The 518,912-nt window shown below is 48.0% G+C and overlaps 5 protein-coding genes, 3 long non-coding RNA genes and 1 pseudogene across 20 annotated transcripts; 4 read left to right on the top strand and 5 right to left on the bottom strand.

The window, feature by feature from the left end:
• Window positions 1-13,240: 13,240 nt before the first annotated feature.
• On the top strand, window positions 13,241-27,994 carry LOC110260019 (uncharacterized). The gene is made up of 4 exons (XR_014842003.1): window positions 13,241-13,467; window positions 22,259-22,318; window positions 23,278-25,793; window positions 26,277-27,994. It is a non-coding gene; the product is annotated as an uncharacterized LOC110260019 (long non-coding RNA).
• Window positions 27,995-49,042: 21,048 nt separating this feature from the next.
• MCFD2 (multiple coagulation factor deficiency 2, ER cargo receptor complex subunit) lies at window positions 49,043-61,165 on the bottom strand. Of its 3 annotated transcripts, XM_085019369.1 has the most exons (5): window positions 59,694-61,007; window positions 54,343-56,202; window positions 53,970-54,121; window positions 52,760-52,919; window positions 49,043-50,793 (listed from the first exon to the last, which is right to left on the bottom strand). In XM_085019369.1, the coding sequence occupies exons 3-5, from the start codon at window positions 54,107-54,109 to the stop codon at window positions 50,665-50,667; spliced, it is 429 nt and encodes a 142-aa protein (XP_084875495.1). In that variant the 5' UTR covers window positions 54,110-54,121; window positions 54,343-56,202; window positions 59,694-61,007; the 3' UTR covers window positions 49,043-50,664. The 3 variants fall into 3 exon arrangements, with proteins under 3 accessions (XP_084875495.1, XP_020943215.2, XP_084875497.1); XM_021087556.2 differs by lacking the exon at window positions 54,343-56,202 and having other exon boundaries at window positions 60,893-61,165; XM_085019371.1 differs by lacking the exon at window positions 54,343-56,202 and having other exon boundaries at window positions 60,559-60,756.
• Window positions 61,166-62,308: 1,143 nt separating this feature from the next.
• LOC146404827 (uncharacterized) lies at window positions 62,309-90,946 on the bottom strand. 2 transcript variants are annotated; one of them, XR_014842002.1, is made up of 4 exons: window positions 90,526-90,946; window positions 78,532-78,587; window positions 66,868-66,933; window positions 62,309-62,540 (listed from the first exon to the last, which is right to left on the bottom strand). It is a non-coding gene; the product is annotated as an uncharacterized LOC146404827 (long non-coding RNA). The 2 variants fall into 2 exon arrangements; XR_014842001.1 differs by lacking the exons at window positions 62,309-62,540; window positions 66,868-66,933 and adding an exon at window positions 74,119-74,239.
• TTC7A (tetratricopeptide repeat domain 7A) lies at window positions 89,855-224,759 on the top strand. 4 transcript variants are annotated; one of them, XM_085019367.1, is made up of 21 exons: window positions 89,855-89,989; window positions 90,483-90,679; window positions 100,266-100,429; window positions 107,247-107,415; window positions 127,179-127,309; window positions 130,874-130,989; window positions 145,700-145,778; window positions 146,397-146,554; window positions 147,143-147,206; window positions 158,074-158,211; window positions 160,744-160,827; window positions 165,161-165,265; window positions 175,121-175,238; window positions 175,930-175,987; window positions 177,194-177,266; window positions 180,301-180,461; window positions 197,767-197,883; window positions 201,689-201,786; window positions 203,744-203,878; window positions 211,731-211,933; window positions 222,529-224,759. In XM_085019367.1, exons 1-21 carry the CDS (start codon window positions 89,931-89,933, stop codon window positions 222,748-222,750), a joined length of 2,649 nt encoding a protein of 882 aa, XP_084875493.1. In that variant the 5' UTR covers window positions 89,855-89,930; the 3' UTR covers window positions 222,751-224,759. The 4 variants fall into 4 exon arrangements, with proteins under 4 accessions (XP_084875493.1, XP_084875494.1, XP_020943211.1 ...); XM_085019368.1 differs by lacking the exon at window positions 89,855-89,989 and adding an exon at window positions 109,008-109,065 and having other exon boundaries at window positions 90,188-90,679; XM_021087552.2 differs by lacking the exon at window positions 89,855-89,989 and having other exon boundaries at window positions 90,188-90,679.
• Window positions 224,760-244,385: 19,626 nt separating this feature from the next.
• Window positions 244,386-292,289, bottom strand: STPG4 (sperm-tail PG-rich repeat containing 4). The gene is given in 8 exon segments (XM_003481221.5): window positions 244,386-244,609; window positions 244,612-244,711; window positions 247,523-247,627; window positions 269,431-269,485; window positions 269,693-269,757; window positions 287,666-287,923; window positions 289,607-289,666; window positions 292,066-292,289. Coding segments are annotated over 8 exon segments (744 nt in total). The 5' UTR covers window positions 292,147-292,289; the 3' UTR covers window positions 244,386-244,589.
• Window positions 292,290-293,501: 1,212 nt separating this feature from the next.
• Window positions 293,502-296,181, top strand: LOC146404826 (uncharacterized). Its single transcript, XR_014842000.1, has 2 exons — window positions 293,502-295,550; window positions 295,589-296,181. It is a non-coding gene; the product is annotated as an uncharacterized LOC146404826 (long non-coding RNA).
• On the bottom strand, window positions 295,823-377,402 carry CALM2 (calmodulin 2). 5 transcript variants are annotated; one of them, XM_085019363.1, is made up of 6 exons: window positions 377,322-377,402; window positions 304,836-304,866; window positions 298,175-298,318; window positions 297,978-298,084; window positions 297,496-297,631; window positions 295,823-296,477 (listed from the first exon to the last, which is right to left on the bottom strand). In XM_085019363.1, exons 1-6 carry the CDS (start codon window positions 377,337-377,339, stop codon window positions 296,449-296,451), a joined length of 465 nt encoding a protein of 154 aa, XP_084875489.1. In that variant the 5' UTR covers window positions 377,340-377,402; the 3' UTR covers window positions 295,823-296,448. The 5 variants fall into 5 exon arrangements, with proteins under 5 accessions (XP_084875489.1, XP_084875488.1, XP_084875490.1 ...); XM_085019362.1 differs by lacking the exon at window positions 377,322-377,402 and adding an exon at window positions 310,494-310,583; XM_085019364.1 differs by lacking the exon at window positions 377,322-377,402 and adding an exon at window positions 309,924-310,161.
• Window positions 377,403-466,972: 89,570 nt separating this feature from the next.
• EPCAM (epithelial cell adhesion molecule) lies at window positions 466,973-512,620 on the top strand. Of its 3 annotated transcripts, XM_085015920.1 has the most exons (10): window positions 466,973-467,045; window positions 496,945-497,192; window positions 500,821-500,928; window positions 501,210-501,450; window positions 502,834-502,899; window positions 504,011-504,074; window positions 505,919-506,020; window positions 507,338-507,538; window positions 509,922-509,966; window positions 512,162-512,620. In XM_085015920.1, exons 2-10 carry the CDS (start codon window positions 497,117-497,119, stop codon window positions 512,201-512,203), a joined length of 945 nt encoding a protein of 314 aa, XP_084872046.1. In that variant the 5' UTR covers window positions 466,973-467,045; window positions 496,945-497,116; the 3' UTR covers window positions 512,204-512,620.
• On the bottom strand, window positions 481,088-481,447 carry LOC146404825 (small ribosomal subunit protein uS10 pseudogene; annotated as a pseudogene).
• Window positions 512,621-518,912: the final 6,292 nt, after the last annotated feature.

Raw genomic sequence — 518,912 nt, 5'->3', positions numbered from 1 at the left:
TAACGAATCCGACTAGGAACCATGAGGTTGCGGGTTTGGTCCCTGCCCTTGCTCAGTGGGTTAACGATCTGGCGTTGCCGTGAGCTGTGGTGTAGGTTGCAGACGAGGCTCGGATCCTGCGTTGCTGTGGCTCTGGTGTAGGCCGGTGGCTCCAGCTCCGATTCGGCCCCTAGCCTGGGAATCTCCATATGCCGCGGGAGCAGCCCAGAGAAATAGCAAGACAAAAAAAAAAAAAAAAGAAGCGGATGGGAGGAGAGGCCTGGAAGCTGGAGACAGGGCCCAGGAGGCCCCCTGCTGAGAAGAGCAGAGGCACCCAGACCCCGCAGGGGACTGGACCAGGCAGGGATGTGGCTCTCACCCTGGCTCTGACACCTCCCACGAGTCTGACACAACGGCTGGAGCCAGAGCCCTTGGCCCGGCCAGCAGTTCACTGGTCAGGAGTCATGCTCCCCGGAGCAGCCACTGCCTCCGTGCTCCAGAGCTCCTGAAGAGCATGGAAATGCCCAGAAGCGGGGGTATGGAGAGCTCATCCCATCAGCAGATTTAACCAAGCACGGTTCCCTGTGCCCTGGTGCCGGGATCGGGTCTGGCTCATGGCCTTGTGGCCCTGAGCAAATATCTGTAGAAAGAATGACTTGCTGTATTACTCCACCGGGAGGGAGGTGGGGTTGCAGCTGGGACAAATTCCCCAGGCATGGAATTTCAGAGCCAGAAAGGCTAACTGGGTGCCCCTCAAGGCAAACACAGAGGGGCTTGGCTAGGTCAAGGTGGCTGGCTTGGGGAATTCGGATGACCTGAGCTCTTGACCCATCTTGGGTGTTTTCAGGAGAGTCATTCAACAATAATAACAAGAATGGGTGCTATAGTGCAGAGGAGGGGGAGGGGATCTTCTGACGGGCTCCAGAGGGCAGTTTCAAGGTCACTTTTGGCACCCCTTGAAAGCTTCAGAATAACCAGAGCATCTAGCCTGCTGTCCTGTAACCCCCGCACCCCATCCCGCAGCCTTAAACTCTCACCTCCAAAGATAATCACGCAGCCCCTGCTTCAAGGGAGATCTTCGCGCCTCACACATCCTGTGGATGGTCTCTGGTTCCCCACCAGCCTGGACAGAGTGAAATACAGCCTCAGGCTGCTGCCCAGCTCAGCGCGCTGCTGTTTCCAGGCAGAAACCTCAACAGGACTCCCAGCTCGGACCAAGGGAAACAGGAGTCTGGTCTGGCTAAGCCGGGTGGCTTCTTTCTCTCCACCTTCTGTCCCCTCCACGACCACCCTGGAGCCAGGAAGCTATTTGGGTAACCCCAAGACCCCTCTCCCAAGCTGCATACAGCCAGTGCTGGCATTCCGGCAGCATGCCAGAACCACAGCCTGGCTATGGGTCGCTGCCTGTGAAAGGGTGAGAAGCGGTAGCCCTGGCTCCGGGCAGTGAGCCCACCTCAACTGGCCTGCCTTCTGCCTGCCCCGCATTCCCTGAGCAGGGACCCTTGCGGGGAGTGGTGATTGTCCTTTGGGGAGTCCACCGCCAGCCCCCTGTGGAGCAGCATGGGATTCCTATTCTACCAGTGAAGGAAGAATTTTTTTTTTTTTTCGCTTTTTAGGGCTGCACCTGGAGCACGTGGCTGTTCCCAGGCTAGGGGTCAAATCGAAGCTGCAGCTGCTGGCCTACACCACGGCCACAGCAACAGCAATGCCAGATCTGAGCTGCATCTGTGACCGACACTATAGCTTGTGGCACATGCCAGATCCTTAACCCACTGAGTGAGACCTGGGATCGAGCTGGCATCCTCATGGATACTAGTCTGGTTCTTAACCTGCTGAGTCACAACAGGAACTTCAAGAAGGAAGAAATTTTCTGATCACTCCTGCCATCCCACCCAAGGCCCTCCACGTGCCTCCTAACCTCATGCTGAAATGCTGACATGTCCTCATCACCTGGGCTTTATGGAAAAAAAAAAAAACCTTTCCTACCTTTGTAGCTTCTGTTCCCAAAGCTTCTCCACTTTCTCTTCTTCTAGTGAAGAGCCCCAGCACTTCACGCAGTGTTTCATTCATTCTGGAAACTACTGTCCACTAGGAAGAAAACATAAGCCATAAATGAGAGCTGTATCTGTAATCTAATATTTTTGAATAGCCACATTCGAAAAAACAAGTAACATCCACTTTTTTTAAAACTTTAAAAATAAAAGTATTGGTTTATTTTTAAGTTTCAAGAGCTCAAAGCAAGAAGAATTGGAGTTCCCGTTGTGGCACAGTGGAAACGAATCTGACTAGCAAGCATGAGGTTTCGGGTTCAATCCCTGGCCTTGCTCAGTGGGTTAAGGATCCAGCGTTGCCGTTGCTCAGTGGGTTAAGGATCCGGCGTTGCCGTGAGCTGTGGTGTAGGTCGCAATGCAGCTCAGGTCCCGTGTTGCTGTGGCTGTGGTCAGCAGCGATAGCTCTGATTAGATCCCTAGCCTGGGAACCTCCGTATGTCGCAGGTGCGGCCCTAAAAAAAAAAGCAAGAAGAATTTACGGACACTGTAGAAAGACATTAATAAAGTGCTGTGCAGCATCTTTCTTTTTCATAGTTTGTAACATTTGGTTTAATGGTACATTTTAACCCAATATATTTACATTAACCCAAATGAATATTACCATTTCTACTTTTAATTTAAACATAAAAACTATCAGTGAGATATTTTACATTCTTTTTTTCCTGCTAAGTGCATCAGTTTTCTAGGGCAGCTATAACAAACTACCACAAACAGGGTGGCTTAAAATAACGGAAATTTATTCTCTCACAGTTCTGGAGGTTAGACGACTAGAGAAGGTGTCAGCAGGGCCGTGCTCCCTCAGAAGGAGCTGGGGACGAATCCTCCCTTGCCTCTCCCTAACTCCTGCTGGTTAGTGCTCGGGGCGGTATCTGGCTCCCTCCCCAGTCTCTGCTGCTCTCACCTCCCTACCTTCTTTCTTGCCCTGTCTTTATTTGCACACTGGCTTCCTTATAAGGATACCAATCACTGGATTTAGGACTCACCTTCAGCAGGTAAAAATCTCATTTTAACCTAACCAATTACACTTGCAAAAGCTCTATTTCCAAATAACATCCCATTCTGAGACTCCAGGTGGACGTGAATTTTAGGGGGACACCACTCAGTCCAATGCAATGTCAGATTCAACTTTTCTAGTCAGTAAAGCCTGATTTTTGGCTCCCAAGATCCTGTGGCTGTTATCGGGTCTGCTGTCATTGTCTCATTATCCTTTCCCCCCCCCCACCCCCATGCCCCACTTGAGATAAATGTTAATGAGATTAGCTTTAATTAACTTTAACCCAGTATCTCCAAAATATTATCATGTCAACATCTAATCAATACAGAAAAAGATCAACAAGATATTTTAGTTTTTTTTTTCATATTACGTCTTCGAAATCCCATCTGTATGTGACCCTTACAGCACATCTCAATCCAGAGGAGCCGCATGTGGCTAGTGGGTACCTTGTTGGACAGCGCAGCTCAAGAACTTAGAAGGAAAGAGTGAGGCCTAGGGTGATGCAGAGGATGCTCTGGGGAAGTCTGGGGGTTCCCTGATAGCTTCGTCACCTCCAGAGTCTCTCCCAATTTTTTTCTTTTTTTAATCTTTTTAGGGCTGCACCCGCGGCATATTGAAGTTCCCAGGCTAGGGAGCTGCAGCTGCTGGCCTACACCACTGCCACAGCAACGCGGGATCAAAGCCACATCTGCGACCTAGACCACAGCTCACGGCAACACCAGATCCTTGAGCAGAGCAGAAACTGAACTCAGGTCCTCATGGATATAAGTCATGTTAGTTACCATTGAGCCACAGCAGGAACTCCTCTCCTGATTATCTTTCATCTGTGTCACCTGGTGGTAGAGGGAGAGGATGAGAAATCTATGAACTTAATTCAGAGTTCCTGCCAGTCTCTTAAATCTGCAAGTGACAGTCCCTCTCCCTCCCTCTCTCTTCTCTCTCACATACACACATCTTGAGAGCCTTCCAGTTTCCTTCTGCTCTGTGCAGACCTCACAAAAAGTGACTCAACCTTACATAAGAATCTGAGGGGGCCCAGGAGAGTGAGTCACTGCCTTGAAATTTCCAGTGGGTTACACATATCTTCATTTTAAAAAAAAAATTATCTTTAATGGTTGTCAAAAAGAAAAAATTTGGTGTGGGAAGCAGATTAGGGTAAGAATCCTACCTCAGGGCAGGAAAGGATGGCTGTGATGGACAGGAGGGGACAGCGCTGAGGACAGGGCCCTCTCAGTGTCCGGCCTCAGAAGGTTCTGGTGAGAAAGGCGAGCTCTCCCTCTCAGGACCTCAGGGATCTTGAGATACTTCAGGTTACAATCTCCCCAGAGAGCAAGAATCGGCCCCTGGGGTCTCCAGGAAGGACTTTGGTTTGGGGAGGTTTGATCAACTTCAGCATCACTGCTGACTAAAAGGCTGCAGAACACTGCAGGGCAGGGGTCTCCAGCTCTGGGCACGCACATGGAATCCTCTGGGGAGCTTCTTAAAATCCTGCTGCCCAGTCACACCCCAGACCAACTCAACCAGAACCTCTGTGGAGAAGAGACTTGTGGTTGCCAAGGAGGAGGGGGAGGGAGTGGGATGGACTGGGAATTTGGGGTTAAGAGATGCAAACTATTGCCTTTGGAATGGATAAGCAATGAGATCCTGCGGTATAGCACTGGGAACTATGTCTAGTCATTTATGATGGAGCACGATAATGAGAGAAAAAAATGTATATATGAATGTGTGACTGGGTCATCTTGCTGTACAGTAGAAAATTGACAGAACACTGTAAACCAGCTATAATGGGAAAAAAAATTCCTTAAAAGAAAAAAAAAAAAAAAAAAAAACACCTCTGGAGATGGGAACCAGTCATCGGTATTTCTGGTAAGTTTTCCAGGTGATTGAAGCAGGCAACCAACAGTGAGACCCTGCTGGTTGGAGGGCCTGGGTCACTTTTACGCCCTGTGGATAATTCTAGTCACTGATGGCTCCCTGACTCTCACAGGGTGATTAGCCAGTCCCCCAAATTCCAGAGACAACCAGATATGGTTCTCCAGGGCACTTAAGAGTAACCCCTTTTCAGCCAAGTTGTAAAAAGCTCAAAAGACAGCTGTTTCCTGCAGGGGAGACTGGTGGCTCCAAAGAGCTGACAAGTAGGCAGCCCAGAGCAGGTGGGCCAGGCTTTGGGAGGGACAGGGCCGTCAGACTCTTTTACAGGCAGCCCCTAGTCAGCTCAGATCCCCCCAGGCCAAGCCATCTCTCCTGACCCATCACAGGCTGGGGGCCCAAGGCCTGCCCAGCGCTTCTCTGCCAGGTCAGCCCAGGCCGAACCTCCAAAGGCTACCAGCTCAGAGAATAAACTCATGGGCCTCGTGCTGGCACTTAAAGGCACACCCAGCATTCCTGTTGTGGCTCAGCAGAAAAGAATCTGACTAATATCCATGAGGACATAGGTTCGATTCCTGGCCTCGCTCAGTGGGTTAAGGATCCAGCGTTGCCGTGAGCTGTGGTGTAGGACAGCATCTATAGCTCCGATTAGACCCCTAGCCTGGGGACCTCCATATGCTCTGAGTGTAGCCCTAAAAAGACAATAATAATAACATTAGGTCCAAAGAAATTATGGTCTGTCCCCGGTCCTCTCCATAAGCCATGTGGCCCCGGCCCTCTGCATGGTCCCAGCTGGCTGTGGGTCTCTTCTCTCCTCCTCTGATTTCTCTGCAACACCTCTCTTTGGGGCCATTGGCCATCCTCTGTCTCTCACTCAGATGCGTAACAGCTGCTCAGCTCTGCAAGCCTGCAGCCAAGTGGGCAGCTTCACAAGGACCCCATTTGCACACAGTCTCATGGTGAGGAGCACCCCCCTGATCACCTGTCCCCAAGCACCTGCTACCAGGCAGCTTTTCCAACCAAGGGCTACATCACCGCTGCAGTGAGAAGCCAAAGCTGAGAAGGACCAAGTCTGTGTTCTCCTCAGCTGGGCCTCCCGGGAAATGCTGCAGACCAGCCACTCTTTTTTTAACTGAAGTGTAGCTGATTTGCAACATCAGATTAGTTGCAGGTGCACAGTGACCTTTTTGACCCTTTCTTTGACCTTTGACACAATGACCTTTGACCCTTCCCCATCTCAGATTTTGCCTGCACCCTTCCTTCCCCCTCTACCTCTCTAGGTCACTTGTTCCTGAGCTCCTGTTCCAGCTCAGGCCAGGTTTGGTTTGTTTGTTTTTCTTTTTAGAACCACACCCATGGCATATGGAGGTTCCAAGGCTAGGGGTTGAACTGGAGCTGCAGAGGGCAGCCCACACCACAGCCACAGCCACGCAGGATCCAGGCTGTGTCTGCAACCTACACCACAGTTCAAGGCCATGCTAGATCCTTAACGCACTGAGAGAGACGTGGGACTGAACCCACATCCTCATGGAGACCATGTCAGGTTCTTAACATGCTGAGCCACAATGGGAACTCCAGGCCAGGGTTTGTGGAGGACTCAGTGGCTTCTGGGCCTGCCTTCCCTGGGTTCCATCCTGACCTTGGGTTGGGGTACAGGGAGGGAGGGAGGGAGGTCACAGCTGATGGTCACTCAGGAGCCTGCAGTGTCCTGTTTGGAACCTAGAGAAGCCATCTCAGGCAACACCAGCACTAAAATGGCACCGAGTAAGGACCCACTTCATATGATTTTGTTCTAAAGGGAATTGGGGAGATGGGCCTGAGCCCAAATGTCTGCACTCCAGCTGTCTCTGCATTGCCTAAAAACGACAGCGCCATGCTGCTGGTTAAGGACAAAATCTAAGACTTGGGCCCCATCTCCCAGCTCAGGATTCAGTCTTTGAAAAGATTAAAGAACAGTCTAGGATAAGAAGAAGGCTAGGATTTTTCTACGATGCTTTTCCTCAAAAGATCCACAGTATTTCCCAAACAGCCCTAACTTCTTCTTTGGGTCTGTAGCTGTGAAAATGCAATCTCTTACACAACACCTTAGCTAAACCTCCTCTGACCCAATTTGTGTTTTTTTCCTGTGCTCCTTCTACACCCCAAGTCTGCCATCATTGAGTCTGACCAAAGGATGCAGATGACCCCGTTATTCCAGGGCTCTGTCTGAAACCCCTTACGTTTGTTTCAGCAATTTCCAAAGGATGATAGAGCAGTGACCATCTGTGATGACTCTACCTTTCCTTTTTATCAAAAGAGCCTGTGGGGCTTTTAAGCAATATTTCCTGAAGCCTATTCTGGGAACCTCAACTTTTAGGAAATATTAATTGGTGTTATATTTTTAAAATGTCCTGACCAGTTTGGGTGGATTTGAAAAATTAATGTTCCTTAGGAGTTCCCATTGTGGCGCAGCAGAAACGAATCCGTCTAGGAACCATGAGGTTGTGGGTTTGATCCCTGGCCTCACTCAGTGGGTTGGGGATCCGGCATGGCCATGAGCTGTGGTGTAGGTTGCAGATGCGGCTCGGATCTGGTAGTGTTGTGGCTGTGGTGTAGGCCAGTGGCTGTAGCTCCGATTAGACCCCTAGCCTGGGAACCTCCATATGCCGCAGGTATGGCCCTAAAAAACAAAAAAAAATAATAATAATAGTAATATTCCTTGATGCCCTGAGTCTGAGACTCTACTAAATGCATGAGAGGTGGGCAGAGCATTTACAAACCTCCTTGACTACCCAACACTCTTTTCCTGAGGACACCCTGTGACTGGTGCCCTGCAGCTTGGACTTTGGGAAATTCTGCATTTGTTAAGCTCAACATGAAGAGCAACTGTTCTCCTTGGCCTGGTTACACAGTGGGAAGATTTTAGATCGAATGGCCTGTAAAGTAAGTGGCAGCTACTAGAATGTTGTGTGGCAAAGCTCTTCCTAACAGATTCTCTAACACAGCTCTCATTCAATAGGTCCAGCAGCTGTTCCCTTGTACATGAGCCCCAAGGTCTATGGAGAGCTTTTCTGGTCTTCATGAGTGGATCCCAATGATGGGCCTGAGGACCTTAGACTTGGGTAGGCCCCGCCTACATCCATCTACTCAAACTGTCTCAGTGGAAGTCAATGCTTTCTGTGTGGAAGGGTGATCAAAAGCCACTTCTGCACCCCTGAGATCCAGGAAATGAAGACAGAAGGAACTGGGTCTAAAAATGTGTTTAAGGAGTTCTTGCTGTGGCTCCATGGTAATGAACCCAACCAGTATCCATGAGGATGCAGGTTTGATCCCTGGCCTCACTCAGTGGGTTAGGGAGCTGGCGATGCCATGAGCTGTGGTGTAGGTTGCAGACGCGGCTCAGATCTGGCGTTGCTGTGGCTGTGGTGTAGGCCGGCAGCTACAGCTCCAATTCAACGCCTGGCCTGAGAACTTTCTTACGTGGCCCCCCAAAAAAAAAAAGGAAGAAAAAAAAAAGACAATAAATAAATACATAGATAAAGTGTTTAATGAAGTACAAATTCTCTAAGTAGCATTCCCCAACACGGGGAATGATCAGGTAATCAAGGCAGCTACCCCCTTTGGAATATCACAAGACTGCACAATTCTTGGAAAGATATCACCATGTAACAGGTGAAAGAGGCCCTAAGGCAGAAAGGGGACTTGTTAGTTGATAACTGGTGGCAGAGGCCCCCAGAGAAGGAACGCCTCTGCTTGGCCAGGACCAAGGAGGCATCTTTGGGTGTGAAACGTGAAGCCGCCAGGGAACGGCCTGCATGGGCTGAAAGGGTGGAGGGAAAGGGGCTCCTGAACTGCATCACACAAAAGGCATAAGCGGGATTTGAGAGTTGGGGCCGGCTGCCGGAGGAGAGAGGCATCACCAAGCAGACATTCAGGCATTCAGCTGGTAACAGTGTGAGGGGACGGCCATGAAGTCTCTGAAGTGCGTGACACTCTGTTTTAAGGCATTTGCTGGGTTGTGGCACGAGGTCACCTCCCTCTCCACCCTCCTGCCTCTGGTCAGTGACAGGGCAGAGTATTCCAAAGCCAAAGAAACAGGAGAGCTGAACCAGGCTGGCTCCCACCCACCACACAGACATCCTCAGAGCTGCCGGAAGCGCTGGTGGGTCTGCCACCATACCTGGTGTATCAGGCAGGGGCCCAGCAGGAAACAGATGGCACGCTCGAAACAGATAATGAGAGTAGAATGAAGGGACTATTTACAAAGGTGTGGGCGTGCATGTATGGACACCCCCAGGGCTGGTAACAGCCCAGCACCATTAACTCCACTAGGCCTGAGGAGAAGGGAGGCTACCTGATAAGAGCTGTGACCTTCTGTTGAGGGGCACAGCCAGCTCTCAGTGACCCCACAGGGAGGAAAGAAGAAGGAATGATAGTATGGGCTCAATTGTGTCTCCTAAAATTTGTGTCAAAGCCCTAACCTCCAGTGTCTCAGCATGTGATTGTATTTGGAGATAAGGCCTTCAGAGAGGTGCTTCAGTTCAGATGGAGCCATTAGGATGGTTCCTAATCCATTCTGCCTGGGAGCCTCATAAGAAGAGGAAGCTGGGGCACATGAAGTGAAATCAGGAGCAGGAGGGCAGAGGAAAGAGCAGGTAACAAGACAGTGGACAGGTAGTACCTGCAAGCTAAGGAGAGAGGAGGAGAAACTCAACCTGCTGACACCTTGATCTTGGACTTCTAGCCTCCAGAACCAGAGAAAGAAATTTCTGTTGTTTAAGCCACCCGACCTCTGGTACTCTGTTATGGCAACCAGCATGCAGCTGCACATAGAGTAATGATGCGGCCAGGATTTGAACCCCCAGCAGATTCAGAGGCTGCTCTCTGAGTCACTGGCTCAGTTGCCCTGTGGCTGAAGGCAGCCAGAAAGACATTTGCTGTTTCCAAGAGAACAGGAAGCCCTCCTGTGGATGACAGGACTGGTCTTGTGAAGTCAGGGGAGTCGCCTGACTCCTGGCTGAGGCCCACCTCTATCCTCGGGCTGTGGAGGGTGTCCCTGAAGAGACCAGATCTTTCTTCTTACCTCCTTGGGCCTCAGCTGGGCTCAGAGCTCCTGCAGCTCTGGGCTCCCCCTACCCCATGTCCCAGAGTACCTACTCACAGATTCAACCCAGGACTCACAGAGCTCCATGGAGGGACGAAGTGTGGGTAACAGGCAGAACAGTTCTCATCTCCCGCCTTGGGGATTGTCTGATGTGAGCACTTGACCCCAGGATATTTAGCAGAGGCCCACTTGTTTAGAATGCATTAGTCAAACATGGGACACAGGCTGGGTGTCCTCTCAGGCGGAAGTGGACTCCTCCCTAACCACTGCCCGGCCCCAAACATCTCAGCAACTGGCCAGGGACAAGCATCTGAATGGCTCCAGCCATCTGGCTTGGAGGTGTTGGGGGAGGGGAAGGGGGAGGCCTTTAATCTTCCTCCCCTTGACACCAGAAAGAATTGACGCTTCCACATTAATCAGCTCCTCCCCCAGGCAAAGCGTCTACAGGTGGAGCAGTTCTGACGTATCCCTTAAGAAAGCCAGAGATCTCCAAGAGGCAACCGTGGCGTTTTCGGTCCTCAATTCATAGATTCAGAAAGCACAAGACATCCCTATATTAACAGTAATTACTCAGCAGTGGATGCTTCGTAATTCACCAAGACTGCCCAACACAAGCTTGCTTGTAAAATATCCTGTAATTCTAATCAATAGCACGTGCCCTGTGAGGGCTGTTTATGGACAGCCATTTCCTAAGGTCATTTTATGTCTGCCTGAAAGAATACACCTGCCATAACGAGCCCGGTCCAGCAAAATGGCTTGAGAGTTGGAGGTGCAAGAGTGGTTGTCACTTGAACCCACCCATCTTGACACCCTAGGGATGTGTCTGCACCCGAGGCAGTGACTTGCTATACAAAAAGCTTTAGAGAATGAATGACACCACAGGGACCAAGCAACCCAGCTCTGGGACCCTCCAACATGGGGAAGAGAACGTACTGCTACCCATTTTTCAGTGAAGCAACAGGTGGCAGGGACAGTTAACTACTGTTAAGGGAAAACCTAACAAGTGGCTCCAACAATCTCACGTAACAAGGAATCACAAGGTCGGCTGGCTCCAGTGACGGTTAATTTAGCAGCTCAATGACATCACAGAGGACCCAGGTTCTACCTTTCTGCTCTGCTATCCTTGGTGCTGTCGGCAGCCTCAGTTACCATCCTCAGGCTAGATGCTTCCAGTGGCTCCAGAGGCGTAAGAGAAATCTCCACCTAGAGAATGGGAAAACTTCTGAAGCAGTGCCTAATAGTCTTCCTCCTTATACCTCATTGGCCAGAACCAGGTAACATTTCATGCCTAAGCCAATTACAGAGAAGAGGAATGGACGCACCATGATTGGCTTGAACCAATCAGGACCCACCTTGTGGAGCTAAGGATGGGCCCAGCCTGGGCTGAGGCACCAGGTGGCTGCGGGAAATAGGACGGAATTCAGTCGGGGTCTGTGAGTGAGGAAGAAGCTACACTCCAGCTGAGGCCAATTCCTGAAGTTAGCACATAGCAGGCACCAAATACTTATAGTCATTTCCCTTTAAGCATTATGCCAAAGGGCACAGAGCTATAAGTGGCCTGGCCGGAAGTCAAATCCACAGAGAGGAGAACAAGCTGGCTAAAGATAAGCTGGGCTTGTTCACAGCTGTCCCCCAGGACAGCCCCCATGGTGAAAGGCCTCCTTCTCTAGGGAACTGGCCATTTTGCCATCCTGAAAGTGAGGGCCCAGCAGCAGCTTTCGGGAGCAGGGGTCCCTCCTCCACTCCATGGTGACCCCACGAGTCCTACCTCTGCCAGCATCCAGCCAGCCCCGCTCTCACACCACAGCTGCATTTTCCCACCTCTTCTGTACAAAATAACTCCCAAGAGCCTGACAGTTTTCCCTCTGTCTGTGTTTGATTTATGGCTACAATTACAGGCTTTCCTTCACACGGTCCACATGCCAGCAGGGAGCTTTTGCAAGTCAGCAGCGCTGCCATCCCAGCTCCTGGCTCCAGTCCCCAGCATGGGGGCTGCAGGGGACCCTTTCCTCCACATTGTGAGACACCAGGCCCTGCCTCCCACCCCCCGGCTGGCTGGGTCTCGGCCACCTGGGATGTATCAGCGTTGGGCAAGAAGTGACATGATCTCTTTCAACGGAGACCCTGAGAGACAGGAGAGGCTGCTCTCCCCACCCGACACCCACCTGTGACGGCTCCGAGAGCAGCATGTGCAGCCAAAGGGGTGGACCACCTCCCTAATGAGATCTTTACCACATGTTTCAGAGGGTTTCCATCTTGAAGCACAGACAAACCTCTGGGCCATGTCTGACTGGTACCCCAGCTGCGCTTCTGCCCCTCTTGGCTGCCCCTTCCTAAGATAAACACTCTGGCGTCCAGGCAGGTCTCTGGGTCTGAAACCTGGCTCTACTTCTTCAAGTCACTCGCCTCTCTGTATCCCAAGTTCCTTCTGTGAAATGGGAATAAGGATAGCACTTTCTCCATGAAGTTCTTCTTGGATTTAACAAGATGAGATTTAAGTCCTCAGCACAGGGTCTGGCATGTTCTGGAAATGTTCATTACCATGACGGCTGTTTATTTTCCAGTCCAGAGCGAGTGTTGGGTACCACTCACTGAGCACCTACATCCTGACATGCACGATGCACGTTGTTGTCTGCACGTCGGATCGCAGTGCTGCTCACAGCCAGCCTGGAAGACAGCGCCCCCATCCTGCAGATGAGCGAACCGGGCCCGAGGAGCTAGGAGCTCGTCCAGGCTCTCACCGTTGGCAAGAGCGAAAACAAACATTGCGACCTAGATCTGGCTGGGCCCGCTTTTTCATTCCACCAACTGCCTTGCAACTCCATTTTATCTAGGCAAGTTTTATGGAAGAGTTTGAGGCAACTGGAGAAACCTGAGATGTGGGAGAGGGCCGTCACCCAACTAGGACACAATGCCACAATCCCAGAGGTCACCAGACATCCTGGGGCTCCTGAGAAAAGAAGGCAGGGTCTGTAAAAACCCTCACAACCTCCCACGTCTGTGGCTTTTGTTGTCTGCCACCTGATGCTTCACAGCGGTCCTGGAAAAATAAATAAATAAATAAAGCTGGCATGTCAGGGCAGGGAGGTGCAGGTGCGGCCCTCTGGCTGGAGAGGAGAAAAGTTCTCTCAGTGCCTTCCCACAGCCCTCCTGGGCCAATTCAAGGAGCGCCAGTGGGTGGAGTCACTGTGCCGGTTTAAAAGACCTGGGGCACTAGGGTGTGGCCCCTTGCAGGCCAAGCCAGAACAGTGCCAGCAAGGGGCTGAGTCCAGAGAGGAAAGGCCCAGGAGTCGCTTTCCCTTAGAACAGATTTGTCCTTCTCCCCACTTGCTGCAAACAGCCCTCGATGGCTCTTCTTCCCCCACCTCAAGCCTGCTCCTTTCAGACTAGTGGAGCCTGAGTCTGTCCCCAGGAAGGCCACCCGGGCCACCCAGGCCCACACGATGGGCCCCTGCTGCTTCTGTGCTGGCCTCTGCTCCCCTGAGATTCAGGTATGGCCCTGGGGTGGGGGTGGGGGGGCAGGGAAGAGGCCCTTTGGTCCAAGGCTCTGGAGTCTGACTCTGAGGAAAAAGGTGGTCCTACGTTGCTTCCTAATTTAGGGTCAAACTCTAGCCGGCCTCAAAGTATCCTATTCGCTTGACCTTTTCCTGTGAGAGGCTGGGAGGACTACTGTGTCCTCTGATCTGATGTCCCTGTCATGGACATCTCAGTCTTGCCACAGCATCGAGGGTGGGTGGTGGCAGCTATACTGAAAAAAAGAAAACAAGAGAGAAAAGGAAGGTAGGCCTTGTCCTTGAACCTCCAAAGATGAAAAGCTGTGTCTCTGGCCTTTGCGAGTTTAGAGCCGAAAGGCCCACGTACTTCCCTGACATGTACCACCCACCCCCAAGCCCAAAAGCATTTAACTCAGCGAGGAGGTCAAGTCCAAGAGAAATGGAGACACGGCGCATTGGACGACAGGTTACGGGAAGAGCGGGAGCGGGGAGATGGAGAGGCGAGCAGGGGCCGTGTGTCTCATGCCCTGTGGAGCCAACGCAGCACCTGGTCCAAGGTCAGACCCTTTCCTGTCCCATAACACAAGCTCGCACGACACCACCGCAGCTCTGACGAACTGCCTGTGTCACCCAGACCAGGGCAGGTTTCAGGCCTTGAGGGTGACGATGTGGCAGCCAAGGCCAAGGTCCAGCTGGCCTGCGGGCGGGCGGGGTGGGACCTCCGGAGGGAGGCTGCAGCTGGGATGCAGGTTGGGAAGCAGAGGCTGAACCTGCAGGAATGGGTGACCGTGCGGGGTGGGGTGCGGTGGGGTGGACGGGGCTCTGAAGGGAGAAGAGGGGAACACAGCGTTCTCAGGAAACAGCAGTTCCTGTTGGAAAGCCTGGCTCATCGCCTCCGACAGACTTCCTGATTCTGAACTGCCTGGCCTCGGTGCTGGCACCTTCCCCGCACACAGCAGGAGGGCGGACTGGCCTCTGTGAGGACCTGCTGTGTGGGGGACGGGGATGCAGTTCGCCTCCCTGACTCCCTCGGGGGCGGGGGCTCTGTTCCCACTGCGGGAGGAGGCTGAGTCCCAACCTGCAGCCAGTCACCCGGGCTGCTCCTCAGAGGGGTCGCTGTCCCCATACGGGACGACAGGGACTGCATTCTCATCCCAGCTGCTGTGCTAGGAGAGGGCACATCACTTCTTTGGGTCTCTGTTTCCTGGCCTGTGGATAAGAATGGGGTTAACAGGTACACACTACTGTGCATAAAACAGATAAGCAATGAGGATTTACTGCACGGCACCAGGAACTATACTGAATATCCTATAACCTATAAGGGAAAAGAATCTGAATGTATGTACCTATACAACTGAATCACTTTGCTGTGTACCTGAAACTAACACAATATGGTAAATCAACTATCCTTTAAACCAAAAAACAAAATGAAACAAAAACAAAAACCCCAAAGTCCAAAAATGTTGGGTCTCAGAATGCCCTTTCAAGTTCAAGGTTCTAAATTCCTCTTTTGGAACCAATGGCACCACATTAATAACATGCCGTGTATTTCTACACTGGTTTGTATTTGGGTTTCCTCAAAGCTCCCATGCTAAGAAAGGCAGTCTTTCTCTCTCGGCATGTCAAAACCTTTTTTTTTTTTTTTTTTTTTTTTGGGCCACACCTGAGGCATATGGAAGTTCCCAGGCCAGGGGTCGAATCAGAGCTACAGCTGCTGACCTACACCACAGCCACAGCAATACAAGACCTTCTTAAGGAGAGGCCTCTGCCATGATAACAGGGCTGAATCTCCTTCTGCCTCTGAATTAAAATCAACTCAGCAAACACTGACTGGGCTATGCCATGTGCCTGGCTCTGGGCTAGGCATCACTGAGTTCAAGGAACTTCTCTCCGGGAGTTCTTAGTCTAGTAGGGGAGACAGACCAAAAAAAAAAAAACAAAAACAAAAAACAAAAATCCCTGAGATAAGGGTAAGAGAGCAGGTCAGGGAAGGAAACAAATTGCTCAATCAGGGAAAATTTCACAAAGAATATGGTCCCTAACCTGGGTTTTGAAGGATGAATAGGAGTCCAATAAACCAAGAGCACAAAGAGCCTCTGGACAGAAGAAGTAGAATGTGCAAAGGCACAGAGGTATGAAACAGCATGGCACAGGGGAGGAGAGCTGCAAGGGTCTGAAATGGGAGGACTATGAGGAGGAGAGGCACAGCGGGGATGAGGCCGAGGCAATGAGTGAGAGCAAAGTGAGAAGCTGAGTGGGCAGCCTGAAGAGCCCCAGCTTTATCCAGAGGGCCGTGGGGAGCCATTGAAGAGTTTTAAGCAGGAGAATACGATATGAAAATCTGTTTCTCAGGGGGGAAAAAAAAAAAAAGCACTTTAGTGTATGAAGGGCAGATCGGGGTGAGGGTGGATGGGGGAGAGACTGGAGGCAGGAAAAGCTACGGGAGCTATTGCAATGGCCTGGTAAGAAGCAAGGAGGACTGGACATGGTGTGATGGGTGGGGAATCCACAGCCACCCAGGAGAGAGAGGCAGTGGGAACAGAAACCATCAGAAGTGGCTGGGAGGGAGTTCCCGTTGTGGCGCAGTGGTTAACGAATCCGACTAGGAACCATGAGGTTGCGGGTTTGATCCCTGCCCTTGCTCAGTGGGTTAACGATCCGGCGTTGCCGTGAGCTGTGGTGCAGACGCGCCTCGGATCCTGTGTTGCTGTGGCTCTGGCGTAGGCCAGTGGCTACAGCTCCGATTGGACCCCTAGCCTGGGAACCTCCATATGCTGCGGGAGCGGCCCAAGAAATAGGAAAAAAAAAAAAAAAAAAAGAAGTGGCTGGGAGGAAGAAGGTCCACCATGGCACCAGAAAACCATTAGGTGTGTTCCTTTTCTAGTTGAGTTGGCTTCGGGGTTTTCGCCACGCTCCCAGCATGTGGACGTTCCAGGGCCAGGGATTGAACCTGCGCCACAGCAACAACCTGAGCTGCTGCAGTAACAATACCTGCTGCACCTCTAGAGAATTCCAACTGGATGTATTTCATGCATCAGGCGGGCATGATTTCTGCAACCCAGTGAAGCTGTTCTCAAAGGAAATAAATCTGGGTTCCCCACCACCTTCTCTGACCACGTGCCTCCCTCCTAGCGCTGAGGGGAGAGTCTGTGACCCCAGCCTGCCCAACCTGACTTAATACAGCATTCCGGGTCCCAAACAACCTCCCTTCTTCCTCTACCTCAAGGCTGAGTTCCCATTCCCATGACAAGAGACAAAAGGTCGAGGACCCAGGGAAAAATGAAGGGAAACCACCCGAAGTCCCACCAGTCCAGCTACTGCTGGTCCCGAGGCTCCTCTGGACCGAAGCCTTCCCCTTAGACCTGTGGTTCTCAATGGGGATGATTTGTCAAAGTCCTGAGACATTTTGGGTTGTAGCGACAGGGTGCTCCTGGCATCTGATGGGTAGAGGCAGGTAGGCTGCTACACACTCTGAAATGCACAGGACAGGCTTCCACAACAAAAGATAATCCAGCCCTCAGAGTCAAGTGCTGAGGCAGAGAAAGCCCACTTTTTTCTTTTCTTTTGGCTGCCCCACAGCATAAGGAGTTCCTGGGTCAGGAGTCAGATTTGAGCCACAGCTGCGACCATTGCCGATTCTTTAACCCACTGTGCTGGGGGCAGCAGCGATCAAACCTGCATCCTGGCACTGCAGAGATGCTGCCAACCCTGTGGAGCCACAGTGGGAACCCTAGAAAGCCCACTTTAGACATGGGTGCCCTTGCCCACAGAAGCCAGCAGGAGGCTAGATGCTTGGAGCAGGGCTCCCAGGAAGGTGTCCTAGTGAGAAGCGCAAATGAGACAAGAGCCAGACCTAGCATCTGAGTGCCCAGGTCTGGATGTGGCTTGGAGGGGCTTCAACCAACCCAAGGTCTCCCAGGGACAAGGGCAGGGCTGGGCCTGGAACCCACCTCTCTGTCCTGCTTGGTCAAGTCTGAGATAGATCCCCTGAGTCTTCTCTGAAGGGCAGCACCTGCCTGAGTTTAAGGGGCTCCTCCCTTCCCCCTCCCAGTACCCCCACTCCAGTGAGCTAGGTGACTGTTTTTCTTCTTCGGAGCTTACAGTGTGTTCAGCCATCTGACACTGTGGGCCTCGGGGACCTGAGCAGGCATCCATCAGGAGCAGCCTAGGGCCCACCCTCCACCAGCCTGGCTCAGGGTGTTTTGGCAACTTACGCAAAAAACACACACACCCACATCCACAAACGAAAGCAGAGCTGTCTCCAGGACATGTGTCTGCCCCACTGTGGCTCAGTTTTATTTGTTTATAGACAGAACTGGCCTGCATTTGCCATCAGTTGAACCCTCCAATCCCCTCCACTCCCAACTCCATACTTGGGCCCATGCCCTGTGCACACCTCGGACCCCCAGGCCCCGCTGCCCAGCTGGCCTCTCTCCTCCTGAGCCCAGGGCACAGATCCCAGAGGCCCTACAGTGCCCAGCCTGAATCCGGTGGCATCTGCTGCGAAGACACTCCAAGGGAAAATGTGCCCTCAGATCAGCTGGGCTTGGGGTTGGAGCACGGGCCCAAGAGAGCAGGACTGTCAGGCTTGGAATCCAGCTGCTCCCCTTCTGCCCTATGACCTTGGGCAAGCTCCTTCACCTCTCTGCACCTGCCTTCGTTCTGTAAAATCGGGGTGCTGACAGTAGGGCTGTGGTGAGGACCTCCAGCTGCAAAGTACTTAGAGCACAGCCAAGTGCTAGATCAAAAGGAATAGCTATTATTATTATCATCTGTCTTCATGCTCCTTTGTGAAGCCTGAGCACTAAAGTCCCAGTGGGACCACACAGGGCTGAAGACCACCCTCCTTCCGGGCCAGATCCAAGGCCAGCCTCTCCCACTCACCGCACCCACCCCCACCCCTGCCGCTCAGGGTGTGTCTGACACTGACGAGTAGGGGACAATTTTCGGGCAGAGGCTGTCATATTCCTTCTCCCACAACAGGCACCGGAATCGAACAGCTCTTTGCTGTGAGTGTGCAGTTCACGGGCAGGATGGGGTGGGGGTGGCAGGGAGAGCAAGGCCTGGCCCTTGTGTCTGGTCAGCAGAGACTCTGGACCTCACTTCCAATGCCTAGATCCCTCTCTGTCCCTCCAGGCAGACTCCTCTCCCCACACCAGCCCCCCCACGATGTCTGAGGACCCATCTCTGGGCAGAGGGGCGGGGGCACCCCTGGTCCTGAGGTTGAGGTGAGCCTTCTGCCCCAAGCCTTCATCTTCACCATTTCTTTTTTTTTTTTTGGCTGTCCCTGTGTATCTGAGAGGCACACATTTCTATGCAAGTTCCATCTCCTGCCACAGTCCTTATGGGTCAACACACAAGATTTCTAGCCGTTGATACTGTAACCTTGTTCCATTGCTTCCCCCCGCTCCCAGGACACATTACTGGGCCCCCTCCCATCATTTCCACCCAGGCGGCACTGTGCTGTTTCCCTGTCCCCATTCCCAAGCTCCTCCCTGTCCCTCTGCTCCCCACCCCCAGCACAGCAGTCTCACTGCCTTTCTTTAACTCCTCACCTCTGCCCTGTGGTCCTGCAGGAGGCTGCCTGCTCCCAGGTGCTGGCCTGGTGACCACCTCCAAGAGGAGGGAGAGGTCCAGTCTTTAGAAGACCCTTAGGGGCCTGACATCCAGCCAACCAATCTGTAGGCCCTGGTTTCTACGTTCTCTATAATTCATGTTTTGTTATTTAGCACTTTCTTATCAAAGAGCTCCTTCAGTCTCTGCAACAATCTGACAGACAAGGCCACACTTCAGGCTTCGCTTGTGAGTGGCTCTGGCGGGAGGAGTGGAAGTCCCAGGCTCCTCTGCCCACCGTGGGTTCCCGCTGCCAACATTAATTAATTGCTTTGAAGGATGGGAAACGGGAAAGGGAGAAATTCCAGCTTCCCTTTCAGACCAAGGATGCCTTAAAGGCATTCCTTTGACTGTCTCAAAGATAAAGGCCACATCTCCTCCAAACTGGGACATCCCCAAGTTACTGACCTACTGACCTGGGCATCTGGTTGCCCAGAACTATGGATGCTTGGTCTAGAAGGCAACTGCATCTCCAAACTGAAGGCTGGCCTCCGAAAGACAGTCTTTCTGTGCACCTCCACTCCAGGGTAAGAGGTTTTTTTTTCTGTTTTTTGTTGTTTCTCTTTTTGCCGTTTCTGGGGCTACTCCCACGGCATATGGAGGTTCCCAGGCTAGGGGTCTAATCGGAGCTGTAGCTGCCAGCCTACACCACAGCCACAGCAACACAGGATCTGAGCCGTGTCTGCAACCTACACCACAGCTCACAGCAATGTCGGATCCTTAACCCACTGAGCAAGGCCAGGGATTGAACCCACAACCTCATGGTTCCTAGTCGGATTCCACTGAGCCACAATGAGAACTCCCAGGGTAAACATTTAAAGTTCCCCTTCCCTAGGTACATCACATGGGACTCCTGGCTCCTGGCTAAAGGACTGGCCTCTTTTGTCCCACCCTCATCCCCCTATCATCCTAGACATCGCAGATCCACAGTGACTGCTTGATAAATCCCGGGGGCAGAGGCAGGAACCTGATCCTCTGGAACAGTGTTCTCAGGAGCAGCTGAAGAGAGTCAAGCTGCCAGCAAGGAGCAGGGCAGCCCCTCCCCTCGGGCTCCAGCCCTGAGTGCAGGGCCAGATTGGGGCGGGGGTGGGGGGGGGATGGTAGCTGGAAGAGGGTAAAGGCGAGGACAGGGAATCAGCAAGTCACAAGGCCCAGGGTGGTGGGAGGAAGTGGCCTCAATGGTCCAAAACCCTCTCTGACTTTTCAACTGGGAATTTCTGCTCCCCACCTCACCCCCATATTCCTCACTCCAGCACACTAACCTCACTTTGCACAATCAATGGATTCCTGAAAAGATACCAAGAAATCGTTTGGTTTTTTTTGGGGGGGGGGAATCATACCCTGTTCTGAATGCCCAGTGGGGAATGCTGTGTTGAAATACATCTTCTGTAAATCCTTGAATAAAGAAACCCCGCCTCCCATCACCCCTGTTGCCCAGATCAGGTGAGTTTCTCTAGAATGCTCCCTTACTTTCTACATCATAAGCTGCCCCCGTCCAGGCTCACCTGGTTTAGAGGTGGAGGTTGGGCTGGGGGGAACCCTCCCCCTCAGGGGACAGAAGGACAAATACTATGATGTTTGCCCTGTGCGGGCAGGACCTTAGTCCCACAGCGCTGTGAGTCACAGGCGATGAGTCACCCCTGCATTGTTTGTGTTGATGATCCTTAGAGGAATCAGTCAGACTGTAGGCGAAGCTGACTTTTCTCAGCTCACTCTGGGCTTGTGAATTTGCACGCATGCATGCCCGTGTGTGCGTGTGTGTGTGTGTGTGCATGCTTACACCCCTCACCCCCGGAGTGCACATGGGGCAGTATCTCCCTGTAAAATCACTATTTCCTAAAAATGACTGTCCTTCAATCACAAGCTTGTGTGTTAAAGATGACAGGGTCAAGACTGTAGAGTATAAGCTTCTGGAACCATCCCTTAGGTGGTTGGCTAATGGGTAGCTGGCTAAACAAAGCAAGGAATGCCTACATTGATGGATAACTATTCTGGTGCAGTGGGGAAAGACTGCTCCCTGCTCCCCCAAGGAGGGCACCCCCTCCTCTCCTGGGTCACCCCCCTCCCCATTTATCAATCACATCAAAGCTGGTTTGGGGAAGTTCCCTTCAAAGCTCAGCAGTTAATGAACCCGACTAGGATCCATGAGGACGTGGGTTCAATCCCTGGCCTTGCTCAGTGGGTTAAGGATCTGGTGTTGCTATGAGCTGTGGTGAAGGTTGCAGACATAGCTCAGATCTGGTGGGGGTATGGCTGTGGTGTAGGTCAGCAGCTATAGCTCCAATTTGACCCCTAGCCTGGGAACCTGCATATGCCCTGGGTACAACCCTAAAAAAAAAGGGATTGGTTTGGGTCTCCCCCACTAGGCTGAGCTCCTTAGGGCAACAGCTGTAGCTCATTCATCTTTGTACACCTGGCACATCGCATTGCACATAATGGATTCCCCTAAATACTTTTGGGCTAATGTCCCAAGGCCAGTGTTGACCTTGACCCCCTCTATTCCTTACACGGTTAATGCACAGAGCCTCTCTGGCTTCGGTGGAAGCCTGCCTTCCCCTGGGCGGACAGGGCCAAGGGAAGCTGGTCTTCACAGGCCTCCCCAACCCCATCCAGGGGCAACTGAGGCAGGAAGGGGTCTGTTTTCTGATCTGGGGAGCATTCTGAAGAACACGAACCCTGCAAGCAGAAGGGCTTGTTTCTGAATTAGTCCAGACAGATTTGGCCACCAGGAACTAATGCTCCCTGGAGCTGGCCTCGGGAAACTCTGTTTAAGGAATAGAGGGTGTCTTAAACCCAAGGATGAGGGCCCTAGAACTCATCCAAAAACATTTTCTATACAAATGTGGGTACAAGCATAATTTTTACAAATATGAAATCCACCTGCACATCCATGCTTGTTATTTCCCTTCAATGATTTATTACAAACATCGTTTTGGGTTAACAAACCTGGACTTCAAGCTTGACTCATTACTCGCAGTGTTTACATGTCAGGGTTACACGCATGTGCTCTGTCGTCTGATAGCTTACATGTCATTTTTTCCGTGGCAAACAACATTAAGATAGAATGCCATTGTCATCTCCATCAGACAGTTATTTACAGGAGCATCACTGGATGACAGGGGAGGCAATGGGGTTTTCAAGTGTCTTGAGGCCTAACATCTACCTTCTCTCCCAGGAAGGACTGCACCAATGAAGCCCCCTCTCCAGCAGCCGAGGATGGTGCGTGTCCTCTCATGTCTCACTGGCCTGGGTCCTGTGAGCCTGTAAATGATCTTCAAAGAGCCACACAGTCATGAATCGATTTTCCCCGCCCTGGCTGAAATACAACTGCACAGGGGACAATCCAAACTCCCTGGGGAGGGACTGCCACTGCCAAACGGCTTCTACCACGTGCCAGGCACGAGACGCGTTCATTCTCATTTCATCCCATGAGGTAGATGCTACCGTTCCCATCTCAGAGATGAGCAAGTAAAGGTTCAGAAAAGTTGAGTGACTTGTTCAAGGTCAAACACAACTAGGAAGAGGCCAGGGTCAGGTTTTGACCACAGGTCTGAGGACAAGGCCCATGACCTTTCTCCACAGGGCTCCTGGTGACACAGAATAATCTGGCCTTAATCCACACCTCCCAGCCTCATGCCCTCCTTGGCCTGGCCAAGCCCCCCTTTAGCCACTCTAGTCCCCTTCGCAGGGTGCACACCCCATGTGAACATGGCCACTGCTAGATGGTGGAATCAAAGATAATTTTTTTCATGGCTTATCTCTGCTTTCTACTGTTTCTTTATTAAATAAGCAATGTTTAACTTATTTAATAAAGAAACGGAAAGTACTATCTTTTTGAGGTGGGAGACATGCCTGCAGCATACAGAAGTTCCCGGGCCAGGGATTGAACTCATACCACAGCAGTAACCAGAGCCACAGCAGTAACAACACCAGATCCTTAACCTGCTGAGCTACCCGGGAACTCCAGATAGGAGTTTTAATTAAATAAAAACCTTAAAAGGTCCCCTCCAGTGCTTCCCAATGTCCACACACACATACACACACACACACACACATGCTATGACAACCTGGGGTTGGTGGGCCACAGGCTCTAGGCAGGAGAGAGCAGAGCATCTCAGAAACATTCTGTGACCTTCCAAGGCCATGAGGGAAGCCTGGGGTCAAGCTCACCCACAGTCAATTCTCCCACAATAGGCCACTGGCCTTTGAGGACGTCCCTGAGCTACTGCTAGCCTCCTCTCCCTCAGGGGCCCGACCTTCCCCGACTCGGGCTGGCTGTCTCCGGCATAGACCCTAGACTAGCCAGGCCCTGGGGACAGAGCTGGAACCAAATACTCCAAGCGGCTGCAGTTAAATGGCCAGACCTTCCAAAATAAGCACAGGGAAGCTGAGGAAGCCAGGGCTGCCAGCATCAAGGAGGGAGTCAGCTGAGGGCAGCGGAAGTGTGGGGTGGGGGCAGAGGCAGAGCCTGGGAACGCATTGCTCAGGGGGAGACAGGGCAGCAGTGGGGGCTGGTCTAGGAAAAGGGTAGAAACTAGGGGACAGGATAGAGAGCAGGGCAGGGTCTTTCCCCAGTACACCCACATCCACATGCATCTACCGGAATGTATGCTCACTTGGGACTTAACGTCAGTATACATCAGATGGATGGATGGATGGATGGATGGATGGATGGATGGATGGATGGATAGGCGGGTGGATGAATGGCTGGGTAGATGTGGGGATGGCTGGATGGATGTGTAGATGGATGGATGGATGGATAGATGAGTGGATAGATAAGCTTGTGGATGGTTGGATGGATGGGTAGCTGGCTAAACAAAGCAAGGAATGCCTACATGGATGGATAACTGACAAACAGGCTTGGTTCCTTTGGAAGTCAATAATACAAGGTGACCCAAGAGTCATAAAAATATTCATACTCAGAGTTCCTGTCGTGGCACAAAGGAAATGAATCCAACTGGTATCTATGAGGATCCAGGTTTGTTCCCTGGCCTCGCTCAGTGGGTTAAGGATCCGGCATTGCCATAAGCTGTGGTGTAGATCACAGATGTGGCTCGGATCTGGCGTTGCTGTGGCTCTGGTGTAGGCCGGCAGCTGTGGCTCCAATTTGACCCCTAGCCTGGGAACTTCCACATTACGAGGATGTGGCGAAAGAAAGAAAGAAAGAAACAAAGAAAGGGAATTTACTTTTTTGTTTGTTTGTTTGTTTGTTTTGTTTTGGCTTTTTTGCCATTTCTTGGGACGTTGCCGCGGCATATGGAGGTTCCCAGGCTAGGGGTCGAATAGGAGCTGTAGCCACCAGCCTACGCCAGAGCCACAGCAACGCGGGATCCGAGCCGCGTCTGCAACCTACACTACAGCTCACGGCAACGCCAGATCGTTAACCCACTGAGCAAGGGCAGGGATCGAACCCACAACCTCATGGTTCCTAGTCGGATTCGTTAACCACTGCGCCACAACGGGAACTCCAGAAAGGGAATTTAAAATGTATAACTCTGTAGAGCTATGTTAAAAATCAAGTGGAAAGTATCTGGGGGCAAGAACATTATAGGCTTGGACACTGGAAGATCCATACTGAAGCCTACTTGCATCTCAGACATGTCACTTCAAGTCTTTAGCTGCACTTTCCATATCTCTGAAGCGGGGATGATGCACAAACCCCACCTCCTGGTTGGGAGGCCTGCGTGAACTCTCACATGAGGCTGCTCTATAAATTCTAAAGCTCAAGCCACACACTAGTCAATCTCTGGGTTGAGATTAGGAGGAAAATGAAATAATGACCCATAGTGATGGGGTCAGAACTGAGAAATGCAAATTGAAACAAAAACATTTCACTTATTTGAGATTCGCCAAATAGCACCAAACAAACAAAAAGCACACACAGAATGTCTTCAAGTCCCAATTAAGTTGAACCTGAACCCTAGCTTGGGCTGCCCACCTTGACCAGGCAGAGCTGGGTCATGGGCGGGGGGGACATCTAGAGACACAGGGCCCTGCTGCCTCCTGCTCCTTGAAAAGGATGAATAAATTCAGATTCACTGGGTGTGAAGTACCTGCCATGTGCCAGCACCTTCATGGATGTTAGGATGACAGCAAACACTTACACTGGGTTTGCTCTGGGCCAGGAATTTGACAAGAGCTCTCTTACATGTTAATCAATCCTCCTAACAGCCCACTGAGATAGCGACTGGAATCCACACTTTAGAGATTGGTTCACAGAGGCACGGAGAGCTTAGCTGGTCCCAAGCCCACCAGCTGCTGACTGGGAAAACCAGGACTAGGAACCCTCACTGCCTTGAACACACTCCCCGTGACATGCCTGCCTCGGTCTCCTGCCATCACCATTCTAACCGTTTCAGACCTGGAGTCTCTCTAGCACCACGGACACGCTCTTTCAGGACAAACTCGCTGGCTAGTCAACAATCGGCCACTTTTTCCTGGTGAGTCAGTGCCTCGGCTGCACTGGAGCAGTGGACCTGGCCTGCACCAACCCTCATGGCCCATCCTTTCTCTGCCCAGACAGCCTACTTCCCCATCTGCAGTCCTTTGACTTCTCAGTTCAACACCCTGGCCCTGGGGAGCGAGCCTCAAGACTCCACTCCCAGGAGAACCCTCCAGGGGGCGCTCTCATCCCCAGAGTCAAAGCTGGGCAGCGAGACTGGGAAAAATGACTGGAATAGAGGAACTAGTTCTGTGACCTGGACAAAAAGGTAAGCTTCTCTGAGTCTGTTCCCTTATCTGTCAAGAGGAAGAATGATAGAGATTTTTGTTCCTGGGTCTATGTACCACTTAGGGTTGCAGGTGAGGTGAGAAGGCCGCCAGAGATGTGCAGGGGACCTTCAGCCTGCCACTAGGGGGCTCCCTCTCAGGGAAGGGGCGAGCCCTGCAGCTGGACTGCGCACTGAAGGGAGGGAGGGCAGGACTTCATGGCAGGGAAGGGGAAGGGGCCTAAAATCCCCCAAGAGTATTACCTCTGGCCCGAACCCCCGGTGTTTGGAATTCAGTGCACCAATCTTTCTCAGCTCCTGCTGCAGGTAAAATTGTGTTTGTGTGTTTGGGGCCCTGTGGGGAAAGGGAGGAACGGTGGAAATGCAAGCAGCAGTCAGGTGGCTTAAATGAGCCATCACCCACTACACACCAGATTTTTCACATTCATGGCCTCCTTTAACCCTCACGTTACCCCCCTTTTACAGACAAGAAAGCAGGAGCCGTTCCAGATGTTTCTGCTCCCTCCCGCCCCCGGCGTGGTCTGAGTGAACCCAGGGACAGGGACAGGAAGAGATGCTCCCCAGGGACTCTGGTCCTGGCTGAGTCACCTGGCCTGGATGTCCAGTTCACGCTACCTCTCTGTTACTCACTGACCAAGAATATGACTTAATTCCCCGTGGGCGATACCACCAGGCATATAAAGAAATGGGTGATGACCGTGACACAGAAGCTAAAAGCCTCAATTACCCTTCGCAACAGGAACCGGGGACATTTTTATGAAGAGAGAAATTTTTGCCTCATAAATCGCACTTGTGAGAAATCCAGCCCACGCTGCTGGTGACCTTGTCACATCTTCCACAGCCAGAGGCAGCCCCACAGATGGCGGGGATCACCTCAGCCTCACCCCTGCCCATTAAGCCCAAGTATGTGTTCTAGAGAGTGTATGGGGGTCAGCCAGGGCTAGGATGAGGCCAGGATAGGCAGCCGGAATGCAAGTATATTCCCAGCTCTCAACCTGGCTCCCTCTGTTGGTCTCAACTGCAGGGCATGGGCATAAGAAGAGGGTCTTTAAAAAGTCTTCTTGACGGGGTCCCACCCCCAGAGATTCTGATGTAACTGGTCCAGGGTGGGGCCTGGGCACTGGGAGCTTTAAAAGCCGCCCAGGTGATTCTGATGTACAGCCAAGTTGAGAGCTTACCCCTACCCTGCCCTGCCAGTCGATGAATCAACAGCAAGCTTTTAGCAAGTGCAAGCTGGTGGGAGGGGGGAGACCAGAAACAGGACACAGTTTCTGCCCAGGCTCATTTACATGAAGCCATAATGCGGACTCCCCACACCCCACGGGCAACAGAGACCCTGTGAAGAGGCCTGGGTGCAAGCACCTGGGGGAGCAGCTGCACCTGATCTGAGCCCAGAAGCTTAGGCTGTCTAAAGGCTCCCACCCATGCACACAACCACTGCGTGCTCCCCCGCCCCCTGCCGCGGCGTCCTCACAGGCGCATGCGTCATCTCCGTCCCGCTTTCTTACTCCTCCGACCTTCACCAAGCAGCCTGACTGAGCACACCCAGCTGCCTGAGGACCCCCTTTTATTCCACGGACAGACGTTTGCAGACGACTTTGGGCACGGACTGAGCACCAGGACTGCAAGGGGCAGCAGGCTGGAAGAAACAAACACGGGCGGGCAACAACAAGGCTCCTTCAAGGACAGTACAGCTCTTATCACTGACAGGTAGAATTCACTTAATGCGCTGCCTCAGGAGGCGCACACAGAGGCTCAAAAGAGTCTCCAGCAACCTGTGTTCTTCTAATGAAATCGAAAGCGGGTTCCATAGCGTTCCAGTTACTCTTGGGTATAAATAAAGAGTCCCATTTTCTATAACAAAAAGTCAGTTCACTCGACTGTCAAAGCCATAAACGCTCCCAGGTTCAAAGCCTCCCCTTCCCTTGGCCAGCAGATCAGCCCTTAGGTGGCTTGGGGGTCTCAGGGTCCCGTGCTGACATTCCGGGGGAGACTCTGCATGCTCTTGAGAAGCTCCCCAGGGCTGGGGGTCCCTGGACCTGACAATGTCTCCTACCAAAGCTGACACTGCAGCAGAAGCCCTGCTCAACATCTGTTTATTCATCCAGTATTCAAGCTTCTGTGGGTTGTTGATATTTGTTTTAATGAAGGCATTTAAGGATATAAATTTTCATTAGAGCACATCTTATTTTTTGTATGTTTTTACTGCTCTCCCTACTCTTTAGTACTGATAAAATTATTAGATGTTCAATGAGCAATTTATACAACCCAGAAAAGCAGTCATTAATTCATTAAACAACTATTTAGCCAATGGCTCCTGCATCCTTGAAATGGTTCTTGCCATTGTGGACATACCAAGAAATACATTAGCACAGACCCTACACTCAGAGAGCTTATAGTTCATTCAGGCCTCAGATAGAAACTAGTAAGTATGATAACATCTGATGCAGAAAGATGAAAAATACAACTCACCTTTCATCTCAAAGCTGAGTTTTCCACAGTTCACATTTCAGTACATGACCTTCTAGTATCAGCATTATCACTGTTACACATGCATTAGGTGGTGAATATTTTTCTCATATCAACAAATATTTTTCAGCAAAATGATTTTAGTATTTCAAGAGGTGGATGAATCGTGAATATCTTAATCATGGGATCTTTAAAGCAGAGAGAGTCCTTACCAGGCTTCTATTCTGTGGGTGTGTGGAGTGGGTGTAAAAATCAGGAAACGGTGAGAATTAGGAAGCGTAGCAGTGTCCCCTCCTAAGAGCACACACATTTTGAGAAGAGAAGGGAAGAAAAGTTAAAACTCTGTGTTGGCCAGACTTATCTGTGCTAGATTCAGCCCCAGCCCCTAAAAAGCCACCCCCCTTCACTGAGCCAAAGATGAGGGGTCAACAGACCCAGAGGACTTGTGTGTGTCCAGATGGCCCTGGGTGACCTGATCAGGATATCTGATGGTAACCATCATGCCACACCGTCTGCAGAAACTAGGGTCCCCCTTGCTCCCTCTGGATTCTTGAATTATTTGAATAATTGCCTCTATCTTCTCGGCAAAGGCCAAGGTTGAGGCAACCAATGTTGGAAGCCAACTTTTCCCTTTCTAAGGGAGGATATTATGCTCCTTAGAGCTGCAAGGCTGGACCCTTGAACACTTTTTGAATGTGAAGGCTGAATCTGGCCCAAATTCCCTTTCCTCAACTACAGCCAAACTGCTGCTGAATTTCAACTTTAAACTTCAGAAAAGTCTGGTGGGTGTCTTTAGCTGGGAGAGACTTTTTCCCTTCCTTTTAATCTGCTCATAAGTCAATAACCAGCTCAGGCAATAAAGTTCATACTTGGAGAAACCAAAGACTAAATCACCATCTGCATTCACACCCAGGGTGGACGGCCTCAGCTTTCAAGAATTTAGTGTTTGTCTTGGAGAAAACCAAGAGCCTAACTGCAGCCAAGGGAAGGAAAAAGAAAGGCCGCCTCAGCCTGAAGCACGGCTTCCCCTGCAAACACCAAGCAAAAGTAACAGAACCACAACACAATCCAGGGAACATGTGCTCAGATTTGTTCATTTGAAGGTTCTGAGACCAACTTGCGTCACCCTCCATGTGTCTGAGTTAAATGGATTCACCAAGCCATCTGCGGGTGGCGCCCTCTGGGACTCTGCTTGGTCATCACTCCTAAGTGATTCCCTTGTGGGTATTTTAGGTTTTCCAACTAAACTTTTAAGCTTTGGGCAGGATACATGTGGAGCATGGCAGTTTGGTTTGTTTTACCACCACCCACCTACTTGCCCAACCAAGGGCTCGTTGTGGTGAGGATGGGGAAGAAAAAAAGTGCATCAGAGGTCATGGTTCCTGCCCTCATTTACAAGCCACCCGACACAGGGTAAGTCACTTCTCTGAGGCTCAGTTTCCTCCTCTGAAGAATGGGGAGAGCAGTGTCTTCCCTGTGAGGTTGTACCGTGTGAAATACAGTTGGTTAAACTGTAAAAGGCCATAACAAGTTCATTACTATTATCACTGCTGTTAAATGCTAGTTATCCACTTGGAGACTTGAACTGTCTCATGAATATTCATTTCATTCCCTCCCTCATGTAGTCTCAAGGAGAAAACATTATAGGAAACTTCTGGAGCAAAAGCATAAACTGCACATTGATGGAGCCTAGCCCTGGGCTAGATGCTTCCTCATGAACTTATTTATTCCACTACAACCCCATGAGGTGAGAAATATGATTACCCACTTTCAGATGGAAAGACAGGCTTACTCAGAGTGGTTTCCCATGATATCCTCCCTCATGGTCCCCCAGCTAAGAAGTCAAAGAAGGTGCTGGTAAACTGACTCTCTGAAAGAAAAACAAACAAACAAAAAGGCTTAGCTAGTAGGGTTTGCCCATTGCTCGGGTGTAAACGCTCCCACCATGGCTGATTTCATACTGATGGGCATGTAGCAGCTTCAGCACATTCCTGAACAAGCAGCATCAGGAAGCAAACTCAGGTTTCCTGGTAAAGGCCTTTCCTAAGCCCACAGTTGAGATACTCCCCTCAAGCACAAGAATCCCCTCGTGCCAGGAAGGAACCAGGGCTGGCTGAGCCACCCAGGGCTCCACCCCCTCCTATCCAACCAGACCCTCCTGGGCATGGCCTAAAGCCCTGCATTCTAAACACAGGGGCTGGAGTTTGAGTACTGCCTCAGCCGTTGAGAAGGTGATGAGTCCAGTCACCCAAAGGCCCTCCCACTCCTGTCCCCCAAAGGCAGCAGGGGAGCTGACACATCCAAGGAGCAAGAAGACAGCATCCTGGGTCACCTGTACTAGAATTCTGGTTCTGCGTGTCCATTGGGGACTGGATAATGGTGGTGAGCTAATGGCCCTGTCTTTATGATGATTATTGTTTTTCACCAAGTCTAAAGATTTCACTGATGTAATTCATACCATTATTTAATTTTCATTTACCATCAAGAAATAAAAAACAGCTGCCAAATTCAAAGATGTGAAAATATGAAAAAGCACATTATAGAATCAATGCAATATATGTAGGTGTATACAGTCCCAGGTTCCCAGTAGCTCATTAAATATTCTGTTCTTTGAGAGCTGAGATTGGGTCTCATTCATCTTTCTTTATGTCCTCAGAGATCCATTAGATTGGATGAACCTATGCCTAGGAGCATGTGGATACATACAATTTATCAATCAGTTATCAATAATTGCCCCAGGAACTTGACATTTAATTTCCATAACAATCCTATAAAATAGGCACTACGTTACCCACACTTTATAGAGGAAGGAACTGAGAATCCTGACTGGAATTTAAACCCCAGGTCTGTAAATACCTAGGAATAACCTGACAGAGGAGGTGAAAGACATACGCTGAGAACTATAAAACATTAATCAAGGAAATTAAAGAGAATTCAAAGAAATGGGAAGATAGTTCATGCTCCTAGGTTGGAAGAATTAATACTGTAAAGATGGCCATAGTACCCAAAGCAATCTACAGATTCGATGCAATCCCTATCAAATTACCCATGGTATTTTTCACAGAACTAGAACAAACAATCCAAAAATTTATATGGAAACATAAAAGATCCAAAATTGCCAAAGCAATCCTAAGGTATAAAAACGAAGCAGGAGGCATAACTCTCCCAGACCTCAGGCTATATTACAAAGCTACGTAATCAAGACAGCATGGTACTGGTACCAAAACAGACATACAGACCAATGGAACAGAATAGAGAACCCAGAAATGAACCCAGACACCTATGGTCAATTAATCTTTGACAAAGGAGGCAAGAATATAAAGTCTTTTCAGCAAGTGGGAAACCTGGACAGTCACATGTAAATCGGTGAAACTGGAACACACCCTCACGCCACGCACAAAAATAAACTCAAAATGGCTTCAAGACTTAAACGTAAGACAAGACGACATCAAACTCCTAGAAGAGAACATAGGCAAAACATTCTCTGACATCAGTAGTACAAATGTTTTCTTAGGTCATTCTCCCAAGGCAATAGAAATAAAAGCAAAAATAAACAACTGGGACCTAATCAAACTAACAAGCTTTTGCACAGAAAAGGAAACCATGAAAAGAAAAAAAAAAAAGACAACATATGGAATGGGAGAAAATAGTTTCAAACAATGCAAGTGACGAGAGCTTAATCTGTAAAATATACAAATAACTTATACAACTCAACAGCAAAAAAACCAACAACCCAACTGAAAAATGTGCAAAAGACCTGAATAGACATTTCTCCAAAGAAGATATACAGATGTCCAACAGGCACATGAAAAAATGCCCAACATCACTAATTATTAGAGAAATGCAAATCAAAACTACTACAAGCTACCACCTCACACCTGTCAACAAATAAATGCTGGAGAGAGTGTGGAGAAAAGGGAACCTTTCCACACTGTTGGTGGAAATGTAAATTGGTACAACCACTGTGGAAAACAGTATGGAGGTACCTAAGGAAACTAAATATAAAACTACCATATGACCCAGCAATCCCACTCTTGGGCATTTATCTGGACAGAACTTTCCTTGAAAAAGACACATGCACCCATGTGTTCACTGCAGCACTGCTAGTAATGGCCAAGACATGGAAATATCCTAAATGTCCATCAACAGATGAATGGATTAAGAAGATGTGGTACACATACACCATGGAATACTACTCAGCCATAAAAAAGAACAAATAATGCCATTTGCAGCAACATGGATGGAACCAGAGACTCTCATACTAAGAGAATTAAGTTAGAAAGAGAAAGACAAATACCATACGATATCACTTATATCTGGAATCTAGTATACAGCACAAATGAACCTTTCCATAGAAAAGAAACTCATGAACTTGGAGAACAGACTTGTGGTTGCCAAGGGCAGGGGGAGGGGAGTAGGATGGAGTGGGAATATGGGGTTAATAGATGCGAACTATTGCATCTGGAGTGGATAAACAATGAGATCCTACTGTAGAGCACAGGGAACTGTATCCAGTCACTTGTGATGAAACATGATGGAGGATAAGTGAGAAAAAGAACGTATATGTATATACATATGTGTGTGACTGGGTCACTTTGTTGTATAGTAGAAAATTAACAGAACACTATAAACCAACTGTAATGGAAAAAATAAAAATCATTAAAAAATAAAATTAAAGTATATAAACCAAATAAATACATAAATAAATAAACCCAAGGTCTGAGACTCCTGACTCCTGAGAAAGGTTCAGAAATGCTCTCTGATCTAACTTATAGAGCCTTGTTCATCAAGGATTGACAATAAATAAACCAATTGACTTCACTTTGGTGCCTATGTTGCTAAAGGATGAATAGCATTTCTTTCTATTTTTCTTTTGGCTGTACCAGCAGCATGTGGAAGTTCCCAGGCCAGGGATCAAACCCGTGCCATGTCAGTGAGCAGAACCACAGCAGTGACAATATTGGATCCTTACCCCATGGAACCGCCAGGGGACTCCTACAAATAATATTTTTTGTTTGTTTTTTACGACCGCACCCATGGCATGTGGAAGTTCCCAGGTCAAATCAGAGCTGTAGCCCCTGGCCTACACCAGAGCCGCAGCAACGCCAGATGTGAGCCACACCTGCAACCTACACCACAGCTCACAGCAATGCCGGATCCTTAGCCCACTGAGCAAGGCCAGGGATCGAACCCCACCCTCATGGATCCTTGCTGGGTTCATTAACCGCTGAGCCATGAAGGGAACTCCCAATAACACTTCTAAAAGCAAAGTTTTCTCACCTCTGTCGGGATTTCAGCTTTCGTAGACGTTCTGAAGAGGAGCGTGGCAGGAGGATTGTCTCAGCTTTGTAATGTCTCAGGGGCTTGCTGGCATCAAACGTGAAGGATTAAGGTCAGGATGCGAGCCCCAGGGTATAGGGGGCCTAGATTCCATACACTGCTTTGGCCCGTTCAGAGTTTACTGGGTCCACAGCATCATGACTGCTTCTTCCCATCCAGGTTATCACTTCTATTGTTTGGGGAAAGGATAATAATGCCTTTCCCCAAGGTAGTTCAATCCGAGTGGTTTTAGTCTCTTCAAGTTCTTACTCATTTCTGAATGGTGGTGGTGTTGTTTTTATGGGTATGGGTATGTGTGCGCGTTTGGGAGGAAGGGTTCTGGTGGCCGTCTGATGCAGGGAGATTTGAAGCCGAGTCAGCTTATCTTTTTGCCTGTGTAAGTGATCGTGTGGAAGGGAGAGCAAGTCACATTCAATTAAAAGGACCGTGTGATTCGGCTCTGCTGCTCAGGAAGCATTTGATGTCAGGCAGCCTGCCTCTCGGATTTGAAGATTAAAAGGATTTTGTTCCACCTTGAGGCAAACACAGCTGCCAACCCCACATGGAAACATTCTGTGCTCCTGTCAAGTTCAGTGACCTGAACACAATCTACTATAAGGTCTCTCACCAAACCCGATTCATCTAAGAATAGCTTGTATAATAGGTTTGAGGCTAGCTTAAGGTCCACTGCTTACTAGCATCATCAATTATGTGCTCTGTAATGCTTTTATTTTTTAAATTATACAATGGCATTGTGACAGAGTCCTTTCTATAAAGAACATTTCATATGGACCATTCATTCTTCAACTGCATCCCAACTACTGACTTCATGTTTCCACGTCATTTTTGAATCTTCATCCACACATTATCTTAAGCTTCACAGCAATCGAGGTCGTTGTAACTTAAATTTTCCAAGTGGGGTGAACAGCCCAGGGAGAGTAGTGCTCATACACTGCAACTCTAAACCATTCTCCATTCCCCCCCCCCCGCCCCCCACAAGACCACAGCTACGCTTTCGCTTCATTCTCAGGACATGGCCACACATCTGTGACAAGGACAGTCATAGCATTAGGTCTGACACACAGTAGGTGCTCAGTAAATGCTGGGAGGAACTAACCCCATGCAGACCATTCAGATCATTTTGTACATGACCTTAGACAGCCCACCCACCTACCCACTCTTCCATTTTTCCCCACTACCTTCCCAGTGGAGGAACAAAGTAATCCAGTAAGGACTTTGGGAAATCCACATGGGTGGGAGGAGGTAAGAAGGGAGAGTGAGCTTGAATTTTCCAGGAGAGAAACAGAACTGACTCAAAAAAATAAATAGCCCTTGGACGGGCTAGGAAGGGCTGGGGAAGGACATTCTGTGGGGCACTGCTGCCATCTAGTGGGTGCAAATGCAAATGACAAATTTTGCGTCAAAAGACCTGAGGGGATGGATCACTGGGGTAGATAACAAAAATCTCAGAATCTTAAATATTGGCAAAGAGTCATCACAGGAAGAGTCAACAAATGCTGACAGAGTGGTCCTCCTGGGCTCAGCCTCTGCCGTGCACTCAAGGGGTAGAGAAGAGGCAGCGGACAAGAGAAGACAGACTCAGGCCAGATGAACAAAGAACCCGCACCGAAACAATGCCCTGTCTGGTGGAGGGCAGGCAGGTGGAGGAGGGATGGGGCCTGGAACCTCACTTCAATATACATCTATTTGGCATTTTTAAAATACACTCTTTCGATGGTTATAATGAATTCATTACATGTTAGTGACCATGTACTCTCTAGGGCAACGGTTCTTAACCTCAGGTCCACCAACCATTCCTAGACAGACTTCAGGGGATCCATAGACATGAACAGGAAAAAAGTATACCTTTATTTTTATGAACCTCGAGCTGAAATTTAGTATTTTCTTGAATTAGGAATTATGCAACAAACTGTGATGGTATTAGCAGAGACTGTGACTTCATCATTCACAGAAAATTATAAAATGTTTTCCTATTACAGTATAGCTGGTGCAGATATCTCAAATCACTTATCATGAATATGAAATTACAATGATTATTAAAAATGCTTCTAGGGAGTTCCCATCGTGGTGCAGCGGAAACGAATCCTACTGGTATCCGTGAGGATGCGGGTTTGATCCCTGGCCTTGCTCAGTGGATGGGGGATCCAGTGTTGACATGAACTATGGTGTAGGTCACAGATGCAGCTCGGATGCTGCATTGCTGTGGCTGTGGCACAGGCTGGCAGCTGTAGCTCCGATTCAACCCCTAGCCTGAGGAACTTCCATATGCCACAGATGCAGCCCTAAAAAGAAAAAAAAAAAGTGCTGCTAAGTCTTACTAATGCTAATTAAGAAGCACATATATTATTAAATAGCTTACCCTTTAAAATATCTTGGTATCTTGGTATTTCAGTATTATTTGAAAACAAAAATGGGGGAGGGGCTCTTTTTGGGGTAGTACTTGCAGCATATGGAGGTACCCAGGCTAGGGGTCGAATTGGAGCTACAGCGGCTGGCCTACACCACAACCACAGCAACACCAGATTGAGCCATGTCTTCAGCCTACACCACAGACCATGGCAAGGCCAGATCCTTAACCCACTAAGCGAGGCCAGGGATTGAACTCAGGTCCTCGTGGATACCAGACAGGTTCGTTACCACTACGCCACCCCGGAACTCCTGAAAACTTTTTTTTTTTTTTTTTTTTTTTGTCTTTTTGTTGTTGTTGTTGCTATTTCTTGGGCCGCTCCCTCGGCATATGGAGGTTCCCAGGCTAGGGGTCCAATCGGAGCTGTAGCCGCCGGCCTACGCCGGAGCCACAGCAACGCGGGATCCGAGCCGCGTCTACAACCTACACCACAGCTCACGGCAACGCCGGATCGTTAACCCACTGAGCAAGGGCAGGGACCAAACCCGCAACCTCATGGTTCCTAGTCGGATTCGTTAACCACTGCGCCACGACGGGAACTCCCTGAAAACTTTTTATTTTATGCATTTGAAAAGATCACTCCATAAAGGAATCTACGGCACACAAAAGACGAAGGTCCGCCTTTCTGAAGGCTGAGAGAAGGGAGGTGACCACAGGCTGGACTAGGCAGAGGAGAGGGATAAAGTTCTTCACATTTCACTAAAAAGGACCCCAACAAAAACTTTCAATACAAGCCTTTCCTGAGGAAACAGAGCCAGGCTTTGCCAAAATGTAAACATGGAAGGCGTCCCTGACTTCTCCTATGTCTCTTTGGAAAGAATCAGAGAAGGAAGGTCCCGTGTGGCACAGCGGGTTAGGATCTGGCATTGCTGCAGTTGTAATGCAGGTCTGATCCCTGGCCACATCCAGAGCATGTGGCCAAAAAAAAAAAAAAAAAAAAAAAAAGAATCTGAGAAGATACTGTACTAAAGGATGAATGGCTAAAATCATTTTCATTTGGGGAAGATTTTCATTTAACGTGACTTCAAACATCTATGAACACAGAAGAGACTGACTGCCCGTGAATGGAATTTGGTTGGCATGGCTAACTGCGTCAGCCTGCCCTGGAGTTACACTGTCCCCACCAAACCTTTCTGTCTGCAATGGTGAGGTTCTCTTGGTCATAAGATAGAAACCACGGTGAAAGTCTTAGAGGCGATTTAGTGGAGGCCACCGGAATCCAAGGGAGAGTGGAACCACCCTTCCCAGAGCAGCAGGTGCAGGGCCGCTCAGGTCTCCTGGTGACAGGGGTCTGGGACCTTCTCTCTAGAGCAGGCTCTGCAATTTAACTAAGCACACAAGTCACTGGGAATCTGCTTAAAGAGCAGGTCCTGATTAGCTGATACAGGGTGGGCATGCATAAAGCCGCCAGGTGATGTTGCTGGTCCGTGGATCACACACTGAGTAGCAAGCCCCCACCCGCAACACACATGCCTCCACCACCATGTCTCCTGCTGCTATGCCCCTCGCTCTGATGCAAAATCCCTGGGAAAGAGAATGAGCCGGCCCAATCTGAGTGGGCATCGAGGCCTATCTCTGAAACTAAGGTCAGTATGGCCTCAGAGCATGGGCCCATCCACCCTCCCGGAGGGGGAAAATGAGAGAACAGCCAAGAGGGAGGCACAACTGCCTGAGCTATTGGCTGGAGGTGCCCCCTTGAGGCAGAGGAAGTCTTGTGGTCTCATGGCTTCACTGTCCGCCTCTGCTCCTTGCCTCCTCCATCTACACCGTCATCTTCTCACCCAGCCACTTACCCCATCAACCCAAGGATGGATCTCCATGAGGTTGTGTTGACAGGGCCCTGGGCTCTCAGAAACCCCAGGCTACAAGAATGGGAACTTTCAGAGTTCCCGTCGTGGCTCAGTGGTTAATGAATCCGACTAGGAACCTTGAGGTTGTGGGTTCAATCCCTGGCCTCGCTCAGTGGGTTAAGGATCCAGCATTGCCTCGAGCTGTGGTGTAGGTTGCAGATGTGGCTCGGATCCTGCGTTGCTGTGGCTCTGGTGTAGGCCAGCGGCTACAGCTCTGATTAGACCCCTAGCCTGGGAATCTCCATATGCCGTAACAGCGGCCCAAAAAATGGCAAAAAGACAAAAAAAAAAAAAAAAAAAAGAATGGGAACTTTCAAAACTCTCACCCCTTCTGATATGGTCACACGATTCCCATCGCACACCCCACAGAGCCCACAGAATTTAGCTGTGGGCGCTGCAGCCTGCTCCGTGGATGAGCCCCTCTATTTCCTGCACTCTGGTTCCCCAACATCCGTGAAGCTCCAGGTCCTTCCCCAAGATCTCAGACAGCTGTCTGGTCCCTGCCCCTCGGGTTCACCCGCTACAGCCTCACCTCCCCCCGTTCCACTCCTTTGTCTGTACCCACAGCCGGGGGCAAGGGACACTCAGCCTCTTCAGTCCCTCGGGACTCCGGCCACTTATACCAGCCCATGGATCCCACCCCACCCCCAGCTCCACCACGGGACCTCCCCCCTCCCCCTTCGACTCCCATCCCTGGGCCTTTCAGCCTTGGCAGGCGTGACCTATACATCCTTCCCCAGCCGCCCAATGAGATGCAACTTAGAAATTCATGGACAGAAAATGTCCAGTGCAATGTTTCTGGCAGAGCAAAAATAATTCTCTGAAAGCCTCGGAAAGAAGGCTCTGATTGGAAGCATTGCCAGCACGGCCCCGCGGCAATAACACCAAGCCACAGGCCTATTCTCACACTGTCCCAGGTTCTCAAGTTTAAAAGTGCCAACTTACATGCAGTTGCAAGAATTCGCAGGAAGGTCTAGTGTACCCTTGACCCAGTCCCCCCAGTGGTAGCGCCTCCCAAAACTGTCACTCCATATCCCAACCGGGGTACTGACGTTGACACAGTCAAGATACCGAATATTCCCATCACCCCAAGGATCCCTCAGGTTGCCCTTTTACAGCCATGCCCCCTTCTCTCCTGCTTCCCCCGCCCCTTAATTCTTGGCAACCACAAATCTGTTCTGCATTTCTATAATTTCTGTCATTTCGGCAACTCTGTATAAATGGAGCCTGGCTATATAATGGAGTCCTGGGGACTGGCTTTTTTTCACTCGGCATAATGCTCTAGAGAGTCATCCAGGTTGCTGCCTCTTTCAAAATTGTTCCTTTTGGTTGCTGAGGAAGGTTCCATGGTATGGATGTGCTATAGCTTGTTTAGTTATTCAAGTGTGGAGGGGCCTCTCCGTTGTTTGCGGCTTTTGACTATTACAAATAAAGCTGCTACAAACATCCTTTAGGCAGCTTTTTGTGCAAACATCAACGCCCAAGAATTCCACTGAAGAGTCTTACGGTCATTATAGGCTTTGCTTTTTTTTAAAAAAAAAAAAAAAAGTCAACTTGTTTTTCAGGGTGGCTGTACCATTTTACTCTCATCATTTTACCAGTTTGAGTGAAATATAGAAAACTCACCTTTGCATTATTTTACCTTCCTGCATCTGCAATACAACTGTCTTAAATATTTCCTCTACATACATTTAGAACCACATCAGACTGTGTTATAATCTCTGCTTCGACTAATTTTTTTTTGGCCCATGCTCCCGGCATGCAGAAATTCCCAGGCCAGGGATTGAGCTCATGCTACAGAAGTGACAACACCAGATACTTAACCCACTAGGCCGCCAGGACACTCCCTCTGCTTCAACTATTAAACGTAATTTAGAAAATTCAACAGAAGGAAAGCCTATCATAATTACCCATGTTGTTTGTTTGTTTGTTTTTGTCTTTTTGTCTTTACTAGGACCACATCCGCGGCACATGGAGGTTCCCAGGCTAGGGGTCAACCGGAGCTGTAGCCGCCAGCCTACACCACAGCAACGATGGATCCTTAACCCACTGAGCGAGGTCAGGGATCGAACCCGCAAGGATCCTAGTCGGGTTCATTAACCACTGAGCCACGATGGGAACTCCTAATTACCTGTATTTTTGTTTACCATGTTTCCTCTTCCTTCTTATCATTCTAAGTTTCCTTCTTTTATTGTTTCCTCTGTGGGTTTTTGTTTGTTTGGTTTTGCTTTTTAGGGACATACCTGCAGGATACAGAAGTTCCCAGACTAGGGGTCCAATCAGAGCTGCAGGTGCTGGTCTACACCACAGCCACAGCAATGCAGGATCCAAGCCATGTCTGCGACCTACACAACAGCTTACAAAAATGCTGGATCCCTGACCCACTGAGTGAGGCCAGGGATCGAAATCAAACCCACATCCTCATGGATACTAGTTGGGTTTGTTAACTGCCGAGCCACAAAGAGAACGCCTCTCTTGCTACTTTTGAGATTTTTCTTTTTTTGCTTTGCTTTTAGTCCTCAGAAGTTTGACTATGTTGAGTCTTGGTGTGAATTTCTTTGAGCTTACTATTCTCTTTGGCCTTCACTCAGTTTGTTAAATCTGTAGATTCATGTCTTTTGTCAATCTATGAAGTTTTCAGGTGTTATTTCTTTTGAGTATTGTTCCAGTCTTCCTTTCCTCTTCTTCTGGGACTCTGGTTATGGAAGAATGTTAGATCTTTTGCCACAGTCCTATAGGTCCCTGAGGTTCTGCACGCTTTTTTTTTTTTTTTAAGTCTGCTTTCTCTGTTAGTCAGACTGGGTAACATCAATGGTTCTATCTTCCAGTTCACCGAGTCTTTCCTCTGTCCCCACCATTCAGCTGCTGAGCCTATCCAATAGGTTTCTACTTCAGCTGTTACATTTTTCAATTCTTAAATTTCCATTTGGTGCTGTAAAATTCCTATTTATTTGCAAAGACTTGGTTCTTCCATCTGTTTCATGCATGTCTGTGATTGTTTGTTGAAGTATTTTTATCAGTACTACTTTAAAATCTTTGTCAGATAATTCTAACCTATCTAATTATTTAACAGTTAAGATAGCCATCTAACAAAGAGCATCTGTTACATCAGTGTCAGCATCTTTTTTCCTTCCGTTTGAGGTCTTCCTGGTTTTTATATGATGGGTGATTTTTTTTTTATTGACATGAACATTTTCTTGTTATGTAATGAGACTGGATCTTCTTTAAACCTCGTTATCTGGTTGTCTATGACACAACTTCAGCAGGGAGCAGGCAGGGTGCTGCCTCATTACTGAGAGGTAGAGGGAGAAGTCCAGACTCCTCACCTGGCCTCCAAGGCCAGGAGCTCCTCATTACTGCTGGGTGGGAGTCTGAGCTTCCTGCTTGATCTCCACTGACACTGGGGTGGAGGTGGCCTTGTCACTGGGCAGTGGTGAAATTCTGACCCTCCACTAGGCCTCCTCTCACACACCCAGCAGGAAGCGGGTGGGTCCAGGTCCCTGTGTGTTCTCTACAAACCCTACAGCCTTGGTACTGCTGGGGGTAGGGGGAGAATTAAAGCCCCAGATCCCTACCTGGCCTCCTCTGGTATCACCTCAAACATAGGAAGGAGGAAGAGCACCTCATTTTAGCCTGGCAAGGGAGGAAGTCTGGGCTCCCTACTCAGCCTCTGCTGGCAGGGCCACAGTTTTCCCTGTGGTGTTTGGCTGGAGTAGAGCAGTTATTGTCCGAAAGTTTTCTGCCTTGTTAGGCTGCCCTTTTCTTCATCCTTGGCTAGAGAGAGCAGGTTTTCACTGGGGCTTTATGTCTGCGCCTTTTGGTATTTCTGGGTTACTGGCTTCCTTAACTCTGACTCCGGGATATATGAGGCAAAGAAAAGAAAACAGAAAGACAGGGAACTCACCACCACATTGTTGTTTAGGACTCAAGGCCCCTGGCCAGCCCAGCTTCTTCTCTCCACCTTTCAGAGTCTTCCTTTGCTTGTTTTGTAAATAATGTCCCAGAGTTTTGTTGTGCTTAGTTGGAGAAACCAGAGAAAAATGTTTCTACTCCATCTTCCCAGCAGAAAGTCCTCTATTTTTTTAACATCCAAAAAGTTCTAGTATAATGTTCATGGTTTCTGCTACTAATTTCCCACTGAAATGCTAGATATTTGGTTGGGTTCTTTTTTTCTTTTTCCTTTTTTTTTTTTTTTTTTTGCTTTTTAGGGCCACACCCGTGGCACATGGAGGCTCCCAGGCTAGGGGTCAAATCGGAGCTATAGTTGCTGGCCTACACCACAGCTGCAGCAATGCCAGATCCAAGCCTCATCCACAACCTACACCACAGCTCACAGTAACACCAGATCCTTAACCCACTGAGCAAGGCCAGGGATCAAACCTACATCCTCATGGATGCTAGTCAGATTCATTAACCGCTAAGCCACAACAGGAACTCTCGGTTGGGTTCTGGATATAATGGATTCCCTCTTGAGGTAGAAATGTGATTTGGCTTTTGTTTTTATTGGAGATTCTGTGCAAGAATATTTCTGAGTCCCCCTCAGCACCTTCAAGAGAAGCCTGGCCTATGACAAAAAGGATTTTTTGTTTTTCTCTTCTCCAGGAGATACTAAAATCCAGAAACTGGGTTATGTGGCAAACACAATAAATAATCAATGAGTGAATCGACCAATGAACAAATGGTAGATAGACAAACAGCACTGGTATAGACTGTGCTATTTTGAACAAAAATGCAAAAGCATGGATGCCTGGTTGCTCTATGTTTAGGGAAACTCGTTGGGATATGCCATGGGTCTAGCTAAAAGAAACAGGCTCTTCATATACAATGGAGATGAGTATTAATTAGCCCAGATCTTCTGGACTGCAATTTAGCAATGCCTATAAAGGCTCAAAATTACTCAATTTCCTCAAGAAATAAAAGCAAAGAAAGAAAAGGCTTTCAGCACGAAGACATCACAATGTAATTTTTAACACCACAAGTGGAACATTCTCACTTGTTATCTAGAGTCTCGAGAGGGAAATCGATCTTCATCATGGTCTATCCAATCAACAGAATAATCCGCAGCCATTAAAAATGAAGTTTAGGAGTTCCCTTGTGGCACAGCAGGTTAAGGATCTGGTGTTGTCACTGCAGCAGCTAGGGTTGCTTCTGTGGCACAGGTTTGATCCCTGGCCCTGGAACTTCCATATGCAGCAGGTGCAGCCAAAAAAAAAAAAAAAAAAAAAAAGTGAAGTTTACATGGACCATGTCATAAGATATGAAAATATCTTTGATAAAAACATACACAAATTGTATAATACCATTATTAAAACTATGTAAAACAAGACTAAAAAGAAATACACCATAACTGGAGTTCCCATCATGGTGCAGAAGAAATGAATCCGACTAGGAACCATGAAGTCTTGGCTTTGATCCCTGGCCTCGTTCATCAGTTTAAGGATCTGGTGTTGCCAAGAGCTGTGGTGTGGGTTACAGACGCGGCTCGGCTCTGGCGTTGTTGTGGCTGTGGCTGTGGCCGGCAGCTGTAGCTCCAATTAGACCCCCTAGCCTGGGAACCTCCATATGCCACAGATACGGCTCTAAAAAGACAGAAAGATAAAAAAAAAAAAAAAAAAGGGAAAAAAAAATACACCATAATAGAGTGGCTGTATTGAATGAGACCATTTTTTTTCCCTCTCTACTATTCTGGGTTTTCACATTGTTTTTAATGAAAATACATTATGTTCTTTCAATAAAATCACCACATTTTATTCACATAGCATCAAGAGGGAGAGAGTAGACTGCAGTTGTGCGCATAGTCGAGCACAAAGTAGGAAAATGAAGCTGACACATTAATACATTTTAAAGCATATTACTGGGAAAATCAATTACATTTGACATCCAAACTCCCCACCCTTGAGCTTCCCCTGCTGAAGATTTATCCTCATGGAGCATCCTGTGGACTCTCCCAGTCCTGCTTTGGTCCTCAATTCAGTTCCCTGGTCCCCCTAGAATCCCAACCATAGACTAGAGTGCTGCCGACCTTTCTATGGGCCCGCTCTCCCATTTCTCTGCTCTGTGTGCCCTTGACATTTCCATGCTCTCCTCCCGACTGTGGGATTCAGTCACTTCCTTTCCACAGGCACATCTTTCCTCTCATTCAGAAAGCAGCCTCTGAGGGGCTCGGTAGGTCTCCAGACTGCAAAGCCTGCACTCACAGTTCCCAGGGAATGCCTAGGATGGGAGGAAGTAACCCCAGTGTAGATCCAGATGTTGAGAGGTGTGAATTGATTTAAAGGGTCCTACTGTGTGCCCTTGCACAGCTAAAGGGTTTTTCTGTTTGTTTGTTTTTCTTTTCCGGCTGCATATGGAAGTTCCTGGGCCAGGGATCAAATCTGAGCCACAGGTGTGACCCACGCCATAGTGGTGGCAACACCAAATCATTAATCCACTGAGCCAGAGAGGGAACTCCCTGAAGATTTTTTTTCCTGTCAGGCTGGGGAGTTCCCATCGTGGCTCAGTGGAAACAAATCTGACTAGCATCCATGAGGATGCAGGTGTGATCCCTGGCCTTGCTCAGCGGGTTAAGGATCAGGTGCTGCTGGTGAGCTGTGGTGTAGGTTGCAAACAGAACTGGGATTCCGCTTTGCTGGGACACAGACCAGCAGCTACAGCTCCAAATGGACCCCTAGCCTGGGAACTTCCTTATGCCGCAGGTACAGCCCTAAAAAGACAAAAATAAATAAATAAAATAAAATAAAATGGTGTCAGGCTGGACCATGTCTGAAAAATGCTCCTTTGCTCCTGGAAGGTAAGTGTGAGTGACTCCAGGCTGTCAGGAGTTGGAAGATGATGTGCTGACAAAAAGAATATGGAGCACAGCTTCCCCTCATGCTCATGATGAAGACCCAAGTAGCAACTGGCAGGGAACCGGGCCTTCAAATAGAATATTTACCTGTCTCAACAGACCATGAAGCCAGGCTGTTGAAAGAAGGGACTGTTCCACTGCCAACTGTCCTAAGGCATGTCACTCAGGGCCACCCACCTGCCTCCTCCAGTAACTGCACCCTTATTTCCTTCACAGAAATGCTTCCTCCTCACTGTCGCTCATTTTATGCTAGTAGGACTCCAGCCCTCCCCAGAAATGCAGCTATAACCAAAGCCTGAGCCCACCGGCCTGGTGGTATGGCCCCCACCTTGGTGGAGTTCAGGGGTGGGCTCAGAACAATAGTTCTACAGCTGAAACAGGTCGAGTGTATGTATGAACTCCATTCTTAGGGTGTTTTGTTTTGTTTTTGTCTTTCTGCCTTTTCTAGGGCCGCTCCTGCAGCACATGGAGGTTCCCAGGCTAGGGATCTAATCGGAGCTGTAGCCGCCGGCCTACACCAGAGGCACAGCAGAGCGGGATATGAGCCGCGTCTGCGACCTACACCACAGCTCACGGCAATGCTGGATCCCTAACCCATTGAGCAAGGGCAGGGATCAAACCCGCAACCTCATGGTTCCTAGTCGGATTCGTTAACCACTGCGCCACGACAGGAACTCCCATTCTTAGGGTTTTGCACATGTTAACAATGTCTTACCTCGATTAGTCCCCGCAATAGGCTCATGAGGTGAAACATTATCATCCCTGCTGTCAGATGGGGAAAGTGAGGCACAGAGGCATTAAAGTAACACGCCCCAAGTAGCAAAACCAAGACTCACAGGTCGTCTGATGCCAGGGTTCACGCTCTTCACACCAGCCGTATAGCCTTTGAGGTCACGGTCAGGGCGGCAGAGATGGGCTTTGAGCTTGAAGCAGAGCAGGAGGATGGGGATGCTCTGAGGCTGCTGCCATCTTGGAGTTGCCACGTGAGACCCGTGGGTGGAGCACGCTCAGCGGGGGCGGGGCACGCTCCTGGGGGCGGAGCTGAAGATGGGAGACGAGCAGGGGCTGGTGGCCCTGGGAGGCCTGGGATTGGCCGCGTTGGAAGGCAGCTTGGTAGGGGGGTCCGCACATCCTCATGTTTCCCACCTCCCTTATCCAGTTTTTCCCCTTATTCTAGTCTGAGTTGGTTTTTGGTTACTTCCTCACTGTCACGTTTTCTGTTTTCTCTTTTTAAGAACTATTAATTGAATGTTAAATCGCCCCAGTAAGTCATCTTGGTTTTTTATCTTTGCTATCACCCATCTCTTTATTTCCTTTTGTTTTACTTCCTGGGAGATTTCCTTGACCTTACCTTTTAACCCTTTTAATGGAAAACATACGCGGCGGGGCGGGGGGGGGGGGGGGTCTGAACTATCATGTTTTTAATTTCTAGATGATCTTCTTCCAATTTTTCCTCTTTTATGGCATCCAAATCATATTACACGCTGTGATCAAGTTACATCGAAGGTCACTGACTATAATTACTTATTTATTTATTCATCTTTTTAGGGCCGCACCTGCCGCATATGAAAATTCCCAGGCTAGGGGTCAAATTGGAGGTGTAGCGGCCAGCCTACATCAAAGCCACAGCAATACCAGATCTGAGCCATATCTGTGACCAACACCTCAGCTCATGGCAACATCAGCTCCTTAACCCACTGAGCAAGGCCAGGGATCGAACCCAGTCCTCATGCATACTAGTCAGATTTGTTACCAGTGAGCAATGATGAGCAATTTTCTAGTCTGCTCATCCCTGCATTATTTCAGTTTCCTCAATGTTCCTTTTCTGTTTGTTCTGGCCACTGTCTCCTTCACACTGAAAGTTTCCCTAAACTGATATATGATCTTGAGTAACCCATTCATATTTAAGTGTGACTTAAACAAGCTGATTGGCAGCTGTAAGTGTGTGGACCCCTCCATTTGGTGTTTCTCTGCTGGAGGAGCAGGTGGCCAGCATGACTGTTCTTTAGGAACCCCCAGGAGTTCCCCTTGGGATGCAGCAGAAATGAGTCTAATTAGTATCCATGAGGATGGAAGTTCAATTCCTGGCCTTGCTCAGTGGATCGGGGATCTGGTGTTGCCATGAGCTGTGGTGCAGGTTGCAGATGCAGCTCGGATCCCAAGTTTCTGTGGCTGTGGTGTAGGCAGGCAGCTGCAGCTCTGATTCACCCCCTACCCTGGGAACTTCCAGGTGCCATGAGTGCAGCCCTAAAAAAGAAAAAGAAAAAAGGAAAAAAAAAAAGGAACCCCTAAATGTCAGTGTTTGAAGGTCTCGCCAGGAGCAGTTTAGTTTCTCCAGAAAATGGACTTTGAACTTCCTTCATAGGGAATGAAGCCTGGCTCCTGGCCATCTGGAGCTCTGAGATCATGTACAGGAAGGAGTAGGTTTCACTTCCGTTTTTGGCATAGTCCTCATCCCCACTCTTCTCTGCTTGGTATCCCAGCCTAGAGCATCTCTGGCTCACCTCCTTCAGGGTCAGCCTGCGGTATTATGAGGAGGGGGTCGGGGGCAGGGGGCTGCCTGGATGCAACAGACTGGGCCTGGCCAGGTCTATCCCTCCCCTCACAGGGTTGGAATAACCCCTGCCTTTGGCTTCCTGTTTCATGACCACCTCCCATGGTACCTGATTCCTTCAACCCTGAGGCTTCATGGAATTCTAGGGGACAAAGAAGTTGCCTCACCTCAGTGCTACCCCCATTCCTTCCTTGTCAGCCCACTGACCACTCAGTCTGCTTTCCACTCTCACATCTGGTGAACCCAGTTCACTGAAGAGGAAATTTGGGGTTTTGCTCTTACTCTTGATTTGGGACAAATTACTTAAGATGGAGATATAGATGCCTTTATTCTGACATCTTGTAGATGCCATTTATTTTATTTCTTATATTGTGTTATTATAGTCGATTTACAATGTTCTGTCAATTTCTGCTGTATAGCAAAGTGACCCAGTTTTATATATATATATACACACACACTTTCTTTTTCACATATTATCCTCCATCATGTTCCATCACAAGTGATTAGATATAGTTCCCTGTGCTATACAGCAGTATCCCATTGCTTATCCACTCCAAATGCAATAGTTTGCATCTATTAACCACAAATTCCTAGTCCATCCCACTCCCTCTCACTCCCCTTTGGCAACCGCCATTTATTTTTATTTTTTGTCTTTTTGCCTTTTCTAGGGCTGCTCCCACGGCACATGGAGGTTCCCAGGCTATGGGTCTAATTGGAGCTGTAGCCACCAGCCTATGCCAGAACCACAGCAACGCGGGATCCGAGCCGCGTCTGCAAACTACACCACAGCTCACGGCAACGCCATATCCTTAACCCACTGAGCAAGGCCAGGGATCGAACTAGCAACCTCATGGTTCCTAGTCGGATTTGTTAACCACTGAGCCACAACGGGAACTCCCCGCCATTTATTTTAAAAGTCCATTTCTGGGAGTTCCCACCACAGTACAGTGGGTTAAGAACCCAACTGCAGCAGCTCCAGTAGCTGGGGAAGTAACAATTCAATCCCCAGCCCACAGGGAAATTTCCTCTGAGGAAGGCAGGCTAAGAAGACCACAAAGTCCTGCATGGAAAAATTTCAAATAGCAGCCAGCTGAGGAGGAGGAAAGAGGTGGCTAGCTGGGCTGTTTAACCAGGTGACTCTGCCTTGTAGGACCCTGCCTCTCCCCAGCTGCCTCACTGACTCCCTCCCCAGCTGCCAACAATACAAGGTTCTTTCAACCCTGAGCCTGCTCACTAGATCCATCCAGATGAGCAGTTCTGGATGAAGTCAGGCCAGTGCAAGATCCAAGGGTCTCCAAGAGGGGATAGGGGGTTGGGAAGGGGCAAGGGTAACTTCCTTCCTGGCTTTCCAACTGGCAGAACAAAGTGTTCTTTCCAAAAAGCCAGGGGGAGACTGCTTTTTGCTTAGGCCTGAGATGCTTTCAATAACACTATCTAATTAAATTTTCTGGCAAAGAAAAAACAGTCACCACACTCAAGGAGAAAACACTCTATTTTTCTAAGCTAGAGAATGCCATTATAATCTGAACTTGGCTAGAGAAAGAAGGTCCAAAAAGTGATTTCATTCAGAGGAAAAAAATGCCTAAAGGGGGAAAGTGATGACTGTAAATCCTGGGAATCTAGCCCTGCAGAAAGGAACAGGGTGGCACCAGGGAGGTCCCAGCACATGGATGAGGGGTCCCAGCTACCTGGAATGGAGAAGGACATGTAAACATCTGTATTAAGGCAAGGCAGGGGTAGGAGAAGCAGCCTATGTGGACAAAATCAACTTTCATCACTTTTATTGGTCATATATCCAGAATTCATTATATAAATCTTTCAAAATAACTAGATATTATAAGAATAGTTTACAATTCAGCTCTGATTGCACAAATACTTGACACAGGAAACCATTTTTACAAATACTTATTTTTCTTATAAGAATACTTTAATACAGAAAATAAGTCTCTATATATCTTACAGCAAACTGTATGCCGTTTTTTTCCCATTCAGCTATTATTTCAGGTTTCCCATCACAGACATGTCCATCACATCCCATAAATACATCTGTAATTCACTGCTGCTTCTCATTTGCAATTATTGAGATTCACACTGCTAATCTGTCCTGATCTGAAAGAATTAATGTATCTAGACTAGAAGAGGTAATTTAAAAACATTCCTTCTTGTCTTTGTTTTTGTTTCTTTTTGGGCCGCACCTGCGGCATTTGGAGGTTCCCAGGCTGGGGGTCTAATCGGAGCTGCAGTCACTGGCCTACACCAGAGCCACAGCAAAGCAGGATCCGAGCCGTGTCTATGACCTATACTACAGCTCACGCAATGCCGGATCCTTACCCCACTGAGCAAGGTCAGGGATGGACCCGGCATCCTCATAGGTACTAGTCAGATTTGTTTCTGCTCAGCCACGATGGGAACTCCCCAACATGCCTTCTAAATGTAACTTGTATCAGGTTAATCACCATGCTTGGTGAAGCATCTTTTCACCTATCACTTAAGCTGGACCAGCTAGTAGGGCACCCCTGCTGTATCAAGCAGAAAGGATAAAGTCCTTACATTCCTAAGACTTTCTAAACTGCAAAAACAAAAACCCTAGAAACAAGAGTTAAAGACAAATCCTTCAAAAGCTAAAACATTTGCTAATGGTTAGAAGTAGAGAATGCTTTTAGATTTGAAGTCTCTCCTAGGCTGAAGAAGACACAAGAAGGTGTCAGGATGTGGCAGTAGTTCTATAAAAGAGTGAAAAACTAAAAAAGTGACTCACGTCGGTCAGTGGTGTACTGTTTCCAAAGTGCCAGGAGATACAGAATCTCAGACTCGGTGGCTGACTGAACCCAGTCTTTGACATTCTTCTGATGCTGTGGCTTGGAAATAGCTTAATAAATACTTCCTTGGCCAGAACAAGGAAGCATCTAGGCCAGAGGCACTTCACAGAACACTCACCACCTTTCCCTGAAGAGACATGACCCACTAGGGGAAACACTTGGCATTCATTCCGTCCCTTCATTGTTACTGAAAAGTATGTCCAGTTAGCAGACCTGGTCCTGTTTTCAGACAGCCTGCATTAAAACCAAGATCCTGGCAGTATTATTCAGTCACATTCCTGAGTGCTCAGCTCCCCTCATCCAATTTTCTTAAAAGAATTCTTCATAATCAAGCCCTTGTCCAGTGAGAGATTTAACAGTACTTGGGGACTACAGTGTGTCCCATTTCTCCGCTCTTTAATTTCTCTTGAATTCTCTTTCTCACACCAGTGTAACAAACTGCTACAGGTTTTTACAAATACTGCTACTGCAGTATTTTCGAAAGGAGTTATCTTGCATTATCGAAAGTGTGTGATCACATTATAACGGGTCACATTTGCATCAGACTAGGAGATCGCCACATTATGCCTATTGCAGTGATTTTGCGAACTCGGCATAGTCGATGTATCCGTCGTTGTTCTTGTCATCATCTCTCAAGACACCATCTATTAGGTTGATCAGTTCATCTTCACTCATTGGTGCCTGCTCATTCCCTTCCTATAAGATACAAATTAGATAATGATGAGCCACATCTTTGATTGGAAGTGCTTGGTTAAGGTCCAAAATAAAATGTCCATAAACCCCTTCGAATGGAGTACTTCTAGGAATCCACAAATCACACATCAGATCCAGAGTCAACTCACAATAATCTGATTTAGAAATTACATTTGCCAGTTAAAAGGATGATGCACTCAAAGTAGGGGCTTGCTTTTGGTTTAATCTTTTTTTTTTTTTTTTTTTTTTTTGGCTTTTTCAGGCTGCACTTGTGGCATATGGAGGTTCCCAGGCTAGGGGTCCAATCGGAGCTACAGCTGCCAGCCTGCACCACAGCCACAGCAACGTGGGATCTGAGCCGCATCTGTGACCTACACCCCAGCTCACTGCAACGCCAGATCCTTAACCCACTGAGTGAGGCCAGGGATCGAACCTGCAACCTCATGGTTCCTAGTCAGATTCGTTTCTGCTGCGCTATGACAGGAACTCCGCTTTTTGTTTTAAAAATTACTTTTCCTCCTTTTCTCTTTACAAAAGTCAGAGCTGTTCGTTGTAGAAGGCTGGGTCTGGCTTACACAGAATTCTGAGCTTCACAGATTCCAGGACCCACAAACCCATCCTCAAGATAAGCTCACAGCCACAACCCTCCCGAGGGTCAGCTCTGCTAAAGTGGAAAGAGTCCACACTAGACAACATCTCGGGGTCAGAACAAGAGGAAGAAAGCACCGCTGACCAGCAGACCCCATGATCGCTGAGGTGAAGGCGCTTCTGCTCCCCAAGCAGGTGCAGCAGAGCTCACGGTGCCCAGCGCTGAGCTAATGCTGTTCATGTCCTTGGCTCATTCTTCCTGAGCCCCCTCTCCCACATCCCCCATTTGCTTTCCTGTCACCACCGCCATCCTGGCCTGCCAGGGCTGCTGACCCCAGCCCCTTTCCCTGATACCAGTCTCTCCTCACCTCTGTCAGTCCGCCTCCCCAGCGACACTGGCCCTGCTCATGCCTGTCGCCTATGCCAAGCCACAGGCGCTCCCCATGCTCCCCACTGCTTCCAAAGCAAACGTAGCCCAGCTCAGAAGGCAGCCAGTGCAGGCCCACGCCCCTCCCCAACTCTGCCTCTCCCCTTCTCTCTAGAGATTACAGGGGTGGGAGTGGGAGAGACATCAGACCTGGAGAACTAAGATTTGAATTTCAGTTTCCTCACCTCTCCAACTGGGGGTAATAACAAGACCTGCCCCTTCCTGCTCCCAGGCCACTGCAATGATTGAATGAGATCTCTAACCCGCCAGAGAGTGCTTCGGAAACTCTGAGCCCTGTACAGTATCACCCAAACCCTCCGTTATCACCAAGTCCCTCCATCTCTTGGTCGCCATTCTTCCCAAATGCTATCATTTCTCCCCTGTGTTTTGAGTGCGGTCTTTTTTTTTTTTTTTTTTTTTTTTGTCTTTTTTACTTTTCTGGGGCCACTCCCATGGCATACGGAGGTTCCCAGGCTAAGGGTCTAATCGGAGCTGTAGCCGCCGGCCTACACCACAGCCACAGCAACACCAGATCCGAGCCACATCTGCAACCTACACCACAGCTCATGGCAATGCCGGATCCTTAACCCACTGAGCAAGGCCAGGGACTGAACCCGCAACCTCATGGTTCCTAGTCAGATTCATTAACCACTGAGCCACAACGGGAACTCCGGAGTGTGGTATCTTTTAGGTGCTGGTTCTGAGACATGGGTGTGCAGCAGAAATGCCCGTGGCACTTGCTGAAAATACAAGGCTCGGGGGCTTCTGCCTCAGCTAGTCACGCTTTGTGAGAAGGACCACTGAACAGGAAAGGAGGCAGAAGAGAGGGTGAGCAGACAAAGGAGAAGCAGCATAGCGTGGTACAAGGACAGGAGAGGCCATCACGATCGGGGGCTGAGTTACCAAAGAGAGGCCCTTCCGAGATGCCGCTCAGTGAGCCACTGCCTGACTTACCTCCTTATGGACATGAGTGATGGCTGTGGAGAGTTCCAGGCCATCGAGCAAATTATTGCCGTCATAATCATGCATTTTGAAGTAATGGAGCTGCAGTTCTTGTGGGGACATCTCCGCCTCTGGTTTGTTGATGACACCTTCTAGATGCTCCATGATATGCCTAAAAACCAATAGTGAGACTCAGATCACTTGGCAGTGACAGCGGGATTGCACCAAAATCTTAAGGGCTCTGAAAAGTGCAAGATCTTAAAATTCTGCCATCCCAGAAAAATAAACAGAAACAGTGGCAGACCACATTCAAGGATGACAGACATAGGCAAAGCCATGAAAGAAGCGGGGCGGGGGATCAACCGGTTCATCTGTTATACCGGCAAGACTGTGGGTATTTTTTCCTTTATATTATTAGAATACTATTATAACATTTGGGGGAGCTTTCCTTTTTTTTTTTCTTTCCTTTTTTTTTTTTTTTTTTTGGTCTTTTTGCCTTTTCTAGGGCCACTCCCGTGGCATATGGAGGTTCCCAGGCTGGGGGTCTAACCAGAGCTGTAGCTGCCAGCCTACACCAGAGCCACAGCAACGTGAGATCCGAGCTGTGTCTGCAAACTACACCACAGCTCACGGCAACGCCGGATCCTTAACCCGCTGAGCAAGGGCAGGGACCGAACCTGCAACCTCATGGTTCCCAGTCGGATTCGTTAACCACTGCACCAGAATGGGAACTCCTCTTTTTTTTTCTTAAAGCAATTTAAGAATAACAGAATATAATGTGTGAGGCTAACTAGCCTGGGGCAAAAGTGGCAAGGTATGAGTCAATGTTTGAAAGTGCCAATAAAAAGTTAAAAAGTCCTGTCAGAAGTAAGAAACCTTAGCTCTATTCTGGACTCTGCCACTACCAATGTGTGTGTATGTTTGGGTGTTTGTAAGTGTGTATATGTATGTGTCTGTCTGCCTGCCCATAGTGAAAGAGACAGAATCAATTCAGGCAAATCATGTATTCCTTTGGGGCCTCAAAACCCTCCATCTGTGATAGGATGATGAAGAAAGAATACCTGACTCACAGGGGGCTATAAAGAATAAATCTCATCCATGGAAAATGTCAAGGGGTCGCACAAATAGTGGAAGGAAAGTGGACTGAGTGAGGGAGCCTTTACAGCTGGCTGCAGCTGCAGACAGGGAGGCCCCTGGACCATAGCCCTGGCTGAATACGTACTCTTGGTCGTGCACTGTGTTCTTATCCAGGCCCACGCTGCCGGGATGCGAGAAGCTGGCACCGGGCTCCTTGGCCCTGGCCCCCGAGGCACAAAAGGTCCAGAGCAGGCCCCACAGGAAGAGCAGCCACAGAGATCTCATGGTCACCAGTACCTGGGAGGCAGGGAACATAGAAGATGAAGGCAGTAACACCAGAGCTGAGGTCCTTTCAAGCCGACCCAGTGCGCTCCTGGGAACCCTGGTGAAGGAGCAAGGTTGGGAAGAGGAGGATGAGGCCCAGGCCAGCTCTGCCACCAGACTGCAGGATGACCTTGGGCAGTCTGGGGCCCCATCACTCAAATGGGTGGGAGGATCCATGGCATCTCTTGAAGCACCTTGAGAATGCTGAGCAAGTCCGTGAGACCTTCCAAGGACTTGAAGGGTATTCCTGCTCACAGGTAGCTTACAGTCTGGTGAGAGAGAAATACATCCTACTGAGAGCACTAATAAAGGCAGAGAGTGAGGTGTACTCAAGATCAAACCCTCTGAGAGTTCAGAGGATGCAATGCCTTTTAGGTGAGGGAGGGAAAACCCGAGAAGGTTAACAGACCCGATGATGCTTCAGCAGGGCCAGGACCCAGGGGCGCAGAGCAGGCGTGCAGGCTCTGCAGGACTGAGGGCAGGTTCAAGCGACAGGGCAGGTACCGACACGTGGGAAAGAAACTCCACGTGGCTTAGTTGGGCTGCTGCTTAACAGGTATGAAGTAGACACGACAGGACAACAGGCTGCCAAGCGGCCAGGCCATGCTGGGGGTGGCTTTGTGCACTAAGCAAGGAGGCTGAAGGTTCCTGAGGGTAAGTGGGAGCCACTGAGGATTTGTGAACTCAGGATGAGATCAGAGCTGGGTTTCAGAATGGTGCATTTCACAGCACAGTGGGGAAGGTATTTAATGGAGTGAGACCAGAGAGCGCGGCTGAAGGAGCGGCGAGGTGGGCCAGATGGAGGCCTGTGGCAGTGAGGGTGGCAGTGGAGGCCGAAAAGAGGGCATTAACCCCTCCCTGCCTCGTCCACACCTGGGGCTGCGATGGAAGCAATTAACCGAACCACCGTGAAAGAGCACTGGAGAGGAAACCTCCAGAGGAATTCGGTTCCATCAAGTACCGCTGGGATCTGGCGAGACTTGGAACTGTGGTCCACACCACAGGACAGTCAGCTGCACAGCAGGCTCCCCGAGGACAGAAGCGCTTCGTTCCCCTCCGCATCTCCACAAAGCCGCGGGCAGACCTTCACTAACTAACCGCTGTTAGACAAGTCCTGGTCCTTCCAGGGGCTCACAGACCAGACTCAAAAAGGAAAAGAAAGAACAGCCAGGAGACCTCCAGGCCACACAAAGAAAACACCCGACTCACACATTCATCTCCCTGGATAACAGGGGCCCGCAAATTCTAAGGGGCCAAGTGCAACCACAAAACTTGGAGCAGCAAAGAGACAACATGAGGTACTGGTCAGACCCTCCCACACACCACGAAGAGCTCAGCTCCGAAGCTGCCACCATCTCCACTCTGTACCTGGGGCTGGGCAGTGGGAGTGTTATAACCCCAGCCGCCCACCCCAAAAGGCTCCATAGGGTAGGACCCTGCAAGAAGGCCATCCCCACAATGTTCAGGAAAATTTCCCAAACCCACTTTGGTGGGTATCAGCAGTATCCTCCCAAAGGAGGCGATGGGCACTGGGATGTCATTCAGCTGAATGGGGACATCACAGTGCGATCTGTCATGCTTCAAAACAGAAAAAGATGTTCAACATATACCAAGCAAAAAAGAGCAGGCCACAGGGAGTTCCCGTTGTGGCTCAGCGAAAATGGCTCAGCGAATACGAATCTGTCTAGTATCCAAGAGGATGCAGGTTCAATCCTTGGCATCACTCAGGGGTCGGGAATCCGGCATTGCCATGAGCCGTGGTGCAGGTTGCGGACGTGGCTCGGATCTGGCATTGCTGTGGCTGTAGTGTAGGCAGGCAGCTGTAGCTCCTATTCAACCCCTAGCCTGGGAACTTCCATATGCTGCAGGTATGGCCCTAAAAAGCTATTAAAAAAAAAAAAAGAGCAGGCCACAAAAGTCTGTAAATAATTCATTTTTGTAAAAATCAAAAAACAATGTATGTATATTTCTCACACACAGAACAATGACTAAAAACTATGAATAAAGATTATTTTCTGGAGTTCCTGTCGTGGCTCAGTGGTTAATGAATCTGACTAGGAACCATGAGGTTGCAGGTTCGATTCCCTGGCCTTGCTCAGTGGGTTAAGGATCGGCGTTGCCGTGAGCTGTGGTATAGGTTGCAGATGTGGCTCAGATCCCGCATTGCTGTGGCTCTGGTGTAGGCCGGCGGCTACAGATCTGATTAGACCCCTAGCCTGGGAACCTCCATATGCCACGGGAGTGGCCCAAGAAATGTCAAAAAGACAAAAAAAAAAAAAAAGGTTATTTTCTAAATTATGAGATTAGGAGTAATTTTGATTTTCCTTCTCCTTTTATTGCTTCTAAAATTTCTACTATACGCATATTTTTTCTTTACAAATATGTTTTTAATGCAATTCACCCCACAATTTTGTTCCAATACTCTACGGATAAAATAAAAAGGGGGGTTCCAGTTAATTCTCATCTATAAAAAGTCAGTCTGGAACAGCCGGAAACTAGGTCCCACCTTGACCAAATAAAAGTGTCCAGACCCTGGGAAGTTCCTGTTGTGGCTCAGCGAGTGAAGAACCTGACACAGCATCCATGAGGATGTGGGTTTGATCCCTGGCCTCACTCAGTGGGTTAAGGATCCGGTGTTGCTGTGCGTCATGGTATAAGTCATAGATGCAGCTTGGATCTGGTGTGGCTGTGGCTGTGGTGTAGACTGGCAGCTATAGGTCTGATTCAACCCCTAGCTGGGGAACTTTGATGTGCCACAGGTGAGACTATAACAAGAAAAAAAAAAAGTGTCCAGACAATGATGAGGCCACTGACACTGTACCTGGTAGAGAAAACAAGGTCTCAAGTTACTCTCTGCAGAGATTGCCCCAACCAGAGCAGAACAACATGTTCTGACCACATACTGTAGAGTTCTGGGACCAGACGGACCAGAGCGGGAAGCCAGTTCCTCCCAGGCCTTTCTGATTCATCGGCCTTGGAGCTCTCTCTTCAGCAAGCCGTCTTCAATTCCAAGTCTAATTTAGGCATTCTTTTTTTTTTTTTTTTTTGTCTTTTTTTTGCCTTTTTCTAGGGCTGCTCCCACAGCATATGGAGGTTCCCAGGCTAGGGGTCTAATCAGAGCTGTAGCCACTGGCCTACACCAGAGCCACAGCAACGTGGGATCCGAGCCGCATCTGCAACCTACACCACAGCTCACGGCAACGCTGGATCCTTAACCCACTGAGCGAGGCCAGGGACCGAACCCGCAACCTCATGGTTCCTAGTCGGATTCGTTAACCACTACGCCACGACAGGAACGCCTAACTTAGGCATTCTTTCCACTTGCTCCTAAGTGGAAAGGCTGACAACAGCTGTGCACGAGACCTTGAACATGCCTGATAACCCCTCAGTGCCCCTGCTGGACCGGGCTCAGTGAGGGCGGGGACCGGATCCACATTCCCCGCACTGGGCACAGTGCCTGCACAGAGGCTGGTGGTTCTCAGCCTGTGTGCTGTGGTCCTTGGGGGCTAGGGGCAGGGGATTACCAGCTTCACAGATATGCGGCCAGGTTTTGATGTTAATGTAACTGAAGATAAAACTTGTTTTTGGATACATCTATCTGACAGTAGAGCTGAGTGATCATGGGACCCATGGCACTATTTCCTAGAACTTACTTGGCTGGATGCTTAGTATATCAGATGGGGTATGGGGAGAGATTTTCTATTCAAACAATACTAAAAGGCAATCAAGTGATTGGGAATACAGTGACTTTGGGTCCAAATGGTCCCCTCTTCAAGGGAGGCAGGATAAAGGGCAGGAACCATCCATTTTGGACTTAGCCCACTTTGGTTAGCTGTTGCAGGTTTCTAAGCATTAGAAAACAACAAGGAGTTCCCTTCATGAACCCGACTAGCATCCATGAGGACGCGGGTTTGATCCCTGGCCTCGCTCAGTGGGTTAAGGATCCGGCGTTGCTGTGAACTGTGATGTTAAGTTGAAGATGCAGCTTGGATTCCGTGTTGCTGTGGCCATGGTGTAGGCTGGCAGCTACAGCTCTGATTCGACCCCTAGCCTGGGAACCTCTGTATGCCTCAGGTGAGGCCCTAAAAAGACAAAAAAAGAAAAAAAAAGAAAACAACAAAAGCCAAATCTATGAGCACAGAAGAGAAACTCCCTTGTACAAGTGCTACAATGAGGACAAGAAATCTGACTGCCACCTAACAAGTTAAACTGTTCACACAGAAAAGGAAATATCAGCAACTCCTTTCCGTCCAAAGAACAAGTTGCATCAGCCACACTCCAACTCAGCTCAAGGCCATAAGCAAAGAGCTTGGCAGATGAGCCCCAGGAGTTCCTGGGCTCAGTGGCCCATGAGAAACTGGAAGGGCTAGGCTGGAGACACATCCAAAGGAGGACAGATTTCTGAAAGGAGACTTTGGAACACAACCCCACTTTGAAACATCCTTCATGAGGAGAAGCGCCAGGCCTGGGAGGAAGCTTGGACCTTGGATGGTGGCAGGCTCCCACAGTGCCTTGACAGTGACAGGGCTTCCCTCACTGCTCCAGCCATCTTTCCCAGTCCTAGAGCCTTTGTTCCTACTGCTTCCATCTGTCTGTCCTCCCTCTTCCTTCCAGGCCCAATTCAAATGTCATCTCGGGGTTCTCCCAGCCAAGACTAACTGTGACCTCCAATGACCTCAGTCTGCAGTCTCTTGCACTCACTTGGCCTTGACATACGGTCACATTGTATTCTCCTTTTGTTTTTCTCTTTTCCTCCCTCTGCGAGGGCTGAGAAGCTATTTTCTCTGCCTCTCCTTTACCCAACTGAATTTATCACAAACTGCTGAGCTGACCTGGCATAGCACGCCTTCATCAGAATTGGGGCAGTGGGTCCTGGCATGGAGCCATGCTGTTTCCTATCACAGAAGAGCTGACCCAAGCTAGAAAAGCAACTTTGCTTTGGAGACCTCCCACCAGGGGCTCGGCTTGGCCCACCCTTCCTTCTCATTGTGTCGTTAGGCCACACGGAAGAGTTTGGAGCCAGCCTTCCTCCCATGAAAACCACAGCAGCTGTTAGCAACTTTTCCCTCATGCTGGGGCCCTCAGGAAAAACTTCGAACCCACAGCAGCCACACTCACCAACATCCAGACATCGTGTGCTCAGAGTCAATGCCAAAGAAAAACTCTGACTGACAGTTGCCCATTTAAAACAGCCATGGTGCTAGACTGAAGGCAAGAAAGGAACCAAGTTCCTAGACAAAGAAACCTCTACATGGGTTGGGGGCTGACTACTGGTTCTGAAAAAGCAGACATTCAATAACTTGATCTACTTGTTCATTTGGAGACCCAGGGAGCTGCCATGCTTCACTTACACATTTAATCTTTTTTTTTGGGGGGGGGCCTTTTTGCCTTTTCTAGGGCCACTCCCGCAGCATATGGAGGTTCCCATGCGACCCTACACCACAGCTCATGGCAGCGCCGGATCCTTAACCCACTGAGCCAGGCCAGGGATCAAACCCACAACCTCATGGTTCCCAGTCGGATTCGTTAACCACTGAGCCATGACAGGAACTCCACTTATACATTTAATTAACATGCTTTACTAGAAGCCTGGTGCTGACAGGTTCTGAGGATAGGACTGTGACCCAGACTGGCTCCTGTCCCACAGATTTCAGCCTGGTGGGAAAAGAGAGAGTAAATAAGTCAGCTGTAGGATACCACAGAAGCCCCAATCCACACCTGGATTAATACATGAAAGAGGATTTCTTCAATTAAAGGACAACACCTCTGGCAGAGGGAACGACATAACAAGTCTTAGCCTTCTAGCCTAAGCCCAAAAGAATGTCCAATCTGAGAACCAAAAAGGGTTCAATGTGGTTGAAAACACAGTATAGTGGAGATAGATGCGACAGACTAAAGCAAAAAGAGGAAAGGTCATGAGGGGTCTCATAAGCCCTGTCCAAGAGCTTGAAAGAGCAATGGGAATTCACAGAAAGGCAGTAAGGGAAGAGTGAGTAGGTCTGGTGACTTTTTTATGTTTTAAAACCATCACTCTGGCTTTCCAGTACATAACAAACTACAGAGGAAAAAGGAGATACAGGGAGCTAGTCAGGAAGCTACCAAGGAAGTCCAGGGGAGAGATGATGGTGGCCTGAACCAGCTAGAGCAGAGGGACTGGGTGTGACGAAGTGGGTGTATCCAGAGATTTGCGATGGATTCGATGTGGATGGGTAAAGGGTGCAGCGGACGAGAAGGACGCCCAGGTTTCCGGCTTGTGCAATCAGGTGGATGGCGGTGCCATACCCAGACAAAAAATACAAGAGGGGAATACAAAGTTCCCCCGCCTCCCCCACTCCCCTGGCACAACGTGGCCAAGCTCGCCAGGCCAACAGGACCTGTTTATTTGTCTCCCCCGGAGGGAGACGGAGTACCAGGGGCAGACGGAGAGCAAAGACTCAGGCCCGCGCGCGCAGGTCCACGGCAGATTGGCCGCGCCCATTAGGCTTATCGCCCCTGCGGCTTCTCCCCGGGAAGAGGCTCTTCTCCTAGTCAGCTATCTTCTCGAGGCGGCTCGGGTCCGAGACCCGCAGCCAGGCCGCTCCTGTCTCCCAACCTGAGCCCGAAGCCCCGGGATCCTTGAAGGGACGCCGGGATCGCGCCTTGCTGAGGACCCCTGAGGGCCGCCCCACGGATCTCCTCCTCCAAGGTCGGGTCACAGGCCTCACAGGCCGCAGCCAGATCGCGACTGTCCCGTGGTTCACTCACCCTCTCTGCCACCAGCTGCCAAACAGCTTTCCGCAAAAGCGAAGCACCCCGGCGTGAGCCTCGCCAGCCCCGGTCCTCAGAACTCTTTTCCCTGGCCCTGGCCCCGCCCCACTCCCCGTCCGCTGTGCGCACGCGCGCCCCTTCTGCCCGCCCATTGGCGCCGTGAAGCCCCACCCCTGCTCCGCTGGTGTAGTGCGGGCCGCTGGGGCGATTCCACGTGTAACGGACTGTGGCCCGGTAAAGGTCAGGCGGAGGCATTTCTTCTGCCCACCCTCCAGAGGGTGAGGATGGTGGGGACCTGCGTTGGGCTGTCTGAACCCCCAGAGTCCTGACAGGTTGCTAGGCAATGCAGGAAGCCCCCCAGAGGCGTAGTCCGAGAGAAATGATGGCTAATGCGACGGGGTGGGCGCCAAAACTGGCTTTCGGTTCCACCTCCACATTTACAGGTTCCTGCATTCCTCCGACTGCAAGTTGGGAAGTATAATAGTATAAAGAAAAAATGTTGCCGTTGCCTGCCAGTCCTGTTCGCCGAGGATCAAGCCCTGAGCCACTGTACTTGCCCACCCACCGTGTGCCCTGAGGGGAATTCAGAATGGAGAAAAACAGGAAACATTCTGTACTATAGATATACTGGCTTCAGTTAAGCTGTATCTCTAAGGAAAATTCTCAACTGACCCCATATTCTTGCATCTTCTCTTTCATAGAATGACACTAAAAGCATTAATTTGAGATGTCTGTTCTTTGCGATTAGCAGCAATCTTTTGATGCTTGACTAGATGTCTTTCCCCTCAAAAGAGTTCATATATATCCTAGCTTGTTCCTTACCTCTTGAGAGCAGATCCTCAGAGCCGAGAAGCTGTCTCCTCCACTATAGTCCCCAGTAAGTTCCCTTAATAAAACTTTTAACTCACAACTTCTATGTTGTACGTTTTTCTTTTAGTCAGCAGTAAGGAATTTTAATTCTTCTCATGACGAAACAGCCAAAAACACTGGAGCTGGCCTTGGATCCCTCGTTTCCAAGACTGGCCTACGTGCAGCCTCTGATTGCTCCATTCTGCAAGCTGCATCGTCTACAATACACATTCACTTGTATATGAGTCCCACCAAGATTTTATGGGCAGCCCAGTTCAAATACCACTTTACCTGTGCGGTTTGTGAAATCAGCCATCATTCAAGACAGGAAAAAGCACTCCCAAAAAACTGATCCACTAACAAAGGAAACAAACAGATAAGCCCCATATGCTTCTGCCCTTATACCTTTTCTCCTATATAAGACTGTTCAGTGAATGGCTATTGATCAGATGGGTAAGTGAATGTAGGACTGTCATTTTTAAAATTCCTTCTCCCATTTGTGCCCATAAAGATACATAATCTTTTTTTTTTTTTTCCTTTTTTTCAGTCTTTTTAGGGCCGCACCTGAGGCATATGGAGTTCCCCAGGCTAGGAGTCCAATGGGAGCTGAAGCCACTGGCCTACACCACAGCAATGCCAGATACGAGACACATCTTCAACCTATACCACACCTCATGCCTGATCCTTAACCCACTGAGCAAGGCAGGGATCGAACCCACGTCCTCATGGGTGCAAGTCAGGTTCGTTAACCGCTGAGCCACGACGGCAACTCCTACATAGTCATTTTCATGTGAGCCTGGATCCAGAAAGGGAGAGACAGAGAAAGAAAGTGATTAAGTAGATGATCCCAGAACACTCCCTGCAGTCTGCTTTAGGAGATCAGGGCCCTGCAAGTTGATCGGGACAACTGCTACTGATCATGACTCATTCCTTTTCCCACCTTCAACTGAGTTTGAAATCTGTCAACCCTACCCTAGAGAAAAATTCCAGGATCCCAAAGTCCCTGAAGAAACTCTTACTAATTCAAATACAAACAAGACATGGTCTCTTCTTTCAACAAGCTCAGTGATATCTCCACATGAGTGTCTAACTAGCATACATTTAACTTGGCCCCCCTGATATATCAATTTTCACCTCCAAACATGTACCACCCTGTTTTGCCCATTTTAGTAAATGTCACTGCCATTCACTTTTTTCAAGCCAAATTCTAGTGGTTCCCCCCCAAAAAAACTTTATTGAGATATCATTGACATCAAGAAACAATCATCTACTACCTAGACTAGGTGAGACCTTCCCAACTGACCTCCCCGTCTCCATTCTTGCCCCATTCTAGTCCATGAGACAATACGTTTGTGTAAGCCCTCTCTAGGTTGCATGTTTTATAACTTGTAGCTGAACAGATTCCTAACAGGAAAATAATTTGGTCCCATAAGTAAGACATAAAACCAGACACTAAAATGTGGAATTGGTTAACTGAAGGGCAAGGTAGCCACAGGTTAAGGCTCTATTCTAAGTGGGAAAGTTGGTGACCAACTTGTTAAGCAAATTGAAAGTGTTGAGCTGCTGTCACTTGCTGGACCTTGGGGAAAACCCACATGCCCAAAGTTGTATGGCCCGAGGAAGCTCAGAAACAATATAGAACATTAGTGAGTGTTGGATGTTTTTTTTTTTTTTTTTTGAAGTACCTTTCAGCAAAGTCCTTCAAGACAGTGGCGAATCCAGATTAGAGATAACTGATTTGAAAGCAGAGATTAAAGAAAATAAGACCTTGGTAAGAGAGCAACATCTTACCTGCAGCTTATGACCTAAATTGGCTGAGTCCCACAATTTGGAGTCTTTCTGGATTGAAATAAACAATTTTCTTTGAATACAAAGCCAAAGCCAACACCAATGGAGACAATGAAGAGGGAGCTTTATCAGGAGATAAGGTGGAGGCCTGAGGTAGTGAGGATGGGCTAGAGGTGCCATGTCTGCCTGCTGTGTTTGAATTGCCTCCGCTGCAATGGTGCACACAAAGATCACCCCCTAGAAGACTTAAATAGGCTAATATTTGGTTTTCCTTGTTATTTATTTATTTTATTATTTTTTTTTTTGTCTTTTTGCCATTTCTAGGGCCACTCCCACGGCATATGGAGGTTCCCAGGTTAGGGTTTAATCAGGGCTGTAGCCACCAGCCTACACCAGAGCCATAGAAACATGGGCTCCTTAACCCACTGAGCAAGACCAGGGATCGAACCCACAACCTCACGGTTCCTAGTCAGATTTGTTTCCACTGTGCCACGATGAGAAGTCCCTTCTTGTTCTTCAAGGAGAAAACTATTAGAGAAAAGAGGTGGAAATAACCTCAATTTATACCTTTTTGTACTGCTTTAATTTTTTTTTTTCCCCTCAGGGTGGCACCCGAAGTATATGGAAGTTTCCAGGCTAGGGGTTGAACCAGAGCTGTAGCTGCCAGCCTATGCCACAGCCACAGCAACGCAGGATCCCAGTCCCATCTGTGACCTGCACCACAGCTCATGGCAATGCCAGATCCTTAACCCATTGAGCCAGGAAGGCAACTCCAGTGCTGCTTTAATTAAAAAAAAAAAAATCTAAGTAAGTAAATTAATTACTTGGGGAAAATTTTTAATCTTTCATCAGAAAATCATTTAAAGACTCCCTAGATAAATTATTTGATTGCAGGAGTTACCATTGTGGCTCAGCAGGTTAAGAACCTGACTCATACACATGAGGATGTGGGTTTGATCCCTGGCCTCGATCAGTAAGTTAAGGATCTGGCATTGCTGTGAGCTGTGGCATAGGTTCAGACTCTATTTGAATCTGGCCTTGCTATAGCTGTGGTATAGGCCAGCAGCTGCAGCTCTGATTCAGCCTCTAGCCTGGGAACTTTCATATGGGGCCCTTTTTAGGTGCAGCCCTACACAGCAAAAAAAAAAAAAAAAAAAAAAAAAAAAGGGAATTGACCGGAAGTCTAACAAATGCTTGAGGAAATCATGTGTCCCTAAAATCTCAAGCCTGGAGCTGTGGTGTAGGTCACAGATGCGGCTCAGATCCTGTGTTGCTGTGGCTGTGGTATAGGCTGGCAGCTGCAGCTCTGATTTGACCCCTAGCCTGGGAACCTCCATATGCTGCGCGTGCAGCCCTAAAAGGAAAAAAAAAAAAAAAAAAAAAAAAGACTGCCCCTCATTTTAGATGCCAAGCACCAGTATTAGACCCCCATGGCTTCCATCTGACTTGGCTTCAAAATGGAGGTTTCCATGATGCCTTCCTGGGATTTGATCATTTGCCAGAACAGCTCACAGCACTCAGGAAAACACTTAAATTTACCAGTTTATTATATAATATAGGATATCATAAAGGGTGCAGATGAGCAAATACATAGGTCTAAGGTTGCCCCAAGCATAAGAGCCTTGGTCCCTTTGGAGCTGGGGTGCCCCGCCCTGCAGACACATGGATGTGTTCACTAACCCAGAAGCTTTCCAAACCCTGCCCTATTGGGATTTTTATGGAGGCACAATCAATCATAACTCCATCTCCAGTCCATCTCCCCTTCTTGGAGGCTAGTGGGTACAGCCCACCAAGGGTCACTGCAGAACAAAGGACATTCCTATCACCTCGGACATGCTAAGAGATTTAAAAACTATCAAGGAGGACCCTGGTTTCCTAGCCAGCGATCTTCACAGGATGAGGCATTGTCACTTCTGCGGCTATGGACACTGCCGTGGCACGGGCTTGATCCCTGGCCCTGGGAACATCCGCATGCTATGGGTGCAGCCAAAAAAATAAAAAGAAAGAAAAAAGAAAAACTGTCAGGAGCCAGGATCCAAGGCCCAATATTAGAGCTAAAGATGCTCCTAGGGCTCTTATCACTTATGAAATTGTAAGCATTTCAGTAGCTCTATATATTTTAGTAAAAATATATATATACCAAATATGTATATTTTGTCTTATTATTTCACAACATATACACAAAAGTGTACATTAGAAGAGCATACAGATCCATGGAGTTCCCATTGTGGTGCAGTGGTTAACAAATCCCACTAGGAATCATGAGGTTGTGGGTTCGATCCCTGGCCTTGCTCAGTGGGTTAAGGATCCCATGTTGCTGTGGCTCTGGTGTAGGCCGGTGGCTACAGCTCCGATTGGACCCCTAGCCTGGGAACCTCCATATGCCACGGGAAGTGGCCCTAGAAAAGGCAAAAAGACAAAAAAAAAAAAGAAAGAAAAGAAAAAAAAGAAAAAGAAAAAAGAAAAGCATACAGATCCATACATTTTCCAAAATGGAATACTCCCATGGAAACAGCCCCCTGATGAAGAAACAGAGTATCAGCTACGGCCTAGGAGGCCCCCTTGAGCTCCCTTCCAAGCACCATCCTCCCCCGTCAAGGTAACTGCTATCCTGACTCCTCATGTCTCAGAGCAGTTTTACCTGTTTTTGTATTTTCTATAAAGGGAATCGCACAGTACATTCTCATTTGTCTGTGACTTCTCTTACTCATCACGGTTTTGAGAGTCATTCCTAATATGCAGATTTAGAGCCTTAATCCTCATTTCCGTGTGCTAGTCCCTCTTTCCTTCCACCATCAGTGGACATCTGGGTGGTTTCCAATTTGGGGCTGTTAGAAACTATGCTGCTTCGAACATTGTAGAACATGTCTTTTCTTGCACATCTGTTCATATCTCTGCCAGGCATTTACTTAGGAGTAAAACTCCTGGCTTGAAGGGAATGCAGATGTTTGGCTTTATTAGAGGGTGCCAAAAGTTTTTCCAAGTGGTTGTGTCCAACTACCTGTTTTTTTTTGGTGGTGTTGTTTCAAAACTCTCATACGTCCTAGCTCCTCCTTTACCTCTTTTTTTTTTTTTTTTTTTTTCTTTGCCATTTCTTGGGCCGCTCCCTCAGCATATGGATGTTCCCAGGCTAGGGGTCTAATTGGAGCTTAGCCACCGGCCTACGCCACAACCACAGCAACGCAGGATCCAAGCCACGTCTGCAACCTACACCACAGCTCATGGCAACGGTGGATCCTTAAACCCCTGAGTGAGGCCAGAGATCGAACCCGAAACCTCATGGTTCCTAGCCAGATTCGTTAACCACTGAGCCACGACGGGAACTACTCCCTTACCTCTTCAGAGTAGTCTCTTAGAGTTATTTGAGAGGCTATCTCCTGGGCTTGAAGTCCTCAGAAAGTCTGCCAAATAAAACATAATTCTTAACTTTCAGGTTGTGCATTTTTTTTCAGTCGATAAGAGTTACTTGCAGTCCAAAGCATTCCTAAGTGATACACAGATGGAGCAAGATGTGGACCCAAATGTGAATTGGACTCATCAGTGTGAGGCCACTGGGGGCTAGGAGAACAGTTTATGTGGCGTGCTGGGCAGCAGCCAAAGTACAATGGGTGGTAGGTAAGTCTGGGTACAGCAAGTACAGGCAAGCCTTTCAAGCATTGGCTGCGAGGGAAAGTATATGGAAGGGAACACAGAATTGAGAAGGGTTGTCTTTAAGATTGAAGACCTTGGGAGTGCCCACCGTGGCTCAGCAAAAACAAACCCAACTAGTATCCAAGAGAGTTCGATCCCTGGCCTCGCTCAGTGGGTGAAGGATCCGGTGGTGCCATGAGCTGTGGGGTAGGTCACAGACACAGCTCAGATTCGGCGTTTCTGTGGCTGTGGTGTAGGCAGCTCCAGTTTGACCCTTAGCCTGAGAACTTCCATATGCCATGGGTGTGGCCCTAAAAAGCCAAAAAAAAAAAAAAAAAAAAAAGATGGCAGACCTTGTGTATGCTTAGATCCTTTGGAGAAGGAGCCAGCATAGATGATGGAAAAGAGCAGAGTGGACCAAATTAAAAGAATACGGTTATTGAGGAGGCAGGAGAGAATGGATACAAAGCCCAGATGAGTATTAACCTGAAATTTGGGAGGCATGGCTATTTTCTGCGAGTGTCATGATTGGGGGAAGGGCAGGTAGGCTGAGTGAGTCAAAGTTTGAAATCATCATTGCATAACTAGGAAAGTAAGCTGCCTAGAGGAAGCAGAAGACTGAGTTGAAGGCTCAACTGAAACTGGAGAATGTCTAATTAGAATAGTACAGGCTGCAAAATTATTTGCTTGTGTATAATGGTTAATGCACATTTCTTGAATTTTAATTAAAAATTGTTTTGTGGGGAGTTCCCGTTGTGGCTCAGTGGTAATGAACCTGACTAGTATCCCCGGCCTCACTCAGTGGGTTAAGGATCCTGTGTTCCTGTGGCTGTGGTGTAGATGGGCAGCTAGAGTTCTGATTCAACCCCCAGCCTGGGAACTTCTATATGCTGAAGGCGCAGCCCTAAAATACAAAAAATACCAAAAAAAAAAAAAAAAGTGCCTAAATTATACATGGATGTGGCTAGGAAAAAAATAAATAAATAAAACCAAAATGCTGTCTAATAAAGAACTAAGTTCCTCTTTCTCAGTCACCAAATCTTCCCCCTCTTGCTATCTGCTGTTTATGACCACACCAGGGTTGAGGGTGGGGATGGACTGGGGAGTGGTAAGGGGGATAAGGAAGTTCTTATAATAAGTCGGCTCTTCGTTCCCCTCCACCTGACAGATGTTCAGTGCTGGGTGCTTTTGTGTGACCCCCCTTCTGGAGCCCTCACTGCAGTTCCCCTGACAGGGGCAGCACCTCTCTTACAGAAGGCTCCTGGTCCTCTCTCAGTATCTGGTTTTCCCTAGCATCCAACAGACACTCTTTGGGGCAGAATCCCTTTAAAAGTGATCCCAAGCTGGGAGTTCCCATTGTGGCTCATGGGGTTAAGTATCCAGGAAGATGTGAGTTCATTCTCTGGCCTCCCTCAGTGGGTTAAGGATCTGGTGTTGCCCCGAGATGTGGTGTAGGTCACAGATGTGGTTTGGATATGACATTGCTGTGGATGTAGTGTAGGCTGGCAGCTGCAGCTTCTATTCAACTCCTAGCCTGGGAACAGGTGCAGCCCTGAAAAAAAAAAATTCAAAACTTGTTCAAGGACTTCTGAGTTGGGCTGGGTTTGAGAGGAAACCAGGGTAGAGTCCCCATCTTCTCCTGGGTGTTTTCCAGGGGATGGCAAGCCCCGTGGGGCTCAGAACAGTGGACACGCAAAACTGAGGGTGATGTCTAGGAAGACATCCTCAAAACCCTCAATCTCTTGGGACCCAGCCCAATCTCTTGGGACCCAGCCTGGTTCTCCAAGAGAGCTGGGCATGAGGGCAAAGCATCAGGTGAGACCTGGTGACTGGGAAGAGGGAAATGCCAAGTAGATCCACCTGACAATGAGAGGTCATGGCAGGACTTTGGACATCAGTAACACATGCAGAATCCACAGGGGTGTCCTGTCCTAGGCATATTTGCCTCCAATGCCATTCCTCACCCTTCCCCTCCTGCAGTCTGCCTCGCAAGGGGACTGACCGCCAGTGAGTTGCTTTTCCCAGCCTCCCTGGTCAGCTGGCTTCCTGCTGGCTCAGCTAATAGTACCAGCAGCAAGGGATCCAAGGACAGAAGGAAGAAGCATAAGAAGTTCAAGATAACTACAAGAGTGCAATTCAAGATACTGATATCAGTAAAATCTGCTTAATCAAGGCACTGGGGGTAGGGCTTTGTGGTTCTCCATCTCTTATTCATACTTCGTTGTTTTTTTTTTTGTTTGTTTTGTTTTTTTCATTTTAGGGCCAGACCTGAGGTATATGGAAGTTCTCAGGGTAGGAGTTGAACCAGAGCTGCCGCTCCAGGCCTGCACCACAGTCGCAGCAATGTCAGATCCGAGCCACGTCTGTGACCTAAGCTGCAGCTTGTGGCAACACCAGATCCTTAACCCACTGAGCAAGCCAGGGATTGAACCCACATCCTCACAGAGACTCTGTCGGGTTCTTAACCCACTAAGCCACAATGGGAACTCCTCATATTTCTGATGAAGGCACAACATGGCGTTAAAAGCTTAGAATTCTGGCTTCTGTTGGGATGTTGTTTTTCAGATATACTATAAACTGGGGTGGATGAAATGATGCCCATTTGCAGTCAGTGACCACACTTCTTCCTAAGTCTTATCAAAGAACATATCACCCAGATGAAAATTCCCACAACTGTTGATTTTTTAAAGTTCTAAACATATATACCTTCCAGAGTTCCCATCGCGGAAATGAATCCAATTAGGAACCATGAGGTTTCGGGTTCGATCCCTGGCCTCCCTCAGTGGGTTAAGGATCTGACATTGCTGTGAGCTGTGGTGTAGGTTGCAGACGAGGTTCGGATCCCGAGTTACTGTGGCTGTGGCTGTGGTGTGGGCTGGCAGCTGTAGCTCCAATTAGACCCCTAGCCTGGGAACATCCATATGTAAAGGGTGCAGCCCTAAAAAGAAAAAAAAAAGAAATAAATAAATAAACATATGTATCTTCCTCTTAACAAGCTAAATGCATTAGCACTTCTTAACATGCTTTTTGTTTCCCTCTTCTCCTCCGTCATATAGTTCTTGTTTGGAATTTTTGACATTAGTCATTCTGAATAAACATTCTCTTCTTCAGTCTTGGCTTAAAATTTTTTTAAAGCAATACATTTATCAAAATATTTGATCGCCTTGACATCCCATATCTCTTGAAGTTTCTCCTGGATTTGTTTCTCTTGCATGAACACTTCTTTTTTTTTCTTTTTTTTTTTTGTTGTTGTTGTTGTTGTTGTTTTTTGTTTGTTTGTTTGTTTGTTTTGTTTTGTTTTGTCTTTTGTCATTTGTTGGGCTGCTCCCGCGGCATATGGAGGTTCCCAGGCTAGGGGTTGAATCGGAGCTGTTGACATCAGCCTACACCAGAGCCACAGCAACGCGGGATCCGAGCCACGTCTGTGACCTACACCACAGCTCACGGCAACGCCGGATCGTTAACCCACTGAGCAAGGGCAGGGACCGAACCCGCCACCTCATGGTTCCTAGTCGGATTCGTTAACCACTGCGCCATGACAGGAACTCCTCTTTTTTTTTCTTAATGGTGATTTCCCCAATACAATTTTTTTTCTACTGTACAGCATGGTGACCCAGTTACACATACATGTATACATTCTATTTTCGCACCTTATCATGCTCCATCATAAGTGACTAGACATAGTTCCCAGTGCTACACAGCAGGATCTCATTGTTAATCCCATGAACATGTCTTTTAAAGGTCTTTTTTTGGAGTTCCCTGGTGGCTTAGCAGGTTAAGGATCCAGCATTTTTACTGTTGTGGCACTCGTTTGATCCCTGGCCCAGGAAATTCTGCATGCCCCGGGAGTGGCAAAAAAAATAATGATAATAAAAATTTTAAAATAATTGGAGTTCCTGTGGTGGCTCAGTGGGTTAAGAACCTAACATAGTGTCCGTGAATATGTGAGTTCAATCCCTGGCCTATTTCAGTGGATTAAGGATCTGGCGTTGCCATGAGCACTGTAGGTCATAACACCAGATTCAAGGCATATCTTCGACTTATGCTGCAGCTTGTGGCATAATTCACTGAGTGAGGCCAGAGGTCAAACCCACATCCTTGTGGACTTTATGTTGGGTTCTTAACCCACTGAGCCACACCAGGAACTCCCACCTTCAACTCTTCTATTCACTATACACTAGAGTATCAAGCCACTGCAAAAAAAAAGGTATAAAAGCCACAGAGACTGGAAAGGAAAATGGTCTTGACTCACAGATAACATAACCATGCAAATGGAAAATGCTTCTGAAGAATCTATAGAAAGCTACTAGAACTATTAAATGAATTTAGCAAGGCTAATACAGTAATCAATGGTATTCCTATATAGTAGCAATGCACTTGTGGAAAACAAAATTTAAAAAATACCATTACGGGGAGTTCCCATCGTGGCTCAGCGATTAACAAACCCAACTAGTATCCATGAGGACACGGATTCGATCCCTGGCTTTGCTGAGTGGGTTAAGGATCTGGTGTTGCCGTGAGCTGTGGTGTAGGTTGCAGACTCGGCTTGGATCCTGTGTTTCTGTGGCTGTGGCGTAGGCCAGCGGCTACAGCTCTGATTAGACCCCTAGCCTGGGAACCTCCATATACTGCAAGAGTATGGAGAAATGGCAAAGAAATGGCCCAAGAAATGGCAAAAAGACAAAAAAAAAAAAAATACCATTACATAGCATCCCAAAACAAAATACTTAGGGATAAGTCTAATTATTATTATTATTTATAGGGCCACACCCATGTTCCCAGACCAGGGGTCAAATAGGAGCTTTAGCTGCTGGTCTACGCCACAGCCGCAGCAACGCCAGTTTGGAGCCGTGTCTGCCACCTACACCACAGCTCAGAGCAATGCTGGACCCTTAACCCACTGAGCAAGGCGAGGGAATCAAACCCAAGTCCTCTTGGATACTAGTCAAATTCATTACCACTGAGCCACAGGAACTCCAAGTCTAATTATTTTAAGTACATTTTTTTAATAGTCTTAAAACTGAGGGCAGTCATCAGATTACTTGAAATATAATTTGCTTAATACACAACGAGTCGTAAATTGCCTTCACTAACCATCTTGCTTAAATTGTTCTTGCAAATTGCATACTCTCCAAGCTTCACGTAGGTTGGACAATATGTCACTAGATTGCTTTAACCACCCCCTATAGATGAAACCTCTGACACAGGGGTTGCTCTAGTGACAGCTGATTACATTATTTTCAGGAAGAGGGAGCTAATCTTGCCCAGTTCAAACTGGCCATTCAACTGAGCCTGTGCAAGAGTCCATCGGATGTCAGAGGACCAAAAACTCCACCTTCCGTTCAGACTAACGCCTCCAATTTCTGAACGCGTGTCCCATGAAGAAGCGTGTAACTCAGATACACCTACACAGAACAATAATTACCTCACTTTTTTTTTTTTTTTTTTTTTTTTTGGTCTTTTTTCTGGGGCCACTCCCATGGCATATGGAGGTTTCCAGGCCAGGGGTCTAATCGGAGCTGTAGCTACCCACCTATGCCAAAGCCACAGCAACGAGGGATCCTAGCCGCGTCTGCAACCTACACCATAGCTCAGAGCAATGCTGGATCCTTAACCCACTGAGCAAGGTCAGGGATAGAACCCGCAACCTCATGGTTTCTAGTCGGATTCGTTAACCACTTCGCCACGACAGGAACTCCTACTTCACCTTTTTCTTATCTCAATCCCTTTTCCCTTTGCCTCAGACCACACTGCTTCTTCTTTCTTTTTCCTTCACTCATGGCATACGGAAGTTCCCAGGCCAGGGAACGAGTCTGAGCTGCAGCTGCTGCAACACCAGGTCCTTAACCCACTGTGCCACAGCAGGAACTCCCCACCCTGCTTCTTTATCTCATAAATATCCCAAGTCCCTCGCCTTTAAGGAGGAGGATCTGAGGCTTGTTCTCCAGTCTCCTAGCTTGGCTGCCTCGTGAATAAATCCTTTCTCAGCTGCAAACCTCCTTGTCTCAGCATTTGGCTTGCTGCGTGTGGGGCGAATGAACCTGGTTCTGTGGTCGTCTGGTGATTCTATTATCTGAAGTTATTGTGGTCAGGTCCTGTTGCTGTGTTTATCCTTTTGACTCTGTCAAAGCATACCTCAGAGACATTTAGTTATCTGCATGCAAATGACAGACTCGCTATTTTAAGAACAGTCACTAGCCTCTTCACAAAAAGGGCTTTAAAAGAGAGGGGAAAAAAACTAAAGACACTCTGGGCACAGTAAACTTCCAGGTTTTTCGGTTTGACCTTTGGGTGGGGGGAGGCTGACTGTTCAGCTGTCACCTAGCAGAGTCTCGTCTGTAAAGCGTGCTCTTGAATAGGCTGGTCAGGGTAAACAAAGGAAGCAATTTCAAACACTGACAGATTCTTCTGACCATTTGGAGTTTTGTTTTTTGTTTTTTGTTTTGTCTTTTCAGGGCCGCATCTGTGGCATATGGAGGTTCCCAGGCTAGGGGTTGAATCAGAATTGCAGTTGCCAGCCTCCACCACAGCCACAGCAACGCCAGATCTGAGCCAAGTCTGCAACCTACACCACAGCTCAGGGGAACACAGGATCCTTAACCCACTGAGTGAGGCCAGGGGTCGAATCCACGTCCTCATGGATACGAGTTGGGTTGTTAACTGCTGAGCCATGACGGGAACTCCTGGAGGTTTGTAACTGTGTAATATTCGTGCCAGTTTGAGGCTGTCCTGTTAAGTAAGGTTTGCACCGCTTCCCTCCTCAGAGTTTCTCAGCAATCTCTCCTGGTGATGATTTCCTCCTACGATTTTACACGATGAGCTCACATTTTTGGAGTTTTGTCTATGGGAATCCTGTGTGGTCCAGGTAGAGGGTATGTTTCTTTCAAGGAGATTTTGTGTTTGCTTCTATCTGCTTGGTACCCTTTTTATTTTTATTTATTTATTTATTTATTTTTGCTGCACCTGTGGCATGTGGACGTTCCCAGGGCAGGGATCCAGTTGGTACCCATTTGTAAGTTGATTTTTCAACTTGTAGGCCCCTGGTTTCCATCATTAGTATAAGATTGAACTCTACACCTGAAACGAATACAAAACTGTAAATCAACTAAACTTCAGTTAAAAAAAAAAAAATAAAAAAAGATTGAACTTTGGACCTGAGTAAGGGCAAACTAGGATTTTGAAATCTCAGGGGAATTTTTTTTACACCAAATCAAGAGATTACACCAGGACATTCTGTTTTCCTGTGCCTTTCTGCAGATTTTGCTTCCAGTATATACTTTCACCAAAGGGATAATGCTTTCAGAGTTCTAACTTTGTGTGTCAAGTCAATCTGTCCATTCTTGTTAACCCAAAGTTTCTTCTGCTGCTATAAGTCCATTAAAACTCAGTCTTTGGATCCTGAGACCAGTAAACCCCCAAGCTCTGCCTAAGCTCATTCGATTCACACCTCCCACCCCCCCACCCCCAGTTAAACTCCCTCTTAATTAATTAATTAATTAATTTTTTTTTTTTTTTTTTTTTTTTAGGGCCATGCCTGTGGCATATGGAAGTTCCCAGGCTAGGGGTCAAATTGGAATTGCAGCTGCCGGCCTACACCATAGTCATAGCAACACTGGACCCGAGCCATATCAGCAACATACACCACGGGTTGTATAACGCTGGATCTGTAACCCACTGGGAAAGGCCAGGAAACAAACCCACATCCTCATGGAGACTAGTCGGGTTCTTAACCCACTGAGCCACAATGGGAACTCTTCCCTCTTAAGTTTTTGACCACTGAGAATTTTCCGTACATTTTTGTGAGTTTAGCTTTCCAATTAACAGAAAGGTTAATTTATCTTACTAGCATTTCAAGGTGTTTTGAAAGCAACAGAAGTGAATATATTTAGGGAATATATTCATATTCATGAAGAAAAATACATTCTAGAATATATTGAATACAAATGTTTTAAATTAGAATGTGACAAATTATCTTTTTTTTTTTTTTAGGGCTGCACTTGAGGCATATGGAGTTTTCCAGGCTAGGGGTCAAATCGGAGCTGAAACTGCTGGCCTACACCACAGCCACAGCAATGCGGGATCGGAGCTGCGTCTGCGACCTACATGGAAATGCCAGATCCTTAACCCACTGAGCATGGCCAGGGATTGAACCCGAAACCTCATGGTTCCTAGTTGGATTTGTTTGCACTGTGCCATGACAGGAACTCCAGAATGTGACAAAATTATCTTGAAGAATATCTTGAATAAAAATACTCCCTGTAATATTCTAAAAATAACTTAATATTCATTGGATATTTTTAAGAGGAAAAGTTTTCGGTAATCACACATTTGGCAAACTGAATGTAGTTTGGGCATTGAACTAACTGATCCTTCCATGAATTGGCCTTTAGGGATCTGGGATGCTTCCATTCAGCTTTCAGTATTTTTTTTAAAGTACAGGTCAGTTCAGTACACTGCACTTGTTTTTCAGCAAAATGTTGACACACGCCTGCTCGGAATAAATTAACTTGACTGTATCAACGGACTGACTTGGTGGAAAAAGGCAATTCATAAACCAGTTCCTATGTTGACTTTTCTCCTTTTTCCCAAATTCCCATCATTATGGTTTATTCTTCTATAAGTAACATTAATAATTGTTTTCTCTAACATCTCACACAGTTTTAATAACAATAAATGTAGAGACTGATGAATCAATGAATCAGTTAATTCTTTTTCTATCTCTTTTTTCTTCCAGATTTATTGACATATAATTGACACACAGTACTGAATAAATTTAAGGTGTACAGTATAATGGTTTGACTTAATACATAATGAAATGATGACCACAATAAGTTTAGTCATGTTGTACATTATATCCCTAGTACTTATTTATCTTGTCATTAGAGTTTATATCTTTCGATAATCAGTTTTTTTTTTTTGGTCTTTTTGCCTTTTTTAGGACCACTCCCGCAGCATATGGAGGTTCCCAGGCTAGGGGTCCAATCCGAGCTGTAGCCGCCGGCCTACGCCAGAGCCACAGCAATGCGGGCTCCAAGCTGCGTCTGTGACCTACACCACAGCTCATGGCAACACAAGATCCTTAACCCACTGAGCGAGGCCAGGGATGGAACCCGCGTCCTCATGGTTCCTAGTCGGATTCATTAACCCCTGAGCTATGAACAGGAAGTCCTTGATAATCAATTTTAAAAGAATGGTAAACTTTTCAAATTTTATTTTTCACAGTGACACATGTCACTAAACCTGAAATTCTGATTATTAAATATACTAAAGAATGCAATGACAGAAATAGAGAAAAGGAGTTTGGGAATAACAGATACACACTACTATGTATAAAATAGATAAACAACAAGGACCTACTGTATAGCTCAGGGAAGTGTATTCAATATCTTGTAATAACCCCATAATAGAAAAGAATCTGAGAAAGAATACACACACACACACACGCATGTGTGTATAACTGAATCACTTTGCTATATACCTCAAACTAACACAAATTTGTAAATCAACTATACTTCAATTAAAAATTTTTTAAATTAAAAAACATTTTAAATAAAGACAAAAATAGAGAAAAAAAGGAAGAGGCACGAGAGGCATTTTTTTTAGCCCTGTCCATGGCATGTGAAAGTTCCCAGACCAGGGATCAAATCCAGCAAATCCTTAACTGCTAGGCCCTGAGGGAACTCCTGAGAATTTTTTTTTTAGGGCTGCCCTCACAGCATATGGAAGTTCCCAGGCTAGGGGTCGAATCAGAGCTTCAGCTGTTGGCCTACACCACAGCCACAGCTGTGAATAGATCTCAGAGGCAAGATCTGAGCCACATCTGTGATCTATCCACAGCTCATGGCAACTCTGATACTCCAATCCACTGGGCGAGGCCAGGGATTGAACCTGCATCCTCATGGACACTAGTCGGATTCATTTCCGATGCACCACAATGGAAACTCCCTGAGAAGCATTTTTAATTGCATTAAATTGAGTATTGCACAATACTTAAAAAAAAAGCATTGTAGGAATTAAATAATGAAAGTGATAAAAGCTGAACTACAGGACACAGACTGTTAAAATTGAGTTCAGAGGAGTTCCCATTGTGGCTCAGCAGTAATCCGACTAGGACCCACGGGGACTAGGGTTTGATCCCTGGCCTCCCTCAGTGGGTTAAGGGATCTGGCGTTGCCCTGAGCTGTGGTGTAGGTCGCAGATATGGCTTGGATCTGGCGTTGCTGTGGCTGTGGTGTAGGCCAACAGTTACAGCTCCGATTCAACCCCTAGCCTGGAAACATCCATATGCTTCGGGTGTAGCCCTAAAAAGACAAAAAAAAAAAAAAAAAAAAAAAAAGAAAAGAAAAGAAAGAAAGAAAGAAAAAAAAGAAAGGAAAAAAAATTGAGGTCAGAGATGAATGAATGAAAGTGAATTCTTTTTTTTTGTCTTTTTGCCATTTCTTGGGCCGCTCCTGCGGTATATGGAGGTTCCCAGGCTAGGGGTTGAATTGGAGCTGTAACCATCGGCCTACGCCAGAGCCACAGCAATGCAGGATCAGAACCGCGTCTGTGACCTACATCACAGCTCATGGCAATGCCGGAGCCTTAACCCACTGAGCAGGGCCAGGGATCGAACCCACAACCTCATGGTTCCTAGTCATATTCATTTACCACTGAGCCATGACAGGAACTCCTGAAAGTGAATTCTAAAACCCAGGTAGGCAGGGGATGGCTTCATTGAGCAGGACTTAAGCTGGAGGACCTGGGTATCGAGTCAGGAAAGTGGGATCTATACAGGCCATTAGCTAAACAAACACACTAACCTATAGATTATAGCCTGACTATTCACATCCTAAAAGTCTCTTCATATAGAGGGCATTTCTATGATGATTCTTTCTTTCTTTGTTCTGTGCCCACAGAATATGTAGGTTCCCAGGCTAGGGGTTGAATTGGAGCTGTAGCTGCTGGCCTACACCACAGCCAGAGCAACCTGGGATCCGAGCCGCATCTGCAACCTATACCACAGCTCACAGCAACGCCAGATACTTTAACCCACTGAGTGAGGCCAGGGATGGAACCCACATCCTCATGGATACCAGTCGGGTTTGTTACTGCTGAGCCATGACGGGAACTCCCTGCCTTTTTCTAATAATATTTAATTTTAAAAACTTCAATTGGTATGTTACTTTCCAGCATCACAGCCACTGTGTGAACAGAAGTATTTATTCATTCTGGAGTTTTTCCAGTCACAGTATTTACTCTAAGAATTAATTAAAACTCTCTGCTTAGTCATTAGTTAGTTAATTAGGATAAGTCTTTTCAGGGTCTATGTACACTCAGACCACCCTTGACATGAATAAAAGGAACATAGTAAAATTAAAGGGACTTACTTTGACAGAACATTCTTTTTCAGAAAACGGTAAAAGTTTGAATCCTTCTGTTCCCTCTGGAAGAATGAGAGATTTCAGAGACTGTGTTATATTCAAAGAACTATGCAGAATATTTATATGAACCTCTCTGTACTGATTGATGACTTACCTTTACTATTCAGAGATAGAGTGGGGGGAGAAGGGATAAAGCATGTCCATTTTAGATACCATCCTTTTTCTTTCTTTCTTTTTTTTTTTAACCAGAATTTCCAAGAGGATTTTGTCTTTTTTTTTTTTTCCCCCAGGGCTGCACCTGCGGCATATGGAGGTTCCCAGGCTAGGAGTCTAATCGGAGCTGCAGCTGCTGGCCTACACCACAGCCACAGCAACTCGGGATCCCAGACAAGTCTGCAACCTACACCATAGCTCATGGCAATGCCAGATCCTTAACCCACTGAGCAAGGCCAGGGATGGAACCCGAGTCCTCATGGATGCTAGTTGGGTTCATTAACCATTGAGCCATGATGGGAACTTTGCCAAGAGGATTTTAATAAACAAGCCTCTTCCATTCAAGTTTAAGGACAGAATTCATTATAAAATGCTATTGTGGAGTTTCTGTCATGGCTCAGTGGCTAACGAATCCGACTAGGAACCATGAGGTTGTGGGTTCGATCCCTGGCCTTGCTCAGTGGATTAAGGATCCGGCGTTGCCATGAGCTGCGGTGTAAGTCGCATACGCAGCTTGGACCCCAGGTTGCTGTGGCTGTGGCGAAGGCCGGTGGCTATAGCTCATATTAGACCCTGAGCCTGGGAACCTCTATATGCTGCAGGAGCAGCCCTAGAAATGTCAAAAAGACAAAAAAACAAACAAACAAACAAACAAACAAAAAACAATAACAACAAAAAACCGCTATTGTGTATTTTGTCTTACTTTTCTTGGAAGGTCCTTATAAACGTGTCTATATCTGCTCAAAATGTTTCAAGAAATGCTTACATATCCTTTTATTCTTTGTAATCAAAACCTTTCCTGTGAGGTTCTGAGTGGCTTGGGGAGGCCAATCCACAGTCTATCATCAGAGCATCTCTACCTGCAAATCTGTGATGGACGCACACCACAACTACATAAATGCTGGGAACACAGATGAAACTGCCGGCTTGGAGCAGAGCTGAATGTATGGCTGTTTTCCAGTGGACTGGACAACAGAAGGCTGGGCAGCCTCTGGCCCCCAGGGTCCAGCAGGATGGCCACAGCTCCAAGGCTGGAGCCCCAGCTGCAGGAGGAGGCCATCAGCGTCTCCCAGGCAAGGGCCTGTGTCAAGGCGAACGGCATCTCTACTCTGCACATCTTCCTCTCCCTGCTGATTCAGCCTGGCTTGGGCTTGCCCAGGGCTCAATTCTTTACCTCCTTATATTTACAACTTATTTTCAACAGTTTACAAGCAAATTCTGTGTTTCTTAGTTGAAATCCCTGGGAAGAGGAATCTAGTGGAGCCCATTTTTGTGCCTAGCCATCCATAAGAGCTAATTTGTCCCTGGGGGAATCTAACCACCCTTGGGGCAGGAGCCCCCCCCCCCTTTTTTTTTTTGCTTTTTAGGGCCGCACCTGCAGCATATGGAAGTTCCCAGGCTAGGGATCCAATTGGAGCTACAGCTGCCAGCTTACACCACAGCCACAGCAAATTGGGATCTGAGCTGTGTCTGCGACCTACACCACAGCTCACAGCAACGCAGGATCCCTGACCCACTGAGTGAGGCCAGGGATCAAACCCATGTCCTCATGGATCCCAGTCAGGGTTGGTAACCACTGAGCCATGAAGGGAACTCCGCCCCACTCGTTTTATGTTTTTGGCTGTGTCTGCAGCATGCAGAAGTGCCCAGGCTTGGGATAGAACCAGAGCCACGGTTCTGACAACAAGCCACAGTGTTGACACCACCGAATCCTTAACCCCTAGGCCACTGAAGAACTTTCCAGAAGCTCCCACTTTGGTCTTGTGGCCACTCATATCTAAATGGACAGGGCCTCTTGACATGGAAGGAGCTGCTCAGGTATAGTTTGGGGCTGTGATTGAATGGGGGCAGAGTCTCCCAGAAGGGAGGAGGGTGACTGATCTGGCCTGAAGCAGCCCTAAGGGTGGCCCCTCAAGGTCCCTTGGAGACGTATCTCAGTCTCGAAGAGGGTGGGTGGGGAGATATCCCAGAGCCCTCATTGTCCTGCCTGGGAAAACATCCTTGGATTCTAAAATTAACCTAACAGAGGGGAGGGGGAATTGGATGAAGGCAGTCAAAAAGTACAAGTTTCCAGTTATGAATAAGTATTAGGGATATAATGCACAGTGTGATAAATACAATTAGCATCACTGTATGTTATACATGAAAGTTGTTAAGAGAGTAAATCCAGGAGTACCCATCATGGCGCAGAGGAAACAAATCCATGAGGTTGCAGGTTCGATCCCTGGCCTTGCTCAGTGGGTTAAGGATCCCACGTTGCTGTGGCTATGGTGTAGACCAGCAGCTGTAGCTCCAATTGGACCCCTAGCATGGGAACCTCCATATGCCATGGGTGCAGCCCTAAAAAGAAAAAAAAAAAAAAAAAAAAAAAAAAGAGAGAGAGAGAGAGAAAGAGTAAATCTAAAGAGTTATCACAAGGGAAAAATATCTTGTATCTTTTATCTATATGTGATGAATGGTCGCTAAACTTATTGCAGTAATTATTTCATAATGGATATAAGTTAAATCATTATGCTATATCTAAAACTTATACAGTGCTGTATGTCAATTATATCAATAAAACTGGAAGGAAAAAATAAAATAAAAAAGATTAAATTCAATTAGCGTAATACCTAATTACTAAATACCTAACATGGATAAGCGCAAAGAATTCACGGCTTTTTTTTTTTTTTTTGCTTTGCTTTGCTTTGCTTTGCTTTTTAGGGCTGCACTTGCAGCCTACGGAGGTTTCCAGGCTAGGGATCCAATCTGAGCTGCAATAGCGGCCTACACCACAGCCACATCAACTCAGGATCCAAGCCACGTCTGCGACCTACACCACAGCTCATGGCAATGCCAGATCCTTAACCTACTGGAGTAAGGCCAGAGATCGAACCCACAACCTCATGGTTCCTAGTCGGATTCGTTTCTGCTGTACCACAATGGGAACTCCCAAGAATTCATGGCTTTGAAACTTGCCTTTGTACAGCCTTTTCCTGTACCTAATGACCACCCCCAACTTTCCTGGCAGCTGTCAAAGGGAAAGACTGACTATGCAAGCCAACCCCTGGCACAATTCATGTCAATATTCTAGGAGGGCTGGTTGGGCTGGCCAGTCCACAGCACTTAATTCATGTAATTACGACATGAATTACATCATGGGCCAGAAACGCTATGAGCCAATAATCATGGTAGTAAGTAAAAGTTGGCTTTCGTATACAAGGATTTGGGCTGTGTGACGACAGAAGATTTGGGAGGTGGTTTGTCATTCTGTTCTATATAACATACTCTGATGATCTAAATGGAAGAAAACACTGTTGACTGTGAAGGAAAGGTTTTAATTCATGTTCAGATTTGGCATTTTTAGGGTGCCTCCTGGGATCCCCAAATGGCAAATACAATAGTGTGAAAGAAGAGGAGTTCCCGTCGTGGCGCAGTGGTTAACGAATCCGACGAGGAACCATGAGGTTGAGGGTTTGATCCCTGGCCTTGCTCAGTGGGTTAAGGATCTGGCGTTGCCGTGAGCTGTGGTGTGGGTTGCAGACACGGCTTGGATATGGCGTTGCTGTGACTCTGGCGTAGGCTGGCAGCTACAGCTCCACTTAGACCCCTAGCCTGGGAACCTCTATATGCCTCGGGAGCAGCCCAAGAAATGGCAAAGAGTCAAAAAAAAAAAAAAAATAGTGTGAAAGAAGAAGCTGGATTAGGAGGTAGGAGGACATCTCCTCATCAGGCCGTCTCCATCTCTGGATCGCCTGATTCATCGCCACTGTGAAAAACAGTAAAAATAAGAGCGCTCTGACAGGGGAAAGAGAGTGTTGGAATAATCTTTTTTTTTTTTCATCTTTTCAAGAGTGGCATCCATGGCCTATGGAGGTTCCCAGGCTTGGAGTCTAATCCGAGCTATAGCCCCGGCCTATGCCAGAGCTACAGCAACGTGGGATCTGAGCCATGTCTGCAACTTACACCACAGCCCACGGCAATTCCAGATCATTAACACACTGAGTAAGGGCGGGGATCGAACCCAAAACTTCATGGTTCTTAGTTGGATTCGTTAACCACTGAGCCACGATGGGAACTCCTGGAATAATCTTATATAACACATCTTTGAGGCAGTACAAGGAAAGAATCAAACACCCAGGCAGCTTACTGTTGACAATGACATGAATTTCCTATTGCAAGAGACTCTTGTTGGAGATGATATAAATTGTAACTACCGTATTTTTTGATAAAAAAAATTTCCAGAAAAGGAGTTCCCACGGTGGCTCAGCGGGTTAAGAACCGAGCTAATACCCATGAGGATGAGGGTTCTATCTCTGGCCTCACTCAGTGGATTAAGGATCCAGCTGTGGCATAGGCCAGTGGCTGCAGCTCCAATTCAACTCATGGCCTGGGAACTTCCATATGCCATGGGTGGGGTCCCCTAAAAGAAAACAACAAAAAACTTATAAGGGGGTTATAGTTCCTATAAACCCACTGTCCTAAGTTGAAAATATTATAAGTCAAAAATGAATCTAGGAGCTCCTGTCCTGGTGCAGAGGAAACGAATCCAACTAGGAACTATGAGGTTGTGGGTTCAATCCCTGGCCTCGCTCAGTGTGTTAAGGATCTGGCATTGCCATGAGCTGTGGTGTGGGTCGAAGATGTGGCTCGGATCTGGCATTGCTATGGCTGTGGCTTAGGCTGGCAGGTGTAGCTCAGATTAGATCCCCTAGCCTGGGGAGCTCCATATACCTCAGGTGCAGCCCTAACAAGCAAAAAAAAAAAAAAAAAGAATTTAATATACCTAATCTACCACCATAGCTTAGCCTTGCCTAACTTAAACATGCTCATCCACTCCTGGGCATCTATCCAGAGAAAACCATGACTTGAAAAGATACATCTACTCCAACGTTCATTGCAGCACTTTATACAATAGCCAAGACATGGAAACAACCTAAATGTCCATTGACAGAGGAGTAGATCAAGAAGATGTGGTACATATACACAATGGAATATTACTCAGCCAATAAAAGGAAACAAATAACGGCATTTGTAGCAACATGGATGGACTTAGAAATTATCATGCTAAGTGAAGTCAGCCAGACAGTGAGACACCAACATCAAATGCTATCACTGACATGTGGAATCTAAAAAAAGGACATGATGGACTTCTTTGGCGAGAAGACACTGATTAGCAGGCTTTGAAAAACTTACAGTTTCTAAATGAAACCAGTTGGGGGGTGGGGGAATGCGCTGGGGGTTTGGGATGGAAATGCTATAAAATTTGGTTGTGTTGATCGTTACTGTAAATGTAATTGAGTAATTAAAAAAAAAAAACAAAAAATCCCTCCAAAAATGTGCTCAGAACTACAGTCTACATTTGGGCGAAATCATCTAATACAAAGCCTATTTTATTCTATTTATTATTTTGCTTTTTAGGGCCTCACCCTCAACATTTGGAAGTTCCCAGAATAAGGGCTGGGAGAGTTCCCGTCATGGCTCAGTGGTTGATGAGTCCGACTGGGAACCGTGAGGTTGTGTGTTCGATCCCTGGCCTTGCTCAGTGGGTTGGGGATCTGGCGTTGCCATGAACTGTGGTGTAGGTTGCAGATGCTTCGGCTCTGGTGTAGCCCGGTGGCTACAGCTCCAATTTGACCCCTAGCCTGGGAACTTTCATATGCTGCAGGAGCAGCCCAAGAAATGGCAAAAAGGCAAAAACAAACAAACAAACAAACAAACAAAACAAAACAGAATAAGGGCTGAATCGGAGCTGTAGCTGCCAACCTACGCCACAGCCACAGCAATGCGGGATCCTTAACTCACTGAGTGAGGCCAGGGAACCGGCATCCTCCTGGATACTAGTCAGATTTGTTTCTGCTGCGCCATGAAGGGAACTCCCACAAAGCGTATTCTATAATAAAGTGTTGACTAGCTCTTGTGATTTATTGAATTCTGTACTGAAAGTGAAAATCAGGATGGGTGTCTTGGTCTAGCACGGTTGTATGTCAGTGGTTTCCCCTTGTGAACACATGGCTAACTAGGCTGAGGCTCGCTGCCCAGGAAAAGATCAAAATTCAAAATTTTGTGGTTTCCACCTCTATCATTTTCCCACCATCTTAAAGGCAAACCGTCATAAATGAGGGACCATCTGTACAACCTTTTCCTTGGTATCAACAAACAACTCAGTCAGGCATCTACCTAATAATCCTCACCACACCTTCTTTGGGTCCCAGCACCTAACGGCCAGCCTTGAACTTTTAACCAAGGAATGTTCTTTTCTCCTTTGTGACACTACACTCATTAACTTAATAGTAAGGGATTTACCTGTGAATGGAACGGCCACATTAAAGGCTCTCCTGGAGGCCTCATCCTTCCAGTCTCTGAAGACCTTCTTGTTATAATGAAGCCCTGGCTAATTTGGATATTGATTTACTGGTCCTTTTGTGTGTAAGTCAAAGCCTGGATTGAAATTCTCCAGTGGGCAAACAATTCTACGGACTTTCTACTGCCAAGAAACCCATCAAGGTTCAGACTGACCCACCTACGCCTCTACTCAAACTTACACAACAGCCTTTAATTATTTATTTTTCTTTTTAGGGCCGCATTTGGGGCATATGGAAGTTTCCAGACTAGGGGTCAAATGGAAGCTGCCGCTGCTGGCCTATGCCACAGCCATGGCAGCATCGGATCCCAGCCACAGACGTACACCGCAGCCAATGCTGAGTCTTTAACCCACTGATCAAGGCCAGGGATGGAACCTGCATCCTCGAGGATACGATGTTGGGTTCTTAACCTGCTGAGCCACAATGGGAACTCTTTGCACAATAGCCTTTAAAATAAGACACTAAGGAAGGAATAAAACTAAAAATCAAACGCCTTAGGGAGTTTCTCTGTGGCACAGTGGGTTTAGGATCCAGTGTTGTCCCTGTAGTGGCTCTGGTTGCTGCTGTGGTATGGATTCGATCCCTAGCCTGGGACTTCCAAATGCCCTGAGCATGGCAGAAAAAAAGAAAAAAAGAAAAAAAGAAAAAATCCTTAAAGAGGAAAGAGCCTTCATACCCTCCCTGTCAAAAAACCCCATGGGCAGGAGTATAGATTCACTTAGGTCCCTGGTGCCATAAATAAGTCATTCTCTGAGTCTCTTTAGAAACAAACTCAAATACTGTTTTATTCTCAAGGCCTAAAAAGACTCACTACATGCTGTACAACTGTAGACTTATGCTGTGTCTTTCTCTCTCTCTTTTTATTTATTAATGGCATGTGGAAGTTCCTGGACAGGGGCTTGAATATGAGCCTCACCTGTGAACTACACTGCAGGTTAGGTTGCGATGGCAACACTGCATCCTTTAATCCACTGTGCTGCACCTCCACAAGTGACCAGAGCCCTCTGGTTCTTAACCCACTGTGCCACAGTGGGAAGTCCTCTTTGGTGTCTCTTTAAGTCAAAAGTTAATACCTGTCTTCTCCAAGGAAAATGAACAGCATATCTGAGCCACCAAGCTTCAGTTTGCGAGGTGTCCTCCCACTTTTCACAAGTACTCAACCAGGTCCTCCAGAGTTTAAATTGCCCTGTGATCCTATTCTCATCCAGTATGTAGATCATTCGTGTTCCAAAGATGAGGTGAGCAGTAAGACTGTATTCATCTATCTGCTTATTCTTTTTTTTTTTCTTTCTCTCTCTCTCTCTTTTTTTTTTTTTTTGGTCTTTTTCTCTTTTTAGGGTCACACCATGGCATATGCATGTTCCTAGGCTAGGGGTCGAATCGGAGCTGTAGCTGCTGGCCTACATCACAGCCACAGCAACACAGGATCCAAGCTGCATCTGCGACTTATACCACAGCTCATGGCAATACCGGATCCTTAACCTACCAGGGACCGAAACTGCATCCTTATAGGTACTTGTTGGGCTTGTTAACCACCAAGCCACGACAGGAACTGCTCTCTGCTTATCTTTTTGCACAGAGAGAGCATGTGGGTTCCAGAGAGAAGTTAACAGTTTGTCAAAGGAAAATGCAGACCTAAGACAAGATTTAGCCCATGGAGGTGAATCTCTTACTCCAGATAACTAGCTGTGCAAAAGGCTCCTGGCCAACTAAGGGACAATTATGAGGATTCCTGAGTCTCACTGGCCACTGCAGGCAGTGTGTTGCCAAGTTTTCTGAAACTCCCACACTATTATTGACTTACCCGAGTCCTTGGTAACCAAATCACTTCTCTGGGAACAAACATGAACTTGGTTTTGTGAGTTCAAGTGAGCTGTTCAATACCCTCCCATTTGGGGCCTAACTAAACATGATAACCTTTCAACCTCTAAGTAAATCAGAGATCTCACCAAGACCTTAACTTCATGAGAATAAAGACCAATAACTTAGCCTCTCTCATGATCCAGTGGCAAGAGCTTCCCACTTTGCTGAGGGCCAGGAGCTAAACAAATAATAGTCTATATTGGCTTGGCTTCCGAGTCTCCTTTTTTTTTTTTAATCTTTTTCTAGGGCCGCACCCGAGGCATATGGAGGTTCCCAGGCTAGGGGCCTAATCGAAGCTGTATCCGCTGGCCTACGCCACGCCACAGCCACAGCAACAGCAACACCAGATCCAAGCCGCGTCTGCCAACCACACCGCAGCTCACGGCAGCACCGGATCCTTAACCCACTGAGCGAGGTCAGGGAATCGAACCCTCAACCTCATGATTCCTAGATGGATCGGTTAACCACTGAGCCACAACAGGAACTCCCTGAGTCTCCTTTAAACCAGATGGTTCCTTGTGCTGTATCACCTTTGTTGCTCCATGAAAATACACATTTCTCAGCAGGTCCATTTACCTCCTTCAAGCTTCCCTACTTTCTCTGAGATGCTATAAAGACTGTCAAGGCAGTGCACCCCCTCACTCTGGCAAGGAGTGAACTCAGCTTCGCTGGATCAGTGAATTATTTTGGCAGCGATTTTTGAGCTGGCAAATGACAACGGTCTTTATCACAATTTTTTTTTTCTCCTTCTTCTTTTTCAGGGCTGCACCTGTGGCACATGGAAGTTCCCAGGCTAGGGGGGCCAATCGGAGCTGTAGCTGCTGACCTACACCATAGCCACAGTCACAGCCACAGCCATGCCAGATCTGAGCCGCATCTGCGACCTATACCACAGCTCATGGCAATGCCAGATCCTTTACCCACTGGATGAGGCCAGGGATCGAACTGGAGTCCTCATGGATACTAGTTTGGTTCTCAGGAAGTCTTCTTTATCAGAATTTGCCCTAAATTCTTGAGAGTCCAGATTATTAAAAAATAAAAACAGGAGTTCCCATTGTGGCTAGGGGGAAACAAACCTGACTAGTATCTATAAGGACTGGGTTCAATCCCTGGCCTTGCTCAGTGGCTTAAGGATCTAGTCTTGCCAAGACCTGTGGTGTAGGTGGGCAGCTGCAGCTCCGAACAGATCCCTAGCCTGGGAACTTCCATGTGCTGCAGGTTTGGCCCTTTAAAAAACAAACTCACAAACAAAAAAAACCCACCACTCTTTCTATTTGTTGTTAATTTTGGTAAATATTATTGATTCAATCATGGTTGTTTTTTGTTCTTGTTCTACAGTCTCTTATTCCCCTGAAAGATACTGGTCCCTAGTGGACTGGGGTCTTGTCTGCCAGAAAAGAGCTGGGCAGGGGTCCAGCATGTGTTCCGCTGTGCTGAGGGGCAGCTGGTCCTAAGCCTTCACCACCATTCTCTGTTCCTCCATCCCACGCCCCATGCTCACACAAATACTGCTGCACCTGTCAAAGAAACAGGCAGCAGTTCCTGCAGTCAGTCCCCTGGAGTCTGGCAACCTGGGGGGTGGGGCTGGCAAAAGATCAGAGAGAAAGAGGAGAGACGTTTTCCTTTACATTGTCAGGATTGCTCTTATCAACTCTGCTTTTCTTTGCCTGCCCTGGGGCTGCCTCTGGGGAATGCCTGACTAGGGCAAATCGCAGGGTGTCCTCAGGCCACCCTCCCCAAAGGACATGCATTGCTCTCTCCAAGTGAAATCCAGTTCTGGTGACCAACAAGGGCAGCCAAAGGGTAACCAAAAGCCAGCTAGAGCAGTTGAGAGGAACAGGCGTGGAGTTTGTGCAAACTAAGTCAACCGCCAGAGCTGTCCTCATTTTCCTTCCTCTCTCTCCTGGTCTCCAGGTGCTCAGAGCAGCAGGCAACTGAGCACTTCTGCCCCCCAAGTAAGGAATGGAGTTTCTTTCAGAGCCCAGAGAAGAGAGTACTCGTGGAGGGAGTCAGGGGTGAGGCAGGGCAGGACGGCTGCCTTCAACAGCAGCCCCTTGTGGCTCCAGAGGCAAAGGGCGTGGGAGTCTGAGCTTCCCTTGACAAGAATCGCCCATGGTTGGAGTCGTCGAGAAGCACAAAGCAGTGAGTCTCTCATAACACTGCGAATGGTCAGGCTCACTCCCAAGGTTGTGTTAGGTAGTGTTGGGGAAAAAGGTGGACACTTTCTAACTCTTAGGGGTTTAAACTTAAAACTTAAGTTTTAAAAGCTTAAAAGCTTGCTCGGATTCTCCCGCCTTCTGGAACCTTCGGTCTGTGCCTTGCACTCTGTTAAAGAGTTTTATTTTGTCGTTTTGGTATTGCCGTGATTTCCTGTGCCACGGCCTCCCTCCCCACACGGGACTGTCAGCAGCGGTCGCTGGGCCACCATAACCGATCTCAGCAGAGGGTGTCCGTCGGCCTCTTCCTTCCAGGCCGCCCAGTAATCCTTTGAACTCCTTAGTACCCACAGCACCCGGCTAAGCCCTGCTAAGAGCTCGATACAGCTTTGATCACAGTCTTTAGACGCCGGAATTAAGAAATAAAGTAAATACAGAGTTGGAGAAACAGTTTAAAAACTTTAAGAAATCCAGGACAACAGGATTCTGCGGAGGACAGGCCAGCCAGTTGGGGTGGGGGGAGACAGGTTGGAAAGAGGAACTCGGCTCTTAAAGGAACGTACAAGTCTCTCCGTGTGGAGTCGCGGGCAGGCAACCGCTCTCCCGAGTGCCCCCGGGGTGGCGCGCGAGGCTCGCGCGGCCCAGCAAGGCGGGACCCGGGCCGCTGCCGGCGGCCCCCCGGGGAGGCTCGCTTTCAGAGTTGGGAGCGACTGGGCGGCCCGCCTCTCTCCGGATTTGTGACGTGCCGAAGACAGACCCGGTGACGGAGTCACCGCACAAAGCTGGGTCGTCGGGGCGGGGGGTCTCCCAGGCCAAGAGCCCCGAAGGGATGGGGAGGGGGAAGGAAGCAAGGCGCCCCCAGGTGCCCCTGCTCCGCGCAGCATTAAAGTGAGTGGCGAGTCGGCGGTGGCGGCGGCAGCAGGGGGTTGGCGCCCGTGCGGCCGCGAGCGCCCAGCGCGCGCCTGGCGGCTGTGGCCGCGTTGGCCGCCCGCGCGCCCGACTCGCCGAGGCCGCGCCACGCCCCCTCGGGGGTGGAGCCGCGGCCGGGGGCGGGTCTGCAGCTGGCGGCGCCCGGGCCTGGGGCGGGGACTGTGGCAGCAGCTGCAGCGGCGGCGGCGGCAGAGGCGGCAGGAGCTGCTGCAGCAAAGGCGGAGGCTGCTCCTGGACGCGTCGGGGCCGCACAGCCGGAGCCCCAGTCCGGAGACGCCGGGCGGTGCGCTGGGTGCTGCGGCTGCTGCCCGCCCGCTGCCGCCCGGGCCCCCGCTGCCACCTGGGCCCCAGCAGCCCCTCGCGCCCCCGTCGACACCGCCCGCGTGTGCGCCCCAGCCCGGACGCCGCCCCCGGCCGGGTCTCCACTTCTCGGCTGCACCTCCCATGACAGCACCCGCTCGAAGATGGCTGCGAAGGGCCCGCACAGCTCCCACCTGAAGATGGAGAGCGAGCTGGAGCGCTGCCGCGCCGAAGGCCATTGGGACCGCATGCCTGAGCTGGTCCGGCAGATGCAGACGCTAGTCGTGCCCGGCGGCGGAGGCGGCCGGCGAGCCAGCCCGAACGCCACGTTCACCTCTCTGGACACCGGTGAGTGAGGGAAGGGGCTGGTTCACAGACGCGGAGCGCGCGAAATGCGCCGCCTCCTCCAGGAAGCGGCCCCGACTGCCTGGGGCCGGCGATGGCTGCTTTCGGTATTACCCTTCCTTCAGTGCCGCTCTTAGCAGCAGCCAGAGTCGTTAGGAAGGTACTTCTGCCCCAGAAGAAAACTCACGTGCAGGGAGTTTGGGAGGAAAGAAGTAAACGGCTTTTGCGTCCTGCCCTCTCGGATCGTTGTGGGCTACTCCGACTACTGTGAAATGGTGGTGTTGGCACGTATCAGATCACGGCATGGGCTAGGCTTTTGCGCCGCTCCTCCAACCCGCATTCTGGTTTCTGAACTATCAGGTGTAGGCTGTCGCTCCTTGCCCTCTCCTCCTTTCCCCGAGTCAAATTGACGGCGAAGCTCTGTATGGCTAGGGGCTTGACCAGCGCCAGGGTGGGGTGGTGGAAAAGCGGGAAAGAGGCCTGGTAAGCCTCAGTTTCCTCTTCTCTCTTCCAACTCGCGAGCCATCTAGGCCTGGCAGTCGGTGGCTTTAGCAGTAGGCTGTTTTGGCAGAGCTGGGCTCTAGCGCTGGGGCGGGAAAGCACCCTGATGTGGCAGAGGGGGAACACCCCGCCCCAGTCTCCAACCTCAAATCTTGTTCCTGGTGCCTTGAGCTCAGCCTGGAGAGCCATCCCTGAACCCTCTCTTTGGCACAGCCACTTCAGAGTCTTGATAGAAGACGGCAGGGAGTTAATACAGATATAAAGAGTTTTAAAGACCACCCAGCCTGTGGAAGGCGCTTAGCTAGCACTGTATGTCAGTGTCCTAAGCACTGTACTCAGCCCTTTAATTTCTCCCCAACAACCCGAAGAAGCAGGTACTCTTTTTTTGCCACCTGCAGATAAGGAAACTGAGGCACAGAGAACTTACATAACTTGATCATTCAGCTATTAAGTGGTGGAACCACAATTTGAACCCAGGTTTCTGAGTACATCCTTTTTTTCTTTTTTTTCCTCAATGAATTTATTACATTTGTAGTTGTACAATGAGTACATCCTTTTAATAACTTGCGCTGTTACCTCTGAAAATCCGAGCTTGAGGGAGTTCCCGTTGTGGCACAGCAAAAACAAATCTGACTGCTATTCATGAGAATTCGCGTTCGATCCCTGGCCTTGATCAGGGGGTTAAGCATCCGGCATCACTGTGAGCTGTGGTGTAGGTCGCAGATGCAGCTTGGATCCTCTGTTGCTGTGGCTGGGGTGTAGGCTGGCAGCTGTAGCTCCGATTCGACCACTAGCCTGGGAACTTCCACGTGCTGTGGGTGCGGCCCTAAAAAGCAAAAAAAAAAAAAAAAAATCCCAGCTTGAAGAGTTGTCAGAATGGATGGGGAGACAGAAGTGTGATCAGAGGGCAGTTGTGTGTTAGATTGTGGAGCTCAGAGGAAGAGGAGGTTACAGAAAGCAGCAGCACTGGCCTCTAATTGGTGTTGGGGAAGGGCAGAGTATGTTTCCCAATGAAGAGGAAGGATAGGTGGACAGTGGGCGGAGGCTGCTGGGTCACAGGGATGGACAGTTGGGTTGAGGCTTTGAGGTATGTCTGAGTGTTGCAGTGAGGGGCAGTGGCCAGAGCTAAAGATGCATGTTTGAGAGAAACTAGTGAGCCCCTCTCTTCCAGGGAAGACTAGGTAAATTGTAGGTTCTCCTCTGTCCCCTGGGTGGGGTGATGTGGTGGGGTGGTAAGGGTAGAATGGAAACTGACCCATTCAGAGGGCATTGGGGCCTGGGTGAGGTTAGCAGCACCACAGAGAAACATGTTGGGCCCAAGATAGGACCTCCTAGAGTTTGTACATGGATGTTCTTCCTAAGCTGTTCTTTAGAGATCTCAAGGAGGTTGAGTAATTAATTCATTGGTATTCTGGGGCAAAGGGTTTTTGGAGCCAAAAAAGTGAAGACATTGGATTAACAGATTGATGTTGTTAAACTGATTTTTTTTTTTCCACTGCAGGACTTCTCAGAGCCTTTAATATGCTCACCTGCATGTGATACTCAAACCAAGGTTAGAGCATAAACACCACACTCTCAAACTTGCTGTGACCAAATTCTCTGAAGCATTATTGGGAAGCACTTGTGTGGCATAGTTTATAAACAGTATGGTATAGTTATAAAGTGCTTCTTCTATTTGAAAAAATCATTTTGTAGATATCCCTGTGGGAAGGGCAGAAATTACTGTACCCATTTTTGTTCTTTCTTTCTCTTTGGTTTATTTATTTATTTATTTTTTTGGCAGTGCCCATGTCATGCCGTAGTTCCTGGGTCAGGGATCAAACCCCTGCCATAGCAGTGACATGAGCCACAGCAGTAACAATGTTGATCCTTAACTGTTAGGCCACCAGGGAACTCCAGTTGTCCTCATTTTAGACACCGAGGCCAGAAAGCTCACATAATGAGGAGTTCTCATGATGGCTCAGGGGAAACTAATCTGACTAGTATCCACAGGGTGCAAGTTCAATCCCTGGCCTCGCTCAGTGAGTCGGGGACCTTGCATTGCCCTGAGCTGTGGTGTAGGTTGCAGAGATGGCTCGGATCCCGTGTTGCTGTGTCTGTGGACGGCAGCTATAACTCCGATTTGACCCCTAGCCTGGGGACGTTCATGTGCCACAGGTGCGGCCCTAAAAAAAAAAAAAAGTCAGAAAAAAAGGTCACATAATGAGCATGTGGCAGAGACTGTACCCACACCTGTCCCTGCCACCAAGTCCACTAGGAACGGAGGGAGTAGTATGGAACCTGGCTTGGCTTTACTGTGGGAATTGACCAGCACAGAAAGCAAGGCTGGGGCAGTAGGGTCTCTCCTGCCAATTTTGGGGTTTGGTTCTATGAGTGATTTTCTCCCACTGTTAAATCCAGACACACTTATCCCAAAATAAACACATGCACATGCGCACACAGGCAGACACACACACACACACACACACACACACACACACACACACACGGAAGGAAAATAAATGATTGTTGATGCCCATGCTTAGGGCATTCTTGGTCTTTTATTTTGTTTCTCTCTCTGCTGGCTTCCTTGATCACTGCAGGGATTGAGAGCCTGTTTTTTGAGGGGGTGTTGACACTACCACACCCTGCCCCTCCCCACTCCCCAGCCAGGGAGGAGGTTTTTTGTTTTTTTTTTTTCTTTTGCTTTTTAGGGACACACCAGCAGCTTATGGAAGTTTCCAGGCTAGGGATTGATTCGGAGCTGCAGCAGCTGGCCTACACCACAGCCATGGCAACGCCGTATCCTTAACCCACTGAGTGAGGCCAGGGATTGAACCCGCACCCTCAGGGATACTAGTTGGGTTCATCACCTTCTGAGCCATGCGATGGGAGATTCTTAAAAGTTGCACCTGGCTTGTTAGACTCTTATAGTCAGTGATCAGGAGCTTCAACATAAATTATATAATTTGAAAGAGGGGTGGAAGGTGCCAAGGGAGGAAGCTGAACCCCAGTTGAACCCTGTTTTACAGATTGAGGCCTTGCTGTATCCATGGAGTTTCCTACAGAAACTAAGAATAGGTCCCAGAGCATGGGTTTCACTCCAGGGAGCAGAAGGGGAAGATCCAGCTGGAGGAAGGGGCTCTTTCTGGTCTGGTGGGAGCAAAGGATCATGCCCCCACAGAAGGAGCCGCTCCCCGCCTCCCCACCACCTGCCCAGGGGGAAGGCGGTTGCTACTGTTTGTGCATTTTCTTTCAAATTCACATCTGGTTTAGATTTGGTCAGGATGGATCAGGGGAACCCCAGAGTGTGGCTTACTGTGATGAGTTTTTTTCATGTAAAAACAAAGCCCATCCAAGTGATGATTGCAAAGAAAGCAAGCAAGCAAGAAAAACTTTATTATGAAAAATTTCCAAGATAGCAAAAAAGTAGAGAGGAAAACGAATCCCATGCATCCATCAGCCAGTGTCAATGATCATGAACTCAGGAATCGTCTTATTTGAGCTACACCCTGACCCATTTCTCCCCCACGGTGCAATAGTTCAGTATGTATTTATTAAACAAGAACAGTTTTGAAAAATAAAATTACCATGTTATTATTACAGCCCCCTCCATTTAATTATTTTTTTACAGTTCGTTGGCTAGAGTCAGGATCCAAATGAGGCCACACATTGCATTATGTTAAGAGGTTGAGTCTGTCTTCTATCCCCAAGGTTTTATTATAAAAATTTCAAACATACAAAATTGAATATTCTGTATATTTGCCATAAACACCTGTATTCCCACCACCTAGATTCTGATTTTTTTTTTTTTTTAGGGCTGCACCTGAGGCATATGGAGGTTCCCAGGCTAGGAGTCTAATCAGAGCTACAGCTGCCAGCCTACACCACAGCTCACGGCAATGCCGGCTCCTTAACCCCCTGATCAAGGCCAGGGATCGAACCTGCATTCTCATGGATACTAGTCAGATTCGTCTCCGTGAGCCACAACAGGAACTCCTAAACTAGCGCTTTTTAAAAAGAGAACTGGAGGTTATTTTGAGCATTTTTTTCAGCTGAAGCTAGTGGGCGTGTGTTTGAGGCAGGTGGCCTCTTGCTAGTTTTGCCCTCTTCCTCCTATCACTGTGGTTGGAAGATCCCAGCCCTTTGCAGTCCTGTGAAGTGAGCAGCTGCAGAGACCACTGTGTCCCCATTTAACCCAGTAGGAAAGGGCCTGAGCGCCTGGCCTGGTGGCTGCACGCAGCTTTCGTGGCTGAATTGGCAGGTGGAAGAGAGGGAAACACTGCCCTGCAAATATGGATTCTGGGGAGGAGGCCACTATCCTTGAAGTGAGTTCCTTGGCCCAGTGAGAGGCCTGGAGAGGAGTGGGAGAGGAAAGGAGGCTAGCCGCCAGAAGCCTCTGAAACAAGGTGGGGAGATGGGGGCGGGGGTGGGGGTGGGGTGAGTGCTAAGCGGGGGCCTTCTTTGGGCCTCTGCTCTGGGCCGAGGGCTGGGCTGGGCTGGGCGCCAGAATCAGGACCCAGGCTCCCAGAGTCTGTGTCACTGACGGAGGAAGGGCTTCTTAATGCCCCGGGAAGGGAGAAGCTGGAACACCTCCCCCAAACTGGGATAGGGAGTAGGTTTTGGACAATTTGGAGGATAATAAGCAAACTGTTTTAGCTTTGGAGAAGGACAGAAAGCCTCCATCCACCTGATTCTCTTTTTTTTTTTTTTTTTTTTTTTTTTGGGTTTTTTGGCTTTTTTGGCTTTTCTAGGGCCGCTCCCGCGGCATATGGAGGTTCCCAGGTTAGGGGTCTAATTGGAGCTGTAGCCGCCGGCCTACACCAGAGCCACAGCAACGCATTTTCCGAGCCTCGTCTGCAACCTACACCACAGCTCACAGCAACACCGGATCCTTACACCCACTGAGTAAGACCAGGGATCGAACCCGCAACCTCATGGTTCCTAGTTGGATTCGTTAACCACTGAGCCACGATGGGAACTCCACACCTGATTCTTATTTAACAGCTGAACATCTAGACCTTTGGATTTCAAAACATCTTGCAGTTGCATAGACTGACTAGTTGAGAATAGCGGGATGGAAAATGTGCAGCAGGAAGAAGGAGAGTTGGGCAAGGAAGAAAAGACAGTAAACTCCCAATATCTGCTTGAGTGTCCGCTAAAGAAAAAAACAGAGAGGCCGAAGGAGAGCGAAGAGTGAGGGCAAAAAGGCTCTGGAGAAGGATCCAGAGTATTACTTTACAAAATAGTCTGAAACTCACAGGTGCGTGACAGTGAGAACTATTTTTATTCCTGCTGTGGGAAATTATGGTTTTCTTTTAACTGACTGTTTACAGCTCTTAGACGGTTCTTGGTTCTTCATTTCCAAGCTATCCGAAGCGCTGCTCTGCCCCCAGGATCCAGGGGAGACAGACTGTTCTTCGGCTGTGTTATGTTACTGTGGGTTGTGACTATAGCAACGGTGCATCTTTATTAGCATCTGTAAGATGGGAGTCATTTCTACCTTTCAGGGCTGTGCAGGTTAAATGATACTATATGATAAAGTTCCTGGTCCTCAGGGGGCCCTCAGGAAACACCAGTCCCCCTCTAGTGGTTTAGAACAGTGCTTCTCAAATCATCAGTGGTGAAGGATCTGCTTTATGTTCTGTTTTGTTTTGTTTTTCCTCCTTGATTCTCAATCCATTGTGTTCTGATGCTTTCTTAAAATAAACAGACTGATTACTGGCCCTCATCCTCATGTTTAAAATATTTGATTCAACAGATTCACAGTTATTCTGTCACATAGGTATCAACATTTCTGAACAGGTACTCTAAATCTCTGCACGCAGCTTGCGGGACTGGGTCACAAACACGCACAGACCCGCCCTGGCCCCGTGGACCACACTTTGAGCAGCACGTGTTCAGAGGACACTCCCATTATTTTGAGGAGAGGTGTAGGCCCTGGGGAGTATTTCAAGATTGAGGCTTGTCTAGAAGAAAGCTGGTTTCTCTTGACAGGAAAGGAGAGGAGCCAAGGAGCCCTAGGGAGTTCTGGGCTGGGCAGTCTGGTGGCGAAGGCGGGGCCTGGTGGCCCAATGGCTGGGCTGCAGACTGGCCCCGTGCTGACCCTGCAAGCGAGAGCTGGAGGGCAGGTGCACCTGGGGGCGGGGAGGCAGCCGGCCGGGAGGTGGAGCCTGGGCAGAGACGTGGTTCTGCCCAGGGAGCAGGTTCCTGATCCTACCTCGGGTGTTACAGATGCAGAACAGATTAGAAAGAGGGTGGTCACTTGCCCTGTCGCCTACAGCTCAGGAATGCTGCTCAGGCACCCACTTGTGAGCAGGCCACCCCTCCTCCTGTCTGGGATTTTGGAACCGTAGGAGAACATTGCTTTTCCTTCTTGGGCTGATTTAGATTTTATTTTTAACCAGGTAATATAGTCACTTGGGCCAACCTTCCCAAGGTACCCAGAATAGAGTCAAAGGCCTCCCTCGTCTCTGCCCCACTCCCCATAAGGCAGCAAAGTTATTAGATGTTTATGTTACCCTTTTACATATTTTTATGTGTAAACATGCAGTGGTCTGCTGTGTATGCTCTGCCTGTCTAATATGTTTATCTTTTTTTTTAGGCCGGAACCGGTGGCGTATGGAAATGCCCAGGCCAGGAATCAAATCTGTGCTACAGCTGCCGGTCTACACCACAGCCACAGCAACTTAGGAATCCAAGCTGCATCTGTGACCTACACCACAGCTCACGGCACTATCGGATCTTTAACCCACTGAGTGAGGGCAGGGGTCGAACCTGCCTCCTCATGGATACAAGTCGGATTTATTTCTGCTGAGCCACGACGGGAACTCCCCTAATAAGTTTATCTTGAAGTTCATTCCGTGACACCCATACAGAGCTTCCTCATTCCTTCATACGGTGGCATGGTGTCCCTTTTAATGGGTGTATCATGCTTTGTTTAATCAGCCTCCCCTTGATGGACAGAGAAGTTGTCTCTAATTTTCTGCTTTTGGAAACAGCACTGCGGGAATGACCTTATATGTTGGTCATTTTACACATGTTTGAGGACATCTGTAGGCATGGGGTTGCTGAGTCAGTGGGATGATATATGTTGCCAAACTGCCTTTTCTAGAAGTTCTACCAACTTCTACTCCCCCGGGGATGGATGATAATTTGTTTTGAACCGTCGCTTTTGACCATTTCCTCCAAATGTGAATTTTAGAAATCATGGGGTAGGTAGCAAAGGATGAGCTGACAGTCTGTGGCATCTTCAGTGGGCACAGCTCCAGTGACTGCTCTCTGGGATCTGGGCTTCCGGGATGCTTTCTGGGGGGAATCGCCCTTATGGAGAGAGAAACCCTTCTTTGCGGACATGCCGTTTAATTTAATTTAATTATTTTTCTTTTTAGGACCGCACTTATGGTATATGGAAGTTCCCAGGCTAAGGCTTGAATCAGAGCTACAGCTGCCAGCCTACACCACAGCCACAGACAGCAATTCGGGATCCGAGCTGCGTCTGCGACCTACACCACAGCTCATGGCAACGCCGAATCCTTAACGCACTGAGCGGGCCCAGGGATCGAACCTATCTTCTCTTGGATACATTTTGTTATTGCTGAGCCACAAGGGGAACTCCGTGGGGAGGATGTACATTTTTTTTTTTTTTCTGTCTTTTTCCCTTTTCTAGGGCCACTCCTGCAGCATATAGAGATTCCTAGGCTAGGGGTCTAATCGGAGTTGTAGCTGCCAGCCTACGCCAGAGCCACAGCAACGCGGGATCCGAGCCATGTCTGCAACCTACAGCACAACTCACGGCAACGCCAGATCCTTAACCCACTGAGCAAAGCCAGGGATTGAACCCACAACTTCATACAGGACCAAGCACACAGTCCTGGAGGCATTTTGCACTGGCACAAACCTCCCTGAGCCCTGTGCCTCCCCCATGCGGGAGTGGAAGGGACCTGATTGACTCAGCAGCTGTTTATTGGGGGCCCGTATTAAAGGGCTAGACCTGGTCCTTGCTCTGTTTGGGTTGGGGTGGGGGGGCAGTGAGCCAGTTACACCGAACACAGCCTCCAGAGGCTGTCCTGAAATCACCCTCAACCTCAGACCCTGCACCTTGAGCCCCTGATCCCGTCCCACTCAGGTCATCCCTGCCATAGGTGGAGAAAGAAGGTGGTCCCAAGACTGGAGTTTTTGGTGCTGTGGGGGAGACAGCAAATTAAGCCAAGCAGTATAAAATCATCAGCCAAGTGGTGATGTCTGCGGACGAACTAATGCATGTGAGAGAACTCCGACAAGTGCCAGGGAGCGAAGAGGTACAAAGCTTTGCCCCTTAACTCTGCTCGGCTGCCAGGTTATCCCTGGGTCATGTTAAAATACCTTAAAAAGCAGAGAAAACCAATTCAGGTTATATGGAAATTAGGAGCACGTGCAAATCCATGATTAAGGCTTTGTGTATGTTTTCTCTTCAGTTGCCTGGGGGGAACTCCTATTTGGTGTAAGAACTTAGCACCCACAGCGGAGCATGGGTCTGCCTTTGCCCCTCATTTGAAATTCTGGGAATTTGTTCCAAGTCCTGGGAAACTCCACCTCCCCCACCACTGAACTATAGAAAATAAACCCAGGAGGGAAGTTTGTGCTATGATTGTGGTAGAATGTCTGTGTTTTTTCTTTGAAGGCTGTTTAAGTTTGTGTTTAAGTTTTTTTTTTTTTTTTTGGTCTTTTTGCCATTTCTTGAGCCGCTCCTGCAGCATATGGAGGTTCCCAGGCTAGGGGTCCAATCGGAACTGTAGCCACCGGCCTACGCCAGAGCCACAGCAACACAGGATCCGAGCCGCGTCTGTGACCTACACCACAGCTCATGGCAACACCGGATCCTTAACCTACTGAGCAAGGCCAAGGACCGAACCCGCAACCTCATGATTCCTAGTCGCATTTGTTAACCACTGAGCCATGATGGGAACTCCTGTGTTTAGGTTTTTGTTTATTTTCTCACACCTGGGCCATTCAGGTGCTGGGGTGGGGTGGTTGGGTGGATACAGGGGCGAATACTAGTCTCCACATTGTGGTGTTTGGAGTCTACGGCCCTCACTGCTGCCACTCTGATCCCTGCTCTGTTTTCCAGATGACTTTGGGAAATTGCTTCTGGCCGAGGCTCTCCTGGAGCAGTGTTTGAAGGAGAATCACGCCAACATAAAAGACTCCATCCCTTTGCTGGAGAAGAATGAACCGAAGATGAATGAAGCCAGAAACTACCTAAGCAGTATCCTTAACCACGGGAAGCTGCCGGTAAGTTATCAGCCCCCCAAGCCCGGGCCTGAGACCTCTCTCCTATTTCTCCTGCCTCCCACCTGCTGTCAGGCCTTCCTGGGGTCCGTGTCTCTTAGGGGTTGGCCCTGCGCTGTTCAACACAGTAGCCAGTAGCCACCTGGCTTGTCCGAATTCAGATGGGCTGTGAGTTTAGTAAAACATACATGGGATTTCAAGGCCTTAGCACAAAACGCAAAATGTGAAAGATTAATTATTTATATTGATTACATGTTCAAATGAAATTTTTGGCTATATTAAATATGTTGTTAAAATTAATTTTACCTACTTTTACCTTTTTTTGGGGGGGGGGAGTGGGCTGCAGTGCAGCATATTGGAGGTTCCTAGGCTAGGGGCTAAATCAGAGCTGCCCCTGCCAGCCTGTGCCACAGCCACAGCAATGCCAGATCCCAGCTGCGTCTTTGAGGTACACCACAGCTCACCACAATGCTGGATCCTTAACCCACTGAGTGAGGCCAGGGATCGAACCCCCATCCTCATGGATACTAGTTGGGTTCGTCGATTCAATGGAGCCACCATGGACACTTCTACTTTTACCTTTTTTAATGTGACTAGAAATTTTTATTAGAAAAAGTCTACATTATTTTTCGCTTATATTTGTGGCCCAAGTTAGATTTCTGTTACACAGTGTTTGGTTTTCCTAGTTTGTGCCTGATCCTTTGGTCTCTTTGAGGGTCTCAGGGAAATAAAACCTCAGGGAACCTGGGATCTAGCTGGAAACAGATACGCATGCTGAGTGGGCCAGCAGCGAAGCACTCCATAACATGGCAGCCAGTTTTGAGTCCATGTGCATTTATTGAGCACCCACTGTATGCAAGACACCAAGGGGCAGTATAGAGAGAAGTATTATCACGATTTTCTCTAGACCTTTATGGCTCAGAGCACTGTCCACCCTCCTGCAGTGTGGGCATCATCTAGGAGCTGGTTAGGAATGCAAAATCTGCATCAGAATCTGCATTTTAATCGGCTCTCTTGATGATTCTCATGCACATTGACGTTTGAGACTATGCTGGTTTACACTGTATCCTGAGCTATAATAGAACTATAGGTATGGAGTTACCATCATGGTGCAGAGGAAACAATCTGACTAGGAATCATGAGGTTTTGGGTTTGATCCCTGGCCTCGATGAGTGGGTTAAGGATCTGGCGTTGCTGTAAGCTGTGGTGTAGGTCACAGACACTGCTTGGATTCCCAGTTGCTGTGGTGTAGGCCAGCAGCTGTAGCTCCAATGAGACTTCTAGCCTGGGAACCTCCATATGCCATGAGTGTGGCCCTAAAAAGCCAAAAAAAAAAAAAGTATAGGTATATCATTAGACATCCAAAGAGGACCTAATTTTTCAAGAGATACTCCAAAGTAATGCACTTCCTGACTTAAATATTTTGTTGCAACCTACTATGTGCAAGGCATTGTGTTATGTACTTTGAGGGCAATAAAAATGAGGCCCGCAGGGACCCTCCCCTCAGGGAGGTTGCGGGGCTACTGAGAAGATAGTCCTATTGCCAGATTGTCCAAGGCGGACCGTGACACATGGCACAGGAGTAGCCTGTATGGGGAGGGGAGTCCAAGGGGACTCCCTAGGGGTGAAGTTGGGAGTCAGCTAGGGGTGATTGGACCCTTTGGGGAGCTGAACCTTGAAGGGGGTCGTGGTATGAATATTCCAAGCCATGGAAGTGGTGTGTAATCCAAGAGTTCCTCCTAGAAGAATTTCCTTAAAGTATGTCAGTTAGTAGGAGGGGAAGGGAATGGTGTGTAACTAGGTATGAAGGGACATTGGGCCAGAGAGTGACTCCGAACACCAGGCCAAGACGCGAGGGGCATTGTCTGTAAGCATTGTGGGGAGAGTGTACTGGAAGTTTAAGGTTACTGCCTTTAGATTTCTTGACGGGGATTATTGTAGCTCTGGGAGGTTTTGTCTTGGATTAAAATAGCTGCTTGACCCTGAGCCTGTTCCTTGATCTCTTCATCTGCCAGTGAAAATGGTTAGACTTGATTGGTGGGTCCCAGGCTTTTCCCACCAAGACCCTTTTAATTGGGTTTTCAGAATGCTCTATTAAATATTTTTTCTTTTTCCTTTTCACACCCGTGGCATATGGAGGTTCCCAGGCTATGGGTCAAATCAGAGCTACAGCTGCTGGCCTACACCACAGCCACAGCCACGCCAGATCCTTAACCCACGGAGCCAGGCCAGGGATCGAACTTGCAACCTCATGGTTCCTAGTCAGGTTTGTTTCTGCTGCACCACAACAGGAACTCCGAGAAAACTCTATGAAATATTTAAAAATTCTTTTTAAAATAAAAATGACTCAGGCTTATTGTAAAAATAATTCACTAATTAGGAGTTCTTGTCATGGCTCCGTGGGTTAAGAACCCAACTAGGGAGTTCCCATCGTGGCGCAGTGGTTAACGAATCCGACTAGGAACCATGAGGTTGCGGGTTCGATCCCTGCCCTTGCTCAGTGGGTTAACGATCCGGCGTTGCCGTGAGCTGTGGTGTAGGTTGCAGACACGGCTCGGATCCTGCGTTGCTGTGGCTCTGGCGTAGGCCGGTGGCTACAGTTCCGATTCGACCCCTAGCCTGGGAACCTCCATATGCCGCGGGAGCGGCCCAAGAAATAGCAACAACAACAACAACAAAAAAGACAAAAGACAAAAAAAAAAAAAATGTTAAAAAAAAAAAAAAGAACCCAACTAGTATCCATGAGGATATGAGTTCCATCCTTTGCTCAGTGGGTTAATGATCCAGCATTGCTATAAGCTGCGATGTAGGCTGCAGATGCAGCTCATTCCAGTGTTGCTGTGGCTGTGGCATAGGCCGGCAGCTGCAGCTCCAATTCGGCCCTTAGCCTGGGAACTTCCATGTGCTGCAGGTGTGGCCATTAAAAACAAAAAAACAAAAAAACAAACTCAGGTGGATTCCCATATATCCCAAGTAGTTCTGATAGGATGAAGAGAGGTGGGTCCTGGGGCACCTCTTCAGAGTAGTGTGGAACCTTCTACACTTGGTCACCTCTGAGATCCTGTACAGCTCAGGGCTTTGGAGGCTAGTGAAAAGGAGCCATTTGTCATAACTTCTGTTAACCAGTAAGTGCCAGGCCTTGCACCATCTTATTGCTGCCTTACAGTAACCTTCAGCAATGGTATTTACTATTATCCCCATTTTCCAGATGAGGAAACTGAGACCCAGGAGATGTTAGTCACTTAGCCAAGGACAAGGACCGCAGTGAAGGTCTTTTTCTTTTTTTTGCTTTTTAGGGCTGCACCCATGGCATATGGTGGTTCCCAGGTTAGGGGTTGAATCAGAGCTGCAGCTGCCAGCCTACCTCAAAGCCACAGCAGTGCAGAATCCAAGCCGTGTCTGTGACCTACACCACAGCTCATAGCAACACCAGATCCTTAATCCCCTGGATCGAACCCACAACCTCACAGTTCCTAGTCAGACTTGTTTTTGCTGCACCATGATGGGAACTCCTGCAGTGCAGGTCTTAAACGCAGGCCTGCATGCTTTCACGTCCAAGTTCTCATGCTCTTTGCCACTTCTCGGGGCTGCCTCCCTTGAACTGGAGTAGAAATAAAATGACTGAGAAACTTGGACCAATGTTGGTGGTGATGCTGACACCCCTGCTTTTACAGGCCTCAGTTTTGCACCTGTCAAGTATTTCCTCATCGCTTCCTCCTCTTACCTGGGTATCCACATGAGGTCATTGTTCCCCATTTATTGACAGAAACAATGAGGCACAAAAAGACTAGGTGACACGCCTGACCCACCCAGCTGAGAGACTCTTCCCCAGGCCAAGTGACTTCCTGCACGCCATCCTTCCACGCAGCCAGGGCTCTGTCGTTCCCTGACTGTTGGATTGAGAGGCCAGGTTCAAGTTCAGATGTATGGGTCCTGCTGAAGGTAGCCAGGTTTTCATTCTGCCCAGTGAGGACATTAACAAAGCCAAAAAAACACAACAGCAAAACCATACTGTCTTCTGTTACCATTGCTCCCTAAAAGAAAAACATCTTAATGCCAAAATGCAAGATAGATATGCTTAAGAATCAAGGGCGGTGGTGTTCCCATCGTGGCTCAGTGAAAACGAATCTGACTAGCATCCATGAGGACCACGGTTCGATCCCTGGCCTCGCTCAGTGGGTTAAAGATCCTGCATTGCCGTGAGCTGTGGTGTAGGTCTCAGACGCAGCTTGGATCCTGCGTGGCTGTGGCTGTGGCCGTGGCCGGCAGCTGTAGCTCTGATTTGACCCCTAGCCTGGGAACCTCCAAATGCTGCAGGAGCAGCTATAAAAAGGCAAAAAAAAAAAAAAAAAAGAATCAAGGGCAGCTTTTTAAATAGTATAAATTTAGCTTTATGAAACATCCACCACTGGTCCTTAATTTTTCACTAAGCTTGGTGGAAGCTCTGTTGTCAAGTGTCATTGGTCCACCAGAAACCACTGCAGGCTACACCCTGTCATCTAGTCCTGAAATGTGTCCTGGGCTTAGCTGCCCTTTCCCCCCTTTACAGTAGAACAGGATAATAATAATAATTACTCACTGGGCCTGTGTTTATCTAGCTCCTTTCTAAAGAGAAGTTCAAAGCTCTTTTCTGGACTTTGACCTATTAATGCTCTTGGCATTGCTGGGAGGTGAGGGGTGGCTGTTATTATCTCACTCTCAGCGATGGGGAAAACCAGGCCAGAGCAGGGACAGCAGAGGTGTTCCCCAGCTTGGAGGGACCGTGGACCATATGCCCCAGGGGTGTGTGTGTGTGTGTGTGTGTGTGTGTGTGTGTGTGTGTGTGGTCTGTGGCCCTGTTCCAGGGCGTAGGATGGCCTCATTGGGGAGACTAGCATGTACCCTGGAAACACTCAACCTTTGAGAGGGAATCACTGGTCAGCAGGTCAGGCGTGCGGAGCCCCAGTGGGCCCCCTTGGTAGAGACCCCAGAAGGGAACTCTGTGATAGTAAGGGAGGCTTCTAGGAGGAGGTGGGCCTGAGCAAGGCTCCAAAGGATGGCAGAAGGGCTGGATAGACCAAGGGGAAGGGTTCCAGAGGGGGGCTTGTCTGAGCAGAGGCAAAGGAAGCATATCTATTTACAAACAGCAAAGACTGGTTCATATTCAGCGAGGAAGGGGAGTTTGCCTTCGCTGCATTTCTCTTCATGGGCTTCTGAGAGGGTGGGAGATGACAGGGAGTTGTAGACCCTTCCCCTGGGGTCACAGGTACCCTGGTCTCTCATCTCTCTTCAGGGAGTCAGGGCAGCACCTTCCTGTTGGTGACAGAGGCCAGGGGTGGGGACCGGCATGGCATCTCCTAGGAGCTTGTTGGACAGAATAGATGCTGTGTGGCGGGGGTGGTGCCCAGAGCCTGGCCAAAGGGGTGTTAGGCCAGCTGAGCCCAGAAACAGAGACGGAGGGCTAGAAAAACTGGCCTCAGAAGGTGGGAGATTTTAGGGCAAGTCTGGGTCCATGTTCAAGGCTAGAACTCTTGGCCAGGGCTGACCAGACCCCCCCTATGGGGCCTGAGGGAGGCCCTGAGTTTCCTTGTACCAGGTAGAGATTTGGGTGTAAGCAGCACTTGAGAAAGTAGAGAAGAGAAACCATGTTTGAATGCAGGTGCTTGATTCTGATAAGATGTGGACAGTGGCCTCCCAGGCCTTCACTCTCCTCTTGTGCCCTGTCCATGGCTGCTGTGGCCATGTCTCCACAGGGTCCTGCTGCTGTGGCGGGCGGTGGGGGCTTCAGCTTTAGGCCCCTCACCTGCAGGACTCTTTCCAAGGCCTTTCACCCAATCGTATATTTGTACACATATGTGCATATGGAGGAGCCCTCAAACTGTATATGCTTTGGGCCCCTTAGAACCTGGCTTGGTCCCTGACTCCCCACTTGTGTTAAGAACAAGTGCCCAGGAGTTCCTGCTGTGGTGCAGCAGAAACAAATCCGACTAGGAGCCATGAGGTTGTGGGTTCGATCCCTGGTCTCGCTCAGTGGGTTAAAGATCTGGCATTGCCGTGAGCTGTGGTGTAGGTTGTAGATGCGGCTTCGATTCTGCATTGCTGTGGCTCTGGCATAGGCCTGTGGCTACAGGGCTGATTCAACCCCTGGCCTGAGAACCTCCATATGCTGCCGGTTTGCCGCCCCCCCCCACTCCCCCCCAAAAAAGTGCCCAAACTCCTGAGCACCAGCCTTGGGCCAAAACTTCTGGGAGCCTCAGGAGAGAGGCGTCAGGACCCAGTGTGCAAACAACCTATAGTCTAGTTGGGGGCCTGAAACGCATACACACAGAGCAATCTGGGACTTGTGTAAGAATGTCACTAAGGAGTTCCCAATGTGGCTCAGTGGGTTAAGAACCCAATTAGTATCCACGAGGATGTGGGTTCGATCCCTGACTCACTCAGTGGGTTAAGGATCTGGTGTTGCCATGAGCTGTGGTGTAGGTTGCAGCTGTGGCTCGGATCCCTCAGTGCTGTGGCTGGCAGCTGTAGCTCCAATTGGACCCCCTAGCCTGGGATGTTCCATATGCTGTGAGTGTGGCCCTAAAAGAGAAAGAAAAAAAAAAAAAAAAGAATCTCACTAAGACGCATGGTGAGGGCCATTGACTGCGGGTGTGGAGACAGGGGAGCCGTCCGTGTGTTTGAGGGTTGGGAAGGCTTCTTGGAGGACGAAGACAGTTCTGAGGAGGGTCTTAGGCAAGATCACCATGGTTCAGTGAGGGGGCCCTTCATCCTCGGGTACCCAGTGGGGGTGGAGCCAAGGACTTTGGGACAGGAGCCTGCTGACATGGTCCTGTCCTTTCAGCCACAGTACATGTGTGAGGCCATGCTGATCCTGGGCAAGCTGCATTACGTGGAAGGCTCGTACCGAGATGCCATCAGCATGTATGCGAGGGCTGGGATTGATGACATGTCCATGGAGAACAAACCTCTGTATCAGATGCGGCTGCTGGCGGAGGCCTTTGTCATCAAAGGTAGGTGTGGGAGCCGGCCAGAGCTCCTCTCCACTGTACCTAGCTGGTTACACTCCGGCCCGCATGTGCCGGGAGTAGGTGGCAGCTGCAGGGCAGCTGTGCTGTGTTGAGGGTGGGCCTTCAAGGCAGGTGTTTAAGATACTTAACCTCTGTGAGTGCCCCGGGCACTGACCAGCCACGTGGATGCCAGGGTGCCCAGCCACACCAGCACATACTGGGTGAGGGCAGGCACTAGGTCTGAATCAAGTCAGAAGATACGGGTTCTTGCCCTGGCTCTGTCGACAGCTAGTTACCCACCTTCACCTGTCTTGGCCTCAGTTATCTCTAAGGCAGAGTTGTAACGCCTGCCCTTACGGGGTTACTGTGACCAAGAGGGATCAGTTATGTAACCAGGTGGAGAGAGGCTTAAAAATGTGCCACCTGTCATCAGGCTGGCGCTAGTGACTGACCTTGGCTATAGATCAGGTGCTCCATGGCATGGAGTGGCCTGTCCCTCCTCAGGTATTTGCTAGGCACCTGCTGTGAGCGGCCCAGGGAGGCAATGCTGGAATCCAGTGATGGGCAGGTCAGAACCAGTTCCCAGGGTGTCTCGTGCTCTAGTGGGAAGCCAGGCAACACAGGGACAGTGATGTAGGAATTTCATGGTGGGGGCTGAGGATGCCCACCTGGGGAAAGAGTGCCCTTGAACTGACCCTGAAGGTGTTACATGGCAGTCAAAGCCCCATCCCATACTCTGTTCTTGAGGCTTTTTTGTCCTTAGATCCTTGAACCCTGGCATCACAGAGTCTGAGGGGCTGGCTTTTGGTGGCAGTGAGGTCCCAGGAGCCCCTTTGTCTAAACTATTGCCAGGACTCTTGGATGTTTGATCCTCCCTCTATTCCAGGACAAACCAACCCCCAGAGAAAAGTCTAGAAACACGTGTGGCCCAGTGGGGATCTGGTGTCTGCCACTGGTGGAGTATTTGTCACCTCCTTTTCTCTTGTAGTTGGGGGCCTTCTCCCATCTTGTATACAGGGAAACAGAGGCCCAGAGAAGAGATGTACCTTGCTCGAAGGTTCCCAGAGATTTGTGCTGGAGCCAGGATGGGAACCTCTACTCTGACACTGGCCTTGGAGGATGAGTCCCCACCCCCACTCCTTTTGCCATTGGGTCCCAGGGGGTTGACTGTGACACCTGTGCAGGGCACAGGCTCCTTTGACCATGGCCGGTGGGGCTTCTTGAGAGCTGCTTGTCTGTCCCGGGGTCTTGGGTCCCTTTCCTCATTGACCGTTCACGCCATCCTGGGAAACTGCCGAGTGTCACCCCGGACAGACCTGGCGTCCAGATGCCTATCTGGGAGGGTCCCTGTTGGGGACGAGGGGTGGGGGGCTTCTCCCTTCGCTCCCTCTTCCCCTTCTCCGTGTCCCTGGCACAGGCTAGTCCTGGGGGTGATCTTCGTCAGATATCCGGGTCTTTCGGGCCTCTTGGAGAACACTTCTGCTGTGGACTCCCCGAACCAGTCACCCTTCCTTAGGGCTTCTTTCCAGCACTTCTTCCTGTAGACCTGGCTCGGTACCTACCGCTCCCTGTCTCCTGCTCTCTACTCTTTCCAGCACGCCTCCAGCTTCTTGGGGGAACCCAGGCCCGGTGGCCAGAGGTGCTACAGGGGAGGTAAGGAGCCGGGTGTCCCCAGCGTGGGCTGCTCGGTCATGGGCTGTGCTCGCTCCCTGCTCCCACTGACTGCATGCAGCCTCCCACTTGCCTGCCTCCTCTCTGCCTGTCCTGCCTGTCCTGTTGCAGTGCCTGCGCCCTGCTGCTTGGCATGCTGAGGTTCGCTGACCCTGCGTGTGCCTGAGACTGTGCACGTGGCCTCCAGGGTGTGCATGGTGTCGATTTTCCTGGGTTTGTGGGGACCCGGTGGGGCTCCCCACGAAGAGAGTAGGGGAGAGGGATGGCTGGTCATTGGTCTTGACTCCAGTTATGAGCATGGGGCTTGTCTTAGTCGGCTGGGTCGCCATAACAAAATATCAGAGACTGGGTGGCTTAAACAATAGGATTTGTTTCTCCCAGTTCTGGAGGCTGGGAAACCCCAGGTCCGTCTACCAGCAGCATGGGTGTCTGGTGAGGGCTCTCTCTTTGGGTTGCAGATGGCCGCCTTCTTGCTCTGTCCTCCCTTAGCCTTTCCTCGTATGTACTCATGGAGCCATCCCTTTCTCTTTGCCTTCTTATAAAGCCACTAATCCCACAGTTCCCACTGTGGCTCAGCAGGTTAAGAATCTGACTGGTATCCTTGAGGAGGCAGCTTCGATCCCTGGCCTCGCTCAGTGGGTTAAGGATCCAGCATTACTGCAGGCTGTGGTGTAAGTTGCAGACATGGCTTGGATCCTGTGTTGCAGGAGCTGTAGGCTGGCAGCTGCAGCTATAGTTTGACCCCTAACCCCGGAACTTCCACATGCTGCAGGTGTGGCCCTAAAAAAAGAAGAAAAAAGAAAAAAATGGTAAAACACCTATGAACTCATATAACCCTAATAACCTCCCAAAGGCACCATCTCCAAATCCCATCACCCAGGAGTTTAGAGCCATAGCATGTGACTTTGGCAAGACACACACATTCAGTGCTTCAGAAGAACGGTGGCAGTGGCTTGCCAGAGTTCACAGAATAATCACGATTGGTCTTGAATAAGCCCTCATTCCACATGGGGCGCGTCTTCAGTCAGTCCACACAGTACCCCTGCTGAGTAGGTGTTTCTCATTCCCGTGTTACAGGGGAGGAGTTGTGAGCAAAGAGGTTAGGGGACTCTTGTTGATTATACTGCAAGTGGCAGAGCCAGGGTGTGAACCCAGGCAGCCAGAGCTCATGAACACCCCGTGATGGTGCGGCTTGGACCTCTAGACTGAAAGGAATCATAGAAATGATGTAGGCTGGTTTGTGTGTTACCAAGGAGCAAACAGAGGCTGGCGAAATAAGGAGTTCCTATCGTGGCTCAGCTATAACAAACCCGACTAGTATCCATGAGGGCAGGGGTTTGATCCCTGGCCTCGCTCAGTGGGTTAAGGATCCAGTGGTGCCGTGAGCTGTGGTGCCTCCTCCTCCACCTCCTCCTCCTCCTCCTCCTCCTCCTCCACCTCCTCCTCCTCCTCCTCCTCCACCTCCTCCTCCTCCTCCTCCTCCTCCTCCTCCTCCACCTCCTCCACCGAGCAGACATGGCTCGGATCCCGCATTGCTGTGGCTGTGGTGTAGGCTGGCGGCTACAGGTCTTGATTCAACCCCTAGCTTGGGATCTTCTATATGCCGCAGGTATGGCCCTAAAAGGGCAATACATAAATAAATAAGCAAATAAATAAATAAAAGTAATGTGACTTACTGGGGATGACCATTAGCAGAATGCCCCATCCCTAAGCTACCTTTTTTCAGGCTCTCAGACACCAGGCGGCCTCTTGCAAGAGTCTGACATGCCTGCCCCCCCAGCACTCGGCTTATATCTCAGCTTATTTACTGTCTTCTGGTTGATTCTGCTCCCTGGTTCCACTTGGTACCTTGCAGTGGGAGGGGGCGGGGCCTGAGCAGCCAGGCCTGGAGGCTCAGTGGGGAGCATGTCTGATGAGCAGGCCCTGGGTCCCTTCACCCCCAAGAGACATAAACCACCCCCAGCTCACCTGCTCTCCGCTTGGGAGCGGAGGGACTTGGCAGTGTGTCCTGTGAGGGGTCACTCACAAGGACTAGGCTTTGCTCTGAAGTCAGAGGACACGGATTAGACCAGAAGATGCGTTCTGATTCTCAGGGAGGGCTTCACACACCTTCCTGGGAGCTGAGGAGGAGGCAGTTGGAGCAGCTGTGGGTTCCTCTTGCGTGAAGTTCCTCTGTGGGTTCCTCTGCTCATAGGTGGCTATTGGAAGGGGATACGTGACCCTCCAACTTCTCTAAGGGGAAAATCGTGTCCATGTCAAGCTTGTTCAGAAACAATATAAAAACCACAGATTTTTTTCTTTTCTTTTCTTTTTTTTTTTTTTTTTTTGTTGTTGTTTTTTGTCTTTTTGCTATTTCTTGGGCCGCTCCCGCGGCACATGGAGGTTCCCAGGCTAGGGGGTTGAATCGGAGCTGTAGCCACTGGCCTACGCCAGAGCCACAGCAACGCGGGATCCGAGCCGCGTCTGCAACCTACACCACAGCTCACGGCAACGCTGGATCATTAACCCACTGAGCAAGGGCAGGGACTGAACCCACAACCTCATGGTTCCTAGTCGGATTCGTTAACCGCTGCTCCACCACGGGAACTCCAGATTTTTTTCACTAAGAGAGAAAAATCAAACAGCTTCATTCCCCTGTCTGAGTGAACTGTCCCCCAGCATCACAGCTGGGCTCAGACTGACCTGGTCCTGACAGGGGTGGAGGACTGGCTTTTAGGCACCTAGCAGGAGCCTGTTGGAGCCTCTGGCTTTAGAGGAAGCTCCACTTCTCCCTAGGTCGTGCCTCCAGCTCCTCTTGGCTGCCAGGTGATAGATCTGCCACTTAGCAGTCACCTGCCAGCCCTGGGCAGAGCCGAGGGCCCTTGCCCTGCCTGTCAGAATCCCCCATTCAGCCTCTCCTTCCCCATTTTCCAAGCTCCCCTGGTGTCCCAGACTTTGATGGTGTACCCAGAAATGTGGAGTGTGGACCCTTCCCCTTGGATGCTGCATGTTTGATGGATTGGGGGGAGGATGTAGGGGTGCAGGATTATCACATGCACCACCCAGGAGCTTCTTAGAAATGTGGACTCTCAGGCCCCTCACCAGACCTAGTGAATCAGAATCTGCATTTTAACAGCACCACTGGGTGATGTCTGTGCACCTTACAGCATGAGAAACACTGTCCCAGAACTCTCATTTAATAAATATTTGTTGGCTGATGGGTTGACCTTCAGTTAGTCTACAAGTGGGATGGAGTTGTTATGCCCACTCTATGGATAGAGAAACTGAGGCTTGCCCACGGTCGTGTAGCCTGTGAGTAGCAGGGCTTGGACTGGTGGCCAGTGGTGTGTCTCCCAAGCTGGTGTCCTGCCTGTGACAGAGGAGCCCTGCAGAGGGTGATTATAGTTGCATAATCATACAGACAAGGGGGCACAGGAGGTACGGGAGCCCTGAGAAAGGACAGGTTCCTGGCATTTACTGCAGAGCCTGGGGGACGATGCCTTTGGGCACTGTCATTCTGCTCTCTGCCCCGATGTTAGCCCAGAGGGGTCCCTAAGTGGGCCTTGGGGAGATGGGGGACTTCAGCCTCTTAAGCCAGGGGCAAGTAGGAGCTGCAGCCCCCGGTGAGGCCCTGCACTTCCTATCTGCTTAGTGAAGAGCAGCCCAGGGCAGTGGTGTTGGTGGGCCCGAGTTGCTCAGAAAGTTTGCTTTCATATATTAATAGCAATCTCCTTGGTCTGGAATGGGAGGTCTGCCCCTCTCCTACCTCATCCCCAGGCCCTGCAGTGGCCCTGCTGGGACTTCTGCCAGCCCACTGCCCCTGACCAAGCATGTCGGCCCTGGGAAAGGCAATGATCTTGGCTTAGTCCAGGTGCAGAAGATAAATATCTGTGTGTTTTTTGCTATTTTAGGGCACACCCACGGCATATGTATATTCCCAGGCTAGGTGGTCCAGTTGGAGCTGTAGCCACTGGCCTAAGCCACAGCCACATCCACACAAGATCCAAGCTGCATCTGCGACCTAGACCGTAGCTCATGGCAATGCCTGATCCTTAACCTGCTGAGCGAGGCCAGGGATCGAACCTACATCCTCATGGATTCTAGTTGGCTTCGTTAACCACTGAGCCTCGAAGGGAACTCTGATAAATTCTTGTTTTTGATGGCATCACCCTACCACCATCCTGGTTGTTTTGGGGGGCAACACCTTCTATTTGCTTTGTATGAAAAACAGTCTAGAATAATTTGGTGTCAAGACCCTTCTCAAAAGGCCAGCCCGCGGTGCTGCCCACCCTCTGGAGCCCTGGGCCCAACTCTGCTCATTTGATTCCATGCCCTGTGGCCATCAGCCCTATCTCCCTACAAAACTCCAGGTCCCCCGAGTTCCACACCCCCAATCTTCTCTCCCTCTTCTCCCTTCCTGGAGCCTATGTTCTAGATAAATGAGGTCACTCCCAGTGTCCAGCATCATCTAAAAAGTACTGTCCCTTCACCTTTTCTTGGGCCACTAACTCTTTTTTTTTTTTTCCTCTGCCCGTAGATAGTGCTAACATTCCTTCAGACACAGTTCAGGTGCCTCCTCCACCAGGAGGCCTCCCTTGGTTGTAGCTGCAGCCTACAGCGTTCTCTCTCTCCATCAAGCTCGTTTGGACCTTGGCCTGGCTTTCCTGGTTGGAGGTCAGTGTCTCCTATGGGGGGCTGGCATCTTGTCATTGTACCCCTCCAGGTCCCTGGCCCAGCTCCCACAGGAGAAAGTAAAATTTGCCAGCAGTCAATTGAGGAAACGCCTGCTGGGGATGCCAGAATGGCATGCTAAGGTCCCTTCTCTTTGGTGGTGGTGGGCAGCAGGCAGGTGAGCAAAGCCTGCCACTGGTGTGATGTGACTCTGGCAGAAGCAGCCGCTCTGGAGGAGGCCTGTGGCACATGGTGATTTGTCACTGAACTGATGAATCATAAGCCACCTGGTGCCACTCTTTCCTGCCTGGTCCCTGGATCCACAGGCTACAGTGTCAGGGAAGTCTGTCTGAAAAAAGCAGGAAATGCCCAGAGGGGGCCCGTCTGCAGCTTACTGCTGTGTTTTTTGCCTTTTTTTCTAGGGCCACACCCACAGCATATGGAGGTTCCCAGGCTACGGGTCTAATCGGAGCTGTAGCTGCTGGCCTACACCACCACCACAGCAACTTGGAATCTGAGCCGCATCTGCAACCCACACCACAGCTCACGGCAACGCCAGATCCTTAACCTACTGAGCGAGGCCAGGGATCGAACCCACAACCTCATGGTTCCTAGTCGGGTTTGTTAACCACTGAACCATGATGGGAACTCTGTAGCTTACTGCTATGATTTGTGGGGCCAGGACGGTGAACTTGCTGCCTGGTGGTGGTGTCCCAGCCATGTGGCTGCCCTCAGTTCTGTCCTGGGGGTGGATCTGCTTTGACACCTGGGGGAGCTGTTTGTGAACCCCCTGGGCTGCAGCTCCTCAGCTGCCTGCTTCCAAGTACGAGTGTCACGCCTGGGAGGACTGTGCACTGAGCGGTGTGAGGCCTTGTTTGGGGTCTGTCTGGCTAGTCCTAAGCCTTTAGGTTTTGGCATCTGATCATCTCCATGATGAGAAACTAGAGCCAAAGACTGTTTAATTGTTTGTGTCAACACAGTACTTGGATCTGGATCCAGGCCGAGAAGTTTCTGTCCTTCGGCACCAGCCCTGGGGCCCCTCTCAGCCCTCAGGTTAATGGATGAGCAAGGGATAGGCTGGGGATACACATGTCCTTTGTCCCCCGGCTGCATCTGGCCATTTAGCCGCACATGAGAGCCACTCTGCAATGCTTTTAGGGGTCCTGGGGTATCAGGCCTTTCCCCAGCCCCAGCCTTAGCTCCTGATGGGGTCTGGTTTTCCTGCCTCCACCAGCACTGCCTTTAGCAAGAATAGAGAATTTCCACCCCCAGCGGTCTGACTTTATTCTCAGCTGTCTTTGGTTGTCGTCTGCAGGCAAAAAGGGCCTCTTGGAATTCCTGTCGTGGCTCAGTGGAAACGAATCTGACTAGCATCCATGAGGATGCAGGTTCAATCCCTGGCCTTGCTCAGTGGGTTAAGGACCTGGCATTGCTGTGAGCTGTGGTGTAGGCTGGTAGCTACGGTCTGATTCGGCCCCTAGCCTGGGAACCTCCATATGCTGCTGGTGCAGCCCTAAAGAAAACAAAACAAAACAAAAATGCTTAAAGCTGTGTCATTCAGAGGGGCTGCTGAAAAGGGACTGCCCCTTTTCATAGGACTTACTGTGGGTCCCAACATAGGCCAATACCCTGAAATGTTCTACCACACACCCCAAAGCTCCAGCCTCTGTGGCCCAAGGTCTCGTCACCTCAAGACAAAATAGGCTGCCTTTCAACTGGCAGCTGCCACCATGGATCTGGAATTTGAATTGCTTGGCTTAGAAGTGGAAAAATGCTCACTCCCATACCTGACCTCCGCTCAGCCCATCCTGCATGTCAAGAATTGTCTGTCTTTCTGACATTATGCTTCTAGGTACTGGTTTGTGTATAACTAGACTTATTGTAATGACAAACATGCTGCCTTAACTAGCTGGAAAAGCAGCACAAAAAAGGGGGAAGGACTGGAAATGTATGGGCCTGTGTAACTAGAAAGTTGTTGGGATAGGTGGCATCAGGCATAGCTGGATCCAGGGGCTCTGTATGTTGAGGTCTTTCTCAGCAGCTCCAGGTTTACCTGGTCCTGCAGCCTAGACTCACAACCTCAGAAGGAGAGAGTGGCTCGGTTTCATACCCATCCTGGACCCACTTTCAGTGACCAGCATCTAGGTTGCTGAGTGGGTGCCTGGGGTGGGATTTCCTCACTTGAATCTTGGGGACTGAGTTGGAGGAATGGTTCCTTGAAGGAAAACTGGGGTCCTGTTTCCAAAGTAGGTGAAAGGTATGAAGGGCAGAAGCACCAGAGCTCAGGCAGAATTGACTCACCTCAGGTTATACCAGTATTGACCGGGTCAGGATTTGAACTTGGCTCCCTCTGATTCTAGTTTTGGGGCTCATCCCTGATGCCCAGGCAGTACTTGTTTGACTGACCTGCTGTGTTCCAGGGAGGGAAGCGAGTGAGACCCAGCCAGCTGTGGGGCTTTCACAGGTGAGCTGAGTGGGGAGGCTGAACTTCAGGAGTAATTGGTTGCAAATGCGTGGTGGAGGTGTCCTCCAGATAAAAGAAAAATCCAGAGGATGCCCTGGGGAAATGATGGGGCCTGTTTGGAGTGGGGTGTAGTCACACCTTTTTGGAGCTAAAAGGGGATGTGCCTGAGAGGGACGGGGAAATAGGGGGCATTGAGAGCCCAGAAGCAAGGCTCAGGGTGTCCCTTTTGCTGGTATTCCAGAACTTGGGCCCTCGGTAGCCACACTGTGAGGTGCGACACAGCTTGTTAAAAATCCAGACTCAGCTGTCAGTCGGCATGCTGTCGGGGTTCATCTGGAGCAGAGGGCTCTGGGCCCCAGACTAGGCCAAGTCTTTGTGGATCCAGGAGATAAACTGTCCTCTTTCTTTCTTTCGTTTTGTCTTTTTAGAGCCATACCCCGGCATATGGAAGTTCCCAGCTAGGGGTCGAATCAGAGCTGCAGCTGCCGCCCTATGCCACAGCCACAGCAACGCCAGATCCAAGCTGTGTCTGCAGCCCATACCACAGTTCACGGCAATGCTGGATCCTGTAACCCACTGAGCGAGGCCAGGGATCAAACCCACATCCTCATGGATACTAGTCAGGTTTGTTACTGCTGAGCCATGACGGAACTCCTGTCTCTTTTTTGTTGGCTGAGTCCTAAGGGGTATCCCCCACTTTGATGGACGGGTGTGCAGAATGCTTCAGGGCTTGTTCTATTGACGTCTCAAGGCTTGCCCCCTTCGGCCCCCAAAGCCCTGGTGCTATTGTCCACCCCTCAGGGGGCTGTTCTCTAGCAAATGGCTTCCTTCTCTCCTCTGGCCTGTGTTGCTTCTATTTCTCTGGTGCTCACTCAATGTGGTAACTATGTGGGGAATGACCCCCCCCCCCCCATTTCTTTAGCCACGAGTCCTGCCCTGAGCCCTGTAGACAGACCTAGCTGCCTCAGTGGGAGCTTGTCATGCTGAGGGCCCCTTGAAAACCCGTGCTGCCCTGTGTTTGAGGCTAGCTCACCCCTTTTCCTCTTGCTCACAGCCCAGCACCAGGGAGGCCACTCTGGGCAGGCTTGCCTGCCAGCTGACAGTGAAAAAGTTGGTCTGGCTGTGGAGTAAAATGACCCCAGTTCGCCCAAAATCCTGCAGCGAGATGCTACACTGTGAAGGTGCTGTGAAAAATAAAAACATAGAAATCATTAAGCAGCTGTGAGAATTATGCTTTGCAAATTATGATCTTCAAATTCTCTTCTTCTCACCCTTCCAGATTTTTCTCTTTTTTTTTTTTTTTTTTTTTTGTTCTTTCTCTCTGTGCAACCCCCAGCTCTTCTCTTCTCACCTGGGATCTTCTGGCTTTAGGAAAACTCTTGAAAATGAAAGAAAGAACCCCAGGCTGCTCTGAGGTAGGGCAGGATATGGTGGGATAGTTGGTTTGGGTTGTTTTTTTTTTTTTTAGTCCTGGTATGGCAGGAATTGGCTGTTTATTTTGGCTTCCTCCACGAAGGGGCGTCATCCGTCTGCCTTGTGGGGGTGCAGGTCAGCACTGGTGCTGCTGCTGCACTGGCGCCAGACTGTGGTCCACAGAGTGAGAGGCTGGCCTCTGGATGGAGAGGAACAAGCCGGCCAGGGTGTCTTGGAAGGAGGCTGGGTGTGTGAATCGACCCAGGGTGGCAGAGTCCCTGGAAGGAGACCACGGGGTGGGAGGGGAGGGAGCCCTCTCCTCCGCCGTTTGGAGGCTGCTGCAGAGAGAAAGAGAGAAATTGGTGGGAACTGGGCTTTGAGGGTGCATTTGAGAAACCAGCACCAACACTAGGGCCCATCCTCTGCCAGTGTAGACAGCTGTAATTCAGCCCTCAGATACATGAAAGGGGAACCATGGCAGGCTGGCCAAGAAGCCTGGGATTTGGGAACTCCTGGTGGGTCACTGGGGGTAAAGAAAGATGCCTGGAATCTGGGTGAGAGAACGGATCATTTTGAAGCCAGAAGACTTGGATCTAGTTGGTGCTTTTATTTATTTATTTACGTATTTATTGGTTTTTAGGGCTGCACTTGTGGCATATGTAAGTTCCCAGGCTAGGGGTCAAATCAAAGATGCAGCTGCCGGCCTACACCACAGCCATAGCAATGCGAGATCCAAGCTGTGCCTGCGACCTACACCACAGCTCAGAGAAACGCCAGGTCCTTAACCCACTGAGCGAGGCCAGGGATCGGACCCGCATCCTCATGGATACTAGTCAGGTTCATAACTGCTGAGCCACAACAGGAACTCCCTAGCTGAGGGGCGTTGGATGGAACCTTTTCCCCTTGAATTAGAGTTCTCAGTTGTCCTTCTAGGTAGGGAAGGGCTAAACCTCTACCTAAGAAGTCATCGTGAGCATCACTTGAAAACTTTTCTGAACATATGTTCTGTTCTTTATAATAACATCTAATTTAATTTTCATAGCCACTCTATGAGGTGGGTGTGTTAGTGATCCCATTTTGCAGTTGGGGAAACTGAGATCTCTCTAAGCATTTTGAGGTATATCTTTCCAGTCTTTTTTCCTACACGTTTATATGTTTTAAGTAAAAATAAGTTTATACAGTCTTATATTTTAAATCATATAACTTTTTTAATTTAAAAAATTTTTTTATTGAAGTATAGTTGTATACAATGTTGTGTTAGTTTCAGGTGTTCAGCAAAGTGATTCAGTTATGTATATGTTCTTATTTTTTTTTTTTTTTTTTGCTTTTTAGGACTGCCCCGTGGCGTATGGAGGTTCCAATGATGGGAACTCCTACATATGTATTCTTTTTTAGATTCTTTTCTCATATTGATTATTACAGAATATATGAGTATAGTTCCCTGTGCTATGCAGTAGGTCTTTGCTTTATCTTTTTTTTTTTTTTTTAATGGCCTCATCCATGGTATATAGAGGTTCCTGGCTAGGGATTGACTCTGAGCTGCAGCTGCAACCTAGGCCACAGCTGTGGCAATGCCAGATCCTTTAACCCACTGCACTGGAGGGGGGATCAAACTCACACCTCCACTGCGACCGGAACCATTGCAGTCAGATTCTTAACCCACTGAGCTACAATGGGAACTCCCATTTATCTTTTTTTTTTTTTTTTTTTTTCGTATAGAGTAGTGTGTATGTGTTACTCCCAAGTTCCTAATTTATCCCTCCCCTGCACCTCTCCTTTTTGGTAACCTTAAGTTTGTTTTCTATGTCTGTGAATCCGTTTCTGTTTTATAAAAAGTTCATTTGTATCATTCTCTCTTAGATTCCACATATAAGTGATATCATATGATATTTGTCTTTCCCTGAATGACTTCACATAGTATGATAATCTCTAGGTCCATCCATCATAACTCTTTGCCTTTTTTTTTTTTTTTTTGTCTTTTTAGGCCCATACCCAAGGCAAATGGAAGTTCCCAGGCTAGGGGTCAAATCGGAGCTGTAGCTGCCAGTCTACACCACAGCCACGGGAGTGCGGGATCTGAGCTGTGTCTGTTACCCACCCCACAGCTCGCAGTAATGCCAGATCTTTGATCCACTGAGCGAGGCCAGAGATCGAACCCGCAACCTCATGGATACTAGTCGAATTTGTTCCTGCTGTGCCACAGTGGGAACTCGTCTTTAATTTTTTTCAATTGGTAAAATATGACATATAATTTAGCATCTTAACCATTAAAACATTTTTTTAACCATGGTAAAATATACATAACAAAATTTATTATCTTGGTGCTCCTGCTGTGGCACAACAGGATTGGTGGCGTCTCTGCAGCACCAGGACACAGATTCTATCCCCTGCCAGTCACAGTGGGTTAAAGGATCCGGCATTGCCACAGCTCTGGTGTACCCCACATGTGTGGCTTGGATCTGATCCCTGGCCCAGGAACTCCATATTGCTATGGGGTAGCTAGAAAAGAAAGAAAAAAAACATGTTAACCTTTTTCTTTTGCTTTTTAGAGACACACCTGCAGCTTATGGAAATTCCCAGGCTAGGGGTTGAATTGGAGCTGCCGGCTTACACCACAGCTCACGGCAATGCCCGATCCTTAACCCACTGCTTGAGGCCAGGGATTGAACCCATGTCCTCATGGATACCAATTGGGGACGTTACCACTGAGCCACAATGGGAATTCTTCCTTAACCATTTGTGAGTGTACAGTTCAGTAGTATTAATTACTATGGAACATTTCACATTGCTGTGCAGCTGGTCTTCAGAACACTTTAGCTTGTAAAACTCAAACTCCATACCCGGTAAACAGCTCCCTGTTCCCCTCCCCCAGCCCCTGGCAGTCCCCATTCTCCTTTCTATCTCTATGCGTTTGTCTATTCTAGGGACCTCATAGAACTAGAATCATGCAGACTTTGTCTTTTGTGGATAGCTTATTTCACTTAGCATCATGACCTTTAGTTCATCGATGTTGTGGCATATGGCAGGATTTCCTTCAAGGCTGTCTAATATTCCATTGTGTGTATATATTTTCTCTATTCATCCATCAGCGGACACTTCGGTTGCTTCTGCCTTTTTGCTCTCCTGAGTAACGCTGCTTTGAACATGGGCACACACATATCTCTTCTAGCGCCTCTTTTCAGTTCTCTTTCATATGTCTCCAGAAGCGGAGTTCCTGGATCATATGGGAATTCTGTTTTTAATCTTTTGAGGAACAGCCAGACCGTTTTCCACAGCAGCTGCACCATTTTATGTTCCCACCGTTGCCCGCTTTTAAGTGCAATTTATGAGGCTTCTTCCCAACCTGCCCTGAGGCTTCCTCCCTGAGGGCTGAGCCATGACTTGCACTTCTTCCTCCCCCCATCCCCCACCTCAGGGTACCCAACTCTGGGCGTAGCCCTCTCGGGTGCCCTGTGCTCTTGGATCAGCTGGGTAGGCAGGAGGGAGGGGTCCACCCGTTTGGAAAGTTCCATTGCCAAGGAAGCATCGTGCTCTCCATCTCCGCGTCCAGGGCCGGGGCTCCAAGGGCGGGACTTCTTGGAAGGGCTGCTGTCTGGGATGTGATGAGTCATTCAGACAGATGGGGCCCGGACCCGCCTGGCTGTTGAGCCGGGGCCGTGCCAGGATCAGCTTGCCTCCAAACCGAAAGTTTAGCGTTAATGAACAAGCAAGCGCTCCTCTTGAAAGGGGACCTTGCTTGGTTTGTCGAGCTGGGTGCTTTCACTGAAAGGCCCCTCTGTCAGTGGGAACCAGGAGGCAGTGCCCGGTGCTCCCTGGCAGCCCCTGGCTTCCTGCCCACTGGACAGGGGCTGCGTTGCACCTACTGGGGATCCTTTGGGCTGAGCTCAGGGGCAGCCTGTCTCCCTCTTGGATCTAGTGCTATGGTCTGGCCACTTGTGCAGAAACACACGGGGCAGATGGTGAAGGAACCCAAGGTTGGAGTGCCCAGTGGGCTTCCCAACCAGATATTTGTGGACAGGAAATTGGATCTTCATATGAATCAAAGAGCAAGTATAAGGCAAAGAAGCCCCCACTTTTATGAGCAGAGCTGGGTGACTGGGCTGTGACCCTCACAAGAAGAGCCATTGCCAGGCCAGGAAGCTTTTTGGCCTGAGGTATACTGGAAATTATTTCCCAGAGGACAGCCTCAATGACTGTCACCCTTTTACTTTGGTCATTATTAGTTCCCTGGAATTACACCTGCTTCCTTTAAAAAAAGGCATCATACCTGTTGTTTTTAGATACGTGTTCACACTGTGAGGCGCATAGAATATCAGTGTATAGTTTGATGAGTGAGGCAAGTATAAATACCCTTGGAACCAAAACCCCAATAAAGACAAAGGACATTTCCATCACCCCAGAAAATTCCCTCAGGTCCTTTCCCACCTGATTTCTCCCCGACCCCAGGCAGTGGTTGGGGGGTTTCTACTAATATAGGTCATAATTTTACTCCTTTAAAAAAATGTCATCTGGAGTTCCCGTCGTGGCGCAGTGGAAACGAATCCAACGAGGAACCACGAGGTTGTGGGTTTGATCCCTGGCCTCACTCAGTGGGTTAAGGATCCGGCGTTGCCGTGAGCTGTGGTGTAGGTCGCAGAATCAGCTCAGATCTGGCGTGGCTGTGGCTGTGGCTGTGGCCAGCAGCTATAGCTCTGATTCGACCCCCTAGCCTGGGAACCTCCATATGCCTTGGATGCGGCCCTAAAAAGACCAAAAAAAAAAAGTCACCTGACTGAAATACACAGCATGTACTTTTTGATGTATGTCTGGCTTCTTCTATACAATGTAATTTTTAAGAGATTCATCCATGTTGTATTATATCAGGAGTTGGTCTTTTTGATTTTTTTTTTTTTCTTCTTTGGCTGCCCAGCACATCTGGAATTCCAGGGCCAGGGATCAGATCCAAAATGCAGTTGTGACGTATGCCACAGCTGTGGCAGTGCTGGATCCTTTAACCCACTGTACTGGGCCGGGGGTCGAACCTGCGTCCTTGGTGCTGCAGAGATGCAGCTGATCCCATTGCTCCACAGTCTGCTGATTATTTCTTTTTTTCTTTTTTCTTTTTTTTTTTTTTTTTTTTTTTTTGTCTTTTTGCCATTTCTTGGGCTGCTTCTGTGGCATATGGGAGGTTCCCAGTCTAGGGGTCTAATTGGAGCTGTAGCTGCCGGCCTACACCAGAGCCACAGCAACGCGGGATCCGAGCCTCATCTGTGACCCACACCACAGCTCACGGCAACGCCGGATCGTAAACCCACTGAGCAAGGGCAGGGATCGAACCCGCAACCTTATGGTTCCTAGTCAGATTCGTTAACCACTGTGCCACGACGGGAACTCCCTGCTGATTATTTCTAAGTAATGTTTCATTGCATAAATATGCCACAATTTGTTTGCAAGAACCATTTTTTTAGTTGGCGAGGGGGAAACCCCATGGAACTCTACTTCGGCATGCGAGAATGAGTGTGCTCGTCTCTGTGTCCGTCCTTTCACTAAACACCAGGCCTTGCTCCCCCTGGGTGCAGAGACCAACCAGAAGTGGGTGGAGAGGATGGTTAAGACATAGGGGAAAGGCACACGCAGAGAAGACACAGCTAAATGTTCTGCTGGTTCTGATGTTTTAAGAAACCTTCAGAGGGGAGGTGGTTTTGCTGTGGGCTTTAAAGGAGGATAGGATTTGGAATTCGGGGAGACGCATGGTGGTGAGGCCCCTCCTAGGAGCAGAAGGAACAGTGAAGCACAGAGAAGATGCCGGCCCCACAGACAGATATTCCTGAATTCACCACCTCCGGGTGGCCAGCCCACCGCCTTGGAACTGGCCGCCTGAACCTGCCAGGCAGCTGGCATCATCCCAGTTCTGCGCTCCAGAGGTGGGGCAGGAGGGTGGTGGAATGAGGATCTGTTAAAACAGACCCTGTCTGTGTCTTCCGGAGTTGGTTGTGGCCTCCTGCCATCTGCGCTTGGCTTCCAGGCCCCTGAAGAATGTCTGTGTCCCACCAGTCTTCAGGGTGCACAGGCCACCGGGCTGGAGAGGAGGGGCTGGACCAGCACCAGTGGTGAGCAGAAGGCCTGCCTTCTCCTGCCTTCTCGCTGCATCTCCTCCAGCGCCCTCCTCTGTGTTCCCCCTCCCCCTTCAGTCCTCTCCTGGTCATGAGTCATTTGGCAGGAGCCACAGTGACACTTGGTGACCCGGGTGACCGAGACTCTGTCTTGAGCCAGGGCCTTCATGGTCCGTGCCTGCCTTTCCCCAGGCCGAGGCACCCCGACCTTTGGACCTGTTCACACCCCAGCTTGGCAGAGGGCAAGGTCACTGAATCCATATGAGTTGGGATCTAGCCAGGAAAAGCAGTCCCTCCTCACCTTGTGTTTGCAGAGCACTCTGTACTTTGTTAGGCACCATGAGGCTTGTCATTTCTTCAGCCCGCCAGTGCTTGCTGAGTGCCCACTGTGCGCCAGGTTGCAGAAAGGGGAACATGATAAGGTCAGTGCCTTTAAGGAGCCTGCAGTCTAGTGGAGCAAACGGGGGTGAACAAATAAGTATAAGAAATGGAAAAAAAGTAAAGAAAAATAGGAATATATGTGTATGTATAACTGGGTTACTCTGCTGTATAGCAGGAATGGACAGAACATTGTAAATAACAATAATAAATTTTTTTTTTAAAATCAGGAGAAGTGGTGGGGCAGGAATATGTAGAGTGTAGACTAGGGCCCACGGGAAGAATGGTTGGTTATACCAGGTTGTATCTGTATCACCATAGAGGAGGTGGCACTCAGTGGGGCAGAAGGTGAGCTGTCATTTGGGGTGGACTTGGGGGTGCGGTAGGGGTGGCATTCCAGGCAGGAGGAGTAGCCTGAGCAAGGTCAGCATTTGGGAGCAGAGGTTGGGTGTGGATGCACCGGGTATGGTGTCGTAGTCAGCCCGGGCTGCTGTGACAAAGGACCCCACGCTGGGTGGCTTATGCGCAGCAGACACTTCTTTCTCACTATCCTGGAGGCTGGAAGTCCGAGATCAGGGCATCAGCATGGTCGGCTTCTGGCTAGAGCCCTCTTCTAGGTTGTTCTTCCTGCTTTGTGCTCCTCTGATGGAAGGGGTGAGGAGCTCTCTGGGGTCTATTTTATTTTATTTGCTTTTTTTAAGGCTGCCCCTTTGGCATATGGAGGTTCCCAGGCTAGGGGTCGAATCGGAGCGACAGCTGCCGACCTACACCACAGCCACAGCAACACCAGATCCGAGCTGCATCTGAGACTTACACCAGAGCTCATGGCAACGCTGGATCCTTAACCCGCTGAGCAAGGCCAGGGGTCGAGCCCACATCCTCATGGATCCTAGTTGGGTTTGTTAACCTCCAAGCTATGAAGGGAACTCCTCTGGGGGGGGTCTCTCTTATAAGGACACTGATCCCTATCAGGAGGGCTCCCCTCCCCAAATGGAATCACTTCTCCACCTCCTGTTACCATCACCGTGGGCATTAGGATTTGAGCATAGCACTTTTCACGGGGACACAAACACTCAAACTCTAACATCTGGTGGGAGACAAGGCTGCAGAAGTGACAGGGATGGATCTTGGAGGGCCTGGAGTGGAGTTTGGGCCACCTTCTCCTGTAGCAATGGGGACCCTTGGAGGGTTTTAAGCACTGAAGTTTCAGAGGGATCATCCGGGAGCTATGTATGAGCAGGATGAATGAGAGTGAGACTGGAGGCAGGGAGGCCAGCTAGGAGGCTGATGTGGTCATCCACTCAAGAGATAAAGCCTGAAATAAAGAGATAAGGGGAAGGGAAGAGAAGGGAGGTTTGAAATGCTTGGTTATCAGTTGGGTATTGGAGCCAAAGAGCAGGAGAGAGGTGAGGTTTCTCATACCTCCCTTCAGTCAGTTTGCCTTGAACACCTACTTCATGTGAAATACTGTGTGGGCACACAGATGAGAAAGGTCTGGATTCTGCCGACCAAGAACCACAGTCTAGAAGGGCAGTCGCTGGTCAGGACCGTGAGTTGCCTGTGACAGGAACACCATTTAAGTGGACTTTGGTCCCTACTCTGAGAAAAACGTTGCAGGAAGGGACTATCTGTGCATATTCTGGAAAGTTTCAGGGGGGCAGAGCTTCAGGCAGGGTGCTCAAACACTGTCTTTGGAAATCTGCCCTTTTCCATCATGTCTCATCTCTGCTTTGTGTAGACTTCACTTTTTTTTTTTTATGACTAAGAGTTTATTCAGTCTTTTTCCTGTCTCCAAACAAAACAAAACAAAAAACCCAAACGAGGCATAAATATAGTTGTTTTCCTTTACAGCTTTTCCCTTCTTGGTTTCTCCTAGTTTGGGAGCTTTTGGTTTTTTTTTTTTTTTTTTTTTTGGCTTTAGAGCTATGCTTTTATATTTAAAATTTTGGTTAAAAAAACACATAACAAAATTTACCATCTTAACCCTTTTCAGGTGCGCAATCACGTTAACAACATTCATATGGTGTAGCTTTTTTTTTTTTTTTTTTGGTCTTTTTAGGGCTGCACCCATGACATATGGAAGTTCCCTGGTTGGGGGCCGAATCAGAGCTACAGCTGCCAGCCTGTGGCGCAGCCACAGCAATGCAGGATTTGCGTCTGCGACCTACACCACAGTTCACAGCAACGCCCGATCCTTAACCCACTGAGCAAGGCCAGGGATCGAACCCAAATCCCCACGGATACTAGTCGGATTTGTTTCCGCTGTGCCTCGACGGGAACTCCCGTGGTGAAGCTTTGTGAGCCTCGTGAGAAGTCCTATAGCTTCATTTTGAGGCAGGCTGTTCCTAACATCTCCAGGCTGGCCTCTTGGTTTAATGAGCCTGGTGGAAAGGGTAAGAATTCTGGGACTGGGTCTTCTCCGCCCAGACCAGGCCACGTGCACACCCTTAGCCAATCACTGTGGCCCTGACGATGGGTCAGCCGGGCTCCCGTGCCTGCCTAGGAGGTGGGGCGTGCTCTTCGCCCTGTGAACCCTGGGGGCTGAGGCTGCAGGAGTAGTGGTGCTCTTGCCCTGGATGCAAACAAACAACAGACGTCAGGCTCCACTGCAGACATAGATGAGGTAGACATGGTTTGGTTCCACGGGAGGGTGCTTATAAATGCTGTGTAATTGGAGCTAGGGTCTGGGGTAATCCACAAAGACTCACCTTTAGCCCCCATTAACTACCAGGGGAGAGAAGCGCTGGCTGTAAATAACCACCCCGTGGTATAGACTTAGTGAGTGCCTGGGGAGGGGATGTTTTCTCCCAGCACCTGGGAGGAGGGGTCAGGACTGGTTCCTGGAAGGACAGGCAGGAGTGGGGGTGCCATAGCCTGGTTCCCTCGTGGGGCATGGGTGCCTGCTGTCGGGCCACCGCTTGATCCCAGCTGCCGCTAATACCATCCTTGCTTGAGCCCCCTCCTTCCTCTCCCAGGACCTCCGCCTCCCACTGGCTGCTTCACGGTCTCCTTGGATGAGCCCACCCTGGGCCCCTGGGAGGGACCCGGAGTCGGGGTCCCGAGTGGGGCAGGTGCGAGGTGCTGTCCTCCTCCCACAGGCCTCTCCCTGGAACGCCTACCCAACTCGATCGCCTCTCGCCACCGCCTGACTGAGAGGGAGGAGGAAGTGATCACCTGTTTCGAGAGGGCCTCCTGGATCGCTCAGGTGTTCCTGCAGGAATTGGAGAAGGTGAGCTGGGAATAACAGCCCCGTGGTCACCGCTACCCTCTATGAAGCACCTGTATCCATGTGCCTCTGCCCCCCGCTGGCCTGTAGGTACTGCTTGTACAGATTAGAAAAGTGGACCCTCCACCAGCCCCTAAAGATGCTCTGCTTCGTCCATTGGAAAATGCATTCCCGTATCCTGAGTTGGTCAGCGTGAGCCAGTTTTACAGAGTTGCCCTTGTGGCTCAGTGGGTTGCAAACCCAACTAGAATCCATGAGGATGCAGGTTTGGTCCCTAGCCTTGCTTAAGGATCTGGCGTTGCCCTGAGCCGTGGTGTAGGTCACAGAGGCAACTCTGATCCCAAGTTGCTGTGGTGCAGGCTAGCGGCTGTAGCTCCGATTCGATCTCTAGCCTGGGAACTTCCACATGCTGCAGGTGCAGCCCTAAAAAAAGCAAAAAAAAAAAAAAAAAAAGAAAAGAAAACAGTTTTAATAAATAGATGCATACACACCATCTGTCAAGGGCTGGGAGCCTCCTTAGTGACTACGACCAAAGGCGAAAGCCCTGCTTGTGTCCATTCACTGGTTTACCCCTTATGTAAGCAGCTCTCCAAAGTAGGTACCACATTCATCCCTGTTTAAGCCATTTTCCTACTATTTATTTTCCCCTTGGAAGGGAGCAGTCAGGCTGGTTCTTGTAGACACCCTTCCCGGCTCTCAGGTTTCCCAGAAGCTCCCTCCTGGATCCCCTCGGGGGAAGGAGATCTTGGGGCCCATTTTTTAAGTCTTGCAGAGGCTGGCAGAGCTGGCCACTGGGGTCAGGAAGTTCTCAGACCTCCTCCTGGATCCTGCGTCAAGGCGCCTGTATGAACTGTCTATAGGACAGCAGTTCCAGGTGTTAGCAGCAACTGCAGTGGTGCCTCAGTTCTTCCCCCCTGGGGGTGTGGGGGTGTTTGTGGGGAGGACAGGCAGCCATAGTCAACAGAGATACTGTTAACAGTTACTGCTTTCCTGGCAGGTGCTACCCTGGGTACTTTGCCGTTGTTTTTTTTTTTTGTTTTTTTGTTTTTTTTGGTCTTCTTGCCTTTGTCTAGGGCCGCACCCGTGGCATATGGAGGTTCCCAGGCTAGGGGTCTGATCGGAGCTGTAGCTGCCGGCCTACACCACAACCATAGCAACGTGGGATCTGAGCTGCGTCTGTGACCTACACCGCAGCTCACGGCAACGCCGGATCCTTAACCCGCTGAGCAAGGCCAGGGATCGAACCCGCAAACTCATGGTTCCTAGTCGGATTCGTTAACCACTGCGCTGCAAAGGAACTCCACACCGTTGTTTTCTAATTGAACCCTCAAGCAGCCAGCTGGAACTTGTTACTGTTGTTATTCTGATGTTGTACCTGAAGAAACTCTGGTCTGGAGAGGAGTTAAATAGCTTCCCAGAATTCATACAGTTCATAAGTGGCACTGGCAGGGTTTGCACCCTGGGGCACTTGTGACTTTGGGGTGGTACTTGAGCATCCTGTTGAGTAGACGTTAGCTGGCAGGCTGTGTGGCACGGTGAATTACGATTGGCATCCAGATGAAGGAAGCTGTCACGAGTGGCGAGACTCAGCGCCCAGATGTTTGAACTTGACCTACTTTGGCAAATGTCACAGTGTCAACCCAGCACCTGTTTTTGCGACAGGCCTATTTGGAGGAGTCCTTCTCAGGCTGGGGCAATTCCCCTTGAGCAGGGATTCTCAGCCTCAGCAGGCTTGATGTTTGGGGCAGGACAGTTCTTGGGGTGGGGCTGCCCTGAGTGCTGTAGGAGCACCCCCGGCCTCTACGCACAGCAGCCACGCTCCCCCCACTGTGACAACCAAAGTGTCTCCAGATGTTGCCAAATGTCCCAAGGGGCAAAAGTGTGCCCTCCTGTTGAGAGCCCCTGCCTTAGAGCCCCTCTGCTGGGCGAAACTTCAGGGGGAAGAAGGGGTGACTGGGAGACTCAGGAGAAACAAGACTAGAGTGTAGTCCCTGGCAGAGGGCCACGTGGAGACAGGAGTTGACCTCTGCCAAGGTCACATGCAGTGTTTGAGGAGCTCTTCACGTTTGAATTGCACATGGAAAGGTGCAAAATTGGGAGGAAGCTTTCATGAAATAGACAGTCTCCCCTTTGGTCAGAAGCCCAGGCTTTGGACTCTTAAAAGGGGATTAGAGTGATGAGGTCTCATGGTGTCCAGGGCCGGAATCAGTGCCTGGGGGCACTGGGCAGGCAAATGGGCTCCACTACCTGGTTATCTGGGGTCAAGGGAGGGCAGGCCATAGGACCCTGTGCGTTCTCAGGGATGCTGGGTGTCCCTTCTGCTGGGTGAGCCAGCCCCAACCTCTGAGGAACTAAGAATCTCTCTTAAATGTACTTCAGTTTCTTTTCTTTCTTTCTTTCTTTCTTTCTTTTTTTTTTTTTTTTTTTGGCTTTTTGTCCTTTTTAGGGCTGCACCTGTGGCATATAGAGGTTCCCTTCCCAGGTTAGGGGTCTAATTGGAGCTGTTGCTGCCGGCCACAGCCACAGCCATTGTCACACCAGATCCAAGCCATGTCTACAACCTATACCACAGCTCACGACAACACTGGATCCTCAACCCACTGAGCAAGGCTAGGGATTGAACCCACAACCTTATGGTTGCTAGTCGGATTCATTTCCGCTGCGCCATGATGGGAACTCCTACTTCAGTTTCTGAAAGATATTGTGGGTGGCTTGTTGATCCCCTCCCCCAGATCAGAGGAGGAGGTGACATAGTAAAAGCAGGCCCATCAGTGGGTCTAGGTGACCCTCTCAGAGCTGAGGCTTCAGCGATAGCTCAGCTAACATAATTGTCCCTCAGCTTTCTCTGGAACCAGGGGTCCCAGCCCTTTGGGCTATTCTGAGGTTCCATGATGATGTGACAAGGACCATGGTGTCTGGTAGGGACTCAAGTGTTTGTTGAATGAATATATAGTAGAATCAGTATATGGTAGAAGGAGCCTGGAATGTGTTGCTGGCCAGATTTGAGTTTGAGGCCCAGGCCAGCTTTGTGACTTCAGGCACTTTCTGAGCCTCAGTTTCCTCGTGTCTAAAACCAGCTTTCTAGAGCTCTTAAGGGCATCCAGCATTTGTGCCAGGAGGATGCTTTAGACCCGTCTTAAATTAAAAGTTTTTTTTTTTTTTTTTTTTTTTTTTGGTCTTTTCTAGGGCTGAACCCGCGGCATATGGAGGTTCCCAGGCTAGGGGTCTAATTGGAGCCAGAGCCCCAGCAACGTGGGATCTGAGCCTCATCTGCGACTTACACCTCACCACAGCAATGCCGGATCCTTAATCCACTGAGCGAGGCCAGGGATGGAACCCTCAACCACATGGTTCCTAGTCGGATTCATTAACCACTGAGCCACAATGGGAACACCTAGACCCTGTCTTAAATTAAAGCACGCTAGGTTGAGTTTGGTCTCAGTATGGCCCTAAGTGCCCCTGGAGGCTTGGGTGGTGATGCAGCCACCGCTCTGCCTGGGCGGACCCCGGCCCCAGCCCCTGTGCCTCACAATGTCCAGACAGTGACTCTGTGTATTTCTTTCTCAGGTCACAAGTAACACCACATCCCGGCATCTGAAAGGCTCTCCCCTGGTGGACTATGAGCTCACCTACTTCCTGGAGGCCGCCCTCCAGAGCGCTTACGTGAAAAACCTGAAGAAGGGGTAGGTCGTGGCAGCCTGGCGGGGCCTGGGCACTTCTCGGGGGCTGGGGGCTGGGGCCTGGATGTTTCTCGGGGGCAGGAGCAGGAGGCGTCTTCTGGGCTGAGAGCTGTCAGGAAAGGTTGCTCTGAGTCAGGCGTCCCTCTCCTTTGACCTCCGTGTGTGCAGGCTCCCCGGGGAGAACAGGGGACACTGGCTTGTTCACGTCTTGTCAGACGGCGCTTGCCCAGGCGCTCAGGTGACCGTTGAGCCTCAGGAGGCTGCTGAAGCACTGCAGCCCACGTATTGGGGGTGGCCTTCTTTAGAAGCGCGGTATAGGAAGAGTCAAATATGGTGTGCTGGACGGTCTGGTGGTTGTCACTGTCACCCGAAGTGTCACCTAAAGTCATTTTGCTTCTCGGAGCCTCCTTCCCCTCCAAATTTAATGGAAAAAGGGTTTCCTGCTTATTCCAACTTTCAAGGAGTTGTGAGATGTGGGCGAAAGTGTGATGAAAATAAAGGTCTGGATCATTTTAGGGGTGTGTCTGCCCTGCTGTTGAGGTGGCAGCAAGCTTGTGCTGTGCGTCGACTGGAGGGCCCTGGGACCCAAGAGCGTGGTGCCCAGAACCCCTTCCCTCGTCTCTTGCTCCTTGGGGTTAAGCAGAGCGCCCTCCCTCCATGAAGAGCGGTGGGTGCTTCCTCATGGGTGGGAAGGGCTGGTGGTACAGGTGCCAGGACCTGTGTGGTGGCTGGATGGTGGGGAGGGAGGGAAGGAGAAGGGGCACAATTGGGGGGGGGGTGCTGCGTGTTGGTGGCAACTGTGGCTCTTTTGGTGGCTCGGCAGGGCTCAGTGCCTCCCTGAGTCTGGAGACCAGCAGGTGGGGGGGCCAGGGTTTCCTGTGCCCCATCAGCTCCTTCCTTGGCATCGTTGTCACCCTCTGCAGACACAGTGGGCTGGGGCCAGAGGACAAGCGGACAAGTGGAGGGACTCAGTGCAGCCATCACCATGGGAGCTGGGCACACACCTCACCAGGCAGAGGTGTGCCAGCCACGCAGGTGTTACCACCTCCCCACAGGTGAGGAACCTGAGGGGTCAGGATCATGAGCTTTCTTTGCTCTGACTGGCTAGAGTCCTTTGAAGCCCATATTTTATTTTTGGTATGATTTATTTGGTTAAATTTTACTTTATTCATTCTTTTAAATTTGACATTTTTGAAATAGATCATTCTTGCACCTGATCCCAAATTAAAAGGCACAGGAAGTTCCCTTTGTGGTGCAGTGGAAACAAATCCAACCGGTATCCATGAGGATTCAGGTTTGATCTCTGGCCTCGCTCAGTGGGTTAAAGGTCCAGCGTTGCTGTGAGCTGTGGTGTAGGTCGGAGATGTGGCTTGGATCCCAAGTTTCTGTGGTTGTGGAGTAGGCCTGCAGCTGTAGCTCTGATTTGACCCCTCGTCTGGGAACCTCCATGTGCCACAGACGAGGCCCTAAAAGGCGGGGGCGTCGGGGGGGGGGCAGAAAAGAATAAACAATAAGAAATTTCCCTTCCCTCTCCACCTGCTGCCTCCTGGTTCCTTTGTAGACAGCGCTTCTCGGCTCCTATATTATTCCAAGATAATTAGCAGTGTATGCAAACAATTATATGTATGTATTATCTTCTTCCTTTTTTTAGTACATGTTTTCTCCTTTGCCTTTTTTCATTTAAAAGGTATCTCTTGAAAAAACTAAGTAGAAATAAATTTTAAAAATCTCTTGGAGATTTTCCATATCAGAGCTGCCATTTCTTTGCAGTGCTGCATCATATGTGTAATATCCTGTGTACAGGAGTTCCCGTCATGGCTCAGTGGTTAGCGAATCCGACTAGGAACCATGAGGTTGCGGGTTCGATCCCTGGCCTTGCTCAGTGGGTTAAGGATCCGGCGTTGCCGTGAGCTGTGGTGTAGGTTGCAGATGCAGCTCGGATCCCGCATTGCTGTGGCTCTGGCATAGGCCAGCGGCTACAGCTCCAATTGGACCCCTAGCCCGGAAACCTCCATATGCCGCAGGTGTGGCCCTTGAAGAGACAAAAAGCAAAAAAAAAAAAAAAAAAAAAAAAAAAATCCTACGTACAGATGTCCTGTAATTTGTTCACTTGGTTCCCAACCGAGGAACAGATAGGTCATTGCTCTCTGACTTGGTCTGTTTTGAGCATATGCCAGAGTCCAGAATAGAACCTGTGCATTATTTCAGTGGGAGACTGTCTGTAGGGTGAATTTTTGGATAGGAAAGTTCTGGGTCAAAAGGTGTGAGCCTCAGTCATGGGGGTTGAGATGCCAACTTGGACCTTATAGGGATTGTTTCAGTTTCTTTGCCACCAAGAGGTGTGAGAGAGGCTGCTTCTTAAACCCACCCCCCAACTTTGCTCAAGTTTTTTGATGTTTATCAGTCTTTATTCATGAAATGTGCTATCTCAGCATCATTATCAATGTGCACTTTTCTTAGGGAGATTAAATTTTTGTGTTTTAAGTGTTGTTTGCATCTTGAAAAGCACATAATGATCCCTCCCTCACCCCTCATAGTGTATTAAGTAATATAATAATGCTTGTGGTAGAAAATTTGGGAAATATGTTAAAATATAAAGTGAGAATATTAAAAATCACATATTCGCAGTTCCTGCTGTGGTGCAATGGGATCAGTGGCATCTTGGGAGCACTGAGACACAGGTTTAATCCCTGGCCTGGCACAGCGGGTTAAGGATCTGGCATTGCTGCAGCTTAGGTCAAAACGGCAGCTTAGATCTGATCCCTGGCCTGGGAACTCTGTATGCCATGGTGTGGCCAAAACAGAAGAAAAAAAGAGAGAAATCACATGTTCAGTCTTTAGATCATGAACTGGCAAATTATGGCCTTCTAGTGAGCCACCTGCTTTTGTGAATTAAGTTTTATTGCAACACAGCTTGCCCATTCGTTTAGGTAGCCTCTGTATCTATGGCTGCTTTAGAGCAGCAACTGCAGAGTTCTGTGCCGCCAAGCCTAAAACTTGTCTGGTCCTTTATAGAAAAAAAAAAATTTGCTGTACTCTAGAATTCCTATTGACATCTTGATGTATGTCTTTTTTTTTTTTGCTTTTTCTAGGGCTGCTTCCAGAGGCGTATGGAGGTTCCCAGGCTAGGGGTCTAGTTGGAGCTGTAGCCGCTGGCCTACGCCAGAGCCACGACAGCGCAGGATCCGAGCCGCATCTGCGACCTACACCACAGCTTACTGGCCACATAAGATCCTTAACCCACTGAGCAAGGCCAGGGGTCGAACCCACAAACCTCATGGTTCCTAGTCCAATTCCTTAACCACTGCACCATGACGGAAACTCCCTTGATGTATGTCTTTTCATGTTTTTCTATGTACACACATGCAGGTGCATTTTTTCTTTTTAAACAACAACAAAGTAGTATCTTAGAGTACTGTTGCTTTTCCTACTCAGGGCTTGGTTGTGTGCCTCTTTCATGTTCCTGCTCATCTGTCTCTCTTCCCCATGAAGCTGCTCTCTGCGGGATCCAGGGGGAGGTAGCTAAGCCCACACCTGCAGGTGGGCTTAGGACTTGGTGGGCTGTGGGCTGGAACAGGCATCTTTGGCCTGGGCCCCGTGGTGGAGGGGATGCTCGGGGGTGGGGATATTCCTGGAGCTAGGAGTCTGGGTGGGGCTGGAGAAATGAGGATGAAGCTGAGGATGCTAGGATTGTCTGGGAAACGATGAGTTAAAGACGTCTCAGACCCTTGAGGATGGGAACTCAGAGAAGCTTGAATGCAGATAGTCCGTTTTCGGGAGAAGGCAAAGTCACGTGAAGTTTTCGACGTAGTTTGACGTGGAGCCCTTGCGGAGGTGGGTCTTGGGGGTGACCCAGCTTCAGGAACCATTGCTCTGAGACTCCGAGGGGAGCAGCTGGACCGAACTGCAGGATCTGGCCCAGCAGCTTTGCATCCGAGGGCATCCCTGTCCTGCCAGAGCTACAGCCTGTCGTTCAGGGAGTGGGACGCCCGGGAGAGAAGGAAGTGGAGTCCTTGTCCAGAAGGCAAAGCAGGCCGTGGTGAGGCCACTTCCAGGAGGCAGGGGTGGCTTGAGATGGCCGGGGGTGAGCGCGGGCCTGGGGGGAGGCAGCCTTGCCTCGGCTGGACCCCAGCCTGAAGGAGGCCTGTGCCGTTTCTCTCTTTCCACTCTGCGCTCACGTTAGAGGAGGTGGGGATGCTGCACGAGTCTTGTCCTCCAAATGGTGCGACCAGGGAGGGGGACCCGGCCAGGAAACATGCTCTCTCCCTGCCCTCCCCTCGTGCATAAACACCCACCAGAGCGCCTGATTCATCACAGCTGCTTAGAAAATCGAAGGCATTATTATCATTTATTTGTAATTTTTTTTTTGAGGTGGTCTACAACTGGGTGGGCTGCTGGCTCAAGCTTAAAAATGTATACCTTTTTTTTTTTTTTTTTTTTTAGTTTCTCAAGTGCTAGGCCGGGGGGGGGGTGGCGGTGGTGTCCCCATTTGGGACGCAAGGGTTGGGAGGCCCATAGTGCCAAGGTGATTTACCTGCCAGTCGGCCTGGCCCAGGAGCCCTGGGTGCCTCAGACCGACCACCAGTAGCAAGGGGCATCACCAGGATCCTGGGCAGCAAGCACGCTGCCTCTGCTCTGGCCCTGCCACCAGCTTTTCTGTTCTTTTTCGGTTCCTGAACTTGAGTTTCCATGAGATGGTAGCCCAGGGGACTGGTTCCTGTGTTTACCACCCAGGCAGCTGCCACCTGCCACCGGCTGCTTTCCTCTCGCTGGAGACTGTCGTCGCCCCGTGTTTGCAAATAAAGTTTTATTGGCACATAGCTACACCCATTCATTTAGGTCATCTCACCCTCAGAGATGAGTAGCTGGGGTTGAGACTGGACGGCTAACCCTAAAATACTGGCTCCCTGGCCCCTTACGGAAAAGAGGTTGCTGACACCTGCTCTCCGTTTAAGAAGTTCTCTCTCCCAAGGCCTCTTGCAGAAGAAGTGTCCTTCCTCTGTACAGGAGCCCCATCGAGAAGAGCTTGTGGGGAGGGGACAGTTCCCATTTTAGTGTTCTGTGTGCCCTTTATTCAGTTCTTTAACGAAATAATTTGTTATACTTATGTGTGTCACCTCTTAGGTGCTGAATTTGGGCCAGGCACTTAGGGCTTTGCTTGCTTAGGTATTCAGTCGTCCCAGCAGCCCTCTGAGATCAGTGCTGTGATTACACCCCCATTTTACAGATGGGAAATTACACCCCCATTTTACAGATGGGAAAGCGAGGCACAGAGAATCTTCCAGGTCTGAGACCATTAACCACCAGGCTGCACTGCCCACAGCAGAAACCCTGCAGCGGAGACCCTGCTGCCGCCCCCGAGATGCTCACAGCCTGGTGTTTGTCCATCCTCCCCTCCCCCCAGCATGCCCCTGCTTGGGATGCACCGTCCCTGCTTCCGGTTTGAAGAGTTGGTGGCCGTCAGGGCCGCGTAGTGACCCCGAGTGAGTTCCTCCTCCACGGCCTCACCCCCACCTCTAACGGGGCGTCCGTTTGCCCTGCATCCCAGGGTGTGAGGGTCCAGAGGGTAGGAAGGAATGAAAAGCACTTGACTCTGGGAGTTCCTGTCGTGGTGCAGTGGAAACAAACCTGACTCATGTCCATGAGGATTCAGGTTCGATCCCTGGCCTTGCTCAGTGGGTTAAGGATCCGGTGTTGCTGTGAGCTGTGGTGTAGGCCGCAGACACAGCTCGGATCCTGAGTTGCTGTGGCTGTGGTGTAGGCTGGCAGCTGTAGCTCCGATGGGATCCCTAACCTGAGAACTTCCATGTGCTGTGGGTGCTGCTCTAAAAAGCAAAAAAAAAGAAAAGAAAAAGAAAAGAAAAGCACTTGAGTCTGAAATGCAGAGCATATTAACTCCCTCTCTGCCAGGGTTCCCCCACTTCCACCCCAGGGCTGCCCGCTGCCTTCCCCACACCGACCTCTCTGCAGGTGTGATGAGGTTAAGGGGAAAGTCAGGAATAGCCGGGAGGGAAGGAGGGAGAGAGCCAGCAGTTCTTAGGCACCTGCTTTGTGCCAGGCTGGGCCATGTGCTCTGTGTATGACACTGTGAGGGAGGTCGAGTGACCCCTGTCCACCAGTGAGGGGACGGGGCTACAGGAGCTTGAGTCATTTGCCCGACCTTTCCCCCCCGCCCCCGGGATTCCAGCTTCATTTCTGAGTGGCCTGGAAACCCATCCATTTCCAATTTTGGGGTGTCAGAGGGCAGTCTGGGCCCCTGTGGGTGTGGGAGAATGGCCCTGGTGGTGGGGCCGATCCTGGTGGGCTGAGTCAGGGCCCTCCTCCCCTCTCGGGGACCCTGAGTCACATTCGCAGAGGGTGGGTCCTCTTCCTGGAACCAGGCAGGCTCCTTCCTAGAGTGGGCCTGCTTCCTCCCCTGTCTCTTTGTATTGTACACTCAGGCTGTGTGTGTGTGTGTATGTGTGCGCGCGCGCGCGCGCGGGGGTGGATGCAGAAGCACTGATCGTGGGTTGAGGCATTAACCGACCAGCACCCCTCCCCCAAAGCCCAAGTAACTTTAGTTACTTTTCTGTCCCTGTCCCTTCGTCCCCCTCCCTTGGTCCTCTTTTCCTCCTGAAGCACAGATTTTGGTCCTTCAAGCCAGGATGCTGACTCCCCTGCCCAGCCCTGCCCCGCCTCCCAAATAAAGCAGGATGGAAATGGGTTCATCATCTCCAAGCACACAGCCCAAACATTTGAAAGTCTGAGTGTGAGTGGCACTGCCCAACGCACATGGCAGCAACTCAGCCCCTCTCTCGGTTTCCTGTGAACACATCCAGCCCGGAGGTGGTCCTGGGACATGACATACATAGAGCAGCCTTGGTTGCCTGGCTGGGCTTGAAATCGTTTCTTTACACCTTTCTTTTTCATAGTAGCTCATGTTCGTTGACTCCTTATTGCATATCATGCAGAATGCTGATGCCATGACATGGAATCCCATGAAGTTGGAACTAATAGTCCCATTCCACGGACGAAGAGGTTAAGCACCTTGCCCAAAAGTCCCAAGGCTACCAGGTGGTGGTGCCAGCAAAGCTAGCGCTAAACTGGGTCTGTCCAATGCCACAGCCCAAGGCCAGGCTCATTACATAGCACAGGACCCAGCATACCCACGGTAGGTCTGCACCAGTGAGCTCTTGCAATTATGTAGCAGGGTCTTCAGGTCATAGTTATGTCTTCCTAGGTGAATCACTGGTTCCAGTATTTTTCTTACACATTTGTTGTTGTTAGGAAGTTTAAAAAAAGAGTCAGGATTTTTTTTTTTTTTTTAGGGCCACACCCGCGGCATATGGAAGTTCCCAGGCTAGGGGGTGAATCAGAGCTGCAACCACCAGCCTACGCCACAGCCACAGCCACGTGGGATCCAAAACTCCTCTGTGACCTACACCACAACTCACGGCAACGCAGGATCCTTAACTCACTGATCGAGGCCAGGGACGAACCCACAACCTCATGGTTACTAGTTGGCTTCGTTTCCACGATCTCCAGCCCAGGATTTTTCAGCCTCAGCACTGTTGATATTTCGAGCTGATACCCTTCATTGTGGGGGCCTGTCCTATAGATTGTAGGTTTTAACGACATCCCTGGCCTCTATCCCCTAGAAGTTAGCAGATTCCCCCGGCCCTGAGTGTGACAACTAAATGTCTCCATTGAGATAGGTCCTAGGGTGGGGTCCAGGGGTAAAATCACCCCAACCTGAGAACCTCTGTCTGAGCCCAAGGTACGAGAGGCAGGAGGTCAGGGTGAGATTGGTCCGCAGACACTTGATATGGGTCACGTTTGCTAGGGCAGCTCTGAAGTCTTTTCAAGGGCTCCAGAGCCACTTCTGCTGGTTAAATTCACCCTCTCTTACCTGGGCTCTTGAGGTGTTTGGGAAGGGGCAGAAACCCTTCTCTGTGTTCAGAGAGCTCATGGCCCAGCACGTGTGTGTGTGTGTGTGTGTGTGTGTGTGTGTGCATGCATTTGGAGGGGGTGTGTGGGGTGGGAAGAGCCCAGCCCTTCACGTCCCAGGCCCCCGCCCCATCCCAGGGCAGGATGATGACCAACCTTCCTTAAGGGGCTCACATCCCAGTGGGGCGCTGACTGCATAGGAGCCAGCGCTCTGTGCCAGAGGAAGAGAGGGCAGAGAGGTGGGGTCCTGCTGCTGCCTGGGACAGGCTGGATCTAAGGAGACAGTTCATCCTGGGGGCTGGTGCAGTGGGCCTCCTCCCACCCCCGGGCTTGGGCGTTGCTGGGCCGTAGAAGAGGTCCCTGACGGCTTAAGGGACAGGAGGAGATGGGGGGACCTGTTTCTGGGCTAGAGTCTGAGGGCTTGAGCTCATTCCCCCCGTGGGCAGGGGGTGGACCCAGTCCCCAGAGGGGCCGGAGGAGCTCCTTCTGAGTGTGGGGCACTCAGCCCCAGGGGCCAGATGGCCACAAGCAGGGCCTGCTCCCAAGGTCCCTGCAGTTGAGGTTTGACATAATTTAAAGGGTGTGGTGTTCTGCCCTGCACTATGTGGTGATGTTTGCTCAGCCTCCAGGCACTGCTGCTCCTTTAATTCTGGGCTTCAGTGAGACCTGGCTGCCACTTACTCATTCACTGTCTGAGGGACATTCATTTTTTCCAAGGACCTTGTCCTCTTGATCCAGTAGTTCATTCCCTCAGACAACTCCTGCCGCTTGCTCTGTGGCTGATGGCAGGGTCCCTAACTGACCTGGGATTGCAAGTACTTCCTGACCGTCAGGAGTTGGGAGGCCCCTCCCCAAAGGCAGGGACCCGGGATACCTGGGGCCCACTTCCCCTCGCCGCCACCAGAGGGCAGCCATGGACTCTGGTTGAGCCTCACCCCAGGCAGTTCTGCGGTTGCCAGCTACCGCACCTGTCTGTTGGAGGAGGCACCTTTCTGTTGGGAGAGGAGACAGGGGTGGGGGGAGTTGGGGGCGGTGGCAGTGGCAGCTGGGCTCAGGGTCCTGGCTGTAGGAGAGGCTTGGTTCTCTTTCACATGATGCAGCTGTGGGGGTGACGCAGCACGAGAGGCTGGCAGCGATGCAATGCCAGCAAAGCTCTTGGTGACCCGACCTCCCTAGGACCAAGGCTCCGGGCATTTCCCAAGAAAAGAACGTGAGCCTGAGCCGGCTTGGCTCTCTCCCCTAGAACGGGCAAGGGGCCATCTGTCTTTGGGGTGGTTTTTTCCCTTTGCTTCTCCCTGGACCTGCAGAACCCATGGTTGGCTCAGGGCCGGGAGTGAGCTTGAGCCAAGTGTGTTGAACTAGGTGGGCTGTGTGTTTTGTGCATGTTCTTTAAAAATAAAAATTCTTTTTTAATTACTAAAGCAGTAGGTGCTCATTGTACCAAAACCAAACAATAGAGAAGGGAGTGTGTGTTTTCTGAGGGAGTTCCCCAGGGCTTGGCAGGGTGTGCAGCTTTATGAAAACACTTTTCCTTTCTGCTGTGTGTGTGTGTGTGTGGAGGGGGCACCTTAGACGGCCCAGCCTGCTGTTGGGTGTGACCCCCTGAGGGGTGTGTTCAGTCAGCAGTAATTTTTATTCTCAGCAACCACCCAGTATCAGCAGTTGGGGGGGGACCGGGGGGAGGGCAGGAGACAGACTGCTTGAAGGGGCATTCAGGGACCAGAATCACCCAGCAGCGAAGCCCAGGAGAGTCTGGTGGTCCCTGTCAGGCTTTGGGCACAGGGAGACTTTGGAGGCCCATCGAAGAAAGCATCCTTCTAGCCTCTCAATGCACAGCCTTCATTGCCCGTACCGCCCCCACCTCACTAGAAAGGTCCCCTTGCCTGTACGTCCTCAGGGCCCTGCAAAAGAAATGTCACCGCCTCTTTCTGCGGCTGCGAGTAAAGAGGAGAGCTTTAGGTTTTGAACTGATGATGCGGGTCTGTAGCAGGAGGGACGAACTTGCTAACCGTTTGAACTTCACCTGAGCTTGTCTCCTGACTCAGCCCTCCAGCCGTTGGGATCTGCCAACTGGCTGTGCGTTTCTGGGCCTTTGGCTGGAAACCTCTCATACACAATGAGCAGTGCCAGCCCTGAGATGGGGGCTTCTGGCCAGGGTTGTACGTGCCAGAGTCTGTTTAGGTTCCATTCAATGAAAAATTCCACACACTTTTTCCTTCTCTGTTTCAAATGCAACCAAATCCCGCATTCCACAAAACATTGGTTGTGCACCTACTGTATGCAAAACATTTTACCAAGCTCTTGGATAAATCAAGAGCATGGCTAATTTTATAGACTGTGCAGGGCTGTGAATGAGCTATTCATTCACTCGTTTGGTCTCTTAATTCATTCCCCCTGAATTAATTGAAAGCCTGCTGAGAACAGGACACTTGGTATACAGTATCCAGGCTCTTGGTATACAGTAGGCACTTTGTAAAGGCTAAGTCAGTGGGATCCTGGAGGTCAAATGGCCAGGAAAGGAAGGGGTAACTGTGCCAGGTTGGAAAACACACACTGTCTTTCTTGAGGGTCTGGTTAGTTAAAAGGGAGTAAACTCTGAGCCCCTTGGTGCCTGTGGGGAGGGCACCTCTCCCCTTGGGTGAGTGATGGCCGGAGAAGGCAGCATCTTGCAGGCTCGGATTTTCCCACTGGAAAATGAGGGTTTGTTTATTCCATGATGATGTCTTTCTTTCTTTCTTTTTTTTTTTTTTTTAGGGCCACACCCACAGCATATGGAGATTCCCAGGCTAGGAGTCTAATCAAAGCTATACCTGCCAGCCTACATCATAGCCACAGCAATGCCAGATCCTTAACCCACTGAGCAAGGTCAGGGATCAAACCTGTGTCCTCATGGATGCTAGGCAGATTCGTTAACCGCTGAGCCACAGCAGGACCTCCCATGATGATTTCTTAAGTGCCTTTTACGTTCCAGGCATTGCGTTGGTACCCAGGAGTGTGACGCTGGTGGTTGCAAAGACTGGATGAGATGAATGAAGTGCTTTGGAAAATCTGCCCCCTTGCCTGCTGCTGACCAAGGAGGGGACCAGGGGAGCCCGCGTGGCCCACCTGTGGGCCCCCCTAAGATGGGCTGTTTCTCTCCACCCATCCCCTCTCGCCCATCTCCTCTCTCCCTCTGCTCCAGGCCAGCTGGGGTTTAGTTGAGTTGGAATCCCTGGCCTCCTGGCTTCTCCACATGCAGACTGATTCTGGGCCAGGGCCCTGTTGGGATAGTGTTAAAAGTGGCAGCTTTGCTCAGAAAGGTCAGCGTGAGCAACCAGAACAAAGGGACCTTTCAAGCCGGGAAAGCCCCATCTCTGCCTGGCACTGGCAGTGTAGACCTGGGGACAGGATGACTCAGGCTGGTGGGAGAAACCCCAGCTAGTTTCCCACTTCCCAGAGGGGCGCGCTGTCATTCCTGACAGCTCAGGATGGGTTGGTGCCAGCGGGGATTCCAGATCTCTCCTGTCTGGCCCTGGCCACCAGAACCTATATTGGTTTTTCTCTTTACCTGCATTCAGTAAAAATTGGAGCATTCCTGCTGTGGCTCAACAGGTTACAAACGTGACTAGGATCCATGAGGATGCGGGTTCGATCCCTGGCCTCGCTCAGTGGGTTAAGCTAAGGCATTGCCATGAGCTATGCTGTAGGTTGCAGATGCGGCTCCGGTCCCGTGTTGCTGTGGCTGTGGTGTAGGCCGGCAGAGGTAGCTCTGATTCAACCCTCAGCCTGGGAACCTCCATATGCTGAGGGTGCAGCCCTAAAAAAGCGTACACCTAAATAAATAAATAAGTAAATAATAAATTGGGGCTTACCGAAAAGATATATAAGGGTGATTATAGATTTTGAAACGAGTGAAAATGTACAACGTTGGGGGCGCAGGATCTTGTTAAGTTGCAGTTCTCATTCCTAAAGAGTGCTTGTTGGGGGAGGCAGGGTCCCTGGGAGTCTGCATGTCTCCCAAGCCCCCAGGTGACACCCATGCCAACCTGGTCTGGGAGCGCTCTTTGAATGTGGATGATGTAGAAACTAAAGGCAGAGAGGGGAGTAGTGGCGCAGTGGTTAATGAATCCTATTAGGAACCATGAGGTTGCAGGTTTGATCGCTGGCCTTGCTCAGTGGGTTAAGGATCCGGCGTTGCCGTGAGCTGTGGTGTGAGTCGCAGATGTGGCCTGGATCCTGCGTTGCTGTGGCTCTGGCATAGGCTGGTGGCTACAGCTCCGATTCGACCCTTCACCTGGGAACCTCCATATGCCGTGGGAGCGGCCCAAGAAAAGGCAAAAAGACAAAAAAAAAAACAAAAAAAAGAATAAATAAAAAAATAAAGGTATAAAGGGAGGACAGTCCTTGCCTTGCAGTGGGAAGAAGGAACTGCAGTCCCTTTTGGCTCAGGCTTCCTGGTAGCAGCCTGGGCCAGGCGGCCAGGATACAGGCTGGCAGGGAGCACACAGGGTGGAAAATCACCCCCAGGTCTGGGTTGCTCCAGCCTCCTCTGGCCCTGAGGGACTGCCCCAGGGCCCCCTGCCCTCAGTGGCAGCACCCAGACAGGAGCTGTCTCTTAGGGCCCATGGTGCCCTGTGCTTCCTGTCCCTCTTGGTCCTTCAGAAGCTCTAGGCAGACCAGGGACGATTGTTGGGACTCTGACTGTATCTCACAGGTCTCTGCCTCCTCCTCAGCCTTACAAACGGGTCTGAGTTTATCATGTTGCACGTTTGCACATTTGGGGCTTGCTGGTCTGAAAGCAGAGACTTCCCAGAAGGCAGAGCATTGACCTCCTATCCCTTTGTAGCTCCAAGCGCCAAAGCTCCCAGGAATTGGTTTCCCGCATGAAAGTTGCAGGAGAGGCGCACGTGACTTTCCTGGCCGCCCCCTTTGGCTTCTCACCCTCCATGATCTTCCACTTCTAAATTTGCCGGCCTGGCAGCCTCTGCTTTCCCCTGCCAGCTGTGATCCTGGGAATACCCCAAACAAGTGAGAAGGGGCCATCCTCAGACATGAGCTGAGCTTTAGGAGCAGGCAGGAGCCCTGCCCTCTGGGGATGCTCAGTGTGAAAGGGTCAGCTTGTAAATGGAAAAATGACGGCTATGCCAGGCTTGCTTCAAAAGGGGATTAACACCGGACAGGAGCTATGCAGTCCGGAGGAGTAGCCATGGGGAGGGCCTGGGAAGGCTGCAAGAAGGAAGTGATATTTTTAAGGATGAAAGGGGCAGGGTTCTTTAAGGCAGTAAGGGAAGCCTGTGCCAAAGCTTGACATAGGGAACTGTGGAGGGTTGTTCAGAAAGGATTGAGTGGGGAGTTTCCATTGTGGCTTAGTGGTAACAAACCTGACTAGTATCCATGAGGTTGGGGGTTCGATCCCTGGCCTTGCTCAGTGGGTTAAGGATCCGGTGTTGTCGTGAGCTGTGGTGTAGGTCGCAGACGCAGCTTGGATATGGTGTTGCTGTGGCAGTGTCGTAAGCTGGTAGCTGCAGCTCTGATTCGACCCTTAGCCTGGAAACTTCCATATGCCACAGGTGCAATCATATATTTAAATAAAAAAGAAGAAAGAAAAGAAAAAGTTGAGTGGTATGAGATGGGAGAGAGGCAAGGAGCAGACCCAATACCCTGAGAGGCCGTGCGGAGGGTCTAGACTGGGCTCTGTGAGCCTGGGGGCACCGAGCTAAGGCCAGCATGGGGAGGAACAAGCTGACTTGTGCAGGTCAAATAAAGCCCTTAAGGGACACAGGGAGCAGTTTTTCAAACTCAGGCCACACCCTTGAGTAGGTTGCAAGATCTGTTCGGTGGACTGCCGTTAGCAGGTTTAGAATGGGGAAGTAGGAAGAGACATAAAATAGAAAAAATCAGGCTGGAATGCATTGCATGTGGTAGAGTGAGTAATGCGTCAAGAAACTGCAGTTTCCTCTAAGCAATGTGTGCATGTGCGCTGAGTGGCCTTGTCACATGTCTGTCACTACGGATCGTACTTTCAAAAGCTGGAAAAGGCCTTTAAGGCCCAGAGGACTGGATTGGAGGGGGTGAGACCAGCTGTCACTGTCATGTAGGCTCATGGTGACGCAGGCCAGTCTAGGGCTCTGGTGGGAGGGACTGAGAGGTGAGGCTGAATTCCAGTGTAGGCAGGTGGAGGTGGAGAATGTGAGGCTGATTCACATCAGAGAGTCCGACACCAGCCCAAGCTCTTGGACGAAGTTAACATCTTGTTTGAAATACTCGATCGTGGTCCCTTCCTGCTGGTGAACTGGAAGCCTGAGTTTCTGGAGGACCAGGGGGAGAAGGATCTTTTCTACTCTCTCTTTTTGTTACTTTTTTTTTTTTTTTTTTTTGCTTTTTAGGGCTGCACCTGAGGCATATGGAAGTTCCCAGGCTACGGGTCGAATTGGAGCTACAGCTGCCAACCTACGCCACAGCCACAGCGACACGGGATCCGAGGCGTGTCTGCGATCCACACCACAGCTCACCTCAATGCCGGATCCTTGATCCACTGAGTGAAGCCAGGGATCGAACCCGCATCCTTATGGATACTGGTCTGATTCGTTTCCCTTGCGCCACGAAGGCAACCCCCTTTCTGTTCTTTGATTGATGGTGTCCTGGGTCTCTAGGCTCCAGGTGTTACAATTCTGACCTTTCATGCCAATTATCGGATGTTTTTAAATAACGCTCCAACAAACAGGCTTCCTGTGTCTGCAGGTTTGATGAGGCTGTCTTTGCAGGAACTAGGCTGGTAATGACTCTGCTTCTGCTGTCTTCTCACTAGGAACATCGTGAAAGGCATGAGAGAGCTCCGGGAGGTCCTGCGCACTGTGGAGACCAAAGCAACTCAGAACTTCAAAGTGGTAACAGGGCCGGGTGCTGGCTGTGGCTGGTTTATCCAGGGCTGATTTCAGTGGGAAGCAGCTGAAGCCCTAGCAGGCAGCCCCTGAATCAGGGAGGATGGTGCCTCGCATGCATGCTTCTCCTCTGACTCTTACAGTCATGGCAGACATTGCTAATCAATCTCCGCATTCCTCTCCCCCGATCCTGGGACACACCCTCAGCATCCTTCTTAGCACAGCACTGTGCACAGTCCCTTGCATTAGATCGGAGCTGAAACCTCCTCTAATTCTTAGGAATTGGTTTACAGTTTTAATAAATAACTTTGGCTCGCTTTCTTGCCCCCATTCGGGCCTGCCTTCTTAGGCTTTTATTCATCCCAAATCAGAGCCATCGCCACTCCTCCCTCTAGGATTTAGAAGTGAGAGGGCCAAAGATGAAGTAGGAGCTGTCAAAAGCCAGTGGAAGGGGTGGGGCAGCTCAGTGCTGGAGACACAGAGCTGCCAGGGGGCTCCTTAGGGGTGGGGTAGTGGGCCTCCAGGAGGGGCAGCACCTTGCAAGGGGGCAGACCTGGCCGGGGGGGGGGGCACGCTGGGCAGGAGCCAGCCTGTGCCTGCACCTGAGTTCCACCCTCTCTGTAGATGGCGGCCAAGCATCTGGCAGGGGTCCTGCTGCACTCCCTGAGTGAGGAGTGCTACTGGAGCCCCCTGTCGCACCCGCTGCCCGAGTTCATGAGCAAAGAGGAGAATTCCTTCATCACACAGGCCCTGCGGAAACCTCACCTCTACGAAGGAGACAAGTAAGCCCTGCCTGCTCTGGGGACCACGGCAGGCTCATGCCACCGTACCCAGGGTTTGGTCCCCACTGGTGGCCTCTGTCTCTGCCCCATGCTGTCCTCCAGCTATTGTCCAGCTCACTGCCAGGCAGGCCCTTCTGAATCAGCAGGAGCTAAAGAGACTAGAGAAGGCAGATCTCAGGGTGAGGTGGGGAAGGATCCTATAAGGCATCCAAAGGCCAAACAGATTATTTGAGGAGGGGTGGTACCTGCCTACCTTCCTCATAGGCTTAATGCACAGTCTCTCTTGTTTGTGCCAGTAACTGAAGGTGGGGCCTGTGACCAGCCCAGCACAAGCCCCGCTGTTTCCTGCAGAGCTGGGAGCTGGAAGGGACCTCCCCTGTCCTCGCCAAGAGCATCACAGTATTTCCAGCCCTTGCCCGCTGCAGCCTTTTGGACCCATAACTCTGGGGCATGATAAAGAGCTGCAGGTGGGATCCGGTGCCTGTGAATTATGCAGGAGAAGGTCGCCTTACCAGCTGACTCCGGGGCAGCAGGGCCTATGCGGCGGGCCTGCTGTGCTAGAGCCAGGCTGCCATTTGTGTCTTCCAGCCTCTACTGCCCCAAGGATAACATTGAGGAGGCCCTCCTGCTGCTGCTCATCAGCGAGTCCATGGTAAGCTCCCGGGGCTCCTCCTAGGCCTCTGCTCCCGCAGGGCACGGGCCTCGGACACAGGCCATCAGGTCCTGGCCCCCGCCCCCCACCTTGGGCATGACCCTGAAACGGTCTTCTTGGACCTGCTCCCCACTTCGGGGGATGGGCCTCACTCATGAGATTTAGGTCTGGGTGTTGTGGGCTTCATTCGGGGGCCTGGGTCCTGTCCCCAAATGAGTAGGCCCTGAGCTCCAAGTGCCCACGTCCTGCCTCTGGAATTACCAAAGGTATTATCAGCAGGTCAGCAGAATGTTGCATGGACAGCTCTGTGCTGGGGCTGTGAGGATGGGAGGGCGTGGAAGGAGCGTGTGCTTTCAAGGCAGGAGGCCTGGATTCAGGTTCTAGCCCTGCCACTCTGGTTGAGGCCCTGGGACCTCAGCCCTTCGCCACTAAGACGATAGTAACCAGCAAAGGTAAGGGGCCCGTGCAGGGAGTGCCCGCATGCATGCCACTCTTAATGTGGAGTATCATCTCCTCTGTGCCAGGCCCTGTTCTAGATGCCAGAGAAGCGACAGCACCCAAAACGGAGGAAACTCCCTGTCCTCGTGGAGCTTCCCATTCTAGCGAGGGAGGTGGGCAATAAATGGATTCACCACTCACTTAACCAGGCGTTCAGTGTCTGAGTGCTGTGGAAAAATAAGGCACAGGGCGTGAGATGTGCTGGACAGAGCACACGGGAAATGCTCTCTCGATTTTTTTCCCCAGACCCACCTCTCCTGCCCCTAGCACACACACAGGCGTGCGTGTGCCTTGGAGGCTCGGCGGGGGCCAGGGCAGCGGGTTGGACGGTCCAGGAGGTGGCGAAATGAAGGATGGGGGGGGTCTAGGGGAGCTGGAGGAAGGGTGGGCACGAGCAGCAAGCCACGTGTCCTCTGACTGAGGGCCCCTCAGAGATGATGTGCTGAGGGCCTCCCAGATTGAGAAGTAGTTTTTTTTTAAATGATGCATCTGAGGGAGTTCCCCGGTGGTCTAGTGGTCAGGATTTGGCATGTTCAGTGATGCAGCCTAGGTTCAATTCCTGGTCTGGAGACTGAGAGCCCACAGCAGGCTGCTGCAGAGGCAGCCCCCCTCCCCCCCAAAAAAAAACAGATGCATCTGAGAGTAGTGTGTGAAAGTGGAGTTTATGAATCTCTCCAGGAGTTCCCATTGTGGCTCAGTAGTAATGAACCTGACTAGTATCTGTGAGAATGCAGGTTCGTATCCTGGTCTTGCTCCATGGGTTAAGGATCCAGTGTTGCCGTGAGCTGTGGCACAGGTCGCAGACGCAGCCCAGATCTGGTGTTGCTGTGGCTGTGGTGTAGGTCAGTGGCTATAGCTCTGATTCAACCCCTAGCCTGGGAACTTCCATAAGCTGTGGGTGTGGCCCTAAAAGGACCAAAAAAAAAAAAAAAAAAAAGTCTTGGAACAGCCAGAAAATGTCCCTTTGGACACCTGGGACTGTGTGATGCCAGGGTTTGTTTAGACAACTTTGGTCAGTAGGTTGCTTCTGGTGCAGCGAATAGGCAGGAAGAGGGGCGCTGGCCTGGTGGGGGGCAGGAGAATGTTTCCTTTCCCAGCCAGGTGGGGTCCATTCGTGAAGGGCGTGGGTATTTGTTTCCCAAGGGCAACCTGGCATTGTGGTCCTGAAAGGTTTGCAGAGTACCTGCTTATGTGGGGGTAGGTGGCTGCTCCTGGCTGGGGACATCTAGCTGGTTAGGCTGATGTGGAGATAAAGCTACCAAATGCCTGATCTGACTTTCATGGAAGAACTGTGGGTTTTACAGTCTGACCCCGGTTTTATTATTATTATTATTATTTGTCTTTTTGCCATTTCTTGGGCCGCTCTTGCAGTATATGGAGGTTCCCAGGCTAGGGGTCTAATCAGAGCTGTAGCCCCTGGCCTACGCCACAGCCACAGCAACACGGAATCCAAGCCGCCTCTGTGACCTACACCACAGCTCTTGGCAACGCCAGATCCTTAACCCACTGAGCAAGGCCAGGGATCGAACCTGCAACCTCATGGTTCCTAGTCAGTTCGTTAACCACTGAGCCATGATGGGAACTCCCTGACCCCAGTTTTAAATTATGGCACCTCAGCGATAGACCCAGACCTACCCAACCTGTCGCCTACACACACCTCAGCCATCAGGTCAGACTGTGCCGAAGCCGCCTATCCTGGGAAACACAGATCGTTATTGTCACCTTCCTGTGCTGAGGGTTACAGTGTAGTGCGCAGGTTTGAAGTAAAACGGGGAAGATGGAAATAGTTCTTAGGTCCTTTCTTTGCCACGCTGATTATCTCATAGAGTTAGGCATCAGGCTGAGCTATATGAAAAAGAATAGTTTCACTTGCTTCGGTCTCATACTAATATATCCCCACCTTACAGATGAGGAAAGTAAGGGGCAGGACAGGCACATGCCTTGGTCAAGGTCACATGCTAATACTCCTCGAAGCCGCGGTTCAGATCACATCTGTGATTCACTGACTGCTTTGATTCTTAGTTTTCTCATCTGTAGAAGGGCCAAGATCAGATCTGGCCAAGATGAAGAGGAAGGCAATGTTCGGATCAGATCTGGGTAACTTCGAGGATCAAGTGAGGAAGGGTTTTAGGGGTTGGGGGGGTTCTCTGTAAACAAGGATATGGCTGTCCATGTGAGGATGGGCTCTGTCCCCGCAAGCATTTTCTTTTTTCTTTTTCTTCTTAGGGCCACATGTGTGGCATATGGAGCTTCCCAGGCTAGGGGTCCAATCAGAGCTGCAGCCGCCGGTCTACACCACAGCCATAGCCACGTGGGATCTGAGCCTTGTCTGTGACTTACACCGTAGCTCACAGCAATCTGAGTGAGGCCAGGGATTGAACCCGCATCCTCACAGATGCTAGCTGGGTTCGTTACTACTGAGCCACAGTGGAAACTCCCGCAAGCATTTTCTGTGGCTGCTGTTTGATCTGGGTGCCCAGAAGCAGAGTTCACGTGCTTTTCTATTAAAGTCATGCCCCCCTCAAACCCTCAAGGTGCCCTGTATCTCAAAGGTGGCCCACACTTGGAGCCGAGGTGAATTTTCCCAAATATGTGGTTCTCCTCCAAGCAGCAGGTGTCTGGCCACCCGGCCTGCACAGGCGATGTTGCGGCGGGTGGGGTGGGGGGTCTAGGCCTGCTGGCCAGGGGGGTGTCATGGGAATTCCATGTGGCTCTCAAGGCAGAGGAAGCGCTCAGATGCTGCATATGCCGTAGCTGGTGGTGGAAGGCTCTCTTCCGGAGCTGGTTGGTTGGTTTCCTGCTTGCACCCAGCCTGTCAGGCATCCAGAAGCTTAAGGTATTTGAGAGAGGATATTGGCAATGGGCATAGCCTTGATGTCTCATCCGCTGAGGGCTTTCCGCCCGGGATCCAAATCTGGCCACTGGGGCTCCGAGCAGTTTATCAGAATGACCAAACTGCCTCTGACTTGTCATTTACCCTGGTTTTACCCCCTCCTTCCTGGCAGGTCACATTCTCCATCAGCTGTGGGCGCCCCTGCCAACGTCCTGGGCCCCGGCTCTGACCCCTCAGCTGACCCCCAAGGCTCCACCTGGCCTCCGGGTACCAGCAGGGTTTTCTTCATCTCCCTTTTATGCTGTTGGATGTGGCTGCAGCTGATAGGGAGAAGCGGCTAGACGCAGGCGGCTGCCTTGGCTGCTCTTTGGGTTCTCGTAATCCTTGCAGAATTCATTATCCCGCAGGAAAAGCTGTTCCAGCCCTACCCGCGCAGGAGGCATAATCATCGCAGCTCTCCACCTCCGGGGTCTCCAGAGCAGCTGCTGCAGGAGAGGGTGTCTGTGGGTTTCCTGAGCGCGTCAGCCCCTGTTTTATGGTGTAGAACTCAAGGGAAGAAGTGCATGGGGTCTGGGTGTGGACCTGGTCCTAACGTAGGTAGAGCGTTTGTTTTGTGCTCAGTGTGATTGGAATGAACAGGGAAGTCCTTGTCTTTCAAGAGGTAAAGAGAAGCCCCTGCAAATGCTTTCACCGAAATGCAAAGGCCGTGCGTTACTGCTGGCCAAAGGATACTTGTCTTTTGGACCCAGTTGTGAGTTTGGGGGACCAAAAGGACATGTAAAAATGCCCACCCGCCTACCCACCTACACATCTCCCCATCTATCCAGTTTAGTCTGAGCAGCGACAGTCTGCCAGCCGCTCGGCGCTGGAGATACGATGACAAACAGCTAAATCATAGCCCTTGTCCCAGATGTCCCCCCACCTAGTGGAGTGTGTGTGTGTCTAGGGACATGGAGGAACTCTTGGTCCCCAACTCAGAAGGAAATATTTCAACCTGATGAAACCCACATGCGTAGTTTCATTTTCAAAAGAACCGTGTATCAAAATCAGCCTGATTTTCTCAGTTGGGTAGCCAGGAGGTACAGGATTCTGCCATTTCTAATTTTTCTTTTCTTTTTTTTTTTTTTTTTGTCTTTTAGGGCCGCACCTGCAGCATATCCAAGTCCCAGGCTAGGAGTCAAATCAGGGTTGCAGCTGCTGGCCTGTGCCACAGCCACAGCAACGCCGGATCTGAGCCACATCTGTGACCTACATCACAGCTCACAGCAACACTGGATCATTAACCCCCTTAGAGAGGCCAGGGATCAAACCTGTGTCCTCATGAATGCTAATCAGATTCGTTTGCACTGAGCCATGACAGGAACTCCTTATTTTTTAAATTTATTTTTATTCTTCATTTTATGACCATAGTGTGCTGGGCTTGATGTGGGGTCTTAGGTCCCAGACCAGGGATTGAACCTGGGCCACAGTGGTGAAAGCACCTGATCATAACCACTAGACCACTGGGGAACTCCTATCTGAAATCTTGATCTAAGGCATAAAAAATAGGTGCTACAACAAACTGAATCCTTGGGGCCTTGTTTCATTAGCCAGAGGAGAAGTTAGTGCTGGTGCTTGGCAACTGAAAGGACACCAAGGCTCAGCTCGAGTGAGGCTGGGTGGGTGGTGAGCCTCTGGGCCTTGGCATCCTGCAGATTAACAGACTGACCTCCAAGGCCAAGGGCAGGCATCCAGTGATTTGAATCTTGACTTGGCCATTCACAACCTGTCTAGCCTGGGCACGTTCCTTACCTCCCTGATCCTCAGCTTTCTCATCGGTAAAATGGAGCAAATAGGGTCTCTCCTGAATCAGGTCTCTCTTGCAGTGATGGGGTGGCTGGCATAAGGAAATGAATGTGAAAATGCCTGGTACATTGTGGATGTTCAGTGCGTATTCATTTCATCCTGTTAAATACTTGGTTCTGACTCAGTCATTTTATTTGTCTTTTGTCTTTTTAGGATTGCATCTGCGGCACATGGAGGTTCCCAGGCCAGGGGTCTAATTGGAGCTACAGCTGCCGGCCTACACCACAACCACAGCAACACCAGATCCAAGCCGCGTCTGCGACCTACACCATAGCTCATGGCAACGCCAGATCCTTAGCCCACTGAATGAGGCCAGGGACCAAACCTCATTCCTAGTCGGATTTGTTTCCGCTGCGCCACGACAGGAACTCCATGACTCAGTCATTTTAGAAAACATTTGGGTTCAGGTCTGGTTGGGAGGAAAATTGGTTTGAGGATGCCATTTGATTTAAAAAAAAAAAAAAAAAAAAAAAAGCTTCCTGGGCTTGATTCCATTTGGGACTTGGCGGATGAGCACAGGTTGTTCTAGCTTCTGGCACCCGGTTTGCTCTAACATGAGGCCCTGCTGTGCTGCAAAGGAAAAGGGTCAGTTAGCGCTGCCAGCTCAGGTCACTGGGGACAGTAGAGGTGGGAGAGCCTTGTGCCCTCACTGGTGGGATGATTTCTGCTTCAGGAGCCCAAGGCACAGGGGAGCAGGGCCTGGCATGGGGCTGGCCAGGGACCCTGGGAGGGTGGGACACATCACAGCATGTTATTTCTTGGCTCTGTAGACTGGCAGCTGGAGATCTGGTGATAATTATGTCTGCTGGTGGGGGACAAGTGACAGCACGGGCAGGCTCTGACAGCATCCTCCAGGGAGGGGCAAGCCCCATGCCAGATGCCGCCAGGAGGCTTCTTCCTGGGGTGATGGTTGTTGGGGGGTGAGTGGCAGACCCTGAGGCTGGTTCTTGACCAGATCAGAGGCAGTCTCCAAGGACAGGGCTGAGCAGAGCCCTGGACACATGTCCAAGGGGCTTGTTCTCCGCAGAGAAGCAGCATCTGGTGCCTGAATGAGAAAGCCCAGCCTTATGTTTTGCTTTGGTGCTTCCCTAGGCAGAGCCATCCCAGGCCTCTGGTGGCATGAACGGAGGCACTTAGAGGCAAGGGAAGAGCCAGAGTGAAGTCAGAATGTCTGTGTTCTAGTCAGGGTCCTGAACCCCCTGTTTGTATGCCTCAGGGAGCCTCCCTGGTCTGTCTGGGCCTCGGTTTTCTCATCTATAAAATCGGACAATAGAACAGGAGCTGGTCGTTGTATTATGAGATACCACTTAGAAAGTGCTCCGCAAGTTGGTTCCCTCCTCCTACCCTGTTTGTTTGCAGGATCAGAGAGGAGAGACGAGGCTGGGCAAAGTGAAGGTCAGTGCCGTCCAGGGCCCTGCAGCCAGCGTTGTCAGAACCGGGGCTGGCAGAGGAGGCCCAGGAGGCTGCAGGTACTCAGGGCAGCGGAAGCTGCCCTGGACTGGCCGCCGGAGGGTTCAGTCTTAATTCCCGGGGACCTTGCACAAGTGTGTTCATCCCCTGGGGCTCAGTTTCCCCATCTGCAAAAGGGGCATCCGTGATTTCATCCCGCCCCTCTGTGGGGTTACTGTGAGGCCAGACGAGATGCCGGCCGTGGTAACTCAGCTCCTAAAACGCATGGCACACGCATAAGGAATGGCTATTTGAGCCAGAACCACCCTGCCTGAGGAGTTTCACATGGGCTGGCCGGCTTTAGGGAATGGAGGTGTTCCTTGTGGGTGTTTTCTCGAGGCCTCATGTTTGCTTCATGGATGGAGAGGCCCGAAGACAATGGGTCATGCTGAATCGTGGGGGGATGAGGCGGAGCGTGTTTGGCTTTTCTTTGGCTTTTCCTTTCCTGGCTGGCCAGAGGCCTGGGGCAAATGTCCCTCAGTATGGGGAGGCTGCCCCTGGGAGGACAGCAGAGAGCCCAAGACTAGGGACAGAGACAGCTGCTGAGCCCTGCTTGGGATTAAGTGCACCCCCAGCAGTAGGAAGTGGGGGGTTTTGCAGGGGAAAGTGTAGGACGACAACCTGCCCTCCTTCCAAGGCGAGTCAGGAGTCTGGTGTTAAGAACATGTAGCGTCTGTGTAATTTATGTCTGTCACTGCACTTGATCTGGAAGATTTCCTTGTGAAGACACTGCAGTGGTGGAATAGAAAGAGTGTGGCTGAGACTGGTTCAAGGCAGGCTGCTGATGGGGCTGGAGGTATTAAGCAGCCTAAGGGGGGTGAGCCCAGCAGAGGAGGGAGGGGCACAGCCAGGGCACCCTGGGCAGGGGCTTGAAGTCCCCAGAGAGTCTGAAGGCTGCTCTGGCTCCTGAGCTGCACATGAATTCCTACCGCGTGGACGGCCCCGTTGCTTTTTTCTGCCCCTTCTCCCCCTCCACCCCGTTGCCATGGCTACACACACACACCCGCTGCCCAGCTGCCCTGCAAATGCTAAAGTGGTTCACCGCAGCCCTGCCCCAAAACCATGGCAACCTCTCAGCAAACTTCTGCTTTTGGTTGTCCTTTGGGGACCCGCGCTTTCCTCTTGGCACAAGTGCCAAGTCCCAAGGACCCTTGAGAAGGTGCCTTCCCCACTGTCTGCCTGTTGCGGGAGGGGCTGTCCCCAGGCAGAGGAGATGTTCCTGGGATCCCCACTTCTGTGACCCAGTGCTTGCCCAGCCCCGTGCTGGAAATCCACGCCTCCCTCCCACCAGGCACGCATATTCAGAGACACTGTTCTGGGTCAAGGTCAAGGTCTAGGGCAACAGGAGGAAGTTGCCACACCAGGCCCAGAAATCTTTCTCTCTCTCGAATGTCACTTGTAAGTGCCCTGTGTGGGCCTGTGCTGGGGCTGGGAGGCGAGAGTTGAGTGAGATGCATCCTTGCCCTGAGGACTGATGCCAGTGGGGTCCAGGGTTCAGGGTGGGGGGAGGATGAGGGGGGCGCCCAGCCTCCCCTGGCAAGATGAGTCAGGGTCAGTGGCAGAAGGAAGGGGTCCCCGAGTTGAGTTGAAGGAGCCAGAAGGCATCCACGTTGACAAAGGGAACAAAGACAGGCCTTGGTGAGGAGCGGGAGCCACAGGAAAGGACTTGGGACCTGCTGGAGAGAAGCTGGCCCGGTGGGCAGGGCCTGGAGCTCAGACTGCCCTGGTGGGGGTGGTGGGGGCTGCTGCACTTGGAGGACAGACCAACCAGAGCTCACTGCCCACCATCCCCTGCATGAGACTAGGCTGCATGGCTGGGTCCCCAGTCCTGGAGGTGCCTGGCAGGGGGCCTACCCCTGTGGGCTGCCTGCCCTGCCCCCTTTCCCCCCAGCCCAGAGGTCTAGGTCAGATTCCGTTCATACGTGTCCTAGGTACTGCTGCTGCTGCCAGTTCCATAGCTCCTCTCTGAGGGCAGGGACAGTCTCCCATCCTCCCCCCGCCACTGCCTGGTGGGACCAGAGCTGGGAAGAAGTTGCCGGAGGTGGAGGAGCAGGGAGGTACATGGCCTGGCACAGAGTGAGTTTTGTGTTCTTCGGTGAGATAGCTCCTGCCAAGGCTCTCCTTAGAATTTCTTCTCTCTTCCTGTTGGTGCCCGTGTGGGTGGATTTCATCAGGAAGGAGGGGGATTTCTCTGGCACTTTCCCTCTCTGTACCTCTCCATTAACCCTTTGGAGCCTGACCAGCTCCTACTTACCAGGCTGGCACCAGTGCCCTTCTGGGCATCACCTGGCATCCCCGGCACCATTTCCTGGGGCAGGTCCCAGGTCCATTGGGGCGATGGGCAGCCCTTGCCTATTGTGTCTGGCAGGGCAGCCACCAGGAACCCCAACCACTGGGCTGAAATGACCCAGAGGGTGAGTCACATCCTTGGGTCTTATAGGCATTTTGGCTTCTAGAAGCCTCTCTGGGAGTGTACTTCAGGCCTGCAGGACAGGACCTACAGTCCAAAGGCCTCTGAAGCCATCACCCTCGGGAGCCTTGGCCCCTGACCTGGAGAAGGGGATAGTGCTCTTGTCCAGAGGGCGGTTGGAAGGACCACCTGTGGACGTGTTTGAATCTGACCAGCGGGCTCTGGGTTTTAAGTTTCAGCAGTTCCTTTTTATTCCTTCAAGAGGGCCGAGTCCTTGGATCTGAGGTCTTTAATGGGGAAGTAAAGGAAGCCGAATCCCAACTCAATGGAAGGGGTTCAGCCCCTTCTGCAGAGGGAAGGGGATGCTGGGAAGAGACCCTTTTGGCAGAGGGGAGAAGAGGCAGGAGAGGGAAGATGCTGGGAGCAGCCAGAGGGTGGGTCTGGCTAGAACCCCGCTTTGCCTCTGCTGAGGCATGGCCCTCAGAGTGGGGGGAGGGGGAGTGTGTGTGTGTGGGGGTGTGTGTGTGGGTGCGCACGTGTGTGCGCACGCGCATGCACAGGTGCAGGAGACATGGACTCAGAGCATCCCTGGCCTGACCCCCGCCTTTGGGGAGCCCCGTGACTCCTGTTTAGCTACCCCTGAGCCTGAGTGCTGTCCCCAGGGTGTGAGTGTACAGGAGGGGGTGGGACCACAGCCCACAGAACAGGACCCCAGTTTCTGATGGCAAGATTTCTGGCTTGGTCATACCAAACTCCCCGCTTCAGATGGTATAGAATCACCCACTCCTAAAGCATGTTTTCCCCTTGCCGCTCCCCTCCCTGAGCAGCCCCCTGGTGACTCGGAGCTACAGGCCTCCTGAGTGCGGATGCCAAGCGTGGAGACCTCAGGTTGCGGGGAGACTCCTGGAGAGGGTCAGAGGAGAGTTCCGTAGTTGGAAGGAGTCAGGGGTGAGGTCTGGGCTGGACACAGGGCTGATGAGAAGGAAGTGTGGGGGATCCTTATCAGAGGGGCTTGGGGGACCTGCAGAGGAAGAGAGGAGGTTACAGAGGGGCCACAGCCCAAGCTCCCGTCCTGTGAGTCAAGTGGCCGAGCCACCCACCCGATCTAGTCAGTTCCAGGAATTCTCTGAAGCTCTTTGTGTGAGCGGACGATTACCAGCACACGCGGAGCTCTCCCACGAAACAGCTGCCGGTATCCTCAAAAATGCCAGTGTCCTGGACACAGAGAAGGGCTGTGGGGCTCTTCCAACAAAAGGAGACTCGCGAGACTTGGCACCTGCACGCAGGTGTGATCTTGAGTTGGATCCGGACGTGAGAACACTACCAGAAAGGCCACCCGTGAGACGGGCGGCCAGATCGGAATGTGAGCTGGTATCAGGATAGAAATAAATGTTCCATTTCCTGAATTCGGCATCTCTGTTGATGAAAAGAGTGGCCTCCTGTATTTAGGGGTGAAAGGCCATGTTGCCCTAATTGCCCGCTATTAATGTTGCTGTTATTGTTGGCGAGACAGAGCAGATGTGGTCAGTGTTAGCAGCTGGGTTTACTGCTGTAGGACTCTTTCTGCCACTTTTCTGGAGGTTTGAGAGTTTGCAGAGTAAGGCTCTGAAAGCCAGGAGCATGGTCCATGGCACTGCTGCCTCATCAGCCTGGGCTATGGATGGAGGATTCGCTCCCTCCCCTGCGGGTGGGGAGAGGCTCCGGCCAGTTCTAGGAGTGTGGCCTGGGCCATGGACAAAAGGGTGAAGATCACGCAGAGGCAGGGGCCCTGGGGGGACAGGCACCTGCTTATTTTCTGTCCTCGCCCTTTCCTATGCCGTGTCTCCCCACAGGCTACACGGGATGTGGTTCTGAGCCGGGCACCAGAGCAGGAGGAGGACCGGGCGGTGAGCCTGAGGAACGCCGCGGCCATCTACGACCTCCTGAGCATCACGCTGGGCAGGAGGGGGCAGTACGTCATGCTCTCCGAGGTACCCATCCCCAGGGGGGTCAGGTGGCACACTGGGGGATTGTCCTCCTCCACGGCCCTTCCCTGCCTCCACCAAGGTGTACAGCTCCGTAGGAGACCAAGCTAGGGACGGTCCCGTTTTCAGTGCTGAGGCGGCTACCCTTCACTGGCAGGGTGGTTTTTCTGGTTTGAGGAATGTTTTTATGTGGGCGTTTTGTTTCGTTTTGCCTTTTTTTTTTTCTTTTCCTAGTGCGGCTCAGGGCATATGGAAATTGCCAGGCTAGGGGTCCATTCGGAGCCACAGCAGCATGAGACTGAGTCACATCTGTGACCTACACCACAGCTCACGGCAGTGCTGGATCCTTAACCCACTGAGTGAGGCCAGGGATCGAACCTGCGTCCTCATGGATACTAGTCGGGTTCATTACCGCTGAGCCACAACAGGAACTCCCTGTTTTTATGTGGTTTTATATGTCTTTTGAAGAACGCATGGTATGGTATAGAGAAGCCCCAGAGGACAGTCAAGCATCCCTCAGTCGCCGGCAGAGGTGACGTGGTGTTTTGTGACTGCCCCGCCTGGCAGGGTTCCAAGCTGGGTGTGGTCGGGGAGCCTGGATCACCCTTCCACCCCAGCTGAACAGAGCACCCGCCTTGTGTGGGGCAAACCCTGCTGCAGCCACGCTCTGTGGGCTGGGCCCAGGGAGTAGTCGCTGTCCAGGGGCAGCTCAGCTCCCCGCTTTCTGGCCCCCTGCCCACAGGGTGAATGGCACGCACCCATTTGTGAGCTTTCAGATCCAGGCTGGCATTGATGATGGCCCTGGGGCCTCGGGCTCCTTGTGCAGGTGGCCCTCTTGGTTGCAGATTCTCTTCCCACGTGTTCTGGAGGGCTCTCAGGGGGAGGGGTGACACGTGCTGAGCCCCTACTGGGCACCCTGTGAGGTCCTTCCAGAAGATACCTTCTCTAATGTGGGGGGATAAGTGGTTTCTCAAGTTCACCAGTTAGGAAGGCGAGGCCCAGGAAGGTGGGTTTCTGCCCAGGGGAACCCAGCGTGGGGGAACCCAGGCCACCCAGCTCTGAAAGTACCCGCCATGGGGTCCTGTACCCCTTACTCCTGTCCCCACCTGCCTGGCAATGCCACACGGTGGATGAATCCCGACCTCACATGCTGGCTTCTGGAGTTCCCATAGTGGCTCAGTGGTTAACGAACCCGACTAGTATCCATGAGGATGTGGGTTTGATCCCTGGCCTCACTCAGTGGGTTAGGGATCCAGCGTTGCTGTGAGCTGTGGTGTAGGTTGATGATGTGGCTTGGATCTGACGTGACTGTGGTGTAGGCCAGCATCTACAGCTCCGATTGGACCCCTAGCCTGGGAACCTCCACATGCCATGGGTGTGGCCCTAAAAAGACCAAAAAAAAAAAAACCAAAAAATTCCAGTTCTACTCATGTGCTGGCTTCTGCCTCAGTCACCTGGAACCACTTCTGTTAGGGACTGTCAGATGTCACAGGCAGCCCTTGACTTGGGGTGGCACAAGATCAGACAGACTGGCAAACATAATTTTTCTCAGTGGTCGTAGAGAAGAGCAGGGGAAAGCCTGTACATTTGGGGGGCATTCTACGCCCGGGCTTTGGAGTCAGCCTGCTCTGCCACTTACTGGCCCTCTGACTCTGACAAGTCATTTGAGTCTCAGCTGCTTCATCTGTGAACTGGGAGTAATGAGAGCACCTGCCTCACTGGATTGTTGGAAAAGTAAATGAGTTAATACACGTTGAAAGCTGAGAAGAGTGTGGGCACAATGGTAAGAAGAAATGTCAGCTGTCATTCTTTTTATTAGGCATTTACATGCCAAAAGCACAAATCTCATTTCATTTGCTTTCCACCTTCGCCCTGTGAGGTGTTCATATGACTTGGAGGTGGGAACTGGGAGCCAGAGAGGGTGAGAGATCTGCCTCAGGTCATACAGCAGGCTAGTGGCAAGGACAGGTTATCCCAGGAGTTTCTCTTATTTTTTATTTTTATTTATTTATTTATTTATTTATTTTTGTCTTTTTGCCTTTTCTAGGACCGCTCTCATGGCATATGGAGGTTCCCAGGCTAGGGGTCGAATCGGAGCTGTAGCTGCCAGCCTACACCACAGCCACAGCAACATGGGATCGAGCTGTGTCTGCGACCTACACCACAGCTCACGGCAACGCCAGATCCTTAACCCACTGAGCAAGGCCAGGGATCGAACCCGCAACCTCTCGGTTCCTAGTCAGATTCGTTAACCACTGAGCCACGACGGGATCTCCAATTTTTAATTTTTTTATTATAGTTGATTTACAGTGTTCTGTCAATTTCTGCTGTACAGCAAAGTGACAGTTTTACATATATACATGTATTCTTTTTCTCACATAGTCCTCCATCACCCCTGGGGTTTTCTGACAGGAACCGAGTATGAGCTGTGGTGACCTCCAGTGGGAAGCGACATGGGCAGTGATTACCCCGGGAGAGTGTGGGGTGGGCTGGGGTTGGGAGGACCTCTGGAGGCACTGACCGTTCCCCTCTCCCCAGTGCCTGGAGCGAGCCATGAAGTTTGCCTTTGGAGAGTTTCACCTTTGGTACCAAGTGGCCCTCTCCATGGTGGCCTGTGGGAAGGTAAGTTGCAGGGCACGCTGGGGGTTGCACACTCACCCACGGGGGCTCCCCTCTCCTCTAGTCCCTCCCAGACGTCAGGGGGTGGCGGGGGAGACAGTGATTCAGGAATCTTGTCCAGCAGCTGATTTTCATCTCCAGGAGAATGAGGGGCACGGGAGGGTCACACACAGAACCCTGCGTGACTCTGGTGTCTGTGAGTTGCGAGCGTGCCAGGTGTGCAGGTGTGAGTCTGTGGATGCCTTTCCCTGAGTGTACGTGCACACCTGGGGCATTGCAGCATTTCCGCCTGTGAGATGGTTGGTGTGACTGCGGGAGACAGACGTGGACGTGGGTCCATTCGGGCCACAGCTCTCTTCCTGCCTGTGAGCGTGGCTTCAGAAAAGAACCTTCCTGCAAATCCCGAACTTGCCAAGGAGGGAGGGGTGAGGGGTAAAGCAGAGCAGAGCCCCCCACCTCCCTGAGGGAGGTTGCGCTGCGGGGTGGATGTGGCTGGGGGCGGTCAGGAGGAGCTGTGCCCAGCCGGAGGCTGACGTGAGTTACCCCGCGGCTCCTGAGCTGCCTTTGCTTTCCGCCCACCACGCCCCGTCCCCGCACCCCCTGGTTTTCCCTCCCATGAGAATCCCGCTTACATAAGCCTCTATTCTCAGCAGTGACATGAAAGGAAAACCTTTCCGGAGCTGGGTGCTGAGGGGTGTTGGGGCTGAGGATGCTACGAATGCAGGAAGTACGGAGGCATGAGCTCGCAGATTGTTCCAAGAGCTATAAACACCCAGAGCCCATTTGTGGGGTTGAGGGAATTCCTCCCCCGCCCCCACCCCCCACCCCATCTGTGCCACCTGCCATTTCTAGCCCCGCAGCCGTCTCTGAGGAGGGTCCTCCTAGGCTTGCCAGCATCTCCTCTGCAAGTGGAGGGCGTGCTGGCCAGGTCCTGGCAGGGAGGGGGAAGAAGAGCAGGTGCTGTAGCCTGAAAGCTGGGAGGGGCTGGGGAGCTACAGCCGGGAATCAAGTGAACAAGCCTTCCTGCACCCTCCTTACCTTCCCAAACCTCTTCCCCTTCCTGCATCACACTGGCTACTTCCCAGAGCATCCTGAAGTCATGACGTGATGTACCCTGGCTCTGTCCTTAGCAAGGCTCAGGGAGAATTCAGAACACACGTAGGATGAGGCTGACGGTAGGGGTGTGAGGTGGAGGGCTGGAGCTTATATGGAGCCTGGGCAGACAGCTCACAGCGGCATGCTTCTTCCCACCTCCAGGAAACAGAGAAGGTGCCTCTCATCTCATAATAGTCCATGGAGCATGGTCCAGGAGGAGAGCCCCAGGGCCAGGACCATGGTTCTTACCCTTCTTTGGGTCATGGACCCCTTTGAGATGCTGAGGAAAGCTGGGGATCCCTCCTCAGAAGAATGCACTGCACTCAGAAGTTAGCTTTAACTTCTAGGGATGCTCCTGGAAGCCCCCCAGTCTTAGGAGAAAGTGTCCTATTTGCTTGAGAAGGATGCGGGGGAGGGGGTCTCCTTACTAAGAAAAGCCAGGCTCAGAGAGGTCTAGATGCAGCCCGGCACCCCTGAGATCTGGGGAGCTGGTATCCTGGCTCAGCTCTTTTCAGACCAGCAAAGTGGACACGAGAATGGGCTTACAGGCAGGAAGTCAAGGTGGTATTTGGGGGGGTTCCTCATGCGTGAGGCCCCACAGGCTAGAGACAATGGGTCACACCCACCCCTGCATTCAGTGCAACAGGAGATCTTTCCGGAAGCACACTCTCCAACCCTGCCCCTTGGGAACCCTGCACATCAGATCAGTCCGCCTGGTTGGCCCAGGCAGCCCTCGGAAGAGTGGCCGGACCACACACCTTTGCCAAGAGCCTAAGGTGGGAGTCCAGGTCCTGTACCTGTGATTGTTCCCAGAAGTTCTTCCAGAAGGTGAGGCTGGGTGGATATGAATCTATCTGGCCCCTCCACCTGCAGGAAGAAAGGATGAGTTCCCTGAGTGAGGTTGCTCCTTCTCTTGGTCTCCTCCGCAGTCACAGCGGCTGTGTTGCTAGGTAACCAGCAGGACAAAAAAGGGGGAAAAAAGAGCCAGTAGCTCCAACTGTGGAGTCCTCAGATGGCTCCTTAAATAGCAGTGTTTCGTGGTCAGGGTAGCGGTGGAATCTGGAAGGTCAGGGTTAGAAGCCAAGGGAGGAGGCCAAGGCTTGCTGGCCTCACACAGGGGGCTGTGGTGAGGGGGCTGGGAGTGGCCTTCACAGAAGAGGGTCTCAGGAGACAAGGGATGGCCTGGCAGCTCCTGCAGGCCCCTCGCTTGACCTCCGTCGCTCCAGCCTAGGCTGAGCACCAGCCTCCCAGCCGGTCATGTGCCAGCATCTCTTGGTCTCGTACCCTCTCATTTCCTGAGAGAGCAGCGGGGTGGGGGCTTCGTGCTCTCTCCCCAGCCTTTCTGTGGGCACTGACAGGTGAGAGCCGTGGCCTCTTCCCCTTCCCCTTCCCACAGTGACCCTGCAACCCCCAGTCCTGTGCTTGGCCTGGCTGAGAAAGGCTCTTCCTGTCTCAGCAGGGAAAGGAGGTGGGGCTAGAGGAAAGCAGGGCATCAGGGTAGACCCAGACCATTGGGCTCTCAGCTCTGCACCTGCCGGTCCCCACGATGTGCTGTGGACAGGCAAGCCCTACAGAGCCCCCCATTTCCTCAGCGGGGCCTCTGGAGTGACTGTGGAGGAGGAAAGTTGATTCATGGTGGGGAGCTTGGTGTACAGTAAGAAGTACAGTTACACACACTTGCCCTGCCTGTGTGTGTGTGTACCAGGGAGGGAGAGGCCTCTTCTCTGGCCAAGGTAGTCACCACAGAGGCTGGGTAGGGCAGTGGTTACGAACTTAGAGCCAGGTGGTTCAAACCCCAGCTTAGCCGCTGATGGGCAGTGTGGCTTCAAACACGCTGCTTCACTTCTCTGCATTTCAGTTTCTTATCTGTCAGTAGGGACACAGCACCCTACCTCATGAGAGGGTTGTGGAAATTAAACAGCTTAATGTTTACAAAGCACTTAGGAGAGGAGTCAGTAGACTTTCTGTAAAGGGTTTTTGTGGTTTGTTTTTTTTTGTTTGGTTTTTGTTTTTTTTTTTTTTTGGTTTTTGCCATTTCTAGGGCCATTCCCGCGGCATATGGAGGTTCCCAGGCTAGGGGTCCAATCAGAGCTGTAGCCGCCGACCAACACGAGAGCCACAGCAACGGGATCCGAGCCACGTCTGCAACCTACACCACAGCTCATGGCAATGCCGGATCCTTAACCCACTGAGCAAGGCCAGGGATCGAACCCTCAACCTCATGGTTCCTAGTTGGATTCATTAACCACTGCGCCATGATGGGAACTCCAGAGAGTAAACATTGTTGACGTTGCAAGTCAGCCTGGCTCCGAGGGAACTGCCCCACTGTGCATCATGAAAACAGCCCTAGGAAATGTGAAAATACCCACAGGATTGGACGTGGCCGAGTTCCAATAAAACTTTACTTACAGAAGCAGCGGAGAGAGGGCCAGATTTGGCCTGTGGGCTGGGTTTGGCTGGTCCTCCACACTCCTGGCTTCTCTCCTGCTGCTTCCCTGCCAGCCTGTATGCTCCCCCCACTTGCCACCACCAGCCCTGCCTCCAGGTCCCCATGTGGGTTTGTGCTCATCTCACCACCTAAAAACTTAGAATGTTGAATTCAGATGTTCGGGAGAGTCCCTGCTATCTCTGAAAATTCTGTGGTTCACGTTTCGTTTTTGGTTTTATTTGTTTGTTTGTTTGTTTGTCTTTTTAGGGCCGCGCCTGCAGCATCTGGAGGTTCCCAGGCTAGGGGTCTAATCGGAGCTGTAGCCGCTGGCCTGTGCCACAGCCACAGCAATTTGGGATCCGAGCTGCATCTGCGACCTACAGCACAGCTCACAGCAATGCCGGATCCTTAACCCACTGAGCAAAGCCAGGGATCGAACCCGCAACCTCATGGTTCGTAGTCGGATTCGTTTCTGCTGCACCACCAGGGGGATCTCCCTGTGGTTCACGTTTAAATCTCTTTTGAAAGGCTTCCATCCATTGTCATCTTAGCTTTTGTCGCATCCCACCTCTGGGCAAGGGTCATGACCTCCATTTTCCAGATGAGGAAACTGAGACCTGGGGCAGTGAAACGGGGGGGGGGGGGGGGCTTGCCTGCCACCCCCACCTGCTGGGCCTCTTCCTGTCTCAGGAGGAAAGGGGTGCAGAGGAGGGGCTGGCTCTTTGGGAGCTGCCCCCACTGCAGGCAGGAGGCACCCAGTCTGTCACCATCCAGGGCCACAAGTGACCGTGCTGCCTGCCCTTTCCCCTGCAGTCATCCTACGCTGTGTCACTGCTGCGGGAGTGCGTGAAGCTGCGGCCCTCGGACCCCACTGTGCCCCTGATGGCCGCCAAGGTCTGCCTAGGGTCCCTGCACTGGGTGAGTGTGCTGCGGGGGCAGGGCCCAGGAAGGGTGGCTTCCTGCGGGGGGACGGTGGCAGGTGGGCACACGAGGTGGCAGCTTGAGCACCATGCTGTGCGCGTAAGGGGTAGGGGAGCGTGGGGAGCTGCAAGGCAGGAGGGGAGGGTGGAGAACGGCTGCTGAGAAAACTCCAGCCTCCGCCCCCAACTCAGGATGGTGTCTAGTTTGTAGTTCAGCCTTGAAATGTCTCCAGGGAGCCGAATGTGGAGTCAGAAGTCGAGGTGCCCCCCCACCCTCCCGCAGCAGCGGGAGCGGGCGGGATCTTGGAGTTCTGGGCCAACCCACTGTGTTAGAGTCAGAACCACCTCTGGGCGGGAGGGGAAGATGCCCTCTTCTGTCAGCCCCTGACCTTCCTCTGGGCTCCAGCCCTCGGGGAGCCCTGCCCTGGGCTCAGCTGTCCCCTGACCACTCTCTGCTGAGGTGGCCAAATTGTGGAAGAGGAGCTGAACGTGTGGCCCCTGCCCAGCAGCGGCTTTACCTCAAGGAGGTGGGCAGCGGGGAGCAGGGAAAGAGCCCGGGGCTGGGAATCAGAGCCCCAGGCCTCCCCCCACCCCCCGCTCTGCCCCCGGCTTCCTTGGCTGCTGCTCCAGGCCTGGGGGTCTTAGGGCCGGGCCACTGCTCTGGGGTCTCCTCTCACTGGGAGCTCCCTGGCTGACCTCCCCGACTTCCTCGGGTCCTGATACCAGGGGCCGTCTTGTTGGCACCCTCTTGAGCCACATGGAGCCATGCAGCATTTCTCCCCACATCCCCTGTTTTCAGGCTAATCAAGCCCACTTCCTTCATGGGCCCAACTTCTCCCAAAGGGGGCCTTCTCCCCTCCATGGTCCTCCCCTTCCTGTTGTCCTGACACCCCAGCCAATGCTCACTGTCATGTGCCCCGCTTGTTCCAAGGCCACAGGGGCCAGGCTCCAGGTGATACCGTCCGGGGTTCTTGCCCTCCTTAATCCATAGAAATGGATACATTCAGGCAAGGCTTTATTCGGGGCTCCTGGTGCCGCAGAGGGGAGCAAAAACGACAAGCAAGAGGTTGCCCTGGTCTCTTGCTCCCTGAGGGGGAGCTGAGTGAGTCCCTTATATGGGGTGAGGGTAGGGGGCAGGTCGAGGGGTTGGGCCAGTGGGGTGGCTTGAGTGGTTTGCCCCCCACTTTGGTGGCATTGTGTGCAGGAGGGTGCATACCCCTTGCTTTTGTCTTTTTGTATCTCGTTGTGCAGGATTTGCCTGAAGGCCACTGCACAGTTATTTTTAGTCCCTTCTAGACTCCTTGTATTTTGTTGCTGGAGGAGACATTGATCCAGGTGCAAGCACTGCAGCAAAGGGTCCCAGGTCCCAGCCTGTCTCACAGGTGCCTACAGCGGGCACTTCAGAATTAGTGGCCTCTCCAACTCCTCCAGCCCTGGGAAGGGAGACCCCAAGTTCTAACCCTTCTCACCCAGTATCCGGAGCACCCTCTCCCGGGTCCCCACCTTGCCACCCAGTGGGCCTCATCCCCTCTCGGCTGCAGGGATTGAGGAACGGGAGAAGCAGCACCTTCTCCTCTGTTCCCTGGCCTCGGGCCCGATGTATGAAGTGCCCCCATGGCCCTGCCTTGGCGTCCCCAACTGTGGAGGATGGGAGACGGTGGGAGGAGGGAAAGCATGATTTTTGGCCCCAGGCTTTACAATACTGTTTCTTTAAGACTGATCTGTAACAGGCTCTGAGCCTTTGGGAGAGGCGGGGTGATGAGGTGGGTAAATTTCACTGTTCCTCGTGTGTGGCATAAATGACATAAAATATGAACACAGCTGGGCAAGTCAGGGAGGCTTCCAGGAGGAAGAGGCCTGGAACTGGGCTCAGGGGCAGGCCAGTGGCGGGCCCTTCCATCACAGCTTGCTTTCCCCAGCCCCATTTCCCTAGCAGGGAAACTCCTTGCTCCCCAGGGGGTCTTTAGGAAGGCCGTTGGCCTCTTACACCCTAGAGGGTAGGGTGTTCTTGGGTGCCAGCAGAGTGGGGATGCCAGGCTGAGCACCTGCAGCAGTGGAAGGCAGTGTGGGCCGGGGGATGCAGAAGGTGGGCTCACTAACCCCTCGCTCACAGCCTTGCATGTTCCCGGGACTCTCATCAAGCCCACCACCAGCATGAAGCCCAAATACCCAGCTCACCGAGGGTGGGGCGGGGAGGGCATCTGTGCTCCCACAGGCAGGGCTGCCGGCTCTGAGGGGGCTGTGGGTCCACCCAGCCAACAGCCGCCCTTGCCAGGAAGCCCTAAATTTAGGTCTTCCCGCCGCGGAGGAGCTGTTTCCCTCAGCAGCATAATTACAGTAATTATGTGCATTCAGATTACATGGTAATAAAATTAGGATCAAATCAGTCCAAATTGAAATCAGATGAGTTAGGAGCAAAGTAATCAATGACAACATAAATAGAAAAGCCCAAAAGGAAACTTAAACATGCAGACTTGTCATGGGAATTGGGGAGGAGGGCGAGTTGTTTAACCTCAGCTGAGAAATATATTTGGGTTTGGGGGGCTGGTTAGAGCCAGAGTTTAAATTGGGTACAGGCTTGCATGTGGTCTTGTTGGGAGGCTGGGGGTGGGCTCCTGGCAGCCTTCCCTGCCTTGAAACTGCACCTTCTGTACCTCCCCACAGCCCCTTTGTACCTGCCTTAGACAGCCCATACCTTAGCATTTCTTTTCTTTTCTTGTTTTCTTTCTTTTTTTTTTTTTTTTGCTTTTCAGGGCTGCACTTGCGGCATCTGGAGGTTCCCAGGCTAGGGGCTGAATCAGAGTTGTGGCTGCCGGCCTACACCACAGCATAACAATGCCAGATCCGAGCTGCGTGTGTGACCTGCACCATAGCTCACAGCAATGCTGGATCCTTAACCCACTGAGCGAGGCCAGAGATTGAACCTGAATCCTCATCGATACTAGTCGGGTTCATTATTGCCGAGCCACAACAGGAACTCCCGTTTGTTTGTTTTTGGCATTGCATTTCTTGTTGCATGCGTGTCTCTTGAAGGCAAGAACCATCTCTCCTCTTTCTTGAAATCCCAGCCAGAATTAATGCCTAGAGCTTGTTGAATAGATTCTCCTTGCCAGTGAGAATAATCTCTGGGTAAGGAAATCCGCCTTATATGGTACTTGCCCTTCCATGTCTTACACCCTCAGCCCCTGTCCCCATGAAGAACCCTGCACGTAGTAGGTGTTCACGCATATCTTGTAGGATAACATCTGCCCCAGCTGGCTAGGAAGTACAGGTGTGGGGAGTCTGCATCTGGTTCATGGTTCTCTTTGGCTCTCTGGGTTGGCGCTGGGCTGAGTACGGGCTGTGGGTGGCCAAGGACAGCCTGCTCTCCTAGGAAGCAGGAGAGGGGGGCCCAGCCCTCTCTGTCCTCCAAGCCAAGAACAGGAAGAATGGGTCTGACTGGCAGGCGGAGGGCTGCTGGTGCTGGTGACAGGGCACAGATCCTGAAAGGCGTCTGACGCCCCCTCCATCTCCTGCCTTCATGGCTATTCTGGCTCATGTCAGCCCCCAGCAGGCATAGCCATCGCCCGGCCAAGCCCTGCGAGTAGGGTACAGAGATCTGGGGGTGGACAGTTAGGCCTAGGTTGCGGGAAGGGAGGCTGAAACTGGAACATTGGCAGAACGGGTTGTGCAGGGTGAAACCAGACTAGGTGGCCATGTGCCCAGAGGTGGAGCACCTGCTGTCCCTGCGTCCTGTCCCCATGCCGAGAGCCAGTGTAGGACGCCCCAGGACGGGTCTGGGTCTGAGAGCAAGGTTGCCCCGGGGTGAGGTGGGGGTGGGCAGAGGGACCTGTGTGGCCACCGCTGGCTGCCCTGGGGGTTAGAGCAGGCTGAGCTGGGTGTGTATGCCCTGGCCTGCCGCTTAGGGGAGGGCACCCCAGGCTGTGACGTGGTAACAGCAGTGGGGCAGCCTCCTGCCTTCAGCATGGCCAGCGTCTTGCCAGGGTCCCCAGCCAGTAATTTGGGGCAGGAGAAAAAAAAAAAAAACTATTTTTTCACATCTCTCCAAAAACAATTCAAAATCATTTAATTGAAAAAGTTAAGGAGTTCCCGTCGTGGCACAGTGGCTAACAAATCCAACTAGGAACCATGAGGTTGCGGGTTCGATCCCTGACCTTGCTCAGTGGGTTAAGGATCCGGCGTTGCCGTGAGCTGTGGTGTAGGTCGCAGACGCAGCTCGGATCCCGCGTTGCTGTGGCTCTGGCGTAGGCCAGCAGCTATGGCTTCGATTGGACCCCTAGCCTGGGAACCTCCATGTGCCGAGGGTGGGGCTCTAGGAAAGGCAAAAAAAAAAAAAAAAAAAAAAAAAAAGAATGGCTGCTCTCCTGCCACTAGCTTCTGGAAATTATGAAGAGTGTTTGTTCCTTCCAGGAAGACACAAAATGCCTTTTCAGGAGCACAGATAACAACAGGTCCAGGGCCCTATAGAAAGTGACGAGGGAGAAAGCAGAGGTGCTGTTGAAGCAGAGCGCTGCAGGCTCAGAAATGACCTTTCTCGGGTTCCCAGGGAGGGAGGAGGGGGTGAGGATTCCAGGGGTACAACCTCTTTGGCAAGCAGGATCAGAGTGTGCACGCCAGGAGCCTGTGTGTTTGAGCACCAAATTAGGAGAACCGGAGAGGTGCTGGCACTTGGAAGGGCAGGGGAACGCTTTCCTCACTCAGGGAAGACAAAAGCCAAGGGTCAAAACGTACATGCTTCAGTGCATCCTCTTCCCAGAGGGTCGGAAAGGAGAAAAAGGAAGACCCGCCGACGGCGGCCCTGAATCAGGCACCTCGGAAGACCTGGGCTGCTGACTCAGTTCTGCCACTTACTAGCCCGGTGACCTTGGATAGGTCCCCTAAACTCCGTGTCCCTCAGAACCCACAGCTGTGGAACAGCTGTTCCGTCAGGTGGCTGCGGTGCTGTGACCCTCCAGGGGAGCACCCAGCTTCCCCGGGGTTGAGAAGGACGAGGGAGAGGATCTCCACCTGGGCTTTGTGACAAAGGTACATGTCTGCCGCAGGAAAGGAGGTGTTAAGAAGCAGTGTAGGGAGGAGTTCCCGTTGTGGCTCAGTGCGTTGCGAACCTGACATAGTATCTGTGAGGATGTGACTTAGATCCCTGGCCTCACTCAGTGGGTTAAGGATCCGGCCTTGCTGCGAGCTGTGGTGTAGGTTGCAGACACGGCTCCGATCTGGCGTGGTTGTGGTTGTGGCTGTGGCTATGGCATAGGCCGGCAGCTGCAGCTCCCGATTTGACCCCTAGCCTGGGAATCTCCATATCCTGCAGGTGCACCTGTAAAACATAAAAAAGAAAAGAAATAGAGACTAGAGTAGAAAATATCCAAGTTTATTACCCACACTAGAGGTGAGTACGGCGACAAGAGTAGGTGAGTGGTTACATGTGTGTGTCCGAGACCACGGGGAGGGATCAGAGAGGTTGGCCGACCCAGCACAGCAGACCGCACAGGGAAACCATATCCTTGTGTAAAGTCACTCTTGTGTTTTTTTTTTTGTTGTTGCTGTTTTTTTTTTTTTTGTCTTTTTGCTATTTCTTGGGCCGCTCCTGTGGCATATGGAGGTTCCCAGGCTAGGGGTCTAATTGGAGCTGTAGCTGCCGGCCTACACCAGAGCCACAGCAACGTGGGGTCCAAGCTGCGTCTGCAACCTACATCAACAGCTCACGGCAACGCCGGATCCTTAACCCACTGAGTGAGGCCAGGGACCGAACCCGCAACCTCATGGTTCCTAGTCGGATTCGTTAACCACTGAGCCACGACGGGAACTCCTAAAGTCACTCTTGTGAGTAAGGATCAGGATTCCAAGAGGGTGTTTGATGCCACGTCCTAATTTATTAATGAGCTCACATAGCTGTCGGGGACAGGAACTCTACTCAGATGGCACAGCTACCAGGCTGAGACTTTAAAACAATTCTGGAAGATTAATTATAGATAGAAAATGACAATGATAATAGTTAGTCTATTCAGGCACCGCTCTGAGCATTCATCACGTCTTTATCTCATTCAGTTCTCCTGGCAGCCCTGTGGGACAGACACCCATTATTCCCATTTTATGGAAGAGCCGACTGAGGCACAGCCAAGTGAAGTGACTTGGCCAAGGTCATGCAGTTAGTAAGCAGCCAGACCCAGATGTGAGCCCAGAAAGCCTGGCCCCAGAGCTTGTGTGCTCAGCTGCGAGGCTGCCCTTCTCTCTGCGTGGAAAGCTTACTCGTGGGTGTGAAGTCAGCTCTGGATTTGGGTGGGACCATCCTTCTTCAGAACCCAGGTGGCAGAGCCACGTCCTCAAGGGCTGTAGGAGTCCCACTCTTATCTTGTCTTTTTTTTTTTTTTTTTTTTTTTTGTCTTTTTGCCTTTTCTAGGGCCGCTTCTTTGGCATATGCAGGTTCCCAGGCTAGGAGTCTAATCGGAGCCGTAGCCACCGGCCTACGCCAGAGTCACAGCAACACGGGGTCTGAGCCACATCTGCAACCTACACCACAGCTCACAGCAATGCCGGATCCTTAACCCCTGAGCAAGGCCAGGGATCGAACCCACAACCTCATGGTTCCTAGCCAGATTCGTTAACCACTGCACCACGACGGGAACTCCCCACTCTTGTCTTAGAGGAAGGAGAATTGTGCATTGTATATCTATTTTTAATATGTCTTTAAAATATGTATCTTATATTTAAAGTAGTATATGTGGGGGGTTTTGTTGATTTTTAATGTGACAGCATTTTTGCCTTTTGCTGGCTGGTTAGAGCACCAGTGTATAAATATGTTAGTACTATATGTAAACTCTTTTGTGGTAGGTCATAGAAATCAGATAATAGTGTTGACCATGTATGAACATGGTGCACTGAAGCCTTGTGGGTTTGATTTGAGACAAATGCTGGCACCAGGCTTAGAGACCATTTTAAACTATCTGGGCAAGTCTGGCAAATACTGGCCAAGGGTGGCTGCTTGCCTGGGGTCAGAGTGGACCACAAGTTGGACGAGCTAAGGATGTATGTTGTCACTTTTTTTTTTTTGTTTTTTGTCCCTTTTTTTTTTTAGGGCCATACCCGCGGCACATGAAGTTCCCAGACTAGGGGTCGCATCGGAGCGACTGCTGCCGCCCTATGCCACAGCCACAGCAACATGGGATCCAAGCCACGTCTGTGACCTACACCACAGCTCATGATAACGCCTTCATCCACTGATGGAGGCCAGGGATCGAACCTGCGTCCTCATGGATGCTAGTTAGATTCATTTCCATGGAGCCGCAATGGGAACTCCCAGCATAGGGTGTATTTGAACGGGGGAATAACTTGCCCCTATTCACCAGTAACTGCTGAGCTTTGCCCCTGGCACGCCATCTACATGGGCTGTGGGAGATAGAAGCTGGCATTTGCTGAGAAGGACATGGCCGTGAGAAGAGTGTATAGACACAGAGTGCAGTAGGTTTCTGAATTCTGTCTATAACTCATACTTGGTGGTTTATAAAAAAAGCTGGCTCCTGTTCGAATGGGGAATAATGATGCCTAAAGACAGAGAGGGAGACAAGCCGCACCAGCAGTGGGGAACTGTGAGGGATGAGCAAGATGCTCTTTGTTCACTTTGCCTTTTCTTGGTGCCCCCTGTCCTCCGTCTGCCCTGAGGGCTCTGGGGACAACCCCAGCCAGGCTGTTGTTGCCCCTCCTTGGAGCTCCCGTAGCCCTGGGCCAGCACCCCACAAGAGCCACCTTGTCCTGTAGGGTCCCGCCCTCTTGTGGGATCCTGTGCGTGGTCATCCGGACGTCCTGCCCCCGAGTCACTGGGCCTCCCCAGCCAGGCCCAGCATAGAGCCTGGTCCTGCAGAAGCCTTGGGGGAGGTTTGTAGGGAGGAGCAGTAGGAGTTGAACTTGAGGGGTGGTCCAGCTCCCCGTGTTGCACATGAGGCCCTGTGGGGCACAGAAACGGCAAGCGACCTTCTCAAGGCCCCATGTCTGTCACGTGCCGAGCCAGCGTTGGGTGGCCTTGTCCTGTGCCTAGCTCTGACTTCAGGGACCCGTAGTCTTGTGAGTCTTGCTGGGCCACGTGCCTTGGTGTCTGCAGCCTGGGGCCCACATCGCCAGCTGAGCCCGGCCAGTAGGCAGCTAGGGGATTCCTGAATGGCTGCCTCACCTGAGCCCCGGGACCTCAGGCCTGATAGTGTTATAGGCCCAGCTCCCAGACTCCCTCGTCCTTTCAGTGACCAGCCTGCTGACCTGGAGGCTGGCCGCTTCAGCTCCACCATGAGGGGCTGGAGAGCTACCCGTGTCAGTGCTTGTCAGGGACAGTAGTCAGGCCCCTGGGCTTCAGCTCCTGTCCCGCCATCTCTCTCTCCGGGCCATCAGCTCACCCACTCTGCCTCTCTCGTACTTTCTTCTTCTTTTTTGGCTTTTGTCCTTTTTAGAGCCACATCCACGGCATATGGAGGTTCCCAGGCTACGGCTGTAATCGGAGCTGTTTCTGCTGGCCTACACCACTGCTCATGGCAATGCCAGATCCTCAACCCACTGAGCGAGGCCAGGGATCAAACCCACAACCTCATGGCTCCTAGTCAGATTCGTTTCCGCTGAGCCATGAATGGGAAATCCCTTTTCTTCTTTTTTAAAATCTCCTCTCGGTTCGGTGGGTTCTCTGCCCTGTCAGCCTTTTCCTTGCACATCGCTCACCACAGCTGTGCCCAAATGGTGACTGCAGCCCAACTCACCTCCCCACAGCTAGTGGCCTTTATCTCAGGGTCCCTCGTGCTCCATGGAGGGCGAGTCCACCTGTGCCCTCAGCTGGGGCCGGGGGTCAGGCCACGAGACACACAGAGCTGCCCCCCCCCACGGGCTGGGGTGGGCCCAGGCAGGGAAAGGAGCAGGGTGGGGGCACGCCAGCTGGGGTGCTGGAACCCTGCTTAACTCTGGGGGTCGGGGAGGGGAGACGCCCCACGCCAAGCGGCCTTGACATCTGTGTGGCAGTGGGGCTTGGGTTATGAATCATTCCGTTCCTTGCTGAGGGCGGTGGCAGTCGTTCTTGGTCACACTGCCACACCAGGCACATGGGCAGATGACATTCCTGGGTTGGGCAGGAGGGAGGAGGCCTCCAAGAGGCCTGTGGGCCATGAGTGGGTACAACTAGGCCCCCAGCTGTCCCCTGCCTCCCAACTGGCCTGACTGCCATGCGTGCCCCAGAGGGCTCCTAAGGGCTGCCTAGTGCGTACCCTTCTCTTCGTGGCACATGTTGTGTGTGATGTGTGCACACGTGACCTGCGCCTGTTGGTCCCTTTCCAACTGGAACAGTCCCTCCTGCTCCCAGGACAAAAACAGCCCCAGGCCTTTTTCCCCTGAAAAGTTAGAGCTCCCTGTGTCAGGGAGCAAGCTCAGAGCAGAGCCAGAGTGGCGGCCTGCCTGCTCTGCAGGGTCAGTTGTGTCCCCGAGGCCCAGTCCCCAAGCCCTGCCAGACCACTGCTCCTGGCTTCCCTTTCTCTTCTGAGTGGGACAGGGACCAACCCAGGCACCTACAGACGCCTGGAGGGAGAAAGGGAGCTGGCACAGACTGGCCTGCTCCTAGGTCCAGGCTTCTGCAGAGCAGCTCTTGGGGAGCTGGGATCCCCGGAGCACAGGGAGCTTTCCCTGTGAGAGGCAGCATCTGTGACCTTGAGCACAAGGCCGTCTTTGGGGGAAGGATCCAGGGAGTCACTGGTGGAAGAAACGGCTGCCCTTCCATTCAGTGGCTGTGTGGCCTCAGACCAGCCGCCTGCCCTCTCTGGTGAGGGATGAGGCATTGCCGTTTTGAGGGTCCCAGGCTGGTGACCCCAGTGACCTTTGCCTCTCCTCTTTGCAGCTGGAGGAGGCAGAGCGCTTTGCCCTGATGGTGATCCACCTCGGGGAAGAAGCTGGGGAGTTCCTCTGCAAGGGCTACCTGGCGCTGGGTCTCACCTACAGCCTGCAGGCCACCGACGGTGAGTGCCACGGCCTGGGAGCCTCTGCTCGGGGTGCCTCAGCTCCCCTCATGGCCTCCCAGGCCTCTTGAACCACTAGTACCCACCCCCATAAAACTGGGATAGATGAGCTTATGCTTATGAAGACACACGCGCGCACGCAAAAGGTGCCTGGTTTGGGTTAAAGCCGAAAGCCTCGTGGGGCAAGTGTTACAGAGGTTTCTGGTGGGCTGGGGGCAGGGTGTCAGTGGTCAGTGGGTACAGTCACTCTGTTGGGGATGCCAAGAAAGTTCTGGAGGTGGATGGTGGTGGCAGCTGCATGACATGGTCAGTGTACTTAATGCCTCTCAATTGTCCTCTTGAAACTCGTTGAGAGGGTCAGAAAAGAAGCCTCCTGGGTAACTTCCTGGGTGACGGTGGCCAGCATAGAGACGTGGGCCTTTGAAAGGGTCCAGGTGGCACAGCAGACAAAGGAGAAGAAGGACCTCTTGTGCCAAGAAACATGCTGGGAGGCTGGGGATGGGGACACCTAGGGACACCTGCACTCCTTCCCCCGGTAACCAGGGTGGAGGGTGGCAGCCACTGGCACTGCTTAAGTGGGAGCATTTGCCAGACAGAGTCACGGTGGGGCCTGTCCCCGCAGAGCTCTCTCCCCAGGTGGGCCCCCTTCCAGCCGCCCCTCACAGCTCCATCTCCCTCCTGTCTCCCGCAGCAACTCTGAAGTCCAAGCAAGACGAATTGCACCGGAAAGCCCTGCAGATGCTGGAGAGGTGAGGAGGCCTGAATGGCAGCATTGGCACGGGGTGGTTCATTCTCATGCTCCCTCAGGCGACCCTTTGGTGTAGACAGAACAAAGGTTTCTGTCCCCATTTTATTTTATTTGTCTTTTGAGGGCCTCACCCATGGCATATGGAGGTTCCCAGGCTGGGGGTCGAATCAGAGCTGCAGCCACCAGCCTGCACTGCAGTCACAGCAATGCTAGATCCAAGCCGCTGAGTGAGGCAAGGGATCGAACCTGCGCCCTCATGGATACTAGTTGGGTTCATTACCGCTGAGCCAAGATGGGAACTCCTGTCCCCATTTTATTGACCAGCAAACCGAGGCTCTGAGAGCTCACATGGGAAGCAGGGAGCAGCCTTTGGGGTTGGGTGGGCAGGTTGAGCCCTCCACGTGGGTGGAGCCCCCCCCCCCAACCAGGCTCAGCTCCCACCCAACCCTGCCCCCCACCCCGAGCTCGGGGCTCTAAAAGGGAATAATAACCCCTTAGTTTCATAATAATTACGTGTCATAAAGCAGGAGAGCACTTTGCCCAGGGACCTACAAGCAGCAGGGTCTCACAAAGGGTGTTGGTGGCCTTCTCCCAGCTCCTCCCCATCCTGAGGGCTGTGAGGACCCCAGCCCCAGTCCTCCCCGAGATTTCCTGGGAGCCCAGATTCCAGGTGGGAGGGAGGGAGAACGGGGGGGCGGGGGGGCAGAGAAGCTCCTCCCCTCAAGCCCATGTGAATAGGAGAGTCCCATCCTGGCCACCCCCTTCTGAACTCCCAGGATCAGGGGACACTGCCTCCCTTCCTCGCCATCTCTTCATTCCCAGGGCTTCTTGCCCAGAGAGGCCAGCCCGAGCCTCTCCATCCTCAGGAAGGGGTCCCTTCTGTCTGTGATGGAGAGGACAGGCTCCAGGCTCTGAGCAGACCACGGCCAGGCCAACCACTGCCCAGAGAAGAGGGGCTTCCGCCACCCCCAGTCCTACCCTCCACAACGGCCCCCGCCTCCACCAGAGCCAGCCCTCTAGGCATCCACTGCCCCCACCTTGGGCTTTCTGCCCCAGCCACTGGGCACCCCCAAGAGCAGGGCCGGGCAGAATCCCTGACATTTTTCCCCGCAGTGCCCAGCACAGGGCCGGCGTGCTGGAGGCCCCCATCACACCCCCTGGTAGCTGCCCTTTGGTGACTGACTTGCTGCTCCCCTTCCCCATACAGAGCCCAGCAGCTGGCGCCCGGCGACCCCCAGGTCATCCTCTATGTCTCCCTGCAGCTGGCCCTCGTCCGCCAGGTGGGTCCTCATAGTTCCTAACACCCTGGTCTCTGGGGCTGTTCATCTTCTCCTGCCCCACTGCTTTTACCAGCTGTGTGACCCTTGGCAAGTGACTTGACCTCTCTGAGCCTCTGTTTCCTTCCCTGTTATGTGAGCACCTTGGCATTCCACCTCAGCGGGGCCTGGTGAGGATTAAATCAGCTCATGTGGCCCTGGCCCATGGTGGGCACGCAGGAAGGGTTTTTTCTCTGCCTTACCCTCCCTACAACGTCCTGCTCTCCTGAGAAGTTGGCAGGTGACCACAGGAAGCGTTTGTGGGTGTCCTCACCTTCTGCCGAGCTTTCTCCAAGGTCTGGGGGAGCAGAGGGATTGGCATGTGGACCTATTTCTATGGGACCCAAAGCTTTCTTGTCCCAGTGGACACCTCTGGGGCCTGATGGGAGCCTCCCATCCGCTGACCACCTTGCCCACCCTGGGGACCACCCATGGCTCTCCAGGCCCACCTGCCTGCCTTCTCCCAGCTGAGCAGCTGAGCTCTCGGTGCCGAGAGGACCCTGGTTGGTTCGGGGAGTGAGGCTGGGCAGTAACCCATGCAGCGGGTTACCTTTCAGAAAAGAGGGAGGGCTCCCACCCCCCGGGCCCCTCAGAGCCTCGGCTTTCACATGTGTCTCGGCCCCTCAGGCCGATGCTCTGTACAAAGCAGGACCTCCCAGGGGCCCTGATCCTGAGAGTGTGGACCCTGGACCACTCGGGGACTGCAGACAGGTCAGTGGGGAGCAGGGCTAGAACTGTTGGAGAGGAGCCTGCTCAGACTCAGGAGACGGGCAGCCTGGCTAGCGAGGGTTCTGTTGTGCCCCACAATGGCCTGGGCGACCCCTGCATCTGGAGCGGAGGGTACGGCTGGCCCCATTTGACACCTGAGGTGCTGAGGCTCTGCTGAGCTCAGGGACTGGGGACTGAGCAGGTCAGCATGATGTCTGCGCCAGAGCCCACGGTGACCCAGTTAAGAAGCCCCAAGTGGCTCTCAGGATCCTGTTCCCCTGTCCCATTAGGAGGCAGGGACCTTGGAGCCTTGTTCACCGGCCTGGAGGTCAGTTTTACTGGTTGGTATTGACTTCGGGCCCCTTGTCTCGTCATCACTTAGTTCAGGGGGCTGTGTTTCCAGCCCCTCTTCCACGGTGGCCCTGGCCCCTGACATCCAGAGCCAGGAGGAGGCACTCGGTTCCCCTCTGCCCCTCTCTCCAGGGACATCTGTCTGCTCTGGTGCCCCCAGGGTCTCAGACATAAGGATATCTGAGACCACTTTATTTTTATTTATTTACTGTCTTTTTGCCATTCCTTGGGCTGGTCCCACGGCATATGCAGGTTCCCAGGCTAGGGGTCGAATTGGAGCTGTAGCCGCCGGCCTACACCACAGCCACAGCAACGTGGGATCTGAGCCGCGTCTGCAACCTACACCACAGCTCATGGCAAGCTGGATCCTTAACCCACTGAGCAAGGCCAGGGATCAAACCCTCACCCTCATGGTTCCTAGTCGGATTCGTTAACCACTGAGCCACGATGGGAACTCCGAGACCTCTTTATTTTTAGCCTTCTGTAAAAGAACTGGTGCTTTTCTTGCCAGCTGAGTTCCTGATCAACCTTGGGTGATGCATTTTTTAATATCCTGAATTATTCAGTCACCTCCTATGAAGGGTGTCTGTCCTCCCAGAGAGATGGCTGGGCCAGGCCAGCAGAGCCGGGCACCCAGTTTCCTTGGGGACCCCAGATCTTGGTAGCCTCAGAGTAGGGGGAGAGTCGAGGGCCCCCGAATGGACTCTAGGCTGGTCCTGCCTGCCTGGGACTTGAGCCCCTCCAGCCCATCCTGCCCAGAGCACACATGGCTGTCCGAGCAGTGACGGCTGCAAATTTGGATACCTGGCCCAGGGTGGTGGAGTCCACGCTGGAGACTCCCCAGGGTAGGAGCAGCCTTGAGGAGGCTCAGACAAGCTGAGCCTGCGACCACACTGACCATAGCTTCCTCCTTTACTTTCTATGACCTTTTCATAAAGGGAGGTCCCCGTGGGAGGACTGGGCCTGGTAGTAGTGCCCACAGCTTGGGCAGAGGCCAGATGGAGACCAGGCAGGGGCAGGCACACCGGGGCAGCTAACCTGTGCTGTAGGCCCCTCAAGGGGTATTGGAGCCTGGGGTCTGAGGTTTGAGGAATAACTAGACTTTTCTGAAGAGGATTTAGGAGGTTCCCGGGAGGAGAGGGCCCTGGTGTGGATGGAGTCGTAGGAGGCGACACAACTGTCAGGCCTGAGCACCTGTGAAAACACATCCCTCAGGACGTGACAGGAAGGACGGATCTTCTTACCTGCTCATTTGCTGCCTGGGCTTTGGGGGCTTGAAGAGGAAACTCACATTTTCCAGTGTGCTCAGAACTCGGCAGGATATTTCCCTCCCTTGTCTGGCTCTCTCAGCCACTGTCATAGGTTGCAACTGTTATCCTCGTTATGCAGCATAAGGACTGCAGCTCAGAGGCCAAGTGCTCTGCCCTAGGCGCCAGCTAGGAGGTTGCAGATCTGGGATCCACACCCCCATCTAACCCCAGAGCGTAAGCTCTTGCCACTGTGAGTCCTGAGGAGGAGGTGGCGTTTGTTTATCTGTCAGCCCCCGTGACCAGGCTCAGAGAAGAGATCCGAATGAAGCTAGTGGTCTGGGTGGCGTCTCCTCACGGCCCCCACGCCTCTCTGGTCTAAGAAGCGCTTTGCAGCCAGTCCTTCATGGTGCACTGTGAACCTGCCGCTCTGGGTCGACTCTCTTGCCTGGGGACAGCACTGGCTTCCCTGGCCCGCCTTAGGACAGCAGATCCTTCTTGCCCTGTTGTTTGGGGGTGTGTTTTCTCATCAGACCTCACCCTCACCCCACCCCCGGTGCCCGGGGTCTCACTTGAATCTGACGCACCCTCATTGGCTGGCACCTGACCCCAGGAGGTGGGGGTGGGGTGGGGGAGGGGGCGGAGGTGTGAGCCTTGGGGAAGGTCGCTAAGCTGGCGGTTTTCTCTGGCAGATCTCCAGCGCCATGGAACAGCTGCAGGAGGCCCTGAAAGTGTGCAAGGATGATGCCAACGCGCTCCACCTGCTGGCGCTCCTCTTCTCCGCCCAGAAACACTACCAGCATGCCCTGGACGTCATCAACATGGCCATCGCAGAGTATCCCGAGAACTTCAAGTGAGTTCCCCGCAGACACTGCTGAGCTGGGGGGCTGTGTGCAACCCTGCCTCGCCATGTCATCAGCCAGCACACACGGATGAAGTGCCCGCTGCAGGCACACCCCCCGGCTGGAGGGTCAAGGTGGGGCAGTGACCTGTGGGGTCAGAGCCTGGTTCTGGCGTTCTGTTTTGGGCTGGGTGGCACCCTGTGGGAAGTGGGGAGCTCTCTGTGGTAACTGCAGGCTCCCCGGGGGGCTGCGCGGACCACTAAGGAAACTGTGCTCCAATGCGTGTGGCTCGAGGTGCTTCCATCCCGCCCTGGGCTCTGCATTTGCGCCTCATGGGGACACCAACTTGTGTGAGGTCATCATGACCCTGGCCGGGCTGATGGAGGCCAAGTGAGCCATCCACCTACTTCCAAGCAGGCCGGGCAATCGAGGGGAAGAGGGACCATCCCTCCCGGTGCCCCTGGCCTCTCCCTCTGTCACCAGCTCCTCCACAGCCCTGTTTACCACGTTGCCCAGATGCCTGTCTCTGTGGAGCAGGGTTCATGCTGCACTTGGCCCTGGTGGTGGTGGGCAGGACAGGCCTAGACCCCTGTGTCCTCACCTATTCACAGAAGACCCCCTGCCACCCACCCAGGACATTGGGGAATAAGAGACTCCTGGGCAGCTGAGGCCAGAGGGTGCCTTGCTCTCTGGGGGGTGGGGGGCGGGGGATGAGGCAGGGGGGTCATCTTGATTTCGGCCCTCCTTCCCTGGGCAGGTGACACTGGGTGTAATAGACCCTGCTTCTCTGAATCCCATGATCCCAGGAGGAGCGGCCCTGAGCACCCCCACTTCTACTGTGCCCCACCTTAGGGCCAGAAGGAGGGCCATTTAGAACCAGCCAAAGGGATTCAGAGAGCAGATATCCCTTTAGCAGAAAGGAATGTGGTACCCTGAGAGGTGACTCACGTCAGCAATGGAAACAGGTTCACAGAGAATTAAGGAAATTGGTGGGTGCCACAGCCCCGATCGGTGATCAAGGGAAGCTGCCGCCGGTCCAGCCCAGGGAAGGTTCCTTCTACATGGAGAGCCCAAGCATCTGTCTGTCCATCCTTAGCCCAGCTGGGGTGGGACTGACCATGCAGGCAGGGTTCAGGCTTCCCTGTGCCCTTGGCCTTCTTCAGAGGCTGCTGCTGTGGCTTTGCCTGTGGACTTTGCTGGGGATGGCTTCCTCCTCACCAGGTTTCAAGCAGGGTGCTTTGGGAATGGCAGCATCTCAACCATAATCTCCCAGTGTCCCCACTGAAAGCGGGAGCCCCAGGGAAAAATGCCTAGGATGGGCGTTCACCCTGCAGGTCAGCCCTGCTTACCTGGGTCCAGACTGACCCCCCTGCCCAAAACACCCTGGCACCTGACCCCATCGTCCTGGGCCAGGTGGGTCCCAGATGCCCAGGGCCAGGAGTATGCAGATACAGTACATAGCCAGCTCAACATAGCCTGTTCTCAGTGTCCGGGAGATGGCCCTGGCTCTTGGCCTCCACCATGCATTTGAGAAATCATTAAAATTGAAATGAGTTCATTTCCAAAGGCAGGTTGCAGAGTTCCCATTGTGGCTCAGGGGTTAAGGACCTGATGCTGTCTCTGTGAGGATATGGGTTCAGTGCCCAGCCTCACTCAGTGGGTTAAGGATCCTGCATTGCCATGAGCTGTGCTGTAGGTCACAGGCACAGCTTGGATCCTGTGTTGCTCTGGCTGTGGTGCAGGCCAGCGGCTACAACTCCAATGCAACCCCTAGCCTGGGAACCTCCATATGCCAAGGGCGTGGCCCTAAAAAGGGGTGGGGGAGAAGCAGGTCACTTAGAGAATGCTCAACATACTAGATAAAACAACATGTGTGGACAAGAGATCGGTTACCTGATCCCAGATGCAGTACAGCAGGACCTCCTGTGCAGAAGCTTATTTTCTACTTTTATGAAAATACACAAAGGATGAAGTTCCTCCTCTTCCAGAACCAGTTACCTGGGTTTTTCTCAAGCTCCATCCTCACACCTGGCAGGGTCCGACCCCCATCCGCCGCCGGCCGTATGTGCACACCTTTGTGTGTGTGTGTGTGTGTGTGTCTGTTGTCAGGGTTGAGTGGAAACAAAACCCGTCACAAGACCAGGCTTAGAATCCTAGAGTTGAGAAAAGGCTCCTTGCCCAGCCCCTGAATCAGAGTGTGTGACATAGAAGAAACAAGAGGCCTTAGACATTGTCTTTCTTCCAAGTGAAATCTTCCATGCAGGTGGAGACAGAACAGGGGGGAGCAGAGCCATCCCAGGAAGGCCAGGGGTGTGTGTGTGTGTGAGGGGGCTGGTCACGTGCTCCTGCCTCCATCCCTCAGCCCCCCGGTCCCAGTACAGGAGCCCCCATTCCAGCATCTCCCACCTTATTGCACATCCAGGCTGAATGCTTTCTGCTGCAGAAAGGCCATTCTTTGCAAGTCTGCTTGAAGCCCACGCTGTGTGAGGCACAGTAGGAGTAGGCTTTGTGTGTGAGGGCAGCATCCTCCGGCCCTGGCCAATCAGGAGGTACCTTCTGCCGCCCATCCTCTTCCTCCTGGCTCCTGGCTCCTGGGCTGGGCGAGGAAGCCTTCTTCTTCATCATCAGCTTCCCCCAAGTGCTCTCTCTACCCCTCCGCTCCTCCCACCTCGATCAGGTGCCAGCTGTCAGCTCCTTCACCAGAAATGCTTCACCCACTCAAAGTGTCTTCACCCAGCCAGTGGGGGAGGTGGTCCTTGCCATGAGGTTGGTGACACTCTGCCAGGTGTTCCGTGGGTGGACTTCTGGACCTCCAGAGGCACCTGTACCTGAACTGTGGCATTTGCACCTGCATGCAGGCAGCCAGGGAAGTGGCTTTTAGCCAACCCTCCAAGGGATCCTGAACCCAAAATAGATGGGAAGCCCGGGTGCAGATTTGTGCAGTCAGTCAGTGCACAGGACAGCTGCTGCTCTGGGTCAGCTGCGTCCCCACTTCTGCAGGCAGGAGCCTTCTGAAGGGGCAGCATCTGCCATGGGAACAGCGCTCCCCCATCCAAACACCACAGAGCCAGGGCCTCTCAGGGGCTGCGGTCTTAAGAAGACACCTCTGAGGTCCCAGCCTAAGGAAGGAAGAGCCTCAGAGGCCTCCTCGGGGCACCTCTGTTACTCTGTTCCTGCAGAGGGACCTCCTGTGGAGCCCTGGGGACCAGAGCATCCCAGCAGCCCGGGATGCCTCACTCTATGAGGTCTGCCCATCCAGGGGCTGCGGGGATAGAGAAATAGAGCCAGGTTCTTCATCTCTGAGCCACCGTGGGGCCCTCACATCCAGACCCTGAGGGGCTCCTTCTTGATCTGGGCCAGCCCTAAAGGCTGCCAAACTAACTGGAAAAAAATACGTAGGGGGCTTCTGGCTTCCAGAACTGTGAGAGCATATAGTTCTGTTGTCTTAAGCCAACACCAAAACCAACCAACCAAAAAAACCTTAAAAAAATAGGGAGCAGGGAGAGGGAGAGAGAGTTGGGATTGGGGGTGGAAGCTCCCCCTGCCACACAGTACTCCGGAGTGACCCTAGCTCTTTGCAAATAAGTCAGTAACTTTTCCCCACAGATGAAACCCATGGATTAGCAGGAAATGTCATTGAGTCCATTACCGGTCAGGGATCACTGAAGAATGTCATTGCTCTTCAGTTGAAACTGCATCCTGCCACTCCAGCTGCTCCCTGCATTGGGAACACGCTGTGTGTGGCTCCAGCTGTTGCCACGGCAGTTAATTAAACCTCTCACCCCATAAATATCACTGCGGCCAAAGGGGAAAAAAAAAAATCAATCCCCTTCGCCCTGACCTCAGCATCCCCAACAAGGTCTGTATTCTAAGCACTTAAAGGCCTGTGGTCTGGGTCTGTCTGCCACCCAGTGCCCTGCCGATGGCTGTGTCAGGTGGCTGGGACCTGTTGAGGCGCTTCCTTTCTGCACAGGCTGCCTTAGTGAAGGAGAGGCTGGCAGGGTGGTGTCAGGGGTGGAGGAGGCCTGGCACAGGCGATGCTGGTGGGTGGCACAGACCCCTGTCCTCGTGAGCCTGTCCCCACGCGGGAGCCATAGCAGGTCCCTGCCTGTGCCACCTCCAGCTTGCCCCTCCTTCACGTGCCTCCATCCTCTCCTCTGCTTAAAGGCTCCCATCTGTCCGACCTCCCTCTACCTCCAAGGTCTTGTGAGACTCAGATAAGAAAAGATTGCACAAGCGGTTTTACTACTGGGATCAAGGACAGCGGGGCGGGTGGGGGTGGGGGTGCGGGTCTGGAAGATGGTCCACAAACAGTGTAAGGCTGTGATCTGGGTTGTGAGGGAGGCAGTGCAGGCCATGGGCCAGGCGGTGGGGAGGGGGCTGCTGTGATAAGGTGTTCGGGCTCCGTAGCTGCCCAAGAGGTCACCATTCCTACGGGGAGACTTAAGCCTCCGGGAGAAAAACCCAGCTTTCGTGGAGTTGACTTTTGAAAACCCTCCTGAATTCAGGGATTAGAAGGCAAAGCAAAGAGGATCTCAGTTTCCGTGCGGCGGGGCGGCCGTTGGTTAACAGAGCTTGCGTTTCAAAAGGCAGGAACGTGATGAGGCAGAGAACAATGCCCTGTGGGGACAGCGTGAACCTGGCACGGGGTGTTTGGGGGGGGCACCCAGACACCCAAGCAGCTTCCTGAAATCCCAGGGGCTTCAGGCTAAGAAGCCCTGGACACATGGGCAGGCCGGGCTGTCGCTGGCCGGTGTGTAGGGGGCCTCAAGGGGGCAGCAGGCTCCCTGTTTGGAGCTGGGTTCCGAGCCAGATCAGGCCTCGGAATGGGAGAGGTCCAGCAGCCAGCGCAGAGATGCCTGTGTGTGGGTCGCTTCTCCGGATTGGGACTCAGCTGGGAGGGTCATGGGGAACAGGCTGCTGATAAGCTTGGTTCCCGAAGCCACGGACTCCGTCGGGTGCTGGTTTTAGGTAACAGATTCCTTGTGCTTTAGTCAGGCCGCTTGTCAGGGGACGGTCGCCATAGTAACCAAACAACATTCCTGGGCTAATGATGGGAGCTTTCCAATAACCAGTCCGTCAGTCACTGCTCCCACCCTGGGCCTGGCAGCCTGCCAGACCGGTTTTGAAAGCCCAGGCCATGGGTTGGTTGGCAGAAGAGGAGCCAACTGGTTTGTCCTTCCCTTCCCCTCGGTGGCAGGGCCACCTCCTCCCACTCTGCCTGGGAGTTTCTGCCCAGCCCAGGTCCTGGAACACTTGGAAGGTCCTGGGGGAAGGGGTGTCGGAGCCCTAGGGAGCGCTCCCCAGAGCAGGAGCTATATGGCCCTCTTGACAAGCCAGAGCTCGCCACGTAGAAACAAATGGAACCAGTCACAGCATCTCCCCCAGGAAACCTGGGCTGTTTTGGAAAATGTTTGAGTTGACAGACTAGGTGTTAGCTGGGGCCAGACCTTGGCTGAATCCGGCTAAGGCCAACGTCAGCTTCAAGGGCTCCCCTCTGATTCCCTACCTGGCCAGCCTCACCTTTTTCTTAGGTTTGCGTGTGTTAAATGTCCAGTCGTGCAGAAATGATCGGAGGCCTGGAGCTTCTGTGAATATCTCCGCCTTAAACTCGGCATGTTTGCTGGATGGTTCTTATTAGGGACTTGCCATAGATCAAAAGGACACTTAAAATACCAGTGCTTCAGCGAGGGGGCTGGAATCAAAGGTATTAGCACAAACAGAGTTTTTCACCTTGCCAGGTTCATTAGACATTTTTGGCTGCCACAGTCCCTGGTGAGGACAAGAGCCGCAGGGTAAACTTGCAGGGCATGTGGTTGATGGGAGTGTTAAGCCAGCCATAATCATGGGCACCGGCCCACTCTTCCCCAAAGGTCAGCTCCTGCTCAGCTAAGCTGGGTTGACATTCAGCATGTCCCTTCTCTGGTTGTTCTGTGGAGCCTCCTGTGACCTCACTGTGTGACACTGCAGTCTGCTAGTGTCCTCACTCTCTCTGTGGCTTCTGCTTACACTCCAGCTAGGAGGGTAGATGATCCAGGGGGTTTGATTTGGGGAAGAAGAGGGAAAGGGGGGACAGACAGGTATTTGCAGGCTTTCCAAAAGGAATTCTTTGTTTGAAAGTGGTTTGGGGGAGTTCCCTTTGTAGCTCAGAGGTAACCCACCTGACTAGTGTCCATGAAGGTGTGGGTTTGATCCCCGGCCCCCACTCAGTGGCTTAAGGATCCAGCACTGCCATGCACTGTGGCGTAGGTCACAGATGCGACTTGGTTCCTGCGTTGCTATGGCTGTGGCATAGGCCGGCAGCTGTAGCTCCCATTTGACCCCTAGCCTGGGAACTTCCATATGCTGCAGGTGCAGCCCTAAAAAAACAAATAAATAAAGTGGTTAGCCCTTTGCTTCCTGATCCTCCTGGAGGATCCACATTTGCTGGAGGCAGGCACTGTGTTCCCGGAGCCTTTGGTTTTCAAGCAGGCGTGGCCCATCCCCAAGTCCCTGGGAAAGGATCCAGGAGGCTTTTTCATGCCCATGAAGTAAGGCTGCCCCTGCCCCTGCAGTGGGTGGTCTTAGGTCCCCAGGTCTGCTCCCTGGGTAGAGATTATAGACCAAGACCAAGGTGTTTGCTTCTTGGTGTCTTATGCTGCGCTGGAGCAAACATTTGTTCCGTTGAAGTACCTGCTTTCTGGAAATTCTTCCACCCTGGAATGAGTTTGGAATGGGTCTGTGGGGTTTGGTTCATATATTTCAAGATTAAGAATTTGTGTCCAGTGGTAACTGGAGGTGACCTGCCTCTGAAGGAAGCCGGGCCGGAAGGCCCCTGGTTCAGACATCTGTCAGGAAAGCTAAGGGTGTGCTGTGGGTGCTGGTGGCTGTTCTGCAGGTGGGGCAGGGCTTTGAAGCAAAGAGGTGCTAATCCTGGAGGCAGAAGCTTGCGGGCTCTCAATTTTAAAGCTTCAAAGTCAAAGCATATTGAATGAATTCATTATGAGGTAGAGCGTCAGTGCAAACCTTGAAAGATTAGGGGACATGGGTCGGTGTATTCCTCCAGAACCAAGGAAAAATGATGGGTTTTCAGAGCTGAGAAAAAACAGAACCAAGGAAAAATGATGGGTTTTTAGAGCTGAGAAAAGCTGCCGTAAGTGTCCCTTCCAAGGCAGGGGTTAGTCCATGGGAAGATAATAAAGACGGGCCTATGGCCCTCTCCCTTTCAGGGAGGCCGTTCCTCTTAGGGCTTTAAAATAATACCCTTGGAGTTCCCATTGCAGCTCATTGGACACGAATCTGACTAGCATCCATGAGGACACAGGTTCGATCCCTGGCCTTGCTCAGTGGGTTAAGGATCCTCTGCCACAGGCTGGCGGCCACAGCTCCAATTTGACCTCTCGTTTGGGAACCTCCCTATGCTGCAGGTGCGGCCCTAAAAATAAGACCAAAAAAAGAAAAAAGTAACACCCTCAAAGAGCAAGTGCGTGGGAGCGTAATCAGTTCATTGCCCTGGTGGAGTCTGGGAGGCCTGTGTCCTTGAGCACTTCCTGGCTTTGCAGGTCTGAGTGAGCACCCGGTGACTACAGCCTGATTAGAGGCGAGGGCGTGGCTGCCTCCTACACAGACACTGCTCCTCCCCTTCTCCCCACTGCCCATCCTGTGCTAGGGGAGGGACCTCAGAGCCCCACCTGCAGGCTTTCATCCCTGTCCCTGCTGGTCAGATCCCAAGGGGTGCCCTCCTTACCTGGCTTCGCTTCCAAATCCATCCTCACAGGCTCCCCTCAGGCTCCACTTTGCCCTGAAGCTCCTACACTTAACACTGAACCCCTCAGGAGCTCCCGCTGTGGCGCAACAGGATTGGCAGTGGCTTGGGAGCACTGGGACATGGGTTTGATTCCTGGCCCAGCATGGTGGGTTAAGGATCCAGCATTGTCGCAGCTGTGGCTTAGTTTGAGGCTTCAGATCGGATCTGATCCCTGGCTGGGAGCTTCCTATGCTGTGGGGCAGCCAGTTTAGTATCAGATGCTTCTTCTGTTTCCTAGTTGCCTTGGATGTGTGGTTGAGCTTCCCTGAGGGCATGGAGGCACCTGCAGGGCAGAGAAGGTCTATCCTCTGGCTCCCCTTCCTCCCTGCAGGAAACCCAAGGTGGGGCACCCAGCACACCAGTAGCCCCTCCCACGGGGAGACCCTGGTTGTCGTTTTGTTTGTTCTCTAAGGAAGTGGCGGGGTTGGGGAGTGAGGGGGGATGACACATGGGGGTGTCGGCTTCTTACAGCCCTCAGAGTGCTCTCACATCCCCTTAACCTGGTTTGGTTATTGTTTGGGTTTGATTTAGTGTTTATAACCCTCCTACTCTAAAAGTGAAACGGCTTAACAGGAAAGTTAGCTGCTATCTCAGGGTCAGCTGACAAGTGGCAAACCAGGAACTAGAACCCAAGCCAGCTGATTGGCTGAACAACCCCAATATGCTTGAACTCCAGGCGCTTCAATAATAGTACCACAGCGGGACACCCAGGGCTCCTCTGCACCAGGCACTGCTCTAAGCACTTTTCGTGCATTAACTCTTTTTTTCTTTCTTTTTTTTTTTTTTCCTGGTCTTTTCAGGGCCACCCCCACGGCATATGGAAGTTCCCAGGAGTCGAATCAGAGCTGCAGCTGCCGGCCTACACCACAGCCACAGCAATGCAGGATCTGAGCTGCCTCTGCGACCTACACCGAGGCTTGCACCAGTACCAGATCCTTAACCCACTGAGCAAGGCCAGGGAGTGAACCCGAGTCCTCATGGATCCTAGTTGGGTTCATTACCGCTGAGCCGCTACAGGAACGTTGGGAGGTGTAGGAATGGTTACTCCCACTTTCCGGGTGAGGAAACAGAGGCGCAGAGGGCATAAGTAGGCACCTGTGTATAACGGGCTCAGTAAGTCATAACAAGAGGACCCAGGTGGACTGAAGCCATTATGTATGTTATTTGCACATAACAACCATCAGAGCTTAGCGACCCTGTCATTTCCATTTTATAGCTATGAAGCTCAAGCTCTAAGGCAAAATGACTGGCCAGCATGAGGGTGAGGGGGTGGGGTCCCATAACTAGCAGGGAAGCTGGGATTTGAACTTGGGTCGGCCGACTTGGGCCCTAGTTTCCCAGAGGAGCCCTACTTCCTGTAGAGCTCCAGGCGGTGCACAGGCTCTGGCCTCCTGGCTGAGGACTTACTTTCCAGAGGCGTGGCTGCCTGACTCAGAGAATAGCCTGCTTTTTCCACTCAATTATGTGTTTTCTATAAAAATAGAACTCTTCATTAAAATAACGCAGCACAGCCATCAGCTGGAATTAGTAATTACTGTCCTTTAAAGAGATAATTGCCCCTTTTGTGTATTCACCCTACCTGCTGCCACCCTCTCCCCCTCTTTGGCGGGGCTCCTGCCATGGCCAGGAGCCGGGGCCGGGGGACCTGAGAATGCACCGATGGGGCAGTGGGACCCGGGAGAGGGGTGAGTTCCCGCAGGCTGCTTTTCAGCTTTGCTTCCTCGGGTCCTGGTCCTGGGGCCCCTGCAGCTTTCCCAGCCTCAGTGAATCCTTGTGACTCAACTTCCTTCTTCTGTTACCCAACAAAGACTTGTTGAGTGACATTGGGTGAGACGCTGGGGATTCAAAGATAAGAAAGACACGGTCCCTGGAGTTCCCGTCGTGGCTCAGTGGCTCAGCAAATCCGACTAGGAACCATGAGGTTGCGGGTTTGATCCCTGGCCTTGCTCAGTGGGTTAAGGATCCAGCATTGCCGTGAGCTGTGGTGTAGGTCGCAGACGTGGCTCGGATCCTGCATTGCTGTGGCTCTGGTGTAGGCCGGCGGCTACAGCTCCGACTCGACTCCTAGCCTGGGAACCTCCATATGCCGCAGGAGCAGCCCAAGAAATGGCAAAAAGACAAAAAAAAAGAAAAAAAAAAAAAAAGAAAGAAAGAAAGAAAGACATGGTCCCTGACCGAGCGCAGGGTCTGGGAGGGAAGACTGGTAATGATGGAGCCATCTCAGGATGCCCACTGACCTTGCTCAGGGGGTGGCCAGGCACCGGGGGTGGCTGCCTTTAAAGTTTCTGTTGCCCTTAGTCCTCCTAACAGCCTTCCTGGTGGCACCATTGTGGCCCCTGTTCAACAGCCAATTGAGTTCAGAGAGGCAAAGGCACCTGCTAGGAGACAGCAGGGCCGGGAAGGGGACCCATGTTGCCTGATGCCAAAGGCCCTGTTTCAGCACAATGTCCTCCTGTTTGACGGGGAGTGACTCCCTCAGGTTCACAGCAGTTCTGGTGTTCAAGTGTTTCTTGCCCGTGCTGCGTCAAATGTATAGGGAACTTCTTTTAAGGAACATGAAAGTGAAAAATGTGGACCCGTCGTGCTTGCCACCCACACAACCCCTGTCCTTCCCTGCAGCCAGCTCAGCTCTGCCAGCATCCCCCTGCCACCAAGAGTTGGGTGCTGGGGTGAGCAGTGGGGCTGGGGCGGGGGGGTGGGGTGGCACACGGGAAGATGACTGGAGGCCTTGGGTGAGAGCAATGGACACGATGACAGTGCTTGCTTAGCCAGAACTGTTGTCACAAAAATATCCCCCGTTTACAAAATAATTCTTTTTAAAAGAAAAAAAATTTTTTTGGAAAGGCTCATGTTCACCCCAATCTGAGGAAGCCCACCCTAAGCTATTGCGTCCTCACAGCAATGCAAAGAAATGATTTGTCTTTGCCTCCAATGAGAATCGCTCCAAGGCTCCATCCTTTGACAAATAATTAGCAGACTGATCCCAGCTCAGGATTGCAGGCAGGGCAGGGCCTGGGAGAAGAGAGGGGAAGGGGAGGCGGGTACCAGGCCCACCCATGCTTTCCCCTGGGTCCTCCAGCCTCAGCCCCTGGCTGGGGCCACCGGGAAGGCTGGCAAAGCCAGTGACCGGTGGTGATACCCAGGGACGCTGACTTCACTGGTCTCTGTCTTTCCCCAGGGGAGGAAGGCTGCCCAGGCGCGGACAGATGGCAGGGCTGAGATCCTTCAGCAGGGCCTGGCTCTGTTCAGGTCTGATGAGCACCAGCCTCTGGCCCCAGGTGCCGGCCTGTGCAGGTGACTCGGAAGGTGGTAGGTCCCAGCCTTGTCCAGAGCATAGTGGCAGATGAGGTGTGCGGTGAGGATGGCGGCGGAGGAAGCCCTGAGCCTGGCCTGGGGTGGCTGGTGTGGGCTGCCAGGGCTGTCACGGCAGTTAGGGAGGGCGTGAGCTCCTAGACGGTGGACCTGCGGCTGCACTGGGCCTCCTTGCTAAGAATAGGGTGCACATGTCTGTGGAGAGAGCTGACTCTCCGCTCAGCCCCAGCGGCCTCAGCCCTGCGGTGGAGACAGAGGGCATGGTGTTGCCGCTGACCTTTGCTCCTTCACCTTCCCCAGAAAGAACACTCACGTTCACATCTGCCTACAGATGCAGCAGTGGCAGTGTGGCCAAGGTGTGAGGCCTTAAAAGACCTCAGTGTTGGACTTCCCATCGTGGCTCAGTGGAAACAAACCTGGCTAATATCCATGAGGATGCAGGTTCAATCCCTGGCCTCGCACAGTGGGTTAAGGATCCAGTGGCTGTGGCCGTGGCATAGGCCAGCAGTGGTAGCTCCGATTTGACCCCTAGCCTGGGTACATTCATATGCTGCATGTGTGGCCCTAAAAAGAAAAAAAAAAAAAAAAAAAAAAAAAAGTTTATTCCGCATCTAAGAAACAGGGAAGTACTTGCAAGAGGGTTCACAGCCAAGGTTGTTTGGCCCTGAGAGTGTTGGCTGTGGCTCCGCTTGTCCCCTTTGTGCCTCTTCCCTTCTCATGCCCGTCTCTGGGCCCAGGAGCTGTGAGGAGGACCACCTGCCTTGCTGAACATGCTGTGAAGCTCTGGGGTTCTCAGAGCCTTCAGAGACACCTGGCTGGGACACTGCTTTTCAGCGTCTGCGAGGCCCACGTTTTTATTCTTATTTTTATTTATTTATTTTGTTTTAGGGCTGCACCTGCGGCATATGGAGGTGGTTTTTTTTTTGTTTGTTTGTTTGTTTTGTCTTTTTGCCTTTTCTGGGGCCATTCCTGTGGCATGTGGAGGTTCCCAGGCTAGGGGTGGAATCGGAGCTGTAGCTGCCGGCCTACGCCAGAGCCACAGCAACAAGGGATCTGAGCTGCGTCTGCGACCTACACCACAGCTCATGGCAACGCCGGATCTGTAACCCACCTAGCCGGGCCAGGGATCGAACCTGCATCCTCATGGATTCTTAACCCGCTGAGCCACAATGGGAACTCTAGGCCTGTGTTTTCAAAGGAATCTCTTCCCCGAGCCCCAGGCAGGTCCATGCTTGAGGACTTAGTACAGCTGTGGGTTTCTCAGCTGCTGCTTCTGGGTCATCCCAGTTCATCCTGCAGGAGCCCGGGGCAGACAGGGCAGAAGACTGCACTCCCGTTTCACGGGCCTGGAACCTGTGAGATGCCCAGCAGGGTGGCAGCAAAGCTGGGCCTTTGGCTCAGGTTTCTCACTGCGGGGCCAGTGTCTGTCCACTGAATGACGTCCCAGTGCAGGGTCAGGACAGCAGTGTGGCCATTCCTGTCTGGGAATGGCTTTTGTCAGAGAGTCGGAGGGCCATCGGATTGCATTATCCTGGCCTTCCTGTCTTGGAGACTCTCCTCAGGTGGACTCTTGGCCCCACCTGGGTGACCATCCTCTGGGCTGAGGACCCCCCGTCACAAGGAGCCACACGCCTTCATGTCATGTCCAGAACTCCCTGTTCCCCCCTGCTGCCCCTGGCCCTAGGAAGCTGCTTCTGGACAGCTGAAAACCAAATCAGCCAGCTCTCTGCTTGTTGGCTGCGTGAGTGCAGCCCCTCTGCGGTTCATAGGCGTCCACGAGCAGAGGCCTCACCTGCCTCTGAGCCAGGACCCAGCAGCGGGGTGTGGCGCCATCAGAAGTTGGCTCTGATTTTACGTGGCTTTCGAGACCCAGGACATGGCTGGGCGGTTGTAACGACACACGTTTTTACAGTATTAAGCTACGTGGGTGCCGTGTGTCAGCTCCGTGCAGGCACTGGGGAAGCGAGGCCACTGACACGGAGGGAGGTAGGATCCTGTCCTGCAGGCCGTGGTCATGCAGGTGGGGCTGTACAGCAGGACCCAGGGCAAGATCAAGGGTGCTTTTAACACCTATAGGCAAGACTAGCCACGAACTGTTTCTGGAGGATCCGTATTACAAAATGCTTGATTTATCTTCCTTGTTAAACGCCTAAGCCTATGTGGCAAAAGAGAAAAATGTGTGAGTGTGTGTTTGTGTGTACATGGGAGAGTGTGTGTGTGTGTGTGTGTGTGTGTGTGTGTAATTAAATGCTGAATGAAGATTGTCCTAGGAGTTCCCGTCATGGCACAGTGGTTAACGAATCCGACTAGGAACCATGAGGTTTCGGGTTCGATCCCTGGCCTTGCTCAGTGGGTTAAGGATCCGGCGTTGCTGCGAGCTGTGGTATAGGTAGCAGATGCGTCTCGCATCCCGTGTTGCTGTGGCTCTGGTGTAGGCCGGTGGCCACAGCTCCGATTAGATCCCTAGTCTGGGAACCTCCATATGCCGTGGGTGTGGCCCTAGAAAAGACACACACACAAAAAATAGTGGGGGTTTTTTGTTTGTTTGTTTGTTTTTGAGTTACCCTTGTGGCTCAGTAGGTTAAGAATCCAACTAGTATCCGTGAGGATGCAGGTTTGATCCCCAGCCTCGCTCAGTGGGTTAAAGGATCGAGCATTGCTGCAAGCTGCAGCATAGGTTACAGACGTGGCTTGGATCTGGCGTTCCTGTGGCTGTGGTATAGGCTGGCAGCTGAAGCTCTGATTTGACTCCTAGCCTAGAAACTTCCATATGCCACAGATACAGCCCTAAAAAGAAAAAAGATAAAATAGTGGGAGTTTTTTTAAAGTCTCAGAATCCTTTCTTCAAATGACATTTTAGACTCATTTCCTTCAGCATATAGAAGAGGTATGCCAGGAGCTGGGCTGGTCAAAGGGGGTGGGGAGCCCAGGCTTGCCTTCTGCACCCCAGCCCCTACTGCCAGCAGCCTCCCCACAGCCCCACCCAAGAAGCAAGTGTCCTGATGAGACTGTGGCCTGCGGTGTGGGCCCCACCAGCCACAGGGGCACCCAGGGCTCTGCCAGCCTTCTTGTACCACCGTTTGAAGAATGAGGTCACCTGTCCTAGCAGATGAGTTGGAGGAGGAGCCCTGATCTCCAGCAGGGCCAGCAGTTTGGTTGTGTTAGCAGAACGGCAAGGAGTGGGGCTGTTTGCTGACCGCGTTGCCAGGCGGAGAGAGTTCAGCATCGAGTTAGAGGCGTGGATGGCCACTGTGGGGGCGGGGGGTGGTAATGTATAGTCCCCATGGGGACACATAGAAAGTCAGACGGTCACATCTGGTTAAGTGGGCCAGATGTCAGAGGGGGAGGGGGAGCACCAGTCAGGGCAACGATGTGAAAGCCCGGATGAGCCCAGGAGCCTGTCCTGCAGTCCAGGGAGCTGCTGGTACCCAGTGGGCACACACAGGTGCCCAAGATCGGGGGAGCAGTGGCAGGAATGGGAGGTGGCGCACAAAGGCACTTAGATCAATGGTATCGGTGGTCTGGGCAGCGCTCCTTTTGAGGAAGGTGGTTCTGGCCGTGCTGCACTGCACGGAAATCTCAGGAGCTAATCTGGAGCCTCCTGGGATCCGGGAGCAAAGGATCCGACCATCAACTGGAGGGTGACTGTTGAAGCGCTCACCCCAGCCCAGAAAGGATGTGGTCGAGTTGAGAAATTCCACTCTGGGTCACTCATGCTAATGGAATGTCAGAAGCCACGAGGCTAAGAGCCTGCACTGGTAGAAGTCCCTGTAGCGCCAGCTCAGCTTTCAGCCACTTCTGTTCCAGGCACATGGTGTGGTCAGGGCTGCCACGGACCCCTGCTGGCTCTTGGGGAGGCAGGGAGCAGGAGGGGGAAGGGCCCTGGCAGAGAGGTACAAGCTGAAGAGGAGGCCCGACTGGGGAGATTTGGGGCCTGGGGAAGGCTGCTGAGGGGTTGGTCTCCCCAGGGAACTGGCTGGGAACGTGGCCCCTGGGGGCCCTGTCCAGGGAGGGGACTCTGCTGCTCTGGCTGCCTCAGGGGAGGGACAGCCCTGGAGTAGACTGAGCCTGGGTAGCCCGGCCCCATGCTTCTCTTCCCTCCGCCAGCTCCCAGCCACATCCCACCCCACCGTCCTCTTCATCCAGCATCAGCCCCGGCACGACCCCTCTCCTGTTCTTTCCTTGCCCTGAGTCTGAGCTGCAGGCCTAGATCCTCTGGGCAGTTTCTCCTTGTTAAGCATCAGTTACCACCCTGAAGGCAGAACTGTGCCTCCTGCTTCATACTCCTGAAGCAGAGGCTCCTAATACTTGTGGATGTGTTGGACCTTTCGAGAGAATGGGAAAGGGAGTGGGGGAGGCAGGACCGGTGTCTCCAGCAGCTTCCACCCGAGTCCTGAGACCATCCACGTCCCTGCCCAGGCCCGTGCAGTCTACACTGTGGGGAACACGCTTGCTGCCCTCAAGACCGTGTAGGCCAGCTGGGTGATTCCTTAGTATGTGTTCTGAGGTGGGTGCGGGGCATCCTGAGAGTCTGGGGAGGCTTCCTGGGGGAGGTGGGATTTAAAGTTGGGTACGGGGGAAGGGGTGAAGATGTCAGGAGAGGCCCTGTGAAGGTGGGGACGGTGCTGTGACCAGGGGGCAGAGAAGGCATGTGGCATTTTTGAGCGAAAGTGAGGAAGACGATACTTGCCCAGCACTCAAACCCTCTCCACTAAAAAGAGGCAAATTCCACCCTTACTATTCTCTATTAACCAATCACAATCCGAGGAAAGACAAGGCGAGAAGAAAGGCACAGGGTGAGGCTGTCAAAATCCTTTATGAGGCTGGAGGCTCACGGCTCAGTAGAGGTAGAGAGGCCAGCGCCCTGCCTAATGGAGAAGATGCTGCAGCCGTGGTCCCCAGGATGCACCCTGTGTCCATGCAGAGCTCGGCTTCTGAGGTCCACGAGGGCCTGTGTGCCACCCTCAAGGGGGGTAGGCAGAACCACCAGTCAGCCATCCAGTTCAGGACCTGAGGCTCACGTGGGTGTGCCCAGCAGCAGTGCCGTGAATGGAAGGGCCTCGCTGCTCACCACCCATGAGAACCAGGCGTCACAGGCTCGTTTGCACCTCAGTGGCTCAGCCAGGTTGTCTGCAGGCTGCCCAGGCAGCTGGCGTGCATCAGCGTGGCTGGCAGTGCCCATGGTAAAAAGATTGCCATACTTCCATAACTGTTGGTAAATAGCCGCTGCCTTGACCCTCCCCAGGATTCCAAGATCTATCACTGGGCACCACAGGGCGTCCAGACCCCACCTGGTCCTGGTGAGCCAGTGTGCTGGTGGTCTCTGCTATGTCCTGGGCGGAGGGAGGCAGCCATCGACCCCTCTCGTGGTCCTGACTCTCGGTGGGACCAGCCCTTTCCCTCTGGTCCCAGCCTGTCTCTGGGCCACATCCCCACTGTTCTGACCCCAGAGGACGTCAGCTTTGGGGGTTGAAAGCGATTCTGAAGTTGCAGTCTCTTTTTGCACAGTACCTGTTCCTACATGGTATCTGACCAGAGCTTCATGTCCTTTCATCCTATTGAATATATAAGGATAGCTGGCAACTTAGGCTATTCTTTAAAGGATTCTTTGATAAAATTAAAACCTGTGGGTCATTATGTATCCAGGGTCAGGAAACAAGATTCGCATCAGTGAGGAGACGCTGGTTGAGCACCCGTTGTGGGCTGGCGGGGTGGAACGTCCAGGCGGGCCCTTTTCTGACTTTTTTGCCCATTCCTTGCTGAGCCTTCTTCCTGGAGTCAGAGTTGCCTTCTGGGTCCGTCTGGTCCCCTCGTGGGCCTAGGGAGGTGTGTAAGGACAAAGAGAGCCACGTGTTCATTGAGGATGCTGCAGAGCTGGGGGTGGGGGGTGGGGGCAAGAAAGCAAGGCCGGTAACCCCTCTGGACCATGCTCCAGAGGGTGGGTGGGGTAGTACCCGATCAGGTGACAAGGGCAAGAGTGACCTGGACAGTGACGAGGGCGGGAGAGTGCTCTGCGCCTTGGCAGCAAGGATGGAGAAACGGAGACACACAGAGCCTGTGATCCAGGGTTATGGCTGAGGCTGCCGTGCTGTGGGCAGTCTGCCTCCTAAGAGGGCCGGGGAGGTGAGCAGAATCCCTTCAGGTTCCACCTGGGAGAAAAGCCAGGGGACAGGGGCCTCCCTGGAGGGCCATCTGACTGCCTCTCTTCTTCCCCACAGCCTGATGTTCACCAAGGTGAAGCTGGAGCAGGTACTGAAAGGCCCAGAGGAAGCGCTTGTGACCTGCAGACAGATGCTGCGGCTGTGGCAGACCCTGTACAGCTTCTCCCAGTTGGGGTGAGTGGCTGGTCCCTCGGGTTGCCAGAGAGTGGGAGACAGAGTTGGGAGGCAGTGGTTGCCTGGGCAACAGCCCCGCAGCTGAGCAGCCCTGATGCCTGCAGGGTGGGGGCGGTGAGGATGTTTGAATGAGAAAGTAGGACTCACTGCTCCTGGGCCTTTTGCATCCCTGCTCTAATTTTAACCTCTTGACCATCCTCTGCAAAGGACATAAAGAAGCTGTTTAGGGCACTGGAGTTCAGAGGGGCAAGAAGGAAGAGAAATCATTATTAAGCATCTGGGCCACATGTTTGGGGCCTGCTGCTCTGTCTCCAGATGCTATCCTCACCCCAAGGGTAGACTGAGACTCAGAGCCTCATATAAGGTACCATAGCCACTCTCCTATATAAACTGTAGTGGTAGGGCTTGAACCCAGGTCTCCTGAGCTCTAGCCTATGGCACTTGAAACTTTCCTGATACCATGTGGAAACTAGGACAGGAGGAGGAGGAAGCCAAGCTCCTAAGGTGCCCCCACTCCTCCCTTCTTGCCCAGTGTGTCCACATGTCGCCTCTCCTGCTCCAGTCCCCAGCCCAAGCTCTGGGATTTTCCTGGACCAGAGCAGGGCACTTTTGTCCAGGCTGCATCTGCAGAAAGTCTTAGCACACACCTGCTGGGACACCTGGGCTTCCTTGGCCTGTGCAGCCCACAGCAGAAATGGGCTTGATTTCTGAGTGGGGCAGGACCCTGCCTCTTCCTGGGCCTGTACCACCCCTCCCCTTGGCTAGCTGTGTCATCCCCAAGGCCTCAGGGAACCCTCCCCCACTCTGGTGGGTATTTGCATTTTCACAGGGACTCTGGGAGCCCAGCAGCCTCTTATAGTCCCCAGAGGAATATCACTATAGGTGCAGTTTACAGAGGAGGCCCTGGGGTAACTTGATGGAATAAAATTCTTGAGCCTGTGGCTGGGGGGAGGGTGGGGGTCAGCCTGTTTTTTGCAGGCCTTGGGGCCTGGGAGATTCCAGGGCTGAGCAGGACCAGTGGGTGGAAACTGCCAGAAGGGTGAGGGACTTTTCAGAAAGGAAATGGGGAACCAGCTGGCCAGCTGGGTAATGTGAGGGTGAGTGCTGGAACCTGGTATAGACAGACCCGCATTCAGATGCCCCTCGCTCTGCCACTCACTGGCTGTGACGGGTCCCGCAGGTACACAGCCTGGCTCCCCTTGCAGAGAGGAGCTATTCCCGGAGCTGGCAGAGAACGCCTCTTAGCTGGATGGCTGGCTGCCTGCTTATCCAGGTGTTCAGGGTCGTGGCAGGGTTGGGGGGGCCCCCTCTGAGCTGCGGCCTTGTCTCCCTCATGTGGGGCTTAGCTTTCGCTGGGGAGCTGCCAGATGTTCTTGGGACAGGTCTGTGGGGTTTGCCTTGGGGTCTTTTTAAGTCACCACCCACACCGCACCCTCCTCTCTGGGGAACCTCCCAGCAACACCCCCCTCCGCCCCAGGATGGAGCAGGGCTCGGCCTGGCCAGCCACCGGGAGGCAAGCTGTTGGGACTAGAGGGTTGGATCCAATCCCCTCCTGGCTTTCCCAAGACCCGGGAGCATTCCTTCTGGACCCAGAGCCAGAGAGCAGAAACTGGGGCTTGTAAAGTCTGCTCTGGGGTGATTGAGGATCAAGGCCGGAATCCACAGCCTGAAGGTCTGTCCTACCCAGCCCCACCCAGCCGTCCCCTCCCCCTGCTCTGTTCCCTGCCTCCTCCTTCCTCTGAGCTGCCTGGCCAGCCCACAACGCAACCCGCCACCACAACCCCCCACCGCCCGCCTGCCCGCCCTGGCCTTTCTCAGAAGCCCTCCCGGCCTCTGATGCCCCAGCACAGGCTTCTCCATCTGGGTCTTTGTTAAATGCTCAGCTTGTCTCTTCTTATCCCATCTGGCTGTCAGGTCCTTTAGGGTAGGGGCCTAGGACCAGGTAGCAAGGGGTTCCTGAGATGGGCTGTTTCCAGAGCCCTAGGAGAGCCCCCTTCAGGGGGCTGGGAGGGAGGACCAGAAGCTCTGTCTGTGGATCGGATCTTAGCTGGCATAGGCTGGGCACCTGCGCACGTGCTCAGTTCATCCTCACCGTGACCCCTCGTGAGATCGACCTTCTCATGCTCATTAACTCCACACAATAACCATGCTCATTTCAAGAAGAGCTAAGATCTAGAAAGGTTAGGTCGCTAAGCCCTGTGGCTTTCCGCCAGTGTCCTGGCTCTTTTGCACCAGCTACCTCCCAGGGGTGGAAAGAGGGCGAGAGGAAGGCAACCAGCCCTGACCCACTGTGTTTTGTGGGCGGTTTCCTCTAATGCCTACAAAGACAGCTGTGCACCCAGGGGCCTGAGTTCAGTGGGAACCGGAGTTAGGATGGCAAGGATACTGGCCCTGGAGTTCTTTATGGGACCAATGTCTTGGTGCCCCTGTGCAGGGAGGAGGCCTCTGGCCCCCGCTGGGCCTGCCTTCTCCTCTCCTGCCCTTTCTGCTCAGTCCTTTAAGCTGAGGACTGAGGTTCAATGGCCATGGGCACCCTCGGGGGGCTGCGCCACATTGCTGAGCTGGTGGCTCCCCCATATCCTCTAGCCGTGTGGAAGCTGCAGGGACCTGGGGAATTGGGAAGGGTGATGGGATCGCCTTGCTTGTTTATCTGCCACCTCAGGACCCCCTCTGCTTGTCTGGGGGTCCCCCTGGCAGCCCAGGGGATGGGTGACCTGAGGCAGGGCATGCCTCTGGGCCTTCCTTCTTGGGGGGCATGAGGGGGAGAATGGGCTGGTTTATAAAACTAGGCTTCCCTTGGAAGCCAGTCCACAGTGCCCACCCTGTGCCTGGCTCTCTGCTAGACACTGAGAGGTCAACAGAAGGCCGGAGAGCCCTCCCCCTGGCCTGGGGGAGCTTCTGGCCTCAGCCACTTCAGAGGAGGGGAACCGACGGCCGAGAGAGTTTCTCATCATCAGCGGCCGTGATGCTGGGATCCATCCTGACGGAGAACTGGGGGGAGGCAGTGTGAGGGCAGGGGAGCCACAAGAGGCCTCTAGATGGAAGGGAGGCCCTCGGGCTGGGTTCTAAAGGGCAGGGGGTTTGGAGTAGACCGAGAAGAACAGTGAGAACATTCTTGGTGGCCAAAGCATGAATAGGTATGTAGCTTTGAAACCAAACATGGCAGCTTCAGGGACTAGCGGGGGGGTTGATGGCCCCGCAAGCACACAGCGGGCAGCCGGGGTGGGGGTGGGGGTGGGGGTTGGTTTCACTACCCAGACCCTCTAATGGCCTTTCACACTTTCAGAAACATGCCCATGTTGTCTTTTTTGTAAAAATGTGATCATAGTCCTTTGCAGTAACATCATATCAGGTTAGCCTCTGGGGTGAGCCAGATTCTAGAATCTCAGGCCCGAGCTCCCATCTGGCCTGCTGCTCTGGTCATCTCCATCCCTTTTCTTTTCTTTTCTGTCTTTTTGTCCTTTTAGGGCCACACCCGCAGCATATGGAGGTTCCCAGGCTAGGGGTTGAATTGGAGCTACAGCCTCCGGCCTACGCCAGAGCTGAGCTGTGTCTGCGACCTACACTACAGCTTATGGCAACGCCGGATCCTCGACCCACTGAGCAAGGCCAGGGATCGAACCCACAACCTCATGGTTCCTAGTCGGGTTTGCTTCTGCTGTGCCAAGACGGGAACTCCGTCACCATCCTTCCTAGGAGTCTCGGGCCTGAACTCTCAGCCCCAGAGCCTGCCTGGTGCAAGGCTCCCTCGTTCTCCCTCCTCGCCCTCCGCCTCACCTGGGCCTGGCCCTCTCTTGCCTTCCAGAGGCCTGGAAAAGGACGGCAGCCTTGGAGAGGGCCTCACACTGAAGAAGCAAAGTGGCATGCACTTGACTCTGCCCGATGCCCACGACGCAGACTCCGGTAAGAATGCGCCCTGTGGGCTGCCATCCACGTGAGCCCACAGCTCCCTCTCCCAGCCTGAGCATCTGCCCAGCCTGGCCAAACCCACCCCGCCTCGCGCCAGCTGCTGCGCAAGGGTCTGTGCTAGAGAGCCGCCCTGGGGCCTCCTAAAGGCCGATCTTGGCAGGAAGGCTGCTGGCCCTGGGGCAGGAAGTGGGCAGCCGGAGTCAGCAAGGGGAGCAGGCCAGCCCCTGTGTGGGGAGTGAAGAGAGTGGGGGAGACTGGGGTGGAGAGATGGCTATGGAGCCCAGACACCGTTCCCCCTTAGGCTGCAGCCCAAGGCCAAGGCGTGCCATGATGCTGTCCTCAGTAGGTGGAGTCAGGTAGACAGGAATGGGCCGAGCTTCTATTTACAACCCTAAGCCCAAAGCTGACTGTTGCTTCCTGGAAAGACTCATCCTGACATCCACGGCTTGCGAAATTCAAACAAGTTCAGGATCTGCAAACTGACACATTTTAACCCAAGCCCTGATGAAAGCGAGTACCTTCCTTTCAAACACAAGCAGAATTAGTCACGGGAATGAAAGCGTGAGGGAGTTGTATTTGGTGGCATTGCTCATCTTTTCCACTTCTGGGGCCATGAACCAACATGCGGCCTCACTGTCAAGGGATGGGGCCGATGTCCAAAGCCAAGCCTGGCACCTGATTTCAGAGGCACGTCTGTGGAGTGCCGGGCTGGATGTGGAGCTGCTGACACCACGGAGGCAAGGATGCCGGAGGGTGCAGCGCCCTTGCAGTTCAAAAGGGAAGAATGCTGGGCAAAGTTATTGGGACTCCATGTACACGCGCCTTATAAACCGGATCTGTGGTTTGCCCTGAGGTCTCCTGAGTTTATTGGAGCCTTTACTGCCTCCGGGAGAGAGAGGAAAAGTGCTCGCATTTCACTTGCATGTGCATTGCAAATGTCAACGGCTTATATATCCTGAACAGGAACCCATGTCACTCAGAACTGCCCCAGGGAGAAATTCTCCAGAGCCACGTGTGGTCTGGCCAGAGGTGCTACCCAAGGATCCTTTATAGGCCAACCTCAGAGGGGACCTTTCTGCAAAGAAATAAGATGCACTTGTGGAAACAAAAAATAACAATGTAAAAGGAAGAAAGGACAAGGCACCCACCGTCTCACTCCCCAGATTCTGTAATGGCCTTTCACACTTACGGAGACGTGCCCGTATTTTCTTTTTTGTAAAAATGTGATCACAGTCTTTTGCAGTCTGCTTTTTTCACCAAAAGGTATAATGTCATTATCTTTCTGCATTGATATTATCTTATAGTCATGCATCGTTATTTTATTTCTTGGCTTTTTAGGGCCGCACCCATGGCACATGGAAGTTCCCAGGCTAGGGGTTGAGTCGGAGATAGAGCTGCCGGCTTACATCACAGCCACAGCAATGTGGGATCCAAGCCGCGCCTGTGACCTACACCACAGCTCACGGCACCGCCGGATCCTTTGAGCAAGGCCAGGGATTGAACCCGCATCCTCATGGATATTCCTTGGGTTTGTTACCTGCTGAGCCACAACGGAAACTCTCTGCGTTGTTATTGTAATGACTGCATGGTCTTGTATGATTATCCTCTGACCTGTTTTTAATCAGTTCCCACTGGTGGACGTTCGGGTCCTTTCTGTCCTCCGTATCCCAGGCAGTGGTAGAATGCCCACCGTTGCCAACAACTCACGTTTGTCTTGTGAAGTGAGTCCTAGAAGTGGGCCCACTGCCTGATTGCCCCACAGGAAGCTCCTCTCCCCAGCAAGGGTGAGGGTCTGAGGCCGGCTCTGCCAGTGGGTCTGTGCACCGTTTTGCCCTGACCCCCCGGCCCTGACTTGATGTGCCCTACCCTCAGGGCTGCGCAGCCTCGGTCCCTGGGTCTGCAGCGGGACGCTGAGGCTCTGCAGCTCAGCCCCTCCCGTCTTGCTCTGCAGGCTCCCGGCGGGCGTCATCCATCGCAGCCTCCCGGCTGGAGGAGGCCATGTCAGAGCTGACCATGCCCAGCTCGGTCCTGAAGCAGGGCCCCATGCAGCTGTGGACCACGCTGGAACAGATCTGGCTCCAGGCTGGTGAGTATCCCCCTGCTTGCAGGCCACCAGGGCCCCCTCTGGCTCCTCCAGGTCCGCCCTGGCAGCCCAGGGTAGAGGAGCTGCGTCCTGAGGAGAACTCGTGAGATCTCAACCCACGGAGCGGATGGGAGAGCCAGAGAAGAGGTCAGGTGTGCCGGCCCCCAAGACCGTGAGGCCTGGGGGTCAAGTTCATTGAAGGCGGACGGCTGGTGATGCCAGGGTTGTCATTCGGGTAACAGTCTCTCTTGCTAGCTGATGGGCACTGGTGCCTCAGTGGAGTTTGAGGGTCTGTCCGCCTGGAGGCAGGCGGCCTCAGAGGTCCCCAGCTCACTGCCTGTCCTTTTCTAAAATGAGCTAGTGTGTATCAAGCAGCTAGCACATAGTAAGTGGGTGCTTGGGAAACAGTTCTTGGCTTCTGTCCTGTCTGTCCACTCTAGTGGCCATGGAGGCAGAGGGAGTGGGGCACCCAGCAGTGAGGGTCCTGATGCTTGGCTAAGCAATACTGAGGAGTGACTCACAGTGATTGAAAGTGAAAATTTAATCCAGGGAGTTCCCATCGTGGCCAAGCAGGTTACGAACCCAACTGATATCCATGAGGACACAGGTTTGACCTCTGGCCCCGCTCAGTGGGTTAAGGATCCAGCATTGCCGTGAGCTGTGGTGTAGGTCAAAGATGTGGCTCAGATGTGGTGTTGCTGCGGCTGTGGTGCAGGCCGGCAGCTACAGCTCCAGTTCGACTCCTAGCCTGGGAACTTCCATATGCTGTGGGTGTGGCCCTAAAAAAATAAAAAAGAAAAGAAAAGAAATTTAATCCAGTGGAGGTATGAGAGGTGGATAAGAGTGAAAAGAAAGACCACCGAGGCCAGGGATGTGTCCCAATGAGATAAAGTAGCGGCGGCAGCAGAAGAAAGAGGAAGGCGGTGGGACAGGTGGGATCTTAGAAGAGGGCCAGGCCAACCTGCACCCTTGACCTTGGTGGGGGAAGCCTCTCTCCCTTTTCCCTTTCCCCCTCCCTCTGACCTGCAGCCTCTCTCCCAACGGGGTGGTGCCAGAAGCCCCAAGGGGAGATGGAGAAGAGACTGAAAGGAGATTCTCCGTTCCTGGGACCTGCAGGTTTTTCAACTCAGAGTTAGAATGTGCTTGCTGACTGGGAGTCTAAGTTCCCCGCTGCCTGGATTCACATATGGACACATTAGTATGCAGGACGCCCCCACGCTCCCCTCCACGGGCTCTAAATCTGGGGGAAAAATTTGGACCAAGATTCACAGAAAGACTAGACTGGGATGCATATTAATAATGCACATATCGCCCCAGTTAGCATATCAGGCTCCCTCAGGACACCTGGGGTGTGGGGGGCTGTGCTCCACCGGCAGCTCATCACCTCTGCGGCAGGAAGAGGGATGTCGCAAAGTCCAGAGGGATATCAGACAAGGCTTCCTCTTAGGCAAAGATGCCCTGTCTTTGTCTGAGATGTGAGGCTGTGACACGTCCCAGCGGGCACCCTGGGGCCCCACCCCCACAGGGGCCTGCACCCTCACTGCGGAGCTGTGTCAGTGGCCAGCCACAAGTGATGGGTTCTGGAGCTGCGTGCTGCCTACTCTGGACTCACAAGGCCTTTTGTCTTAATGCTCTGCCTCGTTTACTACTCTCAGCAGAGGACGCGGTTTCTGCGTTTTGCAAGGCTGCCTGCCTCTCTGAGATGTGCTGCTTTATGCTGGGGATGCTAGTATGTTCTGAGAACTCCAAGGAGGGTTAAAGGCCTTCCTGAGGCCTATGATTAGACATGGAAATTCAGTGGAAACATGCCCTGCGGTAATTCACACAGTAGCCTTCTCTCTCCGGACATTATCCGAGATGTTCAGCCCACAGAGAGCTCGGAGCACAAAATCTGAATGCTTGGCACAGGGTGCCAGGTAAGGGTTAGGGAGAGTGGCATTAGGAGACAGGTTTGGGGGTGTGATCAATGCAGAAGAGTGCTTCTTCCTCATGTAACAATTCAGAGGCAGCAGCCTTGACTTGGATGACAGCTCTGCTCTCCTGGTCCAGGGACCCCAGCTTCCTTCTGTTTTGTTGCTCTGCTCTCACTGGGGTGTCACTCTTGTCCTTGGGGTCCAAGGTGGCTTTCCTCCACAGTCACATCCCAGAGCACAGCTACAAAGAGTGGGAGAAGGGGACACCCCTCCTCAGAAGGACATACCCTGACATCTGCACACATGAGCCACCCAAACGTAGTCACATGACCACAGAGCTGCAAAGGACTCTGGGAAATGTCATTATTTTGGGTGTCCATATGTGGCATCAAAAATCAGGGGATTTGGAGTTCCCTGGTGGCTCAGTGAGTTCAGGATCCGGCGTTGTCACTGCCGTGGCTGGGGTCTCTGCTGTGGCACGAGTTCACTTCCTAGCCCCACAACTTCCACATGTCACAGGTGAGACAAAAAAGTCAGGTGATCTGTCCTTATAGAAGGAAGGAGGGGGAGTTCCCATTGTGGCTCAATAGGTTGCAAACCTGACTAGGATCCATGAGGATGTGGGTTTGATCCCTGGCCTCGCTCAGTGGATTAAGGATATGGCATTGCTATGAGCTGTGGTGTAGGTCGCAGACACGGCTCAGATCTGGCGTTGTTGTGACTGTGGTGGAGGCTGGCAGCTGCAGCTCTGATTCAACACCGAGCCTGGGAACTTCCATATGCCGCAGGTGCAGCCCTAAAAAAAAAAAAAGAAAAAGAAAAAAAGAGGAGGAGGAAGAGGAATAGCTAGGCTGCTGGACAGCTGCCAGAGCCAGAGAGGGCAGCAAGAAGGTATCCTGGGTCTTTCCTTCTAAGCAAAGGAGGATTCTGGAGAATCTTCACTCTGTGAGGCCCCTCCCCTCCCCACCATCATCACCAGCAAGCATGTGCCGAGCGCCCCCTTGAAGGGCTGCCAGGAGCTGATCACCAAGGAGTAACTTCTCCCTAGGCCCCACCCCACCAGCCGACCCAGGCCAAGAGTATTGTCATCAGCACCCCCACCCACCCCGTCTAATGACTCTACCAGCTGTAGCAAATTTCCAGGAAGGGAAATGTGGTCCCCCCCTTATCATTTTGGAATGAGCTTATCCCCCTGGTTTCAAGAGAAATCGCATCCCCAGTCTGTTTTGTCAATCACAAACCCCCTCTTAGGTTGGGAAATCTTGTATCCTTTCTCTCCCCACGGTGGTCCTCCCCCTTCCCTCTTCAGCCTCATTCCCATCCCAGGGTGACGTGAGAAGCCTCTCAGAGGGTTCCCACCTGAGAGATGAGTTTCAAAACTGTCACCTCTCTGGCCATGGATCCGTGTGAAAAGGGGAGAGGCGCCTGGCCCCATGGATGCTCCTGAGCCTCAAGAGGGGCTTTCCACAGAGTTCCCATTGTGGCTTAGGGGTTAACCAATCTGACCAACATCCATAAGGATGCAGGTTCGATCCCTGGCCTTGCTCAGTGGGTTAAGGATCTGGTGTTGCTGTGAGCTGCGGTGTAGGTGGCAAACACGACTCAGATCCCACGTTGCTGTGGTTGTGGTATAGTCCAGCAGCTACAACTCTGATTGGACCCCTAGCCTGGGAACCTCCATATGCTGCTGGTACGGCGCTAAAAAGCGGAAAAAAAAAAAAAAAAAGAAGGGGTGTTTCCAGAAGAGCAGGATGGCCCACCTTCTTCTCCCACTGCAGCTTGTGTCTCGGGCAGACAATGTGCCAGAGAGAGGGAGACGGATGGTGGGAGAGGCCCCTGACCTGGAGGGCCCTGGGCTTTTCCCAGCTCGGGGTGGTCTGCCCAAGTCTCAGCTCCCAAATGGCAGATATCCACTGTCTGGGCGCTGGTGTCCTGGCTCTTTAGGGGACCCTGAAGCAGGAGCTGCCCCCGGCTGTCAGCTGCGCAGACTGGGGACCCAGGGTGGGGCCCTCAGGGCTGTGTCTCAAGAGCGTATTTATGATAGAGTTACCACGCGGCGGCATCAGCTGCGTCTGACCCCTGGTCCCCCGTGCGCCTCTGGTCCTTCAGTTTCCCTCTTGGCACCTCCTCTTTCCCCTTCTCCTCCTCCCCTCTGTCTTGTCTCCCAGCCCCTGCCCTCCAGCCTTCGGTGCCCGCTCCCCTGTCCTGTCTCCCTTTGCTCCTGCTTTCCCTCCTTCCCTCCTCTGTCACCCCCTCCTCCTGAGTCCCTGAGGACAGCACTCCCAGGACAGGAAGTCGGGAGCCCTGATGCCCACATGGCCCCCTCTGGGGCCCAGGGTTGGAAGGTCCCAGCCCAACCCCCAGATCCCTTCCAACGTTCGGCTTCTCTGTGCGACTCTCCTGGCTGGTCCCCACCCCCTTTTTCTGTCTCATTCCTTCCCCCCTGCCCCCCTTCCTTCCCCTTTATTCTGAGCATCCATATGTCTGAGGTTTGCTCCGTTATTTCCTTTAGAGGACAGTTTTGGGGACCCCTCCCCCGGGGGCTGAAGTTAGATCCTTTTTAGGGTCTAACCTTCTCTCCTGCCCTGAGGGGGTGCCTCTCTCCTTTCTGGGGTCTCTAGGCAGCCCATCTCACCAAGGGAGGCCTTCAAAGGGCGGGGGCCCGGGGCCCTCCCTCGCTCGCCCTGCTCCTTGGCTCCAGGCCCGCCAAGCAAGGCCCCCCTCCCTGCAAAGAGGCTCAGCCTTGGCAAGAACGGCGGGAAGCCTGGAGCCAGCTCTGGGTGCAGGGTTAGATCAGGATGCCTCAGAAAAAAAAAAATCATACAAGGGACTGTTGCAAAGCTCCAGGGAACAGATGTTTTCCATTTGGAGCCTGCGGAGAGAAAGCGCAGAGGGGGGCGGGTAGAGAGCGATGGAAGGAAGCGGCAGAAGAGCCGAGACAGACAGAGAGGAGGACAGGAGTAGGCGGAGAGGAAGAGACGAGGGGAGTGGAAATCAGAAGGGCGGGAGCAAAGAGGGAGGGACCGAGGGGATCAGAGAAGGGCCCCCTGACACTGAGCGGGCAGCAAGGCCCCCGTTCAACCTTGACTATGAAAATTCAAGGAAAATCCGGTAGCATTGATTGTTCCTCCAGCCCTGGCTGGGGGAGGCCAGGATGGGTGTGGGCTGGGAGGTGGAGGCTGGGGCGCTGGCGGGCACGGTGCCATGTGGCTCCTGCTGCAACCCAGGTCGGCTGTCTGGGGAGCACCATGTTTGGTAAAACAACTGCCTGGGGACACTGAGGCTGTGAAGAAGGGGTGCATTGCAGCCCCCAGACCTGTGGGTCTGTGTGCAGGTCCAGGGCCCCGTCCCGGAGGCCGGGCCTGTCAGGGGCTGTCTGCCGGGCGGCCAGGAGCCCTCAGGAGCCCTCGCTCCTCTGGCTCTGTTCTGTGTCATCTGATTTCCTGCCTAACAGGTATTGAAGTCCATCAGAGCAGAGCGGCCCTGCCTCTTTTTCAGGGCATGTCCTCTGGCGTGTGCCTGGGACAAGGCCCAGGGCCCCAAGGAAGGAAGGAGGTGGGGAGCCCTGTAATTGAAATCTGTTGCTGTCGAGGCACTAGGAAATATTCCCAAGGGAAGGATGGGGGACAAGCTTCAGAGATGGGGCTCAAGAGACAGCACGGCACATTGTCAACAGCTTAGTGGGCCGTGCCAGGACCGGGTGGGCAGGTAGGTCAGGCCTGGGGCGGGCCTGCTGAGACACAGATCCAGGGGAGCGGGGAGCCCAGCCTCTGAGCTGAGCTCCTGGTGATGGAGGAAGACGCCTCGGGGCTGGTGCAGGACAGGCCTGCCCACCCCCGCCCCTCACACCGCACACTTCCTCCTGCTTCTCCCTTCTCCTCTGTGACCCTCAAGTCTGGCTACAGTGGGGCCCAGCCCTCCAGGTCTCCAGGCCCAGCCTCCCTTCTTTCTGCCCATCCAAGCATCCCTGTGCCTTCATGCCTCCGCTCAAATGCCGCCTCCCCCAGGAAGACTTCCCTGACCACACCAGCACAGCTGATCTGACCCCTTCTGAGTGCCTGGAACGCTCAGCATTGGCACTTGTCACTCCACTGCCCTGGATCACTCCAGTGGTTGGGTGGCTCGACTGCTCTATTTCCCAACCTACGCTTTTTCTCCACCTCGTGGAAGGGCCAGGAGCACGGTCAGTAGCCCACAGCTGGACATTGGGCACTCAGGTATGAGGGCAGCCTGCTGAGAGCCCCAGGCAGCAGAAGGCAACGTGACAGCAGAGCAGAGGCTGAGGTAGCCCATCCCCTGACCGCTGGGCCTGCCCTCCCTGTGAGGCCCTGGGTTCAAAGCTCGCGCTGCCTGGCCTGGCCTGGCCTTCCTGAGCTTTCCCCCTGGAAATCTTAAGTCCACACTGTCTCTGAAGACATGAGCCTGTGCTTCTCTCTCCCGCCTCATCATGAGAGCCTGGCCCAATTCTCTGACTCTCCCACATTCTCGCCTCCGGCAGAGAAAGAGGGTGCCCTGCTCAGAAGCCCTCTGCAGCAGTTCGGGTGCGGTGGGCTCCTTGGATTACACAGCGGACCTTAGGCAGCATTCCTGCCGAGTCCCCCCTCTGCTGTGCGCTACAGTCAAGGCCTTGATGAGGCCTCCTTCCTGCTTATTCTTGGAACAAGAAGAAGGGATGACCGGGCCCGGGTTTTCCACCTCTTCTAGAAGCTTCCTCTGGGAAGTCTGTTATCCACCCCCCACCCCCAGACTGAACCTGAACTAGCGTAACCTCAGCTCTTAGCCGTTGCTGGGAACAGCTCCTTCTGTGCTCCCACCTCTGTGTGGGGGGCACCAGCCCCAGAGGGGGCCGCCGAGCCCCAGCTGCCACGAGGGGAGGGCTGGGGGCTGTGAGGCAACTCCGATGAGCCCAGTTTCTAAAAGTGCCTCTGCTGGGTGTGTACCTGCGCAGCGTGGGTTTGAAATGCACCTTTGTGTGGGCTGGCCCAGGCTTGGAGAAACTGCCCCATGTTCGGCTGATCTGGGGGAAGAAGACAAACCGGCTGTGGGGCAGATCTTCCCTGCCTGCCAGTTGAAAGGCGTGCGTGTCCCCTGTTCCTCTCCCTGTGACAGAAAGTCCCAAGTTTAGAGGGAGGCCAGGAGCTGCCCCTCCTGCCGAGGGCCTGGGGGGAGGCCCTCCCTCTCTTGGCCTTGTGTGTTAGCCTGGGGTGCAGGAGAGCACCCGCCCCGCTCCCAAACTCGCTCCCAGACTCGGGGGGATCCAAAGAGAGAAGATGCTTCCTTGGCCCAAGGTCAGCTCACAGCCAGCGCGGGCAGTTGTCTGGCTGTTACCAGCTCTCCTCGGTGTCGGCCCCAGTCCTGCCCTTTGCAGGTGCTCCCTGGACCTCTTTCCTCCTTGTCCTCCCACCTGTCCTTGGTGGCCTCACTCGGCTGTCCTCGTCCTGATCCCGCAGGTGGAGTTAGCACTGCAGTCAGCTGCCCTTCCCGCAGAGCCGCCTCGGCTGCATCCCACCCAGATACGTGATGAACAAGTGAAGGGATGGGACGAAAGTCAGAGTCTCCCGAATAAACACTTGGCTGCAGGGGACCACTTGTGCCCCTGCTGCCAGTGTCCGAAGTCAGCCTGGTGCAGACCCCTTGCTTACTCAGCCTGTGCCCGTTGCCTCCTCCCTGAAGCCGGGTAGCACAAAAAGTGTTTGTTCTGTAGGGTTTTGTGAGCGCTGGCAGAGTTCGTGTCCATGCATGAACCTGACACAGCGAGCACTCAGAAACTCCCGCGCCCCAGAGCGAGCCCTTCCTGTGCTGTCCCTCAGTGGGGTGGTTTCTGTCACCCAAAACAGCTCCCAAATGCTGGGGGCTGACAGTCGGAAGTGGGAGGGGGCCGCCACCACCTATGATTTCCCCCACCCCCACCCCCCCGTTCACCTGCCCTTCTGGTCTTGCAGCTGAGCTGTTCATGGAGCAGCAACACCTCAAGGAAGCAGGCTTCTGCATCCAGGAGGCGGCGGGCCTCTTCCCCACCTCGCACTCGGTACTCTACATGCGGGGCCGGCTGGCCGAGATGAAGGGCAGCTTGGAGGAGGCCGAGCAGCTGTACAAGGAGGCGCTCACAGTGAACCCCGACGGCGTGCGCATCATGCACAGCCTGGTGAGTCAGCCCCCGACCCCCTACCCTGCCGCCACTGTTCCCTGCTCTCCCGGGGGAGGTGGCCTTCTCCCTGCTCTGTCTTTCTTGTAGAGACAGCCCATTCCCCCTCAATCAGAGCCTGCCTGAGTCGATGAACAAATCTGGGAGGATGGGTTGATTCTTCGTGACTTCCTTTCTCTGTGTTTCTGGAAGGCGATCTAGCCCCAAAGGTTTTCGCTGATAGTCATCAGATTCTTGCCCTGGAGACTCGAAGCAGATACCAAAATGCCTTTTTTTTGGGGGGGGGGTGTTGGTGTCGCCAGGCCCTCCCTGATCGTGGGGCTGCCTCCCCCACTTCAGAGCAGCTCCGTGCCTCCTTGTGGGATTCAGCTTGTGCCCTGGAGTGGCTGTCATCTCAGGCCTGACCTAAGCGCACACTGCATACGGCCCCGGGGTGCAGAGAGAGGCCGGCAGCCCCAAGTCCTTGGACATGGAGCCAGGGCTCGGGTGTCCAGGACTAAGTGACTTTCCTGTGGGAAGCGTCGGTGGCTGGGAGCCGGGTGCCGTTGCTCATGTCCTAGCCTTGTCACGCCCGTTCTGGCTGATCATGGGCAAATCAGCTGCTTCTTGGAACCTCAGTTTTGCTTACCTGTGCAGTGGGGATTCTCTGGTCCGGGAAACCCTTCCGTGACAGGTGGAAGGGTAGGAATCAGTGGTTTTTTTTTTTTTCTGTGCCGCCTTTAGTTGCTTTCAGAGAGCAGGTATCAGGATAAATGCAATGATCTGAACATGCACAGGCCCGCGTAGGCACCGGGATTTCCGAAGTGTGACTTAGGAGCGCAGGGTTAGCAGTACAGTCCTCCCCTGTTGAGGTCTGGGTTTCACCTTGGGTGTCCCACTTCAAGGGCTCTTGGAGGAGAATGGCTGCAGGTGGCCGAAGAGTTATTGTTGTCGAAAGGGGTCTGATTGGTTGATGGAGTAGACGCCTCGGGGGGTTTGCTATCGGCTCACTGTCAGGGAAAACAGTTCACCTCTGAGCATAACCCAGGCACGGATGGACGCAGGGATCATCTGGTGAGGATGTAACTGTCACATGGGGGGAGGAGCTGGACCAGGTCGTCTTTATTAAGGTCCTTGTGCACAGACTAGAGCAGAGATTCCCATCTCAGCCATATTCCCCCTGCCTCATTGCTTATAGGGTTTCTAGCTTAGACCCACGCATGTGTCCGGTGTCGCTTGAAGGAAGCCTGCGTGGCAGCGTCACACGCTGGTCCAGGTTACCCTCTTCTGCACGGCTCTGGGTTGCCTTCCAGTCCGCTCAGCCCATGTTCGCGTTTGGCAAAGCACATCTGCCTCCCTCCCGCAATTCAGCCATTAGCTCCTCTGATAAATGCCTCCCCGGAGGTCACATCCAGAAACTTGATTAGGGAGCTGGGAGGGAGGATGTGGGCTCTGTCATTAGGCCTGCAGCCAGATGACTGTCTTCCACTGATTGCGCTCTCAGATGGAAGCTGGCCGGCCGTGTCAGTGCCCCCCACCCCTCCCAATCCAGTACCAAGCACTGTTTGAAGCACTGGCATACCATTTTTTTCATGTATGCTTATTATTGTTTGTAGCCATTTTCCTGAAATTGAAGCCAGTGCCAAGGGTGGGTTTCCATGGTAACCAAGTGGCTGTCCAGAGTGGCTCCCTACAGATGTTTCTGCAAGGGTCCCCTTTCTCTTCCCGGGGTGCCTTGCTGATCTGATGAAATCGGAGCCAGGACTGCCCACTGTTCAAGTTACAAAGCAGCCAGAGGGGCAGTCGGCTCCAGCGTGGGCAGCCCAACCCCTTTCCACACTCTCTGTTCCTGCCAGCATCCCACACGCATGCATAAAGAATAGCAAATTGCAAGCCTGGAGAAGATTGGCTAAGCCCTTTTTTTTCCTCCAAAGACATGCAAACGCTTTGGCGCCTTGGTCTCCAGCATTCCCTGATCTAAGTGTCTTCCCTGTGCTTGTCTCAGACTTGGGACATCTGGGATCTAATCCTGGCTCTGGCCCTCATTCACGCGGGTGATTTAGGAAAAGACACACTTCCACGCTCCTGCTGTCTCCTTACGTAAATGAGTAATGATCTTCTTCATTCCTGGACCAGCGTTGTTCTCATCAAGTGAGGTGACGCACGTGGAAGTGCTGCCGCACGTCTGCAGTGCCACATCAGAGAGGCAGAACACAGCACACACACCACACGCAGCGCTGCTGATCGGTCACAGCGCTCTTTCCCACTGAGCACAGATGGGACCTCGGGATCTTGTTCACCATGGTACTGTACCCCGGGAGCCACTCCCTTTGGTCTAAGTCGGCTTGGCACTTATATAAGGGATTCATTGTGAAAAATAGTCAGTAGAGAATGAAAGAGATACAGCAGTTGTCTTAGCCTGAGGTTGGCGCTGAGCTTGGAGGATTATCCAGAGAAAGAAACACAGAGGGGAACGGATTACCCCCCCCCATCCCCACTGAAGGCATTGCCAAGGCAGGTTCCCAGGGGGACATCCTGGCCTTACCACGCCGCTGCGGCTCTGTGAGGACATCGGCCTCTGATAGGTACAAGAGGAAGGAGACACAGCCACCCCGGAGACCATGGCCACCCAGAGCCTGGGCTGGAGGAGCTCTGGGTCTCCCAGTGAGCTCCCGATGCAGTGGCTGAGTCCCACTCTGTGTACATGGGACAGGAAATTTGGAGACAAGTTAGAGAAAATCTCTCGCGGAGGAGAAGGCTATTGCTTTTGGGAGCCGGTGTTCAGACTTCTGAGAATATGACCTTTAGCCCAGGAGCATGTTCTCAGCTCTCTCTGACCCACTGCCCTCCCGGCCCTGGATGTGATGGATCTCCACCCCGGGCTCGGCTCAGGCTTTTCCACCCAAATCAGGCAAGAAGGAGACACCTCTTCGGCAGAGCTGTACCAGCGAAGAGTCCCCACTGTGTACACAGCAGCGTCTCAAAGGGGTCTGTGCTGTCAAGCCTTGGTCCTCTAGGCTGCCACCTCCGCCAGCCTCAAGGATGGCCAGGTGGCTTTGGGAGCCTGCCAGGTGCGGAAAGGGAAAGGCATGCTCTCTGGCCATGGAAATTCCCAGCGAAATCCCAGGAGCAGATTCTGATGGTCTCTGCCAGCTTGGCCTCAGGTAGCTGGAAACCCCACTCACTCAGCCTAGGGGTTCCAAATTGAATTTACTGGCAGAAGAATGTAGTTAAGAAGGGGAAAACCAATCTTTACCTGCCCGCCCCCAAGGAAACGTGAGAAAGGAAGCAGGGTCCTTCCCAAGATCAGCAGAGGAGCTGGCCCTCGGGTGACAGTGTTCTTTTTCAGACAGGGCTCCGCGGGCTTGGCCTCCAAGGGAGCAGAGATGCTTCGGGAGGTCAGGGAGCCCCTGAATGACGGATGGAGTGATCAAGTCACGGGGAACCCCCAAGATGGGCTCCTTTGAGGTTGCCTGCCCTCAGTGGTGGGAGGGTCACTAGCTCTGGCCACAGACTCACTCACTCTCCCTGCGCTCTGCTTGGCTGAGCCGGGAGTATGGATGCTCTGGTGTAACCAGTCTCACCGCAAGTGATAGCTTGAAAGCCACAGCCAGGAGTGGGCAGGCGCAGCTGCATCCCTGCCTTTTAGGGGGGCAAGGGGCGCCCTCTTCTGCCAGGGACAGATTCTAAGGGGTTGGGGTTCCTGGCCCCTCTGGCCAGGTTTCCCCGCTCCTCAGGTCACGATGTCTTCTGGAGACAGAGCTCTGGACTCCCTGCTGCCCCATCCTTCTGGAACCCTTTCCTCCTCAGGCACCCTAGCAGCAGGGGGAGACAACCCTGGCTGAGCTTGGGCTCTTGTGAACGAGATGATTTCTGAAGCACCCCTGGCTGCGTGACCCGGGCTGTTCTCTCTCCAGCTGCCCTGAGTGTCCTCTGGTGAGAGCTGGGGATGAATCATCCCCCTGCTTCCCATTGGGCTCCCAGCGGCACTGTCTTTAAGTGGGTTTGAGGATCAAGGGCACGGCCACGGCTGTGTGGCCACCCCCAGATGGCCCCCGAGCTTCTTGGCTCCCTCTCTCCAGGCTGGAGTGGGCCACTTGAGGATGTAAGTCCCTAGCAGCTCCCCGCCACCACCCCTCTCCCCTGCCAGGGCGGGGCCTGAGTCCAGGAGGCCCAGGGCTCTGCCCCACCCAAACCTAAGGTTCTGGGTTGGGCCTTTTGCAGGTGTTCGAGGAATCCAGGCGGAAGGCTCTGCTCTCTAAGGTCAAAGAGGTGACCTCTGGCTGCACAGAGCTGCTTCCCCCACCCTCCTCCCCTGGCTGGTTCCAGCCACAGCTCTGGAGGGCGGGACCAGACAGGAGAGGCGACACACCTGAGGCAGACAACCAGCCCTGCCAGCCCTCAGTTACGGGGACACTGGGAGATGACGCCCCATCACTGGCTCAGTTTTGCTTCTGTCAAATGGGGATAATAATTCAGGCCTTTGTGACCGCAAGGGGTCATTTTAGGACTCAGATGGACCAAGAGCTGTGAAAAGATGTCAGCTCTGGGTATTTTGGCTACCACTTATGCGGAAGGCTTGGTGGCAGGTGGACAGGGACCAAGGACCTCAGAGCCGCCTTTGGGGTTGCTTCTGGGGCTGGGTGGCTGGGACGGTTTTAAGTCCCCAGTATCGGAGGCAGCCTGTGCCTGGAGGTTGGAGCCCAGCCTTCGAGTCTCACAGACCTGGACTTGAGTCCCACTTTGCCTGTACTTGCCGTGTAACCTTGGCCAAGTTCCTCACCGCCCACTCCCGCCCTCTGCCCCCAGCAGCTCCGTGTCCTCATCTGTAAAATGGAAATTGCAATGCCCAGCACCCAGGATTTGGGTTACAGAGTTCTGTGAGTTAATGGCCCGGTGGTTGCGGTTACTTTTACCTTTTGCGCTCTGAAGTGTGGCTCCCAGGCCAGGTTTGGGTGCTCCTGGCTTGCAGAGAGAAAGGGAAGCCCAGAGCCGAGCCCCAGACACTCACTGTCACTGAGCCAGGCCATGGAGGTGCAGGACATCAGCGCCAGCCACCCTACGGGTGGGACAAGTGTATAGGCGGTGAGAGGCCAGGCTGGCCTCAGCTGAGAGCAAGAGCAGCTGGCCAGTGGCTCAGAGTCTGTGTTGTGGGACGGGGGGGTGGATTTGAGACCTGCTCTTGCCCTCTCGTGCTCCTAGGTGACCCTCCAAAAGGGGTGGGCCGGGCCCTGGGGCTGCTGGAGCCGAGGGGCCGGGAAGGCCAGGCTCTGGAGCAGCCCTGCCCTCTGGCCCATAGTTGGATTAGCCTGGTTCAGCCACTGCTTCCTGTCTTGAAAGGAAGAAAGGTGTCCTCAGCAGCTGAGAAGTGAAATTCAGTGTCCAGCCTTCTGGAGTTTCCCGGACGCTGGACCAGGCGGCAGCAAGGTCCCTGCCTCTGCGCCCAGGACACCCCACCTGCTCTGGGCTTCTCCCGCCTCATTGGCTTCCTGAGCTGTGACAGGGAGGGGACTGAGGGTCCAGGCCGCCTGAGGGAACAGGAGGCCCCAGCACTCATGTGTGTGTGTGTGTGTGTGTGTGTGTGTGCGCGCGTGCGCGCGTGCGCGCGCGGGGGTGAGTTCTTGTACAGGCACCCCCGTCCTGGGGGTCTGTGCCTGCCCCACCCCCTCCAGTAAGGGAGGGATATTGCTTCTCAGGGGCAATGTCTTGCTGGCCATTTGACCTCCTGATGCTGTGGTTTTCTCGTGTGTTTTCTGGCCTCTCGCCAGCACTGCCTGCCCCAGGGCCAAGGGGAAGAGAAGGAAGGAGGCTCCGCCGTGTGAGGGTGGGAGGTGCCAGGGCTCCCAACCCACCTTATGCCTGCACGGCCCAGCCCCTGGCACACACCCTGGACCCGCACCCCACGTGGTGAAGGTGGAGACGGGGCCCGCTGCCTCTGGCCCAGGGCTTTCGGCAAACCTTAGGCCAGTGTGTAGACTCCTGAAATCCGTACCCACCTGGATGCGGACGTGGATGGGAAGCTTTCTCTCGGTGTCACAGACTAGATCAGAGCCATGGGTGAGCACGGTTCGCTTAATTTAGCCCCAGAATCAAGGGTCGGAAAGACTCATGTGTCTGGAGGGTGCAGAAGGCCAGTGCAAACCCCAAAAAGGCCAGCACACCCTTCTCCCTTTGGGCTCTGCCTCCTGCTCAGAGAGGAGCCTCTACTACGGGGTCCCCTTCTCGGTGCCTGTCACAAGCTGTTCACTTCCAGAATCCAAAGTCCAGAGGCCTCGCCACAGCCACCAGACCTGGCCCTGTGGGCCTAGCCATGTTCCACGGGGGCAGAGCCCCCTGCCTAGAGGTGGGACTGGCAAAGGAACCCCCCCCCCCAGCTCCACCCCGGGCTGTGACTCGCCCCCTCACCAAGCCTGTGCTTGTCTTCGAGCCTGGCTGTGACCCTCTGGGGACGGACACCACTCTTAGCCGAGGGGCCCACGGGTAGTTTCGACATCTCACCCATGGAGGCCCCAGGAGGAGGGAGGGACAGGGGTGAGCTCTGCCACATGAGAAGCACGGACACCTCTGCTGCCCCAGAAGACCCCCACCTAGCTGTCAGCTGGGTGTTGGGGTCCGGAAGGAGTCGTGCCCCTCCGCCCCTCCTCGGGAGATGGGACCAGCCTGTGGCCTTGGAGCTGCCCCAGCCGGGGGAGGGCAGTAGCTGGGTGTGGGCTAGGTTCTCAGCCTGGAGAGAGTCCTCTTTCCTGGTTGGGTTGGACAGGTTGAGGCTGACACGTTGGGGAGAAGCTGGAGTGCAAGGAGGGAGTCTGCACTGGCTGGAATGGGGGCCTCCCAGCACCCTGGGATGGGTGAAGGGAGGGCGCCTTCCCTGGAGCAGCACGGGCTCCTGCCTGCAGCGCCACGGTCCCCAAGCAGGGGGCTCCAGGGACCAGGAGGCTCCAGCAGCCTCCAGCTGATTCCCGGCTTCGCAGCTGGAAAGGCTGTTACAGAATCCCAGGAATGTGCTTGGAGCTCAGAAAGAAAATTCCCAAAATAACTTCTATAAATACTCGAGGGTAGGGGTGGGGAGGGAGCTCGCAGCCTGGCACTAGGGGCAGCCCAGCCCCAAAAGAAGGCGGTGGCTCACCCAGCCAGGACCTTCGTGCTGCCGCACCCCTCTGGGGGGACAGTGTTAGCCACTGGGTGAGGTGGGGTGCAGTGGCAATTCTGAAAAGGGCGGGCGGGATCCTCCCTCCCCTTCGTCCCCATCCTGGCTGCCGCTCCTGACCCCACCCTGTCCTTCTGCAGAGAACCCGGCTTCCTAACAAAGACGGTCCCCTCACAGTCTCCCTGCAAACCCGAGACCAGACCCCAGCTGGGGTGGGGCTTCTCAGGTTGCCTGCCTTTGTGGCCCTACGAGGAGGTCACTAGGGACAGGTAAAGGCCGCTGGTGTGCCAGGTTTTGTATCCAGGACATCCCGCCACCCAGACCCTGTTGAGCTGCCGTTCTGTGGGGCTGGTAGTGCCAGGCCCCCTGCCTCAGCCTCAGGGGAGCGCGTCCAGGATGGCATCCTCGAGCCCCCAGTAACAGCACGATCTCAGGTGACCATGTGGGCAGAAGGGGCCGTCCTTGGGGAAGACTTCGGGAGGAGCAGGGTCCCAGGTAGAGGAGCGGTGGCCAGAGGCTCTGCCATCGCGGAGATCCAGGAAGGGAGGAAAGAGGGAATGATGAGGGCGGGAAGGCCTGGGAACTCCGTGGCCCTGCCCCTCCCTGAGCGGCGCCCGTTATAGGCGTGATGCTCCGTCACCCTGAGCAGCATGCACGTCGTTCCCATCCCGGCGTGGGAGGCACAGCCGTGCCATCTCCCAGGTCAAGTGTCAGAAGCTGAAAGTCACTCAGCAGGTCTGGTCTCCTCTCTCAGCACAGGGTCGGGAGGGGTCAGCAGGGACATTGGGATGCAATCGAGATGCCGGTTCTGGGTTCCCACCTTCTCCCTGGAGACCTGTTCTCAGGGCAGCTGGGGGTCAGGGTGCCAAAAGGGTGCCGGACCGTGGGCCCTCGGCCCAGTGCCAAGCTGGGGGCAGAGCAGGTGAGACCTCGCATCTTCCTGGGGCGGGGCCCCGCCCAGTTGTCAGGCAGCAAACAGCTCGAGTTGCTACCAAACATGAACTGAACAGGCTGGTGTCTCGGGCAGGTGGCCGCAGATCCTGTTACAGGCCCTGGGCCTCCAGGCCCCAGCCTGACCCCGGTGTCTCCTTTCAGGCGCTAAGGTCAGCACCCCAGGGTTGGGAGGGGGGGACGTGATCCAACCCCAGGGGGAGCCTTGCCCTCTAAAGGAATCTGCTCTTCTGCACCCTCCTTGTCCCCCCTTCCCGCCACCCTGACCCTCTGTTCAGCTTGGGGACACTTCCATTTGCTGTCAGCCCCAACCTGCGCCTTGCTACCCAGTTTCAAATCCATCCTTGCAGAATCCCCACAGTAGCCTACAAAGGAGGACTGTTCGCTGCCCCAGATTACAGATGAGGAAACAGTGGCTCCGAGAAAATGGGCCACTTGCCCACGGTCACGGCCCTTGTCAGAGACAGAGCTGGGAGTCCAGCCCGGCCAGGTCTTCCAGCTCTGCAGCCCTGGGCTTTGTCCCTCTACACAGGACACACAGAGAAGCCTCCCCAAAACCTTCAGCACCGCGAGGAAAACCAACCCTCCGTCCCACCCCAAACATACCTGTGCCCTGTTCAGGCTGCAGATGCATCTGGGCCCCTTCCCAAACACCTACACACTTCTCAAGATCAGGGGTTTTTAAACTCATTTTTTAGCTGTAGAGCCCACTTTTCAAACAAAGTCTCCCATGGAAGCTCAATAGAGAAAACTTGGTGTGTAAAAACCACAGGGCCCCACCCCCGCTCTGGGAGGTGCTGCTGGCCTTCTCTGTCCGTCCTCGTTGCTCCCCCATGGGCAGCACTCACAGGGCTCAAACCTTCCATTTTTGGTGCTTAATTGTGGTGTCTGGCGGCCTGTCGTCTCGCCTTCCTGCCCTCCTCCCTGTGGGCCCTGTTCCATCATGAGCTGCTCAGGGTCCAGCTCCCAGGCCATGCGGGCAGAACAGCTTGGCCTGGAGCCCTGCCGGTCAGGCTGGGCACTGCCCTCCGGTCCCGGGCAGCCCTGAGTCAGCACCGCTCCTCTCTGGCCAGATCCAGGGGCTGTGCCTCAGCCTCCACCCTGCCCCTGGTTCCCCTGTGCGCCCCCATCCCTGCGGTTCCCTGAGGACGGCTTGGCCCTGCCTCGAACAGCTCCCCTTCCCTGCCCGGCCCCCTGGCCACCAAGACAGCCAGCCGGCACCTCCAGAGAGGGAGAGAGGGGCTTTTCTAGGGCTTCCTGAGCCCCATCTTTTACTCTTGCCTAATTGGTCGTGTTCCAGGCCCTCAGAGGACTTTATGAAATCAGCCATGTGCATCTTCCCCAGTGGGTCTCCATAGCAACGGAGGGCCTAACTCTGGGGAGTGCGGCGGGAGGAAAATGTTCCAGCTAAAAATGTACATGGCCATCCGTGGGCGGGCACCCGCGAGGGGGCTCCAGGCACATAGAAGGCAGCTCCTCAGCCCCCGCCTGTCCAGGAAGCCAGTGTGGTTCAGGCTTTATCTCATGGCTTTGAACGAGAGGCTGGCCCCCGGCGCTGTGTGCTGCTCTGTGACACCTTTGAGGGCTGGAACACACTTGGATGGGTTGGTGCAAAGCAACCTTTCTGGGACTGGAGGTCACATGAGGACCCTGGCCCCCCACCTCCCCACATCCTCCTCAGTGTGGGTGGACGGGGACATCAAGGAACAGGGTGCCAGTTTCACTTCCCAACCCTTTTGGGACCAGTCCCATCACTTCCTCTATTGCTCAGGGTCGTTGGAGCCAAACAGCAGGGCCAAGCCTCCTGGGTGGTCCTGACCCCTCCGCAGAGGCCCTCCCCTCACCCAGCATCCATCCGTCCCTGTCTCTGGCCATCTGACTCTCTTCCTGCACCCCTCGCCTGCCAGGCCAGGCTGGGCTGGGTTTTAAGTCCCAGGAGGACAGGCCACTGCTGTAGGCACAGGACCTGTCCCTCCACCCTCAAGCCTGGAGTGCACCCTCCTCGGTCTCGAGTGTGCCTTGGGGAGAAGGGCGGTGCCACAGTGCAGCACAGGGACTCAGGGTCTCACACCCATGACTTCGAGTTCACACATGCCAGGCATCATTCAAGTGCTTTGCCTGTACTGTCGTGTAAACGTCACAACCCTAAAGGTGGGCACGGTGGTCCTTCGCATTTACAAATGAGGAACCCAAGGGCCAGAGAGCGGTGACGTGCCCAGAGTCCCGCAGCTGTACTGGGGAGACCCAAAGCCAGGTCTGCTGAGTTGAAAGCCCATCCCCTGGGGCCAGGAGGGGCAGAGTTCCCACTGCAGGTGACCCAGGAGGCCGGGCTGGATGGAAGCCAGGCTGGGACAGACAGACAGGACTCACGTGGGTCACGACCTGTCACTTGACATCCCCAAGCCTGAGAGGCGGGCCCACCCTGGCTCGTGGCCACACGTGCTTCTGCTTCTTAGCCCATTGGACACCCCCGGCCCAGGGACAGCCTCACTCACCCCACCCTGTGCTTGCTCCCCAGGGGCTGATGCTGAGTCGGCTGGGCCGTAAGAGCCTGGCCCAGAAGGTGCTGCGGGACGCCGTGGAGAGGCAGAGCACCTGCCACGAGGCCTGGCAGGGCCTGGGCGAGGTGCTGCAGGCCCAGGGCCAGAGCGAGGCTGCCACCGACTGCTTCCTCACCGCCCTCGAGCTGGAGGCCAGCAGCCCAGTGCTGCCCTTCTCCATCATCCCCCGAGAACTCTGATGCCACGTGGCAGCAGCCGGAAGGGAGGGCGGGTGACAGGCAGGCCGCTAGAGCCCGGGTCAGGGGAGGTGCAGGGCCTCAGGGAAATACAGCTCTAGGGGACACTTCTGCTGGCTGCAGCCCTCCTTCTCCTCGCCTCCGCCACCTCGCCCCTACTTCTCCTCAGGCCCAGCTGGGACTGGGAGCTGCTCATCTGGAGCTGGGTGGACCAGATTTGCATCAGAAACAAATCCCTTGTTCCTTGGAACTCGGACATCGTGGCCTTTATGAGCACACAACTAGCTGGGAGGCCACATCAACGTGGGGACCTCTCTGCAGCGCATCCACATCAGCTAAGTGTGTGGTAAGGGTCTCCGAGGCTTGGGTACCTCCCCGCGCCCATCTGGAAGCCCCACACCTGTCCCTCTCCTGCAGCATCCCTGACCCTGGATTTTCCAACTTCGCACAAGCTATAGTCTCAAACCTCAGCTTTCTGCCAACCAAAGAGGAGCCCGATGAGCTGCCCTGGGGCTGGGCCATGAGGGTTCCCCTGAGTTCCTTCCTCGACCCCTCGGGAGACAGTCTGCCTGAACCCTAAGCGACTTAGAGTCGTGGTGACTGGACTTATCTCCCGAGAACCCTGGTGGGGGAGCCTCACAGCTGTACTTCACTGCCCCCACCAGGCCTCTGGGCCCTGGGGAGCCCCATGGCCCTGGTCTCACAGCCTACCCCTCAGGTCCTGTCCAGGGCACTCCTGGCTTGAAGGAGTGGAAGGTGGAAGAGGATGGACCTCGGGGTCCTCTCGCAGGTCTGAGAGAGTGAGCGCTGCTTGGTCTTGCCCCGCTTTGCCCAGTGAGGCCAGCTGGGCCCCACTGTGCTCTTCCCCTCTGTCGCCAAGTGCCTTTGGGGCCTCTGGTGTCTGGCCAGGGCCACTGAGTTCCAGCCATAACTAACCTTCCATTTCTGCCTGCCCCCACCACTCTGGAAACATGCCCGGCCACCTCCTGCCCTGGGCCGTGGCCCCTGGGACACATGCCTGGCTGCTGGTCTCAGCCCTTGCTAAATACCTTGCATCAGCACCTCGTTCCTCCTAGCCTTACCTTTCCGGGCAACAGGTACAGTGTAAACCCCTCCGGGGGTTATAATAGAGAGACCGGCCATCTGAAGGACTGTCCTTAACACATCTCACCCCCCACAGCCCACTTTCCCCTCCGGCTTTCTTGGGTGACCCAGGCCAGACCCTGGCCATTTGGGTCCCTCCTGCCTGCGGCCAAATGGGGACTGTGATTAGAGACCCAAAGAGGAGCCGGAGCCCAGCCCCTCTTCTCTGAGCAGGCCTCTGTGTCTGTGACACCCTCTCTACCGGGGTCCCAGGGTGCTGGTGGGTGGGTCATTTCCCTACTGGCCCCCTCAGCCCTACAGCATGATGCTCTTGGAATTCGCCCTAGGAAGGCAGTCCCCGCGGGCCTATCAGGGAATTCCTTTTTTATCTGCACTTTGGGTTTTCGTTTTCAAGCGCCATCTGGTACATTTCTCACTTGAAGGTGTGTGGAAAGCTCGGGCCAGGGCTGCCTCTTCTGTTCCTCAGACAGGAGGGGGGGCTGTTAGAGACGCACCCACCTCCCGGCCCTGGCTCCACACTGCACACCCCGGGTGCTCCCAGGGGGAGCCCGTGCCTCCTGGCCTTCCCACACCGGGCTGAGGGACACTGCAAGGACACCAGGTCCTTCACCTCCTGGTGGGAGGATCGCTGTATGTCTGTGTGTATGTGTACAAATATATATATATGATAGAGATCTATTTTTATTCTGGAATTCTGTTCGGAAAAAAGTAAACAAGAAAAAGCAAACGCTGTTGGTTTACATGGGGATGCCCAACGCTGCTGGTAGTGAATGCTTGGTAATAATAGGAAAGGCAACAAATGCATTTTGACTTGAAGCGTTCCTTATAGGGAGTCTCCCAGGGCTGGGCAAGTTGCTGACAGTTTGAAACAAATGTCTGAAATAAAAGAGACCCGTGAAGGGAACGCAGGCTGGTGTGAAGCAGTGTGTTCATCTCTCCCCTGGGACAAGCGTGGAGAGGGCCCTGGAGAGGAGGCAGAGGCCTGAGAAGTCCCAAAAGCCAGGACGGGCCGTGCAGGTGGGGGAGGGGAGGGGGAGGGGCTAAACCCTGGGGGCGTGGCCAAAGCCTGGAGGTAGGTGGGAGGGGGCCCGGAGAGGTCCAAGCAAGGCCGGCTGGAGCGGGCCTCCTCCTGGCCTGCCACCTATCCCTCAGGTGGGCTTGAGACCCCTGCTGCCTCCAGGGCCCAGGGCCGGACTTGCCACCTGAACGGGAGAGACTGCCACAAGGGCACTGCCAGTGCAGCATCTTCAGCACTGGGCGAAAGCGCCAAGGGAGGGGGGGTGTGGTGAGGATCCAGGCTGGTCCAGATCAGGCCCTGCTCTGACAAGGCCATGCCAATACTCTCCTCCCAGAGGTTATGCCACGTGGCAACATACTACAGATGTTACAAAACATGCATCAAGGGATGACATAAATGTACAGAGAAGCCCTGTTTTCTTCATGCACCCCCGCGGATTATCCCGTCTACCCCCCAAGACCGCACCCACTCAATTTGAAGACAGCTGCCTTAAGGCATCGACGGAACTCGGGCTTGGCCTCGACAGAACTGCCCACTCAGCACGCTGGTCGCCTCCACCCCGACCCCCAGCCCTATGCTCGGGGATGTCAGTTTTGCTGTCCTAGTGAGAAGGGCCCTTCTTGGTGCCTCTGGTGCCCAGCGTCTCTTTCGCTGTCCTACTTTATTTCTAGAAAACACATTTAGTCTTTAGTGTTTAAACAATTAGTATCAGATTACTCGTCACACACCCTCACCCCTGGCTCCCAGCCCCCCTGGGGTGAGAATTAAAGGCTGCTTTAGGTTATAGGTCTGCCAGCCTAGGAGAAAGGTCTAGAAGAGCTCATCGTACAAGGACGAGAATGGAAGCATTTGGAGGGAGGGAGGGAGGCAGGAAGGGAGGGGAAGCCTTCCCATTCCTAAGGAAGGCTTGGCTGAGCTGACTGACCTCGAGCTGGTCAAATGTTGGGGGTCAGGCAGTAGTGGGGACGCAGGCGTTTCCTGCTCTCCAGCTCCCCGTCTGCAGAGCCCTCCCTCACACACAAGCCCTCCCTGGAGAGGAAGGGAACCAGCCCTGTGTCCAACCCATTGTGCCCGAAGGGCTGGAGTTTGGGAATAAGACTCGGGGTTGCACTGTCACACGTGGACCTCTGGCCCACAGTGCTTCAGTATTAATAATGTGTATCTGCAGCACAAGTACGAATGGAATTTCAGCCGCCATCCCCCAGACTCCTCTCTGGGACCAGAGTGCTCATTGTTGCATTCACACCCCCAGCCCCCGACCAGAGCACTCAGATGTCGTCACGGTGCAAATATTTCTCGGCCTTGCTTGGGAAGCATCCAACTAAACACATCTCCCCCAGCCCATGCTGCCAGCTGCTGATGACAACCCCCAGTCGGCAAGTGCCTCACGCCTAAGCGACCTGTGGGACCATCCACGTGGTGCTGACTTGCATTCTGGAGGCGAAGAAGTCCTGCCCAGAAACTACCCTGTGCCAAAAAGTCCTTTGAATTTTCATCCAGCTCTTTCAGTTGCAGAGATGCAATGCAGATAGTTCCAGGAAAGAGACGGGGGCGGCGGGGGGCGGGGGGGGACCCTGGAGCCCTAGGGCGGGGACTACAGAGCACAGACCCGAGGCCAAAACAGCCACTCATCCACTTTTGGTGGTAGAGTCAGCACCCAGCCTGAGCCCAAAGACCCAGCTCTACCACTGGTTAGCCCTGGGCCCTTGACCCAGTCACCTAACCTCTCCGTGCCTGTCTCCTCATCTGTCAAGGAAGAATAATCCTAGAATAATGCCTGCTTTATAGACTGTCCTGATGATTAAATGAGAACAGCGTGGAAAGAGCCTAGGCCAGTGCCTGGCCCTTAATAACCACTCACCACTCACCGCCATGTGTGTGATGCTTTTCTCTGTGCGCCTGCTCCCTCCTTGCTCCCTACGGGGCCGGCCCTGCTCACTCGGAGATGCTCCCATAGGACCATATTCTGTCTACATACCCTGGCTGACCTTCCGCTTCCAGCACCGTGGCAGCCCCTCTAAGCGTCTTAGTTTAAGATTCTTGGATGAAGAGGATCCCACTGGTCCCACTCATTTCTCCATGGGTCCCCAAGAGCAATCAGCTGCGACCGGAGCGCACGGGCCTCAGGACGCAACTCCAGCTGGAGTTCTGGGTGAGCGGTAACCGGACCCCTACCGAGACCCTGCATCAGCCCATCATTCCCTCCAGCCTCAGCCTCCTGGGCACTGGATGAGATGCAGGTCCCTCCGGAAGAGGCAGACAACAGAAGTCACGCCACCTGAACACTCACCCCTCCCCTTCCCTCTCACTGTCACATTATGGTGCACCCTCCTGGGCTCCTGTCCCGGCTCTTCTCTTGATGACAGTGACAATGCTAACATTCCCCCTGCACGATACTAGGCATAAGGCACTTGACTTATCCGTGACCTCTGTTTCCAACACTGCTCTTTGGTAGTCAGCGACCTACAGAGGTGGATTTTGTCCCCATGAAAGGTGCCTCCACTCCCAGCTTGGACTATGGCGAAGCCTGAGAATAAGGTCTTTGCCCACTGAGCCAGTACCCGCTCACCAGCGCCTGTCATTGAGGCAGCAGACTGACCCCTCCAGGATCCATGGACATGTCACCAGGAATCCTCTGCTGAAGTGTCACAGGGTCAGACACATGGGTCCAGAAGCCCTCTCCCCTGCTGGCAGCTGCACCCATGGCTCCAATGCTCAGTGCTCAGAAGCACCCTCGCCCCTTCTGCAGTCAGAGATGAGGGTGCTTAAGCCTCCTGGAAAGTCCCCCTCAATAGCAATTGGTGGTGGGAGCAGAGGCTGAAAAGCCTCAAAAGCAGTGTGTCAGAGAGAAGGGGGGAGAACGGCTGGTTGGGAGGGACAGGAAGACAGAGGCAGCAATGCAGAGGAGATGAATCTCTGTGAAGATGAGTTCTCTAATCAAAACAAACAGATGCCTGTTTTCAAGCTGACAAAGAAGATACAAGCGTGAGATCTTGGTTTTATCCCAGACAACCTTTCCAGCTCCTGCGGCCTGACTCTCAAGGCAAGACTCCCATCCGATTCCTCTCCTCTGTCCTTGCAGAGACTCCTTGACTTAAGGGACCCTGGGTCTCTCTGCTCCTGGTGGCCCTGCCCATCCCCAAAGAAGCACATCCTCCTTCCGTGGGTCTCCTCTCTGGGTGCACATGGAGGCCAGCCTTTGGTGGAGGGACATGTGCCAGGGCACCCACCCATGGGGGGAGGGGCTCCAGCCATAAGCAAGGGGGCACAGATGGGCGTGGTGAAAGCCCTTCTCACAGGGGAGGGAAGTCAGGTGCAGGCAGGTGAAGTGGCTGCCTGAGACCCCCAGCCTGCCAGGACAGTGACTGACACGCAGGCAGTCTGTGTTCGGGACCCTCGCTCTATGGCCATCTTCCTGGGACACCTGCCAACCCAACGAGGAGCATGGATGCTGACACGGGATCAGAGCAGGCATGGGGATGCTGTTGCAAAGAGGAACTGGCCTCAGGTGTCAGCTCTGACACCCGAGATGGGTCCCTTCTCTGCATGAGGGTCAGAGCAGAGGTGGCTTCCCCAGCTCCTTGTCCCTGGGTCCCAACAGCTAGTGCAGTCTCTGTAACTCTGCCTGTGAGTGCAGTCGCTTCAGCTCGGGCCCAGAAGGAAGAAGCCACTGTCAGCTCCCTCTCACCTGCCTTATCCTCAGGAGCCCACAGCTCACTACACCTGCAACAAGGTCCCCGGCTCAGTGGCCGCGGACGGTGGCACCTGACACAGTTCACACCCCCATGCCTGAGAGCACCCCGCCAAGGGTGCAGGGGCTTTGCCGGCCTAGCCCAGTGCAAGCTGGCCTGGGCCCACAGAGGGCCCTGCAGATGTGCTAGGCTGGGGGCCAGGGCACGCTCCTCTAGCCAGGCAGCTTCTCTTCTGAGCTGGAACACCACCGTCCTGGGTCCTTGCCCTCTCCTTCCTCCTGTCCATCTGCCAGGTTCCTGTGGCCTCGATGACCCACGTCCTCCCATACCCACCCCACTCCTGCAGGGCCTCTTCCCACAATTCACATGTGCCCCTCATTCTTCAAGACCCAGTTCCCATGCTTTCCAAAAGTGTCTCTTCCTCACTCTGCACCTCCCGCCACTCACCCCATGGGACCCTTAGGCTTTGTCAAAACACCCAGCCTGGCACAGCCCCCATCTCACACACACCTGGGCTCAGCCCCACCGACATGTGCCCTCATGAGTGGGGTACCAGCAGGGCTCTAGGGAGGCTCTTCTGCCACCAGGAGGCTTGGGGTGTAGATGCAGAGTGAAGCCACCTTGCTTCCTCTGCTGGCTGACCCTGGCCTTCCCTCTTGCCCAGCCCACACACCATCCCGGCACCTTACCCCGTGGTGTCTGGGACAGGGCTCTGCAGAGAAGCCTCGGCCATCCTGATTCAATTATGGCTGCTCAAGGGACCTAGAGTTGGTCTCAATCATATTTATATTTATAATTTTTTGCCACTCTGTGGCCTATGGAGTTCCTGGGACAGGGATCTGATCCGAGCCTCTGTCTTGACTGGGCCAGGCTGGGGATCAAACCCACTGCGTCCCAGTGCTCCAAAGATGCTGCCAGTCCTGTTGTGTCATAGCAGGAACTCCAGTCCATTCTATTTTCTTAGTAAAGTTACACATGTTTACCCCCACTCTATAAATTATTTTAGAAATATGTATGCATTTTCACCCTGAGGAGCTTCATCGATACTATAGATACATGAGTCAAAAAACTAAACGCAACTTGTCAGAAGTTCCATTTTCATTTCCATGTAAGATAGGGCACATTTAACATTTTGGAATAATATGGGCACTGGAGATTTTATCTGAATCTATAAGTACCATTTGTAAAATATTAGGAGTGTTCTCTCCCCATCCAACCCCATTCCCCATAATGTAACTTTCAACACGATAGCTTTTTAAGTGATTTATAGAGAGATTGTTTATAATAGCTAGCACTTGTAATATCAAGATCAAACTTCCAGGAATGATTTCTAAATCAGTACTAAATTTCCTAACCTCATATTTAAAAAAAAATTTTTTTTTCTTCTTTTTTGGCTTTTTAGGACTGCACTCTCAGCATATGGCGGTTCCCAGGCTAGGGGTCAAATCGGAGCTGTGGCTGCTGGCCTACACCACAGCCACAGCAACATTGGATCCAAGCCACATCTGTAACCTACACCATAGCTCACGTCAATGCCAGATCCTCAACACACTGAGAAAGGCCAGGGATTGGACCTGTGTCCTCATGGATGCTAGTCAGATTCATTAACTGCTGAGCCACAACAGGAACTCTGTCTTTTTTTTAATGGTTGCACCTGTGGCATATGGACGTTCCTGAGCTAGGGGTTGGATTGGAGCTGCAGCTGCCAGCCTACACCATTGCCACAGCCACATGGGATCCAAGCTACAACTGCAACCTATGCCGCAGCACTCAGTAACACCAGATCCTTAAGCCACAGAGCAAAGCCAGGGACTGAACCCACATTCTCACAGACAATATATCAGGGTTTTTAACCTACTGAACCACAATGGGAACTACTAAACTTTATTTCATCAGATGGTTTTTGTCAGCATTGAATGGGAAAAAGGGGTGAGATCATTCAAGCTAACAGCCCTTTCCTAGACAATTCTTTGTGGTCGAAATAATCAAAGGAACAGATGTGACATAAAAGACTTCATGAAACACAAAAGACCCTGAATTGCCAAAACAAATCTTGAGAAAGAAAAATAAAACTTGAGGTATTACACTCCCTGACTTCAGACTATACTACAAAGCTATAGCAAACAAAAGAGTATGTTACTGACACAAAAACAGACACATAGATCAATGGAACAGAATAAAGAACCCATAGATAAACCCACACACTTATGGTCAGTTAATCTATAACAAAGCAGGCAAGAACACACAATGGGGAAAAGACAGTCTTTTCAGTAAGTGGTGCTGGAAAAACTAGAAAGCTACATGTAAAAGAATGAAATTAGACATTTTCCCACCATCATATACAAGAATAAACTCAAAATGGATTAAAGACCTAAATGTGAGATGGGAAACCATAAAACTGCTGGAAGAAAACATAGGCAGAACACTCTTTGACATAAATTGTAGCAATATTTTTAAATTTTTTCTCCTAAGGCAAAATAAGTAAAAACAAAAATAAACATAGGGGCTGGCCATTTGGGAGATGGGATTAGATGGTGGAGCAGTAGGAGTGGCATGCACCTTCTCTCATAAAAACAACAGCATTAAAACCAACTGCTGAACAACCTTCAACAAAACAGACTGCAAACTACCAAAAAAAAAAAAAAAATCCTATTCCAGAAGACAAAGAGAAGGCTACATCGAGAAGGTAGGAGAGGTGATTATGCAATATATGCAAACCCCATAACTGCCAGGTGGGCGTCCCATGGACTGGAAAGTAACTATATCGCAGAGGCTCACCCATGGGAATGAGAGTTCTGAGCCCCATGTCAGGCTCCCACACCTGGAGATCTGACATCGGGAGGAGGAACCCCCAGAGCATTTGGCATTGAGGGCCAGCGGAGCTTGTGCACAGGTGATCCACAGGGCTGGGGGAAACAGAGACTCCACTCTTGAAAGGCACACCCAGACTTTCGTGTACACTGAGTCCCAGGGAAAAGCAGAGATTTTATAGGAATCTGGGTCAGACCTGCCTGTGGTTCTTGGAGGATCTCCTGAGAAAACAGGGGGGGCCTGGCTTATTGTGCAGGAAGTACATTGGAGGCAAAGGTCTTGGGAATAATTATCAGCATGAGCTCATCTAGAGGTGGCCATTTTGGAACAATCTGGCCCCACCCATCAGGTCTGAGAAGCCCCAGGCCAAACAATAAACTGGGTGGGAACACAGCCCCACCCATCAGCAAAGAGGCTTCCTAAAGACCCCACTGAACCCCCAGGCACAGATCCACCTCTAATCACACCCAGAGACAAAGCCCCACCCAGCAGACGTATAAGAATCAGCTCCACCTACCAGTGGGCAGGCACTAGTCCTTCCCACCAGGAAGCCCACACCAAGCCCCCATACCTCCTTCAGCCACAAGAGGGGCAGGCATCAGAAGCAAGAAAGGCTACAATCATCTGCAAAAAGGAGACCACACCAAAAATCTATACAATGAAAAGGCAGAGAATTATGAATCAGATAAGGGAACAAGGGAAAAAAAAACAAACAGAAAAACAGCTAAGTGATCTGGAGATTATCAATCTCCATGAAAAAGACTTTAGACAAATGATAGTAGAGATGAATTCAAGATCTTGAAAATAAACTGGAGGCAAAGATTGATAAATTACAAGAAACACTGAGCAAAGAAATAGAAGATTTAAGGATTAAGCAAGCAGAGGTGCAAATTAAAATAACTGAAATAAATTCAATGGAGGAGTTCCTGTTGTGGCGTAGCAGAAATAAATCCCACTAGTAACATGAGGTTGAGGGTTTGATCCCTGGCCTTGCTCAGCAGATTAAGGATCCAGCATTGCTGTGAGTTGTGGTGTAGGTCACAGATGTGGCTCAGATTCCATGTTGCTGTGGCACAGGCTGGCAGCTGTAGCTCCATTTCAATCCCTAGCCTGGGACCTGCCATATACCTTGGGTGTGGCCCTAAAACAACAACAACAACAAAACCAAAAAACAAAACAAAACAAAAAAACACAGAAGCAACCAATAGCAGAATACAGAAGAATGAATAATCAAGGTGGAGGACAGACTAGTAGCAATCACTGACGTGGAACAGAAAAGAGAAAAGATTGAAAAGAAATGAAGGCAGTCTAAGAGAACTCTGGGACAATGTTAAATGCATTGACATCCATATTATAGGGGTACCAGATGGAGAAGAAAGAAAGGGTCAGAGAAAATATTTGAAGAGATAATAGCCAAAAACTTCCCTAACATGGGGAAGGAATCACTCACTCAAATTCAGGAAGCGCAATGATTACCATATAAAATAAACCCAAGAAGGAACACCCTGAGACACATATTAATCAAAGTGAATAAAACTAAAGACAAAGAGAAAATATTGAATGCATCTATGGAAAAGGAACAAATAACATACAAGGGAAACTCAATAAGTTTATTGGCAGATTTTTCAACAGAAACTCTGCAGGCCAGAAGGGCATGGCATGATATACTCAACATGATGAAAGGAAAAAACCTCCAACCAAGATTATTCTACCCAGCAAGGCTCTCGTTCAGATTTGAAGGAGAAATCAAAACCTTCTCAGATAAGCAAAAGCTGAGAGAATTCAGCAACACTAAACCAGCCTTACAACAAATACTAAAGGAACTTCTATAGGCAGAAAAGAACAAGAGAAGAAGCAAAGGAAAAAGAGCAGCAAAAACAAATCCAAAGTAATTAATAAAATGGCAATAAGAACATACATATCAATAATTACCTTAAATGTGAATGGACTAAATGCCACAACCAAAAGACATAGACTGGCTGAATGGATACAAAAACAAGAGCCATATATATGCTGTCTTCAAGAGACCCACTTCACTTCTAGTGACACGTACAAATTGAAAGTGAGAGGATGGAAGAAAATATTTCATGCAAACGGGGATCAAAAGAAAGCTGGAGTAGCAATACTCATATCAGACAAAATAGACTTTAAAATGAAGAATATTTTCAGGGACAAAGAAGGACATTACATAATGATCAAAGGATCAATCCAAGAAGATGTTATAACAATTTTAAATATCTATGCACCCAACACAGGTTCACCACAATATATAAGGCAACTGCTAACAACCTTAAAAGGAGAAATTGACAATAACACAATCATAGTGGGGGACTTTAACACCCCACTTACAGCAATGGACAGATCAACCAGACAGAAAATCAATAAGGAAACACAGGCCCTGAATGAAGCATTAAACCAGATGGACTTAATAGATATTTATAGGACATTCCATCCAAAAGCAACAGAATACACATTCTTCTCAAGTGCACATGGAACATTCTCTAAGATTGACCATATCCTGGGCTACAGATACAACCTCAGTAACTTTAAGAAAATTGAAATCATATCAAGCATCTTTTCTGACCACAATGCTATATGACTGGAAATCAACAACAAGAAAAAAACTTCAAAAAACACAAACACGTGGAGACTCAACAACATGCTACTAAACAACCAATGGATCACTGAAGAAGTCAAAGAGGAAATTAAAAAATACCTAGAAGCAAATGACAACAAAGACACAACACTCCAAAACCTATGAGATGCAGCAAAAGCAGTTCTAAGAGGGAAGTTTGTAGCAATACAAGCCTATCTCAAGAAACAAGAAAAATCTCAAATAAACAACCTAACTTGATACCTAAAGCAACTAGAAAGAGAAGAACAGACAAAACCCAAAGTTAGCATAAGCAAAGAAATCATAAAGATCAGAGCAGAAATAAAGGAAATAGAAACCAAAAAAAAAAAAAACATAGAAAAAAATCAATGAAAGTAAAAGCTCTTCTTTGAAAAGATCAACAACATTGATAAACCCTTAGCCAAACTCATCAAGAAAAAAAGGAGGACTCAAATCAATAAAATTAGAAATGAAAAAGAAGTTACAAAAGACATCACAGAAATATAAAGGAGCATAAGAGACTACCACAAGCAACTATATGCCAATAAAATGGACAACCCAGAATAAATGGACAAATTCTTAGAAAAGTACAATCTTCCAAGACTAAACCAAGAGGAAATAGAAAAGATGAACAGACGAATCACAAGTACTAAAATTGAAACTGTGATTTAAAAACTTCCAACAGGAGTTCCCCTCATGGCACAACAGAAACACATCTAATTAGCATCCATGAGGATGCAGGTTCAGTCCCTGGCCTCACTCAGTGGGTTAAGGATCTGGTGTTGCTGTGAGCTATGGTGTAGGTCACAGACGCAGCCTGGATCCAGCATTACTGTGGCTGTGGTGTAGGCCAGCAGCTACAGTTCTGACTCAACCCCTAGCCTGGGCATGTCCATATGCCATCTGCATGGCCCTAAAAAAACAAAGAAACAAAAAAACTTCCAACAAACAAAAGTCCAGGACCAGATGGCTTCACAAGTGAATTCTATCAAAAATTTAGAGAAGTTATATCCTTCTGAAACTATTCCCAAGAAAAATGCAGAGGAAAGAACACTCCCAAACTCAATCTATGAGGCCACCATCACCCTGGTACAAAAACCAGACAAAGATACCACACACACACACAAAAAAATTACAGGAGTTCCTGTCACGGCTCAGTGGTTAACGAATCTGACTAGGGACCATGAGGTTGTGGGTTCGATCCCTGGCCTTGCTCAGTGGGTTAAGGATCTGGCATTGCTGTAAGTTGTGGTGTAGGTTGCAGACACAGCTTGAATCCTGCATTGCTGTGGCTGTGGTGTAGGCTGGCTTCTACAGTTCTGATTAGACCCCTAGTCTGGGAACCTCCATATGCCATGAGAGCGGCCCTAGAAAAGGCAAAAAGACAAAAAAAAAAAAAAAATCACAGGCCAATATCACTGATGAACATAGATGCAAAAATCCTCAAGAAATTACTAGCAAACCAAATGCAGCAATACATTAAAAGGATTGTACATCATGATCAAGTGGGATTTATCACAGGGATGCAAGGGATTTTCAATGTCTCCAAATCAGTATGATACACCACATTAACAAACTGAAGAATAAAAACCATATCATCATCTCAATAGATGTAGATAAAGCTTTTGACAGAATCCAACACCAATTTCTCATAAAATCCTTCCAGAAAGTGGGCATAGAGGGAACCTACCTCAACATAATAAAGGCCATATAGCACGAACCCAGAGCTAACATCATTCTCAGTGGTGAAAAGCTGGAAGAATTCCCGCTAAGATCAGGAATAAGACAAGTATATCTGCTCTCACCACTACTATTCAACACAGTTGTGGAAGTCCTAGCCACAGCAATCAGAGAAGACAAAGAAATAAAAGGAATCTAAATTGGAAAGGAAGAAGTCAAATGGTCACTGTTGGCAGATGACATGATACTATACCTAGAAAATCTAAAGATGCTACCAGAAAACTGTTAGAGCTCATCAATGCATTTGATAAAATTTCAGGATACAAAATTAGTACAGAGAAATCAATATATACTAACATTGAACAATATATACCACATTTCTATATACTAACAATGAACAATCAGAAAGAGAAATTAGGGAAGCAATCCCATTTACCACTGAATCAAAAAAAGAATAAAATACCTAGGAATAAACCTATGTAAAGAGATAAAAGACCTGTACTCTGAAAACTAAAAGACGCTGATGAAAGAAATCAAAGATGACACAAATAAATGGAAAGACATCACCATGCTCTTGGATTGGAAGAATCAATATTGTCAAAATGACTATTCTACCCAAGGCAATCTACAGATTCAATGCAATCCCTATAAAATTACCAAGGACATTTTTCATAGAACTAGAACAAAATATTTTAAAGTTTGTCTGGAAGCACAAAAGACCTAGAATAGCCAAAGCCATCTTGAGAAAGAAAAATGGAGCTGGAGGAATCAGGCTCCCTGACTTTAGACAATACTACAAAGCAACAGTCATCAAAACAGTATGATACTGGCACAAAGACAGAAATATAGATCAGTGGGACAGGATAGAAAGCCCAGAATTAAACCCTGGGCTTTCTATCCTGTAGGTGCAATCGCACCTACAGCCAACTAATCTACAACAAAGGAGGCAAGAATATACAATGGAGAAAGACAGTCCCTTCAGTAAGTGGTGCTGGGAAAACTGGACAACTATATGTAATAGAATGAAATTAGAACACTCCCTAATATCATACACAAAAATAAACTCAAAAGGGATTAAAGACCTAAACATAAGATCAGATACTATAAAACTCTTAGAGGAAAACATAGGCCAAACACTCTCTGACATAAACCACAGCATATCTTCTCAGATCCACCTCCCAGATTAACAACAATAAAAGCAAAAATAAACAAGTGGGACTAATTAAACAAGTTTTTGCACAGCAAAAGAAAACTAAACAAAATGAAAAGACAACCCACAGAATGGGAGAAAATATTTGCAAATGAAGGAATTGACAAGGGATTAATCTCCAAAATTTATAAACACCTTCTGCAGCTCAATATACAAAAAACAAACGACACCATCAAAAAATGGGCAGAAGATCTAAACAGACAATTCTCCAAAGAAGACATACAGGTGGCCAAAAAAAAACAAATGAAAAGATGTTCAACATCACTCATTATTAGAGAAATGTACCACCTTACCCCAGCCAGAATGGCCATCATCAAAATGTCTACAAACAGGGAGTTCCTGTCATGGCTCAGCAGAAGCCAATCTAACTAGCATCCATGAGGATGCAGGTTTGATCCCTGGCTTTGCTCAGTGAGTTAAGGATCTGGTGTTGCTGTGAGTTGTGGTGTAGATCAAAGACTCAGCTTGGATCCCACATTGCTGTGGCTGTGGTGTAGGCCAGCAGCTACAGCTCCAATTCGACCCCTAGCCTGGGAATCTCCATGTGCCAATGGGTATAGCCCTAAAAAGACCAAAAAAAAAAAAAAAAAAAAAAAGAAGTCTACAAACAGTAAATGCTGGAGAGGGTGTGGAGAAGAGAACCCTCTTACACTACTGCTGGGAATGTAAACTGGCGCAACCACTATGGAAAACAATATGGAGATTCCTCAAAAAAACAAAAATAGAATTACCATTAGATCCAGCAATCCCGCTCCTGGGCATCAATCCAGAAAAAAACCATGCCTTGAAAAGATACATGTACCCCAATGTTCATTGCAGCACTTCATAGAATAGCCAAGACATGGAAGCAGCCTAAATGTCCATCGACAAAGGAGTGGATAAAGAAGATGTAGTACATATATACAATGGAATATTACTCATCCATAAAAAGGAAAGAAATAATGGCATTTGCAGCAACATGGATGGACGGTTAGACAGTGAGACACCAAAATCATATGCTCTCACTTACATGTGGAATCTTAAAAATGGATACAATGAACTTCTTTGCAGAACAGATATTATCTCGCAGACTTTGGAAAAAGTTATGGTTACCAAAGGAGACAGGTTGGGGGTGGGGGGCAGATGTGCTGGGGTTTGGGATGGAAATTTTGTAAAATTGGGTTGTGATGATGGTTGCAGAATTATAATAAAATTAAGTTAAAAAGATAAAAAATGAAAATAATAATAAAAATAAACAAAGGGGATCTAATTAAACTTAAAGCTTTTGCAAAGCAATAGAAACCATCAGCAAAAGGAAAATACAACCTACTGAATGGGAGAAGATATTTGCCCATGATATGACTGATAAGGGGTTAATCTCTAAAATACATAAACAGCTCATACAACTCAAAATCAAAAAACAAAAAACAAAAAACAAAAAAAAACAATGAACCTGATTTTAAAAATGGGGAAAAGACCTAAAGAAACTTTTTTCCAAAGAGACATACAGATAGCCAACAGGCCCATGAAAATATGTTTGACATCGTTATTCAGAGAAATGCAAATTAAAACCACAATAAAATATCACTTCACAACTGTCAGAATGGCTACTGTCAAAAAAATTACAAATAACAAATGTTGGCAAAGATGTGGAGAAAAGGGAACACTCCTACCCTCTTGGTAGAAATGTAAATGGGTGCAGCCACTACGAAAAACAGTATGGAGGTGTTTCAAAAAACTAAAAACCCAACTACCACATGACGAAGCAATTCACTCCTAGGTATAGATCCGAAAAAAACGAAAACATTAATTCAAAAAATTACATGAACCCCAATGTTTACAGCAGACTTATTTACAGTTGCCAAGTAATGGAAGAACCCTAAGTGTCCACTGACAGATGAATGGATAAAGATATGGTAATATACACACAACAGAATACTACTCAGCCATCAAAAAGAATCAAATTTTGCCATTTGCAATAACATGGATGGGTATTATGCTAAATGAAATGTCAGAGAAAGACAAATACCTATCTTATATATCACTTATATGTAGAATCTAAAAAGTTAAACTAGTGAATATAACAAAAAAAACCCCAAAATATTAGAGATGCTAGAATACTATAGCATCTCCAGTATTCAGTGAGCATCTACTATGTGCTAACACTGTGCTATGCACTGGGAATACACTGATGCCCCAGTAGATCTCAACTCTGTGATCCTGGAGCCCACAATCCAAAGCTGGCCTCAGACAAGGATCTGCAGGCTGCTGTGGCTCTTAGGAGAGGCACCCACCTGCTTAGGGAAGACCAGGGAAGGTACTTGGAGTTGGCACACAAAGGGCAGGGGAGAGTGGTATTTCAGGCAAGGGATGCCTCCCTCGCTATTCTAGCTACAAGTTAGACAGATGGTATGGAATACTGAGTAATGCCCCCGCACCCCACAAAGGTGTCCCATTCTAATCCCCAGAACCTGTGAGCACATTCTTACATGGTAAAGGAGCCTGCGAATGTGATTAAATTAAGGGTTCTGAGCTGGGGTTACTGTCTGAGTTATCCAGGTGAGCCCCATACAATCACAAGGAACCCTACAAGAGGGAAGCAGGAGAGTCAGAGTCAGGTGTAGATGTGACGGTGGGAGCGGGAGTTAGGGGTGGTTTAAGGAAGGGGCCATGAGCATAGAAAGCAGGTGGTCTTGAGAAGCTGAAGACGACAAGAAAACAGATTCTTTTCACAGAGCTTCCAGAAAAAGCCTCCTTCTCAAACCACCTACCAACACCTTGACTTTAGCCCGGTGAAACCGATTTGGGGATTTCTGACCTCCAGAACTGGAAGAGAATGAATTTGTGATGTTTTTAAGCAACAAAGTCTAAGGAAATTCGCTGCAGCAGCCATGGAAACCAGTACAGGTGGTCTGGTTAGCAAGCTACCCCAGGCATGGGGTCCTCCGCAGTCTGGCCCCTGAGCCCAGCCCAGGAGGAGTTGAGGATTAGAAGCCTCAACAGGTATGATGCTGCCTGAAGTGCGTCCTAGCGTCTCCTCTGGCCCTGTGGAATAAGGGGCGCTCCAGCAACTTCCTTTCTCCTTGATGGCCCTCAGTTGCTATGCAGGACCTCTGACCTCTGGGACTTCAGAAAGGGGATGAGGGGACAAAGGCCAGTCCTCGTCAAGCCCCAAGCTCCATCTGTGACCCGCACAGCTCAGGTGCACCGCCTTGCCGTTCCCCCTTGCCCCCTGCCGGCTTGTTCAGTTCATGTGGGGGGCACACTTCCCTGCCTCCTACCACTGAGCCCACTCTGGTGACCAGAGGTACAGCCCTCCTTCCTGCCTACAGTTCTCAGAGACTAAGCCACACTCCTACCCAAAACAGTCACATTGCCACCCCTCTCCCCTGCTGGTTGGGCCTCAGTCCCCCATACTCTTCAGAAGGGTGACATGTTTTTCTAATACAGCCGAGAATTTCAACAAGGCAACAAGAAGTACCTGCCGAGAGACATTCTCCAGGCATCCACCCCCTGGGTCTCCCCTGCCTCTGGCTCCTCCTCCTTCTGTTCCCCCTTTGGCCCCCCACCCAGCCCCAGGGCTTACTCGCCACCTCCAACATTCAGGCCTCCGTCAGCCTTGGCTCTTCCTGCCGTACAGAGTTGCCTCTCTGGGAGACTGCAGACAAACTGGGCCAGGTTCTGGGTCTCTGGCATTGGCTCTCATAAACCCACCCAGCTCCTACGGCCATGAATCTAGAGCCCAAACCCTTTCCTTTGGGCCAGGCAGGCTCTGCATGCCTGCAGCCCTGACCTTGGCCAAGCCAAAGACCTGTGAGAAGCCCAGCCAAGAGTCAACCTGGCAAGAGGTGCCTGGCTTCCAGCCCCTCCTTACCTGTCTACGCAGAATGACCTCTACCAGTGAGGCTCTGGGAACTCCCTTCATGAGGACAACCCGGCTTGCACCATCCTCTTCCCGCAGGACACAGCCAGATGCTAACTCGGAGCAATCACCTCCTCATAGCTGGAGAATGACTTCCTAGAGCCTCGGTCCTGTCTTCTTAAACCTACAGGGGTGAAGAACTTCCTGTGGCCCCGCCCAGAGTTATTGGTGATTGGTGCCTTCACACCATCTCAGCAGTGGTTCTTAACCTTGGCTGATCATTGGAATCACCTGGGGGGAGGGGGGTGGGTAAGGGGGACACTTAAAAAAAAAAAAAAAAAAAAAAAGACCGGGCCTGAGTCCTACCCCCAGAAAATTTGATGTGACCTGCCTGGGGGCTGCCAGGCACTGAGATTTTAAAAGTCTCCCCAGGGGACTCTAAAACGCAGTTTAGAACAACTAAGCTGAATTGTGCTTTCAAGATTAACATGGCTTTCAAAGTAATCCTAGGTGCGGGTGAGAGGTAATGCTGGAGGCAGGGCTGGTCACCTGAGCCACCTGTGGCTCTTGGCCTCCAGATTGGCAAGAACCCTGTGGGTCCAGAAAGCAGTGGGAGTCGGGGTGCCAGTGGGGTTGAGGAAGGAGAGAAAGAGAGGAGAAGAGGGGAGAGAAAGACAAGCTGTCCCCATCAGACATGCCCTGACATAACGGAGAGGAAACTTCACATGGCAGCAGTGGAAGGTATTCGCGGCCAAGAGGAGTAACTCGTTTTGGGTGAAGCTAAGTTCAGAGGGCAGTTGGGGTGTGTGGAGGGGGACGGAGAGGAACAGAGGGGTGCTCCTGAAAGCCGGTGTCACAGCGGTCCAAGGGGAGGGAGGGGGTGCCCTGCAGGGAAACTCCTCGGGGATGTGGGATAAACCCCACACTCCCTTCCATCTGCAGGGCTTCTATGGCTTTTCTAAGCCCATTAGGACCTGTCCCTGGGTGCACATGACAGCCCTAGCTGCTAAGTGTTAACATCCCCATCACAGAGCTCAAGCTCAAAGTCAACCTAGGTCTGTCTAGTCTCTCCACATCGGAAAAGACAGAAGGACGCCCTGCTCCTCAAATAATGTTCCAGTTTTAGGCTCAAGGCAGGAAAAAACCACCCAGAATCTGATCTCTTTGGGAAAGCCTCTCCCTACTGGTATAAAATACTATAAAAAATGCTGGAATATGTCAAAGAGCAGAAGCAAAACCTTGTTCTCCTCACTGCCTGGTACCTACCAGCCCTTCTGCTAGTACCCAGGGCAGAGCCTCTGTCACATCACCCCAAGTCACAGGCTGCATTACAGGCAGATGGTGAGGCTGCTAAGGAGGACAGGGTTGAGATGCCTCCAGGTCCAGAAAGAAGACAGAAGCCATGGGAGCCAAGGGCAAAGCGTGGTGAATGGACTCAAATAACAAGGGTGTCGGATGCCCCTGCAGAATGTTCTCCATGGGCTCCACCTCCAGGTCAAATCTCGGCAGGCCTCCCAAACGCCCTTCCTGCAGGCCAGGCAACAGACCCTCTCCCTTTCTTCTTCTGAAAGAGCCTTCATTCTCTTCTAGAACACGGGGGACCTGCCTCAACCCCGATTACACACCTAACACAGCTGGGCCCCTGCAGCTGTGTTTGAGCCCAGGGTCTAGCCCCCACTCCTGGCCACAGCTGGAGGGCCCAGGAGTAGACCCCTGACCCAAGCTGGCCAACTGGATTCCCTCTCCCTGGAACCCAGTTCTGGAACTGAGAGGGGCTGGTCACGTGCTTTGAGGGCGCGGGCTCGGTAAATGACAGGAGGAGGACGTTGCATTAAATCCTCTGCATGGGAAGAGGCAGCCGAAAGAAAGCAGAGGAAAACCAGAGGGAGAGAAAGGCCTTCCTGCCCGCCCTGGTCACCCTTCTGGCATCCCGCGCTGCCCTTGCTGGCATGAGGGGCGCCTCTAATCTTCCACCCATGAGCCCTAAGATGGACATAATGGCCCCTCGCCTCACTCCTTCTAGAATCGCTGCCCTGAGCACAGGCACAAGTGGAGACACTGCTTCCTAGAGAAAACACCCTCCATCAGGACGGCCAGCCGTACCTTCTGCAGGGGCCTTTGACACATGTGAAAAGTAAAATGGGGAGCTCTCTGCCCTGCAGTCACCTTCTGATCAAAATGGGACAAGAGCCACCACCCCGAGGCATCCGCCTGATCTCCCAAGGGGCTGTTTTCTGCTCCGAAGGAAGGCAGTGTGGGGAGTTTCCTCCACAAATGAGAGGAAACTTGATCAACCCAGTGGGACGAGGGCCTCCCCTTCCCTGCCCAACACTCACAATATAAAGGTGTTTATAAGACTAGAGAAGAGAGGTGGTTTTTTTTTTTAAACATATAATAAAATGTAAGGGTTTATATTATGTATTTTTCTTTTCTTAGTTTAAAAAAAAAGATTCCTCCTTTTTTTTTTTTTTTTTTTTTTTTTTGCTTTTTAGGGCCACACCTGCAGCATATGGCGGTTCCCAGGCTAGGGGTAGAATTGGAGCTGCACCTCCTGGCCTACACCACAGCCACAGCAACACCAGATCTGAGGCATGTTGGTGATCTACACCACAGCTCCCGGCAACTCCCGATCCTTGACCCACTGAGCGAGGCCAGGGTCAAACTCGAGTCCTCATGGATACTAGTCAGGTTCATTACTGCTGAGCCACAATGGGAACTCCTCCTCCCTATTATTGATTAATGACTCTGTCGTCTCCCCATCCTTCATGAGACCCTGGCCGTCCAGCAGAGGGTCTGTCTGGCTGGAGCAGCACTGACTGCTTGGCTGGGGTCTGGGCTCCCCCCACCCCTCTCCGCCCCCACTTGCACCCTCCACTCTAGTTGCTGCCGGCTCCCTCTGTTTCCCTCCAGCAAATAATTCTTCCTGCTTTCTGCTCAGACAAGGTTCCTTGCCCTCCACCTTCCTCCCTCTCCTCTCTGCCTCTCTCAGTCTCCCCGTCCCTTGGGTGCCAGCCAAGCTGCAGCCTGCCTGCAGCCGTCCTTCCCCGCTCGGGCCGTGCTGTCCTGTCCCTGCTCTGAGCGCTTGTGACCTTTGTTGTCAGAACCGCTCTTCTGTCTACCGGGCACGGTGGTTTTAGTTTCCCGAGACCAGGGCCTGTCTTCGAGGTGGAACCCCATCCACAGGATGGCAGCCCCTGCGCTGCACACAAGGTGAACAGAAGGAGCTTCTTGGCACGGTTTTGCAAGCCACCCTTGAGCCGGGAACGCCTCCAAACTACCTTTCTGGCCTTGTCTCCCCTATAGCCCTCCCGAAACTCAGTCACATGCCTCGTTCATCTCTGCCTCAACCCCCACTCCCGGGCCCCAGCACAGCACCTGGCACGGAGCAGACACTCAAAATATTTTTGTTGACTCGAAACCGCAAATGCTTGTTGGGTTGAATCAATATTGTTCTTTTCAGGGAGTTGAGAAAGAGAAAGAACCATCTGTTGGGATCCTGTCAAGCTCAGGTTGGCCTTGACTGAATGCCGAGCCCCCAAGAAAGTCTCCTGGAGTCTGGGAGGAATTATAAGCCTGGCACAGCGGAGACCCACACAGAGCAGCGCCCGAGATGCTGTGAGAGCAGCCCAGGGGCACAGCCTCCAGAAAGACACCCCTTGACAATACACAGTGAGCATATAATTTATTGTTCAAACCAAGAGACGTCTGAGAGCGAGTTGGAAATTTTGCTGGGACTATTCCAGATCAGCGGGCTGGATGGTCATCTTGGGCAAAGGATTATGGTCTGTGGTCAAACCCTCCTAAAGAATAGACAAAATAAGCGTTTTCTAAACATAAGAACTTACGGAAACTCACTTAGGGCCAAGAAGGATCTATTTTAAAAGCCAATTGTGTTGTTGAAGAAAAGGCTGTGTTCTCGGCCCATCTTGGCTACGGTCCGGGGCTGCCTGGGGAACTGTGCTGAAGATGTGTATGCTCCTGGGCCTGGGGTTTTCTGAAAACAACAGAAAATACAGGGGGTGATCAGATGATGACGCCAAAACTGGGAGCCTCCCGAGTCTGGCTGTTGGCTCAGATGTGGCCAGTGAAACCCCACAGGGGGAGACAGGGCTGTACCGGCCTGGGCCAAGGCCTGTGTGCCCTTGAATTAGAGTCTGTCCTTGGAGCTGAAACCTGCACCTGTAGGTGGCTCTCCCTAAGGCTGCGGGGTTGCTGAGAGAAGGGCGGAAGAGCAAGTGAGAGACCCAGGGGGAAGGGCTCACACCCCAGTGCACCTCTCCTGGGCACCTCCTAGGAACCCCAAGCAGAGCCTGTCCCTGGGAATGCCAGCACACCCCCTCTCATGACCTCAGGCTACTGGTGGTGCGTTGGAGAGAATGGGTTCTGAACCTGGGTGGTTGACCTCAAAAGCCCAAACTCTGTGTTTCCCTTGCTCTCCCAGGATGACAGAGTCACGTGCTTCTCTACCAGGGCTTCAGACCACAGGCTTAGAAGTAGACATTCTCAAGGGAGTGAAGAGTTCTAATTTTGAAAAGTCATGTTTTCATTTTGATGAGATTCTTGAAAAAATGATCTTGCCAATTATTTCAACAAAGCTTCTTTTCTGTAGTGATCAGATGCAAATGAATGTTATTCATAGAGAAAGACTGATTTCTTAGGTCAGTGTTGCCCATGCTGGACCTTTTCTTTCTTCCTTTCTTCCTTCTTCCTTCCTTTCTTTCTTTCCTTTATTTTCTAGGGCTGCACATGCGGCATATGGAAGTTCCCACACGAGGGGTCAAACTGGAGCTGCAGCTGCCAGCCTATGCCACAACCACAGACACAGACACACAGGATCCAAACCGCATCTGCAACCTATCCCACAGCTCACGGCAATGCTGGATCCTTAATACACCAAGTGAGGCCAGGGACTGAACCCGCGTCCGCACGGATACTAGTCAGATTCATTACCACTGAGCTACAACAGGAACTCCCTGGACATATTTTTGAATGCTCCACAATTTTATCTTAGAGATGCTGCGTATGGGTAAGGGGAGAGTTTTAATGTCAGACAGGCCTGAGTTTGAGTCCTAGTCTCACCACCCATGGCTCCGTATGACCCTGGGCCATGTGCTTCCCAAGGCTGACCCATCGAATGAGGTTTTGAGGTTCACTGGTGGCCGCTCGTGACAATCGGCACCTCCAGGTCGGCAGCCAGGGCTCCACCCACCAGCCACCACCCCTATTATTATTCCCTATTATCACCAGCTTGTCGTTGCTGTCCTTCCTTGCAGTTTGTTATCTCTTCAGGAGACAGTGAGAGTGCTGCTGCCCCGAGCGTGGGCTTGCGTGGTCAGCCCAGAGTGAATGACATCCGCTGTCTGCAGAAGCTGCTTTAAATGACAGGATGTTTCCCTTGCCAAAAACAGCGGAGCAGCCTGGAAATCTAATCAAGTCCTGGCTGGACGTCAAAGGAAGCTGAAGCCTTTATTAGTGCTCTTAATGAGGAAGCAGCATACGTGTGGAGTCCTGGAAGGCCACCCCTCAGGAGGCTGCCGGTTGCGGTTCTCAGGCCTAGAGAACATCCGGCTCTGCCTCCCAGCCCTGGTTTCACTGGTATCAAGCAAACTTCTGGTTGGCCTTGGCTTCCTTCAGTTTCCTACAAGCAAAGACATGCCACAGAGTGGTGGCCCCAGACACCAACCCCCTTGCTGGACACTTGTAAAAGAATACCATGCCTTCCGGCTTCTCCATCAGTCTCCCGGGAGTTTGGTTAGCATGACTCTAACTTCCTGAGGAAGCCAGCCCTGTGAGCTCTGACAAAAATCTGTGTCTGCATCCTGGCGATGCAGCCAGGGTGTGAGGATCTGCTGGAGGGATCCGCTAGCCTCCTGCTGTCTGTCGGTCTGTTTTTAATTTTACTGGTGGGGGCTCCCTAGGATTCCTCCAGAGAAGGACCACACTGCTGCCACCACACCTGGCAGCCCAGGAGTGAGATGACCTGGGACACCTCAGGTGGGGCTGCGGGCGGCGGAGGGGGGGATCTGCAGTCTCTGGCTCCTCCCAGCCGCCCTGATCCCCCGGGGGGGACCCATTTTTTCTCAAGGGCAGAATTTGTGTTTCTGTCTCCCCAACCCTCTCAAATGAAGCCATATACCAGTGAGTTTGGGGGACTTTCAGACTGAGGTGCTGGCTGGTGCTGGCTGGGAATAACAAGGCCACGGGAATTAAAATTTTAGCCTTAAACAAACAAGCAAACCCAGCCACTGTTCATAAGTTCCATGTTATGCTTTTGCCATTGTTCTTGGTCTCCTCCAGGCCCTCGTGGCTCTCGCATACTCCCAGAATCCACCTGGTGTGTCTGCATGGACCTGAGCTTCTTTCCCTGTCTGCCCTGAGTGTCTGGGGGCAGGATGATGGCTCAGGCCTTAATGGTCCCCTTTGAGTCAATGTTTCTGCTGTGGCTTTCTACTCCCAGAAGACACACACACAAAGCCCGGTGGTTCTGGATGGGTGGGGGCAGCCAGGGCCCACTGCTGGCTTCAATTCATTAAACGGGTGTCCCCACAAAACATCATGGACGACGAAACACTGATGGCTAATTACCGTGCTGGCTCTTCTCAACTGGACCCAGAACACACCACACTCTTTGGGCCTGGAGTCACTCAGCCTGAAGCTGGCTCAGGGCTCGCCAAGTGACCTCAACAGGCAATTTTAGTGAGTATGTATACGAGAATTGTATGTAACTATCATACCCCCATCCTACCCCCCAATGCCCCCCACCCTCACCCCAAACCTACCACCATATGTCTTTTAGGACACTTACTGAACAGGGAGGCAAGAATCGAGGTACTCTGGATTGAAAGCAAGAAGTAACAGAACTCGCCATAGGTATTTTCAAGTCATAATGACCTGGGCCTGGGCCTTCACGCTGTAGAAATAAAATTTTTATAAGTTTTTTTTTTTTGTTTTTTTTTTTTTTTTTGCTTTTTAGGGCCGCACCAGTGGCATATGGAGGTTCCCAGGCTAGGGGTCTAATTGGAGCCATAGCTACCGGCCTATTCCAGAGCCACAGCAACGCGGGATCTGAGCCACGTCTTCGACCTACACCACAGCTCACGGCAACATTGGATCCTTAACCCTGAGCAAGGCCAGGGATCAAACCCACAGCCTCGTGGTTCCTAGTCAGATTCGTTTCCACTGCGCCACCACAGGAACTCTTTAAGTGTTTCATAATTAGTAATATTTGATATATTTTGATGCTTTATTTGCCTCCTATGAATAACCAGATGAAGCAGTGTGCTATGGTAGAAAAAGCCCTAGACTGGGCCTTGGAAGATCTTATTAAGGTGTGTCCTGGCACGAGTCACTGTGAAATGGGAATCATACCTGCTTTACCGGCTCTACCTGCCTTGGGGATAACTGCAGATTGAAGATTAAGTGACCTGTGAAAGTCTCTCCTGTCCCTGCCTAGACACCCTCCTCTCTCACAGGCTCCCTGCCCACACCTGGGGGGGAGCATGTTCTCTTAATTAAAAAATAAAAAAGTATTCACAGCAATGCATTGACACAAGTGCAATGCTATGAGATTAACATAAATGGATGAACACAATTTTAAAAAGACAAACACCTCAATAGACAAGTTAGCAAAGGGCCATGCACAAAGAGGAAAATTCAGTGAGGAAACTGGGGGGGGGGGGCTTTAAGATCATCAGGAACCAAACGGGTTCTTTTTTTTATTAATAAAGTATAGTTGATTTACAATGCTGTGCCACCCAATGAGTTCTAATGAAAATAACAATGAGATATTTTGTGGGGGTTAGGGAAAAAAAGAAAGAGAGGAAAGAAGGAAAGGAGTAAGGAAGGGAGGGAGGGAGGAACCAAAACTTTACCCACAGTGTGGATACTCCTATGTGACCGTGGTAGAAGCATTAACATGGTAAGTCTTTCTGGAGCACAACTGGGCAAGCTGTGAAACAGCTTAAAAACAGATAATACCTATCCAAAGGGAGAGAAAGAAAGAAAAAGGCGTCTGGGAGTTCCCACTGCGGTGAAACGGGATTGGCGGCATCTTGGGAGCACTGGGATGTAGGTTCGATCCCCAGCCTGGCAGAGTGTGTTAAGGATCTGGCTTTGCTGCACCAGCAGTTTAGGTCACAACTGGAGCTCACATCTAATCCCTGGCTTGCCAACTCCATATGCCACGGGGCAGCAAAAAGAAAGAAAAAGAAAGAAAGAGAGAAAGGAAGGAAGGAAGGAAGGAAGGGAGGGAGGGAAGGAAAAGGAGTCTGGTTATAAGATTGTTTCAGGAATCCAGAAGATAAATGATGAGTCCTGAGCCCAGATACACCAGGAAAATGAACACAGCCCAGATGCCACAGCAGATAATACAGACAAAATGTTAACCTTTTTTCTTTTCTTGCGATTCACTTTTTTCCTCTCCCATTTTCAGATACCTGTGCTACCTGACAGAAATAAGCCTTTGTGGCATAATGTCTTGGATCTGTTTCTAAGGAATACAGGACCTGGGGGAAGTGGGTAGAGGTAGAGACTGGCCGGGAGCTGGTCATTTTTGAAGGGGTACATGAGGGTTCTCTCTATGTGATGTATGTTTTTTAAGTTTTTATAAGACAAAGTTAATGACAGTATATATTTATTATTTCGGCCCAATAATTCAATTTTTAGGAGTTCTTCCTAAGGAAACAAATGAGAATGTGCGCAAATATTTGGCCACAAAGACATTCACTAAAACATTGTTTCTAAAAGTTGAAAAAATGAAAATAAATGAAATGACCAATGATGGGTGCCTGGCTAAATAAACTGTGATTCTTCCATTCAGCTCTCCAGGTTGATGAATTTTTATGGACATAAACACTACTTCCAGATACTGTCACGTGAACAAGGCAAGCTTAAAAAATGTGCATGAAAAAACTGGGAATGGAAGGTTCACTGGCAGTTGTTTTCTCCAGGTGGTGCCATGTTGGGTAAAAAAAAAAAAATTTTTTTTTTTTTTGCTTATTTTTGCTTATTCCTAATTTTTCTATGATAGACTTGAGTGCTTTTGAAACATGAAAAAAATTACACCTAACATAGAGATAAACGAATGTGGAGATGTGGTAAGTGAAAGGGGGGATAGGAAAAAAAGATAAAATGAGCAGTAAGGTTAGAACAGAAATGTATCCTGTGAGATCCCTGTAACACGCGAGGCTGAGCCACACGTTAGCCTGATGGATTTGGCTGCACAAGCTCCCAAGAGCAGACCCTCCACAGGCTTTAAGAGCAAGGCTTTCAAAACCCTGTTGTCATCTGGGTGGCACAGCAGTGTAATTAAGGCTGCCATTCTCAATTATTCACCACGAAGGGAGTCTGTTATTACCAGCCAAGCACAAGTCTGATAATCAAGGGATGCGTCTCATCATTTTACAACTCATGGCAGAGAAGATGAAAATAGCTGCGTTTTCAACCTGATGCATCCGTGGGACAGAGGTCGCTACGGGGCAATATGGAGTGACCTCTGCACTCCCACTGGAGAAGTCTGAGCTGCCATAGGAACACAGGCATGGGAAGTCAGGGGAATCTGGACAGGAACGGTGGGTCCAAAGGCTCCTTGGTTTGGCCATAATAAATGCACTGCTCCCAAGCCAGAGTGGTAGCTAGGGCAAAAGAAGCTGCTAAGGGTGCTACCAATAACTCCATGCCCTATGACAGTCCGTGCCATCAATGGGACTGCTGAGAAAGCTGCGACCTGGACCCCTTTCCCCCCATGCCGCATGTGGCTTTCATTTCTAAGCTTCCAAGTCATGAGCTGCTTGGGAGGCCCGGGGCCAGGACTGGTGAAGCCCTGATGTGTGCCTATGCCATCCAGCAGCCTTCCTGCACGTGCTTGGTCTTCTGAATCAAAGGCAGGAATTACTGAATGTATTTGCACCCCCTGCCCCATGCGTTGCATGAGTTCTTTTAAGTGGGAACGTCAGGGAAGTGGAATAGGCCCAAGTTCATATCCCTGAGGCACACAGGAATCCTGTTTAAGTGAGAAGTAGTGATCAGGCTAGGGTCCTGCAATAGGCAGGAAGCAGCTCCAGCAGAGTCCCTGCCTCTGCCCAGAGGATGGCAGGTGGGCCAAGGTGAAGCAAGGGAAGGGACCTGGTCCAGGATGGCTCTGAAGATGGGTGTCGAGAAATGGATCCAGTTCAGTGAGAAGGGGTTTAAAACAAGGAGGACATGGACATGGAGTTCCCGTCGTGGCTCAGTGGCTAATGAATCCAACTAGGAACCATGAGGTTGCAGCTTTGATCTCTGGCCTTGCTCAGTGGGTTAAGGATCCGGCGTTGCCGTGAGCTGTGGTGTAGGTCGCAGACGCAGCTCGGATCCCGCGTTGCTGTGGCTGTGGTGTAGGCAGGTAGCTACAGCTCCGATTTGACCCCTAGCCTGGGAACCTCCATATGCCGTGGGTGCGGCCCTGGAAAAGGCAAAAAGACAAAAAACAAACAAACAAACAAAAAAAAACAAGGAGGACAGGGAGGGGCAACACGGGGATAGGGGATTAAGAGGTACACCCTATTGTATATAAAATATATTGTATATACTTTGTATATGTATAAAATATATTGTGTATATTATGTATACATATATGTATAGGATATATTATACAATGCAAGGAATATATAGCCAATATCTTACAATAATTATTCTCTAAAATTTTTGAATCACTATATTGTACATCTGTAACTTATATAATATGGCATGTCAACTATATTTCAGTTAAAAAAAAAAAAATAAGAAGGGGGTTTCGCTGATAGTTAAGGACCCAGCATTATCACTGCTGTGGTGCAGGTTTGATCTCTGGCTTAGAACTTCCACGTGCCTCACACATGGCAAAAAAACAAATAAACAAAACAAGAAGGACATTTAACCGTCCTGCTCCTCCCTGAGGTTGGGGATTCTGCCCTCTCATTTACTGGGGAACTCTGTGCGTGATCCAGGGCTTTGGACCACGTTATGTAGGATGCATGGATGAAGCGCAGCATCCAAGTTCAAGGCAGTACTAAGCCCCTCTTGTACGGATTGGGTGGACTATTTCTTAAACCTTGCTATTGTCAGGGCCATGCTTTGGCAACTCTGGGTTCCCCCTGAACAAAACTTTTCAAAAACCATTGACGTTTGGTGCCAAAGGCGAACAGAATTATCGCCTTCCTGGAGTCCCAGAACCTGCTGCCAAAGGAAGGAACAAGAAGTCTTTTATCGTTTCCATTCCTTGCTGTGGGGCATTGTTCCATCTCAGCCTTCCTGATAAGATGATCAGTTTTCTCTTCCCTTTGAAAAAGTCTTACTTAATTGAGTTTCTACTCAATTAACCAACAGGGGCTGCAGGGATTAACACAGATGGATAAAATACTATCATCAACCTAGAGGGGTTTATAATTCAGTGAGGGACATAGGCAGAACCAAACAAAAACATCAAAAAAAAAAAATAAACAAAGACATGAGTAGCTAGGATGATGGTGAGTGAGAGTGGCGCTAGCTGCATGGCTTCAAGATTCCAAACCAGGCCCTTAGTGTACCTGACCTGTGCGATCTCACTGGGATGTTACAAAGGGCAGGAGCTTTCCACTCAGTGCAGAGGACTCAGAATGCACGGGTCTCATGGCTTCTCTGGAGTGCTCCTGGGATCCTGTCATACCCTGAAGACATAACCTAGAGTCCATTTTGGACTTTTTTTTTTCTGTCTTTGTCTTTTCAGGGCCACACCTGCAACATCTGGAGGTTCCCAGGCTAGGGGTCTAATTGGAGCTACAGCTGCTGGCCTACACCACATCTACAGGAACGACAGATCCGAGCCTCGTCTGCGACCTACACCACAGCTCACAGCAACGCCAGATCCTTAACCCACTGAGAGAGGCCAGGGGTCGAACCTGCAATCTCATGGTTCCTAGTCAGATTCGTTTCCCCTGCGCCACAACGGGAACTCCCTCTTTGTTTTTTCTTTTCTTTTCTTTTTCTTTTTCTTTTTTTTTTTTTTTTACCTTTTTGTCTTTCATCTTGGACTTCTTAGTGTATTTTCTTCCAACCCCTAAAGAGCAATAACACTTAGTACCATTGCGGTCCTTCGGTGAAAGCCCTGCCACCCCCTTCACCCACCACTGAACACACTCCTCCTCCTCCAGGGCTGAGAGGATGGGACTGGCTTATCTACACAACACTGCCCAAGAAATGAGAAGTGCCTGGTGCTTCTGAACATCTGTGTGAGAGCAGATGAAATGATTCCAAGTTTTTGCATGAGTTATGTCCTCCCCAAATTCATAAATCCTATGAATTTTTGTTGTGTTGAATTATGTTGAATGTTGAAGAGTGTTGCCCCTGAAAATCTTAAGTCCTGTGACTTTGGAATTCCCAGTAAGTCACATCGTGACCTTACTTGGAAAGAGGGTCATTCCAGATGTAATAAGTTATGATGAGGTCATTAGGATGGGCCCTAATTCAATACAAAAGATGTCTTTTATTTATTTATTTATTTATTGGTCTTTTTGCCTTTTCTAGGGCCGCTCCCGTGGCATATGGAGGTTCCCAGGCTAGGGGTCTAATCAGAGCTGTAGCTACCTGCCTACACCACAGCCACAGCAATGAGGGATCCAAGCTGCGTCTGCAACCCACACCACAGCTCATGGCAACACCAGATCCTTGACCCACTGAGCAAGGCCAGGGATCGAACCCGCTACTTCATGGTTCCTAGTCGGATTAGTTAACCACTGCACCATGATAGGAACTCCCAAAAGATGTCTTTTAAAAGGGAGCAATTTTGGAGATAGACACACACACACACATACACACGTAAAACATCATGTGAAGATGAAGGCAGAGATCTACAAACCAAGGAATGCCAAAGATGGGATGCTATACGAGAGCTGTAGAACTGATTTTCTTTGATTCAAAAGGAACCAACACTGCTGGCACCTTGATCTTTGACGTCTAGCCTCTAGAACTGAGACAATATATTTGTTGTTTAAGCTGCTCAGTCTGTAGTCCTTTGTTATGGAAGCATTAACAAATGAATGCATACGTGTTCAACTTATTTCTTCAAAATACAATGTGCCAGAGAGTGTGCTGGGAGTTGGGAATACAGTGTTATATGATTGTCTCCTAATCTCCATTTCCCTAAATTCCTTAGTATTAGGACATTTTTTTTTTTTTTCTTTTTTGGTCACCCTGTGGCATATGGAGTTCCTGGGCCAGGGATCAGATCTGAGCCACAGTTATGACCCAAGCCGCAGCTGTGGCAATGCTGGATCCTTAATCCACTGTGCTGGGCCAGAGACTGAACCTGTGTCCCAATGCTCCCAAGACGATGCCAACCCTGTTGTGCCACAGTGGGAACTCCGTTAGGACAATTTTAAACTGGGCACATGTCTACCCAGAATAAAGACTAAATTTCCCAATCTCCCTTGTGGCTAGATGTGGCCACATAGCTAATTTCAAGCCAAGAGGATGGATTCCCAAGAGCATCCTAAAGGAGGCGGCAGCTCATCCATCTTCCCCCCACCTCCTGCCTGCGAGCTGGTCCCATGTTTTCAGCTCTCTGGGATCATGGGGGTGGAGCTATGCTTAGCAGATCTATACATTGAGATATGATGCTGCGGAATCACCACACCAGCCCTAAACTGCCTACTGCAGACACTTTATATAAAAGAAAAATAAGTTACTATCTTGTCTCTAATATTGTTATTTAGGGTTCTGTTAGTGGCAGCAGAACTCAGTCTTCCTTTACAAACAGACGTGGGTTTTACATTCTAATAGGGAATGTAAACCTTACAAAAACATGGCACAGTATCCCCCAGAGGACATATATGGTGCCATGGGGGTGCATGTAAGAGGATAAACTGATCTGGTCTGAAGGGCTGGAGAAGCCCTTTAAGGAAGTACATTTGAGCTGAGACCCAAAGGAGAAGGAGGAAGAGAAGTTTGCAGGGCAAAAAGACTGCAGGAAAGGTATGTATGAGAAGCACAGCCTCCTTGCCTGCCAGCTCGCATCTCTCACAAGTATCCTATCTTAATAAATATATTTCCTGCCTGTCAATAAAAATTTAAAAAAAGCATTAATGGGATAGGTCAAGGAAAATCAAAATGGGTGAGGCCTCAGGGCAAGCCCAATAGGAAGATGTTATTCATTCTAACCTTGCTGGAATAAACTCATTGCATTGGAAAAATAAAATAAAAAGTGCATAGGCACCTGTCAAAAAAATAGTTAGCGACCTGAAATTCAACTTGCTTGTGGCAGTTACTGCTTTGTTGTTTTTTAACGTGCGTATTAACACTGAGTGGTTTTACTATTTAGTTGCAGAGGTAAACTGTCAAATGTCAGCCTTGTATATCCAATCTTTGCAAGTTCTCAGTTCCCTGAAGCCTCCTCATTTGCAGGCAAGTGTGCAGGTATTCGCTGGCCCATCCTTCGTTTTCTAGATGACCCTGGGGGTAGACCAGGCTCCAGCCTCATTGGAAATCTGTGGTGCTTTTTCCTGGGGACTTTGGGGCTGAGCTGGCAACCCCCTACTCCTGGTCACAATGATTGGTCCAGGGGCAGGCACGTGACCGTCACCCAGCCAATCAGAAGAGCCTTTTTCTTAACACTCTGAGGGTCTAGCAGGCGGTGGAAGTCTGGGGCTAAGGTGGTCATCTTGCCCTGCTCTTGGAGGGAGCAAGTCCAAAGGACAAAGAAAGATAAATCTGGGGCCAACGTGTTAGAGACTATGTACTCCAATAAACTCCGCCCTGCCTTTATGTTTTTATTTTTTGCTCAAGCTAATTTGGGATGGATTTCTGTCACTTGCAACTGAAGAAATCCTAAGGGATATATTCTGTCTGTTCCTAGTCAAGATGTTGTTAGAAGACAGGAGCGCAGGAAATTCTTCACACTCGCATCCAGACAGGGATATATGACTCTGCTGATGTTAATACCATTGGAAAAATTGCACAGATTTTTAAAAAAGAAAAATTGCCAGGATACATTTTTCTTAATAACCCTAGTACAGCTGTAGCTATATTTGAAAGGTTATATTTTTCCAAAAATGTTACCTACAAGTGAACTCATCTTTGAAGAGACTGAAGCTGGGGCCTCTTCTAATCATCTTAATTTTCAGATACCATTCAAGCATCAATTTGGCTTTTTTCCTAACGTCACCATATTTACTAATTATTTTTCTGCTCCTCATAGAATTTTAAACTATCAGCTTCGGTTTTAATTGAACTACTTCCTTAATGCAGAGAGTATGCCACAGATCTGCTATCCCCTTTACAAATTTCTATCAACTGTGATAAATGATAAAACACTCATTTGTATCTGTACAGCCTCTTTCCTGTTTATCCGATCCTTCATTATTCTTTATAGGCTTGTCAGGTTTTTAAGAAATACAGAAACATCTTGGAATACCTCTGACATCAAATAAAAGAAACAGATTTTTTCATATGACATTGTAAGATTTTATTCCTACTGTCAGGAAAGATGCATATCTCTTATTTTTTTTTTCACTTTATATACAACTGTGAGAAATAACAATTGAAAAGAATCTGCTCAGCAAATCATCATTGCAAGCCCCAAATCATATGAATGACTGACTCCTAAGTAGTAGTAATGGCACTATTTTTATTGAAGTAACAAAATATTTTTAAAAAAGTGTTTTTATGTTGACCGTTTTCATGACTTTTCTTTAGACTATCTACTTTCCTGACTTTTAAAAATTATATTTTGGAGTTCCCGTCATGGCACAGTGGTTAACGAATCCGATTAGGAACCGTGAGGTTGCGGGTTCGATCCCTGGCCTTGCTTAGTGGGTTAAGAATCCAGCGTTGCCGTGAGCTGTGGTGTAGGTCGAAGACGTGGCTCAGATCCCGCGTTGCTGTGGCTCTGGCATAGGCCGGTAGCTATGGCTCCGATTAGACCCCTAGCCTGGGAACCACCATATGCCAAGGGAGCTGCCCTAGAAATGGCAAAAAGCCAAAAACAAAGTTAAAAAAAATTATATTTTGAAAAATTATAAAAGCACTGCAAAAGAGAAATGAAGCAAAAAACCATCCTTAATCATAACACCTCTAAAAGCATAGTAGCTGGTCACCCAAAGCATTTTGCTTCATTTTCTATTTTTTATATGCCTAATTTTTCTTACATTATTTTAATTATGATAGACATACCAATTTGCATCCTGCATTTTTTTTACTAATTAGATCATATACACTTTGGTGCTATTTTATAATTTTAACAATAATTGCCTTGATGGCTGTAAAATATTCCTTTGTTTGGATATTTAACATTCTTTTAAAATTATTTTCCTCTGCTGGAGTTCCTGTTGTGGCTCAGTGGTTAACGAATCCGACTAGGAACCATGAGGTTGCAGCTTCGATCCCTGGCCTTGCTCAGTGGGTTAAGGATCCGGCGTTGCCGTGAGCTGTGGTGTAGGTCGCAGACTGGGCTCGGATCCCGTGTTGCTGTGGCTCTGGCGCAGGCCGGTGGCTACAGCTCTAATTAGACCCCTAGCCTGGGAACCTCCCTATGCTGCGGGAGCAGCCCTAGAAAAGGCAAAAAAAAATAAAACAAAAAAAATAAATAAAATTATTTTCCTCTGCTAGTACAGGATTGTTGCTACTGTCATCTTGCTATTATAAATAATCGCTTGATGATATTTTTGTATAAATGAATATTTCTACATATAAGATTATTACTATAGGAGGGTTTTCTCACAATAGAATTAGTAGGCTAGCAGATATAAATAGTTTTGATAGCTCAATACCTACTGCCAAGCTGCTTTCCAAGGGGTTGTATCCATGTATACGCCCACCAGCAAGAAACAAGAAGAACACTGATGTTATATTTCACATGCCAAGTAGATTTGGGGAAAAAAAGATTGAGAACAACAACATCTCCCTCACTTCTCTTTACCTTAATGGGCGTATGAAATAAAGTCATCAGTGGCTCCTATATGTTCAAAGAGGTTATGCAGGATATCTGCTATCCTTGATGCCTGTATGTGATCTCCAATCTAGAAAATCCTGTTTGTGATAATTCACAAAAAATGATTCCCAAGTTTAGAAAGGACTTTATGCATTGTGTCTTATTATAGCATTAGTTGTTTTTGGTTTGGGGTTTTGTTTTGTTTTGTTTTGTTTTTGGCCACATCTGCAGCCATGTGGAAGTTCCCGGGCCAGGGATGGAACCGGTGCCATAGCAGTGACCCAAGCTGCTGCAGTGACAAAGCCGGATCCCTAACCCACTGCACCGCAAGAGAACTCCAATAGTATTAGTCTTTTGATCTGGATATTCAGTACCATCGTGCTTGCATAACAAAGCTGTGAATGTAAACAAAATTTGTTATAGCACAAAAGAATTCTCCAATGAGCTAACCACTTATAAAAATTATATCCTATTCAAATATCCCTCTCTGTTTAGCACTAGCATCTACCACTGCAGACAGGTTGTGAATCAGTCTCTCTCCCTTATTAAATGATATTTAACAACACATTTCAGATAAAATGAAAATCTACTTCACGTGAAAATGAAGATTTTACCAAATAATGCAAGATTTCATGAAGTCAATGAAAGAAATAGAGAAGTACCTAAATCACAGGAAAAGTCTTTGACCAGTGAGGAGCCAGCAAAATTAGATTCGCTAACAAGAAAGAAGTTGAACAAGGATTGTGACGCTATTGGTGCTTCAGTAAAGACTAATTTAAAATATCAAAGACACTCGTGGGAAAACTGACGAATCTTCAAATATTTTTTTCTAAAATTTTTCCTCTATGATTTCATTAGAATGTCAAGCAGGAAGTGAAGGATGTCACTATGCAATCATAAAATATTGGCAGAAAAAAATAGAAATAATAAAATATTATTATTTAATAATATACTAAAATAATATAATAAACTAAAATAATAATAAATAAATCAACACAATAATAAACTAATATCAACTAAAATCAACACAATTTCCTTTTAAATTTTTTTTTATTTTTTATTTTTTGTCTTTTTGTCTTTTTAGGGCTGCACCTGCGGCAGACGGAGATGCCCAGGCTAGGGGTCGAATTGGAGCTGTAGCCACCGGGCTACACCACAGCCACAGCAATGCCGGATCCTTAACCCACTGAGCAAGGCCAGGGATCGAACCTGCAACCTCATGATTCCTAGTCGGGTTCGTTTCTGCTCTGCCATGATGGGAACGCCACAATTTTCTTTTTTTAATCTAAGAATTAGTATAGTTGCAATTATAAGATATCTTCATAATTTGTAGTTTAAATCTTTTTAAGTAAAATCCAAATCAAACTTTGACTATGTTGAAATTTTGATTCCATTTAAAGTAGGTTCACCTTAATAGGTCTTTTTTGTGGGTCAAGTTATATTTGGATAATGAAGACTCCATTATGAGGAATAACTGAAATCCAAGTTAACCATCAACAGAATGGCTGAATAAGTTATGATGTGATAACTTGATTATTTGCCCAGTAAAAAGAAAGTTTAAAAGGATTTCTAAAAACACAGAAGTGAAATATGTGCTAATTGAAAAAAAGATGTAAAAGGGAGGTGTAACATAAGCACAAGTATGTTTTTAAAACTGCATAGAAAAAAAAGGAGAAAATTACTTAACATTGTTGGTTGCTTATGAATAATGAAAAAATTTTTAAAATAGAATTTTCAATATTTTCCAAATTTTATTCATTTTTAGTCTAACTTAAAACTTTTTTTTTGTTTTTAAGGGCATAAGGAGGTTCCCAGGCTAGGGGTCTAATCAGAGCTGTAGCTGCTGGCCTGCACCACAGCCACAGCAACGTGGGATCTGAACCACGTCTGCAACCTACACCACAGCTCACGGCAATGCCAGATCCTTAACCCACTGAGCGAGGAGGCCAGGGATGGCACCCTTGTTCTAATGGATACTAGTCAGATTCATTTCCGCTGAGCCACGATGGGAACTCTTGCTCTAACTTAAAACCTTTAATATATTTTTACTTAAATGTTAAGACATTTTATTAAATGCATAGAAAAACATAGCTCAGGTATGTGGCTGGGATATGTTGAGATCAGGCGACTGAGCGATGAGCCGATCTTTTTCCTGGGATTCCCTAAGTATCAGGATGTGGTTCTCTTTTCTCTGGACTCAAAATAATTTTTCCATTAATCTTTTGCCTGTGGGGCAAACTGTGCAGGTCAGCAGTCCGCATTAGGAGAGGAAAGGGGGCCTGCAAACTGAAACCATCCTGTGTGTGTAGTTTTACCTCCCCGGGTTTGAGCCCTATGCCTCACCTTCCCTTTCCTTCAAGTCCTGAGCATCCCTGTGATTCTAAGGAACAAACAGGCCCCCATCTCGTCTGCAAACCCCACACCTGCTTTTTAGCCTATGGCTTTCTCTACTTTTTATTGTCCAAAAATTGTTGAAATCTCTTATTTGCTGATGTTTCCCCCCCCCCAACCCAGTAGATTTATTTATTCTTTTATTACCATTTTATTGGGATTTGAGAGTGAGAAGAGACTGAGGTATGTGGCCAATTTGCTGCATTGAGTGGGAAATCATGTACTGCTTTTAGAATAGAAAACATAAATTTAAATTCCAATAGCTCTTATGACCATAATTACAGAAAGAAAAGATAATCAAATTGCATAATATCAGTTTATCCCACATAAGCAGGAACTGCACCTATATAATATTCACCCTTGTAGATTTTCTCTGAAACCACACTGCTTCATATTTATGTCAAAATTGGATCCTCTCCTAAGAATGAGCACTTAGGAGGTCCTGTCACAGCTCAGCAGAAACAAATCTGACTAGAATCCATGCGGATAAAGATTCAATCCCTGGCCTCAATCAGTGGGTTAAGAATCCAGCGTTGTCATGAGCTGTGGTGTAGGTCACAGACGCGGCTTGGATCCCAAGTTGCTGTGGCTCTGGCGTAGGCCAGCAGCTACAGCTCCAATTCGACCCCTAGCCTGGGAACCTTCACATGCTGTGGGTGTGGCTCTCAAAAGACCAAAAAAAAAAAACCCCAAACAACGCTTATCTATTTTATAAGGTAAATGTCTGTGAAAATTCCCAACATAGCAACTCTTTGTGAATTTTAGTTTTTCTCTTTTTTTTGTAGATGCTTTTATGGAATTAACGTGAGGCTAATGTCTAAAGGTGTCACACGCATGTTTTGTGCACAGAATGAACAGTTAATGATGACATAAATATCTAATAATTGAGACCCCCTTCTCACATTTCTCCCTCTTTTTGGTTCTTTTTCTTTAGCCCAGGTGCTCTAATCCTTGCTGTCTCATCAATATTTCTGGGAGGATGATGGGGGAGGAAAAAGATTTATTAAGTTACCAACCCACATTAGTATGAATTGGATCAATATAGTTCTTCTACTAGGAGCTTTTTCACTTATAAGAGGATGTATCAAAAGGAAAAATCACCCCCCAAAGACTTTGGCAGTTAAATCAACAGGGACACATCTTGTGTCTCACCTCTTAGGCGCCCATGTCAAAACCCCTACTATGGTACACCTCAAATTAATACAAGGTTATAAATCAACTATACTTCAATTAAAAAAAAAAAAAGGAAAGAGGAGTTCCTGTTGTGGCTCAGTGGGTTAAGAACACAACACTGTCTCTGTGAGGAGCTGAGTTCAATCCCTGGCCTTGCTCAGTGGGTTAAGAACACAACACTGAAAATAAAATTAAAAAGAAAAAAAATAAGAGTCATCAAAACCATAAAATGTGGGCAAGGGATGTTAGGAAGTAAATAACCCTTTTTGTTTGTTTGTATGTTTCTCTTCTTAATTTTAATATAGTAATGAAGTGTTTGAACTTACAGGACCATCAGGCTAAAACACACAATTATGGGAAGGGGTTAGCATATTTAAAAAACAGGGCAACCACAAGCCAAAACCAAATATTACATTTGCAAAAAATGAAAAAAAAAAATACACTCAAGCAGATAACAACAGGAGACCATCCAACCAAAAAAAAAAAAAAAAAAGAAAGGAAGAATGGAGAACCACAGAATCAACTAGAACACGAGGTTCAAATGGCAATAAATAATCATCTATCAATTATCACCTTAAATGTCAATGGACTGAATGCCCCAATCAAAAGACACAGAGTGGCTGAGTGGATAAAAAGGCAAAAACCTTCAATATGCTGCCTACAAGAAACTCACCTTAGGACAAAAGATACATATAGATTGAAAGTGAAAGGGTGGGGAAAAATATTTCACGCCAATAGACAAGACAGAAAAGCAGGAGTCGCAACACTCATATCAGACAAAATAGACTTTAAAACAAAAGACATAAGGAAAGACAAAGAAGGACACTATTTAATGATTAAGGGATCCATCCAAGGAGAGGATGTTACTATCATCAACATATATGCCCCAAATATAGGAGCACCCAGATACATACAACAAATATTAACAGACATAAAGGGAGATATTGATGAGAATACAATCATAGTAGGAGACCTAAATACCCCCCTCACATCAATGGACAGATCCTCCAAGGAAAGATACCTCCTACTCCATTCTCTGCTCCTCCTCCTGCGGGGGCAATGATCCCACCTCCTCCCAGTCTCCCGGGTCCTCCTCGTCCTGGTATGATGCCAGCACCCCACATGGGGGGCCCTCCCATGATGCCAATGATGGGCCCCCCTCCTCCTGGGATGATGCCCGTGGGACCTGCTCCTGGAATGAGGCCGCCTATGGGAGGCCACATGCCAATGATGCCTGGGCCCCCAATGATGAGACCTCCCACCCGCCCCTTGATGGTGCCCACTCGGCCAGGAATGACTCGGCCAGACAGATAAGGAGACTGGGGAGCCTCTTTGTATCAGCTTTATGTTACTTGTTCTGCTTCACCAGGAGATCATGGTACTGTGACTCTGGGTGTTTTCCAACAGCATGACAAGGAAGACTCCTCCCCCTTCCTATCAAAGAGAGAGTAGTTTTGGAGGGGAGTAGTGGGACAAAAAGCAATTTTCATTTGTATTGTGAAATGTGAAAATAAAATTGTCAACTCTTTTAGTTAAAAAAAAAAAAGAACACAACACTGTCTCTGTGAGGAGCTGAGTTCAATTCCTGGCCTTGCTCAGTGGGTTAAGGATCCAGCATTGCTGAAAGCTGCAGGACAGCTCACAGATACACCTCGGATCCAGTGTGGCTGTGGCTGTGGTGCAGGCCAGCAGCTGTGACTTTGATTCGACCCTTAGCCCAGGAACTTCCATATGCTGCAGGTCTGGCAATAAAAAAGAAAAAAAAAAAGTTCAAAAAAAGGAAAGAAAAAAGAAAAAAAATCCCTCCTAGGGTGTTTTAGGCATTGCTGTAGTGAGTGGGGAGATATAAATACAAATTCACCTCTGGGCCCCACAAGTAAAGAATGACTTGGGGAAGAGCCCCTGGATCCTAAAGCTGACAGGACAGCTAGCACTTTGGTCTCCTTGACTTTGGCTTGGAAGGGACAAGTGCGGGGTGCCCCTTTCCTCACCCTTGCCCTTATCTCCTTCCTCTGCTTGGAGCCGGAACGTGCTGGGAAGCTTACAAGCAAATGCATCAGAAAACTCTGGAGGTGGCGGCTGGAAGGAAGATGGCTCACGTGCAGTATCAACAGACGATATTAAGCTTGAGTCATCAGTGCTAATTTGGGGCGCCATGCTTCCAGCTGTGCATGCTCAGCCACTCGGCCCCACCCAGTCAGACATGGGCACAATGAATCACAGACCCTTGGTTAGCATGAGTGAGTGTGTATGCTTATCTGTGTACATGCTGGTTGGGTGACTGACGTCAGGGTGTCCATATCCTTCAAGGGGGCAGCGAGAGCACGGATCAAATGTCTCATTTGCCTTCGGATGCTCAAAAGTGCCTCCCTGGCATGGGGCCTCACACACTGAACCATGCAAAAAGGATTTGTGGAAGAGGTGAAAGAACTTCTATGGAAGTCAGCTAGACTCAGCTTTATACAAAGAGATGTTGTTGAGAAGAGACTGGAAGTTCTAACATCTTAAGGGTGGCCCAGGAAGAAATATGGCCATTTAAGGAAAGCCATTGTGCAGAGTCCCCATTGTGGTGCAGGGGAAACGACTCCAACTAGGAACCATAAGGTTGTGGGTTCAATCCCTGGCCTCACTCAGTGGGTTAAGGTTCTGGCATTGCCATGAGCTGTGGTGTAGGTTGCAGATGCGGCTGGGATCTGGCATTGCTGTGGCTGTGGGCTAGGCCGACAGCTATAGCTCCCATTAGACCCCTAGCCTGGGAACCTCCATATGCTGTGGGTGCGGCCCTAAAAAGACAAAAGGCAAAGAAATAAACACATAAAAAAATTAAAGCCATTGTGGTAAGGCTCTCAGCAGGAGCCTAAGCTGCAGCCAGATCAGAGCCTCGTAGGCGGGTTGGCGGGTGAACCTCCCAGGAGAAAGAAGCCTCCTGCACATGAACTTATCCCACGTCAAAGGGGACCATGCAGGCCAACCCGGCCCCATGAATAAGCCTCCGTCATCAGTGGGGGGTTGTGGCTCCAGAGACGGCACAACGTCTGCCACTTGGCTTTGACCCCAGATCAGCTCGACACGTCCTTGGCTTTTACCCCAGATCAGCTCGACACGTCGACATTAAGCAAGTCACCTGGTCATGCTCACTCAAGGGACAGCGCAGCTTAGAGCTCAGGTTCTGAGGTCACCATAGACCGGGTCTAAGTCCTGGCTCTACCTTTGGGCAGCAGACTTCCGTTTCCTAAGCTATCAAATGAGTAGTACCCACCATATTGCAGTGAGGATGAAATGAGATGCATGTCAGTCATGGAGCACCATGCCTGGCACCAGCAAACCAATGAGTGACGGTCATTGTCACCATCAAAACTGACCCTAACAGAGTAGCTAAGTTTCTTCCAGTCCTCAGGGTCCTTAACAGTTCTTTGACTATGACCTTAATTTCCAGAACAAGGAAACTGAATAACAAAAGCGGTCAAATGAGTTTTCAGAAGGAGGCCTAAGGATGAAGGCATTTATCTCCTGGAGGTCGAGACGATGTCCTCCTAAGAAGTATCATTTCTTTACCACGCTCACACTGTGTGTCACTAGCTCCCACCGCTGGGACCAAAGGAGTTTGCCCTCTGAAATTTACAAATTTGTGGATCTAAACCAAACCCACAAATCTGCTCTGGGAATGCATGTTTAGAACAGACATGAATCACAGCCCTGGGCTGTTTCTTTGTCTTGGAACATTTTCCATGAAAGTATTCTTTTCACTTTGCTGAAGGACAGGATGTTCCAAATCAGTGAATCACTTTTATTTATAAAATGGAAGGGATGAATGACATCAATGAAATTGGTAGACAACGGATCTCCAAAAACTACAGCCACAGAGCTCAGGAATTTCAGACATTAGGCTAAAAGCTGGAGGACTGGCTGAGCGTCTTCTCCGCAGGTCCCTACCCACCTCATCTGCAGTAGTCAGGTAGCCACCCTTCCCTCATCCCTGTAGGAGATGGAAGGTTTCATTTCCCGCGAGGCTGCACCAGAGATCTGGACCCAGGAGCCCGGGCAGTGTGAGGACAGGGACCTTTACTGAAAACAGGAATTTGGGGGGTTCCCCTTTTGGCTCATTGGGTTAGAACCCTGACTAGTATCTATGAGGACACGGGTTCGATCCCTGGCCTCGCTCACTGGGTGAAAGGATCTGGCATTGGCGTGAGCTGCGGTGTAGATCGAAGATGCAGCCCAGATCTGGCACTATGGCTGTGGTATAGGCCAGCAGCTGTATCTCTGATTTGACCCCTAGCCTAGGAACCTCCATATGCTGTGGGTGCAGCCTGTAAAGACAGGGGGGAAAAAAAGGAAAGGAAGAAAACGGGAGTTTCTAGACATACAGGCGGCCAGCAGGCACATGAAAAGACGCTAATCACTAATTATTAGAGAAATGCAAATCAAAACCACAATGAGGTATCACCTCATACAGGTCAGAATGGCTATCATCATGAAGTCTACAAACAGTAAATTCTAGAGAGGGTGTGGAGAAAAAGGAACCCTCCTTCACTGTTGGCAGGAATGTAAATTGATGTAGCCACTATGGAAAACAGTATGGAAGTCCCTTAAAAAACTAAAAATAGGGAGTTCCCCAGTGGTCTAATGGTTAATATTTGGTGCTTTTGCCCCTGCAGCCTGGGTTCAACCCCAAGCTGCTACATGCCATGGCCAAAAAAATAAAAATAAAAAATGTTTTGAAATCAAAAAGAACTAAAAATAAGTTACCATATGATCTACCAACCCTATTCCTGAGCATATATCTAGAAAAGATGATTAATTTGAAAAGATACATGCATCCTGATGTTCACAGCAGCACTATTTTGCCAACCATGGAAACAACTCTAACGCCCATCAACAGATGAATGGATAAAGAAGGTGTGATACAGATGTTCCCTGGTGGCACAAGGGATTAAGTATCTGGTATTGTTGCATGTATGGTGCAGGCCACGGCTACAGCTCGGGTTTGATCCCTGGCCAAGGAACTTCCACATGCTGAGGGTATGACCAAAAAAAAAAAAAAAAAAAAAAAAGATGTGGTGTGGTTTATATATAATGGAATATTACTCAGCCATAAAAAAGAATGAAAACTGTTATTTGCAGCAACATGGATGGAACTAGAGATTATAATACTTTATTTTTTAATACAGCTGCACCTGCTGCATATGGAAGTTCCTTGGCTAGAGGTCTAATGGGAGCTGGAGCTACAAGTCTATGCCACAGCCATGGCAACACCAGATCCAAGCTGTACCTGTGAACTCTGCTACAGCTTGTGGCAATGCCAGATTCTTAACCCACTGAGTGAGTCCAAGGATTGAACCCACATCCTCACAGAGACAACACCAGTTCCTTAACCCACAGAGCCACAACAGAAACTCCTGAGATTATCATGCTAATTGAAGGAAGTCAGACAGAGAAAGACAAATACTATACATTACCTTACATGTGGCATCTAGAAAACAGTACAAGTGAATCTATATACAAAACAGAAACAGACTCACAGGCATAGAAAACAATCTTATGGTTACCAAAGGAGAGAGGAGGGGGAAGGATAAATTAGGAGTGTGTGATTAACACACACAAACTACTGCACATAAAATAGGTAAGCAACAAGAATTTACTATATAGCACAGTGCCTATATTCAATCTTGTAATAACCTATAATGGAAAATGATCTGAAAAAAATACATATAACAGAAGCATGTTGCTGTACACCTGCAACTAACACAATATTGTAAATCAATTATACTACAGTTTTAAAAATGGAGAAAGAACTATATAACAAATGTTGAGACACCACGCCCCAGCCCAGCCCCTTCCCTACTCAATTACCAGAACACTAGCAACTAGCCCCACACTAGCAACTGCCTGTACCCCAGGCAGGAGGCTGAGGAGTCATTCTGAAGTACATGACGTGATCAAGAGAAAGCCTAACAGATGCAAACATTTATGAGCTACACAGAGGAAAAGCCAGTCCTCATCTCATTAGTCTATTGTGAAGTTCACCTGGAAATCATCCCCACCTGCATTAGTTTCCTGTTGCTACCATAACAAATTACCATAAATTTGGTGGCTTAAAACAACAGAATTTTATTTTATTATTACCATTATTTTTGTCTTCTTTTGCCTTTTCTAGGGCCGGGCCCGCAACATATGGAGATTCCCAGGCGAGGGGTCTAATCAGAGCCATAGCCACAGGCACAGCAACGCGGGATCCGAGCTGCGTCTGCAACCTACACCACAGCTCACGGCAACGTGGGATCCTCAACCCACTGAGCAAGGCCAGGGATCAAACCCACAACCTCATGGTTCCTAGTCGGATTCGTTAACCACTGAGCCACTATGGGAACTCCTTGAAACAACAGAATTTTATTGTCTCATAGTCCTAGAGGCCAGAAGTCCCAAATCAGTTACACTGAGCTGAAATCAAGGTGTTGGGAAGCTGTGCTCCCTAAGATTAGGATTAGATTAGGATTCCCTTAAAACCCACCCCCGGCCCCTCCCAGTTCCTGGTGGCACAGCCTTCCTTGGCTTGTGTTCTTAAAAGTGTCCTTTTAAGAGGGAAACAGAGGAAATTTGAGAAGGGAGGAAAAGGCAGTGTGACCAGGAGGTGGAGATTGGAGGGAAAAGAAGAAAAAAAAAAAAAAATTTCACCTTTATTGGCTATCTGAATTTCTTATTTTATGAATTGTTCATTCACTGCCTTTATCTGTTTTACTTTTTCTTTTCCTTTTTACAGCCACACCTGCAGCATATGGAAGTTCCCAGGCTAGGGGTCGAATCAGAGTTGTAGCTGCCAGCCACAGCCGCAGCCACAGCAATGTCCTCATGAATGCTAGCCATGACGGGAACTCCCATTGCCTTTATCTCTTAAAATGTGTTATCTCTGGAAAAGATGCTTTATCCTAAAATTAGATATATGCTAATATATTTTCTCCTGATTTTATAGTTTCAAAAGTATTTAATTCTTTAATTAACATGGACATTATTTTAACATGTAGTATAAAGAATCTATTTTTTCCAAGTTAATCAACTATCTAGCATGAAATATTTCTTCCTTTCTCCCTACTGATTTGTCATACCATCTTTACCAAATATAAAAATCTTATATATTCTAGAGCCTTTGAGCTCTGTTTTGTTGTTGTTGTTGTTGTTTGTTTTTTTTTTAGGGCCATACCTGCGGCACATGGAAGTTCCCAGGCTAGGGGTCAAGTTGAAACTGCAGTTGCTGGCCTACACCACAGCCACAGCAACACTGGATCCAAGCCATGTCCACAGTCCACACCACAGCTCACAGCAATGTCAAATCCTCAACCCACTGAGCGAGGCCAGGGATCAAACCGCATCCTCATGGATACTAGTTGGGTTCGTAACCTACTGAGCCACGGTGGGAACTCCCTGAGCTCAGCTACCTATCTTCTTTCTGATGTTTGCTGTTATGTCCTTCCCCACAGGTTTCTATTTACAAATAAATAACTATAGTCCATTAAAGCACCCCAAAATAACTTCATATTTTCTCATTCCTTCTTTTTTAATTTTTGGCATCCTACTGATTACTTCTCGGAAAGAGTTCATTTCTGTCAAACACAGGTCCATGTATTTGAAAACTTTTAGACACAGAAAGAATTTTCACATTTTTTAAAGGAAAGAAATTAGGAATACTTTTCCTTCTTGCTATTAACAGCGATCTACTGAATATCTCTGATGATTGTAATGATTAATTAATTCAACAAACACTATGTGCCAGCCGTTTTCCTACATGCTCGGTCTACAAGACAAAAACAGACAAAAATCCCCACCTTCATGAAGCTTACACTCTGGTGGGGGAGACAGATTAAAAACGGGATACGCACATTTTTAAATGTACTGCCTCAGACAGTGCTGAGCACTATGAGAAAAATAAACCAAGAAAGAGGGGCGGGCAATTCTGAACAGGTGACTAGGGATGACCTCAATAAGGTCATATGAGTCAAGACCTAAAGAGAGTGGAGGAGCCTCTACTTTTCTTCTATAACGTGACACAAACGGGTTACTTACATTGAAATCCCCAGTGTATCTTCAGATATATTTTAAGTATATCTGAAAGCAGTTACCTTAATCATTCATTGCTTTTCTACTACAATGAGAGGGGATGTTCATCAGGATCAAAAGGAACCACTGCCCATTTTAAACATTAAATTCATCATGAGTTAACTGTCGGCCGACATACTTACAGGAGTGAAGCAGCCTGTTGGAAATCTTTGAACTGTAGAACGAAATATGAAGCTCCTAAATTTGAAAAGAGAAGATATGTTTTTCTACATCTTTTAATGTGAGGATCTTTAACATATTCTCTATCATTAAATATTAAAAAATGCTAATCTGGATATGATGGTTATAAATGAGGTTTAAAAGTCATTAGTGTTGGTTGTTAAGTATGTAAATAGAAAGGCATGAGTGAAATTAGTAAAAGCAATGTAATAAGCATACAATTACCTGGAAGCGTACTTAGGAACTGGTGCAGGAAGTAGATCGTATTGCCCTGGTGAAAGCTTAACTGACTACAAACAATGGACAAAAACACCAATAATAGATTAATATAGCTCTCAAACTAACTTTATTATCTATCATTCATAAGCCTTTATTTTGTGACCATGCAGCATGACTTCTTTTCTTTTTTTTTGTCTTTTCTAGAGCCGCACCGCGGCATATGGAGGCTCCCATGCTAGGGGTCTAATCAGAGCTGTAGCCCTCAGTCTACGCCAGAGTCACAGAAATGAGGAATCTGAGCAGCATCTATGACCTACACCACAGCTGACGGCAATGCCAGACCCTTAATGCAATGAGCGAAGCTAGGGATCAAACCGGCAACCTCGAGGTTCCCAGACGGATTTGTTAACCACTGAGCCACAAGAGGAACTCCAACATGATTTATTTTCTATTTTACTAGTGGAAATGGTATATTTTCAAAGGCAGAGATTCAAAATATTCAACAGATACTCAGTTTTCATGGTGAATTTTATGACTGTATGCCTGCAATAGTGTATAGAAAAATGCTGTACAATTAATCATATTTTAAATGTACTAGACTCAACAAATCCAACTGACAACCAATTAGTGAAATACAAATCAATTTCTCTGATCCCTGGCTCAGGAACTCCATAATGCCTTAGTGTGACCAAAAAAGAAAAAAAAAAAAAAAAGAAAACAATCTCATTTACAGCAGCATCAAAAACACAAAATCCTGGACTTCCCTTGTGGTGCAGTGGGTTAAGGATCCAGCATTGTCACTGCAGTGGCCTGGGTTGCTGCTGTGGCATGTTTTTAATCCCTGGCTTGGAAACTTCCACATGCTGCAGGCATAGCCAAAAAACCCATAAAACCACAAAATACTTAGGAATAAATTTAATTAACAGATGGAAGATCTGTACAGTGAAAACAATAAGACACTGATGAGAGAAACTGAAGAAGATACAAATGAAGGGAAAGATATCCCATTATGAATTAGAAAAATTAATATTGTTAAACTATCCATACTATCTATCCAAAGCAATCTATAGATTCAGTGGAATCCATATCAAACTTCTAAAAGCAGTTTTTCAAAGATACAGAAGAAACAATCCTAAAATCAATAAGGGACCACAAAAGACCCCAGATAATCAAAGCAATCTTGAGAAAGAAGAACAAAGCTGTAGGCATCACACTTCCCGATTTCAAAACTACAGTAATCAAACCAGTATGGTACAAGCGTAAAAACAGACACATAGACTAATGGAACAAAATAGCCCCCAAATAAATTCACACATATACAGTCGACTAATCTTTGACAAGGGTACCAAGAACACACAATAGGGAAAGGCTTCTCTCTTCAATAAATGGTATTGGGGAAACTGGATATCTACATGCAGAGGAATAAAACTAGACCCTATCTTATACCACTCACAAATACTAACTCAAAACGACTGAACACTTAAATGTGGCATGTGAAACCATAAAACCCCTAGAAGAAAACATATGGAAAAAACTCCTTGACATTGGTCTCAGCAAAGTTTTTTTTTTTTTTTTTTTTTTTTAAGATACGACACTGAAAGCACGGGCGACAAAAGCAAAAATAAGCAAGTGGAACTACATCAAAGTATGGCCATGGAAATAATCAACAAAATGCAAAGGCCACCTAAGGAATGTTAGAAAATATTTGCAAACCACATATCTGATAAGGTGTTAAGAGCCAAAATATGTAAGGAACTCTTTTTTTTTTTTGTCTTTTTGTCTTTTTGTTTTTCTAGGGCTGCACCTGTGACATATGGAAGGTCCCAGGCTAGGGGTCTAATAGGAGCTGCAGCTGCCAGGCTACACCACAGCCACAGTGATGTCAGATCTGAGCCAGGTCTGCGACCTACACCACAGGTCACAGCAATGCCAGATCCTTAACCTGTTGAGCCAGGCTGGGGATTGAACCCGCAAACTCATGGTTCCTAGTCGGATTCGTTTCTGCTGTGCCATGTCGGGAACTCCCCTATAAGGAACTCATATACTCGACAGCAAAAAAACACCAAATAATCCAATTTAAAAATGGGCAGAGTTCCTGCAGTGGCACAGTGGGATTGGCAGTACCTCCAGAGCACTGGGACACAGGTTCAATCCCTGACCTGGCAGAGTGGGTTAAGGATCCGGCATTGCCATAGCTGTGGCATAGGTCACATCTGCACCTTGGATCTGATCCCTGGCCCGGGAACTCCACATGCCAAAAAAGAAAAAGAAAAAAAAAATGGGCAAAAGACCTGAATAGACATTTCTTTCGTAGAAGACATACGAATGACCAAATGATATGGAAAGGTGCTCAACATCACTAATCATCAGGGAAATGCAAATCCAAACCATAATGAGATATCACCTCACACCTATAGAATGACTATTATCAAAAAGACAAGAGATAACAAGTGTTGTGCAGATGTTTAGAAAATGAAACCTTTGGGTACTGTTGGTGGGAATATAAAATGGCACAGCTGCTATGGAAAGCAGAATTCAGGCTTCTCAAAAATTAAAAGCAGAACTATCATAGGATCTGTCAATCCCACTTCAGAGAATAGATCTGAAGGAAAAAAAAAATCAGCACCTGAAAGAGATTATCTGCACTCCCATATTTACTGCAGCATTATTCACAGTTAACCAAGCTATGGAAGTAACCCAAGTATCCATCAATGGTACATATGGATATAGTGTACATATACTGGAATATTATTTGACCATAAAAAAAGAAGGAAACCCTATCATTTGCAACAACGCGAATGACCCTGAAGGGCATTATGTTAAATGGAAGAAGCCAGACAGAGAAAGACAAATACCATTTTGCAGCACTTATATGTGGAATTTAAAAAGGCTGTACTCATAGAAACAGTAAAAGTCCAGGAGCTGGCAGGTGGAGGAAATGGGGAGATGTTGGTCAAAAGACCTTTTTATCAGATAAATAAGTTACAGAGATACGATGGAGAGCTTGGTGACTGCAGTTAATAATACTGTACTGTATACTTGAAAATTGCTAAGAGGGTAGATCTTAAGTGTTCTTATCTCACACACATTATCTCACACAAATGGTAACTATGTGCGGTGACAGATGTGTTAATTACCTTGATCGTGCTGATCATTTCACAGTGTATACATGTATCAAATCATCGCATTGTACACCTTAAGTATAGTTAGTTTTGTCAATGACACCTCAGTAAAGCCGGGGGGGAAAGAATTAAAAAAATCCAATTCGGTGATCTAAAGATAGTAAAGACAGTGAGACTTGAGTGGGGTTTTAAGGAAGGTAGGACTTCCTTGAGGAAGAAGGGGTTCTAAGAAGGAGAACCTGCAGAGGAGACTGCCTCTCTGCCCGTTGTGAAACTTGTTGCACACCACCTGGTTGGCTCTGTTGTCCCAGGGTCCGTGGACAGTAGGGGAGTGTCAGGGAGGGGATGGATGAAGGAAGGGAAGCAGAGAAGGAAAAGGAATGAGAAGCCAGGAGAAGACTATCGGGACGTCCAGGGCTTCCTATGTTCCAGGAGCTGGCAGGGAGGAGCAGGGTTACGAAGTCCTGGGAAGACTCCCTGCCGGAACGGACAATCTCCCCTTGGCCTCATATTATATTAAAATCAGATTTAAAAACACCATACTGCCTTTATTGGAAAAGAGGCGTCCACATCCTGCCGTTATCTGCCACGTGGAAGTCCAGCTATTACATTTCACCCTGCAGCTGTCTTTCCCATATTAATACAGAATTATGACCGGACAGCCAGCTTTTTGTGGACTCAGTGATAATAACATTAAATACAGTAAAAATTTTTTGATGAAATATACAACAATGTCCTGATGCACCTGTGCCTTGTTCACTACTCACCTGACAGAATAAACAGCATGGAAACACGAGTATTTTTTTTTATTATTATTATTACACTGTGGAAGCACAGAAATGTATTTTAAGCAGGAGGCTCTCTTAGGGGTCACAACATTCTACTTCTTGATTTTGATGAGAAAACCCAGGAGTTTGCTTTCTATTTCCTTTTACACTTTGCATGTATGCTTTACACTCCTTGCTCTCCAGCTCCCTCCCTCCTCTCATTCAGGCACGTGTGAACACACATACACAGAAGGGGAAAGAAGAGAACTGAAAAGTGAGAAAAAAACCCAAAACCTTAAAGCAGGTGTTTATTCATCTACATTCAGCAATGACATAAGATTTTTTTTTTTTTTTTTTGGTCTTTTTGCTATTTCTTGGGCCGCTCCCGCGGCATATGGAGGTTCCCAGGCTAGGGGTCCAATTGGAGCTGTAGCCACCGGCCTACACCAGAGCCACAGCAACGCGGGATCCGAGTCACGTCTGCAACCTACACCACAGCTCACGGCAGAGCCGGATCGTCAACCCACTGAGCAAGGGCAGGGACTGAACCCGCAACCTCATGGTTCCTAGTCAGATTCGTTAACCACTGTGCCACGACGGGAACTCCAACGTAAGATTTTTTAACTGAAGCAATAATGGAAAAACTCTTGCACAGCATTAGTCTACAAAGGAATACTAGTTATCTGAAGCATTTTTTTTCTTTTTTTGGGGGGGGGTCTTTTTAGGGCCGTGTCTGAGACATATGGAAGTTCCCAGGCTACGGGGCTAGGGGTAGAATAGGAGCTGCAGCTGCCGGCCTACACCACAGCCACAGTGATACCAGATCTGAGCCACATCTGTGACCTACACCACAGTTCACAGCAATGCTGGATCCTAAACCCACTGAGTGAGGCCAGGGATCAAACCCGCATCCTTGTGATACCTAACCCGCTGAGCCATGATGGGAACTCCAAGTAGCTGTAGCTTCTGTTTGCCCTACTTTACTTGGTATTGGCCATTCTTCGATATATATACATATATATATTTGTTTGTCTTTTAGGGCCACATCCGCGACATATGAAGGTTCCCAGGCTAGGGGTCTAATTGGAGCTGTAGCCACTGGCCTACACTGGCTCACGGCAACACCGGATCCTTAACCCACTGAGCAAGGCCAGGGATCGAACCCACAACCTCATGGTTCCTAGTCGGATTGCTTTCTGCTGTGCCTTGACAGGAACTCCTCTTCGCTATTTAAAATAGCTGCAGAGAGGACTGACTTTTTTCCATGACGTCTTGAATAGTCAGCTGCCTTATGTAAAGGACTGCTTCTCTGCGCAGAGCTGAACTTGTTGCAAACTATCTGGATGGGTCTATTGTCCATATATATATAATGTATGTGTGCATGTATATACACAGTATATATACTCATATACACTATATACATTTTCCCCCTAATTCCTACATATGCTTCTGGGTTCCTCAGTTGCAACGTAAGGCTCAGAGAATCTAGACAATGTGCCCATAAAAATGGTTGATCTAGGAGTTCCCCTTGTGGTGCAGCAGAAACAAATCTGACTAGTGCCCATGAGGACAAGGGTTCCATCCCTGGCCTTGCTCAGTGGGTTAAGGATCAGGCGTTGCTGTGAGCTGTGGTATAGGTCACAGACATAGCTCCTGGTGCTGCTGTGGCTGTGGTGTAGGCTGGCAGCTGTAGCTCCGATTTGACCCTGAGCCTGGGACCCTCCATGTGCCACAAGTGTGGCCCTAAAAAGAAAAAAAAAGTTGATCTAGTTAATTAATGTTTTGATCCATGTTGATTAGGCACTCAGAAATCCTGCACTAGCTTGGAATCATAAAAATCTGCAGGATGATATTAGTGTGGATACGTAGTTAACTGAGTTGTGCCAACCCCATCAAGGACAGAAAACTAGAATAAGTACAAAATACCCAACCCTGCTCATTAGGCTCTTGGTTTGAGAATATTTTGAGAACCCAGACCCATAAATAGTTGGGACAGAAGGAAAAAGATTTTTCAGACCTTTAGACTCTATAAAGAATAATTATAAGGCGAATGCAGCCACAGGCTGGCAGGTTGTTTTAGGCCCTACTGGTAGAAATTTCATCTTGTACCTTCTCTCTGAGAAAACAGTATCCTACTTCATACTGAAATATCACTGACTCACCATGCAAACCCCTTTAGGATCTGAAAGACAGACAACACAGCACTTTCTCAAAAAAGAAGCCCGCCTAATGACACCAATCATAGTGTTCTTAATTTTACCAACACCCTGTAACCTTCAGCAGCTCTAAGTGAACTAAGAACTCTTAGTGGGTCCCCATGCCTAAGGTAAGTTTTCTGTATCCACCTTTCAAAATTCACTTTGACAAATTTGCATGTGACAATCACTGCTTTGCCATGCAGTTGCTCTCTGAGAGTTCAGCCTCAAATAATATCTGCTAAATGTGTCAACTCGGAGCACCATTATTTTTTTTTTTCATTTAAATGCACAATGAATTGTTCCATCTTATTTGTGTTTTCCTCTTCTTTATCCCAGCACTTAAGACTTAAGTTCCCTGAAGTTTACCTGTCAGCCACTTCCTAGGCACAAAGTTTCTCTCTGCTGGTACCTTACTCCTTGAAAAATCATCCTGTTAAAAATGTCTTCAGCTGTTATTTACCACAGAGCGCTTTGCAAATTAACATGTCTACAGAGACATCATGACCACAGCTATGAACATAGCTAACAAAAATCAATGAACCAACCAGGTTTTCTCAGCCTCCATCTCCCAATCAGCTATTCAAGGATGTCTTTAGAACACATTAAAATGGATCCTTGGGAGTTCCCGTTGTGGCTCAGCAGAAACGAATCCATGAGGACGCAGGATCACTCCCCAGCCTCGCTCAGTGGGTTAAGGATCTGGTGTTGCCGTGAGCTGTGGTGTAGGTCACAAATGCAGCTTGGATTCTACATTGCTGTGGCTGTGGTGTAGGCTGGCGGCTTCAGCTCCAATTAGACCTGTAGCCTAGGAATTTCTATATGCTGAAGGTGTGGCCCTAAAAAGACAAAAAAAAAAAAAAAAAAGGATCCTTGGATTCATTCTCTGAGTTAATAGGGGCGCTGTTCCAGCTGGGCTACCCCTTTTTGACCTAAAACAGATACTGGGAGGTGGCAGAGGCACCACATTTGTTTTCTTTCATATGAGCTTGATCTTCTAAAGCAGTGCTAAAGCCAACCTCAACAGAAATTTAAGGCAAATTTTTTGTTGTTGTTGTTGTTGGCTACACCCTCAGCATACAAAAAAATTCTAGGCCAAGGAATCAAATTCATGCCACAGCAGTGACCCAAATCACTGTAGTGACAATGCCGGATCCTTAATCCACTGAGCCACAGTGGAACTCCAAGGCAATTTAAAATTTTGTTTAACTGTGTTTTCCACTGAAATCTTCATAACCTAGGAAGTGAAGAGAAGTTTTAAAAAGGAAAATTAAAAGAAATAAGAGGAAAAATATTCGTTGGAAAAATTTTTGATTTCTTCACAAATGAGCATGACCGAAAAGAATGTTGCGAGCACACTGAAAACAAGTCAAAATCTATAGGAAGGGAAAAAAGTAAAGGTGAGATGCCTTGCTCCCTACCTAAGCCCTACTTCCTAAACAGAAACCAGGGTTAATGATTGCTTAAGTATCTCTCAAGAAAAACAGTATACATTTAACATCATATACATATGTTTTCATTTGTACAAATGAGATTATGCTGTAATAATCTGTTTCTTAAATTTTTTCATTTTATAATATATCTTGGAGATGCTTCCATATCAAAACATGTAGATTTACCTCATTATTTTTAATGGTAGCATGGTATACCACAGTATGGATGTACCACAGTATATAATGAGCCCTCTAGGTAATTTATAAACAATCCTTAACCCACTGAGTGAGGCCAGTGATCGAACCCGCAACCTCATGGTTCCTAGTTGGATTCATTAACCACTGCGCCGCAACGGGAACTCTGGCCCTATGTGCATTTAAAACATGACCAAGAATCATCAAATTGCCCCCCACAACACTTGCAACAATTTATATTCATACAACTAGTGTATGAGAATATGTTTCTGTATCCCTTTTGCCAATATAATGGGTACCATCCAACTTAAATTGTTGATCATCTGATAGGTGAAAAATTGTGTCTATCCACTTGTTTTAATTATTTAATTATTAATGGAATCCAAGCATCATTTTATATTATTTTAGCAACTGGTATATCTCATTGTGAAGTTCTAGCTCTTATCACTTGCTGATTTTTATTTGCATTTCTCTAATGATTAATGATGTTGAGTTTCTCTTCATGTGTCTATTGGCCATCTGTATGTTTTCTTGGAAAAATGCTTACTCAAGTCTTCTACCATTTTTTAATTTTTTAAATTTTGAGCTGTGTGAATTGTTCATATATTTTGGATATTAACCCCTTCCTTATTGGTCATAACATTTGCAAATAGTTCCTCCCATTCAGCAGGCTGTCTTTGTTTCATTGATGATTTCCTCTGCTGTGCAAAAATCTTTAAGTTTAATAAGGTCTCATTTGTTTATTTTTGTTTTTGCTTTTGGGTGAGGAGGCAGATGTGAAAAAATAATGCAGTGATTTATGTCAAAGACTGTTCTGCGTATGCTTTTTTCTAGGAGTTTTATGGCTTCTAGTATTACATTTAGGTCTTCAATCCATTTAGAGTTTATTTTTGTATATGGTATTAAAGAACGTTCTTCTTCTTCTTCTTTTTTTTTTTTCATGGCCACATCTGCAGCATACAGAAGTTCCAGGCCAGGGACTGAATCTCTTCCACAGCAGTGACCCAAGCCACAGCATCTGGCCACACTAGATCCTTAACCAATAGGCCACCAGGGAACTCCAAGAATGTTCTAATGTCACTCTTTCACATGCAGCCTTCCAGTTTTCCCAGCACCTCTTAGGAAAGAGATTGTCTTTTCCTCATTATATATTCTTGCCCCCTTTGTCGCAGATTGACCATGGATGTGTGGATTTATTTTTGGGCTATTTATTCTGTTTCACTGATCTATGTGTCTGTTTTGTGTCAGTACCATACTGTTTTGATTACTGTAACTTTCTAGCACAGTCTGAAGTCCAGATTTTTTCTTTATTCTCAAGATTGCTTTGGCTATTCATGTTTTTTTGTGGTTCCATATACATTTTAGAATTATTCCAGTTATGTGGAAAATATCAAGGGTATTTTGACAGGATTGTGTTAAATCTGTAGATAGCTTTGGAGAGTATGGCTATTGTAACAACAATAACTCTTCCAATTCACGAACACAGGATATTTTTCCATTTCTTTGTATAATCTTCATCAGAGTTTTATAGTTTTCAGAGTACAGGTCTTTCAGCTCCATGATTAAGTTTATTCCTAAGTATTTTGTTCTTTTTTTTTTTTTTTTTGTCTTTTTTTGTCTTTTGTTGTTGTTGCTATTTCTTGGGCCGCTCCCGCGGCATATGGAGGTTCCCAGGCTAGGGGTTGAATCGGAGCTGTAGCCACTGGCCTACGCCAGAGCCACAGCAACGCGGGATCCGAGCCGCGTCTGCAACCTACACCACAGCTCATGACAATGCCGGATCGTTAACCCACTGAGCGAGGGCAGGGACCGAACCCGCAACCTCATGGTTCCTAGTCGGATTCGTTAACCACTGCGCCACGACGGGAACTCCTATTTTGTTCTTTTTGATGTGGTTTTTAAACAGGAGTGTTTTCTTGTTTTCTCTGATAGTTCATCATTAACATATAAAAAAGCAACATATTTCTGTATATTAACCTTGTGTCTGACAACTTTACTGAATTCATGTATTAGTTCTAATAGGTTTGTTTTCTTTTTCTTTTTTCTTTTTTTTTTTTTTTTTTTTGGTGTCTCTGCCTTTTTTTTCTTTAGGCCACACCTGCAGCATATGGAAGTCCCCAGGCTAGGGGTCAAATCAGAGCTGCAGCTGCTGGCCTACACCACAGCCACAGCAGCACCTGATCCAAACTGCATCTGCGACCTATGCCACAGCTTGTGGCAATGCCAGATCCTTAACCCACAGAGCCAACTTGCATCCTCATGGGCACATGTCAGGTCCTTAACCTCCTGAGCCACAATGGCAAACTCCTCTTTGCTCATTTTTAAACCTGAATGTCCACTTCAGTTGGATGATAAGAGAATATGGCTCACTTTTACCCTTTGATGGGAGAGTGTTGAAGCCACAGAATTAGTGGTCAGCATTTTCCTAAAACTTCCTTGTAGCTTCTCTCCCTTATAGCACTCTGCTCTTCCAGCCTGGCTGACCTTGGTCACCAGTGACTCACTGGCTACAGACTGGGGCAGAGTCACCACCTTCTCTTTGTCCCATTCATTGTAGGGAGGCTTTGGCACAGACTGAGCTGACTTCAGGTTGCTGAAATGCCCCTGGCATGTTCATGTCAAGTGTATGCTTTACTTATTTTTTAAATTTTTATTTTTCTTGCTTTTTAGGGCCTCACCCACAGCAATATGGAGGTTCCCAGGCCAGGGGTCAAATTGGAGCTACAGCTGTTGGCCTACACCACAGCCACAGCAACGCTGGATCTCCAACTCACTGAGAGAGGCCAGGGATTAAACCTGCTTCCTCATGGATACTAGTTGGATTTGTTTCCACAGTGCCACAACAGGAACTCCCTCAAGTGTATACTTTAAGCTTTCCCATTTAAGTCTCTGGATCCATGTTTCCCGTTGAAAACATAAACAGTAGCATTTGAAATGGTCCTGGACTTATTCTCTACAAGGTGGAGTGGCATTCAGGCCCAGTTTTTGTGGGAGCATCTTGGCATTGCATCGCAAAAGACTTAGACATCTATGTGCCCTTTCCTCAACAACTTCACTCTCTAACTAAAAGCAGGAAGTGGCTGAATATGCAGCATTAGCATTAGGCTGTCCTTATAGAAGAATACTCTGCAGCTATTTAAAATGATGTACAGGGAAGTTCCCGTAGTGGCTCAGTGGTTAAGGAATCCGACTAGGAACCATGAGGTTGAGGGTTCGGTCCCTGGCCTTGCTCAGTGGGTTAAGGATCTGGCATAGGCCGGCAGCTACAGCTCCGATTTGACCCCTAGCCTGGGAACCTCCATATGTCGCGGAAGTGGACCAAGAAAATGGCAAAAAGACAAAAAAATAAAAATAATAAATAAATAAATAAAATGATGTACAGAGTACATGATGGTGTGGAAAAGATATAAAATATATTTCCAAAGGGAAAAAAATTCTAGTTTCTGCCAACAGCAGCCTAGGTTATTTGGATGATGAACCTTCCCACTGCACTCAACTACTAGACGCAAGGGATACAACATTAAAAATAAACAAGAGTTTTTAAAAAGATATGAACTTGATGACAAGATAAGGAATATAAGACTCCCAAACCAAGAGAAAGCAAGAAGAAACCAGAGAGGCAAATGGCCCAGTTTTGCTCATAGATGTTTGCTGGTCCAGCCAAAACTCTGCAAAAGGAGTTCCCATCATGGCGCAGTGGAAACAAATCCAACTAGGAACCATGAGGTTGTGGGTTTGATCCCTGGCCTTGCTCATTCAGTTAAGGATCCAGTGTTGCTGTGAGCTGTGCTGTAGGTTGCAGATGCGGATCTCATCTTGCTGTGGCTGTGGTGTAGGCCAGCAGCTATAGCTCCAACTGGACCCCTAACCTGGGAACCTTCATATGCTGCAGGTGCAGCCCTAAAAAGCAAAAAACAAAAACAAAAACCAAAACCCAAATAACTCAGCAGAAAACCAGAGTTGGGTTTGAGTGAACATCAGAGCCCTCGAAGGATCCAGAGGCTTTGACCTGAGCCATCAATGATGGTGATCTAATGGGAATCCTACCCACAGGAATTGGAGGCCCCAAAAGGGGACTTACTAAAAGCAATCCTCCCACCTCATCCTGATGCTGAGAGGACTGCAGAGAGAGTTGTCTTGGTGTTAAGCAGAACTGGAATAGAGGGAAGAAACCCACCCTTGACAGAGTGTAACCGTGGGTTGGTCCCTTTCATGGATTCCAATCCAAATTCCCATCACTGGAGAGATCCAAGAACATATAAGCAGTGCATTTTAAGTGGGAGCAGACTGGTCACTCCCCTTAGTATCAGCAGAACCAAAAGCAAACCTTCTCTGAAGGAAAACACTTTCATCTTAGGTGTCAGGGAATTCCTGAAACAATTTTTCAGGGGCAATGAGCAACACACAGTCAAAGATAACCACACATCCAAGGAAACAAAATGAATAAGGCCCAGGCAGATATCAGATATGTGAGGAATCCTTCAGGCATGTGTGCATTTGGCAAATATTAACCATCGGACACTGTTCCAGAGGCAAAGATATAACAGTGAAAAAACAGCTAAGTACTCATGTCTTTATGAAGCTTCACTCTCATGGGAGGAGACAGACAATAAACAAAAAACGCAAAGTGCAAGTAAATTATATAGTATACGGATGGCTCTACGTGCTAAGAAAACAAACAAAAAGAGCAGAGAAGGGAAGGTTGAGGGTGTCAGGTGGCCAATTTAAATGGGGCTGATTGAGAAGGTGACACACGGATAAAGACTGAAGAAGGAGAAGGGGTGAGCCAAGCAGATATCTGGGATAAGAGCATTCTGAGGAAGGAAGATGCGGTGCAAAGCCCTGAGGTGCAGGGGAGTAGCAAATTCAAGGAGCCATCAGGAGGAGGCCAGTGGGGAAGGAAGAGAGTGAGCGGAGGCGTAAGAGATGAGGTCACAATGAAGCCAGTCCCCTGTCAACCTGTCAACCCTGAGAGCAGCCACCCAGAGGTCACACCCACTATCACAATGCCTGAACCTAGAGGTTCCCAATCAGGAGTGGGTTTTTTGTTTGTTTGTTTGTTTTTGGTTCTCTCCTTCCCCAGGAGACATGTGGGCAATGTCTGGAGACAGGGTTGGTTGTTACAACATCTAATTATCCAGAAATGCTGTTAAACATCCTACAAAGAACCAAACTGCACCCCCCGCCCCTTCACACACACCACAAAGATTATCCTGTCCGAAAAGTCAATAGTGCCAAGGGTGAGAAATCCTGGATCTGACAGAAAAGGGGAAAGTCAACAAGGCTGTTGGATAGACAAGCCTGGGGTTCAACATAGAAGTCTGGGTGGGAGATAGACATTTGGAAAGTGCACACAAAGAGCTGGTGTTGCAAGCCTTGAGATGATCAGTGGGCAATGAGCATAGATGGGGAAGCAATGTGGGTGCCTGGGGCACTCTCACAGGAAGGGGGCAAGGAGGAGGGGCGGAACCCCCCAAAAGGCTGAGAAAAAAGAATGAGGATTGAGGGGTTCTCTTGTGGTGCAGTAGGTTAAGGGTTGGGCTTTGTCACTGCAGTGGCTTGGGTCACTGCTGTGGCTCGGGTTTGATCTCTGGCCTGGGAACTGCCACCTGCAGCAGGCAAAGCAAAAAAAAAAAAAAAAAAAAAAGTGATTGAGGAGGAAGCGTCGAGGGGAGATGTAAGAGAAAACCACCCAACAGAGCGAGAGAATAAACAGACTAGGGAAGTCCACTCGGTGCCCAGGGGAGGTGAAGAATTTAAAATGAGACTAGTCATTCAGTTACACGGATACAGGTGCAAAGTTCGCAGAGGGATTTGACCAGGGTTGTGGCTTTGCCAAACAAGGAAGATGAGCCATGAGGGGCCGGGGAATTGAGAGCGTGTGCAGGGAATAACTCTAATGATTACCTTTGGAACTTAAGCTTTGAAAAGAAAGAAAACATTAGAAAGTTGAGAGGCAATGAAAAGTGGCAGTGTAAGCAGATAGGGTAGGAGGTCCCCAGAGAAAGAGATGCAGGCATGGCTTTCTTGACATAAGAGAAGCCATTTTTGGCCTAAGCTGTTTTTCGATCTCAGCCTGGCCACGGTGCTTGTCCTTGAATAGGACTTAATTAATGGACTTAAGTGAAATGAGGGGATGTGGGAACAAAAGAAAATCAGTCAAGAAACAATAATTCAGCATAAAACACTCCTAGTTCCTCCTAGTCCTGGTGAGATATATATATATCTTCATCTGCTACATGTCTTTGAGTTCTGCAGGCACTAAGGCCCTCATCCAAGTGGAGGATGAAACGGTGATGTTGACTCTCCTGACTTCAATCAACTAAAGCTTGGACTCTGTCAACCTTGGCCCCAGTTCTCTGATGAATTCTCCTCCGCTCAAGCCCCTTCATGATAACATATGGGCCCTTAGCTTAAAACTTCCCCAGTTTTGCTCTTGGGGAGACACTGCTTTGGGAAAGCAGTGTCTTTGGGTGTTCTCCTTACTTGCTGCAATTAGTAAGTCCTGCCCTTCTCCTGCTCTTTGGCTTGGTTCTATCTTTTGGTTCAACAACCACCAAGAGGAAAAACTCAGCTTTTGGGATCAATGGATTTACAGATTGGGAAGAACGGAAAAACTGTTGAGGCTGGGAGACAAGAGGAAGTGAGGCAGAAGATTAGGGGAGAGTGATCAGAGTGGGATGCATGCAGCTGAGATTATGGAGGGTGAAATGATCAGTGTTGAAGAAAATCTAAGGCGTGAGCGGCTGATGGAGGAGAGAGTTCAAGAAATTGAGAAGCCAGATTTGGAAAATCATCATTGTCTATTGTGTACTGAAATTATGACAGGAGTAGTGGAAAGACTGCCAAGGAGCAAAGGGAGCCAAAATCATCCAGACATGAGGTGCCAGAACCCAGGGATTAGTGGATGACGGCAACACAGGGGAAAAGTGGGTCATAAAACTACATAAGGAAGAGAGATGGTGCCACTTTTGTATGTGTGTTCTAAAATAAAAACATTACTTCTCTAATAAGAAAACACAGATTGTAAAAATTGTAGATCCATGATCAAATACTCTTTGGAAAAAGCCAGATACAGATGATCGTGCACGCGCACACACACACACACACACACACACACACACACACACACACACGAAAGGATTCTTTGATACAGGTTCTCCAGTTGAGTTACATGCTTCAGAATCAAGGTATTAAAAATAGTAAGAGATGCAAACTATTGCCTTTGGAATGGATTAGCAATGAGATCCACTGGGAACTATGTCTAGTCACTCATGATGGAGCATGATAATATGAGAAAATAGAATCTATACACATAGGTGTAACTGGGTCACCATGCTGTACAGCAGGAAAAAAAATTGTACTGGGGAAATAACAATTAAAACAAACAAAACAAAACAAAATAGAGCTTTCTTACAAATAAAGAACAGCACTAATGAGGTATAACATAAATAATCTACGAAATTTAGGGCACTTGAGAATGTTGCTCTACCTCAATAAATAACAATGATGTATACTGTATTCACCTTAAATTCAAATTATTATTTTACTGAATTCTATTTAAAAAACTGAAGTTTGAATTTCATTGGTGCGTAAGCAGTGTTACATCTGAATAGCCCTCCTCTTAATGACTGTATTGTCATATATCTTTGAAACAGAAAAGTAGGAAATCACTTAACTCTCCCAGTTTCCAGAGCTCAAGCCTTTGTGGGAGAGGGGGAGAAAGAGGAGAAAGGAACAGGAAAGTTACGTTTTCAGAAGGTTTTATCCAGCCCTTTGGGTAAGCCAAATTCTTTTGGTCTTTTAAAGCTTTAAATTTTGCCTAATACCAACCATGTAGATTTTCTCCTTTCGACACTGGGCCCAGCGTTACCCTCAGAAACCTCTAAAAGCCAGCAGAGAAGCACCAGGAGGCGGTGGAGGCTGAGGCAAAATGCTCTCGCCTTGGAGGTGGCCAGAACGATCTCGCACGTCGCCAAGTTACCTGATACTAAGACGTAAACGTCTAAGCATAATTTAGTGTTTGTATTCATCCGCCGAGGCGAACAGGATAAGATTAACCCGATGAGCATTTATCATTCTGCCCGGTGTCAAAGCTATAATTTGCAAAGCCGTAGGAAGGGTTCACGCTTGGGATACATGTGCTCATCCGGCTGGAAAGATTTCTAGTCCATCCTAATAACCACAACCCCTTTCCATTTAGTTCAACCTCCGGTTGCAATGCATCTACTCCGGGTATCACCATATTATGCTGATACGGTTGTAAAGCCTGGTACTATTTTTGGCTCCTTTGTAAATGGACGCTATTAAGGCCCAACGTCCCAAATAACAAAGTCCAAATCCCAACACTGGCCCTTGGGCTCAGAAGCCTTCAGTTGAAAGTACTATCTCGCCTATTTATTTATTTATTTATTTATTTATTTATTTATTATTTATTTCTTTTGCCTTTTTTAGGGTTGCATCCACGTCATATGGAGGTTCCCAGGCTAGGGGTCAAATCGGAGCTACAGCTGCCGGCCTACACCACAGCTCACGCAACGCCAGATCCTTAACCCACTGAGAGAGGCCCGAACCCGAATCCTCATGGATCCTAGTCGGGTTTGTTAACCGCTGCACCACGTCGGAACTCCTGTGTCGCCTATTTGTTAGCTATGCGCCTATGACCCTGTTGCTTCATCTCTATTCACCTCAGTTTTCTCATCTGTAAAAGGGGGATAGCATCTGTTTTGCCGGTTTCAGAATGCCTGCGAAGAACTACTAAGAAAATATATGTGGAAGCTCACAGTAAACTATTAAGAGCCACATGGAGGAGTTCCCGTAGTGGCTCAGTGGTTAACGAATCTGACTAGGAACCATGAGGTTGTAGGTTCGATCCCTGGCCTTGCTCAGTGGGTTAAGGATCCGGCATTGCCGTGAGCTGTGGTGTAGGTTGCAGACGCGGCTCGGATCCCGCGTTGCTGTGGCTCTGGTGTAGGCTGGCAGCTACAGCTCTGTTTCCACCCCTAGCCTGGGAACCTTCATATGCCACAGGAAGTGGCCCTAGAAAAGGCAAAAAGACTGAAAAAAAAAAAAAAAAAAAAAGAGCCACAAGGAGTGAGGGTGGGGGATAAATTGGGAGGATGGGATTAACACATACACACTACTATGTATAAAACAGACAGCCAACAAGGACCTTCTTATAGCACAGGGAGGTCTACTCAATGTTCTATAGTAACCTATACGGGAAAAAGGAATGGATATATGTATAACTGACTTTGTTGTACGAGTGAAACTAATACATTATAAAACAACTATACTCCAATAAAAAAATTTGTTTTTGTTTTTTAGGGCTGCACCCACGGCATATGGAGGTTCCCAGGCTAGGGGTCCAATCAGAGCTGTAGCTGCCAGCCTACACCACAGCCACAGCAACACCAGATCCTTAACCCACTGAGCAAGACAAGGGATCGAACCTATGTCCTCATGGATGCTCGTCAGATGTGTTAGCCACTGAGCCATGATGGGAACTCCTCCAATAAAATTTTTTTTTAAATAGAAAAAAAAAAAAAAAAAAAGCCGCAGGAATGTTATCTTGTATCCAAAGTCCAGGGAGCTCAGCTTTTGAATCCCACCCGACACTGAACTCTCCCCTGGCATTTCCTGCTACACTATTTATCTCAGCCCTTGATCTATTCTTGTATTGTTACTGAACTATTTCCCAGTCAGGAACATCTTCCCTCCACAGAGCCTAGCAGGGCTATAAGCCCAGCAGGCTCTACATTCTCAATATCACGCATGGTCTGGTGGAGCTGAGAGGACAATCTGACCCTCCTGGTACCACATTTCTATAAGAAACTCTTCCCAAAGCTTCCTTACTGTCCAAAGTTATATTCACGCTCTAATAAGGGGACTGCTCACCAAAAGGCAGGGCTTTCTCTTTAGAAGAAGAGGGCACACTGATAAAGTGCTTAAAGATGCCAGGAGTATGGCCCCATTACACACAAGACCCCAGGGGCTCCTCACGTCAGGGGAACCCTGCCGAGAGACCCCAGCGAAGGAAAAAAAATTTCCCCATGTACTCACTTTAGTTAAGGAGTTCTCATAGGGAAAAATCTTGCTGGGCATATTTGCAAATGAGGCAGCCTTTTGTTTGATGCCTGAAGGAAATAAGGCATCCTCCAGGTGTTCAATTTCTCCTGGGGAAGATATACTTTGAGGAGAGAGAATTCTTTCCTCGGGGCCTCTTGAGAGCTTTCCCACACCAAGTCAACAGCTAGTAGTGCTTTACCTGATCTCTGTAAACCAGCGTGCTGGGGCTTGATCGCGGTTTGTCTTTAAATGAGTAAGTGGCTATTTGCTTCTTTAACAAGTCCAAGAAGTCAGGAGGCATGTACTGGGGAAGGTCATTTGGTACCGGATCGTTTCTTTGCACGAGAGGTGGTTTTCCCCGTCCTTCATTTTTAAAACCGTAGGTTGCTATCACTGGATTTAATAGAGATTCTTCAATAAAGGTTTTCAAGTGGTAAGTGCCAGGATTAGGAGTGTTCTGGGGAGGAGTGACATCATTTTTCAGGTCAGTGTGTACACTGGTAACATCTTCTAAAGCATCATTCTTGGAAAGGCCACCTCTAAGTGGCATTTCTTTTTGTTTTAAAGTTTAATTATTTATTTATTTATTTTATTTTTTTTTTCTTTTTGTCTTTCCTAGGGCAGCTTCCCACGGCATATGGAGGAGGTTCCCAGGCTAGGGGTCGAATTGGAGCTGTAGCCGCTAGCCTACACCAGAGCCACAGCAATGAGGGATCCGAGCCGCGTCTGCGACCTACACCACAGCTCAAGGCAACACCAGATCCTTGACCCACTGAGCAAGGCCAGGGATCAAACCCGCAACCTCATGGTTCCTAGTCGGATTCTTTAACCACCGCGCCACGATACGAACTCCTAAAGTTTAATAAAATTCTTATCGAATGTAGTAAACGCTCCCAACAGAACAATATTTCAAGGCAAGCATGATGATTTCCTCCTTTTTGAGACAACTGCTAAGTTATAACAAATGGGTTATGGCCATAAAGTTTTAAATTTTAAAAATTTTCAAAATGTAGTTTCAGAGATACTTAAACTTGAGATTCAGTTTGACTATAAATGTCAGGTCTTTCATGGAACTCCTCAGGCTAAGTTTCATGACTAAATAGAAGTTATCCTACTTCTGCTGAGTCGATACCACATGTTTCTTTCTAGCCCTAAAGAAAGGATAGTATCATGAGACCGAGGATGAACTGGTAGAACACAGGGTCTCATCAGTCCTGTAAGAGGTTTGGTACTTTCAAATCACAACCACAGGATGGCTGAATGGCCAGACCTGACAGTTCGGTTACCATTGTTTTTGGGGCCATCTTTCTACTGAGCTCTCAGCTCAGGTCCACCATTGAAACTGATTCAATTCCAAGATGGCTTTGGTCCCTGGGGCCCCTCTGCTGCAGAAAGGTACGAATAGAAAATATTTCTACCACATAGAAACGATATATCTCGAGAGGGGGATCTTTGGATCACCTTTGTTTCATATCTTACCACCTTGTTTTCATATATTGACCACGTTAATAAAAGTTATCACAGGCTCTTACTTTTTTTCTTTTTAGGGCCCCACTTGGGCCATGTGGAGGTTCCCAGACTAGGGGTTGAATCAGAGCTGCAGCCACTGGCCTATACCACAGCCACAGCAACTTGGGGTGTGAGCCAAGTCTGAGACCTACACCACAGCTCATGGCAACACCAGATCCCCAACCCACTGAATGAGGCCAGGGATCAAACCCGCATCCTTATGGATCCTAGCTGGATTTGTTAACCGCTGGGCCATGAAGGGAACTTCACAGGCTCTTACTTTTTATCTAACATAAAAACTGAAACCAAACTCCTTTCTAGAGTGCATGCTTTTTCTTCCTTGTGTAATCTCACCAAGATCATAAGCTAGATTGACTTTATCAAGATATCCTGTAAAATACCTAGATCCCTAGAGTTTTTTTTTTCCTAGAGTTGTTTTACTTCCAAGATTTTATTGCACTCCAAATTTAATTTCTCAGTCACATGTAGATACCAAAACTATAAGTATGAAATGAGGCTCACATAGATTTGAATAACCATTGTTTTCTGACAATTAAGTAATAGTAAGACTGATTAAAACACTAATAGGAGTAAGAATAATTTGAAAAGAAAAGGCTGAAAATATACGTACTGTTAATGCTATTCTCCACCATCCTTCTCTTTCCAAAGATGATGTCTTCTGGGTTGGTTTCTATTAATAAACATAAAATGTGCTTATTCATTTGAGAAGTGATCCCTGGAAGTTAAATATCACTTATAAAACATTTTTTTTAAACTTTTTTGGCTTTTAGGGTTGCACCCATGGCAAATGGAGGTTCCCAGGCTAGGGGTCCAATCAGAGCTGTGGCTGCTGGCCTACGCCACAGCCACAGCAACTCGGGATCCGAGCCGCATCTGCAACCTACACCACAGCTCACAGCAACACTGGATCTATGACCCACTGAGCAAGAGATCAAACTCGTAACCTCATGGTTCCTAATCAGATTCATTTCCACTGTGCCATGATGGGAACTCCTATAAAACATTTCTTGAAGAAACTAATACCTGCACCAAACTGGTCAGCCTGAATTAAGATAAAAGCTACATAATGATAAATTTTGCCTGTAATACTCCAAGAAATTGATATTTTATGATCTTAAGTACTTTTTAAATATCTAAATTTCCTTTGGGTAATAGAATAATAAACATCCCTATCTTAGATGTCATAATGATAATTAGAGGTGATAAAATTCGGTGCTCTTAGGGAGAAAAGAGTTGTGTAAATCCAAAATTGTATTAGTACAGTTGTTATTAAGACTTACGAGGAGTTCCCGTTGTGGCACAGTACAAATGAATGCAACCAGTATCCATGAGGATGTGGGTTCGATCCCTGGCCTCGCTCAGTGAGTCGGGGATCTAGCGTTGCTGTGAGCTGTGCTATAGGTCGCAGACACAGCTCGGACCTTGTGTTGCTGTGGCTGTGGTGTAGGCAGGCAGCTACTGCTCTGATTGGACCCCTAGACTGGGAACCTCCATATGCCATGGGTGCAGCCCTAAAAAGCAAAAAAAAAAAAAAAAAAAAAAAAAAAAGACTTACAGCTCAGGGGGCTCAAGGTAAAAATGTATAGTAATAAAATTAATGTATGTGATATAGGGATGCAAATTCCTGGAGATATGGCAAATATTGGAAACTGCCATTTCCTAGATTTACTTTTGCTATCAAATATGTATCCTATAAGCCAGCTGTGACCTGAAGAGGCAGAATGACAGAGGAACCAGACAGACTTGAGCTTGAACTCCAGGTCGGCCACTGGCTAGGAGCACTAGGCAAGTTAACTCTCAGGAACCTAAGCTTTCTCATAGGAGTACAAAAAAGGCACCAGTGCTGGCATGAAAATAAGGCATCATAAAGACTTGTACCCACAACCAGGGCTCAGTAAATGGAAGCTTTTATTTTTAACATCTCATCTGCTATGAAGCAGATTATTTTGATGTTCTTCTGTTTCCAAGGATGCCCATCTTCCACAGTAAGTATTCTACACCCATTTATCATCCCGCATTTGTTTCAGCCTCACTGTTGGCAGCACAGGTTATTTTTTCTTTTTGTCTTATTTCCATTAGGTAAAATCATTGAAATATTGAGTTCTAGTTGCATTTGGAATGCTCTTATTATTACTGCAAAATATAGGTTATCTCAAGCCACAAGGCATTACAAGTAACAAAATCTAATCAGTAAACTGATGTAATTCATTCTTCCAGTCTAGCAACTCATATCCATTTTACTTATAGGTACCTCTGTATTTCAGTTTTACCTTGAAATATATGTATTTCCCTTAAAAAAAAAAAAAGTTCTTTCGTATGCACCAAGTCTGAATTTCATCCTATCATTCCCTTCGTGAGATGTATGTTGAATCTTTTCTGTTGCACATTTATAGTCACAGAAATCAAACTTTTTCAGGCAGGTCAAGACAAATCTCCACCTCTATCTAAGACCAGGAAATAAGGTGGGAAGGGAGAAGTAAACATGATACTCGCAAAGGAAGGTAATTGGCAGCTGCTGTTTTGTTTTGCCGGACAGGTGATCTAAACTTCACCTATCTCTCACTTCAAATCCACTTTGGGGACGAATCACTTTACACAAAATAGGCTGAATATCTCCTGCCCAAATTTATTTACACAAACTAAACAAAGATAGTTTCAACTATTTCATAAATAATAAAACGGGAAGTCGGGCAAAAACGTGTCCAATAGGCTAGGGAAGGAAAAACGCATTCTCTCGGCAGAAGAGGGGACAATCAAAGAATTCTAATAACCCTATTAGTTGTCCGGCGTAATTAATGGTAGTTAAGAAGGGGGAGAAACAACACGGAAACCAAAGAGCGACTGGGAAGGATAAGAGAGAGCCAAAGAGGAAAGCAAACGAGGTGGCGCTCAAATACTGATTAAGAAAAAAGGATGCAGGTATAGCCACGAGGGCCGGGAGAGAACGGTAGGGAGAACCGAGGGGTGCAAGGGCCTGGGATTAGAGAGAGGTGGGATTTTTGGCGGAGGAGCCCGGTTGAGGGGAACGGTGTTCGGTGTGGTGGGGTCGGTGGAGGAGGAAGGCAGTACCGAGGCTAAGGAACCACAATGGCCACGCCTCAGGTCTTCCCTTACGGCAGTGGAGGTCACGGTGATGGTTGGCTGCTCCATGGCGGCCTCCTAGCTCCCTGGGCCGAGGCTGGCGTTCGGTTGCCTGGAGGCGCCTGGGTTGTCCTGCTCCCGAGCATGCGCAGGAGACCCTGGCTCCACTGGTGGGGGAGGGGAAGCAGGCACATGGGTGGAGTCCGAGGAAATGGTTCGAGGCCGTCGTACACATGCCTCCTAAGAAAATTCAGAGGGCTCTTGAGTCGCCAGAGAGCCCTCGATAAGTATCTGCGCCAAGGGAGCCTTGCAAAGGCGGCTTGTAAGGGCTAAAGCGTCCCATGATCTCCAAAGGCCTTTTCCCTAATAACCCCTAGGCAAGGAATCAGCATGCTTGCTAAGACAAAAATCAGTCTTAGCAACCACTTTCTAAGATTATTTCTAAACTCCTCCAGATGGAAATTCTAGGTGTCACTTTGAGAAGTGAGCCCTAGACACAAGAAGCTGTGAAACCACAGACCACTGTTTACTGTCTTTATGGACCCTTTTCATTTTTGATCTCTTAGCTGTAGCTTCTCAGCCTATTAACAACCCTGTGAAGTAGGTATTAATCCCATGTTACTTAATGAGGAAACAGGCTTCCTTGGACAATCTAGCACAGCTGATTTCACATCACAGAGAAATGGCAGAGCCACAGTTAAAACCCAGGTCCCACTGCCCACTTCACCCTGGAGTTTCCGCTTCCTTTCACACTTTTAAGAAAAATGTGGATTCAATTCTTCCTCACCCCCTTTCCTAAAACCATCTTAATCTTTCAGTTAAAATTGCACTTACTAAATAAACCAGTGATCGATCCAGTTGCCAAATCCAGTGGGGATTTTTCAAGCTCTTAGCAAACCTGACCTCCATTTGTCATTGCTGCATTGATTGTTCCTTTCTGGAATCCCTCTTCTCCCTTAACTACCAGGATTTGAAAGCTGGCTGCAATTGCTGTGATTTATTGTGCTTCTGTCTTAAAGAGGTGATAATAAATTGGCACCCACATGGGATGATTATGATTAACTTGAGTGAAATATTTGGAACCATGTCTGGCACAGTGCATTCAATAAATTATCATTGCCTTCAGAACAAAACCAAAATTTCCCTCATTAGAACTCGATGGTCTGCTGTATTTGCAGATCCCACACATGCCACCTTCACATTTTTTTGTATCCCCCAATTTTAAACATATCTAAAGCACAGGTTTTTGTCCTAATTCTGAGCCCTTTGAACACAAGAATTAAAACATTTGTTTCCTTTCAGAAATAAAACCAGAGGATGGACTATAGCAGTGCTTTTCAAAAATTAATACGCATGCAAAATAGCTGGAGAAGTTAAAACATATTCTGATTGAGATTCTAGGACAGAGCCTAACATTTGACATCTTTTTTTTTTTCTTTTTTTTTTTCTCTTTAGGGCCACACCTGTGCATATGGAAGTTTCTAGGCTGGGGGTTGAATTGGAGCAACAGCTGCCTATCACACAGCCACAGCCACGCAGGATCTGAGCCATTCTGATCTACAGCTCTGAGCAATGCTGGATCCTTAATTCAGTGAGAGGCCAGGAGTCAAAACTGAATCCTCATAGATCCTAGATAGGTAGGTTCTTAACCCGTTAAGCCACAAAGGTAACTACTTAACATTCACATTTCTAATAAGCTCTCAGATGATTCTGTGGGTGTTTTTGAGTAACAAGAGACAGGAGTATTCCACTAAATTTCTCCTAAAATACGGGGATTCTAAATTCATTTAATGTAGCCTTTAAAAAAAGGGAAAAAGAAAATGGGGCGGGGAGCCAGGCACCAGGTTTGAAATCAAGAACTGAAATAGTTAAGAGCAAGAAGTAAAAAAACAGAACTTTCACAAGTGATTAAGCCAGTCCATCACTATGCTTAATTTCATTTTCTCATTTTGGCTGAGCCTGTAAAACTGGCTCAGCAGACTAGGGACTGGTACCCTAGAGACTAAATGAATATGATGAAAGGTACAGTGAAGTCCAGAAACCCATACAAGGTATGAAATATAAGGGAACACCTAGATGAGAAGACAGTTTTGTGTCTCAAAAATAGAAACAGCATGGGTCATCCATTTCAAGGACTTTACCAGTAAGACTAAGTATGTAGAATAAACAAAAAGGTCCCTTTAAGACAACATTGTTTTGCACATCACTGAGAAGAGTTTAAGATTTTCAGATATATAACAGGCAGTTTTTAAAAGTGAGAGAGTCTTGTGAATACAAGACTACATTAAGTAGAGACCAATGAATGGTGCTTTTGCTATGCATCAGATCTTTAATAAGAATTCTAGATTAAAGGAGTTCCTGTTGTGGCTCAGCGGGTTTAGAACCCAACTAGTATCCATGAGGATGCAGGTTCAATCCTTGGCCTCACTCCGTGGGTTGAAGGATCCCGCATTGCTGTGGTGTAGGCCTGCGGCTATGGCTCCCATTCAACCCTTAACCTGGGAACCTCCACATGCCTTGGGTGCAGCCCTAAGAATACTCTAGGTAAAAAGTACATATTCTAGGATCATTTTTAACTGCAACTGATTGTCTTGGTTAGATTTATTGTAGAGCAGACATGCTAAAGTATTGAGAAGAAGTATTACTGTGATCCTAAAAATAAATCTGGAAAGTTTTGAAATAAGATTATGTAAAACTATGCTAAATGCTTTACCTAACATTATTATATAAAAACCAAATTAGAAACCAGCTGGCTAAGTTATACCCATTTTACAAGTAAAGTAACTGAGGCTCAGGTAATAATCGACTTTTTCAAGGTTATGCACAACAGTGATCTGAATAACACTGCAATAAAACTTGAGAGCCCATGTTTAATATTCTGGGCATTACTGTGCCAACACATCAATTTCCTCCCACCAAATACCTATTTTGGCCTTCCTTTTGACTAAACTCTGAAGGTCTTCCTATTTGATTGATCAATATGTAATATTAATATTATATTAATACAATTGATTTCTGTAACTGCCCTTGTCCCATCTTACTTAACTCTTCCTTCACTGACCATCCAGTTTTCCAACAGAACTAATTAACAGTGGTATTAAAATAGTCAAAGATGGGCCAAACAGACTGCCTCTTGGGAAATTAAAAATCTTGTAAAGCTATAATAATCAAGGAACAATTATACTTAAATGTTTTAATCTTGGCTCTGGTTTGCTATGGAATCTTTCATTAAGTATTAAAAAGGTAGTTAGAAAAAACAAACAAACAAACCCTGATAACCACCTTTTGAGTAGCTTCAATTACTGAGAAAGCAATGGTTCAGAAGCAAGCAAAAACTAAAACAAGTGTTTAGTTACTGTCAATCCACTACTAAAGACACCTTTTTGTAAAACATGCTGCAGATAAGCAGGCACAACGGCAACCTCTTTTTGGTAGTACAATTAAAAGGTACAGTGAAACATTAGCATGTAGAGGTAAAACATAATGTACAGTGAAACATTAGCATGTAGAGGTAAAACATAATGACCCTTCCCCAAATTTGGATTTTTGTTTTAAACACATTTTTGTTTTTAAGTCACCTCATGACTAAAGTCAGTATGAATAAATGGATGCTGAAATTTAAACACAATTTTAGATAGTCAAAAAAAGCACTTGGCTAAATTATACCAAGTAGAAACCACCTCTACATTTGAATGTTAAAATTATTCCACCTCAACAATTAAATGACTCAGATTCAGAGCAACAGTTGGGTAAATTGTAATTTTTTTATTGGAAAACAAATATACAACTTGGAATGGATTTGAGGCAAATTGTGCCATAAGCAGATTTTCTTTAAGTGGCTAAAACAAAGTTTAAAAAGCAAGTAACAATAAAAGAAAATGTTTCTGGTACAGGACCAGCAGTACAAAAAAATAGTGTACGAGTACCTGGATAAAACACCCGTTTTGCAATAGTGCAACTTTTAAGTACATATTGTTGACTGTCCATAGTCCACGCAGAGTTACAACTCCACACTTTAACAACAACATGCTGACAGTTCCTAAAGAAAACTACTTAAAAAAAAAAAAGGCATAACCCAGATGTTCCCTCATTTGACCAACTCCATCTAAGTTTAGATGTGCAGAAGGGCTTAGATATATCCAGAGTAAGCCACATGCAACATGTTACTTGATCAATTTTCTAAAATAAGGTTTCAGGACAATGACAGTAAGATAAGGGAAGAAAACATGGAGGAATGAAGTCCTAATTACTATACATGCATATTTTTTTTTTTTTGACAGTAGGGGAAACCTTTTACAGATAAGTTACAAACAAAGAAAAGGCAAATAAACAATTTTGTACAAGAAATTTAACACATTCTGTACAACGTCTTCACTTTGCTGTCATCATTTGTACAAACTCTGAAAAAGAAGAAGTACACAAAATGTTGAGTCAATGGCAAAAGTCTGACAAAACCAATCTATTCAATCACTGAGCAGTCTCCATTCCTCTTTCCCCAAAATTACCAAGTACAGCAGACAGCTAATTTATTGCCATGGCTAGATCTTCATAAACCAATTTTTATTAATGAACAAACCAAATCAATGCTTTAGATGAGCTATTATAAATAAAAACCATTCTTGCTCCTACTTAAGTACCATTATGACACTTTTTTTTTGTCTTTTCAGGGTCGCACCCAAGGCACATGGAAGTTCCCAGGCTAGGGGTGGAATTGGAACTGCAGCTGCCAGCCTATACCACAGCCATACCAGATCTGAGCGCATCTGTGACCTATACCATGGCTCACGGCAACGCCACAGTGAGCAAGGCCAGGGATTGAACCCGCATCCTCATGGACACTAGTTAGATTCACGACCTGCTGAGCCACAACAGGAACTAACCACATATGATACTTTTGAACTGAAGTAGGTGTAAACAATTTCAGACTTGGAGCCAACTAAAGGAGGGAAAGGAGAATCCAAATAAAGAAATGAAGTCATCTTAATTAGGATCTTGAAACTTTAATGTGCATGTGAAATTACCTAGGAATCTTGTTAAAATGTAGATTGTAGGTAAAGGGGTAGGACTTTACAGTAAATAGCTCTAAAAATTGCTCAGGTGACAGTGATGGTGCCTAATCTGCAGACAGTACTCTGAATAGCCAAAGGTTAGTAAATTATCAATAACTGGTTTTTGGAGATTTTTTTGGGCCACGCTCAAGACATGTGAAAGTTCCCAGGCCAGGAAAGAACCTACAACACAGTAGTGACCTGAACTTTTGCAGTAGCAACACCAGATCCTTAACTTGCTGTGCCATAAGGACCTCAATAACTGTTTTAGCATCTTCATTTCTCTTAATTCTGACCTATCAGACATTGTACAAACACCTCTACATTTAAGTCAAAGCATAAAATAAGGCCGTGAGAGTAAAACACTTACCTTCATAGTTTACTTGACCATCACCATCAATATCTGCTTCCCTGATCATTTCATCAACCTCTTCATCTGTTAACTTCTCTCCAAGGTTTGTCATCACATGGCGAAGCTCTGCTGCACTAATATAGCCATTGCCATCCTACAGAAATGTTCAGCAAAATGTCTAAGCAAAACTATAGGTGTAATATAATAAGTTGGAATAAAAGTTTATTAAACTCCACATTAGGGAGCAAAATACAGAAACCTATACAAACGAAGAGAATCTACAAGTAATGACCTATAAATTAAATGTCACTGAGAGTCAAGCAGGATACCATATATTGAAATCACAATTTCTTAGTTTCAAAGTCAAGTGACATCTCTTTGCCACAAAATTATAATGCAATGTGTTAACTACGAAAGCTCCATTTATACTGAATTCTTAGGTCTTGATAGCTTTTCATCCTCAAATTAAAATTTAACAGATCCTGTCTTTGAATAATTACCTTATCAAACACACGGAATGCTTCTCTAATTTCTTCTTCACTGTCTGTATCTTTCATTTTTCTTGCCATCATTGTCAGAAATTCTGGGAAGTCAATTGTGCCGTTACCTGAAACAGTTTAGTTGAAACATTACAACAGAACTTAAATGCCACTTCTTCAACTCCCCCTTCTCAAACCCTAAAATTAAAAAGACCTACCATCAGCATCTACTTCATTAATCATGTCCTGTAACTCTGCTTCTGTGGGATTCTGCCCAAGAGACCTCATTACAGTTCCCAATTCCTTTGTTGTTATAGTTCCATCACCATCCTTGTCAAATAGTGAAAAAGCTTCTTTGAACTCTGTTTCAAAGAGAGACCACAATTCAAATGTACAGGTTAACAATAAAAAGGTAACCCCCTTGGAGTTCCCCTTGGAGTCATGGCGCAGTGGTTAACGAATCCAACTAGGAACCATGAGGTTGCGGGTTCGGTCCCTGCCCTTGCTCAGTGGGTTAATGATCCGGCGTTGCCGTGAGCTGTGGTGTAGGTTGCAGACGCGGCTCAGATCCTGCTGTGGCTCTGGCGTAGGCTGGTGGCTACAGCTCCGATTTCGACCCCTAGCCTGGGAATCTCCATATGCCGTGGGAGCGGCCCAAGAAATAGCAACAACAACAGACAAAAAGGCAAAAAGACAAAAAAAAAAAAAAAAAAGTAACCCCCTAAATGAAATGTATTAAATCAACTCTCAAAGAAAAGATACACACACACACAAAATGGGATTTTGATTCCTGAAGGATTTGATGGGAAAACTCTGTTAATTTCAAATACCTTTAATTATAATGCTCATATTGATCTACCAGGGAGCTTTCTTCACCTTAAATCTTACAGGGAACTCCAAAATTTAGATCAGATAAAAGTCAAATTATTGTTGAAGAAGCCAAAAAAAAAAAAAAAAAAATCAAAGCCCTAAACACCTGGGCTTCTATTTTCTGCTGAAGCTGCTCTGCTCAACTCAATTCAAAATTACAGACCTACAAGTTCCCGTGTGGCACAGTGGGTTAAGGGTCTGGGGTTGCTGCAGCTGTGGCATAGATAATGCAGGTTTCAAGTGCAGCAGAGGTTCAATCCCTGGCCAAGGACCTTCCACAGGCCATAGCTGTGGCCAAAAAAACCCAAAAAAACAAAAAAACAAAATACAGATCTAACCTACACTCAGATTACTGGTATCAAAAACATATTTCTATATGGCAACTATACTATTTGTAGTAATCCTCAAAATTGAAATTAAGTCTATTTGATTACCTACTTAAAAACAAACAAACAAACAAACAAAAAACCTTTAAACTTCAGAATAACATGTAATAAGCCAGTTTCCTTTTCTGGAAGATAGGAGGCAGTATCACCAAATAATATATAATGATGTTAACCATGGGATAACCAAGATATGAATGGCCCGGTTTTGTTTTGTTTTTCTTTTTAGGGCCACACCCATGCATAAGAAGTTCCAGGCTAGGCGATGAACTGGAGACACAGCTGCAGGCCTACACCACAACTCACAGCAATGCCGGATCCCCCACCCACTGAGCAATGCCAGGGATCGAAACCGCATCCTCATGGATACTGCTAGTCAGATTCTTTTGCACTCCGCCATGAAGGGAACTCATAAATGGCTAGTTTTAACTAAGTGCTGTATCATTGAAAACAAAAGATAATTTAGGCCTTTCTTCAGAATATAAAATCCCAAGCTTGTAATGGAGTAAAATACATAACTGCCTAAGATCTTAAAGATCGTCTTATGAAATTATGTTGCTTTTAATTCACCACTAGATTATATAGAAAGCTACTGGAGCAACAGTCCAGAATATGGAAACTAAAGCAGAGATTTAACTTGGTAGTGCAAAGGCATATATATACATTAATAACAAAGCTAGTAAAGATATTAGACCTTATCAGCAAGCAAATACATAAGCATGAAGCATAGAAACTAAATAAAAGCAGACTTTGGAACTCAACTTCCTGGGCTAAAAATGTTCATCCACCTCTGCTATTTACTAGTAATATAAACTTGGGCAAATTTTCTGCCTCAGCTTCCTCATTTTAGTTAAGAGAGGATAATTGCACCAACTTCCTAAATTTAGGAATTAGTATCAATAAAGCACTTAAAACTATGCCTGGCAGGTTAAGTACTTAATAAATGTCAAGAAAAAGATGATTGTGGAGTTCCCGTCGTGGCACAGTGGAAAGGAATCCGACTAGGAACCATGGGGTTGCAGGTTCCATCCCTGGCCTCGCTCAGTGGGTTGAGGATCCGGGGTTGCCATGAGCTGTGGTGTTGGTCACATACGAGGCTCGGGTCCTGCGTTGCTGTGGCTGTGGCGTAGGCCGGCAGCTACAGCTACAATTAGACCCCTAGCCTGGAAACCTCCATATGCCGTGGGTGTGGCCCTAAAAAGACAAAAGAAGGAAAAAAAAAAAAAAAAGAAAAAGATGATCTCATTTTTTCTGGAGCATCCAAAAATACACTGAAAAACTCTTGACCCTCTCTTGGTTTTCGAAACAGCACTTCTACCACTGCCAAAGGCTCTAGCTCCTATTTGTCTCCCACATGTTGATGCGACCAACATGTTATGCTTTTTTCTCTCCTTGGCCACTTCATGTATGCGCACTTATAACAAAGACTTTCCTACTTTAACTCCACTTATCTCTCTCAACATAATACCTTTATTTCTGACTTGCTACAGGACATCTCCCCTGGCTGACCTCAAGCAACAAAACCTAATGAAAATGAATTCTATCTATACTCCCTAGAAACCCTAGGAATGAATGCAAGCAAAAGCCACCTTAAATCTTCCCTCTTGAATCCTGTCAACAAGTCCCGTTGAACTCTTATTTAAATTCTGCCTCATTCTTTTTTCATCTCTACATCCAGCATTTTTGGTTCACTGCCCCATCATTTTTCATCTGCACTATCACAATAGCCTTCAAATGGGTTATTTAAAATTACCCAAAATATCTGGGTCCTATTACCTTTTTGGATTATTACATTACTTTCTTCTGCTTCAATTCTTTTAATTGCTTAGCTTTAGACCAAAGCCACACATAGGAAGTAGCATAGTTCCATTTAAATATTACTTGTTTTCAGACGAACTTGCCTACTACAGAAACTTAGTGCCAAACTACTAACTGATCTTATGAAAACATACAGTACCTAAATCAACCCAGTAACAAAAATAAATCAGTTAAGAACTACAAATAGCAGAATTTGATGAAAACATTTCTATTGTACTCAGGCTTAAAAAAAAAAAAAGGGGGATGTATATACTGTCTAGGAATATACAAACTATAAGGGTTTGAACACATTAGCATCTATCACCTAATAACTTAGCCTCCAAAAATATTAAAGTATTTATTTACATCACATCTTCTACTATAACTTGGCTACAGGTATCACTTAACACAATTGTGTGCAAAAATTCCCAGGGTAACTAGCTATAATCATTTTACTAAATGAATTAAAGACAAATTGTTTAATTCATGCTACAAGTTTATATATGTGTTCTAAATTTCAAGAGGTTTAAAAATCTAATCTCTTAAAATGTTTGCTGGAATTAGTGAAAAGTAGAAAACCTTCTATGCCTCAACTACTGTTTATGGATACAAAAAGGAACAAATGGAAACTCCCTGAATTAAACTCAGAAGTACAATTTAAATTCACCTGCCTTTACAACTCACCACCTGTGCTTCAGAGCTAATTTAATCTTCATGTACAGAAGTGTATTGTTCTGAACACAAATCCCTGTGAATGACTTGAAATATAAACCCAAGAATCAAAAGTATGAAACAGGTCCCAAATGTCACCAGATATCGTCAACATAATTGATGGAACCTCTCCAAATCCATTCTAGTTATGCCCAAGTTGAAACTTTCAGGACTCATACTATTACTTGTATTTATTTGTTCACTACTAGCAACCCCAGGATTCCTATTTATCACATAAATGTATAATTTCATTACAACAGGCTATCATGAAACAATTACAACACCAACAACTAATGACATCCTGGCAAAGTCATCGACAAAATTAACTTGCTAGTGATGTTATGCTGGACTATCCTAGATTGCTCTTTAAGACCAGGGCAACGTAAACGATTCTGGTAACTTCACCTAAACAGCATACTTTTTTTCTAGACCAATTTGTTAGTGAAACTTCAAATTTGAAATAGTAATGATTATCATATGAAGATAAAGCTAGCTAAAAAGTACCTTAGTATACTCAGCCTTGCATTATATGTATGAAGCTTACTAACTTTTTTTTTTTTTAAAGAACGCAGGTCTAAGACTAAAATGTTACTGGTTACCAGCAATTAACGATTTTCCAAATTAAAAAAATTTCTTGCCTTCAGCCCAAAGGTGGACACTGAAATATACCAAATTTAAAAAGAAGGAACTTTGGAAAGAGGCAAAATCAATTTTTAGGAACTCTATTCTGAGTAGGTACTGTTCTAGAACATATCTGTGTAGCATACCTCTTGAAAATTTATCTATTCAAGAAATATTTATTCAGTCCTAATTGTGTGGGAGGTAATGGAGTACAAGAGTTAAGGTCTCTGACGTTACAGGGTTTTTATTTTAGGAGCATAAAAGCTTTGGCTCCTCTACCTTAAAAATTAAAAGTTCACTAAAACCCTGGGGTCCAAGGAACAGCTTTAAAAGTCCAGGAAAAGGGAGAATTGGCAGAGATTGTAGAATAGATTTTTCTACCCCTCCCACTAGAAATTTAATTGTACTACAGAAACCAATGAAAAGACAGAACTTATAGACAAGGTTCCCATGAACTACAAGTATTCTTGAACAAAAATGCTATCAACTATTGAAGATTGTTCCTCTTGTATTTAACAGACACAAAGTACTTTTTAAAAGAGCTGTATGTGTATTTGGGAGAGGAGTAATGAGCATCAACTATGTGATAAGCCTCTTGAGTAATATATCTTCTAACCTAAAATGAACATGCTGTGCCATATGGAACTACCTGATTGGGAATACCAAGAAATCAAAGGCAATGAAGGCAGGTGTGTTAAAGCAGCTAAGAATTTAACACTGCAAATAACAGGTCAAGCCAGTTTCTCAAGGAGACATTATATTAAAAACTACTCCAGAATAACTTACATGTCATTGATACATTTTAAAATAGTATAACTGAACGAATTATTTCCAAATCTTTGCTTAACTACTTCAAACACATCTAGTACATGCAAATTTACCAACCCTGAAAAGCAAATCCACAGTTCAAGTCAAACACACACAGCAAGAACTAAAAATAAAACCTGCTTAAGTATACTCCTTAATGCTAATAGTTTTTTACCTTATTTAGTTCTATCAAATATTAATTGTAATGAACATTTAAGAAGACTAGCGTATTTCTCTGGCTCCTCCAATTTGTATATGTATGAGGAGCGGAGCTTGCTTTATTTTTGGCTGTGCCCATGACATGAAGAAGTTCCTGCACCAGGGATCAAATCCACGCCACAGCAGCAACCAGAGTCACAGTAGTGACAACACTGGATCCTTAACCTGCTGAGCCACCAGGGAACTTCAGGGGTTTAATTTAAAAGGGCGATATAGCCAAGTCCCATCTGCGTTTCTCAGTTTTCTCTAACATTAAAAAAAAAAAAAAAAAAAAAAGGCTTTAATGTTTTTGGGCACTTGAAAGTCCTTCCCTACTAGGAAAAGTGGCAGTGAAAATTGCTTGATGTTTTTGTTAGTAAGTCTCCAGTCAAAATCAAGGAAAGGAGTTTGAAAAGCATTTCAACATTGCAACTAAAAAACAAAACAAAAAACCTCAAAAAATAAGTTCCCGTTGTGGCTCAGAGGTCAATGAACCCAACTAGTATCCATGAGGACATGGGTTAGAACCCTGGTCCTGCTCAGTGTGTTAAAGGATCCGGCGTTGGCTTGAGCTGTGGTGTAGGTTGCAGACGAGCTCGCATCTGGCGTTGCTGTGGTGTAGCTCAGTAGCTGCAGCTCCGATTCAATGCCTACCCTGGGGAACTTCCCTATGCCACAGGACCAGCCCTAAAAGGCAAAAAAGGAACACCACTTAGCGAGTTCCCCAACATTTTGATGTTAACTATTGAAGATTGTTCCTCTTGTATTTAACAGACACAAAGTACTTTTTAAAAGAGCTGTATGTTCTCAAAGTATTAGAATAAAATCAAAAGTACTAATTACATGGCATAATGACAAGAGGACATCAGGTTTTATTTAACAATTTCACTGCTTCCATGGCAAACCAAAGGATAAAAGATTTAAACTCATTTCAACAACCATCATTGTTTTTTAAGATAAAATTCAAATTACTACATCTGTAAAATAGAATGCTAACTTTTGGATCTAAGTTTTTCACTAAATAAATGGTTATTCTGTGACTGACCATTTATGCAATTCTAAGGTTGAAATACTTATAATCCAGGATAAATTCAATATTCCTTTTCTGATTTTACATTTCAAATTACCTATTAGTTACCATTTGGCCCACTTTTCTTATGCAGACTGATTTGGAGTTGCAGTGTTAAAAACTGACCAGAAATCAGGAAAAACAAAACAATGACCACCTCTACCAGGCTCAAAAGTATACCCACATAACCTAAAAACATGTCTTTAATTACAGTTAGCCCCATACATCTTTCACAGACAAGTTTACCTTCTCACTTGCCAAAGCAGGTTAGGTTCAATTACTGTATTACATTACACCCATCTGTTACCACCTACTACTCAAGATCGAAGTCAATTCATGCCATACACGTAATCTTATTTTGAGAATGGCTATTCAATTTACAATAAAATTCAATGGGTATTATCTAGCAAAATTATTTCTCACCTGCAATCTGCTCTTCAGTCAGTTGGTCAGCCTACAAACAGATCAAAGAGATAAGACAGGTAAGTGGGTTGAGCGTAGGTAGTTTAGCAGTTACAGAAACAAGGTTCACCTTGTCCCATTAACTTCATTTAGTTCAACATTCCTTAGTAACAGCAATAAACATATGTGGGTAGAAACACATACATCTGGCTTATCTTCAAAGCTAAGCGATCCTGCGGCAAAGTTTAAGATATAAAAATACTTTAGAAAGCAAACCTGGCATACTAGAAAGTTTAATTGGTATTCTTTTAAAGGACAGATCCAACAGAAACATTATTTCCTTCTTCAAAGTTAGGATATCCAAACTTATGCTCACCTCCTCAGATAGATATACAAGTCATTGTTACTAGAAACTGTCACTGAATCAAAAATCAAAATTAAAAATAACAAACAAACAAGGACTACATTTAAAACTCCCCTATAAATGGTTAAATACTTCGCTTGTACGTGAATGTGATCTTCCAAACCTCAAAAAAACCAAACAAAAACAACCCCCCAAAATTACTAAGCATCTATTTAAAAAAAAAAAAAAAAATTCCCGTCTATCAAAAAAAGATAAAAATCCAAGCAGTCCTGACTAGGGCAACATGAAAGTTACCAGGTTTTACTCTTCACCTATCATGCAGGATTCTGAATATTTGAAGTACATTATTTACAAAATGTTAAGTCCAGCTATTCATTTTCTCTTGACATTTGAAATCCCTAAGTGAGCATAAGGTTTGTGACAGAGGAAAATTACTTGGTTTACTTTAAAAAATGCAAATAACAAAGCTCCTTGTTCTTCACCTGGCCTTCATCCTTGGTCATTTCACTGCTTTCTGGTACATACATACACCCAGAGGCACTAACAAAAAACAGCCTATCTAATATTCCTGCCCACATTAACTCAAGTGTGCTATAATGGATCCAATAGCACACTTGGTATAAAAAGAAAAAAGAAAAACAAATACTGCCTGGTTTCCTTCATTTTAAATGAACACACCCCTGGAAAGGGTAGCACCTTTATACAGAATAGCATTAGATTTTCTCTAGGGGACAGCATGTGAACATTTAAGAAGAAACCCAGAAAACATAAGTTTCTTTCCCTGACCAACAATTTTGATCTGACCTTGCTGCAAACTCAACTCACTACTATTTTTTTAAAAAAGAAAAAAGCCAATGGCCTAGTAACTTAAAATTGAAGAAATGATAATTAAGCTCAAATACAGAAGTTTATAAAATTATCTACTTTTATCCTTACAAATCCCAATCCTTCAGGAAGAATTTAGTTAAAAAAAAAATATACAGTTATAGATTGTTTTCTCCAGGAATAAGATTTAAACCCAGTAACTCCACTGAGTTAGTTTTTCCTCGTTAGAGGTTATAGACAATTTTAGTCTAATTCCATTCTGCAGGACTTTTATCTTTTCTGAAAGAAAGGCAACATAGCATGGTAGAAGAAAAAAGTATGGTGCTTTGAATCATTGCTGGGATAGTATCCCAGCTCTGCTACTTAGTAACTGTGTGACCTTGGACATGTTACTCAACCTCTCATAGTTAACTTCATTTGTAAGACACAATACTAACTTATACCTTGCAGGGTTACTGCGCAGAGCAAGTGAGAAGCTATGTAAAGGGCCAGTCCAAAGAACTCAGTGATAACTATCTTATATAAATTAACCAAAGATTCTACAATGTAATGTTAAACACCAACCTGACTAGTTCAACTTCCACAAAGGCATCAAGGCATCATCAAGCCCTGTGTAAACCCATCACATTCCATGTTAACTTTAAGATGAGAAAATCTATTTCCAAGAACTGAAGAAACAAGGTGCAAGCCTAGGGAGATGTGGCAGGAGACATCCATTTAGGACTAAATATATTAAGCCAAATGTGTGAAAGCCAAAGGAATGATTGCTATGAAACAGTGGGGTTTTTTTCTCTCAACAAGCTGGGGCGGGGGGCATTTTGGGAAGACTCATTTTTATGAAAGTTGAGATGGGCTTAGGAAGAAATTATACAAAGTTTTAATGGCCCCACACCATCCCATCCTACTGTCAGGCTATTGTCAGGCAACTGTAATCTCAGTAGAGATCACAAACAAGCTTCAAGACATGAACAGGAAACTAAGGTGTTCACATAGCCTGAAAGTACCAAATTGTGTTTACAGTGTTTCAGGAAACTTACAAAACTTTTTTGTATTTACTTCTAAACCAGAGATCAAGGTTCAAAATAACCTTAACCAACAACATTCAGATTAAAGCCTCCTAAAAAGCAAGAATAAAGCTCCCTAACACTCTAATCTGTAAGCCTTTTCCAATGACATGCAAATAAATCTGGTTCTTAATTCTGTCTATGGAGAGCGGCATTTTTTTAACAGAAGAACTAGAAGAATTATACTTTTGGGAAAACTCAAGCTCATTAACGTGTGTTTTTCTCAGTAATAATTCACTAGAGAGATGACAGTTCTTACTCCTTTATTCCTACAAATATTGATACAATTCTTCCTACCGCTCTTGTCAACTCTAGAGAAAGCTTGCAGGCATCAGTATACTCTCAGGTTCCACCTCAAACTACTGGCCTAGAATCTGCATTCTGGAGAACGACAGGTGATCTGTAAACACTGAGAAAAACAGGGAGCCTACTAATCTAGACTACACGTGTTACCTCCAGGGAATTATATACCTATTAATCATTTCCCAAATGGCACTCAAAAGTAGGTATGGAGACCCTGGGAGCTTATCTAGAGAAAGCTGGTATAAAAATAATTCAAAGTTCTTATCCAAATAGATGTATGAGTCCATAGGTTTGAAATGGAACAAACTTCCTTCATTCCTGTTTACTCCAAGTGCTACTTAGATACAGCAAAAGCTTCATAAGTAAAAACTGTACAATTTCAGATATCAAGGTTATTTGTTTTACTTATATGAAAAAGTTTCTAAATTATTTCAGTACAGTGAAAACATACCTTTTATTCTGATAGAACAGCACTTACAGAAACCACTAGAAGAAATTAGTTAATAAAAATCAAGGCTTTACTAAAGGGCTAATTTGGTCATCCTGGCTAAATCTAGAACTTTCTGAATTTTAATAGAGCCATAGTGAATTTCCTCAGTCTAGGTGAAACAAATCTTACTGTTTTTCCATGGAATGATTATTTATCTAGACTCAAGTGACAAAATTTCCTATCTTCTTAAAATAATTCCCCTTTCAGTGAGCATGTAGCAACTCAGGATGTGTACCCAAGAGCCATGTGATACAAACTTATTCCACTTCCACATCTCTGACCTAATGAAGTCTTAATTTTAAACTGTCAGATCTTCTAATTATGAAGTTACCTGAAAACAATTTTCAAATTTGTTAACAATGACTATCAATTTAACTAACCCCCCCCAAAAAAACATCAATGATGCAAACATTAACTACAAAAGCTTACCATTGGCAAAAGTCCACGAAAGGGCAGATACAAATTCTATGCCTCGCCAAGAAAACCCATTTAAGCTCTTGAGAAACCTTCATTTTCATTTAAGAAATTTTAATTACTCAATTTAGAATCTTATACATGCCTATAGTGTACACCCTGTTTCACCTAAAAGATAAACTCAACCAGCATATTCAAAGTTAGAATAAAATAATTTAAGATATCAAGATGGAACGAGTACGTCAAACAAATGTGAATTCCTCTCCCCACACCCATATACAGCCTGGGTTTCAGTTGGCAAAGATTCCCAACTCCTGTTTAAGATGTCACCTTGCCTTCTGGACACACCCATCGCCTGTAACCACTTGGCAGAAGGAACCACAAAATAAGTATTGCAAATTACAGCCTTCACTTAAAAAAAAAAAAAAAAAAAAAAAAAAAAAAAGCCAGGCAAGACCAGTGACAAGAAAATGCTTCTTAAAAATTCCCTACCCCCCAATAATACTCTTCTATCACGACAGTCTTTCACAGCCATTACTGTACAAATGAATTAAACCGAACGTTAAGATGATATGGCACTTTCTCTACGAAAATACAAGTTACTTTCATGAAGGTTAGAGCGGGGCAATACCGTGTGCGGTAACACTTCGGCGTGCACGTGAGTACTCCAGAAGAGGACGGGGACCCTTCTCAAAGGCACCCTTCCAATTGTCACAGAAGGATAAGACCAGACGTTCACAACCGAACAGCAGTCACCCCGGGGCTGGCTTTAGGTAGGTGACTGGGAAACGTCTTATAGACCTTGGCTGGAGTCTCCGGCTTTCTCTAACAAGATACGCAGTGCAAAGCTGCGCCTGACTTCAGAAATAAAGCCGTTTCTTCAACGACAGCACCGCTTAAAAAAAAATTTTTTTTTTTAAGTGTCCAGGTCGGGGGGTGGAATTAGGCCCCAGGGCCCAGATGGAGTAGGAAGATCAAGATTCAACAAGCTTCCTTCGCGCTGCCAGCGGGAGAGGGAAACCGCCAAGCTCTCCCTCCCCCACTCCTGCCCGACCCGCCTGCCCCGCAGCACCGCGGGCAGCCCGGACCTCCGCAGCCCTGCAGGTGCCAGCGCAGCAGCTGGGGCGCGAGCTGAGCCGAGCCGGGCGGGCGAGCGGGCGGTGGCTTGCGGCTCCAGCCCCGCGCCCGCAGCCCCGCCCCCGGCCGCTCCCCGCGCCGCGCGGGCTCGGCCCACACGGCCCGCCCGCCCGCTCGCTCGCCCCCCGCCCCTCCCGGCCCGGCACGCGGGGGCCGCGGGCTAACGTCGGCGCGGGCGCTCGCCCCGGGCCTCGCGCGCTCCCGCCCGCCCCCTCGGCGCATGGCGGCCGCAAGCGGACAAAGACGCTTCCTGGCGCCCGCAGCAACCGTCCGTTGGGCTTTTGAATCCGGCCCCGGGCTGACCTTTCACGATGCCCGACTCAAGGCTTCTGTGTTCCCGCAACCCCCACCCTCCCGCTCTCGCCTCCCCCTGGGTGCCGGGCTGCCCCCAGCCCCGGCTCCATCCTCGTCCAGGCCAGCCCCTGAGGAGTTCCGCGGCCCCGGGGGCAGTAGGCCTGGACCCCAGCACACCAGGGGACACCTCCCTGAAGAAAATGGGGGTGGGGTAGCACCTGCGACACAACCGCCGCCGGCGCCCCCAGCCTCTAGCGCGCCATCCCCCTGGAGAAGACCATCCCTGGAGAGTGTTAGGAAGCGAGTTCCCCTGCTTTCGTCAATTCGCTTCGGCCTCTTCCCCCACAGGTCGAGCGCCGGCAGATTAGCGACGCACTCACCATGCTGCAAGCGCTACCGGTCTCCGGGACGCGACCACACAACCACTCAGCTCGCTCGCTCCACTCGGACTAATTCTCCTCCTCCGCCCCCAGCGCCTCATAAACACCTCCCTCCGCCAAATCCCTCCGCCGCACACCAGATAACGGAACATCACAAACGAGTCCCGGCCAACCCCCTCCCCTCCAACTTCTCTCGAGACCACTTTATCCACAGTTATGTGGTCGAGGATTCAGGAGATAAAGGGAAGGGGCGAACAGATGACGTAAATGGGTTTCATTCCCTCGCGAGCCGTTGAAGGGCTGGTGGAGTCGAGCCTAAGGGCACTACTTTGCGGCGCGGAAGAGCATAGTGGTGGCGACCTGCACCCCGATGGTCGTTGAACCGGTCTCTGATTGGCTGGTTCGTACCTGCAATGCGTCACTAGGGCTCGCTGCCGCCGCCGGGACGCGGTGTGGCTGCTGCCGTTGCTGCTCAGGCCGCGCTGTCCTGGCAACTGCGCCAGGCGGCGGAGTCGTCTCCCTTGCGCTTGGCTGGATAGTCTTCCTCCTCCGCCCATCCTTCCCCGCCGCAGTCACACACATTCCCGCCCCTTGTGTAGGGGTCTACGAAAACACCCTAAGCCAATAAAGAATGAAGCTACAAGACCCAGGGAAACCCGTACCCCGCGCCCACCTCCTCAGCCTTGTATTTGGGCCTCATGGAGGCCACATTCCGTGTCAAACCCATGAAAATGTGGGTAAGGCCGAACGCAGCTGCTCAGCTGATTAATCTGAAAGAATCTTCCGTGTATACTTTCCTTCAGTATCAGGGGTAATTTACCAGAAAAAAAAAAAAAAAAGTCACTCAGAAACAACAGCATCCGAGATTCTGTGAAACTAGTCACTCTCAATAACCCCTTGATATTGTGGAATAATAGGGTTCTGACTTGGAGTGAGACCTTCGTTATGAGTATTGTTTTAGCCACTTAGAGGTATAACCTTGGATGGGTCATTTAATCTTTAGCTTCATTTATAAAATAGAGGTTATAATACCTACTTGAAAGATTACTGTAAGAATTAGAATCATATACAGATTAGCGTTCAGATAAAATGTTAAAGAACCTGGCACAGGGTTGGTTTAATTGTAATAAAGCCATAATATATATGGTCTTGGTGAATTTCATAGTGAATTTGCCCTTTTGAGTCTCTAACCTCTCATTTAAGTGAGCATTTTTAAATCCACATAAAAGTTAGCTCTTTGGAATTGGCACCCTTTTGCACTGTTGGTGGGAATGTAAAATGGTACAGCCACTGTGGAAAAGGATATGGCAGTTCCTTAAAAAGTTAAAAATAGAATTACCATATGATCCAGCAACTCTACTTCTTGGTATATATACCCAAAAAAACGGAAAGCAGAATCTTGAAGAGCTATTGGTACACCCATGTTTCATAGCATTATTCACGATAGCTAAAATGTGGAAGCAACCCAAATGTCCATCACTGGATGAAAGGATAAGCAAAGTGTGGTAACATCTGTGGCTACAGCAATGGAATATTATTCAGCCAGAAAAATTCTGCAATATACCATAACATGGATGAACCTTGAGGATATTAAGTGAAGTAAGTCACAAAAAAGAAAAATACCATATGATGCCATTTATATGAGGTACTTAGAATAGTCAAAATCACAGAAACAGAAAGAATGGTTGTCAGGGGCTGTGGAAAGGGGGAATGGGGAATTATTGTTTCATGGACATAGATAAGAGCTTTGGTTTGACAAGATGAAAAGAGTTGTGGGGATGGATGGTGGCGATGGTTGCACAATACTATGAATATACTCTACCACTGAACTCTACACTTTAAAATGGTTGAGACTGGGAGTTCCCTGAGGACTCAGCAGGTTAAGAATCTGGCACTGTCACAGCATGGGTCACGGCTGTGACAAGGGTCTGATCCCCTGCCCCTGAGCTTCTGTATGCCCCTGGCATGATAAAAAAAAAAAAAAAAAAAATGGTTAAGCTAGTAAATTTTATGTTCATTTCATGACACATGAAATTTTTAATTTTTGAAACTTTGTTTTGTTTTGTGGGGTTTTTTTTGCTATTTTTGGGGCCGCTTCCACGGCATATGGAGGTTCCCAGGCTAGGGGTCAAATCGGAGCTGCAGCCACCAGCCTACGCCAGAGCCACAGCAACGCAGGATCTGAGCCACGTCTGCAACCTACACCACAGCTCACGGCAACGCTGGATCGTTAACCCACTGAGCAAGGGCAGGGACCGAACCCGCAACCTCATGGTTCCTAGTCGGATTCGTTAACCACTGCACCACGACGGGAACTCCATTTTTTTTTTTTTTTTTTTTGTCTTTTTGCTGAAACTTTTTTTTTTTTTTGGCTGCACCCTTGGCACGCAGAAGTTCTCAGGCCAAGGATCAAACCTGCGCCAAAATTTCGGCCTTCACTCGGCTGCAGCAAAGCCGGGTCCTTAACTCAATGTGCTACAAGGGAACTTCCTAAACTTTTTTATTTGGAAAACTTTAGATATAAAAGTAGAGACACAAGTATAACAAACCCCCAAGTACCCATCACTCAGCTTTGCCAGTGAATAGTATTCTGTCATTCTTGTTTCATGTATTTCCCCCCACTTTAAAAACGATAATTCTTTGGTCCCACCCAAAATAAGCAAGGATGTTCATAACCTGAAATATTTAACAAGTGAATGGTGAACACCTACTGTGTAATCTCATTTGAATAGAATGTAATTGATACCTTAGAGGGGGACATAGAAGGCACAGAAGAGAGGACCTTAGCTCATCACAAAGGTTCCAAGTTTCCCAAAGAACTCCTAAAATGAGTCTGACATTATAATGGGCTAGGAAAAAAGTGAAAAGGCAGGGAGGAAGAGCGAAGCAAGTTTAGAGGCAATTAGAGGCATGCAGTTGAATGGCAAAATGGATGAGCTGTCAGTGGTTAGGCTTTACCACGTACAGCTAACCTCAGGAGAGGGTGCTGGGAAGTTAAAAAGGAGCTAGGACTTCATGCTCAAACTGCAGTTCCTCAAGAAGCTTGGCAGAACCACTGTCAAGAAAGAAGCCTCCCGGGGCCACATGAAGGCTTTAGAATTTTCCAGGCACTGGGGACGCTTGAAGCCTAGTGAACAGCATTTTCAGCAAGCCTAAGGTGAAATCTTGCCTGCTGAGAAGGTTCCCTCCAGCACACCTTCCTGCCCAGCAAGAACAAGATACCCTCTAAAGCTGCCTACTTATACCACTTGGAAAGCATCAGTGGAGTTTAACCTGCTTCAAACAACGTAGACATTTTCTCAGGCCATCTAAAGTATTTCCTTTACTAGGCCAGAGATGGAGTCTCCTTCCTTCACTCAGGCAAAGCAGACGCAAAGTAAGTGCTCTCAATTAGTATTGGCAACCCTGTGGCCTTCCCTGCTCAGTAAAAACTCAGGACCCTGTGCTTCTATTGCTAATGTTGTGATGTAATGATTCTGCAGGAGAAGAGGGTGGCTTTAATTAACTCACCCCACAAATGAAATACACTGTACCATTGAAAATGTTACTTAAAAGTGGTACTTCTGCTTCAGAACTGGGCTGAAAACAGAGTCCTAAGGCCACCATTCCATTACTCTGCATTCTGGCAGCTCCTAGGTCTTTCTAAGATTTTCCTCAAAAACTTTTCTGAGTCTTCCTCAGATGGAAGAGCCATCAACAATGTTTCCCCTCAGGTTATTCACTAAAAATACTCTTTTTACCTGGTATTCCATCAGTATGCAGTGCTTTTACATATGAAAATTTTAATGATGGGAAATTGAATGACAAAATGAATAATCACCTCTTCTAGAAAATGAATTTTTAAAAGGATTGAGGCATAACGTATAACAAGCTTGAGCATAATATACAGGTGCACGCTTAGAGACATATGCACTGAATCGAGGAGCTTTTAAAAAAACTCTTGGTGGAGAAATATGTCTGTGAGAGAGAATACAGAAAAGTACTTCCTGGTGATGAAATATGTCTGTTAAAGAGAGTACAGAAAAGTTCTTCCTGGTTTCTTAGGTTGAATTTCAGTAAGGCTTGTGTTGCAGAACCTTCTTTGCCCATCTCTCCAACACGAGAAAGAAAATGAGAAAAAAAAAAAAAAAAAGTCAAGACTTACATTTAAAGCCATTGTGGTTTTTGTGTAGTTGGGACTGTTCCAAATCAATTTATTTATAGAGCATTTGTCTTCCACTAGATGACATACGGTGCAGCCTGACTTTGACAACTGCCAAGCTAAGAAGCAAAGTTGGTGACCACCACTCGTGTCAAGGCCTAGGAGGTGCCTGGTTATCTATTTTCCCCTCCTGACTGGTGAGATCTTACAGCTTTCTACCTTTGTCCTTCCTGGGAAAATGAGAATATACTTCCTCTCCAGGCCTCAGTTCCTTAAGTTGCAGAATAGAGGTACCACAAACCCCATCTTTTGACATTCCCTTCCCAAAGCTTCTCTCCTCCAGCCAGTGGTGCTCTGAACAAGGGCAGGGGACAATCACAGTGCGATTCTTGATTGTAGGTCCTATCTGATTCTGACAGGTGAAAGAATTAAGCCCTAAATGCCCTAAGACACGAACTGTAATGTATCAACTTCTCTCCTTTGCAGCTAGAATGGTACTTGTCATATACCCACCTGGAGAGAACTGAGAAAATAGTACTCAGATGATTTTCTTATTCTGTAGTTCAGAGAAGGAGCCCTGGTTGAGGAAGTGAAGATGTCCCCTTCTAGAACCATGCATGGGGCAAACCAGACCTGAGACAGGAATCCAACTAGGTCATGTCTTGCCAATAGCATGTTCAGTTTGATGAGGAGTGAAGTGTATAGGGAAAGCACTGAATCCTTCAGACTTAGTGAATGGGATTTTGCTCATATACACACAGAACAACTTGAATGTCATTGTCTTTGGATTTTTTTTTTTTTTTGTCTTTTGCCTTTTTAGGGCTACACCCACAGTATATGTAGGTTCCCAGGCTAGGGGTCCAATCAGAGCTGTAGCTGCCAGCCTACGCCAGAGCCACAGCAATGCCAGATCCGAGCCGTGTCTGCCACCTACACCACAGCTCATGGCAACGCTGGATCCTAAACACACTGAGCAAGGCCAGGGATGGAACCCGCAACCTCTTGGCTCCTAGTCGGGTTGTTTCTGCTGTGCCATGCCGGGAACTCCTGAGTGTCATTACCTTTGATATTGACACTGCCATTCATTCATTCAAAAAAATTGAGCTGTCAGTTTCTGTTGTGGCTCAGCAGGTTAAGAACCCAACATAGAGTCCATGAGGATATGGGTTTGATCCCTGGCCCCACTCAGAGGGTTAAGGATCCAACGTTGCCGCAAGCTGCCATATAGATCGCAAATGTGGCTGGGACCTGTGTGACTGTGGCGTAGGCCAGCAGCTGCAGCTCTGATTTGACCCCTAGCCCAGGAACTTTCATATGCTGCAGGTACAGCTATAAAAAGAAAACAAAAATTAAGATGTCAGTTGAGGGTGACTAACCATACAGGTTTGCCTAGGGCTGAGGGGTATCCTGAGACACAGGACTCAAAGTGCTAAAAGCAGACAGTCTCAAGCAAACCACGGTGGCTGGTCACCCTAAAAACCATGACCACTCATTCAATAAATACCAGCAATCTATTATGTACTATAAATGTGCTGTGAGAAGTATAAGCTGTGATAAGAATGATCCTGGGAATACGGAAGAGGACAACCTAAGGGACAAGGGGAAGATTTCCTAGAAAATGTGATCAATAGGAATTTGGGTTAAGGTGGAGAAAGAGGAAAAGGTGTTTGAAGCATAGAAAAGGAACACAAAGGACCAGTGACATCGTCATTATACCATCACTTCTACCATCGTGATGACATTCACAGCCGCTGGTGACTGGGTGCTCACTACAGGCCAGATTGATCACTTTATGTACATTGTCCATATTACTGACCATTCCTCTTGAAATGCTCTTCTTGCTTGGCTTCTGGAATATTGCTGTGCAAGTATTTCTCCTACCTCTCTGGGAGTTTCTCTGCAGGCGCTTTGGCTGGCTCCTTCACCTGGTGCTTAAAAAGATGGGCATGCCTCCAGGTTTAGACCATGGCTCTCTTCTCTTGTGACTTTTGACACCTTCGGTGGCACTATCTCCACTCCACAGCATTGCTTCTGTGCAATGAACCCCCCAGATGTGGATGGCCAGAAGTCAAGTCCCTCCTTAATTCCTGATCAGTGTGTGCAACTGCTCAGGCCCATCCCAACCTTTGTGGGCTCCGTCAAGAGTACAAATGGAGGCTTACCCTGCATATGTTAAAAGTGTGAACGTTATAAATCAAGCCAACAAAAAAAAATATGTTCTATCCTCTTACCTTGACCCATTTTCATAACAACCCAGCAGGCTGTGGTCAATTCTAGAACCTCAGATTTTGACACCAGATGGTATGTAAGGAAATCACCCTTTGTCTGCTTTACCAGGTAAAAAGCAGAATTAGCGTTCTCAAGGCTGGGACGTTGCCATTGTTAGGGGCCCTCTCTTCCTTTTTCATTGTTTTCCATTCCCATCTGACTGTCTAGCCAATATTTCTAGGTTCTGCTCATGGACCTTGGAGTAAATCTTTGTCTGCTTTGAAAAAAGATTTTTAAGTGTTCTGAGCTAAACTTGGTGAGATGTTTTCCCTCAGTGACTTCCCCTGCCTAAGAAAAAGGGAGTCACTTGGGGAAAATGTCTTCTTTATCTTCCTGTCACATTGTCAGTTTCACTAGGTCCTAAGTCAAGTCAGTCATGGCCCCTGCTATTCATTTTTGGGGGGTGGGGCTGAGAAGACATAGATGTGTCACTATTATAATAACAGGATTGATTAGGAATGAAAGAGCTTCTGTTTTTCCAGATGTAAGCTTTTTTTTTTAACTTCCAAATATTTCCTCAGAAATTTAGTTCTCTATTTTTAAAGCTTGACAGAAATGTCGAAAGAATAGCACAATAAGCCATTCATATAGTGTCCATTTAGATTCCACAATGGATAACATTTGCCGTATCTGCTTTTTCTTTCTCAGCCTCTGTCTCTCTATGCACGCATGAGTGCGCACACCCACAGAGGGGCAAATTTTTTTTTTTTTTTGGATGAACCATTTAACAGTAAGTTATAGACATTATACTTCAGCTCTAACTTTCAGCATATCTTTCCTAAGAATAAGGAGCTTCTCAGAGTTCCCTTCGTGGTGCAGTGGTTAACGAATCCGACTAAGAACCATGAGGTTTCGGGTTCGATCCCTGGCCTTGCTCAGTGGGTTAAGGATCCCGCATTGTTGTGGCTCTGGTGTAGGCTGGCGGCTACAACTCCAATTAGACCCCTAGCTTGGGAACCTCCACATGCTGCGGAAGTGGTCCTAGAAAAGGCAAAAAGACAAAAAAAAAAAAAAAAAAAAAAAGAAAGAAAGAAAAAGAATAAAGAGATTCTCCTACAAAACCACAACATGATCACCTCATTTTAAAAAATTTCCTGGCAAATGCACACTGAGGTATATGGAACAGTTGGCCAACAGGGACCTGCTGTATAGCACAGAGATCTCTACCCAGTATTTTGTGATAATCTATGTGGGAAAAGAATCAGAGAGAGAATGGACATGTGTATATATGTATGACTGGGTCACTTTGCTGTACAGCAGAAATTATCACAGCCTTGTAAACTAACTATACTTCAATAAAACTGTAAAAAAAAAAGGGAAAAAATTAAAATTCCTTAATTTTATCTCTGGTCCATTTGATACTTAAACTTCCCTAATTGTCCCCAAAATGTTTTTTATAGCTGTTTTATTTTTCCTAACTAGATGTGGCAAAGATTGCACTTTGCAAAGTTATGTCTCTTTAGACTCTTAATTCTCTTACTCTAGATCAGTTTCCCCACCTTTGTTTATTTGTTCACGTCACTGATATTTTGAAGAATCCCAAATCCCGCAGTTTTCTTTCACAATGTCCACACTCTAGATTTGTCTGATCGTTTCCTTCTAGTGTCATTTAACTTGTTCCTCTATTCCCTGTATTTCCTATAAACTGGAATTTAGGTCTAAGGGCATGACAGATTCAAGATGAAGACTTTTGGCAAAACTACTCCAAGGGTAATATTGTGTACTTCACATTGCATCATCTCAAAAGCACCTAACAGCCATTGTTCCAGTCTTAGTGATGATACATTTGATCACTTAGTTAAGATGGCATCTCTCAGACCTCATCATTGCAAGGGTACATTTTCCATTTTTTGTTTGTTTGTTTTTGTTTATGGCTGCCCAGCACCATATGGAGTTCCTAGGTCAGGGATCAGATCTGAACCGCAGCTGTGACCTACACTGTAGCTGCAGCAACACAGGATCCTAACCTGTTTTGCCAGGCCAGGGATTGAACCTGCATCCTAGCAGTCCAGAGACACTGCCAATCCCATTGCACCACATCGGGAACTCCTACATGTTCCATTTTTAATTAATAAGTAATCTGTGGGACAATACTCTCCCACCATGTAAATATCCTCTTTCCCAACAACTCTTCACCAGGTGATTTTGTTATCCATTGATGATCCTTGCTTAATAAAAATACATTGCAGGTTGCAAAATGGTTTTTCTAGTTCTATGATCCCTCAGATATGCATCAGCTGGCATTCTTTTTGTGAAGAAGCACTTCCCTCTCCCCCTTCTTTCCTTTTCTGAGTATTCTTCTTAACTGTTACGGTTTTTACAAATTCAGTATATTATCAATTATATTCACTTAGTTTTTTTTGTGCTCAAGTTGTTCCAAATATGGCCAGAATGCAATTTCATGCCAGCTCCTGTATCCTTCTAACACATCTCCATCAGTTTTTGAGTAGTTTCTTACTTCCTGGCACAAAATGTTCCAGGTTTACTTTGTACATTTGCTGCTCAGAACTGAAATCAGCCATTTTATTCAAGGAGCCTCAGAGATGCTAAATGCATCCTTTTTAGTTTTTAACTCCAAACTTTTAAAACGTCATTCTCTATTTCTTGCACTCTGCTGATCAATAAACACTTCAATGGCTCTCTCTAGGTAGGTCCTCTGAAGCTTTTCTTCTCAATGCAACCTTTATCTTGGACCTTTACTCTCAGTGCTACCTCTGTACAGCTTTTAGTGCTTCCTTCAGTTCTTTCCCAAGGTGTCATATCTGTCGTGTAAAAAGTGAGTGCTGAGTCAAACTGGAAAGCAGATAATCTCACAAAGACCACTGAGAAGCTGCAGGTGAAAAGCAGCAGGGCTTGGGCAAGAGAAGAGCACAGACACTCACCTGGCAGGATGCAGCTCTAACTGCCCTTGACAGAGAGGCCACATCTTCCTGAAGCCCCTGCTCTTATCCTCCCACCTGCTTCCTTGTTAGAGGTCAGAGAGGACTGGGTGAGAGCAGAAGCTCTGCTTGAATCTCTGAGTTCAGTGCTTGGGGTAGGGTGACCCAACATCAGGAGAGAAAAAGGAAGGTAGATTCTGGAGCTCCCATGGCAGCTCAGCAGGTTAAGAACCCCACCAGTATCCATGAGGATGCTGGTTTGATCCCTGGCCTTGCTCAGTGGATTAAGGATCTGATGCTGCAAGCTGTGGTGTAGGGTGCAGATGCTGCTTGGATCTGGCATTGCTGTGGCTGCTGTGGCGTAGGCTGGTGGCTATGGCTCTAATTTGACCTCTAGCATGGGAGCTTCCATATGCCGTGATGCAGCCCTAAAAATACCAAAAAAAAAAGAAAGAAAGAAAAAAGAAAAAGGAAGGAAGGTAGCTACTGCTCTAGGTCCCCAAAGATCATTCCAATATTCATATAACTCCATGAGACAATCATTTTGGCTTTTTCTATAGGGAACTCCTTTGTTAATTTTTCTCTTGTGTTCATGTTTAAGTTTCTGTATTTGGATATATTCTGTTTGGACTTCCTATATTTTTAATAGTAAATAAAATGGAATACTATTATATACCAGTGGTTCCTAATTATCTTCATCTTATTAAAGCTCTTGTGAATGAAGGTCTCATTCAGCACGTCTTTCTGTATCTAGTGGTGTTTTCTCTCAGCAAGCGCGGCATTATACTTTCCCTGCCCCTGGGCAAGGACCTCCTGGGCTAGGCCCTCTTCTTTCTCTGAGTCATTTGACACCACATACAAGACTCATCTGTATGTACAGGGACCTGGAAGGTAGGATTTGTATCCAAGTCACCACCAACCAGCTCTGCAGTCTTGGGGATAAGTTTTATAACCTCTCTGGATCTCAGATTGCAAATAGTCATGTAAACTCTTTTTTTTTTTTTTTCATCTTTTTAGGGCCACACCCTCAGCATATGGAGGTTCCCAGGCTAGGGCTGGAATCGGAGTTGCAGCTGCAGGCCACAGCAACACAGGATCTGAGCTGCATCTGCAACCTACACCACAGCTCATGGCAACACCAGATCCGTAACCCACTGAGTGAGACCAGGGATCAAACCCAAATCCTCATGGATGCTAGTCAGGTTCATTAACTGCTGAGCCACAATGCGAACTCCCAGTCATTTAATCTCTTTACATTAAGGTTCCTTTTAGTAAGAGGGGTGGCAGGAGAGGGAGGGAGACATCCTAGAAATCTTTTTACTCAAATTATACATTGAGTGGGAAGAGATTTCAGAGGTCATTTAATGTAATCTTCTAATGAGGAAATTAAGGCCTTAGAAATGAGGTAGGTGGCCCAAGGTCCTCCATCCATTTGAAGGAAGAGCTAGAACTAGAACCCAGTTTCCCTAACTCCCAAACTAGACCCTTCTATAGTCTACACAGCTGACTCCCCCCCCCCTTTCTCTTTAAAATTCTGCAACCCTCTACTCCCGCATGGTAACTCCAGTAACCTCTTCTCCCACCTTTCTCACCTTTCTGTCTGTGTTTTTATCACCTCCTGATCATAATAACAGTAGCTAATGTTTTTCAAACACTATATTCTAGGTTCTGTGCTAAGCATTTTACATTTAGTATCACAGTTAATCCTCGCGGCAAACGTGTAGGGTCAGTCCTACAACCATCCAAGTTTATGGATGGAATAGCTGAGGCTTAAAAGATTTACATCATTCTGCCAGTCACACAAGCTGGTAGATCTCAGAATTAGATTTCTAACTCATCTCTATTTGACTTTCGTACCTAACCGCAGCACTTTTTTGTCTGTGAGTATAGTATTCAGTCACTCATCCATTCATTATCTAGTTTCTTCCTATGCACCTACTAGTGCCCAGCACTATTCTGGGCACTGTGTGAAATAAAAAGAAATGAGAGCCCCTGTTCTAACTGGAGATACAAAATCTATAAACATGAACAACTAGACTACAATTCAAGCCAACATATATGATGTAGAAATTCCAAGTAGTTCTTTTTTATGTCAATAGACTAAAAACTTTCTGAAGGTTTCTAGAATACAGTGGGCTCCAGTCAGAAATAATGGAAAATAATCTCTTGTCAAACAGAAAATAGAGATTGGGGTTGAAAAAGCAGCTTTATTGCCGAGAGTCAAACTTAACTCCTATGTTCATCCAGGGTATATATTTTCGGTATGTTTCATCCACTAAAATTGTGTCAACAAAGTATTAGCAACAAGAAAAGTTGGGCATCTACTATGTGCTGGGTATAATGATGGGCACCTGGGAGATAAAAAGACAAGGAAGACAATGGGACCACTCAGACCAGTCGGAGGTAAAGCTGGATTGGGGTGTGTGTCGTGCTTTATCACTGATGTGATCAGAAGGGGCCAGGCTTTAGGATGATCTAAAGCCTCTTGGAAAAAGAGAATTATCTTCCAGTGGGAAGTAGAAAATGACAAACTTGGGTATGGGGGGGGGCGGTTAAGAAGAGGAGAGGAAGTTTGGGGTTTGGAGTGAGGACTTGGTAGACCAGGCCTTCTCACCATCCTTTACCTCAAGAGCCAGGCTCCCCTAAGATGGGAAGTTGATTTGCTTTCTGTCCTGACTCCCTCCGAAAAGCTACACATTTATGAGGCAATAGTTTAACTATTTGTATTCCTTTGCTAGACTTTGGAATTACTGAGTAATTCCCACTCAATAATTTCACTTAAAATCTTAAAGTTGGAGTTCTAGACTAGAAGGCTAGAAGGAAGTTCCCTTCGTGGCTCAGTGGTTAGCGAATTCAACAAGCATCCATTAGGACGCGGGTTTGATCCCTGGCCTTGCTCAGTGGGTTAAGGATCCGGCGTTGCCATGAGCTGTGGTGTAGGTCACAGACACGGCTCAGATCCCTCATTGCTGTAAGCCGGTGGCTACAGCTCCAATTTGACCCCTAGTCTGGGAACCTCCATATGCCACTGGTGCGGATCTAAAAGGACAAAAAGAGACCTCCCCCAAAAGTCTTAAAGTCAATAAATTTGAAATCAGTTCGGTCTATGGCCCAACTTTGATCCGAGACTCCCAATTCTCCTCACTGAAGACTGCTTTACAGTTGTTTCTATGGAGTGAACGTATTACTGTCATTAATGGGAATCATTTCTTCCCGAACTGACACTGGATGAAGACGTCCTCTTCACTAGACGTCTATATTCTTCAGTCTGGAGTTTTATGCTGTAGTAAAATAACAACAACAACAACAACAGCCACAAACAGAGCTTCCTTGGGAGAGGTAGAATCTTTGCACTTTAGGCAATTAGCTTTTCTAGCCCTTTATTTTTAATTTTTTTTTTTTTTTTTTTTTTTTTTTTTTTTTGTCTTTTTAGGGCCATACCCATAGCGTATGAAAGTTCCCCGGCTAGGGGTCAAATCGGAGCTACAACTGCTGGCCTCCACCACAGCTCACAGCAACGCCAGATCCCACTGAGCAAGGGCAGAGATCGAACCCACAGCCTCATGGTTATTAGTCGGGCTCATTACCACTGAGCCACGAAGGGAACTCCCTTCTAGCCCTTTAGACAATAGCTTTTAATACATTAAAATATGTCAACTGGCCTTGAAACAATGAAAATAAATGGCCTCCCAAGATCCTCTCAGTCTCAGCATCCTGAAATACTTCATGTAAATCCTAACTCCCCTTTTAGTGTTTTCATTTGTGCAGTGTGCTAGTCCAGCGGGCACTGGGCTGTGAAAGTTACAACCCTTTTGTGAAAGGACTGAAATGGAACAGGTTTTTACAATCTGGCAGGCTTCTGGAGGGCCACCTACCCCGAGGCTCCAGCTCTCCTGACAGGCTGCCTCTCTCTACAAGGCTCGCTCTCTGTAGCTTTCTGAATCGCAAATGCCAAATCGCCCCCCTGACTTTGAGGGCAGCGTGTTGGTAATTCTGTGGTATGCAGTGATCTAATACCCGGGGAGTCGGTTACCATGCAACCAAAGCTGAGGTCAATTATGCTTCCCCATCAGTGACCCACAGCAGCTCTCATGCCTTTCACTGTGGTCTATTTTGAAGAGCAGACACTTGAACATTTTTAAAGGGAACCAGAATTATCATTCAGATGATAAACTGCCACACAGACAGACATTCTCTTATGATTCATTGAAGTGCAGGTCTTAAGAGGTTATGCATTCCATCTCAGTGTATTAAAGAGAGTGAAGACAAATAGATCAGAGAACAAATCAAACCTTGCACATCAGAGATGCCAGGCTCAGCAGCATATAATCTTCTAAGGCTAATATATGGGCTGTATAACCCTACTGAGCAAAAAGTATGTTTTATTCAGGAAAACAACAAATCAAGTAATCTCTCTGTAGAAAGCCATTCACGGGTCATTTGGAAATTGAATCCATAATGTTTAATAGAGACTGTTTATACCAACAATGACCGAGTTGCAAATAAATAAAACTGAAAGCCATGATAAATTAGCTTCCTAGCCTTTATATGTTTATTACATTGTCATCATTCAAACCCACTGAAGTCAAATTTGTTTTACCAATCTCCTAAATTCAATCCAGTGAGCTCCTGGTCTTTATACAAAACCAATTCATATTGTCAAGTCACAGCAAGAAAAATTATTATGCTGTTTTTTTACCATCCAAAGGGACTTTACTAAGTGTAAGTAATTACACAAGCTTTTTACCATCCAGAAATCTATTATTTAGATGGGAATTCTAGTCACATGCTCTGAGACCCTTAAAATGGCAATGAAATAAAAAGTCGACCCTGGGGAATATGTCATACCCGACATGTTAAAAAGGATCCCTAGGGCTTTCGTCAGGAAATAAAGAGCTGCGCTAGAGTTTTATTGAAAAATCGTGATGACAAAGCCTTTTCCATTTAAAAATCACAGTTCATCAGCATCATCAAATCAATGGCTGGAAATGAATGGAGAGGGTCTCCTTTTGCTCTCTGCTTGGCATCCAGCTTTGCGTAATGCATTCACCTCCCCGGCTGCAAATCAGGTCAGGAGACAGCTCCGAAAATTCCCCAGGACGACAGGGTTCCTGCTCGGCAGAGGCCCAAGTTGGGCTGAAGCCTCCCCTCTGCTGCCGGCTGCAGACCTACTTCTCACCGATCCGCTGTCAGTCTCTGGGAAGCCTCTTCGCCAGAAAATCCAAAGTGCCTTCCCTCTCGGGAGCTCAAACACACGCAGTCTTTCTTGGTGGCGGGGTCTATGAAGGCCTCAAAATGTTTATTCCTCCTAAGTTGGCATTAGTAAAGGCTGTGAGGTTTTTCTTAATTCGGACTTCCGCGCAGAAGTTGCTCCTTGAAACAAGACAAAGGAGACCCGGGGCCGCACAAGGCAGGTCTGAAGCAGGCTCTGTCAAAGCCAGGCACCTCAAGCACTCCCCTCTGCCTCCTTTGTGGGGCAGGGAAGGGAGCGATGGTGATTCCTCGCAGGGGAATGTGGGAGGAAAGGTAAACAGTGCCTGTGAACTGCCGAGAGCTGCCTGGTGCCAAGAAAGGAGCACTCTCCCCGTCCCAATCACAAGGCAAATATTTACTGACCGGACTCCATGCATAGCACTGTGGGCAGCAGGAGAGCAAATGGCCTCGCAGGCTGCAGGGATAGAGCTCCGGAGGCCTAGCTAGCCTAGCTGGGGAGTTGGGGGGGCACGGATTTCAGAGGCAGGAAACCCTGGTTTGAATGCTCTGACACTACATAACCGTAGCTGTCTCTGATTGAGCAACTGACTCTCTGAGCTTCAGTTTCCTCGTTGCACAGTGAAGGGTTACAGCGAATCTGCTGGAGGGTAACCGTCAGGGTGAGAGTCAGTGCCTGTCGATTGCCTGGCACGGCATAAACCTGTTTCCATCATCCCGCCCTCACTGTCCCCGCCCTTCCCGGACTCTGTATTGGACAGGAGGTTCTGCATCCAGCAATGCGGCCCTTCCCCAGGCTGGTCGTATTTCCATGTCAACATTGCGAGGTCCTTGAGAGCTGGAGCTACATCCTGCCGGGCTCTGCCAGTCCCCCAGGACCAGCCCCAGCTTCACGGTGGGTGCCTGAATCACACACAGACTGTCTGCTCAGAAACAGGAGAAAGAAGCCAGCCCCTCTCTCACCACCGCCCCCCACCCCCGCCCCTTCTCTCTCGCTCTCTCTCCTCCTCCTCCTCTGCTGCAGTCAGGCCTGCAGCCAGAAAAAGCCCAGTATCTCCCCCCATCATTTCCTGCAGCCTCCACATGCCTGAGCAGTGGCGGAGGGGACAAGACCGGGAGCCGCTCCAGACCAGTCCACGGCTGCTACCCGGACGCCTCCCCAGCCTCCCTTTGGGGAGTCTTCTGAGGGGCAGCGGAGGGCAGAGGCACCGCTCATGCAGGAGTTCAGACAGTTCCCAGCCACTCCTCAGTCTGCCCTCTCTCCCAGTCTTCTATGAAGACAGTGTCCCCAAATTCACAGCGACCTTCATCCTTGTGGCTGAAATCAGGGGGACAAACTCCCTTTCCTGAGAGCTCGCAGCCCAGGCGCTGGTTTATAAAGGGCTGGTTTAGTTCCTCCTCAGAACAGGAGGAAATAGGGTAAATCTTATTGGTCCCATTTTGCAAATGAGGAAACTGAGGCTAAGAGAGGTTAAGGCACTCCCCCACGTCACAGCCAGAAAATGTCTGAGCTGGGATTTGAGGCTGTCTGACTCCGAAGCTCACCCCCTTCAGCTGGCTGCCTGCTAGCAGGTGGCGGGGAGGGAGCTGACTCATGGCTTCTGATTCGTTCAGTTCTCTTTTCTGCATTAGCGTTGCTTCACCCTAATGAACAGATATTGCATTATGCACCTCTCACTTTGCAAAAACAGCCACATGAGGCTGCTTGCCTGCAAGCCCAAAGAGTCACATTTCCAGGTGACAGATAGGCAGAGTAGCTTGTGGGTAAGTTAAAAGAGAATGTTAGCATCCTTAGAGATCATCTAAATCAGAGATTCTTAAGATGGAGTTCAAGGGTAGACCTCAGGGGAATCTGTAAAATTTGTATATATAAGAATTTTCCTAGGGCCAGGGTGCAGAACTTTCATCAGATTCTCAAAGAGATTTTTAAGCTCCAAAGGGTTAAGAACTGTGCCCGGTCTGCCAACCAGACCTCAAATTCCCAGGCTCCAGGTCCATGAGGCAGCACAATTTGTGATCGAGAAAACCCAGAGCTAAATACCAGGAGCAGAATCTGAGCTCTGAATCTTCTGGCAAACATTTTAAAGACTCATGAATTATTAAAATGGCTAATTAAGTCAACCTTCACCGGAGAATATTTGCTTTTCCCCCTCATCACTGAGCTGACTGTGAAACTTGAGTTTGCTCCATCTGAAACACAAGGTCAGTTCCCTTTGTTCTTTCTTCACAGGTCTAGGAAGAACGAGGAGTGGCCTGCTGTGTTGAGTAGTAGCAGCCTGCTGTGTGCGCCTCGGTATACTGGGCTGGGCGGCTCTCAACCCATTTTCTCTCCTTTGCTGTACACGATTCAGCTCTGTGCAACTGCCTTCCCAGCTAAACCCCACACCTTCTGTTCTGTCAAGCCTCTCCCTCAGTGGCCCACATCAGCCCTGCCTGTTCTCACCTCTTCCCCTCTTACCAGGATATCCTGCCCCTGGAATGCTGTGAGTGAGGGACCTTGAACCAAAAGACATCAAGCAAGCCAGCATGCGTTCTGAGGTCGCACTGGCTCCCCTATGTTTTAGAGCTCATTCCCTCCCCTCCAAACCTAAATTGTACCTTCTGGACCGTGCTCCAACTCCACATCCTTTATGAAAACTTATTTCATCCATGTCAATTTCATCCCTTTCCAACTAGTTTAGAAACTCCGTGAAGGCAGGAACTTATGTTTTTCTCCTTCTGATCTATTTACTAATAGACTTTACACCCAGAAGAAAAGAAATCAGCTTGTTTCCACCTCTACAGCCTCTGAAGCTGACCACCTGCCAACAGGATCCACTGCAAAGTGAAAAGGGAGGGCCCTGGCCAGGGGTGAGCCAATCAATCTCCCCCTGCCCACAGGCCCACTGCCCTACCCCACCAGTCAACAGGTGACTCCCTGAGAGATTGCAGCCTCCATGCTGGCTGCACTTGGTATCTGGATCAGAGGTTGCCCACTGTGGCACTGCCAGCCAGGGGCAGAGACTGCTGCTACCTCGCCCTACTATGAGACGTCATGAGTGCACAACAACCCAGAACCTTCCCATACACATGCACCAGTGTCCAGGCCCCTGCCGGGAGCAGAAGGCAATAGTGGCACGCAGGCCTCCCCCCATCCATGCGACCTAGTCACCACCCCAGGTGGAGGGTAACAGAAATCACAAGGCAGAGGTGGGGAAGGGGAAGCCAGTGGAGGCTGAGGTTGCCGGGGGTAGGGAACAGGCAGTCAAGAATCCAACCCAGGCAGGCTAGGAAGACAGGACTACAGGAGGGTAAAGGCTGCAGAACACTGGGTACCTGCTCCATGGTCCCATGAGACTTTACTTCCAGAAACAAAACCAAAGGGAACTTACTAACAATTTTAAGATAAGGAATGGTGAGATTAAGACCCCAGTATGGAGTCCTTCTGAGTGTGAGGCCCTGTGTAACTGCCCCGGTGGCACACCCATGAAGCCAGCCCACTGTTTCCTGAACTCTTTGCCATAACCCACCTGTAAAAATTCACTCAGGGATTCACAGAATTATCCTATCCACTATGGATACCACCACTTAGCTCATCTACTGTCCTGTACGTATACAGTGATTCATGATTTAGAAATATGTCTGTAGGGGAATGAGTAAAATTGGCCAGTAAGGTACTCATTTAATATTTAGCAATCAGATACACAGCTTTGAAGGAAAATTCTAGTCTTTTTTTTTTTTTTTTTTTTGGCTTTTTGGCTTTTTGCCATTTCTTGGACCGCTTCTGTGGCATATGGAGGTTCCAATTGGAGCTGTAGCCACCGGCCTATGCCAGAGCCACAGCAACACCAGATCGAGCCACCTCTGTGACCTACACCACAGCTCACAGCAACGCTGGATCCTTAATCCACTGAACAAGGCCAGGGATCGGACGTGCAACTTCATCGTTCTTGGTCGAATTCGTTAACCACTGAGCCACAGCAGGAACTCCTCTAGTCTTTTTTAGATTAAAAAAAAAAAGTTGAGAATTCCCATTGTAGCTCAGTGGTAACAAACCCTACTAGTATCCATGAGGATGTGGGTTCAATCTCTGGCCCCGCTCAGTGGGTTGGGGATCCCATGTTGCTGTGGCTATGGTGTAAGCCAGCAGCTGCAGCTCTCATTCAGCCCCTAACCTGGGAACTTCCATGTGCCGTGGGTCTGGCCCTAAAATAAGCCAAAAAAAAAAAAAAAAAGTTGATTTAACCATGATCCGTCTCCCCTTTTCCCACTGAAGTCATTCTCCTTCCTACCTTCCACAAAATGCAATAACCTTTCATGTTTATCAGAACGGAAATGGTTAAAACAAATTTTACTCAATTCCTATTAAGCCTCAACAAGATTAATGCAGTGTCACACTCTGGTTTTAAACCCAGCGTTAACCACTGTAAGCTGTGCACAATTTTCCTCTCCCTCACATCTTTAATTCATGACTGTAGCTGAATATCTATCCTAAAAAGATTTTGAAAAGGTTGATTGATCCAACTGGCACTGGCTTGGATTGGACTCCATGATGGATAATGCATTTTTTTTTTTTTTTAACACAAGCAAACAGCCCCTTTCCTCAATAACTGAAGCCTTGATAGAGTTAGGCAGTCCTCAAGAATGGAATTTCTTTTTTTTTTTTTTTTTTCTTTTTCTTTTTAGGGCCACACCCTTGGCATGTGGAAGTTCCCAGGTTAGGGGTCCAATTGGAGCTACAGCTGCCGGCCTGTACCACAGCCCCAGCAACATGGGATCTGAGCCACATCCTCAACCTACACCACAGCTCAGGGCAACGCCGGATCCTTAATCCACTGCGTGAGGCCAAGGATTGAACTGCATCCTCATGGTTCCTAGTTGGGTTCGTTACCATGGAGCCATGACAGGAGCTCCAAGAACTGAATTTCTGAGCTGGGCTGGGACAGAGCTTACCACCTATTTGCAATGATGATGTCTGAGGAAGGGAACTGGGGGTATCAGCTGACTCTGAATTTCTTTTTCTTTTTAAGCCTCCTGAGATTTCGGCTGGATGTGTGAGCCTCAGCCAGCACCCAGATGCTGGGCTAAAATCTGTGAGCTGCTAATTAATTGGGGAGTTTTGTAGCCCATAGGAGTGGACTACGCTGCCCCAAAATTGTGCCAGAACAAGGTCTCAGGATGGAAATGAGCTGCTGGGATGCGGACAGTTTTGCATATTTGTGCTTGAATCCTGGGATCAGCTCCTATGGTTGCTTAGTTCCTACTCTTCCACAAGTATTTCCAGGGACAGAGAAGGTTTTAGTTATCTCTTGGTGTCTGCTACAGACTTAGCATCCAATAAACGCTGATTAAACGACACAGCTCCAGCCCTTTTTTCTCTTCTCCATTTCACCTTCAAATCCTTCCCCTGGGAATAAATATTAATACCATTGGCCACATCCTTGCTAGAGATTTTCCCTCTAAGAAAATCTTTTTTGTTTTATTTTGTTTTGTCTTCTGTCTTTTCAGGGCCATACCCACGGCATATGGAAGTTCCCAGGCTAGGGGTGGAACCAGAGCTATAGCTGCCGGCCTACACCACAGCCACAGCAATGCCAGATTCGAGCTGCATCTGCCAACTACACCACAGCTCACAGCAACGCCAGATTCTTAACCCACTGAGCAAGGCCAGGGATCGAACCTACGTCCTCATAGATACTAATAAGGTTCATTACCACTGAGCCACGATAGGAATGCCTCTCTAAGAAAATCTTCATTGCTTCGCTGGTCTGGTGAAAATGCACTGGCACTTTTAAAAAGCTTTCCAGGCCAATAAGAGTGCAGTGGAGTTCTTCCTTTTGCGGGTTCCATACCACAGAGATGATTCCTCATCCTTCGGATCCCTTTCCTCATTGAATCACTACTAGCATCCACTGACCTTCTGCCTGTCAGCTGTTTCTCTAAGCTGAGACAAAGAATTAAATTATAGACCCAAATCCCCTTGAAGCCAATATCCATTTTCCCTGTGTTTTTCTGGAAAGTAGTAATAACTCTTGCTTTGCAGGGCCTCTGCCTCCTTATTCAGTCCCTCAGCTAATAAGATCAAGACTATTCCTGAAATTAGATTAATCAATTTGACTCTCCTCTTTCTAGAAGTTTCAGAGATCTCACTGACCTTTCCTGAAGAAGCAGAGGCTATCTTGTTTTTTTCTCCCAGTAGCCTATGAACATCCCATTTAAAAAAAAAAAACAAAATGAAAAAGAAGTAAGATAGAAAAGGAGGGAAAACTGGGCATCAGCTTCCACTAACTAGTTATACGGCCCACACTTCCTCAGGCCTCAGTTTCCTTTCCATAAAATTCAGGACTCAGGGAGTTCCCATTGTGGCTCAGTGGTGAAAGAATCTGACTAGGAACCATGAGGTTGCCGGTTCAATCCCTGGCCTCGCTCAGTGGGTTAGGGATCCAGCATTGCCATGAGCTGTGGAGTAGGTCGCAGATGCAGCTTGCATCCAGTGTTGCTGAGGCTCTGGTGTAGGCTGGTGGCTACAGCTCCGATTTGACCCCTAGCCTGGGAACCTCCATATGCTGTGGGAGCGGCCCTAGAAAAGGCAAAAAGACAAAAAATGAACAAACAAACAAAAAATAAAATTCAGGACTCAGATGAAAAAGCTATCTTTAAAGGTCCCTTTTGACTCTAAAAATCCAAGGATCTCAGAGGGTTGAAGCCTTCATAAATAGACTATAATTCTCCAGGCCAAGGGAAATTGTTTTTCTTTGTGACGAGAACAATTCCCCCCCCTCTTCTTTTCTTTCCTTATTAAAAAAAAAAGAAAAAGAAAGAAAGAAAGAACAGAACAAAATGAACTCAGATCATAAGCTAAGCTGATTTCTTTCTAAACCACAGGATTCATTTTCTGAAACTGCTGTCTTTTCCTTCAAAAACCTCAGCGGTTCTCAGGCTTGTCAGCCAGCTCCGTCACTTTTGTATGAGGTCTGGGAAAGAAGGAAGCCTTTTAAAGCAGACCTGGAATAAGCAATGACAGGGCACAGGAGTGGCTGAAGAGACCATCTGCCTGAACCCCCTGGGAGGCCAAAGCAGCTCCCCTTCCATCATCTCCTAACATCCAGAACCCTGAATATTAAAATGAATCTGAATGAATAAATCTGAATGAATAAAACGCTGTTGCCAATCAACACATTGACAATTTTTTTTTTTTTTTTTTTTTTTTGGTCTTTTTGCCTTTTTCTAGGCTGTGCCCACGGCATATGGAGTTTCCCAGGCTAGGGGTCAAATCGGAGCTGCTGCTGCTGGCCACAGCCACAGCCACAGCAACACTGGAGCTGAGCTGCGTCTGCGACCTACACCAAAGTTCACAGCAACACCGGATCCTTAACCCACTGAGTGAGGCCAGGGATCAAACCTGCAACCTCATGGTTCCTAGTCAGATTCATTAACCACTGAGCCATGACGAGAACTCGAATAATTTTTTTTTTTTTTTTTTTTGTCTTTTGTCTTTTTAGGGCCGCACCCACAGCATATGGAGGTTCCCAGGCTAGGGGTCTAATCGGAGCTGTAGCCACCAGCCTACGCCAGAGCCACAGCAACACCAGATCTGAGCTGCGTGTGCGACCTACACCACAGCTCATGGCAACGCCGGATCCTCAACCCGTTGAGCAAGGCCAGGGATTGAACCGGCAACCTCATGGTTCCTAGTCAGCTTCATTTCCGCTGTGCCACGTCAGGAACTCCCTCGATAATTATTTTTCAAGTGACTGCTATATGCATCAATCCTTCATATTTACAACCCCAACAATCATACTGGCCTTATTTTTTTGTGGGGTTTTTTGGCCATGCCCACAGTCTGTGGAAGTTCCTGAGTCAGGGATTGAACCTGTACCACAGCATCCACCTGAGCCACTGCAGTGACAATACCAGATCCTTCACGCACTGAGCCGCCAAGGAACTCCTGGTCTTAGTTTTTAAAATCAGAGAAAGGTGTGCCACTGGGATTTAAGGACAGCATTTCTATAAAAGGAGATCATCCCAAAACCCTAGAGATTAAGAACAGTAGTCAGGATAGGTTCGAGTTCTGATCCTACCATTTACTAGCTGTGTAGGCTTTAAATTCCCTAAGTTCCTACGTCCTCATATGTAAAAAGGAGATAATAAATATTACCTACTTTGTAGGGTGGGACAAGAAGTAATTGAAATAAATTATGGGAAGAGCATAGCAAAGTGTCTGGCACGTAGTAAATCCTCAATAGATTCAGTTATTATTAATAGTGATGCTGCATTAATAATACATAAGTGAAATGTCCCATGTTTACCCTCATCTAGAGAAACCACAGTGGCCTTGGGCGTCATATACTTTCTCAACTTCTCCTGGGTTCCTGAAGCAGAGGTAAAGCGGGAGAAAATGCCTTTATGTTTCAGTCACTAAAAGTAATAGTAAATTTCCTTGAAATACCTAAAACTATAGTTTAATATAACAATAGCTGTCTTCAAAGAGACAAAGCATATAAGAATTTATTTATTTATTTATTTTGTCTTTTTTGTCTTTTTAGGGCCGCCCGCATCGCATATGGAGGTTCCCAGGCTAGGGGTCTAATTGGAGCTGTAGCTGCCAGCCTACACCACAGTCACAGCAAAGCCAGATCTGAGCCACATCTGCGACCTACACCATAGCTCAAGGCAATGCTGGATCCTTAACCCACTGAGCAAGGCCAGGGACTGAACCTGCAAGCTCAAGGTTTCTAGTCAGATACGTTTCCACTGTGCCACGACGGGAACTCCAGCATAAAAGAATTTAAACAACTGAAAAAATTAAGAAGTATTTTAACTTAAAAGAGAAAGAATGATTTTGGCCCTTTGTTGATGACATGGGTGAGTTTGAATGCTTACCCTTGGCTGGCATGGACACTCTGGCTCTAGCCAATGAGAGAGGTAGTGAACCACGTAGGAAAGATGAGAATAAGGACTGTTCTGCGCTGAGGCCCCATGTGGCCTAAAACAGCCCAGGACTCAGCAATGCTTCAGCTGAAAGCATCTATTCTTCTGTCATCCCCACTCCCCGGAAATCAGATGGTGTTATCAACCCGCGGGGCCAAGGCAGATGAAAGACAGTGACTCATGCTAAGTGGAGACAAGGCCCTGATGAAACAGCAGTCTTAGTCTTTACTTGAACATTCAGATCTATGTTGAGATGATGTCCATAGACTCCCTTGGGTCAAAGGGTGGCCCAAAAGGCCCCAGAGAATTTGTATTCAGGTTCGTATCTGCCCTAGCTCCTAATAGAAGTCCATATGGTATGGACTCTAACCACCAGAGGGTCCCTAATCGAATGTGCTTATATTACAGAAGCGAAAGCAGATTTAATCTGCCCCCAGTCAGGCAGAAATAGACAGACGCAGAAGTGTGGAATTGCTTTACCAAGTCTGGCTCCAAATTGTGAAACATCCCAGCCTGAGGCGTAGCCCAAGCAACCCTTGGAGCAAGCTTGCCAAGCTGGCTGGCGAGATCCAGAAGATGGAGGTGACACAAGTAGACAGGCAAATTTTGTCTACCCAGACATGAAGACAGCAGGTAGAGAGACGCAGCCAGCCACTCAGGTACAGTGAGAAGCCATTTGAATTGGAAAAAATAAAAAAAAGGTATCATGCAAATCATAACTAAATTATTAGAGGGAAGACACAGCAGAACAGGAAATGTGTATGCAGATTAATGGAGTCCCTGCACTTATCAGAAAGTGTTTCTTTCTTTTTTTTTTTTTTTGCTTTTTAGGGCTGTACCCGCAGCACGTGGAGGTTCCCAGGCTAGGGGTCTAGTCAGAGCTACAGCTGCCGGCCTACACTACAGCCATGGCCACACCAGGTCCGAGCCTTGCCTGTGACCTACACACTCACGGGAGTGCTGGATCCACTGAGCGAGGCCAGGGATCAAACCCACAACCTCAAGGTTCCTAGTTGGATTCGTCCCCACTCCACCATGATAGGAACTCCTCTTTCTTTCTTTCTTTCTTTTTTTTTTTTTAATGATTTTTATTTTTTCCATTGTAGTAGAAAGGGTTTCAACAAACCTGATAAAGACCAAGGCAATCACAGTAGGGAGAAGAGATAGATTTAGGATTAATCTCCTGCTGTTTCCTACAGCGATTTATAAGGGAAATGCTTCTGATGAGAGCCTAGCTGGGAATTAGCTCCCAGATGATTAGAACTAGATTTTTTTTTTTTTTTTTTTTTTTGGTAAAGAAAAAGAAAAGTGGGGTTCCTATCATGGCTCAGTGGAAATGAATCTGACTAGTATCCATGAGGGCGCAGGTTCAATCCCTGGCCTCGCTCAGCGGGTTAAGGATCTGGCATTGCCATGAGCTGTGGTGTAGGTCACAGATGTGACTCGGAGCCCGAATTGCTGTGGCTGTGGTATAGGCCAGTGGCTATAGCTCCGATTAGACCCCTTGCCTGGGAACATCCATATGCTGTGGGTGTGGCCCTAAAAACCAAAAAAAAAAAAAAAAAAAAAAAAGAGAGAGAGAGAGAAGAAGAAGAAAAGTGATTCCCAAACCTGGCCATGAATCAGAATCATTTAGGAATCTTTATAAATTTCCAAAGCCCAGAGCATCCCGCAGCTCCGTGATGTCGCTAATGCCTGGTACACAGGCATTAGTATTTGCTGAAGCTCCCCTTGAATCTAAGGTGCAGACAAGTTTGTGAACCACTGTCTAATGAACTGAATCAGTGCACTGGGGCAATGTGTTAGGAAACGGCATGTGAGGTTAAAGGAAAATAAATACAGTCATTAAGAAATGGCAAGAAATTAGCCTGCCTTAAAACAGCACAGGATGTATGTCTCTCACTTCCTTTACCTGTAATTTTAAAAACTGTGTGTCAGTGTCCAAGAGAAATAGATGTAGAGACAGAGCCACATGAAAAAAAGAAAGAAAAGGGGTTCAAGATGGGGACGTCAGAGAAGCCTGAACTCACCTCCTCCCATGAACATACTGAACGTACAGATACATATGGAACAACTTCCTCTGAAAAAAGCCTCAGAACTGGCTGAGTGACTCCTACGCATCTGGCAAGCGAGAAGAGGCCCACGTCGGAGCTGGTGTCACTGCAGCAGGAAAATGCCTAGGGTGTTTCACCTCTAAAGATGAGCAAGATTTTCCCTGGTTACGACAACACTGTGGACCAAGAAAGGGAGCTGTGTGGATCAGACACAAGCACAATCTTGCCTAGATGTAATCTCTCCAAGTTCAACATTGTCCAGCTCTTCGAAATGGGAAACGAACCTGTTTGCCCCATTTGATGTCGTGTCATCATGTGCCTCTTAGCACAAACTCGGGAGCTGGCTGACAGATGTGATTTTGGGTGAGGAACATTCCAGACACCACAGACATTCTCTTCATCCCCAGGCCGCCAAGAATAAGAATCAACCTAATATATAATCATCCCTGCAGAAAGAACAGGGCAAGATTTTTGAATTGATAAGTTCTATATATATATTTTATATATATATATATTTGTCTTTTTGCCATTTCTTGGGCCACTCCCGCAGCATATGGAGATTCCCAGGCTAGGGGTCGAATCGGAGCTGTAGCCACCAGCCTACACCACACCCACAACAACTCGGGATCTGAGCTGCATCTGCAACCCACACCACAGCTCACGGCAATGCCAGATCCTTAACCCACTGAGCAAGGCCAGTGGTTCCTAGTTGGATTCATTAACAGGAAATCTGCCACGGAACTTACCGGATTTGCGCCACGATGGGAAATCCGATAAGGTCTATCTTTTCCCGAGGTTCAAGCCCATGATTTTGGAGCTTCCAGGAAATGTGTTTTCTACTATGTATGGAGGGCATGGCTGTCAATCAAGTCCAAGACACACACAGAGAGAACATCTTTAATTTCACTGTCTTCCCCGTAACATGTGATCTGTGAAGCAATGACTCTCAACAACAAAAAATTATACCCAAAGGCAAAAATTACCTGGTCAAACAAATTAAGATTAAGGTGTCTTTTTAGTGTGGATTCATCTTATCTTTGTTCCTTTCTCTATATACTAGAGTTCCTCCATGTATCACTCGTCTTCAAGATAAAGAAAAATCTCTGCCTAACACACAGAAGAATCGTCTGTCGATCTGCAGCCAAGGTGGGAAGGGGACAGTTTTTCAGAATTCTAGTCTCTACTCCTCCACCCAGCCAGTCATGAGGATCACGGCATTTCCCTTCTCAACACTGGATAAACTGAGAGTAGTTGATACATTGATGCATCGAAATGTGGAAACCAGGGGCGTGTCCCACCCCTAGGAGCAGTACATAAGGGGGCAGGCTTTCCCCCTAGCACTCCACCAGTTGCTCACGGGGAAGATGGCGCTGGATTCTGGAAGCTTCCCTGACGGAGCTGGCCTGGGGAAGGGTAACGTAGCCGCTGTGGTTGGGACACAGAAGTCTCCTGGGCCTTTCGCTCCATCTCCTGATGGAAACAAAATCTTAATCTGAGAGGGAAGAGTAACAGAAACTATCACCTTTAGTACTGGTGGAGAGGAGTGGAAACACACACACACACACACACACACACACACACACACTCAGATACACCCCCCCCCGCCCCACACACACACCCCTCTAGTCCCTTCCTAGGGGAGAGGCAGGACCACGTATAAGAGGAACCACAATGATAGGCAAGCCTGCAGCAGTGAACAGGCAACACCACAATACCAGCCACCCAGGGCCTTCCCAAGACCAAAAATTAACCAGACCCCTAGGAAACGCTCTCCCCTGCTCCCCACCCCCAGGCCATGGAGCTCCAATAATAAGCAGCAGCAGGATGCTGCCAGGAGAGCTGGAAGAGAGACTCTTACAAAGCACAGCTTGAGGCCAAGACCTAAAACTGAAATTCAAAGACACATGAATTTAAACCCTCTGGAAAACCAGCCTCTATCCAAAACATAAGACATCTCTAGATGTCTTGAGGTCTGCGGTATGCTGAGGGTAACCATAGCAATAGCAAACCTTCAAGGCAGCCTAACTCCTGACAAGGAGTTGAAAACACCTACACTAAAGGCCTAGTAGAAGAAAAGGCATAACCCTTTCCAAGGATAGAAATGACTTTCCTCAAGAGTTCCCACTGTCGCTCAGCAGCTTAAGAACACAACTAGTACCCATGAGGGTGTGGGGTTGATTCCTGGCCTCACTCAGTGGGTTAAGGATTTGGCTAACATAACAAGCTGTGATGTAAGTTGCAAATGGGGCTCAGATCTGGTGTTGCTATAGCTGCGGCATAGGCCTGCAGCTGCAGCTCCGATGCAACCCCAGGCCTGGGAACTTCCATATGCCACATGTGCAGCCAAGAAAGAAAGAGAGAAAGAAAGGAAAGAAAAGACTTTCCTTCCTCAGTCTCCACTTACTGATACCATCTGTCTAACCTGAAACCAAGAATCTACAAGGCAGAGCCCCAGGGTTGCGAACTCTGCCATGAGCCCAGAGCAGCCCAGCTCGCCCCTTTTTCCTGTATGTTTGCCCAGGATTCCACCCAAGATAACTCATTACATTTAGTTGTCCTGTGTCCTTACAGAGTTGGAACCGTGGTATATTTTCAAAAGCATCACTCCCATCCCAAGATACCTTCCAAGACACCCCAGCCTGAAGAGGAGACTGCAGAGGGCCCCCACGGCTCAGGGGCTCCCTAGGTTTTAAATACAATCATGATGCATATTAAAAGAAAAGCAAAAACAACTAGGGTTAAATCAAGCAATTATTAAGTGAGGACCTTGAACTTGGTGTCTGAGAGTGGAATAAAAATCAAGGGAGATCATTGCTATTGTAGATACAGCAATTTATATATTTTTGCCTCATGGAATGTTCATATCCATGACCTAATTTTAGCTTGCATCTCTGTGAAGTAGGCAGGGAAAGTATTATTTTTCTCTCCCACTTCCACAGATGGGAAAACAGAACGAGAGCATCTCATGATTTACTCAGCATTACAGAGCAAAGCTAGTAGAGGAAGAGGACCGGAATTTGGTTTTTCAAACCCCCCAGTTGAGTGCCCTTTCCTCCACGCTGTGTGGCCTGGCTGCCCTTGAAAAGATCTATAAGAGTGGGAAAAGTTACACTGATCACCAAAACAAGAAAACATGACACTTGGAGAGCTGAACAAGAGAGTTCTGCTATTAGGGGGGGAAAAAAAATCTAGAACAGATGCCAAGAGACACATCAAGGTGGTAGCAAAGTGCTGGACACCGTGCCCTTGAGGATGCCTCATGAATATTAGATGAGGTTAATACAGTGGATGTGCTTCCAAATTTACACTGGGTTGGTGGGCAGGGGTTAAGGCCAGTGAGGGCACAAGAAATGATTTTTAGGACAAAAAGAACAAAAGGAGCCTTATAGATATTTTCTTTTGGCCTAGAGTTTGAAGGCCCCTCTTCAGTCAAGTAGGTTGTGAGAATGCCAGTGAGGTGTTGCCCCGGATTCTACTACTTGCAACAAACAGAAATTCACCGGAGTGATTTAGCCACAAGAGGATGGAAGGGTGACTTGTAGGCCCTGGGGGCAGGAACGTGTCAGGCCCCAGGAAAAACTAGAACTGGGAACTTGTAGACTGTTAGAAACTCAGGGGATGCCTGCTCTCTCCAGCTTTCATTTCTGTTTCTCTCTGAGTATTTGTGTCTTTTCTTTTTCTTTCCCCCTCTGGGAATTCCCTCTGCCGCTCTATCCATATGTAGAATCCAAGACAGATACCCACAGCCCCCAAAGTTCACATTTCAGCCACATGAACCCAGTTTCTCTCCCCTCAGCCCTCTCTCTCAAACAAAACCCCCATGGAGAAGTTCCTGTCGTGGCACAGTGGTTAATGAATCCGACTAGGAACCATGAGGTTGTGGGTTCGATCCCTGCCCTTGCTCGGTGGGTTAACAATCCGGGGTTGCCGTGAGCTGTGGGGTAGGTTGCAGACGCAGCTCGTATCCCGTGTTGCTGTGGCTCTGGCTTAGGTCGGTGGCTATAGCTCTGATTCAACTCCTAGCCTCCATATGCTGTGGGAGCGGCCCTAGAAAAAGCAAAAAGACAACAACAACAAAAAAAACCATGGAAGGAATTCTTTTGGCCCTAATTGGCTCAGATATCCCTGATCCAATCAACCATGACCAGCAGTCAGGGTCCCATTAGGCATCAACAGCTGTTGGGAGCCATTCTCTACAGATGGCAATAAGGCATTTATAGATAGGAACCACTGAAGCTGAGCATATACTTTGAAATTTATCTGCCCCTTGTGCCCATTGAGATGGCTATACTTAAAAAAAAATAAATAAAGGAAAGTCAGAAATGTTAGTAAGAATGTAGGTAAATTGGAACCCTCGTGTCACGTAGATGGTAATTTATATGAATATAAATTTAAAATGGTACAGTTGCTATGGAAAACAGTTTGGTCGTTCCTCAATAAATTAATCATAGAATTACCATATGACTCAACAATTCAACTCCTGGGTATACACCCAAAGGAATTGAAAACAGGTGTTCAAACAAAAGCTTGTTCACAAATCTTCATAGCAGCACAATTCACTATAGCTGAAAGGTAATATGGAAACAACCCAAATGTCCATCCATTGATGAGTGGATAAATAATGTGGTACAGTTCTTTGGCCATAAAATGGAATACTCTTTGGCCATAAAGACAGAAACAAAGTGCTAATACATGTTACACCTGGGATGAACCTGAAAGACATTATGCAAAGTGAAAGAAGCCACATGGAAAAGTCCACATATTGTATGGTTCCATTTATATGAACTATCAAGACCAGGCAAATCCACAAAGACAAGCAGATTAGCAGCAGCCAGGAGCTGGGAGACAGGACAGGAATGAAGAATGACTGCTTAATGGGTAGAGGGTCTCCTTTCTGGTGTGATAAAAATGTTCTGGAACTAGAAAGTGGTGATGGTTGTACAACATCATGAAGGGAGTAAGTGTTACTGGGTTTATTTTTATTTTTTTGGCCACTCTGTGGCATATGGAGCTTCTGAGCCAGGGATCAGATCCAAGCCGCAGCCTTGGCACAGCTGCGGCACCCCAGATCCTTGACTCACTGTGCCAGGCTGGGGATTGAACCTGCGTCCCAGGGCTCCCAAGATGCCACCAATCCCATTGCAAGAACTCCTGGATTTAAATTTTTTTTTTTCTGCAAGGATTTAAATTTTTATACTTTTTACAATTCAAGTTTATTATATTTATAAAATCACCTAAAAATGCTGAGAAGACTAATCACATTTACTACCCTGGAGCAGCCTAGTTGAGACTAATAACTAATACATTAACGCCTTTGCTCATTCAGCAACCAGGAATGAACTGAGCATGTATTATGTGTCAAGGTATGCCAGGCATCGAGCACATGGGAGTTAAGAGGCCCAGTCCCCAGTGTCAAGGGGCTGACAGATTAGTGGAGCAGACACAGATAGACAATTTCAACATATTGGGATAAGTGCTAACACGAAGACATGCTCCGGTGTTTTGGGAGTTAGATAAGGCGTGATGGTCAAAGGCTGACTTAGGGATAAAGCAACACCTGAGCAGATCTTTAAGTGATGACTGGGAGTGGTCCTGGTGAGACGGCAAGGGAGGAGAATGGGCACCCCAGGCAGAGGGGAGAAATGCGCTAGGACACAAGACAGAAGGTGGCCAGTGGAAGGGCAATAAACGGTGTGACAGCAAGAGAGGGAGGAAGTAGGACCCACTTGCGGGGCGGGGTGGGGGGGCTTGTCTGCTCCAAAGGAACCTGGATTTCATCCCAAAGACCCTGGCCAGTGCCCGAAGGACCCTCCACAGGAGAGCATTGGCGGAGGGGAGGGTGTGGGGGGCGGGGGGGGGGGGCGCACCGAGAAGCAGAGTGTAAGGTGGGAACGTGGTCGGTGGGAAGCAGAAGGACCAAGTGTTCACAGAGCAAGAGAGAACGGGGTCAATGACATGACTTCAGCAACGTCAGGTAAGACGGGCTGAAAGGGACCATGCACTTGGCAATGTGTCCTTTGTACACTTTTTCGGTCATGACAAGCTGTGGCCTCACCAAGCATACCTCACCCTGAAGTCTGGCTGGGAAGGAGATCGCAGCGTGATAGAGAGGAAACGCATTTATGTGCTCAGGAGGAAGACGAGAGAGAGAAAAGGAAGGTCAGGAGGGGGAGAATCAAGATGCCAAGGAGGGGCCAAGGCTGTCGAGCTCTCAGGAGGGGTTGCCCTTGGGCAGGTAAGGGATTCCCACAGCCTCTCAGAGGAGGCAGGGAGGAGGAGGGGGGAGGGAAGGAGACATTCACATTCGGGTGAGGGGATTTGTACCTCCTGGCCTCTATTTTCTCAGCAAAGGTCAAAGAGTGGGAGATGCTGAGAAGAACCACTCTGGGGAAAGGATGGGTTTGCTGACAGGGACTCTTCAAGGGTTTCCAGGCTGCTGGGCGGCCTGCTGAGGCTGCAGATGATGACTCTGTAGTAGCACCAATCTGCCTGGGCTGTGATTCTCTACAGCAGAACTCAGGAGCCCAGATGTCAGAAGGAGGAAGAGCTGGCCTGAGCAGGCTGGGGTTCAGCCAGGCAGGAGCAGCAGCAGCAGGATCCGGGGGCAGAAGGGAGGGAGGGTTCAGGCAAAGGAGGGTGAGGAGATGGCTCAGGAAGCTTAGGCTAAAGAGGGGAGGAGACGGAGAAGTGGGGAGTAGGGTTCTGATGCAATGACAGAACATGGCAAGGGAAAGAGACTAGGTTTTGAGGATGCTGAAAACCCAGCATCCTGGGAGGTAGGTGCGGGCGGGCTGGAAGGTGGGAGGCTCTGATGGGAGTGGGCTGGAGAACAATTCGAGGCAATGTGTAATCAAGTGCTAAATAGTGAAATCTAAGTGGGCATAAGTGCTAGGGAGGGGGGTGTTCCGAACCGAGTGCTCAGAGAGGGTGCGGGCGAAATCCACTGCAATTTGCTGCATTAACATTTACAGCCTGTGCGGCACCGCCAGTGGGGAATTCAAGGTGATGATGTGACAAATGGTATCTTGAAGCCTAGAAAGCACTAGGTGGATCAAACCCTTCAGAGGACACAGTCTCTTCGGTCTCAATAAAGGCAGAAAATGACCAATAGGAGAGACTATTAAATGACTCTAAATCTTACCCATGAAATGTGCTGTGGTCTCTGTGTGGTGCCCTAAAATTAAAATTGCTTGCTGCCCCCAAACTCTGAAGGTCCAATATTTACCATTAAATGGAAACACAGTTTATACATGTTAGGACCAGGTAGTACCACGCAGTCCATCTGCCAGCCTATCCTACCAGTGCTCCCTTCTCGACACATCCAGAACTGGAACAACACTTCCCACCATCCCCACTGCCACCACTGTGGTCCTACCATCACGGTCTTTGGCCCAGATTGATTGGAGGTACAGCTTCCACTTGTGTCCCTGAAGTCCACACACCAGCCAGGGGGATGCTGAGATCATGTAGGCTGGACAATGTCACGCTGCTCTTGTCCTCCCAGTGGCTCCCCCGCCACCACCACTCAGAGTAAAGCCAAAGCCCTGACTATGACCTTCACAGCCCACGTGGTCGGGACCCATCCCTCTCCCACCTCCCCTGCGCCTCTCGCTGTCTGATGCCTCTGCCCCAGCCACACAGACAACCTCACCACTGCTCCAATATCCAAGGCACGTTCCCTCTTCAGGGCCTCTGCTCATGTCATCACCCCCACTAGAAAGTAAACTCCATGAGGGCAGGGATTTTTGTATTTTGTATTTTATTTTGTTTTATATTTCTTTTAAGGGCCATACCCACAGCATATAGAAGTTCCCAGGCTACGGGTCTAATCAGAGCTGCAGCCGCTGGCCTACGCCAGAGCGACAGCAAAACCAGATCCAAGTCGTATCTGTGACTTATGCCGCAGCTTGCAGCAACGCCGGATCCTTAACCCACTGAGCAAGGCCAGGATTGAACCTGCATCCTCACAGACAGACACTATGTCGGGTTCTTAACCTACTGAGCCACAACAGGAACTCTGTGTGTTTTCTTCATTGCTATATCCTCAGCACCTGGCAGAGTATATGGCACAAAATTTGTCAATTAGGATTTGATGAATGAAAGATCAAATATGAACTGGGCAGTCTGGCACTTCATCCTCTCTCCTGACTGCCACTCCCAACCTGCAGATCTTCCGACAAACTGTGCAACTTCGGGTGGGTGGTTTTAACACTGGAGGGGTCTGCCTTATGTTATTTTTTTGACTGCAGCCATGAGGACCAGAATCACTTCTTTAAAAATAAATGTTCTTTTTTTTTTTTTAGAACAGTTTCAGTATTATAGCAAAACTGAGAAGATATGTATAGACTAGGAGGCTATATCCATATCCTCCCGACTCCGCACATGCATAGCCTCCCCCGTTATCACCATCCCCCACCAGAGTGGCACATTTGTCACAACTGATGAATGCACACCGATACATCATTATCACCCCCAAATCCACAGCGAACATCAGAGTGCATTCTTGGCATTGTACTTTCTATGAGTTTACAGTGACGTGTATCTACCATTATGGTATCATACAGAAGAGGTTTCACAGCCCTAAAAATTTCAATGCCCTATTCATCCCTCCCTCCCTTTGATCTTTTTACTGTCTCCATAGTTTTGCCTTTCCCAGAATGTTGTGTAGTTGGAAGCATACGGTATGTAGCCTTTTCAGATGGGCTTCTTTCACTTGGTAACGTGCATTTAAGATTTCTCTGTATCATTTCATGGCTTGGTAGCCCATTTCTTGTTAGCATCGAATAAAATTCCATTTTATGGATATACTAGTTTCTCCATTCACCTCCATTCCAGGTTTGGGCAATTACGAATCATCAAGTTGATACAAACATCATGTACAGGTTTTTGCCTAAACATAAGTTTTCACTTCCTTTGCGTAAATACCAAGGAGCACAATTGCCGGGTCATATGGTAACAGTATGTTAAGTTTTGTAAGAAATTGTCAAACTGTCTTTCAAAGTGGCTGTGCCATGTTGCATTCCCATCAGCAATGAATGAGAGTTCCTCTTGCCTTACATCCTCAGCAGCGTTTATTTGGTGTTGTCATTGTTTTGGATTTTGGCCATTTCATAAATGTAAACACTCACTTTTCATATTTGTTTCTAGAAGTGAAACTCAAAGGCTACTGATATATACACAAAATATAATAATAATTCTAAAATCAAAAAGAAGCAAACAAACCACAATAAAAGTGCATAAACGTATAACTATGTCTTTCTAAATCCAGAAGGGTTCAAAGGTATGACCTCTATGGGGCCTGGGTTCTAAGGGGAGCAGGGCTGGGAGGGAGATATTTATATATATATTTATATAACATATATAAATATGATCTTTGGAGATTACATTACATAAATTCCCCAGAACACTTTCTCGGAAATGTTTCACTTTGCTTCAATACTGCCTTGCGCTGGAGAAAGCTACAAGCTTTCTAATTGCCCTTGAAGATGTTTGCTTCCTGGAAGCCCGGTTATAAGTTATGAAAACAGACAACCAGGATATTTTTATACTATTCTTTGGCAAGCACCTGAGAGACAGCTGCCCCAGCTGCAAACCCACTGGAAGACCTTCAGGTCTCTACTACCAATAAATCTGGCAGTGTTCAGGGTCCGTGCCCTGGAGACCCCAGGCTGGAAGGATGTGGGTCTGGGCTGAAATGGCCAGGGAACCCTCTGAGTCAGGTTTTGCTTTTGCCCCAACCACCTCCTTGGTGGTTCCCCTAGACTAGGGGCTGCCACCTCGCTCATCCCAAAATTCAGTGATGCAGAAACAGGATTCTCCGAAGCTCTCTATGATGTTCTCTTTCATTCCCACTCAACCAGGCTTTCTTTTTTCTTTTTCTTTTTCTTGGCTTTTTAGGGCCACCCTCGCAGCATATGCAAGTTCCCAGGCTAGGGGTTTAATCAGAGCTGTAGCTGCCAGCCTATACCATAGCCATAGCAACGCCGGATCCTTAACCCACTGAGGGAGGCCAAGGATCAAACCCGCATCCTCATGGATACTAACTGGGTTCTTTCCACTGAGCCACAAAGGGAACTCCTCAACCAGGTTTTTTTTGTTTTGTTTTATAAGTACAGAAAGGTCCCTGTTGGCCCATGAAAACTCCCTTTGAAACTCCCTAACTCTTACAGGTGGATGATTTAGGCAGGGCCAGCAGAGTGTATCTCCATTGTGGATCTTATTTACCCACTTTTCCCTTCCTCACAGGGTTACCCCACTAGAACCTACTCTCAAGAAAGGTTCAGTCAGGGGGTTCCTGTTATGGTGCAGTGGAAACGAATCCAGCTAGCATCCATGAAGACGCAGGTTCGATGCCTGGCCTTGCTCAGTAGTTTAAGAATCTGACGTTGCCTTGAGCTGTGGTTTAGGTCGAAGATGGGCTTGGATCCCATGCTGCTGTGGCTGTGGAACAGGCTAGCAGCTGTAGCTCCGATTCAACCCCTAGCCTGGGAACTTCATGTGCCGTGGGTGTGGCCCTAAAAAGCAAAAAAAAAAAAAAAAAAAAAAAAAAAGGTTTGGGATTAATTTCAATGCCAGCGTTTCTTCTTTCTCAGAGATGATTATGTTTTCAGCCACATTTCTCAGTTTAGGCCTCAACAGTCTGGGGAGGAGGGAAGCCTGATAAAAATATGATAATAATACTGAAATAATACAATAGTAGCGACTACCATTTCCTGAGCATCTATTGCACAGCTGACACTGTACCAGGCACTTTGCAAATATGACACCATTTCAGTAATGAACTCTGATTAAATGATTTAATATATATAAAGTGTTTAGGACAGTTCCCAACACATAACAAATAATCAGTTAAAAGTAGCTGTTATTTTTTTTTAAATCCTCATAATAACTCAGTGAGGTATGTATTACTCCATTTAACAGATTAAGGAACAAAGGCAGATGACTTCCCAAACTCACTTAGATGATAGATGTGGGGCTAGGATCGATCTATCTATCTATCTATCTATCTATCTATCTATCTATCTTTTATTCTTTTTATGCCTGCACCTGGGGCATATGGAAGTTCCCAGGCTAGGGGTCGAATCAGAGCTACAGCTGCTGGCCTATACCACAGCCACAGCAACTCAGGATCCAAGTCGCATCTGCAATCTACAACTCAGCTCATAGCAACACTGGATCCTTAACCCACTGAGTGAGGCCAGGGATGGAACCCGAATCCTCATGGATACTAGTTGGGTTCGTTACCACTGACCTGGGCAGGAACTCCAAAATGCTTCTTTTTAAAAATATTTTTAAATTTTTAATGAATTTTATTACATTTATAGTTGTACAATGATCATCACAACCAAATTTCCATCCTGAAGCCCCAGTGCTTCCCCTCACCCCCCAGTCTGTCTCATTTGGAAACCATAAGTTTTTCAAAGTCTGTGAGTCAGTATCTATTCTGCAAAGAAGTTCACTGTGTCCTCTTTTTAGATTCTACATATAAGTGATAGCATCTGATGTTGGTGTCTCGCTATCTGAATAACTTCACTCAGCATGATAATTTCTAGGTCCATCCATGTTTCTGCAAATGCCGTTATTTCTTTCTTTTTAATGGCTGAGTAATATTTCAATGTGTATATGTACCACATCTTCTTGATCCACTCCTCTGTCAGTGGACATTTAGGTTGTTTCCATGTCTTGACTATTGTATATAGCGCTGCAATGAACAATGGAATACATGTCATGGTTTTCTCTGGATAGAAGCCAAGGAATGGGATTGTTGGACCAAATGGTAATTCTACTTTTATTTTTCTGAGGAATCTCCATACTGTTTTCCACAGTGGTTGCACCAATTTACATTCCCAACAAAAGTGTTACAGGGTTCCCTTTTCTCCAAACCCTTTACTGTTTGTAGACTTTTTGATGATGGCCACTGTGGCTGGTGTAATGTGGTAGCTTGTAGTGGTTTTGATTTGCATTTCTCTAATAATGAGTGATGTTGAACATCTTTTCATGTGTTTTGGCCATCTGTATGTCTTCTTTGGAGAATTGTTTGTTTAGATCTTCTGCCCATTTTTTGATGGGGTTGTTCGTTTTTTGGGTATTGAGCTACAGAAGGTGTTTATAAATTTTGGAGATTAATCCCTTGTCGGTTCCTTCATTTGCAAATAGTTTTTTCCCATTCTATGGGTTGTATTTTTGTTTTGATTAGGGTTTCCTTTGCTGTGCAGAAATTTTCAAGTTTAAATAAGCCCCATTTGTTATTTTTGTTTTTATTGTCATTCCTCCAGGAGGTGGATCTGAGAAGATATTGCTGTGGTTTATGTCGGAAAGTATTTGGCCTATGTTTTCCTCTAAGAGTTTTATAGTATCTGGTCTTATATTTAGGTCTTTAATCCATTTTGAGTTTATTTTTGTGTATGGTATTAGGAAGTGTTCTAATTTCATTCTTTTACATGTGGCTGTCCAGTTTTCCCAGTACTATTTATTGAGGGGGATGTCTTTTCTCCACTGTAGTCTTGCCTCCTTTGTCATAGATTAGTTGACTGTAGGTGCATGGGTTTAATTCTGAGTTTTCTATCCTGTTCCACTAATCTATATTTCTGTCTTTGTGCCAGTACCATACTGTTTTGATGACTGTTGCTTTGTAGCATAAAGTCAGGGAGCCTGATTCCTCCAGCTCCGTTTTTCTTTCTGAGGATGTCTTTGGCTATTCTGGGTCTTTTGTGCTTCCAAACAAACTTTAAAATATTTTGTCCTAGTTCTATGAAAAGTGTCCTTGGTAATTTGATAGGGATTGCATTGAATCTGTAGATTGCCTTGGGTAGTATAGTCATTTTGATAATATTGACTCTTCTAATCCAAGAGCATGATATGTCTTTCCATCTATTTGTGTCATCTTTGATTTCTTTCATCAGTGTCTTATAGTTTTCAGAGTACAGGTTGTCTCTTTAGGTAGGTTTATTCCTAAGTATTTTATTCTTTTTGATGTGATGGTAAATGGGATCATTTCCCTAATTTCTCTTTCTGATCTTTCATTGTTAGTATATAGAAATGCAGTTGATTTCTTTGTGTTAATTTTGTATCCTGTGATTTTGCCAAATTCACTGATGAGCTCTAACAGTTTTCTGGTAGCGTCTTTAGGATTTTCTAGGTGTAGTATCATATCATCTGCAAACAGTGATAGTTTAACTTCTTCCTTTCCAATTTGGATTTCTTTTATTTCTTTTTCTTCTCTGATTGCTGTGGCTAGGAATTCCAAAATTGTGTTGAATAGCAGTGGCAAGAGCAGACATCCTTGTCTTTTTTTTTTCTTTTTGAAGATTTTTTTTTTATAGAATAAAATACATATATTTAAACACAGTTACATTCATACAGATTATTATATCATGGATCTTAAGAAACAGATTAAGTGACTCCCTCTGGAGAAGTTGAATGGAAAATATGCTGAGACAAATAGGAAATCTATTCTAGACTTTATCCCATTTTGTATGGCTTTCATCTTTACTATTTAGTATTATCTATTACATTCAATTTTTCTTTAAAAATTAGCATTATATTAAAATTGTGTGTATTATGCAACTAAAATTTATAAAGAAGAAAGCCTTATATACTATTAAATATTTTATATAGCATAATAAAAAGAATAACTTAACTGGTAAGAATAACAAAAATAATACACCCTCTGAAAATAAGTAAACTATAAAATGCATAAATTGGTTAAAAAACAGTGTAACTATATAAATATGTCCTCACAGGTTGTTACATCTTATTGATTCTTCAATATAGGCATTACACCATTCTAGGTGATGTGATAAACAAGACATTATAGACCTTACATTGTACCATGGAGAGAAATGGTTATTAATAATACAGTTGTAGAACTGTATTATTTAATTGTACAGTTGCATTATTTAATTATAGTTATCATAAATTCTTTGATGTAGAGGAAATCAGAATCAGATCTAAGAAGACTTCAGCATTCCAAGAACGATGTCAAATGACCCCCTTCATGGTGGATTATGCACTTATTTACTATGAGATTTATTTCTTCTCCAGAGATTCCTTGTTTGTATATCCATTGTGGATTTTTGGTTTGCAGTTATTCTGAAGTTTTGATAGAAGAGTCTATATGTATGTGAGATTGTTTTAAGTTGTTGTTCTCTTAATTGCAAGTTCATCTCCAGTGTCCTGCATTTGTACCCACCTCTTCTCATGATTCCTGATTTTGGTGGTATAATTGTGCATGGATGATTTTGTATCATTACTGTATATATACCTTTACTGGTGAGCCTTGTCATTTGTGGAATTTTTGTTTCCTGTTTCTGTCTTTTCTTTTCTGCCTAGAGAAGTTCCTTGAGTATTTGTTGTGAGGCTGGTTTAGTGTTGCTGAATTCTCTCAGCTTTTGCTTATCTGTGAAGGTTTTGATTTCTCCTTCAAATCTGAATGAGAGCTTTGCTGGGTAAAGTAATCTTGGTTGGAGGTTTTTTCCTTTCATCACCTTAAGTATATCATGCCACTCCCTTCTGGCCTGCAGAGTTTCTGCTGAAAAATCTGCTGATAACCTTATTGGGGTTCCCTTGTATGTTACTTGTTTCTTTTCCCTAGCTGCTTTCAATATTTTCTCTTTGTCTTTAATTTTGGTCAGTTTGATTAATATGTGTCTCGGTGTATTCCTCCTTGGGTTTATTTTATATGGTACTCTTTGTACTTCCTGGATTTGAGTGAGTGGTTCCTTTCCCATGTTAGGGAAGTTTTCAGCTATTATCTCTTCGAATATTTTTTCTGTCCCCTTCTCTCTCTCTTCTCTGGCACCCCTATAATACGGATGTTGTTGCGTTTCACGTTGTCCCAGAGTTCTCTGAGACTCTCTTCATTTCCTTTCAATCTTTTTTCTCTTTTCTGTTCCCCATCCGTAATTTCCACTAATCTGTCCTCCACCTCACTTATTCATTCTTCTGCCTCCTGTATTCTGCTGTTAGCTGCCTCTAGTGAATTTTTTATTTCAGTTATTGTATTTTGCATCTCTTCTTGTTTAAGTTTTATATCTTGTATCTCTTTAGTCAGTGTTTCCTGTAAGTTATCCATCTTTGCCTCCAGTTTATTTCCAATGTCTTGCATCATCTTCAGCATCAACAGTCTAAAGTCTTTTTCCTGGAGGCTGAGAATCTCCTCATGGCTTAGCTTATTTTCTGGGGTTTTTCCTTTCTCCCTCATCTGAGTTAGAGTCCTCTGTCTTTTCATTTTTATAGGTTTTTGGTGTGGCGACCTTTTTACAGATAATAGAGTTGTAGCCTCTCTTACTTGTGGTGTTTGCCCCCCTTCAACATCCTTGTCTTGTTCCTGATCTTATCAGGCTTTCTTTCAGCTTTTCACTATTGAGAATGGCATTAGCTCTGGGTTTGTCATATACAGCCTTTATTATGTTGAGGTAGGTTCCCTTCACTTTGTGAAGGGTTTTTATCAGAAATGGCTTTTGGATTTTGTCAAAGGCTTTTTCTGCATTTAGTGAGAGAATCATATGGTTTTTATTCTTTGGTTTGTTAATGTGGTGTATCACGCCGATTTGTAGATATTGAAGAATTCTTGCATCCCTGGGATAAATCCCACTTGTACAATCCTTTTAATGTATTGTTGGATTTGGTTTGCTAGTATTTTGTTGAGGATTTTTGCATCTGTATTCATCAGTAATATTGGCCTATAATTTTCTTTTTGTGTGTGTGCTATCTTTGCCTGGTTTTTGGTATCACAATGATGGTGGCCTCGTAGAATGAGTTTGGGTGTGTTCCTTCCTCTGTAACTTTTTGGAAAAGTTTCACAAGGATAGGTGTTAACCCTTCTCTAAATGTTTGACAGAATTTGCCTGTGAAACCATCTAGTCCTAGACTTTGGTTTGTTGGAAATTTTTTAATCACAGTTTCAATTTCAGTACTTGTTATTGGTCCGTTTGTCTTTTCTATTTGGTCTTGGTTTAGTCTTGGAAAATTGTACTTTTCTAAGCATTTATGCATATCTTCTAGGTTGTCCATTTTAATGGCATATAGTTGTGTGTAGTAGTCTCTTATGATCCTTTGTATTTCGGTGATGTCTGTTGCAACTTCTTCTTCATTTGTAATTTTATTGAGCCCTCTCTCTGTTTTTCTTGGTAAGTCTGCCTAAGAGTTTATCAATTTTGTTGATCTTTTCAAAGAACCACAAAAAAGATTAAATTTTCATTGATCTTTCCTGTGATTTTCTTCACTTCTGTTTCATTGATTTCTGCTCTGGTCTTTAAGATTTCTTTCTTTCTGCTAACTTTGGGCCTTGTCTGTTCTTCTCTCTCTAGCTGCTTTAGATGTAAAGTTAGGTTTTTTTTTTTTTTTTTGAGCTTTTTCTTGTTTCCTGAGGTAGGCTGGTATTGCTATAAACTTCCCTCTTAGAATTGCTCTTCCTGCATCCCATAGGTTTTGGAGTGTTGTATCTTTGTTGTCATTTGCTTTTGGGTATTTTTTAATTTCCTCTTTGATTTCTTCAGGGATCCATTGGTTATTTGGTAGCATGTTGTTTAGTCTCCACATGTTTGTGTTTTTTGCAGTTCTTTTTTTCTTGTGAATTTCCAGTTGTATATACTCTTTTGGTAGGAAAAGATGCTTGAAGTTACCGAGGTTTAATTTGTGGCCCAGAATGTGATCAATCCTAGAGAATGTTCCATGTGCACTTAAGAAGAATGTGTATTCTGCTGCTTTGGGATGGAATGTCCTATAAAGATCTATTAAGTCCATCTGGCCTAATGCTTCATTTAGCGCCTGTGTTTCCTTGTTGATTTTCTGTCTGGATGATCTGTCTATTGATGAAAGTGGGGTGTTAAAGTCCGCCATTATTATTGTGTTATTGTGAATTTCTCCTTTTAAGGTTGTTAGCAGTTCCTTTATTTTGAGGTGAGCCAATGTTGGGTGCATTTGTGTTTACAATTGTTAGATCTTCTTGGATTGATCCTTTGATCATTATGTAATGTCTTTCTTTGTCTCTTATAACATTCTTTATTTTAAGGTCTATTTTGTCTGATATGAGTATTGCTACTCCAGCTTTCTTTTGATTTCCGTTTGCATGGAGTATTTTCTTCCATCCTCTCACTTTCAATTTGCATATGTCCCTCGAAGTGAAGTGGGTCTCTTGAAGACAGCATATATATGGATCTTGTTTTTGTATCCATTCACTTAGTCTATGTCTTTTGGTTGGGGCATTTAGTCCATTTACATTTAAGGTAATTGTTGATATGTATGTTCTTATTGCCATTTTATTAACTGTTTTGGACTTGTTTTTGTTGCTCTTTTTTCTTCCCTTCTCTTTTTTTTTTTTTTTTTTTTTTTTTTTGTCTTTTTTGCCATTTCTTGAGCAGCTCCCATGGCATATGGAGGTCCAATCAGAGGTGTAGCCACCAGCCTATGCTGGAGCCACAGCAACACGGGATCCGAGCCACGTCTGCGACCTACACCACAGCTCATGGCAATGTTGGATCCTTAACCCACTGAGCAAGGCCAGGGATGGAACCCGCAACCTCATGATTCCTAGTAGGATTCGTTAACCACTGAGCCACGATGGGAACTCCCTTCCCTTCTCTTGTTCTTTCCTCTTGTGGTTTGATGACTATCTTTAGTGTTGTATTTGAGTTGATTTTTCTTATTTGTGTGTGTATCCATGGTAGGTTTTTGTTTGCAGTTACCCTGAAGTTTTGACATAGGAGTCTATATATATACATGATTGTTTTAAGTTGTTGGTCTCTTAATTGCAAGTACATCTCCAGTGTCCTCCATTTGTACCCTCCTTTTCTCATGATTTCTGATTTTGGTAGCATATTTGTGTATGGATGATTTCCTACCTTTACTGTATATATGCCTTTACTGGTGAGCCTTGTCATTTGTGGAATTTTTGTTTCCTGTTTCTGTCTTTTCTTTTCTGCCTAGAGAAGTTCCTTTAATATTTGCTGTAAAACTGGTTTAGAGTTGCTAGGAATTATCTTAGCTTTTGCTTATCTGTAAAGCTTTTGATTTCTCCTTCAAATCTGAATGAAAGCCTTACTGAGTAAAGTAATCTTGGTTGGAAGTTTTTTCCTTTCATCGCTTTAAGTATATTGTGCCACTCCCTTCTGGCCTGCAGAGTTTCTGCTGAAAAATCTGCTGATTACTGTATCAGGGTTCCCTTGTATGTTATTTGTTCCTTTTCCCTAGCTGCTTTCAATATTTTCTCTTTGTCTTTAATTTTGGTCAGTTTGATTAATATGTGTCTTGGGATGTTCCTCCTTGAGTTTATTTTATATGGTACTCTTTGTACTTCCTGGATTTGAGTGAGTGGTTCCTTTCCCATGTTAGGGAAGTTTTCAGCTATTATCTCTTCGAATATTTTTTGTCCCTTTTTCTCTCTCTTCTCCTTCCAGCACCGCTATAATACAGATTTTGGTATGTTTAATATTGTCATAGAGTTCTCTGAGACTCTCTTCATTTCCTTTCAATATTTTTTCTCTTTTCTGTTCTGCATCAGTGATTTCCACTAGTCTGTCCTCCACCTTGCTTATTCATTCTTCTGCCTCCTGTATTCTGCTGTTGGTTGCTTCTGATGAATTTTTTATTTCAGTTATTGTATTTTGCATCTCTGCTTGCTTAAGTTTTAGATTTTGTATTTTTTTGTTCAATGTTTGTTGTAAATTATCAGTCTTTACCTCTAGTTTATTTCCAATGTCTTGCATCATCTTCACCATCATCAATCTAAAGTCTTTCTTGGAGGCTGATAATCTCCAGATCTCTTAGCTGTTTTTCTAGAGTTTTTTCTTTCTCCCTTATCTGAGTTATAGTTCTCTGCCTTTTCATTTTTATAGGCTTTTGGTGTGGTCTCTTTTTTGCAGATAATAAGGTTGTAACCTCTCTTACTTCTGATGTCTGCCCCCCTTATGGCTGAATTTGGTACAGGGGCTTGCTGTAGGCTTCCTGATTGGAGGGACTGATGCTTGCCCACTGGTAGGTAGGGCTGATTCTTATCCCTCTGGTGAATGGGGTTTGTCTCTGGGTGATATTAGAGGCAGCTGTGTGCCTGGAGTGGTCTTTAGGCAGCCTATTTATGGATGGGTGGGGCTGTGATCCCACCTGGATTGTTGTTTAGCCTGGGGCTTCTCAGTGCTAATGGGTGAGGCCAGATTTTCCACAAATGGCCACCTCTAGAGCAACACATGCTGATGAATATTCTGGAGAACTTTGTTTCCAACGTCCTTCCCCCACAATGAGCCACAGTCACTACATTTTCTCAGGAGATACTCCAAGCACTACAGTCAGGTCCGACACAGATTCTTTCCTTTTCCCTGGGATTCTGCATATGAAAGACTGTGTGCACCTTTCAAGAATGGGGTCTCCATCTCCCCCAGTCCCATGGAGCTCCTGTGCACAAGCCCCACTTGCCTTCAATGCCAGATGCTCCAGGGGCTCTTTATCCCAGTGCCAGATCCCCAGGTGTGGGGACCTAACATGAGGCTCAGCACTCCCACTCCTGTAGGTGAGTCTCTGTGACAGTTACTTTCCAGTCTGTAAACTGCCCACCTGGGGTTGCTTATATTGTGTAATTGCCCCTCCTAACATCTTGATGTGGCCTCTTCTTTGTCTTCTGGAGGAGGATATCTTTTTGAGAGATTCCAGTCTATTTGGTTGAAGGTTGTTCAGCATTTGGTTGTAATTTTGTTGTTTTTATGAGAGAAGGTGAGCTCCAGTTCTAGTCTGCCATCTTAATCCTGTCTCCCAAAATGCTTCATTTTTTTAATGAGATATTACTTACCATGAAAAACTGTCCTTTCAGTTTTCTCACCCTCTCCATTTCCCAGAGTAGTGGAGGTTATTCCCCCCACCCCCACTCCAGTACTCATAACAGAGTTGAAAGTCCCCAACATTCTGGAATGTCAGAGTCAAGCTCCAGCTTAAGCCTCTTTGATTTACTTCTGTTCCCCCACAATCTGGAAAAGAGACAAGCCTGGGTCTAATTTCTCTAGAACAAGACCCAGGGCCAAGGGCAAATGAGCATATGATTATGCAAATCCATGTCTCCTTCCTTCCTTCAGTGTCTCCAAAATCACATCCAAGTACTCTCTCCATTTGACAAGGCCCACAAGAGAAGCAAGCTGTATGCATCTCCAGGAAAGCAGGCGAGTGACTTCCTGCCAGGGGTGGTGAGGACTTTGGTTAGAACTTGGTGTTATGGGGCCATCCCTGAATGAACCAGATAGGACAACACTAAAACAAAACTCTGTCTTCACATCTTAAAACCTCCTAGACTAGAGCTGTTGGCTCACAAAGGCAAGAGCCTAAGCTCGGCTAGTGGCTGGAAAACCAATTCAGAGCCCATGGCCCACAAACATGTTCATTCGTGGTGTCTGCCCTTCCAGCCTGTTGAGAATTATATGTGCATCCCTGGACATATGCTGACTACAGGGATTCTTTATTCCTTGTGGAAAATGTTTTTGCCAGATGATAAATTTGATTTGGATGTTCTGTGCAGTGTCCCCTTTTAGCTAAATTCAAAACAAACAAACAAACAAAATCCTTCTGGAGGTCTCTTACAGACTGCTTTGAGGCTCTAACAGGAACAGTCTGGAAGGCAGGCTATACAGCCCCTGCTGAGATCAATACCCCCTGGGCCATCCTGATGGATCAGAATGATGTCTCCCAAAAATTGTGCATTACACTCCCCATCTTCCAGCTTGGTTGAAAATCTAAACGATGTAAGGAATTCATCCCAAGGCTTATCCCAGGTTTTTTTAATCAGACATCTTGGATGATCAGGCAGAAATCACCCACTGTGGTCCATTCTTGGAGTTCCCATTGTGGCTCACTGGGTTAGGAACCCAACAGAGTATCCCTAAGGATGTGGGTTCAATCTTGGGCCTTGTTCAATGGGTTAAGAATCCAGCATTGCCGCAAGCTGGGTCATTAGCTGCAGAGAAGGCTCAGATCTGCTGTTGCTATGGCTGTGGCATAGGCTGGCAGCTGCAGTGTCAATTCAACTCCTAGCCTAGGAACTTCCTATGCCACAGGTATGGCCCTAAAACAAAATTTTTCTTCCCTTGTGGGAAAACACTGATCTGCAAGGCTCTGCATTCCCCTTGTTCAGTTTTATCTGATTTTTTTCTGCCAAATCTCATTTCTGGATTTAACAGGGACTCAATGACCAGAGAAGTCTTGAGAAGGTCTGGTGGCTGTGTCATTGCTATGAAGGCTGGATCTCTGGCCTCCCACACAAGGGTTGCCTGAGTAAGCAGCTGGGAAAGCCTGCTGTGCTGGAGCTCCCTGGGTCCTGAGCTGGACCCATCTGCAGCCCTTGCCCTCCAGGCATCAGGGCTGTGGCAGCAGCGGAACCCAGGTGCTGGGCACAGAGCCCAGACCAGGGAGGCTAGAGCAAGGCTGATTACAGTTTAGGGGATAGGCAAGAATTAGGTCATCTCTGGAAAATACCACTAGAAATCTATCAACCAGTGAGGAGGGAAGGTCAGAGCCAGAGCAGGGCAGAGAGACAAGTTGGGGAAGTCTATACTGGAAACAGTATGTGAAAATCAGAAGGCAATGTGTTGAGAACTAGAGTGAAAAACAAACCAGGAAAACAGCCAAAAAAACAACCAATTTTTGACAAAAGTATAATGTAACTCAAAGAAAAAAGGATAATTTTTTTCAACAAATGGGGCAGAAACAAGTGTTTATCCGTACACAAGAATGAACCCTGAACACTTCATACCCAAAATTTCACTTCAGATAAATCTACTAGGGCTAAAGCTGTGAAACCTTTAACAGAAAACACAGGAAAAAGTCTTAGTGACCTTGAATTAGCCAACAATTCTTTAAAAGGATTTTAAAAATACAAACTATAACAGTGTGAATGCACTTAATGCCACTGAACTGTACACTTAAAAATGGTAACTTTTATGTCATTATATTTTACCACAATAATAACAATAAAAGAGTGTATACCTTCTCTTCAGGCAATTGCCAGGAAAAAAAAAAAAACCACTACAAACTGAAAAAGAAAATTCAAAATTTTTGTTCTTTAAAAGGGAATCCTCCCACACTGTTGGTAGAATGTAAACTGGTGCAGCCATTATGGAAAACAGTACGGAGATTCCTTAAAAAACTAAATACAGTTACTATTTGATCTGGCAATCCCACTCTTAGGCATATATCCAGAGAAAACTCTAATTTGAAAAGATATATGCACCCCAATGTTCATAGCAGCACTATTTACAATATCCAAGACATAGAAGCAACCTAAATGTCCATCAAAGAGGAATGCATAAAGAAAATGCAGTGTATTTATACAATGGAATATTACTCAGCCATAAAAAGAATGAAATAATGCTATTTGCAGCAACATGGATGGGCCTAGAGAATATTATACAAAGTGAAATAAACCAGACAGAGACAAATATCATATGATATCACTAATATATGGAATCTAAAATATGCAAATGAACTTATTTTCAGAACAGACTCACAGACTTCAAAAACAAATGTATGGTTACCAAAGAGCACAGGGGGTGGGGCAGAGATAAATTAGGAGTTTGGGAGTTGCGGACACAAATCACCATATATAAAAAAGATAAACAACAAGACCCTACTGTGCAGCACAGGGAATTACATTCAATATCTTATAATAAGCTATAATGGAAAAGAACATGAAAAAGAATATATATATATAACTATAACTGAATCACTTTGCCATACACCAGGAACTAACACAATATAGTAAATCAACTATACTTCGAAAAATAAAAATTAAAAATTAAATAAAAGTTTTGTTCTTTAAAAGAGACTCTTATAAAAATGAAAAGGCTGGAGTTCTCTTGTGGCACAGTGGGTTAAGGATCTGGCATTGTCACTGCAGTGACTTGGGTTGCTGCTGTGGTGCAGGTTCAATCCCTGACCCAGGAACTTCCATTTGCCACAGGAGCATCCAACAACAACAAAAAAAATTAAAAGGCTGCATATGAAAAGTTGCAAAACATTATCTGACAAAGGACATGTTTTAGAATATATAAAGAGTATTTACAACTCAATAATAAGACATAAGTGAAACAGTGCAATTATTTTTAAAATGAGCAAAAACTGTGAACAGCCATTGCACCAAGATAGATAAACAGATGGCAAATAAGACCTGAAAAGGTGTATCATATAATTAGTCATCTGGGAAATGCAAATTAAAACCACAGTAAGAAACTACTATCTACCTACTAGAATGGCTTAATTTAAAAGACTAACCAACCAAACGCTGGCAAGGAAGTGGAGCAACCAGAACTCCTCATGCACTGCTGGGAGGGATGTAAAATGGCACAACCACTTTGGAAAATAGTTTGGTCATTTCTTATCATAATAAACATATACCTACTTTATGATCCAGCAGTTCCACACGTATAGGTATTTACTCTAGGGAAATGAAAGCATATGTCCAAAAAAGACTCATACTCGAGTGTTCTTAATAGTTTTGTTTGTAATCATCAAAAACTGGAAGCAATTCAAACATCCATCAAGAGGTGAATGGACAAATTTAGTATATATATACAAGGGAGCACTACTCAGCAATTAAAAGGAATGAACTATTGACACATGCAACATGAATGCAACTCAAAATAATTATGCTGAAAGAAGTCAGACCCCCCAAAAAGGACATGCTATTTCCATATATAAAATTCTAGAAAATGCAAATTAATCTATAGTGACAGAAAGCAGACAATTGGTTGCCTAGGAACTGTGTTGGAGGGGGGAGTGAGGGGTGGATTACAAAGGAGCTCAAGGAAGCTACGGGGATTGATAGACATATTCATTATCTTGATTATAGCAATGATTCCATGGCTGTATACATATGTCAGAACTCATCAATTTGTATTGTTAAATATGTGCAGTTAATTGTATATCAATTATAATTCAGTAAAATCTTTTTTAAAAAAAGAAGAAAGAAGGAAAAAAACCCATCCCTTGCCATCAATAGGCAATACAGGGTCACGGCTAGAATGTGGGCTCTGGGGGCTTTTCTAGCTCTGGATTCAGGATCTCTGTATGACTTACTAGCTGTGTCACCTCGGCCAAATCATGTGATCTCTCTTAAGCCCTGCTATGTTCATCTGTGCAATGGGGATGATAATAGTGTTGTGAAGACAAAATTATCTAGAATTTATAAAGCACTGGGGACCGTAGCTAAAGCACAGGAGATGCTGGCCAACATCATCACCATCATCATTTGTGAAGCTGATGGTTGAAATGCAAGGCAGACAGAGACTGGAGATCAGTGTCCTGGTGGGTGGGTGGCAGGGAGCAGGTGAGAATTCTGGAATTCAGGTCTGGCTGGGATGCCCAGAAGTCCCAATGCCCCAAGGAATGGTGTTTGGGGGCAAATTTCTGACCAGCCAGGTTGAGCAGATCTTGAAGCTTCAGGGGAAAGACAAGTGGATGCACCTGGATGAGTGTGTGGATGGAAAATCTAGTTTCACAGACATCATGGGGACCCTTCCAGAAGTTCCCAAGTCTCTAGCCAACACCTTGTTGTTGCCATAGTAATGGAAGATGAACTCTTCTCCTTCCCTTTTGCCCTGAACATGGTGTCCTGATATATCAGAGGGACCACCTTTCCGCATTCCAATGCTTTCCAGTCAACCACCCCCAGTGGCTTACACCCCTCATGGCTCACACTAGCCCAGGGTGCCACCCGAGAGGGTGAGCCCTGCCTCAGCTTTTCTCTGGTCTGGTTTCATCAGAGAATGCACCTAGTCCCTGCCCAGATGAACAGGGACAGGGCAGCAGCAATGTCCTTGGGGGCTGACCACTCATGGTAATGGCAGAAAAATCCAAAGAAAAATGCAAGGCTTGGGTAGAAGCACTGAACTAGTGGAGGTGGAGGGTAAGAAGGGGAGATGGCTCGTTAGAAATTGGAACAGATTTCTCCAGGATCCATCACTGAGCCAAGAAAGCACAAATCCAAACAAACAAACAAAAAACCCATGATATCAGCATTCAGGGCTGTGGTGAGATCCAGCTGGCCAGAAGCCTGGGTCCAGGCAATTTCATTCTTTGGGAGATGTTCCTATAGGAGGAAGAGGAAAGTGGGAGAAGATTCACTCTAACTAATAAAGAGCTGAGCCAGGCCGGTACCTCCATCCAGTGCTTCACAGTGGAAGGGTGTTTCAGCTTGAAAAAACCATGGTGAAGGACAAGGGTTCTTAAGAGATTATGGCTCAAAAATCCAGCTGCAATTGCTATGGTGGTTGTGCTCTATTTGCACACCCACCCCAGCTTGTCCTCACCTCCTCCATCCTGCTCTGTGCCCAGATGACTGAGCCCTTTCAGCTGCATCACCTGAGTTCTGGATGGGTTTGACCAATGGGAGCCAAGGTAGGGCTGAGAGAGCAGGAGAAATGAGAGTGAGGGTATTTCTCCCCTGCTCCCTCCTTGCTTTGGATCCTGGTCCTGGCAGTGGCTGTGTCCCTTGTGACTCCAGGTTGACCCCCATGGATCCAGTTCCCTCCCATCTCTGCTCTCACTCTTTCCACTCCTTGGTCCTTTAGGCTTGTGGGTGCTCAGAACATCTTGCTGTTGCTCACCTTTGGGTACCAGTCTTGTTTGTCCCTTAACTTTGCCCTCACCTCTCGAAGCGACATCTCTGTGTGTGAACCATCTTTGGTGGATCCACTTGTTAGCTGTGTCATAACAGGGAGTGATCTCTGGGCTCCACTTTCTCATCTGCAGGTGGGGACACCAGAAGCTGTGAGGACTCAGAGGTTAACTGCATGGTTAGCCACTGCTGACAGCTCAGGAGACACTCCAGTGAAGGACCCTCAGGATGCAACTCTTGGATGCTGTAGGTCTCCTTGTCCTTTCTCCTGCTTGAGCCTTCTACCCTCTTGCTCACTCAGACTAAAGGAGAGAGGAAGAATGTCCCCTCTGGCTCCTCCTCTCACAGGTCCAGGAAGGCAGGAGGGGCAGCCTGCCAACCCAGCACATCAACCTTCCCCTGGCAAAGGTCAGCCTGCCTGGAATAAGGAAGTACCCACAGCCGGGAAAGGTAAATCCAAACCCAAAAATACAGAAACGAAGCATTTCAATCAACAGGGGCCTGCAGCGTCCTTGCAGAGTGCTGTTTATGAGGCAATAAGCCATTTAAATGCTCTGTTTTGGAACCCACAAGGTCTCCTTGAACAGCTTATGAGGAGATACTGCTAATCAGAGCTCCAGAAGGACTGGAGAGCGAGACTGGGACACCACAGCCTCGGAGCTGCAGATTTCCTCGGGGTTGGGGTGGGGAGGCTGCCAGGGGGAGCACCAGCACTGCAGAGGAGGCTACGAGGTGGGTGCCCTTGGGGAAGCCTCCAGGGTTCAGGCAGGGCAGCATGAAGCATGGGTACTAAAAGTCAATCTTGTGCCCTCTGCAGATTGTGAGGCAGAGAGACATTTTTTTTTTTTTTGCTATGGGCAGCAAGAGAGAGGGCTATAGTATGATGGTTAAAAGCCTGGCATGGGTCCTGAGCTTAAATCCAGACTCTGCCATCTGTCTGCTATCTGACCATGGTAAATGTAGGTACTCTCTCTGTGACTCAGTTTGGTCACCTGTCAGATGGGGAGGAGAGGAATAATAGGCCTGTCTTATTGCAGTTTTGATGCTTAAATAAGATAATACATATTATGCACTTAGCAGGAAGCCTAGCACATGGTAAGTGCTCAAAAAAAAAAATGAGCTATTATCAAGAATGTTACCACCATAACCATCTCTTCCCATCTATCCTTTTCCCAGCTTCAAAGACAGCAAGGGTCCCTAGGGGATTAACACATATTAACTGGACACCTATGTCTGGGAAGGTGATATGACAACACAAATTCCAGGTCCAGATCAGCTCTCACAGCTGATGGAGGGAAAGGGCAGAAGCTGGAGAGAGTAAAGCGGCTGATGCCAAGTGAACCACCTGAAAATGGCCTCACAGGAGGGCCATTGGTTAGTGGTCCCTTCAGGGCAGCGCATCGGGAACTCTCTGACATAGGAACTGGCAAAGCTAGACATGACCACACACCCTTTTGTAGAAGGCAAAATAGTTGGGAGAGGGTCTCAGTTTTGAATATCTATCATCACCCATAAGAAATACAATGTTCTCGGGAGTGCCCTTTGTGGCTCAGCAGAAATGAATCTGACTAGTATCCATGAGGACTTGAGTATGATTTCTGCCCTTGCTCGGTGGGTTAAGGATCCAGCGTTGCTGTGAGCTGTGGCGCAGGTCACAGATGTGGCTCGGATCCTGTGTTACTGGGGCTGTGGTGTGGGCTGGCAGCTACAGCTCTGATTAGATTCCTAGCCTGGGAACCTCCATATGCCATGGGTGCAGCCCTAAAAAGACAAGAAAGGGAGGAAGAAAGAAATACAATGCGCTGATGTTAAAATGAAGATGTGGATTTGGAGAACAGACTGGTGGTTGCCAAGAGGGAGGGGGAGGGGAAGGGATGGACTGGGAATTTGGGGTTAATAGATGCAACCTATTGCCTTTGGAATGGATAAGCAAGGGGATCCTGCTGTATAGCACTGGGAACTATGTCTAGTCACTTGTGATGGAGCATGATAATGGGAGACAAAAGAATGTATATATGTATGTGTGACTGGGTCACTTTGCTGTACAGTAGAAAATTGACAGAACACTGTAAAGCAGCTATAATGGAAAAAAAATAAAATCATTAAAAAAAAAAGATGTGGAGAAAAGGTGGTGCCAAGAGGCCAACTGGTTCCCAAGAGGGTTTCCCAGGAAACAGCACCCCCTTGGTAAATTTTCCCAGGTCTGAGACTCCCTCATCAGTTTCCACACTCGATGTTGTCATCAGGCTGAGGGTGGATTATCTTTTAGGGATAGACTAATACCAACAAAAGTAATAAAACCCTGATATATAGAGCAGAATGCTAATTCTTTCTCCCTTTCTAATATTTAATAAATGCCTACTATGTACTAAGCAGCTATAAATAAAAGTCTCTAATCTCAAAGAACAAACATTTCACTTAGGGAGAAAAAAGTAAACATCTATCAAGAGAATGGGAAAATAAGCTACAGACCACAAGAAAATATTTACAAAAGACATATCAGAAAACGAATGCTAACCAAAAATTTAACAAAGAACTCTTAAAATTCAACAATAAGAAAATGAGCAACTATGTGGGATGGACTGGGAGCTTAGGGTTAATAGATGCAAACTATTGTCTTTAGAATGGATTAGCAATGAGATCCTGCTGTGTAGCACTGGGAACTATGTCTAGTCACTTATGATGGAGCCTGATAATGTGAGAAAAAAGAATGTATAAATGTGTGTGTAACTGGGTCACCATGCTGTACAGTAGGAAAAAAAAAATGTGTTGGGGAAATAAGAATTGATTACAATAAAAAAAAAAAAGAAGAAGAAAATGGAGTTCCCGTCGTGGCTCAGTGGTTAACGAATCTGACTGGGAGCCATGGGATTGAGGGTTCGATCCCTGGTCTTGCTCAGTGGGTTAAGGATCCGGCGTTGCCGTGAGCTGTGGTGTAGGTCACAGACACAGCTCGGATCACACATTGCTGTGGCTATGGTGTAGGCCGGCAGCTACAGCTCCAATTGGACCCCTAGCCTGGGAACCTACATATGCTGCAAGTGTGGCCCTAGAAAAGATGAAAAGACAAAAAATAAATACATAAATAAAATGGGTACTGAAATAAAAAAAAAAGAAGAAGAAGAAAATGAGCAACTTGATTGAACACTGGTCAAAAGATCAGAACAAGTAGATATCTTATCACAGAAAATAAAGCTGGTAAATAAGCATCTGAAAAGATGCCCAACATCATAGGTCATTAGGGAACTGCAGATTAAAACAGCAACGCACTATCCCTACACATTCATTAAGAATGGGCAGAGTTCCCGTCATGGCTCAGTGGTTAATGAATCCAACTAGGAATCACAAGGTTTCAGGTTCAATCCTTGGCCTTGCTCAGTGGGTTAAGGATCTGGCATTGCTGTGAGCTGTGGTGTAGGTTGCAGACACGGCTTGGATCCTGTGTTGCTGTGGCTTTGGTGTAGGCCCGAGGCTACAGCTCCGATTAGACCCCTAGCCTGGGAACCTCTATAGGCCACAGGAGTGGCCCTAGAAAAGGCAACAAAAGACCAAAAAAAAAAAAAAAAAAAAAGAATGGCCAAAATCTGAAACAATGACAACACTAGATGCTGGTGAGGATGTGGAGCAACTGGAATGCTCATTCATTGCTGGTGAGACTATAAAACGGTACAGCCCCTATGGAAGACAGTGAGAAGGTCTTTTACTAAACACACTCTTACCATACAATCCAGCATTCAAGCTCCTCGATATTTACCCAAAGAAGCTGAAGCCTTATGTCCACACAAAAACCTGCACATAAATGTTTACAGCAGTTTTCTTCCTAATTGCCCCAACTTGGAAGCAACCAAGATGTTCTTCAGGGGGTGAATGGGTAAATAAACAGTGGTCCCTCCAGACAATGGAATATGAGCAATGAGCTAACAAGCCACGAAGAGACATGGAGGAAACTTAAACACATGCTACTAAGTGAAAAAAAACCATCAAAAAAGGCTACATATATATGATTCTAAGGCGTTCTGGAAAGAGCAACACTGTGGCTATGGTAAAAAAAATCAAAGGGTGCCAGGAGTTGGACAGAAGCAGGGATAAAAAGGTAGAGCATGGAGGAATTTTTTGTGTATGATCCACAACAAAAAAAAGGAAGCCTCATGTAAACTACGAACTTTGGTCAGTCATGAGGAAACAAGTCTGTCACATGGGTGCATGGAGGGAGGTGGGGGAGGGGAGGGCTGGTGTGGGAACTCACCATACCTTCAGCTCTGTTCTGCTGTGAATCCCAAACTGCCATGAAACATAGTCTATTATCTTTGTAATCTATAAATAATTAATAGCAGAGAATGATAAGCATCAGGAAACACCCATTGGCTCAGGCAGAGCGCATATGAGAAAGGGGGAGGTCCCTTGGCTACAATAAGGCCCTTTCCTCAGAGCCAAGATCAGAGGCATTCCGGGCAAAGGGAACAGCATGTGCAGGAGTCCACCCAGTGAGGAAACCGCCCAGCAGTCTGGGACCCCTGCCTCCGTGGGCCTGCGCCTCTTTTCCCCCTCCCCAGGCACGCAGGGCAGAGAGCTGAGTTAGAGGCAGAACGATGTGTGGAGAGTGAGGAGCCACAGCAAGGGAGGAATTGACTACGGGCAGTGCTGAGGAGTCTGCCCCATTGCCCCTCCATCCACACATTGCTCCCCAGGTAGGTTAACGTGACTTGGGCTATGGTTAAATCTTGCTTGGGCAAAATTATCCAAATCTTTTCACCTTTCTGTGTCGGCTCCCTCATCTACACAACGAGGATAGTAAAGAGCTGTCCTGCAGGGCTCTGGGGTAGAAATGAGGATGCAGGGAGGTAACGGAAATTATGCAAACCCCTTCTGCTTGATAGTAGCCATTCAATAGATAATTCGTTTTCTCGTTTTGGTTTGGTTTGGTTTTTATTTAAATAATGATGTTTATTTTTTTCCATTATAGCTGGTTTATAGCTGTCAATTTTCTACTGTACAGCAAAGTGACCCAGTCACACATACATGTATACATTCTTTTTTCTCCCATTATCATGCTCATATCACAAGTGACTAGACATAGTTCCCAGTGCTATACAGCAGGATCCCCCTGCTTATCCATTCCAAAGGCAATAGGTTGCATCTATTAACCCCAAATTCCCAATCCATCCCACTCCCTTGTCCTCCCCCTTGGCAACCACAAGTCTGTTCTTCATGTCCATGATTTTCTTTTCTGTGGAAAGGTTCACTTGTGCGGTATATTAGAGTCCAGATATAAGAGATATCACATGGTATTTGTCTTTCTCTTTCTGACTTAACTTCACCGAGCATGAGAGTCTCTAGTTTCAGCGACGTTGCTGGAAATGGCATCATTTTGTTGTGTTTTATGGCTGAGTAGTATGATAATTAGTTTTAATTGCTGTTATCTGTATCCTTTGGATTATTCTGGACAAGTCTGTGAGCCTTGTCAGCTCTTTAAGGGTTGGCAGTGACAGGAATGGCCCATACAGCATGGGCTCTGGGCACACAAATGATATGTATAACCTCAAGCAAGTTATTTAAACTCTCTGTGCTTCAGTTTACCCATCTGCATAATGGGGCTACTGATAGACCCGACTTAACAGAGTTGTTGTGAGGATGGAATGAATTAATCCACACTAGCACCTGGCACATGGTAGGGGTCCAGATGTCCACTGCTTCTGTACCTTGTGAAGATCATTTGCAAAAGTGGCTGCAAAAATCAGGGCCACACTGCGTGGAGTCTGTTTCCTTTCCCCTTGAACCTGGGCTGGTCCTATGGGTAGAAATGACATTCTGGGACTTCTGGGCCTAAACAGTCCTTACAACTTCCATTTCTGTGTCTTTTTTTTTTTTTTTTTTTTTGTCTTTTTGCTATTTCTTGGGCCGCTCCTGCGGCATATGGAGGTTCCCAGGCTAGGGGTCGAATCGGAGCTGTAGCCACTAGCCTACGCAAGAGCCATAGCAACGCGGGATCTGAGCCGCGTCTGCAACCTACACCACAGCTCACAGCAACGCCGGATCGTTAACCCACTGAGCAAAGGCAGGGACCGAACCCGCAACCTCATGGTTCCTAGTTGGATTCGTTAACCACTGTGCCACGACGGGAACTCCACTTCCATTTCTGACTTCCAGGAAATGAGTTTCCATGGAAGAAATCTGGGCTAAACTGATGGAGAGAGTGAGGCCCTGGAGGATCCTGGAGGATAAGAAGCCACATAGAAAAGAACCAAAGAGCCCCAGTGGACAGCCAGCACTCAGACATGTAAGGCCATCTTGCTTCTTAGGATGCTAGGGCTGACACCAGGCGAAACAAAGATGAGTGTCCCAGCTGAGCCCTGCCCAAACCTCTGCCTCAGAATCCTAAGCAATCAAATGACCACTATTTTATGCCATTAGGTTTGGGGTGGTCTTCTACACAGCAATATGTTACTGAGATATACATGTATAATAACTAAATACATAAAACACACACACACGACTGCATCTATTATGTGTTGATTGTCTAGTTCCATTCTTACAGTCCAACTTTATTTTCCAGTTCTTTTTTTTTTTTTTTTTTTTTTTTTTTTTTTGCTTTTTAGGCCTGCACCCACAGCATATGGAAGTTTCCAGGCTACAGGTCAAATCGGAGCTACAGCTGCTGGCCACAGCCACGGCCACACAGGATCCGAGCCACATCTGTGACCTACGCCGCAGCTCAGATAACACTGTATCCCTGACCCAGTGAATGAGGCCAGGGATTGAACCTGCATCCTCTTGGATACTAGTCGGACTCATTTCCGTTGTGCCACGAGAGGAACTCCATTATTCCACAGTTCTAAACATCACCTTTATATCTCACCAATGTTGTCAAGGAAGGCGCTGATATTTTCTGGTAATGGATCAAAGAGTAAAATAATCCAGAAAATGTGAGAAGGTGTGGTTCTACTCTTGGGGAATTTAACGTTAAAATGACTTAAAACAAACAAACAATAATATGGAACAGAGATTAAAAGAGGCCAATCCCTCACATTTGCATAATGTTATGGCCTTTCTAGGAATTGTCAGAAATCTCATATTTTTTTTTTCCAAAGCATCTAAGAGGAAGCAGCACTTGCTGACTATTTCCTACTTGCCAAGCTCTCATCCAACATGATCCACATGTTACCATATTGGAACAGGTTGAACTCTCCAAAAACAGCTGCCACGGTCTATCCCATCCTACATGCTCTTCTTATGACATGATGCTGCCATTCCTCTCATTGAGGTGGGATCTGTGTCCCCTCCTTTGAACCTAGATGGGCCTTTATGACTCCTTAACCAGCAGAGCATGTCAAAAGTGAAGCTACATGACTTTCAAGGTTCAATTATAAAAATGCCATGCCCTAGAGTTCCTGATGCAGTGCAACAGGATCTGCGGTATCTCTGTAGCACCAGGAAGAAGGTCCAATTCCCCAGCCCAGCACAGTGGGTTAATGGATTCAGCAATACTGCAGCTGTGACATAGGTTGCAACTGCAGCTCTGCTGAGACAGAGAATGTAAAATGATTATTGTTTTAGGTCACTGGCATCCTTCCTGAAACAGGTACTTTACGTGAGGTGTTGAAGCAAGCACAGAATATGATGTGACTCTGAGGACTAAAGAAGGAATTTCAGGAAGAGAAAAAGCTTTTTGAGTGCCTTATAATCTAAAGTGAACTGGGTGCATGTGGCATTGGCAGTGGCTTTGCTAGTTAAACGAGAAAGTGCGAGAGAAGTTGGGGTGAGCAAGCACAAGGAACCAAGGGCCAAGGGCCAAAATGTAGGGAGCCTCCTGTATTGAGCTCAACATCAGTGGAAACCCCAAGTTGTCCACCTTCTGGCCCAAACTAACTGGCTGGGCAAAGGGGGATGTTGGCCCCCGAAAGAGATCTCTATTCCCGGAGCAGCCATGACACAGATGAGGAAGATGACATGACCCCATCTGTCCTGGAAACAGAGATGACAGAGCAGGGGAGGGGATTTTCTTCTTTATTCCCTTTCATCCAAGCTTCCCGAATCTGACAGTCTCCATTTTCTTGCCACTGGAGGGAAAAATGACGACCAGAATTTCTGCTGAATCTTGGTAACAGAGCTCAGGCTTTTATTAGTGTGCAGTAAAAATGGCAATGACCTCAGTAACAAATAAATTAAATCCTGGTTGGCTTGCAGTTTAACATCTTGGCCTTTCTAAGTTCACTTACTGAGTGATTTACTTCCTTAGCTCCTTTAACCCAATATACTCAGCAGCTGATCGTCTAGTGGATGCCATTTATCTGACCTCAGTGATACAGATAGACCTGAACATGGGTCTCAGAAATGATCGATCCATAAGGATTAAAGATGTTTTAGACCTGCACACCTCGGAGTAGTGAGAGGCAGCTTGGGTGATAAGAGTGCCTCAAGGTCTGGGAGGCATGAACGTGACAGTGCACTAAACTTCTTGAATTGAACATTTTCAATTTTCCCATCTGTCAAAAATGGAAACTGTGTCACATTAGCATGGAGGACTGCTCCATAAAAATAAAATTCCCTACCAAAGTATTTAACTTGACCCCATAGGACTCACTGAGTACTTTCCATGAACAGACAGCAATCCCAGTGGAATACACAATGGGTTTCCTGTTCTCAAGATTCCCAGTCTCCTAGGGGAGGGAAGACACATACAGAACAGCAGCCAATAAAAGGCTGGCAAGAATGGCAGAATGGATTAAAGAGCCAATAAATGTGGAGATCGGTAAACAAGGTTGCATAGAGGAGGTGAGACTTGATGTGGGCATTGAAGGATAGGCAACATTTAGGTAGACAGACAAGAATCATATGGATTTAAGGTACAGTAAAATCTGCAATACAAAGTTTTTTTATTACATAAACAATAGTCTATTTAAAGCCATAGTATGTTCAAAATATGAAACTGTTCTGTGGGTAGACCAGCATTTGCTAAAAAAATATTTGCTAGTACCCTTACACTCCCCCTCGCTGGTGCTCTTCCCTGTAGGAAGATTATACCTCCTGCCCCACTGACATCAGAATTGGAACACGACTTTATTTCCCAATGGAAGTGATGTACATCACATCGAAAACTTTAAAGCCATTAAGTGTTTCCTCCTTGTCCTTTTCCTCTTCCAAGAGGTAAAACACACAACAGAGAGATCCTGCCTCTATAGCATGAGTCCAAGATGAGAAAGATATGGAACAGAATTGAATAATGGACATGTAATGTGAGTGAGAATCCTTTGTGATTGAGAGTGCCTGTTACACAGCATAATTTAGTCTAAGCTGACCAATGAAGCTTCATGCAGAACAAGCTGACATCATCAGTGTAAAGTAAAACATGCACTTCCCTTGCATATCTCTCACGTGCTCAAAACTCCACTATAACACTATTACACTTCTGACACCAGAGATGTGGGTTTCCAGTGCAGCAAACAATTCTATGACACCAGTAGAATGTCCTACAATTTAATTGAATTTTGACACTATTTCCTGGAGATAGCATCAGATTCCACAGGTTAAAAGCTCAGTCCTGCAAGATTGTCCACCATCCCCTCTTTAGACACCAGCTGCAAGTCCAGGTTGTCACTTGTGCTTCTGTAGAACCAGCTATATAGATCAGAGAGTCCCACCAACCCCTTTGTGAGGTTTGATTCATTTGCTAAAGGCTCACAGAACTCAGGAAAGCATTTTACTTACTAGATCACCCATTGATTATAAGGGGATATAACTCAGGGATAGACAGAAGAGATGCAAAGAGCAAGATACTTGGGGAAGGGGTACAGAGCCTCCTTGCTCTCTGAGTGCTCACCAATCTGAATGCTCTCCGGATCCTGTCCTTTAGGGTTTTATGGAGGCTTCATTATAGAGACACAATTGATTAAGTCACTGGCCATTGGTGATTGAATTCAATCTCCCCCAGAGGTGTGTGTAGGGAGGTAGGGAGCTCAAAGTTTCAACCCTCTAATCATGACTGGTTGTCCTGGCAACCAGCCCCCACCCCCATCCTTAGGTAATCTAGAAGCTTTCCAAAAATTGCCACATTAATATAAACTCAAAAGTGGTTGAAAGAGGCTTGTTATAAATAACAAAAGATAAGACACCTTTATCACTCTAATCCCTAAAGAAATTTCAAGGGTTTCAGGAGTTCTTAGCCCAGAAAGGAAGGAAGCCTAGATAACTATTTCACAGTATCACGATCAGTTGCACATTGAGCACCTGCACTGTGTGAAGCCCTGAAGAGAAGATGGAAATAAATTTTTTTTTTTTTTTGTCTTTTTGCTATTTCTTTGGGCCGCTCCCACGGCATATGGAGGTTCCCAGGCTAGGGGTTGAATTGGAGCTGTAGCCACCGGCCTGCGCCAGAGCCACAGCAACGCAGGATCCGAGCCACGTCTGCAACCTACACCACAGCTCACGGGCAACGCCGGGTCGTTAACCCACTGAGCAAGGGCAGGGACCGAACCCGCAACCTCATGGTTCCTAGTCGGATTCGTTAACCACTGCGCCACGACGGGAACTCCCAGAAATAATTTTTTAATTAGTCACAATATTCATAACTACCCTTAGCATTGAACTTCGCAGTTCTTAGAACACTGGCATACATTATCTCAGCCATACCCAGGAGGTGGGTATCTTCTCCATTTTACAAATGAGGACACTGAAACCCAGAAGTTAAAGACTCACTCCAATTCACACAGCTCAAATGTGGACCAGCCCCAAGCCCAGCTGGATCTTCGGACTCCCAGTGATCATGTGCTTTAAAAAGCACCTATGACCCAGCCACTGCCCTGAGAGAGCTTAGCGCAAAGGTCAGAGTTGAGACCCACTGCACAGGTGCTCCACCTCCACCCGGCAGCTTGGGCTACAAGCCAGCCCAGCTCTGGGGGCAGAGTTCTGTCTACAGCTCAGCCAACAGCTCTGGGGCCCCACACTTCCCTGGAAGATCTCCTTCCTCTCTGGTCCACTTTTTGTGCTCACTTGGAAGGATCTACTCACCATGGAGATGGGGGCCAAACCACTTCCTAGAAATGCGTCCCCTGGGGAGAGGGAGGCCCTCCATTGCCCCCTCCCTTCAGTCTGCTTTATTTTCTGTGATAAGCTCTGGGGTTTAGATACGAGGGGTGAGGGACTTAACTTTAGAGGACGGCAGAAAATAACAGAAAGGAGAGGAGGGGGAACAAAGACTAAAGGAAAAATTAAAACAAATGAGTTTCCGACATGTAGCCCAGGGGGGGTCCTATTGTTCTAAGGAAATGGAGGTCCTCTGCCCTCTTCTACCCCGTCCTACACCTTTACCCTGACTAAGGCTTCCCAGGTATGACACCCAGGTCAGAAGCTGCAGAACTTGGAGTTCCTGTCATGGTGCAGCGGTTAACGAATCTGACTAGGAACCATGAGGTTGCAGGTTCGATCCCTGCCCTTGCTCAGTGGGTTAAGGATCCAGTGTTGCTGTGAGCTGTGGTGTAGGTTGCAGGCGTGACTTGGATCCCGTGTTGCTGTGGCTATGGCATAGGTCAGCTAAGTCTCCAATTAGACCCCTAGCCTGGGAACCTCCATATGCCGCAAGAGTGGCCCTAGAAAAGGCAAAAAGACAAAAAAAAAAAAAAAGAAAAGAAAAAAAAAAAAAGAAAAAGAAACCTGGTAAGCCAGCCTACACAGCCCCAAGGACTTGCAATACAAAAGTATAAGTGCATCGCCCCAGGGCTCAACTCACTCTCCCCTTCCGCATCCCGCATCTCCCAGCCAGGCTTCACACTGTGGTTTGGTTTGAGCAGGTGACTGGAAGCTACTAGGGTCTCTCTGTTCCTCTGCTAGCTTCTGGGACCACCGACTGCTTGATGACTACTGGGGGGTCACAGTGCCTCCCCCAGGGAGCATCCTACTCAAGTGTGACTCTCACCGAATCCCAGCCTCTTTTGGACACAGTCTTTTATAATGAAAGTGACTTGAGTTCACATATACCCTTTTTTGGAGCAATTATATTATGTGCCACACACTGGAATGAACTCAATTAATAATCACCTCTCCTATTGTTGTTTCTTTATTACAGATGAGAAAACTGAAAAATTCTGGTACAATCTGTAGTGAAATGGTCAAAAGAGGTGTTCTTTTTTTTTTTTTCCAGGGCCACACTTGCGGCATATGGAGGTTCCCAGGCTGAGGGTCAAATCGGAGGTGTAGCTGCTGGGCTACACCACAACCACAGCAACACCAGATCCGAGCTGCGTCTGCAACCTACACCACAGCTCAAGGCAACTCCGGACCCTTAACCCACTGAGCGAGGCCAGGGATCAAACCTACGTCCTCATGGACACTAGTCAGATTCGTTTCCGCTGCACCACAAGAGGAACTCCTGTTAGGAGGTGTTCTTAAGACTCCTGAAGGAGCAGGGGAGATTGGAAAGACAAGATCTGAACAAGCGTTTGGTGATCTGGCAAATACAAGGGTGAGCTGGCTGGAGATCCTGAGCCAGCCCCCTTTTTTCCAGTGAAAAAGAAATTCACCCAAGGGGTGGGCTATCCAGAAAGAGCATTGAATTAGGAGTTGGAAGACCTTGGATCCAAATCCTGAACCTGTCCCTGATCAATAGAGTGACCTAGAATAGGTCATGTTACCTCTCTGAGCCCAGGTTCCTGATCAGTGAAGTGGGGGTTGGGGGGCCAGCTCACCTCTTCTGGTCATTTCACGTAGATAGTAACTGCCCCAGAACTGGTCAGCTTCCTCATCTGCAGTAGAGGTGGAAGCAGTGACCTAAGATTCAGTGATGCCTCTAGTTGCTGGCTCTGAGCACGGCAGAACAGCTGGTAGTGGCCTTCCCGGGAAATGAGCTAGAGGCTGCTACAGTTTGGCAGTTTCCCTGAACAGCTGGTGCGGAGAGCAGGAGGGCAGGACAATCTCTGAGACTCTGGCCAACTGCAGTGTATATTAAGGGCAACCCAGATGGCCGCAAGCCAACAACCCGTGCCTGTATAATTTGCAAGCTGTACTTTCTCCTTTTGAAGGTCTCTCTCTCTCTCTCCCCAGGATATGGGGAGGAGGTTTGTCCCTTTCCACCTCTGCACCTGCCCACCTAAGCAAGGACTCAGCCTGAGCTTCTATTGTCCCCTGGATCCTCTGAGTCTCCTTCCCCAGGGCAAATGGGATCCCTCCCTTGGGCTCCAGGACCACCCTGCCTCCTTGCATAGGCTTTAGAGGACATGGTCAAAAGGAAAATCACATTCTCTTGCCCACCTCTGTTCCAAATGTGGATACAGACTCTTATTTTCCTAAGGATGTAAGGTTAAGAAAACTGCTGAAGGCTTGGGGTTGACAAAAGATACTGAAAATTACAGAAGAAAAACAACTGGAGAAAAGGGAACCCTCCTATACTACTGCTGGGAATGTAAGTTGGTACAGCTACTATGGAAAACAGTATGGAGGCTCCTTAAAAAACTAAATCTAGAACTACCATATGATCCAGCAATCCCATTCCTGGGCACCTCTCCAGAGAAAACCATAATTCAAAAAGATACATGCACCCCAATGATCACTGCAGCACTATTTAAAACAGCCAAGAGGAGTTCCCGTCGTGGCGCAGTGGTTAACGAATCCGACTAGGAACCATGAGGTTGTGGGTTCGATCCCTGCCCTTGCTCAGTGGGTTAACGATCCGGCGTTGCCGTGAGCTGTGGTGTAGGTTGCAGACGCGGCTCGGATCCCGCGTTGCTGTGGCTCTGGCGTAGGCTGGTGGCTACAGCTCCGATTCAACCCCTAGCCTGGGAACCTCCATATGCCGCGGGAGCGGCCCAAGAAATAGCAACAACAACAACAAAAGACAAAAGACAAAAATAAAATAAAATAAAACAGCCAAGACATGGAAGTAACCTAAATGTCCATCAACAGAGGAATGGAAGTGGTACATATATACAATGGAATATTACTCGGCCATAAAGAAGAGTGAAATAATGCCATTTGCAGCAACATGGATGGACCTAGAGATTATCATACTAGGTGAAGCAAGTCAGACAGAGAAGGACAAATATTATCTGACATCACTAATATGTGGAATCTAATTTTAAAGTGATACCAAAGAACTCATTTACAAAACAAAAACAAACTCACAAATTCTGAAATCAAACTTGTGGTTAGCAAAGGGAAAACCAAGCAGGATGGTACTAACACATACACACTGTTATAAATAAACTAACTAAAAATGACCTACTGTATAGCATAGGGAGGTCTACTCAATATTCTGTAATAATCTCTATGGGAAAAAAGAATGAATATATGTATAACTGATTCACTGTATTGTACACCTGAAACTAATACAACATTGTATATCAACTATAATAAAATTTAAGAAAGAAAAAAGAAAAGCAATTAAGTTGGAGATTGTCTACGGGGTCTCCTGGAGTCCACTGACCCATGGCCTGGGGTGCCCTGTGTGCCTTTTCCCTCCACTGCCTTCAGGCCACCATGTGACCGCAGAGTTCACTCCTATAGTCAGGAGGGCCCTGGGCCAGATCTCCCCTGCCTGGAGTTCAGGTCCAAACACTGTTTTCCTCAAGAGAGAAGAGGAAACCCTCTCCTCCTCCACCGCATGGACACTGGAAGAACTTCTGGGGTGAGTGGTGGCTCTGACTGCCCACAAGGAAGACAGCTTTCTGCATTTGTAGGCATGGCCACTGCTTTCTTCCTGTCTCAACTTGTCTATTCCAGAATAGCACTGAGCTTTCCTCTGCATAACCCAAAAGCCCAGTGTTTGTCCCCAAATAAAAAGCAGTCTTTTCCCTTTGGTGGATTTCCCCTCATCCTCTTTCTAAACAGCAAATGGCTGAAGTTTTCAAATTACTGTGTCCCCTGCTGCAAGCCTTCTAGATTGCGGGGTCTGATATGAGAGCACCCCATTCCATAAGTCATCATCAGACATGAACAACCATATTTGGACCAGTCATACTTGAAGGCAGAAGGTACCAAGCAGCCTTCAGAAGCAGGTCCTTTTTAAGAGTCAAGGTTTTAAACTGAGCATAGAATGGCCTGCAGCTCTGCAGCACATCCATCAGCCAGCAGGACCAAATTACCCCTGTGTTTATTTTTTTTTAAAAAGAGGCGTTGACCTATGCATAAACAGCCCTTGACATTGAAAACTGTCATATTAAATACCCAGCTCCTCTGCCCATTATAGCAGCCTCCGGAGCTGTTCCAAATTGTCACCTAGGATGAATATGACAGCAAACAATGCTTTAAAAGTAAGTAATCTGCTCTATAATTATTTTAGCTGCTGCAACTGCCAACCAGCAGGATCACTTATGAAAAAGGATGCAGTCGTCCCTTACTAAAAATGCATGAACATACAGTCTCTTGATTGTGGAAATAATCAGACTATCTAATGCAACAAGACTTAGCCACAGAAGAATTAATTAGAGTGAAATTGATTGAGGAGGAGAGGGTAAAAACCTATCTGTGATGATTCCGGCTCCGATTAAAGTCAAGCATTAATTCTCACCTTCTTCTCGAATTAAGAGCCTCATCTAAATACTCCCCATTAATATTCCAACACACCCCACCCGCCCTTAACCCAAGAGAAACGCAGACATTTCTAATGAAAGCTGAAGACCCTGTTCCGGTTGACTCTCAAACCTCTGTCATCAAGATTTCAGGAGCCTGGAGTTTTTACTATTTTAAATAAAAGACAGCTGGGGCGGGTGAGCAGTGACATCCCCAAATTCATTGTGGTCTTGAGCACTTAGAACTTTTGCTGGGAGATTTTCTTAAAAGCTAAAGGAAGTGTACAACACAAATAAGTATACAACAACCCTCTGAATTCTCTGTCATGCAGTAACCTGCTTTGGTACAAACAAGGGGGTCCTTGAAGGGATCATATATTCCACCTCTCTCCCTGACACCCAGCTGTATCAAACCAGAGACCCATCCGTAATTATCAGCCCTCTCCTGAGAGGCCGCGGGGCGCCGGGCTCCACCACTCCCTTGGTAACACGGATCAGGCAGCTAATATATTCCCAGCTCCTGCTCGCCCTCCCCCTCTTCTCCCTGCAGCCTCTGAAGGATGTGAGGAGAAGCTTCCCGCATCATTGATTTTTCTCGTTTCCCTTTTCCTCCATCACGAGCCCACTCTGTGCTTTCCTGCTCTCCACGCCCAAACCTCCAAAGTGTGCTTCGGTTCACAGGGTCACTGACCTTTCCGTGCTCCTCCATCGGCTGCTATCTTTGCAGCTCTTCTTCCATCTGCCGCCTTGCTTTTGGTCGCATAGCCGTGGTAGGGGGGGTGCATCCTTTGTCCGAGCAGAGACTCGAGGCTGATAAGCAGTTCAGACCCGTCAGAGCGGTCCTTCTGCGAGGGACGCCTCTGCTCGGCACCGTCCAGGGGTACGCGCTGGTCCAGGGGTTGGAGCCTTATGGGCGGAATGTAGGGAGGTAGAAGTAAGGAAACAATACTTGAATGTGGTCTTATTTTCGTCTTCACAACCCTTGGAGAGAGCTGTTCTCAGCAGCCTTCAAGAGAGTCTTCTTCCGCCTTGGGGAGTCCAGCCAGCTCCCCTTGGGGCGTTTAGCAAGACACACCCAGGGGACAGGGCGGTCCAGGCGGAAGGAACAGCCAAAGGGGATCTGGGAACAGCGTGAATGTGGCATGCTTCACCTTCCTTGGCCTACAGGGGAGGTCCCATGTACATTTATGATAAAACACCCATGTCGTCCCCCTCCGCGCCCAGCCCTCCTTGCTGGTCTCAACTGCTTGTAGCATGACTGGGCAGGTGTCAATCAATGGAGGAATCCCGGGTAGGTCACCAAGGAGCTACGGGACTTCTATTATTGAGAGGCTCAGTAGAAGTCCAGATACTCAGGGGCGCAGCCAGACCTATTCTGCAGCCTTGGCTCCAAGGCCCACACCTCCAGGCGCAGGCTCACCGCAGGTGACTTGGAACAACAAAGACGGAATACGGCGGGGAGGTGGGCGGGCCCTGTTTTCTCGGAAAGCTCCTTCACGGCTATGTAAATTTGTAGATGCAAATTGTCACAAGAAGGCAGAGACACCAAAGCAGCCCAGCCCCAGATGCAAATAGTTATGGCGAGGAGAGGGATGGTCACCCCAATACCCGCCCACAGAGCCTGGGCTCCCAGAATCCATGGAAATGTCCCACCCCCCGCACGAAAGCTGCCATGGCCAGAGCCCATCCTCGGCCTCTTCTTTCTCTCCTACAGCATCTCTTCTACATTTTGCATCCCCCAGATTGCCTTCAATTCGGTTATTAGAAACCTAGTTCTGAGGACCTACCTGGTACTTCATCCTTGTCCTTGGTACAGGAGGAAGACGCAGAGATAAAGATGGAATCCCTGCCCTCGAGAATTTCACAGGTTGGCAGGAGGATGATATTAACTCAACCAAAGCACGAAAACCACCATAGCTAGTGAAGCACAACTAATAAATCAGGTGACACCAATTTCACATTGAGTGAAATCAGAGAAAAGGAGCAACACTTGGAATATGGGCTGAGGCGATCAGAAAAATTCCAGGGAATAGGCAGGACTTGAAGCTGAGTTGGCATCACGTGAATTGAGGGGAGAGAAGGAGAATTGCCAGAAAGGTGAGCCTGCGCAAAGGAGGGTGGGCTAGGGAACCCTTCACCCTGGCTGGAGGGGAAGGTAAAGCTGGGGGATGAGGGTAGCCAAGCTTTGCCAGCCTTGAATGTTAGCGTTAGAGGTTTGGATTTTAGCCTACACTGTCAGATCTCAAACTTTGGTGTGCTCCAGTGTTAGCTGGGATGCTAGTTAAAATGAGGGTTCCCAGGCCTTAGCCCTTTAGGTATGGGACATTTTAAACAAGCATCCTAGGTGACTCTCAAAGTGGCCCACAGACACGATGGCTGAAAATCCTCTTCTGGCCATTTTGTCCTTCCTGTGGGTAAAGCCAGGCTTTGTTTGCACCATGGAAACCATGGGGCTGCAGAGGGTACCCAGCTTCTACAAGAATGTTGAGCCCTTTCTCCTAGGAACCTGGAATCTGGGGCAAGGAATTCTTTTGACTACACAACAGGCAAAGGGAAAGCGGCCCCAGTGAACGACCAAATAGAGAAGTGGCTCCTGTAGAAGAGTGGAGGAGCTGCCTTACACCCTAGGACCCCATGGGCCCCTCTTAAGCTACCCTACTGATTAAAAATGGAGCCAACAGGGAGTTCCTGTTGTGGCGCAGTGGAAACAAATCCACCTAGGAACCACAAGGTTTCGGGTTCAATCCCTGGCCTCGCTCAGTGGGTTAAGGATCTGGCGTGGTGGTGACTGGTTGTGTAGGTTGAAAATGTGGCTTGGATCCTGCGTTGCTGTGGCTGTGGTGCAGGCCAGCAGCCATAGCTCCGATTTGACTCCTAGCCTGGGAACCTCCATATGCCGTGGGTGTGGCCCTAAAAAAAAAAAAAAAAAAAAGGAACCAACAATGAAACAAATTTGGTGGAGATTTTTTTAATATGATAAAAGGGTTCAGCTCTAAGTTCCTTTAAGTAGCTATTTCCTCTTAACACAGTAACATGCAGAGCCCCAGATCTGCCCTTTAATACACAGGTTTTGTGGCAAATTACTGACCGTCCCTATCAAACCTGTTTGTTCAACATCTCAATTTTTTTTTTTTTTTTTTGTCTTTTTGCCTTTTCTAGGGCCGCTCCCGTGGCATATGGAGGGTCCCAGGCTAGGGGTCCAATCGGAGCTGTAGCCGCCGGCCTGCACCAGGGCCACAGCAACGCTGGATCCGAGCCGCGTCTGCGACCCACACCACAGCTCACGGCAACGCCAGATCCTTAACCCACTGAGCGAGGCCAGGGATCGAACCCACAACCTCATGGTTCCTAGTCAGATTGGTTAACCACTGCGCCACAATGGGAACTCCAGAAAATCTATAAATCTTTCATCTAGATTTACAAAGTATTAACATTGCCATTTTTTTTCTTTTTCTCTCTTTATATAAGTGTATAAATATTTATACAGATATCTATGTGTATAACTGGGTCACTTTGCTGTACAGCATATATATATATGCTTTCTTTTTGCCAAAGCCTTTGAAAATCACAGATATCCTGACATTTCATCCCAAACACTTAAGCAGCAGGACAGGAGTTCCCATCATGGTTCAGCAGAAACAAATCTGACATCCATGAGGACACAGGTTCGATCCCTGGCCTCGATCAGTCAGTTAAGGATCCAGCAATGCCGTGAGCTGTGATGTAGGTCGAAGACACAGCTCAGATCCCAAGTTGCTGTCTCTGTGGTGTAGGTCGGCAGCCACAGCTCCAATTCAACCCCTAGCCTGGGAACCTCCATATGCCCCGGTTGCGGCCCTAAAAAAGACCAAAAAAAAAAAAAAAAAAAAAAAAAAAAAGGAACCAGGACATTTCTCCAATAATTTCCCTCATAAGCACAATTTCATTATCACACTTAAGAAATTTAACATTGGTTCAGTAATATTAGCTTATAGAACATATTTAAATGTCTTTGATTCTTCCAAAAATATCCATTATGGCTTTTTTAAAAAGAAAAATCCAGAACATAGTTGAGATTCACACAGTATATTGCATTGTCATATCTCTTTAGTTTCCTTTAATCTAGAGCAATCTCCCTGACTTTGTTGTTGTTTATGACTTTGGCATTTTTGAAGGGTCCAGGCAAATTCTCCTTTAAAATGTCCCACCACCTGGATTTGTCTGCTTTGATTCAAGCTATTGGGAGCAAAAATATACTTCGAAGGGAAGGCAGTGTCCTTTCTGTGCTGTGCCATGGTGTCGGGAGGCACATCATGCCTATTTGTCCCATTAGTGATGATGGTGATGACAAGTGGATTTATCTCAGGTGTGCCCTGGACATTTTGACACCTGGTTTCATCCAACTAGGCACCATGTAGCTCTTATTGACCAACTCAGTCAAACTAAAAGTGCTTGAGGACAAGAACTGAGTCTTCTCCTTTGGAAAACAATGCTTTGCCATTTACAAGACTCTTTCATATAGATTATCTCATTTTTTCCTGACATCACTGATGGAGAGATTTTTAATCCCCATTTATAGGAATGCAAAATCTCACAGTGCTTAGGAACCCTGATGTGGAATCCCAGGCCCACCCTTTAATAAATGGGCTTTTGGGTTTTTTGTTTTTTCGTATTTTATGTTTTTTGGCTGTTTTAGGGCCGCACTCAGGGCAGATGGAAGTTCCCAGGCTAGAGCTTGAATCAGAGCTGTAGCGCACGACCTACATGAGAGCAATGCCAGATTCAAGCCATGTCTGTGAGCGACTACACCACAGCTCATGGCAACAGCAGATCCTTAACCCACTGAGGGAGGCCAGGGATTGAACCCTTGTCCTCATGGATACTATTTGGGCTTGTTACTGCTGAGCCACGATGGAAATTCCTAACAAATGGGTTTTACTTACATACAGAATGGATAAATAACAAGGTCCTACTGTATAGCACAGGCAACTCTATTCAATATCCTGAGATAAACCATAAGGGAAAAAAATATAAAAATTAATGTATATATGTATAACTGAATCACTTTGCTGTATACCAGAAACTAATATAACATTATAAATCAGCTATACTTAAATAAATAAATGAAAGAATAAATAAATAAATGGGTTTTATGGCAAGTTACTTAACCTCTGTCTTTTGTGTGTGTGTGCTTTTTAAGGCCTCACTCCAGGGAGGCTCCCAGGCCTAGGGTCTAACTGGAGCCAGAGCTGCCAGGCTACACCACAGCCACAGCAACGCAGGATCCAAGCCGTGTCTATGACCTATACCACAGCCCACGGCAACGCCGGACCCTTAATCCACTGAGCAAGGCCAGGGATTGAGCCTGCAACCTCATGGTTCCTAGTCAGATTTGTTTCCGCTGCACCATGATGGGAACACCTTAACCTCTGCCTTAATTCTCTTTTTGCTTAACTGTAATATATGGATAATAATATCTTCCTCCTAGAGCTGTGAGGACTAAATGAGGGGACCAAAAATAAAATATTTGACATAGTGCTTAGAAATGCTAAAAAAAAAAAAATTAAAGGGTTCAGTGGATAGAGCTAAACACATCACGCACACATTCAACATGCATGTCCAAAACAATTTAAAGGTCCATCTACAGATGAATGGATTAAGAAGATGTTGTACATATATACAATGGAATACTCCTCAGCCACTAAAAAAAGAACAAAATAATGCCATTTGCAGCAACATGAATGCAACTAGAGATTATTACACTAAGTGAAGTAAGTCAGAAATAGAAAGACATACCAAATGATATCGCTTATATGTGGAATCTAAAATATGGTACAAATGAACCCATCTACAGAACAGAGATAGACTCACACACATAGAGAATAAACTTGTGGTTGCCAAGAGGGAGGGGAGAGGGAGTGGGATGGACTGGGAGTTTGGGGTTAGCAGATGCAAACTATTCCATTTAAAATGGACAAGCAATGAGGTCCTACTCTATAGCACAGGGAACCACATCCAGTCTCTTGAGATAGACCATGATGGAAGATAATATAAGAAATGTATACTGGATCACTTTACTGCACAGCAGAAATTGGTACAACATCATAAATCAACTATACTTTCATTTTTAAAAAAATCGCACACAAAAAAATTCCCATGCATGTCTATACTGATGCCTGAGGAGATAAAGTTCTTCCTTGTGATCACAGCTCAGCAAGGAACAGAGCTCGGATTCAAATCCCATCCCCTGACCCAAATCCAAATTGTACGCCTATTCTCCACATGCCACCCTGTGGCAATGGACTAGCCAGTGTCACTATTTAGGAACCACTGGATCAAAATCATATGAATAGTGTGTGAAAATTAGACTCGATTTGAAATATCTTATCCACACGTAATTCCAAGATGCATGCCAGGCCCTCCTGCTCCAATTATACGGGGGGCCAAGGGGCCCCACAGTGATGCCATTTCTTCTGCCAGAGTCTTGCCTTCAGTTTATCACTGGATCACTGGGCAGTCGCACAACATCCCCACATTGAACAGCAGTCGCCGTGCACCCCTCTGCCCCCTGGAGGCAGTGCCAGTGCCTTAGGGCTGGAGATCGCTTAGTGTTTATCCCTAAGCATTCCCCTGCTCTGCCCCTGTGAGCCATTGGTCTGGAGGAGGGGCAGGACTGGAGAATTGTCCTGGGTTAAAGTGAGAGGTTCTAGGGGTCCAAGCCAGGCAGAGGTCTCTGAAAGCCCCCTTTTGTTTCACTGGAAATTCCCATTCCTACTTTTTTTCATAATGGCCACATCTGCAGCCTATGGAAGTTCTCAGGCTAGGGATCACATTGGAGCTGGAACTATCAGACCACACCACAACTCACAGCAACCCCTGATGCTTTCACCCACTGAGGGAGGCCAGGGATTGAACCCGCATCCTCATGGATACTAGTCGGTTTCTTAACCCACTGAGCCACAAGGGGAACTCCTCCCATTCCTCCTTTCTACTAAGCACCCCAGCCCCAATCCCAGTCTACAGGAGGGAAATCCATAGCAGTGGCAAACCATCATTTTGAGCCAAAGGTCTTTATTCCATGTGAACTGGGATGGATCCACTTAAGAACTAATCCCACCTGACTGGGCTGGTGAAGTGTAGGTTTGCTGCTCAGATGTGTGTCTGGGGTTCAAAGAGGGAAAGACCACTTCTAATGAAGTGGAGAGGGTGGGCCTTGGGGAAGGGTGAGTTGGATGTGGATAGTCAGGAAGGCAGAAGAATGACGGTCCCGATTTGGGGGGGATAAGAGGCCAGAGCATTAGTAAAGGCACAGAGGTTGGATAACAAAGGGCCCAATCTGGGGACAGAGGGCAGGTGTCTGCAGGAGGAGCAGGAGGCAGGCACTGAGCAGGTGGGAGCCCCTCCCTTCTGGCACAGAGAAGACCATGGCTGTGGAGCAAATGAATATTTCATTGATGGAAAGTTGGCCGTGGCCGTGGTGCTTGGGAGGCGGATTCTGATTTCACGGCCTGTGTACCCAGATGTCTGATTAGGCTGCAGGAGGGAGGCACCCCTTCACCCCCACCCACCAGGTTCCCCAGCCCAGGAGGGCATGGATGCTGACCTTTCTTCCCGGCAGCAACACTGGGAGTACACGCTCCGGCCGGGGCAAGATGAGCAATCCCAACACTTCACCGGCTCCAGACCCACCTTGGTTCCAGTTGTTCAACCGACATGATGTAGCACATGCTGTGTGCCAGGCATCATGGTAAGCTCCAAGGAGACACAGATGCCTCTACCCTGGGTGACAGCTTGGGAACACAGATCCCCTAACGGGTCTCTAATTGTGGGCAGAACAAAGCATGGTGGGGTCCTGGGGGGTGATTCATCAACCGGGGCCTGGGGCTTCACAGGGGAAGAGCCCCCTGTGCTGACGGGTTCCTTAGAGAAGAAGGGAAAGAATGGTCACCAGCATTTAGTGAGGACGGCGTTTTGCCAAAACACCGTGCTAGGAGCTTGCTCTATACTACAACCTTCAGTCTCAGTCATTGTAACAGCAGATATTATAATTCCTGCTTGTGCAGATAAAAGACATTCTAGGTGGGAACATCCACAGAAACACACATGAAAGAATTTGGGAACATGGGGACCATTTAGCGATTGGAGAGGCTGAAGCAGTGGAGGCTTAAAGGAAGGCTGGTACAAAATGAGACAGGGTTGGGGCTTTGCATGTCAGGATAACAGTTTTGGACTTTATCCACTTGGCCCTGGAAAGTCTCTGAAGGGTAATGAAAAGGACTGTGCCAAATGTAGCTCCTTCTGCCCTGACTCTCTCCCTGGTCCTGGCCGCCTCGCCAAATCCTAACCATTGCTCATCATATCAACAGATATTGACTGTACATCCTTACTGTGGGCCAGGCACTGTGCTGGGTGCTGGGGGTATGGCATGAACAACACAAGGTCCTGGTCTCAGAGTCCCAGTTTGGGCTCAGTGGGTTAAGAACCCCACTGGTGTCCAGGAGGACGCAGGTTCGATCCCTGCCTTGCTCAGTAGATTAAGGATCTGGTGTTGCCTTGAGCTGCAGTATACGTCACAGATGTGGCTCAGATCCTGCATTATTGCGGCTGTAGCAGCTCTGATTCAACCCCTTCGCCCGGGGAACTTCCATATGCTGCACATGCGACCCTAAATAAAACAAAAAAGGGGAGGACTAGTCTATGGAGCAATGGAGAAGGGGGTAGAAGAGGGAGATAGACAATACCTAGTAAACACACACACTAATATATAAAACCTTGTGACAGGTGCAGTGACAAACATAAAACACAGAAATGGGATGAGGAAGGGTGGGGAGGCTGCATTAGTTAGTGGTTTCCTTTCCTGTCCATGGAGCTATGGGCAACAGGGGTCTTCGGACAGGGAGCCGGGGTGGGGGGGTCAATTTCCTCCATTTCTGATTCTTTTCTGAAAGTAAGTGAAGTTCTTAGAGAACAAGGGTCCAGGCTTCCAACATTCCTAGGCCACTGATGCTGCTCCCCTCCCACCCTCCCAACCCAAGCCTCAGGCAAAGAGCACCTGACTTAAACCAGCAAGAGGCTCGGTATGGGGTAGCCAGCGGGAGCGGTCCCTGAACCCAAGAGCTGGAAAGGAGGAGAGACAGAGGCCATGCCGGACGGATGGTAGATGTTTAGAGGACATCTCCAGGGATGGGTTCCTCTCCCTGCCCCCATGAGCTGCTGCAGAATTTCATCTTCCTGGCAGCCAGCAGGGTTCCTCTTCCTCTGAATCTGCCCCTCTGTTTCAGGGCCCTATCTTGGCCATTCCTCATGGGCGGGGAGAAGACAGACTTAAACTCAAGCCCAGCGGGCCTCAGAGAAAGTAAGGCAGCCTGAGTCGTCTCTTCCCCGGCTCACAAAATCCTGCACACTTGCAACGTCTTTGAGGTCCCCCCGGGTGACCAGATCCACCTTTGTCCTGAGAATAAGGGAGGAGCGTGTGGGATACTGGCGGGGGGGCAGGGGGCAGGGGGCAGGGGGGACTTGTCATGCCCCATTTTCTGGAACATGGAGCTGGAGAAGCTAGGAGGGCCGAGGTGTGGATCTTTTCTAGGAGTGGCCCTCCGAAAACGAGTGTCAGGGCTGGAGCGGACCTGCTGGGACGAGGACTACATGCCCCAAGCGGGTGGCGAGCAGGTCAGACCGGTGGGGCTGGATCCCAAGCAGGGGCCATCCTGGATGGAGATTGGGCAGATGCTAGGCTAGGGTGGGAGCAAGAGCCTAACTCATGACTGCACCAAGCTGGGGGGAGGGAAGGGTGAGAGAGGGGTGAGGATGGGCCCTGGGTAGGCTGCAGTCCAGAGGCTGTATCAGGATCTAGTCAAGATATGCTTCGAAATCCGGAGAAGGAGGCGATCCATGTTGGCTCTCAGTGCCTTCCATCCTTCCAAAGAATCCTGCTGGGTCTGGTCTTATCACAGCCGTTTTGCCCTCCTGCTTCCCTCAGGGAGTCATGGAAACAACCTGGGGCTCTGGAGGATAATTGGGTAGCTGCCTCACAGGCTTAGAGGACCTCTTTCCACCTTTGCACTCTCCTTTGGGATTTGCTAAAGCCCAGCCTTCTGAGAGCTGATGAGAAAAGAGAGTGTTTTCTTGATTTCGCAGAGCAGAACACTGCACCCAGTGAAGCTCCAGGTAATGCAGAATTTGAGATGGCCGTGTGTGAAAGAGTGCAAATCCATCCTCATAATTTTTCTGAGATTCCATCTCAAGCATCCTTTGGCTGAATAAAGGGGAATTCAGCGCTCTCCCCACCCCCTTCTCCCTCTCTCCCTCTCTCTCTCTCCACAAACACATACACCCTCCCCCGCACCCATTTCAGAATCCTCTTTTTTTTCTGCCAACATCTCTGCTTCCTCCTCCTCCTCCCCACCTCCCTTCTCTGCCAGAACACACCAGGACAAGGAGCCTCCCAGCCACGGAAGCTGGTTTCTCTGCGGGAGCAAGCAGTTAATACAGACCGGACTGCAATGTCATTGCTGCCCTGAGCTGGTTTCTCAGTCTCGCTAGGGTCAAACGTAAACCAAGGAATGATGCAATTGTATCCCTGCAGCCTTCACTCAAAAGCCCCCCCTCGCCCCGGGTCAGTGGCCCCGGGGAGCTGGCTCTGTTGCTGTTTTAGGAGACTCACTTCTTGTGGCAGGGGGCTGCTTGGTTCCTTGCCAGGGATCCGCTGCTCCCATGGGCTTGGGAAGGGTACCCATAAAATGTGGATTCATAAACGAGATGCAAAGTGTCCCCAAACTGAATGCACACGTGTGAGTATGTGCATTTTTTCCCTGAGGGTGAAGCTCTATTTGGTAGGTCAGATTCTCAAAGGAATCAGAGCCCCTCTGAGAGTTTTACTAGTTTGGGGCAATAGGTAAATTAAGACATTGAAATCTGCCTCTCTCGTTCCCCTCCCCGAAGGGTGTGCCTTTTATGCAATTCCTCATCTAAAAGGGAAGCCTGAGCCCATGGAAGTCGGGGGCTGAACATCCTGAATATGCCATTCTTTGGATAGTCACCAAGAGAAGATCTGAGCAGGAGACATGATGTCACCTTCAGGGAGGAGATGCTTGCGTTGTCTGAAGAGAGGGGAGGAGGAATGAGGAGAATCGGTGGCCTTGAACCCGCCCCCCAAGGAGAGACCAGAGCACCTTTCTGGGATGCAGTCCAGGCTCTGCCTTGAAAATGCAGCTCCAAAAGAGATGCTGTGCAGATTCCAAGCTGCCAAATCCCAGAGCCCAGAGGGACAAAGCAACCTTGACCAACCCAGATGGTCTCTGGGCATCCTGGGCACTACCCACCAGGATCTGGAGCCCCAAGTGCAGAGCCAGGGCAGAGTCGGAACTAAGAAGCTTCATGCCAAGCCCCAGCTCCCCTGGGCTCCCAGGGGAGGAGGAAAAGAGAATGGGGGGGCCTCCGCCCATTTCTCCCCCACCCAGCCCCGCCCTCCTGCCAGCCTATGAGTCTCTTTAGCCCTTGGCATGGTAATTAACGCCAGGAAGTTATGCATCAGCCTCGGCCAGCTAATGTGGCAAGAGCTCCCTCCTGACAGCAGAGCTAATAAGAAATTTGCTAATGCAATTGATCACTTTAAAAAGCCATATGTCGGTGGGGATGAGCGCTTCTCTGCAGCAGCTAGTCTAACTGTCAGAGTAGAGAGCAGCCAGCCGCTCTCGGAAGCGGGTGAGGACGATGTCTGCACTGAATCAGTGGTGCAATGCAGCAGGCGGGGGCGCTGGGAGGAGGGGTGTGGGCTGAGCCTGAGGACCCCAGCTCCCAGGAAGCCAGCTCCCAGGAAGCCAGCCTCTGCAGGCCTGTTTTAAGGACCTATTAAGAGCCCTGAGCTGCAGCCCCTGCTGGAAAGCTGCACTTGCAGCCTCTCTGCTCGAGCCACAGTATTAAAAGAAGGACCAGCTCTGGCTGCAAGGACAGCTGATCTCAAGCCACAGCCAGAAGCAAGTATCAACACACCAGAGCCCCCTCAGGCTTCTGCTGGGGGCAGGGCTGGAATCTGCGGCAAATCTGCTTTTTCTCTCCCAGCCCCCTGCCATGATTTCAGCCGCTCATCCCGAGTCAAATGCCGAGAAAGAAGATTGGAAATCCAGCTCAGGCCCGCCGAAGTCTGCTCCCATTTGAGACAACAGGCAACTTGCTCTGAATGCCTGGGGTTTGGCAACGGTTACTGGAACGGGGAGAAACTGCTGTGATGGGATTTCGCCTCCAACACTCACTCCGGAAACATTTTCCCCGGAAAGAAATCCATAGAGAAGCAAGTGCAGGACGTGACCTCTGTGGAAACGGGGCCCAGGGCTACCAGGAACGCTGCTGGAGGGACTGAGGGACTAAGGGTGTCCACGTCCTTAGCAGGCTGGATCCCCACTGCTTTCTGGAAGAGTCCTCACTCTCAGTTATCCTTGCGAATGAGGGTGGGGGTGGGGAGAGGGATGAGGGAGGACCGGCCACCAAGAGGCAGAGAAACGTCATACCCAGCCTCGATCCATTCAGTTTTCCTCTAAACCACTTGTGGATGCTCCTTGCTCCCCAGCCTTTACATGAATGCTTTGAATTTGGGGTGGAGGCACTCGAAGAAGACAAAGCACAGGGATCAGGTCATGGGTAGTGTGTGTACCACACCCAGTAACCCAGAGGAGCCTAGTTCCGTTCCGGCAATACCTGGCCCAGCAGGCTGCCTTCCTACTCAAGACCTTCCTTAGCCTGATGACTCCCTTAGCCTCCGGGGTGAGGGCGAGGCCAGGAATGGGTGCAATTGCTTTATGAGTTTCATCTGCAGGAGAGGAGGTTTTGCAAGAAGGCCCCTCAGTGAGGTGATGTTACCTGTGTGTCTGTGCAACCTGGGGGCAGTGGGCAGTGGGCAACTCCTCCGGCTTCCTGAAAGGCCCAGCCCAGCACCCAGGCAGAGTGGCCACAGTGGCCAGAGATCTGAGCAGCACAGCCTCTAAGCTTTGGTCCAAGCCCTCAGCAATCAAGGCTACGGGAGCAAAGAGGATCATCTGCTGGAGCTGCTGGAGGTGAAGAAGGTCCCAGGGGCTACTTTTTGTGCCCTTGAAAATGCACTTGAATATCTAAAGTGCCATCTATCCTTTTGTTTAAAAAATTTTTTTTGACTTTTCCTGGTTCTCCTCCCAAGTTTATTTTTCCAAATCAGTGTTAATACTATTTCTGCCAAGGTAAAACAAAGATAACTCTGTTGATATTTGACTAGAATTAATAGATTCATTTAGGGAAAAATTTTTACAAAACTGAGTCTTTCTATTCAAGTTAGAATTTTGCCATTTAAATAGAGCCTTGCTATCGGAGGACTTTTAAAAACTCCACTTTGGGAGTTTCCTTTGTGGCTCGGTGGGTTAAGAACCTGACTAGTATCCATGAGCATGCAGGTTTGATCCCTGGCCTCACTTAGTGGGTTAAGGATCCAGGGATTCTTTGAGATGTGGTGTAGGTCCCAGATGCAGCTTGGATCCCATGATGCTGTGGCTGTGGTGTAGGCCAGAAGCTACAGCTCTGATTTGACCCCTAGCCTGGGAACTTCCATATGCCATGACTGCAGCCTTAAAAAGCAAAGCAAAGCAAAACAAAACAGAAAAAATCCACATTGGTTCTGAATTACCTCCCTTGAAGGCTCATTGCTTAAAGTCCCATAGACTCTTTCTCGCCAAGGGGGTGATGTGTTACTTTACCCTTAGTACTGAAGTGAATTGCACTCTAAAGGGGGCTTTTTTTTTTTTGGTCTTTTTGCCTTTTCTAGGGCGGCTCCCGCTGCACATGAAAGTTCCCAGGCTACAGGTCCAATCAGAGCTGTAGTTGCCGCCCTACACCAGAGCCACAGCAATGCAGAATCCTATCCGTGTCTGCGACCTACAGCACAGCTCACGGCAATGCCGGATCCTGAACCCACTGAGCAAGGCCAGGGATCGAACCTGCAATCTCATGGTTCCTAGTCGGATTCGTTAACCACTGATCCACGTCGGAAACTCCCTAAAGAGGGCTTTTTAGGTGCCTTCACTTAAACCCAAAGACACTGGGACAAACAGCCACCTTGAGGTGGTTTGGCCTTTAATCTCCAACATGGACTCCTTCATTTTGGGTCCATTCCACGCACAGGAAGGCAGTCTCTACTCCAAGGCCAACAAAACTAAAACTCTCCTCACTTTCGCCTGGTCAGTAGCGAGTGCCTCTGTGACCCAGGGCTTCACAAGGGCGAGGTGGTGCTTAGATGGAGCCTGCACTTGATTTAAGGCTCTCCTGTCACCATGTTGGACTGAATAATTTGGAACAAGGGATCCCACATTTCCATGTTGCACTGACGCCGCAAGTTACATAACTGGTCCTGCTTCTTTGCAAAGCTTGGAGGCTCAGAGACTGTTAAGACCAGCCCAGGTGGAGTTCCCCTCGTGGCTCAGTGGTTAACGAATCCGACTAGGAACAATGAGGTTGTGGGTTCGATCCCTGGCCCTTGCTCAGTGGGTTAAGGATCTGGCATTGCCATGAGCTATGGTGTAGGTCGCAGATGCAGCTTGGATCCTGCGTTGCTGTGACTCTGGCGTAGGCTGGTGGCTACAGCTCCGATTCAACCCCTATCCTGGGAACCTCCACATGCTGCGGGAGCAGCACAAGAAATGCCAAAAAGACCAGCCCAGGTCACACCTGAAGGCAGCTGGCATTTGCACCCAGGTGGTTCCAGGTGCAAAGTTGGGCCCCTGGGCAGACTCTGTGTCCAACCATAGGCAAGGCCGCCTTTCTGCCTGCAAATCAGCACAACTGATCGATTTCTAAGGGACACATCACAGGGGACTTGATGCTTCCTTCCTGGGCTCCTCTTCCCTGCCGGCCTCCCAGGGCCCAGGCTCCCACAGCCCTCTTAGAGAGTCCTCAGCCATCCTAGCTGCTGTCATCTGGACTCCCTCAGGCACGGTCCTGCTCAGTGTTCCCAGAGTTTAGACCCCAGGGAAGAGTGAGCAGTCTGCGTTCTCTCACCAGATCCTGCCTCTCTCAAGACCTCCCGGGAGTCGGGGCCCGCAGGAAAGAGCCCTTCCAGATCATTAGCAGGAGCACACGCGGTCTCCCAGGCTGGAGGAAGCCACCATGGCTGGAGAAGAGAGGGGCCAGAGCCCCTGGGACAGGATCCACGAGCGTTACAGCCACCAATCAGTGCAACAGGGGGAGGAGGATCAGGGGAGGCTCCAAGATGGAAGACTCAGGACCACTTGCGCCTGGAAATCCTAGGCTCTCCCCTCCTTCAGAGCCCCCTGCCAGGAGAAGAAAAGCAGCTTGAGCAATAGAGGTGTCAGGGTACCGCTGGGAGGGTAGAGGCTCAAGGAACGCCCCGCAGACATTGACTTTGAAGGAAGCCTTTCTTCCCCGAGGCCTGCCTGCAAGGATTCTGGCAGCAGGAGAAGGATTCATTTGTAATTTCCCAACTGGAGAGGAAGAAGGAAAATACTCAACTGTTTATTTATTTAACTCCATCCATCCATTTATACATTCAACCCTTCATTAATTTAGCACTTATTGAATACTTATTTAAGGATCAGCTGTGTTAAGTGCTGTGAGGCCTGTTGACTCACGAGGTAGGAAGAAGGCAAGAGACGCTTCTGGGGTCCCTCTTATAAGAGCACTCATTCCATTCATGAGGGCTCTAACTTCTTGACCTCAATACTTTCCCAAAGGCCCCACCTCTTTTTTCTTTTTTTTTTTTTTTTTCTTTTTGGTTTTTCTTCTTTTCTAGGGCCACTCCCATGGCATATGGAGGTTCCCAGGCTAGGGGTCGAATAGGAGCTATAGCCACCGGCCTACACCACAACCACAGCAACGCGGGATCCGAGCCGCGACTGAGACCTACACCACAGCTCATGGCAATGCCAGATCCCACTGAACAAGGCCAGGGATCGAACCCACAACCTCATGGTTCCTATCGGATTCGTTAACCACTGCGCCACGACAGGAACGCCCCCCCCCCTTAGTAACATCACATTGAGGTCAGGATTTCAACACATGAATTTGGAGGAACACAAATTTAAGAGACTATAAGCCCTGTAGGGGTGGGGACATGTCTGTCTTGCTCACCGCTTTATCCTCAGCCCCTGCCCAGAGTGTGGCTCATTATGGGGGCTCAGTAAATATTTCTGGAATGAATGGATGACAGATTTGAATGCTATTTGAAAGCTCTGTAAGAATTCAGAGAACATCCACGTGGGCTGGTAGGGCTGGTATAGACTTCATAGATGAGACATAAGCTCAGAAAAAGTTAAATAACAACACAAGACAACAATGCAATAAAGATGACAAGACAATGTGTGATATGTGTCATGCAAACAGCGCATATACTGCATGTTAAAGCAGGGAGAATGTATCAGCTATGATATTTTTGTCAGCAAGTAACAGAAAACCTCCCTTCAAACCATCCTTCACTGCAAGGGAATTTATGATCTCTCTCAAGCACAGGTTCAGAGGAAGGGCAGGCTCAGAGTGGTTTTTTTGTTTGTTTGTTTGTTTGTTTGTTTGTTTAGGCCCACACCTATGGCATATGGAGGTTCCCAGGCTAGGGGAAGAATTGGAGCTACAGCTGCTGGCCTCTGCTACAGCCACAGCCACAGCAATGCCAGATCCAAGCCGCATCTGCGACCTACACCACAGCTCATGGCAACGCTGGATCCTTAACACACTGAGCAAGACTGGGGATCAAACCGGCATCCTCACAGATCCTAGCAGTGTTTGTTAACAGCTGAGCCATGAAAGGAACTCCCGCAAAGTGGTTTTTTTTTTTTTTTTTTTTTTGAAGGCATTTGGAAGTTCCCAGGCTAGGGGTCAAATTGGAGCTGCAGCTGTCAGCCTACACCATAGCCACAGCCTAGCCGGATCCAAGCCACATCTTCTACCTACACCACAGCAATACTGGATCCTTAACCCACTGAGTGAGGCCAGGAATAGAACTGCATCCTCATGGATACTAGTTGGATGCATTTCTGCTGCGCCACAACAGGAACTCCTCAGAGTGTGTGATACAGCAGCTCAAGGCGTCCTTTCTCTCCTGCTGTGCCATCGTCCCATGGGCTTCATCCTCAGGTGGGTGGCAAGATGCCCACAGACACTCCAGACGTGGAAACATCTGCTGCAGAAGGACAGACTCTCTCTTCCCAGGTCTCTTTCCCAGGAGCTTCCCAGCAATTCCCCACTTCATCTCACTGGCCAGCACTGGGCCACAGGCCCAGGCTGATTACTGGTGAGGGGAGTAGGATTTCTGTGACTGGTGTAGACTAACCACAGTTCACTCATGGAGCTGGGATGGGGTCACTGTCCATTGCATATAAAAGGAGGGGTAAATATCCTATAGAAATTAGGATATGTTAGACATGAATAAATGGGAAAATGAATGTTGGCTAGAAATCAACAGTGTCCAATGCCACCCACTCTTTGTATACATAACATCTACTCACACTATACAGAGGTCACTCTGTGTCTGCCAAAGTTGTCTAGAAAAGGCTTGATGGAGGAAGTAAGATTAAGTTAGGTCTTTTTTTTTTTTTTCAGGGCTGCACCTGTGGCATATGGAAGTTCCCAGGCTAGGGGTTGAATCAGAGCTGCAGCTGCCAGCCTACACCACAGCCACAGCAGGATCGGAGCCGTGTCCACACCCTACGCCACTGCTCAACCCACTGAGTGAGGTTAGGGTGAGGTCAGGGATCAAACCCTTGTCCTCATGGATACTAGTCAGGTTCGTTACTGTTGAGCCACAATGGGAACTCCTTCTAAGTTTGGTCTTAGAAGGTAGGACTTGTACAGGTGGAGAATAGGCAATGAGGAGTGGGAACCGGGAGATGCGGATTAGCTGGGTTTGCCCCTCCACGAGCTGAAGAGCCATGTGAGCCCAGGTAATTCTGTGTAATGGAAACAGCTGGACTTTGGGGGCAGAAAGGCTTAGGTTCACATTTTGGCTCTGCTTTCAAGTTTCTCAACCTCTTGGAACCTCTGTTTCCTCCACAATGAAGGGGAACTGGAGGGCCTGCCTCCCTGGAATGCGTCAGGATCACACCAAACTGTCCCAGACAGAAACTTACAGACAGAAAGTACCCACCACTTGTTTTTCTCCTACCTTCCTTTCTTAGGAAGAAGGAAGTGTTCTAGAGAACACTTTGAGTTGTCCACCCAAACTTCAGTCCTACTATGAAACAGAGGCACCAGCTTGGATGCCAAGACTCAAAGCACAAGTTCTCATTCTCAACTTGAGTCTTGGGTGAATGTTAGGCCTCTTCCTGTTTATGTCTAACCCTGGACCCCTTTCAGCATGAACGTTAACTGCAGAAATCTAGGTGAGAAGCAGAGACCTTGTCTAGAGCCATGGAGGCAGAGGTAGAAAGAAGAATCCATCTATGTGCCTGGGTTATCTAAGGATCCAGATAAGGCTTGACTGTCCCAGATGGTTAGGGCTGTGCTTCAGGACCATCAGAGCCATCACAGACCCATGAGAGAATCAGAGAATGTTGTGGATGCTTTCAGAGAAAGCACATATGTAAAATATGCATATATATTATGATATATTATTGCATATAATTTCCATAGGTTCTGGAACATTCTAAAATATCTCTTAAGACCCCAGAAAGAGAAGCCCTGAATTAGCTTGTTTGAAATGCTGGGAGCCTGGTTTCTGAGAGCAGGTGGGGCAAGAACTGGCTTTGCGCCAGGATCACATAGTGACCTGCAGCTTCAAGATGGGGACGCCTGCTGCTGGCTCCTTTGTTCCTGGCTCCACACTCTAACTGGCCTGGGCACAGCCTGGGGGGTGGCCTGTGCACGTGCAAATACTTCAGGAGGCTTTGGGTGATGCTGATGTTCCTGCTGACTGGAGAGAAACCAGTTCACCTGTTTTGGGATGACAGGTTCTTTGTCCTGAGAGAGAGGATTACAGCCCTAAGGCTCTTAAAAATCCAGGAACAGAGAGACAAAGAGGCCCAAATGGGACGGAGATTTCAAAAAAAAAAAGCAAAAATCGTCGGGAGTGCTGCCTCGGAACTTCAATCCTTGGTGGAGGTGGGGGAGGGGCTGCTTATTTGAGCGAGGGTCCGGCAAGGGACAGTTGCGGGGATTTAGGACATCGGTCTTGACACCGTGAGCAGCACTTACATAAGACTGTGAAAACATCAATTGTCCGGATCAAAGAATGGGGAGGGCGGGGTGCTTTCCGCAGTTTATCAGGAGGCTAAAGCCTTTCCCAGCCTCCCATCCATTGGCGCCGCCTCTGTGGCTCCGGCTCCGCAGCTCCGCGGTCCGCAGAGGCCCAAGGACGCTGGCCGCCCTGCCGGAGTGTTAGCTGCAGCGAGGACGGCGGCCGGCTCCCTAATGGAGCACCCCAGGAGCCCAACTCGATGGGCTGCCTGCATTATTAATGCATTATGTCATCTTTCCTTGCACTTGCTCTCAGCTGCTGAAATTTTATAGAGCGGTATTATTAATTGAAGCAATTAGTGCTGGGGACATCAGCACAGCCACGACCGGGGGCGGGGGATGTGCAAGGCCAGGAGCTCCCTCTCTCTTTGTGCCCCCCTTTCTCCCTCTCTCCCACCTCCTCCGAGTGCCTCCCCACCCCCACCTCTCTTATTTCTGCTCACCCCCACTCTCCTCCCTCCTTTCTCTTCCAGTTCTCTCTCAATATTCCTCTGGAGAGACTCTGAGTCCCCACTACCCTTCCCAGGATGAAGTCACTCCATCTCCAACCAGCCCCTGCAGACAGAATGACAGCGTCACGGTGGCTGACTCCTGCCTGCAATTGCTGGTCTAGCTGAATTAGGATGGAAGGCCATCCTTTCTGGTTCTTATCTTGGCTCAGAGCCCTCCTGGGGGGTGGAGGGTAGCAGGTAGAAAAAGGAGAGGCACTGAGTTCCTGTCGTGGTGCAGCAGAAACGAATCCAACTAGGAACCATGAGGTTGCAGGTTCGATCCCTGGCCTCACTCAGTGGGTTAAGGATCCGGCGTTGCCATGAGCTGTGATGTAGGTCGCAGACGCAGCTAGGATGCCACATTGCTGTGGCTGTGGCGTAGGCCGGCGGCTGCAGCTCTGATTAGAGCCCTAGCCTGGGAACCACCATATGCCACGGGTGTGGCCCTCAAAAGACAAAAAAAAAAAAAAAGAAAGAAAAAGAAGAGGCTCACTGCTTGTCAGGCCCATTCATTCATTCATTCATCCATCCATCTGACCATTTTTCCTCTGTGGATACCCTCGGTGTACTCCTTAGGAAATAAAGAGGAAATAGGGCTCAGGCCCTGGAAGTGGCCTTGTAATCAAAGAGACCAGACTGGCCCCCGAAACAGAGCAAAATAGGGTGCAGCAAAGGGTCCCAAGGGAGTGATCTCCAAGGAATTGTTTGCCCAGCTCCTCAGAGCATCCTCTGAGACCCACGGCCTAGGGAGGCAAAGGAGCCCTGGGGAGTGAGGAAGGTGAGTTACCCACAGGCTGAAGGAGGGTGGGAGAGGGGCAGCTGCACCAGGAGGGAAGAAGGAAGAAGGTGCGGGCTGGGCAGGTACAGGACAGAGAGCCTGGGAGGGACCCCCCACCCCCACCCGCGCTGCACGTCCCCCCACCACCAGCATGAGTCAGAAGCTCTCACCAGCAGAGGGTGAAACCTAGAAGCAAGTGGAAAACCTGGCCAGGGGCCAGGTCACCAGGACACCCATGCCTCGGATCCTTTCATCAGGAATCAGAAGGACACCTGAGAGGCCACAGGCTCAAGTTCCCTGTAAAATAAACAGATACCAGGATGGAAACATCCAGGATGAATAGTCATCCCTGCCCCTCCCCACTCACCTGGCTCCCCTCCAGGCTCATCAGAACAGGTACAACAGAAAGAGACCTCCTTGGAAGTCTGGGGGCAAGTAGTCTGCTTGGATAAAGTTTTAGTGGAAGTATGCTCTTAGTTCTTAAACTTGTTTTATGAAAAAATTCAAGCACGCACATAGAATAGAACAATGAAGCTTCGTGTTACTATAGCTCAGCGTTGGGGGGAGGGGGCAGGAGCATGCGCTTTAAGGTAACAGGCTCTTGTTAGAAAGAGTCTGCTCGGAGTTCCCTTCCTGGCTCAGTGGTTAATGAACCCGACTAGTATCCGTGAGGATGTAGGTTCCACCCCTGGCCTTGCTCAGTGGGTTAAGGATCTGGCATTGCTGCGAGCTGTGGTGAAGGTTGCAGATGCCACTCGCATCCCTTGTTGCTGCAGCTCCAATTGGACCCCTACCTGGGTACCTCCATATGCTGCAGGTGCAGCCCTAAAAAGACCAAAAAGAAAGAAAGGAAGAAAGAAAGAAAGAAAGAAAGAAAGAATATGCTCATTTTTCTTCTTTTATTTTTCTGTATTAAAAACAGATGCATGTACCACCACTTCCCCCCCACCACCACCCACCCCATGGACAAATTTTCCTATGTAGAGCTTATCTAAATGTGAGAAAAGATCTAGCAAGAGTTAAACTCTCCCGATGTGGGCAGGGGTCGGGGGTGTTACTCAAGTACTCCTCCCAACAGCTGGAGAAATAAGGATAATTAAACCGGAGAGAAAGGTCACAGGCAGGAAATTACAGAAGCCCACAAAGTCCAAGTCCCTGCTGCCCCCTATCTCCTTACCCTCCCAGGGCACCCCTGAAGAGCCCAAAATGCGTGGGAAAAAAAGATGCTAGGTAGTGAGGGTATTAATGGCTATTCCCTCGGTCTTACCTCAGTTCTCAGAGCTCTGTTTACTCCTTTTCCTGGTCTGGTGGTGCCCACTTCTAGGACCCTCATGCTGACCATCCTGAGTCCATACTCCCGTTGAAACCTGCTCCAAGGAAAGGGGCTCAGGTTAGTGAGTGAGCTGTAGTATCACCTACAGCAAGGCTGCCCAATAAACTTTCATAATGGGCTATTCTGTGCTATCCAATATGGCAGCCACAAGCCACATGTGGTTATCAAGCCCTTGAAATGCGGCCCTCCATGGAAGGCCTTGAGTGCCAGGTGAAGAAGGCCAGACTTTGCCCTATGCATGGTAGGAAAGTTTTTATGGGAGCAGGAAGACTTTATGGTTTTATTTGCTTATTGGTTTGATTGCTACTATTGACTGATCACGGCCTTCCAGGTGCTGGACCCTGGCCTGAGCTCATGCACACTCTCATTTCATTCTCAAATTCAGCCCTCTGAGATTGATGTTTTACAGATGGAGAAAATGAAGCTCAGTTAAGTGTCATGCAAGTACTGAGTGGCAAAGGAATTTGAACCCAAGTCTGTCTTACTCTGACGCCTCAGAACACAGTGCTGGCTTTAAGAAAATTCAGCTGCTATCAGGATGTGAAAATGGGCTGGAATAGGAGGAGGGTGATGAAATCTCCAGAAACAGCACTGGCACTCAGAGAGGCTAAGTAAATCCTTGTTCATTGAAATTGAATTGAGTGAAGAAGGTTCTGGAAAGTCTTTAATCCCAATGAAGCTGCCAGGAACTAAATCTGGCACAGGCCTCCGAGAAACATATTTTTACCAGGTGGGCTGGGGATCCAAGCCCTTACAGGCTCTCACACAGTTTACTGTCCATTAGAGAAGTTAATAAGCTGAGCCGCTTGGCAGGACTGTCCCCTGGCAACTGTGGCCAAGCCTAGGGCTGCCCTAAGGGGACAGGTGTGAAGTCTTACTGTGTGAAGATGGCATTTCCTGTGTTCAGCTGGGCAGAAGGGCCTGGACCAAGGCCCTCTAGGGCCCAAAGACAAGGACAAACCCACAAATCCAGAGTTCAAGGCAATAGGATCAAGAGGCTCTGATCTCCAGAAAATCACTCTAAGTGAAATCTGTCTTTACACCCTCTGTGCCAAGTTCATTCTTGGATCCTCTCCCAACCTACCCCCAACCAGAACTTTAGTTTCTCATACCCTCCAGGTCCTCTTGTCAGAAAACCTTCCCCAAACTTCTTTTATCCTAAGATGTTGGGACATTAAACCCATTGCATTTTCATCATCTATTCCCCTTACAGAAAAATCATTCCATTGGAATTCCAGGTCCTCAGTATGGGAGGATGGAGGCTGAGCTAAGATCTAGCCTGTTTGTAGACAAGACTAGTCTGGCTGATGTTGAAGCAGTTGGGAGAGTTTCTGAGAAAACAGCTCCAACTAAGCATGTCAAACCAGAAGAGCTAAGTCCTTCAGTCTGCAAGTACTTCCTGGACACCCCAGGGGATCCTTGGGACTTTGAGAGGCAAACGGAGCAGTAAAAGAAGCAGCAGGTGAAAGAGCTTTGGACTTGGTGACAGAGGACTTAACCTGAGTTTGAATTGCAGCTCTGCCACTGATGAGCTATATGATCTCAGACAAATTGTTAGCTTTTCTGAGTCTCCTTTCCAGTTTTCTTTGATTTGGGAGACAGAGCTGAGTAGTTAAGAGCTTAAGCTCTGGCACTAGATAGACCTAGGTTTGAATCCTAGTTTTGTCACTCATTGGTGGTGGGCCTTGGGAAAATTCCTTGATCGCTCTATGCCTAAGTTTTCTCATCTGGAAAATGGGGAGAGCAGTTCCACCTTTCCTGGTTGTCGTAAGAATTAAATAGAATAATGAGTTGCAGAGTTCCCTTGCAGCTCAACATTGTCACTGCTGTGGCTCTGGTTACAGCTGTGGTGCAGGTTTGATCCCTGACCCAAGGACTTCTGCAATCTGCAGGCGCGGCCAAAGGAAAAAAAAAAGAATAATGAATGTGCAATGGATGCTTCACAAACTGTCTCAGACAGAATCTCAATATGTTAATTATTATTATATTCATCACTTGTTTCCCCAGGATTAGGGTCAGATGAGGAGGAAAGGAAATACTGGAGTTCCACCATGGCTCAATGGTTACTGAACCCAGCTAGAATCCATGAGGATGTAGGTTCCATCCCTGGCCTTGCTCAGTGGGTTAAGGATCTAGCGTTGCTGTGAGCTGTGGTATAGGCTGCAGATGCGGCTTGGATCCCGAGTTGCTGTGGTGTAGGCCAGCAGCTACAGCTCTGATTTGACCCCTAGCCTGGAAACCTCCATATGCTGCAGGTACAGCCCTAAAAAGACAAAAAGGAAAATGGAAAAAAAAAGAAAGAAAGAAAGAAAGAAAGAAAGAAAGGGAATGCTGGGAAACTGGGGGATGGCTATCAGAAATGAAGCTGGGTCAGTGGGAAGATGAGGCCAAAGAGAAATGACTCAAGCTTAGGACTCAGGAGAACCTATGTACACAAAGGTGCATAGCTGAGGGGGCAAGGGGGTGCTGAAAGCCCACCTAAACTCCACTCCCTAGGCAATTTTTACTGCCAGCATAGGGCAGGCAGGCAATAGGACGAGGACTGCCCTAAGGGGCCAGTCAGCTTCTGGGACAGGGAGAAGTGGAAGGAAGTCTTGCAGCTTAAGGAGTTTGGAGGCAGCAACTGGTATTCTAGGGACAAGACTCAGCTACAAAGACCTCACAAGGAAGGACAGGAGACAACTCAGTTCCCAGAGCCTTGTGGGGCTGGTAGGAAACCAAGGTAGAGGAGTTCCCATCGCAGCACAGCGGAAGTGAATCCCACTAGGAACCATGAGGTTGCGGGTTTGATCCCTGGCCTTGCTCAGTGGGTTAAGGATCCGGCGTTGCCGTGAGCTGTGGTGTAGGTCGCAGACGTGGCTCGGATCCTGCGCTGCTGTGGCTGTGGTGTAGGCCGGCAGCTACAGCTCCGATTAGACTCCTAGCCTGGGAACCTCCATAAGCTGCGGGTGCGGCCCCAAAAAAGGCAAAAAGACAAAAAAAAAAAAATTGATGTGTTGTTTTTAAAACTCTTGAGGTTACCGTGACCTGACCAAACCCTCAAGCACTTGTGGGTCACGTGTAGCCTCTGGCTTGGGAATTCCTCTCTCCAGGATCCCCTGGAGATATAGCACCTCTGAGGAAGGTCTCACACTGGGTCTCTAACATCTCCGGGAAGGAGTGCTTCTCCCAGACGTTCTTTCTTTCTTGCCCGTGGGGTGCTCCTCCTTCCTTGTTCCAGAGGCTCTGGGCATCTGAAGAAGATGGGAAGATGGGAGAGAAAGCAGAGGAGGAACACTGAAGTCGAACCCGTATGGCTTCATGCTTTGTCCCCCAGGACATGTTGTGTCTGGCCCCACCAGTCACAGCTTGTGGACACAGCTTCTGGGAGATGGGAAGACAGCTCTGAGGCCAAGACTTGGCCAGTCCCCTGGCTTTGTTCCAGGCTGGTCCCAGGCCAGAGGGTCCACGGCCTCCCTCTATGAGCCACCTCCTTCCTTTGCCCTCCATCCTGAAGCAGCTCTTCTGGCCTCTGTCACTCTGTGGTAACTTTTATAAGACTCATCATACTTTGTGGGTTTTATTAGCAAGCAATTGCTTCTCACAGCTCAGCTTTGGACCTTTCGTTTGTGGTTTCCAGCCGGGGTTGAGTGGACTCTGAAGAAATAATTAATCTATCCCTCCCCCCCGCTGACCAGACACACTGAGGAGAGCACAGCATCTCAGGGCAAGAGGGAAGGGTATAGATATAAAGTCTGGCTTCAGGAGCTCCCATCGTGGCTCAGCGGTTAGCAAACCCAACTAGCATCCATGAGGACATGGGTTTGATCCCCGGCCTCGCTCAGTGGGTTAAGGATCTGGTGTTGCTGTGAGCTGTGGTGGAAATCACAGACAGGCTTGGATCCCATGTTGCTGTGACTCTGGCTTAGGCCAGTGGCTACAGCTCCAACTGGACCCCTAGCCTGAGAACCTCCATATGCTGCAGGTGCAGCACTAAAAAGACAAAAAAAAAAAAAAAAAAAAAGACCAAAAATTAATAAATAAAATAAAGTCTGGCTTCAAAATAATAAGTATATCATAAGCATTATTACCTAGCTGAGAGACAGGCGGACTTAAGTCCCCTGTCAGAGGTCATGGTAGTGAAGGAGGTGGGACTCGCCCCCAGGGCTCTGGCATTTGTTTTATCATACTTTACGGTCAGGGTTACAGGGTATGTCTCCTACCCCCAACTTCTGCCCCTTCCCCATCTTGCAATTAAAAAGAGGGTTTGAGGCCAGACTGCAGGCCTGTGCTGGGAGCACTCTGGAGAATGCAAGATGACGTCTTTCAGTCTGGCTGGGGAGAGGAGATATGTGTGGAACACCACAGATAGTGTCCCTTGTTCCTCCTCAGGCACTGACTGCCTCCAGTTGTGTGGCCTGTAACCCACTGGGGGAGAAAAGATTTGACTCCACCATGTTAGAGCTGTAAGCATCTTTTTGGATCATCTAATTCTGGATAATCTCAGTTTTCAGTCTCTCTCTCTCTTTTAAATGAAGGTAGGTTCTCTGGTCAAAGCAGATAGGGGAAATCCTCAAGTTCCTTCCCTCCCCCACTCCCAGACACATGAGCAGTCGCTGAGGACCCCTCTGGGGAAAAACAGTTTGAGAATTCATTAATCTGTATAACCAGTACGGAACACAGTATGGAGGTATCTCAGAAAACTGAATATAGAACTACCATATGATCCAGCAATCCTACACCTGGGTATATATCCAGACAAAACTTTCTTTGAAAAAGGGGCATGCAGGAGTTCCCGTTGTGGCTCAGTGGTTAACGAATCTGACTAGGAACCATGAGGCTGTGGGTGTGATCCCTGGCCTTGCTCAGTGAGTTAAGGATCCGGCGTTGCCATGAGCTGTGATGTAGGTTGCAGACGAGGCTTGGATCCCGAGTTGCTGTGGCTCTGGCGTAGGCCCGTGGCTACAGCTCCGATTGGACCCCTAGCCTGGGAACCTCCATACGCCGTGGGAGCGGCCCAAGAAATGGCAAAAACAAAAACAAAAAACAAAAAGGGGCATGCCCCCCTATGTTCATTGAAGCACTATTCACAATAGCCAAGACATGGAAACAACCTAAATGTCCAATGACAGATGAATGGATTAAGAAGATGTGGTACCTATACACGATGGAATACTACTCAACCAAAAAATGAAAAAAATAGTGCCATTTGCAACAACATGGATGGAACTAGAGATGCTCATACTAAGTGAAGTAAGTCAGAAAGAGAAAGACAAATACCATAATTATATCATTTATATCTGGAATCTAATATACGGCACAAATGAACCTATCTATAGGAAAAAAAAAAAAAAAAACTCTCATCAACATGGAGAACAGACTTGTGGTTGCCAAGGGGGAGGGAGTGGGATGGACTGGGAGTTTGGGATTAGTAGATGCAAACTATTGCATTTGGAGTAGATAAGCAATGAGTTCCTGCTGTGTAGCACAGGGAACTGTATCCAGTCACTTGTGATGGAACATGATGGAGGACAACGTGAGAAAAACAATGCATGTATATGTGCAACTGGGTCACTTTGCTGAACGGCAGAAATTGACAGAACATTGTAAATCAACTAGAATTTTTTAAAAAAGGTTTTAAGAAAAATCATTATTCCGGTCTAACCCCTGAAAAATCCCAGTTTTGGAAACTGAGACTCCAAAAGGTCAAATTACTTGCCTGAGGTCATAGAACTGTACCTCCTGATTGCAGGCTGTTCTGTTTCCTCAGCCACTATCGTAGAGTTATGTATACTTGAGTCTCCAGAAAAGGTGGGGAAGCGGGAGGGGCAGGCAGAGGTCAGTGTGGGCTGCAGTGTTGGGGAGGCAGGAAACTTGAGTGGAGGCCCTGATGGGTGGTTAGGGGCAGAGGCGGTCACTCAGGAATGGGCCATGGGTCAAGCAGGTGTTAAATTCCAGAAGCCAAGAGATAAGCTGTGTGAGGCCAGTGGAAAACTGGGATGGGGCTAAGATCAGGTTCGATGTGGAGAGAAGGCCTGAGACACAGGCTTGGGGAGAGGGGGGCGGGTAGAGTTGGATGGTTGGGTTTTTTCGTCCAGGTTCACCTGGTTGAATCTGCTGATGGATGCCAAGCATTTTCAACTTTGAAAGTACAACAGGAGGCTCCAAGCCCATGCAGACAGGCAGGCACACGGTTGAGTGGAAGTAGTATATTAAGTACGCCTTAGGACAGCAGCTGGGTTGCATTAAAAATGAATCAAGTTGATGTCTGAATGAATGCAAGAAGGGAGTGATGGGGAAGAGGCGCTCTGAGGGCTCCCTGTGGCCAGGACAGGCGAAGTGCTGCAGCAGGGCCAGGGCAGCTGCAGATGCCAGCCCAAGGCTTCCGGGGTCTATGCACATGAGACAGGAAAGATGGAGGTAGACTTGGAGAATGGCCCTTCCTAGGGGCTTCTGGGAACCTTCATTCCCCTACCCATAAAATGGACACAACCATCTCAACTCTGCCTCCATCTTGGGGCTGGTGTAAGAAGCAAATGAAGTCAAGTTGAGACCCATTGACAGCTCTTACCAAGGTTGGGGATGCAACTAAATATGCCTTCAGATGTGGCAAAATGTGTGTAGTGGCTCTGGAGAAGAACTAGGGTAAACGGAGACTGGAGAGTGCTTACCAGTCTGAAGGCATTTAGATTAAAGATTCTAAAGCCACATACTGGCCAAATGGAATGCCACTACCCCACACCCTGTCCCTGGCTTACGCTCTCTGAACTAAGGTTTTGGCAGGTGATTGCTTAAGGTCTGAGCCCCCCAGTGGGATGTATATTCTAAAGAGGCCTAAAGAATTGCCCTGTCCGTGATGAGGGCCATTAGCCCTGTGACAATTTAAATTTAGATTTAAATTAATTGAAATTTAAAATTTGTTCCTCAGTCACACTAGCCAAATGTCAAGTGTTCCATAGCCACATGCGGTAAATGGCTACCAAACTAGACAGCAGATACAGAATATCACAGCAAGTTCTGTGGGTCAGGGCTGCTTTAGGAAAGTATCTTCCCTGAGGCTTCCTAATACAATACTTTTCGTATTGCCTTTTTTTTTTTTTTTTTTTGTCTTTTCTACGGCCGCACGCGTGACATATGGAAGTTCCCAGGCTAGGGGTCTAATTGGAGATGTAGCCGCCGGCCTACACCACAGCCACAGCAACAGGGGATCCGAGCCATGTCTGTGACCTACACCACCACTCACGGCAACGCTGTATCCTTAACCCACTGAGCAAGGACAGGGGTTGAACCTGCAACCTCATGATTCCTAGTCAGATTAGTTAACCACTGCGCCACGAATGGGAACTCCCTGTAGTGCCTTCTTTCTCAGCCTAAATTCAAGCCTAACCCTGGAGCCCTTCACTGTGTCACTTCCTTTAACCCCCAGGCTTTGATAATTCACCAACTCCTAAGAGTGAAACCTTCATGCTCCTCTTACATCCTCTTAGGGCTAAAAGTCTAGTGGAAGAGGCTACCATGTCTCCCACTCTATTAAAGACTGAGAGCAAGAATTTCTTTTTTTTTTTTGTCCTTTTAGGGCCGCATCTATGGCATATGGAGGTTCCCAGGCTAGGGGTCTAATTGGAGCTGCAGCCACCAGCCTACACCACAGCTCACGGCAACACCAGATCCTTAACCCACTGAACAAAACCAGGGATCAAACTTGCAACCTTATGGTTCCTAGTTGGATTCATTTCTGCTGTGCCACAATGGGAACTGCATGGTCTTTTTTTTTTTTTTTTTTTTTTAAGAATTTCTGGGGAAATTCAGAAGCTGGTAAGCATGATAGAAGTGAAGGAGAAACTCTGGGGCAGGTAGGACTAAATGGTACCCATTAAACAGCGTGGTAGAGGTGGCTATTTGTTTCTACCAGGGAGATAGGATAGCAAAGTCATGAAGAGTCCATCTCATACTAAGTGAAATAAGTCAGACAGAGAAAGACAAACATATGATCTCACTTATATGTGCAATCTAAAAAAAGGATACATTAATTAAAGTAAATTAAAAACAAAAAAATAAAAATTAAAAATTAAAAAAATAAAAGAAGGATACGGGGAGTTCCCGTTGTGGCTCAGTGAGTTAAGAACCTGACTAATATCCACGAGGATACAAGTTCGATCCCTGGCCTTGCTCAGGAGATTAAGGATCTGGTGTTACCATGAGCTGTGGTATAGGTCACAGAAAAACTCAGATCCTGCGTTGCTGTGGCTGTGGTGTAGGCCAGCGGCTATAGCTCTGATTCGACCCCTAGCCTGGGAACTTCCTTATGCCATGGGTGTGGCCCTGAAAAGGAATAAATAAATAAATAAATGAATAAAATTTTAACAAATGAACTTATTTGCAGAACAGACACAGACTCACAGACTTTGCACACAAACTTGGGGTCACCAGGAGTTCCCATCGTGGCGCAGTGGTTAACGAATCCGACTAGGAACCATGAGGTTGCGGGTTCGATCCCTGCCCTTGCTCAGTGGGTTAACGATCTGGCGTTGCCGTGAGCTGTGGTGTAGGTTGCAGACGCTGCTCGGATCCCGAGTTGCTGTGTCTCTGGTGTAGGCCGGTGGCTACAGCTCTGATTAGACCCCTAGCCTGGAAACCTCCTTATGCCGCGGGAGTGGCCCAAGAAATAGCAAAAAAAAAAAAAAAAAAAAAAAACTTGGGGTCACCAAAGGGGACAGGTTGTGGCGAGGGAAGTATTAGGGGTCTGGGATGAGCATATGCACACTGAGGTATTATTATAGAATGATTGGCCAGTGGGAACCTGCTGTACAGCACAGGGAACTCTACCCAAATATTCTTTTTTTTTTTTTTTTTTTTTTGTCTTTTTGCCATTTCTTGGGCCACTCCCATGGCATATGGAGTTCCCAGGCCCCGAGTCGAATCGAAGCTGTAGCCACCGGCCTATGCCAGGGCCACACAACTCGGGATCTGAGCTGTGTCTGCAAACTACACCAGAACCCACGGCAATGCCAGATCCTTAACCCACTGAGCAAGGCCAGGGATCCAACCGGCAACCTCATGGTTCCTAGTCAGATTCATTAACCACTGAGCCACGACGGGAACTCCTACCCAAATATTCTTTGATAATCTATATGGGAAAAGAATCTGAAAAAGAATGGAGGTCTATATATGTATAACTTTGATGAAAAGCAGAAATTATCACAACATTGTAAATCAACTATACTTCAATACAACCTAAAAAAAAAAAAAAAAAAATAGAGCCCATCCCAGCTCCTCCACTTAATAGCTGTGTGACTTGGGCTTTATATACACCCTGAGTTTTTGCTTGGGTAAAATAGGAATAGTACCTACCTCAGAGGGCATTTTAAGGATTAAACGAGTTAATGGATAGAAGGCACTTGGTGTCTGGTGTGGAGTAAGCGTTGGTGGTGGTAGTAGTATTTGACACCATGGTCTTGATCAAGGTTGTGAATAAGGCAAGTTCACATACTCAGTGCACTGGCATCCTCCCAACCCTCCCCACTTGTCCCCTAGATTTTTCCTTCATGGTGCCTGCAGAACACTTACTTGTTTGTTTCTTTGGTTTTAAGAGCCACTGCTGGGCCCCATCACCAAGGTCTTAGCCTGCCTTCACCCCACCTTAGAGCTCCCTTGGTTTTTCTAACTCTGCATCCCCAACACTCTGAGTACTGCCCAGGCCAAGCAATGGGCTGTCTCTCAGGGCCCAGGGCTCCTTCGGGAAAGCAGCCCAGGCCTCTCCTTTTGCAGGACAGTCACCAGTTGGCCCTAAAAGTCCACATGACCTGCAACCAGTGCATCCAGATGCTGGTACCTCAGAGGGAGAGCATCTGAAGCCAAAGACAGGTTGAGTCTATCAGATTTCCTTGCTCTAGAATTTCAACAAAGGGGGACCCAAAGAGTAGGCAGCTGCTTAGCAACAGACGCTGAAGTGGAAAGGGGAGGGGACCACAGAAGTCCATGATGGTCAAGTGAGAGCCAAAAAGAAGGGGCAACAAAAATTACATGTGGGAGTTCCCATCATGGCTCAGTGGTTAACGAACCCGACTAGTATCCATGAGGACATGGGTTCAATCCCTGGCCTCGCTCAGTGGGTTAAGGATCCAGCATTGCTGTGAGCTGTGGTGTAGGTTGCAGATGCGGCTCAGATCCTGCATTGCTGTGGCTGTGGCATAGGGTGGCAGCTACATTTCTGATTCGACCCCTAGCCTGGGAACCTCTATATACTGAAGGTGCAGCCCTAAAAAGACAAAAAAAAATTATTTGTGCAGTGAGAGAATCACACTGAGCCTGACATCCACGGGACTCTGGGCTAGGAAATCAGGATCTCTGGCTACATGTGCCTCCTCGGTACTTGTCTGGAAATGCTACTTTTTCTGTTTTCTTCTTCACTAGAAACCTGGAAGGGACTCTGAGTAACTATAAGTACAAAGGCTCTGGAAGCACCTTTATGATGTGCTAGAAGTGCTGGGGAGGGGGGAAATAAGCAGCCACCATCAAAATAAACAATCTGTGGGTTGAAATTCTCAGCGCAGACACAGCACAGCACACCCTCAGCTGCTCGGCAGCTCCTTTCCCATAGGCAGGTGAGGGGCTGGACCCAGGGCTCATCAGGTGACCTGGCCAGGCAGAGCAATGATTGCTTTCTCTTCCTGGCTCCACGGTGGCCCTCAGTCAAAGGGACTTGACTTCCCTAGGTAAAGAGGCCACACTTCATTGTGATTTGATGACCTCATAACACAACAGTTCTCACGACAAAAAGAGTCTTTGGCTGAAAATACATGAGTCAACCCAGGTAGCAATGCTAATTCCTTGAGCGAGTCCATTTAGCTTTCTGGGCCCCAGGTAACTTGCTACAGAAAAGGAGGCGACAATATGAAGTAGAGCCATCTCTGTAGCTCCTTGCAGTTTTTTCACTGATCCCAGCGAGTCTTGAGACACTTCATGGTTTTGGTTTCGGTTTTGGTTTTGTTTCCCCCTCACCTGCAGCATGAAGTTCCTGGGCCAGGAATTGAACTCATGCCACAGCAGCCACCCAAGCCACTGTAGTGGTCCTTAACCACTGGATCCTCAACCACTAGGCCACAAGGGAACTCACACATCTCCTTTAGCCTGTCAGCCCTTGGCCTTCCAAACAGTCTAATCTCCTATTATTCAGACCACAGAAATCCTGCTCTCTCTTGTTTGTCTCCCCTTTTCCTTTCTCTGACATAACAAGGGTCTGTGTTGGGGATCCTCCGCCAGGTTGTTGGGTGAGAACAGTTAACAACAAGAAACAGCAGCCACAGGGTCTTGAGCAGCGAGGACTGGCGGCAGCCTTAGCTGTGATGTTGACACCCGGCTTACATGAAAAGCTGGGTGAGGCTGCCTGGCACGCTGTAGGTACCTCTGGGAAAACTGCAAAAGGAAAATTCTGAACACACACACATAAAAACCACCACTTCCTCGTCAGTCAACGCCTCCTCTGCTTGTGAAAAGGAGCCTGGCCCTGTTTTGGGGATGGAGGGGGTGGGGAGAGCGTTAGGCCCTGCCTACCTGGGCCCTGAGGCTCTGGGAATGCAGAGGCCATTTTCATCCAGCCTTCAGAAGTTTCCTTTTGTGGCATCACGGTGATAAAAATACTCCTCCCTGAAGGTGCAACCGCGGCACAGCAGATGTCCCTGACTGAGCACTTGGGAAGGAGCTATTAAAAGGAACGTAATTAGGTTGTCATCCTGGGGCCTGCGAGCCAGGCTTCCGAACGCCATCTTGGCTGAAAGTTTTCCAGACGTCAAGTATTTGCAGAACCACATTTACCAAAAAGGCTCTGAATACCCAGTAGGACTGTGTGCAGCAGAGGCAAAATGACACTTTAGGTCAAGGTTGGCCTCAGGCCCTAAGACTCCTTTGTCTGCGTCTTTTTCCCATTTTAGGTCCAGGCCTCACTCCCTATTTTTCTCTCCCCTCCTCCACACAGGGCCTTCCATCACCATTTGTGCTTAAGAAAGGCTCCCTCAGTCACTTACACAAAATGTAGGTAAGCCTCTGCGCACTTCTTCCCTCTCCAGGAATGTGGGAGTCACTCTGAGCTCTGCACCTCTGAGGGAACAAAAGGCTTTGTCGCCTTTAGTAAAAGGGACCTCAGGCACTGGAGCCAGGGTGGGGGAGGGGGGCGGGCGGTGGCTTCCTAGTGACCCTGTAGCTGTGTTACAGGCAGCTACCTCCTGGTGTGTGTCTGAGCCAGTCCCTATTTCCAGCTCCTTTCTGCCTTGCCGGCTAGACTGTTGTAATCACTCCCCTCCCTCCGGCTTGTTTTTCCTTCAGGCTCCTCTGCCCATCCATCTCCCCGGCCATTCATCTCTCTGTGCATTCGCACTGGACGTTTAGGGAGAGGAACCTGGCTGGGTGGTAAAGAGAGCAGTGAATACCAGCAGCCATGATCCTTGTCGCCACGGAGGGAGAAGGCAGAGATGAGAAAGATATTCTTTAGAAAATTCCAGAAATAAATGGAAACAAAGGAGAAGGTAGCCTACGGGACTGTGACGATGCGTTCATGGGTAAACTGACCTGCCACGTTTCCCAGACGCGTGGGGGCGCGGGAACCCGCGTGCGTGCCTGAGTGCGCGCGCATGCGTGTTGAGGGGGAATAGGCGCTCTGTGGTTGATTCCTTCCATTGGAACAGCTTGTGCAAAGGCCCTAACTCACCCTAAGAGGAAGTAACACTATTTTCACAGGCTCTTTCTCCTAATGGACTTGAGGAAACATCAAAGATGTGGTTATAAAATTTTAAAAGGTAGGGAGAAGGAAAGAGAATCCGACACCAGTTTCTGATACCCTCTGCCGTAGATAAACTGGTAACAGGCAGTTGGGAGATGGCTCTACAAACCAACAGGTTTTCTCTGGTGGCAAAGAGAGCTGGCCCAGTCTCCTCCTTCTCTTGGAGGCCTTCCCTGAGAGTCCAGCCTGGTTTTTACTCTTAAGCAATACATCATGGTTATGTCCCCAAGACAAGAAATATTATTTTACAATAGAACTGCTAATGGCCACCTAAGACTCTAGTGTAGAGAAAGCCACAGTTTGAATCAATGAGGCCCCTGTTGCTGGACATTTAGCTTGTTTCCAATATTTTGCAACCCTAAGCAACAACTTGGAGAATGAACATGCTTGTATAGCAACTTTGCCCATTCCTTGGCCTTTTGCTCAGGATAAATTTAGCTACATAGTAATAAATGTGGGGACCAGCTTTAGGAAACAAAGGGCTGAGCCTGTATACCTAATACACAGGTATACAAATATGTAGGGCTCTTCCCATTCTTCAGGGATCCCGCTGGGTCCTCAACCATCCACTGCTTTTGGAGGAAGGGGTAGGAGGAGTCTTCGCAGGAAAGAACCTAAGTGGCCAGTGGCCAAGGGCTGGGTGGGGGTGGGGATGAGAGGGGGTGGGGGGGCCTCCATCACCACGCACCTCTTTCTCTACCTGTCTTCCCCATCATAAGGGACCCAGTCCATCTATGCTGATGGAGGGTTCTGCCCAGAGGCTCAGCACTCCACCTGCATAAACAAAGCTTGAGAACGGGAGGTGCTAGTACCTCTAGCAGGGCCCTCTCTGCAGGAACTTTCTCTGGAAAGCTCACAGCCCCCAAAAGAATTCTGGGTCTGCCGGGAGCATATGTCAAAACAGGGAGTCCCTGACAGAGACAAGGTTGAGGAACAGGATACAGATCTGTGATTTAGAGTTTGTAACAAATGTATCATGTAAATCACCTCATCTCTCGAGGCCTCTGTTTCTCTGTCCATCACATGGGACATGTAAAGATGAAGTAAATGAATATATATCTTCTTACATAAGCTAATCAACACGAACAGGTATGGGAATACACAGGCAGAGAAGAAACCAAGATTGAGTAAGCCATAGAGCATAAGCAGGCTTTGTGTTTTGTTCACTGTTTGATCCCCTAGCTGTGCTTGGCATATAACAGGCACTGAGTGAATATTTGTAAAATGGTGAACACATAAGCCCCTACTCCATCCTTGACACTGTGCTGAGTGCTTCACAGACATTATCCCACTTAGCCCTCACAAACAGCTCTTTACCATAGGGATATAAAATATTCCCATTTTGCAGATATGAAAGCTGAGGCTCAGGCTGGTTAAGTAACTTCCAAGCATCATACAGCTAGTGTTTGATAGGATTTAAATTTAAATGTTGCAGGAGAAAAGTTCCCGAGATGTGTGCTCATGTTACCATGCTAATTAAATGAGATAGTCTTTGTTGAAAGCTGTAGCACCTGGCATGCAGTTAGTGCTCCATGATGCGATCTGTTATTATTAAACTCTATTTATTAATTTCTATTTTTTAAATAATTGCATTGTAAACACCGCAGAGGCAGGGGTCATTCTTCTCCACAAGCTGGACAGAGTAGTTGCCTAACATACCGATTAACTAAATAGCATTATTTTATGATGATCATAACCTGGAAGCAGAATTGCTTCCTTTAAGGTAGGGCTTTGTGCTTTGTGGACAAAGCTAGTCTAGCCGTGACTTGAATGGCAAGCCAGAGCAAGCCATGACTGTCCAACGGTTGGGACCCCGATGGTCAACAAGGAAATGGGAACAGAACTGTAACCAACAAATGGAACTCACTGGCCTCTGCTCTGACCCTTCCTTCATTGACACCAGACAACCATTCTAACAGCCTCTGGCCCCACCCCTGAGGGCTTCAATCTGATAGGTTCTGCCTAGCAGAGGTGGGCTGGACTTTGGACAGAATCTGGCCCAATCATCTGACTCCACACACTGCCTGGGACTAGGTGGTGCTGGAGGCTACCTCTCAGGAAGAGAAGCCAGGGTTACTGGAAAACTTCCCTCCCTTGCCCCACCCAGAGACAATGCAGGAAAAAGGACTTAGCCTTTCAGTCTTTGGTTTTGCACTTTACTAGCACTGAGCCTTAGTACCTTCATCCACAAAATGGAATCATAGTTCCTTTTCTATAGGTTTGTAGCAATAAATAAAAGATACCATGGAAAATTGCTTAACACAAGTATCTCTCCCATTTCAAGTACTCAAAAAACATCAGTTGCCTCTGGACAGCAATGTGCCTGAGGGCAGGAACTACATCAGAAATCAGGTTTGCCTGGGTGCCCTAGTATTTTTAATTATTCATACAATGTTTGTCGAATGAACGAATGCCTGAGTGGCTCGAATCCTCCACTAATGCTTCATCTCCTGGTTAAATTTACCTGTTTTTGGACTCTCAGAAATCTCTAGAAGGTTTAACACCCTAATTTGAAGATGGCCTGGGACAACATTAAGGCCTGGGTACCCGGGGAGGAAAAGGGCACTTCCATAACAGACAAATTCATGATGTAACCAGCCCCTCCCGGGCTGCTTGCACCCTCATTTCAGACCTTCTTGCTCCAGGATACTAGGCCAGTGGCTTTGACCCACTGCAGATTATACAAAAGGATATTAAAAATAGCATTGGCCTCTCAGTGAGGATTTAGGAAGGATTGAATTGCCCCTACAGGTGGAGGGATGTATTCCAGTTAGAATTAAGGAATGAGGAGTTCCCGTCCGTGGTGCAGCAGAAACGAATCCGACTAGGAACCATGGGGTTGCGGTTCAATCCTTGGCCTCGCTCAGTGGGTTAAGGTTCCAGTGTTGCTGTGAGCTGTGGTGTAGGTCGAAGACACAGCTCAGATCTTGTGTTGCTGTGGCTGTAGTGTAGGCTGGCAGCTCTAGCTCTAATCAGACCCCTAGCCTGGGACCCTCCATATGCAGCAGATGTGGCCCTAAAAAAAAAAAAAAAAAAAAAAAAATTAAAGAATGAATGATTTAGACAAGTGGTTAGAAGTTGGGTATTAAAATTAGAATTAGGTGGGATTCCCCTATGGCACAGCAGATTAAGCATCAAGTGTTGTCACTGCAGCGGCTCAGTTCCCTGCTGTAGCACCAGTTCAATCTCTGGCTGGGAGAACTAGTATATGCCAAGGGCATGGCCAAAAGAGAAAAAAATATCAGAGTTTGGAAGTCACCTCAAGTTATGATTCAGTGACTAGTTAGCACTGAACTTCTGAATGAGAAATGGAGAGCTGTTAGTAGCCAGATATGGCAGGGGCTATAAATTTGATCTAAAATTTAAATGTTCTTGGAATTCCCGTTGTGGCGCAGCAGAAATGAATCTGAATATTATCCGTTTTTATCCTTGGCCTTGCTCAGTGGGTTAAGGATCCAGCATTGCTGTGAGCTGTCATGTAGGTCGCAGATGTGGCTCGGATCTCATGTTGCTGGGGCCATGGCATAGGCCAGCAGCTCTAGCTCTGTCTCGACCCCTAGCCTGGGAACTTCCATATTCTGTGAGTGGGGCCCTAAAATAAAAACAAACAAATAAATAAATAAATAAATAAAACAAACTTAAATGTTCTATTCTAAGGACCTGGCTCCTTCATTATGGGGAGCCAGAAACTTTTCTTCTCTGACTGGCTCCTCAAGAAGGGAGGGTGTGCCTGCAGTGGAGCAGGTTAAACATTTTGGAGCTCCTGTTGTGGCTCAGTGGTTAACGAATCCGACTAGGAACCATGAGGTTGCAGGTTCCATCCCTGGCCTCACTCAGTGGGTCAAGGATCCGGTGTTGCCGTGAGCTGTGGTGTAGGTTGAAGATGTGGCTTGGATCCCTCATTGCAGTGGCTCTGGCGTAGGCCAGCAGTTACAGCTCCAATTAGACCCCTAGCCTGGGAACCTCCATGTGCCACTGGTGCAGCCCTAGAAAAGACAAAAAAAAAAAAAAAAAATTTACTACATCTCAGGTGTGAAGTCTAGCATATATGGTCCCAGTGTCAGGACACAGCCCCTACAATAAAGCTGAGGAGATCAGGATAACCTGTCCAGAACCCAGTGACTTTGAAGGAAACTTAAATGTCCTAGCCTCACTTTTTCCATCTGGCAAATGGACATAACCTCAGAGGGCTGTTTGGAAAACCTCAAATGATCGTGGAGGAAGGACACAGCAGTGAGGGTGGAGCGCTACCCTGAAGTGACCTATAAAGCAAAGTCTTAAAGGCTGAAAATCCTCCTTCCCTCCATGAAATCCCAGGTTTTCCTGCTCTTACCCCACTCACCCAGTCTTTCCCAAGACCATTTCCAGCAGGGACGTGTACCTCTAAACAGGAACTGACGAAGGAACCACTCACACCAAAAGTTTCCCAAGCTCCTAGTCCTCCTCAACAACAACACACAAACACACACACACACACACACACACCAGACAGCCAGCCAGCTCTGGAGCTATAGTATGTATGACCAGTCCTATGAGTCACCTGGATGAAGTGAGGACTCAAGAAGTACTTATCAAATGAATGAATGAATGATGAGGGAACAGGTGAGTGAGTGGCTGCATGAATGGGCAGACACACCCTTAAAGAATGAGACTAATTCCTAATCCAGGATGCTGAGTGCTCCCAAAGAAAGTCATTTGGGACTTTCCTAGTGAGTGCTCCATGACAGAGCCACACCCTCTACTTTTTCTCAAGCCCCATATGTCTTTTTTTCTCCCCAACTTCATTGGGGGGGATTGTGTCCTAGACTATTTGGGGATCATATGTGCTAAACTCTATGCCTGGTATGTGATAGATGCTCAATAAATGTGCAATGAAATGAAGCAGGAGAAAGATAAATAAGATTTGGACCCTGTCTTCCAAAAGTTTACATTTTTTTTTTCTGTCTTTTTAGGGCTGCACCTGTGGCAGATAGAGGTTTCCAGTCTAGGGGTCCACTCGGAGCTATAGCCATCAGCCTACACCATACCCACAGCCACGCCAGATCCAAGCAGCTTCTGTGACCTACACCACAGCTCACAGCAATGGCGGATCCTTAACCCACTGAGCGAGGCCAGGGATCGAACCTGAATCCTCATGGATTCGTTTCCACTGAGCCACAATGGGAACTCCCAAAAGTTTACAATTTAGTGGGAGAGAAAGGATAGGTACATAACTACTATATGACAAAGCACCACAGATAACTGGTATCAAAAAAAGGGCCAAGGAGTGTATCCTATATAGGAGGACAGAGCTGAGAAAACTTACTCTGGGCTGAAAAAGTGAGGGACTGCTTCGTGAACGAAAGGAATAGAGTTTGAGGCAGGACCCTGAAGGAAGAGAAAGATTTGGAGGCAATGGAAATGGTGTTGCCCATAGGGGCAAAGGGGAAGGGCCACTCCTAAGAGGAAAACCAGGTCAAGTTAGGTTCAGAAAAACATGAGTAGATTTAGTGTAGCTGGAGAGCAGATTCAAGCAGAAGCGCATACATGCATCCTAAGTATGTTGTGTGGCAAGACTGTAGAAGCTTTGAATTCAAGAGGAGAAGAAATTTGGATCAGGAGGCTAGTGAGGGTATTTGAGCAGCAAAGGGAGGTGAAATGAATGCTGTGAGGTGTGGAAAGATAGTCTTGGGGAGACAGACAGGTAAGGAACAAGGTAAGTGGTCAATCTTGCTGAGAGGTCATGTGCCAGCCCAGAGCCAGCCAGAGCCAAGTCTTGGGCAGAGAGACTGACTTTCCATTTCTTTCTTTCTTTCTTTCTTTTTTTCTTTTTTTTTTTTTTTTACAGAATAAAATACATATATTTAAACAATTACATTCACACTGATTATTATATCATGGATCTTAAGAAACATATTAAGTGACTCCCTATGGAGAAGTGGAATGGAAAATATGCTGAGACAAATAGGAAATTTATTCTATACTTTATCCCATTTTGTATGGCTTTCATGTTTATTATTTAGTATTATCTATTACATTTCAATTTTTCTTTAAAAATTAGCATTATATTAAAATTGTGTGTATTATGCAACTAAAATTTATAAAGAAGAAAGCCTTATATACCATTAAATATTTTATATAGCATAATAAAAATAACTGGTAAGAATAACAAAATCCATTTCTTTCTTTTTCATTCATTCAAATATTGACTGGTCCCAACCAGGCCCCGCACAGACAAACAGGTAAAGAGAACAGACACCTTCCCTCCTTTCCCAGGCCCAGGACACTACTCTTGGCTCAAGCGCCCAGCCCCAAGATTTGGGGCCAAGCGGGTCAAGGGCGAGGACCGGGTGTGGGGGGAAGTTGGCTCTGATCTGTCACCTGCAGCTTCTTTCCACAAAACCTCTACTCCCAGGCCCAAGTCCTCCGGTCACAGCCTAGCCAGACCTCCGCGCCCGCGCCGGCCACACCTGGAAAAGAAGGAATTGCGGGAAAAGGGGGTTGGCCTATGGAGGGGGTGGTACAACCGGAAACAGGGCTGGGCGGCGGGGGAAGGGAGCAGAGGATGGCTGAAGGATGGCCTGGGAAGGCGCTTCCCTAGGACGCCTGCACACGCCCAGAGGCTGGGCGAGCGCTTGGGCGGTGGGGCTGTGGGCTATGGGGAGCGGAATCGACCACGAGGGAGGAGGGGGAGGCCAGACTCCGGCGCGCCGAGCGGGTCCTATGCGCCCCCTGCCGAGCGCCGGCCTCCGCTGCACGCGCGGCCGCCGCCCCTGCGTGCGGGGACCCGGACCCCGCGGGCGGCTGGCACACCCCGGGAACCTCGCCGCCCGCTCAGGCCTCTCTCCGCGTGTCTGCAGTCTCTGCGCTCCTTCCTGGAAAAAGAAGGTGGGAAGCGGAGCCTTTTTTGTCATAGAAATAGAGGCGCTCCCGGAAGTGCCCTAGCCTAAAGAATGTTAGGAGCTGGCCTTACCAGGTGCTTGAAATTCTACCGTTAGAGATTCCATTCTTTGGAGGGGTGGAGTGCTGACATCCGCAACTTTTATTGGATAGTTTAACGCTGAGGATTTACCAGATATGCCTGGGGAGGGTCTTGGAAGGAGGAGGTAGTCAAAGTCGTTGATTCCTTGTCTCAGCCAAGCTTTTTATTAGTGCTCATTTGCCAGGGCCATCCTGAAGGTGACTCAGAGCCAGCAGTCGTATTGCGGCAGTGCTGGGACTGTGAAAGGCTAGTTTCTCCTGCCATGCTTTGCCTTTTATTAATCGCTGGATAGTTGAGGCCCCCTCCTCCAGGAAGTCTGCCTTGACTTTTAGGGGTATATATGGTTACAGGCAAAGTTGGTATCTTTCAGTTGAGCAGGCCACCTTCTTGGTTTATTTCCCATGAGTTCTGTCTGGTTTCTCCAGGCTCATTCAATGATTAGGGCCAGAAAACCCTCATCAGCTGTGGCACTTCTCTAAAGGAGAAGAAGAATATAATCTAAAGAGAACAAACGAGCCGATTTCCTGACCAATCAAGGATAAGCTCATGCTGTCCTCAAGGACCATTTGCATCTGGTCCCATGTTACATATGGCCTTCATGAGCATCCACCATGGACAGTCTGTTTTCCAGAGAGTAGCCAGGAGGTCCCATAAGATCATGAATGCTCATAAATTTAAGTTAGATGGTCTCTCTTCTCAAATCCTTGCAATAGCTCCCCATCTCCCTTGGGGTAAAAACTGAAGCTTCCATCCTGGCTTGAAGGTTCAAGGTGCTCTGGGCCCCGCTGCTTACTAATTTCTTTCTTTCTTTCTTTCTTTCTTTCTTTCTTTCTTTCTTTCTTTCTTTCTTTCTTTCTTTCTTTCTTTCTTTTGCTTTTCAGGGCCACACCGGTGACATATATGTGTGTGTGTATATATGTATATATATATAATTTTTTTTTTGCTTACTAATTTCTCAGAGCTCCTCTCCTAACAGCTCTTCCCCTCACTTGCCACTACGGCCATATTGGCCTCTTTGCTGCTGTCCCTTAAACTCATCAGACACACTCTCACCCTTTTTGACACTTGCCTATTCACCCTGCATTTTGACACTTGGCTATTTCCTCTCCCTGGAATGCTGGTTCCCCAGATTGCTACGTGACCCACTCCCTCACCTCCTGCAGGTCTCTCTTTGTTTATTTATTTATTTATTTGTCTTTTTGCCATTTCTTGGGCTGCTCCGGTGGCATATGGAGGTTCCCAGGCTAGGGGTCGAATCGGAGCTGCAGCCACCGGCCTACACCAGAGCCACAGCAACACGGGATCCGAGCTGCATCTGCGACCCACACCTCAGCTCACAGCAGCGCCAGATCCTTAACCCACTGAGCAAGGCCAGGGATCGAACCCGCAACCTCATGGTTCCTATTCAGATTCGTTAACCACTGAGCCATGATGGGAACTCCTGAAGGTCTCTATTTAAATGCCACCTTATGGCGAGAGGCTTTCCCCGACCATCCTGTCTAAAATAATACCTCCACCATCCTCTGTGCCCTTAGCCCCCTTAGCTTTTCTTCTAGCACTTATCACAACACGACATAGTATTTATTTCTGTATGTTGTCTGCCTCCCCAACAAGAAGGTAAGCTCCATGGAAACAGAGAACTTTATCTATTTTGTTCCCTGTCCAGCACCTAGAAAACAACCTGGCACATAGTCAGTGCTCAATAAATTTGCGAAATGACTGAATGAATGTGCCAGGCACTAAGCCAAAGTACTGGGACAGGCCATGAATAAGCCTGGGCTCTTGCCCTTGACGAATAGGCTGGCAGACGGGCAAATAATTACAAACCAGAGTGACGAGTGTTGTGTCTAAGTACAGACGTATGTAAAGTACATTTGAAAGCTCAAGGAAGGAAATCGTTCCCTCTGCCTGGAAATCAGAGGAAATCACGAGGATGACGTCACTGGGTGGGGGAGAAAAGGAAAAGGCGTTCTAAGCCGAGAGACGAGAAGGGCACGATCAAGGGCACAGGTCTGTGAAAATATTTGACTTGTTCAGGGGGTGTAGCAAGCAGGCTGGCCTGGCTGGGACGCAGGGCGTGGGGCAGGTGTGGCAGGAGCTAAGTTCCGAAAGACAGCTTCAGGATGTATTATGAATGCGGCTTGTTAGAATGATGACAGTAGATGCTCTGAATTTCAGATCTGTGCCAGGACAATGGAGACATTTCTGGCAAAGAACTCGCTTCTCACCTAAGACCGAGCCCCATGGGAGCAGCCATGCTCTGCTGCTTGGGAAGGTGTGGGAACACTGCAGGGGTCTCCCCAGGGCCACAGGCTAGGGTCTGAGCACCCATGGAAGCGACCTGGCAGCACTTCTTGCCTTCCTGTTACTGATCTAAACAGGACCCTCAGGGAGTTCCCGTCGTGGCGCAGCGGAAACAAACCCGACTAGGAACCATGAGGTTGCAGGTTCGATCCCTGGCCTTGCTCAGTGGGTTAAAGATCCGGTATTGCCATGGGCTGCGGTGTAGACGAAGATTCGGCTCGGATCCCGCGTTGCTATGGCTGTGGCGTAGAACAGCAGCTACAGCTCCGATTCTCCCTCTAGCCTGGGAACCTCCATGTGCCATGGGTACGGCCCTAAAAAAAATAAAATAAATAAATAAAAATAAACAGGACCCTCAATAAGGACCCTACCCAGCTCCATGGAGCTCGAGAGTCCTAGGCCACATCTCCTCAGCCTGATCACCAAGAGTCCAAGTTTCCAAATGTCCTTATTTTGCAATCTGACTGAAAAGGGTGGGGAGTGGAAAAATTACAGACGGCAACCACCAAGGGACTGTGGCTTAATATAACTGGTGACCTGGGAAACCAGAGAGGCAGAAAATAATTTCCCTCTCAGACCGAGGGACCAAAGGGGCCTCTCACAGCTGACTCAAAATAAAGACTTTTCCTTCAAGTAGATGAAGAATATTTGTATGTTTGCAGAACAAGAAGATTCTTTCCGTCAGCGTCTTCCTAGGTCGTGTTGCTCCTCCCCCTCCTTCTCCTGCCCGTCTCTGCCCTCAATCTTTCCCGCCTAATTTTTTTTTTTTTTTTTTTTTTTTTTTTTTGGTCTTTTTGCCTTTTTTAGGGCCGCTCCTGCGGCATATGGAGGTTCCCAGGCTAGGGGTTGAATCGGAGCTGTAGCCGCCGGCCTACACCACAGCCATGCAGGATCCGAGCCGCGTCTGCGACCTACATCACAGCTCATGACAACACCAGATTTTTTTTTTTTTTTTTTTTTTTTGTCTTTTTGCTATTTCTTTGGGCCGCTCCCGCGGCATATGGAGGTTCCCAGGCTAGGGGTCGAATCGGAGCTGTAGCCGCCAGCCTGCACCAGAGCCACAGCAACACGGGATCCGAGCCGTGTCTGCAACCTACACCACAGCTCACAGCAACGCCGGATCCTTAACCCACTGAGCAAGGCCAGGGATCGAACCTGCAACCTCATGGTTCCTAGTCAGATTTGTTAACCACTGAGCCATGACGGGAACCCCTGTCCCTCCTAACTTTTCCTTTCTTTTCTTTTTCTCTTTTCCCACATGCCCTTTCACCCTGCTCAGTTCCCTGCTCCCCTCTCCTCCCCTCAGCTTAAGCAAGAGACAGATGTTTAAAACTATTAAAGAAGGGAGTTCCCGTTGTGGTGCAGTGGTGGCAAATCCTGCTGGGGGCCATGAGGTTTCAGGTTCGATCCCTGGCCTTGCTCAGTGGGTTAAAGATCTGGCATTGCCTGTGGTACATATAGGTCGCAGATGCAGCTCGGATCTGGTGTTGCTGTGGCTCTCGCGTAGGCCTGCGGCTACAGCTCCAATTGGACCCTTAGCCTGGGAACCTCCATTGCCACAGGTGTGGCCCTAAAAAGACCAAAAAAAAAAAAAAAATCTGTTTTAATAGCACTTTAAACATGGGGCTCTTTGACTGAAAATCAAGTCCATTCTTGATTTTATTTGAAATTGTTGGACATTCATTGCAGCAATATATTTTTGTGTTTTAGTCAATTCTCCAGTGTTCAGGGCTGATTATATGTAAATTTTCTGGCCACGCCCCAGCATATGGAAGTTCCCAGGCCAGGGATCAAACCCGTGCCACAGCAGTAACCTGAGCCACTGCAGTGACAGTGCTGGAACCTTAACCCGCTGCACCACCAGGGAACTCCAGGGATGATCATATTGTTGGTGATTCATCCAGAGTCCTCGTTCTTTGGGCCACATTGCTAATGGTAAACTGCCGTGAATGCACCTACCAGAGACCATACAGGCTAAGCGGAGGAGAGGAGATCAATCAGTCCTATTTACAGTTAATCAGCAGCTCTGATGAGAGAAGATATTGAAAATGCTATTATAGCTAAAGATACTTTTTTTTTTTTTCTTTATAGGGCCGCACTTGTGGCATATGGCGCTTCCCAGGCTAGGGGTCCAATCAGAGCTGTTGCCGCTGGCCTATACCACAGCCACAACAACTCAGGATCTAAGCCACGTCTGCGACCTATACCACAGCTCATGGCAACGCCGGATCCTTAACCCACTGAGCGAGGCCAGGGATTGAACCCACGACCCCATAGTTCCTAGTTGGATTTGTTTCTGCGGTGCCACAATGGGAACTCCAACATATATATTTTTAACTTTGTTGTGTATTTAAGTTATTCTGGCCTTCTCTTACTGTGGTAACTGTGAAACAACAACACATAGTATGCTTTCCTGAGTGCAATGATAACAACAATTCTTTTCTGTAAAAACAAACAAAACAAAAATGACCTGTACCTGCCAGCAGTCACTTCCCATTCCTCCTTCCCCTGAGCCCCTGGCAGCTGCTAATCTATCTTCTGTCTCTATAGATTTGCCTATTCTGGACATTTCATATAATCAGGCTGATACAATATGGTTTTGTGACTGGCTTCTTTTACATAACCTGTTTTCAAGGTCCATGCATGTTGTAGCAAGGATCAATACTTCATTTCTTCTTTTTTTTTTTGCTTTTTAGGGCCACACCCGAGGCATATGGAGGTTCCCAGGTTAGGGGTCTAATCGGAGCTGCAGCTGCCAGCCTACGCCACAGCCACAGCAATGCCAGATCCAGGCCTCATCTGTGACCTACACCACGGCTCACAGCAATGCCAGATCACTGACCCACTGAGCAAGGCCAGGGATTGAACCTGCTTTCTCATGGATACTAGTCAGGTTCGTTTCCACTGCCCTACAACGGGACCTCCCAGCACTTCATTTCTTTTTGTTGCTGAATGAGATTTCCAATATATGGATATACTGCATTGTTTTATCCATTCATCAGTAGTTGATGGACACTTGGTTGTTTCCAATGAGTAGTTTTTAAGGAAGCCTGATCTACGTTGAGTTCAATATTATTATAAACGCTATTTCCTGTCTCCTCTCTTCTTGCCATAGAACTCCCCTAGGAAGAGGTATACTCTGTTGCTGCAGTGCAGTATTTTATCTTTTGTTCTCTAAGCATGAAATCAGCTATAGGGGTCTGCAATGATCACAGGAAGGTTCCCCCCCCCCACCCCCCGTCATGAAATTTCCCCCCTGGGCACTTTTTCTTGGTGTTCAGGCAATGTGGCTATTATTGCAAGCCTACCCCCAGTGAGCTTGTTAGAATTCCCTCCCAGCTCTGGATACTGCAGAGAAAGCCTTTCACAACTTCCTGTTTTCAAGCTTATTGATAGCAGATGTTTTTAACCCAGTCATTTAAAGGAAATGATTGCCTTGTCCCGGCCTAGGGATGAAGTAAATGACCATACTTGATGGGCTACTTGCGGAGAAGAGGCAGCATTGTATGTGAGGAGAGCAAAAATGATGACCAAGGAGTTCTTTTAAGAAACCACATTACTCAGCCAATCAGCCTGCAAGTATTCAGCCCTCGTGTGGTCCTGGCCCTGCATCAGACTTTGTTGGGGATACTGCACATCACTTACTTTTAAAGACCTCATGGGAGTTCCCGTCATGGCTCAGCGGTTAATGAATCTGACTAGGAATCATGAGGTTGAGAGTTTGATCCCTGGCCTCGCTCAGTGGGTTAAGGATCCAGTGTTGCCGTGAGCTGTGGTGTAGGTTGCAGATGCAGCTCAGATCTGGTGGTGTTGTGGCTGTGGTGTAGGCTGGCGGCTGAAGCTCCGATTACGCCCCTAGCCTGGAAACATCCATATGCCACAGGTGTGGCCCTAAAAAGACAAAAATAAAGACCTCATGGCCTGAAGGAAGGCTATGAAATATCATGGTAAAAGGTGACTCCCCCCCAAAAAAAGAAATGTGTATGTATGGATGATTGAGTCACTTTGCTATACAGCAGAAATTGGCATAACATTGTAAATCAACTATACTTTAACAAAAAAAATTTTTAAGGCGTTCCCATAGTAGCGCAGCAAAAATGAATCCTACTAGAAACCATGAGGTTGTGGGTTTGATCCCTCAGTGGGTTAAGGATCCGGCATTGCCACGAGCTGTGGCATGTGGCTCGGATCCTGTGTTGCTGTGGCTGTGGCACAGGCCGGCAGCTGTAGCTCTGATTAGACCCCTAGCCTGGGAACCTCCATATGCTGTGGGTGCGGTCCTAAAAAAAAAAAAAAAAATTAAATGATCAAAAGGCCCCAGTTTCTATAGTATAGACAAGAAAATTGCTTTGCACATAGAAAAGAAGCAAATGTTACGCCAGCGAGACCAAAAGTCTAAACTCTTGAAAGGGAACAATAACTGCCAATAAGAGAAGTGTAAAGCAACTACACCTCTGGTTCATTTACTAGGAAATGAATAAGAAACTGTTACAGAACCAGACTCGGGTCTGCTTGCCCATTCGATGAAACCAATCTCCACACACTAGGTTGTGGTGAAGGAAAGCAGTCTTTATTGGAGGGTGCTGAGCAAAGAGACAAGGGAGCCAATGCTTAAAAAGCCCAAACTCCCTAAAGGCTTGCAAAAAAAAAAAAAGCTTTTTAAAGGCAGGGTGAGGGAGGGGGGTGTGGCGTGCATGATCAGCTCATGTACATTCTTCTGATTGGTTGGTGGTGAGGTAATTGGGATTTAGCATCATCAACCTTCCGGTTCCAACTGATCTGGGGACGAAGTGCTTGTGGGCAGCAGACAGTTAACTTCTTCCACCTGGTGGGGGTTTCTGTATCTGCAAAAATGAGGCAGAATTGACTCAGGAGAGTTAAGCGTCTCTTTTATTGAAAGTTCTCCCCATATTGTGAGCTCTCAGCATCAGCGGAGCCATAAAAGCTTGGAGATTAACAAACATACCTAAGTATTTCTAGCATTTTTCCTTTTATAAGGCAGGGGAGTAGCCTTTGGGGGACAAGCAAACACCATCTAGGAAATAAAATTTGTATGTAAACAATGCTTTGCCAGCTTTCTTCTTAAGGAAGAAAATGTCAGAGAGTCATCAGTGGAGACTGAATACTCAGTTCAAACAGGGGCATAGATGCTTGGGAATAGCCATAGCTTGGCTAACTGGCTAATGAGAGTAACTGTGCAATGTTTTAAACACAGAAGAAGGTAATATCATCATCATTACCATCATGAGGTAATACAGCTTTTTCAGAAGAAACTTTTTTTTTTTTTGCTATTTTAGGGCAGCACATGGAGGTTCCCAGGCTAGGGGTCAAATCAGACTTGTAGCTCCTGGCCTATGCCATAGCCACCCCAGATACTTAACCCACTGAGCGAGGCCAGGGATTGAACCCACAACCTCATGGTCCCTAGTCGGATTCATTTCTGCTGTGCCACAAAGGGAACTCCAGAAGTGAGTAACTTTTGATGTTTGTTTCAAAAACACTATAAATTAAGCTCTCAAGGAAAAATATTCAACTGACATAAGGCATCTCTGCTATCTAAGCAGATTACATGGGAAGTAAATAATTTTTTACTGCTTTTAGTGAAAAGCACAGTGAAAATTCCAAGGCCAAATTTGAACCAGATATCTTCTCTTTATCACATGTAATTTATTTTTACTTATTTTGACATTTCTATCTGTATATATATTTAAACATACACCAAAAAAAAAACCCACATACAATTATCAAGTTAGATCACAATCTTAGCTTTAAAATATTATTAACCTTACCTCACAAGACAAAGTATAATGTATACTAAATTGACATACTCCTTTACTGGTACTTTTTTTAAAAAGGTAAAAATCTTGGTGACTCTGTACTTCTCTACCTCTCCACGAATTTTTTTTTTTTTTTTTTTTTTTTTTTTGGTGTTTTTGCCTTTTCTAGGGCCGCTCCTGCAGCATATGGAGGTTCCTAGGCTAGGGGTCTAATTGGAGCTGTAGCCACCGGCCTACGCCAGAGCCACATCAATGCGGGGATCCGAGCCGTGTCTGCAACCTACACCACAGCTCACGGCAACGCCAGATCGTTAACCCACTGAGCAAGGGTAGGAATCGAACCCGCAACCTCATGGTTCCTAGTCGGATTCCTTAACCACTGCGCCACAACGGGAACTCCACTGCACCATGACGGGAACTCCACGAATTTTAATATTCTTAAAAATATTCCGGGACTTCCTGTTGTGATACAGCAGGTTAAGGATCTGGTGTCATCACTGCAGCCACTTGGGTTCGGTCTCTGGCCTGGGAATGTCCACATTCCACTGGCATGGGGAAAAAAAGAAAGCAAAAAGGAGTGGGGGGAGAGTTCCTGTTGTGACTCAGCGGGTTACAAATGCAACTAGTATCCATGAGGATACGGATTCGATTCTTGGCCCTGCTCCATGAGTTAAGGATCTAGCGTTGCTGGAAGCTATGGAGTAGGTCATAGAGATGCAGCCTGGATCTACCAATGCCATGGCTGTGGCATAGGCCAGCAGTGCTAGCTCTGATTCGAACCCTAGCCTGGGAACTTCCAGATGCTTCAAGGACGGTCCTAAAAAGCAAAAAAAAGAAAAGAGGAGTTCCCCTCGTGGCGCAGTAGTTAACCAACCCAACTAGGTAACCATGAGGTTGCGGGTTCGATCCCTGCCCTTGCCCAGTGGGTTAAAGATCTGGCGTTGCCTGGAGCTGTGGTGTGGGTCACAGATGCTGCTTGGATCCCACGTTGCTGTGGCTCTGGCATGGGCCGTTGGCTACAGCTCTGATTCGACCCCTAGCCTGAGAACCTCCATATGCCACGGGAGTGGCCCCAGAAAAGGCAAAAAACCAAAAAAAAAAAAAGCTGAAGTAATGAAATCTGAAGGGTTTGAAACATTATTTAAGTGTCGCAAGAACCAATCCATTTCTTTCCTTCTTCGTTAACACATTTGTGGTCATAATTCAATTTAATTGAACACACATGTTTACATTCTCAAATATTTTGTTGAAACAAGGATAATTTGTCTAACCTGTATAACCTGTAAAATTGGTCCTAAGGGGGAGGGGGTTGGGGGAGGGATAGAGTGGGAGGTTGGAGTTAGCAGATGTAAGCCGTTATATATAGAATGGATAAACAACAGCTCCTGTACAGCACAGGGAACTGTATGTAATATCCCATGATAAACCATAATGGAAAAGAACATTAAAAAGGAATGTACATATATGTATAACAGAATCACTTTGCTGTGCAACAGAAATTAACACATTGTAAGTCAGCTATACTTCAATTTAAAAAAAAAAAAAATTACTGCCTGGAGGGTGGGGGGGGAAGGGAGTGGGAGGGATCGGGAGCTTGGGGTTAACAGATGCAAACTATTGCTCTTGGAATGGATTTACAATGAGATCCTGCTGTGTAGCATTGAGAACTGTGTCTAGATACTTAACATCGCAACAACGGGAGGAAAAAGTATGTATACGTGTACATGTACCTTGGTCCCCATGCTGTACAGTGGAAAATAAATAAATAAATAGAAATTAAAACTCAAAAAAAAAAAATTAGTTTCCCATAGTGGTTCAGCGGTAATGAACTTGGCTAGTATCCATGACAACACAGGTCCGATCCCTGGCCTTGCTCAGTGGGTCGAGGATCCGGCGTTGCCGTGAGCTGTGGTGTAGGTCGCAGACCCAGCTCGGATCTGGCGTTACTGTGGCTGTGGTGTGGGCCGGTGGCTAGAGCTCCTATTCGACCCCTAGCCTGGGAACTTCCATAGGCCACAGATGCAGCCCTAAAAAGACAAAAATAAATAAATAAATAGAAAAGTCCGATTAGCTAGGTTTTCCAAAGAAAACAAAACAAAAAAATCCCCAAATCTTCCCTAAAACGAGTTGTACAATTATATTACATGCCACACTGTGATAAAATCAGGATGAAGCATACAGCTGATTTTAAACCAAAATTACGAAATCTTATCTGTTCAGGATTCACCTCTATTAAGACTGTGCACGTGGATCCAGATATAAGTCCCCTTTCGTTTATCAAATATTCAAAATACTTCAGAGAAGTTTTTAATGACTGTGTATTGACTGTTTTCTAATTTTCAGTATTTGTCTTCAAAATGCTTTTGTATTTGAGGCCTCGATCCTGGACAGACTGCCCCTCCCAGGACTAGCTAATTCCTAGAGAGCAACTCCCACCCCCAAGCCCATATATCACACCTTTGATATACAAACTAACCCAGAGCCCACACCCCCAACCATCTCTTTTAGCAAATTGTCACATACCAAGTCAGTATTCCCCTGGCACTAAGTCACCTCAAGCCTAGATAGCAGACAATTAGGGACCACATTCTCAGCCCAGAGCCCATCAAAATCAAGCGATCTAGGAGTTCCCGTCGTGGCGCAGTGGTTAACGAATCCAACTAGGAACCATGAGGTTGCGGCTTTGGTCCCTGTCCTTGCTCAGTGGGTTAACAATCTGGCGTTGCCGTGAGCTGTGGTGTAGGTTGCAGACGCGGCTCGGATCCCATGTTGCTGTGGCTCTGGCGTAGGCTGGTGGCTACAGCTCCGATTGGACCCCTAGCCTGGGAACCTCCATATGGAGCGGCCCAAGAAATAGCAAAAAGACAAAAAAAAAAAAAAAAAAATCAAGCAATCTAATTCTAAGCTGACTCAACAAACCTATCCTCTTTCGCCCATTCCTTCCCTGAAGACCCCAGTAAAAGCTATGTGTCATCCTCCTCCCTCCTGTCGCCTGACCCTGCTGCTTCTCCATGTGGCCCTGCATGGTAGGCTCTGCCTCCTATTTCTAGGGGTCTGTGAATGTAAACCTCCACCATGACAAACATTTCCATGTTTGGGTGTCATACTACACTCGATTGAAACAAATCCTCAGTACATTTTTAGAAAAGACTGCTGATGTTAGCTTGATACTTAGCTGCATTTCCTTCTCTTGAGACCCCATAATGAGTACAAAAGACGGATGCCTATGATCTGCTAACCCAGCTTTCCCCAGTGAAGCCAACCACAGCTATGCAGGGCTACATCACAGATGGTCATAAGGGGTCAACTTCATCTCCTCTGCGGGGAAGGGGCAAAGGTTTTTCTTATTTACAGATGTAGCAAACAAGAACCACAAGCATGGGAGTTTCTGTTACGGCGCAGCAGAAATGAACCCAGCTAGGAATCATGAGGTTGCGGGTTCCATCCCTGGCCTTGTTCAGTGGGTTAAGGATCCAGCGTTGCCATGAGCTATGGTGTAGGTCACAGACGCGGCACAGACGCGGCATTGCTGTGGCTGTGGTGTAGGCCGTCAGCTACAGTTCCAATTCAACCCCTAACCTGGGAACCTCCATATGCTTCGGGTGCAGCCCTAAAAAGCAAAAAAAAAAAAAAAAAACAAAAAAAACAAAATACGAAATAGGGCACAGACTAACAGCTACTTCTGAGGTGACAGGAGCAAAAGCAGGGTACTGTGTATGATCCCTGCACACAGCACCACCAAGGGGGTGGGCAGACCACCTAAGCCGCCCCTCCAACCAGACCTACTAATCTGCTCCTACCCTCACTCCATGTAAGCAACCAGCCTGGAGAGCAGAGAGCCAGTAAACACACCCGTTACTTGTGTTTGCTCCCTCGAACTAAAGTGTGAGTCCCTTTAAAGACTTGTCTGAACTCCTCCTCTGGCTTCTTATCAATTTCTATTGACTAATGAAATGGTCATTAACAGTAGGAAATTCCCGAACTGTGACACTGTTAAAACAACAATAACAATCAACTGTGCATCAACTAAATTTATATTCCTTCAGAGAGTCATAATATCATGGGAGAAGATGAGGGTATATTTTCATGCGATATTAAAAGGTCACGCAAATATCTCTCTGCTTTATTTCCAAGTTTTGTATCATTTTCCCCGAACAAATCTTCCTTTCTGGCAAGTAGAAGCAACGACAACCACAAGTAAAAGCAACTTTGAGTGCTAGAGTTTCTGGTTTCTAAGAAATGAGAAAATGGTATCAGGTAATTTAATAATATAGTCAGATGCTAAAAGTGTTGACAGGCTTTGAGTTCAAAATTCTGCCTCGAAGAGCCTCTTCTATGGAAGTATTCAGAGCTACATGTGCCCAAATTTTCATGCCCAAAGATGTTTATCTCAGTGCCCTTGACCACAATGAAAAACTGGGAAGGGGGATTGGGAGGGATGGACTGGGAGTTTGGGACTAGCAGATGCAAATGATTATTACAGAGAATGGATAAAAAACAAGGTCCTACTGTCTAGCACAGGGAACTATGTAATAAACCATAATGGAAAGGAATATAAAAAGAATATATTTATATAACTGAATCAGCATTATTTTCGTATACCCTGAGGATGGCCATTAAAAAAAAGAGAGAGAAAGGCACTAAAATAGATTAGGAAACTTACACTTCTTTTTTATTAGCTGTACCTGTGGCATATGGAAGTTCCTAGGCCATAGATCGAACCCAAACCACAGCAGTGACAATGCCAAATCCTTAACCACTAGGCTGCCAGGGAACTCAGAAACTTATAATTTATGTTGATTTTGTGGAGTGTTTTAGTTTAGTAGTAGTATGGTGGGGAGTTCCCATCATGGCACAGCGGAAACAAATCCGACCAGGAACCATGAGGTTTCAGGTTCAATCCCTGGCCTCCCTCAGTGAGTTAAGGATCTGGGGTTGCCATGAGCTGTGGTGTAGGTCAGCAGCTGCAGCTCCAATTTGAGCCCTAGCCTGGGAACCACCATGTGCTGCAGGTGGAGCCCTAAAAAGCAAAAAAAAAAAAAAATATATATATATGGTGGTACCATGATCTTGTCTGTCAGGGAGGAAAAACTTCCCCTCTACACTTTTAGGTTCAAAGATTGGGGGCCTGCAAATTAAACTGACAAAGGACAGATTAGCAAGAGAAAACATGTTTTTTAATGATGTTTGTATTGGAAGTCATAAAGAAATATGATTCAAAGAAGCAGTTAGAATTTGGGGTTTATATACTCTCTGTTGATGAAAAATTAATCAGTCCATCTAAAATAGAAATGAAAAATTTTGTTTGAGCCAGACTGAGGCTTATAACCAGAAACAACCTCTCAGAAAGCTCCTAGAACTGTTCTGCTCATTAGAGGTCAAAACACGGTTGTGTCCATTTTTGAGGCAGAGGGTTATACATTAAATGATGTATTATTGGCAGTTTATACAACCCAGATCTACAAGAGTAGTGGGTCTTGGATCACTGTGGCCCCTTACAAGATTAAGGTTATATTTCCTGAAGAATTATGACCCTTGATGAGATTAAGAAGCAATGTTATGTCTAAGAAATTCTAGTTAATGCAGATGCATAACAGGCACCAAAGAGGAAGAGGCCCAAAGGGGCAAAGAAAAGTTCATGTTTAGATTTGTCTCCTCTTGCCATGAATTTCATTTCATCATATCTTAAGAGATGAGGACAAGAGGGAGAAGGACACCATATGGGAAAGATAAGCGGGCCCTTAAGCGTGGACGGGAGATATGGTCGGTTGTTTTGTGACAGGTCTCTTTGGGCGTGGTGCTGACTTCTCTCAGATTAGAGTTGCTCTTGAAAAGGGAATTATGACAGCTGAGTTCTTTTCTGTTCTCTTGGGAGGCTCAGCTTTTAAGCAGATAAAGAGTTTTCAAGAGCTCAGGATATTCCCATTCTCTTTCAAAAAAATTTTTAGACCATGGTCATGAAACTGAGCAGGGCCCTGTGGGGCTCCTGGGCACAAGCCTTTCTGTGTCCCCCATTTCCTGTTTTTAGGGAATAAGCAGCAGCTTCCAGGATCTTGCCTGAACTCCAAAGGGTAGGTTCAAATATTTGCTAATCAGGGAAGGGAGGGGATGCAAAGACAAGGGGAAAACAGCCAAGAAACTAGTGCTGGAATTCCCATTGTGGCTCAGCAGGTTAAGAAGTCAAATAGTATCCATGAGGATGCAGTACGATCCCTGGCCTCACTCAGTGGATTAAAGGATCTGGCATTGCCTCAAACTGCAGTATAGGTTGCAGACTCAGTTCAGACCTGGTGTTGCTGTGGCTGTGGTGTAGGCCGGCAACTATAGCTCCAATTTGACCCCTGGCCTGGAAACTTCCATGTGCAGCTGGTGCAGCCCCCCCCCCCCCAATAACAATAGTGCAGCCTTGGGACAGGGTCCTAGTTCCTCTTCAAGGGATACACATAACAGTACCTTTGAGTTCTTCTGCAGAACTAAAACCCCCAACTGATAGGCTCCCAGGAGGATGGAGACAGACCCCCCCCAACCCCCGCAACCCCAAATGTGGCTGTTCACCTTGGAGACCTGCTGTGGACACCCTCTCCAGGAATGTGGATGCTCAAGCTGGGTAGCAAGAAATAATGGCCTGTGGAAAACAATTGCCTGCATACATTAACCACTTACAAGCATTAACTGCCCACTGTCAGGGGACTCAACCCCCTACCCCTCCCTTGACCTTCCCCTTCTCCTTCTTCATTGTTTCTGCCACAAGCTCTCACCTTGAACTCCAGCCACAGATTCCCGCCACAGATCCTTTATAAGCCAAGCAACTCCTCACAGTTGGGGCTGGCACCATCTTGAGCTCAGCCCCCCCCCCCCCCCCCCCCCCCCCCGCTGGTGCCTTAATAAATATCTCTTGCTTTACCAATTTGGCCTATTGCATTCTTCCCTTGGCAAACCTAACACCAACAAATGAAAACCAGAGAGGAGAGGAGTTCCTGTTGTGGCTCGGTGGAAATGATTCTGACTGGCATCCGTGAGGACACAGGTTCGATCCCTGGCCACACTCAGTGGGTTAAGTCCCCGGGGTTGCCATGAACTGTGGTATAGTTTGCCGATGTGGCTCGGATCTGGCAGTGTTGTGGCTGTGGCGTAGGCTGGCGGCTATAGCTCTGATTCAACCCCTAGCCTGGGAACCTCCATTTGCCCCAGGTGTGGCCCTAAAAAGACAAAAAAGAAAAAGAAAAAAAGAAAAAAAGAGGAGTTCCCGTCGTGGCACAGTGGTTAACGAATCCAACTAGGAACCATGAGGTTGCGGGTTCGATCCCTGCCCTTTCTCAGTGGATTAACAATCCGGCGTTGCCGTGAGCTGTGGTGTAGGTTGCAGATGCAGCTCAGATCGCGCATTGCTGTGACTCTGGCTTAGGCCGGTGGCTACAGCTCCGATTCAACCCCTAGCCTGGAAACCTCCATGTGCCACCAGAGCGGCCCAAGAAATAGCCAAATAATAATAATAATAATAATAATAATAATAATAATAAAGAAAAGGCAACCAGAGAGGGAGACCTCCAGAACCAGTTCTGGGGCCACTAAACACAAACTTTGAAGAAGAATGGAAGCTTACATCTATTCTGATCCTTATCTGTGGCCCCATTTTCTGCTCCCCAAACTCAAAAACCCCTGCTAACTTTCTCCCAAGGAGGGCGCAGTCTTTAGGCCTCCTTTGGCTGGCAGAGCAATAAAGCTATTTTTTTCCTTCTTCACCCAAAACTCCATCTCCACGTTTCTATTCAGCCCCGGTGGACAGAGGCCACGTTTCGGCAACAGTCACAGAGGTTCAGCGGAGGACCCCTTCCCTCTTCTCATGGGCAGGGCCTCCAAAGATTTTAACAACCACAGGTACTCAGTCAGTGATAGGCTGTCACAGGGAAATGCTACTTGAGAATTTGGGAATGAGAGGACAGACTGCCCCAGATGTTGAACTGAAAACATTGTGACTGATGGATCAGAGAACAGATAAGCAAAGTCACTGAAAGAGGCTCAGCTGGCCCGCAGGACTGGACTGCCCCCTGATGAAACATGTTAACACAGGGAAGGAAAGTGCTGCTTGGAAGGAGGGCTGTGTTTTTTCTTCCCAAGCAATTATCTGCTCCCCCACTGCCTGCCTTTAAAGCAGACTGCTGGCAAATGTTTATGAATTTGAATTGGAAAGGAAATGAATGATTTACCTCCATGCCTTGACCACTGGATGCCAGACATTGTGCTAAAGGTCTTTAGTACATTTCCTTATTGAGTCTCATGATAGGTGAAGCCAGGATTATGAACCCATTTAACAAATGGGTAGAAAGATGTGTGTGTGTTGCCCAAGCTACCTGGTGGCAGGGCTAAGACCAGTCCTAGAATCCAAGCTCCCGCCTTCCACGCCATCCTAGTCCAGTCTCCAATCCAGGTACCCTTCATCTGGACCTGGAGTGGTTTGCTCAGATACCCCCTGCCCAAACTTCGGCTCCATTTTGACAATGAATCAAAAAAGCAGGAAGTAAACTTGGCCTTCCTGCCTCCCATTTGGCTGACTCACAAGAACATAAATCTTGCAGGGTCTTTAACATCCAGGCTGCCTAAAACCTCAGAGGGGTAAACCCAGGCATCCCTGTAAAGAAGCAGGAAGTCCCTGTCTGAACCCTGAGTTTACAAGCAACTACCTGGGTGATGTGAGAGAAGTTGCCAAGCATCTCTGGTCCTAATTTTCTCATTTTAAAATGAGAGCAGTAGACCAGATCAAGCCTGACCAGATCAGTACGATCATCCTGAGAGTCTGCTGTTCAATAAAAAGGTAAAAGTCTCCATTGAGGGAGAGGTTGCAAGGAGAGAGGCAGAATCCTCGCTAAAGTGTTTCCGATTCCAGTGATGGAGCTATTTTTAGATTTGATCTGGTTCACTCATGCATGTTGCATGTTGTAGGATGGTTTTCTGGGTCAACCTTTCTCAAATAAACTGTCATGTGATCCATGACCAGGACAGTTGCCATGATACAGTAACAACTTTTCCCCACATGAGCACTGGCTGTTTTAAAATTGCTTTGCCCCAGTTGCAAGATCAGATTTCAAAGAACTGGGATGTAAGGGAGGTATATGTCTTGGGTTTGAAAGCGGTGTCCTGGAGGGAGTAGTTCTAGTCTGCCTGGTGTGGAGCTTCTCCTTTATCCTATTTATGCACTCATTTCATGATTTGTTTTTCTCCTGTGTCTGCTTTGTGTTAGGGACTTAGAAGACAACAGTGAGCAAAAAAGACAGAACCCCTACCACCAAGATGCTTGTGTTGAGGGAGAAGACAATGATCACAAATCATACACATTTTCATTGTGACTATAACCTGTACTACAAAGGAAAAGCATAGGATAACCCAGGGCTTAAAACCAGGAGGTTCAAGAAGTCTTCCTTTGGGAGTTGCTGTATGAACTGAGATCTAAGGATGAATAGTGGTTAACAGGTGCCAAGAGAAGGGAAAAGCATTCCTGGAAAAGGAAAGAGCGTGGGCAGAGGTCTTCGGAAGGAGGAATGATGAGACTAAAAGGAAGCCCGTGTAGTGGGGCAAATAGATCAAGAGGGTATCAGGGAGGAAAGACTTTTCCTCCATCCTCTTAGGTTCAGTCACAGGGGGCCTGTGAATTAAACTAACAGAAGACAGATTAACAGAAGAAAATAAATCATTCATATTCATAATGAATGGTTAAAGTTAGAGGTTTACAAACCTAGCTTAATAGGGAAAAGAGAAGGCAAGGAAAGACCTCTATGGGAAGAACAATTGCATTTCTTTGGAAAAGGCAAGTGAGTTTTTACAAGGGCAGATGGGGTGTAGGAAAAGTTTATGATAATGTTGGTTCATGCAGGTACAAGTGCTCTTTTTGACTTCATGATCACAAAACTCCCCCAAAGAGGAAATAGGTTTACTCTTAGTCTCCTTCTTGGAAGTAAAAGCCACCCTAAAGAGGGAGTTTGAAAAGAAAAAAGAAAGAAAGAAGGAATTTGCGGCAGCTTCATTTCCCAGAAGTTTCTGCTGGGAAACTAGTTAGATAAGAGAACTCCAAGAAGGCTTCTGCATCTGTGGAGTCCCCAGTGTCTCCAGCTTGAAATAATCTTCGTACAAACTCTGGGGTCCAAGGAGGGTCCCCACAGGAGGCTGATGGAAGGTGAAGCCAGAAAGGTAGCAGGGGCTAGATGACACACAACACAGTAAGCTATGTTAATTTCATTCTTTTCTTTAGAACAGCAGGAAGAATTGAAAGGTTTTAAGCAGAAAGAACTACAGAATTATATTGACATGTGTTGAAAATGGGGTGTACTTATGAACTCCAGGAATTGATGGTGAATAGGCAGCTAGCTGGATGTACCCAGTTTGGAACTCAGAGAATTCTAAAGATCTTTGTATGAGTCATCTACGTATAGATGGTTATTATAGACCAGGGTGTGGAAGAAACCACCTAAGGAGAGAAGGTATAGGAACAAAATGCTCCTTCCTACCACCTGTAAATGAAAGAAAGAAAGAGCGAGGGAGAGAGAAAGAAAGAATAAGGAAAGAAAGAAAAGGGAAAAGTTGGGGTTCCCATCATGGTACAGCAGAAACAAATCCCACTAGGAACCATGAGGTTGCAAGTTTGATCCCTGGCCTTGCTCAGTAGGTTAAGGATCCAGTGTTACTGTGAGCTGTGGTGTAGGTCGCAGACGTGGCTCGGATCCCGAGTTGCTGTGGCTCTGGCGTAGTCCAGTGGCTACAGCTCTGATTAGACCCCTAGCCTGGGAACCTCCATATGCCATGGGTGTGGCCCTAGAAAAGATAAAAAAAAAAAAATCATAGAGACAGAAAGTAGAATGATGGCTTCCAGGAACTGGGGGTAGAAGGGAATGGGAAGTTATTTTTTAATGAGTAGAGCATTTCAGTTCTATAAGATGGAAATTATTATGGTGATGGATGATGGTGATGGTTGCAAAACAACAAGAATAAATTTAATACCACTGAACTGTATGCTTAAAAATGGTGAAGCTGGAGAGTTCTCACTGTGGCGCAGTGGTTAACGAATCCGACTAGGAACCATGAGGTTGCAGGTTCGATCCCTGGCCTTACTCAAGGGGTTAAGCCTCCAGCATTGCCGTGAGCTGTGGTGTAGGTCGCAGACATGGCTCAGATCTGGCATTGCTGTGGCTCTGGCGTAGGTTGGCAGCTACAGCTCCGATTAGACCCCTAGCCTAGGAACATCCATATGCTGAGGGTGCAGCCCTAGAAAAAGGAAAAGAAAAAAAAAAATTGGTGAAGCCGGTACATAAAATAAGCAACAAGGATTTACTGTGTAGCACAAAAAACCATATTCAATATCAATTTCCTCTAATGGAAAATAATCTGAAAAAAATTATATAGAACTGAATCGCTTAGCTATTCACCTGAACCTAACACAATGTGGTACATCAACTATACTTCAATCTTTTAAAAATGATGAAGGTAGTAAATTTTAGGCTATGCATATTTTCCCACAATAAAAAAAAAGTGGAAAAAATTAACATCAAGAATGATGGAAAAATGTTCAATTTCCTTCTGAATATTGAGCCCTTTGGCAATAAAGCGACACACTGTAATTATCCCAAAGTTGGGCAGTGAGAAGCTGACCAGTGAGACCTGGCATCAAGCCACCTTGAGCCCTTGATAATGCCAGCTGGGATGTTGGGTGGTGGGTGTGTTTTCTTCTTCGGTGACAGGAAGGTTGCTGATAGGAGAACTCTGTGAAAATGTTTACTATTATTCTGGCTTTTCCAAAGTAGAGTTTCTAGAACACAAACTTTCTGACATTCAGGGACTGGAATGTCAAGGGCAGTGCTGGAACAGAATTTCGTGTGCAGCTGAGTGACCTCCGGGGACTGAGCTCTCAATCTTCTGCAAGCCTTTGTGCAGCCTGTTCCCTTCTGGTTTTGCCTGAAAAGAAAGTCTTGCGAAATAGCCAAGGTGGAGCCCAGGAAACTTGAAAAAATTTCATTCTAGCACTGTTAGTGTGAATATTTGAGAAGCTAAATCTCCATTATAGTGATAACTAGTATCAATTGAGTACAGGCATACCTCACTTGATGGAGCTTCAGAGATGATGCGTTTTTCACAAATTGAAGGTTTGTGGCAACCTTGAGTCCCGCAAGTCTTTAGACTCTTGGTGTTACTTTTCCAATAGCATTTGCTCACTTTGTGTCTCTGGGTTATGTTTTGGTAATTCTCACGAGATTTCGACCTTTCTTATTATTATATTTGTTATGGTCATCTGTGATCTGTGATCTTTGATGTTGCCAGCGCAAACGGATTACGACTTGGTAAAAACTTAGCTGATGGTTACCATTTTTTACCAATCAAGTACTTCTTTTATACTGACATATAGTTGGTTTACAACATTATATTAGTTTCAGGTGTACAGCCTAGTGAGTCATTATTTTTATAGAGTATACTCCATTTAAAATTACTATGAAATAATGGCTATATCTCCCTGTGCTGTCAATACATCCTTGTTGCTTAGCTATTTTATATGTAGTAGTACCGCTTAATCCCATACCCCTCCATTTTGTTTTGTTTTGTTTTATGGCTGCACCTGAGGCCTATGAAAGTTTCCTAGGAGTTCCCATTGTGGCGCAGTGGTTAACAAATCCGACTAGGAACCATGAGGTTGCAGGTTCGATCCCTGACCTCGCTCAGGGGGTTAAGGATCCGGCATTGCCGTGAGCTGTGGTGTAGGTTGCAGATACGGCTCGGATCCCATGTTGCTGTGGCTCTGGTGTAGGCCGGCCACTACAGCTCCGATTGGACCCCTAGCCTGGGAACCTCCACATGCCGCGGGAGCGGCCCAAGAAATGGCAAAAAGACAAAAAAAAAAAGAGAAAGTTTCCTGGCCAGGAACTGAATCCTTGCAGCTGTGGCAAGGCCTGGGTCCTTTTAACCCACTATGCAGGGCTGGGGATAGGACCCACACCTCTGCAGCAACCCAAGCCGCTGCTACAGTCAGATTCTTAACCCACTGCACCACGGCAAGGACTCCCCTAAATATTTATTATTATTATTATTTTGCCTTTTTTTAGGGCCACAGACTAGGGGTCAAATCCAAGCTGCAGTTGCCGGCCAATGCCACGGCCACAACTGCACCAGATCTGAGCCACGTCTGCAACCTACACAACAGCTCTTGGCAACGCTAGATCCTTAACCCATTGAGCGAGGCCAGGAATCTAACCTGCATCCTCATGGATACTAGTCTGGTTCTTAACCCACTGAGCCACAAGGGAACTCCCCTTTTTTTTTTCCCAAACATAACTTTCATATGTACTGAGAAACCAAAAAAATTCAGGTGACTCACTTAATTGCAATATTTGATTTATTGCAGTGGTCAGGAACCAAACACACAGTATCTCTGAGGTACACCTGTATTGCTGTCCTTAAAGGTGTTAGCAGCCCAGCATGAGGAAGCTGAGCCTGGGGTTGATAAATGACCTGCAAGGACACACAGGAGGAAACCTGTGTAGTGAGAATTTGAACCCAGTTCAGGTTCTATGTGTCTCCCTGATTCCCTGAACTTTCACACTATGCTGAGAGTCAGCAGTCAGGCCTGACTGTGTAGGAGACTGATGAACCTCTCTAGCTGTCATGAAACACCTGTCCCCATTGAGATTTGCTTTATATTAAGCCGGGAACTTGCAGCATCTTGTCTGAGTCCTATCCCTGACTGCTTCTACCTGGAAGCAGCTGAAAACCTGCTACAGCTCCCTTCCTGCTCTCAAAAGAAAAAAAAAAAAAAATTCTGTTGGTTAGTCACTGTAAAAAATTAGAAAAATCCTGAAAAGCCCAGGAGGAAATTACAAAAAAAAAAAAAAAAAAAAGATTACAAAACTTCAAGATAATCTTTTTAAACAGCTTGACGCATTTCCTACACATACAATGTGTTTTGGTTTGGTTTTTTGGTTTTGGGGGTTTTACTTTATTTTATTTTTTTGCTTTTTAGGGCCCAACCCAAGGCATATGGAGGTTCCCAGACTAGGGGTCAAATCAGAGCTGCAGCTGCCGACCTACGCCACAGCCACAGCAATGCCAGATGCGAGCCACGTCTGCGACCTACACCACAGCTCATGGCAACAACGGATCCCCAACCCGCTGAGCAAGGCCAAGGATTGACCCCGCAACCTCAGTCGGATTCGTTAACCACTGTGCCATGACAGGAACTCCGGAAGTCACATTTCAACAGCTTGGGAGCCACAAGTGGCCAGTGGCTGCCTAGTTGGACCGTGTCGTAGTTCCAGGCCAGCCTTAGCTCCATTCAGTGACCAGCAGGAGCCTCCCTGTCCTCAGGTCACTTCCCAGCCAGTCTGGAATGCTCCAAGAGCGGAAGAAATGAAGAAAGGGACTTTTTTGCACCCTGCAAGGGTCCTGCCCTCCATAGTGGGAAGCAAGAAATGGAAGCTGGTGAGAATGTCCACAGATCTGGTGATGGTGGGCTTAGCATCATCTCAGTATGTGAGCCCAGATCACCCTCAGAAAAGACAGGAGAAGCAGAACTCACTTCTTTCTGCGAGCTCACCCCAAGGCTGCCATTGCAAATACAATGCAGATTATACTCTGCAGTCTGTTACCTGGCACTGATGTACCTGCCTAATCTCCTACTTTATTTCTCACGGCTGTGCTGTGGGACCTCAAGCCAAGCCGAAGCAACTAGGCACTCTACAAACAACTCTCGGGCATCTTCCTGCCTCCACATCCTGTGTATGCGCATACATTCCTGGCCGAATGTCCTGACCTCTTCTCTTCCCACCCAGTTCTTTTTTTTTTTTTTTTTTTTTTTTGCCTTTTTTCTAGGGCTGCCTCCGCGGCATATGGAGGTTCCCAGGCTAGGGGTCAAATCGGAGCTGTAGCCGCCGGCCTACACCACAGCCACAGCAACGCAGGATCCGAGGCGCATCTGCAACCTATGACACAGCTCACGGCAACGCCAGATCCTTAACCCACTGAGCAAGGCCAGGGATCGAACCTGCAACCTCATGGTTCCTAGTCGGATTCGTTAACTACGGTGCCACGATGGGAACTCCTTCCCACCCAATTCTGAAGGCCCTGTTCTTCATCTTCCATGAAGGCTCTTTTAATGATTCCTGCTCGAAAGATCTTTGTCCCCCTCTGATATCTGCAGCCACTTACCAGCAGTAACCAGATGAGTGGCTCTGTTTTAGGACATGCCTTACTTGCCTTTCCCTTAAGGTTGTAAATACCTGAAGAACTAGGGTCGGAGTCTTGAGTAATAATAATGATAATAAGTGATGGTTAATATCTGTTGGGCATTTTTTTTTTTTTAGGGCCACACCCACAGCACATGGAAGTTCCCAGACTAGGGGGTCTAATCAGAGCCACAGCTGCCAGCCCACTGCACAGCCACAGCAACACCAGATCCAAGCCGCAGTTTATGGCAACGCGGGATCCTTAACCCACTGAGCAAAGCCAGGGATCAAACCCACATCCTCATGGATACTAGTCGGGTTTGTAACTTGCTGAGCCACAATAGGAACTCCAGGCACCATGCTAAGCATTTTACATTGAAACCTCACAACAAGTCTCGGAAGTGATTTCCATTTTATAGGTGAGAAAACCAAGGCAAAGAGAGACCTGGTCCAGTCACACAGCCAAGGGTGGCTTGAAAGCCAGGCAGTCTGAGCACAGAATCTAATCCCTTCCCACCCAACCCTGGGCAGTTGCCTGCCTCTCCTACAGTGATAGTTCCTTCCCTAACACTATCTTGGTGCTGTGAACTTGGTAGACTAATTACACATTTAATTATATGTCAACTACTTGAGTTTTTTTTCTGGAGCATGCAACAGGGTGTGAGGCACATTATAGTGATTTAATCGAGCTTTAAAACTTAGGAGTTCCCTTCATGGCTCAGCGGTTATGAACCTGACTAGTATCCATGACTATGCTGGCCTTGCTCAGTGGGTTAAGGATCCAGGATTTTCATGAGCTGTGGTGTAGTTTGCAGATGCAACTTGGATCTGGAGTTGCTATGGCTGTGGCTTAGGTGGCAGCTGCAGCTCCTATTTGGCCCCTAGCATGGGATCTTTCATATGCCACAGGTACAGCCCTAAAAAGACAAAAGTAAAAATAAAAAATAAAAAAATAAAAATTAGGAGTTCCCATCATGGCTCAGCAGAAACCAATCTGACTAGTATCCTTGAGGATGCAGGTTTGATCCTTGGCCTCCATCAATGGGTTAAAGATCCAGCATTGATGTGGACTGTGGTGTAGGTCGCAGATGCCACTCGGATCCCACATTGCTGTGGCTGTGGCATGTGTAGGCTGGTGGCTACAGCTCCCATTCAACCCCTAGACTGGGAACCTCCATATGCTGCGGGTGTGGCCCTAAAAAGACAAAAGATAAAATAAATAAATAAATAGAAGTAAAACTTAAGGCCCTGCACCTGTTCAGCTGATCCTTGCAGAGCCAGCGAGGCCCCTTCCTCCGTCTCCCACCCCCTCCTCAGCACCTGCAGCCCAGGGCTGCGCCCCCCAAAGGCTGCTCTGTAAGTAGACATCAGCTTTCTTCTGTCTCCAGCACCCCTTGTGCAGCGGAAGATAATGGATCTGGAAGACCATCCCCATGGGACACAAGAGAATCCCCCCTACCCCGCCATTTCTATCAACCTTATCTGCTCATGTGGGGCTCTCATCTCCAAGAGGCAATTTAATCCCCCTCCTGGAACTCAAAAGTCACATACCCATTCCCCAGGGAGCTGAGGTATTAAGAAAGGCCAGCGTTTAGGATTACTCTTCGATAAGAGTCTTGTTTAGACAAGATCGCGTATAAAAACTGGCCTGATCCCCACACCCCGGCTCTCCTTTCTTCCTCTCTTGCTTGGAAGATTGCAAGATTGTGCAATCCGCCCCAGAGACCTGGGCAATTTGCTTTCGAACATGCAAACCTGTTTCCCAGCCTTCAGGGTCGCCCTCCCCCGGGGCCTCCCTCCTCCCTCCCTGGGAGTAGCCGCTTGGGGCTCCCCTGGGGTTGACAGCTCAGATCTGTTTCTGGGCACTTCCTCCTGCTACTTGCTCATTTACATTTTGAAACTAGAGCAAAGTTCAGCCATGGTTGGCTTCCTGCACCCTAGGAGCTGCCCGATCCTGGTTAGAAAAAGCAGACAATAGCAACCTGGGAAACTGCACAGTATTTTGGCAGCAGGTTTCTTTGTGTTAAGTCTCTGGTTCTGCAATGGTGGAAACACCCAGGGATGTAAATAGCAATGAGAAAAGGCCACTTGTGCCACTCTTAGGTTTTGTGGTGGCAGGTTCTTTCCCCCATCCCCCAAAGGGTAGGTTGTATTTTTATTTTGCTTGGTTTAAACCCGAGATAAAAGTGTCCACACCCCGTGTTGAGGCCCTGGGGCCCTCCCCACAAGCTGTGAGAGTTCCTTCCTTCCCCCTCGCGCCCTGGCTCTTCTGTCTCAGCACTGTCCTCTCCCAGGCTCCCCGCCACCCCCTCTTTTTTTTAACCCCCTTCATTTTTGGCCGCCCCACAGCATATGGAGCTCCTGGACCAGGGATTAGACTGCGCCTCAGTCAAGACCTAAGCCACAGCATTCTTGACACACTGTGCTGGGGCCAGAAATCGAATCCAAGACGCCACCCACCCAGTTGTGCCACAGCAGGCATTCCCCGGGGCCCATTCTGAAGACCAGTCACCCCAGCTGCAAAGCAGGGGTAACACCATTGCAGCCTCAGGAGTTGGGAGGGTTGAGGGAGGCAGCAAAGCTCCATGCCTGACGCCCAGCCTGGCTCGACAGGCCCGCAGCACCTCGGCTCAGCCATGCTTAGGGTGTGTTGTTGCAGGTCACAGGTTACTTGGATCCACGCTGTGCTGTGCAGGTAGGGGGGGGGGGGCATCTCTGGGGCCTCCCTTCCACACGGGTACACAGCAGGCTGCCCCAGAGGCTGGGCCGGGCCCAGGAGCTTCTGGTGGAAGCAGAGGCTTCCTAGTCTGAGCCCCGTCTGCCGGATTCCAGGCCAGGCCCAACAGCCCTTCAGTACAGAACTTTTTGTACATTCCACAGCAGCTGAAAGGGCTTTTGTCCCCACTCAGGAAGGACAAATGACAAAGGCAATTGTGTGTCTCCTCGCAGACCCACACAGCTTGGGAAGAGAAACTTCTTCAAGAGGCCAGCGCTGCCACAAATGTGATCACACAGCCTCGCAAGTGGGGAGCAGGGTGGGGTCTGGCTTCCCACGAGTGTGGCAGGGTGCACATGACGCAGACACACAAACCCGGAAACTGCTCCTGGTTAGACCAGCAGGCCCGTGAGCTGCAGATGCCACAGCTGCAAGGGGGCCTCGGGAAGGGCATCCCCCACCTGCCAGGAGCTTGCAACTTGATTATGACCCTTTGCCAGGCGGGGCCACAAAGACCACAACTTGTCACAGGAAACACAGTTCTTTCCACACGGGCCATTCTCATGAAGACCATTAGGCTGTGCCAGAGAATGATCAATGGAATTCTGTCCTGGGGTCCCTTCCAATGCATAATTATTTATGGCCTATGGAGGAGGTTGAAACTCTAGACAGCCCATGTGAAATCCATCACTTGTAAGGACGAATTCTAATTGAGAGGAGGTGGATCTCTCTTTTAGCCATTTTCTTTCTCCTTCTTAACCCCTTTCTCCTGTCACTGCCATAATAGGAGAGCTAAGGTGTGGAGGGTTTTAAATTTTTTCGTTAAAGGAGAAAGCTTTTCTTAGCAAAGGAAATGATGATGCATCATTTTATTGCCCCTTGAATGGAGTCACCTGACCTGTTGTCCTGGCAAATGTGGCTGCCAGAATGTTCGGCGCTGGGTTGGGGGATCAGTTATAACCACTAACTCACCCCAGCTGCGTCCGGTGCTCCTAGCAGGTGTCTGCCCTGGTGTTTGCTTCCAGGTTTTGTGTCTTGCTGTCCCCCAAATTTAAATACCATAAGCAATCTTGGTGCCGTGCAAGAAACTTTCATCAATTTGGACAGGTCGGGAAGCCTCAGGAGTATTTCTGGCTCTACCTGAATAACCAGTTCCATCTTGAGCAGGATGTCCCCTCTCTCTAGGCCCGGATTTCCTCATTTGAGAAACATGAGGATTGACCTGTTCATGTCTCTCAAGTGTGCCTGTTCTAGAATCACCTGGGACTCTCCTACAGATTTCTAGGCCCCTTCCCTGGATTTGAGGTGAGGGGGAGGCTAGAATTTATCCTTTTTTTTTTTTTTTTTTTTGGCTTTTTGCCATTTCTAGGGCCGCTCCTGTGGCATATGGAGGTTCCCAGGCTAGGGGTCCAATCGGAGCTGTAGCCACCGTCCTACACCAGAGCCACAGCAACGTGGGATCCGAGCCGCATCTGCAACCTCCACCACAGCTCACAGCAACACCAGATCCCTAACCCACTGAGCAAGGGCAGGAATCGAACCCGCAACCTCATGGTTCCTAGTCGGATTCCTTAACCACTGAGCCATGACAGGAACTCCCAATCCTTTTTTTTTTTTTTTTTTTTTTTTTTAAGGCCACATCTGTGGCATATGGAAGTTCCCAGGCTAGGGGGTTCAATCAGAGCTGTAGCTGCTGGCCTACACCACAGCCATAGAAACACCAGATCTGAGTGGCGTCTGCGACCTACACCACAGCTACAGCAATGCCAGATTCTTCACCCACTGAGTGGGGCCAGGGATTGAACCTGCATCCTCAAGGATACTAGTTGGGTTTGTGACCGCTGAGCCACAACAGGAACTCCTGTACTCTGTCTCTTTAAATCAAGCTCCTGTCAAGTCTGGAAAACACGGACACCAGATGGTTGCTAAGGTCCAGTGCTATGCTATGATCTGTAAATTTAGATAAATAATTCTTCAGAAACAAGGTGAGATATGATAACAGTTTTGAAATGACATGTCTTGTATTTACTGAATAGCATTTTTTTTTTTTTTGGTCTTTTTGCTATTTCTTGGGCCCCTCCCTCAGCATATGGAGATTCCCAGGCTAGGGGTCCAATCGGAGCTGTAGCCGCCAGCCTACACCAGAGCCACAGCAGCACCAGATCCGAGCCGTGTCTGTGACCTACACCACAGCTCAGGGCAACGCCAGATCCTTAACCCACTGAGGAAGGCCAGGGACCGAACCTGCAACCTCCTGGTTCCTAGTCGGATTCGTTAACCACTGCGCCACGACAAGAACTCCCTGAATAGCATTTAATATGATCCTTACGTTTTATGTATATACACACAAGGAGCACCCTTTGTATTTCACTTTGCAGAGAAAACCCCACCCAGGGGCTGTTCCTCAGCGGCTTTCTTTTCCCCTTGGATTTTTATTGGTCGGATGTCCCGTTCCTGCTGTGGAGGTGGCACTTCTTTGGGACACCTGCTTCCCCACATCCTTGCATCTCTCCCTTCTCACCCCCTCCTTGGGTGTCTACTCAAATGCCGCTGATCAGTGAGGCTTCCATGGGGCTAATACAGCTGCCCCTCTCCAGATCCTACCCCGCTTTCCTGCTTTGTTTTTCTCCTTAGCCCTCACCACTATCTAACCTACTGAAGGGCTCACTTATTTATTTTGTCATCTGTCTTCCCCGCAACAAGAACACAAGTTCCTTAAGGGCAGAGATTATGATCTGTTTTGTTCCCTGCCTGGGTTGGGATGCAGTAGATGTTCCATGAATATTCTTGGAGAAGGTCCCTTCGTGGCTCAGTGGTTAATGAACCTGACTAGGATCCACGAGGATGCACGTTCGATCCCTGGCTTCACCCAGGGGGTTAAGGATCCAGTGTTACTGTGAACTGTGGTATAGGTTGCAGATGCAGCCTGGATCCTGTGTTGCTGTGGCTGTGGTATAGGCCAGCAGCTACAGCTCCGATTGGACCCCTAGCCTGGGAACCTTCATATGTCTTGGGTTGGGCCCTAAAAAGCCAAAACAATTTTTTTAATTAAAAAAAAGAATACCTGGAGTTCCCACCGTGGTGCAGCAGAAATGAATCCGATTAGGAACCATGAGGTTGTGGGTGCAAGCCCTGGCCTTGCTCAGTGGGTCGAGGATCCGGCATTGCCATAAGCTGCGGCGTAGATCAGACTTGGCTTGGATCTGCCATTGCTGTGGCTGTGGTGTAGGCCAGCAGCTACAGCTCTGATTAGACCCCTAGCCTGGGAACCTCCATATGCCTCGGGTGCGGCCCTAAAAAGACAAAAAACAAAAACAAAAAAACAAACAAACAAAAAAGAATACATGAACTTCCAGGAAAGATCTGGGTATTCGACTGCAAGGAACAACCCTTCCAAGCCCACTCCAGGCTCCAGGCTTCCTGCAACTGAGTCCCTAGACACTTGGCTTTTGCATACATGGGTCATATCAGAATCCTATTCTTGGAGTTTCCATTGTGGCTCATTGGAGATGAATCCAACTAGTATCCATGAAGATGAGAGTTCGATCCCTGGCCTTGATCTGGCATTGCCATGAGCTGCAGTGTAGGTTGCAGACACTGCTGGATCCCTCGTTGCTGTGGCTGTGGTGCAGGCCAGCAGCTGCAGTTCTGATTCAACCCCTAGCCTGGGAACTTGCATATGCTGGGAGTGTGGCCCTGAAGAAGAAGGAAAAACAACAACCAAAAAAGAATCCTATGATTCTAGGATCCAATGAGAGCCTTTTCTGTAGGACCCAGTGAGAGCCTGGCTACCTTTAGTCCTCTCCCAGAGCCCATGGGACGCTGGCCCAGTCACCTGGCCTCTCTAGGAGAAGGCAAAACTATGAAGTCATTCCATTCAATACCTTTAATCAGATGGGTCAGTTCTGAGTTTCAGGGACATCCATACATTTGTGAAGTGATTGCAAACGCCATTGGTCCACACCATGCCTTGGTACAAATCCAGGTGAATCCTGGGTGTCAGCAGCCCCTCAGCTGCATGCTCCTATGCGAAGGACAACTTGAGCAATTAAACCTAACATGGAGTTCCCTGGTGGCACAGCAGGTTAAGGATCCAGCGTTGTCACTGCTGTAGCTCAGATTCGATCTCTAGCCTGGGAACTTTCACGTGCCAAGGGTGAGGTCAAAACAAAACAAAACCTGACCTGAAAGGAACTTGCTTTAGATGAAATTTGACAAAGAAAACACTGGACCTTCACTTGAGCTGAAATGAAGGGATTGCCCATGGGAAAAGTTAAGGGAGAAAGAGGGGGCTGTAAGAGCTGCAGCAGAAACTCACTTCAAAGGGCTCCTGAGCAAGGCTGGGCTGGTGTGCAACCAAGCACCCAGTGGGCCCACTCCCAGCGACCCACCAAGCCTGAGAGCTGGTTTGTAACCTAGCAACGCAGGTTTCCTTGCCCACATTCACAGCTTTGCAAAGACAGGCTGCAAAATGAAAATTGAACAGAATCACCGCAGCTGCAGGTTTTAACCTCCCTGAAACTGGGTGCAGCCCGTCTGAACATTTGTCCGGACACTGGGCAACTTTCTCTGAGATACTTTCAGCCCCACTCTACTTCTGCCTCCTGTCCTTTATGCCCACGGAACTTTTTAGCATGTCCAGTGCTCCTGGCTCCCTGCTTGCCGTGCTCCCTCCCCCCATCACCCCTCCTGCATCCCAATTTACTCTCCCAGTGAACTTGAAAAGTTGTTGGAAAGACTACAGACTTTGCCGTCAGACAGATCTGGGTTTAATTTCCAACGAACTATGTACACTTTGGCTAGTTATATAACCCACATGAGCCTCAGCTTCCTCATCTATAAAATGGGATTGATGACACTTAGCTGATATGATGACGCTTGGCTGATATGTGATCCTTATTTAAGTTAAGCAAAAATACACACAGAGGGAGTTCCCATCATAGCTCAGTGGTTAATGAATCCGACTAGGAACCATGAGGTTGCAGGTTTGATCCCTGGCCTCGCTCAGTGGGTTAAAGATACAGTGTTGCTGTGAGTTGTGGTGTAGGTTGCAGAAACATCTCAGATCCCGAGTTGCTGTGGCTCTGGTGAAGGCTGGCGGCTACAGCTCCAATTAGACCTCCATGTGCCGCGGGTGCGGCCCTAGAAAAGACACACACACACAAAAAAAAATACACACAGAGTAACAGGCATATAGTATTTAAGTACTAGTATATATTTGAATCATATCTTCCTTTTCCTATGTCTGGATATTAAATTAACACTTTTTATTATTAAAAAACATCTTTTTTACTACAACAGCAGTGCATGTTAAATTGCTAAAAACCCAGAGAAGCAAAAAGAAAACACAAAAAACACCATAAACCCCACCATCTGCACAGTTACAATAAGTGCCACTTAAACACTGGAATCGAGGCAGCAGCTAAGCCCATCATGTGCATTTTATTTAATTTATTAATTAATTTATTTATTTTATTTTGCCTTTTCTAGGGCCGCACCCACGGCATAAGGAGATTCCCAGGCTAGGGGTCTAATCAGAGCTGTAGCTGCCAGCCTACGCCAGAGCCACAGCAACGCGGGATCCGAGCTGCGTCTGTGACCTACACCACAGCTCATGGCAATGCCGGATCCTTAACCCACTGAGCGAGGCCAGGGCTTGAACCCACAATCCCATGGTTCCTAGTCGGATTTGTTAACCACTGAGCCATGACGGGAACTCCCCATTATGTGCATTTTAAAATGTAATCCTCACGACCCTATAAAATAGGTGTTATTTAAATCTCCATTTAACAGATGATGAAACAAAGTCTCAGAGAGACTAGGTGTGCTGCCCAAATTCACACAACCAATAAGGAGCGGAGCTGGGACTTGAAGGCTTCATTCCCTGTTGAGAAACTTTCAGGTAGCAGAGAAGATATTTGGGAGGTGGCGAGCTCTCCAGGGGCTAAGAAAGCTCAATCCTTCAGCAGCCCCCCACTCCAGAGTTCCCTGCCTGGTGGGCTGTCCCTGGGCACCTGCCTACATACACTTGTGTGTAAACCTGTGCGGGCTGCTGCAGAGCGTGCTCACAACTCTCGCTGGGAAGGCTGCTGACACAGAGCCAGAGGTCCTGCCCATCACTACCTTGCTGGGTGACCTTGGACATGTCCCCCTTGACAGTCCCCATCTCTCATGGGAATAATAGCAAATAGTTTTTCCTGTGATTCTAGAGGAGATAAAGACTAGAAGACTACCCAGATAGTTTAAATGCCACATGGCAGTTACCGAGATAACTCAAGGCAAGAATAATCTCTATAGAACGTGTTTACAGTGTTCAAAGGGCATTTGATGAATTGAGATTAGCAGAGGCACACCAACCAATACCAAAAGGTGCCTTCTGGTATAGGAATAGGCAAATGCATATTGGTCGGAAAATTTACCTGACATGCAAACCCAGGACAGGTAGGTTCCATGTGGCGTGGATGGGGGAAGCCAGAACCCTGAAGGTACGACAGATCGCCTGGAGTCAGGAGAGCTTGGGCTGAGAAATCCCCACTTCTCATCTGGTGGGATCCTTCCTGAAAGAGGCTGAGTTCCACGATCCTGGTCTGCCTAGTTAAGAGTTTCTGGAAACTGAGCTTTGTCTAAGGGTCATTTCTATCTCTTTGAATCTCAGAATAAGAAGATTAAACTGGGAAACAGGAGGAGAGGGTGGGCTGAGTTGAGGCTACCGATGGATGATCAAAACCCCGGGAGTGGGTCCTGCTGATGTCCACATCTGAGCATGGGTAGCCCAACCAAGGCAGAGTGCTCAGATCAAGCGCTCATTGGTCAGCCTCATGACTTTCTTGTTCTTATGCCCTGTGGTTTTAAACCATCAGCTTCTGCAACAGGAAGTGAAAGCACCGTGTTTCTTCTGGGCTTCAACAGGCTCTTATAACAATGCAGTTTCTGTTTCAGCCCGCGATGCCCTGAAATAACCTGCACGCCGCTCCAGCTTTGCACGCACCCAGTCAATAATTAATTGGCCACCTAGCATTCTTGGAGACGCCAGTGAAGACCCAGGGCTCTCTTGGGCTTATGAAGATATCCAGCAGTTCACAACCCTGCTTGTGCCCTCAAGGAGTTTAGCAGCCAGATGAATCACCTCGGAGCTCACCACGGGCACAGGAGAAAAAAACAGTAGAGGAAATGCCATCCTCAGTGTCAACTTGAGCAAAATACCAACCCTGATGACATTTGCCTCCATCTGGAAAGGTCTACCCAGGGATGGCCCTGTATAGAGCATTCATTGTACACAGTTGCCTTTGCAGGCTGCACTGTCCTTGCACGTTTCCCAGAGCCGACAAAGGAAGGCAGGGCATATTAATGAGTTGCTAGCAGGGTCTGCAGTGTGCCAGCAGCTTTACAGGTGTCATGTCATCCCCACAACCACCTGGCGAGGAGTATCATTGTTCCTGCTTGCACTGGGGAGACTGCAACTCTGTGGGTGGCTGAGACCTGAGGCTCAGGGGCTGGAGCTGAGGTAGAGCACATGTTTGTGAGCGTGTGTGTGTGTGTGTGTGTGTGTGTGTGTGTGTGTGTAGGGTGCACTAAAGAAGGGTGCAGCTCAGGAAGGAAGGACCTTGGGTGTTGGCCCAGAAATAGGACTTTCTCCTGGAAGCTGCAGGAGCTACTGAAGGGCAGTAGTGAGAGGCACCTAATTAAATCTGCAGGAAAGCTCTCTGGCAGCCACGTGAAGGCTGGTAGGGGTGGAGGAGGAGGGATTAAGAGAATGAGACTAAAAGAGAAGGCTCTGGAAGAGTAAATCTGTTGTCTCCACCCCTCCACCCATCCCCCCACCACACACTGAAAAATGGTCTCTAGATTCAGAGAAATTATTTGACAAGCCCAATTTAAAATTTTACACCCAAGGCAGTGGGTGTTATTATTAATTTGGAAAATCAAAATTGGTTAAACTGAGGCCAATGAGTGAGAGAAGTTGGTGCTGTGGGCAATAGCCCTGGGAGGTGGCTGCTATGAGGACCAGCTTGACAAGATTTGGCATCATGACTAAGGGAAGGATCTGGGGTTTGTTTTGTTCTGTGTTTTGTCTTTTTCGGCCCGCACCCATGCTATCTGGAGGTTCCCAAGCTAGGGGTCGAATTGGAGCTGTTGCCGCCAGCCTACACCACACAGCTCACGGCAACCCCAGATCCTTAACCCACTGAGCTAATCCAGGGATTGAACCTGCAACCTCATGGTTCCTTGTTGGATTTGTTTCGGCTGCGCCACAATGGGAACTCCAGGCCCTGGGGTTTGGATTTAGGCAGGCTTGAGTGTGAATTCTGGCTCAGCCATTGAAAATGTCATCTAATCTCTCTGATCCTGTTTACCTCTTCACCTCGAATGTAAAATAAATTTCATCACCCCTGTCTTTGGTGATTATGGAGTTAGAGTGTTCACAGTGCCTAGCACACCACTGCTGCTCAGGAAACGCCAGGCAGTGTCTCCCTTGCGCCTAGTTTCACCCCCAGCAACAGCGCCCGCCAACCTGGCTCTTTCTGTGGAGCAACAGTGCCTCTTAGTGGCTAAATGGAAAATGACCAGTCTGCCAGGTGCCAGGGCCCGGCTTCTTCGCATCCCCCATCCCACAGGTTAGAAGTCTCCTTAGCTCTACCTGGTCAGAGCTAACAACTCAGGCCCACCCAGTCTACAGCTCTTATGAAAGCCAACTCCTCATCCTGGCCGGCAAGTGACATGCTCCATTGTCCCCAGGACTGGAGGACCTCAAAAGCAGTGGGCAAGGAAGAAAACACAAGCTTGAATAGCCTGGAAACAGTTTTCTAGAGGTGTTGTGACCTCCAAGCCTTTCCATCACCTCTCTCCACCCCCACCAAGAATACTGTGAGTTTATAAACGGCACCATCCAGGCCCCTGGCTCCAAGCTAGGTTGCAGATACAATGGCCAAAAAAAAAACCAAAAAAACAAAAAAACAAAAACTTGGCCCTTAAGTAGCTGACCATTTAGTGGGAAAAGAACATTAACCAGGAGTTCCCGTCGTGGCGCAGCGGAAACAAATCTGAGTGGCATCCATGAGGATGCAGGTTCAATCCCTGGCCTCTATCAGTGGGTTAAGGATCTGGTGTTGCCATGAGCTGTGGTGCAGATCGCAGACAAGGCTCAGATCCCAAGCTGCTGTGGCTATGATACAGGCCTGTGGCTACAGCTCTGACTCGACCCCTAGCCTGGGAACCTCCATAAGCCAGGAGTGTGGCCCTCGAAAGACAAAAGACAATAAATAAATAAATAAATAAAATTTTTAAGAGACAGAAAAAAAGATTAACCAATCACCCAGATACATAATTACAGACTATAAGATATGAAGGAAGGGTTTGGGGTGCTGATCTTTTGCAAAAGCTAGGCCTCTGTCCACAGGTGCCAAATAGAAACACAGAGACAGGACTTCCTGTTGTGGCTCAGCTGAAATGAATCCGACTATTATTCAGAAACACAGAAGACAGTTTTGGGTGAAGGAGAAAAAAATAGCTCTTATTTCTTTGTCAGGCAAAGGAGGTCACAGCAGGTTAATGCCTTAAAAGCTGTGCCTGCCTTGGGAGAGATTAGGAGGTGGTTTTATAGTTTAAGGAGTGGAAAATAGGGCCGCAGAGAAGGAGGCAAGCTTGCATTGTTTAGTGGCCCCAGGACTGGTTCTAGAGGTGCTCCTTCCTTCTGGAGTGAAGAATGCTCCATCAAGGAGTTAACATCTTCTGTTTGTTGGAGGTTTTAGTTCTGCAGAAGGGCTTAAAGATATTGTTATGTATATTCCTTGAAGAGGAACCAAGACCCTGTCCCAAGGCTGCACAATTGTCTCTTGACTGATCCTCCCTCCATTCCCTGATTAGCAACTGTTTGAACCTGCCCTTTGGAACGCAGGGAAGATCCTGGAGGATGAAGCTTATTCCTTAAAAATAAGAAATGGGGGAGTTCCCAGTGTGGCGCAGCAGAAACGAATTCAACTAGGAACCATGAGGTTGCAGGTTTGATCCCCGACCTCAATCAGTGGATTAAGGATCCAGCGTTGCTCTGAGCTGTGGCTTAGGTCGCAGACGCGGCTCGATCTGGTGCTGCTGTGGCTGTGGCGTAAGCCAGCGGCTACAGCTCCAATTGGACCCCTAGCCTGGGAACCTCCATATGCCGCCGGTGTGGCCCTAAAAAGACAAAAAAGATCAAAAGAAATAAAGAAATGGTCTGTTTCAGATCCACCGAGGACAAGATACTACGTGCTTCCTGGGGCTCCCACAGGCCTCACGAGCACTCCACTGGTTAAGATGCTGCCCAATGACTCACAAATGAGAAATTGCTTTCAGGTTCTCAGCTAAACAAGGAGGCCAGCTGGGAAGCCAAGAACACAGGAGAAACTCCTGCTGGGCGGGGGCCAGGGTTTTTACTTGTTTTTTTTTTTTTAAAGGAAAATTTTTCCACTTTCATATTCTTTCTTCAGGACCCAGCCTCATTATTGCCCCTTCCACTTGAGCCAGATCAGAGGCATGTGCTCTCAGCCATTTGCTAAGGAGACGGTGCTGTGCTGGCCTCTTACCTGGATACAGAGCACAGGGAGCTGGGCTGTGCACGTGTCCCCACACTTTCATTCCAGGACAAAAGGACTCACAGCTGGCCTATGGGATAGCGCAGGAAGACAAGATGCTTAGCCCTGGACTTCTAGAACAAGCTGAAAATGCCAGCTAGTTCCCACCTCCAAACTTCTGGGAGCCAGCAACTGACACCATCTGTAGACTTCGGCAGAGGTAACGTGATTTTGCTCTTTTTTTTCAATTTTTAAAAAATTGAATTATAGTTGATTTACAATCGTGTGTTTGATTCAGGTTACAGCATAGTGATTCAGTATTTTGCAGATGATATTCTGCTATAGGTTATTATCGGATAATAGGTGTAGGAATTCCCTGGTGGCCTAGCAGTTAAGGATCCAGCATTGTCATTACAATGGCTTGGGTAGCTGCTGTGGCATAGGTTCGATCCCTGGCCCAGGAATTACCACATTACTCAGGTGAACCTGCACCATCGTGGTTCCTAGTCAGATTCATTAACGACTGAGCCATGACAGGAACTCCTTTTTTTCTTTTTTTTTGGCTCTTGCATATAGTTTGTGGAATCTGTATAAGTGGAAGGTGAAAATTTCTAAGCAAAGGAGTTTCCATATTTCTTTCATACTTTGAATGATAATGAATAATAGATTGCCAAGTATTTTTGTTAGACTCTCACTGTTGTCATCCTTAAGTGGCCTAAAATGCATGCAGAGGGTTTGGCCTTTCTGAATTGCTTTAATCCGGGTCTGGCTCCCTTCATCTGTGCTTTCCTCGGGTCCGCCTTCCTCCCTGTGCTGCCTGGTAGCCAGGTGCTACAGTCAGGCCATTGATGCCCCCAGGAGAAAGAGGAACAGGTGTTGCTTAACAGTGTAAGTGGGGGTCCCTGAGAGTCACCCCGAATGTGATGCTGGAAAGATGTTACTGGAATCCGGGTTCTTGTTCACACAGTTGAAGAATGAACTCTGCAAACACACAGACAGCAAGTAAGCAAAGTCTTTATTAAAGGACAGCAAACTGCTCCCAGGGCTGCTGGGAGTGGGGAGAAGAGCCCCCGCTCTCTATTGTCCTGTAGGGGTTTTTATCCCTTAAAGATGGGGGGTACCAATGTGGGGTCCAGAAAGATGTGGTTTCTCCTATTGGCCTTGCTCAATTAGCTATATCTGTCCTGTCCAATAGGGGGTCTTGGGGCGGACATGTCCCGTTAAGTCTCCTGGTTTCTTTGCCCTTTTCAAACTGAGTCCCAGAGGATTAGGTATCAATGTCCATCTGGGCGTAGCTACACTCCCCACAGTAAACAAAGCCTGTGGGGATGCGACTCCCTGGAGCCCTTCAGCCACAAATATTAATCAGTGGTCATATCAAAGAATGCATCAAAGCCCATGCTCCTGCACTGACTACCCAAGTTAATATTCTGCCTCGGAGTTCCCGTTGTGGTGCAGTGGTTAACGAATCTGACTAGGAACCATGAAGTTTCGGGTTCGATCCCTGGCCTTGCTCAGTGGGTTAAGGATCCGGCATTGCCATGAGCTGTGGTGTAGGTCACAGATGCGGCTCAGATCCCGAGTTGCTGTGGCTGTGGCGTAGGACGGCAGCTACAGCTCCGATTCAACCCCTAGCCTGGAAACCACCATATGCCGTGGGAGCGGCCCTTAAAAAGGCAAAAAGACAAAAAGACAAAAAAAAAAAAAAAATTCTGCCTCAATTCCATGTGGAATGTTCTTCCCTCTGTCTCCTCTTAATCAAACACCACCTTTAAAGCTGAGCCCCCTGAAGGCCCCACCCTGGGCAGCACAGGGTGCTGCCTCGTGGGCCCCTTGGATGCCGTGCTCCTGTTTGGAGGGAACAAATGGGCAAATGTCTGCATCTGCACAGCTCTGTCCTCTCTGTGTCCATGTTTTCTCAGTGGGTTTCCCTGTCCTGGTTGGACTGAACCAAGTGCTTGACCCACACAGGGAGAGGACGTGTGACTCTGGCCTCCCCAGGACAGACCCTAAGCAGCTGAGCTAACAGGGCCTGGAGCACGACGATGCACTGATTATACTGACTGCGGGTCTTTATTACTACACAGGACTTCACCTAAGTAGCAAATTGCATTAATTATTAGATAGAAATGAGTTGCTCCCTTATTCTCTCAGACCCTGATGGAAGACGCAGCTTTCAAGAGCCACAAACCATGCAGTGGGACCTCAACTGAAATAAATAAGGACCTGTTGACTGTGTGCTCTTTGTTTAATTCAACACATTTTTTTTTTTTTTTTTTTTTTTTTTTTTTTTTAGAGCCACACCTGTAGCACATGGAGGTTCCCAGGCTAGGGGTCTAATTGGAGCTACAGCTGCCGACCTACACTACAGCCACAGCAACACCAGATACAAGCCGCGTCTGCAACCTATACCATAGCTCATGGCAACGCTAGATCGTTAACCCATTGAGCAAGGCCAGGGATCGAACCCACAACCTCATGCTTCCTAGTCAGATTCGTTTCTGCTGCGCCACAATGGGAACTCCTAATTCAAAACATCTTGTTTGAGTGTCTACTCTGTGCCAGGAAATGTTCTAGACGGTCAGGATATTTCGGTAAACAGATGAAATCACCATCCTTTTTTTTTTAATTACTCAATGATTTTTTTTTTTTTTTTTTTTTTTGGTCTTTTTGCTATTTCTTGGGCCGCTCCCATGGCATATGGAGGTTCCCAGGCTAGGGGTCCAATCGGAGCTGTAGCCACCGGCCTACGCCAGAGCCACAGCAGCACCAGATCGAGCCGAGTCTGCGACCTACACCACAGCTCATGGCAATGCTGGATCTTTAACCCACCGAGCAAGGGCAGGGACCGAACCCGAAACCTCATGGTTCCCAGTCGGATTCGTTAACCACTGCGCCACGACGGGAACTCCTACTCAATGAATTTTATTACATTTATAGTTGTTCAATAGTCATCACAACCTAATGTGAAATCGCCATCCTTATGGAATCCCCTTCCAGGCAGACAATAAACAAATGAGTATGTTGTTTAGGATGCCTGATGGTAATTGCACTTTGGAGGAAAATAAATTTGGGGAATAGGTTAAGGGATGAATGGAGAATGAGAAGGTCTGGAATGTTCAAGAATGCTGACAGGTAAGGGTTCATTGATGAGGTGACAGTCCAGCAAAGGCCTGACAGAGAGGAGGCATCAAGCCCTGCAGGTTGTTGGAGAAGGGCTTTCTAGGCAGGAGGGTGCAAAGGCCCTGGGATGGGGGCAGGTCCAGGGTGATGGAGGAACAGCTGGGAGGGCTGAGTGGCTGGAGCAGAGTCAGAGTACTTGGTGCCAGCTGGGCTTGGCCTTCAGAGACATTTGAGAGGGGAAGAAACCACACAGTTGTTGACCTCAAATAGGCCGTGATCCTTTAAAGCCCACACGACAAATTCTAAAATGATAGCACATGGGAGTTCCTGTTGTGGCTCAGAGGAAACAATCCGACTAGTATCCATGAGGATGTGGGTTCGATCCCTGGCTGCGATCAATGGGTCGGGGATCTGAGGTTGCCATGAGCTGTGGTGTAGATCACAGATGTGGCTCGAATTCCATGTTGCTGTGGTGTAGGCCAGCAGCTGCCGCTCCGATTTTGCCCCTAGCCTGGGAACTTCCATATGCCATGGGTTCAGCCCTAAAAAGCACACTGTACACACACACACACACACACACACACACACACACACACACACTCAAAGGAAGATAGCACCCCTAACATCTAGGAAGGATGGAGTCCTGGTCCATGGTGTGAGAGTTCTGAAGAGAAAACTCGGCACTGGAGCAGGCAGAGAGCTCTAGGGAGCAGATGGAGCTGAAAGTCACTGATAGGCAGGGCAAAGGGGCAGTGGACACCACGCCGTGGCACCATCCAATTAAATGTCAACCACATTCTCTGTCCCCCGAGCAACTTGGAATTAGCATAGCTTGAGGTTTTTGGAGACGAATCAACAGCTTTATAACACACAGGTACTTCCTCCCCGGAAGAAAAATTCCATATTCACTCTCTGCTCATTACAAAGGTCTTGTTGCTGTCTTTTAGCACAGAAAGCAGTGTGCGGGAGCTGTAGCAGGCTGGCCAGCCTAGGAGCTGGACCTCCCAGAGCCACCTCTGCAATGACATTCAGGAGCTGCCCTCCCCCCGCAGAGCCCTCAAGAGCTCTCTATGCCACAAATTTTTCCTGCTTAGCCTCTGCCTCCAGTTCTATGGCAAACAAACCTAAGAGGATCATATTTTGAGCCTACCGCACATTTATGCCTGTGGCTTTCCTTCGTTTCTCATTGTACTTATTCTCATTGCACTTATCCATCTATTCATTCAGCAAATATTTATCTTCACCCACTATTCTTAAGCTGTCAATGGCTACCTGTGTGACCTCCACCCCTGGAGAAGTTGATAAATCCACTTCATTAAGAAACCAGTAGGGCGTTCCCATCTTGGCACAGTGGTTAATGAATCCAACTAGGAACCATGAGGTTGAGGGTTCGATCCCTGGCCTTGTTCAGTGGGTTAAGGATCCGGCGTTGCCATGAGCTGTGGTGTAGGTCGCAGACGTGGCTCGGATCCCGCATTGCTGTGGCTGTGGCGTAGGCCGGTGGCTACAGCTCTGATTGGACCCCTAGCCTGGGAACCTCCATATGCTGCGGGAAGTGGCCCTAGAAAAGGCAAAAAGACCAAAAAAAAAAAACAAAAACAAAAAAACCAGTAATTGATGATGCCATATAGACAGAACCGGAAGGACAGTCCCTATCCTCTGCCACAGCCTGGGCCAGTTCCCTAGCTTCTGAGTCCCAGTGCAAAATGAATTTGCAGGGTCCCTTGTTCAAAAAGCAAGGGGAAAGTGCCGTGAAAGGCACTAAATGTGCAACTTTTCCCTTTCTTTCGTGTTTTTTCTCTCTCTCTCTCACCTTCTCACGGTGTTTATACTTGCTATTTCATGTTCTGCCTCCTCCTTGGCACAGGAATATTTGTAGGGAGAGTGTAGACCCTTGCAGGCCCTGGGGAGGGGGATGAGCTGCCCCCTGACTGCTCCAGCTGTGGGATTCCTTCTCCCACCAGCTACCACACTCCAAACAGAATCCGTGATGAGTGTAAGAGGCCTAGAGGACTAAATCTGTGTACCAGCACATGCTCGGAACCTGGATGGAGGGTAGGTGAAAGGGTCACCTCTGCTGCTACCCGTCAATTGCACTGTGGCACCACCCACCCTGGGCAGGGATGGCTACCACCATGCCTCTACCGGAAGTGCTGCAGGGCACTCGTGCCCAACCACAGTTCTCCCTGTGTTCATACCCAGGGAGAGGGTGGCAGTGGTGCGGGCAGAGAAGGGGAAGCCAGGTGGAGCCCATGGAGCAGGGAAGAGAGAGCCCAGGACCCATCTCAGGGAGGCAGGGAGGCGGCCAGAGGCAGACCACGCATGCATGACGGGTTCGACCTGCAGTGCACACTTCATTGTTCCATCAGACTTCATGTACAAAACATAAATTCAAAAATAACATTATTAAGGAGTTCCCATCGTGGCACAGTGGTTAACGAATCTGACTAGGAACCATGAGGCTGTGGGTTTGATCCCTGGCCTTGCTCATTGGGTTAAGGATCTGGCATTGCTGTGAGCTGTGGTGTAGGTCACAGACACGGCTCAGATCCCGAGTTGCAGTGGCTGTGGTGTAGGCCGGCTGCTACAGCTCCAATTAGACCCCTAGCCTGGGAACCTCTAAATGCCGAGGATGCGGCCCTAAAAAGACCAAAGACAAAAAAAAAAAAAAAAAGATGACATTAAGAATGGTGAATGTATTCTTAAAATGATCTTCTTTAATAATGCTTTAATAATTCTTAAAATGATTAAAAGTTAAAAGCATCGAGACCACGGCCACAGAACATTAACCCCCCGTGCAGCCTTTTCAAGTGTGAGCCCTTCTGAGGGGCCGTGACCATGACCGCACAGGTTATGCACCCCTGGCCACAGCTGTCAATGCACACATCTTCCAGTATGGGTCCTTGGCAAAGTCTCTTGTTCCCACTTGCTCCTGTTAGAGCTGAGATGGATCCTGAGATTGGCATTAGGAGAGGCATGAAGCTCTCCACGGCAATAATAAAACATCAGCCGAAGGCCTGCAGAGTGTGGTTGAGCAGCCTTAGACTCAGATCACTGCCACCTCATCAGCTTCTTCCAGATGCTAAACGGCACCTCGGCGTCTTGAGAGTCTGGGTTGTTTGTGTCAGAAGTAATAACTTGGATTTTATTTGCCTTTGAAAACTGGATAAGCGTCCATTCACCAGCCTCTGAAATCAGACCCATATTTCATGTTTCCCCATGTGCTTTGAGAAAAGTCTATAAACCCACAGACACGTTTTTTTTTTCCTCCCCAAGGTGAAACTTGACTTTAATACTTAATACCACTGATTCCTGGGGAGTTGTGCTGGGAACATCTTTTTTTTAGGCTCCATTTCTCATCTTAAGGGATTCGATGAATATGCACCCACTCTTCATTATGGAAAGTTTTGAAGACCTCTGAAGTAAAGGAAGGCAGATTTGGGGTTAAACATTAAAAAAGAATAATAGAGAATAATAGGAAAGTTTTCACTTTGATTTCAGAGTTGATTTGTGGCTTCTTCCAAGACTGAAAAATAGCCCCTAAGCAAAAACCTTGTTTTAATACCCAAACATAACACCAGGCAACTGAGAGCATTCAAGTTGAGTTCTTTGGTTATACAAGCATATCTGAATAAATCCCAAATCTCTACCGGGCTCCTTCTTCCTATTTTTTGTGTAGAAACTGGGGCCAGCAGGACTGGTCACTCTGGCAGAGCTGGGCATCAGCAGTGCCTGGGCCATGGTCAGCCGTGTGGCAGGAAAGTTTCTTAAAGGGCTTCACTGGCCAAGAGCCTTTGTATGGTCAGGAGCTGGCAAGAAGGGCTCTCCCAGGTGCCCAGAGCCCCAGACCACAGGCCTCCTTTTCCAGTGAGCACTGAGACAGAGTCTCTGAGGAAGATGGCCAGGGCCCGGCAATCAGATGCGTAGGGTTTGGATCTACTGTTCTTCGAACATTTATGCCAATGTGACCTAATTTGCTAAGCAGGGGCTAAAAAAGCTAGATATACCTATTTAAATTCAAAACCAAAAGACAGGAGTTCCCGTGGGGGCGCAGTGAAATGAATCCGAATAGGAACCGTGAGGTTGTGGGTTCCATTCCTGGTCTTGCTCAGTGGGTTAAGGATCCTGCATTGCCGGTGAGCTGTGGTATAGGTTGCAGACTCGGCTCAGATCTGATGTTTCTGTGGCTGTGGTGTAAGCTGTCTCTGTAGCTGTGATTATACCCCTAGCCTGGGAGCCTCCATATGCTGTTGGTGTGGCCCTAAAAAAAAAAAAAGAGAGAGAGAGAGAGCAAAGCCAAAAGACACTAAGGGATGATTTCTGATGGGGCATGGTGGTGGGAACACCATTCCACATTGGATTTGTCTCTCACCTCATGCGGGAAGGCAAGGCTCTGATCTTTCCTGGATTATGGAAAAAGAGCATGGAAGTTGTCCTTGGTTTTGGTGAACTCTACCCACTATGGCCAGCAGAGGGCGGTACTGCATTTCAAAGTGGGGGTTGGAGGCCTATTAAAGAATTTAGATATAAAATTTGAGCCCCCTCCACACACCCCACCCCCTCATATTCTCAGTAACTTGTCTAAAGAAAGGTCTCCTTTTCTTCTGCTTCCTAATTCTTGGAAAGCTTAAAGAAATTCTGAAGGGACTCTGTGGCTGTTGTGAGGGAAAAAAATTTTTTCTTCATTGGGATGGCCTTGAGCAAAATTATACCATTCTAGACACTCCATTGCCCCCCTACACACACCCCTTCGATCTCCCCAGCCCTAGGCCCCTGGGCTTTCTTTGTCTCTTTCAATGTCGTGTGTACCGTATCTTCTCTCTCTTTCCCTCCGGTCCTTTGAAGCTTGCTCTTTAGTTACACAATGCAAGGCTTTGCTCTCCATTAAAAGGAATGTCAGGCCTCGGTGAGCAGGTGTGGAAACCATTTCAGGGGGGAGAGAGCCTTCTAGCATGCCTGACATCAATCATACCTTGACAGCAGGTCAAGCCAAATAGAGTTTTTTTTTTCTTTTTTTTTTTTTTTTTTTTTTTGGCTTTTTGCTTTTTCTAGGGCAGCTCCCACGACATATGGAGGTTCCCAGGCTAGGGGTCCAGTTGGAGCTGCAGCTGCGGGCCTACGCCAGAGCCACAGCAATGCGGGATCCGAGCCGCGTCTGCGACCTACACCACAGCTCATGGCAATGCTGGATCCTTAACCCACTGAGCAAGGCCAGGGATCAAACCTGCAACCTCATGTCGGATTCGTTAACCACTGCGCCACGATGGGAACTCCAAGCCAAGTAGTCTGAGTCTGAATCTCTGGCCGCTGAAGCACCAGCTGCTCTAACCTGAGGTCCTGCCTCCTAGCTCCAGACCCGCTCTCCATGGTGATGACAGTCATGGCTCCTAATCTCTTTCCTAATCATGCCTGTAACTAACCCTAATGTAAATTTGCCTTATGAGAGGCAGAGAACTTCCTTGGGGGGACATTCCCACCAGAATTACCCTAACCCCATCCTCAATTAGCCAGATCTTAGCCCAAGCTACATGCTAATGTTTGGCTGTGAGACCCCGTCCTCATCCCTTCCTCTGTCTTCTGGGCTCCTTCTGGGCACCAGGGCCTTTTCATAAAAAATCTAAAGGTGCATTTCCTCCCATCCTGACTTCCTCAAATTTTATCTCTGCATCTCTCATCTGGTAGGGTGCTGTGCTCCACTGGAAGCCCCACTGGGTGGAAAAAAATCCTCAATTCACCATTCCTGACAAGGTGTTCACTTTTTTTTTTTTTTTTTTTTTTTTTTTGTCTTTTTAGGGCCACACCCATGACATATGGAAGTTCCCAAGCTAGGGGTAGAAGTGGAGCTATAGCTGCAGGCCTATGCCATAGCACAGCAATACCAGATTTGAGCCATATCTGTGACCTACACCACAGCTCACAGCAATGCCAGATCCTTAACCCACTGAGTGAGGCCAGGGATTGAACCTGCGTCCTCATGGATACTAGTCAGGTTCATCACCGATGAGCCACAATGGAACTCCAGGTGTTCACTTTTATTTTATTTTATTTTTTTTTTTTTGTCTTTTTGCCATTTCTTGGGCTGCTCCTGCGGCATATGGAGGTTCCCAGGCTAGGGGTCGAATCAGAGCTGTAGCCACTGGCCTACACCACAGCCACAGCAACGCGAGATCCGAGCCTCATCTGCAACCTACACCACAGTTCACGGCAATGCCAGATCCTTAACCCACTGAGCAAGACCAGGGATCGAACCCGAAACCTCATGGTTCCTAGTCAGATTCGTTAACCACTGAGCCACGACGGGAACTCCCAGGTGTTCACATTTTAACAAGAGGAAAATACACAAAGGAACTGAAGTCTAAAAGTGAGACTCTTAGCTCAGGGCAGAGATGTATTTAAGTGGAGGTGATCAGGTCACCACATCGATAGCTGCCTCTTCAACCCCCACTGAAGCCAGCCTTGAATGGAACCAGACAGCACAGGGCCAAACCCACCCAGCCAGGTGTGGTTAACATCCGCCTCTGCCAAGCACTATCTCTTTCGCAGAACCGCAGGTGATGTCATCGCGGAGGCTGCATTCTCTGTTTGTTCGGAGAGAGAATCACCTCCACTCACCTTTGCAGGTAATTCTGCGCCCGGTCCATCCTCAGCAGCTCCTGGGTGTTCCACATTGGGCTCAACTCTGAAGCGGGTACAGTTCAAGAACCCATGAGCCCTCATGGAGGTTTCTACCCCCTCCTCCCAGGAGCCACCTTCCCTGTCCACGTCATTCTCGTGGGCTTTTACTGGATCATTTCAATCATCCCACTGCAACTGTGCAGTATGGAGCAACACTGCATGCTTGAAAGGGTGATGCCAGACTTTATTACACACTCCCATGCAAACTTCGGTGTGTCATATTTACATATGCACTGGCTCTTCCCAAGGAACTCAAAGCCATTTATGGTCCCTGTCTCTTTAGTTCCCACGGGAGCCCGGAGGTGGAGAAGATTCATTCTTTCTGAGGGAACAAACAGAAAGAAACCTCCAGGCTGTCTCTTGTGGAAGAGCTGTCCAGCGTCAGTCATGGCCACCAATTTGTGCTTTGTAGACATTTCAAGTTGATGTGTCTAGGGCCATTTTGTGAAGTATGTGTAGGATGATCAGCCTCACTCCAGAGCCACTGTTGTGCTATTGAGTTAATAAAGTTCCTTAGGGAGTTCCCGTGGCAGCTCAGCAGGGTTTGAATCTGACTAGTATCCATGAGGATGTGGGTTTGATCCCTGGCCCCGCTCAGTGGGTTAAGGATCCCAAGTTACTGTGGCTGTGGTGTAAGCCAGCAGTTGCAGTGCCGATTCAATCCCTAGCCTGGGAACTTCCATATACTCCAAGTGTGGCCCTAAAAAGCAAAATTAGTTAATTAAAAGACTACTGAACTTGAGGAAAGACTTATCAAAATTTTCCAAAGTTGGAGTTCCTGTTGTGGCTCAGCAGTTAATGAACCCAACTAGCATCCATAAGGATGCGGGTTCTATCCCTGGACTCACTCAGTGGGTTAAGGATCTGGCATTGCCGTGGCTATGGTGTAGGCTGACAGCTCCAGGTCCAGCTGGACCCCTAGCCTGGGACTCTCCATATGCCATGGGTGCGGCCCTAAAAAGACCAAAAAAAAAAAAAAAAATTCCCACATTTGCTACCATTTAAAGTAAAAATTAATAGGGAGTTCCCTTGTGGCTCAATGGGTTAAGGATCTGGTGTTGTCACCACTGTGGCTCTAGTTACAGTTATGGCTTGGGTTCGATCCCTGACCCAGGAACTTCTGCATGCTGAAGGCACAGCCAAATAACAACAACCAACCAATCAACCAAATAATCACAATGTCTTATGGGGTTTGTAACATAGGTATAAGTAGGATGTGTGATGTTGGTAGCTTAAAGCATAGGAGAGGAAAAATGGAAATGCATCGTTGTGAGGTACTTATATTTTACATGGAGGCGTATGATAACATTTGAAAGTATTCTGGGATGCGTCGTTTAGCCAAGGTTGCACATACAGTAGAGCTGGGATTCCAAACAAGGATTCTAGGATATGGCGCTATGGCACAATAGGATCGATCAGCGGCTTGGGTGGCATCTTGGGAGTGCTGGGGTGCAGTTTTGATCCCCAGCAAGCAGGGTAGGTTAAGGATCTGGCATTGCCAAGCTGTGGCTTAGGTCGCAACTACAGCTGGGATTTGATTCCCCACCCAGGAACTCCATAGGCCAAGGGGCGGCAAAAAAAAATAAAAAAGGATTCTAAATGGTGGAGCCTCTCATGGAAAGAGAGGATGAGGGAACAAACTCACACAGCCTGAGATTCACACATACTCCGAGACAGAGTTTCACCAATGGCTGTGAGAATTCAGTGCTTTCATCCCTGTAAGGGGTAGAATTATGTCCCCGAAAAAGACACGATCAAGTACTAATACCTGCGCCCTCTCCCCCCTGCCCCATACCTGTGAATGTGACTTTATTTGGAAACTGGGTCTTTGCTGATGTAAGCAAGTTAAGATATGGTCCAACTGGATTGGGGGGGGAGGGTCCCAAATCCGATGACAGTTTCCTTATAAATAGAAAGAAATTTGGATGCAGAGAGGGATGACACAGAGAAAATGCCACGTGGCAGTGGAAGCAGAGACTGGAGTAATTACGCCTATGGGCCAAGGAACAGCAAGGACGGCCACCATCACCTGAAGCTGGAAGAGACCCAGAAGGACCCTCCCCTGTGGCCCTCAGAGGGAGCATGGCCCTGCTACCACCCGGATTTCAGACTTCTAGCCTCCAAAACCATGAGATAATCCATTTCTATTATTTTAATCTCTAAGTTTGCAATAACATCATATGGCAGCCTTAGGAAACTAATACAATCCCTAAAACATTCTTTTCCCTGATGTCCCCAATCTTTACAAAGTTAAAAAGCTCTGAGGTTTCCAGGCTTAAAGTGAATGTTGAAAGCCAGGCCCTGTATTGACAAAATAAACCCGCCTCAGGAGCTAAGAACCATGAAAGAGGGAACTGGTTGGACTGGTTTGCTCCTAAACCCAGTGACTTTAATCCCAACCAGGTCGAATGGTAAAGTTAATGGATTCAGGGAGTGAGCCCGAGCAGCTGGGTGGTGGGTGTGTGTGTGGGTTTGTTCCTGTGCTAGGCCCTCTGGGGAAAAGCCGGAACAGTCAGAGGCCTTGCATCTTTGAAGAAGCTCTTTCTAACAGGACTGGCCGGAGTGCAAGGTGTAATGGCATAGGTGAGTGATGCGTCAAGCTGTGAGTAACAGGCTGCAGGGGGTCAAAATCGAGACAGTGATTCATTCCACCTGGAGGAGGGTCAGCCAGACCACTTCTCAGAGGAGGAGGAGGCGATTGTCACCAAATAATGCCTGACTGTGGGGTCCACAGCCACCGGGGAGAAACCTGTTTTATGAGTTGATCAGAGACAAACAGAGGAAAGGAAGTCTGCCAGGAATGCCAGTGTTCTGGGGACGGGAGGGTATGAAAACTATCCGCGCCCTGCTTGAGTGGGGACGACTGGCTAGGCTCTTGGAATCTTCCCTTCTGGTTTGCCACTTAAAGTCAGTGTTCCTCCCACCTTCTGCAGAGGATGAGGAAGGTGGCAAAGGTGGAGAAGGCACAGGGGCATGTGGATCTGCTCATGACCCCTGAACATTTTGTTCAAGAGTCGCTGGTGCAGGAGGTCCCGATGTGGCTCAGCAGTAAGGAACCAGACTAGTAGCCATGAGGATGCGGGTTGGATCCCCGGCCTTGCTTAGTGGGTTAAGGATCCAGTGTTGCCGTGAGTGAGCTGTGGTATAGGTTGCAGACGCGGCTTGGATCCCGATTTGCTGTGGCCGTGGTGTAGGCCGGCAGCTGCTGGTCCATTTCAACCCCTAGCCTGGGAACTTCCATATGCTGCAGATGCAGCCCTAAACACACACACACACACACACACACACACACACACACACACGAGCTGCTGTAAGGAGGGGTCAAGCCCTTGTCTAAGGTGCGCAGTTTCCAGGGTAAGAATATAGCCTGCATGTCCAAAAGCTCCATCTGCATTGCTCATAAGTGATGCTCCTTGGCCATACTTGGGCCTTCCCAGTGGTCATGGCCCACAGTCTGGGAAAGGTCACCCAGGGAGGAGACCATGTCAGCCCTGAAACAGATTTGACCCTTTGCGGGAAGGAATTTTGATGTCCCAGAATATGGTCTAGAAAGGAGGCGAAGGTTCCAGTGGGCATATTCTCTTAGTCCTATTAATCCCTTACCCCATGGGGATGGGACATGCCTGGAATGGGCCTAGAGCAGGACCCTCCAAAGGCTGGGTCCCCAAGCTGACTGACCCTTAGATTTATTCAAATCCAAAGTAGAACTGAGTAGGAGTGCTCTTTTTTTTTTCCCCCATCTTTTTGCTTTTTCTAGGGCCACTCCTGTGGCATACGGAGATTCCCAGGCTAGAGGTGTAATTGGAGCTGTAGCCACCGGCCTACACTACAGCCACAGCAATGCGGGATCCTTAACCCACTGAACGAGGCCAGGGATCAAATCCGCAACTTCATGGTTCCTAGTCGGATTCGTTAACCACTGCGGCATGGCGGGTACTCCTGGGCAGGAGTGCTCAAACTTAACGTGAATTAAGTTTTGTTTTGTTTTGTTTTGTTCCGATGGCTGGATGAAATAACCAATCATCCAATAGCCTATATGAAGAATATCATGGAAGCTAACTTGTCTGAGGAAGTAGGTCTCAACTGGAGGTGATCTTGCCCTCCAGGGACATTTGACAAAGTCTAGAGACATTTGGGGTGTCGCAATTGGGGGATGCTACTGGCATCTAGTGGGTAGAGGCCAGGATGTTGCAAAATATCCTACCATCCTACAATCCTATAGGACAGCCCTGCCTCCCGCAACAAGCAATGATCCAGCCCCAAATATCAGTAATGCTGAGGGTTTGATAAAGGAATTTTTAGTATCTTTGTTGCAGGAAGGGGGACCGTTTTCAGGACTCCAAAGTGGGATCTTGTCTAACATTCAGAAATGCATTGTCTGAAGAGACAAACTTGCTGATTTTATGGGGAAGGGGCCCCCGGGGCAGAGAGCAGCGGGGTAAGGGAACCCAGGAGAACTGATTTGCTATGGGGCCCCCTCCCAGTCAGTCTTCAGGGTAGCACCTTGTTCCTTATCAGGGCCTCCTGCTGTGAGATAATTCCTCCCGCCTAGATGGGCCATTTCAGTCAATGGTCCCCTAACTTGAGCAGGTGCATTTGGACTTGCCTGCTGCAAGATGCTGAGCCTGGAAAGTATAAGCTCACAAGCAGTCAGGACTCCTAAAGAAGGACACAGAGTGACTGCTTCCAGAAAAAAATGGACCCATAGAAGCAGAAAAACAACTTGATGGTGAACTTGGGACTGTACTGTCGACCTCAGCAAATGGACTTGAGGCTCCTCCATTAGCCATGCAACATTCCCTTGAGACTAACCTGTCCTGAACCATGGGTCCCCTTTCCTTGTGCAACTCTGTCGTCGCCACCACCACCACCACCATCCCCCTTGTCTTTGGTCTTTGCAGGAGCAGCTCTCGTTCAACTAAATCTCCAAGGCTGAAACTAGTTGGCTGAGTTTTCTTTACAGCCTAGCACTATGGCTCACAGTGTGACCATTTCTTTATCAGAGTGTACCCCTCAGGACACAGACAGAATTTGGACTTAGGTCTGTGCAGTCAACTAGTACAATCTCCCCAGAGCAGCCAAGAATCTGGGAGGGATGATTTGGGCAACATTTTACCAACTGTTTGTGGCTTTCCTTTCATCCAGAGGAGGAAATGCCGCTCAGAACCAGTTGAGTTCTAAACACCAACCCCGGAGTTCCCGTCGTGGCTCAGTGGTTAACAAATCCGACTAGCAACCATGAGGCTGTGAGTTCAATCCCTGGCCTTGCTCTGTGGGTTAAAGATCCGGCGTTGCTGTGAGCTGTGGTGTAGGTCTCAGACGTGGCTCAGATCTGGCATTGCTATGGCTTTGGCGTAGGCTGGTGGCTACAGCTCCGATTCGACCCCTAGCCTGGGAACCTCCATATACCACCAAAGCGGCCCAAGAAATGGCAAAAAGACAAAAATAAATAAATAAATAAACACCAACCCCGTCTGCTTCTTCCCCAGGTTCCTGACAACTTTTTAAGCTAAGAATACTTCAGCCCACTTAAGTAATTCTTCTAGACATAAACTAATCAGTAGCTGTGTCCACGCTGAGCCTGTGAGCAGGACGGACCAAGTTCACCACCACCTCTTTGTCTGCACCCTAGGGCCTGGGATCCTTGGTGGTCTAAAAGCTTTTCAGGTTCCTAAACCTTCCTCTATTTGCAATAATATTTTTCTCTGAAATTTTTCCCAGTAATTAAGCAAAAAAGTACTTTTATTTATTTAATTTTTTTTTGCTTGTTTTTAGGGCTGTACTCGTGGCATATGGAGGTTCCCAGGCTAGGGATCGAATTGGGGCTGCAGCTGCCGGCCTACACCAGAGCCACAGCAATGCGGGATCTGAGCCACGTCTGGAACCTACACCACAGCTCACAGCAACACCGGATCCTTAAACCACTGACCAAGGCCAGGGATTGAACCTGCAGCCTCATGCGTGTTAGATTCGTTAACCACTGAGCCATGATGGGAATTCCAGAAGATGCACTTTTACTGACACAGTCAATTCTTAGTTATTCTAGGAGGAATCCTCCTGTTTTAGAAATCACCAGCTTCTTTTTTCCCATTGTTCTTCATTCATTCATTCATAAATATCAGGCCCTTAAGCTTGGATGTGAAGGGCATTTTCCTGTATAATATTATCCAGGTGACCCTGAGATGTGACATTTCAATCAAGGAAGGGAGAAAAGTGTTAATGAAATATGTGCCATGCCATTTCACCAGTGTGTAAACAACATCCAAGGGAAATATTTTTTTTTTTTTTTTGCATTTTAGGGCTGTACCGATGGCATATGGAAATTCCCAGGCTAGAGGTAGAATTGGAGCTGTAGCTGGATCCCCTGAGCGAGGCCAGGGATCAAACCTGAATCGTCATGGTTGCTAGTTGGATTAGTTTCTACTGTGCCACAACAGGATTTACCACAAATAATTCTTTTTTTTTTTTTTTTTGTCATTTCTTTTTTTTTTTTTTTTTTTTTTGTCTTTTTGCCATTTCTTGGGCCGCTCCCGCGGCATATGGAGGTTCCCCAGGCTAGGGGGCGAATCAGAGCTGTAGCCACCGGCCTACGCCAGAGCCACAGCAACGCAGGATCCCAGCCACATCTGGGACCTACACCACAGCTCACAGCAACGCCAGATCCTTAACCCACTGAGCAAGGCCAGGGATCGAACCTACAACCTCATGGTTCCTAGTCGGATTTGTTAACCACTGTGCCATGATGGGAACTCCCAAATAATTCTTTATACTTCAGTTATTTGGGTGATACATGAAGGAAACTTAAATATAATAGAAAGAGAAGAGGATTCTGAGTGCCTGGTTGTTTCTCAAAGCACCTTGATCTGGTGTGCATTGCTTATGAGGATTTTGTTTCTGAGGCACCACTATGAGAACTCCCTTTCCTTTCTTTTTTTAGGGCCACACCTATGAAAGTTCCCAAGGGATTGAATAGGAGCCAAAGCCACTGCCCTACGCAGCCACAGCAACACCAGGTCTCAGAACCTGCAGCCTAATGGATACTAGTCGGTTCTTAACCCACTGAGCCACAAGGGGAACTCCCACATCTGTCTTTAAAGATGTGAGAACTGGAGTTCTCATTGTGGTGCTGCAGAAATGAATCCGACGAGCAACCATGAGGTTGCAGGTTTGATCCCTGGCCTCTCTCAGTGGGTTAAGGATCTGGTGTTGCTGTGAGCTGTGGTGTAAGTCTCAGGTGCAGCTCAGATGCCATGTTTCTGTGGCTCTGGCATAGGCTGGCAGCCGCAGCTCTGATTCAACTCCTAGCCTGGGAACCTCCATATGCTGTAGGTGCATCCCTAAAAAGCAAAAAATAAAAATTTAAAAATTAAAAAAATAAAGATCTGAGAACTGCTAGTCAGCATCAGTTTTATGGAGAAATGCAACAAAGCTTTCTTTCTGCAATAAGAATATATTAGCTATGGAGGTCCTGTTGTGGCTCAGTGGTTAATGAATCCGACTAGGAACCATGAGGTTGCAGGTTCAATCCCTGGCCTTGCTCAGTGGGTTAAGGATCCGGCGTTGCCATGAGCTCTGGTGTAGATTGCAGACGTGGCTCAGATCCCGTGTTGCTGTGGCTCTGGTGTGGGCCAGCAGCTACAGCTCCGATTAGACCCCTAGCCTGGGAACCTCCATATGCCACGGGAGCTGCTCTAGAAATGGCAAATAGACAAAAAAAAAAAAAAAAAAAAAAGAATGTATTAGCTTAATGTTGCTTTTTTAAAAAAGTTTCCACTGACCTTAAAAACACAGAAATCTAAGAAACTGGATTCTGGAGTTTGAGGATGTGGGAATCCCAGGATTTTGGACACACAGCTATACGGACAAAAAAACAAAAGGGAAATGAAAAAAATAGGGCAGCTGCCAGAAAGACATGAATCCTGGTCTCTGCAGGGAGCCTGGGGACGGCCAGGAACACAGCCCCGTTTGGGCCACGTGACCCTTCTCTCAGTCTCTCCCGGGGCCTTGGAGACAAAAGGATGGGAGGGGGCTTGAGGACAAAGAGCTGTAGAAACCAGCCCTGGGGTGAGAGTTTCTGCTCTCGTTTTTATCTCACAGAAAGGAAGTTAAAAATTAACCCAAGCTTGTAAGAGGACTCCAGTCTGTAAAGGTTGGGTGGAGACCTTTAGGGATCCCTGCTCCTCCAGTCTGTTGGCTGTGCCAAGACCAGAGAGTGGAGAAAAAAGGCGTTCACAACAAACTCCAGTCCCTGCCCTTCCGCCCAGGAGGGTCGCCCTTCCGCCCAGGAGGGTCTCCCCTCCCACCTGCTGGGATCTCTGGGCAAAACCCTCCCCCTCCCTCCTTCTAAGCATTTGTGCCTTCCACCCTCGGTGCCTGGGTTGAATGCATGCCTCACAGAAGAGAAACTGCAAGAGTGTCACTTGACAGCCAAATGGTGGCAAAGGAGATCGTTTGTTGTTGTTGGATGTTGTTCAGAAAAATGCAAACATCCTGATGATGAGGGCAGCCTAGAACCCAGGAGGAAAGAAGGACTGAGATTCAGGTCTCTGCGTGGCCGTGGAAACTGTTTTCTCTGGGTACAGTGAAATTGGTTCCTCTAGCATCATATTTATGAAGATAGTCATTATTCGGAATGTTTCTCTTCTCTCTCTCTCCACCGCCCCCAACACCTCCGTATGTGCTGACTGCTAGGTGCAGTTTAGAAATCAAACCCCTGCCAAAAAAAAAGTGGGTTAAGGATCCGGCGTTGCCATGAGCTGTGGTGTAGGTTGCAGACACGGCTCGGATTTGGCGTTACTGTGGCTGTGGCATAGGCTGGCAACTACAGCTCTGATGAGACCCCCTAGCCTGGGAAACTCCATGTGCTGTGGGAGCGGCCCCTAGAAAAGGCAAAAAAAAAAAAAAATCTCTGTTGAACAGACTCTGAATTTAAATTTTGGAGAAAAGGAGTAAAAATCTCAGTTCTACAGCTCTGGTTTGAATTTGTCAAGTCTTTTTTCTTTCTTTCTTTTTTTTTTTTTTTTTTTTTTTTTGGTTTTTAGGGCTGCACCTGAGGTATATGGAAGGTCCCAGGCTAGGAGTTGAATCGGAGCTGCCGCCTATGCCAGCCACAGCAACACAGGATTGTTAACCCACTGAGCGATGCCAGGGACAGAACCTGCATCTTTATGGATACTAGTTGGGTTCGTTACTGCTGAGCCACTACAGGAACTCCTCAAGCCTTTTTTTTTTTTTTTAATTTATTTTTATTAAAATATAGTTGTTTACAATGTGGTGCCAATTTTTGCTGTATAGCAAAATGACTCAGTCATACATACTTACCCTTTTTTCTTTCTTTTTTTTTTTTTGCTTTTTAGGGCCACACCTTCGGCATATGGAGTTTCCCAGGCTAGGGGCCAAATTGGAGCTGCAGCCACGCCAAGCCTATGCCAGAGCCACAGCAACATGGGACCCGAGCCACATCTGCCACCTGCACCACAGCTCACTACAACACCAGATTCTTAACCCACTGAGCGAGTGAACCCGCATCTTCAGGGATCCTAGTCGGGTTCGTTAACCACTGAGCCACAAAAGGAACTCCTGCATTTTTTATATTATTTTCCATCATATTCTATCCCAGGACCTCATTGCTTATCCATTTTAAATATAACAGTTTGTATCTACTAACCCCAAACTCCCAATCCATCCCACTCCCTCTCCCCTAGTCTTTTTTTTTTTTGGCCTTGCCTCTGGATATAGATGTTCCTGGCCAGGGACTGAACCTATGCCAAAGCAGTGAGTTGAACCACAATGGTGACAATGCTAGATCCCTAGCTGCTAAGCACCAGGGAACTCCTATTGAGTCTTTTTATCAGTGGTTTTCTCTTGGGCTTCCACCTGCTCTCTTCCCCTCTGATTTCTCTTCCTGCTGAAGGAGAGGAATCTTGGAGTTGCAGGCTCTCCTGATCCTCTTCCAGTCTTAGCGTGAAGATGTCCATCCATACAGGCAGCCTCTTAGAAGTGGCCCAGTAGGCAGGTGTAAGGAAGCAACATGTTATATGTTTTCTCTGGTTGCTTATTAGTCTATCATTAGCTCTAAGGGCACCATTTTCCTTTCATTTTTTTTTTGAAATTGAGATGTAATTTACAAACAATAAAATGCACAGATCTTAGAGGTAAGGTTTAGGGAGTTTTGACAAATGCATATACTAGTGTAACGCACACCTCTATCAAAATAAAGAATGTTTCCATTACCTCCCTCACCCCGCCCTGCAAATTTCCTTATGCTTCTTCTCAGTCACTCCCCTCCCAACCTCGATCCTGGCCAAGGAAACTTTCTTCTGATTTCTTTCACTTTAGGTTGATTTTGCCTGTCTTAGAATTCCACATAACGGGAATCATATAGGAGTTCCCGTCATGGCGCAGTGGTTAACAAATCCGACTAGGAACCATGAGGTTGCGGGTTCGATCCCTGGCCTTGCTCAGTGGGTTAAGGATCCGGCGTTGCCATGAGCTGTGGTGTAGGTTGCAGACACGGCTCGGATGCCGCATTGCTGGGGCTCTGGCGTAGGCCGGTGGCTACAGCTCTGATTCGACCCCTAGCCTGGGAACCTCCATTTGCCGTGGGAAGCAGCCCTAGAAAAGGCAAAAATAAATAAATAAATAAATAAATAAATAAATAAATACTAAAAATAAAGGGAATCATATCGTACGTACTCTTGTTATCTGGCTTTTATTGCTTAGCACGATGTTCTGAGAGTCATCCATGTTGCTTTAAAGGTACTTTTGATAACAACCCCCACAATTTATTGGGTTCCCCCCTTCCCCATGTGGAGGCTGATTTTAGGCACTGTGCTTGTGTTGAGAGCATGTACAGCTTTGTTCTGTGTCAACTTAGCTGAGCTGGAACTATGGAATTCCCTTCCCTGTGTATTCCAGGTAAGCATCAGCTGCAAGGAAAATTTGTGTGGTGTTTGAAAGATGTACAAGGAGCAGCAGCCACATTCTTCATGTTCTGAAGGTAGAGGCAGGGCACCGGGCACTGAGGCAGTTCTCACACTCTGCTAGTTCACGGGCATGAGGCAGTGCCCAGCCTGTGGCTCTGCCAGCTCCAGCCAGCGCTCCCTTGGCTCCTCCACCATCTGGGTCAAGTGTGTGTGGCTCCAGTGAAGGTAGCAGCATCTCTGGCAGGGCACCCATTGCATGAAAGTGGCAAACATCAGACCTGGGTTTTAGTTTGTCCTCATGAGTTCCTGCTGTTCCTTGCTCTCTTTTCTGTCCAGCTTTCTTTTCTGTCAGTACAGGGACCTTCAGAGACCGAAGGCTCAACACTAGATACATTGGCCACAGCCCTGCTGTCTTCTGCCAGTTTCCACAATGGTGCAATTGTGTATAATCCCCATGATACCTTCTTTATTCTGTATCATTCACAATGTGTCTGCTACTCTGCTCAGATCCTGATGGATTCAGAAAGAACTAGAAGTCAGGATCCATGTGAGCAGTGCATCCAACATGAAAGCCAGCCTTCTAGCGCCTTAGATTTGGAACTCAGCAGTCCTTTGCCGGGGCTACCTCTTGGGCTCTGAGAACCCCTGGAAGGGCTCCACCTCTGTGTCTCCCAGCACCAACGCCCACCCGTGTTTCCTATCTTCCCACTGCCTTCCCCTCACTACACTTGCTCCTGGACCTCATCGAGACTGCCTGCCCTCAACTGCTCCCTTTTATCCCAGTCCACAGCCTCCTTCTGGCTTCGCTTTATTGCTTCTCCAGGCTACACCTCATAGAAGGTCACCTGAATGTCTTCGTTGCCAGCAGCTGTAATGCTGTTGAAAAAAAATTTCTAAACTTGGAAACTAAGCAAGAGGACGACTCCATGTCCTGCCCACATTTAGCAGGGTTAACAGGCCTATCCATGATTATTTAGTTATCTAGAAGAAAGAAATCCAGGGAGTTCCCGTCATGGCGCAGTGGTTAACGAATCTGACTAGCAACCATGAGGTTGCGGGTTCGATCCCTGGCCTTGCTCAGTGGGTTAAGGATCCGGCATTGCTGTGAGCTGTGGTGTAGGTCGTAGACGCAGCTTGGATCCTGGTTGCTGTGTCTCTGGCATAGGCTGGCAGCTACAGCTCCAATTAGACCCCTAGCCTGGGAACCTCCATATGCCACGGGAGCAGCCCTAGAAATGGCAAAAAGACAAAAAAAAAAAAAAAAGAAAGAAAGAAATCCAAGTTTGCTAGTTACTACTGATTACATCCCAGGCACTGTGAAATTACATGTTAATTTACTAATTTTTGCCCAGTAGAGATGCACAAGATTTCTGTCCAGTGGAAAAGATACACTATGGTCTTGTGCCTTGTTGGCCATCAGTCAGTTCTGCATCTAACTCAGCAAACATATTCCAATATTCTTTTTTTTTTTTTTGCTTATAAATACCCAGTTTCTCATTGCTTTTGGAACAAGCTTTACTATCTCACTGGTTCCCTCATTAATTGATTAATCTTTGATGCATGTTTATTTCATATTTATATCAGGATCACATCTTTAAATTTTAAAAATTATAGTTTGACAATACCTTCCCTCTGTGTCCATTTGGAGCATCAGCTGTATAAACCACCCACATACAATGGTATGTGTCTGGCCATTTGCACCACACTGTTCTGGGATGTGGTTTTCCTCCAGCGGTGTCCAGCAAGGCCAGATGTGGATCAGGCAGTTATGGTTGCTCTGCAGTAGCAAGAACTATCTCTATTTCCCATATCTTCTCCTTCTTCCTTGACTCCTTCCCCTCAACCACCAAATATGCTCAAATTTTGCCCATGTTTAAAAAAAATATATTCTTGAAGTTCTTGTTGTAGCTCAGCTAGTTAAGAACACAATTTGTATCCAGGAGGACGCGGGTTTGATCCCTGGCCCTGCTCAGTGGGTTAAAGATCCAGTGCTGCTGTGAGCTACAGTGTAGGTCGCAGACGTGGCTGGGATCTGGCGTAGCTGTGGCTGTGGTGTAGGCCGGCCACTACAGCTTCGATTTTACTCCTAGCCTACTTCCATATGGCATGGGTGTGGCCCTAACACAAACAAACAAAAAAAATCATTCTTGACCTAAGTGCCTCCAAGCAAACACCATGGTTGCTGCTTCGGTTATTACACTTTTTTTTTTTTTTTGCTTTTTAGGGCCACACCCCCAGCATATGGAGGCTCCCAGGCTAGGGGTCGAATCGAAGCTGTAGGAGGTTCTGACCTGTCTGGCAGGATCAGTAAACGTTTCTTAGCGAGAAGAATGATCATACTGATATTTGAAGGATGAGCAGGTATTAATTAGACAAAATTGAGGAGGCAGGACATTTTGGACAGGGGGCAGAGCATCAGCAATGCCCCTGAAGGAGTGGGGTGGGGGGCAGAGTGTGCTGGAGGAGGGGAAAAAAAGACTAGAGTGATAAGGGCTCCACGGGGCTGGACAGGGAGGCAGGGCCCCACCACCAGGACCCTGGCTGTGTTAGGAATTAGGATTTCATTCTTAGAGCAATGGGAGACCCTTGGAATGGGGATGGAGGAGATGTATGTTTTGGAAGATTCTTTGGTGGTTGTATAAAGAATGAGCCTGAGAGGAGTTCCCATTGTGGCTCAGTGGAAACGAATCTGCCTAGGAACCATGAGGTTGCAGGTTCAATCCCTGGCCTCCTTCAGTGGGTTAAGGATCTGGCTTTGCTGTGAGCTGTGGTGTAGGTTGCAGACATGGCTCAGATTCTGAGCTGCTGTGGCTGTGGTGTAGGCCAGTAGCTGCAGCTCTGATTCAACCCCTAGCCTGGGAACCTCCATATGCTGCAGGTACAGCCCTAAAAAGAAAAAAAAAAAAATGAGTCTGAGGGGTACAGGAGTGGAGGAGTGGATTAGGAACGAGTGGCTAGTTGAGACCCAGATTCAGTTGATCCCTTGACTGACTACATCTTTATCTCACACCATGCTCTCCCCCACACACACCTTCATCCTCCTCCAGTCCTCCTTGGAGGTCTCAATTCCCCTTTTCTCCCTCTATCCCAGCCTTTATTTTAGTGTATAATTATTGTCTCCTTCCTTAGCCTGAGCATTTCTCAATGGCAAATGACTGTGTCTCCTTCAGCCCCTCCCTTCCTCACTTTCCCTCCCCGCCCCCTGCCACTACCCAGTGTTTTTAGCCTGATCATAGATGCATAGTGGGTTCTCAGAAAAATGTCTGTGGACCTGAAGTGTATCTTCCTCCAGTTTTCACCCCAAGGTCAGGGAAAAGCTGTGCTCATTGCCTCCACCTCTTCCTCTCCTGTTCGTTCCCACCTGCTCTGCCCCCCACGCACACCAGGGAAACTTCTTGCTAAGGTCATCACAGCCTCCTGGTGGCCAAACATGATGGACAATATTAGTTCTTGTTTTAGCTGCCCATTAATTTCTTCCTTTTTTCTTTTCCTTTTTTTTTTTTTTTTTTTTTGTCTTTTTAGGGCTGCACCCACAGCATATGGAGGTTCCCAGGCTAGGGGTTGAATTGGAGCTGCAGCCGCCAACCTACGCCAGAGCCACAGCAATGCCAGATCCGACCTACACCACAGCTCATGGCAACACCGGATCCTTAACCCACTGAGCAAGGCCAGGGATCGAACCCGCAAGCTCATGGTTCCCAGTGGATTCATTTCCACTGTGCTACAATGGGAACTCCAGCTGCCTGTTAATTTCTTTCAACTGTTCCTCCCTTTTGAAAACCCCTCCATCCTAGTCTACTCCACAAGGCCTCTTTCTTCTGGTACTTTAACTCTCTGATTGTTTCTTCTCAATAGTCTTTAACCACTCTGGTTCTTCCATCTGTCCTTCAAATTGGTGTTCCCAGAGGGCTAGTCTCAGCTTTCTTTTCCTCTCTTTCTGGGTGATTAATTTACACACACTTACAATTTCATTTAGGACTTTAGATCTTGATGACTCTAATATCTCCTCATCTATCCATCCGAAAACATTCTTCTTCGCTCCAGGCATGTGTTTGCAACGGCGCACTAAATGGCTCTACCTCAGTGTACAACAAGCTCCCAACTCAACGCTGAACTCATTCTCCCTTTAGAATTCACTGCCAAAGCTGCTTCCTTCCCTTTAGTCCTGGTCTCTGTAAATGGCACAGTTATCTACCCTGTCCTCACGTGCAGAAACCGAGACTCCTCTGATATTGCTCCTTTTTCTTACTTCCTACATCCTGTTGACTCTGCCTCTGCGCCCTCTTCTCCAGGACCTCCTCCCGGTCAGCATCAGTTCAGGTCCTTGTTTGCTCTCTCCTTTTCTAAGGTCTCCCTGCCCCTCCAATCAGTCCTCTGTATGCTACCAAGGGAATTTTTCCACACATGTGACCTCAGCACTCCCTGGATTAGTCACCGCTTAGATAAAATCAAATGCCCTTAACCTCATCCACTTGGCCTCTACTTCATCCGGCTCTCATTATCATGTATGCACTCTTCACTCAGCGGCATTCAACTACCTTTAGCTTCCAAACTGTCACACCATGCCGTGCCCCCATCTTTAGACTTTGTATAAGCTGATCCCCCTGTTCTTTTCTTTTTTTTTAACTCTTTACCTTTTTTTTTTTTTCTTCAGGGCCACGGGTGCGGCATATGGGGTTCCCAGGCATAGGGGTCAAATCAGAGCTGTGCCTGTGACCGACACCACAGCTCATGGCAACACCGGATCCTTCACCCACTGAGCAAGGCCAGGGATGGAACCTGAATCCTCATGGATGCTAGTCGGGTTCGTTAACCCCTGAGGCACAATGGGAACTCCTGCCCCCCTGTTTTGAATGCCCTTTCCCCATGTGTTGACCTGACAAAATTCCTGTTCGTCTTCAGGACAATTTGAGCATCTTCTTATCTGAAAAGGCTTCACTGTGCTCTCATGGTAACTTGACATTTCTAAACCATACCACGTACCTTCTACTGCCGTCATCTTGACCTGCCTGAGTCCTGACTATGAATTCCTTGAGCTGCCTGACCCTGTCAGGCATGGAAAATATTTGATATAATGTTAAAAATTCAATATACAAAACTATATACCATGTGATCAAAAATTTTTAAACAAAATGTTCTGCAACATTCTAAATATGAATAAGCAAATATTCTAGAAAAATAAATACATATATCTGGAATTATGGGTAATTATGGTTTTCTTCTTTTTGTATGATTTTCTTCTCTATGCTTTTAGATATCTTCCAAGCATATATGTATTTTTTAACTATAAATCATAGCATTCCCACTGTGGTGCAGCAGGATCGGTAGAGCACTGGGACAGAGGTTTGATGCCCAGCCCTGGGTTAAGGATCTGGCATTGCCACTGCTGGGGCATAGGTCACAACTACTGATCAGATCTGATCCCTAGCAGGGGAATTCCATATGCCACAGAGCAGCCAAAAAAGAAAAAAAATTATAAATCAGTTTTGGGATTGTTTTTGTTTGCTTGTTTGTGTTTGTTTTTGTCTTCTGCCTGCTGTGTGCCCCCTGGGGGTGGGTACACAGAATTTCCTGGGCCAGATAGTCAACACGTACCACAGCAGCAACAATGCCAGATCCTTAACCACTCGGCCACCAGGGAACTCCTTGGTTGTTTTGTTTCGGGTAACATCTGATTATCAATTGATTTAAAAGATTGATTTAAGCATCTGCAATGATGACTTCAACCTCGACTTCCGGTTCAGTACTGATGGAACTGATCTGCTTAACAATCTCAGACAGACTGTGCAGGACAATGAGCCGCTTGTGGATTTTCATCTGAAAATGATCCCAAGTCTTAGAACCTTCATCACAAGTAGTTTTCTCTGTAGTTACTCTCAGAGTCTTAGTAGGCATCCAGAGGAGTCCTTTCACTTTGAGATTGTTTTCCTTTGTGCCTCCGATCAAGTTAGCACTTACCTTCTCCAAAGACTTCACGTTGCAATTGGTTAGAGTGAGTCTAACTCAGTGAACTGACACCTCTGGCTCCACGGGAGTCTTTCTGTTGTCTTTAATAGCCATGGCTGTGGCACAGCTTGTTCCTTGGTGAGAGTGAGCTTATGGCCAGGGCTCCACTGTAGCAGTGACCAGCGACCGTGTCTTCCTCAAAAAGCCAGTTTTGTTTTTTTCAACCCAATGGGATTGAGAGGAAGCTCAAGTCTACGTAGAGATGAGATCCATCAAGAAAAGCTGACTGCCCAGCAGGTGTCTGCTGCCAATCTTCACCTCTAAGTTTCACATCTACTGGAGATGCGTCAGTTACCAGCATCACTAGGCAACTGCTTCCATGGAGTTCCTGTTGTGACCCAGCAGAAACGAATCTGACTAGTATCCATGAGGACGAGGGTTCAATCCCTGGCCTGGATCAGTGGGTGAAGGATCCATTGTTGCTGTGAGCTGTGGTGTAGGTTGCAGACTCGGGCTCGGATCTGGCGCTGCTGTGGCTGTGGTGTAGGCTGGCAGCTACAGTTCCGATTTGACCCCTAGCCTGGGAACCTCCATATGCTGCGAAAGCGGCCCTAGAAAGACAAAGAAAGAAAAAAAAAAAAAAAAAAAAAAGGAAACTGCTTCTAGCAGCCGGGCATCACTCTTGGGCAGTAGTACGCTGTGTTCCTGCCTGCTCTGCTATGCTCTCCCACTCTCTCTACTCTTGGGAAACGACCTGACTGCCCTGCCTGTGTTTATAAAATGAAGGCAGTCATGGTAATACCTGACACCGATTTCAAAATAGGAAAGTCCCCTGTACAGATGAGTGCTCAATTACAAGCTTCGTTAGGAGTTGGTCAGAAGTTATTAAGTGCCAGAGTTTATCTGATACACAAATAAGTGTTTCTGTTAGCCTTCATGACTTAGACATAAACTTTAGGGTTGACAACAGCATTCAGTGAGTTAATGCATATATTCAAGTTATGATTTCACAAATTTTTGAAATGTTGTCGTTTAAGGTCTAAATTGTTACAATTTCTTAGAATTGGACTTGCAGGAGTTCCCGTCGTGGCGCAGAGTTTAACGAATCCGACTAGAAACCATGAGGTTGCGGGTTCGATCCCTGGCCTTGCTCAGTGGGTTAACGATCCGGCGTTACCGTGAGCTGTGGTGTAGGCTGCAGACGCGGCTCGGATCCCGCGTTGCTGTGGCTCTGGCGTAGGCCGGCGGCTACAGCTCCAATTCCACCCCTAGCCTGGGAACTTTCATGTGCCGCAGGAGCGGCCCTAGAAAAGGCAAAAAGACAAAAGACAAAAAAAAAAAAAAAAAAAAAAAGAACTGGACTTGCAGGAGAAATGAAAATATAATAATATGGTGCTTAATTATTAGCCAAAATGCTCTCTCAGGTGAAATGCATACTCACTGGTCTGCCATGAATGTGTTCAAATCAGAATCACTTTCTTTGCTGGTAAGGAGAAGGTCAGTATCCGTACCGAACTTTGGAGCCCTGAAAGAAAAGCAATTAACCTCCCTGGAAAGCTTCTTCTTAGGATTTGTTTAGAAACTTCCCAGAATTTTGGCACCACAATGTATCTTTCTTCTGGAAAGCTCAATGGTGTACTTGTATCATTGTCCGGTATTAATAAGTAGCTCTTTATTTTTTAACTTCACCTGTGTCTGATTTCTCCCAACCAGGCTGGAGGTTCTTGAGAACAGGCCCTGTCTTTTACTTCCTGGATGCCATTAAAGCTTAGTACAGAGTTGTATAATTTAAGCACTTAGTATTAAGCATAAGTATTAAGTAAACAAGTTACAAATTAATCCCATTTCAAAGCCCTGTGCTTTACTGAAAAGCCACACTAATGTGTGCTCAAAGACAAAGATTTAATAAAATGATTGTATTGCCATGCAAAGACAAAAAAAAAAAAAAACCAAAAACATGCTAACTTAAACACTTCCCTCAAAGACATGCTTCTGTGCCTAAGATTCCTAACATCATTTGCATCTTTTGGATAAAAATGGTCTCAAGAAGGCCTGTATTAAAGTGTAAATATCTAGGAGTTCCCATGTGGCTCAGTGGATTAAGAACCCAACATAGTGTCTGGGAGGATGCAGGTTAGATCCCTGGCCTCGCTCAGTGGGTTAAGGATCCGCTGTTGCCACAAGCTGTGGCATAGATCTCAGCTACAGCTCCGATTCAAACACTAGCCCAAGAACTTCCATATATCGCCGGTGTAGCCATAAAAAGAAAAAAAAAGTAAATATCTAACCTGGGAGATGTCACTCACTGGCACATTGTCTTTAATAGTTTCCTAGCAGGGAGGCTGGGCCTAGGATTGTGTCCCAGGAAAGAGCCAGAGAACCTAGCGTCCCACTGGGTTGGGGTGCAGACTGGGTGGACCACCCCATTGTCAGGCGTGACAGATGAGGGGTGGAGCCTAGAGCAGGAGTCCACTGGGCTGGGCCTCTGTAGGGTAGGGCCAGGAGTGCCTAACCAGGCCAGAGGGCATCTCCTGAATTCATCTGTAGCACAGAGCCTTTGCAAACTAACCCAGCACTGCTGGGTATGAACCAAGTATTAGAATGATTTCCCATGACCAAGAGGGACAAGGGACTGGCCCAAGGTTACACTCAGTGAGTGTTGTCTGACTGGGGACCAGGAGCTAGGTCAATGCTCTTTGCAGGCTGCTCGACTTTCAGGAATGAGTGCTGATTCGGAGTTCCCTTCGTGGTGCAGTGCAAACGAATCTGACTAGGAACCATGAGGTTGCAGGTTCAGTGCCTCGCTCAGTGGGTTAAGGATCTGGTATTGCCGTGAGCTGTGGTGTAGATCGCAGATGCAGCTCGGATTTGGCGTTGCTGTGGCTGTGGATACGCTGGCGGCTGTAGTTCTGATTAGACCCCTAGCCTGGGAACCTCCACATGCCACGGGTGTGGCTCTAAGAGAAAAAAAAATAAGTAAGTGCTGATTTCATTGCAGTTGCAATGAGAACCAACGCAGGAAAGCAGTAGAGAATCAATCTGGGAGGGTTTTATTTATTTACTTATCTATTTATTTTGAAGCAAAGAAAGGTTTATTATAGGGGCAAACAAGAACGGTGGCTCATGCTTAGAAACACAAACTACCAGAGGGCTTCGCAAACTTAAGCCCTCAAGAGTGTGGTGTGGCCCTTGACCCACAACCAATATAATGTCTTTTTTTTTTTTTTTTCGTCTTTTTGCCATTTCTTGGGCCACTCCCGCAGCATATGGAGGTTCCCAGGCTAGGGGTATAATTGGAGCTGTAGCTGCCAGCCTACACCAGAGCCACAGCAACTCGGGATCCAAGCCGTGTCTGCAACCTACACCACAGCTCATGGCAATGCTGGATCCTTAACCCACTGAGGAAGGGCAGGGACCGAACCCACCACCTCATGGTTCCTAGTCGGATTCGTTAACCACTGCGCCAGGACGGAAACTCCGATATAATTTCTGAATTCTGAGAATTCTGTCCATAAACATACCTCTGCTCATGTGCAACATACCTATGCCTAAGTGTATATATATAATTCCAAGTTTGTTTGTTTTTTTGCTGTTTAGGGTCGTACCTAAGACATATGGAGGTTTCTGGGCTAGGGGTCAGATTGGAGCTGCAGCTGCTGGCCTACGCCACAGCCACAGCAATGTAAGATCCAGCCGAATCTGCAACCTACACCACAGCTCATGGCAATGCCAGATCCTTGACTTACTGAGTGAGACCAGGGAGCAAACCCTAATCCTTATGGATACTAGTCAGATTCGTTTCCACTGTGCCACTACGGGAACTCCCAAGGTTTTTTTCTTTTTCTTTTTTCTTTGGCCTCACCTGCAGCATGTGGAAGTTCCCAGGCTAGGGATCAAACCCAAGTCAGAACAGTGACCTGAGCCCCTGCAGTGATAACAGTGGATCCTTAACCCACTGTGCCACAAGGGAACTCCCAAGATTTTCTTCTATCAGCTGTCTGCTAGGGTGGTGGGCAGGAGTCAGAAGTCATCAGCATCCCAAAGTGAGTGGGAAGGTCATGGCTGCCAGACAGGGTCCCCGTCCCCTCTACCAACCCCCAGCAGGAAGCAGACAGGGAGGGTTCCTATGGTTAAAAGGGCTTGGCTGCTTTATCACCTTCATTCTTATGAGCGTTTTTTACAACAAGTAAGCAAAGTACAAAATATTTTATAGCCTCTGGGTTAGAAAGTACGACATCTCATTTCTAAGAATGAAGGCCCTCTGTAAAGATAAGCCCTAGAGCTCATTTGTGCCACAAATGTTTATTTCGCTAAGTTTTGGCTTCTAAGACATAAGCTTTGGGGTTGATGGCACTGAAGCTATGCAGTATGGGGAAAGAGTATGGGTTTTGGGGTCACACAGACCTTGGGTTAAGCCTTAGCTCCACCTTTCACCAGAGAGATTTTGGGCGTGACTTTGCTTAACCAGTTCTCTCATTTGTAAAATGGAGATAAGCGATACCTCTCTGTGAAGATTAAATGAGATAATGAAGAAAGCACCTTATGAGTATGGACTGAATGTTCATTTTCTTTGCTCTTCCTTTCTTTTTTTTTTTATTTCCCCCCTTTATTTATTTTATTTTTTGTCTTTTTGCTATTTCTTGGGCCGCTCCCTCGGCATATGAAGGTTCCCAGGCTAGGGGTCTAATCAGAGCTGTAGCCACCAGCCTACACCAGAGAAACAGCAACTCGGGATCTGAGCAGCGTCTGCAACCTACATTACAGCTCACGGCAACGCCGGATCGTTAACCCACTGAGCAAGGGCAGGGACCGAACCCGCAACCTCATGGTTCCTAGTCGGATTCGTTAACCACTGCGCCATGACGGGAACTCCTGCTCTTCCTTTCTAAATGGTCAGCTGAATTAACAAACCACTAAGGAAGATTTCTGACCATTGGCCAAATAAGGCTCTGTAAACCCTTGAGGGTAAGAAGAATCTAAAAAATAAGCTTAGGGGAGTTCCCGTTGTGGCCCAGTGGTTAATGAATCCAACTAGGAACCATGAGGTTGCAGGTTTGATCCCTGGCCTTGCTCAGTGGGTTTATGATCCGGCATTGCCGGGAGCTGTGGTGAAGGTCGCAGACACGGCTTGGACCCCACATTGCTGTGGCTGTGGCTGTGGTCGGTGGCTACAGCTCTGATTGGACCCCTAGCCTGGGAACTTCCATATGCCGCGGGAGCGGCCCAAGAAATGGCAAAAACAAAAACAAACCAAAAAAACCCAGCATCATTTTATCTCTTCTCCTCGACGATTGGTTCTGAAAAACCATTAGATAATTTTGGATCCCCTTAAGGCTTACTCATAGGCCAACTCTCACATCTTTGCCCCCAAGCATGCATCAGCTGTGCTTTTTTTTTTTTTTTTTGTCTTTTCTAGGGCCACTTCCCGCAGCATATGGAGGTTCCCAGGCTAGGGGTCGAATAGGAGCTGTAGCCGCCGGCCTACACCACAGCCACAGCAACGCAGGAACTGAGCCGTGTCTGCAACCTACACCACAGTTCACAGCAACGCCGGATCCTTAACGCACTGGCGAGGTCAGGAATCGAACCCGCAACCTCATGGTTCCTAGTTGGATTCGTTAACCGCTGTGCCACGATGGGAATTCCTTACCTGTGCTTTTACATGGACTATTTCTCAGGGGTGAACCAGTTTGGGGACACACAGACGGAGCTGTGGCTGTGTTCTTATCTATATTTGGGTAATTCCACCAGTTAGCAAGCTCCACTCAACAGACCTGCTGCTTTCTCCTACAAAGCCTTTTGTCCCTAAGGATGGAAGCAAAGTGTGATATCCTGCATGTTAAGATGGCTTCCTAACCCTTCATCATTCTGAGATAGTCTTTGAGTTATTTGCAGCCTTTACACCCACATGCTATTTTTTTTCTGGGCTGTCTTTTTGACCAAAGGGGAGGTAGAAATTGGCCCTTAACAGTGCTCCAACTGTGTAAGGAGACTCAACTTACCACGCATCAGCTCCTAGCTGTATTCTAGCAAGTTCTGCCAGCTGCTGACCATGGGCGGGGGAGTTCTAACTGTAGGTTTGCTCTCTACAGGACTTTGCTTGTTTGTTTTTGTCTTTTCTAGGGCTGCACCCTTGGCATATGGAGGTTTCCCAGGCTAGGGGTCCAATAGGGGCTACAGCTGCTGGCCTACACCACAGTCACAGCAACACAGGATCCGAGCTGTGTCTGCAACCTACACCACAGCTCATGGCAATGCCAGATCCTTAACCCACTGAGGGAGGGTAGGGATCAAACCCGCAACCTCATGATTCCTAGTCAGATTCATTTCTGCTTCGCCACAACAGGAACTCCCCTACAAGACTTTATATCACCATCACCACCATCCCGCCCACCCCTATTGTAACCCACTGCTAGTTCACCTGATTAATCCTGTGTGGAAATGGAAATGTGGTCATTACTTTATCACAAAACTTTCCTACAAACTCCTGGAACTTCCCCTTCTTTTCTGACAAACCAGGAACCAAGGAAGACGGGACACATCCTCCCTCACCTCTTCTCTATCCGCATCTTTATTTCCTTCTTTCACTTCCTTCTACCAATTCAAGGCAATCATTCTCTTACTCAGGCAGCCCTCAGTGACTACTGATCCTTAGCAGAAGGACAGGGGACAGCCTGGACTCCCCGGAACATTATCAAACTGGGTACATTCTGAGTCAGTATTGTGTACAGTGATGTGCGTTGTATGTGGTTCAGCTGGACTCTGACACTTGATAATTCATTCATCCTGCGTAGGAGTACCAGTGAAATGAAGTTTGTGACACTTAGTTCATTCTTATCATACATCTTGATTTTCTAGGGACATCTTAGGAGTTCTTATGGGAACATACAGATAATTTTAGAAAGGAAAGCAATCTAAGTGTGTGGTTTTTTCCTTTGTGGTTTCCTTATCATGCCTTGCATGGTAGAGAGACACTCACTGCCTGTGGTGGCCTGTTCCCTTCCTCTACCACCCGTCCTTTCTCTCCCAGTGAACCGTGGCTCACATATTTCATCTCTTGCCAAATAAGAGTCCTCTCCTTGCTGGAGACTACAAGTGGGGGCGCAGTGGGCCTAGAACCCAGGGGAGCAGACTTAGGGGTCCTACCTTAGGGGTCTCCTACTTAGGTCTCAGGTCCTAAGACCCCTGTTCAAAAAAAACCTGCCAATGCATTCGTTCTCAACTAGCAACACGAGAACTCAAGGCTGCAGTCCTGTTGGACCCTGTCCAATTACCAGGAGAAAGAACTTCCTCACAATGGTTCATGTATACTCTGTTGCTTCAGAGATGTCACTAAACTGTCTGAAAAAAAAAAAAAAAAGCTCTCAGGTTTCATAAGGGCTATTGCCAACACCATAAATGACCTGTCATAAAGACCCCACCCCTCTCCGAACCTGATAAGGCAAAGGTTAAGGTCCATCTCTGTTAGCTACACTCTTATTTCCTTCTGTCTAGGCCAGAATACAATTTCTGGAACAAACCAGTTCCTCTCTTAAGTGTCTCTAAGAACAGTATATTCTTTTTACCACTGTTGAATGGTTAAGTCGGAGTTTCCATCATGACGCAGCAGAAACAAATCTGACTAGGAACCATAAGGTTTCAGGTTGGATCCCTGGCCTCGCTCAGTGGTTAAGGATCTGGCGTTGCTGCGAGCTGTGGTGTAGGCCGGCAGCTGTAGCTCCAATTTGACCCCTAGCCTGAGAACCTCCATATGCTGCTAGTGCAGCCCTCAAAAGCAACAACAACAACAACAGAAAAAGAATGGTAAAGTCATATGCAAAGTAAATGCACGGTACTTATTAATGATCATGACTTACTCATTCAAGTGACTCATGCATTCATTTAGCTAAGATGGGTCACCCCATGGCCCCTACTTTACCATATCCTTTCAGAGAGACCACATCTCCCACTCCCAAGATTTCCACCACCACCACACTGTGGGGGCGGGCTGTCACCGTGAAGTTCCTGGACCTTCTTACTAACTATTCAAATCCACACAGCTCAGGCTGATTTCCAATCTCCCTCCCAGAACGTGTTAGATCAATCCCATCATGCTTTCTATCTTATTCTCCTCAGTCACTGCCAGAAGAACAAGCCCTCTGGGTCAACATTGGCCATTCATCCCAGAATCCCCAAGCATCACCTAATCTACTCCATCCCCTCCCTGCCCTCCCCAAACTCTTCCACCGTGCCCTTTCCAACTCCAGATCCATCACTATCAAACATTCCAGTAGCCTCCTCTCCTTTGAACATTCCCTCCATGTCCTGGCAGTAAGCGGACCTGTCAGTCCCTGATTATCCCATCTGCTCTGTCGCCCTTTCAGCTAGAAGGTACTGACATCCCAGGCACTTGAGGACCAGGGGGATGTGGTAGCTGTGCTGCTTGTCATTTCCAAGTGATTTCTTTCCTTCCCTGCTTCTGAACATCCAGCTCCTTTGAAGCCCCATCCTACCCTCTCTCGTCCTTCCAGCTCACGCACTCAAGAACTCCTATGGTAACCCACTGAGCAAAGCCAGGGATTGAACCCACAACCTCATGGTTCCTAGTCGGGTTCATTATCCACTGTGCCACGACGGGAACTCCGTCTTTCTCCCTTTCTCAATGCAGTCCCTCCTTCAGTTATTCCTGGTCTCCCTACCCCATCAGTCTCCCCTCTCTCCTGGATCATTTAATCACTAACATATAGAAACATGTTATAGTCTCCCTCAGATCAATAAGAACCTTCCTTGAGCCCTCATGTCTCCATTTCACTATCCTATTTCTCTCATTATCTTGGAAAAAATTGTGCAAGAGTTACCTGCATCTGTTCTCCCTCCTTCCCTCTCCTCTTTCTCTCCCCACCTCCAGCTCCTCCTCCTCCTCCTCCTCTTCTCCTTCTTCTTGCCATACCTGAGACATGTGGAAGTTCCTGGGCCAGGGATAAAACTCACACCACAACAGTAATCCAAGTTGCGGCAGTGACAATGCCAGATCCTTCACTTGCTGAGCCACAGGAGAGCACCTGTTCTCTCTTCTTCTTTTTAGGGCCACACCCATTGCATATGGAAGTTCCCAGGCTAGGGGTCGAACTGGAGCTACAGCTACCAGTCTATGCCACAGCCTCGGCAACATGGAATCTGAGCCTCGTCTGCGACCTACGCCATAGCTCATGGCAACGCCAGATCCCTAAGCCACTGAGCAAGACCAGGGAAGGAGCCTGCATCCAGGGAAAGAGCCTGCATCCTCATGGACACTAGTCGGATTTGTTTCCGCTGCGCCACGATGGGAACTCCGTCTCTTCTTCTTGACTGCTATTTCCTGTCAATATCTCTCCAAGATGGCTGAGATACCACTGGAACGACCAAAGCCAATGGACTCTTCTATGTCATCTGTCTTGATTTTTCAGCAGCATTCAGTACAGTTGACCATTAACTGTATTTTGAAAACCCTTTCCTCTTGATTTTTGTGATACCCCTCCTAGCTTATTCCTGCTCGGTTGGCCACTGCTCCTCCATGTTCTTTCCTTGCTCCTCCTCTTCATTTCAACCCCTAAGTGATAGATTACTTGTCCTGAACCCTTTTTTCTCTATCTCCACTCTCTCCCCAGTTGCTTCATGTACTCCTGTAGAATTTAGTCTTACACATGCTACACCCTACTTGACATCTCTGTTTGATTAAAGGATCACTTGGATTTCCCCATCCCCACCCCAAGTCCTTTCCTTCCCCAATTTTCCCCTTGTTGGCAAATGGCACCATCATCCCCCACAGCTGCTTAAACTAAGAGCCAAGGACTCATCTTTTTTTTTTTTTTTTTTCCCAGTACCCATAGAAGTTCCCAGGGCAAGGATTGACCCCATGTCACAGCAATGACCTAAGCCACAGGCAGTGACAACACTAGATCCTTAACTGTTAGGCCACCAGGAAACTCCAGGAGTCACCTTTGATTCCTCACCCTCATAGCCCACATTGGCATTAGCAAGTCCTCTTTGCTCTAACTCCAAAAATCTCTCTCTCAGGTATTGATACTTCTCTCCATCTTTACTGCCACCACCTCTGTGCAGGTTAACGTGATTTCTCACCTGGGTGAAGCCATAGCCTTTCAATCCATCTCCCTTCTCACACCTGGCACACTTACAATGCATTCTCTACAAAGCACCTAGAATGTCTGTCCCTGCTTCTCTCCTTGCATTGGAATAAATGTCAAGGAGTTCTTTTTGAGACCCATTGGGTTAAGAACCTGACATAGTGTCCGTGAGGAATCAAGTTCGATCCCTAGGCCTCACTCAGTGGGTTAAAGATCTGGCATTGTCACAAGCTGTGGTGTAGGTCACAGATGTGGCTTGGATTCGACCCCCTAGTCTGGAACTTCCATATGTAGCAGGTACAGCCATAAAAAGAAAAAAAAAATGACATGCTTGTGTACATGTTAGATCCTAAGAAATCTACCAAAAAAAAAAAAAAAAGAGCTTCTAGAACTGATAATGAATTTAGCAGGATATAAAATCTATATAGAAAAGTAGGCATTCCCATCATGGCGCAGCGGAAATGAATCCGACTAGGAACCATGAGGTTGCGGGTTCGATCCCTGGCCTCGCTCAGTGGGTTAATGATCCGGCGTTGCCATGAGCTGTGGTGTAAGTCTCAGATGCGGCTCAGATCTGGTGTTGCTGTGGCTCTGGCATAGCCCCGATTGGACCCCTAGCATGGGAACTTCCATATGCTGTGGGTGCAGCCCTAAAAAGACAAAGGGCAAAAGACAAAAAAAAAAAAAGAAAAGAAAAGAAAAGAAAAGTAAATTGTATTTAGGGAGTTCCGACTGTGGCGCAATAGGATCTGTGGTGTCTTGGGAGAACTGGGACACTGGTTTAATATCCAGCCAGCAGGTACAGCCATCCTGGCTCAGGGGTTAATTAATCTGACTAGCATCCATGAGGATGTGGGTTCCATCCCTGGCCTTGCTCAGTGGGTTAAGGATCCAGTGATGCCATGAGCTGTGGTGTAGGTCGCAGACACAGCTCAGCAGCTCAGATCTGGCCTTGCTGTGGAGTAGGCCAGCAAGAGGGGTTTGCTGAGTGGTGGTCCGATTAGACCCCTAGTCTGGGAACCTCCATATGCCTCAGGTGTGGCCCTAAAAAGACAAAAAAAAAAAAAAAAAAAAAAAAAGGAATCAGGATGAAGAAAGGAGCTTCTATTTTTTTATTTTAAGCTTCATAGTACTATTTGACTTTTATGCTATCTACATGCTTTTCTTTGATAAAAGCAAAACCTTTATTATTTTATTATTTTAAATTATAATAGATATCACTTAATAAGCATCTACACATTAATGTCTAAACAGTGTGCTGAGAGCTTATTATGTATTGCTTTATATTTTACAAAAGAATTTCCAGGATAGAAAGACACGAAAGGATTTTTTTCATGGTTAGGCGTTTTGCTTTGGAGACAAAGTTAATTTTTTTAATGACAAATAAAATGACACGATAAAAAATTATATACAAAAACATACGCATATGTAGGAGTTCCCGTCGTGGCACAGTGGTTAACGAATCTGACTAGGAACCATGAGGTTGCAAGGTTCAATCCCTGCCCTTGCTCAGTGGGTTAACAATCTGGCGTTGCCGTGAGCTGTGGTGTAGGTTGCAGATGCGGCTCAGATCCCGCGTTGCTGTGGCTCTGGCGTAGGCTGGTGGCTGCAGTTCCAATTCAACCCCTAGCCTGGGAACCTCCATATGCTACAAGAGCGGCCCAAGAAATAGCAAAAAAAGACAAAAAAAAAAAAATACACATATGTAATAAGGCAGACTCTGACTATACAAATGCAGGCTATTTTTATAAACCTAATCCAAACTAAGTAATATAAGAGTACAGCCTGTGAAACCAGGTTCTTTAGGTTCTGTGAAAGTCATGAACAAGTAGCCTGAATACTAAACTGTTAACAAGGATTATCTAGGAGACAGAGGGGTTTGCTGAGTAATGGTCAAGAAGAACTTTGCTTCTTCATTCTAAGTGATATACTATTGTTTTCTGCTTATGTATTATTAATGAAAAAATCACAATTTAAAAACCAATAATCCTTTAAAGCAAATGTTTACACATTATACTTTCCACTAGCCATCTGCAAAAATAATATTCATTCCATTCTAGCTTTCATTAAATTACATCACACACACACTCTAAAATTTATGTTATGAAACTATGCTACAGAATATTAAATAAGTAATTTTCTTAAATAGCATCCCCATTTTTTTTTCTTTTTAGGGAACATGATACTAACTTTTCTCCAACTCTGTTTATATGTAACATATCTTTTTGACTTAGAAGCGTCTGTTAATATTGAAGAAAGTAATAACAAAATCTCTATTCTAGCAATACTTTGGATTAACCCATTACATCTTTTCTTAACCTGTTTCTCTCCTTTTCTATCCATTCTTTGGCTTTCCTGTTGGTTTTTAAACTGGGTTCTTAATTGATGGACTACAGGAATTTAGTAGAAAACTTTAGATACAATTTTAAATCTTGTATTTCTTTTTTAGTCAGATATTATATATCAAATTGACTATTGTGAAAATTAAAAAGCAACAACTGTAAAATTTAAGAACACTTTTAAGAGTATACTTGGGTAGGAACTCTTGCAAAAATATTAAGAAATGTTCTTAAATATGGCACTGGAACTACAAAAGAGTCTCAAAGCATAAAATGAGAGCAATGACAAATTGAGAAGGTGTTAAAGAGCTATAAAAATAAACGGTTACCTTGGATATATACTCAGATACTATGAGTCAGACTGGTGTGGTGTTTTGTCATTTATTTAATAATCATGCTTACTCAATTCACTTTATTGAAATTAATGTAATAAACAGCTGTCAGGTTATAAAAAGATGAGGTTTCTTTTGATTAGGTAACAGATTTAGAACTGGCAATGGAACATTTTGCAAACAAAGCCATAATAACCGGTTAGATTAATCTTGAGAAAAGTATGTCTAATTTTAGGGTTGGCAGTGTGCAACTTCCTGAAAAGATCCAAAATGCAGAAGATATTGTTCCTGATTTGATAGTATTACTCTTTTCACTTAAAGATTTTTTAAATTATGTTTTTATTTTTGGCTGTGCCCATGGCACGCAGAAGTTCCAGGGCCAGGGATTGAACCTGCACCGCAGCGGCCACCCAAGCCACTGCAGTGACAATGCCAGATTCTTAACCTGCTCTGCCACAAGAGAATTCCAGAAATTCTTTAACCTATCACGAAGTCCCAAAACTAGGTCTTGCTCAGATTTACAGGTTTAAAACATTGACAGGATTTCCTTAAGATGTCAATAATCAAATAGTTAAATAGGTTATTTAATGTCCAAGTAGAATCACATTATGCTGGTATTTACTGTATCAGTGTGATTATTTACATTAATCAAATAGCAATGGGAGAGTACAATACATAAATTATTGCTCTGTAAAAGTATAATTTTTGACTTTATATTTGTAAAGATTAATCAAATTTAGTTGAATCTTTATTTTTTCTCTTTTTTTTTAGGGCCTCATAAGGGCATATGGAAGTTTGTGGGCTAGGGGTGCAATCCTGGCCTATACCACAGCCACAGCAATACCAGATCTGAGCAGTGTCTTTGACCTACACCACATCTCACGGAAACACTGGATTGTTAACCCACTGAGCAAGGCCAGGGATGGAACCCACATCCTCATGGATGCTAGCCGGATTCATCACTACCGAGACACGATGGGAACTCCATTTTATTTATTTTTTGTAATTGGGCCTTTATTTTTTTTTCTTTTACTTATTTATTTTTTAATTTTCCCACTGTACAGCAAGGGATCAGGTTATCCTTACATGTATACATTACAATTACATTTTTCCCCCAGCCAATTGGGCCTTTAAATTGATTTTTCACTTTTCCTTTTTTGAACACTTTCTCCAATGATTTAAACAGAAAACAAACCTTAAAAAAAAAAAAAAGCAGAAAATAATGATATTGCAGCTAACAAAAATAACACTAAAAATACTTAATACTTTACTAGTTTTTTTTTCTTTAAGGGCCGCACCAGGCCATATGAACGTTCCCAGGCTAGGGGTAGAAGGGAGCTGCAGCTGCTGGCCTTCACCACAGCCAAAACAACAGCAAAGGCAGATCCAAGCTGTGTCTGTGACCTACACAATAGGGGATCCTTAACTACAGAGGTGGGTGAGCAATTGAATAATCCACATCCTCATGGATACTAGTTGGGTTCTCTACCGCTGAGTCACAATGGGAACTCCCAATACTTTAATAGTTAATAAAAGCTTCAAGTTATTACAATTATTCCAAGAGTGTAACGGACAGCATGTTGTAATTTGAAGTCATTTGCATTGAAATAAATTATTGTCCTTTGTTTTCACTTCCCTATATTTTCAAAGTACTCATCAATATTATTCTCTAATATTAATCAAAACCAAATAATCTCAGTTCCCAGCATTTGGTTCTATGGGAACACCTTTTCTTACACCTTCAAGTAATAAAAATACTCAAAAGAAATGAAAAGTATACATACCACCATATATAAAAGATGGATAGCAGGGACCTACTGTACAGCATAGGGTAATCTACTCAGTATCGTGTAATGACTTATATGGGAAAAGAATCTGAAAAGGAATAGTTATATGTGTAACTGACTTACTTTGCTGTACACCTGTAACTAACACAACTTTGTAAGTCAACTATACTCCAATAAAAAAAATTTTTTTAAGGGAGAAAAGGATTATTGAGAACAATTATAAAGAACACACAGGAGTTCCCTTCGTGGCGCAGTGGTTAACGAATCCGACTAGGAACCCTGAGGTTGCGGGTTCGATCCCTGCCCTTGCTCAGTGGGTTAAGGATCAGCGTTACCGTGAGCTGAGGTGTAGGTCGAAGACGAGGCTCGGATCCTGCGTTGCTGTGGCTCTGGTGTAGACCTGCGTCTACAGCTCGACCCCTAACCTGGGAATCTCCATATGCCACGGAAGCGGCCCTAGAAAAGGCAAAAAGACAAAACAAACAAACAAAAAAACCCAAAACCACACACACAAATGTGTCACCTCTAGATCTAGGGAGATTTTTTTTTTTTCTTCCAGTTTTAAAGGAGTAAAATTAAACGGCCAGGTAAGGTCAAAGGTCTTTTTTATTGTGGTAGGGAAGGTTCTCTGGCTTCCCTTTGTATTCCACTTCCATCTTCCTCTTCCCATCCCCTTCACTCTTTCCCCCAAGCCCTATTCTTCAAGGTTTCAGTGTCGTACTTTCTCTGATAAGAAGAAAGTCTCAGTATTTTCAAACTTTCTCCGTGGCCACCGCAAGAGGAAGCACCTGGCGGCGACTCCTTTCCAGCGCACACCTGGGAAGGGGGTGGCTCCCCTGCGGCCGCGCCCGGAGTGGGGGGAGGGGACGAGAACCTGTGGCCACCTCCTCCCTCCCGCCCCGGGCGGTGACTCACCGAGAACCTGCCCTCAGAGGTGAGCAGCCGGGGGCAGGGGCTGGGAGGCGGGGCCACCAGGTCGGCCAGGTCTGCTCCGCCCTGCCGCGCGCCCAGAACGCGCAGAAGGTCGGCAGGCTCGCATCTTTCCTCCAGCCCCAGGGCACCTCGCCGCAGTCCTCCCGACGCGGACCCACGCCTTCCAGGTTTCCTCACGCCGCCCCGCCGGCCAGCGAGCGCCCGGCACCCCACTCCGTCGGGGCGTCCTCCCGCGAGCCCCCGGCCAGCCTCGCGTCCCGAGCGCCCTGGTCCTCGGCGCCCGCGCACCATGGCGCCCCCCCAGGTCCTCGCGTTCGGGCTCCTGCTCGCCGCGGCGACGGCGGCGGTGGCCGCGGCCCAACAAGGTGAGGAGTGGAGTTGCGGGGTTAGGAAGACCGGAGGGTAGCGACTCTCAGCTCCCAAGGCGGAGACTGTAGGGAAGGGGCGGGCGGCCAGGCTTTCCCGCCGAGAGACGGACGGCGCCGGGCTGCTGGGGCCCAGGCCCTCTGCGGTGGGAGGCGGCGGGAAGGCGCCCACCTGCGCGGGCTGGAGGGAGCAGCCTCACTTGGCGCTCTGCGCGCCTCCCTCGGGAAATGGCTCGGCCAAGGCCGGAGGGGCAGACGGGGAACCGAGTGGCAGCGGACCTGGACTCCTCGACGCGCCCACCTCCAACGGCCCAGGCGCACTTGGGATTTTGGCGAGGCGGAAACTTGCTCCGGCCGCGAGGGGACTCCTGCGACAGCGACCTGAGGCCCCGCCCCTCCCCGGGCACCTGCGGCTGGCCCCGGATGTGGGTCTCGGGCGGGGATAAGTGGTTAAGGTGAGGCCTCCGGGGCCGTTGCGCACCTGTGCGCGGGAGGACGTCCTCCTGGGCCTAGACTACGAGGTGTGTGGGTCTTTTCCCTTTAAGGATCGTATCAGGAACGAGCAGTTTATTGTAGGGAACCCCGATCGAGCGATAATCCTAGAGTAAAAAATGTCGGCGTAATGCCACCACTTAAAGAGAATCCTGTAGTTAATAATAAGGTATATTTTTCTTTAGACATTGCTCTAAACATTGCCCTAAGCCTCAACACAGTTTTATATCTTAATTTTTCCCCTATATAATATCCAGAGTTTTTCGTTCTCTTTAGTTTTGAAAAGCACAGGTTTAAATTGTACAGAGCACTCTATAGCCTAAAGGTCGTACCGTTAATCCAAAATGTTGGACGTGTAGGTTGATTCCAGTTTTTCTTACTCGGGAATAAACATCTTGGCTGTCATCTTTTGATTTATTTGTAACGTAGTGGCTAACAGTGAAGTGTCAGCCAAAGCTTTCTGGAAAGACTTTTTTTTAAAGGGCCTCAGCGCACCTGCCCCCCCGCCCTCCGCACATAGAAGTTCCCAGCCTCTGGTTCAAATCAGAGCTGTAGCTGCTGGCCTACACCACAGCCAGAGCAACGCGGGATCCCAGCGGAGTCCGGGATCTACGCCACAGCTTAAGGCAATGCGGGATCTGAGCCATGTCTGAGATCTGAGCCACAGCTCACAGCAACAGCAATGACAGATCCTTAAGCCACTAGCGAGGGATCAAACCTTGTCCTCATGGATGCTAGTCAGATGCGTTTCCACAGAGCCACAAGAGGAACTTCTGGAAAGGCTTTTATATCCTCCCCCCCCCCCCCAACTGGCCTAATTCATTATACTTTCAAAATAATGCAGTTAGGTCAACTCATGTTTTTTCAGCTTCAGTCTGAGGCTAAATACTTAATCTTATATTGCTTTAAAGTGATATTCTGTAGGAATATGTTCGGAAAATCTGTACCTGCTTGGTCTCTTGTATTTCACATAGTTGAAGTGTAAATATGTACTCTGAGCAGGTATAGCATACTGCTGCATAAAATTTTAACTCTTTGAGGACAGCCATTATACAAAACTGAGTTTGGTGCTGGACAGATTATATGGGTGGTTCATAATGATTATACTTTAAACAGTAAAATTAAAGTCAACCTGAGATAGGAAGGATCAATATAAAAATTCTTTGGTGTGTCATAACAGGTTTTTGTTTTTAATGATTGTACTTGCTTAGCTAGACAAGTAAAAGAAATTAAATGGGGTTGCCAATTTTAAGTTAAAATGAACTTTTGAGATAGTCAAAGATAAAACTGTTAAACTGACATCAGTACCCAGGATGGGCTGCCTAATAGCACTTTCAAAATTGAGTGCTAGGTTTTAATTTAGGAAACCTGCATACAGAGGTGTCTCCAAATACAACTGAAAGTATGATTTTTCTAAGACATAGAGTTACCCAAGGGTTGAATGTGTGCCCATTAAGGTGTTTTTTTTTTTTTTTTTTTTTGGTCTTTTTGCCATTTTCTTGGGCCGCTCCCACGGCATATGGAGGTTCCCAGGCTAGGGGTCCAATCAGAGCTGTAGCTGCCAGGCTATGCCATAGCCACAGCAACACGGGATCTGAGCCGCGTCTGCAACCTACACCACAGCTCACAGCAACGCCGGATCCTTAACCCACTGAACAAGGCCAGGGATCGAACCCATGACCTCATGGTTCCTAGTCGGATTTGTTAACCACTGCGCCACAACGGGAAATCTGGTGCCCATTAAGTTTTAAAACAAGCATCTCTTATTAAGAAAATGGGTGAGAACAGAAGGGAAAGGTGAGTTAGTCACAGATCCTAGAACTGGAAATGCTGATTTTGGAGACGAGTCCAAGACTGACAGGCAGGTGTTCATCTAGCAGGACAAGAGAAGGAAGGAAGCTGAGTCTGGGAGTATTATGAAGGCAAAGCTGAATCTGGTGTTTGGAGGGTTTATTCCTGGTTTAAAAAATAAAAATGGGGGAGTTCCTGTCGTGGCTCAGCTGTTAACGAACCTAACATCTGTGAGGAGCCAGGTTCAGTCCCCGGCCTCGCTCAGCAGCTTAAGGATCCACCATTACTGTGAGCTGTGGTGTAGGTTACAGATGCAGCTCAGATCCCATGTTGCTGTGTCTCTGGTTACAGCTCCAATTTGACCCCTAACCTAGGAAACTCCATATGCCATGCCTGTAGCCCTAAAAAAAACAAAAAAATAAATAAAAATGGGAATGTGTGCAAATTAGACTGTCCATACCATTTTCTTTTTCTTTTTATGGCCGTACCTGTGGCATTTGGCAGTTCCTAGGCTAGGGAGAGAGCTAGAGAGAACTCCAGCTGAGGCCTGTGTCACAGCCATGACAACACCAGATCCAAACCACATCTGTGACCTATGCTTGCAGCTTGTAGCAACACCAGAACCTTAACCCACTGAGTGAGGCCAGGGATAGAACCCTCACAGAGGGTATCAAGTCCAAATCCTCACAGAGACAGTATCAGGTCCCCTACCTATCGAGCCATAGTGGCAATTCCTAGCCCGTGTGTATAATATTTGTAGTATTTAACATGGTGTCAGCCTCTCAAATTATAGCTGAAAAATAAAACATTCAGGACTTTTTTTTTTTTTTTTTTTTTTTTTGTCTTTTTGCCTTTTCTAGGGCCACTCCTGTGGCACATCGAGGTTCCCAGGCTAGGGGTCTATTTGGAGCTGTAACCACCAGCCTACGCCAGAGCCACAGCAACGCAGGATCCGAGCCTCGTCTGCAACCTACACCACAGCTCATGGCAACGCCGGATCCTTAACGCACTGAGCAAGGCCAGGGATCGAACCCACAACCTCATGGTTCCTAGTCGGATTCGTTAACCACTGTGCCACGACGGGAACTCCAGGACTACTTTTTTTTTTTGACCATGCCTACGCATGTGGAAGTTTCTGGGCCAGGGATCAAACCCACGCCACAGCAGCAACCAGAGCTGCTGGCAGTGACACCAGATCCTTAACCCACTGCGCTACAAGAGAACTCCCAGGACCTCTTTTTAAGGCTATGTGTCCCTGTAATTTGGGTACTGTTGCCAGAGCATAATTTAGCTGGGACGTCAGAGTTGGACCTTCATTTTTAAGCTGGATTTTTTTCTTCCCCAGGATGTGTGTGTGAAAACTACAAACTGACCACAAACTGCTCTTTGAATGCGCTTGGTCAGTGCCAGTGTACTTCAATTGGTGCACAAAATTCTGTCATTTGCTCAAAATGTAAGTAGAATATTATCATTGCCTTTAAGCTTTATTTTGACCTACACTTCTTGAGTGGATGTGTCTTGACTTGGAAAGTGTTTTTTGGCCTCAAATCAGGATCATGTTATTTTGTCAAAATTATTTCCTCTCTGCAGCGTCTTAGGATTTAAAAAGGGACCATGGGAACTTGTATGTCTACCATAATCCTTGGCCATGGGAGTTTGGAGTAAACTAAATTATTTTTCCTTGAGCATAAAACTGCAGTTACTTTTCAGTTTGACATTAAGCTTTCTTTTCAGTGGCTTCCAAATGTTTGGTGATGAAGGCAGAAATGACTGGGTCAAAGGCTGGGAGAAGACTGAAACCAGAGAATGCTATCCAGAACAACGATGGGCTCTATGATCCTGACTGTGACGAGAATGGGCTCTTCAAAGCCAAGCAGTGTAATGGTACCTCCATGTGCTGGTGTGTGAACACTGCTGGGGTCAGAAGGACCGATAAGGACTCTGAAATATCCTGTTTGGAGCGAGTGAGGACCTAGTGAGTTGGGGTGGTGCCTATGTATTATTTGTTTTCACACTTTTCAGATTTGCTTGATTAAAATTTTTTTTTTTTTTTTTTTTTTTTGGTCTTTTTGCCGTTTCTAGGGCTTCATTTGGAGGTTCCCAGGCTAGGGGTCGAATCGGAGCTGTAGCTGCCAAGCCTACACCAGAGCCACAGCAACGCGGGATCCGAGCCACGTCTGCAACCTACACCACAGCTCATGGCAACGCCAGATCGTTAACCCACTGAGCAAGCGCAGGGACCGAACCCACAACCTCATGGTTCCTAGTCGGATTCGTTAACCACTGCGCAACGACGGGAACTCCCAGAATTTAGTTTTGAGTATATAATATGACTTCATGATTTAGATTTCAAAAGAGAAAAGAGTAGACAGTGTAAAGCCCCCATCCCATTTCATTCTCCCAGCTTCTCAGTTTACCTCCACTGAACTAATGGTCACCAGTTTATTCCACAACTTTCCAGAGATCTTCTGTGAATTTACTAGCGATGTATATTTTTATTTAAAAATTTTTTCTTATGGTAGCATGCGCAACATAATTTTCCTTTTACATTTCTACTTAGCACTGTTCAGTATTTTAAAGTTGGATTAGTGCTGAATGTATATGAATAATTTAAGCTATTTGCTCACATTTGCTCATTTATGATGTTTTAAAGCAGGATAGGGTTGTTTTTAGAGATTTTGTAATAAAAAGGAATGGAAACACTTTCTAGCTAGCTTAAGCCAAAAAGATTTTATTGGGAACGACTAGAAACTGGAAAGTTGTCAAGATCAAGGCAGGCAGTCTCTCCGCTTCCGTCTTCTGGAGCCTCATGGCCACTTCTGTTTCTCTCAGTACCTTTTTGTCTCTTCACTTGAATATGGCCCAGCATGACCAGCTAAGCCTTAGCTTTATGTGGTCTTGGTTGTGGTGGCCAGAGGGTCCATGTCAGAAAGGATGAGTGGTTTTTTTTTTGGTCTTTTGTCTTTTTAGGGCCGCACCCACAGCATATGGAGGTTCCCAGGCTAGGGGTCTAATTGGAGCTGTTGCTGCTGGTCTACGCCAGAGCCACAGCAACGCCAGATCCTACACCACAGCTCATGCCAACGCCGAATCCTTAACCCAGTGAGCAAGGCTAGGGATTGAACCGACAACCTCATGGTTCCTAGTCGGATTCATTTCTGCTGCGTCACGACGGAAACTCCAGAAAGGATGAATTCCTTATGAATAATGTGAGAAAGCCAAGGAAGGAACGAAGGACATATGTATAGAATAGACACTTTTTCTGGTAATTCTCCTGTAATTCCACTTGGGAATTTTGATAATTAGCTTATTGGGGTCAATCTGTTGTTTTTTTTTTTTTTTTTTTTTTACTTTTTAGCTGGATCATCATTGAACTAAAACACAAAACAAGAGAAAAACCTTATGATGTCACAAGTTTGCAGAAGTAAGTGCTATTAAATGCCTTATATTTGCATAGTTGGTACTCAGATCTTCTATCTTGTCCTATTAGATAAGCTAAAACGAGTCTCAAAGCTTTTTCATATTTCCAAAAAGTAAGATACTATAAATAATATATTTAACTTTAAAAAAGAGATGCAAGAATCATAGAGATTCCCATAGTATCCTTCACTCGTTCAACAAAGAATATATTGCCACATTTTCTTTTTATATGTGTGTCTACTTTCTATATCCATTTGAGCATGTATCAATGTTTCTCCCAGAACCATTCGAGAGCCAGTTCTGGATATCATACATCTTGACCCCTAAATATTGTGGTATATGTTTTCCTAGGAACAGAAGGCATTCTCTTATGTAACTACTGTACAATTATCAGATTTAGGAAATTTAACGGTAAACCACATTCTGCCAGTTTTCCCAGTGTCCTTTGTGGCAGTTTTTTCCCCTCGAACCCAGGACCCAGTCTAAGGTCCTACATTTAGTTGTTATTATAAGTGTTTGGTCTCTTTAAATGTGGAACAGTGCCTTGGCCTTTCTTTGTCTTTCATGACACTGATTTTTTTTTTCCCATAAAATTAAAATTTTTCATATTTAAATTATAACCCTTAACATTGATATTTTTTGAAGAGTATGGGCAAGTTGTTTTATAGAATGTCCCTCAATTTTGGATTTGTCTGTTTCCTCATAATTAAATACAGGTAATACACTTTTGACAGAAAAACTATTTAAGGTGATTTGTGTCTGTTTCAGTACTTTGAGGTGGGAGGCACATGGCATTAGCTTGTCCTTTCACTCCTGATGTTAACTGTGGCAGGTGGTGTTTGCCAGGTTGCTCCACCTCTTTATAATTAAATATAATCTGTAGGTAGGTACTTGGCTACTGTGTAAATATCCTGTTTCTAGTCAAACTGGAACTCAACAGTTTTTGCATCTACTATTCTGAATCAGTTATGATGATAGTTGCAAGACGGCATAAAACTTTTTACAAGTTTGGTTAATGACAATTCTAGACCTCGAGCTATATGCTTTGTTAAAAATAAGTTTCTTAATGTTGTGTAGGACAGGCTTTTAAAAAACAGCTTTTTAATTATTTACAGTGCACTCAAGGAGGTAATCACGGATCGTTACCAACTGGATCCCAAATATATCACAAATATTCTGGTAAGATTTTTTTTTTTTTTTTCCTTAAGCAAATGGGCTTTAACAGAAAGTTGGTTGGACAGTGTAGTTTGGGTATGGTTTTTTGTTTTTTTGGACAATACTCAAAGCATGTGGAAGTTCTAGGGCTAGTGATTGAACCTGTGTCACAGTGGTAACTTGAGCCATAGCAGTGGCAATACCGATCCTTAACGTGCTAAGCCACAGGGAACTCCTAGGGTATGATTTTTGATAGTGGTTTAAATTGCATTTGAATAAATTTTAGCCCTAAGCACTTATTCCTGCAAATCCCCTATTGTTGTTTTCCTTTCACTGTCTTTGAAAATCTCGGTTTACCCTTAAAGAAAATGTAATGTATCTTAGTATCCCCAACACATGCCAGTCTTTTTACTCTGGAAAAGAGTTCTGTGGTTGCTTTTGGCAGTTCTTTCTTTAAAATGCTTTGTTCTATTTTCTCTGGGTTTAGCAGTTAGTTTTTAACTAGCTAGCCCTTCCTTAACTCTTAAAACTCTGGTCAAAAAAGACAACTCTGATTGAAAAATAGTGTGATGGAAATCTTGCAAGACAGAAAATTGAAGTCATTTTTAAAATTACTTTTTGGAAGGGGTATAAAAAGTAATTTTATAAAAGCAGCACATGGTAAATATTACTGGGTTTTGAATTGTATTTCTTTATTTTAATTTTAATTTTTATTTTTGGCCATACCCATGGCATGTGGAAGTGCCTGGGCCAGGGATCATATCCCAGCCACAGCAGTGACAAGAGCCACCGCAGACAATGCTGGATCCTTAACCCCCTGAGCCACCAGGGAGCTCCAGGATTGCATTTCTTTAGCATTTTACATTAAAGTAGTTCAAACCAAATAAGATACTTTAATACTTTGTTTTAAAATTTAAAAATTAAAAATTTTTCATGGGTGGAGTTCCCTCTGTGGTGCAGTAGATTAAGGATCTGCTTTGTTTCTAAGGCAATGTGGGTTTGATCCCCAGCCCAGTGCACTGGTTTAAGGATCCAGTGTTGCCGTAGCTGTGGCTTGGACTCAATCCCTGGCCCAGGAGTTTCCATATTGATGTGGGTATGGCTGAAAGAAAAAAAAAATCTTTTCAAGGGAATTTCCACATGTTGTGGCTATGGCCAAAATTTTTTTTTAATTTAAAAAGTAAAATCTTTTCAGGAAAAGAAAATTTTCTCTTTTTCTTCTTTTTTTTTTTTTTTTTTTTTGCTATTTTAGGGCCACACCTGCAGCATATGGAGGTTCCCAGGCTAGGGGTCCAGTTGGAGCCTCAGCTGCCAGCCTACACCACAGCCATAGCAAAGTGGGATCCGAGCTGTGTCTGCAACCCACACCACAGCTCACGGCAATGCTGGATCCTTAACCATTGAGCAAGTTCAGGGATCAAACCCGCATCATTATGGATACTAGTCTGGTTGGTTAACTGCTGAGCCACAAAGGGAACTCCAGAAAATTTTCTTTTGAATAGAAAATTGTAATCATATTTGGTTGCATTGCTATTTTAATTCCCTTGGATAGATTTTAAAAACATCTCTAGGATTTTAAAATTATTAGTGACATGGAGTTCCCCAGTGGCTCAGTTGGTTAAGGATCTGGTGGTGTCACTGTTGTGGCACAGGTTCAATCCCTGGCCTGGGAACTTGCATATGCCATGGGTATGGCCAAAAAGAAAAATAAAATTATTAGTGATAAACTCAGTTACCCACTAATGGAAAGAAACATTCATACATGTAGATTACAGAAAAAAAAATCAAACAGCAAATATTCTGATTATTGATCAATGATATTCCTTGGTTATATTGTTAATTTGTATTTTTCATTTTTTTCTCCCCAGTATGAGAATGATATTATCACCATTGATCTGGTACAAAATTCTTCTCAGAAAACTCTGAATGAAGTAGACATAGCTGATGTAGCTTATTATTTTGAAAAAGATGTGAGTATGATCTTCATTTTATTTCGGTGTTTAGAAATGTAATATGTCTATCATGCCTCAGTGAATTCAAGATTATTTTATCTATTTCTCTATTAACAGATAAACTATATGAATATTCTCAAGTAATTCTCATACTGTGATTAATTTTGTCTTCCCTTTTGTTCACATGTACTTTCTCACTTGTTTGTATATTTTTGTCTCATCACCAAATTGTTCTGCCTAGAATATCTTCTCTCTTATGATTCTTCTTACCTCCTTGGCAGTTAGTTTGTGAGTATAGCTTTCCCCATGAACAAGAGACTATGTAAAAAATGCCGTGCAACTGGTACAATTAAAATCTTTGTTTAAACAGATTTACTGTATGTATACTATAGTGAGCTGTTTTCTTTTTCTTTTTTGCCTTTTCTAGGGCCGCTCCCACAGCATATGGAGGTTCCCAGGCTACGGGTCGAATCAGAGCTGTAGCCACCAGCCTATACCACAGCCACAACAATGCGGGATCCGCATTGTAGGTGTCTGTGACCTACACCACAGCTCCCAGCAACACCAGATCCTTAGCCTACTGAGCAAGGCCAAGGATAGAACCTGCAACCTCTTGGTTCCTAGTCAGATTCATTAACCACTGTGCCCGACGGGAACTCCCAAGTGAGCTATTTTCTGATGAAATCTGGGATTTGCTTCAAACTAAACAGGCCTAGGAGGAGGCTGGGTGGTCTGGGAGGATAGAAAGAAGAATAGATAGAATAAGGTTGGCCATGTGTTTATGTATTATTAAATCTGTGTAATAGGTGCATGGCACTTCATTATACTTCTGCTTTTTTTTTTTTTTTTTTTTTTTTTTTTTGTTGTTGTTGTTGTTGTTGTTGTTTCTAGGGTCGCATCTGCGGCATATGGAGGTTCCCAGGCTAGGGGTCTAATTGGAGCTGTAGCCACCGGCCTACACCAGAGCCACAGCAACTCAGGATCCGAGCCGCGTCTGTGACCTACATCCCAGCTCATGGCAACACTGGATCCTTAACCCAATGAGTGAGGCCAGGGATGGAACCTACAACCTCGTGGTTCCTAGTCCAACCTTGTGGATCCTTAACCACTGAGCCATGATGGGAACTCCTACTTCTTTCTACTTTTTATAGGTTTTAAAATTCCCTGTAATAAAAGTTTTTGTTTTTGTTTTAATGTTTCAGTGGATGACATTGTTATCACCAAAACCATAAAAGATTTTGGCTGCAGTTCTTTTGGAATATGATTGGAGTGTAACTCTATATGGCCATGGTAGGTTTTCTTAAATATTTTAAATTTTTCTCCTTCTCAATATAGGTTAAAGATGAATCCTTGTTCCATTCCAAAAGGATGGACCTGAGAGTAAATGGGGAACTACTGGATCTGGATCCTGGTCAAACTTCAATTTACTATGTTGATGAAAAACCACCTGAATTTTCAATGCAGGGTCTACAGGCTGGTATTATTGCTGTCATTGCAGTTGTGGCGATAGCGATTGTTGCTGGCATCATTGTGCTGGTGAGTATAGGACAAGTAAAATTTCATTTAAGGGTCTGTTCTTTCAAGAAAGGTGATAATGTGAAAAAGCCATGACTATGTTTCAAGACCCATTAACGAAACAAAAATCTTCATTGTTTATAATTCTGTGTACTTCTGTGTACTGAATGAATCTATTGCATTTCTGATTGTAAGATAGTCACTTTGTGAAGCAAGAAGGGATGCTGATCTGAGAAAAGCTTGTAGCTGAACACGTCACGGGTCAGTTACGTTGCCATCAAATAGCAAATGTCCTTCAGTTGTCCTCACTGCACACGTTCTGACACTCTTGCCAGGACTAGTGCGAAATACCTGAACTCCCAAACCATTCAGTGGGATGAAACTATAGAACACAAAATTAAGGTTAACATACAGAAAGTTAAAGTGGGAAAATAGGAAGCAGTAGTTCTAAGGAAAAGGTTAGTAAGTTGAATTTAGCAGTGCTTCATGAGACTATTATCACCTGGACAGGCAGGATTTGTTCTAGATATGTAAGCTTGCCTCAGCATCAGGAAATCTTACCAGAACAACAGAATTCAGAACGTGACTTGAGAGTATATGAGAACTTACATTTTCGGTTCAGTGGAATTATCTCACAGGGCTCTCTATCTGGAAGAAAACAAAAGTTGGATTCCTGCTTCACCCTACCAGGGCTGGCCATGCTGCTCAACTGTGTGAGTGGCACATTCTGCAGCATGGCAGTGGGAAAGGAGTCAGGCAGTGCAACTGTGTTCAAACACAGATTTTAGATGGACTATCGTTCAAAGTGGTGAAAAATAAAACAAGTCTCAAAATGAATTTAGGAAATGTTTGTACAACCTTGTGGTAAAAGAAACCGAGTAAGGCAAGAAATCTGGAATCCATGAAGGAAGAGATACATATTTGACTTCATTGAAATTAAATATTTTGTATGGCAGGGATACTGTAAAATGAAGAATGTCAATGATAGACTCGGGGAGAATATTCACTTTGCATAAAACAAAAAAGGTGGGAGTTCCCGTCGTGGCTTGGTGGAAATGAATCTGACTCCATGAAGATGGTAGATTCGATCCCTCGCCTCGCTCAATGGGTCAGGGATCTCTCGTTGCCATGAGCTGTGGTGTAGGTCACAGATGTGGCCCGAATCCTGCATTGCTGTGGCTGTGGTGTAGGCTGGCAGCTGCGGCTGGGCTTTGACCCCTAGCCTTGGAACCTCCATATGCCTTGGGTGTGGCCCTAAAAAGCTAAATATATAAGTAAAACAAAAAAGGTTATTATGCATACCATATAAAGAGTTCTTACAAACTGATGAAGGAATTAAAAAATGGTAACAGGTGTGAATGGACAGTTTATAGAAAAGGAATTGCAGATGGAAATACGTGATGACAGAAATCTGATTGTCCTATAGAAATGAAATCACAAGTCTACAGGTCACAACCTGTGCATACATCCAGAGGAGAATGGATGAGTAAACTGGGGTATCCATGCTATGGAACAAAGTGGCTGTTAAAAAAGAGTTCAGTTTATAGCTTTTGATCTGGAAGGATTCCTGTGATAGTGGTACAGGCTGTGCGAAGAGGGAGATGATATTGCATGATCTCATTTTTTTAGACCAACAAAAACTTATTTGCATATAAACATATGTTTGTATTAGGATGGAACATGATGTGGAAGAATGCACACTAGGCTGTTAAGTTTCACTAAAGATTATTTAGTGTTTTCCCTGTAAAAGAAACAGTGTCTGTGGATAGATTTTAAAATTAAATTTGTTCAGGAGTTCTCATTGTGGCTCAGCAGGTTACAAACCAGACTAGAATCCATGAGGATTCGGGTTTAATCCCTGGCCTTGCTCAGTGGGTTAAGGACCCAGCATTGCCGTGAGCAGTGGTGTAGGTCGCAGATGCAGCTTAGACCCCGAGTTGCTGTGGCTCTGGCGTAGGCCGGTGGCTATAGCTCTGATTTGACCCCTAGCCTGGGAACCTCCATGCCTCGGGAATGGCCCTAGAAAAGGCAAAAAGACAAAAAAAAAAAAAAAAAAAAAAAAAAAAAAAGAGTAAAATTAAATTTGTTCAGGAGTTCCCATTGTGGCTCAGTGGGTTACAAACCAGACTAGTATCCATGAGGATTCAGGTTTAATCCCTGGCCTCCTTCAGTGGGTTAAGGATCCGGTGTTGCTGTGGCTGTGGCCTAGGCCGGCAGTTGCCCTCTGATTCGACCCCTAGCCTGGGAACTTCCATATGCTGCAGGTGCAGTCCTAAAAAGCAAAAATAAATAAATAAATTTGTTCAGATCAGAATTATCTCCATTAAAAGCATATATGTCACTTTAGACTAATTTTTTGTTTGGGTAGCAGTTCTCAAATAGTAATCATATTTTTTCCATTTAGATTGTTTCCACGAAGAAAAGAAGGGCAAAGTATGAGAAAGCTGAGGTAAGTGGGTTATTTCATTAAAAGGCTCTTAATCACTAAACCTTCCAGACACTGATGGGTCTCAGTTACACTTGAGTCCCTTTATCGTATCATCTTTAGGGTCTCAAGAGTCTCATGATGCCGAATTCTCTTGCGCAAGTTCCACAGCAGACCAGAATATATTGATTTCTGCCTCAGAATAGTGGATACAAAGCCTATGATTTTTATTTTACAAAGAGTCAACAATTAGTAGAATCTTTGGGAGGCATACTCTAGATTCACATTAGAGAAACTCAGTATGATTGATAACCTGATATAATAACTGTCTCTATGCCAGAGACATATAATCATTAAAAGTGAACTTGGGGAGTTTTCCTGTGGTTTAGTGGGTTCAGGATCTGGCATTGTCATTGCTATGGCTCCAGTTTGATCCCTGGCTCAGGAACTTCCACATGCTAGGGCGGGAGTGAACTTGGGAATTCCCTGGTGATCCAGCAGTCAGAACCTGGCACTTTCACTGCTGTGGCCTGGGTTCAATCCCTGGTCTGGGAATTGGGAACCCACATCAAATTGCTGCCAGAAGAAAAAATAAATAAGGTGAACTAGTACTAAGTAGTCCTGTACACTAGGTGTGGAAACCAAGTGTGAGATTGTTAGTGTGTTTCAGTCCCTTGGAATTGGCTATGAACACATTTGTCAATAACGTTTTCAGAGTCCCCACCGATTATTATTATTATTTTTTAGGCTGTGCCTGTGGCATGCGGAAGTTCCCTAGCCAGGGATTGAACGTGAGCTACAGCAGTGACAACGCCAGCTCCTTAACCCACTGAGCTACCAGGTGCTCCTCCCCACCAACTTTTGTATGTTTATTCGCAATTTATATGTGCTATATAGTAATATTTTACCAAATAGCACAGAAATGTAACCATACTGAAAAACATCCAGTAGAACTACAAAGTTCTAACATTAACTTCCCATGCCACAGTCAGTCATCTGGCTTATTTGGTTTGGTGACCACAGGTCTAGGGGATGGACTGTCCCTGAACTGAATTGTATCCCGAAAGTGGGAGTGACAGTGTAGTGTTGTGGTTAAGGGGAGTGTAGACCTGGGTTTGACCACTTAATAGCTGGGTGAGTTATTTAACTTCCTTTAAGCCTCCGTGTTTCCTTTGTCTGTAAGATGGGGATAATAGTAGAGGACCATTACAAAGATTAAACAAGAGTCGTCTGCCTAAAGTGTCATTCCCAGGCTTGCCACACAGCAAGATGTTTACCAGTTGTTGTAGTTGTCATCATCTTGTCTCGGTTCTTCCTATAATTAATTGTGTGGCCTGAGACAAATCATCTAATTCTGAACTTCAATTTCCTCACCTATAGAATCAAAGATTGATAATAGAAAACGAATTGGGGAGTTCCTGTTGTGTGTGGCTCAGCAGAAACGAACCCTACTAGTATCCATGAGGATGTGGGTTTAATCCCTGACCAGGTTCAGTGGGTTAAGGATCTGGTGTTGCTGTGGCTGTGGCATAGGGCAGCAGCTGCAGCTCCAGTTTGACTCCTAGCCCGGGAAATTCCATATCGCCGTAACTGTGGCCCTTAAAAAAAAGGAAAAAAAGTGAATTAAATTGGTTATTCTTAATGTAAGAATGGTATACATTCAGTAAAAATCTTACCCATTCTTTTGTTTTGCTTGTTAGGGCCATACCTGCAGCACATGGACGTTCCCAGGCTAAGGGTTGAATCAGACCTGCAGCTGCCGGCCTACACCACAGCCACAGCAATGCCAGATCCAAGCCACATCTGTGAGCTACACCACAGCTCACAGCCTCACCAGATCCTTAACCCACTGAGTGAGGCCAGGGCCACGCTGGATCTTTAACCCACCAAGTGAGGTCAGGGATCGAAACCTCAACCTCATGGTTCCTAGTCAGATTCGTTTCCACTTTGCCACAACAGGAACTCCCTTACCCATTCTTAAAGATGTAGCTTTTCTGCCATATCCACCTGTCACTTTGGCCATCTTATGTCTAAAAAGCAATTTTTGAATCATGTACTCAATGTGTGCTTCTTTGCAATATACCTTTTGAAAGATTTTTAAGTCATAAATGTGGAAGAGAATTTTCTTGCTTTTCTCTTTAATTTTAAAGCTATTTTCCAAATGACCAAAAGCTTGGAAAATTATTAAATATTTTTGTCTCTTTTTCCCTCTATTTCAGATAAAGGAGATGGGCGAGATGCATAGGGAACTCAATGCATAACACCGTAATTTGAGGGGTAACTAAAGAAGGGAAATTAGCACAGGCTCAGATTACTAATGTGTGGAGCAAAGAGAAGATCTTTGAGGACCACTATTGTGTTAGTTAACATCGTATGTTTGTGATAGTTAAACCTGCATTTAAAATAGAAGCAGCTTGAAATTGACTTTACTAATCTTAAAATTTGACCACAGATGTCATAAGTATGCAGATTTGATATTAAACCCAGCATTTGGACTGCATAGTTTGAATTATTTATGCCTAGCATTGAAAGGTATGCATTAAATATGCTTCCACAGTAGAGTCTGAATGACTACTGTCTTACCCATTTGTGATTAAATGTTTGCCTTTCTGTTTACTTTGAGTCTTGTACATATAAACTTTTTTTATGAACTACAAAATAAAACATTTAAAAAATGATTTTCCTAACTTCATTTGAATCCTATTGAATCAAATTTCATAGTACACCTATAAGGCAATAGGTTAAGAAATACTCTGATGTTCGCTACAAATTAGAATTTGCATGAGTCCTTATGATCATGTATATTCAATATAAAATGTATAACCTGTAGTGTGTAATTTCTTTCCAGGAAAACCAAACTGTTTTATTCTGAACGCAACTAAGTTTCTATTTTAGACAAACTGGTATTTTGGTAGACGCTTAATTCCTTGAGACAGAATTTATGGATAGCATTATGAACCATGAATTCCATGGTTGGTTAAATTAGAAGCATCAGTTTTTCAACTGAATAATTATAGTGCGTCCATGTTGTATTTTATATGAAGTTAAAGTATCCTGAAATATTTTGCTTTGATAGGAAATTTTTAAAAGAACATTAAAGAAAATAGAAAAACTAGATTCAGGAGTTCCCGTCGTGGCGCAGTGGTTAACGAATCCGACTAGGAACCATGAGGTTGCGGGTTCGGTCCCTGCCCTTGCTCAGTGGGTTAACGATCCGGCGTTGCCGTGAGCTGTGGTGTAGGTCGCAGACCCGGCTCGGATCCCGCGTTGCTGTGGCTCTGGCGTAGGCCGGTGGCTACAGCTCCGATTCGACCCCTAGCCTGGGAACCTCCATATGCCGCGGGAGCGGCCCAAGAAATAGCAACAACAGCAACAACAACAACAAAAGACAAAAGACAAAAAAAAAAAAAAAAGAAAAACTAGATTCAAACATTTACCTATGATTTTTAACCCTTCTGTAGTATATGAAAAGAACATTAAAGAACATATAAAAACTAGATTCAAACATTTCTATGATTTTTAACCCTTCTGTAGTATGCAGAATTCTAGAATGGCCCCCAAGATTTCTTACCCCGGATATATTTGCTCTATGTAATTGTTTTCCCTAGAGGGTGGGCAGGGTCTGCGCATATGATGGGCTATCACCCCCAAGATTGTCCTATGGCAAAGGTGAGGGGATTTTGCAAATGTATTAAGATCCCTTAGGAGTTCCTGTCATGGCTCAGCCATTAACCCAACTAGCATCCACGAAGACCCAGGTTCAATTCCTGGCCTTGCTTAGTGGGTTAAGCATCTGCTGTTGGTGTGAGCTGTGGTGTAGGTTGTACATGAGGCTCGGATCTTGAGTTGATTTGGCTGTGTCGAAGGCCAGCAGCTACAGCTCCAGTTCGACCCCTAGCCTGGGAACCTCCATGTGTTGCGAGTGCAGCCCTCAAAAAGACAAAAGACAAAAAAAAAAAAAAAAAAAAAAAAAAAAAAAAGATGATAAATGTTGTAATTTGTTAGGCACCAACAAAAAGTAGTAGAAAGTAATGAGAACTTTAAAGACAATAGCAATAGCAGATGTAAGGAAAAGCCACCACCCCAGGGCTGAGACTGCATAGAGAAGAGACCCTCTACTTCTGCTAAGCCCCATGCCCTGGGCTGGGACCCAGACCTTGTGGGTGAGGAGATGGTGGCTGCTGAAGAGCCGAGAAGTTGCTGGGGTGCTACAATGGCAGAACTTGTTGAAAACCTCTCTTGGGGAACTTGCTGGAAAAGTTTGCCCTTGAGGGTGGGAATCATCAAACTACACATGGCAACCTGGTCCACCACCTGTTTTCACACTGTCTAGGAGCTAAGAATGGTTTCTGCATTTTTAAGTGGTTGAAAAAAAATTGAAGGAATATTTTATGATATGTGAAAATTACATGGAATAAAAGTTTTATTGGAACACAGCTTATACTCATATTTATTGGGACTCATTATTATACTCATTTATTATACATTGTGTGTGGCTATTTTGCACTCCTGTGGTCATTGAGTAACTGACAGACCAAATGGGAGGCAAAGCCTAAATATTGCTTTAGTCCTTTACAGAAAGTTTCCTGATGGAGAGCTGTTCATAGGGAGGTAGCCTGCCATGGAAGACACTGTCTAAAGCTGCCTTTTAGAGTTGGGAGTGTGGGGGAGGTGCTCAGGGAAGCTGCTGGCGACTGTCTAAGGTTGGCGTAGCCCTGGTGCTGCTGGAGCTGGGCACTGGGGAAGGAGCAGGCGTCACAAGGGACACAATACCCTTTCCTCTTTCAGTGTCTTTCCAGTGCCCTCTACCGGCAGAGCTTCAGAGCAGGCACAAAGGGTGACTTTGGAGCTAGGAGGCAATAAATCTGTAACCCGATGCCTTCTAGGTTCTGTCCTAACTTCCGAAGCCACTCCTGCTAAAAGTAAACATTGACCAGCTAATAGCCAACTTCCCCAGTGCTGAATTGTTTGATCTCTCCACAGCTCACCACCACAATGACTACCCCATTTCCTACCCCTTGTGTGTTGCCTTCACATTTTCTTTGGCTTCACTGGCTTTAGTCCCCACCCCACCCCCTTTAATTTTTGTTTGTTTTTCTTCTACTGACTCTGAAATAGCGATGTTCCCAGGGTTTATCCTTCTATATTTCCTCTCCTCTCCTCTTGTTTTCTTCCTGGAGGATTTCATCATTCCATTGCTTTAGTTACCGTCCAAACCTAGATGATAACAAATAGCATCTCTATTCTTGGCCTTCATCCTGAGTTCTCCACCAAACTATGTTTCACTTAACTTGCCATTAATGATCTCAGCATCTTCCTCCAAAAACCTGGTTCATCTCTTATAGTCTCAGAATCTGTTAATGGCTTTGTCACCATGTACCAAGTTCTTTATTCTCTCTTATCTTCTCCATAATTTTAGTCACAGACCCTGTCATTCTCCATCAGGAGTAAATCTGCCTCTAATCTGCCTTCTCTTACGCATTTTCACTGATGTCTTTGCCATCAATCTATTCCCTCTCTAACCCAAATCCCACATTGCTCCCAGAATGATTTGCCTAAAGCTGATCATAGCACTTTTCTACCCCTCCCCCTGCCAGTCTAGCCCTGAAATGGATACTCTGCCCTTTTTTCGGCCCAGCATCTCATCCCCTCTTCCATCTGGGGAGAATGTTATGGAGCCAGTCTCCACCTCCCTCTGCTCTGAGCCTCCAGGGTACAGGAACGCCCATCTAGGACTTGGAATCTTGTGGTAAAAAGGAAGAACAGTTGGGGAAACTCTCATAGGCAGGGATGGGCTGAGACCAATGGCAGCCACAGGACTGTTGAGGGCTGGCCTCCCAGGCCTCTAATTATGATCACTGCCTGGCCTCCCTTGGTTCCTCCTTACTGTCCATTGCCATTACCCTGTTCTAAAACTACCACTTGCCAGAGTTCCCGTCATGGAGCAGGGGTTAACGAATCCAACTAGGAACCAGGAGGTTGCGGGTTCGATCCCTGACCTTGCTCAGTGGGTTAAGGATCCAGCGTTGCCATGAGCTGTGGTGTAGGTTGCAGACATGGCTCGGGTCCCGCGTTGCTGTGGCTCTGGCGTAGGCTGGCAGCTACAGCTCTTGATTAGACCCCTAGCCTGGGAACCTTCATATGCCACGGGAGTGGCCCAAGAAATGGCAAAAAGACAAGAAGTAAATAAATAAAAAATAAAATAAAATAAAACTACCACTTGCCTGGATTAATGTAATTTTTGGCTTCCCTTAATACCAAGCTTTCTTCACTCTCAATCCTTCTTCTGTATTATTCCCAGAACAATTAAAACAGTCACAATCTACCTTATGTCCCATTATACTCCAATATATCCAATTTTGCTGCATTCAAGTTTTTCTTCCCGTTCACCAAGTGTTCCTGTTCCTCAGCCTTTTATACCTTGCTTGAGTTTGACCATGCCTTTGATTATGTTTTTTTAAATTTAATTTTAAAATATTTTTATTTTTTTAACTCAAGGTGTAGTTGATAAACAATATTATCAGGTATACAATAGTGATTCACAATTATTTAATTTTTTAAGTCACAGTTTTTTAAATCTCACCTTTTTATTTTTTTGCTACACCCATGACATGCAGAAGTTCCTGGGCCAGGGATCCAACCCACACCACAGCAGTGGCCCAAGCCACAGAGCGGCAAGGCTTGATCCTTAGCCACTAGGCCACCAGGGAACTCCTAAAGGTTATATTCTTAAGTTCTTTCTTATGTCTGGAATATCCTCTACTTAGTCAAGTCCCAGCTTGACATCCCCTTCTTTCATGGAGCCTTTCTTAACACTTCAACCTCAGTTCTTTCTACTTTCAACATGAAGGGCAACAGGATATACTACCCACCAATATGCCACTTGAGCATAAGGATTATTATTATTATTTTTAGGACCTGCATCTGAGGCATACGGAGGTTCCCAGGCGAAGGGTCGAAACAGAGCTGTAGCTGCCAGACTACACTGCAATGTCAGATCCGAGCTGCATCTGTGACCTATACCACAGCTCACAGCAATGCTGGATCCTTATCCCACTGAGCGAGGTCAGGGATTGAAACTGCATCCTTGTGGATGCTAGCCAGATTTGTTTCTGCTGAGTCACTGTGGGAATAAGGATTATTTTGAGCTAAAGGCATCTGAGTCAACAGATGGAGAAAAAGCTCTCTTGCCTCTGCCTAAAAGGAGGGCATAAATTTCCCTTTGTGAAGGTATTTCCCCTGAACCATCACCAGAAATGGAGCAAAAAGAAAAACAAACAGGCATGTGAAACAGGAAAGGGGACAGATGCACTGACACTCAAGGCCACGTTATTACATAGAAGTGGTTATTGTGGAGTTCCCACTGTGGCGCAACTGGATTGGTGACATCTCCTCTGGAGCACTTCGATTCAGGTTCAATCCCCAGCCTGGCACAGTGGGTTAAGAGCTGGCATTGCCACAGCTGTAGTGTAGGTCGCAACTGCAGATCAGATCTGACCCCTAGCTGGGGAACTCCATATACTGCGGAGAGACCAAAAAAAAAAAAAAGTGGTTATTTTGATGCAGAACTCATTCATTTACAAACATTTCCTGTGCACCTAATACGTGCCAGGCCCTCTGGTGCACAGATGGTTAAGCTTACAGAGTCTGGAACTCTAGCTCTATCACTTACCATTAGCTCTGTGACCTTGGGCAAGCCACTTCACATCTCCAGGTTTCAATTTCCTCATTGTAAAATAAGAGTAACAATAGCTCCCAACATTTAGAGTTGTGCAGATTAATAAAACAGTAAGCACATGTAAAAATAGTCAATAAGTGCTAACGAACATTAGCCATTAATATAAATGAACATACTCATCTATGCTCTTTCCAGGTGTTTAGTAAGAGAGATAGGCGAACAGATATGTCTAAACCAATGCTGCAAATATTATAATAGAGATGTAACTACAATGGTACTCCAGAAGGTAACAGAACCAATTACACCTGGGGGGACTGCAGGGCAGGGCCCTTCCAGAGCAGAGGGACAAGTCTGTGTTGGAGCCACATGTGTTGAAAGGGAAGGAAGATGATTGCTCCAGATCAAAGAGTTGGGGTAAGAACAGGGGGCACTGCAGGGAGTGGGAAATATAGTCAGCAGTCAAATGGTTCAAACTTCCTCTACTTCTGAAGCTATTTGAATTTTAACAGGCCAGTGGTCCAGAGCGTCCAGGGAGCTTTCTTGAAACATCTCAAGACCCCATCTTCCAAAATTCCAACCCATTATATGTGGGCGGGGCCCCAGAACGCCTCTGAAAAGCCCCCAGGGTAATTGTGCTGCTGAATCAGGGTTTGGGGACTGCTTTTCTGGGTGGATGGTGAGCCAAACAGGAGAGTGCAATAGCTTTTGTAAGGCAGCTTACTATGCAGGACATATTCTGATCTCCAAGTCTTTGTTCAACATTAAAAAACAAAGAACAACAACAAAAAACACTGATCCCATTTTTATTTTTCACCTAAACACGTTATCTTCTAACAGTTTACTTGCTGCAAGTTTACTTAGTGTATTATCTGAATCCATTCATTAGAATATAAGCTCAACTAAGGCAGTGGCTTTTTTCTTTCCTCAGATCCTAGAAGTCTGGAACACAGTAGGTCTTAAGTTTTTGATTGAATGAATCAATTAAGGAACGGACGACATGAGAATTAGGCTAGTACGGAGCAGTAGGGAGGTTGTGGAGAAGAAACCTCTAATATTGATGTAGGCAGTTTTGCCTGAAAAGGAAAAGGGACGCGATTGGAGAGAGGGGCACAGGTCTAAAAAAAATACCGATAGAGTGGAAGGCTAGGTTTTCCTTGTTTTCAAGTTTCTTTCTGATTTCATGCTCTTGCTTCCGGGGCAGATAATATATTCAAAACCTGCCAGAATGTCCCACCTGGTCTTCTAATCTAGTTATCTCTCCACCTGGTTCCTTGCTCAAGCACGGAGAAAAC

Source organism: Sus scrofa, chromosome 3, assembly GCF_054392235.1.
Source record: "Sus scrofa isolate SSC_HxYL_T2T_F1_AM1 chromosome 3, Sscrofa_HxYL_maternal_Yorkshire_Landrace_v2.0, whole genome shotgun sequence".
NCBI lineage: Eukaryota > Metazoa > Chordata > Mammalia > Artiodactyla > Suidae > Sus > Sus scrofa.
The sequence above is the reverse complement of the archived record's forward strand: the minus strand, read 5'-3'. Positions and strand labels throughout refer to the sequence as shown.

Coding starts and splice junctions, on each gene's coding strand:
- EPCAM (XM_085015920.1), top strand. CDS start 497,117: ATGGCGCCCCCCCAGGTCCTCGCGTTCGGGCTCCTGCTCGCCGCGGCG. Junction 502,900..504,010: donor GATGTCACAAGTTTGCAGAA/GTAAGTGCTATT, acceptor AATTATTTACAG/TGCACTCAAGGAGGTAATCA. Junction 506,021..507,337: donor CTTATTATTTTGAAAAAGAT/GTGAGTATGATC, acceptor TTCTCAATATAG/GTTAAAGATGAATCCTTGTT.
- TTC7A (XM_085019367.1), top strand. CDS start 89,931: ATGGGGAGGGGGAAGGAAGCAAGGCGCCCCCAGGTGCCCCTGCTCCGC. Junction 90,680..100,265: donor GTTCACCTCTCTGGACACCG/GTGAGTGAGGGA, acceptor TCTGTTTTCCAG/ATGACTTTGGGAAATTGCTT. Junction 180,462..197,766: donor GAGTATCCCGAGAACTTCAA/GTGAGTTCCCCG, acceptor TCTTCCCCACAG/CCTGATGTTCACCAAGGTGA.
- MCFD2 (XM_021087556.2), bottom strand. CDS start 61,150: ATGCCTCCGCCTGACCTTTACCGGGCCACAGTCCGTTACACGTGGAAT. Junction 54,122..60,892: donor GGCAGCTGGTGGCAGAGAGG/GTGAGTGAACCA, acceptor CCTGCCTCCCAG/GTACTGGTGACCATGAGATC. Junction 52,920..53,969: donor AACACAGTGCACGACCAAGA/GTACGTATTCAG, acceptor ATTGGTTTTTAG/GCATATCATGGAGCATCTAG.
- CALM2 (XM_085019363.1), bottom strand. Junction 298,319..304,835: donor GACTGAAGAGCAGATTGCAG/GTGAGAAATAAT, acceptor TCTTTGAAACAG/AGTTCAAAGAAGCTTTTTCA. Junction 296,478..297,495: donor TGGTCAAGTAAACTATGAAG/GTAAGTGTTTTA, acceptor CTTCTTTTTCAG/AGTTTGTACAAATGATGACA.